Below are 575936 nucleotides of genomic sequence, written 5' to 3'. Positions count from 1 at the left end.
TACCCAAAGTCTCCAGATGCCTTGATCTGTTAATAGTTCATTACACTATTAGCTACTCATGATCACAGTCTCTCAATAACATAATGTGTGCTCGGCCAACAAGGTCAAAAAACAGATTTTACTTGACCATGTTGACAAAATTCGACAATATCTCGACAGTACTTACCAGTATTTAACTGTACTTGCCTTTAGTCCAGACATTACTTATTGGGTCAAATTTAGTACATGATAATCTTGTTTTATTCTGAATATGGGCTGAACCGTTGTCGATCAACCTTGAATTAAATCACGGAAAAAAGTATTGCAACACCTTGATTTTTTTTTAAAGTTTTAATAATTAGCCCTCTTTTTTGATAGAATATAATAAAATATGTATACTAGTACCCATATTGATCTTACAAATCACCAGGCTATTTGGTAGTTTGTGTTATTGCTGTAAAATTTAAGAATTTATAAAATAGACCAAAAAAACTTAAATTTTCAGTTAGGGCTACATTTACATGATTTAGACAGTCAACTTCTAGAAGAAAATTTATTTTTTTAAGACCAACTTTGCATTTTATATAACGTACTACAGCTATCACAACTATTTATATATTGATCTTACTAAATTTCCTGTTATTTTGGGGAGTCCCGCTCATCATCATGTTTATGTTTAGAAGCAACGCAATCGTAATAACATGAATAATCACACCTTGTATTTCCAATAAATTCGTCACGTCTTAAATATACACTTCAGTCCTCTATTTTTCCCTTTTAAATCTTTCATTATGAACACATTTTAATTTCAAAAGACAATATATATGGAAGGTATAGTGCCATTTTATAAAAATGATGGTATTGCAAAATATCTAATAATATAACTATGATAACTGTTGTATTATTTTCCTCCGGGACATTTCAAGTTTTATAAATACATGTTCTATTTCTGTTCATGATATCGTTAGCAAAGCAATGAATGGTTAGGTATTTAGAGTGTAAACAATACGTTTACAAAAACAAAGAAATTAAGACGATTATTTAGTCGCCCAAATGTATAGCTGGTAAGTCGATAAATATAAAATGATAAGTAATGTCGAAAGTTATTCAATTCCAGGTGTTATATTAAGGTATATAGGAAAAAAAATTTCTGAGACAAGTGCCTGTGAATTCCAGGGGCGGATCCAGCCATTTTAAAAAGGGGGGTTCCCAACATAGGACAAAAAGGGGGGGTTCCAACTATATGTCCCCATTCAAATGCATTGATCGTCAAAAAAAGAGGGGTTCCAACCCCCGGAACCCTCTTCAAGATCCGCCACTGAAACCAACCTACCTTATCTTAATATCTGATATATAGCTATCTCTTACGTGACATTGTAATGTGCTCCACTGTGCAAATAGAAATGTTATTAGTTACATAGTGTGATAGTGACCTAATACGATATTACGTCACTAGCACACTATGTAACGAATTTATCTTACCGACTATCTTAACGTGTAAAATTTAGGCTTGTTATCTATCCAGGGGGCTGCCGTTAGGCACTTTAGGCACGTGTCTACACATATTTTTTTCACAAATATTTTTTTTATCAAAAAAAATAATAAACAACGTCATCTGTAGATGAAAGCCATTGTCGAATGTCATGTGTACACTAGTCTCTCGTCCTTTATAGCGAATGGGATATTGGATAGAATCGAATGTTTTTATGATTTTACCTTATATAGAAACTATAAACTAGAACTTTGGTTCAGATCATTTCACTTCTATCAACAAAAACTTGAATGAACCTCAACTTAGACACATGAGTTTTTTATTTAGTTGGTGTTAGTTTTCAACTAGCTTTCCACTTTGTCTTCACCTAAATTACCAATGTTGATCGTCCGTTTGACTGTGCAGGATGTATAATTACGCAGTCACGTCTGGTCATAATGGGGACATTAAATCCGATGCCGCTTGTTGTAGAGAGAATGCAACTCTTTGAGGAGTTCGTAGTTGGTCTACTGAAAGGCAAAATTTCTGCTCCTATCCAATAAACCCTCATCATAGTTTCCAATAAATGGCATTTTTAAATTTCCAGACTTTCCTCCTTGACGATACCTTTTACAGGACCTAGCTCCAAGTTGTATTTATTGTATTTCTTGTAAATAAAATTAAACGGTCCTGCATTAATATTTGACACTGAATGTAAAAAAATCAATCAACTGGCTTCATGCAGTAATTTTGAGTACACTCAAATCTGCGTGTAATGGCCACAATTATTCGAAATTCCTAAGCAGGTAGGGATTTTACAGAAGAGGATATAAAGAAATACGAATTTCGTGAATTTTGTTAGGCATCGACTATGTCTTTATGACTATGTGTTTGTGTGGCTAGGGTGAAGGTTTAAGATTCAAAATATTGATTGGTGATGTCAAAAGGATAGTTCTATTTCAGAGAAGTATCAGTGTGTACGTGCTTATCTTTTTAATGAAGGATCGGGCTGATATTTAGACGAATTATATATACACAAAATGTTTTCAGCCTTGTATCAAAATCACTGGTGATCCGATCGATAAAATTTGTTGTAGAGTTGTCACTGGTTCAGATGTACTTATATATACATATGTAGGACTCTAAAGTGCGATGGGGACGCTAAAGTACGATGGTCACACTAAAGTGCGATGGTCTACGCTAAAGCACGATTCCTCCATACGCTAAAGCACGATTCCTCCATACGCTAAAGTGCGATGGTCCGCGAAAGTATAGACGAAAGAATTGTACTTGGATTATGACGTTAACAGTCGTTTATACAAACCAAAAATGTATATGCCGGAACATAAATTAAGAACATTTGATTCACAACTTTTAAACCAAATGTCCATGTTTTAATTTCAGACCTAACCGTGCTTCGTCGGCTGAAGCAACTGTGTTGATTTATTTCGGATGCTGGAAGAAGGACTTGTGTCCTGCAGTCAACCATTTTACTTTATAGATGCTAAATAGGTTGAAAATAGTATACGCATATAGGTATCGTAGATCCTGCTTCTATTGGCAGCGAACGGATGCACTGAAATTATTGTTTACAATTCAGTTTACATTGCGGTCCCCTTAAAAATATTTTCGATTTTATTAAAAAGTAACGTCAGTAAAATAAAGGTTCATGTTTTTCAGCGTAAATTATAAATTGTCGGCTAAAACATAGTTTGTACAGTAGAGGAAAACATAACATGTCTTTTTTACGGAAAAGAGAAAGCTTGACGAATATTGACTTTTTCTCGCATTTAAGAATAAAACACCTTGTACAAATAAATGTTACTTAATGTATTCCGACAATGTGGTCGGTCTTCAAAATAAATTTTAGAAACTATCACTTAAGCTTACCGATAAAGCATAAAGCCTATTACATATGTTATACCTTAGCATTCTAGCTTTTGCAAATAGACCTTCTTTTTTTTTAAATCCATGTATTTTAATGTTTTAAACCGTCGACCTTATCATATTGGTCCATCGCACTTTAGCGTGATATACCATCGTACTTTAGCAAACAAACCACCATCGCACTTTATCGTGAGACAACATGGTACTTTAGCGTAGACCATCGCACTTAAGCGTGACCATCGCACTTTAGAGTACCATCGCACTTTAGAGTCCTACATATATATAATTCGTCTAAACATTGCGGTTTTTATCCAACGCAATCATAGATTTGAACGTTGTTTTCAATTTAGACTTTTCTATATAACATCTTCATGCCTTATATATCATGTACTGTAGTACGCCGCTAGATTAAAACTGACGAGGAAAGGTAACACACGGCCAGCGAAAGCTCTTTTTTTGAGAGCCCAGGTGGTCGTGTGGTCTAGCGGGACGGCTGCAGTGCAGGCGATTTGGTGTCACGATATCACAGTAGCATGGGTTCGAATCCCGGCGAGGGAAGAACCAAAAATTTGCGAAAGCAAATTTACAGATCTTACATTGTTGGGTTGATGTTTAGACGAGTTGTATATATATATATATATATATATATATATATATATAAAAGTCCATAAAAACGACCAACCAGCAAATTTACTATGTACCGGATCGTCTAGAATAGGCGATACTATGCAGATAGGGAAAAAATTATATCAGTCTAAAGATTTGCACAACGGTACTGATATAAGATGTTATAATACGAAAATGTTGTTATTAAATCGTGTTGACAAATATTTCGGCTCAACAAATGGCCTTCTTCAAGTGTCACAAGTTTTAACAATACTGATACATAATGTATAAGGTGTAAAAAAAATTACACCTTATACAAAACCAGCTGATAAAGGTAGCGCTGTTGTCGTCATGGACAAATGTGACTACATTCAAGAGGCAGAACGTCAACTCTCTGATGAGAGATTTTACAAGAAATTAGACTCTGACCCCACCCCTCAGTTCAACAAAGAGATCACCACAAACCTGAAAAACATGTGTGAACAGGGACATATTGATAAAGACACATTTAAATATCTAAAACCTGAAAAATCAAAGCCCGGGCGTTTCTATCTTCTGCCCAAAATACATAAAGTCAATAATCCAGGTAGACCAATTGTTTCTGCCAATGACCACCCTACAGAGAAAATATCAGAATTTATTGACTTTCATCTAAGATCACATGTAGAAAATTTACCATCCTATATACAAGACACTACACACTATCTTAAGAAAATGGAATCTCTGAACCCTCTCCCACCTGAAACGATCCTTGTCTCGCTTGATGTTACCTCCCTCTATACTAACATCCCCCATGACGATGGTATTGCAGCCTGTAGGGAAGTCTGGAACTCTCGTAACACCTTACATCCACCAACTGAATGTCTCATCCAGCTTCTAACTTTGGTATTACAATGCAATAACTTCACATTCAATGGTGAACACTTCCTCCAAGTTAATGGAACAGCAATGGGAACAAAGATGGCCCCGTCTTATGCCAATATTTTTATGGGGAAATTAGAACAGACAATTCTCAATTCATCTCTTTATCAACCCCTCTCTTGGTTCCGATTTATCGACGATATTGACATGAAGTGGGACAATACTGAACAAGAACTAAATTTGTTCATTCATCATGCCAACGATGCCCATCCCTCAATCAAATTCACATATGAAATCTCTGACTCTAAGATCACATTTCTTGACACTACAACGCAATTGAGGGATGGAAACATATTTACAGATCTGTATTGCAAGCCCACAGACAAACATCAATATCTATCTCCTTTGAGTTGTCATCCTAAACACTGCACCAAGAGTATTCCCTACAGCCAGGCCATACGAATAAAAAGGATTTGCTCCACCAAAGATATTGCAAAAAAACCGTTTACAAGAACTTCGCGGTCACCTTAAACATCGGGGCTACAAAAGAAAAGACATTGATAGAGGTTTTTCTCGTGCTAACAACATCAGCCGAGATGAGCTTTTACAATATAAAGACAAAAAGGTCAACAAGAGGGTGCCTTTTGTGTTGACCTACCATCCAAAATTTGACAACTTATCTCACCTAATCCGCGAAAATTGGAAAGAGATCGAAAAACATCCTAAACTATCCAAGATCTTTCCCGAGCCACCTGTACTGGCTTTCCGTAGGCCCAAAAGCCTTAAAGACTTGCTGGTGAGAGCTGACTTATCCTCTCAAGTAGGCTCTTCATCTGGGGGCTCTTGCAAGGGTTGCGGAAATAAACGATGTCTTACTTGCAAACAAATACTGGATACCCAGACTTTTAACAGTCACTCCACTGGTACAGAATACACCATATTTTGCAATGTTAATTGCAAGACTTCAAATGTTGTGTATCTCTTACAGTGTAAATGTGGTAAACAGTATGTTGGCGAGTCAGAACAGCCGTTTCACAAACGAATGAACGGCCATCGTAGCGACTACCAATGCAAGCCAGAACTCCCTCTCAGTCGACATTTGAGATCCCCTGGCCACACTAAGGCAGATCTCAATCGACTGACCATTAAAATCATTGACCACAACTCTGCTTGGTCTAAGGAGGATAGACTCGCTCGGGAAAGGTTTTGGATAAGGAAATTAACAACTTTGGCACCAAATGGGATAAATGAAAAGATGTAGTTCGACAACATGCAGTGCTTCACATCTGGGTTATATTACTTATTATTACAGTCTCTGTTTCTATTTCTTTACCTTACTCATCTCTAAAATAAATCTGTTGAATATAACAATTTAAATTGCTTAATTTTTTGAGGGATGTATAAGTACCAAGCCACGTTCAACTAGTTTACTTTAGTCAAAATTTATTATTATATTTTAACGGCCGTTTGTTTTAAACATCGCAGACTCTAATGTAACTACACTACCGTTGTCAAATCTGAAATATTTACAAATTTAGACCGTTCAGTGCTGTTTATTTGGAATTCTCATTGTCGCAATCTTTCTTGTAACATCATAATTGTCGACACCGTAAAAGCTTTAGAATTGTGCTAGTTCATATCGCACATTATTATTTTTCTTTGAAGCATATATTTGAACTCTCTGATGTAATTAGTCATATAACCTATGTGGTGTTTAACAAATTTTTAGAATTGTGCAAGCGTCTTACCTGATGTTCGGTTTGACTTTTTTATTGTATAAATTTCAAGATTGTAACAGCTTAATCTGAGTAGACTGATAATTGATTCATTCAACATCACAATCATATATACCGATGAAGGATATCTGTTATCCGAAATATTTATAAATAATTACATTTATAGTTACCTTTTTTGTATTTGGAGTTGTTGTGTACACTTTTTTAGGCGTTTATATACTTTATTTATTGTGTACATGTATCGTTACTCGTAACGATCCAGCGCCCTCGTGGGGAAAATCGTTGACTACTATTTAGACGTTTTATATATATATATATATATATATATATATATATATATATATATATATATATATAAGTGTCTAAGAATGTAACTTCAACACACTAATGAGTGTTATAAAATTAGTTGTTATATTTTATATATTATTCACGCAATATTTCCTTACTCATCTTATTGCGTGAATAATATATAAAATATAACAACTAATTTTATAACACTCATTAGTGTGTTAAAGTTACATTCTTAGACACTTATATAATTTAATTTAGTAACTGCATCAGTTTATTTACAAACTGATCCACACCTAGATAGATTGAATGTTGATTGTTGCTATTTTTAGACACTATATATATATATATATATATATATATATATATATATATATATACAACTCGTCTAAACATCAACCCAACAATGTTATATATATAAACGAGTCTAAATTGAAAACTACGTTCAAACCTATGATTGCGTTGGATAAAAACCGCAATTTTTATACGTGTGCATGTCAAACAAATTTCGTTGTAGAAGGGTCTAAAAACAGCACAAACAACATTTTCCAAAAGACCAAAAAAGTGAAAAAGTATATTTAATCAAATGCATTTGACTAACAGGTCGAACAACTGATGTTCTTTAACCCTGCTGACTGCCATTGGCGAATGCCAAATAAAATTGATCACAAGATGTAACAAAATGGATCTTAATATAAATTTAATACGTCACAGAAAATTTTTTTTGTTAACTTGTGGCCACGATGTTGTGCCACAAACATTCGGTGTCAATATTTCTTTAGTACACCAGATCTAGATTTCGACAATATATGTCTCTTCAGTGATGTTAGGGATCGAAACGGTATTTGGAAGGCCATATAATTTACTCTCAATTTAAGATTGACTCTTGAATTTAAGAGTCAATATAGGATGAACGGATCATATAAACCGGAGGGAAAATATGATACATGCCCAAACAAAAAATATAAACGAGTCTAAATTGAAAACTACGTTCAAACCTATGATTGCGTTGGATAAAAACCGAAATTTTTATACGTGTGCATGTCAAACAAATTTCGTTGTAGAAGGGTCTAAAAACAGCACAAACAACATTTTCCAAAAGACCAAAAAAGTGAAAAAGTATATTTAAACAAATGCATTTGACTAACAGGTCGAACAACTGATGTTCTTTAACCCTGCTATATATATATATATATATATATATATATATATATATATATATATATAAAGATTAAAACTGACGTGGAAAGGTAACACATGGCCAGCGAAAGCTCTTTTTTTGAGAGCCCAGGTGGTTGTGTGGTCTAGCGGGACGGCTGCAGTGCAGGCGATTTGGTGTCACGATATCACAGTAGCATGGGTTCGAATCCCGGCGAGGGAAGAACCAAAAATTTGCGAAAGCAAATTTACAGATCTAACATTGTTGGGTTGATGTTTAGACGAGTTGTATATATATATATATATATATATATAACTCGTCTAAACATCAAACCAACATATATATATAACTCGTCTAAACATCAACCCAACAATGTTAGATCTGTAAATTTGCTTTCGCAAATTATATATATAGAGTCTATAAAGAATCTACCAACCAGTAAACTTAATAGGTATTGGATCATCAAAATTGACAATACTACACAAACAGGAAAAATTATATGAGTCTGAAAGATTGTGTAATAATACCGATAAATAGATGGAAAACAAAACACTAAAAAGTGTTGAATATCATTGCACAAAGATGGAAAAACTGAACAGATGATATAAATTATACAATAATTGCAAATATTTCGGCTCAACAAATGGCCTTCTTCGGTGTCAAACGTTTTAACAATAATGATATATAATGTATAAGGTGTAAACATAGATCACTAATAATACAGGTAAGTTTTGGACGATTGATTTTAATCCAAAATCCTGAATATAATAATATAAACACTAGACTGTAAATTTAATTATTTCTTTCTATTGATTCCATCTGGATGGAGGACACCCAGTGTTTTTATCCAAAACTTCTCCCGATTTTCTCTTTGCCTATTTTGCCATGTGCAATCCTGTTCGATCACAAGGATCTTCATGTGATCAAAATCTTTCAGATTGTGATCTGGTAACCTGAAATGTTGGCTGACAGGAATATACGGTTTTTTTGTGAGGTCACTCCTGTGGCCATTGAGGCGTTTGTGAAATGGCTGCATAGATTCACCAACATATTGGAGACCACATCTAGGACACTCAAGAACGTAAATCACGTTTGAGCTTTTGCAGTTGACATTGTAGAAGATCTTGTATGTCTTTTCTGTGGTCTTACTGTGAAATGTTGATGAATGCTGCAATTGGTTGCAACATTTGCAGCGCTTATCCCCACAAGGCTGGCAATTACCTACAGTATGGTTAGGTTTGGGAAGGTCAGCACGGACAAGTATATTTCTCAGGCTGTTAGGTTGTTTGAAGGCAATCATGGGAGGCTCAGGAAAGATTTTGGATAACTTCGAATGTTTCTCGATTGCTGTCCAATGATCACGAATGGTCTTGAAACTATTTCTCAGGCATGGATGGTAGGTGAGCACACATTGGATTCTTTTACTTTTCTGTTTATCTTTGTAAGTTAGCAGACTGCTTCTGGGGATGGATTCCGCTTTTCGAAAACTATTTTTGATGTTTTTGTGTTTATATCCCCTTCTTTTCAAATGTCCTTTGAGCTGCCCCAGACGTTGTTTTGCAGTGTCTTCAGAGGAGCAGATTCGCCTTATTCTGAGAGCTTGGCTGTATGGAATGCTCTTCGTGCAGTGTGGAGGATGGCAACTTTCAGGCGACAAGTATTGATGAGTATCTGTAGGTTTAGAGTATATATCTGTGTTTATTATACCTACAGAGAGGGTGCTAGATGTATATATATATATATATTTATCCATTACTTATATTTAGATAATCTGGTAAATACGAAAATAGTTTAAGTTTGAAGGCTGAACTATTGTTTACCAAAAGACATATTTTTCAGCACTTTTTATCGCTGAATTTGTAATATGACATCAATTTTATTTTCTAATATTTCGGGTCTTAAGGTGACAACTCTATGATATATATGACCAATTACTTTAAAATATTCGGTATCGTGAAAGGAGAAATGGATTTTTGTGCCATGAACTAACCTAGACATTTCCTGTTTTTTGCTTTGAAATCATTTATTCAATTTTATTTTGTTATTGTTAGTCCTTAAGCATCAAAATGTCGGTTGATAAAATGATTCTTGGTCATCTTTTGTAACTGCATTAAAGTTCGAAGTCACCAAATTTTATTGCATCAATTATTTTTAAACTTCGGCAAAAACATATTCCTACAACAATAATTTAATGCAATTATATACCATATTTACACTACATGCAACGGAGCATACAAATATTAAGTTTCAAGGTCGATTTATAATCTTAAGCAAACTAAGTGACCGTTTAATATTAAGCATGTTACGACCAGCTTTCGGTAATATAGATACGATAGACAACACAGATAAAAATCTGCTGTACATTAACTTTATCAATTGTATAACAAGAGTGCACACGCTGAAATGTCTCGCCTCCTTTACTAACCATTGATATTTTGTTGATAGTCCTATATATAAAGCTTTACTTCAACTATCACATTAACTTAACATGATCCAAGAAAATGAGGCTACGGTCATATAAGCCGAAGGAGAAATACATGCAAACCTTACAATCTTTCAATATACAAAATATTGTTGACCTATTGCTTATAGTTTCTAAGAAACAGACTTAACCAAGAAAAACTAATCATTGACTAATTTTGAATCATGAAATTTAGGTCAAGGTCAGATGAACCATGCAAGGCAGACATGTACAGCTTACAATCCTTCCATACAACAATTATAGTTGACCTATTGTTTAAAGTTTAAGAAAAAACAGACCAAAACACAAAAACTTAACGCTGACCACTGAACCATGAAAATGAGGTCAATATCAGATGACGCCTGCCAGTTGGACACGTTCACCTTACAATCATTCCATTATTTCTTTAAGTAATTGAGTTGAATTTCCATACACCAAAAATAGTAGACCTATTGCATACAGTATAAGAAAATCAGAACAAAACACAAAAACTTAACTATAACAACTGAACCATGAACATGAGGTCAAGGTCAGATGACACCTTACAGTCATTCCATACACCAAATATACTTGACCTATTGCTTATAGTATCTGAGATATGGACTTGACCACCAAAACTTAACCTTGTTCACTGATACATTAAATGAGGTCGAGGTCAAGTGAAAACTGTCTGACGGGCATGAGGACCTTGCAAGGTACGCACATACCAAATATAGTTATCCTTTACTCATAATAGAGAGACATTAACATTACAGAATCTTAACTTTTTTCAAGTAGTCACTGAACCATGAAAATGAGGTCAAGGACAATGGTCATGTGACAGACGGAAACTTCGTAACATAAGGCATCTATATACAAAGTATGAAGCATCCATGTCGTCCACCTTCTAAAATATAAAGCTTTTAAGAAGTTAGCTAACGCCGCCACCGTTGCCGCCACCGCCGCCGTTGCCGTCGCCACCACTGGATCACTATCCCTATGTCGAGCTTTCTGCGACAAATGTCACAGACTCGACAAAAATGAAATCTGTATACCTGTTATGAGAATAAAGGAATTGATTTTGTCGGTGTCAGTATTTTTTAAATTATTTTTTGGTCAGGAAATCTAACAGATAAGTCAAAACTGGTTCAGAAGACTCATTGTAAAATACAAAATACTACCTATATTTAAACAAACACAGGGTACATCAAGATATGATAACTTAGATAACTTTACAGAAAATATTAGCAATACGGATTAATTGATTTCAAAAAATATTTCCTGCGGTGGAATTTTATAATTTTAAGGATTTAAAGATTATCGGTCATTATTGATCGTTGAATACATACTATTATAGTCTAAAATATTCTAATGGATTTAAAGGCTATTTGGTATTACATACATACTTGGTTTCAGAAAGTGGAAACTTCCAAATATGAATGATTAACAATTATTTCAAGTAGCTATTTTTATACACTATATCAATAAATACAAACATTATGATTAAAAAGTCTAAACCAACGATCACTAACTTCCAACACAGAAGTAGGTAAGAGTCTTTTATCTCGAAATATCTCCAGTCTGTTTTCATATTAGCACTTTTATGAAACTTTTACAGAAGATTTTTTTTTTATGACAAAAGACAGAATCCAGTGAGAGTAAAATGTTGAAAATTTGAAATCATTTCTATTTATTTTTGAAAAATAGACTGACTTTGTTATAATTAAGATACCGACTAGGGTTCAAGTTTTCTTACCTCATTAACTTTGTCCAATTCTCATATCTAATGAAAATTGGACAGACAGTTTTTATGACCCAAATATATTATCCGTGCAGAATAATAACAAACATTTTTTTTGTTCATTTTCCCGTATTTTACCGATGAATGGACTTGGTCACACAGTGTACTCCAACATTTAAACTAAACTTTATTAGTACGATCCCATTGATAAATATTTATGATTATGTAACAAAAAATTTGTTCCGGCGTGACATTTGTTCCGTCGGAACAAATTTCATATGAAATATGTTCCATCGGAACTAATATCACAGAAAATTTGTTCCAGCACTATAAAATTTGTTCCGGAACTAATTTTTTAAACTAAATGTAAAATAAGTTCCGGAACAAAAATCACAGCTCCATGAGTTTTGTTCCAATATTAAAATTTGAAAAAAAGTGAAATAAGTTCCTGTGATATTAGTTTTGAACGAAATTATTTTTCAGGAATCAATGAAAATGTTCTGTTCGGACCTATTTCACAGAAAATAAGAACCTTTAACCAATTGCACAGCGAAATATTTTCTTGTTACACTAAAAAAGTATAATGAAAGCTGGATGCTGTACTATGCTTGCATGGGGTACATTTGCAATTAAGGCATGATTGTAGGATGAAGATGAGAAATAAAAGCGATGATAATGTATCATTATTTGTATAGATCTACAATGTACAATCATTTTGATGTATGTTTTATCATTTATGTAGTATTCAACCTCCTTGTTTCCTGCTGATCTGTCATGGGTGTTCTAATCATACATTAACATAGCTATATATGGTCATTGCACAGTTTTAAAAGAGTGTGTCTATTGTTTCTTTATGCCTTTAAGATAATTGATCAGTTACATTGTCCGTTTCATATTAGTACAAATGTTCAACTTTAGCTATATTTTTTTTTCTTCGAAATTACTTTTATTATTATTTCTTATTCTACTCTTTTCTGGTTCATAAGTGTAATTTTTAGTCTTATATATATATATTAATTGAGAATGTTATTAGACTTTTGATTTACTCAAATTAGGATCCAAATTGAATGTTTACACTTATAATTTATTACATTTATTTATCATGTCAATATAACACATGTTTTTTTATAATGACTTTAAACTCACTGATGACAAGTGCTCAGTATATAAGATAACTTGTTTAACCAGTGGAACATATTTCATAGAAGAGGAACTTATTTCACCAGGTGAGGAACAAATTTCACAAATCCAGAACTTATTTCACCAGGTAGGGAACAAATCTCACAAACATGGAACTTATTTCACTAGGTAAGGAACAAATTTCACTAACCCAGAACTTATTTCACAAGGTAAAGTGTGGAACTTATTTCATAGAGATGGAACAAATTATATGGAAATTGTCTGTGAAAAAAGTTCTCCAAGAACAAATTTCATGTGAAATTAGTTCCATTGGAACTTTTTTCACAGGAACAAATTTTGGCTCACAATTACACATAGTTTATTAAATCAGGTTTTGATGACTGACATGCTAGTCAGTGTATGCCTTGTTTGAGTTGAGTGTACTTAAAACTGTTCTTAAAGAACGTGGATTTTATTATGAATATTCAACGAAGTTAGACAAATTGAATAATAATAATTTCAAAAAATTATAAATGAAGTTATTCACTAATCTTTATGTGAAAAAAAATAAAAAACTGCTCAATAAAAGCACGATTAAATTTAAATAGCCTTAATGGGCCATTTGATTGTCAGTGGGTGTAGGATTATATATATCCAGATGGAATCAATAGAAAGAAATAATTAAACTTACAGTCTAGTGTTTATATTATGTTATTCAGTATTTTGGATTAAAATCAATCGACCAAAACTTACCTGTATTATTACTGATCTATGTGGTTTAGTCACGTTTCTCCAACATTTGATAATTAGACTAAAACAACATAAGGGATTAGGGGGTCCTCATAAGGACTGGCATCGTGATAATTACCTGTATTTCACCTATATCAGGTCTTAACTCAAATATTGTAAAAAGGGGGATATTGTTAAAAAATATTTATATCAAAACATTAACAAACCATATATTTTTGGTCGAGTATAACCAGAAACGGTTACGTTATTATTTTCATCCGCCGTATTTGATTTACAAAATTAAAAAGGTTATTCAACAAAAAAAAACCTTAAATAAACAAGGGAAATTCTAATCAAACTGAAAATTTCATAAAAAATTATGAAGAAATAATCTCGAAATTATTTTTTTTTAAAGATTTTTTTTTATTAAAAGTACAAGTATGGACACAGACGCAAATTGTCAGTGGGGTTAAAGGTCGTTACAAATGTATTGAAAGCTAGACTGGAAATGTGTATTAACAAATTGAGTTGATGTGTACATGTCTTCATTCAAATGCATTGACTGATAAAAAAAAAGGGGGGCTTCAACTTCCACCCCTCTCTGTGAATTAGTTGTTTGAGTGTTTCAATATGGAGTTTGTTAATAAATAGCTGCACTGTAAGCGCATGATATGTCTTGATTCCTTTTAAGCTTGCTTAAAGGTTGAACTATTTTGTTTTGTACAATTATTAGTCTATTTGTTTTCTCATTTCAGTTGTTTTATATTTGTCATTTTAAGGTCTTTTATAGCTGACTGTGCTGTATGAGCTTTTGTCATTGTTGAAGGCTATTTGGGGACCTGTAGTTGTTAATCTTGTTTTAAATTTTGGAATGTAGCTGAAGTCAACAGACATAGACAATTCACCCAAGTTTTATAAAATGATGTGGAAGTGTTTATGTGAATAATTGAGATGGGAAATGAGGAAAGTGTCAAAGTGACAACAACCCAACCATAGAGTAGACAACAGCTGAAGGCCTCCAATGGGTTTTCAATGTAGCCAGAAACTCCTGCACTTAAAGGTGTCCAAAAACTATAAAATCCCTTCTTTTTTTTAGCATATATAAAAATTCATAACACAGAAATGTATAATCTGAAATTTATTACAATCAAAAGGGACCTTAGGTCAATGGTGTAAACAATTCACCAAAGTTTAATTAAAGGTGATGGATGCATTTTTGTGTTATTGTTCAAAATCGGAAAATTCTCTCTTTTTTAAGGATAAAATCTCTCTTCATAACATGATAATGAAAATTCTAAAATTTATAAAATCGATGTGGAGCTTATGTCAATAGATATAAACATTTCAACAAATTTTCTTGAAAGTAGGGGGAAGTGTTTTCTAGTTATTGTCTGAAGTGTGGATGATGGACTAATAGACAACAGTATACTATATTATGTTGTGTGTGAGACATTGGTATAATAAAATGGTTTCGAATGAATAATGATTAGAAACTGTTTAATGCAGTTATTGAGGGAACGACAGTGAAGAAATTCCTGAGATCAATGCGTTTGAATCCTAAGAATTCAATTTTTGTTGAAATGAAACAAAGTTCAATTTTTGACCCTTTGGATCTTAATGTAAACCAATTTGAAAAAGGGACAATCCTGTGCAATTGAATATTTCTTGCTATTGTGCAATACTGTGCAATTAAAAATTTCTTGCTATTGCACAATACTGTGCAATTGGAGATTTCTTGCTATTGTGCAATACTGTGCAATTGAAAATTTCTTGGTATTGAACAATAGTGCAATTGAAGATTTCTTGCTATTGCAGAATACTGCGCAATTGAAAATTTCTTGCTATTGCACAATACTCAGTTAGTATAATAATTTTTGACCCCGATTTGGACCAACATGAAAACTGGGCCCATAATCAAAAATCTAAGTACATGTTAAGACTCACCATATCAAAGAACCCCAAGAATTCAATTTTTATTAAAATCAAGCTTATTTTAATTTTGGACCCTTTGGACTTTAATGTAGACCAATTAGAAAACAGGACCTAAAATTAAGAATTTGGACATGGTTAGATTTGGCATATCAAAGAAGCACAATACCGTATTTCATTTTTTTGATGAAATCAAACAAAGTTTAATTTTGGCCCCTTATTCCTTGGGACCAAAATTAATCCAAACCTACCTTTTGTGGTCATAAACCTTTATAGATTTCAATTAACTTATACTAAAGTTATTGTTCAAAAACCAAGAAAAATGCTTATTTGGGGCCTGTTTTTTGGCCCCTAAATCCTACACTGTTGGAACTAAAATTACCAAAATCTATCCCAACCCTCCTTATGTGGCCATAGACCTTATGTTAAAATATCATAGATTTCTGTTAACCAACTTAAGTTATAGAGCAAAAACCAAGAACAATGCTAATTTGGCCCCTTATTCCTAAACTGTTGAGACCAAAATACCCCAAATCAATCCCACCCTTCCTTTCATGGTCATAAATCTTGTGTCTAAATTTCATATATTTCCATTTTACTTTTACTGAAGTTAGAGTGCGAAAACCGAATGTCTTTGGATGAAGACGATGATGCCAACGTGATACCAATGTACAACCAAAAAGTTTTCAATTTTTGCGGTTGTATAAAAATGATGTCAAATCAAATTTTTAATGGAGTTTGCAACAGTAATTATTCAACTACTCATTTTAATACATCATAAAGTATTAAAGTGTAAATGTCATACAGTCATGGTGATGATGCCTCCGCTAGCATATAACGTTATAAAGGTACATAAATCAAGAACTGTAAAAGTGAAGCTGCTAAAAATTGAACTTAAACCAAGTTTAGAGGTACCGGTAATAAGCATTTGTATACACATTTCACTAAATTTAGTTGAGACAAACTTGAGAAATTTTTCCATTTGTGAAAGGGGATAACCCTAGAATGATAATCAAAGTGCTTGTAATCACTGAATGGCTATTAAAGACTGCTTAAATTTATCAGTTGGTAGTAAAGTGAATTTTGCATTGTATATTGTATACATAGCATTATTTTAAGTCGATTCAACTACTTTTCTGGACAGAGACAGATAACTCCAATTTTCAAAGAAGATTTCATAAAGCAATGGTTTTAGGTAATATTAATTCAACAACCATTCTGGACAAAGAAAGATAACTCCAATTTATTGCCTTGAATCTACAAAAATGTTTGTTTTTGGCCCTCAATTCCTCGACTGTTTGCCCCATAACCCACAAAATAGACCCCAAACTTCTACTTATGGTATTAAATATTATGGTACAGTTTCAAAACAATTGAAATACTTATACACAACTTTTTGTACTGACACAAGATTAATGCTTGTTTTGGGCACCTTTGGAACCCTTATTCATAAACCTTTGGGACTATATATATATAACCGCCCCAAAACAATCCCAAGCTTCCTTTTATGATTATAAATATTATGTTATAATTTAATGGCTTCCTTTTTACTTATACTGAAGTTATTATCTGGAAACCATCCGTCTTGGGAAGACGACGACAGGATACCTACATGTATTTCAACTGCAAAAATTTCTGTGGTTGTATAAAAATTTAAAATATGTACAATGAAATATAGTTTCAAAATTGATAAGCCTAGGTAGGCCTTATAATTTTTTCCCCACATAGTTGAAGGACCATTTACACTCAGGACTGAGTCATAAGTAGGCAGTAAAGTCTACAGATGTATTAAAACAACCTAGCATCATATTGCTAGTAGTGGGAGTAGCATTCTTGGGTAAATTTGTTCTTTTTTTATATAATATGTTTGGTTCAAATCAAAATAGAATGCTTTTATCTCCCTAATACTTACATTGTAAATAGAGGTGGTACTACTTTGACAAATCCTTGTACATGAGAGTCTTCTGTCAAATCTTTATTTCACAAAGAATGAATTGCATAACAATGAACTGAGCTCAAAGCAAAGTACTTTAATAATACACTTAGACAAAGAGCTAAATCCAGTGATATACTTTGTACTACTGGTCCTTCATTAACATCCATTGACCAAAACCACATCTCAACGACATTCCATACTACATGGTTGGATTCGGAAGTCCTGAAAAAGACATGATTTTTTTTAACATATTTTAAGTATATATATACACAGGTTAAAACTTTCTTGTTGTATAATCATTCCGTATCTAGCAACTATCAATTTGCTTAATGCACATATTGATATATGTTGAGTGTACCTCTGTTGGAAATAAGAACACACAAACCTCCACCTAGTTTTAGTCAATGGACAAAACATTCAAAACTATAAAATATTATAGATCTAAGACTTGTCAGTGTCTATTTACCATTGCCACTGAATCAGTGATATATGTATTGTACACATAATTATATACATGCAAGACTAAAATTATAAAGTACATACATGTTTGTATATAAGACTAAAACTGACATTCAGTCTTTACAACATCTTCATTCCCAAAGTCATTTTCAAATCTGACTTCATGGTAAAATAAGATTCCATATCTACAACCAATTAAAAGGAAAAATCCCTCTGATAGACTAGCATTTAAATCCGATTTCTAAAATGGAAGCTAGGTCACCTTGGAACTTAGAACTAAAAAAAATCAAACAATATATCTGATATATTTCAAATGCATGTACATGAAATAATATAAATCTCTAAAATTCACCATATTGTTCCCTTTTTCATCTTCTGTTAGATACTGTATATCCAGTGGCGGATCCAGAAATTTTTTTAAGTGGGGGCCCACTGACTGACCTAAGAGGGGGCTCGCTCAAGTCATGATTCAGTGATTCCCTATATAAGCAACCAAATTTTGTCTCAAAAAGCAGGCCCCCCCCTAAATCTGCCTCTGATATCAACCTCTAGATGTCTTTCAATTACATTCAGTTTAGTGTGGGTTGATCTTTGATTGTTGTACATGTTACAACCAGATTCCCGGCAGGGGGCAACTTTGTAAGACCGCAGAGGTTCAAGCTTAGATTTTGAAATAAGGGGGAAAATGTAACCTTTTCAATTTATAAAACAGGTTCAACATCATTTCTGTACATATATAAACATATTCTAAATTGTGGACACACCTTCATTAAATATTCTACTTCAATTAGTGGAGGAGATCAAATTAAAAAGTTGCAATGGTTAAATACTCCAATCACAGTCTTTCCTGCTAAAATCTCATGTGTAGAATGTGATAAACGGTTTTTGGGTCTATATATTGTCCTTGATATTGAGGTTATCTTGACACAGCAAAATATAAAGAAAATGTAAACTATGATCTGGAAATTGACTTCGTTTTCCCAAAATAAGCCCACTTAAACTGAACTTTAAATGCAAAAGACCTCTAAATGGCTAACAGATATTGCTATATAAAAGAATAGTCCATGATTATACATGTATAATGATATTAAAGAATTCATGAAATTTACACTGATTCTGTCAGTTGAATGGACTAGAATGAGATAAGTTATATACATGATAGACATAAAGGTTTTTTCCAACAGTTGTGGTGTAAATTAATTCAGTTGTATTTTATGGTTGATATATTTATGTATATACATGTATGTAAATCATTGGCTCTTCAACCAATGATATTTTACAATATCAATTATTTGTTTATTTTTCTAATGTTGGTATTTTTCAGCATACTAAAAATGTTTTAGCACAACACGAGCACAAGCTTTATAGGGTGTCCTCACACAGGGTTTCCGCTGGCCGTCACCATTTTTCCCAATTTGCGAAAAAATAATACTTGTGGCGATGAAAATTCGTCATTTGCTTAAGAATTTGGCGAAAGAAATATATAGAAAGATTTATTTTCCTCCTTCTTGTTTATTTACTTTTTTCGAGTTTCTCAGACTTTAACTTATCAGACAATACTCGGAATTCACCTTGACCTCATTAAGATTTTGACAGAAAATCAATTATCAGCTGATTGCAATTTACAGCTATCGACAACAAAGGACTAATTAATAAAGGTGTTGATTGAATTGTTTGTCAAAATGATATGGTTGAATGACTTCCACTAAATGTCACATACAGGAGTTATTTACCACTTTTCGACTCGTGTGTTTGAAGAACTCTTTTGACGTCTCCTCTCCATGTAAAGATAGTTTAGAAAAGAAAGTTGTTGTTGTGACAATAAATGTTAAAGGGCAAGAAAAATCTCCGATTTAAAACTTGAATTATCCTTTGACTTTGATGTAAGTAATTGATCAGGGAGACTACTTTAAAGTCGTTTGAGTGACACACGTGTTTCAAGCATAGTTTACCGTCTAAACTTTTTCATTTAAGATGGTCAAGAAAAGATGGTCAAGATGGTGGTTATGAAGAAGGGGGGGGGGGGAATGCATTCTGGCATCACAATTTCAAATGACAGAGGATAACATATGATCTGTCCATATACATGTATGGGGGTATCTTATTGAAGTATTCTTGCCAAATGAAGATTAAACAGTAATTCTTAGACATGACAATAAAAGAGGGGGGATAGGACCTTTATCGGGACTCCGGGATCGGGTGTTTTTAAGCTCGGGATTATCCCCCCTCATAAAATGTACACTTTTTTCAAGACGATTAAAAAATCAGCTGAATTTGACAAATCCCACTATTTGTTTTCCAAAAATAACTGTAATTGGATGGGGGTTCTGTGTATTCACATTATTTTAACAACTCTCCTTGGGCCGAGAAAAAAAAATCTGTGTTTCAGGTAACCTGACCGACCCTGTTTTTTAGCCCCGACCCTAACTTTTTTATTGGATCTTTCAAAAAAAAAAAAACAATAATAATTATCAACCGACCCTGTTTTTGACACAGGCTTCTGATAAATGACATAATATTTTTTCTCTCTTGCTTCCTCTTGCATAGAAAGCCAGTAAAACATTTTATTAATGTCAAAAGGTATTCCAAATAGATTAAAATCCAAGAAATTTGCACAGCAGGTGCTTCAAAAACATTGCAAATGGCCCAAGACCACAATTAATGACCCCGCTTTTCGTTGTTCACGAATGTAGTTCCTTTTAATTAGAGTGTATTTTTCCTTAATTTTTTTTCTTTCCCTTCCCCACTCATTTCTTAGATTTTATTGGGTGGAAATGAAAGATGAGAGGTAAAATAATTTTTTGGATGTTGTATTTAAACTCATTTTGATATGGAATGAGTGATTAGGCCAAGTGCAAAAAGGTCATATTTACAGTTTTCGGAACATCTCTTGACTTGTCCATAGGGGTATGGATGTATATTGGCTAAATTTGTAAAAGTGATTGCTTCAATCTTTCTGAATTTTGGATATATTTTTGGACTAGTGCTATACATAAGACACACAAAAAATTTGACAAAAGTGCATGGTGCAATTTTTTTAATGATACAAAATGTTCTAAAGAAATGATAGAGAAATTAATTGTGGTCTGTGGCCAAATGGCACACTTCCGGTTTTTGAAACTAATTATGGATCCGGACTTGGAAAAAACATGATAAATACTTAATAACTCAAATATGAAATTTTGAATCATCACAAAAAAGTATACAGATATTTAGATTAATGTAACTAAGAAGTGTTTAAAGTTTTAAGCCATAATCAAGAATTGTTTTTGAGATACGGTGTGACATGTGAAAAAAACACCCCCCTGTTTAAGTTACAATGTGCCGTAACTCAAAAAGTTTTAATCTTATTTTCACCAAAAAGTATACAGATCATGTGACCATCATAAGAAACAACTATATTAAGTTTCATGAAATTTGGATAAGTCGTTCTCAAGTTACGGTGCCACATGTTTACGCTGGACAGACAGACGGACACCTGACATTTGTATACCATAATAGGTCCCGTCTTTGACGGACGTATAAAAAACAGTACTAAGCGTGCATGTTACGCTAGAAACATATTCAAAGAATACAGTTTTATAACTTCTTAATGTCATATCCAATATTTATCAAAACCTAAAGGGGAGTTACATGTATCTTACTTCCTATATTTTTTCGTGGATGTCAATACACCTAATCGCTATTTATTCCATACCGGATGAATTCTAAAATTACACAACTTTTTCATCCAGTTGAAGCTATCTGGGGGCCGTTGAAACAATTCACCATGCACAATACTTTTTAATGAGACCCGTTTTAACTTATTGTAAATACTTAAAACAAAATAATTTTTTACTTCAATTTTCAATTTCGAAAAATAGTGGATTATTAACTATTAAAGTTTCTTGATGATCGCTTTCTAAAGTTTTTCCTCCCTCAGCTCTCTAGTAAAAAACCTTTATTTTCAGTCGCATGACCCAAACAGAAAGTTGTACATACAGTGTATTACTGTTTTTCCCAGATTGGACTAAATAGCGATAATTAAATAAAGTGTAATTTCCGGGATTGTTGAAAACTTGCATATTCATCACTATCTGATTTTGTGGTTTTAACAATCCAGACAGACAAATAGCAATAAGGTGTTTAGAAAAAGATGACCTAAAACCTCCTTCATATAAGACAAAAAAACATGGGAACTCATACTGAATGGTCAAATGTGTTCAATATGAAAATTTGGTAAAATCACAAATCAGCCGTTAATGTAAATGGACTATAAGTATGACTTTTGAGCAAATTTAAAGGGAAATGACGGGGAAGGGGCAAATTAGCTTTCAAGGGGAGCAAATGCTGTTTAAATTGGTAAGCGGGTTTTAAATATAGAGGGAAAGTGGAGTCATCTTTTTAGACTTTAGTTACATGTAAATATAACTTATGTAGACTTACCTTCTAATTCTATAGACTATTAAAAAAAACACACACACAACTCGGAACTATTTCTAATTCACTTGGACTACTGATATGCAAACCTAAAAACAAAAAGAAAAATATCATAAAATAGTGATTGAAAGATTCATAACACTTTAAAAGGATAATTCAGACACGTGTTACACGGGGAGCATGTTTGTTTACATATAATAATGTCACGTGATCGCGCACTGACCTCGCATGCTGCATCGCCCTTACAATTCACTAATACATGTACATAACCATTTTCATGCAAACATGCAACGTGAATGTGATTGGTTATCAAATAATACAAAAATAATGCATGAACCGTTGAAGAAGAAATTATTTCATCAAATAGAGTGGATTTTCACTTTCGACACGAATAGGTCGAGTTGACATTCCTGTCATCGGAGATAGTATTGAGATAAAAGGGATAAAACGGACCCTCAAAAAGGTCTAGAGAATCACATCAGTAGAACCTTAACATAAATAAGTAATACTTGCCAACATTTCTCTAATTGATAACCTATAGAACTGAAATTTCACAAAAATACCGGTAAATAATTTTGTTGTGATGCTGGTTAAATTGGCGCTAAATAAATATTCTTACTCCTATTGCTTCATGTAAAAAAAAATGTATAGAATTGAATTCGACTACAGTTCAGAAAAAAAAATAGTGAATATGCAAAAGCCAGGTAATATGTTAATGATAAAGTGTGTATAAATTTTCGTAAACGAAGTTACCCGTATACTTCCCCAAGAATTACATTTGAGCGCAAAGTTCTGTAATTGTGTGATATGGTTTTGGGATTATGTAACATAATTTAGACTGGGATCCTGGCTAATCTTGACCTTACGACGCGCAGCTAGATTGGGCCGGATCCCAGTCTAATGTAACATCGTAGAACTCAGGGTAACGGAATTTTTTGCGTTGCTATTAGATCATTGAGGCCATCTATTTTTATTGCGGGTTCCACATATTTAAATCGGAATTATAGAAAAAATGGAATGTTGTGAGCAGAATCAAAACAGAAATGATGAACACTGCAACATTTCCAGAAAAATATAAATAGGATGGAGGATCTGTGTATTCACATTATTTGTAAAACTCTCCTTATTCACGTGAAGCGTGTGCTTTACATCGAGGCTTATTCTTTACATCGAGGCTTATTATGCTAATCATTGACGCCACAGTACTTCAACCAATCAGACAATGTTTATTTGGGGCATTCGATCGATTTTAACTCAGATTTTGGAATATTTCAATCGAAATTATAGAAAAATGGAATGTTGCTGGTACATATAAAATAGAAAATGATGAATACTTTTAGCTTAAGATAATTTGGATGGGGGTTCTGTGTATTCACATTATTTGCACAACTCTCCTTACTGATGCCATATTTTGGAATTTCCGTGACCTAAATGGTTCGCGAAAATTAATATTTTTATATATAGTATAGTAAACATGAAAAATCGAAATGTTCACTGACTGTACCTCATTTTAGTAATTTATTCTATTACTTGATATATTTTTGTATTTCTGTTACATGTAGATGTTAAAATCTAAACAGATGCAAAACAGCCAAGTTTTATTTATGTAAAAAGTCACCAAAAGCGATTGTCTTCTAGTGCGAAGAACCATATATCTACCTAGTCGTTCTGTCTGTATATCACTAGAGCCGAAGCCAGTTTTCGTGGTATGCTGTCTTAGCAGATGAAATAGTCAGTCGTATATCTGTTCACTTTTTACTCGAAAACGGAGCTGATACAAATTGGGTACATCACGTCGCGTCATGATCTATATAGTGTTTAACTGTGGGAACTGGCTTGGTGAATATTGTGCACTACTAGTATTTTCGATTTGTTACTTAAGCTTTGGACAATTAATGCAAGTTGACTAAGAATTTTGAATAAACTGTATAGGTGACAATAAGCTGCGTTTTGTACTTTTATATAAGATTAATGACTCAAGATATATAAATTCTTAATAGCTCTCAAAATATAAAATGTTAATTTTTATTCAAGATCGCAACATTGTAATCTATAATACATTATTATGAAAAATAGAGAACAAAATTATGAAAAAAGCAAAAAATTGCCTCCGGCCGTACGGTAACGGATACTGGATGTGTAGTGATTGATAATTTAGTCTTAGATTATTTGTTGCTTGTTTATGTATGTTTTTGTACAGTTCTTTTATTGTTCTGTTGCACCAATGTCTCAAGATAAGGGGGAGTGTTGGAGCCTGTAATTCGGTGGTTGTCGTTGCTGTGTAATATATTCGTTTTTCGTTCATTATATTGTACATAAATTAGGCCGTTATTTTTCTCGTTTGAATTGTTAAACATTTGTTAATCGGGTCCTTTTAAAGCTGACTATGTGGTATGACTTTGCTCATTGTTAAAGGCCGTACGGTGATCTATATTTGTTAATGTCTGTGTCATTTGGTCTCTTGTGAATAGTTGTCTCATTGGCAATCATACTACATCTTCTTTTTTATGTATAATTGTTAACTTCTGTTTCATTTGGTCTCTTGTAGAGAGTTGTCTCATTGTCTATCATACCATCATATAAAATAAAAAATTACATCACTGTGTTAGACTATATGGACTTTTACAATTTTGGGAGACTATTAAAAAATATATATTTACACCTTATATATCAGTATTGTTAAAACTTTTGTCACCGAAGAAGGCCATTTGTTGAGCCGAAATATTTGCAATTATTGTATAATTTATATCATCTGTTCAGTTTTTCCATCTTTGTGCGGTGATATTCAACACTTTTTAGTGTTTTGTTTTCCATCTATTTATCGGTATTGTTACACAATCTTTCAGACTCATATAATTTTTCCTGTTTGTGTAGTATTGTCAATTTTGATGATCCAATACCTATTAAGTTTACTGGTAGTAGATTCTTATAGACTCTATATGTATATGTGTGTGTGTATACATATGAACATGTCTAAATTGAAAACAACGTTCAAAAATTCGTTGGTTAAAAACCAATTTTTATACGTGTGCTTGCAAAACAACTTTTCTTGGAAGAGGGGTCTAAATACAGCAGAAACAACATTTTCCAAAAGACCAAAAAAGTGTTCTTTACCCCTGCTGACTGCCATATATGTATACAGATAATCCAGATAATATGGAATCAAGTATCTCTTGTTGAATTTTAGGCATTAATATATAAATACAGTTCAAAGTGTATCCTATTGTTCTTAATAAGTATATTGTAAGATAAATATATCATATAATAACATAATGATATATAACCATCAGCTCACCACCAACCATCTAATCTTCTTTGTCCACGAAGAGCACCCCACCCAGGTAAAGAAGCATCTGTTTTTATTATGACTTTTGATAAGACAGACAGACAGACAGATAGTGATGTTTGTATACCCCAAAACTTTGTGTGCGGTGGGAGGGGGATACAAATCTTGGCTTCGGTGTTTTGAAGTCTTATTAGATTGGCATGCAAAAATAATAAAAATAGCCTTTCACGAAGTCACAATTATTTGTGTTATTGTGCTATGGTACACTTTTGTATTCTTGTCTTTCATTTTTGCTAATGTGCTTTGTCTATATGCCTTTATGTGTTTCTTTGTTACATATATTTTTGTTTTAACAGTGATAAAGATTAGCACACAATGTTGAGTGCTGTACCGTAATTCTTGACATTTTAACCTATTATGTCTGTTTGTTTTGTTCACACATCGTTCTCAATATAATGGAATTTGATGCGAATGTCATACAAGTGAGAGGTTTAGCTAGCTATAAAACCAGGTTTAATCCACCATTTTTTACATAAGAAAATGTCTGTACCAAGTCAGGAATATGACAGTTGTTATTCATTTGTTTAAATTTGATGTGTTTGAGCTTTTGATTTTCCTCGGAGTTCGGTTTTTTGTCATTTCACTTTGGACTAGATGGAAACCCTAAGCATATTCTGAGCTCTTTAATACATTAAAAAATAAGTAGGGGGTAAACTCGAAGCAAAGGTGAAGGAAAACCGATATTTGAGTAGTATATAAATATCTGACAATTACAATCACTTTAAAAAAAACGAGAATAAAGGCCTAAGTTTGTATCTACCATTTTACGTGATAAAGTCTTTCATTGGCTAATATTATAATTGAAGGCCATTGTAAAATTAAAAATGGATTTCTTTTGTTTTACTTCTTCAACAGTTCGAGCCTGCATGAAAGTATAAGTGTTAATGACGGGTTTGTTGTACACATCGAGATAGGCAGATAAGATTTCTTGACAGTTTATTTCCCGACCGATAGCAAATACAAATGGATACACAAATATTTTATTGGCACAAACTTGTAATCAATAAATGGTTAGGACCTATAGCATATATGATAATACTTACAGACATGAAAGAATAAAGCATTGCGTACTGATAGGTCATGTTATTAAACTATATATATAGATATAAACTCATCATAGATACCAGGATTGAAATTTTATATTTACGCCAGACGCGCGTTTCGTCTACAAAAGACTCATCATCAGTGACGCTCGAATAAAAAAAAAGTTCAAAGGCCAAATAAAAATATTCTAACGGATTTATATATATATATAATTAAATGCTATGCATATATTTTGCTATGGATGGTTGTACTCCCATCGTGTCATTCATTTTATTTAAATCACGTTGTTCCACGAAGCACACGAACCTTATACATGTATATCTAACACAGATTTCTCTTTGGTAATACATACATGTATACTTGATTTCATAAAGTGTAAACTTCCAAATATAATTTACAATTAAAAGTCTTTCCACAACAAAGAAATTTTGATAAGAAGATAGTTTCGTCATTCTTATGCACTAAATAATGGTTTTCATACTTTTGAATGATGTAAGGGAGATATTATGCTACTTCCGGTGAAATGAATGTCACTTCCGGTCTCATATGATAGCTTCTTTCACACTAATTCCAAAAATATATAGTTTCTATATACTTTTGTATGCAGAATGGGAGATAATTGACCACTTCCGGTTTGTGGGAAGTAATTTTTAATCTTCAGTAATCAGTTTATGTATCGATATGACAAAATATATGGATTCTGAGTACTTTTAGATGAAAAAATTGCAAAAAAGGCTACTTCCGGTTTTCTCAAGGTCACTTCCGGTAGTCATTTTTCAAGGTCATTTGTCACCAAACCTTTTGTACAAGGTCAAATGCCTTTATAATGAACTTAGTTGAAGTTATAATCAAATAACCTCATATCAAGACATTTCAGGGGCAACAACTCCTCTAAGATGCCATTTAATAGTATAAGACTAAATGTAGCATATCTTCATTACAATAAAGCTGACATTTTGCACTTGTTTTTTAATATGTATCTTTCAAATTGTCGGAAAAAATGCAAAAAACAAGCAAAAGTCACAATTGAGAACTTGACCTTGACCTTTGACCTTGACTTCATTTTCTAAGTTAGGACCTAGGGGACTCAAATAAAAACATTCCAGGGTTATACGGTTAACGGTTTATGAGTTAAAAAAACAAAGCGACAAATTTATTTTGTAAAGGTAGATTACTCCTATAAAATTTCACCGAATCGCTTTGATACAAATTAGCCAAAAATTCCTGAGGATGTAACGAACAATTTGTAAAAAGAATTTTGTCGATATCTTTTTTTGTTACGAAGGAGATGCACACAGATGATAAACAGTGAATAGAGAGATAACTCTTACAAAGAAAATGGTTCGGCTTAGCAGGGTGAAATTTAAAAGCGCGTAAACTATACGATACTATATGAGAAATATCTAAGCGACACTTTGCGAAACAAACATTTATCACAAGAACAAAATTTGGCGGAAGAAAAAAAAAAGAAAAAAATATAAATCAATTGTTTTAAAAACAATTGTTGGCTGTCTTTCCCCTCCAAAACATGATTGATTGATTGATTGATTGATTGATTGATTGATTGATTGATTGATTGATTGATTGATTGATTGATTGATTGATTGATTGATTGACTTATTACACACGTGAGATGGGGTAGCTTGAAACAAGCAAACACGAAACAAATGAGATATTGCACCCGAATTAAACACAAGGGACCACAACATGCATGTAATAGTTGGTTGGTTGTCGGTTAAACACACGGACAACGCGAAAAGGGAATTGAGAGTCAAGTACTCGTGTTTAAACACGGAACACGTAAAAAAGGCATTGAGAGCTTAGTGTCCGAGTTTAAACACTAGAGACCCAGCCTCTAGGAACACGTGAAAACGGCATTGACACCCTAGTGTCCGTGTTTAAACACTAGAGATCCAGCCTCTAGAAACACGTAAAATAGGCATTGAGAGCTTAGTATCTGTGTTTAAACACTAGAGACGCAGCCTCTAGGAACACGTGAAAACGGCATTGAGAGCCTAGTGTCCGTGTTTAAACACTAGAGACCCAGCCTCTAGGAACACGTGAAAACGGCATTGAGAGCCTAGTGTCCGTGTTTAAACACTAGAGACCCAGCCTCTAGGAACACGTGAAAACGGCATTGAGAGCCTAGTGTCCGTGTTTAAACACTAAAGACGCAGCCTCTAGGAACACGTGAAAACGGCATTGAGAGCCTAGTGTCCGTGTTTAAACACTAGAGACCCAGCCTCTAGGAACACGTGAAAACGGCATTGAGAGCCTAGTGTCCGTGTTTAAACACTAGAGACCCAGCCTCTAGGAACACGTAAAATAGGCATTGATAGCCTAGTGTCCGTGTTTAAACACTAGAGACCCAGCCTCTAGGAACACGTGAAAACGGCATTGAGAGCCTAGTGTCCGTGTTTAAACACTAGAGACCCAGCCTCTAGGAACACGTGAAAACGGCATTGACAGCCTAGTGTCCGTGTTTAAACACTAGAGATTCAGCCTCTAGGAACACTTAAAATAGGCATTGAGATCTTAGTGTCCGTGTTTAAACACTAGAGACCCAGCCTCTAGGAATACGTGAAAACGGCATTGAAAGCCTAGTGTCCGCGTTTAAACACTAGAGACCCAGCCTCAAGGAACACGTTAAATAGGCATTGAGAGCCTAGTGTTTAAACACTAGAGACCCAGCCTCTAGGAACACGCGAAAATTGGTCTGTGAAACATTTTAGTTCTATTAAAATTATGACATTTGTAGGAACATGCAAGGATATAAATGATTATACACGCTTACAGAAAAATATCCTTGCATCTTCCTTTATAAAAGTTTTTTTTAAGTAAGCTTTCCAGAATGTATGTCGTGTCTTATTTACTTGTTGGTCTCATTGTGTGTGCATTGTATTCAATTTTATATTTTAAGGAAATCGGACCTGACCTGCATGGTTTTAAATGTACGTGCACATTTTATTTTTTTTTCGAAAAGGGGAAACCCCTATTTCATTTTAGGTAGTACCGGATGCAGCGATTGTGACGTCACGTGCACCAAGCAGATATACTCAGAAAGATTTTATTTTAATCCTTTGCAGAGAGAGACGAGGTCCTGACCACACCTATGTATCAAGAATGTGCAAACGGATTTAATTTCTTTCATTTGCAGGTCATTGATGTCGGATCATGCATGTTTTTTCCGTTTACATATTTACAGGTACACACGACAGACTTAGGCCGTGTTCACATTGAAACTCGGTGTTGTGTAAGTGTAACTCACACGTAAACTAAACAAAATTACGTTCCCATTGATAAAATTCAATGTTTACATGTAGTGTAAAACATGTTTTGTCTACATGCAGTCGATACTCGATGTAGGCCTTGTGTAGATTAAGTGTACACAAAACTAGGCATTTAAAACATTAGTTTCACCGTGTATATTTAAGGAAGAAACAATTTTTGAATAAAATTGATATTTATAACAATTATTAATAAAGTTCTTTAGGCAGCAACCATTTGATTTTCTGGGGGGGGGGGGCTATGGTTTTTTTTGGAAAAAAAAGTTTGTTTCCAGTTTTTTGAGAAAAAAATAATTTGTTTTTGATCCTGAGAAAAAAAAATTGTTTGTTTCACCCTCAGCTGCCACTATATGTAATGCTAAAATTGAAAGAAAAAAATTGTTTTCGACTTGTCGCGAAAAAAATAGATTGTTTTTCGCCGCAGGCGAAAAAAAAAGTTTGCACAGAAAAAAAAACCATAGCCCCCCCCCCCCCCCCCCCCCCCAGAAAATCAAATGGTTGCTGCCTTACAGAAATATTTGTCTAAACTTGATATATTTATTTGGTTTTTTTCTAAACTTAACGTAGCTTTATTAAGCCCTTATCAAGACTCAAAGCAGCATCATAGCGGAACACATAATTCATTTGAAAATTAAGGTCTTTCCGAATCGACTTGACTTGCACAGAAATGTTTGCCACTGGTCTTTACTCAAACAACGATTCACTCATAAATGCATTACTTAAAAAGTGTGAGGTAAATGTATTGTTTGTCTAGTACATGTATCTCGGATCCGTTAAATTACCCTTAAAACTAAAAAAAACCATTAACCCCTCCCTTTGCCAAATACTCCTTGGAGAAGAAATACCATTTGAAACAAACAGAAAAGATAGGAATATAGTGATCCCTAATATATCATTCCTTCTTCTCCTTCAATCTCTGTATCGATGTAATGCATTGGCTTAATGAGAATAAAAATATATATTCTTCGCCTGTAAGCGGGGGGGGGGGGTATATTTTGTTAATTTATCTGAACCAGAATATTTTTGTATCATGTGTAGGACCTTTTTTTTTATCCAATTGGGGTTCGAAATATTTCCGTAGATACCCCCCCCCCCCCCCCCCGATTTGAAGTCAAATGGTCGTTCCCTTACTGCTAGAAAAGTTGTCCGAAAACTTTGCATTCGGTTCTACGTAATGAACATTTAAATGACATAGAGTTTACAAGTGTGAACAAATCTTATGTACAGGTAATTAAACAAAGAACAAATTTAATGTGAAACCAATGTCCAGTATATTAAACTAATTGTAAACAAGTTTACTGTACATGGCGTTTGGTGTGAACACGGCCTTAGTATTAGATAAAATACAAAGGTAACAAAGAAACAGGCCGGTAACAACCGTTGCCGGATAGTTTTTCTGCACGAGTAGTCAGGTCAAGGTCCGAGGCGATAGCCGAGGACCTTGACCTGACTACAAGTGCAGAAAAACTATTCGGCTGGTTGTTACAATGTACCGGCCTGTTTCTTCTGTTACTTTTGTTTTTTATCTGACTTGTACGACGTTTCAAGAAAGTAATAATACATTTTGCAAGACTAAAAATTTGAGAAACTTAGATAGCCATAAAGCAGTAAATGTAAGTTACAATATAAAAACATTTTTTTTTTTCATTTTCTTTTAACCGAGATTTTTTTCAAGAAAAAAAATCAGGAATCTAATAATTTGATAAAAAAGAACCATTTCAAGTAAAAGATGAATGTTGTATACATTTAAGACTCTTTAGAATGCAACTTCGTAAAAAAGTAATATATTAAAGAAATATTTTAGTGGTAAGTAGAATAACGTTTGATTTTTATGGATGAAACGGAAAGCGGGGAGGGGGGGGGGGGGGGGGGCTTATTCATTTTAAAATAAAACAGGCTGTGATCTATATTTTTTATGAAAAAATGCAGGATGTGCCATTCCATCACCCCATCCCCCCTTAAAAATCGTAAAAATCGCGTGTTTGTTGCCAAATACACGAATTTAATATTCATTGGTGGGGGTCCCGGGGGTTGGAACAACCCTTTTTTTTATGATCAATGCATTTAAATGGGGACATAAAGTTGCCCCCCCCCCCCCTGTTTTGTCCAGGATTTGGACCTGGATCCGCCACTGATATAAATTCGATAACAATATAAATGTATCAAAATAATGAATTTCCTACTTCATTAGTGAATGAAATGTTTATGAAAAAATAAATTTTGTCTTAATATTATATAAATTTATGCATATACTTTATTTTTTTTTTAATTCATGCTCGTCTCTAGATTTGCAAGTGTTGATCGGGATTAAACACGTGTTACATTATGATCCAATCGCAGCTTACCGCCCAAAAATTGATGAGATAAGTTGAATGATTTTCTTCTAGATTTTCTGTATTTGGACGTGTATTACATGAACACTTTTTTGTTTATAGGATCAATCGTGCATTGGTGAGTTGATAGGGATTTTATCTTTTGATAAGATTTGATTTTTATTTACTTATTTCATGTCTTATTTGTATTGAAATAAACGTCAGTATCATCATTTTTTTACTCTCAGTATTGTCCAAAATACTATTCATGTTCATATATTGAAGAAAACATTTATTGATCGAATATTTTGCTTCATAAAGGGGGCGGTATGTTTTTTTTTTAGTATATTAACTTTTTACTTGACCATAATAATTTTTTTCTCATAAATTTTGGGATTAAACTATCTTTTTTTAGGAGAAAACCATACCCCCCTTTTTTTGAAGTTAAATGTCTAATCCCTTAGTGTACTGATATGAATAGTATTGTACAGTACTGGAAATGTTTGAAAAAAGATATTGATGCTAACGTAAATATTTTGTTCAATAAAAAGACAGGAAATAAGTCGGTGAACCAAAAAGTTGAAATCTAATTGAAGGTTAAAGTGCCCATGAATTCACTGATCATGCACGAGTGATTCTGTTCATAAAAAGTGTCCGTGTAACAACTAAAAAGAGTCCGTGTATCATCTAAAAAGAGTCCGTGTAACACCCGTTAATGTACTGTTTTTCTATAGCTCTGCGGGGGGCAAAGTCGTACAATTTAATTTAAATGCATGTTTGATTCTAGGATTTTACTACTATTTAAGAACTTTGGAGGGAATTCTATGTCATAGATTTTAATTTCTCAACCCAGATTAGAACGTCAGGCAGACTGCATGTGATTTATACTGCTAACGGAAAATATATTTTCTCGATTTATTTTTCAGGTAAACTTTTGTCCAGTCGCTGACCAGTGGTCGACTCATTCATTGCATGCACACAAAAATAATGCTGGTGCTATAGTACTTTAACAAAACTTGTTTCGATTATTTTTCAGAAATACATGTACATGGTTTGGAGAAGATTTTATTTTGCAGCAATAGATTTGTATTTCAGAAAGAAATTTATTCAATAAAAGAGAAGGATAAGCATTTTTTTAATAAAATAGAAATGGGATTTCTAAAAAAAAAAAAAGGGGGGAGGCGGTGGTGGGGTTGGGAGGGGCTAGATTGGTGGTTGTGGGCATTGGATGATTTATAAAGATAAATTGCATGAACGCATCACGAGAGCTGTAAAGTTTGAAGCTATAATAAGTCAATCTGTTCATTTTTTCATTTCAGTGGCACGAAAACCCCCGAAATACTATGTGTATAATTTCGACATTTTTTCTCGACTACGTTTATGTCGTGACTAATAATTTTAACCCTAACTTTTTTCTGAGTAAAAACAGTTTGAAGTGAAAGTTAAAATTTAGAACATGACCTTGACCTTTCACCTTGACCTAATTTTCTAAGTGGGGACTCAAGGACCTTCAATAAAGCGACTCTAGGTTTATACCGCTTACGGTTTATGAGTTTATATGCATATCACTTATATTAAATGCATAAGGGAAAATAACTCTTATATGGAGACTCCGGAGTACTTTGAGGCAACCGACTCGTCATCTTAAAGATATAGCAAGCACTTTGGTCAAATAAATTTGTCGTAATCTTTTACGGTTGCGAAGGAGTAGTGGACACAAGAAAAAGTGTTCGGGGAGATAACTCTTACACCGTAAAGTGTACGGTTTGACAGGGTCAGTTTCAAAAGCGCAATAACTGTTCAATATCATACGCGAAAAATCAAAGCGACATCTTGCGAAACCACAATTTTATGCAAGAACAAAATGTGGCGGAAGAAAAAAATAAAATCTCAGAAGAAAACCAATAGGTGTTTCCACGGAAAAGTGGAAAGACCTAATAATAATAATAATCAGAAGAAAAACAATAAGTCTTTCCACAGAAAAGTGGAAAGACTTAATTATTTAAAATAGCTACTTTTCTGCACTATATAAATATAATGACAAAAGACAGAATCGAGAGTGAAATTTTGAAAATTTGAAATCATTTCTATTTATTTTTGAAAAATAGACTGACTTTGTTCTGCAGTTTTAATTAACACACAGACTAAGGTTCAAGTTTTCCTACCTCATTAACTTTGTTAAACCTTCAAGGTATCTTATGGAAATAGATAGACCGTTTTATATGACTCAAAGATATTATCCGTGCAGAGTAAAGATAAATAAACATTTCTTTTGTTCATTTTCCAGTAATTTACTGATCAATGGACATCGGCCGTGGTCACACAGTGTACTCAACACTTAAACTAAACTCTATTATCACGATCCCATTGATAAATATAAATGTTTACACATAGTTTAATCAATCAGGTTTTGATGACATTTCGGTCGTATTCACACCAAACAATGCGTTCTGTAAACTTTACAATTACATTAGTTTCATGTAAAGTACACTGGTTTCACATTAAAGAGGGTTTGGATGGGGTTAAATGATTAAAGAATAATGCCCTTAAAAAATAAAGATTAGAGAATAACGGGCAGAAAAAATGAAGATTAGAGAAAAAGGGGTTAATTTTTTGAAGATTAGAGAAAAAAGGGGGTAATTTCTTAAAGATTAGAGAAAAAAGGGGTGAAAATTAAATGTTTACAGAATAACAGACCCCCCCCCCCCCCCCATCCAGACCCTCATTAAATGTGTTTTCATCTGTACATCGGTTTTACTTACCTGTACTTGAAAATTGTTCACATCAGTAAACAACATTTACACGTAATTTACATAATATATAATGGAATTACAATTTTCTCTTTTAACAATTGTATCAGTTAGACCAAGTCATTTTTTTTTTGGGGGGGGGGGGGAGAGATAATGGTTAAAATCTCATTTCTTTTTAAGAAAAAAAATATTTGTTCCAGGAGGGAAGTCAGAAAAATTGTTAGGTTTCTTGAAAATAAAAAGTGGGGGAATTCAACATGGGGTTTTGAAAATGTTTCTGTGTGTTATTGAAAAAGATTGGTTGTCTTTTTGTATTAAAGTAATACAAAACGGTTTGTCCCACGAAAATGAATAGTCGGTACCTTAAGAAAATCGTTCTATTAATTGGGAGAACCGTTACGTTTGCTCAAACAGCGTAACATTAGGCGAAAAAATGATTTTGAAAGTGATTGATTGTTGATTTCTAAACGTCCAGTGACAAATACTATACGCATGTTCAGGGCGAGAACTAATTCACAATTAAAACAATAGGTAGGTCCTATAATAGAGGCCGTCAGAGATGAAAATGGACGCGGCTAAGTATTTGTACATCCCCATAGCCAAACGGACTCACTACTTTGGTAAGGTTTTACGACCGATTGGTCAAAGATGCTAATGACCATATTTCTGTTCACCAGTCACACATGTAGTGATTGTGGGAATGAATAATCTGGACTGGTACTAACTGTAAAAATAAACTTGTCAACGACATGGTGAAAATGAATATTTTGTCCTACAGAATGCAGGACTTTGCAAGAAAAAGTTATGTACAAAAAGTGAAAATAATTTTCGAGCTAAATAAATATGACGTACTATCTATCAACCGGTGTAAATGTTTTATATTGTAAATAATGTTAATGTCAATATGTTTTATAATAGATGCATTCTTTATATAATTTTTAATGTTATAGTCTCTTGTAATTCTGTACAGAATGGCTTTCTTTTTATATTTATATATTTTTACATTTAATTTAATGTTGTATTATATATTATTGAGAGATGAGACTTAAATGAAATATTGAATTGAATTGAATTGTAAAAAATGAATAGTCTATCAGTAAAAAAAACACTCCCACAAAAAAATCAAATGGTCCACTAAGGATATTAAATTTAATAATGTTTTTAAAAGAACAATTTTTGAGTTTTCACATATAAATTGAAGAATAACTTAACTCATAGTTAGCTACTTCAGAAAACGACCTCCTTTCGTAGAGAGCATAAGGTAGGGTAGATAACTCCAGGGAAAAACATGACTTTAAAATTGCTTAGGTCATCACTCTTATAACGGTAACGCACGGGAATCACGACGGTTGGTTATACCTATTAGAGCTTTCTTACAAATTGACGAAAGGTACGTATGCTTGACGAATCATACGCAAGACTCGTTTTAGGGATCCTGTATTTTAACATAAATTAAATCACAGAATCGTCATTGAACTTCGATGGCATTGCACCCTTAATGTTAGCCTACTAAGGACCATTACCCTACATGCAACGACACTTATTAATTTTCGTGCGATATAGGATTTCGGGACGTACGATAGGTAAACATATAATACCACCAGGTGAAAGGAGATAACTCTATCGGCAAAATATACTAAATATAGGGAAGATAGAAGAAAAACATACCCCTAAAAACAAAACAAAAAAGGCGCCCACAATTGTCAAAACAAATAACAATATTTCATTATATAACCAAAGAAAATACCAATGCAAATACATTGTCCACTTCCCCGAGAAAAAATTAGAAAAAATAGAAAAAAACAAATTCTTCCTTAATTCAATGTTTGCAACGCCCACAATAATAAAATGAAGAAAAATATGACCTTCATACTATGTCATATACAGGTGCGCATTTAATAACTTGTAAATCACCGCCTGTCCCTGGGTAATATTCATGATCACCTTGTGATGTGTCTATACACCGGAGTTTCTTTTATGGAACCGTTTTTATAGTGTATGATTGCGTTTTGGTACTTAACATTCATGAAATATTAGCCACTGAACTTCTATGCGTTTATCTCCAAAGCATGTTGTGTGTTTAAACGTCATTATGAAATCCACAACAATAACCCCCTCCCACATTTGAAGTTAAATGCTTGTTCCCATAACTTGTTGTTTGGTTTTCTTCTCTTTTTTTAGTCATTAAATGCTTGTTTAACAGTGTGAACTTTGTTACGTTCATATTAAATTGAATTTGCAATTAAAGTATTAGTTTTACATTTGTTGCCTGAGATCACAAGATTCATATTACTTTCCGTCATTTACCATAACATTAATTAAGAAAAAAACTTTATCACAAAAACTTTTTTTCAAAAAATTGTAGCATCCTTGTTTTTGCTCGATGATCCATGTTGAAAATTTGCTGAAACGGTACTCAGAAAAAATAAAAATAAATGTGAACCTTGTCGTTACACGATTAACGCACGCACTACAATAATGAAATTAAAAAATTAATCGTGAAACTCGTGCTTGAACAATTTCCGCGAAAATGTATGTAATCGTGGTTTACGTAGGTAACGTAATGCACGTAAGTGTATTGACACTATTTTTCTTTATTTTCTGATATTGAAAGCGTGTATTATTTGCGATATCACTGTGTATCATCGCCACCGGAAATTGGGTACTAACGAAGCGGAGAGAAATAGAAAAAAAAGTAAACAAGTTAAGAATTCATCCAATTTAAAGCATTTCCACTCATTTGATGAGGGTGCCGCTTAAGAAATGATTTTCTGATATATAATTCTTTAAATTATTAGGCCGATAAGAACAAAATTAATTCAAGATTTTGTGTAATACCCCAAAACTTGCCACTTAGTACCGGAAAATTTCGAGGTCGATCGTCCTCTGTCGCTCCATTCTCAAGATATTGAACTGTTTTTCATTATTTTTCTAGACACATTTTTAGATTATTATAGTGTGGCATTATATTTACTGAAATTTGTTGTCAAAAACATGTTTTTTAAAGAATATGGACAAAAACATTGTTTGTTTGTTGTACGGCGAATTGCAGGACGTTGTACGGCGAATTGCAAAATAACAACTTTTGTGTGTACGGCGTCTTGCAATATATCATATTTTTAAGAGGAAATTAATCACTGTTTAGATAAAATCAAGTGACGATATTTTGTTGATATCAAAGCTTTACAGGCTTATAAATATACAAAATGTCTAACTTATCAAATATTATTAAATACATGCCGTTAATTCAGTTCAGAAGGCCTCTGTTGCGTACCGCTTTTCGATTTTGTACAAAAAGGTTTTTTCAACCATATTATCCTAAATACATTTATATATCGTTATACTACTAGCGACTGTTGTCTTTTTGTTTTAGTGTAAATTCAATAAAATAAACCGTCCATTCATCGTTTGTTGGTGCTAGCTTTAAAAAAACAGTGGAGATGTGGTATGATAGCAAATAAGATAACTATCCATCAGGATAAAATAAAGTATATGCTATCGTACGGCCTTCAACAACGAAAACTCCTACGAAAACTCGTACCTTATATAGCTGAGACTACTATAACAGTTATAGTAGTCTCAGCTTGTAGTCGGCTATAAAAAGCACTGACAGAAAAATGTGGAAGGACTCAACAAGAAAACTAACGGCCTTACTTATATACAGTGTAACACTGAAACAATTTATGAAAACAACAAATAAGATAGAGATGAAGCAACGAAAATCACCGAACCACAGGATCGAAAATTCGGACAGGCAAAATTAAGAAAATACTTTGTTTTCATCGAAAGTAAGGAGAAAAAAATCGTGAATTGCATTTCGAATTAATTTTCTTGTCTGTTTCTTTTTGAAAATATATAATTTGTATACATCTTAAATGCTGTGAAGCAAATGGTATTTCTATCTAATGCATTTTATCTAATGCATAATTAGATGGGGGGGGAGGGGTCCGTTAACATGTTAACAACACCTCGATTTTGGCAAAAACTGTTAACAACAAATTTTAAATGCTGATAAGAGTTAACAGCAACTTTAATTTACTTTTTCCAAACGAACTCAAAAGCAATGAAAAAGGGGAGTGCATATATTTTCAATGTATACAAAAGTTTGAAAACCACTGTACAAAGTCGCAGAAATGCCAAGCTCCATAACACGGCCGACACTCGGCTAACCGAGAGTTTGGTCGGTTAATCTATATTGAGTATGCGGCTGTATCGGCGGTTGGTCTGTTAATCGGGTTGGCTAAAGTCTGTTAATCAGGTGTTATCGAGAAAATCATTGAAAGTCCAGCATGTTTCACTGTATAACTTTTTAAATATATGTTTATCATAAAAAAATATTCATGTCTAACAAAACAATTCAATGTACTTAATCCAGTGGTGTAATTATTATTTTTCTAGCTTCAATGTACGATCTATAAAATGAAAAGGCGGGTTACTCATCAATAAATTTATACACATTTTACACACACAAACTGTACACAAAATGACACGTTGGTTGAATTTACGTGCATGCAATATTTTAAACATCGAAAAAAGACAGGCATTATGTTTGTTAACCATACTGAAATCATTGTGTGAAAAATCTTCACGAAAATCTGTATTTTGGTGACATAAATCAATCTTTAATTAAAACCTGGTCTGTTAATGGGTCGGATGTATAAAACCCGGTCTGTTAATTGGTCTGTTAAGAGTTATGAATGGCAATAAAAGTATAATTTTATTGCTATATGGGGTGTTATCGGATCAAATGGGTAGGCTCAAGACGAGCGGCTAAAATATACGGAAACAACACATGAGCAATGAAACATAAAATATACGGAAACAACACATGAACCAGCGGCGGATACAGGGATGGGGGGGGGGGGGTTCCGGGGGTTGGAACCCCCCTTTTTTTGCCGATCAATGCATTTGAATGGGAGCATTTAGTTGGACCCCCCCCCCCCTTTTACTCTGGGTTGGGAACCCCCCCTTTTTAAAATGGCTGGATCCGCCACTGTGAACAATGAACAATTTAAACAATGGAAATATAAAATTGATAAAAACGGTTTCACAAAGTGTAATATTAAAGTAATTTTAATTTCATCCAAGAATGGTCGCATATGTCATGTGGATTCTGTTTAATTGTCATGCATTATTCCAACTTGTCATCTACATTGGTAACCAGTATATAAATCAGAGATAAACGTCGTAATGTAACTAAACATCAGTAAGTAAAATATATTGGGATGCTAAAATATAAACAATAGAGAAAGAATAATGAGTAAGATAAATAAAAGGTAAAAGGAAAAAAACGTCACGGAAGAAAGGTGACATAACAATTTAAAGAATACAGAAATAAACAACACCCCCAATCCGAACCCTCATGGTATACACGATAATCTGGATGGAGTAGCAGAATATAGAATAATAGATAAGGACAGTAGAGAGTGATGCATTGTTAAAAAAGAGAAAAAAAATAATAATTGTTTAAGAATACACACATGAAACACCCCTGGGTGTTGAAACAGTAACGGATTGCGATGTACTCATAGTGACAAATGCTAGAAGTTTACATGCGGACAACTGCCGTTCTCCTCTACACTTATGAAGAAAGGAACTAAACGGAATAACTGTATTAAAACTTAAGAAAATGACCAAATGTAGCTGCATTCGCTCCTTTCCATTTACTTCTTGAGAATGACTAACATTGCCTATATAAAATTTTAAAATCGTTTGTATGCACATTGAACGACAAATTTATGTGACGTATAAAATTTTCTGATGTCAGATACTCAAATCAATGAATGTGTTCGTAGATAGTAGATGTTTTTGTGTTCTGTTAAATTGTTTTAAAATTTTAAAATTTTAAAATTGTTATACGATGATGACTGATGTACCCATATTTTGACTATTTTATTTATTGTGTCTGTTTATTTAACGCCATCAATGTAAATATAACGGAATTTTATGAGACTGTCATTAAATTGAGAGGGTTAGCGCTATAGAACCAGGTTTAATCCACCATTTTCTACATTTGAAAATGCCGGTACCAAGTCAGGAATATGACAGTTCTTGTCCATTCGTTTTTGATACGTTTTGTTATTTGATTTTGCCATGTGATTATGGACTTTCCGAATTGATTTTCCTTTAAGTTCAGTATTTTTGTGATTTTACTTTTTTTTGTAAACAACATATGATTAAGTAATAGAAATAAAGAACCAATTGGAGGATGCTTACGAATTATGGTTTTTCGTCCAGTGACAAATATCATGTGCATATGAGAATGACAACACGTTATATGCACTGGACAGATGTACAGTTTATATTTATTTTACCGGTACACTAAGTTGTATTAGAAAGACACTTTCAGTCGGATTTGAGAACGTGCTACTTTGAACAGACACAAAAATTGAGGCTGATTGAAAACATTAATAATAAATTCATGCATATCCCAGCGGCCAATTTATATCACGCTATATTGAAGTGACACCCTTCAATAAAATGCAAAGAAAGTCAAAATAAAAATGCTCTTACTAGTAAATCACAACCGAAATGAATGACAGACGGACATTTTTTACAAAACTTAATGAACAATTGCAATCAGGATATTTGAGGTTTGCGTTATAACGCAAATATAGGAAGAAAAACTAAAAAAAAAATGTGTGGCGCTAATTCGCTTCCGTAGGATACTGTTGCACCGTATTATCATTTTTTTTTTTTATTATTTAGGAACATCTCATTCTTAACTTTTTCTATGGGAAAATATAAAGGTATCAAAAATAACTGTGGCTAAATAACTCTTAACTGACACAATTTCAATTGTCCAACCCATTAACAGACTTTATTCCCATAATTTTCACTAAAACGTGGTAATATTCACGTTATATTACAATTATGAAATATTCACCAATGCAAATTTATTTTTAGACCCAAAGTACTATTTTGTGTCCTTTAAATGATATTTAAAATTGTTTGTTTCGACTTTTATTAAAAAATTCCCATGCGTATAAGCATAAAGACTACATACTTGCGCGACGCCTTTTAATTTTACTGAAAACTGCGTAGACTATGAAATGTTTTTACAAGTGGAAAATGTTCTATGATAGATATCATTTTGTCAGACACTTTTCTTTTTTTGATTTGGTTCTTATAATATGCCAAAAATCTGTATATTTGATACAGTTTAACATTAAATTGTGCGTTTTACTCTTAACAGACGTATAACCAACCCGATTAACAGACCAATCTCCCATATAGCCGCATACTCAATATAAATTAACCGACCAATCTCTCGGTTAGCCGAGTGTCGGCCGTGCATAAGGAATCTTATATAAAGCTGACTAATTTTCAGAAGACACACGCAAGTACCATATTTTTTTATTGACACATGGACAGACAATTAAACGGATGGAAAAACAGACGGAGTGATTGACTCCAAGAAAAAGGACCATGTCATGAATAATCGAAAATGCTTCAAAAAGCAAAAGGGAGGCTTCTTCTGGTTATGTATATTGTTGAGTAAATGTTTTATGTCAATCAGTCGTAGCAACTTGGGTTATCGTCATGACGTAGGAAAGTAAAACAGAATGAGTGAATACTATAGGGCGGGGCTCTTATAAATTATGGTTACATCTCAGTCAGGGTTTTTCATACGACTCATTGCTTACATGATTTTATTAAAAGGAATTACATCTCCAAGTCCTAATTAAGAACTGTGAGCTAAAATAAAAATCTACATCATTAGCAATTTGACATCAATTTGAGAACCAAGTCCTCATTTTTCGGCCTCTTCTACCAGGCCACACTGTTCAGTTATTTTACGAATTGCAAATTGAAAAGGTACTTTATTTTTCACAATTCCGTCCAGGTACTCTGGGTCAATATAACTTATCAAACATTTCATATACATCTCAATTATTTTCATCATAGGACTGACCACGGTTTCAGCTGGATAAGAAGTGGCCTTTCCTTTTAACGTTTTGGATACATTACAAATAGAAGCCAGATATAACTACATTGGTTAGACGTATAAAGAGGGGCATGAGATATCCCTAAACATGTTTAACACTGCCGCATTTGTTGCACCTGCATGTCCGTAACCTTTGCTACATTTGTATATAGTCTTGTATTTATTTCATTTTTTAAATTTTGGTTCATTTATATGTTTCAAGAACAAACATTGAACTTCTACCCCCTTTTTGTAGTTAAATGATTGCTCACTTAGGAGACAGCTTCAGGTATATCAATACACAAGTACAAGTTTAGTTTCGCATTATAGCCATGGTGAATTTTCTAAATATGAAAGTTTTTGTACAATTGAATTGATTTTGGATATTTGGATAATAGTATATCCTTCCTAGTGGGTTTATATGAACATTTAGATTGTTTTTAGCATGTTTTATAAGCCATTTTTCAGTTTGAACGTCCATACGTTCCTATCCGTACCGCCATAGATTTAGAAATTTTGTATTGTTTTTCAACAAAGATTTGACGCTCGATCTTTTCAATTCAATTTTATGGAAAAAACAGCAGAAATGCATATGATTTTTTTTTACCTTTTGATAGATATATGTCTATGGTTTCAGGAAAGGTATCACTCTTATTGATTGAAATTTTCCTTCGGACCAAATTTTTGAGATCTTTGTGACATGTTCAACCCCCTATTTTGCAATATTTGGTATCAAATAAATGCTGGTTGTTGCCATGGTTACACAAAAAAAAAGATTATATTTCACCATTATTACTATTGGAAATCAAATTTATGGACGATTCTCTTTCCATAAATATACACGTGCATAACTCAAATAGTAAGCCTTATTTATTAGGAAGGAAGGGAAAGAGGGTGTTTAAAAATTATGAGTGTTAATTCTAAGTTTTTTGTCCTATCTGTGAATTAACACCACACCCTAGTGCATAATTTTCTCGTTGCGTTGGGTTGTTTCTTCTATATATTTGGTCGGGCTTCTGTTTATCTGACATTTTCCTCATTTCCATTCTCAATTTTATCAAGGATTTACTATACTCAAATATTTTTTAAAGATATGTACAGTTACATATATGCTGTTTGTCACTCCTTTGTGAAAGCAACAGAGATGGACAGCAAATTTTAATGTGATTCTTGTAAATAACAGTTAACAACATTGCAAATTTTAACAAAACAGATTACAAACAGTGGGTTAAAAACAGTTAACAGTTTTCAAAATTTATCAGTGAAATAACAATTTAAAACAAATTAAAACCTTGAAAAGGACAAAAACAGTTGAACATAAAAGGGTACCCCACCCCCCTTAAATATTTGAACTTAATACTTTATTTTCTTTGAAAGGACGGTAAATAACTATTCTATAATTAGCAAGTTGCCATACAGTTGAAAACAAGTTGCCATACAGTAAATTTGTCAACACGAGCAAGTTGCCGTACACTAGACTTTATTTCTTATGGTCTATATTCTTTAAAATACATCTTTTTGACAACAAATTTCAGTAAATATGATGCCACACTATAATAATCTAAAAACGTGCTTGGAAAAATAATGAAAAACAGTTCAATATCTTCAGAAGGGGGCGACAGAGGACGATCGACCTCGAAATTGTCCGGTACTAAGTGGCAAGTTTTGGAGTATTACACAAAATCTTGTATTAATTTTGTACTTATCGGCTTAATAATATAAAGAATTATATATCAGAAAATCAATTCTTAAGCGGCATCCTCATCAAATGAGTAGAAATGCTTTAAATTGGATGAATTCTTAACTTGTTTACTTTTTTTTCTATTTCTCTCCGCTTCGTTAGTACCCAATTTCCGGTGGCGATGATACACAGTGGATATGCTTATTTTTGAAAGACAAATTTGATTTAGAAAAGAATGCTGTTTTATTGTATAGCAATATAATATTTCCCACAGAAAGTAACCAAAAGTTAGCGTGCAATAAATTCCAGTATTGCACTAGTGCAATAAATCTTCAAAATTCATGACGTCATCAACGTTAAAATCTTAGTTTAAACCAATTTTTCTTTCAAATATTATATTGCTATACAATAAAAGGGTTATTGCATGAATATTGGGGAATATTGTCCCTCGTAGAACATATATTGCACTCGCAAGCTCGTGCAATATAAAATTCTACTCGGGACAATATTCCCCAATATTCATGCAATAACCCTATATTACCGGATAAAACAAAGACTCTTTTAACTGTTATTGTGGAAATGTAATACGTGCTCCCTTTACGTTCGTTCGTACCTTTCGTCAATTTGTAAGAAAGCTCTATTATCATTTATTGAACTACTTATTTTGACTTGAAAGGATATTGCATGACGATAATATAAAACAATATTAATATAAATACAGGTAAACATTATTTTAGAAGCATGTTATTTGAGAAAAAGCGATTTCTTATGGAGAGTTTTTGCGGAAGAAGGTACGATTTTTTTTTAAAGTTCAAAAAATGTAATAAAGTACGGAAGCGTATTAGCGCCACACATTTTCTTTGTTTTTTATTTTTCTTCCTATGTTTGCGTTATAACGCAAACCTTTGCGTTTATAACGCAAACCTTTGCGTTATAACGCAAACCTTTTGCGTTATAACACAAATATTGTGACAGATATTTGACATAAATATTGGACATAGCTGACGTTACAAATATTAATTAAATACTTTAAAGGCCAAATTTTCATGTCCAGTTTTTAGTTCAAGTAAACTTCACGTTGGTCAAACTAACTTTCTTTGGTCAAATAACTTTCTGATAGAACAAATATTACTTAAATCTTTGTTTGAAAGTAAAAGATGAACAAACAAGTCATAAACTTCGGACAATGGTTGACATGGTCAACTTACGTCAATAATTTAACTTTGATAAACTATAGGGCACAAACTAGTACCAAAGTCATTAAGTGATTGCTATATAAGTAGAAATTCTGCTTTGAGACGTCAAAGTTTGAATTTTGAAACTTATAGGTAAGTCATGATTTTAAAAGTATTAAGATTTAAAGTAAAATATTTTAAATAAGTTTAACTAAAATAAAGATAATAAATAGTAATCATAAATGAAGTTTATTCAACATATTTATTGTTTTCTGTTAGGGAAATAATTGAAAATATTTGTTTTACTTTATTGTTGTTTGTAACTGTTTTGTATTATTTTTGTTTTTATTTATTTTATTAAAAAGTTTGAATTTTGAAACTTATAGGTGTCAGTCGATCCCGGCCTGCCTCTACATCGGCAACAACGCCCGGCCTGCCTATACAGCGGCAGCAATGCCATACACCATCAAAGGCATTGTTCCCAGCTAGTTTCCCCCATCATGGAAAGATTCCAAGACCAACCCTCACAGAGTCATTCGTCTGTTGAGAGTTTGGGTCTTTAAAGAACAACTAACTATGCAGACCAACATAATACATAAAACAACAAGACGAATTCTACACAATAATTGTTATAATACAAACCTTTAGTTAGCGTTATAACGCAAACCTTTGCAAACATAACGCAAACCTTTGCGTTATAACGCAAACCTTTTGCGTTATAACACAAACCTTAGCGTTATAACGCAAACCTTTGCAAACATTTGCGTTATAACGCAAACATTTTGATTTCAATTATTCATTAAGTTTTGTATATATGTCCGTCAGTCATTCATTTCGGATGTGATTTACTAGTAGATAAAAAAAGAAACATACATACAAGGCCAAATCATTATAATTAATATGCATAGGAATAATGGAATACTTGAAGTGCAATTATACATAAATTAAGACTGATTTGTGCATCAGAAAAGTATAGAATTTAACAAGAAAATAGATATAGTTTAGTATATAGTCATATTTAAATTGAAAGATCAAAAATAATGTCATACAATTGTGAAACCTCCAAGTCAAATAGACAAAATGATCTTTCTGCTTTAAAATGAATTATTAATAAGGAAACATTTTTTTTAAATCTCAGAATATGATCAAGATTCTTTGATAGAAAGTCATTGAATTTTCATTTCAATATAATGTAGTATTTTTAAGATGCTTGGGTAGCAATGTGAATAGAGAGAACATATTTTATTAATAAAACATCTTCATTCTATAATACATTTATTGCCAAAGGGTAGCTTATTGGAATCTAACCTACTTTACACATTTCTCAAACGAGAGCTTACTTTGGAAGCATATTTATATTCGGTTATAGCTATATTAGCAGGGTTGATTTTTTTCTTAGGTATAATAAACCTCAATTTACTCAATTTTCTTTGTAATATATATACTAGTAGTAACATGGATATCGTTTTTGGGGACCTTTATAGTTTGTTGTTTTGTGTGAGCCAATGCTCCGTGTTGAAGACCGTAATTCGGCCTATGATGGTTTACTTTTACGAATAGTGACTTAGATGGGGAGTTTTCTAATTGGCACTCATACCACACCTTCTTATATTATTCTGCTCATTATTAGTCATTGATATGATCAAATTATTCAAGCATTTTACTATGCAATGACTACAAAGGTGATAAATTTTAATATATACAGCCACCTCCATTAATAACTACTATTTCCTTTGAATCTTAAATAAGAAATAAGATAAAACAAATGTTTGCGTTGTAACGCAAAGGTTTGCGTTGTAACGCAAAGGTTTGCGTTATAACGCAAACATAGGAAGAAAAATAAAAAAAAAATGTGTGGCGCTAATACGCTTCCGTAATAAAGAATTGATTATGCCTTAAAGTACCTTTATTTTTCGAATATATAGGGACCAATTATTCTTTGATGTAATAATTTTGACAAAAAAATGGTGTGTTAGTATGTGGGAAAAAAAATCATTTTGAGTATGAAAATTTTGTCCCCTGATCTAGTCAATTTTTTTTCATTTTTTTCAAAAGAAATTATAAAGCTTGCCCAAAAGGCTTTTATGGAGAATATCATTCAATGATGAAATACTGTTTTCAAAATTTTATATAAAAACTTTGATATTGACAAAAGGAGGGGAAAAAGGGGGGGGGGTGTAGTCATTCAAAACCTAGCTGTCACCCTTAACTCATAATGAGGTCTCTGATTACAATCCTTTCTTTTACCTTACAGATTATCAAATATGATTAACCTAATTGTAAGCTTTGCCTAAGGGTCACATAGATATATCTATGCAGAAATCAAGGATCAATATCAATGAGTATCATGCGTATAATTCAAAGTCATGATCAATTGTCCTAATTGTTTAATGATTTGTTTAAAACTAAATTATCAATCTTCCATAGGCTTAGGCATAATATTACTAACTAGATACAAGTAGGGATGTACATGTATATTGCAACAATTGACAACCTCATAAGTCATGACATACTGTAAATTTTTGATATACATGTACTGCAACAAATTACAACCTTATGTACTGTAAATATATAATGCAACAGATGACAACCAGAGTAAAACATTTATTAATTATATACAGAATCACTGACGCATGACCAGAGCAGGACCCCTCTGAGGCAGTCAATGGGCCCAGCACATAAAAGTAGTTGATCTGCCACTTACAACTTCATGTAGTGTACATCTGTATACTGCAGCAAATGATACAAAATGGAATTCTTTCTCTACACATCACGTTTGACAACACATTCACATTTGCTTAAACTAAATGAATGCATTTCTCAGAACATTATTGATGTATTGCCCTTATCATGATTATGCACTTCTCTTTTGAATTTTTAGTCCAATAAATCACATAGAGATAACACATGTTATTGCAGGTAGTTTCAAAAGCACATAATTATACAAGTAATTTTGAAAACAAACCAGAAATCTAATTGATAAATGTTTTTATATTTTATTTGCAGTTGCCAGACTATAAACAACTTTATCATATACTTAGACTAAATAACATATGATTTTTACCGAATGATAATAGCATTAAATTAAAGTATTTTCCATATTTTTCGAATTGGTGCTTAGCGGGCTGATATGAAAAGTTTATCACATGCTTTGATTGTTATCACAAAGCCATGCCTTTCCGTAACGTTATCACATGGCGTTCCGGTGATACTCGGCAAATTCCGAAAAATAAACCTCAATGCTATGTTTTCAGTGAAAAACATTACAAAGTAGTGTACAAAACAATTATTTGTATTGTGTAAAATAATTAAATTAAATTAAATTAAAAAAAAAAAAAAATTAAATAAATGCATTTTTTATAGTTTTTCTGAAACATGATTTAGAAAGTTACTTTAAAAAAGTTGACTTTTCCATACAATGTTCATTATGTATATTGTTGAATTATTTTTTTGTCGATTCGTCCATATAAAAATATGGGTTTTTTTCTCTGTTGAGGAATATGATAGAAAGATTTCATATTGAATGTATCAAATTTTGGGTCCGACGTCCGTGAACTTTTTACTCTTTCAACTTCTTTTCGGGAACCACGTAATGGATCAATATATGAATCTGTTATTTTTCTCTACTGTTGAAGCATATGATAAAAAGATCATAACATGTCATTTTTCATATCGCATGTATTATCAGCCCTCGGTCAATATCAGCCCTCGAGCCATGCGGCTCTTGGGCTGATATTAAACCTAGGGCTGATAATATATGCGATATGAAAAATGACATGTAATAATCTGATATTATTTGTTTTACAGAGAATCAAGTTTAGAAGACCACATATTAAGATACAGGAAATATACATTTATTCTCGCTGTAAAGGTTAGTACATGTACTTTAAGCTTTTACTTTTTTAATTATAAGACTAGTGAAACTAGCATGCAATGTAATAATGCTGTATTTGCTCGCACATATTCATAGATATTTTTTATCTGTTCAAAGCAAGTAAAATTTGAATTCTTAAACACACTTATTGCCTACATGTACATTTAGTACTATTAATTGTTTGCAGATGCCAGACCCAAACAAAGAGTTATTGTTATTCAATATGCACTTTTTCAGATAATTAATCAACTTATTTTCTTGAGCCATTAGCAATTATAATTGATAAATGTATATATTCTTTATTCATTTTACAGAGAATCAAGTTTAGAAGACCTTAATTATTTTCATTAAGATGCAGGAAATTTATATTTAATCTTGCTGTTGAGGTGAGTACTTAAAGTTTTAGGTTTTTTAATTGTAAGATTATCCTGACTATTCAATGGATAGATAAGTTAAACTAGCATGCAATGTAATACCGCTTTATTTGATTGGAGCCACATACAAAGAATCCATCCTAACACACCAAATAATAAATACATTGAGTTACTGCCCTTTATCAATGAAGATCTGCACATATTCATAGATTTTGTTTTTAACCGAAGCAAGTTAAATTGTAATTCTTTAACACACTTAATACTTACTTACTTAATCCTCTTCATGCTTTGATGCACATAAGGCAGACAAAACACAGTTATTGCCTACATTTAGTAATTGTTTCATGTTGTTTGCAGTTTCCAGACTATAAGGCAGCAACCATTTGATTTTCTGGGCTATGGTTTTTTTTTCTGGACAATTTTTTTTTTTCGCGACAAGTCGAAAACAATTTTTTTCTTTCAATTTTAGCATTACATATGGTGGCAGCTGAGGGTGAAACAAACAATTTTTTTTTCTGAGAATCAAAAACAAATTATTTTTTTCTCCAAAAACTGGAAACAAACTTTTTTTTCCAAAAAAAACCATAGCCCCCCCCCCAGAAAATCAAATGGTTGCTGCCTAAACAAAGAGTTATTGTTCTTTAATTTTTTCAGATAATCAATCAACTTATTTTCTTAATTTGTGTTGCTTTATGTTAGTTACCATTATGTTGCTTTGTGTTACTTAATACTGCATTTTTAAGTTGATGTTGCTTCATGTCATTTTATGTTGCTGCTTTGAGCCAGTTAATTATTGTGTTGCTTGTGTTTTATTTTTAAATAATGATTTGAGAATAGTTATTTGTTTACTAATACTATACAGTGTTGTACATGTGAAGTAAGACTTTGAATCAATCTTAACAAAAGCTAAAATAAGAATATATATCTTTTGACAGGTAATATACTGGAATGAACTGGAAGGCCAAATAGAGAACACAAACCTTGAAAAGTATGACTTAACAGTGAAGGAATTGAAAAATGACATAGGTGAAGGGACTTTAAAGATTATGTGAGTGTTCTTCAATAACTATAAATTGAAATAATTTAAGATGTTATCTTTTGAAATTACAAGGAAAACTTGGACATGTAGGAGTATGTCCATGATGGAGTCAAAATGACCCTTCAAATCAAAAATATACTTTAAAAATAAAAAATAGAAAACAATGTGATGCTAAAAACTGAAGAGAAATAATGAATGAAAAACATAAAGAATCCAGAAACATGATTTCACAAAATAAGAAAAACAAATAAAAATAACATTAACAGTACCAATTTTCCTGCACCAGATGTGCATTTCGACAAGACATGTCTCATCAGTGATACTGTTGGCAAAAAAGTTGAAATTCAAAGCTTATATAAGGTTGAAGAGCTATAATCCAAAAGGTCCAAAAAGTATAGCCAAATCAGTGAAAGGAATCAGAACTATATAATATATTACAAATAAATCTTCCCATTCATACAGTTTTAAAAGTGGTAATTTTAACTTAATTTGTAGAAAAAAACTTAGAATTTATTAAAAAAAATGTTGACCATAAAAAAAAATCATTTAAATATTGTATAGAAGAATTATGTGATCACAATTTGTTCAATTGTTCTTTTCTGTCAACATAATGTTTATTTTTTATTTTTCAGATATTGATTTGAAAAAGAGACTATAGTTATTTTTAATCAAACTTTTTACAGTAAGTAATAAAAATGAATAAGAGTTATCTCTGTTTGCCAAGTCAATTTTTGGGAAATGCCTATTTGTTACTATATAAAGATCCTTCAATAACGTCCTTAAAATAGAATCCAATCAAATAGTGTAATATTTACAATTTAGGTGAAGGTCTCCAGGTGAATATTTTATGAAGAAAAGAAGATTTTAGTGAAGTTGAATTTTTTTCCTGAAGTAGCTATCATAGTATTATTTTAATCATATTTATTCAATATATGTAACTTCCTTCAATATTCACTATAAATACACGTTCTTAATATCTTGTTTTATGAACGCTTAACCCCACCCTGTATATAACCCCGATACAGATGAAACCGGACGTTGACGCGTTCGAATCGAACACACTGTGTAACACTGAGTTCAGACAGTAAGAAATTAATACTTTTAAAGAAAATCCAATATCTATTCTTCGGATACTTTGCTCCAATATATTCTTTGCCATAATACTCATTAGTTACTAAAAGGTTTTTCAAATATGTGAAATTTTTATATACAAACATCAAATAACGCACGACGATATCAATGATAAAACGTGCTTGGTATTTTTAAATGTTCAAAACTTAATGTTTCTTGTACCTCATAGTTTTTATAACATACATTTTTGAAAATTTCATAGTTAAAATTAACAAACTTATATTAAAGGTCGTATGTTTGTGTTGTGTCTAGAAACCAAAAAATACACGTTTTAAAGTGTCTTTATTGTCATGTTGTGTACGCTTCGTTGTCATTACACCTTTTTATACTGTACGCTTCGTTGACACAATATTGCGTTTGTCAATGAATTTTGCGTGTATGAAATAATGCTTTGATATGATTATAGCCAATATGCATGTTTAAAAAATAAACAATTTACCACCATAACACGCAGACAGCAACCCATAATATCCGTTGTATTGTCGAAACACTCTTGGAGGTATTTTGTACATGTAAAAAAAATCCTTATGTATACGAAAGTTGAATTGGTAGAAATACATTAACTCGACAGATGCAAATATGACTAAGCATACAGATACACACGTCCGAATATCTAATTTGATAGCATTTTAGAAAATGTTTACCATACGACAGTCAATGTACGGTTAGGGGTGGGTTAGGTGCCCGATAACATGTTTAATCCTAGCTGCCATATTCTGTATGTTCCTGTCTAAAGCCAGGAGCTTATATATATTTTTGTCTTCACTATTTTGTTCAAAAATTAGGCTGTTAGTTTTCTCTTATGAATTGTTTTACATTTGTCATTTCTGTGTGATTTTTTTTAGCTGACTATGCGGTATGGGCTCTGTTCATTGTTGAAGGCCGTACGGGGACCTATAGTTGTTCATTTTTGTGTCGTCTGGTCTCTTGCGAAGAGTTGTTTCAATACCACATCTTATTTTTGATGTAGACGGCAATCAAAAACAATTAATGAATAATAGGCTTTTGGCCTGAATCTCAGAGGCGGGTCCAAGGGGGTCATAGATTACAATAGATAATCATTAAGGCTAGAGAATATGTGTATACAATGAACATGTAACTTATAGCCGTCAATAGTAATACAGTTTCTTTAATGTAAAGATATAAAGATGAAGAGATACTTCTTAATATTAACTGAATTGCTTTCTTCGATTATGTTTTTTTTGTTTGTTTAATTTTTAAGGTATAAAGATTAAGCTTAGTTTCCTCGAACATTACAGTCTTTCTACTGTGATGCCAAAATCTACATGATTGGTAATTCTGGTACTTTAAGCACCTTAAAGTCTATACCCACCCATATGCATTTCATTCAAATTTTGACTTATTTCGGAGAAAACCAAAAGGACCATATTTATATTCCCCAGTTACCTTTGGCGTCATCGGTAAATTATGCAATTGAGCAAAGCATCAATCATCAACCATCAACCTAACCTTAGTCATTTGCTTTGTTTCTTCTATCATGTCTTAAGAGTTATCAATAAAAAATTGAAACGTTTCACAGTTGATACTTAACAATTTCTGGACCCCTTCATTTGTGAATGACATGCGTACTTAGTAGCTGATTGTTGGCTGCTTAACGTTCAGGATAAGCACAAAGTAGCAACACATATATACTACATGTAGGTCCTGGTTGGAGGCCCTCTGGAATTACGTCAGGGAAGTTTGGACTGCCACTGGATAAAATGAGGTATATTGAATAAGGACACAAATGTTGCCTTTCAACAGGCCATTTATGGACCTCTCAAAAAGTTTTTCAAGGGTTCGTAAAGTACACGAGACATTGGATCGTATATTCCCATTCGTCCTTTGTCGATATTTTATGTATACTTCTTAATATTAGTCAGACCGTACGCGTACGACCGTATGAGTATTTTGAAAAAGTACGCATACGGCCCAGACCGTACGCGTACGGTCCAAATACTCATACGGTCTGGAACATATTCACTGACTAATACTTTAGATACACGATTTACCCTCTTAGTTTTAATTCGCTTTGAAATAACTATCAGTTACTACAATTACTCATTTGTCGATATTTTATGTATATGGTTTTTGTGCCTTGTACCGACATTTTGAGTTGAGCCAATTGCAACTGTACAGGTTTATTATTTTTTTTTTTTTAATATGAGGCAGGCATTACCTGTAAATGGGGACGAAGTCTGTATGAATTATTTTTTTGTAACTTAAATATTTGTTAAAAAAAAGAAACGGAAATACCGGAACGTTTCCGATTTTGGTTCTGTTGTTAGGGATTTTAGTTGTGACGTTATCTAAATTATGACGTCATATGCAATGTAAACAAAGAAACGCTATCATCAGGTAACGTTTTTTTCATATCAAGGAATTATTAAAAATGAAATTGGTATTGCGCGTTCCTTCCTATTTTATACTAGACTGATAAATATATATTTTACTCAAAGTTTCATACAAACGAGACCGGAAAAAGGAAGTACATTGTACATTTCTGCGCAGGTCCGGGATTTCAAAACACGACAAAAAAAAAAATTGAACGATTTTGAGTTCATTAGTATACAATGAAAAATTCGGGAAATTTTCCCGAATTTTTTTTTTTATTGAATTTTCTACTGTTATTGGGGACTTCGTCCCCATATAAGTTGTGCTGTTACACCAGTGTCCAAGGTTAAGGAGAGGGTTGGGGGCTCACATGTTTAATCCGCCGCATTTTTTTCGTGTCGGTCCTACGTCATGGGCCTGTATAACATAGGTTATAAAGATCTGTCATATTTTTTTTCTTTGATAAATAATCCATAAGTTATAAATAAATAACCGTTAGTTTTCAGTTTTCTCGGGGTTTTTTTTCACATTTTTTTTATATTGGTGTCTTTTATAGCCGACTATATGGTATAGGTTTTCCTCACTGTTAAATGATGTACATTGGACTATAATAATTGCTTTATTCACCCACTTCATTTAAACTTTGGTGGAAAGTTGTATCACTGGCCATCACACCACATCTAAAAAGCTTTATATGTAAAAAAAAAAAAAAAAAAAAACACCCATAGATAAAGCAGTTGGAATGCCATCTAAGGCATTCGGCAAACAAACTAAGTTCAACGAGCTCCTATGTCTGCTTTCGTCTATGCGAATTTGGACCAACATCAGCATTTGGAAGAGCCTCAAATTGTGAAAAGGAAGTCATTAATGTTTTAATGACTGTTCTATACTTTTTGAAACTTTATTTCGTCTGGAATATATTTATTAACTGTTCATTTCATCTGGAATAACGTTGAAAGTCCCAATTCGCTGGTTAAACACTGCAATTTTGGCTTTGGGTGACTGGTGATTTAAGTTCAACTATTTTGACTAATTTAACGGATAAACATTTACAATAAAATACAGAAAAAAGGGTCGCCGACATCATCTCGAATACCTTGACAAGAAAGTGATTTGTGACGGTTTTTGTCAACGAACTGTACAGTGATTTTTTAAAAACACTCAACGAACGCGACACATTTGGTGGAACGAACAATACAGTAAGAAAAAACTTATTTACTATGATATTGCGTTTATTCTTATTTCTAGGGAACATTTGAAGGCACGTAGTAATTCAAAGTATAGTTATTTGTTATTGTTTAAGGTATTAATACGCAAAGGTGTATGCACGAAAAGATATTCAGCATTGTTTATCTCATAAAACGTATGAAATTGCACCATGTCTGTGCGTTTTGCATCTAGCAGTTTTATCAAACGTTCTAAGCAATATCTAAAACTAACAACAATTGTATAATTGAATAAATAAACTAGCATGCACATTGACATATTTATATATACTCAAGTTCTAGAGAGGCATTCGAAATTGTTGTCATCCTAAATATTGTCCTGATTATCGCTTCGAACGCGTCAACGTCCGGTTTCATTTGTATCGGGGTTATACGGGGTGAACCCACACAAGGTCTACATTGACTATCGACTGCGTATAGTCAAAACCTGTTTTAAACTACATAATTTTTATAACCATTGATTTTTATCAATGGGAACGTAATTGAGTTAAGTTTAAGTGTTGAGTACACTTGTCTTACACCGAATCGAGTTTAGCTCAATGTGAACACGACCTAAGTCACTGACAGAGGTAACTCGAATAATTCAGCGCCCTCTATCCACTACTTTTCTCGAGGAAATGGAGTGATCGAAGTGATCGTAATATAACGACTGGATTATTCGGGTAAGGTATGAGGTCGAGAACTCTAGATTTTCTGACGACAGAATATATTTGCATAGTAATTTCCAAAACACAAGGCCAATATGGCCTTGAAAAACGGACCAATCGACTCAATGAACTACAATGCATTGTGGGCTACTACGAGTTAACTACTACGTAAAACACGTGGAATTAGTGGGAAAACAGTCAACTAATATATTGTCTGGGACTCTCATTACCAAAGTTTTTATTCTGCAAATATATTTAATGTAAAATATATAACGTAATCTTCAATTTGCATGCTCAGATTAAAAAAATATTGTTTATTGGCTTCACGATTCGACTTTCTTTTTCGCCTTGCAAAAGTAGTTGAACCGGTTTTGTGCAGTGTTATGAATTGAACCTGTATTAATTTCACGACATGACACAGTGAAATATCCAATGAAGTGACCACTGTCCAGTAAGAAAATCATTTGAGCTCTTTTAAACCTGTATAATGTCATTCCAAAATCATTTCTGCCTAGAAAAACACGAGAACTTTCATTGAAACACTTCTTTCTGTACTGAATGTGATTTTTTTTTATCAGGACCTGAACTAATAGTAAGAACATCATAATATTCAGTATGCTAAAAATAAGTGATGAAAGCGGCAGGGGCGGATCCAGCCTTTTTAAAAAGGGGGGTCCTAACCCTGGACATAAGGGGAGGGGGTTCCAACTACATGTCACATAAAAAGGGGGTCTATCGATCCCCCGGAACACCCCCCCCCCCCCCTGGATCCGCCACTGAGCGGGTACGGTATATAGCTCAATACATTTTTTATAGTTTCATCCATCGATAATATCCGTTTGTTGCTAATTTTATCACAAAATATACCACAGAGGTTTCTTATCGTTCGACTGCTGTCCTGTTGACATATGTAAAATATCTCCAATGTTAAAAGTATCTGGATCATAGTGGGTGCCATATTACCTATTATTTTTTTCTTTCTAAAACGTGCTTTGTATATAGAAATAAGAAGATGAGGTATGAGTGCCAAATGAGACATCTTTCCAACAAAGACATAATTTAGTAAAGTAAGCAGTCATAGGTTCAATGCTGAAAAGTAAGCTATTAATGATCCAAAAAATACTTGTGTAAAACAATCCAAACAAAAAACGGCCCAATTAAATATATAAAAGGGCAAGAAATCAATCCCATTAAAAAAAAATATTGTATAGGAGCCTGTATTTCAGTGGTTGTCGTTTGTTTATGTGTTACATATTTGTTTTTCGTTCATTTTTTTTATATAATTAAGGCCGTCAGTTTTCTCGTTTGAATTGTTTTGCTGTGTCATATCGGGGCCTTTTATAGCAGACTATGCAGTATGGGCTTTGCTCATTGTTGAAGGCCGTACGGTGGTCTATAAATGTTAATTTCTGTGTCATTTTGGTCTCTTGTGGACAGCTGTACATGTCTCATTGGCAATCATACCACATCTTCTTTTTTATTATAGATCCAACGCTGCAATTTTCACAAAAAATATCAAATGTTTCACCTTGTCGCACATACATATGGATAAAATCATTACAGCTTATTTCCTAATGCATGTAGAGCAAAACTTTGGTAAGCTTGCTTGCTTTATTTGTATATTGTACAAAATATAAAATATACAAGTTAAACTATGCCTATATATATATTGTTTAAAGATGTCAATCTTATTTTCAAAGCTTGTATATAAACAACTATACAAACAAAGCAAGCAAGCCAACCAAAGATTTACTTTGCAGGTAAAGGATATCAGCTGTGATGATTTTATTCAGTTTGGCAAATGTCAGAGCCCGTTAAAAAACGAACAAACTGAAACTACAGTTGCTGACTTCACTACCTTCAAAATAAAGGGAACAGTTTGGAAGTCCCATATACTGAAATGTGACAAAAAAAAACTTATAGAGTTTGTTAACAACACAAAATTCAAGGATCCCATATTTGCCTTTAATTATCTATACGAACATTGCTATACTCGTGAATATCAGCACCGGCGTTTATCGACGGATTACTTTCTAGTAAGTTTGTCTCATGGGTAATTGTGTTTTTTGCTGTTGTTTCGTTGCTGTCTGGTGGACAAATACATGGAATCTCTGTGTCATCATCAAACATGTTAATGGCTATATATCGGGTAATTCAAACCCTTTTTTCTTTGCATAGAAACAACTCTTCGTTAATCTGAGCCTGGAAGTAATACTTTATATCACGAACTATAAATGAGGATACACAAAATGAAAAACTAAGCGAAATTGTGAATCCCGCATTGCACGAAAAAATGTGTTGTATTTCAGTAAATAACACGTGTGCTTGGTTGATTGTAAACACGTAGTAGTCCATCATGCATTGTGACTCATTTAGTGGATTGGTCAAAAACCTAGGTAAAAATAAATTGCGTCACATGTAAATAAACAATTACATGTGCGAGAACATATGCAATTCCATATAAGGTAGTGGTCTCGACCTGTTAGTCAATGTATGCCTAGGCTTGTTTGATGAGTGTACATAAAAGAGTTGTAAAGAATGTGGATATTAAGAATATTCAACGAAGTTAGACATATTGAATAAAAATGATTATAATAGTATTATGAATGACGTTATTCACCAATTCAATCTATACGACAAAAATTAAAAAAAAAAACTGCTCAATAAAAACACGATTTAATATAAACAGCCTTAATAGTAAAGTGAAAAGTGAGGTAAATTAAAAAAATAATGTACCGAAAAATCTCACGGCTAATTTTGGTTTTAATTTTAAGGTAAATATAATACCCTTTGATTCAGGTATGTCGTAGAGTGCCAAAGGGGTTTAGATTTTTGAAAACTGTGCTTAAAGGTCAAAAGGTGGGATTTAAAAAAAAGCAGTTTTGAGACATCTTGTACAATTTATCGGTCGTCCCTCATGATAACTGAGAAAACATTTCTCTGTGAATGTTGCACAAATTCAGCTGGTCATATTTATACCTGATTGTGTGATGTTTAACCCCTCTTCCAACATGTAAGACAATGAAGTAAAATATCTTTATCTACAGAAATTATCGGCATTTTTTTAATTATTTTTTTTTAATTAGTTACACAGGTAATATTTGCTCACCTGAATTTCACATGAATCTCAAATGAAATTCACGTGACAAATTTTATGTCAGATTCACCTTAAACGAGATTATAAATTACACTCACGTGAACATTTCAAAAACAAAAATCGGTATTTTTCATGATTTTGATTAAATTTAAAAATTTAAATGATATTTCAAGCCTCTTCCTGTGTATACAACTGATTATGGTCACTTACAGATCCGGCACAAAATTACTGCACTGTCTATAGATTTTGTAAAGATCCCGCTAGTAATATTTCGAATTGTCATTGTCTTGCAAATCAGAAGCATTGTAGTGAGGGAGTATATCGCCTGAAAATCTTATATATCAACCCCTGTTTACATGTACTATCGGGTGCCCAAGAAAAATGTCTAACAATGTCTAATTAATCTGCCTTCAATGACCCGAAGAATCTTAGATCTACAACAATTTGAAATATACCTCCTTATTCTCTCCACAGATTTTGTAGAATGTTCCACATCATATCAATCAAACACGTCTATGAAAACACAAAAGGTTTCAAAACAAGCTATTAGGGTTTTTAAAGGCGTCTTTGGCCAAATTTCCAAAAACTGTTATACCTTTTTACATAAAGACTCTTTATAATACCCATGCCATCTCTGATCAGTGGTGTACTATTTTGATGCAGGGATATCACACACTCTTAGTGTATATAAAATACTAAATTTTGACACAGATGGATAGTAATAATTTGAAATTTCGAACGATCGTAAACTTCTTTTCACAATTTTTCCGCATCATGTAGGGTCTGGAAGCTAGGAACAGTATGTATCTAGCAAGTAAACGACATTGAAAATGCTTTTTTTTCTCAGATCATCGTGTAAACTTTCTGTTAGTTTTTGGAAAGCATCATGCTTTGACTAATTTGTCTTATCTAAAGCAAATTCAGTTTTCCATATCAGCAAGTTGTTGACAGTGCATTCTGGGTGATACAGCGCCCTGACCTTGTCTATATACATGTATAGATAGTAAACTTGCCATTGGATGTTGATTTGCGTAATTTAAAACACAATCGGCACGCTCAAATGACTTGATATGAATTCATTGCGTATCTCGATGTATGACCTTTGTCTGCAGGATAAATATTTGGACGAGTCTAATGGTATTGACCAGGAGCGTGTTTTAACGCAAGTTGATTCCTCATCACACGCTGTTGGGCATTGGATTTTCCCTAATTCAAATGTATCAAAATTTATTTTCTTGTAGATATATAGGCTTTATAACTCGACCTATATATGTTACTTTACATGTACTTGTTCTTATTAAAGAATAAATTTGTTTGGCCAATCCTTTTCCAGATTAATTCAGATGTGGTCTAATGTAGTTTAAAAAGTCTGTTAGAAAAACTCAAAAAGAATAAAACAGCCCAACAGCTTTAAACCTTTACAACTGTACTAAATCAAACTTCTAGACGCAAACATTCATTTGTTTCAAATCTATATTTTGTTTTACAAAAATGAAGGAAATGCACATTTAATTCATTGCAAAAAGCACAGCAATTCATACATCTAAGTCAGGGGAAAAAAGAAAAAAGGAGTGCGACATTACTTATTTAGGTGAATATTGAATAGAAAAACTGCTATATGATGAGTATTATAAAAAGGCTTATTAATTCAGTGGTTGTCATTTGTTGCTGTGTTACACATTTGTTTTCCGTTAATTTTTTTGTACATTAATTAGGCCGTTAGTTTTTTCGTTTGATTTGTTTTACATTTGTGATTTCAGGGTCTTTTATAGCTTACTATGCGGTATGGGCTTTTCTCATTGTTGAAGGCCGTACGGTGATCTATAGCTGTTAATTTCTGTGTCATTTGGTCTTTTGTGGAGAGTTGTCTCATTTGCTATCATACCTCATCTTCTTTTTTATCTTTATATAAGTTGATTTGTATGTTCTGTCAAGCATTTATATATTCAAACTTCTTAAGTATTGCTTGTTTCACTATTTTTGTCAAAATCGACTACGGGAGATGTATGAAAGAAATTTGATATACTCTCACAGATGGTAATGTTGAAAAAAATGTCACATGCAATTGAAATTCTTAAATATATATATCTTTATTCTCATAAAGCTAAGGCATGACATCAGTACAGAGATAACAGCAATAACTATTTACAACATCGGTAAAGATGGATTTTCCGATTATTTTCTTTTTCATTATCAAACGCGGGAACTCTTATAATTCATTCCTGATTGAAGATATCAGCAAAATATTTGTTATAAAACGGAAGAGTAATGTATCAGCTTGCATGTACTATCAAACTTGAATATCATATGAAAATACATATTGTATATATTCAAACCTATGATTGCGTATGATAAAAACTGCAACTTTTATACGTGTGCATTCAAAACAAATGTATTGGTAGAGGGGTCTAAATACAGCACAAACAACATTTTACAAAAGACCAAAAAAGTGAAAAAGTATATTTTAACAAGACGCATTTGACTAGCAGGTCAAACAATGGATGTTCTTAAAGACTGCTGACTGCCATTGGCGATTGCCAAATAAACGGATCACCACTGTAACAAAATGGATCGTATTATTAATTCATTACCAAACAGAAAACAATAAACTTGCGGAAAAGACGGTATTCCGCAAACATGAGGTGCAAAAATGTGTACACCATATCCGGATTTCAACAATTAATGTCTCTTCAGTGATGTTAAGAATGGAAACGGTATTTGGAAGGCCATATAATTTACCTCAATTTAGGATAGACTCTTGAATTTTGAAAGAGTCGAAATAGGATGAACGGATCATATAAACTCGAAGGCAAATATATTACAAGCCCAAACGAAAAAATATAAGGTTCAACCCACCGACTATTTTTTTTCTTAAAATGTTCTGTGCCAAGTCAAAGTCAGGAGTACGGCAGTTGTTATCAAATAGTTGATTTCTATGTATGTTGGCGGGCTGTTGATTTTTTTTTTGTTGCAGTTCCGTGTTTGTGTTGCCTTTTTTTCATTCTTATAGTGTTATATGTGTTTCCCTCAGTTTTGGTTTGTGACCCTGATTTGTTTCAGTTAAATTGATGTATGACTATTGAACAGCGGTATACTAATTTTGCCTTTATTTTAAGTGTAAACGTTCAACAGACATGTTTCATTCGACCTTGACTTTATTGTTTTTGATTTCGTGGTCAATGTCTAGATTTAGCAGTTTATTCTATTTTTCAGATACTGTAAGCAGTAGGTCAACTACATTTGGCGTATGGAATGATTTAAATGTGTAGTTTGATATATTTCTTAGATACCCTATAAAGCAGGTCAATTTTGTTTGGTGAAAAAAATGCGTTTTAGACTTACATTTATGCCTGGAAGGTTCAAATCAACAATTACCTTATTTTTCAATGATCTTTAGTCAATGCTTCGTTTTTGTGATTTGTTGATGCAGGTTTCATCTGACGTTTGCCTCATCAAATTTGTAAATTCATCATGGTAAATGTAGATGGACCTCTGAATGGTCAGTAAAGAAGGACCATACTCAAGATGGCAGCCACTTTTATCAGCAAATCAAGACAGTCGCCACTTTTTTCCAGCAGCTAATTTGCATGATACATGTATGTCTAAAAAAACGAAAAACTGTATAAGACTCAAGCATTCCAAAAAATCTCAAAATCTTAGTTTATATAATTTGACGGCGGAATTCGACATTTTTACAGCTTGTTCTGATCCTTTAAAGATGACAGTCCGTTGTAACTACCAAACACACGGTTTATAAAATCGATTCTCATTTTCTTTTTCCTTTACCCTCGTGGTCTTTGTGTAGCGTGCTACCCTCTATTGCGGGAAGTTGTGGGTTATAACCCCGGTTGGTACAAACCAAAGACTTCTAAATACGCCTTTACTGCTAGCCACCATGCATTTAGGAGTAAGAGCATAGACTGGTCATTAGTTTTCTTGTTTGAATTGTTTTACATTTGTGATTTCGGGACCTTTTATAGCTGACTATGCAGTATGGGCTTTGTCATTTAGAAGGCCTTACGGTGACCTATAGTTGTTAATTTCTGTGTCAATTGGTCTCTTGTGAAGAGTTGTCACATTGGCAATCATACCACATCTTCTTTGTTATATATACTGATAATTGTAATGAATATGTATTATAATTATAATTATAATTCTGCTCCCCCCCCCCCCCCCCCCAGATACATTTTGTAAACGGATATTTTTTTCTTTTTTTATGTTTTAAGAGAGTTCGCTATTGATTTATTAATTATACGTTCACTACATAATGCACTTGTTTGAAATAATAAAATAAAAACAGCAGTGTAAAATTCTAATCTTCTTTGAAAAAAAAATAAACTGACAATCAGCAGCTTATATTAAGCCCCAGTCCCACTAGACCACGATCACGGTGTCTATCCATATCGGATCCTTTACGCGCAATTCAGCGGTACGCGGCTCCTTTGTGAACAGATAACGGATCCTTGCCGTAAACATAAGGCGAGTTAATCTAAACGTTCCTTTAAAATTGTGTTTTATTCTGTCTAAACACTCTGGTCAACAAAAAACAAATATCAGGCGGAATAAGCAAACTATCAAGGTAAGTATATAGATGTATTTTATTTCGTTAGCTATTATGATTACGAAATAATCAGTGAAACAAGGGAGTGCAATTGTATGAAATTGCGATGTGATGTTGACATTTTCCAGACTTTCAAGCATTTCTTCCCTGTTTTTGCTGATAAAAGTACTGAATTGTATTAGAAATTGACGTTCTTTTATTGAGTAAAACAATCTACCGAAATTCTAATGTTCAGTCTTCTGAAATGAGTTCAAAATGTTATAAAATTTGTGGCAAAGGATTTTATGATCCGTTTCCAACACGGTCTTTTAATTCTATCTGGAGCTTATTGTATACTCTTTTATACTAAATAAAATGAAATGAGCAATTAAAAAATGATGAACTGTTTATTCAAATCGATATTGACAGAAATAACATGCATAAAACGCTGTTTTTGGGAAGAAACAAAAGTTATGTGAGACACTTGCCCACTTTTTCTTGTAAAAATAGCCTGTTATTCTTAAAACTATCTATAGTCATAAGAAGAGTGGATCAGTTTGACATTCTAAAGTTCCGTGAACTAAGAATTTTACACAAAATACATTTGTACCTCGTTGATTTGTTGTCATCCATAACTTTCTAACAACACCACGTTGTTTTTACGGCAAGGATCCGTTATCTGTTCACAAAGGAGCCGCGTATGCTGAATTGCGCGCAAAGGATCCGATATGGATAGACACCGTGACGATCGTACCACGCTCACCGCGATCTAAATTAAATTCAGATCGTGGTGAGGTCGCGGTATGAGCAGCATGAAAATGTAAATTTTCGTTGCTTTCACGATGCTACTACGTCCTCATTACGCTTCTACAACGATCCCGCTACGATTATTACACGTTCTCACCGCTCTTATTCTGCGACCTTACTACGCTTATCAATTTCTTTCTACGCTCATCACGTTCTCACTACGACCATACCACGAGTTATCCGATTGCAACACGATCTTACCACGCTTCTACTGCGATTATAGCACGTTCTTACCACGATTACACTACGTTTAAACCGCGATCTTACTACGCGCTCAGCAATAACGTCAGCATCGTGTTCCATATCAATACAGTATCATTCCTTCAGTTCTATTTCTGATTAATACGTAGATTTCTCGAACAAAATACAGTCATGCCACCAAAATCTACTAGAACACGTGGGCGTGGTGTTAGGGTTGATGTAGAGGCAGATGGAGCTCTGATAGTAACGAATCTTGATCAAGTAGAGATGTCGGACCGACCAAGGCAATCCGACCTAAATTACAACCTATTGCTGGTCCATAAAGCTGAAATGACGATATTTTAGTGAACGATAGCAGATATGAAACAGATGTGTCAATAGATATAGGAAGATGTGGTATGAGTGCCAATGAGACAACTCTCAATCCAAGTAAAAAAATTTAAAAGTAATAATTATAGGCCAAGATACGGCCTTCAACACGGAGCCTTGGCTTACACCGAACAGCAAGATATAAAAGGCCCCAAAAATTACTAGTGTAAAACCATTCAAACGGGAAAACCAACGGTCTAATCTATATGAAAACAAGAATCATGGTTGAGCCGTTAGAGAAAATGGACAAGAAGTCCCAATTACATACAGACAAACAAAACCTGGAGAGAATTAATATATTTTATGGGAAAATGACAATGAGAATAATGGTCGTAGTAAACGTAGTCAGGTCGTAAAAAGAGCGTGATGAGGACGGCAAGGGCGTGCTAGAATCGTACTATGGTCGTGAATAGCGTGGTATAGTCGTAGTGGAAGCGGTGAGAACGTGATGGTCGTTGTGAGGTCGTAATAACGTCGCAATGAGATCGTAGCGCAGTCTCTCCGAATAGAATCACGCTTTCACTACGATGGCACAGCGACCTTTGCGATCTTAGTACGATCTTAGTGCGCTCTCACTACGCTTCTACTGCGACCTGATTTCGCCATGACCGCACCACGATTGTTTTGAACATGTTCAAAGTTTGCCACGCTCATCACGATCTTGAAGACTTCACCACGACCGTGATACGACCTTACTGCGATCTACACGATCGTACTACGATCATCAAAATTTGCATTTTTTTCACAGATCGTAGTGCGATCGTGGCCTAGTGGGACTGGGGTATAAGTAATGTTATTTCAACTGATCGGGCGAAGCTTACGTTTTAGTTTGCATAAGGACAGTCTATTTAAAGATGTGTGTGATAAGGATGATTGCCGTTATAATTAATATTGATTGCTTATCACCTATCACCTGTCACCAAATGGATATTCAAAAGAAGCGGATGATAAGGGACGAATAGAATAGTTAAAGTTTATAACATTTTTTAAAGTATGGGCCATTTAATCATTCTGTTTAAAACATTTCTTATTATGAGATTAATATTAAACGTGCCTTAAAAAAATATCTATAAAAAATAAAATATTTGGAATGCACCCTTATTAAAACGATATAGAATTACGACGTATATAGATATAAGAAGATGTGGTACATGTATGAGTGACAATGAGACAACTCTCTCATCTAAGTCACAAGTTGTAAAAGTAAACCATTGTAGGTCAAAGTACGGTCTTCAACACGGAGCCCTGGCTCACACCGAACAGTAAGCTATAAAGGCACAGGCACTTGTCTCAGAATTTTTTTCCTATATACCTTAATATAACACAAGGTACTTAACTCGCGTTTTAGAAAAAATGTCAACCGGTGGCGATATTCCGTTATATACTGATTTCTCGGCTGTCAACCCCACTAAAGTATGTCAATCATAATTATTTCATATACCGACGCCAAATTGGAAATAAACGTATTGCAGTAAAAGGTATCTTCCCACTCTCTTCATATATCTCGGTTTACGATTGGTCAATTTTATGGGAAAGTCTAAATGATTCTCAGAGTTATCGGATCTTATTTCATTTCATACGTAAAGTCAAGAGAGAGTCTGAATGACATTGACGTAATGGGAAAATTTGTGTCTAAAAAAGGAAACTCATAACTTATTCGACATACTACAAATAACACTTGTTAGATTTTTTTCACGGTATCTTATACAATTTTACTAATTGGGTGATAAGTTTTATTCAGACAAAAACTTACAGTTTTTTTTCTGAAACAATTTTTAGAATTAATCATTTACTGCGAGTTTTGTGTTTCCAATCCATTGTCGGTAGACGAAATAATTACGATTGATATACTTGAGTAGGATTGCTACGGATGATTCCGACAACAAAAGTAGGCGTGTTATACACCATTGTGAAGATAAATCAATTTAGATTTACGACATAACAAGTTTTAGTGGGGTTGACAGCCGAGAAATCGGCATATAATGGAATTTCGCCACCGGCTGACATTTTTCAAAAATGCGAGTTTTAAGTACCTTGTGTTATATTAAGGTATATAGGAAAAAAAATTCTGAGACAAGTGCCTGTGTATAAAGGGACCCAAAAAATGACATGACTTTTGTGTAAAACCATTCAAACGTGAAAACCAACGGTATAATCTATATAAAAAACGAGAACCGAGAAACACTTATGAACCACATCAACAAACGAAAACTACTGAACATTAGATTCCTGACTTAGGACAGTTGCAAACAAATGCAGCGGTTTTAATCGTTTTAATAGGTACCAACCTTCGCCCTTATCTGAACCAATAGTGTAACATCACAACATAAAAAGACACAATATGAAATATCAATTGAAATGGCTTAACTCAATCAAAAGACACATTAATACAAGTGAACATACACTGAACTAATAAATGTGATCTATATAACAATGTAAATACAAAATCAATAAAATAAGGGGTATGTGTTAAACAATTTCAGAAAGACAAAATTGAACAAAATGCCACCAAATAGAATAATGTACAAAGGAAAAGGAAAATAATTTTGTTGTAAGGTATACAATATAAATGGAGAACGGAAATATTTTTTACAAACTAAATAATTTTGTTGTTCACAGTTTATAGAAGAGAAGTGAAAATTCATAGTCATACCAAACACTTATCAAAGCTGGTATATGCATATTTTCATATCCACACTTTCCAAAATGTGACAATTATCAAATGATTTTAAACTTTATTTTACAAGAAAATGAACGGATGTGTCTCACTATTTACTTTGCGAATATACATATAATGTTTACATATTTTAACTAAATCAATGAGTTCATTGATGAGTTTATCCAAAAAAACTATCTATAATGAAATCAATTCTGCGTAAATAACTTTTTGGGTACAAATTCATTCACTTTAGAATTAATTATCCTTCCATGCAAAATTTAAAAAATACATGAAAATGTCGAATATTTTTTAAACTATGCATGTAATAGAATGGGTACAATAAATAACTATGATTACAGAAAATATTTCGATACGTCTAATACAATTAATATCAATCATGAAGGACAAATGTAAGTGTGTAAAGGCTTCAATGAAATGATAAATCAGTTTGAAATGAAATATCATATCTCATATCTCATTACAAAAATATAAATTCATTTGTTTAAATAATTTATTCAAAAATGATATTCGTTTTGCAGGCAAAAACGAACCAAGTCTTACAGTAAATTTCTTCATAATTGTTTGCCAGCTGAAATGGGGAATGGTCAAACCTGTATAGATTGCAACACAAAAGTTCCGAAAAAAGTGAAATGGATTGATAACATATGCGACAATTGGGGACGAAGATTCTGTAAATGGATAAACAATGAAACATGGATTAAACTTGACTCTGACAAATACCTTTGTTCACCTTGCTTAGTGAAGCGACAAAATCAAGAAAGACAAAAGGTACAGGAGGAAGAGAGAAGAAAAGAAAATGAAAAACGAAAGGAGGAGGCAGAACGGAAACGAATGGAAGAAACAGAAAGAAAACAAAGAGTGGAGGCAGAAAGGAGATTTAGGGAGGAAACCGAACAGAGACGAAGGGAGGAAACCAAACAGAGACAAAAAGAAGAAGCAAACCAGAGACGAATGAAGGAGGAAGAACGAAGACGAAGGGAGGAAACCGAACGCAGAAAAAGGGAGGAGGCCGAACGGAGACAACAAAAGGAAACAGAACGGAGACAAAAGGAGGAGGCAGATCGGAAACGAACTGAAGAAGCAGAACGGAGACGGATAATGGAGGAAGAACGGTGTCGAAGGGTGGAAACCGAACGGAGAAAAATGGAGGAAACAAAACGCAGACGAATCGAGGCAGAAGAAAATAGACAAAAGAAGGAATCAGAAAGAAAACAAAGAGCGGAGACAGAATGTAGACGAAAGGAGGAAGCCGAACGAAGACAACGGAAGTATACAGAACGGATGCGAATGCTGGAGGACGAACGGAGACGACAGGAGGAAACAGAACGGAGACAAAAGGAGGAGGCAGTTCGGAAACTAATTGCAGAAGCAGAACGGAGACGAATGATGGAGGAAGAACGGTGTCGAAGGGTGGAAACCGAACGGAGAAAAATGGAGGAAACAGAACGCAGACGAATCGAGGCAGAAGAAAGGAAACAAAAGAAGGAATCAGAAAGAAAACAAAGAGTGGAGGCAGAATTGAGACGAAAGGAGGAAGCCGAACGGAGACAAATGGAGGAAACCAAACAAAGACAAAGGGAGGAGGCAAAACAGAGACGAATGGAGGAAGAAGTACGAAGACGAATGGAGGAAACAGAACGAAGACGAAAGGAGGAAACAGAACGCAGAAAAAAAGAGGAGACAGAACGGAGACAACGGGAGGAAACAGAACGAAGACAAAAGGAGGAGGCAGATCGGAAACAAATTGAAGAAGCAGAACGGAGACAACGGGAGTACACAGAACGAATGCGAATGCTGGAGGTCGAATTGAAACGAAAGGAGGAAACAGAACGGAGACGAATGGATGAGTGTTTACGAAAAGAAAACGAAAGAAAGCTACAGGAAGAACAAAGTCAGCTTGAAGAAAGAATGAAACAAGACGACAACATACGACAACATGAAGAAAAAGATAAAAGAACTAAGCAATTCCAACGTTCTGAGGAACGACTGTCGAGGTTAGGAAGATCCACAAATAAAACATTGACCAAAGTTGAACATTCACAAATCATTAAAAGGCCTATGCCTAAACACCCTAATTCTATGCTTTTTAAATCGACCTCAATTTCCAAAACCGAACCACCAATAAGGGTTGACGTGCAGAAAGATGATAGGTGTGTTTTACAGGAAATGATTGACAAAAGTAATATTGATGAGACCGAGGCTGAAACAATTAAAAAAGTACTTCTTGGAGTTCAAGAAAAAATAAAAAATTACGAAAATCAATATATGTATAATCGAATTAGGCAAACACCAAATCATCAATTAGTTCGTGATTTTAATTTTCAAGGGTCTTATTTCACTTGCAATGAAGTAGAATTTTCAGAGTGTATTTTCGAAATATGTTTAGCTGTGAAATTGACTAAACAGTATTGGCCTAGGACTACACAGATTATATCCCTATGCTTGTTAGTAAAGGCAAAACTAAAAGGAATTCTATTAGAAATTAATACTGGTGAAGGGAAGACATGTATCATCGCAATGTTTTCTTCATTTCTTGCTTTATGCCAAACTACCGTTGATATTGTGTCAAGTTCACCGATATTGGCCCAAAGGGATTACAAAGAGTGGAAACATTTTTTTAAAATATTAAAGATTTCAGTCAGCTGTAATTTAATTCCAACGAAAACAAAACAACGACTCAAATGCTACTCAAAGGATGTTGTTTACGGGACAACAGGGTCATTTGCATCTGATTTACTAAGACAAACGTTTTTAATGGAAAATGTTCGCGGTGAACGAATGTGCCAGGCGGTCATTGTTGATGAAGTAGATTGTATGCTCCTGGATCAAGGTGTCCATTTTACATATCTATCACATGTAGTACCAGGAATGCATCATATAGAACCTATTCTATTTATGATCTGGAAGCACATTATAAAACATGAGAAGATTGTTTCGGAAAACTCCGAGCATTTTTTTCTTGGAGTTTTAGATTCTCTGCAAGCAGTGTTATCGTCATATATTGATTTAAATGAACTTTGCGAGGAAACAAATATTCCATCTGAAATACAGTGGCTGTATCTGTTTGAGAAAAACAATCTCATTGATGATGGTTTTACTAAATATGTGATAAATGGAAATAAAACGGAATATAAACGTATTTTTACGATTGTGAAGATCTTAGAGTGTTTGGAATTTGTTGAATCAATCTTCCCAATAAGATTTCAGCCATACGTCATATTGAATGATGCAACTGTTAAAGCATTACCCTGCAAGCCTATTTTGAAAGATAATGTAATTCATTTGTTGGTTGTTGGAGAAGGCCTTTTGTGTGTCCTCCATCCATATGAAGACGAAAAAGAAATGTATAATTTCGTTAAAAATGAAATTAAAAGTTACATTTCATTTGACGAGAAAAAACTTGACCCAGAGAAACATCTTCTCCCAAAATATCTTAAGGACTTTGTAGAAAATCGTCTGATAAATTGGATAGAAAATGCATTTACCGCAAATCATATGTTGCAAGGACGAGAATATCTTGTAAAAGATAATGATGTGGTTCCTGTAGATTTTGAGTCTACTGGTGTTGTTCAACTTGATACAAAATGGGGAGACTGTTTGCATCAGTTTTTAGAGATTAAACATGGAAAGAAGTTAAGTCAGTTGACTTTGGTAACAAATTTTATGTCCAATCAGGAGTATTTTCGTCATTATAAGGGGAAAATATTTGGTGTATCTGGTACACTTGGTACGGAAAGGGAGAAATCATTTCTAAAAAGACAATTTAGCCTCGACTGTCAAAAAATACCAACTCATCAGTTGAAGGTATTTAAGGAACTACCCGGAATAATATGCAGCTCAAAACATGATTGGATTGAAGAAATAAAGGAAACTGTGTGTGCTCAAGTAAAATCAGACATACACAAAAGAGCAGTTCTAGTTATATGCGAAGATATAAATACTGCAGAAGAACTGAAACGTGTCTTGACAATGCCGGACTGCCCTTCCGTTGCACTTTACACAAGAAATGATGAGAGCAATGGGAAAATTGAGAGTAAATTGAGAGCAGGTGACGTTATTGTTGCAACAAATATTGCCGGTCGAGGAACAGATATTGAAATAGACGAATCAGTTGAAAATGCGGGAGGATTATTTGTTCTTGTCACGTTTTTACCACAAAATTCACGCATCGAAAATCAAGTGTTTGGGAGAAGTGCAAGGAAAGGTCAACCAGGAAGTGCAAGGATAGTTCTTAATAAGTATAGTTTGCCGATGTATTTTTCTCTGCAACAGTTTAAAGATACTGATCTTGAACCTCTTAAACATCTACGAGATGCAATTGAAGAGCAACGTATTGTAGATATTGAGAAAGACGCATTTGAAGAGGCAAGACTGAAAGAAAAACTTTTTGCACGCTATTGCTCTTTTCTGTGTGATATTAATCAACAAATGATCTTCAAAGGTGATGACGAGAAAATTATGTTCGATTCTCTGCATGAATACTGGGCAATGTGGTTGAAGATGAATTGTGAGACAAAGGCAAACCGTCCTTGTGTAAAAAAATTAGAAAGCCTTCTTGATGAGTCTTTAAAATTTGCGAAAGAAAAACTGATCCAAAAAATTTCGCCATGTTCTAATATTTCCCATATTATCAAATTTGCAAATGAAAAATTATTTGATAGGAACTACATTACATCATCAAATCTTTTTTCAAGGGCAATTGATATCGACGGAAAATGGGCAGCTATAGCATATTATAATAGAGCGTACTGTTCTGTGCTAAGTAGGAATAAAGGCTATATTGAAAATGCAATTGATGACCTAACAAAATCACAAAAATGCTTTCAACTATTCAAAGAAGAAGCTGTGTTATGTTTAACCCTTTCGTCGAGCATGAAAGATGAAAGTAACAATGAAAAAGTTGTAAGTGGTACTGTTTCTCAGTTTAACTCTCGTTGTCAAATAATTAATTATTTTGAGGAAAATATTAAAAGTGCACTTCAGCAACTAATAGAGTGTCAGAAAACAAACAAAGAAGCGACCGTAGAAGGCACAAGTATATTTACTATAGCTCTTGGAGATGATACCAGCAGTAAAAAAATCGAAACTGAGATTTATCTTTTCTGGGAAATGGGATTAACAGAGGTAATTTTTGTCAAGGAAAGAAAACCATTCTGTTGGAAAGGAATGTTGGTTATAGCTCTTGGTGTATTGCAAATCGCTGTTGGTGCTGTTATTATAGCATCTACTTCTGGGCTTTTGACACAGTTAGGGTGGGGACTTGTTGCTGAAGGTGTCAATGATATTTGTACTGGAGCTTTTGCCGTATGGAAAAGGGACCAAGAATTTATGAAGTCATGGATGATCGGAAAAGCTGTTAGCATTGCTGTATCTGTCGCCTCTTTTGGCTACGGCCAGGTAAAAAAAGCTACTGACGGTGTTAAAGGAGTAAAAGCAACTGTTGCAGCTGTAAAGCAACACTTTAAAACCGGTGCAGAAAAGGTCATAACTGAATTCAAATCGATGGGATCTATGATGTCATCAAAATCGTTTGCACCTGTCTTTAAGACCACGTGTGTAGAAGTAGGATTAGATGTTGGACAAAAACTATCCAGCCGAGGTGGAAAATATTTATTAGAAGTTGTCCAAGAAAAAGTGACGACTCACTTTGACAAAATTGCTGAAAAAAGTATTAGAGAGGAAATTCAGTTTGCTTTTACAAAAGGTGAAATGCATCCGACGATCGACGACTTTATTGCCTTTCAATGCAACAATTCCATGACAATAAATCAAATATGTGCCAGATATATGACAATGACAAAAGAACTGCTTTGTTCTGAAAATATTTGCCAGTTCAGACAAGTCTTACTGGGGTGTGTAAAAGATGTTATAAAAACAACTTCAAAGCAAATGAAAGAAAACAAAAACGAAATTTTTGAACAATGTAAACCGATTTTTGATATCATAAATGGAATATCCTGTGCAACATATAATGTGAAACAGTTGGTATCTATCTATTGTCAACATGTAAAAACAGCAGTGAAAGATGTTTATGAAGAATCCTTAACCAATCAAGCATTCAGTTATTTTGAAGAGGATGATCCAGACCTATACACTACAAGACAAAAAATAATAAACCAAACAACAACATTTTTGTTTAGACTTTTAAAAGAATCGTTTGAGTTTACAGGTAGTGGAATATTGGCCGAAAAATTGCAAACAGCAGTTGGAAAATGCGTTCAAGAATACGGTGGAGACAATAATGTAGGTAAAGAGACAATAGGGAAAATAATTGCCATTACATCAAAAGCAGGACAGATGGCCAACGATCTAGCAATTAAAGGAACAACCGATGTAAAAAATGTTGTCGAAATAGGATTAGATGCCACAGAAACTGTAATCGATGTAGTAGCAGATGAAAATACTAAACACGTTATAGAATTTGGATTACATTCAACTAAAAAAGGTATGCAGGCACTGCAATCCGGACAGACAAGTGATATCATTGATGCAGCCCTCGATATTGCTGATGATGGCTTCGACAAATTTGCAGATAACGACGTGAAAAAAAAAGCAAACTTTGCTATAAATGCTACCAAGAAAGGAGTTAAAGCTCTCCAATCCGGTAAAACTGAAGACATGTTTGATGCTGCCACAGACATCGCAGCGGATGGTTTCGACAAATTTGCAGATGACGATGTCAAACGAAAGGCAAACTTTGCTATAAATGCTACAAAGAAAGGAGTTAAAGCTCTCCAATCCGGTAAAACTGAAGACATGTTTGATGCTGCAACAGACATCGCAGCAGATGGTTTCGACAAATTTGCAGATGACGATGTCAAACGAAAGGCAAACTTTGCTATAAATGCTACAAAGAAAGGAGTTAAAGCTCTCCAAACCGGTAAAACTGAAGACATGTTTGATGCTGCCACAGACATCGCAGCGGATGGTTTCGACAAATTTGCAGATGACGATGTCAAACGAAAGGCAAACTTTGCTATAAATGCTACAAAGAAAGGAGTTAAAGCTCTGCAATCCGGAAAAACCGAAGACATGTTTGATGCTGCCACAGACATCGCAGCGGATGGTTTCGACAAATTTGCAGATGACGATGTCAAACGAAAGGCAAACTTTGCTATAAATGCTACAAAGAAAGGAGTTAAAGCTCTGCAATCCGGTAAAACTGAAGACATGTTTGATGCTGCCACAGACATCGCAGCGGATGGTTTCGACAAATTTGCAGATGACGATGTCAAACGAAAGGCAAACTTTGCTATAAATGCTACAAAGAAAGGAGTTAAAGCTCTCAAATCCGGTAAAACTGAAGACATGTTTGATGCTGCAACAGACATCGCAGTAGATGGTTTCGACAAATTTGCAGATGACGATGTCAAACGAAAGGCAAACTTTGCTATAAATGCTACAAAGAAAGGAGTTAAAGCTCTCCAATCCGGAAAAACCGAAGACATATTTGATGCTGCCACAGACATCGCAGCGGATGGTTTCGACAAATTTGCAGATGACGATGTCAAACGAAAGGCAAACTTTGCTATAAATGCTACAAAGAAAGGAGTTAAAGCTCTCCAATCCGGTAAAACTGAAGACATGTTTGATGCTGCCACAGACATCGCAGCAGATGGTTTCGACAAATTTGCAGATGACGATGTCAAACGAAAGGCAAACTTTGCTATAAATGCTACAAAGAAAGGAGTTAAAGCTCTCCAAACCGGAAAAACCGAAGACATGTTTGATGCTGCCACAGACATCGCAGCGGATGGTTTCGACAAATTTGCAGATGACGATGTCAAACGAAAGGCAAACTTTGCTATAAATGCTACAAAGAAAGGAGTCAAAGCTCTCCAATCCGGAAAAACCGAAGACATATTTGATGCTGCCACAGACATCGCAGCGGATGGTTTCGACAAATTTGCAGATGACGATGTCAAACGAAAGGCAAACTTTGCTATAAATGCTACAAAGAAAGGAGTTAAAGCTCTCCAATCCGGTAAAACTGAAGACATGTTTGATGCTGCTACAGACATCGCAGCGGATGGTTTCGACAAATTTGCAGATGACGATGCCAAACGAAAGGCAAACTTTGCTATAAATGCTACAAAGAAAGGAGTTAAAGCTCTCCAATCCGGTAAAACTGAAGACATGTTTGATGCTGCCACCGACATCGCAGCGGATGGTTTCGACAAATTTGCAGATGACGATGTCAAACGAAAGGCAAACTTTGCTATAAATGCTACAAAGAAAGGAGTTAAAGCTCTCCAATCCGGAAAAACCGAAGACATGTTTGATGCTGCCACAGACATCGCAGCGGATGGTTTCGACAAATTTGCAGATGACGATGTCAAACGAAAGGCAAACTTTGCTATAAATGCTACAAAGAAAGGAGTTAAAACTCTCCAAACCGGTAAAACTGAAGAAATGTTTGATGCTGCCACAGACATCGCAGCGGATGGTTTCGACAAATTTGCAGATGACGATGTCAAACGAAAGGCAAACTTTGCTATAAATGCTACAAAGAAAGGAGTTAAAGCTCTGCAATCCGGTAAAACTGAAGACATGTTTGATGCTGCCACAGACATCGCAGCGGATGGTTTCGACAAATTTGCAGATGACGATGTCAAACGAAAGGCAAACTTTGCTATAAATGCTACAAAAAAAGGAGTTAAAGCTCTCAAATCCGGTAAAACTGAAGACATGTTTGATGCTGCAACAGACATCGCAGTAGATGGTTTCGACAAATTTGCAGATGACGATGTCAAACGAAAGGCAAACTTTGCTATAAATGCTACAAAGAAAGGAGTTAAAGCTTTCCAATCGGGAAAAACCGAAGACATATTTGATGCTGCCACAGACATCGCAGTGGATGGTTTCGACAAATTTGCAGATGACGATGTCAAACGAAAGGCAAACTTTGCTATAAATGCTACAAAGAAAGGAGTTAAAGCTCTCCAATCCGGTAAAACTGAAGACATGTTTGATGCTGCCACAGACATCGCAGCGGATGGTTTCGACAAATTTGCAGATGACGATGTCAAACGAAAGGCAAACTTTGCTATAAATGCTACAAAGAAAGGAGGTAAAGCTCTGCAATCCGGAAAAACCGAAGACATATTTGATGCTGCCACTGACATCGCAGCGGATGGTTTCGACAAATTTGCAGATGACGATGTCAAACGAAAGGCAAACTTTGCTATAAATGCTACAAAGAAAGGAGTTAAAGCTCTGCAATCCGGTAAAACTGAAGACATGTTTGATGCTGCCACAGACATCGCAGCGGATGGTTTCGACAAATTTGCAGATGACGATGTCAAACGAAAGGCAAACTTTGCTATAAATGCTACAAAGAAAGGAGTTAAAGCTCTCCAATCCGGTAAAACTGAAGACATGTTTGATGCTGCCACAGACATCGCAGCAGATGGTTTCGACAAATTTGCAGATGACGATGTCAAACGAAAGGCAAACTTTGCTATAAATGCTACAAAGAAAGGAGTTAAAGCTCTCCAATCCGGAAAAACCGAAGACATGTTTGATGCTGCCACAGACATCGCAGCGGATGGTTTCGACAAATTTGCAGATGACGATGTCAAACGAAAGGCAAACTTTGCTATAAATGCTACAAAGAAAGGAGTTAAAGCTCTCCAATCCGGTAAAACTGAAGACATGTTTGATGCTGCCACAGACATCGCAGCGGATGGTTTCGACAAATTTGCAGATGACGATGTCAAACGAAAGGCAAACTTTGCTATAAATGCTACAAAGAAAGGAGTTAAAGCTCTGCAATCCGGAAAAACCGAAGACATATTTGATGCTGCCACTGACATTGCAGCGGACGGTTTCGACAAATTTGCAGCTGATGATGTCAAACAAAAGGCAAACTTTGCTATAAATGCCACAAAGAAAGGAGTTCAAGCTCTCCAGTCCGGAAAAACCGAAGACATATTTGATGCTGCCACAGACATCGCAGCGGATGGTTTCGACAAATTTGCAGATGACGATGTCAAACGAAAGGCAAACTTTGCTATAAAAGCCACAAAGAAAGGAGTTAAAGCTCTCCAATCCGGAAAAACCGAAGACATATTTGATGCTGCCACAGACATCGCAGCGGACGGTTTCGACAAATTTGCAGATGACGATGTCAAGCGAAAGGCAAACTTTGCTATAAATGCTACAAAGAAAGGAGTTAAAGCTCATCAATCCGGTAAAACTGAAGACATGTTTGATGCTGCCGCAGACATCGCAGCAGATGGTTTCGACAAATTTGCAGCTGATGATGTCAAACGAAAGGCAAACTTTGCTATAAATGCCACAAAGAAAGGAGTTAAAGCTCTCCACTCCGGAAAAACCGAACACATATTTGATGCTGCCACAGACATCGCAGCGGATGGTTTCGACAAATTTGCAGATGACGATGTCAAACGAAAGGCAAACTTTGCTATAAAAGCTACAAAGAAAGGAGTTAAAGCTCTCCAATCCGGAAAAACCGAAGACATATTTGATGCTGCCACAGACATCGCAGCGGACGGTTTCGACAAATTTGCAGATGACGATGTCAAACGAAAGGCAAACTTTGCTATAAATGCTACAAAGAAAGGAGTTAAAGCTCTCCAATCCGGAAAAACCGAAGACATATTTGATGCTGCCACAGACATCGCAGCGGACGGTTTCGACAAATTTGCAGATGACGATGTCAAACGAAAGGCAAACTTTGCTATAAATGCTACAAAGAAAGGAGTTAAAGCTCTCCAATCCGGAAAAACCGAAGACATATTTGATGCTGCCACAGACATCGCAGCGGATGGTTTCGACAAATTTGCAGATGACGATGTCAAACGAAAGGCAAACTTTGCTATAAATGCTACAAAGAAAGGAGTTAAAGCTCTCCAATCCGGTAAAACTGAAGACATGTTTGATGCTGCCACAGACATCGCAGCGGATGGTTTCGACAAATTTGCAGATGACGATGTCAAACGAAAGGCAAACTTTGCTATAAATGCTACAAAGAAAGGAGTTAAAGCTCTGCAATCCGGAAAAACCGAAAACATATTTGATGCTGGCACAGACATCGCAGCAGACGGTTTCGACAAATTTGCAGATTATGATGTCAAACGAAAGGCAAACTTTGCTATAAATGCCACAAAGAAAGGAGTTAAAGCTCTGCAATCCGGAAAAAACGAAGACATATTTGATGCTGCCACAGACATCGCAACGGATGGTTTCGACAAATTTGCAGATGACGATGTCAAACGAAAGGCAAACTTTGCTATAAATGCTACAAAGAAAGGAGTTAAAGCTCTCCAATCCGGTAAAACTGAAGACATATTTGATGCTGCCACAGACATCGCAGCGGATGGTTTCGACAAATTTGCAAATGACGATGTCAAACGAAAGGCAAACTTTGCTATAAAAGCCACAAAGAAAGGAGTTAAAGCTCTCCAATCCGGTAAAACCGAAGACATATTTGATGCTGCCACAGACATCGCAGCGGATGGTTTCGACAAATTTGCAGATAACGATGTCAAACGAAAGGCAAACTTTGCTATAAATGCTACCAAGAATGGAGTTAAAGCTCTCCAATCCGGTAAAGCTGAAGACATGTTTGATGCTGCCACAGATATCGCAGCGGATGGTTTCGACAAATTTGCAGATGACGATGTCAAACGAAAGGCAAACTTTACTATAAATGCTACCAAGAAAGGAGTTAAAGCTCTCCAATCCGGTAAAACTGAAGACATGTTTGATGCTGCCACAGACATCGCAGCGGATGGTTTCGACAAATTTGCAGATGACGATGTCAAACGAAAGGCAAACTTTGCTGTAAATGCTACAAAGAAAGGAGTTAAAGCTCTCCAATTCGGAAAAACCAAAGACATATTTGATGCTGCCACAGACATCGCAGCGGATGGTTTCGACAAATTTGCAGATGAGGATGTCAAACGAAAGGCAAACTTTGCTATAAATGCTACCAAGAAAGGAGTTAAAGCTCTTCAATCCGGTAAAACTGAAGACATGTTTGATGCTGCCACAGACATCGCAGCGGATGGTTTCGACAAATTTGCAGATGACGATGTCAAACGAAAGGCAAACTTTGCTATAAATGCTACAAAGAAAGGAGTTAAAGCTCTCCAATCCGGAAAAACCGAAGACATATTTGATGCTGCCACAGACATCGCAGCGGACGGTTTCGACAAATTTGCAAATGATGATGTCAAACGAAAGGCAAACTTTGCTATAAAAGCTACAAAGAAAGGAGTTATAGCTCTGCAATCCGGAAAAAACGAAGACATATTTAATGCTTCCACAGACATCGCAGCGGATGGTTTTGACAAATTTGCAGATGACGATGTCAAACGAAAGGCAAACTTTGCTATAAATGCTACAAAGAAAGGAGTTAAAGCTCTCCAATCCAGTAAAACTGAAGACACGTTTGATGCTGCCACAGACATCGCAGCGGATGGTTTTAACAAATTTGCAGATGACGATGTCAAACGAAAGGCAAACTTTGCTATAAATGCTACAAAGAAAGGAGTTAAAGTTCTACAATGCGGTAAAACTGAAGACATGTTTGATGCTGCCACAGACATCGCAGCGGATGGTTTCGACCAATTTGCAGATGACGATGTCAACCGAAAGGCAAACTTTGCAATAAATGTTATTAAGAAAGGAGTTAAAGCTGTGCAATCCGGTAAAACCGAAGACATGTTTGATGCAGCTACAGATATAGCAGCTGATGGCTTCGACCAATATGCAGATGACGATGTCAAACGAAAGACAAACTTTGCTATAAATGCTACAAAGAAAGGAGTTAAAGCTCTGCAATCTGGAAAAACGAATGACATGTTTGAGGTCGCCACAGATATTTCAGCTGATGGCTTTGACAATTTTGAAGATTATGATATGAATAGAAAAGCAAACTTTGCTATAAATGCTACCAAGAAAGGAGATAAAGCCCTTCAATCTGGAAAAACGGAAGACATATGTGCTGGCACAGCAGACATCACAGCCGATGGTTTTGACAAAATCACAGACAGTGACATAAAACAAAAGTCAAAATTTAGAAAGAAAAGTGTCCGAAATTTGATTAGTTTATGGGAACGAAAAAGTTCATCTTAAGGGGTAATTGTTACTCTATATTCGATCAAACGATACCATGTTTTTGTTTATCAAATTAGAAAAAAACGATGTTTTTATAATTTTGTCAGAAAAAAATTCTACTTGATCGTTACTTGCCCCTAAATTAGGTCAACTGAAGGTAGTTCAACAAATGGAAGTTTTTAACGACCTTGACTGGCTATACAGCCCTTGCACGGTCGGCTTGAAGGTAGTTCAGGGATATACCGCCATCTTGAATTGAACAATCACAGTTAATAATCGGTCTAGTTTTTTGCCCGAATCTGTAAATTTTGAGACAGATTTGCAATTTCTTGGTTACACTGTTTATTTATATAAAGAAAACTTAGTAATTCATTGCATTATCGAAAATGTTTTCATAAATTATTACTAATTAATAAAGTTTTTTGTGCTTTTAGAATAAATTTTTCAAATAAGCCATTTAATGGGAGATAACTCTTGTAGTACAAAATTTATACTGGACATATTGGGAAATTTTCACTCTTCACGTGTAGCAAGAAAACAAGTTCGGTGACACCATTTTTCTTTTTATATCTTAAAATATATTGTTAAACCTATCTTTTCATATTTCCTTTAAAAATTCTGTCTCAAAGATTTCTTTTTATGCGCAAAAATGTGTTTATCCATAAAAAATCTAAGCAAAATTTTGGTAATTTTGAACACCTGGTACCTTTGAAAATAGCGCGGTTACCCATACTTTTTATCATTTATTTTTTTAAAAGTAAATCTTCATTTTGGCAAAGTATGAGAAAATTCTTTTTTTTTTTCTTTTTTTTCTATATCCCTGAACTACCTCAAATCTAATTTTTACAATTAAAATGAACCAAATACATTTTTTTCTGAATTAACCTCTAGTAATAGATTATCAATACTTAGTTTTCTTAAATGTGTATTGCGTTATGTTGGTCGCTATTTTTTCTTTCGACGACCTGCAGTTGATCGTATCTTCTCCTTTTCGCTTTTTAAATTCATTCAAACGGTCCATTTCGTGATAGAAAATAATGACCACGCCTTCCGACCAAACAAAATGTGTATCTTGAAACATTTGTGCCTTAGATAGACATTCTTGCCAAACAATTATGGTGTTCGATGCAGGTAACCATTGTCATCATAAAACAATAAAAATTTGAAAGAAACAAAGAAATGTAAATTGTGATTTTCATCATTGCAATAAACACAAATGAAGATACAATGATACTTTTATGTGTTAAATGTATTAAAGTATTTATAAGATAGTATAACTTTTTCATTTTACTTGATTATAAATGACCAAGTTTAACAGAGGGTAAACGCTTTTTGAATACTCTTTGTATCATCTACTCTTTTTGTTATTTTGATGAAATTATTAACTGAATATATCTGAAAAATAGTTAGGTGTTTTTTTCTACTTTCTATTAACTTCAAAAAGAATTCTATGAGAGCTATTAATACTATACATTCTTGATATTTACATGACTCACATCAAAATGCATTTTCCAAGTATAAACGGTAAAATCCTTACAAAATGTGTCATTTCTTCGCGACCTGTATCTTGACAGCAAGCTAATTGGTATATATTTCTTATTTTCTCTTATTTGATTTTGATTTGACCTTTGGCAAAGAATGGAAAAATCTGTCATTTTTAGTTGTATCCATATTCTTCCCTATCAATGGTAACCGATTTCAAATGTGTATGCTTATTTCAACGATACATGTTTCAAATAAACTGTTAGCGAAGTTTGAACCAAACACCTTGACTAGAACTGGTATGGCTCGTTTTATTTTCATGAAATTTTGACAAAATATTGACTTTAACGCTATAACAAAAATATAAAAATTTGAAAAAAATTGAACCACTAACTTTATCGGAAAAAAATCATTGGGTAAAGTGCAGTTTAACAAACAACTTTGTTTTTTATTATAGAGAAGTTTTCTATTGTCTTAACAATAGAACTTGATTAAAACATTCCGCTGCGTTTATGCCCCACCTACGATACCACCTACGATAGAAGAGGGGCATTATGTTTTCTGGTCTGTGCGTCCGTTCATCCGTTCGTCCGTCTGTTCGTCCGTTCGTTCGTTCGTTCGTCTGTCCAGTTTCAGGTTAAAGTTTTTGGTCAAGGTAGTTTTTGGTCAAGGTAGTTTTTGATGAAGTTGAAGTCTAATCAACCTACAACTTAGTATATATGTTCCTTATGCTATGATCTTTTTAATTTTAATGTCAAACTAGAGTTCTGACCCCCAATTTCACGGTCACCTGAACATAGAAAATGATAGTTCGAGTGGGGCATCCGGGTACTGGGGTCACATTCTTGTTTATAAGGTATCTCCCTGTAGTACACCTTAAGGTGGTATGGGAGTCTAAAATAAAATTATGATAGAATTTTTTCATACTTTGCCAAAACGTAGAATATATGTTCCAAACTTTATAGTAAAAATGATAGATCACCGCGCATTTTCCCAAGCTACAGGTTGTGACAAAATGACACATTTTGTATGGACTATACAGGGAAAATCACCTTTTTGTTATTTAAAACTATACAAAATGATAGAAATGTAAAATAAAATACGAAAAGATAGCTTTTAGAAGATGCTTTGAGAATATCGGGCTAAAATACTAAATAGGAAATTTTTTTGTTAAAAACAACCCAAAAAAATCTACACTTGTAAAAATATTAATATTTATAAGTTATTTTCTTATAAATTGATTCTTTTAAATGAAAATTCACATTAATATATGCATTCCTGCATCAAATTTTGCTAACTTGATAGCAAATCTAGACCTAAGGTTCTCTGTTTTCCACAATCAAGATGGCGAAAGACACCCATACAACCTTAAGTTAGCAAAATATATCTGTAAGAAATTACGGATTACCTGTTTGGTATATTTTTTTGATTTTAGCAACACCTTATCTGATTTTTAATAAATTGCTAAACACTTTACTGTTATTGTAATATTAAAATTTACATGCCGGGACGATACATGTATACAAAAATATGTATGGCAATGCTAAGTCTAAGTGAGTTATAACAAAAGATGGTTTAATATTCACTTAAAATTCTGAGGTGAAACAATATTATACTTAAGCGTAGATTATTTACACTGTATTAGTTACAAAAATTGAGCATTTAGTTGTGGATTTGTCATTTGATATACGAGGAACTGCATAACATTGTGTTGATTTTCTTCGCACTTGTAGCTCATAAGATAGTTGATATTAGCGGAAGACTGAACTGTTAGATAGACAAATATTGCGACAAGTTGAATATGAATATTGCTATTGAAATGAACAAATTAAATATTGTTGTACTTAAAAATGGAGGTAAAATATCTACAAATGAGGAGTGGTACTTTAAAAATATAATATTAAAAGTTGTCAGCTATAATATTACAAATATTTTAGAATTTGTTTTAATTATCAATTTGACTGAATAGACTTGCCGTTAAAACCTTTCAGTGTGCATTGTAAAAACTCCAAGACCAAGAAAAATCACTGTATGTGTATACTAGTACTCGAAACTGTAGACATTAATCTTGCTTTTAAATTGTTTTGCTCCATGTTATAATTGTTTAAATATTTTTGATTATTGTTTTTTTTCTATTCAACTGTAGATGACATTACGAATTATTAATTGTGAACTTAATAGCCTACTGTAAATTCAATTATTGCGATTTTTTTTATTATTAATGCGAATAATGAGACTAAATGAGTATCGCAATAGTAATTAATCACATTCTGGGGCCGTGTCAATGAAAGTATCCTAGGACATGTCCTAAGATAGGTCTTAGGACATTATTTAGGATGGTCTTAGGACGTGTCTGAGACATGTCTTAGGATGTAAAACAAAGCTGTCTTAGGACAGTCCTAACTACGATGGTCCTAAGACCATCCTAACACATTTATTTGATTGAAAATATATGTAGAGATTTGTCTGACATAGATTGAATTGTATTTTAGAACCTATATGTAAAGAGAGGGAGGATGACTATTATATAGAAAACAATTAACGCAAAATAAAAGTTAAAGTTTTTACGGAATACTAATAAATACGTTATTAAATATGATAAAAGATATAAATGAATTTAATACGAAAACAAAAGTAAATGGTCACAAAACTTTGTGATATTCGTGCTGCAATTTTAGTACATAAACTAGTTTTGTCCTTAGGTCCACTCGATTTCATTACATGTATCGAATCAGGATTAGGTAAAAAAGAAGTACTTTTCCCCACATTTGAATTATTTAGAATATGTTGCTTATGATGATAGAATTGTTTAGGCTTCAAAAAAAGGCAGCACGAAATAATTTAATATAATACAATTAAATCTTTAACAAACATTAAACAATATTTGTTTTTATTAATTTTATCTAATGATAGTTTAATATTGTATTAGTATTGAGTTTATGCCATATTTGTTGTTTTTATTACGTTTTAGGACGATGTAACCTTTAGGACTATCCTAAGACACCTATTTGTATATCCTAACTTTAGGACCAAATTTAGGACATATCTTATTTTAGGAGACTTTTGTTAACCCGACTTAGGACTAAGACGTGTCCTAAGACCATCCTAAGACATGTCTTAGTATAGGACAGCTTCGTTGACACGGCCCCTGATATCTTATATATATATAAATGTATGCGGATTTGTTTTAAATCACAATAATATGTCTTGCATTTTAGGTCATTCTTTACAATTCGCAAAAGTAAATATCGCAATAATTTCTGAATTTACAGTAATGTTGTAACATATCCTTGAAGTACAATAAACTTTATTCGATTTGATTTATTCTAAAAAAAATATATAATTCTTTACAGGGGTTATTTGCCAAATATTTCAGTTGAGAGTTAAACAAATTCCCAGAACCGTTAGTCGAGTGAAATTTGTTTATCTCGAAACCGGTAATTTGGGCAAGTATTCATTGTAAGCATGATATATAATTGATTATTTCCACCGGAATGCTCTTTGTGTCCATCTTTACATCATAATTTTTATTGTAATCATGGTACCTATGGAGTTTCTGCATGACTGTATATTTTGTGTGTGTAATGGTAATCAGCTGTTCCCCACTGCCCAATAATCCCGTTCCTAAACTAATCTGTAAATAGCCTAAAGGCAGATCTGTATAGATCTTTATATCGCTTTTTGGAAATCTGCGACACTTGACCCGAGAATCTGCGACACTGGAAAAATTGACGTCATTTAACAATCACTTTTAGTTAGTAACGGCAAACATTTCCTATTGTGACATCAAATGTTACGGGAATCTTAACGATGTCCAGTAATTGCGGACAAAAGCAATAATGGTTTTTTTGGACATAATTGATTTTTTTTTACAAATTTGTGTATTCGTACATCGTTTTCTCAACATAAGGTGAAGAGTTCTTCAGAAGTGGCAATATTTTTAGACATGGTATTTCCCATCTGACGTGGTATTTGCTAGTTCCTTAATGACAAATACACCGGCAGAGAAAAGAAAATCTCAAAATATTATAAATTTGTCAAAAATAGCATTTCTCTTAATAAATATTTAGGGAGCTATATTATTACATGATTAGATGCTAGACGAAATGTTAATTAATGTATGCTATAACAATGATAATTGTAATGATTGTATGGCTCTGGTCCTGTCTGGTATTAAATGTATGTGATTCTTTATAGAATGAAGATAATAACATCTGTCTGAACTTTTTAATGTTTCATTTCAAGATATATAAAAATGTTTTTCTGTTACAAATCATGATGTATTGTTTTATGTGTACATGTTATGCAGCTGCTGCCCATCAAGGGCCCTTGATTGGAATAATACATATTCTTATTCTTATTCTTATATCCAATACAAATACAGCATTATTGGATAAAGAGGAATTAACATATAGAAATTTACTTTATCAAAAAAAAAATCTTTATCGTGTTTATATGTCCAGATTTGTCGAGTGGCGTCTATGTTTAAAGGGGTTAATAACCTGATTACCATAGGTTAAAATGTGATCTATTCTTCATACAATTTACAATTAAAAAAATAAATGGGGAATGTGCCAATAGGGACACAGATGATGCCCCCGCTAGCGTATAACGTTATAAAAGGACATACCTTAATAACTGTAAAATTGACTCGTCCAAAATTTGAACTTAAACTGAGTTTTGGGTTAATAAGCATGATATATAAATTTAATAACATTTAGTTGAGACAACATTAAGTTAGAGAAAGGAAACGAAAAATTCAGCACTTTTTCCTTTTGGAAAGAGGCATAACCCTAGAACGGTAAGAATGACGCCACCAAAATTCATACTTGATCTGTGTTTTGTAGTAATAAGCAGTATGTAAAAGATTGATAACATTTGGTTGAAGCAAACTCAAGTTAGGGAACGGAAACGAAACATTAAGCATTTGTTCTATTAGTAAAGGGGCATAACTCTTGAAAGGTAAAAGTGACGCCATCAAAATTTAAACTCAATCTGTGTTATTTGTTATTTGTTATAATGAGCATACTAGTAGTGCATAAGTTTCCTAACGTTTGGTTGAGACAAACTTAAGTTAGAGAACGGAAATGAAAAATTCAGCAATTTTTCATTTGTAAAGAGACATAACTATATTTGATAACTATATAACCCTAGAAGGGTAAAAAATGACGCCACCAAAATTCATACTTGATCTGTGTTTTGTGGTAATAAGCATTGTGTATAAGTTTCATAACATTTGATTGAAGCTAACTAAAGTTAAAGAACAGAAACGAAAAATTCAGCAATTTTTCCATCTGTAAAGGAACATAACTCTTCAACGGTAAAAGTGACACCACCAAAATTCAAACTTGATCTGTATTTTGTGATAATGAGCATTGTGTATAAGTTTTATAACATTTGGTTGAGACAAACTAAGTAAGAGAACGGAAATGAAAAATTCAGCAATTTTTACATTTGTTAAGGAGCATAACCCAAGAATATAAAAATAACGCCACCAAAATTCAAACTTGACCAGTGTTTTGTGGTAATAAGCATTGTGTTTAAGTTCCATAACATTTGGTTGCGGCAAACTTAAATTAGAGAACGGAAACTAATTTTGGGACGTACGGACGACGTACAGACGGACAAGGTTAAAACTTAATGCCCCCCTCCTCCGCTACAGCGAGGGCATAAAAAGCATGAATTATAGGTTAACAGCGTACTTTTATAACCAAATAGAAAGACATTGTTTTTTAAAGATATTAAGATTCATTATCTGTAAGCATCAAAGGATAATATGGAATATTGATGGTCACTCATACTCTCAGAATTATGTCATATTTGCATTATATGTTGTACTTAACCTAATAATAATAAAAATAAATTAGATTTTAACAAAATATATGCTGTTGCCATGATAACATAGTCATAAATTTTGCCATCTGAACGTTAACTTGGATGGAAATTGAAAAACAAATGGCAAAAACTGGTATTTCTGTGATGTAACAATCAAATGTTATCGATCTTTAATACCAATAAACTGTTTGCACACGAAACGTTTAAGTTAAGATCTACCAAAACAAAACAATATAAAATTTAGAAAGTGGAAAATATGTAATTATTGAAACTATATTGGAGGTTTTATAAATATTTATGGACCTCCGAAATCTTAAAATATCACATTTCCAAATTTAAACAAAATCAATTTTCGCGATTTTTCCATCAAAGTTTGTTTTTATCCAGATTATATAACATTCATATGGAAACAAATTAGAATGATTTTACTTCAAATTGATTGATTCATTATTGGTTGCTTAACGTCCAGTGGGAAATATGTCATGTACATATTCAGGACGAGAACAAATGAACAATAAATACAAAGGGTAGGTCTTGTAATTGAGGACGTCCCGTGACGGTCCGTGATAAGGTCGGGAAAATTTCATCTTCCAATGGAAAATAAGGGTTTATTTGATAGGGACCGAAATCATGCCTTCCAACAGGTCACCTACGGACCCGTACAGAGTTGTTGCAAGGGTTCTTAAAGTGCAGAGAGCATGGCACTCTCTCTACACGAGGCCGTCCCTATTCTGACTTGACGTGGCTGTGTACTTGCATGATACATCTTGCACACCCAAACGGACACCCCACTTTGGCAAGGGTTATAATGTCGGTGGGAAGAAGAACTTTAGTGACTATATTTCTATTCCACAGCTTCCCTTGGGGCATTGAAATTTGACACTGAGAATAAATTTGAAATAGGATTTGTTCCTATACATCGTTTTTCTTTTTGCAGAAATATCTTTATCAAAATTTGAGATTTTTAAGACACTAGGCTTTCTCTGCATAGTTTACACTGGGAGTCACTTTGGAAAAGAAAAATCATGCTTGTACATCAGATTTCATTGAAATCCTTGCACAGAAAGAATTTTCTAAAAAGTATTTATATTAAAAAAAAGTTAAACCTCAGTTTACCATCCAAATTTTCCCAGAAATTAATCCGTTTGGAGAAAAATATTATACAACAAACCCTAACCCAATAAATCTGTATTAATCATAATTCTATCACAAAGCAATGTTTCCCACATTTTTTTATTTTTAAGTAGGTTTATTCGGGAGAAAAATACCAAATTGCAATACAGCGAGGAAATCCCGCACCCGGAGGCGTGCTTCAGTGTGTCCCGAAACAAAAATATGTATTAGTTCAGTGATAATGGACGTCACACTAAACTCCGAAATATATATAAAAGAATCTAAAATTAAACATACAAATCTAACAAAGGCCAGAGGCTCCTGACTAAAATTTATGAAAACACACGGTCTCAAGTGTAACGTCACCAGTCACGGTTCAAACGGTACCTAAATTGAACCGAGTACCCAAATTGCACCAATTTAAATAACGTGAATTTATATATAAAAGTTAAAGAAACAGTATAGATTGCTAATACAAAAAAAGGTGTTGGTTACTGTTGAAGGCCGCACGGTGGCCTATAGTTCTAAATTATCTGATCTCTGGTGGAGTGTTGTATCGTAAAGCATGCATACCACAGCTTCTATTGTTATCGGTATATATTTATATTAGAGGCATTTTACTTTTATTTTTAAAAACTATTATTATTTCTTCAACAAACAAATCTTGGAGGCATTTACAGTTAGGTGGGAATCTCTGCCTGTCCGTCCGTCCCTCTTCGTGTCCGTCATATGATAACTATTGGACCATAAGGTTGATCAAATTTGGAGTTCAGATGCATCATGGGATGAGATGCGTTACTTTAGCCTTTGATTTGGCTGACTCGTATCCTGTGCATGCATTTTGTACCATTGAACTTAGGTTGACTTATCTTGGTATAAGGATGCATCATTGTAGGGGTGAGTCATATATCCTGAAACACTGATCACCCTGACCTTGACCTTGACACCTGGGCCCGTTTGCATAAATCTACTTAAGTTTAAGATTTGATCCAAACGGACGGATTTTTCTACATGTCCTACGATAAATTAATAATACGATTGTATATCTTAACTTAAGTAGTTTTATGCCGACTTGTTTCTTTATTATTATGAGGCTGACCTCATACAGGAACTTCTTAGGATGAAAAATAAGAAGTTAGCAATATCCTTTAACTTTACTTTCCGCTATATAGATGATGTTCTCTCACAATATAATTTAAAATGTGGTCACTATGTGGAACGCATCTATCCCATCGAACTAGAGATAAAGGATACAACAGAGTACAGTTAAGTCTGCCTCATATCTTGACTTACATCTAGAAATTGACAATGAGGGTCAGTTGAAAACAAAACTTTACGACAAACGAGATGATTTCAGCTTCCAAATTGTGAACTTTCCATTTCTATGTAGCAACATTCCAGCAGAACCTGCATACGGAGTATATATCTCCCAATTGATACGCTATTCCCGCGCTATTTCCTATCATGATTTCCATGATAGAGGGTTGCTACTCACAAGGAGCCTATTAAACCATTAAGAGTTCCAAATGGTGAAGTTGAAATCATCCCTTGGTAAATTTTACGAACGCCATCACGAGTTGGTTGACCGTTATGGAATAACCGTTCACAGATGATATCGGATATGTTGCTTACGTCGTAACCACAATCCCGTTCCCTTTTCATGAATGTGACATACCGAATTAGACTATTTACCGCGGTCCTACTAAAAAGCGCCTAGGAGCCCCCGGAGAAAAGAAAAAGCGCCCGGGGAAGAAAATAAAGCGCCCGGGAGAATAAAATAATAATAATTTATAACAATAAATGTTTTCCTGCATAAAAAAATAAAAATAAAATCATTGCTTGTTTTGTCTAAAGTGTAGATAGTGTTGCTGCACTTTTACATTTTAGATTTCAAAATTGTATATAAGTAAATAAGCCGTTAATATAAACAAGAGTATATAGAAGAATCATGAGCGATATTGTCCTCGATCAAAACGTATATTTCGTTATTAAAAAAAATCAGTGCTCGCAACTGCATGGTGAACACTCTTCAAAGTTTTGTATTTTATTAAACACGGTTGAATTGACATTGGAAGATCGTGGAACATGCCTGTCACTAAGAAAAGTTAACCCCACTGCGAAAGCAAATATGATATTCTGGCCTTGTGGAATATGCCGTAAAAATTGTAAAATTTATTATATATTTCTTTTTAAACCAAAACTGTTTAAACCGCGGCTGCTTATCGGTGATTCAATGTTATTTGTTTTATACCAAACACCTCCTTTTAACATGCATAGTATGATTATTTGCTGATGCTGATATACATGTTCGTGTCACTTTTATGATTTTTATCGTTCTTAAATAAAACATTCATACTTGTTTTTGTGCTTTATTGGAAATGTCTATTATCTGAATTTGAAAAATACTTGTGTAAAATTAAAAAAAAAAATCAATGTGCATAAACAATTTCATCGACTCAAAATTGTCTCCTGTCAATACAATTTCAATATATTTTCCCCGGGCGCTTTTTCTTTTCCCCGGGCGCATTTTCTTTTCCCCGGGCGCTTTTTCTTCACCCGGGCGCTCCCGGGCGCTTTTTAGTAGGACCCATTTACCGGGTTTGTAATAACATGAGCAACACAACGGTTGCCACATGTGGAGCAGGATCTGCTTACCCTTCCAGAGCACCTGAGATCACCCCCAGTTTTTGGTGGGATTCGTGTTGATCAGTCTTTAGTTTTCTATGTTGTTTCTTGTGTACTGTTGTTTGTCTGTTTGTCTTTTTTCCTTTTTGGGCATGGTGTTGTCAGTTTGTTTTCGATTCGTGAGTTTGACTGTTCCTCTGGTATCTTTCGTCCCTCTTTTAGCCCTGACCTCAAGTGACTCCCCAAAAATTCAAACTTAGATCTGTATCGTTTGTGTACAAGTTTCCTAACATTTTGTTGAGGGTTACCCAAGTTAGAGAATGGAAACGAAAATTCCGCATTTTTTTCGTTTGTAAAGGAGCATAACTATAATATGGTTATAGTAACACCATTCAACAAAGTTCAAACTTATTCTGTATTTTGTGGTAATAAGCATGGTGTATCATTTTCATAACATTTAGTTGAGGCAAACTAAATGAAGCATTTTTGTTCCATTTGTAAAGGGGCATAACTCTAAAAGGGACGCCACCAAAATCAAACTTGATATGTGTTTTGTGGTTATACGCATTTTGTATAAGTTTCATAAAATTTGGTTGAGGCAAACTAAAGTAAGAGAACAAAACCTACTTTTGAACTTGCTAACGGATGGACAGAGGTAAAAATAAAGTGTAAATCTGCACATCTCAGCTACATGTATAGTACCAATAGGATGACCATTAAACTTGATCAAGGAAAAATGAAACAGCAAATAATTTGGAAAACAGTGTGCAACTGTTAGCGACAACTAGCTAATAAATGTAAACAAAGTTAAATCACTGAGCAACCGATTGAACCTTCTGAGAAATTTAGACTATTGAATATTACGATCAAGAAAGGAAAATCTATAATAGGAAAGTTATTTATTTTATCAGTAATTGTGTGAGGATTTTACTATATGATACATTAAAATTCGTAGGTCTACAATTTGTGCTCCAGAGAGTTTAAATTATATAACTCACCAGGCATTTTGCAAAAAAATGATAAAATAGGCAAACAAGAATATTGGTGTTGAGGCCAAAATGTATCCTTGCTTGTCATTTTTGCTGAAAAGTTTTCATTTGATTTTTTAATGTTCTTAGCAAAGAAGAGGGAAAATGTATATAACTTTTTTCATTACTGATAATTTACTGTTTAAAGTTTTAGTGTATCTGTTATAGTTTTCAATTAAAATTACTAAAATTGGTCACAATAACCAATAATAAATGTCTTGGCAAGAACATAAATTTAAGTAAACAATATTTTATCATGAACTGAAAACAGACAGCATGTACAATACAAGTACACAACATATGAAATTTGAAACATAATAGTCTAAGAGAAACTCATTATGCAGCAGTTTTATTCACCATTTCAGAATGTAATACATTCTGGGTAATATTTTCAAAATGTATACCACACAATCAATTCAATAATGTGACATTCTTTTCATTTTTGGTGTACAAACAATAAAATAACCCATAGTCCTTTAGATTCTGAAATGGCCTATTGAATAGCCTTATATTCAGTCTAATTGTTTAGTGTAAAAATAATATGGCACTAATTATCACAGTGTTGAAATTGTCTTTGGAAAACACTAAGCCAATTTTTATCAGTTAGACAAGAGTCTAAAAAGGATTTTGTAATGCAATTTATATCCAACTTAAGGTAGATAGGGTGTCTTCCTCCATCTTGGATTTGGAAATACCAGAAAACAAGGTCTAGATCTTTAATACAATGTGCAAATTTTTAGAGGAGTAGGTAATTCATGTGTAGGAACTTTCACTTCAATATAGAAAATGACATGTTTAATCATAATTATGGTCGTATTTTACAAAAAACAGAAAACTTTTGTTTGATCAAATTTTTTTCCAACTTTGCCACATAAGGGGAGGCAACTCAAATGCAAGGGCAGATAATTCAGATTTAGGTACTTTTACAATAGAATGTGTTAGGAATTTACCTATTTTATATTGTAGCAAGAAAACAGGTGCGGTGACCCCATTTTTCTTTTTCTTAACTGAAAGCATACTATTAAAGCTATCTTCTCATATGTTATCTCAAAATTCTATGGTGTACTTTAAGCTTTTTTGCAGAAAATTGGGTTTTCCATGCATAACCTATACAAAATCTCTCAATTTTGAACACTGTGTAGCGTGAAAATAAGCCCGGTGACCCATTCTTTTTATTAGTTTTCTTTAAAAGGCATGACATAAACTACGTTTTGGCAAATTATTAAAAAATTCTATGGATAAAAATTTAGACACCCCATCTACCTTAATGACCAAAAGTATCAAATAAACCACATGATTATTTCAAAAGAACACACAAATGTATACTAATTATTTAATCTCATTATTGACTGAATCAGATCATTTCTATCATCTTTAACTAGTACGTCTTTTTGTTCTGAATAATACACAGTTGCCTTTTGCTTTCCTACTTCTTTCATATTTTTAACACCAGGTCCTAGGAGGGCAACATGGTCAGAATGTATGTGTAGCAACGTGAAATATATGGGTCATTTTCAAAAAATGTCGAATTTTGAAATTGAAAATTTTTTTAAAAGTTACTTATTCAAACAACCCTCTACATAAGCAAATCATAACAAACAGTACTTTAAGAACAACATATTAAAAGATGCAATCTTAATGATGTCATACAAGAATATGTTGAAACATTTTTTGATCGGTGGTACATTATTTTGTCTATCCTGTTACCATTTTCAAAAGAAATTTTGGGTTATTAAGAAAAGGTTTAGATAAAATGTTAAGCTTGTTTTACGTAGACAATTAGATGGTTTTCAAGAGAATAAAGTTCTATATATATTCATTCTGTAATATAATAGATTATTTGCCAATTTTCCAGGTTGTACTGAAAAATGCCTCTAAAAATTGGTTTTCAAAGGTTGTAAAAATTACCACCAGTAATGCAAGTCTAAGATATCAATTCATATTGTTCGGCATCTTTTCACCCTTTCAAATAAACCCAACATCAAGTAAATCCCTCATAAGTTAGTTTACTTTTCTCTATATTTCATTGGTAACAGGAACGTACGTTTCTGATATATAACTATATAAAAGTCTATCCTGTTACCTTTTTGTCTATCCTGTTACCGATATCAGTATTGCACCTGCGAATGCTTAATTGGGAAGATTAAGACGTTATAACCTTAAGATGACTTCAAACAACGAAATATTTCATTCGTTTTGCACCTATATGTTAAGATAAAAAAATTAACGACGTTTTTGTCTACAATTGTCTATGCTGTTACTGTAACCATAGCAACCATAGTAACAGGATAGACATAACAGGATAGACAAATTTCTTCGTTTTTGATTGCTGTTGTGAAATAACTACTCCCTTTAGTGAAGTGATTATGTTTTTCTATTGTGAATTTGGTTTCCAACACGTTATTGCACTTTTTACAAATATACTGTTGGTGTATTTAATCAAAATTGATGGTAACAGCATAGACATAAAAAAAAGTACGCTCTATTTTTTTCACTAAATGTCTTGAAATTTCTTTTCTCTACACTGTCGTTCAAGAAACGAGGCGTTTTAAATGTAAAGATTACTTTGCACTTTTGAAATCAACACTGACTGATTCAATATTCATAGGGAGAATAATTTCACGGCTGATTTAAGTAGCGGTAACAGGAAAGACATGAACCTCCTGTACGCAGATTCAATTTAGTTTGTAGATAATATGTTACATACAATGATATAGAAGCTACGAATTTTCGTTAGAGTAATATTTAACGTTCTTAAAAAGTCCCTTTTGTAGATATCAAGGCGATCAGAAAATCGCAAAAAAATCATTTGAAATGTGTTTTTCTGACACTGTACGCAGACAAATACCCCCAAAATGGGTCTTAAATGCAGTTTAATCTTATCAAAATAGATGCAAGGTGTGTTTATTATTAATGTTCTGAATCACAAATCCGACAAGCTTTCATTTAAACCATTACAACTGAAATTTCCATTAGAAATAAAAAAAGTTAGCATGGGTGTACTGAAAATTCGACATTTTTTGAAAACGACCCATATCTGAAATGAACAAAGTAAATTAAACAAGGCTGACATACCAAGATCATAGCAAGACACGTTATAAAATAAATATATATAATATAAATCTATTAAAAAAACTTTTATTTTTATCAATTTTTACAATGCAAAATCAATTTATCATGAGAAGAAATACTTACAAAACAAATGAAGTTTTAATATGCAATAATCAACAGAAGATCTTCTCAAATAAACAACTGGCATGCATTGGGTAGCATGGTAAGTTTTCATTATTAACTGATAAAAAATTTCGGATTTTGCTACCAATAACTGCAAGAATTATTTCATATATTATCATACCATACAAATGGGTATCATTACAGATCCATACCCTGTATCATTAATCAGCCACTGTCTGCATAGTTAATATGCAGTGGCAAGTCCAGGGGGACCAAGGTTAGAAACCAATCCCTTTTTTAAGACAATCAATGCATTTGAATGGTGACATATAGTATGTGAATTATGCTGCCAATTTTTATGAATTGACGAACCCCTCATGACATATCTTCTCTTCTAATAAACTTATTAGCCAGAACATTTATAAGATGAAATTTTCCAGTGATATTTTAGAATGCACTCCCCCCCCCCCCCCCTCATTTTATCCCATTACAATCTCAAAAAATTCTATTTTAAACATGAAAAATGTCAAAAAAGGTATTTGCCCACAAATTTGTTCAGCTTTAGCTCCCTTTAATCTCGTAATTTTAATCTTATTTTTCTACCTTTGTTCCTATAGTGATCATCCCTGGAACAAATTCTGTTTCCATAGAATTCCATGCTAACAGAAGTTCTCCTCCATGTCGTCCAAGCACTTTATCACTGAGCCAGTGTTGGATGTTTGCTTTTTGATCGTTGTCAATTTCTTTTCTTTTTTCTGTTTTTGTTGTAGCAGATTCTTTCTTCACCTATGAACACATGAAAGGAATATTAAATTATCTTTATATTCAATCTATTCACTTGAATGACAAAAATAACCCTTATCATCAAATCAATTTGTAATTTCTTTAGGTAGTTCATTAACAGGATGATAAAAATTTGGATGATTATATAGGGAATCACTGAAGCATGACTGTTCTTATGGCAGTCAGTGCCCCTCCCCCTTATAAAAAGTTCTGGATCCTGCACTGTATGGTGATTTTATTAATGATTTGTTTTGTGGTTATGGAACAAGATAAAAGCTAATGACTTGTGTTAGAAATCCCTATCAACTCTACAAATATGGAAACAACAGTACAATAATTTTTGAGGATGTAATTAATTGCTGTCCTATGATATGGTCAGTATAAGAAATTCTTCAAATAGGCCACTCCAAATTGAATACTTAAAAGTCTTTATGTACTTGTTCTTCTGAATTTCAGATACAACTAAATATACAACAGCAGCCAAATTTTTATTTAAAATTTTTTACTACATGTGTAAAGACTATTTTAGCAAGCGATACCTGAAATTTGGTGAGAAGATTGTGGATTTTAAATTTCATTCTTAAAATGTTTATTTTAAGGAGCGAGAATTGACATTTTAAAATTAAATTGTTGATTTCACTTAACCGACAACCAACAAAATTTGAGGCTCTAGAATCCAAAGAACCATGAATCAATAGACCCCTTTCGAGTTATGTCTTTCACTGGAAAAGTTCATCAATCATGCACCCCTTTATGATATCATTTACCAGATAGGGGGGATAGACTATATCCTTTCACTAATACAATGTATTAACGTTCATCAAGTTTCTTCATGATGCTCAATATGCAGGATAAATTAAGAATAATGTTTGTTCTGTAGGTACTCGATCAAATTTCCCTAAAATGACAGCAGTGCTGATTATCAATTATAAGAATTTAACTTGATGAAATTATTCGTGCAATACAGCATTATAATATTTATATTTTTTCAACCCCATGTGCATCATGGGAGGGAAGTGATGATAACCCTTAATGCACAAATGATGTTCACTAAAACCAAATTTTTGTCAGAAATATAAAGAACTGGAAAGTGGTCTAATGGAGTGGCCAACTACCAGTAAAAAATTTAATGCAGAAGATATTAAAGCAATATACATTATAATCCTTGAAATCATAAACCCATATTCACTCATGTGGAAAAAAAAGTTATTTGCGATCTATGATCAAATAAAACATGCAATAAATGCATCATATACATATAAATGTTGATAAATGTAACTGCATGGAATGTGATTCAATATTTCTCTACCCAAGAAAGTAAATATTTCAAATTTTAACTTCAAGGCTCACTTTTGTATTTTAAAATTTAATGTTAAAGGAGGAGAAAGTTTGGTAATGTTGTTGTCTCTTAGACATATTCCCCATTTCCATTCTCAATTTTAATTTGAATTTTTTAAAGGTAGAATGTGTTGCTCTAAAAAAAATTATAGGATATTCATCTTCTGCAACATGTGATGTCTGACGATAAAGGGCATTCCTACCCTCATGTATAAAACAATTTTGCCAAATTTACCTCTTCAGTGGTAACAATTGATGATACAGAATGTGAAGTGATATCCTCATTTTTCTCCAATACAAGATCAGGAACTGATGTTACTTCTACACCAGCTATTTGTAGGGTGGTTTTATATAGTTGTCCTGGCCTGAAATTTTAAAAGTGAAAAAATTTACACACTTAAATCTTGAGTGACATCATCATCATATAATTATATATTTAAATGATAAAAAGTTTTAAAGAACTAAAACAATTTTTTTTTTTTTATTTCGATAAACAATAAAATATAAAACGGAAATGGGGAATGTGTCAAAGAGGCAACGACCCGACCAATGAGCAGACAAAAGCAAAAGGCCACCAAGAGGTCTTCAATACAGTGAAAAAATCCTGCATCCGGAGGTGTGCTTCAGCTGGCCCCTAAACAAAAATGTGTACAAGTTCAGTGATACTAGACGTCATATTTAACTCTGAAATATATAAAAGAACTAAAATTAAAAGTCATACAAGACTAACAAAGGCCAGAGGCTTCTGGCTTGGGACAGGCGCAAAAATGCAGTGAGGTTAAACATGTTTTTGAGATCTCAACCCTTTCCCTATACCTCTAGCCAATGTAGAAAAGCAAACACACAGAAATACCCACAGACTAAATAACGCACAGTAAAACTCAGTTTAAAAGAAGTTCAAGTCTGATATTGCCTAAATGCACTGTTACTGTCTGATCCTTAACTTTTTTAAACAAATATTAAGGTCAAGCAGATGAAAAAATAAAATATTTTTGAAATCAAAATTGTTTTACCCATACCTTACAGTGTTAAATTTTGAAAAAAAAAATAACTTGATTGAACGCGTCGAAAAAACTAAAATATTATATAACTAGAGGCTCGCAAGAGCCTGTATCCCTCACCTGACTCTACTTGGGTTTTTGAAATCATATAAAAAAAGATAAAATTTGGCTACAAAGTAACAACACGTGGCCAGAACCTCATAAGGAAAGGAACATTCATGATATGTTTGATTTCATTCAATTCAGTGGTTCTCTTGAAGGAGACTTTTGTATCCTATATCAAACTAAGCCCCCCGCTGGCGCCCATCTTTGATGATGGATCGGCTACAAAGTATCGACACTTGGTCAGCATCTCATAAGGAACATTTATGTTATGTTTGGTTTCATTCCATTCAGTGGTTCTTTAAAAGAAGAAATTTGTATGCATTTCCCATAGGGTCCTATGTTGAACTAAGTCCCATGCTGGCGGCCATCTTGTATGATGGATCGGCTACAAAGTAACAACACTTGGTCAGCACCTCATAAGGAACATTCATGCTATGTTTGGTTTCATTCCATTCAGTGATTCTCTAAAAGAAGTCATTTGTATGCATTTCCCATAGGGTCCTATGTTGAACTAAGTCCCATGCTGGCGGCCATCTTGGATGATGGATCGGCTACAAAGTAACAACACTTGGTCAGCACCTCATAAGGAACATTCATGCTATGTTTGGTTTCATTCCATTCAGTGGTTCTCTAAAAGAAGTCATTTGTATGCATTTCCCATAGGGTAACAAAGGATAAGGAATGTTATTTTGGACTCGTTAATATCTGCATATTTATCATGTTTATAGATTGGTTACAAACCCAAAATGAAAGTTACTTAACAGAAATCTGGGCGATAGCAATACATCAGAATGGCCTCTCGGTCATCACGATGTAAAAAGGATTCTTTTTAGGTTAAACAAGGATTTGTATAGTTAGAAAGTTACAAAACTCTAGATCTCCCTAAAAGATCTTAAAAGAAATGTCATATTATTTTCGGAAAACTTTTAAATCAAAAGTTATTTAAAAAAATCATATCTCCATTTTAAAAGATAATTTAAAATTGAACACAGCAACAAAATAATGTTTTCAATATAGCTTCACCCCCCCCCCCCCCCCCCCCCCCCCCTGTTGTTTCACTTTTATTTAACAAGGCGCTCGGCGACCGAGTGGTTTAAGTTGTCTATTTTTTTATGCATAGTCTACACAAACTCCACCAATAAAAATTGACCGCCACGAAAAATGAAATAGCGAAAGCGATGAAAGTTGCAGTTTGGGTTAAACATTAGCCAATCAGTTGTTAATTGAACTGTGCATACTTGTATTCATACCATTGACAAATTTATACCAACATAATACAGCTTGTACTGTGACCCAATGGAGATAATTTTAAATTCTGGTTAAAAACAGTAGGAGCCTCCAAGTTTTATTCAATTGTAATCATTGACCCGAATATCAGTTTGATTTTATGAATATAAATGTGAAATTCTTAAAACAGATTAAAATGTGAATAAAAGGATTTTAGGGGTATGTTAATGAAACATCAGCCAACCAACACAAAAAACATCTAGTGGTCAACATACACACGAGTGCGTACGGTACCTGCGTGTGAATTTCTAAATTTAGCGACGATCTATAAATGATCTTAAATTAAGGCTTTCAAATGAATAAAACCGAATTCCTAAAATCTGACAAAAAAATCTAAAACATGACAAGCCAGCTTCCTTTAATTAAGCCGTAAAAAATATCAATAGTCTGCAATAACCATGCTTGGGATCATGATGTTTCTCACTTGGATCACATACAGAGAGAGAGATGCTATTTATGACACACATTGGCGGATCCAGGGGGGGTCCGGGGGTTGGAACCCCCCTTTTTTTGGGCCGATCAATGCATTTGAATGGGGACATAAAGTTGGACTCCCCCTTTTGTCCTGAGTTGGGAACCCCTCCCCCCTTTTTAAAATGGCTGGATCCGCCCCCGACACACATGATTTTTTTTCCGGAAACAATATTACCAATTTATAGGGATCTCTATAAGCAATATTTATACATCTGAAAAATTTCGCCGATAGATAACTTGCAGTAATATTTGGCGGGAGACGTCCAAATTGTCAATTTTTTGATGAAATGACTTCTAGTTTCAAACTTATTTTAATTAGTTTACAAGTGTGGACACATATCAGTGTGGATAGTATATTTGGATGTTTGACAGTGTTTTCTGACATAGAAAGTTCTCTGGTTTTTCCCCAATAGGTTTGTATGTTGAACTATGGTGCACAGTGAAATAATATAATAATAATTATCGTCATGAATTCGAAGGAGACACTATTTAAATCAGTCCCTACCGTTCATAGATTTTATTTAGATAAAAATTGCTATTAATATAATGTCCGTTCGTTCGTCCGTCCGTCCGTCCGTCTGTCCAACTTCAGGTTAAAGTTGTGGGTTAAAGTTTTTGGTCGAGGTAGTTTTTGATGAAGTTGAATACAAATCACTTGGCCACTTAACAAAGACTTTATGATCCAATATGTCCACAACAATTAATACAAACAAAAGTTTACGACATTTAATGTTGTGTAAACCAGGGGCGGATCCAGGATTTTAGAAAAAGGGGGCGAAATTTTTTTGGACCTTTTGGGGGCTAAAAAACATAAAATAAGTGTAAAATGCACATTTTAAACGGTTCCTAATTTGGGCATGTACATTCTATAGTTGCTGTAAAGTGTAAGAGTTGAACATTTTTGATGCTGTATTCTCCCTATTAATTGTCTAACATAAAATGATAGTATGAATCCAAAGCTATGTACTGCTATATTACATGTGGGACTTGTCAATAAAAAATAGACATGGGAAATTCTCGTTTGTTGTATGTTAAGTTAGAATAACCTCACCGATTTCTTGTTGTAAACCAGATAAACGCCGGGCTATTCAATGAAATTTACAATACGACCGACACGATTTAAGAAAGATTAACAAGCTATTTTTATCCAAATGTTTGGTTTATATGTTTCACCCAACAAAATTAAGGGAAGTGAGGGGTTCCAAATTAACCAAAGGCTACGAATGAGTCTCAAATGACAACGAGTTTATGAAAGACGGTCGACAAATAGAGACATAAAGGCCACACCCAGCAGCCGGTTGCAGTTTGGTCTTGAAAAAACTTTTACGTATTTTATATATCAGTTCGGCGAAACAGACATTCCAGTCACACATGCAAACCCCCGCCTTAAAAAAAATACGCTCGTTTTCTTATTCATCATGTTCATTTAATGCCAAATAATTCTGTTGGAAATTTTCGTTTCTAATAGCAAAAAAGTTGACAAGATTATTTATTTTTTTAAATAACAAGATGTCATAATTATTTGGACTATCAGTTGGTATGACTGACATTAGATGAAATAAAAATAGATATGTCAGCTGATAAAATATTCACGAGTTTTTTGTTGAAATGTCCTGAAATGTGATGGGTTTATGCAGCACATGTATCCCTTTACCAATTCACTGGCTTCAGTTTTGAATAATAGACTACAGTAGACGGACTAAATGGGGACTAAATGTGTACAAACCTGACATCTAACTATGTTGTAGAAAATTTGATCATCAATTTATCAAAAATATATACACAGAGAACAATATATTTCACAATATATGCATTAATCCAAATTTACATCCATTCGTACGGTCTCAATAGAAGAATTTCCCGCGGAAATGTCATGTGATATAAACATGGAATTGTCCACACCGATACAGGTGAAATACGTAGAATAACAATTGTGGACACAGCAATAAGATCAGATATAAGACCCTCATGAGCTCGGTGTAAAGTAAAAAAAAAAATGTAAAAATCAATTATTAAATAAATTTGTTCGATTAACCTTGAAGTGAAGACTAATAAAAATTTGCGTGTATAAAGTGAACCCCCTAAATAAAATAATACTGTGTTCTTGACGACTTCCCACCGCGATGATCGATAGAAAAGATATTTTACTATATAGTATGTTAACTATATTACAAATTCCACTTTTATTGAGAAAAAAAACGAGTAATATATTTAATTAATATTCTTTAATATTGGTAAAAGTAGTATAACACTATAAAAAAATCTTTTTCTCGGGATATATCAGTATGTTTTGGGGATATAATGTTTTTTTTTCCGTATTTCTCGGGAAATCGTGGTACTGTTCAATCAAGTAAGGCCAGAATTATTTTTTTTAAAAGGCAAAAACCAGAGTCAGATTTTTTCTTTCAAATATATATCTCAGACTGCCTTCTCAAACACATGGTTCGTTCCTTAGACTTTATAAATCTATCTAGAGCTTATACTGATTTATACTGACTGGGGGTCATCATTTAGCTAGTATGTTATTTCTAGTTAAAATAGGCTGGGGCGTTTGGGGTTACACATGTTTTCATAGGTAAATAATATTGCTGTGGAACTATTTATCATGAAAGTGTAATAGAGTATAACTTTCTATCTCGTGGAATTGTGAAATAGAAGTCAATACGTTCTTGCTCAATCCTGTGTCGATTTGAAGATGTCATGATTGTAATCATCAGTCTATCCATGTGTTACTATAAGTTGAATTTCAAAATGACTGAGTGACGTTTTTACCGCGAACTGGTCAACTCCACTATAGCGAATCTTATGAGTTTCACTTTGACATAATCAGTAAATACCAGCATAAATATCATTATAAGTAAAGGATTGTCGCACAAAAATGAATACATTGGAAATTTCAAAGTTCTCGAAGACTTAGTCTTGTCTGATTAATCAGTTTCAAAAAAAAAAAGTCCAAGCAAAACTACGCCCTCTACGCCCCCCTTCTGGATCCGCCACTGTAAACAGACAACAGATACTATAAATTAGATAACTCTAGAATGGAAAAAGTGACGCTACCATATTTCAAGCATTGTGTATAAGTTTCATGACATTTGTTATAGAATGGAAACCAATTTTGGGACATACGGACGGATAATGGTAATTTTTAATATCCTTCCTTTACGGCCGGTTTGTGTGGGTGGGTGTGTCTTTGTTTGAGGCATAAAAAAGAATATCACAATAAAAAAATAATTTCACTACTAGTGCAAGTTTTTTTAGTGCTCTAACTATTGATTCAGTAGTAATTTATTAGCATTGGTTTGTTCAAAGTCAGTTGTTTATATTAAACATAATCATTTTCAAAACATGATACATTAAATCTTGGTTGTTGATTGCTTGATGTACAATCATTCATATTTGGAGCAAATATAAAGATTGCAATTAATTAATACATATACACATTCATGAATCTACAATCTGTCGATACCTGTATCTTGGCATTGCACAAGGTCATGTTTATGACGTTTTTATACTAAATCCATTGAAAGTTGGATGTGTTCGGATTGATAATTTTTTCTTAGATGCATGATTTTTTAGTGGCTTTTAACTAGCTTTGTCAGTTAACTGTGAGTACTCTCAGATCTGTACCTAGTGTCTTTTTGTAATTGGGATGTAGAAGTACCCGGCGACGTCCACTTGCATTTTTGTCCATCTGATGAGTTTTTAACCTTTTTCAACTGACTTTTATAGTTCGTTCTTATGTTGTACTGTTATACCACTGTCCCAAGTTAGGGGATGGTTTCAGTGTGAGTAACCAGTGAAACTTTTATATATTTGCTGCATTTATAAGCTAGGGGTTCAAAGAGTGATGTCCACTTTAAAAGTTATTTTAAACAACAATTTTTCATGAGAATTGATTTCAAAAATTAAAAATGAAATCTTACTGGTACCCCATTCGACTTTGCTTTGATTATAGGGAATATTTACAACATTGATTTGTCCCAATTTATGTATGTTTTGTTTCTTAAGGAATTTATAGGTCTCCAAAGGTGAAAGGTGAAATGAGGTTTAACATCTAGCAGTTAAATCAATATATGCGTTAACTGAAGGCATATATAAATTATTAAAAAAAATCGGAGATATTTTATCATGGTTATGTAGCTTTTGTATGCATGGTCAATTCATGATCATTTTTCTTTTGACCTGAAAGTACAACAGTATCTGCATCCTTGTTGGTACAGCATTGCAATTTGCTTTTTATTTTTAAGTTGACTATACCAATACCAACTGTGTCTATAGATTGAACAAGAGTAATGATACATCATTAAAATAATTCAAAAATTCAAATATGAATATAGTTATTGAGAAATTAATCTTTAAAGACTGATTATTGAATTAGTAAAGCAGCCCAAAGTGTTACCTTAACTGAGCTTATTCTTCATGACTTGCTATAAAACAGAAGACATATAATTTTCAATAATTTACAGATTATACCCTTCGTTAAAAAAATAACGCCAAAGCACGTTGTTTACTGCATTTGTAAACTACATTTAATATTGATCGACCTTTATATATACATTTCTAATTAAAAAATAATTCATGGCCTGGGCCGTGATATTCGAATTTTATCCTGAGCGTCAGCGTAAATTTCCAACAATCTATGGCTTCCATAAATTATTTCGATTCTAATAGGACAAATACTGAAGCGAGGGTTGGTTTGGTGTGTGTGTGGCTGATCTTTTTTACTCCTTAATGGAGTAATCCTTAAAGCTGAAATATCATGATAAATCCGTAGCTTGCATGGGTTATTTCGTAAATAACCGCTCGAAACTAGTAAATATGCAAATAATGTAATAGAATAGAAAATAAAACAAAACTACCTCAAAGACCAGTTTTATTACAATATCATACGAATTTCGATGTTTCACGTAACAGAAAACTTTCAACTTTAGCGGTTTCATTTGTTTGACGTCATGTTTTGAAATGACTTAAATGCGCCAAAAAAAAATAATAGACTTTTGCGGAATTTTATTTTAAATATATTTTGATGGTTGCTGCTTTTTATTACGCATCCGAATCGAATAAGAATAATAGTTATTTTGTCTTTTTTAATTGCACTTAAATCAATAAAGTCGGCAAAGGGTCTACAAATAGGTTCTAATACATGTAGATTTACATGGGAAGTAGCAACCATCAAAATATATTTAAAATAAAATTCCGCGAAAGTCTATTTATATTAATTTTAGCCCTTTGTGCTGATATCTTATTCCTCGCTTTCGCCCGTGGTAAAATGTTTATTCTTATATGACGTTTTTCTTCAGCTTTGGATACAAAGCTTTGTTCTAATTCCAATAAAACATGGGCTGCACGTGATTGACGTCACAATTAAAATTGTTCCTCCATGCCCTTCAACTTCGTACTTTATTTGGCTGCGTATACATTTTTTTGATTTGAGCGTCACTGATGAGTCTTTTGTAAACGAAACGCCCATCTGGCGTAAATATAAAATATTAATCCTGGTATCTATGATGAGTTTATTTGCAACGTCAGATGAATTTTGAACAACGCCGGAGATCAAAATGGACATTTGTGTTGGAGTTTTTGGTTCTTCATTTCGACATTTCGAGCGTGTATTATAGGTCCGCTTCAAAGTACAAAAGTTCATAATATTCCTATAAGAATCAAACTATTCTATCATGCCATGATCTATGCTAATGTTAACATGGGTAGGTATATGCATTACATTTGCTAACGCTTTCTATCGATTTAAGAATTTTGAACAGCGGTATACTATAGCTACTGTTGCCTTTATTTAAGATATTGACAAATAACACAATATTGTGAAATAAAAGTCACACAAACCCCTAACAAAACACTCTACATCTGTATTTAGATATTAATACATGTCGCAATATTTTAATATGTATCAACAATACTCTCATAGGAATTCACAACCATACTCGGTGTCATAAGGGTTTCATATTTCTGATCAGTTTTTATATGTGTCTCACTGCCTTCACTGCTTGAAACAGATGAGCCTTCTACATGATTTTCTTGTCCTCTTTCGTGTTCATTTTGTTCCCCGTTACCAAAAATTTCAAGGTTAATATACTTTCTGCATGGTTCAAGATAGGATTCTTCTGATGACGATGCCGAGGAAACATGTTCTGAAGATCTGCATGGTTTGTTTTCCCCAGATGCGAATTCATCATTCGAATTTCTGTCGACAGTTTCAGTATTTTCAAAATCTCTGCCATTGTTTGGTATAGATAGCATTATCTCGATTGGTGTATTGTCTACAGTAGGATCGGTTCTACCACTTCCAGTTGCTGGAATATAATACACGCTGTCTATTTCGTCATAAAGAGCTCCATGTCTCACCAATGTGTCATTTCTTTGCGATTCATTATTTCTGAAATATTTTTAAATTTTAGCTAAATCTTAAAAAATCTATATCATTAACAATTACAAAATTAAATATGCATATTGTTAACAAAAAGCAATGTGTGAAAAGTTTTATATGCCCTGTCAGTATGAATATGTGGAATAATATTCAGCATAGATGCAAACATGATCACAAGTAGACCAATTTTGATCTGAACATCTCTTTAAAGACTAATCAAGAAAACAATACATAAGTTGAACTTAGAATCGATCACTTCGTGGACAATCATTATGGAACAGCCAAATGAATTGGAAGCCTTACTTGCAACCATAAACTTTGAAAAAAAAGCCAAAATAGAAATTCTTCGCCAGTTCTGACAAAGTTTAAGTACAGCTTACATGGATCAAGGCCAATGAACCGGATATGTCCTTCAGGAAACCTAAGCCGGCCCTGAAAAACACGAACAAGCCACCAATTATTCCAAGAAACGCAACACTAAGCGTTTCTCCCAGTGGATGAAAATCAAAACAGCCGTTGATCCCACTACTGCCCAATAACAAGATATTCAGGCCAGCGTAAACTAAAACAGTCAGAAGCCAGGTAAACTATTGTTGGTAATCAACTCAGTACATAGGTGAAGTGTACCAGTGGGGCTAATCATTAACTTTGACATTTTCAGGAGCCCGTACAATCACAAAAAGCACGCTATCGCCTTTATTACTACTCCTTGGCTACAGAAAGGTGCAAACCTAGTTGGTTGATTCCGATGAAGGGTTTATAATAAACGACCCTGAACAACTACGCACATCACTGCATACGTTTCCTTCCAAATAAGATAAAAAGAGGCTATAGAAGCTACAGAAGTCGGAGCAAAATAAAAAAAAACAAAAGACAATCAGAACTAACCATGCAACACTATGAAAGATAGTCCTTCATATCATAAAGGATGACCAGACCCAAAAACCCATACATAAATCATTGTTAAAGTCAATTTACAGTTCACTGCGGTACAATATGGACTGTTCAGACTACTTACTCTCTTGTTGTCAATTAGAGTCTTTTTAGTCATTGTTCCGACTGTTGGTTAGTTGATATTTACCTGTACATATTTGCTTTCTACTGAATTGTCTGAAAAGCTAATGAACAGTACTGAATGGTACAGAATTGACTGCAAATAAATTTTATGCATAGTAATAGCATTACCGCGTGAATGAGAGATTGAACATTAATTTTTGAATAATTGTTCAGACTTTTCAGATGAAAGTAAGTTCAAAATGACCGTTAACGACTACAATGCGTTTACTAGTAAGTGTTTACCATAGTTGCTTTTATAACAGAATTATAGGCCTATGAATATTTAAAGTTTCACCTTATTGTCCCGACAAATGCTGAAGTCGTTATATTTTTGTAAAACACTTAGATATTTGATGGTAAATTACTAAAAAAAACTCTAATCAACACAAATAAATGATTGTTGATTTGACGACTTACCTTGATCGTGATTGTCATTAGTTATCGATAGAAATAATTTGATCAACAAAATGATTATGAAATTATTAAAAGACTCATAAATTATAGAAGTCATCATATAGACATGCATATTATTGGAACTAGACTGATACCTTTCACTAGCTATTTTCAAGCAATATCTTCGTGTCAGAGCTGGAAATATATATTGAGAAGGCATTCACATTAATATAATAATTGTTATTTTACATTTTATGTCTTTGTAACAAATATACCAGTATAGCAAAACATTTAAATACGTTTATTAAACTTATTGTTGCTATCTTTAATAACAATTGGTTTTTTTTTTTTCGATTTGCTTATCCGTCTTTATTATCAAGTCGATTATTATGGATCTCTACTAAAGTTGTAATGCAAACTATAGTTTCAAACTTTGACCTCCCTAATAATTTTTCATGTTGGTTTTGTTTGAAAATAATTAGGAAAGGAAAATAATTTTCGAATGTGTTACCCTTGTTTCGGTGTTGACATGAATATCAACAATTTGGTCATTTTTATAAATTTCCTGTTTACAAAACTTTGAATTTTTCGAAAAACTAAGGATTTTCTTATCCAAGACATAGATTACCTTAGTCGTATTTGGCACAACTTTTGGGAATTTTGGATCTTCAATACTCTTCAACTTTGTACTTGTTTGGCGTTATAAATAGTTTGATATGGACGTCATTGATGAGTCTTATGTAGACTAAACGCGCGTCTGGCGTACTAAATTATAATTCTGGTACTTTTGATAACTATTTATCCTTATTTCTAACTACTAGTATTTCAAATTACTCTTTTAGGGTAGACTGACAAAGTAGATAATATATAGCTCTGCTATACGAATATATGAACTATAGGCTAACAGTATATAACATTTCAAAATGTTTTCACCAATTTATAAATAAAAATCAATAGAAATAAACTTCTCTATTAATCATAAACCGTTTTGTGCTTGCACCGACCTGCAAATCAGTTAACAATTGGTAGCGGTATGGCTAAAATACTTTGTGGTCTTCTGTATTCATAATCCCTTCGGACAGTCGTGAAGGGCTTAACATTAAACAAATGCCCTAGTGATGACAAAAATCTCGCCGTATACCTGATTTCCCCCAGTTAACTGCATCGCTGTATACTCTTCTGTTTATTTTTTTAGTAACAATGTGTTTAAGCCCCATATCGTGAGACCAAATATTACATGTTTTATAATAATACGCCTGTATTACCTTTGATGCCGCTCAAGAAAACCAAAACAACAACGACTGTGACACCTGTGGTAATACTAATTTTCCACGAGCCGTCAGGAATCACTGGATGGGGCTTTCCTGTATTTAAATAAATAGCATCAATCAAAGCAAAATGGTTGATTACTATGGATTCATTATTTTCCCTTGGAAACCAAATTTCGTGGATTTCGTTGGTACAGATGGACGCAAAATTACATGTAAACCAAATGACAATGGTTCTATAGATCTGTTTGCAAATTCGACAAAACAACAATATAAAATATTAATGAAAATGAAAGTTTTTATAGATTTCACGGAAATTTTTACCCGAGAAAAATAATAAATCCACAATGCATATTCTCAAGGATGATAATCTAGTTTGTGTTTGAATATATCATATTCCTTTTGGATTGTTGTTGCATATTTTATGCATATTATTCTGGAGATGCTGAAGTCATATAACTGTTTGATATTTTCAAAGTCGTGTGTTGTTATTTTGAAGATTTTCAGTGAATTTTAGTGACATTTAATTTTCAGCACCCATATTTTATTTTTAGGTGCAACACACAACTTATATTAGTCCAATTCAGCTTTTATGTTTTAATTAAATCAAATTTAAATGTCATTATTTTTGTGATTGAAGAACATTAACCATTTGTTAGATTAATCGCTCCGTTAATTGGGACCGTATCTAGTAATCTAGGATTGACTTTCGAATCGAAGAGGTATATTTTTTTGTCCAATATACCAACAGAACATTAAAAAACATCAGTAATAAATTAACTGACAACGGAACGGATAACTCAAAAACCAAAAAACAGCATAGAAAACTAAAGCACACGCAACACGAACCCCACCGAAAACTATGTGTGATCAAATGTGCTCCTGAAGAATAAGGATATTATGCTCCACATGTGACACCAAGCACGGTTCCCCTATAAAATACGTTGATAAGTTATATCAAGTGATTAAACATCACGCAATAGCGGATTTTTAATTTACTCATATCTAACTCTACGGTATCACCAAATTCTAGACCATCTGTCATACAAAAAAATAAAATTAAAAAATGTTTTTCATGAGAAAGTTAAGGAAAAACGGGACATTAACCGGTAAAAATAAATCACACACAATGAATAATTTAGAAGCACATAAAACTTCACTTAAGTAAGAGCAACACGAACCGCTTTTACACAAAACAAACTGTTATTTCAGATGTTCAGAAAGGGTAAGTACAAACCCGATGATAATTCATAAGGTCAAAATCGGGCAAAAGGGGACGAAATAACTCGAAAAGATATTCCATAAAGACCAACCAACTCGTTATGGTGTCTTTAACATTTATTCTGTTTTGTATCTTGCATGCCTGGAAACAAATTAGTACACTATCGTCGCCGTAAAAGACATTTACACAGGCAATGCATCTTATATTCACCTTTTAACTGTTAATTTAACCAACATATGATTGAGTTTTAACTTGTTATTTCTTCTAATTACCCTCTAATTATAGACTTAAGGATGTTCGCTCCTCTCTTTTTTTTTAATTTCTCCAAGATTTTCGGAATCCTCTGAATTCATCCATGTTTGGTCATCACAACAATTTATCCTCTAACCCCTACTTTCTTTTCTTTATTTTATTACATATTGTTTTTTCAGGCAATATTTGAAAATAGTATGCAATCCTTGATATTTTTTCATAGCTTTCTAAAGAGAAAAGCGGACAATGTTAAAGGTATGACAATCTAGAGAGAATCATTTCCCACCAAATTTTCAATGCCTTGTATCTCGAAAACAAGGACACGGACCAACATTTTTTTCTGTTTTTTTAGTTCAGTTATTTATATACTATCAATTTATAACAGTCTTTTAAAAGAATTATTATTTTGAAACAGAGATTTAATATAAGTTTGCATGCTACATAAGCAAACAATATTATTAGGAACCCAAATCATGAGATATGCACCATGAATGAGCATCCAGGGATGTTTTTGAATCAAAGTATATTGAAATCTATTTTAAGAATTGACGGTAATGTTGGATGAACCAAAATGCCTAGTCCTTGTCCTTTTTGAAATTTAAGTTTTTGTTTTACGTTTCAAAGATACTGCATTTCATTTAGCAAAATGTTTAGTACTAAGAATTTAAATTGTCTTCGACTAAAGCAAAATGTGTATGAATAAAGAATCAAAAAATGACCGAAATATTAATATTAATAATAATTTCTAAGGTGTTAATTTGTTAACTGGTAAAATATATTAATCGTCGACGACTTAGATATTATTAACAGTAAATGTTCGACCATCATCTAAACAAGCATATGGTGTCAATGTTTGAACAAATTTAAATTCCTAATAGAATAATTCTGCTTTTCGTCTAATAAAAGAAGCAACCTTCATAGCGCATTGCAGCACACAGAACTATTTGAATATTTATCTTATGCACCGAACGATACCATATACATGTTGTTTAATTCGTGATGTACTAGTTTAATAAAAAGTTACCTGTTTTGACTATAACTTCTCCGGTTTTGTTACTTTCTCCTACACAGGTCTTAGAAAACATTCGTACAGCGTAAACAGTGTCCAATTGCAATCCCTCAATAGTAGTTGACGTTTTGTCTTCTATAGGCACTGATTTCCATTCAAGTTCAAAATATTTTTTGTATTCTATGAACAATGTTTGCTGCGTTCCACCGTTATGACTGGTTTGCCATGTAACTATGATTCTATTATACAGTGCAATAATCTTAACATTGCGGGGCATTTCTGGTTTACCTGAACGATAAAAACAATGATACAAATCAAATCTTAAATGCATTTGAGAGACCTTGTTCTGAAACAATACAATACAAAGCTGATCACATTTGACTTCTTTGACTAAATCTATATATAGTTTCATTATGTTCATGTAATCTAAAGAATTATAAAAGTTAAAAAGTTATAACCACTATCATTAGGAGTTTAGTAATAACTTATCGGTCCAATGAATAGCATACATTTGTTGAATGATTAAAACGATTTACAAATATTGTGTTTTGCTTACAAATACATGTATATCCTTTTCACGATAGCTTATTTACTAATAGAATGCATGTTATATTCACTTATATTATATGTTTAGCTAAACATTTTGAAAACTCACAAGTGACAGTAACATTGATAGAATCGGAATCGTCAGCAGCACCATTATTTACAGTACATGAGTACTCTCCAGCAACTTCAACATCAGAATTTTTAAAAAGTAAACTGTTAGTTTTGTTAGGTAATATTTTCCCATTATGAGTCCATGAAAATATCTCGATGCTCTCGCCGTCATAACACCTGTCCAGACATATCAATTTAAGTCTGTGTCCTTTTCGTATCTGTGACTGTGGGGAAGATATTATGGACACATTGGGCTTTACTGGAAATATAATCATAAAAAGAAGTGTTTAGTGCATCTTTTAAAGTCAATGACAGGTCCTTTACGCAACCTTTTAGATTCAAGATGAACCGGTTTAACCACTTCAAAAGGTTATAACGTAATAGTAGCTTTTTAAAAGATACAATCATGCAGTTATGTTACTGACATATCATCAGTTTTGATTGAAGAATGTTCGAGTTTTCATCCCAAGTACACTTGAAGATAAAATTATGACGAGTTGTATCTAATCAGTATATAAAATAGGAGAAATGTAGTGTGAACTCTTGTGAAAGTTAAATTATATAAAATACATTTCGCTCTCAGTTGTACTCTTTATGTCAGTGTTTTTTAAACTTATTCAGCTCAAACAAAATTAGTATTTTATCAATTTCTTGGATTAATTCAGTGGATTTGTAAAACATTTACGAATTTGTCACCTCTGTGGAAGAAATAGATTATGAAACGATTTCGCGATCTATTCATTTGTAACAAACATGAAATAAGAAACCTTAAACATAAATATTATCGTCGTGTCATATGTTTTCGTATGTCATATGTTTTCGTATCATTCATATTTCATCAGTTTCGATTGCACACGCGTATATTGTGATTTGTTTTTGGTTTCTCTATTTGAAACAAAAATTACACTACAACGTGACAATTCTAAAACATATTCAAAATCACGTTGAAATACGTTAGAACAAATTAGATAAAACTTACCTGTTTCAGCCATTTTTTTAATGTCAAAAATATGATTCACTAGAATAGTTGTTGAGAAAAATTCAGACGGTTTATATGAAGCACAGCTATGTTGTTTGTCTGTCAGACATCGAATCTGCAAGACATGTGACTGTCATGTGTTTATTTTGTAGTTTTTATTACAAACCAGCGAGTTAAAATTAACTGGGTTCTTACATAAATTGGTTGTTCACACTCCATTCATTCAACATTCTATTAGCAATTCTTTTTATATACAACCTTAATATAAAAAGATGAAAACAGTCCTAGCTTTTTTCATTTAATCACAAATTTTAAAAACTGCATTTTAAAATTAAAAAAAAAAGGTCTTTTGTAGAAACCCAGTGTCAATCTGTGAAGAAAAATCAGAATGTTAGAATTTCCGCGCATGAAATATCAACCAAAAACTATTTACTAGTTAGTTTTAGTACTTAAAGGAATTAAATAACTTTTTTATGAGTAAAGCAATCACCAGAACTACGACTTTAAAAAATACTCATTTCCGGATTTTATAGTCATTTTCTGTTCGTGTACTGATTCAGTTTTGTCTTCATACGAAAACATATGACATCGTTTTTTGACATATAAAAATCGCAAAATAATCAGGAATCAGTAAAAAATCGTAGTAAGCATTGACAAATAAATCTAGATACCTGCAAACATTCGAAAGAACATGCTTTTAAATTTTGAACACACGTGAATAAAAACTCCACAGTGAAAACCGTAAGAAGTGAAAATTGTAATTAGTACGAAAACACATCATACGATGATATATTAGTAAAATATAATTGCAAATCCAAGGGAATGCTAATTAAAACGGCTTTTAATATCTAGCCATGTTGAAACTGTAGAAAAAGTAAGCAATGTTGTTTCGAATACCTATAAGATATTTATGATTAGTGTTTGTCTTTTTTTGGTTAAATGAACATGTGATTTGTGAATTTATATTTTGTTATTATGTATTGTCTATTGTACGTTGTAAAAATCAGAAATAAAATAATTAAGTGTTTTTATAAAATCCGTGTAGTCAAAATCAAGGATCACTGATTTTATAAAGTCCTTGATTTTGAAAATTTACTGTAACATATTTTTTTTTAAATTGTCTAATGACATAATTTGAAATTATGTATCTCTTTCTTCTTTTTTTTTTGGAGGGGGGGAGGGTAATAATTGTTTTCAGTATTTTTCATTTCTATTTTAGTACTTTTGGTAGCAATTGATGGGTTGTTTTTTATTCATTTTTATTACATAACATTATAATTAAACAAGAGTGTAAATAGATAGTTCCTGATTTCCTTGCGTTGAATATAACGTTTTAAAATGCAAAGATTTATTTTGGAGTTTAGTATGACGTCCATTGTCGCTGAATTAGTACACATCTTTGTTTTGGGGTCAGCTGAAGCACGCCATCTGGTGAGGAATTTTTCGCTGTGTTTTTTTATTTTTTATTGCACACATTCAGATTATTAAAACACGAAAACTGTTTGTTGCGGATAGCCGAATATATCTAGTTAGATATCAAAGGTACCAGGCTTATAATTTGACGCGCGTTTCGTCTACATGAGATTCATCTGTAACGCTCAGACCAAAACTGTTAAAAAACCAAACAAGTGTAAAGTTGAAGAGCACTGAGGACCCAAAATTCCTAAATTGTGTGCCAAATACGGTTAAGGTAATCTATGCCTGGAATAAAAACGTATTAAACATTTTAAACTTGTTGCCTTTTGTTAGCTATTAGTCGTGTGTTTCTTTCTCAATTGTGTTCTCCTATTTATTTATATTGTAGTCTTGTAATGTTGTGTTGTCATTTAAATGTAATATTTCACATGGAAATAAAAGAGGGAGGTTTGGCATGCCACACAACCAGGTTCAACCCACCATTTTTTCCTTTAAAAATGTCCTGTACCAAGTCAGGAATATGGCCATTGTTATATTATAGTCCGTTTCTGTGTTTGTTACATTTTAATGTTGTGTCGTTGTTCTCCTCTTATATATTAAATGCGTTTCCCTCAGTTTTAGTTTGTTACCCCGATTTTGTTTTTTGTCCATGGATTTATGAGTTTTGAACAGCGGTATACTACTGTTGCCTTTATTTATAAGAAAATCCTTAGGATCTAAGGAGAAAGTTAATTTAGTTTCAATTGCAAAATTGACGAACATTTTTTTTTATTCGGCTCATCTATTTTTTTTCGGGCTTCAAACTTTTACAAAAATGAATGTTACGGAACTACAAAAAGGATCAACCGTAACTTAAAAGACTTCAACTCATCAAGACGGTTAAAGCCGTACTTTGTGTCCGATTAGTCAAAGATTTCGAAGATAAAATTCACGGATTGAGGAGTGCTTAATGACAAAAAGAAGTACTAAACTCAATTAACTACTCATTATACTTCACTACTATATTTATATTTTATTACAAAACGACGTTTATCATCATATTTTAAGCTACCTTAAAATCTATTTGAGTTAGTTGTGTTACAATTTGAGTACTTACTGCGAAGTTTGACTTCAATTGAATACCTCATAAAAGTCCTCTTTTCTCTCCTAGATGTGAAACATGAGTATCTACCGGCATCGTCTTTGGTAAAGTTCATTATACTCAGTTTATTACAGGAATCAGTTATACTTAGTTTGCCAAGTATGCTTTTATTTAGTTGTATCTGTCCATTCTCACAGATAGCTAATATATCACTAGTTTCAACTTTTTGCCAGCTATCTACGTTTTCATCGGGACATGATATTAGAACATCTTCTCCAATACAAGCATATTGGATTGAATATGCAATTTCGAATAGTCCTCATTAAATTAGAAATCAAAATACAGATTGATTTGGTTAAAAAATCACACACATAATGCAATCTATTGTTATATAAATAATTCGAGCTGCTTTAAAGTTTTATACATTGATGTTTTCAACATATTAAAAATCTTTCCGTAAATATTATAAAAAACTACTGCGTTATGCGAAATGTATGGAGCTATTTCCAAAACCACCTATGGTTATGTATCGTAGACAACGAAACTTAAAACAAATATACTGAATAGCTCAGTAGTCAAACCTTAGTACATCCATGATCTAATAAGACAATAACAATCAAAACCAAGGAGTAAACAAAGACTCACAAAACCAAAGGACATTTACATCAACAGTTATAAATAATAGATAAGAAGCAACACGAACTCCATTAAAAACCGGAGGTGAAATCAGATGCTCCGGAAGGGTAAGCATTTCCTGCACCGTATACGGCACCCTTCGTGTTATTTCTTTGTCCAGTACGGTAATGATGGAAGGTTTACAGTAGTATACCGCTGTTCGAAATTCATAAATCGTTAGAAAAAAAACAAATCCGGGTTACAAACTAAAACTGAGGGAAACGTATAAAATATAAGAGAACTACGACACAACAGAAACACAACACCAAAATGTAACACACAAAGAAACAAACTATAATGTAACAATGCTAAAATTGCATTTAAAGCAATAGCGGATGTCATCTTGAAAGGCCATTGCCACTGAAACAGAAACCATTTTGATATATGTTAAAGACAAATGGCATATCTATTTACATGTATGTATATACGTTCTTGCCTATGAATGTCTTTCTCCACTCCTTTAGCCCGTATAACTAAGATACAATTATCAGATAAATGGTCGTTGATTATTTTAGATCTTTATAATTTGGGATTTTTTTAAAAATCTAAAACTTACATCCTCGCAAGAGGAAGAATGTGGAGTCAAACGATGCTCGAATATGTTCTATATATACCATGGTTCTTACGAGTAAACATTTTTAAACCAACGATTCCAAAAGATGAGTTTGTTTAAATAAGTTAATCAGTGAGACACGTGGTATATATACTTTGTAATATAAATATAATAAATATAATGATTGACAGCTTGAACGTATATTAGAAATTAATCACATTACATCTTTATCCAATTAGACGAAAGCTCGCGCTATTCAGTTTTGCGCCCCGTGTATAATCATATAATGATGAATGATATAATAAATACAAGTGAACGTGTTAATTTATACAACTGCAGGTGTTTTTTTTTCTTTTTTCTGAATGTTTTCCTTAATTTATTCAGAACTGTTAGAAGAAATTTGTAGTATTTTTTCTTACAATTCTTAAGTTATGGTTCAAATGATTTATTGCTTTTTGTCATAAATTGAAAACAAATAAATGTTGATGAACTTATAAGTTTTTCAGTTTTCTAAACATTTCAGAGGACCTTATAAAAACGAGTTTGAGCTATGGAATAACATGAATATGTTGTGCCATATATCTAAGCTCCGCCTTCTTTCCTTTGGATTCTAGTTGAGTTTTATATATAATTATCAAAGTATTGCACAACATCAAATTGCAGATAGTTTACCATGGTTTCCCCAAAACACATCTTTAAAGCAAATGATATCATTAAACATTAAATTTACCTTATAAACAAGATTTCGACACGACATTGTTACATCATGTTGACGATGTGAACGACCTAAACACAAAATTTAGGTAAAAAAATACACACGATTTTGACACGATATTGTCAACTTCGAAATGTCTACGATAGGCGATGTAAACAGAAAGGTATAGCTTCGATATACAATATAAACGTTATTTTGTAGGGCTATTGTCAACATCACGACATTATTTATGTGAACAATGTAAACACAAAGGTATAGACAAATCATACAATATGAACAGAATTGTGATGCGATATTGTTAAAATCATGATGTCTACGATGTGAATGATGTGAATACAAGGTATAGATGCGACACACTATAAACATGAAGATCTGGTATGATTTTCAATAAGACATCTTTCAACGAGAGGCCAAATGACACCGAAATTCACAATTATAGGTCACCGAACGGCATTTAACAATGCGTAAAATCCATAGCATATTCTACAAGATGTGTTACATATTTGTTTTTCGTTCATTTCTTTATATAAATAAGGCCGTTAGTTTTCTCGTTTGAATTGTTTTACATTGTCTTATCGGGGCCTTTTATAGCTGACTATGCGGTATGGGCTTTGCTCATTGTTAAAGGCCGTACGGTGACATATCGTTGTTAATGTCTGTGTTATTTTGGTCTCTTGTGGACAGTTGTCTCATTGGCAATCATACCACATCTTCTTTTTTATATTAGTAGTAAAAATTTGAATTCGATCGTTTGCACATACATTTCATTGCAAGACTTTGACTCAAATTTTAACTTTGTAAAGACATGATATTTCAATAATAATTCACCGGCTTCAATCCGAACTTTTGGCAGAAAATGTGACTTTGGTGTTTCATTACATATTGTCCAATTCTAAACTTTACGCTCTGTTTCCATTATTACAGCAGGAATCTTAAAACAATCAACGGTAGTAAATTTGAGAGTATTTACCCTGAATCTACGTTGTAGCTAATGGTGTAATATTTCTCAAGGTCGATTATATTATTATGATTTTTTTCACATTTGGACTGTTTTCATTTCATGGTTACTGTGGTCATTTTGAAAATTCTAAAGATGGGTCGACTCTTTTCAAACAACAAGTTATATTTCCTAAAAGTTTCGTTTTACTCTTCTAGATTTTCGAATTTTTGTAGCAACTGAAGCCATCTTGAAAAATAGTGCAGTGTCATCAATTATGTTTAAGTTATCTCCAAGAAAAATGATTGACAATGAAGTATGGAGGAAAACATTTAGGAATAACAATTTAAAATATATTTAACATACTAATTATATTTGTGATGTGATCGCTGTTCAATCGAAAGTGTCCAAACAAAACAAATCTAGTCTAGAGACAGTGTTTGATCATAAATTGAAAAAAAAAACACACAGCATTTAATGTTACCTTTCAGTAGTAAACAAATCATCAAACACCGACCAAGTCCCATATCTGAAATATGGAAATATGAAAATAAGGATATTAGAATTGATAAACATGCAGGTCGAAATAAAATTAAGGAGATGTGGTGTGATTGCCAATTTATATAAATTAACTTAAATAAATTGATTTTATACACACACAACTATTTTCCTTCTTAGGATGCCTCATGCATGAAGAGTGAAGTTATATAAGATGAAACTATGCAATTAATAATATGCAATGGAGTAGTTTTGTCGATTCTACATAGACTTACCACCACCGTCCACACCACCACCATTGTTAATTTTTTTTTAAAATACTGCTGTCTAGGTATATAATATGTTTAAGTCATCATATATTCGCTAAAATTAACTCAATTTCCCCAAATTTGATCCTGAGTTATTGATGTATAAGGTGCTTGTAGCATTAAAGCAGTAGTCTATGTTAATATTGAGACGATTCCGGACACTAACTACCAACATATCCCTGTTCTAAGTAAGTGCTGGTGTCAGTCAATGCATGGACTTCTATCACAGTGACTGTAGTTTTTGAGCTGCAGGCTTGTAGTAATAAACATGAACAGGTCCATGAACTTAAAGTTAGAGTCCTATCCTTATTTAGTAGTTCATGCTTGAACTGAGATATCGATAATATGATTTCCAGGATAGGAAATTAATCAATCACGACTTATCAATAAATTCTGACAACAACCGATAATGTTAAACGACAAATGATGTGTATTGCATTGTGTGTATATCATACAATATGTATCTTAGTTTAAACAAGTGTAACTGTGAGCTACTGCTCACTGATGATACCCCCGCCGACAGTGGATAATGATAATGTAAGTGTTTGGTAAACAGATAGATGTCGAGTGATTAATCTGAAAACGCATCTCACGGTATAGCTGACTTATATAAACCCTGAAACCAAATTTCCGAAATCCTAGCATTGTAGTTCCTGAGTAAAATGCGACGAAAATATTCATGGGACGGATGGACTGATGGACGGATAGATGGACGGACTGATGGACAGACAGAGGTAAAACAATATACCCCTCTTTTCAAAGCGGGGGTATAATTATATCTTAATGAATATATATTGTGTATAAAGAGTAACGACATAATTATCCCCTAAAGTTCAAATGGTTTGGATGTAAGCAATTATATGTGGCCGTACGGCCCTCTACAATGAGAAACACGTATACAATATGAAAGGCCAAGACATGAAAAATATTGAGAAAACTAACGGACAAACGCATGACAAAACAATGTACGATAAACAAATATGACACACATCATTCGATTGTATGGCTATACAGACGCATTTCAATGGAACCTGCTCAACTGCAATAAGCTAAACAGGTAAAAAGTTGTCTCACTGGTTATCATACATATTTTTTTATACCACCTTATTGTCAAATAAAACAGGCATTTCAAAGAGGATTGAATGTGATAAAATAAAAATAAGACGCTTTCGGAAAATTAAAAAGGCAATATTAAATTAAAACAGAAATTCGACCTATCATGGGTATAATGTATATCAGATATTAACCACAAAACAGTTTGCAGTTATTTACAAACTTTCAGAGAGGATGTCGCGCTTGAAAATTGTGGTCGCAGTAAATCCCTTTTGAAATTTTCCATCAGGTCCATAGAAATAACGATAGTTGTGGCGAGAATCAAAACTAATCAATTGGATAAACATCTCTTCCTCAAAATTACCCGGTTTAACGTATATATAGGATCTACGATCGATTTCAAACAAAAAAATCATTTTTCTGTACTACATAAAATACCCCAAATAAATTTAGTTATGTGCTTATCCAAACATTCCTTTCATAATATTTTTGTTTATTGTTCGAAAAAACGCCTTTGATTGTAAACTTCTATGTGGTCATAACAAATGCACGCACGTATTTTATTCACATTGTATCAAATCAACTCATCATAGATACCAGGATTGAAATTTTATATATACGCCAGACGCGCGTTCCGTCTACAAAAGACTCATCAGTGACGCTCGATTCAAACAATATGAAAAGGTCAAATTAAGTACGAAGTTGAAGAGCATTGAGGACCAAACAATTCTAAATGTTTTGCCAAATACAGCTAAGGTAATATATTCGTGAGGTAGAAAAGCCTTAGTTTTTTAAAAATTGCTAAGTAATTTTGTTTACAGTTAATTTATAATTATGAACATATCAATGATAACTCAAGTCAACACAGTAGTTCTGACTACTGGACTGGTGATACCCTCGGGAAAATAAATCTCCACCAGCATTGGCATCGACCCAGTGGTTGTAAATTAACTCATTATAGAAACCAGGATTGAAATTTTATATATACGCCAGACGCGCGTTTCGTCTACAAAAGACTCATCAGTGACGCTCGAATCAAACAACCAAACGATCCTTGAACTTGTGTTAAATCGAGTTACAAATATTGTGGTTGTTGAAATGAGTATCGAGTAGAAAAGTAAAAATGGGATTCCTGTGAAAACAAAGTGGCATAGGGTAACAACAAAGGTGAGTATCGAGTCATTAAAAGTGACTCCAGATTAAAAAATAATATAAAATTAGTTGTTGGTACGTACACAAGTGCTTTGTTTGAACGACCGATTATCCGATTGATAAATCGAGTAACAAAAAATCTAAATTTAAAAGTCTTAAATATTAGCTGTATAGCGTCATTTTGTCAAAGTATTTGCTCCGTGAACGATGGCTAACTTAGACAACATTTTGTGAAACACCTCATTTACAAAAAGGTTTGAATTCTATAATGATAGTTCATAATGATATTTTATATTATATTAATTTGACACTTTTTGCAAAGAAAACTATAGCCAATTATGCATCCAAATGACAATTAAGGATGTTCTTTTATCATGGCAGTATACTTTTTTGATATTACCGACATAAGAATCCGGATTATATAATTAACCGACATGTTACCAACTTTGTGGTAGGACATCCTGGTAAATAGTCGGGTAGCGGCAACCAAGCACACTGTATCATAGATCAAATGTATTAGTTCAGTGTATGTCTACTTGTGTTAATATGTCTTTTGATTGAGTAAAGCAATTTCAATAAATATTTTATAGTGCGTCTATGTATGTTGTGATGTTCCACTATTGTTTCAGATAAGGGTGAAGGCTTGGTATTATTAAAAAACGTTAAAAACTACTGAAATTGTTTTCACCTGTCCTAAGTCAGGCCTCTGATATTCAGAAGTTGTCGCTTGTTGATGTGGTTCATAAGTGTTTGTCTTTTCTTGGTTTTTTTTCATAGATTAGACAGATGGGGCAATATGCGCAATTGTTTCTACATAGGCGGTAATGGTAACGTTTTCTTCTGTTGGTCAGCCCATATCACAAACTTGTATATGTATGATGGCTTGTTTCGAAGCTGAGACATTTTTACATATTTGGTTAAATTTTCGGGGTACGAAGTGTGATTCATTTTTCCGTAAATTAGCAAACCCCGAGTATCCTTTTGCGATGTGGCTCCTCATGGTAAAAAATCCCATTTTTGACACAATAAGTTCTTTAAAAATTTAATACTTTGAACACATTTAATGGCTCCATAGTTTTTACACATTTATTCTGTGCTCCCTTACTTTCTAAATTAACACAAATGGTTCAGCTCAGTCATTTGTTTATCATAGAAATGTGTCAAATATCACTACACAGAGATTTTTTGTTTACACGTGACTTTTGAGTTCCTCATTTCAAGGCGCATTAGGGATATTGTCCCAGATGGTTTCCCGTTTGAATGGTTTTACACTATATATTTTAGGTCCTTTATAGCTTGCTGTTCGGTGTGAGATAAGGGTCGGTGTTGAAGACCGTACTTTGACCTATAATGATTTAATTTTATAAGTTGTAACTTGGATAGAGAGTTGTCTCATGGGCACTCATACCACATCTTCTTTTATCTATATTGTCGGGAAAAAATTGTCTGTTTTCCGAATATTTTGTTGTGTTTAAAAACCATTAAACAGAATATGTGTCCCCTAAAAATTCTACCAATTGTAAGATTAATTTAACAACTGTATGTTGCTCATACTTGACCGTGTACCAGGATGTCCTACCAAAGAGCAGGTTATCTGTCGAAAAAATATAAACTCCGGTGTCAATGCATTGCATGTAAGTTCATATACTTCACGGCGTGTAATTGATATACTTATATGAGTTGTTATAAAGATTTATACAGATTTTATCAATAGAAGAACTTAAGTAGTCTGGAAACAAAATATCCGAGTTTTTAAAGATGATAAAATGTGCAGATCATAAATAAGAAATGTAAAAACCATGAAAATTGGCATTCAATTTGGTTTGTATTAAATACGATAAGAATATCAAGCGGTTCTTTCATTACATCTTGTAAACAATTTTGTTTGTGCATGCCCATATATGTGTATCATTGTATATCCTCTCCAATGCAGGGTTTATTGATAAATAGATAATAAAGGAGGGACGAAAGATACCAAAGGGACAGTCAAACTCATAAATATAAAACAAACTGACAACGCCATGGCTAAAAATGAAAAAGACAAACAGAAAAACAATAGTACACATGACACAACATAGAAAACTAAAGAATAAACAACACGAACCCCACCAAAAACTAGGGGTGATCTCAGCTGCTCCGGAAGGGTAAGCAGATCCTGCTCCACATGTGGCACCCGTCGTGTTGCTTATGTGATTCCAAATCCGGTAAATAGTCTAATTCGGTAGGTCAAGGGAAGGGGATTGTAGTTACGACGATCATTTGTGAAACGGTTATTCCATTACGGTCAACCAACTCGTGATGGCGTCCGTAAAATTTACGAAGGGATGATTTCAACTTCCCCATTTGGAACTCTTGGTTTAATAGCTTCCTTGTGAGCAGTAACCCTCTATCAAGAAAATCATGATAGGAAATGCAAGCACGGGAATATCGTATCAATTGGGAGATATATACCCCGTATGCAGGTGCTGCTGGAATGTTGCTACTTAGAAATGGAAAGTTCACAATTGGGAAGCTGAAATCATCTCTTTTGTCGTAAAGTTTTGTTTTCAACCGACCCTCATTGTCAATTTCTAGATGTAAGTCAAGATATGAAGCCGACTTAACTGTATCTGTAGTATCCTTTATCTCCAATTCGATGGGATATTTGCGTTCCACATATTCACCAAATTTTGAATTGTTTAGTGAAAGAACGTCATCTATATAGCGGAAAGTAGAGTTAAAGACGGACGAAAGATACCAAACTCATAACTGTGTCTTTGAATAGCAATGTATTTGTACAAGGATGAAAAACAAGGCGCAATGCGAGCTTTAGCGAGATATTTAAATACTTATTTCTTTTAACATAAAACCTTATTTCAACAGTTAAAATAAATAACAAAACATTGTCCTATGTAAGACGAAAGTGTATGATTTGTCCTACGCTTCAAAATTTTCAACTGCCATTCACTGAACATGCTGAAATTGATATTGTTGCATGGTTGTTTTTGAATGTTGAACATGTACACATTCAATTTTTCATTCAATGATTGGCACCGTAGAAAATGTTGGTTAGCAGAAAATGCGATTAACTTGTATTGCTCTCAAGAAAAAAAAATAATGCTTGAAAACAAACAGAACTTCAATTAACATATAGTTCACATTTGGCAAGAGTTCACATTAGGTTAAGCAAAATGTCATTGGATACACATTCTGTGGTCGCATAGGTTTGTACAAGATCATAAACACTCTTCAACAGCAATACTCAAACGACGTTGTGCAGTGGACTTAAAAGCAATATCTGTATAGTATAGTATACAGATACAGCCTAGGGATACTTGTTGAGTTGTATCTGTATGATAAGACACCTAATTTTATGATAAATTATAAGGTATAATTTGGCAATAGGGCTTCGGCACGTTCGGCGGGATAAAAACTTCTAGTGGTGACTGTTTTAAAACAATGAAAAACTTTGTATAGATGGTTCTTATGTAACCGATGTTCCTGTTTTTGTAGATTGTTACTGTACTTGTAACAAATCATTTACAATTATTGTGCTTATTACGTCGTGTAACTAAATTAAAATACGTTGATACGTTGTATGAAGCGATTACATATAACACAATAACGGATTTGTTATTGACTCTGATCTAACTATATGGCATCCGCAAATTCTGGACCATTAGCCATGTAAAATTTTCTACCACTGAAAACTGTTTTGATTATATAAGAAGTACACCATTTTTTAAATAAAAATGATTTCAATTTCTAGGGAAATATTATATCATATAATTTTTGTGGAATACAGTCTTCAGCGAAGTCTGTTTAATAAAACTCACCTTCGCCTAATCCATCAAAATAGTCAAAACAAAATAGACCTCCTGCTTGAAAATATTACTTGCATTATTATTTCTAAATAACTTTGAACAATAATGTTGCGTATGAGTGGGTTCAGACTTCGAATTTTGACAATGGTTGTTCTCTTTTGTTTAAAATATTTTCCTCTCAAATTAACCGGAAAAACCAAATACATAGATACTTTATACATAAGTATTAGTCTATAAATAAAGATTAAAGGAAAACATTCATATGCCGGAAAGTATCACATGATGTATTTAGGATTCTATTGTTTCCTGTTTGTAGTTTTTTACACAATCAATTAAGGCAATGTCCTTTGTCATAAATCATTTCAATCAAAAGTACTACACTCTCCTTTAAAAGAAAGTATGTTCCTAACTTCCTATCATATCTAATACATATCCCACACTTATCCCGGCATAAATTGTCAATTTTAAACAGTGTTGCAGGATCTTAATATATTAACCTCCTGATTGTATCTTATAATATTATGCTAAGCCTATTAATATAATATATATGTAGCTACGTTATAACTGGTTACTTGAACAATTAAGGTCAACAGCTTTTTTTTGTTAAATGTGTTAACCGAAGGATCAAAATACCCTGACACAAATTAATTTAATTGGAAACACACATTTTAAAATACGAGGTTTAATGCGAAAAAGAAAAAGACGTTGATATTCTTGCCGAATTTATTAGACCGTTGTATATTGAAACAAATACGACATACAAAAAAAATAATCGGTTTATAAAAGCTCGTTCCGCATTCATCTTCGTAGTTAAAACGTGGTAGCAACTTACAAATTGTTCCTGTCAATTCAATTGTGAAGAAATACTTGTTTATAGTTTAATGGTTAAGATTTGGACTCAGAACTTTACACTGAACAAAGTTCATCTGTAGTAACCTGTCTTATTCATTAAAATTATAAGTTAGTATTTATACACAATTGAATTGACAAAACAAACATAACAAATAACAATTTATTTGAGTAATACTGTTCATTGTCAAGGATTAAACTATTTTTAGAACTTTGAAGAATAAATGGTTTATACCTTAAATGCCAACATCCTTTCATCTACCGACAATTAACATGTAAAACTATTTTGGCATTCGTGGTATATGGAGATGTATCTTGTAGGCCTTCTTCCACCTCCCAGTGGTGAGCAGGGGACAACAGTTATATACATGTTGTGATTGACAATTCATTACATTTGTACAAGTGGCAAATGGAAGAGTCTATAATGATAAATGAAAAATAACATGACTTGGATGGAGAGTTATCTCATTGACACTCACATCTTCTTATATCTATTCACCTGTAATTTACCTGTAATAAAATCGGCGCAAATGAAAACAAAAATCGGCGCAAATGAAAGAAAAAATCGGCGCAAATGAAATGCAGATCGGCGCAAATGCAAAACGCCGATAGGTGTAAGAAGTTATCACAACAAAAGTGCATGCTTATCAAAACAATCATACTAATTAAACAGATAGTAATTACAGGTAGCTTAATCTATTTTTGTATCTCTAATATCCCTTTTTGTTTGAAAAATTTAACTAACATTAATATTTCTAGGGCATAGGACATTTGAGCGAAAAAGAAAAAAGCACATAGGGTCATTTGAGCGCCGACTTCATAGGACATTTGAGCGCCGGGATATTAACCTTACCTGAGTTTTCAGACAGGACATTTGAGCGAAATTTTCCCTGATAATTTTACACGAATTAAGATTTTAAGATCGTAGAAGATTTTATGGCCGTTGTACCTAACGACAAGCCTTGTATAGAATTTGCAGATTACCTGACTGATACTTATATAACAGATGAATCGTTATTTCCCCCTCATCTCTGGGCCGAAGTTCCATCCTCGTTAAAACGTACTAACAATGGGCCCGAATCATTTCATGCCCATTATAACGAGCAGTTCTATCACAGTCATCCATCAATTTATATTTTCCTTGACACTATTATCAAATTGCAATCTGTGACTTACATAAAAATTCGGAGTTTGAACATTGATGCACCGCAGAGCCGAACAGAAAAGGAGAAGGAACAGAATCTCCGGGATTTGCATTCGAAATACTGCCAGCAGGAAATTACGAGGGATTTTTATGTCAGAAGCCTGGGATATAAGTTCCAAGCCCGAACAGACTTGTAAATAATGCCGTTGCCGAGTTTTATGATTTATGACAGTGCTTTGTTTTAATCTTTTTGTTGGTAAACTCCTCATTTAATGAACTATATTCGTGGTGTGATTGCCAATAAGACAATTCTCTATCCAAGACTTGTTTTCGCTCAAATGTCCTACGCTTATTCTTATTTTCGCTCAAATGTCCTAAAATTTAGGCGCTCAAATGTCCTATACTTTGGCGCTCAAACGTCCTTTTTTTTTCGCTCAAATGTCCTGTCAATGCGCTCAAATGTCCATTGCCGTATTTCTAATATGTCTTTTGTAAATAGACATTTACATTCCCAAAATATTTTATTTTTTTCTTTAAAATTCATAATTATTTTCACTCCCAAATCCACTATTTTTTTTCAAAAAGGGATAAAATGTTGCAATTTTAATAAGTTCACTTCTCATTTTTAACAGTTTAAATCTAATTAAAACAATGAGATAGTTATAAAAACACCTCTATAGAAATATGTGTTTTGGCCTTCAATGAATATGCAACATATTTATTTATTTGGAAACTGGACGTTTGCGTCTTTTCACCTGTAATACATAACATAATATGGACATTTGCGATTTACATTTTGATACACCTGAACCAAATTGACCGAACATTGGCGCTTTTTTACCTTTATAATTTACATGTTATCTTAACCGGATTAACCATAGTCAAGGGATGATATTCATTTTTTAGAAGGTTAACACATACAGACTACAAAAAAAGCAAAAAAAGCAAAAACAAAAATAGTTTTTTTTATTAAAGACAAATCCCTCTATTGTTTATGCGCATATACAAGCGCAACAGTACTATGCCGTCAGCGGTTTATGACGTCGCGGTTTCCGCGAACTGGAAACGTTTATTAGAGTTATTCCTCTTTGAGCCGATGGAGAGAGTGACAATCGTTTTGATAGGTTAATTTGCCGAGAAAAAAATGAAAATTGTTTTTATATAATAGACATGTTCCAGAATTAGATAAAATATGAGAATGAAAAGAGAGTCAACTATACAGCAATCTAACAACAAAAAATACACAAAAATATCTGTAAAGAAACGAAACAGAATCTGGATACTCGACAACAAGATGTGCCAATCAAATTATAATATAATACTTTTTTCCTTAATTTTGTACATGTATAGACTTTCGTAGGTTCTTAATTATATCGAAATTTTACAAATCATTAAGAAAGTACGAAAATCATCAATCATTCTGGACATGTCCTCAAAATTCAATGTATCTTTAGCAATAGGTACATTACGTACCTATATATATGGATATGGCAAATTGCACTGACGTATTTTGAATGTGTTCGGCACTTACATTTTTACATGAATATAATAATTAGATTTCTGATAAACACCGACAAAACAGTAACCTAACGACGCATACATGTAAAACAAAGTACATCTAGAGAAATCAACACATAAGCTTCTAACAATGTAGGTTTTTTATATGACTATTCCGAGTTTGTTCCGATTTACCAAATTTGATATTTATGTGTAAGGTGCGCATTTTTTGTATGAAAATAAAACATAATCGTGTTTGTGTTAAAAAGTTGACGGAATGAAGAAGTACAGAGGAATGCATATGGAAAAAAATCAATTAAAAGGAGATTTGAGAAAAGAGGTCGGACTAGGTTTTATTCATACTCACGGTATGACAGCTGTATGAGTGTACTTGGACTGAGTTTCTAGCAACATTACGGAATATTTCGATATTCATAGATGCCTAAGGATGAATGATCAAAACAGAAATGATGTTAATTAGACCCCGTTAACACTTGCACGGAATTGAAATAAAATCGATCTCTGAAGAGCATCTCGCGTTTTCGATCTTTTAAGAACTTGTGCGTTTACATTTAGTATACATTGAATATCTAAAATAATCGGTCTAACCATTTCGTTAACAAACAATCGTAGAAAATTGAATAAGGAAATATTTGGTTCATTAGATAATTATATGCTTCTGAATTTATTAATTTTATTTTTTATTAACATGTCATAAGTAATTAAAAACAAAGAATTGTCAGAAAAAAATTACTTATAACGGAAGATGAGTAATTTACAGAAAATAAATAAAAACAATAATGAATGAATACAATTGAAAAGATATTTTATAAAAGGTGCACCGAATAACACACGTTTAGTAAACGAATATGGAACGAATAAGTAACAGGGCATCAGTCGAGCACTGAAACGAGTATTTACGCATTAGTATAGGGTTATTTTACCTATTAGAACCAATATATAGCATCAGAGGCAAGAACAAAAAATGGAAAAGATTTGTTTATAAAGGTATTACTTTTAACAAACATATTGTCAGCGAATAAGTATCAGGTCATCGGTCTAGCGCTAAAACTGGTACATACGCGCTAATAGGTATGTTTCACTTTTAAGAAGCTATACCTAACACCAGATACAAGAAAACAATTGAAAAGATTTGTTTCGTAATAGGTGCAATGTATTTCAACGTATTCATAAGCAAATAAGGAACGAATAAGTAATGGTATCAGTCGAGCGCTGAAACGGGTCCTGTCTCAACTCAGGAGTCTGTAATTAGGGGGTTGTTGTTTGTAAAAGAGTTACATATTTGTTTTCTAATTTTGTTTTGTTATTTTCTAGTTTGAATTGTGTTACATTTGTCCTTTCGGGACCTTTTATAGTTGTTTATGCGGTATGGGATTTGCTCAATGTGTAGGCCGTACGGTGACCAATAGTTAATAATTTCCTGTGTCAATTGGTCATTTGTGGAGAATTGTGTTATTTGCAATCATACCACATCTTCTTTTTTTATTAATATATTTTCAGAAGAATGACGCAAAAAACGTCGAATATATTTATTTGGTTTTTATTATCTCCATAGCACGTTCTGTCAAATCATTTGAGAATAAACACTGAAATCAGTTTTTTAAGAACATTTTTAAACTGACCATGCGCAGATTTATTTTCACATCTACATAAAACACTTGGAATTTTATATCGATTGATTGATTGAAAAGTCGATCTCGCTGAATCTAAAACGTTTTCACTTGAAGAAAAATCGGTTCATAAAAAAATCGGTCTTTTAAAACTACATCTGGAGATGGAATGTTTACGTCCGATTGAAGATCGATCTTTCTCATTTTTGCAATACTAAAGATCGGCGATCTCAGAAATGACCGATCTTTATTGTTAGTGGAAACGGAGTCTTAGATTTCTAATGATTTTGAGTAATTATCATCAAAATAAAAAGGAACAACATTCTTAAACGAAATTAAACGATACCTGAAGCAAAATTCTGTCTTGTCTTTCAGATATACTTTGATTGAACAATGATATTATATAAAAATGTCTTCACTATTTTAAAAAGAATTTCTGTTCAACACATAAGCACTATGAATAACCTGAAATGAAATGTTCAAAGAAGAATTCGTGTATACATTTGTACAACGCATTGTTTTCCAACCACCGCATTTATATTACGTGTCTGTGATACTGACTGAAAACTAAGTACTATTATGTGTAGATTAATGTGAATTTATCGTAGTTTAAAACAAACAAACAACAAAACAGCAAATAACGAGAACTGGGTTGTCCCTAATTTGTAAGAATACTAGAACACACCCGTGATATCGCAGGTCCATGACTGAATTAAAGTATATAACTATGCGCAAGCCTTATTTTAGTATTAGTATTTTCATCTGATACACAGTTTTCTCTGCTTTCAAATCTTTCTGTTTGAACCCGTCGAACTGGAACTTATCAATTATTGGTAATATTAATTATTTGGAAAACAAAAGGTCCTGGAATGGAGTATTTTTTAATCAACAGCATTGTCCTATATTAGTTATAAATAAAGTTGAATTTTTTGATTCGCTGTTTTACGTCATGCCCGCTAACAAATTGAAAATTGTACCTATACGCCTTATTTTTAGTCCAGATTTTTAGTATTCGTATTGTTATCTTAGAAAGTCTTACTGATTAAAATACTTCAATGGGTAACAATTTGACTATGATTGAATTTAGTAGTGTCAACCCTGTGATTATGACCCGTGTATATAGCATAATCCTAAAAACACCCTTGGTGGTGCGCCTGTCAGATGCAGAACGTACAGATAAGGTAATAGGTAACAGGTAGATAAACAGTTTTTCTTTGCTTTCAAGTCTTTCTGTTTGAACCCGTCGAACTGAAACAATAATATCAATTATTTGGAAAACAAAAGGTCCTGGAATGGAGTATTTTTTAATCAACAGCATTGTCCTATATAAGTTATAAATAAAGTTGAATTCTTTGCTTCGCTGTTTTACGTCATGCCCACTAACAAATTGAAAACTGTACCTATACGCCTTATTTTTAGTCCAGATTTTTAGTATTCGTATTGTTATCTTAGAAAGTCTTACTGATTAAAATACTACAATAGGTAACAATTTGACAATTTAGTAGTGTCAACCCTGTGGTTATGACCCGTGTATATAGCATATTAATCCTGAATACAACGTTTGGTGGTGCGCCTGTCAGATGCGGAACGTACAGATAAGGTAATAGGTAACAGGTGAATATACTATTGGTATCGGTAGCGGACTCGACCCGGAACTTCTTAATTATTGGCAATATTAATTACGTGGAAAACAAAAGGGCCTGGAGTGGTGTAATTTTTAATCTACACCTTTGTACTATATTAGTTATATATAAAGTTGAATTCTGTGATTCGTCGTTTTTACGTGATGACGGCTGACAAATTGGACCTCGTAATTTTAGTATTATAGATAGCCTAAACCGGCCGAACGTCTTTCGACGTTGTTTTTAGAATTGGCGCAATGTGTTCCCGCCAATTCAAATTGTTAACCCCTTTTTAGAAATATCTCTTTTCCCATTACGGTGACCCCATCTTTTTATTTCCTTATTTTGTTTAGATATAAACAACGCATATCCTATTGAAGACTCATGGAGAAATTATTGGTCAATTTTTTTTAAACTTAATTTTTTTATAGATATTTCACAATAAAAAAAGGCGGGAAAACTATTATAGCAACTTATCATTATTATTTTCCACTTAGAAAATGGTGATATTATTAAAATAGTTTGTATTAACAACTAGGTTAACAAAACAGACAAGTTTTTATTGGATACGGACTTTAAAAAAAATATTACACTGCTTTTGACTAGAAGTCCCAATTTCCAAATTCCGTGAAAAAGATGGCGTTTTAAATCGAAAACGAGGTCGGTGACCCCATTTTTTTATTTGCTTATTTTAAAGCTTTTACCTAGCCTAAAGTAAAAATAAAATATAAAGAAGATATTATTGGTAGATCTGAATAGAAGGATTTGTCTTTAAACCACCGTCTGTTGACTTTTAAGAACGATGCATGGCTGTTACAAAGCAGAATGTATAGAAATTCATACTTTCAAACTGTCGGATGAAAATATATCTATAATAAAAAAAATAAAAAAAATTATATCTTAGCGATAACTCAAAATGCATATCCTTTTGGCAAGTAGTGATATCAAGTTGTTTAAAATAGATTACTTTTTTTACAACATAAACTTTATTAGAAGAGCTACTTTGGTTTTTTTCTAACAAAAAATCAAATTTTCTGTAAAAAAACAAGCGCAAATGTCCTATGAAAAGTCTATTTGAATTGTTTTTATGTTAATTATTATTGTGTTTCGTATCGATCTATTGAGTTAAGTTATTTACATTTTGAATTTCCATTTAATTCGCGTGTTGTGCTGATACACTGCTGTGTTAGTTTTGGTGATGTCCAATCGTGTTTTTATTAAATTAAATGTTAAGTTTGATTCCGACGGCAGATTGTTTTTCTTTAATGCTTTCTGTTAATTTAAGTCATTTGTCGAAGCGCGAAATATACCTCAAGTTGGTTTAAAAAGGAATCATTTTTCTGAAAATGATTCATTAGATTAAGCTCTATAAATGAACTTTTTCTGCAGTAATAGTTATTACTATGACACTACACTATGTCTGTTGTGAAATAAGCCTCAAACATATTGCTAAGTATTACCCAGTGTAGTTTATTGTGGGAGTATTAATTAGCCTTAGACGTTGCGCCCGGGTATTACTTTGTCAAGCCAAAAACATTGAGAGCGAACAATGTTTAGATTTTTTCCCAATCTAAATAATAAAGAATGCCTCCTTTGTTTTCAAATATAAATAATAAAATTCCTTCAGGACTGTAAGATCAATATATGTAAGTAAGTAAGGTTTATATTGATTCATACTATAATATATATAGGATATTTGACAATCATTGCCTAAACTAGCTACCAGTAGCGGTGTGTGATAACCAAAACAAAGTGCCAAGTCTGTTTTACATTACAAATTGTTAACTTTTCTTATTTGACTAAATCCCCCAAAATATCACTTTTCATAAGTATTAAGCTTATTTCGGAAGATAATTCGTCATCGATTTATTTATATTTTCTATAGGTTTGTCTCAATGCGTAATGTTTAATCATATTAAGACAATTATCTCTTATGTTCTAATTCGTAACCTCAAACGAACATTAAACATTTATCAATATAATACAAAACTCTCACATGGGAGTAGCCACTTGCAAAAGTCAAGTGCATTTTTATTCAGGTAATAAGTACACGTAATTCATTTTATATCAATGATAATTATGAAAATTGTCTTGTCTCTAACCAGCACTACAACATCAATATTTGCGACTCTTCTTGGACTATCAACCTGTAAATAAATAATTTTCATAATTATTTATTTGGAAAAAAAGCATCTAGAGCACTTGACTGCAATGACTCGAATGCTTTAACTACTATAAAACCACCCGTGCATGAAATTCTTCCCGCATACTTTATATACCCAATCAAACGGACCTTTCTATAAATAGCATAAACACATGTTCCTTACCAAACAAAACAAACTAGCATCGATATATGTACAACTTTGATAAATATAATTATGTTCTAATTCGTAACCTCAAACGAACATAAAACATTAAAAGTCAAGTGCATTTTCGAAAAAACAAAGATCGGGCAAATGTATGATCAATTTATTATAATTAAATACCTAAATTCTTAGATACAGATAATTGAGTAATAATGTTTTCCTTTACATATCCATCATTAGCAGATTTTAATTTGGATCGATAAATCAATCTGTCATGTTTACACCAACTATGTATCAAGCTTTGAAACCATAATTATAAAATAATTCATCCGTATAAAGAACCTATATCCAAAATAAACTAGCATAATCCTATAGTGTTAAGTGTAAACCTTATGAAGTTATGGCATATTATAGACATTCGACATGTAGCATTCAGATACATTACATAGACCTTGAGCAAGCAGTGTCATGTAGCCCAGCGGTATTGATTCAGCGTACATGTTGTTCTTTTGTCCAAGCCGTATTTTTTTTATTCTAATCAATCAACATACCTTAATCGATCAACATACCTTCAATGGTATTCTAGCTAAGTGGTAATCGTATTGTTATTCTAGCCAAGCGGCAACCTGTATTGTTATTTAGCCAAGTGGCAATCTGTTTAGTTATTGTAGCCAAGTGGCAATCTGTATATTGTTATTCTAGCTATGCGGCATATCTTAAGCGTTACTCTAGCCAAGGGCAATCTGTAATTAAAGCCAAACAGCAATCTATATAGTTGTTATAGCCAAGCAGCATATCTTAAGCGTTACCCTAAGCAAGCGGCAATCTATATTGTTATTTTAAGCCAAGCGGCAATTTATATAGTTATCATAGCCAAACGACAATCTGTATTGTTATTCTAGTCATGCGACATATCGTAAGCGTTACTCTAGTCAAGCAACAATCTGTATTGTTATTCTAACCATGCTGCATATCTTAAGCTTAACTCTGGCCAAGCGGCAATCTGTATTGTTATTTAAGCCAAGCGGCAATCTATATAGTTATTATAGCCAAGCGGCAATCTGTATTGTTATTCTAGCCAAGCGGCAATCTGTTTTGTTATACTAGCCAAGCGGCAATCTATAGTTATTCTAGCCAAGCGGCAATCTGTATTGCTATTCTAGCCAAGCAGCATTCTGTATTGTTATTCTAGCCAAGCGGCATTCTGTATTGTTATTCTAGCCAAGCGGCAATCTATATTTTTATTTCAGCCAAGCGGCCACATGTAAATATTTGCATTCTAGCCAAGCGGCCACCTGTAAATATTGTCATTCTAGCCAAGCGGCTACCTGTAAATATTTTCATTCTAGCCAAGCAGCAACCTGTAATTATTGTCATTCTAGCCAAGCTGCAATCTGTAATGTTATTCTAGCCAAGCGGCTATATATCTGTAATGTTATTTTAGCCTATCGGCAATCTATAGTGTTTTTTTTAGCCAAGTGGCCACCCGTAAATATTGTTATTCTAGCCAAGCGGCATATCTATAATGTTATACTGGACAATAATGTTGAGTAGGAAATACATAAACCAAAACAAACTACACAAATTAAAGAAGATTTATCATTATTCAAAACCAATCAATTATATCAATGTTAGATCACAATGGATACAGGAATTACAGTGCTTTTCAAATCATTTAAACCAGGCAATGATTTCTTTTAAGAACAATGAATAAAAATGTCTTTAGTATCATGAAATTCAAGCATCTCGGCCACACAATGTTGGCATAACAAATTATTCTGATATAGCAAGGCCAAAAATTGCGCAATATAATGTTTAATAACTATACATACTGAATGTATAGGGGAAGAACCAAGTGTTGTCATCCTTCCAGTCAAAGCAAAACGCAATCACACCTGTTGAACATTGTGAACACTAGAAAAAAATTATTCAATTTTCTTGTTATAACTGTCAGCAAATCTATCAACTGAAGGGGGTCCATACATATAATCTATAAATTCAAAAAGAAAACTCAACACGGACGCCCCAATCGTCAAGATAAAAAAAAAAAAAAAAAAAAAAATTGCTTATAGCATCTGCTTTAACATTTTTATCTCTAGGTATCCATACAATATCTAAATTGATAAAATTCTTTACGCAACTACAATTTTATGACATCACCAACTATCCATACACCACTTAAAGACATTCCAGCATGGATAACTGACCTTGAATAATTCTATACCTCCTTTTCTCTCCATATTAAACTTAATCCTGTCCCTCAACCTGTCCACATTTTATAAAAATCTGGTTCTCTAATAGACATAAATAAGCTCCATAAGCAAAACTGTTAGCATCCGAATACACAATTATAGATGGAACCTTATACTAGAAACATTATCTCCCCTTGACCACTGACCCTTTCCTCAGGCATTTGAACTATTATTTTATGTTTCTTTAATCACTCTGTAATGTTTATGTCATGACGTTATTAATGTTAGGCTCTTAATGGGCCCTTTAATTTTAAAATAAAATATTGTATTGTATACTCTAAAAAAAACATTTCGAATTTAAAGCAAAATTTTATGTTTCCAAAACTGTAACTCACATTTGACCTCTTGTACCCTCAGTCAAGATAAAACTATAGTCCCATGAAACACGTGACTCGATCAATCTATACAAATTCCTAGTTATTAATCTGGTTCCATTACCTATGATATGCGACATAGAAATTACTCGCATGCACTAATATAAGGGAAAGCATATATCGAAATTGTTAACGGATTTATAACATGCGGTCTGGTTTTAACTTCTTCAATACAATCATTAACCAAAAGATCAGCAATAGCTCGTGATACAATTTTTGCATTATCAATAGCAGATTTATTGTTTATACTAAAAGGAATAGCATATCCGTTTAAAATAATGTCTAACATATATGAATTTGATTCTATCATTTTTCAATAATCGAAATGCTGGTTTTTTTGGGGTTTTTTTTCGTCTACCTTTAACAGATTATACACTAATTGATTGCTCATATTCACGTACTCCCACTTCATATGCTTTTTTATGAATGATCTACCGGACGTCATAGATCGTTGACGTCAGAATATAAGCAAATTTTGGTGCAAATTTTACGGGAAAATACAAGCTTGTGAAACCGAAAATCATCACAACAAGGAAATGTAAACACACAATGCTAAAATGTGTTATACATGTATATAAGCCATTTTTGTATGCATATAAGACATTTAAGTAAAGTTATCATTTAAATTCATTTCAATTTAACCTTTCTAATTATGTTATTTTAAATAGTTTAAGCATGTCACTTATTTAGTTTGCTCTGTTCTTTTACGTCAATTTTTTAACTATATAGTGCGTTTATTTATGGTAACAGCAAATAATGCCTTCATCTAGAGCACTTCGATCCAAAACAATTCCTATTAGAATTGAAATAATTATCATTTTTGGGCCTTTTATCATTTTATAGCTGACTATGCAGTATGGGCTTTGCTCATTGTTGAAGGTCGTACAGTGACCTGTAGTTGTTAATTTCTGTGTCATTTTGGTCTCTTGTGGAGAGTTGTCTTATTGGCAATCCTACCACATCTTCTTTTTTTTTTATTAATTGCTTTTCATGCTTTTAGGATTTTGTGTCTGAGGCCATTTTCTGATTTGAATTTCTCCAAACACAGATTCTCAGTGGCGGATCCAGAAATTTTCATAAGTGGGGGCCCACTGACTGACCTAAGAGGGGGCCCGCTCCAGTCACGCTTCAGTGATTCACTATATAAGCAACCAATTTTTTTCCCAAAAAAGGGGGGCCCGGGCCCCCTGCCCCCCCCCTAAATCCGCCTCTGATTCTGTAAAGTGATGAGAGCTACTTTAATATATACTTTATTACATGCGCATGTATAGTACGAGTTTACTTGCTTCCATTTACCATGTGTAAATGTCTTGGTTAACTTAAAACTGTTACCGACAAGGTGACTGATTAGATCCATGTTCCAGTTTATTTTGTATTCTGTCTGCATTCAATTGAAGATCATTTATAATTTCTCCTTCAAGGTACTGTTTTCGTTTTAATTTATCCTTTTCTATGGTGAGATTAAAGTCAAGGTGTTCAAAAATTAGATCTTCAAGATCTTGTTGGCCTATCCATAATCGCCAGTTTTATCTGTGACTATTTGAAGAACATCGTTGGGTATCGGCTTAGCAACTGATTACTCGATCGTAAATTATGCCTAGTTTTCCTAAATCAGATACCGTCCAACTTGCAACATCTTTGGGCAAATTAACAGACGAACCAACAGTATAAAGTCTCCTGAAGAATAATTGTTTTCTTCGTCGGAAGAATCTAATCTATAATAACTTGGAAGTGGACGCTTCCGAATTTGTACACTAGATGCCATAAAAAGACTTGTTTTTACTGTCAAGTATGCAAAATTTTGCGGGGAAATAATGTGTCAAACTTTCATTTTGAAAGATTCAAACGGGAAAGGGAAGGGAACGAAGATGTCTGCACTTTCGTTAAAATTGCAAAATTATAAAAGTAAGTGTGGACACATATCAGTGTGGATAGTAGTGTGGATAGTAATGTTTGGATATTTCAAGGGATACTTTTGGCATTGTTTTCTGACAAAAATAAATCTCTTTGACTAAAGGAAGATGTACATTCCAGTTAAAAATGAATTTTCTTTCGGAAAAGGATTTTTAAAAATAAAAAAAAAAAATAAAAACTTTAAAATTGGACACAAGAACAGTTGAGTGTTTGCAGTAGTCTAAGTTATGTATGCCTAGCCTGCATATTTTCCCTGAAACTTAATTTTTAAAAAGTGTCATAAAGAAGCAATTATTGCCAAAAATGAACTTTTTAGTATCTGGCAGACAAAACTTATCTTTGCTTTCGATTTAACATTGGTGCTGGTTCTAACTCCAATTTGTTTAGTAGCCTTTCAACATTATTACTGGTTGTATTTGCGGTAAATAACTATTTTAAAATGTAATACATACAAATGTGGATTTAATAACTGCGAAAAAAGTCAAGATTGAGGACTTTCAAAGAATGACGACAGACACTGAAAAGATGTGAAATTAATTCTTGGAAATTGGCCCCATACATTTACAATACATATCATTTGTTTTATATCTTACAAACGTTTAAGGTTACACGTACGACATCACATAATGATTAGCAACATTCTATTTATCCAATCGTTCGAATATATGTGAAAAGTTGGATATTGTACACTGTAACAGTTGCCTTCTGAAATGAACAGTTACACTTGCAACTTTGTTAATTCCGTATAACAAACGGACAATAAAACAAATTCAGAAACAAAACGAGTGGAATAGGAATTTAGTCTTAGCTTTGTAACATATCACCTAAAGTCCATTCAAATAGTCGTCGCAAGTGTTGTTCACGTGCATGCTGAGAGCTCAGAACTCCCTCTAATCGAGGCTTCATATTTAATGTCCTTATTCTGACTGGACATGTGTTTGAATTTATAACACCCGCGATTTGCTATTAATGTAGTTCTTAAATAATCAAACGATTATCTTGTATAGCTATTCAGTCTTCTCAACTTTTAAAATATTAAATTGACTCATGAACGTTTTTCTCACTATACAAATGTAGAGATGTCGAGTTTACACCTATGCCGCGGATTGCCGATGAGACAAATATCAACGCGATACCACATATAATGATGTAAACACTTATTTTAGGTTATCGTATGACCTTCAACACTGAGCAAAACCGAAGCAATATTGTAAGATGTCAAATGCAATGGCATGACCAAATGTGAAACGAATCAGAAAGGAAAATTAAAGGCCTGATTTATGCTTTAAACAATAAAACCCTCATTGGCAAACGACAATCAAGGACAGTCAATTCAGTTCTTCAATTAGCTTCCTTCCCAATACTTTTTTAGATGACACTCAGTATGCTATAATACTTTATTTTAGAATACAAAAACATTAGAATATTGTCAATGAGTGTTTTGTGTCATTGTTCATCCTAACGACGTAATATTCACTTGTAAATTTTTATACGAAGTAATATCATTGGTTTGAAATCCTTTGCCTCTTTCTGTATATCCTTTAGCTCCTGTCCCAGATCGTGACATATACACCCGGAATGTAGGGTTATGTTCATATGTGTCACCATAACTAACGTTGTCAAGTTTTGAATCAAATAAACTGTTGGCAACCTTTACAAATTCTGGATAATGAACCGGAAGTGGCTCATTAGAATGGCTTATTGTTATATTCGCGTTGAAAATATCTGTTGATGTCATCGCACGACTGTTTCTTTCAAATCCAATCATGGGTGATTTTGATGACGAGAATATTATAGTTTTGTTTTTCAAAAAGAGGCTATCACCATGTGTCAAGTAGTGTACCATAACATTTGTAATGCTGTAGGAATTATATTTTGCCGTTATATTTGACTGGGATACATCCGCGAAAAATACACCTTTATACCCAATTACCTGAAATCAATAAAACATTAAAAATAATGAGCAAATGTATTGAAATTTTAAAACCCTACACAGAATGTTTTATAACTCATTGCTGGAGGTCATATCCATGTTTTACAAAACAGCACTGACAGCCTAAAATTCTAAAGAGTTGATTCCTTTTCGAGAGTGTATTGCCATCATCAGTGTTCGAGATATATAAGAACTGGTTTAGTGTTCCATGTAAAATGTTTGTCTTAATGCTTGTCTGTCCATAATGTTTTCGACTGAGAACTCGGTTTCATTTTTTTTTTATTATCCCCTATTGCACTTAATTTAAACTTATTTCTGAAGTAACGCAAATTCAGTTTTGGAACTCAAAATCGAGTTAACCAAACCTAGTACGAAATCTAAAAAGTCAATACTGTAAATTTAGAAATTATTATAGTGTTTTTATTATTACGAAAAATGCGATAATTGTTTAATCGCAATAATTCTGACTCGTATTTTTAAATCTTATATGAATTAAACAGGATTTTTCTCAATATCGCAATAATAAATGGACGCAATAATTTCTAAATTTTCAGTACTACTTTTATCGTATAATCATAAGAATAGAGAACCATTTTGATACGTAAATTTGGTGGAGCTAAATATCGCTGACTTAAAATATTACCTCAGCTTTTTCGTTTTCAGTCCCAACATTGGTAATTACTAAGGCTGTGTCTTCATCAATACCAAATCCCCAATCAGTACCATGATGTAAATGACGAGTGTCTGATAAAATTCGTATTAACCGTCCCTCTCGTCCTCGATCACTGTAATATGTAAATAAGAGCATACTAGATAGATACAATGCGGTTATCATTCGTAAACTTATATAGATATAAGAACTTCAAGATGAAGTATGATTGCCAATGGGAAAACTCTCCATCCGAGTAAAAATTTGCAAAAGTTAACCATTGTAGGTCAAAGTATTGTCTTCAACACGGAGCATTGGTGAGCCGAACAGCAAGTTATAAAGCGCTCCAAAAATGACTAGTGTAAAACTATTCAAACAGTTATATATATAAAACGAGAAAGGACAAACACGTATGAACCACATCAACAAACGACAACTACTGAACATCAGGTTCTTGACTTTGGACAGGTGCAAACCAAGGCAGCGGGTTTTAAGGTTTCTAAAATAATTATGAACCTGCCGACGTTATCGAAAACAATAGTGTAACATCACAACATAGAAATACACACTATATAATATCGATTTTGAATGGCTTTACTCAAACAATAGACATATTAACAAAATTGAAATGACACGATGTAAATACACGATCAATAAAATAGGGGATAAAAAGTTAAACAATATATAAAAGACAACCATAACCTTGGGGAACATGCAGCCAAATAAAATAACTAGTGTTCATTAAGACTTCTACTTATTGAAAATACAAATAAGTACCAAATAGTATATATTTAAAAGATAATGCATGCATGAAAAGTTGAATTAGGGAAGTTTATAATTGATTAATTTTTGCTCGATATGACAATTTAAGCAGGTTAGATAATAAAGCTCAGCTGGTAAATATAGTTTGCAACGTGTGTCAATCGAGATCTTATATATATATATGTACATTTTGTATATATATAATTGGACATATAGTTTTGACGTCTTTTGAGATATTAAAAGAACTAGATATCAGTGGACAGATCTTGAATTTTTGAAAGGGGTCCGAATTATGACAATTATGATAATTCGTGAAAATGTAATGTTAACTGCCGAGCAGAGCAAAGCACATTTTTATCTTTCTATTTTATGCTAAAAGAGATAAATCTCGCCCTAAATCTGCCACTGGATATTACCTAAAATGTGCATCGATAATAAAACCATCCAAAAGTCCCACTCCACCTTCTTTGTCATACAACTGATAATCTCTATCACTCACTACTGATCCATCATACGTACCAAACTGTAGTGCATTGTAACTAGATCCAGCTGCAACAGAGAATGGGAATATATCTATATAAAAAAGAAGATATGGTATACACATGTAATTGCCAATGAGACAACTCTCCACACGGGACCAAATAACACAGAAATTAACAACTATAGGTCACCGTATGACCTTCAACAATGAGCAACGCTATATGTATATTTACAAAAATGATGTCAACCAACGACGTGAATGTAGTTATAGAATCTTGAGGTGGGCTCCTCACTTAGGTATTCATTCGCAAAGGAAATAATTCGTAAATATAACTCAACATGCAGACATCTTATACGTTCAGGTATTTCACATCCAAAATTTTATGGAAATATTCTTTATAAAGCACAAAAATGTCAGTATTCTCCTCAGAAACTAACAAAACCTTTAAATAGACTTATTAAAAGGGGATATAGTTACGATACTGTTGTCAGGTCATTAAAGATTGCATATTTTGGCTTTAACATTGATTCACTGATAGGGTCTTTGCATCGGAACTAAACACATTTATTTCTTAAAAAAACAGTTGTTGGCATGACACGGGTTATGTTCTTCTCATATATTTTATGATAGTATGATACTAAACCCCTAACGGGAGGGATTGTACCTGATATTCATATGATGAAGACATAATCTTTCAATCAGTTTAATTGAGGTCTGGAGCTGGCATGTCAGTTAACTGCTAGTAGTCTGTTGTTATTTATGTATTATTGTCATTTTATTTATTTTCTTTTGTTACATCTTTTGACACCAGACTCGGACTTCTCTTGAACTGAATTTTAATGTGCGTATTGTTATTCTTTTACTTTTCTACATTGGCTAGAGGTATAGGGGAGGGTTGAGATCTCATAAACATGTTTAACCCCGCCGCAATTTTGCGCCTGTCCCAAGTCAGGAGCCTCTGGCCTTTGTTAGTCTTGTATGATTTTAAATTTTAGTTTCTTGTGTATAATTCGGAGTTTAGTATGACGTCCATTATCACTGTACTATTATGCATATTTTAGGGGCCAGCTGAAGGACACCTACGGGTGCGGGAATTCTCGCTACATTGAAGACCCATTGGTTGCCTTCGACTGTTGTTTGCTCTATGGTCGGGTGGTTGTCGCTTTGACATATTCACCATTTCCTTTCTCAATTTTATTCTCTATTCTTCATCAAATTTTGAAATTTTGCCCTTCATTTCTGCACTTCCTGTCCATTAAAACTAATCTGTAAACCCTAGTTAAACTCACTTATATTATAACGCGGTGTAAACATTTAAGTACTGTATACAACTACTTACTACCACCCCACACCATAACAGCGGATGGCATACATTCTGCCCCAGCACTGCTTCCTGATACGATAATTCCAGCATCAAACATCTCCTTTATGGCAAGAAGCGCTGGTGACGGAACATGATTTTTATAAAACAATCTGAAAAGTAATTAAAGTATTACAATCTATTACATGATAAAGTCAACCTCCAGGTGCAGAATTGTCTCGCTGTGTTGAAGACCCATGGTGGCCTGAACTGTTTTCTGCTCTTTGTTCGGGTTGTTGTGTCTTTGACTAATTCCCCATTTTCATTTTTAATTTTATTCTCTGTACATTTTTTTTATTTTTTTATTTTTCAAAAAAAGAAAAGCAAAACACTAGTATTGATTGCGGCACACCTTCTTGTGCTCAAACAAATAAATATTGTCGTTCATTTACTTTGGATAATGGTTGCTGCATGTCAAATTACAGCAGATCTCCTCACATTTCGTATTTCGGCAGAGTAAATTTTCTCCTCTTTAGTCGGGTTGTTGTCTCTTTAATTAGATATGTTTCCATTCTCCATTCAATTTTATTGTTACAATGGTTTTCACCGACAAAACGATACTAAACAAATACATTCGAATAAAACCAAAAACACCACTTGTTCCCCGTAGCGGAAAACTGCTGCCATTGAGTTACCCCATTCCAACCGTACAAACAGCTAAGTTAATTAACGTGTCATTGACATTGAGTAATAAGGAGATTGATGATGTAGAAAATATATGTAGGACTCTAAAGTGCGATGGTCACGCTAAAGTGCGATGGTCTACGCTAAAGTACGATGGTGTCTCACGCTAAAGTGCGATGGTTGTTTGTTCGCTAAAGTACGATGGCGTATCACGCTACAGTGCGATGGTCCAAATGGTAAAATTCGAAGTATTAAAACATCGAGGTTTAAAAAGTCTTTTTTGCAAATCATGCTAAAGTATAACATATGTGATAGGCTTTGCAATTAACCGCTAGGCTGGAGTGATTGTTTCTAAATTTACAAGTCCGACCAAGCAATAATTGCTTTAAAGGATGTACTTAGGTGAGGTTTTGGAATTTGTATCAAATGTTCGGACTCCTTGGTGTTTTTTCATACAATACAATGTAAAATATTTTGCCCCATAACACCCATTTATTTTTTCATATAAGACTTAATAGCTCATGAAAGGTCATTAACCAAAATTTGAGAAGATTCTTGATTTTCTTTCTTTTGTTTTGAGACCCAAATAATACCAAATTGAATGCAAATATAAGGTAAAAGTCCGAGTCAGCCTTTTCCCGCAATACTTTAAATCTCAAATATCACGAAAAGGAGGTCCATGACCTATCAATATTTTTAGCTTATCTTTATCCTTCATTGATGCTCTACCAGCTTAAAGTATCAATTTTAATTTCTTAATTTCTTAATTTTTACCTAACCTCACCTAAATACATCCTTAAGGTAATTCATGTTTTGCAAAATATTATTTTTCATGTAAAATGATTGTTTAACAATTCGGAGCGTATTGAATATTTGGACAATTGGTGTAGATTGCCATTCACACTACTGTTACAACCTCCCTTACATTTGTCATTGAAAATTAAAAATCCCTAATTTGATCACTGTCGGAATATGCAACATTTATTTCAATAAGCTTAAATCTAAATGCGAGGGAAATGCAATGTTCGCCGAGCTTTCTTCTTTTCCTGTATTCCTACAATATACAGTATGAACTTATGTTTTAGCAGACAATTTATAGTAAACGCATGGAAACATGTATTTCTATTTTACCAACGTTACTTTTCATTGAAATCGACGGCATTTTAACGGGTATCACACAGTAAACTGCCACATAAACAATGATTCGCGGATCGAATGTATCCGTTCGCATCAAATAGAAGCAGGATAAGTATGCGTATACAGTTTTGTATTTATATAGTAAAATGGTCGACTGTAGGATACAAATCCTTTTTCCAGCACTCGAAAAAAATAAAATTCTGATTCAGCCGACAAAGAACGGTTAAATTCAATCAATTACTCGTAAGTCATGGTCATATGGTGTAAAAAATGTTAATCAAATATTCCTAATATATATGGTCGGCACTTAAAGTTAACCATCGAAAGACGTTAACTACCGAGAGTTGGTTTTTAGACACGCATATATACTCAAAAATAAGTCATATTTATCAAATTGTCATGAAATGAGAAAAAAAACGTAATTGTTTGCTGTATATTTATCAAAATTAAAAAAATTGCACTATTTACAGTTTTATAAAATTTGGTCCACATAATCTCCCTGGAAAATGAAACAAAATGTCTTTTTAAAAAAGAGGGGTCCATTAAATCGTTTTCAAGTAAAATCAGTTTGAATGATAAAAATCAGTCGAAACCTGCATCTTTTCCCGATAAGTCACTGTTTGACGTCGCGAAAATAACATTTTACGTTAGCAACGTCATTACCTTCCCTGTAACTGTATCGTATGCTCTTAAGGGAGCTGGTTCCTCAGTTTCAAAGTAATTAACTTTTCAAAACACTAGCATAAATCGATAGGGGATTAATAAAGGAATCAAAAGATCTAAAAAATATATATAGGTCACCGCACTTTAGCGTATGGAACCATGTACTTAAGCGTAGACCATCGCACTTTAGCGTGACCATCGTACTTTATCCCCATCGCACTTTAGAGTCCTACATATATAACACAACAAGAATGTGTCCATAGCATAGTACACGGATGCGCCACTCGCACTATCATTTTCATGTTCAGTGGACCGTGGAATTGAGGTCAATACTTTAATTTTGCATTAAAATTAGAAAGATCATATCATGGGGAACATGTGTACTAAGTTTGAAGTTGATTGGACTTCCACTTCATCAAAAACTATCTTGACCAAAAACTTTAACCTGAAGCGGGACGAACGGTCGCACAGACGAACGAACGAACGGACGAACGGAGCCACAGACCAGAAAACATAATGCCCCTCTACTATCGTAGGCGGGGCATAAAAAGATTATCGTTCTCTACTGCTATGTAGGTCCATATTGCTCTTCAAATTCGTTTTTCGTTGATCTTTTTAACTATTCGAGTGTCACCGACGATTGTTTTTGCAGACAAAACGCGCGTCTGTAGAGCTTACTTTTAAGAATGGTATATATGACGAATTACCAGTAATCAAAATTATTAATTCAACTGAAACCTTGTTTTATCTATTTTTACATCCACCTCAAAGATAAACATATCCAGCTAAAAAGGGAGTTCTTTTGCAGTATAGCCATTTGGGCTTTTTGAGTCAAAACAGGATAAAATTTGTATTACTTTACACAAGGGTTGGGATGGAAGTTTGCTGAATAGAGAATAATTGGAAGATGAAAAATACTGAAAAATGGACCAGCGAATATATGAAATAGAGAAAAAGGGAGACTAAAATATAAGGAATATAAATAATGGGAACAAAACAAAATAAAAATTAAACGAAGACCCGCTCCCATTCCAATCCAAATCCTCATTTATTTTCTAAACTTACGATTCTATAACACTCTCAGGTTCACCTCCTGCGAAGAATATACCTGTCTGTTGTTTAATCCTTTCTATAACATGAGGATCAGAGTTAGCAGATGTAGTATTGACATTGATCGGGATACAGTAAACTGAGCGAGCATGGTACATATCCAGAAAGACATTTACATAAAATGTACAGGTGGCATTGAAATCACCAGAAGCAGCTAAAACGATACCTAGTTTTGCACGGTTTACACCTCCCTATAAAAAAAGAACTGTTGACTATATGTATCGTGAGGGAAAATACCGCAAATAATGTTTAAACGTAACAGGATATGTATGAGACTGTGGAGGGACGCATCTTCTTCTTATGTGATTTTTCTCTAGGCTTTATATATTCTGTTCATAATATCTCACTTGATGTTATGGGATAATGGGATGCTACGTCCTTGACGATAAGGACCATTATTATCACCTATCATATTCTTCTTTTGTTTTGACTAATATATGATGCTTTTTTTAAATAATATAGTTATACGTTTAAATTAATTTATTCTTTTTTATCCATATAAATAAATTGACCCTTTAAATTGGATTTTTCTTAAAGGTTTAAAGGTTATCAATTTAACACACTCAGTATTAAAATCTTTAAATCATTGTTTTCATCGGTACTAATATTGATTTTGCTTATTGAAAAAAATAAAACATTACTAAATGATGATGTGTGTTCAGATAATTCAAACCCATGACGAATCATCTTGTCGATACTATTTTCTTTGTCTCTACACAAGGTCATGCATTTCTCATACTATTTTTGACATCTTTACACTAAATCAGTTTGATGTGTACTGATTGATACTTTAGTCATAGAGAAGTAAGTCGAGATATTTTTTACTAGTACTTGAAATTGGCTTTGAACTAACTTTTAGTAACTAACAGTACTATTATTTAGGTGTTTTGTGTTAGTGGTTTGTGTGCCACTGACCAATCTTTTGATTTAAGCCAATTGCAACTGAATGCTATAGTTTATTCTTATGTTTTCCCGTGACACCACTGTCATAGGAAGGAGAAGTATTAACAATCACAAACATGTTAAACCCCGCCACATTCTGTATGTAACTGTCCTAAATCAGTAGCAAGAACAACAATGGTTGGCATTGATAGAAAATGTAAGTTATTGTTTTTTTTTAAAGAGTACTGATCGCATAACATTTAGTCAGTAGGAATCTATCAAAACCCATTATTAGCAAACAATACAAGAGACAGGAGAAAGTTTAAAATACCAAAGGGAAATGCAAACTAATTAATAGAACAACAAACTGAAACTGTCATTTAAAAAAAAACTAAAAGCGACCAAAATACATACAACACTTTTTCAAAACACATCATAGAAAACTAAATAAAATTGAGAATTGAAATGGGGAATGTGTCAAAGAGACAACAACCCGACCACAGAACAGACAACAGCAGAAGGTCACCAACAGGTCTTCAATGCAGCGAGAAATTCCCGCACCCGGAGGCGTCCTTCAGCTGGCCCCTAAACAAATATATATACTAGTTCAGTGATAATGAACGCATTACTAAACTCCACTTGTACACAAGAAACTAAAAGTTAAAATAATACAAGACTAACAAAGGCAAGAGGCTCCTGACTTGGGATGCGGCGGGGTTAAACATGTTTATGAGATTTCAACCTTCCCCCTATACATCTAGCCAATGAAGAAAGTAAACAAATAACAATACGCACATTAAAATTCTGTTCATGAGAAGTCCGAGTCCTATGTCAGAATATGAAACACGACTAGCAACACGAACCTAACCAGAAACAGGGGAAGATTTTAGGTGCAAGTATTAATTCAAGTATTGATGAACTAATTCCATTTTAATATCGATGGCCAACAAATTCTAAATAATACAAATAAGACAATATTCAAATAAATGTCCATATATTATTACTTCATATTATTTTAAAAGTAGTATACTCACTGCTAAATGAACAATTGTTCCGTAAATTTCCGTGTTATTGTCATCATAAATACCTCCACCTAAAACCAGAGTTCTTCCAAGGCGGTTCTTTAGTTGAAATTTGTCATCAATCAAAAACCCATTCACAGTAAACAGAAGGACTAGTAAATAATGACAAAACCATTCCATTTTAATACCGACTAAAGTTCTCAAGAATTCAGATAAGATTTCAATATAATATCGTATAATAATTGATTAAAGCTAACCTAATACACAATGTTTGTGTTACAAGACAATTTGATATGTATATGAGGCTAAAATTAAACGGATTCATGTTGTGAACATGTTCTTATCGAAGTCGGATTTATGGGGCTTGGGGCCCGGGCCGGCCTTATTGAGCTACATATATGAAAAGCATAAAATTTTGCATAGTCCAACTCCAAACGTTGACTAGGTTTTGTGCCCCATTAAAAAAATAATCTTGTATTCTCATTTGATTATGTTTAAAAACAAATTTCAAATATGACTTACAATTACCTCAGACATTTAAGAATATTTCAAGTAGTAATCTCTACTGTGTTTTAATAATAAGCGACCATTCACATGATCATGATTCAGTATGTGATATATATAAAATCACTGAAGATCTATACATGGTTCGACATTCATTGCAGTCATGTCTTCTTCATATTCAAACTACTCACCATTCATCCTGTACCCTACACTATCATGAGCGTAAACCTTCTGGCTTCTTTCTTCATGCGTCAAATTTCACCTCAGAGTTATATTTAAGGTCAATTTCCGAACAATATCAGTCACTACATGTAATATATACAAGATTTATTGAAAATAGTAAAATGTAACATTAAATTAACCCCCTACTTTCTACATAGTGAAATGCGTGTAACAAGTCAGGAATATGACAGTTGTTTTTCATTCGTTTGATGTGTTTGAGTGTGTTGCCATTTGCTAACTGACTTTCTAATTTGAATTTCTCTTGGATTTGTTATTTTACTTTTTTTGTATGTGGAGGTGTCGTCAGAACAATTAGACGACATTTCCTTGCGTTGATTTTGCTGAAAAAAATGTTGAAATAAAAATAATTCAAGTCTACATACTCCCTTATAGGAATGACAATGATTGGCGAGCTAGTTCATATTTGAAAGGTTGGTTGGCTGATTTTTTTATCATTTTTTATTGCCTGTTGTTTAGATCAAAGTACATTTTCTTGTACTTATATCCCAGAAACCATTGTACTCTTATATATGCGGCTAAAGCTATGTTGATTTTTTAGCACAAGTCAGGATAAGGTATTGTTTTGACATGTAAAGACTATTTTTTTTAAATTTATACTCAAGAAAGCATAGATATGAATGCTTGAAACTGCTGAATTAAAAACATCGAAAGTATTGGGCTATGAATAAGGGGTTTATTCCTTTAATATGTATACATTAATGTCTATTTTACGACTATATTACCCGAGAAAAGATGTGTGGTTCACTGACGTATAGATATGTACGTTATATCCTAATACCACGTAGATTAATTTATTAATTATATTGTTTGTTTATATTAAAGTGCAGTCTTTGATATTTAAATTATGTTTCAATGATATCGTCCAACTTTATACGGAGATAAGGCTGGCCTTTTCAACCTTCTTGGTTCGAACGTCACTCAAAGGGTATTCTAAAGACAAAGTGCGCGCCCCTCGTACACTGGTTCTATGATGAGTTTATTCAAAAGCTAATAATTTCCAATTTAACTTTTCTCCAATTTGTAGAGGGTGAATCGTCTGTCGTTGTTATTTGTTTTTACTTAATTAAATGTGATTGATTGCTAGTTGTTTCATTTAAATTTTTATATGAAAGAGTCAACATCAAATGCAACGCACACTATTGTCCAAAGATTTGCCCATGGCCGTTAAGGAGTGCTATGGATGTTTAGTGGTTACAGTCAAAGATCCAAACTGAGTGACTTACCAGACTCGTTGGATAAATACAGACTCTTGTAATCCTGACTAAATCATATATCGATGGGATCGTCAATACCATCTTCAGCTGATAAAAATATTTCACTTTCAGTTCCCTGAGGTGACAAGCGATGCACACTGTTTGACTCGCACCCATCAACGTATACATTTTATGTTTGAATTAAGTTAATACATCTCTGCCTTTCTTCGGACTACTTACTCATTAATAATCCACGCTACACCATAACTTGCGTTACAGTGTGTATCAACTTTTGTTGTCGTTTTCATTATTTCTATATCTTGTAATGACCCATGACAAAGTGTAGCATTTTTGTTACCAGATTTTGACTGCAAAATCTCAAGGGTTGTTTGCTAAAACAATTGTGTCCGTATATTCCCCATTGGTGCTGCTATATGTACATACTTGTTTGCTATTATATAAACAAACATGTAATCCTTTGTAATCTGCTTCAATATCGGTAACTAATATTTCATCTCTTTCATATTCTTTTTCACAACTTCGAATTATAAGTTATTTGTTTCGAAGTCTTTCGAATTAGCAACTTTATTTGTGCTCCAAATTGTTTCGTGTGATTGTGCTGAACATCACATGGGTCAGACGACACTTTTGATCCCAGTATATTTTCTATGTTTCGGTAAATTGTTAATTTAATTCGCCTAGTTTGGATATCGCATCATTTAAAGTTTGATCCTGATTTGAAGGCAGAACCCCTAACTCTTGAAGGAAAACAAATGTCTGATTATCCAAACCATTGTCTATCATGAATTGTAACTGGATGCTATATTCATTAATTGTCGACTTGACAACTTTAGCATGGGTATACACAAAAAAGAAATTAAAGACCCCCTCCCAATTTCAAATCCAAAACACTCTTGTATTTTCTAAACTTCCGATTCTATCACACTTTCGGCTTCATCTCCTGCGAAGAATATACCTGTCGGTTGTTTAATCCTTTCTATAACATGTGGATCAGAGCTACCATATGTAGTATTGACGTTGATTGGGATACAGTAAACTGAGTGAGCATGGAACATATCCAAAAAGACATTGTGATAAAATGTACAAGTGGCATTAAAATCAGCAGCCAAAACTAGTTTTGCATGGTTTATACCTCCCTGGAAAAATAACCCTGTAGAATATCTGTGTCTTGAGAAAATAATTACAACGAAACCACGCAAATATTGTCTAAACGTAACCTGATATACATGTAAGATGGGCCCGACGGGCGTCCTTCATTTTTCAATTCTTTAATTGTTTAGGTTTTTTTTCTCTACTTTTCTGCTCATTATATCTCACTTGATGCTTATAGCTGTAATTGGCTTTGAACTAGTAACTAAGAGTACTTTTATTTGGATGTTTTGTGTCTTTTATTTTTATGTTAGTGGTTTGTGTCACACTTGTGCGTCTCGTAAAGACCTTTGAGTTAAACCAGTTGCCACTACATGATTTTAAGGTGGTACACAACACCTTCACTAAAATTAATTTGGCTCGTTTGATTTTCATAAAATTTCACAAAGTATTTACTTTCAATTGACCCTTTGACAAAAATATGAAAATTTCAAAAAAACTAAACCAACCGTTTTATATTTAGTTTAAATGTTTAATGTTATATTTGTAATTCTCATCGGATTTTATCAAATGTGTTGACGTCTTTTCTATTATATTTATGTGTTATGGTAAAGAAAATTAATCACCGCATTCATTTATTAGATTTGATTTTGTTCAACGTAATCAGTACGATATTTTACGTTTGAAGTTAAATTCAAAACAAACCGGACATAGCTTTATAATATAGTTAATTGCTACCTTAGTTTGCTATTATTAAGTATTGAAATGTGCATTGTTATTAAATGCAATATCATTATTTAGTTCAAATATAATCTCAAATCAATCCAAAATTATCTTATTCATTCAAATGTGACGTCATTTTTCATTTTTTGATGATCTGTTTTACAAATTCAAATGACGTCATTTTTTTGTCATTTTTTACAATTTCAAATACGACGTCACTTCGCGTTGAGGTTTAAACTTATTCGGATGTGTTGCAAATGTCTGGTTATGTAATGTATTTCAGTTGTTTCCTGTAATAAGTTAATACTTTTTATCATGTACATCTTTTGTATAGTAATTTTACAAATTTACTGTTTGCAAAAGTATAAATTATTCTAAATAATAGGGATGTTCTGGTAACTAACAGAAAACCCTGGCCGTTTTCGGCACAACTTTTTTGATCTTTTGGTCCTCGATGCAGTTCGACTTTGTGCTTGTTTCGGATTTTCAAACTTTTGTATATGGGCGTCACTAGTAGATCTTGTGTAGACAAAATGCACTTCTGGCGTATTAAAATTTTGAACTTGTTGCCTTTTGTTGGCTGTTGTTCGTGTGTTTCTTTGTCAATTGTGTTCTCCAATTTATTTATATTGTAGTCCTGTGGTGTTGAGTTGTCATTTTAATGTTATTTTTCACATGGCTATAAAAGAGGGAGGTTTTGCATGCCACAAAACCAGGTTCAATCCACCATTTTTTCCTTTAAAAATGTCCTGTACCAAGTCAGGAATATGGCCATTGTTATATTATAGTTCGTTTCTATGTGTGTTACATTTTAACGTTGCATCGTTTGTTTTCTCTTATTTTTGAGTATAAATTCACATTGCGATAAGACGTGTCACGGTACTTGTCTATCCCAAATTCATGTATTTGGTTTTGATGTTATATTTGTTATTCTCGTGGGATTTTGTCTGATGTTTGGTCCGTTTCTGTGTGTGTTACATTGTAGTGTTGTGTCGTTGTTCTCCTCTTATATTTAATGCGTTTCCCTCAGTTTTAGTTTGTTACCCCGATTTTGTTTTTTGTCCATGGATTTATGAGTTTGAACAACGGTATACTACTGTTGCCTTTATTTATCAGAAAAATTACACTGGTAATATAGTAGTTTGACAAACACTAATTTTTGATCATTGAGGAGCTTAGGATTCCCTTAACAACACAACGTAATTAAAACATTTAGCTGATTTTACAGAGTAATCTCCCTGTAGTGTTAGGTACCACCTTAAGTTTATTCTTATGTTGTGCCGTGAAACCATTGTCCCAGGTAGGAGAGGGATTAGCCGTCACAAACATGTTTAACCCCACCACATTCTGTATGTGTCTGTAGCATGTAGTTACGGTGCCAAACACCGCTCCATTTTATCTCTGGTTGATATAGTTCTCTGCTCATTTTAATAAAAAGTAAGTGCTTCGTAAACTCAAGATAGATAAGACTTTGGGGGCACACAATATTTAAACATTCTCTGAACATCGAGGACTACAAGAGTCAAAATAGAGCAATTGACTAAACTAATGTTATTGTATTTAGAAATAAGTTTGTTGTCAAATCAGATAATGGTAATGTCTAAATGATAACTGCTGAATAATATACTGTGTAATTTAGCTGAAATTGAAGTGATTTCAGTAAGGAACGCCACCTTCTATGGTCACAAGGCCGCGTTTTACAATCCACTAGGGCCCCAAAATCACCTTTAATAACATTGAAAATTTAAATAAATTAGTTTTGAACCATTTTTTTTAAGGATAGATGTCTCTTTTAAATGAAACTTCGGGAAAGGATACCCAGACACAAACCTACAACCCATTTTTACCCAAACATCAAAGGTCGCAGGTCGGAATTGACCATGTCGCTTTAAATCGATGAACGCTAAAGTTTACTATATCATTATTAATTGTCATCATGAATACCCCCTACTTTAACTTAGGTTTCTTTAATAACGTTCAGTCAGTAGGAATATATACAAACCCATTAACAAATAATACAAGAAAGAGAAGAAAGATATCATAGGGGAATTCAATTTCATTAGTCGAACAACAAACTGACTTCTAGGGCAAATATAAACGAAAAACGACCAAGAGACAAACAACATTGTTCAAAACACAACATAGAAAACTAGAGACGAGTAAAACGAACCCAGGCAGAAACATGGACTGATATACAGATGCTAGTATTAATACAAATATTGATAAATTGAGATCCATTTCCGATGGCAAAATAACAAATACTTTAAAGAATACAGAGAAGATATTATTCTAATACGACGTTCTTCTTTCTTTTTGTGAAACAAAACATGCTCTGACTAAATGCAAGAAAATTTGTTTGCACATTCGAATATCGACTACTGAGGATTAATGAATTTTATCAAATTGGCATGCATTTAATATATTTTATTAACTTAAAACACTTCCAAACCCTTAAATGATGCACATGTTGTTACTTATTCATTCATTTTGACTGTAATGTGTTGCAATTCGAAATTGACATATTTGACCTAGATACGCAGGGGGAAACCGAGTTGAATAAGAACAAAAAAATCGAAGCTCTTTGTTAGAGAAGGCGATAAATGCTTACTGTAATGTTTATATTACTATAGTAACAAAAATTTTAAAAGTTAATACTAGAAACAAATAAAAAGACAATTTTATTCTCAATTACGAAGTGTTTTATTTTAGAAACACCATTTGCATAAGTTTTCAATTTATCTATTACATAGTAATATAGAATAATTAGATATCAAGTCGACGACATGGGTATCTATCAAGTTGGATGTAGAAAATGCATAACGTCCAATTTTTTTTTAAATTACCACGGACGGAGAACATATCAATCTATTAGTTCAGTAATTTTCGTGTCTGCATTTCTATTATGTGACTCACGAAAAAATTCCAAAAAATGGGTAGCAATTGTATCGAAAAGAGAAAATCTGGTGCACCTTTTTATGTTAGGTTGTGTTTGAGGTGTGTATTTTGTCTTTAAAACGTACAAAGCAGGAGTATTTGATATATCATCTCGCTTCAGATTCTATCATTTTTATATATGAAAGCTACAGGCTGACTTTATAACATAAAAAAATCACAGCACGAAAAAATGAAATATATGGGCCAAGCGAAATACTATCTAATGAATCACAAAAACAGAGTAAGTGTGTTCGAATAGCTTTTTGTTTACTAAAAGTACTTGACGATAGTCTTTAAAGTTGGATGATGAAAATGCATATCGTAGATTTTTTTTTTGTGTGATAACTAACGTTTATTATCTTCAACCACTGAAAATTTTTAGTCTGCCCTTCCACGAAATATTTAATTAGAATTTTTTTTAAATGTTTAAGCATTTTCGAAAATTCCACCTGACAACCGATCAGACAATAGTTTTAAGTTGAATCAATGCAGACAAGATCATTAACTGATGCTCTTTAGCTAGTAGATACATTTGTCTTTTAAAATACAGCTGACATGTAAGGATCGTAATGGTGCTATGTGGATTAATTTATCGGTTTTCAAGAGCGCGTCAACCCTACAATGGCTTCCATTTCTACGATTGTGAAAATGAATTGGCGTAATGGGGAGATAATTTTGACGAAGTAGAATTCTGTCTGTACGACAACCGTTCATGCTGGCTGTTGAAAACTTCTCTCTGCCAGTCGTTTGCTTGTTTACAAGCAAAAGAGGAAGATTCATGGAAGAGCCTACACAAACGCTCTTATGTTACACATCAGACATAGAAAATACCTTGTCCTAATCAGAATCGAAATAATTGATGCAAGCTATACTTTATTGTAGTTTAAACATGGGTAGGCATTATATTCGTGTTATTTTAGCCCTCACTATTGCTCGGCCAAAAATAATCACGAATATAATGTATACCCATGTTAAAACTACAATAAAGTATATTTCTTCATATCAATTTAAAAGAAGTACTCACTGCTAAACGAAAAATTGTTCCGTAAATTTCCGTGTTATTGACATCAATCATTCCGCCACCCAAAACCAGAGTTCTTCCAAGACGTTTATTCAGTTGGAATTTGTCATCAATCAAAAACCCATTCACAGTTAAAAGAAGGACTAGTAAATAAGGACAAAACCATTCCATTTTAATACCGACTAAAGTTCTCAAGAATTCAGATAAGATTTCAGTATAATATTGTATAATAATTGATTATAAAAGCTAACCTAATTCACATTTGGATGTGTTACCAGACAACTTGATATTTATAAAAAGCCCTTTTTTAACGGATTCAAGTTATGAAAATATTTTAATTGAAGGCAAGTTTAGGGAGCACGTGCCGTATTTATGGTGTTAAATATGGTAAATGCATACACTTTTTATCAAGTCTAACGTTGTCTATATTAGTTGCCCCCTTTTTAAAAATCTGGGATTCACATTTGATAATGTCACAAAACGTATCTCTAATACTATAGTATGACTTAAAATAACCTGAGACATTTTAGAATATTTCTAGTAGTAATCTCTATCGTGTTTTTGTCACAAGCAACCATTAAGGCTGTGATTTAGTTATGCATCTAAAATCTATACATACGTTCGACACTAGTACTGGAGTCATGTTAACCTACTGGCGTCTTTCTGTATGCTTCACATTTCACATTGAGTTATATCATGTATATGCAATGTTAATTTTCAAACGATTTCAGCCTCCATTAAATATACGATTAATTGTAAAATAATGAAATAATGAAAATAACACATTTTTTATTTCATGCGTGCGAAGTGGTTTTTGGATTATTCTTCACCAAGAACGCCCAAAGCCAAATATTTGAAAGCCGAGAATGTTTTAAAACCAAAATATTTACATTTAAATTTAGGGAATTGGCTGCTGTTATCTTATAGTTCGTTTATGTGTGTGTTGTGTTTTCGTTTTTGCACATCAGTGTTTCTGTTGTTTCTGTGTGTGTTGCATTATCGTTTTTGCACATCAGTGTTTCTGTTGTTTCTTTGTTTTCCGCTTATAGTTGATGTGCATACCTCAGTTTTAGTTTGTAACCCGGATTTGTGATCTCTTAATCGATTTATGACGTTAGAACAGCGGTATACTACTGTTGGCTGTTGCCTTTATTTACAATAAATTGTAGGTTAAAAAAATGCACATGAAGCTGATTTGTTATGTGGAATCGTCCTCAGAACAAATACCCTTATTTCTTTATATTGATTTTGCTGAAATTTGGAACAAAAATTTTATCAAGTGTACTTCAAAAAAAGATGTGGTATGATTGTCAATTAAACATCTCTCCACAAAAGACAAAATGACATAGAATTTAACAAAGTTACCGTACGACCTTCAACAAGAAATAAAATACATACCACATAGTCGGTTATGAAATCCCCTACTTTCTTATGAGGAGGAACATTATTGGCGAACTTGTCTATGTATTATAGGTTGTTTATTTCTTTTATTTTTACTTTCCCTGTTGCTCTGATCACTTTACCTCTTTTAAGCGCAAGTCATGCAAGATCAGGTTTAGTTTTAACAGGACAATAGTTATCAAAGGTTCCAGGATTATAATTTAGTACGCCAAGATTGTCATTTTATTTCAACTTAAGATACATGTAACAAAGCTATGAAATTCAATACTTAAAACTGCAGAAATTAGAATAAAAATTCGTGAGGGTTCCGCGGAACCAAGTGTCTCGCCTACTTTTTCTGTTAATCACATGATCAACACAAATGAGGAAAAAAATCTAAATTATTCATGTTGATACTATCTTTTGATTGTATAAAACTTCTGTCCAATTTTGGTAAAAATCCACGATAGTTTATGAATCTAATAAATGTTTTAAAAACTTTAACTGACTGTATGTAATGTTAACTTGAAGAAAGTCCATTTATAAGTAAAATACACAGATACAAAAGTTTAACAAAATTTCCATCTTGGTACTAGCTTTTGATCATAAACAAGCTTCTGTCCAAATTTGGTACACATCAAAAATTGTTTAGGAAAGTAATTAAAATCTTAAAATCTTTAACCACAGAGTGAATGTACGAAAGAATATTTGTGGGTCACAAAACAATTATCTCGTAATTACGAGAAAACTATCGCGTAATTACGAGATAATATGTGTTTTATCTCGTAATTACGCGCTAATTATCCCTTAATTACGAGATAAAAAAATGTGTATCTCGTAATTAAGGGATAAAAATATTATCTCGCAATTACGCGATAATTATCTCGTAATTACGAGATAAAACAAATATTATCTCGTAATTTCACGATAATTATCGCGTAATTACGAAATAATTATGGCGTGATAGTTTTCTCGTAATTACGAGATAAATAAAAAAAATTGTGACCATAATAGGCTTTCGTACTTATGGATACTATCTTATAATCATAAACAAGCGTCTGTCCAAGTTTGGTACAAACCCAGGATAGTTTAAGAAAGTTATTAAAATTTTAAAAACTTTAACCATAGGGTGAATATTATGTTACCCGGCAGAAAAACTAAGTCCATTTTAAAGTAAAATATGGAATAAATTGAATTTTATTTTTACAAAATTTCCCTCTAGATACTATCTTATGAACATGAATAAGATTTTGTCTAAGTTTGGTACACACCCAGGATAGTTTAAGAAAGTTATTAATATTTTAAAAACTTTAACCACATAGAGAATGGTATGTTTCAAGGCAGAAAAACGAAGTCCATTTATAAGTAAAATTATATATTTACAAAATTTACTTCTGGATACAATTTTATGATCATAAACAAGCTTCTGTCCAAATTTGGTAGAAATCCAGTATGGTTTAAGAAAGTTATTGAAATTTCAAAAACTTAAACCACAAAGTGAATATTTGTGGACGCCGCCGCCGCCGACGACGACGACGGAATGTAGGATCGCTATGTCTCGCTTTTTTTTACTAAATTCGAAGGCTCGACAAAAACCAATGGGGATATGGGCGTTTAAACCTTATGTGTACAGTAATGTCTTATTCACGACTATATTTCCCATGAAGAAAAGTTTTAGTATCTGACGAATATACATTAGTATGGCGTTCATTAACACTGAACTAGTAAATATTTGTTTAGGGGCCAGCTGAAGGACGTCTCCGGGTGCGGGAATTTCTCGCTACATTGAAGACCTGTTGGTGACCATCTGCTGTTGTTTTTTTTTCTATGGTCGGGTTGTTGTCTCTTTTGTACATTCCCCATTTCCATTCTCAATTTTATTATTTCCGATTTCACTTTTTACTTGTAAAGTAATTTATAATTTTAGTGTGTATTTTCTCTTATAAGTGCAGTCTTTGGTATTTAGTATTGTTTAAATGATATCGTTCTATGTTATACGAGGATTAGTCTGACCTTTACAAATGTCTTGGTTCAAGCACCACTAAATGAGTCTTTTGAAGTGTGAGTCTGGCGCTCAAAATTTTATGTTTGGTATTATGATGAGTTTATTCAAAAGCATTAAGACATTGTCTAACTTTGTAAAATTTGTAGAAATAAAAGTCATAATCAAATGTAACGCACACTATTGTCCAAATGTTCTTATTATAGAACATAACTTCAAAGAAAAGGTCATTGCTCTGGCTGCTTAATAGTCACAGTCAAAGATCCAAATTGACTTTCCAGATTCGTTGGATAAATACAGACTCTTGTAATCCGGACTAAAACATATAGCTATAGGATCTTCAATACCATCTTCGGCTGATAAAACTATTTCGCATTCAGTTCCTTGAGGTGACAAGCGATGCACATTGTTTGACTTGCGCCCCACAACGTATACATTTCCGTTCCCGTCCGTTGCAATTCCATCAGGCTTGGATAATGTCGGTGAACTAAACGTGAATAAACTATTTCCTTCTTTGTCAATACAGTACACTTTATTAGAAGTATAATCTGTAAAATATATTTTTTCATCTTTTAAATGTATATAGTATATTACGCCATCACCAGTTTTTAAAGTTTTAATGTGTTCCATCTTTGAGGTCAGGAAAGATATCTCAGCGTTTCCTCCAACAACTAAATTATTATTATTCCACGCTACACCATAACTTGCCTTTAAGTGTGCATCAGCTTTTGTTGTCGTTTTCATGTTTTCTATTACTTGTAACGACCCATTGCGAAGTGTTGCGACTATCTTACCAGATTTTGAATGAACTGCAATATCCCATGGTTTATCCTTCATAATTACTTTGCCCGTACATTTTCCGTCCTCACTATATGTACATACTTTATTGCTTCTGCTACAGCAAACATATAACTCTTTGTAACCTGATACAATCCCGGTAATTCTCAATTCAATCATTTCAGAATCTATTTTTAATTTCGAATTATAAATAATATTGTTTGGAGTCTTTCGAATCGGCAGCATTATTTGCGCTCCAAATTGTTTTGAGTGCTTATGCTGAATATCACATGGGTCAGATTGAACTTTGATTGAACCAAGTTCATTTTCTCCGATGACATTTGTTTCTGTAAATTGTAAACTCAATTCGCCTAGTTTGGATATTGTATCATCTAAAGTTTGATCCTGATTTAAAATCTTTACCCTCATCTCTTGAAGGAAAACAAATGTCTGATTATCCGAACTATTCTGTATCATAAATTTCAATTGGTCGCTATATTCCTCAACTGCCGACTTTATGTCTCTCGCCTTATCTTTCTCGTTGGCTAACTTTGATATTGATTCGTTTTGAAGATCAGAAAGACCTTTTATAGCACATTTTTCCATTTTGTTTAATTTATCAAAGATGGTCTGCTTAAATGTTGAAATAGATCCAGTTATTTGTTTCGCTTGTTCGTTAACCCTTTCTATGTTTTCTTCTCTTTTGTTAATTGTCTCACTGGCTCCTGTACTAACTTGCTTTAAACAATCCGATAAATCTGACAATAGTGCTGACGATTTAACATCCTTTGATGCTTCATTTAGAGAAAGAATCTTATCACAAGCACGATGATCGACTGGAATGCATGCGTGGCAACACAATATATCATGGTACGTGCAGAAGTAATCAAGGGTGTATTCGTGATGTGTCTTACAATGTCTCTTAGCTGCCAACTCTTTCACTTTCCCTGCGGAGAAATCCGTCAAATCAACCATCTGATGTGTTGTCAACACTTTTATAGTTTTATGCGCAGCAATACATTCACGGCAGAGTGATTCCTCACAGTCCATACAAAATCTGACAGCATTTGTGCTCTTATCAACGCGAAAACATCCATCACAATAGGTTGAGCTCATTTCTACAAACAATAAATCAATATTTATCGTTTATTCCAAACAACGTTTTGCCAGAAAGAGATAACCCCTTCCAGCATTCAGCGTGAAAAAGTTTTATAAAAAAGTAAATGAACTGAAAATAAATCTATATATAGAAATTCATAACACACACGTAATAGTATAAATTTTTTTTTCTCAAAGAAACGCCCAAATGCAATTAGTCGTAACAGAAACTGACAACACTATGGCAAAATACGCAAAACAACAAATAGACATTGTCAAACAGTAGTTCACTAAACACTGCACAGAACAATAAATCAATTTGGTGTATTTACTGTTTTCTGATTGGTTAAAAGTATTAGTTTTATTTTCAATGTTGTCAATTTTTATGGCGACCACTCTGACGTTGTGTATTCATACGCAAACATGTGTGTACGTTGTTTTTGTTAATATAAATAATATAAAAAGTTCTTTTGAGCCTTATTTTTGATAGAAATTTATTTATAATGAATGGCAATAATTTATTTTGAATTTATTGACCCATAAAATTAATTTATGACTCTTCACATTTTACATAATCCGCTTCGCGGATTATTCAATGTGAAGAGTCAAAAATTAATTAAATTAAAAATGAAAACAAATAAGTAAAATCCCTCTAAGGTACAATTTGACTTTGTCATTTATAAATACGAGTCCTGTAACGTTTGTGGGTCATCGTAAATTCCCCTTTTTCTATTTTTAGATACTATATATAACTATAGTTGTCCGGTCACTTTTTCGCGGGGATCGTTTATCTCGTGCTTGAACTCAATGTCCAGACTTGGATATTTAAACCTCGTCAGGGCAGTATTTCTTTAGATTGGGGGAAAACTTTCGTACTGGTAAGTTGTACTTTAAATTTCAATTTATTTTGTATTTCGATGTTTGACTTAAATATTTATTTCTTTACATTTGATATATTCTTTTCGGTCTCGTAGTCAAACAGTTCTAAAATGTTAAATTTACGTTTCCGTCCCAGAATAAATAGAGGGAATTGTACACTAGCTTGATATTTTATGATTTCGGGTTTATAAAGAGATGGGTTTCCTTTTGATAGCGATATTTAAACAGATGGCTAATCCGAGGGGTATTTTGGAGTAACGGTCGTCAATCTACGGAATTGTTCGTGCCTTACTCTGAAATAGAATTTTGTATTATCGCATGTTTTGGTTTTGGATCTTGAACTGGTCAATGATATTGAAAAACGTTTTCAGACATTGCTCTGGTTGGATTGAAAATTAAACAGGTATAGAGAAATGCGATGTTTTTTTTACTGGATCGATTTTTGTTCCCTAGTCATAGAATAATGAGATTCATGATCTAGTCTAACAAAGTCGGTGGGAACCAGTGGGTATATTTTTTTTTTGTCTCGGAAGGTTGACGTCACAACTTGATTGATTGGATAATATTTTAGTTAAAGACGACTAGTGTACAGCTCTCAATATTTTAAGAAAACGGACACCTCAAAATTCTAGTATCATATTATTTTATTCAATTAGATAGCACTAAGGCCAAACGCTTCTTTGAATTGGTAAACTTGTAATGGGTATTTTTCACCGCATCGTTTGTTCAAAAAAAGGGGAAGTTCGAAAATGTATTGAAATTCTGAATTGATATTTTCACACGGAGATACCGCGATATTTATGTATTTATATTGTCTTTGTCTATTAAATATGAAACTGTTTTATGCATTTTGGTCATTTGTTATATGAGCAAATACATTGCTTGGCAAATCGTCATCACTGGTCATTCTTTAGGTTTTATATACCTGTCACTTATTGAAATTATTGTTTCGTTGTATTGTCAGTATGCTGTCAGAAGTCCTGGAGCGAAAGCACAGGCCGAACCCTCTCTACCAGTAACGTAAACGGCTGAGCTAGCGGGGTATAATGTCACGAGACAGATTATGAATGAAAAATACGTTTACACACGAAAACCCATTTACGTTGCAGTCCTTGATTGATAGTTCTAAAATAATAAACAACACCGATGGGCGATAACACTGGAAAAATCAAGTAAATCTGTGAGCTACTGCTCACCTAATAATACCCATGAGCGCCAAAAGTATACGGTAAACAGGTAGTTGTTAAGTGGTGAATCTGAAAACGCATCACAAGGTTTAGCTGACTTATATAAACACTGAAACCAAATTTTAGAAATACTTGTATTGTAGTTCCTGAGGAAAATGATTTTCAACTTGACTATCATATGTATGATGAATCTGAAAACGCATCACACAGTATAGATTACTTTATCAAACCCTGAAACCAAATTTCAGAAATCCTTGTATTGTAGTTCTTGAGAAAAATGTGACGAAAATTTTCAACTTGGCTATCATGTGTACATGATACAAGTGTTCGGTAAACAGGGAGTTGTTGAGTGATGAATTTGAAAACGCATCACATGGTATAACTGACTTGTGCGTGTTATGCAAACACTGAAACCAAAGAGGTAGGGCCAATATGCCGAGGATTTTTTTCACAGAAGGGCCAATTTCAAAAAGTGCCAACAGAGTAAAATTTCCTATAAAAACCAAAAATAAAAATGCTTTTTGATCAATATCTCGATTTACATATAGTATGATATGTGTGATCAATAGTTAATTTAACCCTAAAAAAAGGATGAAAGTCCAATATCCGGATTTTCGGTTGTTTTTCTGTGGAAAAAACAGGGAATCCCCCAAGAAGGACATTTCAAACCAAAGAAAAGTTATGCTTTTTATGACTGTTGTTATTCATACTACTTTTTACTTCAAAAATGAAATTGGTTTAGTGTGTCCTTATAACATAAAAAACAACTTTTTAAAGAAAAAATTGTAACATCGATAAATTGTACCAATATAGCTTCTAAATAAGAGTAATAATGATAAGAATCGCCGTAGCTCCACCAGTAGAGCACAGAACTACTAATAAATGACGGTTTTGAAGAAAGGGTTCGAACCTCGCTCAGAACTTTTGCATTTTTTTGTGTTGTTATATTAAATTTTAAAGTTTCTATCATATGTTTTCGGTTGTTTGCTTGATTCATAGAGTCATTTTGGTTCATTTTGACTATTCAGTTAGTGTACTAGTAAATAATTTTACGTGTATCAAAGAAAAAACAATGTATCGCTTATTGTGTGCAATCCTATGACTGTCCATACTCTTGAATTACTTTCTATTCATGTGTTTACGTTATTACATATATCCAAGGGACAACTGCCGTCAAACTGATGTAGGTGCCTGTACATAACCAATAACACGAGAATTAATTCTATAGAAATTAAGCCTACATGTTGCGGGTGTAATATACACATAACTTAAAATAAGGCCATTGTATACAATTTTCATAACAACAAAACACATTTCGTCGAAACCTTTTTTGAACATGGTATTATATGTAACAAATGCAGTTAACAACAATTTTGTCGCCAAATCACAAACTGTAAAGATACTAGTACTGAAATGTTTACCACCGTCTATACACGGGTACATAACTCATCAGAAAAATAAAACAACATAACAGAACAAATCAATTACACTACAAATCGTGATTGTAGGTAAAACATCAAGAAGCTGTTGCATCTGTATCACAACGAAGGGCCGATCGATTTGTTAAAATTACAGAAAAGGCAATACAAAATGAAGTAGTAACACAGGGTGATCTATGACCAACTGATGTAAGATGTTCTCCGGTTAAAATATATACATGTACATGTATTTTCTTGTCTAATCTTATAGACGATAAAGCCTTAAAAGACCAGGACAAATACTGTGTAACAGATATACATATTCAGAATGAGAAAATCACGATTTGAATTAGTTCGATATTACTTGGCTCCTTGAGAAGTTACATGGTATGGCACCTTGTATAAAGGATGTTAATAATAAAATAAAATCAATATTAAAAAATCAATAGTCATGGCCTTGTTTTTGTAGGAATACCTGTTCAAGGTATGAAAATAAATGATGTGACGTATTTTTATGTACTATAAATAGCATCTATCGGGCTAAAAGGGCATATCCAACAGTTTCAGGGGAGGTAATAACAAACGTAACCGTCGTCTATTGTTTCCCGTAATTTCACGGTGTTTCAACGACGTCATAATGGCCGTCTGGAAAGGGCGGTTTATTTCCTGAAAGGAAAGGGCACGGCGGGAATCGGCAAAAAACTCATACAGAATATTAACAGAACTAGTAAGAACTCAAAACGTAAGATATCTTTGTCCTCTTGGTCTATTATAAAAGAACTGCAATTATCTTGATCATTACTAGACCATTCTCACTTAAGTTTCCGTTTTATTAAAGTTATCTTCAATACAGTAGAAAACAACGAGAGCAAATGCGTAATGATTTATTATTGCAGTAGAATGCAACACAAATTGTAATTAGTTCTTTACCAAACTTTTCCGAGATTTTGTCATTCAGGATAGAAAACTCAAAGTTTGGTTTTACTTGAGAAAGATGAAAAAAATGGTTTCTTGTAGTGTTGTCAAATCGTACACTATTGCCTAACCGGTTAACCGGTAGTTTAAGTTGGTGTTTGAAAGCCTTATATCTTTAGTACCCTACACATAGCTATAAGATGTGGTATGAGTGTCAATGTGACAACCTTCAATCCAAGTCATAAATTTACGCTTTTTGAATTGAAGTTTGTCCTTAAGCATTATAAGGCTTGTCTGTGAGGATTCCTTGCGAAGTTTGACTTTTAATATTCAGATACATTGTATCAACTATGGCGTTTGTGTCAACTTCAGATTGAAAAATAAAAAAAAAAAACTTCTTGATCTCGTAGAAGCGAATATGTCTGAAACCGATTATTTTTTATTTTTATCTTGTCTCCGAAATTAATGTGGAGTGTTTCAATTGGAAATGATTAAGCATGTTACTCGTACTATCACGTATACATTTAGTACATTCACATTGGTTTGCATTTCACAATTTTTTAGTTAACATTTCGTTTAAAGTATATCAAAGCCTTACACGACGGAGGTTGCACATTTAGAAGTAGGTCTACACGCTATTAGATCACAAATAAAATAATGAAGTAAATCTTAAAATTTAATCGTATAATTACTGATTTAAAGTTACTGTTAAAATAACATGTATAATAATTATGTTTCATTAAGATCTTGCACTAAGCTGAGGAACAAGTTCTAATTAATTTTTTGTTTTTCGGATTAACAATAGCAATCAATAGACTAGACAATTGATCTGTGAAATTAATTATCGCGACGACAATTTTTAAATAAAACATAACTATTTAATGATTTCGATACAAATTTATATCAAATCTATTAAAATTGAAAAAAAAATGTCGTTAGACCGGTTAACCGGTTAACCGTTGACAACGTACACTAGTTTCTTGAGAAAATAAAATACGGCGTTAACAAACATGTATCATGCATCCAGCTTTGCGTTGAAGTGCTAATATATACAGTAGCTCTTTTAAATGAATACGACCTTTAACCGGTAAACAATGTAAAACAAAAGATGACACAATAATAAAAAAATATTGAAATAGGAAAACATTGTAATATATACACTGACATACAAGTAGAAAATACATGTGTCTGCCACACCGTGGCACTGCCTGAAAAATTTGCGGGAAAATATAACGTTACGTCCCAAAACGTCTTAATTTTTGGCGCAACTTGTGAGGCTTACGGAAGGGATTGGGTAAACAATATTATATTATATTACTCGATTTTTCTCAAAAACGAGTATGGTGACAAATATTTTTCAAAACGTTATGACGTTCCATTTTTTTTCAAAGAATAACATATCTTACGTTGGTCAAATCGACACCGTTAGAAATATTAAAAAAAATCTAAAATGTGCATTTCAAGTGTTCATTTTTTGCCGTTTTTTAGGGTAACCATAACGTTTTTGGCTTTATATGAGTAAGACCTAATTCTTTAAATGGTAAAGTTCGATTTTTCTAACCATCTTGAACTATTTTGCTTCAATTTGAGCCCCATGATATAAGTATATGTTAATTAAAAAATCATATTTATTTTTTTTAAATAAAAAACGTTTGTTTCTTCAAAATTGCAAAAATGCTCAATTTTCAGCAGTATTTTTTGCAGAAACGAAATCGACGACATATATTTTTTTTGGCAAAATTTGATTCTCTCGGCCTAGCCAAGATCAGATGTGCATTTCATATTGGGTCTATGTTATAGGCTTGTAAAGACAAGAAAATAAATTTTACATAAGTAATACATCTTTGAACTGAAGAAGAAAATGAAGGGTTTCACAATGAATATCAAATATCATGTATAGGTGTTACCGTTTTGAAGAAAAACACTAAAATACACGCTGAAAATGGGCAAAATTACACGTTATGTTGTTTCATTTAAAATTTACCTGTTTTTATCAATTGATAGTTAATTAGTGAACTTAATTTGAACTACATTATTGGTTCTCTGTTATAGACAATTTATTCTTCTTTCTTTTACTGGTTGTTGCAACAAAAAATCTTCAGTGGTTACAAAGTTATGATAAAAAGTTGAATACTATGCGCTTGTTATGAAATTTTGTACTTTTGTTTTTAGCTTGCTCAGTGTAGTCATAAAAGAGAAAAATAAATCAAATTTATGCTATTATGTGTTTTGTTTTCTCTTCTAGTATATACATCATCAAAAACTACCTCATTTATCAAAATTGCAGTACCCTAGCTGGAGATATTATGCCATCAAAGTTGGATATACAAATAAAGTGAAAAAATGTCTTGTCCGTAGACATGCATTCCCTAGTAAACTGGAAGCATAATTACATTAATGTTGCATTGCTAAGTTCCTGTTCTTTTGTAGATATGAAAACACTACTAACATTTTTTTCTACCATCTATTAATAGAGGAAAAAATTCAAAAATATGTCAGAATGTCTTGTCCGTAGACACATGTCTTGTCCGTAGACATGTCTTTTTATCAATATTGCTTGGCTTTATGGGTCTTAATTAGTCCTATGTGTTGTTTAAACTTAGAAATATCTTATTTTTAATAAATAAATGGTAATTTAAGTGTTCTCAATTTTTGTAAAATTTCTTTACAGGAGTGGATTTTAAAAAGTGTCAGATTATCAGTCATAAAAAGCATACCTTATTTTACTTCAATATTGTTTATTCCAGTTGATGCATACCTTAACAGATTAACTAAATCAAATGAAGAAAAAGTATTTCTCTCTCTCTTACTTTATCTTTTGCATTTCAGTATTAACAGCAGATGAGGAAGTGTCTACGGACAAGACACTTGTACATAACAAGTATTAAATTCAATTATTTGTCTGCTATGGAACTTAAATCTTATTTATAGGTGATGAAAGTTATCTATTCAAATTAAAACTCAGTATTTTCAACATGAATATAGTCACAATTAATTCTAACAGATTTTTTTTTTAACTGAAATTGTCTTGTCCGTAGACATTACCACAATATATTTGTATCCAATTTCCTTGATTTCATCTAATTTGATAGTTAAATGTATGTTATTTTTTTAAGAGAACACATTCAACTATGTCAAAATTGAGTTTTAATAATAGTTTGATTGTTTTAAGCAGTCAGATATATGGATTTCAGTTAAAAGAATGTGTCTTCAGTTTGGCTTAATCAATAAATTATTGAGATATGTAAAGAATTATGGGTACATTTTTATATTTTCCAAAATTTTAAAAACACAGCTTAAAATTTAAATAGTAACTTTTAATCTTAACTTTAACAATCATCTTTGAAAGCATTTAATTGAATATCAATAAAATGTCTTGTCCGTAGACATTATCAAAATGTATTTGTTTCCATTTTCCTCGAAGTTAAGCATCATTTGATAGATAAACCTGATAAAATGTATGGTTTTTTTTTAAGAGAACACTTTCAGCTGTATCAAAATTAGGTTTTAATAATGCATTTCATTAAATATGAATACAATGTCTTGTCCGTAGACAAAACATATAAATTGTATTGCTAAGTTTGATTGCTTATTGTAAGAATATGCATCAAGTTATTTTAATGTTCTATACATCAAAAGAAAGGGTTTTTTTGGAAGTTTTGTTATTTATAGATAATTTTAGATACAGTTTTATCAGATAAGATTAATGATCAAAGAAAGCTACTGTTGTTTGAAATAACTGTGAGTTAAACATGTTCTTGTCATTTTTTTTTCAATTAAAATGTTTGATATTCAATAATTCTAAACATATTTTGTTGTCTTTGTCATTGACCAAAAATCTGACACTGGTGACCATGTCTTGAAGCCAACCATTAAAGAAAATTATACAGTTTTTAAACACCATTTATTTAATAAAAATATTAAATATTTCTTCCAAAAACTGCATGTAATTATATAAATGCTTCCAGTGTTAGCCTAACGATAGCAATTTTTCATAATTTAAACCATTTTTGAACCAAAATATCAAAAGAGTTTTTCCCTGAGGCGATACTCATTTTTGACTTCATGTGAAACACAAAATGCACATCTGATCTTGGCTAGGCCGCTCTGTCAATTGTAGAATAAAATATCTTTCAGGGAAAAAATTCTCACCGTCAAAAATAAACTGTTGGATATGCCCTTAAAACATGATTTACCTATCTTATCGAATGAAACAAATTGCCGACAAATTGTCCCTACCTCTTTCAGAAATCCTTATGATGTAGTTCCTGCGAAAGATGCGACTACAAATATTCATGGGACGGATGAACGGACGGACGGACGGCTGATGGATGGAAGGATGGACTGGCGGTTGGACTGACGGATGGATGGATTGAATGGCGGTTGGACTGACGGATGGACGGACAGACAGAGTTCAAACAGTATACCCCAATGTTTTAAAGCGAGGATATATATAATGATTCCATATACATTTCTTCTGAAAAAAGCTAAATCTAGTGAGCGTCAAATGTGCTTATGAGAATCTATTAATAGTTTGGAAATGAAAATAACTTTATGCAACATTGTTTTTATATTTACACAGATAAAGATTCACTAAAATTAGGATCAGGTTGATCTTCCGGTAATATATGCACAGTCCTCCCAGTGGAATATCATTGACTTTCTAGAACATTTTGATTTACGTCAGAATATGGAAATATAAAATCTATATTCTTATCTTTATACTATTTAAAGAAACATACAGAAATCTAAAGTAGGATTGTACACTTTCAAAAAAAATAAAAAATGAAAATATCAGTATAAAAACGTTAAAAATTGAATAAGAATGCGAAGTCATATGTTATAGGACTAGATTGTACACGTCGTTCTCTGTGATTTGATATCAAATTATTTTTTAATAGTTTCGCATTTACATGTTTTTTGTAGTTATGTATCATAAAAAAATTTAATGAGCTTTGTAGGCATTCATATTCTAGAACTCTGAGACATCACATTACGTCATATTTATAATAATCGATTATTATAGTCCTTTTTATATATTAAAATCAATATGTCCTAAATTGACCTATATCATTATCATCACAAAATACGAATATGAAAACCCGACTTATTAACAGTAAACATAGAAGATATTAAACATGGTCAGAGATATGTAGTACATATATATTATAGGTCTCTGGCATGACTGTGTATAGCATAGGCTACACTAGACGTCACTTCTAAATTGAGGTCATTTACAATAGTTATTTGAGAAAATCGCTCTACAAAGTATGAAAAGAGTTTTTTTTAAAAAGTCTGATAAAAGCATACCTGAAAAATATGTTAACTGTACATTGTGAATAACTAGGTTTGAAGGCCTGATGAAAATTCTCCTTTCAGTTTAACCTCTTTGTTTACCTTTGATTCGAATGTTGTATGGAACACCGTACGTACAATTATAATGTTAAATATTTATGGAACGCCAATCTAGGTATATAAACTTGAAAGGTTGGTAAATACTATAACTGACCGTTTTTGGGTCAGTCGCTTAGTAAAATGAGTAGCATACAATTAGTACTTTAGAAGTTATGATTACAAATTTGCAAATATCTAAATTACAACTAATATTATAAGGTTGTATACATAGTGTGACTTTCAGCTAGTTTTTTTTTTTTTTATATTTCAGCATTTTTAATAAAGTAGCAAATGTTGAGCTGATGATCTTAATTGAAATTGAATAACCTGATGTTATATGTATCCAATCATCACCATTTCTTGAAGTCAAAGGAAACTTCAAATTGAAACAATATCAAATTAAATTCAATCCCAGAAAGTACCCACTTAAACGCATAACTAATAAATAAAAACAACATCCCACAAGTTATAACAGTCATGGACATAATTTGAAATTAGTGGATTCAGGACAGCAAAGTATCTACGTGTAAAAATTCATAAAACTTTTGCACACATATAGAAAGCATAGCTAAAAAGGCAAATTCAACTAGGGCATTCACCTAAAGAAACCTGCACCACTGTTCACAAGAAACTAAAGCTGTATGCTACAAAACGCTAGTTAGATCATTGCTGGAGTTTGCATGCTCAGTTTTGAGACCCGTTAAACAACTTTCACATACGTAAAACTAGAAAAAAATCCAAGAAATTCAGTCTGGTTTGAAATGAACAACCTGTGTAACATGAGTGCTAAAAAATCTACAGTGGCAAGAGGGAGGAAGACAAGCTGTAAAGCTGTGATGATGTACAGAGTTTAACATTGCCTCGTAGTAATACCAACGCTAGAGCTGCATAATATATCATCAGTAGCTAGAGGACACATAGCACGATTTATTGTATCATTAGCCAGAACATCAACATACAGGTTGCGAGGCATTCCTTCTTTCCAGACAATATACGAATATGAAAACACTCCAGTCTTTCCCAACCTTCGATGGATAAAACCTCATTATATGCTTTTAAGCAGGTGGACATAACTGCAGCATAATATCATTTAATCGCATTATCAGCCTGTTTTTGACTTGCACCTGTAAATATTTTTCTTGCACCATTTTTGTCACACCAGTAAGCAACAGTACGCTAGCTATAAAACCTGGTTTAATCCACCTTTTTTCTACATAATAAAATAACAGTAAGAAGTCAGCAGTAGGATAGTTGCTATCCATTCGTTTGATGTGTTTGAGCTTTTGATTTTCCCTATTTTGAGACTTTCCGTTTTGAATTTCCTTCGAAAATTGGTATTTTTGGTTTTTTTTACTTTTTATAGTACTAATACTCATTTACTCAAGACTGCACTGTACTTGACGAGAAAAAAATTAAAATACTCAATCATGCATTTGTATCATAATTTAAAAAAAAAACTATCATCGAGGTAAATACAATTTAATGAAGTAAACGAGTGCTCTGTTCTAATTCTTACCGAAATTCTTTGGAATATATGAACCAAATTCCTTTTGATCAATTGAATTGTATTATTCAGTGAAACGTATTAATAATGCAGGAGAATTGAATAGCTGTTGTGGTCATAAAAGGCAACTCCCTCTGTATAGGATTGATTTTTACGCAAAGTAAATTATTTATTTATGTATGTATTTACCAGTCTTTGATTTTTTTTTTTGCATGTATTTGTACTATATTCCAGTCATGTAATGTTGTCATTTTAGAGGTATATTTAACATTGCCATAAAGCGCGGAGGTTTGGCTAGCCACAAAACCAGGTCTTACCCACCCTTTTCTCTTAAAATATTCTGTACCAAGTCAGGAATATGGCAGTTGTTATCTTATAGTTCGTTCCTATGTATGTTGCATTGTTGTTTGTTTTTTGTTGCACTTCTGTGTTCTGTTATTTCGTTCTTTTCCTCTTATAGTTGATGTTTCCCTCGGTTTTGTAACCCGGATTTGTTTGTCTCTAAATCGATTTATGACTTTTGAACAGCGGTATACTACTGTTGCCTTTATTTAATGTTCAAGATAATATAGCGGATCATTCGTCGTTACCCACTTAGCTGTAACTTTGTAAGCAAGTAACATATGTGGATAATTGTGGTATCAAATGAATGCTTAACGATTTAATAGTAACAAAAATATAAGAAATTGAAATAGGGCATAAGTTGCCTGTTGCTCAGATCAAAGTACCTGTTTTGTTATACTAAATTCCGAGAACCATGCAGTGTGCTGTAATATGATTAAAGGTATGTTTTTTTTTAAACAAACCAATATAATGCACATGTTTAATTTTTACATGAATGCAACTTTATTTAGAAGATTTAGGAATGTAACATGGAAAGCGATTGGGCTATACACAATTGATTTTTTATAGCAATTGCACATGGCAAGATAGCCTTTTATAAGTTCTTGTAATGTTTAATAGTCACAGTCAAAGATCCAAATTGACTTTCTAGATTCGTTGGATAAATACAGACTCTTGTAATCCGGACTAAAACATATAGCTATAGGATCTTTAATACCATCTTCGGCTGATAAAACTATTTCGCATTCAGTTCCTTGAGGTGACAAGCGATGCACATTGTTTGACTTGCGCCCCACAACGTATACATTTCCGTTCCCGTCCGTTGCAATTCCATCAGGCTTGTTTAATGTCGGTGAACTGTACGTGAAGATACTATTACCTTCTTTATCAATACAGTACACCTTATATGATTCATAATCTGAGAGATAAACTTTTTCATCTTTTGCGTGTATGTAGTATATTACATTTGCGCCTATTTGTAAGGTTTTAGCGTGTTCCATATTTGAATCAAGGAAATATATCTCAGCTTTTCCTCCGACGACTAAATCATCATTAATCCACGCAACACCGTAAAGTTTATCACTGAGTATATCAAACTTTGTTGTCGCTTCCATGTTTTCCAGTATTTGTAATGAGCCACTGCGAAGTGTTGCGACTATTTTACCTGATTTGGAATGGATTGCAATATCCCATGGTTTCTCTCCTAAACCAATACTACCCGTACATTTATCAGCAGAGCTAAATCTACAGATCTTTTTGCTATTATGGAAACAAGCATATAAATCGTTTTCATCTGCTACAACACCCGTAATCATTATTCCATCCTTGCGAGATTCGTTCTTTTCAATTTCTAATTTCCTTTTACGTGTAAACTTTTTTGGAGTCCTTGTAATCGGTGACTTTATTTGTGCTCCAAATTGTTTTATTTGTGTATGTTTAACATTACAAGGACCAGACGACACTTTGAATGAAGCAAGTTCTTTTTCACCAAGGATTTTTGTTTCTGTAAAGTGTAGACTTGATTCATCCAGTTTGGATATGACTTCGTCCAAAGTTTGATCCTGATTCAATAGCTTGAACCTCAACTCTTGAACGAAAACAAAAGTCTGATTATCCGAACCATTCTTTATCATAAATTGTAATTGGTTGTTGTATTCATCAATTGCCGACTTAATTATAGTTGCCTTATCTTTTTCATCCGACATCTTTGAAATAGTTTTGTTTTTAAGATTAGATAAGCTATTTATCGCCGATTTTTTCATTTCGTTTACTTTATTTAGGATGGTCTCCTTAAATACGGAAATTGATCCAGTTATTGAACTGGCTTGGTCGTTAATTCTCTGGATATTTTCTTCTCTATTTTGTATTGTGTCAATAGCTGTTTTACCAACATGTTTTAAACCCTCGAATATATCCGCTATCAGTGCAGACATTTTCACATCTTTTGAGGCTTCCTTTAGAGGAAGGATCTTATCACAAGCACGATGGTTGACTGGAATGCAACTATGGCAACACATTGCATCATGGTAAGAGCAGAAGAAATCAAGGGTATATTCGGAATGTGTATTACAATACTGTTTAGCTGCCAAGTATTTCACCTTCCCTGTCGATAATTCATTTAAACTAACCAACTGATGTGATGTCAAAACTTTTATAGTTTTATGCGCAGTAACACACTCATGGCAGAGAGATTCTTCGCAGTCCATACAAAATCTAATAGAAATTGCGCTTTTATCAATTCGAAAACATCCATCACAACAAGGCGAATTCATTCTATAAACAATAATAAAATAATAATTATAATTGTATCAAAATACACGTAAAAAACAACTCCTGATATTCATTTTTATATAGAAAACATCCAATACAAATAAGTTATAATAGGTCCAACCGGTGAGGCGGGGTATACTGCTAGGACAACTGGGATAGCCGGTAGCAACACAAAATTACCAAATACGTTTTATAAAAGCAGATAAAAAAATGATAAAAACCTTATTTTAGCAATAATGATTTGTACAACAAACTTTCTGTGTCTCGCCTGCGATTGCTGCTGTCAATGTAAAGGCAAAATTTTTACTTAAAGCGCGAGTCCATTTATCAGTAAAATACAAAAAAAATATTAAAAAACTGTAAATGCCATTTCGTGCACTTGAAGATTAGCCTCCGTTCAACTTTCATAGCAAGCAATGAAGGTTTGCAAATTTGTCATGTCAAAAAAAGTTCGAATCACAGACTGTTTATGTTTACTAAAAAAGTAAAAGTTCATCTATCAGAAAAATATTAAAATTACAGATGGGTTATTTTCATATATGTTGGTAACGTATGACGGAATCAAACGTTTCAATCCCAGACTGTATATGTTTACTACACACACAAAAATCATCTATCAGAAAAATATATTTTCAAAGTTTGCTTCAGACAATATCTCTTAATCATAAGAAAGCTTCTGTCAAAGTTGATAAAATGTTATGAAGGTTTGACAAAGTTATTTATGTTGTTTTTTTTTAAATTTAACCACAGACAAAACCTAAATGATGACGCCTCCGTCGACGACGACGGAATCTAGGAAAGTTATATTTCGCTTTCTCGACTTAAATGCCACAGGCTCGACAAAAATAGTCGCAAATATTCTTCGGAGCCTGTATCTCGCATGCGACTGCTGCTGTCAGTGTAACGGTGTATGGTTGACACCCACAAAAAAAACAGAAAAATATGTCCTTTTTTTTCAAAATTCAATTCGGGACACTAGATACTCTACATGATAGTAATGTCCATGACTAAGAATAAGCTTCTGTAAACGTTTACTGACGTTGAAAAAAACTTTATACCTAAAATATGTAGAATGTATTTAAATGCTAGCTGCAAAAGAAATGTCGACATTACGTCTCGTAAAATTCGATGATGGTTTATCAAAGTAATGGATGTCGAAAACTGTATCTAAGTTTTAACTCCAAAAGAATCTGTATAGCTTCATATATCAGTGTTTACAGTAGGTGTTCAATTTATATAATAATAATCTTTCATTGCCTCATATGTTACCAACTTCTAGAAAACAACCCATCTGTATGGCTGTGATGATACAGTACAATGTGTCCCTGTGCCTATAATGTAGGTATGTCCTTATATACACATGAAAAAAAGTATTGCAATACCAAATTGAAATTGAAATTAAAAAAACACTCTTTATTTTTTTGTGATATAGTTTGGTAAAATAGAACTAGTTAAACATTATTTAAGTATCACCTGAGTTTAATCAATAAATATCGACTCGATAAGTTTTTATCTGCACATGCAGCTACTGTACCCGTAAACAGCAAAACAGATGTTTTTATCCTCATTGTTTTCAACACTTTAAATAACCAAGTTTTTAAAGTTATGTGATTGACACCTTGTAATGGGTCCTTGACAACTCTTAACTGCAGCAAGATGGCAGATTATCAGCATAAGAGAAGCAGGGGTGTCGCTGTAACAACTGCACGTATTGTTGGTCATCACCATTCCACTATAAGTCGTTTTGAGAATAAAAATCAAGCAATAAACGCTGTTAAAGACCTTCCGAGATAATATAGACCCCCTATACCATTTGCTAGGGAAAATCAAGCATAATGAAGGTTGGTCAGAAGGAAACCCATTACATACAAGACAGTCCTAAAAAGAGAGTGGTGGCCATACAGGAGGAGCCTTATAACAAAAACTGTTCGAGATCAACTCATCGCTACTGGTTATCGTGCGATAAGACCATTTCGGAGACCTTTGCTAACGAACAGACACACAATTTTCCGTATCCAATGTAGTGCAGAGCTCGCCAAAGTTTGAAATTAGCATCGTGGAGGAAGATCCAATGTTCAAATGGAATTCGGTTTATCTTCCTTGGCCCGATCGTAGCCCGGATTTGAACCATATCGAGCATATTTGGGACACTATTGGGCGGAAAGTGCGCGAAAGGACACCCAAGTTCAAACACATCATGAAATAAACAATGCCCTTCATCAGAAATGGTTACTGCTACCTTAGCAACAAATTAGTCGATTTATGGCAGGAATCAGAAGACGTTTAGTTGCGGTTATCCGTTTCAATGGAGGCTACGCACAAAGTACTAATTCTTTGGCGTATAACGATCAACCATGATGTGAACAGTCATCTGAAGATTAATTTTGAAATGTCTGACATTGTAAAGTTCGACTACAGTAAAAGTTGTAAAATGCATTTTTTTGTACAAAAAACACTTCATTTTGTAATTAAAATTGTGGTTATATAAATCATTTTTTTTTCAAACATATTTTGTTCGTTTCAATGCCAATGTTACCATAAACTATGTTTCAATAATATTATACACATATCTTATTATATTTCATCCAAAAAAAGAGGCTGATTTTTCAAGTTTTAAAAAATCAAGGTGTTGCAATACTTTTTTCCATGTGACTGTATAGTTTACAGTTATGATTTTTTGCTTGTGAGAGAGCTGTCTACATAGTTATCTCATTGACAATTATACCACATCTTCTTATTTTTATCAATTAATTTTTCATTAAAATACGAAAAATTGAAGAAGAAAAAAACATACTTAGAAAAATGTTGCTCTGGATACTGTAATTTGGTCAGAAACAAGCTTCTGTCTTAATTTGGTAAAATTCCATGAAGGTTTGGCGACGTTATTGCTGTCTAAAACAGGAGTGCACACGCTGCAATGTCTCGCCTGCTTCACTGACCATTGATTTTATGTTAATAGTCCAAAATATAAAGCTTTACTACAAATATCACATTAACTTAACATGATCCAAGAAAATGATGCACAGGTCAGATAAACCAAACCGGAAATGCATGTACACCTTACAACCATTCCATACAGATAGTTGACCTATTGCTTATAGTGTCTAAGAAACAAACATAACCATGAAAATTTAACATTGACCAATAAACCATGAAAATCAGGTCAAGGTCAGATGATATATGACAGATAGACATATCCAACCTACAATCATTCAATACACCAAATATAAGTTGACCTACTGCTTATAGTTTAAATGTCTCGCCTTCTTTACTAACCATTGGTATTGTGTTGATAGTCCTAAATATAAAGCTTTACAACAACTATCACATACACTTAACATGATCCAAGAAAATGAGGTCAAGGTCATATAAATCAAACGAGAAATACATTTACACCTTACCTTATTCAATACACTAAAGATACTATTGGTTATATTTTCTAAGAAAACAAAACATTGACCAATCAACCATGAAAAGATGTCAAGATCAGATAAACCATGCCAGGCAAACATGCACACCTTACAATCATTCAATACACCAAATATTGTAGACCTATGGCGTGCAGTATAAAAAAATAGGCCAAAACACAAAAACTTAACTATAACCACTGAACCATGAAAATGAGGTCAAGGTCAGATGACAACTGTCAGCTAGACATGTACACCTTACAATCATTCCATACACCAAATATAGTAGACTTATTGCTTATAGTATCTGAGATATGGACTTGACCACCAAAACTTAACCTTGTTCACTTATCCATGAAATGAGGTCGAGGTCAAGTGAAAACTGTCTGATGGGCATGAGGACCTTGCAAGGTACGCACACATCAAATATAGTTATCCTAGTACTTATAATAAGAGAGAATTTAACATTACAAAGAATCTTAAGTATTAACTGAACTATGAAAATGAGGTCAAGGACATTGGACATTTGACTGAAAAACTTCGTAACATGAGGCATCCATATACAAAATATGAAGCATCCAGGTCTTCCACCTTCTAAAATATAAAGCTTTTAAGAAGTTAGCTAACGCCGCCGCCATAGCCGCCGGATCACTATCCCTATGTCGAGCTTTCTGCGACAAAAGTCGTAGGCTCGACAAAAACTAAACATTGACCAATGCACCATGAAAATTGGGTCAAGGTCAGTTGAAACATGCCAAGCAGATATGTTCAGCGTACAATACTTCCATACAACAATTATAGTTGGCCTTTTTTCACTCAACCATGAAAATGGGATCAAGGCATTTGTCATGTGACCGACGAAAACTTCGTAGCATTTACTTATATTAAGAGAGAATTTAACATTACAAAGAATCGTAACTTGTTTTCAAGTATTCACTGAACCATGAAAATGAGATCAAGGACATTGGACATGTGACTGATGGAAACTTCGAAACATGAGGCATCCATATACAAAGTATGAAGTGTCCAGGTTTTCCACCTCCTAAAATATAAAGCTTTTAAGAAGTTAGCTAACGCTGCCGCCGCCATAACCGCCGCCGCCGGATCACTATCCATATGTTGAGCTTTCTGCGACAAAAGTCGCAGGCACGATAAAAACGTATCTTTTACCACTGGATCATGAAAATGAGGTCGAGGTCAGATGACGCCTTGCCATTTGGACATGAAAACCTTACAATTATTTCCATACACCAAATAAAATAATTTATTGTTTATAGTTTAAGAAAAACAAACTAAAAACACAAAAAATAACTATAACTACTGAACCATGAAAATGATGTCATATGACACCTGCCAGTTGGATATGTACAACTTACAATCATTCCATGCACCAAAAATAGTAGACCTTATATTATCTGATATATGGACTTGACCACGAAAATCTAACCTTGTTCACAGATTCACGAAATGAGGTCGAGGTCAGAAGAAAACTGTCTGACAGGCACGAGGACTTTGCAAGATACACACATAATAAATAGTTATCCAATTACTCATGATAAGAGAGTAGTCACCGACCATGAAAATGAGGTAATGGAAAATGGACATATGACAGACGAAAACTTAATAACATGATGCATCTATATAATAGTATGATGCATCCAGGTCTTCACCCTTCTAAAATATAAAACTTTTAAACGCATAATACGGTGCTTTTTGTCCGCTTTTGCTTTTTTTCCGATAATTTTGCTTTTTGTCCGTTGCTTTTTGTCCGTTTTGCTTTTTGTTCGATAATTTTGCTTTTTCGGTCTGACACCACCGCCGGATCACCCCTATGTCGAGCTTTCTGCGACAGAAGTCGTAGGCTCGACAAAAACTCAAAGCACTGACTTAATCTAAATGTTGACACCGCTGACGCCGGCGACGGAATCAAGTATCGTTATATGTCTCTCATGCGCGACAAAAATGTCGCAGGCTCGACAAAAACTGTCATCAAGGGTTCTTCGGAACCCTGTGTCTCGCATGGGACTGCTGCTGACAGTGTTACAATGTATTGTTGACCTCCCTAAAAACAGGTGAAAATGAATAAAATACTTAAAATGGGGGAAATACAAGTAGTTATTTTATTTATCTATCTTCATATTTCCGCACTCAGTCATAACTTTGACTATTACATTACGGCCGACACTCGGCTAACCGAGAGATTGGTCGGTTAATCTATATTGAGTATGCGGCTATATGGGCGGTTGGTCTGTTAATCGGGTTGGTTATACGTCTGTTAAGAGTAAAACGCACAATTTAATGTCAAACTCTGTTAAATATACAGATTTTTGGCATATTATAAGAACCAAATGAAAAAAAGAAAAGTGTCTGACAAAATGATATCTATCATAGAACATTTTCCACCTGTAAAAACAATTCAAAGTCTGCGCAGTTTTCAGCAAAACTAAAAGGCGTCGCGCGGGTATGCAGTATTTATGCTTATACACACAGCAATTTTTTTAATAAAAGGCGAAACAAACAATTTTAGATATCATTTAAAAGACACAAACAAGTACTTAGGTTCTAAAAAATAGATTGAAATTAGTAAATATTTCATAAATGTAATATAACGTGAATAATACCACATTTTAGTGAAAATTATGGGAATAGTCTGTTAATGGGTTGGACAATTGAAATTGTGTCAGTTAAGAGATATTTAGCCACGGCAATAGTTTTGCTACCTTTATATTTTCCCATTGAAAAGGTTAAGAATGAGATGTTCTTGAGTCAATAAAATGACAATACGGTGCAACAGTATCCTTCTAGTAAGAGCATTTTTATTTTGACTTTTTTTGCATTTTATTGAAGGGTTTGTCACTTCAGTATAGCGTGATATAGATTGGCCGCTAGAATATGCATGCATTTATTATTAACGTTTTCAATCAGCCTTAATACTTGTGTCTGTTCAAATTAAAGTAGCACATTCTAAAATCCGACTGAAGGTGTCTTTCTGATACAGCACTGGGTACAGAAGATATTTTTTTATTTCCTGTTATGGGCTCCAAAGGGCATAAACATTACAACATCAATAATTTTCACAATACAATACAAATAATGATAAAAAATTAAACTGTCAATTGTTCTTGAACAATTGAGAGGTCTTTCCTTTTGTAATGTAAAATACATGTTCCAACAGACGTAGAATGTATTGAAGAGGTCAAGGTCAACCTTAAAAAGCTCGAAAACACATTAAAAATCCTTTATATAAGGTTAAAAACACTAAATTCGCTATTTTGGACATGACCTTGACCTTTGACCTTTTGACCTTTGTCAAGGTCATTAGTCCCCAATGCCATTACTGAAGACCCCAAGGGTCTAGGACCTTTGGTTATATAGTAAAAGCTGATTTTGTCTTTTCAGAAACCTAAAACAGGGGTTATGCCCCTTATAGAAAGGTCAAATCTCTTTGGTCAAAATGTAACAAAGTTGCGCCATAATGACCCAAACATTTTCCACTATTTAAAACTTCTGTAATTATAATGGTTTCTGAGATTATCCCATAACAAGGTGTTAGGTCAAAGGTCAAGGTCAACATACAAATTTGACCTTGAGGTATTTTTTAAAGATACATGAATTGATGATGATTGGTGAAGATCCTAGGTGTCTAAGACTTACGGTTTCTGAGTTTTGGTGGCCAACCGACACCGGTTAATTTTGATAGGGGCATAACCCTACCAATGAGTCGTTGAATCTTTTCGATCCAAATGTAACGAAGAACCGGGGTCTGGTCCTGAACAAATTTCACCCTTCGTTTTTTTTCTACCTATTACGGTTACGGTGTTGGAACGATAACAAGGTTTTTTGGTTTCGGAGGGATTACTCCGAACCGACAAAATATTTCGACTCACAGGGTGAGTTCCGGATAGGTATTCATGAAACCAATACAAAGTTTGAACATGAAAGCGACTTGGTTTACGGTTACGGAGGGAAATTTTGTCAAAGTTTGGCGGAACAAGAAGAATAATAATCAGAAGAAATACAGTAAGGTCTTTCCTTATAGATAAAGGAAAGACCTTAAAAAAAGATTAATAAGAACTATTTAAGTTTTTAAAGAATATGTAGATAAAAAATCTATAATATGTGATTTTTTTTTTAAAATACTAATGCATTTTAATGCAATTGTGGTTGAAATAGGTAACAAACAAGCAACCGAAAAAGAAAAAAGAAAAATAGATATACATATAAAAAATATGTGGTATGATTGCCCATGAGACAATTGTCCACAAGAGACCAAAATGACACAGACATTAACAACTATAGGTCACCGTACGGCCTTCAACAATGAGCAAACCCCATACCGCATAGTCAGCTATAAAAGGTCCCGATATGACAATGTAAAACAATTCAAACGAGAAAACTAACGGCCTTATTTATATAAAAAAAAAACTGAACGAAAAACAAATATGTAACACATAAACAAACGACAACCACTGAATTACCGGCTCCTGACTTGGGACAGGCACATATATAAATAATGTGTTTGAGGTTAAACATGTTAGCGGGATCCCAACCCTCCCCCTAACCTGGGACAGTGGTATAACAATACAATATACGAATATATGTAAAGTACACAATAAGTTGGAGCAATTGTTCAATATATACATATAACGTGTTGTCGTTCTCATATGCAAATGATATTTGTCACTGGACGTTAAACCCTAATTCGTCAGCATCATCCAATTGTATCTTTTCTTCTATTACTTGATCATATGTTGTTTACAAATCATTCTAAAGAAGTAAATGGAAAGAAGCGAATGTAGCTACATTTGGTTATCTTAAGTTTGTCTATTTTCTGTGTTGGTCTTCAGTGTCTATTTTCTGTGTTGGTCTTCAATGTCTATTTTCTATGTTGGTCTTCAATGTATTATGTATTCGTGTTTTGTTTTCTGTAATTAGTTAAGACGTCAGTTTTATCATGTAAATCGTTTATATTCATTTGATAAAATTTACTGTTTGCAATAGCATAAATTGTTCTATATAATAAGGATGTTCTTATCACAAGCAGAAAACCCTAGCCGTATTTGGCACAACCTTTTTCAACTTTTGATCCTCAGAGCTGTACAACTTTGTACCCCACCCTTTTTTTTGACTTTCCAACCTTTATATCTTGGCATCACTGCTAATTCTTGTTTGGACGAGGCGCGTTTTTGACGTAATGAATTTTAAACCTGATGCCTTTTGTTATCTATTATTCATGTGTTTCTTTGCCTAATTTATTTGTATTGTAGTCCTGTATTATTATGTTGCCATTTTAATGTTATATTTAACAATGCCATCAAAGTGCGAGGTTCGGCATGCCACAAAACCAAGTTCAACCCACCATTTTTTTCTTTAAAAATGTCCTGTACCAAGTCAGGAAAAGGGTCATTGTTATATCATAGTTCGTTTCTGTGTGTGTAGCATTTTTACGTTGTGTTTCCGTTGTGTCGTTTGTTTTCTCCTATATTTGAGTGTGAATTCACATTACTATAACACGTGTCACGGTACTTTTCTATCCCAAATTCATGTATTTGGTTTTGATGTTATATTGGTTATTCTCATCGGATTTTGTTTTATGCTTAGTCCGCTGCTGTGTGTATTACATTTTAATGTTGTGTCGTTGTTCTCCTCTAATATCTAATGCGTTTCCCTCAGTTTTAGTTTGTTACCCCGATTTTGTTTTTGTCCATTGTCCATAGATTTATGAGTTTTGAACAGCGGTATACTACTGTTGCCTTTATTTAATTCATTTTATTCCGTTTAGTTCCTTTCTACATAAGTGCAGAGGCATTTGTCTCCAATTTGAGTACATCGCAATCCGTTACTGTTTCAACACCCAGGGGTGTTTCATGTCTGTATTCTTAATAATTATTATTAAGGTCTTTCCTTTTACTAAAGGGAAAGACCTTACTGTATTTCTTCTGATTATTATTCTTCTTGTTCCGCCAAACTTTGACAAAATTTCCCTCCGTAACCGTAAACCATGTCGCTTTCATGTTCACACTTTGTATCGGTGTCATAAATACCTATCCGGAACTCACCCTGTGAGTCGAAATATTTTGTCGGTTCGGAGTAATCCCTCCGAAACCCCAAAACCTTGTTATCGTTCCAACACCGTAACCGTAATAGGTAGAAAAATAATGAAGGGTGAAATTTGTTCAGGACCAGACCCCGGTTCTTCGTTACATTTGGATCGAAAAGATTCAACGACTCATTGGTAGGGTTATGCCCCTATGAAAATTAACCGGTGTCGGTTGGCCACCAAAACTCAGAAACCGTAAGTCTTAGACACCTAGGATCTTCACCAATCATCATCAATTCATGTATCTTTAAAAAATACCTCAAGGTCAAATTTGTATGTTGACCTTGACCTTTGACCTAACACCTTGTTATGGGATAATCTCAGAAACCATTATACTTACAGAAGTTTTAAATAGTGGAAAATGTTTGGGTCATTACGGCGCAACTTTGTTACATTTTGACCAAAGAGATTTGACCTTTCTTTAAGGGGCATAACCCCTGTTTTAGGTTTCTGAAAAGACAAAATCAGCTTTTACTATTTAACCAAAGGTCCTAGACCCTTGGGGTCTTCAGTAATGGCATTGGGAACTAATGACCTTGACAAAGGTCAAAAGGTCAAAGGTCAAGGTCATGTCCCAGATAGCGAAATTAGTGTTTTTAACCTTATATAAAGGATTTTTAGTGTGTTTTCGAGCTTTTTAAGGTTGACCCGACCTTTTCGATACATTCTACGTCTGTTGGAACATGCATTTTACATTACAAAAGGAAAGACCTCTCAATTGTTCAAGAACAATTGACAGTTTAATTATTTCTCTCTTTTGTAGCAATGCACCACTCTCTACTGTCCTTATCTATATTTATATATTCTGCGTCTTCATACATCTCTCGTGGGGGTGTTGTTTATTTCTGTATTCTTTAAATCGTTATGCCACTTTTCTCTACATTTTATTTATCTTACTCATTATTCTTTCTCTTTTCTTTATATTCTAGCATCCCAATATATTTTACTTACTGATGTTTAGTTACATTACGACGTTTATCTCTGATTTATATACTTGTTACCAATGTAGATAACTTTTGAACAGAATCCACAAGATAAATGCGACCATTCTTTGATGAAATTAATATTACTTTTCAATTTCTATTGTCTTAATTGTTCATTGTTCATGTGTTGTTTCCGTATATTTTATGTTTCATTGTTCATGTGTTATTTCTGTATATTTTATGTTTCATTGTTCATGTGTTGTTTCTGTATATTTTAGCCTCTCGTTTTGAACATATCCATGATCCGACAACACCTCATATATATATAGTAGCAATAAAATTATACTTTTATTGCCATTCATAACTCTTAACAGACCAATTAACAGACCGAGTTTTATACATCCGACCCATTAACAGACCAGGTTTTCAATAAAAATTGATTAATGTCACCAAAATACAGATTTTCGTGAATATTTTTCACACAATGATATTATTATGGTTAACAAACATAATGCCTGTCTTTTTTCGATGTTCTAAATATTGCATGCAAGTAAATTCGAACAATGAGCCATTTTGTGCACATTTTGTGTGTGTAAAATGTGTATAAATTTATTGATGAGTAACCCGCCTTTTCATTTTATAGAACGTTTATCGAAGCTAGAAAAAAAATTATTACACCACTGGATTCAGTACATTGAATTGTTTTGTCAGACATGAATATTTTTTATGATAAAAATATTTTTAAAAATTTATACAATGAAACATACTGAACTTGCAATGATTTTCTCGATAACACATGATTAAGACTTTAGCTAACCCGATTAACAGACCAACCGCCGATATAGCCGCATACTCAATATAGATTACGCGGTTAGCCGAGTGTCGGCAGTGTACATGCCGTATTTCATGATTAAGAACAAGCTCCTGTAAATGTTTACCAAACAAATGGTTAAATTTTAAAAATCTAAACCCCTAGAACATGTAAAGTGTATCTAAATGCTAGCTGCACAAGATAAACTAGGCAAATTGATGCCCCCACACTCCACTCTGAAGTGCTTGTATTATAACAAAGTCAATGTAGGACTTTCTTTGGGATATTATAGTGTCTGAGTTGGCCCCGCATATACAAAGTATAATACACAAAGTTGAGCATTGTAGCATGAGCACATAGGTCTATGAGTCAGGAGGAGTAAGCCGGAAACGCTATGCACCTCTTTAGCACGTGTATATACTTAAAAAATGTTCAAATATCTTCCAAAAGAGCAAATATCAATAAAAATCAAAACACCATTCATACACATTGTTCGTGTTTTTCGTGCAAATGCTTATGTTTTCGAAATCGCAAATATTAAGAACACGTAATACATATTCTATTTATTGTATACATAAAAAGAAGTTTCAGATAGTAGTTGACCATTTTTATGTGAGGGTATGAATAGGGTTTCCATAATAGAGAATAAAGGGCAACAGTTCAGTACTCTAAATGTAAATGATTTTTTCCGTATCTTGAACTTTTGTGACAACTCCAAGTTTTCCCTAGCAAGCATGGTTAATAAGAATGATTAAAACATACCTGAACTCCTAAATTCACAAACTTTTGTATCTGAAATTTGTGGTTACCCGGTTAAGTTGTTGAGAAAAGTTCACTCTTCTGTTCTACCAATCAAAATGAAATCGGTATATTGTAATTATATGGAACACCTTCATTTGCATGTGAAATATATATGGAATACCAATTTGAGCAGTAAATATTAAAAGTAGATATATAATGTCTTATATGATAATGTGTTTTGCTTATTTTGTGAGCCTGTGTCACAAAACTGTGTACTTCAAATATGCAAACATTAAAGACAAAATTACAATTTGCCATTTCAGAATCTGAAACATTCTGGGTAATATTTTCAAAAACGTACACCTAAAAGTTATGATTTGTTAAAACTTAAAACACACAACAATGGCCAATGGCATGATGAGTCGATGTAATTTTATTTGATGGTTCGAACAATTAAATAACCCGTAGGTCTGTAGATGAAAAGTGCCTTAACTACGTATACATCTTGATCTCTCCGGGTGCGAGATTTACTCACTGTATTGAAGGCCCATTGGTGGCCTTCTGCTGTTGTCTACTATTTGGTTGGGTTGTTGTCTCTTTGACACATTACTTATTTCCATTCTCAATTTTATGGTTCCTGTAGCAAATATAAAATTGAGAATGGCAATGGGGAATGTGCCAAAGAGACACAACCCGACCAAATAGCAGACAACAGCCGAAGGCCAATGGCAACGGGGAATCAGTGTGCCAAAGAGACAACAACCCGACCAAAGAGCAGACAACAGCCGAAGGCCACAAATGGGTCTTCAATGCAGCGAGAAACTTCTGCACCCGGAGGCGTCCTTCAGCTGGCCCCTAATCAAAAATGTATACAAGTTCAGTGGTAATGGACGTCACACTAAACTCCGAAATATACACAAGAAACTAAAATTAAAAATCATACAAGACTAGCATTTTACAAAGAAGACCTCGTTTTACAAATTTGTTTGAATACAGAAAAGAATACAGTATTCAAAGTGGCTGTCAATTAATTAATTTAAATTTTACTATAACTTTATTTTTGTGTTAAAAACCAAATTATTTGTGTTTCCTGGAAGTGTTTGATATAAATAACATGTATTACTTCCAAACTAAATATAATGGCCGAGGAGAATAAGTAGTTTTAGATTACCGCAGCTGCAAGTAGCACAATTTTTAGGAATTGTTTGTCCTATGCTCTTCAACTTAGTTCTTTATTTGGTCATTTAATTTTTTTATATTCGAGCGTCACTGATGAGTCTTTTGTCTTTTGTCTGGCGTAAATACATAATTTCAATCCTGGTATCTTTGATGAGTTTATTTACCTACAGTGATCAATAGACTGTGTACAAATAGCCTTTTAGTCCTCAATGAAGTAATGATGGGGTTGATAGAAAAGAAAATAATATGCAAAATAATGAAAAATTTTAAAGAAAGGGTAGAAATAGACGAATAGAGAAAAACAACTGCAAACATATAAAGAATAGTGAAAAATAGAGCGAGGAAAAATCGAACAGAGAAAAAAAGCATAAAAAATTAAAGAATACAGAAATAAAGAAGAAATTCCCCTTCCAAATCTTCCTAGGTTATTTTTTTTTAAATCTCAATCAGTTGAATAAAAATGTTTCTAGAAGGACAGCAAAAATAAGTTCATTAAAATCCATTCAGCATGCGCTCTGATATACATTTGTATGTCGATGTTAAAGCCAACACAAACACATATACACGTTAACCTTAAAAGAACTTAACCTACTAGATGAACATAACGTACATATACAATTTATTAAGATTTAAGAATGATTTCCTCTTGTTATAATATATTTTAAATCTTCAAATTCCATATCAAATATTTTTTTGAAAAAAGGGTGAATCTGTAAAATTTTATGCCCAATAAAATGGTTACCAAACTTTCAAGTTTGAGCTCATAGACACGAGATACTATATAATTATTACTATCATAATAATATTGCTGCTTACAAGTAGCCAGGTATTTTAATGGTAACGTTGAATTCATTTTCGAAAGAATTAGACTCTATCAGAATTTGATTGACCGTTATGGAGTATCTGTCACAGATGACTACCGTTGACCTTCATTTGTCACTCTTTTCCTTGATTTGGAGATCAATAAATGTGACTGACCACCATACCTGTAACTTGTTATGAACAGTACAATGACTACCACAATATATATAGTAAAGCAAGACACTTTCAGAGCACACGAATTCATCCCCGAATTTGTGAGGTTCTTGTTGCTCAGTCTTTAGTTTTCTGTGGAAAGTTTTCCGGGGCCTTTTTAGTTAAAGGCAACTATCTAGCACTTCCACATTCTAGTAATAAAAATTATTTTGCAGAGACTTAATAGTGTTTTTATGATGTTCTTTCCATACATTTTAAAGGTATTACATCTCTCTCTTTCTCTCATATTTTGTCACAGTCATCTGTCAAATATTTGAATATTGTATGTTGACTGTTATATGTCTTTCGAACTATTTTTGTCTCGGCTACAACGAATTTAACAAAATGCGAGATGCAGGGTTAACAATCGTGCGTGAAGTTTGCTGTCTCAATGTCATTGTGACTCGTACACACAAAATGGAACACTGTTTAAATTGTGGAAAAGGTACAACATAACTGCTTTAAATCATTGATTCTAATTTAGTCTGATAAATGAGGGTTTCAACCGGGTTTACAGCATAGAGAATGATGGGTAAAAAGTGCAGAGTAAAGGGTAAAAAGTATAATGAATAGAGAAAATTAGGTCCAAAATATAAAGAATCAAGAATAATGAGCACAAAATATATTAAGAATAGAAAATAATGAGCACAATATACATATACAGAAAAATGACCTGAAATATTAAAGAATACAGAAATGATGGATCCTAATCCCGACCATCGTACATATATGTAAATCTCTTCGTGTGAGTAATTTTTCTTTTTGTTTAGAGAATGAATAATGGGTTAAGGTGACTTAGTATATACAATGTGAGGTATATATAATATACAAGGTTACTGATATTGTAACCCGGACTGTAACCTCGTATTTGTGCGCATACGCGACCGGAACTGGGCGGATCCGGTAATTTCTACTTTCATTTTTTGAAAAAAAAATCTTCTATTTGGAGATTGATTTGTGTTAGGACTTAAACTTGAAACCTATATATGGTGAAAAATGTAACAAACCTTGTAAAACGAGAGTGGTTTGATGTTGATGGTAATTTTTCATACACCTTATCAGGGGCGAATCCAGCCATTTAAAAAAGGGGGGGGGGGGGGGGGGGGGGGTGTCCAACTATATGTCCACATTCCAATGCATTGATCGTAAAAAAAGGGGGGATCCAACCCCCCTGAACCCTCCCTTGGATCCGCCACTGCACCTTATCACTATGTGTCCGCCTTTACTGGATATCACACAGGTTGTAGTAAAATTTTGAAGTAAAAACAAATATCTGAAGTCACAAAAGAAAAATTGTTGTCATGATTGTTGTATTCGTCAAAAGTTCTATGCATTCGGGTCAGCCGGGGTTACCAATAATTAAGTTGTATTCAATATGATAGATAATTGCTATATATCTAGAACCTCACTTGATTTATCTCTTATGTCATGTGATATGGATTTTGCCATGTTTTATACGCTTTATCATATATTTCACCAGACTTTATATATCTATCACCACACTTTATATATCCGTCACCACACTTTATATATCTGTCACCGGACTTTATATATCTGTCACCATAATATCTGTCACCACACTTTATATATCTGTCACCACACTTTATATATATCTGTCACCAGACTCTGTCACCACACTTTATATATCTGTCACCACACTTTATATATCTGTCACCACACTTTGTATATCAGTCACCACACTTTATATTCTGTCACCACACTTTATATATCTGCCACCACACTTTATATATCTGCCACTAAACTTTCTATATCTGTCACCACATTTTATATATATCTGTCACCAGACTTTATATATCTGTCACCACACTTTATATATCTGTCACCATAATATCTGTCACCACACTTCATATATCTGTCACCACACTTTATATATTAACTGTCACCAGACTCTGTCACCACACTTTATATATCTGTGACCACACTTTATATATCTGTCACCACACTTTATATTCTGTCACCACACTTTATATATCAGCCACCACACTTTATATATCTGTCACTAAACTTTCTATATCTGTCACCACACTTTATATATCTGTCACCAGACTTTATATATCTGTCACCACACTTTACATATCTGTCACCATACTTTATATATCTGTCACCACATTTTGTATATCTGTCCTCACACTTTGTATATCTATCACCACACTTTTTATATCTGTCATTACACTTGACATATCCATCACCACACTATATATCTATCACTACTTTATATATCTGTCACCAGACTTAATATATCTATCACCATACTTTATATATCTATCACCATACTTTATATATCAATCACCACACTTTATATATCTGTCACCACACTTAACATATCCATCATCACACTTTATATATCAATCACCTCACAATATATATCTATCACCTCACTTTATATATCTATCATTACACTTTATATATCTGTCACCAGACTTTATATATCTATCCCCACACTTTACATATCTGTCACCACGCTTTATATATCTATCACCACACTTTATGTATCTGTCACCACACCTTATATATCTGTCACCACACTTTATATATCTATCACCACACTTTATTTATCTGTTACCACACTTTATATATCTATCACCACACTTTATTTATCTGTTACCACACTTTATATATCTCACCACACTTTATATATGTGTCACAATATTTTATATATATGTCACCACACTTTATATATCTCTCACCAGACTTTATATATCTATCACCACACTTCATATATCTGTCACCATACTTTATATATCTGTCACTACACTTAACATAATTATCCATGATCACACTATATATATATCACTCACCTCACTATATCTATATCTTACTACTCACTTTATATATCTTACACAACACTCTATATATCTGTCACTAGACTTTATATATCTATCACCACACTTTATATATCTGTCACCACACTTAACATATCCATCACCACACTTTATATATCAATCACCTCACTATATATATATATCACCTCACTTTATATATCTATCACTACACTCTATATATCTGTCACCAGACTTTATATATCTATCCCCACACTTCACATATCTGTCACCACACTTTATATATCTATCACCACACTTTATGTATCTGTCACCACACCTTAAATATCTGTCACCAGACTTTATATATCTATCACCACATTTTATTTATCTGTTTCCACACTTTGTATATCTATCACCACACTTTACAAATGTGTCACCATACTGTATATATATGTCACCACACTTTATATATCTGTCACCACACTTCATAAATCTTTCACTACTTTTTATATCTGTCACCACACATTATATATACATCACCACACCTTATACACATCACCACACCTTATATATCTATCACCTCACTTTATATATCTATCACCACACTTCATAAACCAATCAGCTCACTTTATATTTATCTGTCACTAAACTTTATACATCTATCACCACACTGTTCATTTATCCCTACACTGTTCATCTGTCACTTCACATTATATATCTGTCACCATACTTTATATATCTGTCACTACAGTTAACATATCCATCACTACACTTTATATATTCATCACGTCACTATATATATCTATCACCTCACTTTATATATCTATCACTACACTTTACATATTTATCCCCAAACTAAATATATCTATCACATCAAACTATATATCTGTCACCACACTTTATAAATCTGTCCCCACACTTATTATATATATCAATCACCACCCTTCATATATCAATCACCTAACTATATATATATCTGTCACCACACTTTATAAATCTGTCATCTTTTTTTTATATTTGTCACCACACATTTAATTTACATCACCTCATATATCTGTCACCACACCTGATATATCAATCACCTCACTTCCTATATCTATCATCACACTTTATATATCTACCTCCACACCTAATATGTCAATCACCTCACTTTCTATATCTATCACCACACCTAATATATCAATCACCTCACTTTAGACATTTGTAAGTACACTTTATATATCTTATCACCTCACTTTATGTATCTATCACCACACTTTCTATATCTATCACCACACCTAATATATCAATCACCTCTTTTTATACATCTGTTACTACACTTTACACATTTATAACCTTACTTTCTTTATCACCTCACATTCTTTATCTATCACCTCACTTTCTTTATCTATCACCTCATTTTTTTTATTTATCACCTCAATTTATATATCCATCACCTCATATGATATAGCCATCACCACAGTATATATATTTATCACCTAACATGATATCTTCACTTCATTTATCTATTACCACCTTCTATATACATATCACCTGAATTCAATTTTTTTTTCTACCCCCATACTTAATATGTTTGGTATATTCTCTTACTGTATAAGGCTATCACAACTCTATGTGTATCTGTTAAAACCATGTTTATACCAATTTGAAAGTGGATATAAGCATACTAACGATTAATGTATATTTACAGCAGTCTGTGTATGTTTGCTGAAAACTAAAAGTGATTCAGTTCGGCACCTATCATTGTAACTATTTGTTTTTCAACATGGTTGATTTTGTTGCACAATCATACACATTTTAATTTTGAAAACTATTATTGTCATGGTAGAAAAGACTGAAGTTTATGTGTGTATCTTTCCAGAAAATTGGTGGGATTCTTATTGCTATAAAGAGATATTTGAAAAACAAACAGAACATATAAAAGCATACCACATGACTGATATCTGTATAGAATATAAATACAGCCTAGCGATATATGTAGGACTGTATCTGTAGGACACCAAATTGCGGAATAGATATTTATGACCACACTCTACATATCTATCACCACTCTGTATCATTAATCACCTTACTGTATATATCTATCACCACTCTGTATCATCAATCAACAAACTATATATGTATCACCACTTTGTATCATCAGTCACCATATTGTATATATCTATCAGCACTCTGTATCATAAATCACCTTCTTGTATATATCTATCACCGCACTAGATATCTATCCCCACTCTGTATCACCAATTACCACACTGTATATAGTCTCACCTCTTTGTATGTATCTATCACCACTCTGTTTCATCAATCCTCATAGTGTATATATCTTTCACCACTCTGTATCATCAATCACCCTACTCTTTATATGTATCACCACTGTGTATCATCTTTCACCACTCTGTATCATCAATCACCACACTGTATATATTTATTACCACTCTGTATCATTAATCACCACACTGTATATATTATCACTCTATCATTAATCACCTTACTTTATATATCTATCATCACACTGTATATATCTATCACCTAACGCATCATATGTCACAACACATTATGTATCTATCACCACACTTTATATATCTATCATCACACTGTATATATCTATCACCTCACTATATGCATCTATCACCTAACGCATCATATGTCACAACACATTATGTATCTATCACCACACATTATATATCTATCATCACACTGTATATATCTATCACCTCACTATATATATCTATCACCTAACGCATCATATGTCACAACACATTATGCATCTATCACCACACTTTATATATCTATCATCACACTTTATACATCTATCATCACACTTTATACGTCTATCACCTAACTGATCATATGTCACAACACTTTATATATCTATCACCACGTTGTATATATGTCACCACACTTTGTATATCTATCTCCTCATTTTATTAATATACCACCTCTGTTTATATATCTATCACCTTATTTAATATATCTATCAATACGATGTACATCTATCACTACATTTTATATCTCTATCACCTCATTTTATATCTCTATCACCTCACTTTATACATATATCACCACACTGTGTATCTGTCACCACAATTTGTATATCTATCATCTCACTTTATATATCTTTCACCTTAATTTATATATTTATCTCCTCATTTTATATATGTATGACATCCCTGAAAATATTTTATTTACCTCACTGTTGATATTTTTTCACCATATTTTATATATGTGTCCCCTCCACATATGTATCTTTTAACTAACTGCACTGTTTAAATCAATCACAACACCATTGATATATATGTCACCACACAGTATATATATATATATATATCATCCTTTTGTTTATATATCATCACACTGTACATATCTTAATACTATTCTGTGTATTCTTTACCTCACTGTATATACACATAACCCAACTATAACTAAGTCCACACTTATCACCAATCTATATCTATTTATCACCATCTTATCATATTTATAGAAACACAATGATTATATCTATCATCATTCTGTATGTATTTTTCACCAGATTGTATACTATAACTTGTTGTATCTTCTATAAGTGAGAGAAATATACTGGTCATTGTATAATTTACAGTGGAAGGAGATATGCAATGTCCACTGAGATATGTTTGTATAAGCTTGTATACTTATCATGTAGCAATTCTCAAATTCATTATTTATATTTTTGTTCTTCTTACAGAAATACCAAACAACATTTTGCAAGGATTTAGAGGTCATTGGTGAAAATGGAAGAAAGGACATGGATACATCTAATTTTAAATGAAATAACAAGAATAGTCAAATGATTTACAACCAAGCAGCACTCAGCAATAGTGATGGTAAAGTATTTTTAGAAAATGACACTCGAAAAAAAATATATATAGTGTGGTGTTTTATATATTCCTCCATTTCTGCAGTCGCTGTATTCATCACCACACTCTCCATATATATCCCAACAGTCTCAATAGGTACCCCCATACTATGATTGTTTATCACTACAGTCTCAATAGCTATCCCCATACTATGATTAACTATCACTACAGTCTCAATAGCTTTCCCCATATCTGCCCCAAAAGTCTCTCTGTATATCTCCACACAATAAACACCTATCATCTTACTTTATTTATCAATCACCTCACTTTATATATCAATCACCACACACACACACTCTATATATCTATCCCCACTCTCTGTATCTACCCCAAAAGTCTCTCTGTAATTCTTCACATAATAAACACCTATCACCTCACTTTATTTATCACTAACCTTACTTTATATATCAATCAACACACTCTCTTTATATATCCCCATAATCTCTGTGTCACTCACCACACTCTCTATTTCTATGCCAACAGTCTCTATATCAATCACCACACTCTCTATATCTATGCCCACAGTCTCTATGTTTATGACCACATTAAAAACACCTATCACCTTACTTTATTTATCCATCATCTCACTTTATATATTAATCACCACATACTCTCTATATCTATCCCCATACTTTTGATATATCTATCCCCACAGTCTCTATATCTATCCCCATACTTTCTATATCTTTCTCCTCAATCTCTATGTATATCTCCACACTATATAAAACCTACTCCCTTACTTTATTAATCCATCATCTTACTTTGTACATCAATCACCATACTCTCTTTAATTATCACCAGACTCTCTTTAAATACCACCAGACTCTATATCTTTCCCACAGTTTCTATGTTTATCACCACATTATATTTAACCTACAACCTTACCTAACATACCTATCACTTTACTTTATTTATCAATTACCTCACTTTATATATCAACCACCACACTCTCTTTAATTATCCCAAAAATCTCTGTATCTATCCCCACAGTCTCTATGTATATCACCACATTATGAAGACCTATCACTTTATTTTATTTAGCTATCACTTCACTTTATATATCAATCACCACACACTCTCTATATCTATACTCTCTATATCTTCCCCAACAGATTCCATGTATACCTCCACATATAAAACATCTATCCCCACAGTCTCTAGGCATACTTTCATATAATAAACACTGATTACCTTACTTACAAACCTATCACCTCATTTTATATATCAATCACCACATTTTCTATATCTATCCCGTGCTCTCTATATATATCCACACAGTCTCTATGTATATCAACACATCAATACACATACAAACTTACTATATTTATCAATCACATAGCTTATATATCAATCACCACACTCTTTATATCTATTCAAAAACTAGATATCGATACAATTAACATCTTTTACTTCCAATTATATATCAATCACCACACTCTCTATATCTACCCCAACAGTCTCTTTTTTTATCTCCACATATTTAACACCTTTCACCTTACTTTATTTATCAATCACCTCACTACATATATCAATCACCACACACTCTCTATATCTATTACCCACTCTCTATATCTACCCCAACAGTCTCTATGTATATCTCTACACCTATGACTTTACTTTATTGATCAATCACCTTACTGTATATTTCACCTCAATTTATATATTATTTCTATCACACCACGGGGTATATCTTTCAAAGCCCTATTTATATCATTTTAAAAGTAGATATGAGCATGATAATAATCCACCTTTCTGTACACAAATTTGTTTATGTTTATTTAGACACCTCATTGTTAATAATTTTTTTCTTCAGAAAAGTGAAACTAGATTTTTGATAGATTATATAGAACATAGAAGAAAAGGAAAAAGAATCTTCATTGAAATTAAAAGTATTATTCATAGTTATCAAAGGTACCAGGATTATAATTTAGTACGCCAGACGCGAGTTTCGTCTACATAAGACTCATCAGTGACGCTCATATCAAAATAGTTAAAACCCAAACAAATACAAAGCTGAAGAGCATTGAGGATCCAAAATTCCAAAAAGTTGTGCCAAATATGGCTAAGGTAATCTATGCCTGGAATTAGAAAATCCTTAGTTTTTTCGAAAAATTCAAAGTTTTGTAAACAGGAAATTTATAACAAATGACCAATTAATTGATATTCATGTCAACACCGACAATTAACTCTTTACATATGTATGTAAAGAGTTAATTAGCAATCAAACAATCCTGATTGAAATGAAATAATTTAAAAGAAATGTTTTTTAAAGAATAACTGCTCCAACATGTCGTGCAATATATTATGTAAATATCATGTCAGGTATCTTTTCAATAAAAGTAGCAAATATGGTATACTAACTGTCAGTCAATGATTCTAACATTCAAGATGAGTAAACCTTAAAAATATATTGTTTCAGTGTTATTGTACTTGTAGCTTTGTCTACATTATACTTCTGCTGGCACACACATAATATATATACCACCATTTATTATGTATCTACTGCCACACATAGTATAATTATGGCCACATATAATATATCTACCCCACACATAATCAATCACCACACTACATTAATCATTCACCACAGTCTGTGTATTTATCACCGCACTATATATGTTTATCACCACACTATTGTCTATCGCCTCACTATGTTTGTCTATCACCACACTATGTTTGTCTCTCTTCACACTATGTATGTTTATCACCACACTATTGTCTATCGTCTAACTATTGTCTATCACCACACTATGTTTGTATATCACCACACTATGTTTGTCTATCACCACACTTTGTTTGTCTATCACTTCAGTATGTTTGTCTATCACCACACTATTGTCTATCACCACACTGTGTTTACCTATCACCACACTTTTGTCTATCACCACATTTTGTTTATCTATCACCACACTTTGTTTATCTATCACCACACTATGTATGTCTATCACCACACTATTGTCTATCACCACACTGTGTTTACCTATCACCACACTATGTTTATCTATCACCACACTTTGTTTATCTATCACCACACTATGTATGTCTATCACCACACTATTGTCTATCTCCACACTATGTTTGTCTATCACCACACTATCTTTGTCTATCACCACACTATCTTTGTCTATCACAACACTTTATTTTAATCATCACAGTTTACATATTCACATACACATACTTATTACCAATACAAGATAAAAAGAAATAGTTATGATGAAGCCTTGTTTTCTCCCTACATTGACATTTCATAAAAAAAAAAAGGTAAATCATTTGAGTCACGGTTCTTTGTGAAGTCATTACTAAAGAAAAAAATAATTTTAACTTTTCATTTAAATGATTGGTCTCACAAATGAATTGTATTTCTGCATGACAAATTTTACAATTTGATACAATCTGGGGATTATTTTCTATCTTTGTACTGATGAAACACTCCTATTTATTCTTAGATGGAAAATAAATAACAACGGTTTGAGGCATTGAAATTCTGTATTGTATAGGACTAATTATTTATTCAACTGAACCATATATTATTTTGTAGGTTAAACAAGATTTAGTGCCGGCCACACAATTAAGAAAGAATAAGAACAAGAATTCTTTACAGAACAGGGGAGACTATTTTACTGCACTTAGATTTGTGTTTTTGTTATAATTAATTAATATTGTTATTTGTCCTTGAATTAAATATCTGCAATGTGGAGGACAACTGAACTGTGTTCTTATATATTGAAGACGTGCAATATATTTTTGTTTAGGGGCCAGCTGAAGGACGCCTCCGGGTGCGGGAATTTCTCGCTACATTAAAGACCTGTTGGTGACCTTCTGCTGTTGTTTTTTTATTTGGTCGGGTTGTTGTCTCTTTGACACATTCCCCATTTCCATTCTCAATTTTAATGATTTAAAATGCATCTAAGATGAACTTTATACTACTAGGTAAATGGTTATCATTAAAGTAACAAACATAGAATGCATTTACATGAATACATTTTATATTCTATGTATAAAATATTATCTAAAAGGTAAAAGTAAACATATTTCTGGCTGTTTAAAAACAAATCAAAGCAGTTTTATTTTGTAGTTCAGAATGTATTTACGTTGTTCATGCATTTATGTATTGGAATATTTAGAATTGTACAATGTATTGAGTTTAGTGGAACTTTCGTTCTATGTAATTTAGGTTTGATTTTCATGAAATAAAAAATGCTTAAATTTTATTATTACTTTTACTTGGTATCAATGTGACAATTTTCCGGCAACAATTGCTATATGATTGCTTTTCTATATATATATAATAAAATTCTTCATCTCTTGACAAGAACTAAATATTGTGTCTATGATGATGATAAGAAAATGTAAACAGTCTTATAATAGGGAGACTTGGAAAATCTTGAAATAATCGTATATGAAGCTCATAAAATAGAGTTATTGGTTTCCAAAAATTTTCAGATTATTCCACAGGGAACATCTACAATCTTTTATGCACATTTTATATGTTACCGACTGTAAGACATGCATAGGTATTTTAGTCAGGGTGAAATATATCCAAAAGACACTTATAGAGTAGGCTGTATGTGTTGAAATTCTCCATGAAAATTTATTCAGTATGCTGCAAGTGTTGAACTTTGAGGACATCTACAATGCTTCATACACATTTGATATTTTACTAACTGCAAGGGATATATAGGTACATTGGTAAGGATGAAATCTTTCCACAAACATTTATACAGTAGGCTGCAAGTGTTGTTATTTGAGAGGGAAAATCTACAATGCTTCATACATATTTGGTATTTTCCCAACTGCAAGAGATATATAAAAGAGGAACGAAAGATACAAGAGGAACAGTCTAACTCATAAATAGAAAATCATAGGTACATTAGTAAGGATCAAATCTTTCCATCAACATTTATGCAGTAGGCTGCAAGGGTTCATATTTGAGATAGATTATTTACAATCCTTCATGCACATTTTGTAGTTTACTGACTGCAAGACATATAAGAAATGACATAAATATGAAATATTTCCAGGAAAATTATAAAGCTGTGGTTTGTGCTCATAGTTGAAGGCCGTATGGTGACCTTTAGTTGTTAATTTCTGTGTCAATTTGGTCTCTTGTGGAGAGTTGTCTCATTGGCAATCATACCATTTCTTCTTTTTTTTATAATTAGGAGGATGTAAGTGTTGATATTTGAGAAGGAACATCGACAATCCTTCATATATATTTATAAGAAGATGTGATATGAGACAACTCACCATCCAAGTCATAAGTTGTAAAAGTAACCAATTATAACATGTTTAAGTCAAAGTTCGGTCTTCAACACAGAGTTTTGGCTCACACCGAACGGCAAGCTATATAGGGCCCAAACTCATTAGTGTGAACCATTCAAACGGGAACACAAACGAATTTATCTAAATAAAAAAACGAGAAACATTTATGAACCACGTCAACAAACAACAACCACTGAACATTAAGTACCTAATAAGGACAGGCGAATAACAAATGCAGCGGAATTGAATTTTTTGATAGGTACCAAGCTTAACCCTTCACTGAACAACAGTGTGACATCACAACATAGACTCACTATGAAATATGAATTAAAATGGGTTAACTTAATCATAAGACATATTACCACAAACTTGAATATATACACTGAACGAATGAGTTTGATATATGCCACAATGATAATACAAAATCATTAAAATAATGGATTATATGTTAAACAATTTCACATGGATAGCCATAACCTTGTAAAGGTACATGTTTGGGAGTTTACCGACTGCAGGAGCTATATAGGTACTTAGTTATGATTGAAATCTTTCAATGTACATTTATACAGTAGGCAGTATGTGCTTGAATTCGAGAAACAACACCTACAATCCTTTGTGTACATTTGATATAATACAAATTGCAGGATTATGGTCAGAATTTGTGAATCTGCACAAACTCTCGTATCGTTTATGTTGGCACCACCCACAAAACGTAAATCGTTAGTTCTTTATCTGTATCTTTATCTTCAAGTTGTCTTTGTGTTTACTTTTGTAGGACATGTACTTCATCATATCTGCTCATTATTACTCATTGTAATTATCACCATCTACTCTAAAACTCCTAACCGAAATGTAATAATCTTTTGGCATAATGTTTACTTTCTAATGTTGTAGTGCAATTTATATGCTAGTAGATTTTTAGGTCAGAATTGTATGCGGGTTTCATTACCGAAGCATGAACGTATTTTACAATAGGTTTATTTGAGAAATACACGGTGTTAAGGATTTGTATAGTGAGAAGGATTTTGCGGTTTATACAAATTCTTGCGAATATTTATCCATAAATTCTAAAAACCCTTTATTACAATAATTTATACCTTCTTATAATCTTAACCATATTACATGATAATGGATTTTACACTCATTTTCTAAAACCCTATATTACAATAAATTAAACTTTCTCATAATCTTAACCATATAATCTTTTAGCATCTCATTCTTTTATCAGATTTTTTTTATAGCGTATACTTTATGCACTTGGAGATACACTTATATTCCCGTGAAAAGCCTGAAATTAACAGGTACGCAAGCTCAAAATATAATTGTAGTTATCTTTAAGGCAAATTCGTTTTGGCATTACTTATATCTCAATTATTATATAAATTAGGTTAAATCTTTAGAAGTTAATATACAGTTACACGAAAGGCTGTTCTCTCAGTCGTATTGATTTAAATCAAGAAAGGATTTGTCTTCAGAATAACCGATATTGCTTCAATTTAATACGCAGTTTCAGACTGTGTTCCTTATTTTGTAAATAGCAGATACACTTGTTTCAAGTTGGGGAGTAATTTTTAATCAATTATGCGACAGTTATATCAGTTGTCCATATAGCACTTTAATTAACCCTTTTTCAACATGATATTGAAAAGTCCAACATTATAGGTGTAAATCATATCTTAGCTGGTGTTTGCACATCAAACTTCAAGATCGTTTAAGATCGACAGGTTATAGTTTATAAAGTATCATCATTCATCGAAACATTTAACAGAGTGTTGTAAGCAATTAAGATATTTTCTTCATTCCATTGTAAAATATGTTATAAATCTGAACATCGGACAGACGCTAAAGTAATTTTTAGTCAAACAAATGTGTTAATGCTACATCCATTTCTATGATTACTGATAGAATAACTGAATGCAAACAAACAGAAAAATATATTGAAAACTTCTTCAAATCTTGTATGTTGTATGTTTTAACAAATAACATAGTTTAGTCTTATATTTTTTTTTAAAGTTTATTCATATGTATCGTGACAAATGTACATGTATCAAGTTCAACGTCTAACTAGTTTTACTACTGACTTCTGTGCATGAAATATTCGTCGCTGGGTGTTGAACATGCAACAGGAATTAATCAATATATATACCATAAAAAAATCAAGTACTCAGAAAACGTAGAAAAGTTGTTCCAGCTAATGATTTAGTAGCAAACAAATGTGGTAGTCGTAAGAGGCAATACTTAATTAAATATTATATTCATTCAATAGCTAGTGATCTATATCAAGTAATGTTATATCACAACCGGATCTGAGCTCAAATCATGCCTTGAACATTCAAAGATCCATGCATAAGAGAGAGTCGACAATTTGCTTTAATAAAATGACTATCTTCAGTTAAAAACCAAATCCTCTAAATAATTGCGGCTTCTGGTTGGTATTCCACAACATATATATATATATATTATCTTTTTATCTATAATCTCTAGTATTAACAAATATCAGTCTTTCTTCAATAATTCTAAACCACCCACAGAAAAAGATATGTTTAGTGAAGATTTTTGGTGTGGTTTGTGTTGCTAAGACTTTAGGTTTTTTTAGGTTTTTTTATACTGTTGTTTGTGTTTGTGATTTGGTCTTTTTTCTTTTTTTATCCCTGATGTTGTCACTTTATTCTCTACTTCTCAGTGTGTAAGTCCCTTTGGTATCGATCGCCTCTCTTTAAGCTTAACTTCTGTCAGGTTTTAAATAACTGCATCTACTGTATGTTCCCTTCAAATCGATTGATAGTTGTGACTTCTTGATTCGCTATACTACATTTTCATTCAAATGGTAGAAGTTTTTTTAAATAGCCATTTATTATCAGCAACTAATAATAGCATGTCCTCTTCGGTCAGGAAAATGGTGAATATGGCATATAGAACTATGACGAAATCATGTTAGCTATATATTTTCTCCATAAAAACTGTACATTAATGTTCGGCAAATAAATTAAAATGCATTACTGTAGTTTTTCGTATTTTTCCCCATTGCCCATAGATTTGTTCGTGTGTTGTGAACAAAAGTGTATTATCAAAAGACATTTTCCTCATGAAAACTGTATATTAATGTTCGGCAAATAAAGTTAAAAACGCATGACTGTAGTTTTTCGTATTTTTTTCCCCAATTGACCTTAGATTTGTTCGTGTACATGTGTTGTTGTGAACAAAAGAGTACTATCAAAAGACCGTGCAGATTCCATTCACTACAAAAAAGTTAAAAATATCTACCGGTACCTTTATGATTTTTTTTGCTTTGAATAATCAAGACTTGATTTTCTCAATGCTAGTATGAAGGGATCAACTCTTTCGACTAATGTCTTTCGGGATTTGATATTTCACCTTATAATAAATTGCCAACTATTACCTAAATCATGAAATAACGTCTTTTGAGTAACAAACAAGTTTTAACTAATCAACTGTGTAAATTCTTCAATAGTTTCAGTAAATACAAATAAACAAAAAAATACTCAGAACCACGGCTGATACAAACTGGTTCCTAGAATTCGGAACAATACCAACTGCCTATATCTCATAACCATAAACAAAACATATACAGACTGAATATGGGAATCACAGACAATAAAAAGACTAGATGTATCTTACAACCACCGAAATACAAAGACTGTTTTAAAAACCACAGACTATTTAAATTCAGATATCTTTAAAGAACTACAGACAATACATTCAGACTGTGAAGGAGAACCACAGACAAAAGACACTAACGTACCTAACAATTAGACAATACTTGAGAACACATGCAATACATATAGGTTTGAGTGGATTAACGACCCACCTATAATGTAAGTTTGTTTACACATTGTTGTCAATATAATGGAATTTTATACATGTGAGAGGTTAAGCTAGCTGTAAAACCAGTTAAAAGCCACCAGTTTCAACATCAGAAAATGTCTGTACCATTTCAGTAAAAAGACAGGTATTATACCAAATATGTCTTTCTTGTTTTTTTCAAGCATTGTTATAAATAAATGGAATTTGATGTGACAGTCATACAAGCGGGAACTTTAGCGCTATAAAACCAGGTTAAATCCACCATTTTCTGCATTTGAGAATACAGGTACAAAGTCAGGAATATAACAGTTGTTGTTTATTCATTTGATGTATTTCATCATTTGATTTTGCCATTTGATTACTTTCCTTTTTGAATTTTCCTCGGAGTTCAGTATTTATTTATTTCACTTTTTATGCATTCTGTTTGATGTGTTTCAGCTTTTGATTTTGCCTTTGATCAGGAACGTTTCGTTTCTGCTTTTCCTAGGAGCTCTGTAATTTTGTTATTTTACTTCATACAAATCAAGCATATTCTTTTTGCTGTGCATGTTCTTATTTTGTGTCATGGAAGGATACCCATATCATGTGTTATTCTAATACATGAAGAAAATCTTGAATAATCTTTCAATTAAACATTGTTTCATACAGGCTTAAAACTTAAAAACTTGAAATGTGGTATGATTATCAAGAAGATAACTATCCAATGGAGACTTTCAACCATGGCAAAACACATACCATATTGTATAATGTAGTTCAAAGGAGAAAACCAACCATGTCATTAGTGTAGAAAATTTGGGGTCAACACATTCAGAAAGTGAGTAGGTTAAAATCAATCCAGTTTAGTCTGGTGTAAAATCATTCTATAATTGCCAAAAGTGCATTTGATATAAAACATGTATAAGGCAATTTCCTATAAAATTTTCATTTCCAAGGGACATTACTCATGGTGAAATAGTGGATTAATTGAAATGAATTTCAAACTAACCCTAATAATTGCTAAGATAAACCTTCAATATAAATTTCGTAGCAATCCTATGAATGATGTAGATTTGAAAAGGCTTTCCATGCAATTTTTCGCATAATTTATATATCTAAGGGGAATAACTCCTTCAATAATAATTGTTTGGCACTGAATATGACTCCCCTATAAAATGAATTCTAAACACTAACTTTACTAGGAGCTACATTCAGTTTAAGGGTAATCAAGTATCAAGGTATATTAAAACTGCTTCTGAATTTTCTAGTTGTTACAGATACACATGTTAGAAAAAGGTTAAAAAAAGATATGCATTTGTCACTTTACTAGGAGTATCCCATGTTGTCAAAGAACCCAAAGCATGAGAAGGAGAATTGACATAAAGTATTAAGAACATAATATAACATGATTTATTGTACATAGCTCTTTAATACTAATTGAATATAACTAAAACACAAATCTAAGTGCAGTAAAAATAGTTTCCTCTGTTCTGTACACATTCTTGCCTCTGATTCTTTCTTAATTGTGTGGCAGGCACTAAATCTTGTTTAACCTAAAACATAACAATATGGTTCAGTTGAATAAATAATTATTCCAAAACAATACAAAATTTAAAAGCCCCAAACAGTTGTTATTTGTTTTCCATCTAAGGACAAGTAGGAGTGTTTCATCATTGCAATGGCAGAATCCCAAGATAGTATCAAAATGTAAAACTTGTAGAAATACAATTCATTTGTGAGACCAATCATTTAAATGAAAAGTTCAAATCATTTTTTACTTGGGTAATTACTTTTCTTTGCTTTACAACTGTGATGATTAAAATATAAAGTGTGGTGATAGACAAACATAGTGTGGTGATGGAAAAAGATAGTGTGGTGATAGACAAAGATAGTGTGGTGATAGACAATAGTGTGGTGATAGACAAACATAGTGTGGTGATAGACAAACGTAGTGTGGTGATAGACAAAGATAGTGTGGTGATAGACAAAGATAGTGTGGTGATAGACAAAAATAGTGTGGTGATGGACAATAATGCGGTGAAAGACAAACATAGTGTGGTGATAGATATACACAGTGTATTGATTGATTATGTGTGGCGGTAGATATATTATATGTGGCCATAATTATATTATGTGTGGCAGTAGATACATAATATGTGGTGGTATATACATTATGTGTGTGCCAGCAGATGTATTATGTAGACAATGATATAGGTACAATAACACTGAAACAATATATATATAAGGTTTACTCATTTTAAATGTTAGAATCATTGACCGACAGTTAGTATACCATATTTGCTACTTTTATTGAAAAGATACCTGACATGATATTAACATAAAATATTGCATGACATGTTGGAGCGGTTACACTTTAAAAACATTTCTTCTAAATTATTTTATTTCAACCAGGATTGTTTAATTGCTAATTATCTCTTTACATACATATGTATAATACTTTTAATTTCAATGAAGATTACCTTTTCCTTTTCTTCTATTTTCTATCTATCAAAAATCTTGTTTCACTTTTCTGAAGAAAAAAAAAATAACAATGATAGGTGACACATTGAGTCATTTTAAGTTTAAAATCTAAATTAACAAACAGATTTCTGCACAGAAACGTGGACTATTATCATACTCTTATCCACTTTCAAGTTGGAATAAATAGGGCTTTGAGAGATTTACCCAGTGGTGTGTAAAACATAATGTATATATTGAGGTGAAAATATAAACAGTGAGCTGATAGATATTTTGAGTGAGGTGATACATATAAAATGAGTAATTCATTTACAAAGTGAGGTGATTGGTATTTTAGTAAGATGATAGGGTATATTGTGTGCAGATATACATAGAGAATTTTGGGCTAGATATAGAGAGTATTGTGATAGATATAGAGAATGTGGTGATTGATATATAAAGTGAGGTGAAAGGTATGTAAAGTAAGGTGATAGGTGTTTATAATGTTGTCATAAACATAGAGACTGTGGGGATAGATATCCAGAGAATGGAGATATATATATATATAGAGTGTGTGGTGGTTGATATATGTAGTGAGGTGATTGATAAATAAAGTAAGATGATAGGTATTTATAATGTGGAGATATACATAGAGACTTTTGGGGTAGATATAGAGAGTATGGGGATAGATATAGAGAGTGAGTGCACGTGGTAATTGATATACAAATTGAGGTGAGTAATAAATAATACAAAGCGACTGTGGGGATAGAAATAGAGAGAGTGTGCTGATTGATATATAAAGTGAGGTGATGGATAAATAAAGTAAGGTGATAGGTGTTTACTATGTGGAGATATACACAGAGACATTTGGGGTAGATATCAAGAGTATAGGGATAGATATAGAGAGTGTGTGGTGATTGATTTATAAAGTGAGGTGATTGAAAAATAAAGTAAGATGATAGGTATTTATTTTGTGAAGATAAACATAGACTTCTGGGGTAGATATAGATAGTATTTGGATAGATATAGAGAGTGTGCGGTTATTGATAATTTATGCGAGTTGAAAGTATGTAAAGTAAGGTGATAGGTGTTTATAATGTGGTCATAAACATAGAGACTGTGGGGATAGATATCGAGAGTATGTGCATATATATAGATAGTGTGTGGTGATTGATATATAAAGTGAGGTGATTGCTAAAAAAAGTAAGGTGATAGGTGTTTATGATGTGGTCATAAACATAGAGACTATGGGGATAGATATTGAGACTATGGGGATAGATATTGAGAGTAAGGGGATAGATATAGAGAGTGTGTGGTGATTTATATATAAAGTGAGGTAATTGAGAGAAAAAAAAGTAAGATGATAGGTGTTTATGATGTGGTCATAAACATAGAAACTGTGGGGATATATATAGAGAGTGTGTGGTGATCGTTAAATAAATTGAGGTGATGGATAAATAAAGAAAGGTGATAGGTGTTTATAATGTGGTCATAAATATAGAGACTGTGGGGATAGATATCCAAAGTATGGGGATAGATATAGAAAGTGTGTGGTAATTGATATATAAAGTGAGGTGATGGATAAATAAAGTAAAGTGATTGGTGTTTGTTATTTGGTCATAAACATAGAGACTGTGGGGATAGATAAAGAGAGTGTGTGGTGATTGATAAATAAAGTGAGGTGATAGGTGTTTATGATGTGGTCATAAACATAGAGACTGTGGGGATATATATAGAAAGTTTGGTGATTGATATATAAAGATTGATAAATAAAGTGAGGTGATAGGTGTTTATTATGTGAAGATATACAGATAGACTTTTGGGGTAGATAAAGAGAGTGGGGATAGATATATAGAGTGTGTGTGTGTGGTGATTGATATATAAAGTGAGGTGATTGATAAATAAAGTAAGATGATAGGTGTTTATTGTGTGGAGATATACAGAGAGACTTTTGGGGCAGATATAGAGTGTTGGGGATATATATATAGAGAGTGTGGTGATTGATACATAAAGTGAGGTGATTGATAAATGAAGTAAGGTGATAGGTGTTTATTATGTGGAGATATACAGAGAGACTTTTGGGGTAGATATAGAGAGTATAGGGATATATATAGAGAGTATGGGGATATATATACAGAGTGTGGTTGTGGTTATTGATATATAAAGAGAGGTGATTGGTAAATAAAGTAAGGGGGTAGCTTTTGTATTATCCTGAGATATACATAGAGACTATTATGATACTATTATGATATATACATAATGACTGTTGGCATTGGCATGGAGAGTGTAGTGATATATAATCATATTATGGGGATAGCTATTGAGACTGTAGTGATAGATAATCATAGAATGGGGATAGCTTTTGAGACTGAAGTGATAGATAATCAAGATAATCATAGAATGGGGATAGCTATTGAGACTGTAGTGATAGATAATCATAGTATGGGGATAGCTATTGAGACTGTAGTGATAGATAATCATAGTATTGGGATACCTATTGAGACTGTAGTGATAGATAATCATAGTATGGGGGTACCTATTGAGACTGTTGGGATATATATGGAGAGTGTGGTGATGAATACAGCGACTGCAGCAATGGAGGAACATATAAAACACCACACTATATATATCTTTTTTCGAGTATCATTTTCTAAAAATACTTTACCATCACTATTGCTGAGTGCTGCTTGGTTGTAAATCATTTAACTATTCTTGTTATTTCATTTAAAATTAGATGTATCCATGTCCTTTCTTCCATTTTCACCAATGACCTCTAAATCCTTGCAAAATGTTGTTTGGTATTTCTGTAAGAAGAACAAAAATATAAATAATGAATTTGAGAATTGCTACATGATAAGTATACAAGCTCATACAAACATATCTCAGTGGACATTGCATATCTCCTTCCACTGTAAATTATACAATGACCAGTATATTTCTCTCACTTATAGAAGATACAACAAGTTATAGTATACAATCTGGTGAAAAATAGATACAGAATGATGATAGATATAATCATTGTGTTACTATAAATATGATAAGATGGTGATAAATAGATATAGATTGGTGATAAGTGTGGACTTAGTTATAGTTGGGTTATGTGTATATACAGTGAGGTAAAGAATACACAGAATAGTATTAAGATATGTACAGTGTGATGATATATAAACAAAAGGATGATATATATATATATATATACTGTGTGGTGACATATATATCAATGGTGTTGTGATTGATTTAAACAGTGCAGTTAGTTAAAAGATACATATGTGGAGGGGACACATATATAAAATATGGTGAAAAAATATCAACAGTGAGGTCAATAAAATATTTTCAGGGATGTCATACATATATAAAATGAGGAGATAAATAAATAAATTAAGGTGAAAGATATATAAAGTGAGATGATAGATATACAAATTGTGGTGACAGATACACAGTGTGGTGATATATGTATAAAGTGAGGTGATAGATATATATAGTGACATGATGAATATATAAAGTGTAGTGATGGATATATAATGTGTAGTGACAGATGAACAGTGTATTGATAAATGAACAGTGTGGTGATAGATGTATAAAGTTTAGTGACAGATAAATATAAAGTGAGGTGATTGGTGTATGAAGTGTGGTGATAGAATATAAAGTGAGGTGATAGATATTTAAAGTGTGGTGATGTGTATAAGGTGTGGTGATGTATATATAATGTGTGGTGACAGATATAAAAAGTGTGGTGAAAGATTTATGAAGTGTGGTGACAGATATATAAAGTGTGGTGACATATATATACAGTATGGTGACACATTTATAAAGTTTGGTGATAGATATATAAAGTGTGGTAACAGATAAATAAAGTGTGGTGATAAATATATAAAGTCTGGTGACAGATATTTAAGGTGTGGTGACAGAAACATAAAGTGTGGTGATAGATATATAAAGTGTGGTGACAGATATGTAAAGTGTGGGGATAGATATATAAAGTCTGGTGACAGATATATAGAGTGTAGTGATAGATATATAAAGTGAGGTGATAGATATATATATAGTGAGGTGATTGATATATAAAGTTTGGTGATGGATATGTTAAGTGTGGTGACAGATATATAAAGTGTGGTGCTGGATATATAAAGTCTAGTGACAGATATATAGAGTGTTGTGACAGACATATAAAGTGAGTAGATAGATATAGATATAGTGAGGTGAGTGATATATAGTGTGATCATGGATATGTTAAGTGTAGTGACAGATATTAAAAGTATGGTGACATATATATAAAGTGTGGTGATAGATTTATAAAGTAGTGATAGCTATATAAAGTGAGGTGATAGATAAATATATAGTGAGGTTATGGATACATAAAGTGTGGTGATGGATATATATAGTGAGGTGATTGATATATAAAGTGTGATCATGGTTATGTTAAGTGTAGTGACAGATAAAGTATGGTGACAGATATATGAAGTGTGGTGATAGATATATAAAGTCTGGTGACAGATATATAAAGTGTGGTGACATATATATAAAATATTGTGACACATATATGAAGTGTGGTGAGATATATAAAGTGTGGTAACAGATAAATAAAGTGTGGTGATAGATATATAAAGTGTGGTAACAGATAAATAAAGTGTGGTGATAGATATATAAAGTCTGGTGACAGATATGTAAGGTGTGGTGACAGATACATAAAGTGTGGGGATAGAGATATAAATGCTGGTGACAGATATATATTGTGAGGTGATTGATATATAAAGTGTGATGATGGATATGTCAAGTGTGGTGACAGATATATAAAGTGTGGTGATAGATATATATTGTGAGGTGATTGATATATAAAGTGTGATGATGGATATGTTAAGTGTGGTGACAGATATATAGAGTGTAGTGATAGATATATAAAGTGGTGTGATATATATATATTGTGAGGTGATTGATATATAAAGTGTGATGATGGATATGTTTAGTGTGGTGACAAATATATAAAGTGTGGTGATAGATATATAAAGTATGGTGACAGATATATAGAGTGTTGTCACAGATATATAAAGTGAGTAGATAGATATAGATCTAGTGAGGTGAGTGATATATAAAGTGTGATCATGGATATGTTAAGTGTAGTGACAGATATTAAAGTATGGTGACATATATATAAAGTGTGGTGATAGATATATAAAGTAGCGATAGATATATAAAGTGAGGTGATAGATATACATGTAGTGAGGTGATGGATATATTAAGTGTGGTGATGGATATATATAGTGAGGTGATTGATATATAAAGTCTAGTGACAGATAAATAAAGTAGTGATAGATATATAAAGTGTGGTGACAGATATATAAGGTGTGGTGACAGATATATAAAGTGGGGTGATAGATATATAGTGACATGATGGATATATAAAGTGTGGTGATGGATATGTTAAGTATAATGACAGATATATAAAGTGTGATGACAGATATATAAAGTATGGTGATAGATATATAAAGTGTGGTGATAGATATATAAAGTGTGGTGATAGATATATAAAGTGTGGTGACAGATATATAAAGTATGGTGATAGATATATAAAGTGTGGTGATAGATATATAAAGTCTGGTGACAGATATATAAAGTAGTGATAGATGTATAAAGTGTGGTGATGGATATGTCAAGTGTAATGACAGATATGTCAAGTGTAATGACAGATATATAAAGTGTGGTGATAGATATACAAAGTGTGGTGACAGATATACAAAATGTGGTGACAGATATATAAAGTGTGGTGACAGAGTCTGGTGACAGATATATATAAAGTATGGTGACAGATATATAAAGTGTGGTGACAGATATATATAAAGTATGGTGACAGATATATAAAGTGTGGTGACAGATATTATGGTGACAGATATATAAAGTCCGGTGACAGATATATAAAGTCCGGTGACAGATATATAAAGTGTGGTGACAAATATATAAAGTGTGGTGACAGATATAAAAAGTGTGGTGACAGATATATAAAGTGTAGTGACAGATATATAAAGTCTGGTGACAGATATATAAAGTGTGGTGACAGATATATAAAGTATGGTGACAGATATATAAAGTCTGGTGAAATATATGATAAAGCGTATAAAACATGGCAAAATCCGTATCACATGCCGCATCACCCTCGACCAATACCATAAAGTGACATAAGAGATAAATTAAGTGAGGTCCTAGATATATAGCAATTATCTATCATATTGAATACATCTTAATTATTGGTAACCCCGGCTGACCCGACTGCATAGAACTTTTGACGAATACAACAATCATGACAATAATTTTTCTTTTGTGACTTCAGATATTTTTTTTACTTCAAAATTTTACTACAACCTGTGTGATATCCAGTAATGGCGGACACATAGTGATAAGGTGCAGTGGCGGATCCAAGGGAGGGTTCAGGGGGTTGGATCCCCCCTTTTTTTACGATCAATGCATTGGAATGTGGACATATAGTTGGACCCCCCCCCCCCCTTTTTTAAATGGCTGGATTCGCCCCTGATAAGGTGTATGAAAAATTACCATCAACATCAAACCACTCTCGTTTTACAAGATTTGTTACATTTTTCACCATATATAGGTTTCAAGTTTAAGTCCTAACACAAATCAATCTCCACATAGAAGATTTTTTTTTCAAAAAATGAAAGTAGAAATTACCGGATCCGCCCAGTTCCGGTCGCACATGCGCACAAATACGAGGTTACAGTCCGGGTTACAATATCAGTAACCTTGTATATTATATACCTCACAATGTGGTACAACCAACCAATATATTTAAAACCATAAGTAAAATATCACTTTACCTGTATCATACTATGCATCATTTGTATTTCGTTTTTGCATGTCATTCTCTGTACCTTAGATTCTATTGGTTTTCAAAGCATAAAGTATTGTATTATATATGAAGAGTGTGAATCAGGTTTGTACACTAAAATTACCATTTTAGTATGCCTCTTTTAGTTTTTTGGGTAGCCTCAATGGCTGAGGGGTCTAAGTAGTCAAACTACCATACCATCTAGCCTGTCAACACTGAGGTTGTCAGTTCAAACCCTGCATGGGACGGGTGCACTAGACTCCAATCTTAATTGACTAGGATTTTTAGTTTTCCTACCACATGTAAATGGTTCTCTGTGGACACTCCTTCCACAAACAATCAAAACCAAAATAGCACTTTAGTGCAGAAAGAGGCATTAAGCCCCAATCATACAATCTATCAATCTGGCTGTTTTTGAAATACATCTGTTATGCCAGTAATAATACAAATCTAAAATATTAACAATTTTATTTTATTATGCATTTCTGCACCAATTAAAAAAGATTATTAGTACATATAAAACGATAATTTCTAGAGAAAATGAAAAAAATAATTATCAGCTGATTTCAAAATGAATTGCATAGTAAAATAAATATAACACTATTGAAATAATGTTCAAAAATGACCACTCAGGCAAAAAGTTCTTTTCAATTTGCTTACTAAATCCTTATAGTTTATAATCAATAAACTCATCATCGATACCAGGATTGATTTTTTTTATTTACGCCAGATGCACGTTTCTATAGCTTTATCAAGGTATAAGGATTTAAATATTACATATAACATCCATTTGTGTTGTTGGGTCTAAACATATTACTTCTTTGATTAAAAATGTAAAAAGTCAAAATATTATTGAAATGAATTATAATGTGTCACTTTCAGGGTTTGTATGTTTGCTTTATATAGTTCCAACAAATTCCAAAATCTACATTTGACCAGAAGGAGTGAAGTATAGGTGTAATACCATGGATTTTTCCATATTAGTCTGATAAATTTGCACTTTCCAAAAAATTAAGCAGTATTCATCTTTGTTTCAAATAAAGAAATACTTGGCATGAGTAAAGTTTTATCCTGTCCAGCACTATAGACAAAATTTCACATAACATTTCATTGCATATAAGAAAATAATCATCACTGGAAGTCAACATTTTTTTTTATCTGTGTAAAAGCTTTAGTAACCATGTAACCTCAAGTTTCCAAAATATTCCATAGAAACAACAAATAAAAAAATAATGTTGCTTTGAAACTCCTAAGATATATGTTTATGACCCAGACATTTTTTACTGAAATGATATGTAGGATTAATTTCCTACAACTGTCAAATTCAAGGGAATATTTTTTTTTTACCCTTTTTGTATGCAACCCAATGTGATGTACTATTATTTGGTGGTATTACACCTATATAATGTTCTTATGGTGGATGATTTGATGGTTCACTGGACATTGTTATAGCACTTAAAACTGTCAATAAATATATAAAAAATGGAATGTTTGTTGAAAACTGGACGGATAAGTCACAATATTTCTAATTACATAATAATATTCTATAATAAAAAAAATTTAATAAATTAAAAAATCTAAGCCTGTTTCTTATACTTTAAAGCTTCTTGCTGGCAAAATACTTATTTCAGTAATCATTTGTAAATTTCGGATAAATTATCTTATTTCTTATATACTATCTACTTATATTTAAAGTATCATTTAATAAAGAATCCAACAAAATTAACTGTTGTCCTAATATCAATGGTTAGCAAGTGAGTGAAGAGGTTATTTTAATGAAATTTACTATGTAAACTGGTTCAACTCACTCGCAAACTGAATAGAGGCCCAAATTCAAATTATGCATAAAAAACTTCTGAAAAAAAGTAACTTTCATGGATGGACTCCAAAAGATTTATTATCATGTAAAAATAAAAATAAACATTAAAATTTTACCTACATAAGAACTCATACAATTAAGGACACTTAATGGAATGTATTAGTGGGTAAATTCTTCAGTTTCCACAATATAGACCAGTGAAATTCAAGGTAAGATACAAAATTAGAATCACCTAGAAATGTAGATCTTTCAAGCATGGTTGATGTCTTCTGGTCTATTTTTTTTCTCAAACAAGCTTGTTATTGTTTATAATAGTTTTTCAAAATCCAACCCATTAAAAATTTTGATTTTGAAACTATTGCCCAATAGAGTCCATTTCTGAAAGGCATATAATATTATTTACAGGCATATTCAGCTTGTAGAACAAATGATGACATATGTATAAGTTAACTAGAATTTTATAACAAAACAAGCAGTAAAATTCAATAGGTCATTATTAACCCTAATCTTATAAAAATTAATTACTGTAAATTCAGAACTTATTGCGTGCATTTATTATTGCGATTTTTCAAGAATGGACAAAAATGTGAGTTTAATTATCACGATTTCCAAAAAAAAAATGCATACAGATCTATGTTTCAGTTATCAGAATGCTAGTTCTTATTATTGCAATACCCATCCAGTCGCATTATTTGCAATAATAAAAACCTTGCAATAATTTCTGAATTTACAGTAGACAGATTGTACAGAAATTTATAAGTTATACACAAACACATTATGATAACTTCCAATACATTAATCTTTGGAATGTCAATAAGGAGAGTTTCATATGAATCCATTTTTAACAAGATGTAAAACTATTTCAAATCATTCATTCAACAAAATTAACTTAATATTGTCTTACAAAAACAAAATTTTTAAACTCTTGTTTATTTAAAGCTCAAAATTGTTATTTAGGCACCTCCCATTGTTGAAGACTTTATGTTGCCCTCTTTTGTCATAGGGTAATGTCCCATTGAGATATACAGTTTTTTACACCACATCTTCTTTTGTATCATACATATTATGATGATGTATACATTATTACATGATATGGATTTCTTTTCTTTTGATTGTTTGTATAATATTCAAGGAATGGGGGCATAATTGGCTGAATTCTTTCTGGGAGAATTTCATACCAAAATTGGTATATGCCATTTATGCCTACCCTCCCCTTCTAAATTCACTCTTTGATTTTAAACTTCATTACGCTTTTAAAGTTATGATACAACATAATGAATGTATCTCTCTTCCTGAATAAACATAAAAAATATAAACTAAATCTCTAACAATACATTATAGCTTTAAACCCTCTTTTCAGGTTTGATTAAGAAGATCTGTTTTAAACTGCCGATGGCCATGACTGGACGTGAACTGTTGTTGTCGTGGTCACAACAATATACACCTTGGGGTAAATCTGTTACTTGGCCTATTGTCTGTAAAAAAAAAAGAAGAAATGTTATATATTTTGTCAGATAATGATTCACCCATAAGTTTTAAATGTACTAGATATTTCAGTTAAGCATGACTTCAGATCAACTACTTTTTGTGAACAATTTATTTATACAGTGAAATCTGGCTAAACCGACTCCTGTATTAACCGAAAACCTGTATAAACCAAACATGTTCATATCAAATTATGTGCGGTGTGAACCTGATAAAACCAAACATCGACCAAAACCATACAAAATCTTAAGACCTTAAGAGGTTCGGTTTAAACAGGTTTGTTTATATTTATTTACACAACACTCACTGGAAGAAAAATGACAGAATTATGATATAAATGTGAAAAAATTGCTATCAAAAACTGCTTAACTCAAATTTAATTATTCATAAATAAGTTAATTAGATAGATTGTACATTTAAGATCTGACCTCTTAACAGCACAATCTACTGAAAATCACTTTACCCATTGCTTTCTTTTAACTAAAAACTTTTTTTCTTACAAACATGTACTGTGGAATTTTTTTCTTCAATTGTTGAGTACCACAACGATTTAGCTTTCATGTCACAATCTATTTATGTTAGCATGATCAATAGGCTGTTGGATTTTTAATATGTGAATCCCTAACCTAATCCTAGCTTTATTCATGTTTTAACTTAATCCTTTAATAGGTCTATCAAAGTAAAAGTAGGTCACAAGGATCTGTTATTGCTTCTGTATGAATCTATACTTACACTGAGTGTTCCTCTATCAACAACTTTGGCCAGGTTGAGATCAGATCCACCACATAAAATACTGTCTCTACCTAACCACTGGCAGCAGTATAACTGAAAATAAATAGAAATTAAAGTGTTCCATTCTTATAAATATTGATTAGTTATTACCTCCCTTACCTACTAATTTCTTTTTCCACTTTCTTAAAAAACATATATAAAATTTAATTACTTCCTGTTGAACTGTAATCATTCAAATCAATGCAATGATTACTATCTCTCACTTTCATGTCTCATCAGAAGCCAGTATAGATGATATTCAAATATTGTTAAATGAAAGTTCACAAAATCGTGCCATTACACTAAAGGAAAGACTGTTAGGTCATGTTCATATTGACCTAACCTCGGTGTTGTGTTAGTGTAACTCACACATAAACTAAACACAGTTACGTTTCCATTGATAAAACTCAATGTTTACATGTAGTTTAAATCATGTTTTATCTACATGCAGTCGATAGTCAATGTAAGCCTTGTGTAGGTTAAGTGTACACAAAACTAGGCATTTAGAACATTAATATTAACATGTATATTTAAGGAAGAAACGATATTTTAATAAAACTGATATTTATAACAATTACTAATAAAGATTTTTACAGAAATATTTGTCTACACTTGATATATTCATTTGTTTTTAAAAAAAAAACCTTTACATAGCTTTTTTAACCCCTTATCAAGACTCAAAACATCATCACTGTTGAACACATAATTCATTTGAAAAGGTCTTCCCGAATCAACTGTACGTACACAGAAATATTTGTCACTGGTCTTTACTCACACAACAATTCATTTTGTTTGTCTAGTATCTCAGATCCGTGAAAATGCACTTTGAAATAATAAAAAAATAACACAACATTACCACTCCCTTTGCCTAATACTCTGAAGAAATACAATTTGAAACAAACTGAAAAGATAGAAATGCAGTGATCCTTAACATCTCAATCCTTTTTCTTCGTCTGTAAGCACACTGCTGCAGCCTACGTTTTCTAATGGGTAATCGAGACATCTTAAGTACCTTTAAACTATTGCAAATCATCCAAAATGACTTTCATAAAGGAGCAACAACTTAACTTCAAAGTTTCATGAAGGAGTAACCACTTAACTTCAAAAAGGGGGGTGGAGTATTTTTTTTTCGAGTCAGAATTTATTTCACGCGGACTATTTTATTCAGTTTTTTTCAATGCTGGCAATCAGATATTTTTTTTTCAATATTTAACACTATTACGTATGGGGAAACTCTGGATTCAGAATGATTTTCTATCATCTATATGACCAGAATTTTTCATTTTTTTTTATCATATAGGGGATCAGAATATTTTTCAAGGAAAAATCCATCCCCCCTTTTTGAAGTCAAATGATCGTTCCCTATATGCTAGAAAAAAATGCATTCAGTTCTACGTAACAAACATTAAAATGGCATATAGTTTACAAGTGTGAACAAATCTTATGTACAGGTAGATAAACAAGATGTATAGATGTGAGCAAATTTAATGTGAAACCAGTGTACATTACACTAAACTAATTGCAAACATGTTTACTGTACATGGTGTTTGGTGTTAACACGGCCTTACTCAACCAATCAAATGTGGTAGACTAGTTTAGCTGTTTTTTGTGGTTTGCCTGTTTTGTTTAGGCTGTGTGTGTGTGTTTTTTTTTTTTTGCTCTCTGTTTCATACTTTTGTCTCTAAAAACTTCTGGTCTCAAGTAAACTTAATGAAGGTTATCGGTTTTTTCAATATGCCATTATTATATGGCCAGTAAAATCTTATCATAAGTTGGGGTTTTTTTTTACAGAAAAAAAATGAAAAGTCAAACTTGTATACATTACTACACACATTTTAAAAATCATCATCAATGGAAAAGTAATATCATGTCATTACAAACCTGTGTATGACCCATAGGATCTGGTGGCACATCTTTTATTTTCTCTGCTGATGAAAAATCCCAAATCTGGAATGAAAATATATTGTATTACATAAAACATTTATGTTTATTTTATCTATGCAGTTTTCAAAACATTATGCAAGAAAAGAAAACATAAAATTTGATGTGATCTTTTGTAAAATTACTGGGATTGCATTATTTTATTTCTTGGATACATATTATCATGAATATTGGAAAAATTGTATTTTACATTATACTTTATTTTGTAAGTTTCTAAACAGGATTCTGACCAAGCTGGTTCCAGTTTCCAGAAGTACAGTTTACAATTATCTGGGAGCATTTGTTTGATAGTTTTATTAATGTACAGTATTGTTAATCATTTCATACACACATAAGCATGTCTTTCAAGTACATCTTATAGCATTTAAAATGTCAAATACCTAAATGTAAATGAAAGACACAACCAGGATGAATACACGTTACTTTTGAATTAAATATAAAAGGTCTATCTTATTACCTATTTTTAAATTAATCTGAGTATTTGTTAACAAGGACATAGCATTTCTTCTATGCATACAAAGTAAAGCATATATAATAATTTCATTGCATTTATTATGTAAGCCTTGACATTTTACCTGTAAGACATCTTTCTTCCTCCATGAACCAGTGAGAATGTGATTGTTATAAGGGTCTATGTCTAAGGCATCTCCACAGATATGTGGACCATGTAGGTATCTGTAAAATATAATGTATGGACCCATGAGAATGTGATTGTTATAGGGGTCTATGTCTAAGGCATCACCACAGATATGTGGACCATGTAGGTATCTGTAATATATAATATATATGGACCCATGAGTATGTGATTGTTATAGGGGTCTATGTCTAAGGCATCACCACAGATATGTGGACCATGTAGGTATCTGTAAAATATAATATATGGACCCATGAATATGTGATTGTTATAGGGGTCTATGTCTAAGGCATCACCACAGATATGTGGACCATGTAGGTATCTGTAAAATATAATATATGGACCCATGAGTATGTGATTGTTATAGGGGTCTATGTCTAAGGCATCACCACAGATATGTGGACCATGTAGGTATCTGTAAAATATAATATATAGACCCATGAGTATGTGATTATTATAAGGGTCTATGTCTAAGGCATCACCACAGATATGTGGACCATGTAGGTATCTGTAAAATATAATATATGGACCCATGAGTATGTGATTGTTATAAGGGTCTATGTCTAAGGCATCACCACAGATATGTGGACCATGTAGGTATCTGTAATATATAATATATATGGACCCATGAGTATGTGATTGTTATAGGGGTCTATGTCTAAGGCATCACCACAGATATGTGGACCATGTAGGTATCTGTAAAATATAATATATGGACCCATGAGTATGTGATTGTTATAGGGGTCTATGTCTAAGGCATCACCACAGATATGTGGACCATGTAGGTATCTGTAAAATATAATATATGGACCCATGAGTATGTGATTGTTATAGGGGTCTATGTCTAAGGCATCACCACAGATATGTGGACCATGTAGGTATCTGTAAAATATAATATATGGACCCATGAGTATGTGATTGTTATAGGGGTCTATGTCTAAGGCATCACCACAGATATGTGGACCATGTAGGTATCTGTAAAATATAATATATGGACCCATGAGTATGTGATTGTTATAGGGGTCTATGTCTAAGGCATCACCACAGATATGTGGACCATGTAGGTATCTGTAATATATAATATATATGGACCCATGAGTATGTGATTGTTATAGGGGTCTATGTCTAAGGCATCACCACAGATATGTGGACCATGTAGGTATCTGTAAAATATAATATATGGACCCATGAGTATGTGATTATTATAGGGGTCTATGTCTAAGGCATCACCACAGATATGTGGACCATGTAGATATCTGTAAAACATACATGAAATTTATTATAAGTGCAATAAACAATTTATCTGGACTATTTTGTCCCATTATTAACTGAAATAATGAACACTTCTTTGCCATACGTGATTGATGCACCTCCAAACCTAATTCTGTATGTGCCTGTCCCAAGTCAGGAGCTTGTAATTCAGTGGTTGTTGTTTGTTGCTGTGTTACATATTTGTTTTTCGTTCAGTATTTTGTACATAAATCAGGCCGTTAGTTTTCTCATTTTTATAGTTTTACATTTGTCATTTCAGCAATTTTATAGCAGACTGATTTTCTTCATTGTTTGAGGGCGAATGTGACCTGTAGTTGCTAATTTCTGTTCCATTAAATTGGTCTCTTGTGGAGAGTTCTCCCATTGGCATTCATACAACATCATCTTAATTTTTTTATAATGTCTTGAAGTTTAATTCTTTTTTTTCAATTTTCCTTTATAAAGGACATTTAAGTCGTAATGTTAGGCTGCCTTTTTCTGGTGTTTTATCTTGAATTAGTCTTTGTTTTTCTTTATTTAGTGATTCTTCTTGAGTGGCAATTCTTATGTAAAAGTTTAATCTATTTATCATACTGTTTTATATTATACTGTGAATAGTGACTATCTGTCATATACTAACCTGATGGAATGTGGCTGTCTGTCATCCCAGTACTGAAAAAAATAAGTAGATAATATTAGCTAGTCATATCAACATATATTTTCAATCCTTTTTCAAGAGAAGAATTAAACTTATTTTCATGAAATCTACTTAGGGGGCCATAAGCATCAACACAAACAGGATAAATTTCAGCTGAATAAAACAATTTAAAAAAAAAAGAAGGAAATAACATGCTGTATTACATCCATTCTTAGTAATAAAGGTCAAGGAGTAGATTAATGGTATATATAACAGGTTGTATTCTTTCTAAATGGCTTTTGTCTTTTCTCCAAAAACTGTCAGAGAATGCCATATTTTTTGTAGATTATTTCTTTAAATGGAAGACAGAAGAAATGTGTTATCCTATCCCCTATGTAAAGTTGTACTGTCCCATCAACAAAATATGAAAGGACACATTTTTCAAAACTGACACTACCATTCTAACCCAAGTAGACTGCCATCCTTTCCCTTGCACTAATTTATACATACATGAACTGTATTATCCCAGCCACCTGTTAGGAAGACATGAGGTATTTCTGGATGATATATAGCTGCAAATACTCTAAAATGATGACCATCCATTTTATTTCGATTATCACTGTAATAGAAAATAAACACAGCGTTTAACAGATTTAATTTGTATGTGAGGAACAAAACATGTTCTGGACACTGTAATTCTTTTTTTTACTTAGACAATGTTAGATCAAATGATTGAAATATTAAATCTGAAGAAAAGTATATCATTTATTTCTTTGCTTCTTACAAATCTTTGAAATATTCTAAGCCTTTTCAAGTTATCATGTGAGCTGCGTCAGTAGAAATCGACCTTTTCAAGTCCTCGTGTACGTGTACATGTATAAGATGTTGACTCAGTAAGAACACAAAATAATAGATGAACTTTGGTCTGTGTTGTAGATTTTTCATACCACTAAATTTGCAAACAGTTACAGAATTGGCATAGAGATTTTTCAACCCTAAATATGTTACAAGATGTATTGAGATATATTCACTTGATATACATTAGCATTCATGTAATATTTTAGGGAAACTTTTTATATAGACAGTAATAGTGCATTGACTTGACATATCAACGATATAAGGATGAAGCTTAGAAACGGGGAAATGCGAGGCTATGCTGAGCTATTTCCTCGTTTCGGGCCGAATCCTTATATTGTTGTTAATGTCAAGTCAATGCACTATTATTGTCTTTATACTGCAATCTAAAAAAAACATTTTCAACTGTTGTTTAATGTGTTAAGGTTATTTATTTGATTTAAATATTGGGGGAAATACCCTTTAAAAAGGCCTCACATCATGCTTGCGGAGAAATATACAACACAATGAAATTTACATTTACCTGTTGAAACCAACACTGGATGATGAACGAAATCATTTGAGTATAGACTTAAATATCAACCATAAGCATAAAACATAATGATTTATAAGTTGCAATAAAAAAATATTAACAAATTAAATATGTTTTCCAATAATTGCAAAAGAAACAATGTTGAGTCGTTCCACGCATCGTTGTATGCATTTGAAACAAGAACAGGTTGAAGAGGTCGTATGAATAATTCAATATTATTTCGGCAATTTCTATTTAAATATTCATGAGGAAAAGTGATATCGGGTCAGTGACTGTATATGACATAGAAATATACAGTCAACGCATTTTGACTGCTCAAATAGAACGAGTGCAGTATAAACATATATATATTAGACTCGTTTAATATATATATATATATATATATATATATATATATATATATATATATATATATATATATATATATATATATATATATATATATATATATAAGTACGCCTGAGTCAGTGACAACCCTACATTCAAGCATGCCTATATATATATATATTTATAGGACTTAGAAATGCTGTCCCCTCAATGTCATTCTGGTACTTTCAAAACTTGTTTAACTAACCAATCTTACTTACAGAAATTCATGACTTTGACAATTATTATATTTGACATTGAAAGTGTTTTACCCCCAAACATTAAGCTTGCCATAGCATACATGTAATTGGCATATAACTATTCTAAGAGGGTGGTAAAGGGTTATTTTCGTGCAATGTGATCGCCGTTTTTAATTTCGCGTTCAACGTGTTTTTACTTTTTTATTTGACGTTCATTCGTGCAAGACGGGTACCTCGTTCAACGTGTTCTGCTTATTTAATTTTACGTGCATCGTGATTTTCAAAGTCTTATTTTGCGTGCTCGGTATTTTTGAAATAAAATTCAAACACTTGGCAGGGATCGTCAAGAAATACTTTTTTAAAAGTCGTAAACCAATTATATCATAAATGTGTATACTAAATCGGGAATATCAAGTAAAACAAAGAGTTAAATATACAAGAAGACAGTGACTCAGTCACAAAAGGTTCAAATAAAAGTATTTATTTTTCGTGCAACGTTCATTACAGAAATTATTTCACGTTCAACGTGAAATAATGTCTTATTTCACATTTTTTTCGTGCAAGCACCCCCCTTTACCACCCTCTTCTAAATTTTAGATTTTTTTTATTTGTATAGAGTTTGGAGTTGATGGAATTAACTAAAACATATATTTACCTTGGTTCTAATGTATTTAGTTTTTTCTTTGTTTCTTCATCATATATATTAATTTCTGTTGTATCGCCAGTGGTTATGAACTTGGTTCCCTCTGGGTTTAATGCCACATTTAGTGTAGTTCTAACTTCATTTATGGTATGTAAACATTTCCCTGATGTGTAATGCCAAATCTTTACATGGCCTGATGCATCTGTTAAAAGAAATCAATTGCATCAAAGAAGTTCATAAAAAAAAAAATGGTTCTTATATGTTTGTAAACATGAGAAAATGTGGTATGATTGCTAATGAGACAACTGAGACTCTACAAGAGATTAATTGACATATAGGAAGTTAAACACAATTAGACTAAGCCACACTTAAAGATATTTTGGTTTGCTCAAACAACACCCAAAGGAAGAAAAAAAAAAAATTTCAAATCAGAACAATAAGATATTTGGATAAACAGCTCTTTTTTCTAGGTTAGTAGGGTTAATTATATTATTAAAGGGCTAACATTTTTTTTATGGCCCTACTTGTGACTACTACAGATATAGAGATGCCAAACGACTACAACTAGAGGCTTTTAGTAACCTAAATCACTCAAAGGACACAATTACATCTCTAAAGATAACCAAAGGGATAGGGAAACTCAAAGTTGGAAACAATGTGACAATGCCTTGGCAAAAAAAATCAAAACAACTATAAGACACAATATTAGTCTACAAAAAAACAAAATAGGAAACCAAAGCCAGAATAAACAATCAAATGTGAAAAATATACAGATGACCATTGGCAACTATTGATGGCAATACCTTACCACTGTATGCATACATGCATTTGAATAAGAGTCAAACAAATATAGACTTTAAAATACAATCAGGCATTTGGTAAAACAATTATGCATGATAATACATGTAATTAAACTCATCATAGATACCAGGACTAAATTTAGTAAATACGCCAGACGCGCGTTTCGTCTACAAAAGACTCATCAGTAACGCTCGAATCCAAAAAGGTTAAAAAGGCCAAATAAAGTACGAAGTTGAAGAGCATTGAGGACCAAAATTCCTAAATGATATTGTCATTATTTTAAGAACTTGACAATTAAAAATGCATCAGTAATTTATGCATCATTAATTTATTTCAACATTTATTTTCATACTGTCTTCTTTCATAACTATAAATGTCCTCTTTGAAAAATTTATATATTTGAATTGATGTATTCAAATTGATTTCAAATCATAATCATCAGTAAAAAGATCAAAATGTTGAAAATTCTTCAAAAGCACTGTTAATTCAAAACTTGAATATTGATATAACCTTTAAAAACTTTATGATATTAATATTTGTAATATTTATACCGAATAATAACCAAACTTTTTAACTCTAATGCATTTTGCAATATAATATCATTCATGTGATTGTATAACATAAGAATAAAGAATTGTAATGTAAAATATGCAAATCCAGGCATGACAAAATTTACATGTTACATATCATTTAATGTGGTTTTAATTGATGGGAATTGTTAAAAACATTCATTCACATCAATGATAGCATAATAAACATGGCTGAAAAAATCTGTGCAATGTACAACAAAAATCCCTCATTTTAGTAACAATAAATATCAATGTCAAGAAATAGTTTTATGTAGACTTCTCACAGAGTTTTATAATTTCTTGTGTTTCCAGTCACATCAAATTTTTACTCAAAGACCAATTTTAATTATTTTAATTGGTAGATTTCAGACCCTGAGAATGATAAATGTGCTTGAAAGTTTTATGACCCCAAGCGATGTGCTCTTGTTCATAAAACTTTATTTTGTACTCAAAAAACAATTTCAGTATTTTGATTGGTTGATTTTAGAGTCTGAGTACAATGATAATCGTGCTCAAAAGTTTTATGAGTTTTTAAGGAATGGACTTAACTATAAATGTAATAAAGTTACAAAAACATTTATCAATAATTAATGATTTAATTTGTTCATGACAAATTAATCTAGATAACAGATCATAACCATTTAATTAAACTGTATAATTTCCTGTTACAAGACAGGCCTACAAAAGAAACAAATGGATTGTTTATTTGTGATAAAACTTTAAACGATCAAAGTCGATCAAGTCGATTCAAGATTGGCCAGCTTTAGGAATTGGATTCAATAAATAGCTGTTTATCTGTGTGGTATTTACGCAGGAAAATAAGTAGATGTCAAATCAATATATATATAACTTTAATGACACTTCAATGATAACACTAGATAATTGGTTAAGTATTTTTAGTTTTCTATTGCCTTTGAAAAATGCATTTCAGTTTTAATATGTTTTTGTACTTGGATGTTAAGTCTAGATAAACAAACATTCAAAACATGAAAGTACAAATTGCCTCCTTGATGGCCACGTTCTATACAGTTTTATTTGGATAAATCTTGAGTTATATTATATATATATATTTGTAAAATTTGGACAAAGTCCAAAACAATGATGTCGCCAATAATTTTTATCATCAAGTGGACAGAATTGTTATTATCTCACTACATGTATTATGATTTTTTCAACTACTTGCATGGCTATTGGAACTGGACTGTAATTACTTTTAATTTAAGGTGGCACCTAACACGGTACAGGGAGATAACTCTGTAAATTCAGCTAAAAGTTTAAATTACTTTGTGTTTTAAGGGTATATTAAGCTTCTCAGTGATCAAAATAAGTGTTGGTCAAACTGCTATATAACCAGTATAATTTTTCTAATAAAACAGTGGTTTAAATTTTTTAAAATTTTTATATTTTTGTCAAAGGGTCGAAGTAAATACTTTGTCAAAATTTTATGAAAATTAAACGAGCCAAATTAATTTTAGTGAAGGTGTTGGGTACCACCTTAAGTTAGTTAGTACAAGATTGCATTAGCATATTCACAGCTTTGACTAGACGTAGAAAATACTGTCCATGTAATGTTAGGCCAAACAGAATTTTGTATGATAAGAGGGCCACAGTGGCAAAGTGGGTTAAGTATACAAACCAAATAAGAAGATGTAAAGTGATTGCCATTGATACAACTTTCAACCAGAGGCCAAATAACATAAAAAATGAACAACCATAGGTCACTAAACGACCTTCAATAAAGAGCAAAACCAATATTTCATAGATATAAATAGTTTATTTTTCTTTTTTTTAAATAAAATATCAATCAGTGCGCATCTTAGGTAGTAAGTGTAAAGTTGTCATTCGTTAACAGTCTGAGAAATAAGAATGTGTCCATAGTACACTGATGCCCAACTTGCACGATCATTTTCTTTGTTCAATGGACCGTGAAATTGGGGTAAAAACTATTTAGGCATTAAAATTAGAAGGATCATATAATAGTGCATATATATATGCATACTAAGATTCAAGTTGATTGGACTTCAACATCATCAAAACCTACCTTGACCAAAAACTTTAACCTGATGCGGAACAGACAAACACTGATGGACGAACGCACAGACCAGAAAACACAATGCCCCTCTACTATCATAGGTGGGGCATAAAAACATGCCCTTATGCAATGCCAAAATATAGGTATCGATAGATTGCAGGACGGTACATATGTGCTAGATGTGACTATAATTCCAACCAATTAATCAATGATAACCATGACTTTTCGATATCACAAACTAGTCAAAACATTTACTAAATTTCATCATCGGTATAAGGACATCATTCGTAAATATAGCTCAACATGCAGACTTCTTATATGTTCAAGTATTTCACATCCAATTTTTTATGGAAATATTCTTTACACTGGTAAAGCACAAAAATGTCAGTATTCACCTCAGAAACTAACAAAAACCTTTAAATAGACTTATCAAGAAGGGCTATAGAACTTTACGATACTGTTGTGAGGTCATTAATATTTTGGCGTTAATATTGATTCATTTATAGGGTCTTTGCATCGGAACTAAACACCTTTATTCAAAAAACAGTTGTTGGCATGACACGGGTTATGTTCTTCTCATATATGTTATAATGGTATGATACTAAACCCTAACGGGAAGGATTGTACCTGATATTCATATGATGAAATCATAATATTTCAATAAGTTTAATTGAAGTCTGGAGCTGCATGTCAGTTAACTGCTAGTAGTCTGTTGTTATTTATGTATCATTGTCATTTTGTTTATTTTCTTTGGTTACATCTTCTGACATCAGACTCGAAATTCTCTTGAACTGAATTTTAAATGTGCGTATTGTTATGCGTTTACTTTTCTACATTGGCTAGAGGTATAGGGGAGGGTTGAGATCTCATAAACATGTTCAACCACGCCGCATTTTTCCGCCTGTCCCAAGTCAGGAGCCTCTAGCCTTTGTTAGTCTTGTATTATTTTAATTTTAGTTTCTTGTGTACAATTTAGAAATTAGTATGGCGTTCATTATCACTGAACTAGTAGTATATATTTGTTAAGGGGCCAGCTGAAGGACGGCTCCGGGTGCGGGAATTTTTCGCTACATTGAAGACCTGTTTGTGACCTTCTGCTGTTGTTTTTTCTATGGTCGGGTTGTTGTCTCTTTGACACATTCCCCATTTCCATTCTCAATTTTATGATAACCTGCAAGATACTCCCAGTTCTTGTACTCAGTAAACTCTACTGCAACTTAAATTCAATTTTTCAGACAAAATCTTAAGTATGACAGTTGCATTCCTTTTCATAATTCCTTAATTTTTCATTAACTTGACACCAGGATTACAACTGCTTCAAACCTTTGTTGCATTTGTGTTTTAACATTGACCTTGATGAATCGTTAAACTGACCTTGTAATTATCTCTATAGTTCGAATCAAATTAATTCAAAGATTTATCAATAAGATTTGATCAGGTTATAAACATCGATACTGTAATTCTACAAAACATCTTTAAACATAACTGTTCATACAGTCATTTAAAAATATTTTTGGTACATTGGTTTTACAATGAGTTTAATGAGACCAAATATCTTGGTGCAAAATTAGTCAAATCAATATAGCTTTAACTGTTTGAACATTGATACAAGGGATCTCCACAGAAAAATTTTCAAGACAGGAGAACTGTTTTAAATTAGCTATTTTAACCGCTGAAAAATTTATGAGTTGACCATGGTGATCCATGGATGCTATCAGATACGCTTAACTTGAAAAAATGCAGCTAATACAATGTAGTTGAGTTTTTAAGATTTTTCATATTTTGACACAACTGATTCTTAGGAAAACTGGAAATTGTATATTTTATCTTTATTGCCATACAAACACAAGTCTCCCTCAATTTTTAAACACTTTACATGTAACAGATATATTTGCAGTAAGTATAGATCTATTGAGGCTCTTGCATCATCACAAAATAAATTAAGATATACTTACATGAAGCTACTAAGATATGAGAATATTCTTCTTTTTCTAAACTAGAAAATATGCGAAATCTGATTTGTGTGACTGGAAGGTGATGTTTTAATGTGTCTTCGTCTTGTAAACTGTACAATAACTGGCTATTATGAGGATTAAATATCTGAAATCATAAAAGAAAACATTATTTCATGGGAATAATATTTATTGTCTTGATGTGTTGTCTATTAAGGAATTTTGCATTGAATCATTGGTGGTTTGCTTCAGAATTCATTCACCTGAATTGCCATATGTCATATTTTCCCAGTGGGCACTCAACGTTGTGACAACGTTGAAATTTGGTTGAAATATGGTCGTGACGTTGATCGACCTAAATTCAACGTTGATCTAACGTCATGGTATTCAACGTTGAATTCACAACGTTGTTTCAACGTTGAATTTACGTCGTTAAAATCAACGTTTAAACAACAACGTTAATTCAACGTTGGGTTAACGTCAGTCAATCGAGACAGAAAAATCTTATTGTCAAAATTGAAGGGTACAGATATATTGGATGAGCAGATCGAACAAGGAGCAGTGCTGCAGTATTATAAACGATTGGATAATAAGTGTCTAATCTAGAATTTATAATACTTATAAGGGGGTCCACTGACTGCCATATGATAAGCGTGAGGGGTTTCCTCCTGTCATGCTTCCATGATCCCTAAATAATCAATCATTTTTTCCCACAAAAGAAGGGGGTAGACCGCAATTGCATTGTTTATGCATGGAAAGGAGTTTTGGACAAGAACAAGTGGTCAGGAGACATCACAATAACAAATCGGCTTTTTCAAATTAATTTTGTTTTGTGTTTATTTTTTTAAGTATCTTTAAAAAAAATCAATTCTAACCAATTATTAAGAAGATCTAATTTTGGTTTATTAATTATCTATATTTTGGGAGATCTCAAAAACCTGTTCATGCTATTTTAATTATATGTATATCTGTATAGATATGATATATTCTTAGTTTATATTTTTTAAATCAAATCGATTTTTTTTAATTGCTTTCATTCAATTAAATAAATAGGTGAAATTATTCGGTATATTTATTTAATTATTTTTACCGATTGATATTTAATATATAAACTTAAAATATCATCGATGTACAATGTAATCATAATAGACATAATAATTGAGAAGTTTTTAAATTTTCGCGGTTTTTCAACTGGAGTTCCGAATATTTACATTTGGATGCGCACGCAAGCACGCACACCTCTTTTTAACATCCGTTTAGAAAAATTTGAAAATCATCCCCGAGAAATTATCGCACCAGACTGATGAACAAATAGTGAACAACTGCGTCTAAGGAATATAAAGAAGATAGAAGACTTTTCTGTATAAACCTCTTGATATAAGCGTAAGTCTATTTTACAGTTAAATTAACGAAGAATCATAATATAAACAAACACATTCAAATTATTTATCAGATTATCTGCATGTTTACCTTCATAGAAATTATGAGAAGGTCTTATCTTACTGAATCTAATTCAGTTTCATTTCAAAACATGATTGCATATATCCTCTAATTAGCAAACTAACATAAAACATATCTAGCCATGCACAGAGTCAGTAATATCAGAAAAAGGGGGAGGGGGTGTCATCGAAAACTAGCCATTCGTTCCAATACAACTCGATATGGTGTGTGACACCAGAGACATATAATACATATTGTATTATATGTCTCTGCTGACACACATAGAAATGGTCTGCTCTTAAACACTATTTTGGTCTTTTAGATTTTTTCGTTAAATACCTCTCATCTTTGATAGTTTTATCTGTATATGAACATTATGGATATTGGCAAACACAGATCTGGTTTAAAGGATTCATGCTTTGTCTTGTTATTGATGCAAGCTGGTACAATTGTTTCAAATGAACATGTTGTTTTCTATGATTTAAAATAATTGTTTAATAATTGGTAAAATTTGATAACATTTCCGGCTTGTAAAAGTACACAACTTTATTTATGTAATTCAAATTTATGTTATTTCTTTTCCATGCTTTCAGATGCTGTTCTAGTCTGCCACAAAGAGACACCAGAATCCAAAATATCCGCGCAGTGATCAGGACATTTGAAGTGTGCCCCACAGAGAGCAGAAGGAGTTTCTAGGCCAGAAGAATAAATCATTAAAACAAAATAAATTTTTCATTTTAAAAACCTCTTTTTTTTTATTTCTATAGTCAATTAAGTGCCAGTAAAAAAAGGCAGTGAAATTTAGAAATAAGTTATTTGGTGCATCTTTTTTTCTCCGGTTTACTCAATTGTATCGGGTGTATGGATAATGATTGAATGAGTAAACAGCTTGGTGATGGTATGGTTTGTTCCAAATGCCTTCAAGATGAATAAAAAAAACATACGGTATACCCTCAAAAGTCAAATTTCAGATCAACAAGTATCAATAAAAATGAAAAAAAGACAATAAAAAAGAAGTAAATACATGAAATATCGGCTTACAAAAACTTAAAATGAGAACATCTTTTTTTATGGTCCTGCTATGTATTCACATAAAACAAAGGAGGCATTTTGTGTCACTGTGTCAAATTTGCTGCATTTACATAATTTTGTATAAGTTGGAAAACTTGATCAACCAGAATCAAACCAGTGTGCTGTAGTAAGTTTTTCTTTTTTCCTTTGCTTTGAGAAATTGATGTGCTAGAAAAGTAAGCTTTGTTAATATTGATATATTTGATTTCAAATAAAATGTTGATATTGTAACTGTCTCTTCTCTTTGTTTCTGATTGTTATTGTCTACTATTCTCTTTTGGAGTCCCTTGTTGAGAAAGGAACTGTTGATGGACACTAACTTGAAATAAAACTTGAAAGGGGCTTTTTCATTTCATAATTCAGTTATCTTGTTATTGTATTTGAACACGTGCCAATAAGGATTAATGTACACCCCAAAACCATCACTTCAACCAACCTACAAATGTCCCAACTACAACCTAACTCGACCTGATTTCAACCTAAACCAGACCTGATTTCAACCTAACTCGACCTGATTTCAACCTAAACCCGACCTGATTTCAACGTCACTGGACCCGATTTCAACATGTTATCAACGTCAATACAACGTTGAAACTGCAACGTTGATTCAACGTCAGAATTTCGACGTCATTACAACTTTCAAAACTAACCCAAGTTTCAACGTTGTAACAACGTTGAAGACTGACTTTGGATCAACGTTGATACAACGTTTTGTGCCTGCTGGGTTACTTCTGACTGACTTACTCATTTATGGAAAAGAATACTATAGTATAAACATGAATAGGAAACAATATGTTTTATAGGTTTCATTAATTAAGTTGTCTCACCAACATATATATCGTGTATTTCAGGAGTATAGCCCTGTATGATAGTGAAGTTTTGAATGCAAGAATTTCTCTCTAAAATTGAAATTAATGAGTTATTCCAGTTCTTAGAAAAGGTGAACATAAACAAATATTACCTGGATAATAATTGTGTTTAAGTTAGTGAAGGATGGCTGGCGGGCTGACTGGCTGTTAAGTGTCCAGTGGCAAGTTAGTTAAGGACAATTATTGAATTAATGAAAGTAATTAAGGGATCTTAGTAGATATGAAATTTTTAACATCTCAAGTTTGTCGTGTGACAGGGAAAGTTTTCCCATTTGCTCACCATTGAAGTAAACCAGTAAATATTATTTCTAAGAAAGGGAAGTTAACCAATATCATATTGCAATCAAAATGTCATATTCACAAAAATTATGCAATTTATATATATCTTTATAAAATTATTTCACAAGATAAATTCAGAAAAATCATGCTCAATAAACACATGATAAAAGTCAATCTGTAAATATGGGTTGTAAATCGATGAGTTGAAGTGACAGAAACATAGCAACGCATATAATCAACAGTTGACAACTTTCATTCAGACAGCTGTAAGTTTACATAAATCTGACAAATTATAAGTGCTCATTCAATATTTAAAGGAGGTCACATAGATCAGAAATTTAAATACTTGTTTTAAAGGCACTTTATCATTCAAAATAAACATAATACTTGTTTTGAATGAAATTAAGTTATTATCTACAAAAAATACAAAAATTAATCAACGATTTTGTTTGAACATTACTACTTTAAATATTTATTAGTTAATAGTTGTAAAATTCTAATGTAAATAGATTTTAAACTATAAGATCAGACTTGTTGACATATAACTTAATGTACTTATCATCTAAAGTATACAGAATGATTTAAGTTGTTATTATAAGGCACAGTATTATTCTTAAGTAAAGGGCATTGCTTATCATACGTTTTTTCCAAGGACATGAAAACTAGAATTAAAAAGAACTGCATCCAGCGATGATGCTTACTGGTACTTGTATTACTTTATGGTTTATATATATAAAAAAAATAGTTAATATAGATTATTGTTTTATAATGTTGATATGAAAAATTTTTTTTGCACTAGTAAGCGTAATTTGATATACATTGCATAAGATTATGTTTTTATGACGGCACTTAGTATTTATTGAATAATTTCTGAAGTAATGCAACAGATACTTTGCTGTAAGGCAGTGCAGAAAGCTTGCATTCTAGCTTTTTTTTTATATTTATATATTTCCATACTAATTTGTGACTTCAAAATGAATTCTTTGTTTTATGGTTGTTTTATGTCCAGCGCAAAAGTAGTATTCTAAAAATGAAAATTTTGCACAAACGTTATGTGCTCTGTCATGCAAACATAATTTTTCACACAAACGTCACAATTCAATGCTTGTACATATATTGAGGTTGGTGTTGTTTATTCTTTAGTTTTCTATGTTGTGTCGTGTGTGCTGTTGTTTGTTTGTCCTTTTCATTTTTAGCCATGGCGTTGTCAGTTTGTTTTAGATTTATGAGTTTGACTGTCCCTTTGGTATCTTTCGTCCCTCTTTTGTAGAAATATGAATCCAGTGCTTGTACATAGGCTAACAGCCTAACATACTATATAGCTATAATAGACAATGTACAAATGTACAAATGTAACAGTGTGCAAGAAGACTATTTAGACCCATAATCAAAGCAGTTTTGCTCTTACTTCTTATTAAGTATAAGGTCTTGGTTAATTGACCCTGATTTAGATTAAACCCATGAACTACCCAACCAAGGCAAGCTGATAATGCCTTTTATGTCTCTGGTTCAGAGATGTCTCATTGATTGTCATTGACCATCATACCACATCTTCTTCTTATTTATATATTAAAAGGAAATGACAATATAAACATGTACATGCATGAGACAACAACTCAAAACTCAAACAAGACTTAAAATACCTATATGGACCTGACTCATTCCCAGATCAAATATAAAATTCATTCACTTCATAAGGATTCATAAAAATTTTGATGAAAATGTACAATTTAAGTGTTGTAAAATTTCAACCTATCACCTAGCAGGAAATGGCTAAATGAATACAGCAGATGTAAACATCGCTTACACTACAACTTAGCATTATCAATCTTTAGACCAAATATTAAATCATTCACTTTCATAAAATTTAAAAGACAAGAAAACTTTGACGAAAAATTATCTTTTGGATGGACACGTCAGATGGGTGAAAAGACAGACAGACAGGGTTGAGCAGTTACTTATAACTAGACCTGCTTCTCTTTTTGGCAACATGGGTAAAAACCATTACATCTCTTGGTAAATATCTCATTTACAAGACAGACAAGACTGAGGTGTCTATAAAATATGTCAACTCATGCAATTTATCTTATACAGCAGTCCCACTAGCATGACTAGGCCACGATCGCACTACAATCTGTGAAAAAAATGCAAATTTTGCTGATCTTAATACGATCGTGTAGATCGCAGTAAGGTTGTATCCCGGTCATGGTGAGGTCTTCAAGATAGTGATGAGCGTGGCCAACTTTGAACTTGTTCAAAACAATCGTGGCCGGTGCAGTCATGTGGCGAAATCTGGGCGTAGTAGAAGCGTAGTGAAAGCGCACTTAAGTCCTGGTAAGATCGTGAAGGTCGCTGTACCATCGTAGCGAGAGCATGGGGAAAGCGTGATTCTATTCCAAGAGCCTTTGCTACGATCTCACAGCGACTTTATTACGACCTCACTACGACCATCAAGTTATCACTGCGACCCAACTACGCTTCCACTACGACTATACCACGTTCACAACACGCTGTTCAAGACCATAGTACGATTCTAGCACGCCCTTGTCATCCTCGTCATGCTCTTCTTACGACCTGACTACGTTCATACTACGACCATCATTCTCATTTTCACATAAAATATATATCAAATCTTTCCAGGTTTTGTTTGTCTGTATGTGATAAGGACTCCTTGTCCATTTTCTCTAATGGCTCAACCATGCTTCTCGTTTTTATATAGATCAGACCGATGGTTTTCCCGTTTGAATGGTTTTACACTAGTTTTTTTGGGGGGCCCTTTATACAGTGTAGCTTGCTGTTGGTGGTTAGATCGTGTTGCAATTTGATAACTTGTGGTATGGTCGTAGTGAGAACGTGATGAGCGTAGGAAGATCTTGATAAGCATTGTGAGGTCGCAAAATAAACACGTTGAGAACGTGGTGTAATCGTAGTGGGATTGTTGTAGAAGCGTAATGAGGACGTAGTTGCATCATGAAAGTAACACTCATACCGCGACCTCACCACGATGTGAATTTATTTTAGATCGGGGTGAGCCTGGTGTGATTGGGGTCTAGTGGGACTTGGGCTTTACAGCTTACAGAAATTAAATTCAGGGTTTTCATCAATATATTTATTTAATGCCAATATGTAGAAACAGGTTTTCATTTTAATTTATATATACACAGACTTCACAGTGCTCTACTGTAAATTTGTCAAGGCCATGCACCAATTTGTCATTTACATTAAACTGACATGAGCAGTCTACCAACTGTGATGACCTTTAAAATGGTAAACAAGAGTTATTTTCATGGGCTGATTTTTTTTAAATCTTTAAATTACTTCTGAATACATTACTATTAGTACTACAGACAAAATACACAAACAATTAAAGTGGATTCAAGAAGTTCTATACGTCATTGGTGCCAAGTTAAAATTATTCAACATAAATTGTTAATTATAAACATTCATCAACATTATATCATCAATTCTCAATTTGTTAATTATTGATACATAATTGATCAGAAAAAAAGGTTAATCTATGAAAAATCATGATGCCTCTGTTATTTTTTTCCAATAATAAGCATGATACATTTGTAGGTAGACAAGATCACAGTCCACTGAACAATTAAATGTCTGGGGAACACAATATATTTTATCAATTTATCACAGGATTTTGTATAAACAAGACTTGACAGCTAACATTCAAAGTATATGATGTTTTCTTTTTTCTATCTATAAAAAGGTAATTGCGATTTAATAACTATAAATAACCTTGTTATATTGACCAAGGTTAAACTTCTGAACAAGGCATTTAATATTGAACATTTATAATTTTAACAGAATTTTGTAGATTGTAAATACATTTTTGTAACTTAGTGCAATGTAGTGTGTACAAATGGTGTAGGAAGGTATCTAAAAAAACTAGAGGCTCTAAAGAGCCTGTGTCGCTCACCTTGGTCTATGTGAATATTAAACAAAGGACGCAGATGGATTCATGACAAAATTGTGTTTTTGGTGATGGTGATGTATTTGTAAATCTTACTTTACTGAACATTCTTGCTGCTTACAATTATCTCTATCTATAATGAACTTGGCCCAGTAGTTTCAGAGGAGAAGATTTTTGTAAAAGATAACTAAGATTTACGAAAAATGGTTCAAAATTGACTATAAAGGGCAATAACTCCTAAAGGGGTCAACTGACCATTTCAGTCATGTTGACTTATTTGTAAATCTTACTTTGCTGAACATTATTGCTGTTTACAGTTTATCTCTATCTATAATAATATTCAAGATAATAACCAAAAACAGCAAAATTTCCTTAAAATTACCAATTCAGGGGCAGCAACCCAACAACAGGTCGTCCGATTCATCTGAAAATTTCAGGGCAGATAGATCTTGACCTGATAATCATTTTTACTTACGTCAGATTTGCTCTAAATGCTTGGTTTTTGAGTTATAAGCCAAAAACTGAATTTTACCCCTATGTTCTATTTTTAGCCGTGGCGGCCATCTTGGTTGGTTGACCGGGTCACGCCACACATTTTTTAAACTAGATACCCCAATGATGATTGTGGCCAAGTTTGGTTTAAATTGGCCCAGTGGTTTCAGAGGAGAAGATTTTTGTAATAGATTACTAAGATTTACGAAAAATGGTTAAAAATTGACTATAAAGGTCAATAACTCCTAAAGGGGTCAACTGACCATTTCAGTCATGTTGACTTATTTGTAAATCTTACTTTGCTGAACATTATTGCTGTTAACAGATTATCTCTATCTATAATAATATTCAAGATAAATAACCAAAAACAGCAAAATTTCCTTAAAATTACCAATTCAGTGGCAGCAACCCACTAACAGGTTGTCCGATTCATCTGTAAATTTCAGGGCCGATAGATCTTGACCTGATAATCAATTTTACTTATGTCAGATTTGCTCTAAATGCTTGGTTTTTGAGTTATAAGCCAAAAACTGAATTTTACCCCTATGTTCTATTTTTAGCTGTGGCGGCCATCTTGGTTGGTTGGCCGGGTCAGGCCACACATTTTTTAAACTAGATACCCCAATTGTGATTGTGGCCAAGTTTGGTTTAATTTGGCCCAGTAGTTTCAGAAGAGAAGATTTTTGTAAAAGATTACTAAGATTTACGAAAAATGGTTAAAAATTGACTATAAAGGGCAATAACTCCTAAAGGGGTCAACTGGCCTTTTCGGTCATGTTGACTTATTTGTAAATCTTACTTTGCTGAACATTATTGCTGTTTACAGTTTATCTCTATCTATAATAATATTCAAGATAATAACCAAAAACAGCAAAATTTCCTTAAAATTACCAATTCAGGGGCAGCAACCCAACAACGGGTTGTCCGATTCATCTGAAAATTGCAGGGCAGATAGATCTTGACCTGATAAACAATTTAACCCATGTCAGATTTGCTCTAAATGCTTTGGTTTTTGAGTTATAAGCCAAAAACTGCATTTTACCCCTATGTTCTATTTTTAGCCATGGCGGCCATCTTGGTTGGTTGGCCGGGTCACGCCACACATTTTTTAAACTAGATACCCCAATAATGATTGTGGCCAAGTTTGGTTTAATTTGGCCCAGTAGTTTCAGAGGAGAAGATTTTTGTAAAAGTTAACGACGACGGACGACGACGACGGACGACGGACGACGGACGCCGACGGACGACGGACGCCGGACGCAAAGTGATGGGAAAAGCTCACTTGGCCCTTCGCGCCAGGTGAGCTAACTAGGAACAATAAAGTTTATCCATCACCCTTACTTTTGGTTCTTAATATTTAACCGTATAGTATTTGCTTAAAACTGATTGCCATAGAACACTAGCTAGTGCATGTGATGATAATGCATGTTATATCAAAGCATTCTTTTTAAATGATTGATAAACATGTCCAGGGAATCCAATACTGTTGCCCCAACTTATAATAACAAGAGTGCACACGCTGAAATGTCTCGCCTTCTATACTAATCATTGATATTATGTTGATAGTCCTAAGTATAAAGCTAAGCTTTAATACAACTGTCACATAAACTTAACATTAACCAAGATAACTAAACAAAGACCAAGGAACCTTGAAAATGAGGTCAAGGTCAGATGAACCATGCCAGGCAGACATGTACAGCTAACAATGCTTCTATACAACATATATAGTTGACTTATTACTTATAGTTTAAGAAAAATAGACCAAAACACAAAAACTTAACACTGTGCAATGAACCGTGAAAATGAGGTCACGGTCAAATAAAACTTGCGCGACTGACATAAAGATCATAAAATATTTCCATACACCAAATATAGATGACCTATGGCATATAGTATTAGATAAAAAGACCAAAACTCAAAAACTTAACTTTGACCACTGAACCATGAAAATGAGGTCAAGGTCACATGACATCTGCCCGCTAGATAGGTACACCTTACAATCATTCCATACAACAAATACAGTAGACCTATTGCATATAGTATGAGAAAAACAGACCAAAACACAAAAATTTAACTATAACCACTGAACCATAAAAATGAGGTCAAGGTCAGATGACACCTGCCAGTTGGACATGTACACCTTACAGTCCTTCCATACACCGAATATACTAGCCCTATTGCTTGTAGTATCTGAGATATGGACTTGACCACCAAAACTTAACCTTGTTCACTGATCCATGAAATGAGGTCGAGGTCAAGTGAAAACTGTCTGACAGACATGAGGACCTTTCAAGGTACGCACATATCAAATATAGTTATCCTATTACTTATAATAAGAAAGAATTCAACATTACAAAAAATCTGAACTTTTTTTTCAAGTGGTCACTGAACCATGAAAATGAGGTCAAGGACATTGGACATGTGACTGACGGAAACTTCGTAACATGAGGCATCTATATACAAAGTATGAAGCATCCAGGTCTTCCACCTTCTAAAATATAAAGCTTTTAAGAAGTTAGCTAACACCGCCGCCGCCGCCGGATCACTATCCCTATGTCGAGCTTTCTGCAACAAAAGTTGCAGGCTCGACAAAAATTAGGGTTTGTATGTGAAACAGCTCAAGAAATTGAATTGCAAATATGAAAAGTTTTACTTCATTTTATACAACTGTCATACAAGTGAGACAAGTTCACGTTTAGCTACATATAGCTATAGAACCAGTTATTAGCATGATTAGAATATGCCTGTACCAAGTCAGGAATATGACAGTTGTTATCCATTCATTTTATGTGTTTGAGCTTTTGATTTTGCCATTTGCTTTAGGACTATCGTTTAGAATTTTTCTCAAGAGTTTGGTAATCTTGTTGTTTTACTTTTTCCTATGTTCAATTATTGTTTTGTCACTCAATTCTGTGTCTTACTGTGATTGGTTTAATTCATTTGAAAGCTGCTAGCATATCCCTGAACACGTGTTGGATTAAACTCTTATATATATAAAACCTAAGTTAACATGGACTTATAACACTTATCAAGATTAAGAAGTATCAACTGGTCTATAGATAACTATGTTTTGTTTCAAAATCTTTAATACAAAAATTTTAAAAGACCCTTCGCACCTGTAAATGTAATCAATTTTGAAATTCATCCAAGGTCTTTTCAATCTACCATACCTACATGTTTATTTGTTACATATATAATCATGTATAACAAATTCTATAATTAAAATGTAGTTTTTTAAATACATCATGTGCCTTATCACATGCAGGTTTTATATCAAAATAATATAAACAAGGTGTTGAGCAATGACTTTTAATAAAAACACATGAACTAAATATTTACACTGATTTGAGGTTCTGTTTAATTGCGACAACTTTATAATGTATAATTTTTGTAAATTCTTGTTGTCTTTCATGTCTTTCTAGTACATGTACCTAAATGGATTTATTGTTTTGTCAGAGTTACAATGATCAATATATCTAATTCTGTCTGATTAAAGTAATCGGTAAAGAGAATCTCCAATGACAAAAATATGAAGACATGAAGATATGGAGTAAAACCAGGACTTATTCATCATGAATCCAAACTAGAGGCTCTAAAGAGCCTGTGTCGCTCACCTTGGTCTATGTGAATATTAAACAAAGGAAGCAGATGGATTCATGAAAAAATTGTGTTTTGGTGATGATGATGTGTTTGTACATCTTACTTTACTAAACAGTCTTGCTGCTTACAATTATCTCTATCTATAATGAACTTGGCCCAGTAGTTTCAGTGGAAAATGTTCATAAAAATTTACAAATTTTATGAAAATTGTTAAAAATTGACTATAAAGGACATTAACTCCTAAAGGGGTCAATTGACCATTTCGGTCATGTTGACTTATTTGTAAATCTTACTTTGCTGAACATTATTGCTGTTTACAGTTTATCTCTATCTATAATAATATTCAAGATAATAACCAAAAACAGCAAAATTTCCTTAAAATTAGCGATTCAGGGGCAGCAACCCAACAACGGGTTGTTTGATTCATCTGAAAATTTCAGGGCAGATAGATCTTCACCTGATTAACAATTTTACCCCCATGTTAGATTTGCTCTAAATGCTTTGGTTTTTGAGTTATAAGCCAAAAACTGCATTTTACCCCTATGTTCTATTTTTAGCCATGGCGGCCATCTTGGTTGGTTGGACGGGTCACCGGACACATTTTTTAAACTAGATACCCCAATGATGATTGTGGCCAAGTTTGGTTTAATTTGGCCCAGTAGTTTCAGAGGAGAAGATTTTTGTAAAAGTTAACGACAACGGACGACGACAGACGACGGACGCCAAGTGATGGGAAAAGCTCACTTGGCCCTTCGGCCACGTGAGCTAAAAAAGACATCATAGATCTGCCATTGATAAATCTTTTAGTAAGATTTTGGAAAGATGATCATGATGATATGAATATCAGAGACAAACAATCAATTTTAATTAAATGGCAAAATAAAACTTAACTAGAGTCTCTGACCTTGGTCTATGTGAATATTAAACAAAGGAAGCAGATGGATTCATGACAAAATTGTGTTTTGGTGATGTTATGTGTTTGTACACCTTACTTTACTAAACAGTCTTGCTGCTTACAATTATCTCTATCTATAATGAACTTGGCCCAGTAGTTTTAGTGGAAAATGTTAATAATAAAAATTTACAAATTTTATGAAAATTGTTAAAAATTGACTATAAAGGACAATAACTCCTTAGGGGGTCAATTGACCATTTCGGTCATGTTGACTTATTTGTAAATCTTACTTTGCTGAACATTATTGCTGTTTACAGTTTATCTCTATCTATAATAATATTCAAGATAATAACCAAAAACAGCAAAATTTCCTTAAAATTACAAATTCAGGGGCAGCAACCTAACAACGGGTTGTCCGATTCATCTGAAAATTTCAGGGCAGAAAGATTTTGACCTGATAAACAATTTCACTCCTGCCAGATTTGCTCTAAATGCTTTGGTTTTTGAGTTATAAGCCAAAAACTGCATTTTACCCCTATGTTCTATTTTTAGCCATGGCGGCCATCTTGGTTGGGTGGCCGGTTCACCAGACACATTTTTTAAACTAAATACCCGAATGATGATTGTGGCCAAGTTTGGTTTAATTTGGCCCAGTAGTTACAGAGGAGAAGATTTTTGTAAAAGGCCAGGTGAGCTAAAAAACTACTCGGGAGAATTCCCAAACTTTTGAAAAAAATTCCATCTCTACTTCATGCATTAGCTCAAAATTAACGTGGAAATAATCAAAAGCTGGTTATACATACCTTTATTACACCATCAATTTGTCCTACAGCTAACACAGAACCATCAGCATTGAATTTACAACACATAACATCATTTGTACATTCCCTGGAAAAAAATTAACATTAAAACATACAGTTCTTTTAAGGGTAGAATTTTTTATATCACATGACCTGCATGGAAATCACCCTTGTGCAACTGAATAACAGTACATCTGTTAACCGTTTTCAGGATGTAAATTCTTTTCAAAAAATTCTGCAACTGTATGAAAATTGAGTTGGTATAAAATCTATACAAAAAGACATCTTTTGTTTCGTATTTGAGTTTCCAAAATCAATCAAGGTCTTTACACATGTTACATGAACATACGTGCACTTGCATAAGATCAGTTTTTATTCGATGAAGATCATACATGTATGATATCATGCTTATTTATCTCCATGAGCATTGAGCTGACAGAGAAATTCAGAATTTACTTCAAATTTCTTACAACACAAATTGCAGGAAATGGTTGTTCAAAGGAGCAATTAAATTTCACAGTGCAGCCAAGGTAAACTGGTTGTGGGAAAAATAACTAGAGGCTCTAAAGAGCCTGTGTCGCTCACCATGGTCTTGTGCATATTAAACAATGGACACGGATAAATTCATGACATAATTGTGTTTTGGTGATAGTGATGTGTTTGTAGATCTTACTTTACTGAACATTCTTGTTGCTACAATTATCTCTATCTATAATGAACTTGGCCCAGTAATTACAGTGGAAAATATTTTCTAAAAATTAACAAAAATTTATGAAAAATGTTAAAAATTACTATAAAGGGCAATAACTCCTTAAGGGGTCAATTGACTATTTTGGTCATGTAAACTTATTTGTAGATCTTATTTTGCTGAACGTTATTGCTGTATACAGTTTATCTCTATCTATAATAATATTCAAGATAATAACAAAAAACGGCAAAATTTCCTTAAAATTATCAATTCAGGACAGTAACCTAACAACGGGTTATCCGATCCATGTGAAAACATCAGGGCAGATAGATCTTGACCTGATAAACAATTAAACCCTGTCAGATTTTCTCTTAATGCTTCGGTTTTTGAGTTATAAGCCAAAAACTGCATTTTACCCCTATGTTCTATTTTTAGCCATGGCGGCCATCTTGGTTGGTTGACCGGGTCACGCCACACATTTTTTCAACTAGATATCCCAAAGATGATTGTGGCCAAGTTTGGATCAATTTGGCCCAGTAGTTTCAGAGGAGAAGATTTTTGTAAAAGATTACTAAGATTTAGGAAAAATGGTTAAAAATTGACTATAAAGGTCAATAACTCCTAAAGGGGTCAACTGACCATTTTGGTCATGTTGACTTATTTGTAAATCTTACTTTGCTGAACATTATTGCTGTTTGCAGTTTATCTCTATCTATAATAATATTCAAGATAATAGCCAAAAACAGCAAAAATTACCTAAAATTACCAGTTCAGGGGCAGCAACCCAATAACGGGTTGTCGGATTCATCTGAAAATTTGAGGGCAGATAGATCTTGACCTGATAAACAATTTTACCCCCGTTTCAGATTTGCTCTAAATGCTTTGGTTTTTGAGTTATAAGCCAAAAACTGCATTTTACCCCTATGTTCTATTTTTAGCCATGGCGGCCATCTTGGTTGGTTGACCAGGTCACGCCACACATTTTTAAAACTAGATATCTCAAAGATGATTGTGGCCAAGTTTGGATTAATTTGGCCCAGTAGTTTCAGAGAAGATTTTTGTAAAAGATTACTAAGATTTAGGAAAAATGGTTAAAAACTGACTATAAAGGTCAATAACTCCTAAAGGGGTCAACTGACCATTTTGGTCATGTTGACTTATTTGTAAATCTTACTTTGCTGAACATTATTGCTGTTTACAGTTTATCTCTATCTATAATAATATTCAAGATAATAGCCAAAAACAGCAAAAATTACCTAAAATTACCAGTTCAGGGGCAGCAACCCAATAACGGGTTGTCGGATTCATCTGAAAATTTGAGGGCAGATAGATCTTGACCTGATAAACAATTTTACCCCATGTCAGATTTGCTCTAAATGCTTTGGTTTTTGAGTTATAAGCCAAAAACTGCATTTTACCCCTATGTTCTATTTTTAGCCATGGCGGCCATCTTGGTTGGTTGGCTGGGTCACGCCACACATTTTTTAAACTAGATGCCCCAATGATGATTGTGGCCAAGTTTGGTTTAATTTGGCCCAGTAGTTTCAGAGGAGAAGATTTTTGTAAAAGTTAACGACGACGGACGACGGACGACGACGGACGACGACGACGGACGACGACGACGACGGACCAGGTGAGCTAAAAAGTAGCAGGTATATCTTCAAATGAAAATCAATGAAATCCTCCTGCCATTTCCATAAACATGCTAAATATCAAATGTTTGTCCCCCAAATTCTTTTCGGGATTATGCATCAGGTAAAAATATCTTATTTGGCATATACTAGATTTAAAATTATATCTCACTCATATGATATCATTACATCACATTCATTTGTACATTTTACATGTTCCAATAATTGGTGCTACTAATTACATGAATGTTTAATTAACCCTTTCCTCCGTAATGACGCCTTTTGACGCCACCCCCTTTACTCCATAATGACGCCTTTCGACGCCTGTGTAGTGTCTCAGTTGAAACGTATTATCTAGGATAAAACTTCATCAGACTTTAAAAAAAATGTATCTAATATAAAAAGGATATTCATGAGAACATCTGACTGGAATTTCATTGATGAAAAATTTGTTTTCGCAATGCATTAATATTTTAAATCTGATGATTATTTTTCACTGAAAAAATCCTATGCGAATCAAGTATGTAAAAAGAAAATCCATGGAGGAAAGGGTTTATCATGGTTAACCTTTGATCTTAGACTACTATAACATAGTGTTATAGTAGTCTCAGATTTGATGTCACAAAGTAAATACCTATACGTCACAATGTCTAATGATGTGTTTCCCCCACATGACCCCAGGTGGTATCAGGTCCGTTTGCGCCCAATATACTTTCGCACCCTACACGTTCGCACCTCACATGTTCGCCCCCGAAGTCCGTTCAAGCCCAATTTGTATTAGAATTTCAGTTGAATTATTAGATATATTTTAAATATGTATATACCAAATAATTTTATTTTCTTGAATAAAATTTGAGGAATTATCATATAATATTTTTTTTATTAATTTGATGATTAATTATTAAATGTTTTAAATTATGTATGATATATAAATTAGTATTCTACGATTTAACAGAGAACATCTTATCTGTAAATTGTAAGCGTGGGTTTCTCCACACTAAACTGTATTAAATTGGAAACCCTTTACTATTAAAACTACACTCTTTTATACATGAAAAGAAAAAGAAAAACAGGAAATGTTCTCTCCTAAACAGTAAGCGTGGGTTACTCCACACTAAACTCACATTTTATCTGTATTAAAAGTGAACGAAGGACCAAGGTTATTTTAGATTTTAACAATCACATGGTTACATTCTTCTAGACAGTAAGTGTAGATTCCACCACACTAAACTGACATCATATAAAGTTTCGCTGCATTCTCTGGAACAAGTAAGCGTGGATCTCTCCACACTACACTAACATTGTATCTCTAGTGATAAACAACCAAAGGACAGAGGTCTTTTTTTAGATTTTAACTGCTAATCCCATCCAAGGTTTTAGTAACATTACCCTGAACAGTAAGCGTGGATTACACCACACTATACTGACATCATATAAAGTTTGGCTGCATTCTCTGGAACAAGTAAGCGTGGATCTCTCCACACTAAACTAACATTGTATTTCTAGTGATAAACAACCAAAGGATAGAGGTCATTTTAGATTTTAAATACTAGTCTCATGCAAGGTTTTAGTAACATTATCCTGAACAGTAAGCGTGGATTTCCCCACACTATACTGACATTTTTCAGAAATTTATAATTGAGCCTACAAACCGATAAGCTTTTAGCTCCTAACAGTGATCAACCAAAAGCCTATCTCAAAATTTTTAACCACATCTTACCAACGTTTTGATACAGACTGCTTTTATCATTTTAAAGATCTGATCATAAATTTTAATCACATCTTATCAGAACTGATTTTAGTGTAATGCATATTTTACAGCTAGCATTAGTATAGAACTATTTTAACTCGTACCATATATTTTAGACTGCATTTTAAAAGAGCTCCATATCACAAGATAACATAATATTAAACATTAAATAGATATACATATATATGTAAAAGAGAAGTATAATGGATAAAATATTATCAACACGCTCTGCCTCGAGGACCTCTGAAGAAAAATACAGACAAAAAACCTTTGATCTGAATCTTGACAAAGCAATCTCCAAGAAAATTTTAGCTGCAAGAAGAGAAGTGCACTTTGCATATGAACAAACAAAAGGTGGATTGGTCGGGACCGTTGATGCAGTTACATTTGAATTAATAAAGAATGCCATCCCACACTACTACGAAAATATCATGCCAGACAATAGATACGCCAAAACAACAGACGATCAAGACAGAAGAGGACTCACAGTCAGTAAAGTTTTCAAAGTATTTAATAAAAATCTACATCAGTATACACTCACTCTTTATTACACAAACTGTAAGTTTCTGGTAAATGGTAAAGATGTCCACACCTTCATTACAACTGATATACCTGAAATACATAAAGTGATACAGGAAGTGATCCTTAATGGAGACAAAGTAGATCTCAAACGACTAAATGAGAAACTTGAAGAAGAACTGCATAAGCTGACTAGTCAATTAACACATGATCTGGCACCCCAAGATAATAATACAATGCACAGACCGTTAAATTATACTGATGAGGCGCAATGTAGCAAATGTAACAGAAATGTGCAATCACGAGCCATATACTGTGACAAGGGACACCACTGGGTACACTATAAATGTATCAAATTATCTGACACTGAAATTGAAGCAGCTGAAAAATTAAATGATAATGAGTATTATACATGCAAACTTTGCATATCTGACCCTCATGTTACCACACAATCATTGAATCCGGTGAAAGCAATTAAAAATACACTTATAGAATCAACCTATTCATCTACTCAGTCAATTAAGAGTCATAATTGTCAAAATGGATTACAAGCACTGCTAGATGAGGAATTACATGCTGTCTGTAATATCTGTAACAAAATCATAGATGCACAGGTTGTGCGATGTTCATCCTGCACTCAACCATGCCACATCTCTTGTACATCGTACGATGGACATGAATACATATGCTCAAGCTGTGAAATTGACATTGATATATCAAAGGAAAGCAATAATAGCAGGATTGAGACCCTAGATAAAGATCAAAACACTCAAATTAAAGAGCCTTATTCATCCTCAGTTAATCCAACTAAAACTATTCTAAGCAGTACCATCCAAAACGTACCAACAGAACATATCCATGTCATCGCTGAAAACCACAATTCTCAACCATCTGAATCTGAAATAGACATGCCAAAGAAAACAAAAGAAATTAAAATGAGTGAAATAAGACAAAGAGAACAGAAACTTAAGAAAAAGGAAGAAGAACTCAAAATAAGAGAAAAAATAAATGAAGAAATGCAAAATGAAAGAGTCTGGTTACAGTCATATGTCAGCAAACTGGAAATGAGAATCAATGAACTTGAAAAATCAAACAAAATTCTCCAAAAAAAATGTGATGTAAACACTCACAATGTTGACAACAATGATACTCAACAACAGCAGACTCACAACTGCAACTCTTACCAACAAAGCTCTGCTAACAAGCACATTGATCAAGCTGTCACAAAATTACATGAAAAAGTTTCAGTATTTATATTACAGCAAATGGACACTCAGTTTGATAAGATAATCAACCAATTCAATGAGAGCTCTGGCAGTCCACCTAACAACATTAACAATGACCCTCAAGGTCATGAACCATCAACCTATAAGGAGAGAACAAAAGTGGGAAACAACACGACTCTGGGATCATATATGACCCACAATACAACAACAAACACCACAGCAAAATTAACGACACAACCTCCTCCTACAACAAGACAAAATAATGACCAACCGCAAGTATCTCAACAACCTAGAAGGGTTGAGACTCCAAACCATATACCACCACCACCTACCTTTGGACAACCATTATTCTACAGTGATAAGGTTCCTATTGTGACAAATCAGTCAAGATACAGTGTACATAATATGAATCCAGCTGCTCATATAACACCAAATATCAATGATCTTCAATACAATCCTCTTCAACATGGCATGCTGAGACAAGGTTATCCAGTTGCCTCTAATTATATCCAAAACAACCCTAACTTTCCAGTCCAACAGAACCATTTTTTAGGGGTAAGACCAAACCAACTATAATTTGTGCAACACATGATGAGGCCAGTTCACCACAAAAGAACCTTCAAATTTTATCTTTTAACTGTAAAAATGCAAAGACAATTTCCCCTTTCATGGAAAATTTTAAAAACAAAATGGATATTTTATTGCTCCAAGAACACTGGCTATTTGATCATGAACTTTATTTGTTAGACGAAATACACACTCAATTTTGCGGCAAAGGAAAAGCTGTTGACTCAGACAGTAGCACATGTGACTTATTTATTAGATCTCACAGAGGATATGGAGGAGTAGCTATTATATGGGATAGAACCATTGATCAATATGTAAAACCTTTAGACGATGGCAATAACAGAATTCAATGCATTGAGTTATCAATAAAAAAACCAGTGCTAATTGTCTCAGCTTATTTACCAACAAAGGCAGATAATGACAAATATGATGAATATAGCGAGTGTATCGACCAATTATTTGAACTTATCCAGAAATATGATACAACCCATGATGTTATTATAGGAGGCGACTTCAATGAAGATATATCCAAAACAAATAATTCAAGAAGAGCACGTAAATTAAATAAATTCATTGAAGAATGCAATATGAAAATAGATTTAAAAGGTCCAACGTTTATTAATGTAAAAGGAGTCGAAGTGTCTGAAATTGACTGCTTCATATACAAAGTGAACAACTCTAGAAATCTCGAATCTACAAGGTTAGTTGATATACCATCCAATGTATCTGATCACTATCCAATCAAGGTCATACTTCCATGTGAACTTACTAAAAAGGACCCTTTAGAAAATAATATACAATCAAGAATCAGATGGAACAAAGTAGATACTGAAAGATATAGTGATATCATCAATAAACAAATTCCGGTATTATTAGAAAAACTTAATATTCAGGAAGACTCAATTACAAATAGAGTGGAAGAAACAATGGAAATACTTTCAGCATCAGCAAAGACATGTTGTACCCAAAAATCATACGGGAAAAACAAATTGAAGCTAAAAATATGGAATCCTCAAATAAAAGACAGTTTGCATCAAAACAAAACGGCATATAAAATTTGGAAAGATGAAGGTAGACCATATGACCCTGATCATCCATCAGTTAGAAGGAAAAAAGAAACAAGAAGAGTTTTCAGATCTGAAATACGAAAAGAAGAAAACAAGCGTAAACATGTTGAAAGAGATAGAATAATAACTGCGAACACCCAAGATAAGAGACTGTTCTACCAGCTTGTAAAGAAGCAAAGAAACAATAAAAACATCTTTATCAATGACTTGCATGTTGCAAACAACAAATATGAGCATGAGGAAGTAATTGAAGGTTGGCATGAACATTTTAAAACCCTAGCTGAACCTATTTCAAATTCAACCTACGATGGCAAACATCAAGATCTCTGTGAAATGGACTATAAAGCAATAAAAACTATATGCGATCAAGTACCGCCTAGATCTGTATCAAGATCAGAACTCTTAGAAGCCATTAAGGCAATTAACACTGGGAAATCTGAAGATATTTTTGGATTATCAATTGAACATATATTATATGCAGGAGATGACTTCACCGATTATCTGCTAATTTTAGTCAATATCATACTCCAAAACAAATTAATACCTGAAATTATCAAATTAGGACTACTTTCTCCAATATTCAAGAATAAAGGCAACAAAAATGAATCTAAAAACTACAGAGGAATTGTAGTACTACCTATACTATGTAAAATTTTGGAATATATTGCAAGAATTAATTTTAGACCAGTTTTATTGAAGAAACAATCACCATTACAAAGAGGATTCACCCCGAATACATCGCCCTTAAATGCAGCGGTTATATTTGAGGAAGTGTACAGGCAATATAGTGACAAAAATAGTTCATTTTACATAGCCTTACTAGATGCTAAATCAGCATTTGATGTTGTCATTATAAATATGCTGATGAGAAAACTGTTTCTATTAGATATTGACCCAACAACCTGGTCACTAATTGATGATCTTCACTTGAACACAAGCTGTAACATCAAATGGAAAAACCAACTGTCAAAAGAATTTAAAGTACACCAAGGAGTCAAACAAGGGGGACTATTGAGTGCTGACTTGTATAAATTATATATTGAAGACTTATTATCTCTATATGAAACATCAAATCAAGGATGTATGATCGGACACATCAATATTAATGCTGTAGCATGTGCAGATGATATCGCAGTCTTGAGCGACAACCCTTATGATTTACAAATTTTAATCAACCATGCTCTGCAATACAGTCAATTGCATCATTACACGTTACAACCACAAAAAAGTGTAATCATAGAGGTGGATAACAAATCTAGAAAAGCTACCAATCATAATTGTGTTTATAACCTGAACAATCAAGAAATGCCGAATGTTACAAGTTCATCACATTTAGGTATAATTCGATCAACATCAAGAATGAGATCAGAAACACTTCATGTTGAACAAAACACAACAAAAGCACGTCGCACTGCATATAGCCTGCTTTCGGCTGGATTTCATGGAACCAATGGGCTGGACCCAGTAACATCAATATCTATCTACAAAACATACATTCAACCAGTTCTCACTTATGGTTTAGAAATACTACAACCAGGTCCATCAAACATGACTAAATTAGAGAAGTTTCAAAAATCACTACTGAAAAAAGTCTTATCGCTTCCTCCAAACACCCCAGATCCAGCTATTTACATCATATCGGGCGTACTTCCAATTGAAGCATCAATTGACACAAAATGTCTAACCCTGTTCAACAATATATGCAGACAGGATGATAAATCTGTGGAGAAACAACTTGCATATAGACAACTACATATTGAATTAGACAGCAGTAGCAGCTGGTATGTTATTACCAAAAAACTTTTATATAAATATGGATTTAGTGATATTTTTCAATTCTTGGATAATCCACCAAGTAAATATGAATGGAAGAAATTGATACAAAAAAAGACGGATTCATACTGGGTTCAAAGAATAACTCATGATTGTACATTCTATTCCTCACTGATTCATCTTAACTGTGATACTTTTTTACCGAGAAGTTGCCATCCAATCATTGATTTGGAAAATGACAACAATCCATCAAAAGGGGCATTATCAATAGGAATTAAACTTAAAATGGTCACTGGTACATACATGACACAGGCTAAACGTGCAAGTTTTACCAAGCATGAATCGCCGACGTGTAAGCTATGTGATCAAGACAACGAAGATATAGAACATCTGCTACTTAAATGTAAAATTTTGGAAAATATACGTCAGCCGTTCATTAAACAACTAGACGACCTGCTGATAAAGGAAACAACAATATCGTTTCACAACATCAATACAGACTCCAAATTACAATTAATTCTGGACTGCTCGAAAATTAACGAACTTCAAACAGATATAATTTTAAATAAGAAAGGTGAGCAGAACTGTGAACTTATATCTCGAAAACTGTGTTTTGCCCTTCATTCCATTAGAGCCAGAACGATAATTCAACACAAAGAGAAAAAGAAAGTTAAATTAAAATTATAACAGCTGTGATGTAAACCATCCAAAAAGTATGAAGATATTTAGTAAGCGTGGGTTCCACCACACTATACTGCTATACCAAACCCGAAAATAAACGAATATTATAACAGCATAGTAAGCGTGGGTCACTCCACACTATACTGTACGATAAGACAAAGCCGCCAGTAAAAACTACGGTGAAAAGGATTTCTACTCACACCTATTAAGACTAGAAGATAAACATTGAATCGTGTGTGAGTGGAATTTTGTGTACAAAATAAAAGAAAAACTGTATATATTGTGTACATACAACTGTTTATTTCTTGATGGTGGAGGTTGATTATTACTACTACTCCTTTGGAGGTTGTCCTGAAGGACGGAAGAAGATTCAGCGGTAAGGTAAGGTAAGGAACTCCACGGCAACACTTCCGGTAATAACAATGTCGGATTCCACCATACAAATTAATCTTGGATTATGTGAAGGTCAGGATTATACAGTGCAAACACAATAAAAGGTAGGACAGTAGTTGATTTTTGGAATGATATTTGATTCCGCTAATTGAAAAACATGATCTTCAGTAAACGCGGTCGATATTTAAGAAAATTTTGACAAAAAACATGGTGCCAATTTTACGTGACGGCGACTATAGACTGTAGTTGTGACATCTAATTTTATTTATAGATTGACAAGGTATTCGCTCATTGTGTATGTTTTGAAAAGGCATAACAAGTCTGATAGGATTTTGTACTTAATTTAATAAAATCTAACATTATGCATCCTAAAATTATACTTACAAAGTGTCAATGAGTTTTAAATTTCCCTCCAAGTATGGACCTGTTTTTGAATTGTTTGACACATTTGTTGCGACAGAGAGACTGCTCTCTGATCTCTGACTAAACATAAATGCCATTGATATTTACACGTGCAGAGAAGAGATAGGTAGTGTACACGTCTTCACACTAACGTCGTCTGCAACATAATGATCCACAGACCTTGAAACAATCACCTTGCCTCCAATGTAAACTATCAAGTCCAGCAGTAAATATAAAAATAAAATTAATTAATAACAAATGAAAATAAAATATTTAAACTTCAGATATGCGACAAAACTAAATTTCTCAAATAATAATTATATTTTAGATAATTATATCATCGTTATTATTTTTCGATCGATCGATTTTGTGCTGAACTTCAATATGTCAGCTTCTATAAAACGACCGGCAAATTCTGTCGAAGAAAATCCAATCAAATTGTCTACCTTCAAAGCTAATGAGCATTCTTTAAACAAATTTAAGGAATGGATTACAGAAAACTCTTTCAATCTAAGTCCTAAAGTATGCATAAACTGTCATTTTGATATGATTACAAATACTTTGTTTTGGGGGAAAAAGGGGGAGACTAATTTATTATGAAGCCGAGCCAGAGCGTGGCAGAGGTTACAAACGCTTTACTAACTTCTTTCCAAACAAAATGCATTGATATAATACATTCAGGAGTAAGAGGTAACACTGGTCTGCATAGAGTGAACGATTGGTACAGGTTGGATATTCTGGCATTTAATTTGTTACTGGCATTTAATTTGTTACTGGTAAGAGCTGAAAATTTATAACCTTTTGCAAAACGGGATGAAAATTAATATTCCTTATCACAAAAAACAGGAAACCGTTGTGTTCAAAGGTGCATATTACATGTAAAAAATTTGCGAGGCAAAGTCATGATAAAAAAATAATAAAACGTGTATCATCAAATGAAAATGACTTGAATGGGAATGAAATCCTCCTGCACCATTCCACGAATATCAAATATTTGTCCCCCAACTCTTTTCTGAATAACAGTCAGAATCAAATTATTTCATATGGCCTAGTACTAGCCAAGGAGACAGACAAATTAGAAAATCGTTTCAAACAGCATTTATCAAGGTTTAATCAAATCACAAGTTATAAAAGAACAGGCCCAAGACAAAAAAAAAATATAAAAAAATAAACAGCCAAAAAACTAGTGCGAAATGTGAAATCAGGTTCACTAATGACTATTGGTGTTATATTTACTGTATCTTGCAGGTGAATGTAGGAAATGAGGGTTCTTGTGCACAATATGGTGCTGTAGCATTAGAGGATATAGAGGAAGGAGAGTGTCTGTTTCAGATACCACGATCCTGTCTGTTAATGCCACAAACATCTACTATATCACAACAGATACAAAATGGTATTGAATAAATGTATTGATTTTCTTTTAGATACAACTGTCCTGTATAAATAACATGAATAAGGAGATATGGTATACATATAGTTGTCATGATAATGCATCAACTATCTGTTAAAGGACAAAATATATGTTAACAATTAGAGGTTGCTATAGAGGTTTAAATAATGAGTTTAACCCATGCTGCATTGATCATATAGTTCATGTAGTTAGCAATAACAGGCCACAGGATGACAATATATGTGGAAATACAACAACCTGATTATATTACACTTAACATTTGTGCAACAACAAAAGTATAGAAAACAATTATAGCAGTTAGCAACCAACAATGATTTTGTAAATGTACATTTAAACTCTCTATACTGTTTGGTAATATATTTAGTTGCAGCATATTGTTTTGTTAATGTAATTAAATTTGACCACAGTACCATGTACATTGACATTGCAATGATATATCTTTGTATGAATGTTAAGCTTAAAACATCTGCCTTTTCTAAATATACTCAGAGTGTTATTTTGATATAATTTTAGATCTAAAATTGCTGAAGCCATATGTTGTATTAAAATAAGGGAAGACAACCCATGAACATACATGTTTAAACCTCTCAAGAGTGAGTTAAAATCAAAATGAAACTTATTAATGTCTGATCTCTACAATAAGCATGATGCTATATATTAAACATTCATGTAATTAATAGTTCTAATAAACTATTTAGAAAAATAAAAATGGAATATTAATTTTATTTGCACAATTTCAGATATAGACAGTTTGAAGAGTAGCAGTGGCTGGGTTCCTCTCCTCCTCGCACTGATGTATGAGTACAATAATCCTCAGTCTAAATGGAGACCATACCTTGATCTTGTGCCAGACTTCAAACAATTAGATCTACCCATGTTTTGGACTGAGTATGCATATAATATACATTTATTTCAGATGCGCATATGTAATTGATACCAGCATAGATTTTACAGAATTTTAACCTTATAATACATACACATTTAATACTTACAGCTCACTTAATTCATTTTAAAAAATCTTAAAGTTGAATACTACTTTATTAATTGAAACAAGTTTTAAAGGTTTTATATGATTTTGCATTACAGATTTTAAAATCTGTCAAAGAGCCGTTGAGCATCTCCTTGTATTTGAAGTAACAGCTCAGATCAGTAATGAGGCCCCTCATGGGGGGGTCCTAGTAATCACATAATCACCATTTTTTTGCCAATATAATCACATAATCATTAAATATTTGCTTATCTTTAGTAATCAAATAATCATAAACTAAAAATACAGTCCTAGGTAATCAAATAATCATGAAATATTTGGCTTAATAATCAAATAATCATTAAAAAAACGGCCAAGTAATCACATAATCAAAAACCCCATGAGGGCCCTCAGTAATCAGAATTTCAGCATTATCTTTTTGATACCAGACATTTACAAATTCTGTTAGCTATTTTACCAAAATCAATGCTTATCATCTTGACTGCATTAAATGTCTATTTATTCTTGGTTTTTTTTGCATTCTGTAAATTCAGAAATTATTCAGATGTTTTTATTAATGCTAAATATGCGACTGTGCATGTTCCACAATAATGAGAACTCTCATTCTGATATCTGATACATATATCGTTATGCATATTTCCCAAAAAATCAATCATTTATCTGGCATTGACGTCCTTTCTTAAAGAAATGCAATAAATTCTGAATTTACAGTATTTGTTTGTCGTGTCTCTTTCTGCATATTTGGTTGTCATGAGTTTTTTCTGCATATAGATCTCTTAGGTTTGGACTTTGTTTGCAGCAAATTTAAAGCTCACTGTGGTTTGAGATTTTTTTTAAATCTATGATATGGGCTTTATCTGCATAGGAGATCTCAATAGTTTGGGGTTATTTTTGTGCATGTAGATATATATCTGCAAACAAGATATTTGGAGTTTATACATTTTCTGCATGGAGATATCTATGGTTTATGATTTTTTTTTTGCTTTAAATGTGAATGTATCAAATCTAGAATACCTAAACTTTTGACATGAAACAAGCATATCATATGCAGCAATGTTAACCATTTCAGAAATTGAACTTAGGTGTTGGATAAATATCAGCAAGCCAAGTACCTACAGGGTGGCAACCTAATCCTGTCTCTATTTTTCAGAACTTACAGTAACTGTTAAGGTGGTTCCTAACACTATAGGGAGATAACTCTGTAAAATCAGCTAAACGTTTTAATAACGTTGTGTTGTAAAGGGAATATTAAGCTTCTTAATGATCAAAATTAGTGTTTGTCAAACTGCTATCTATCGAACCATTTTTTTCCCAGAAAGTGATTGGTTTAAGTTTTCTGAAATTTTTATATTTTTTTCAAAGGGCCAAAAAAGGCACAGTAAATATTTTGTCAAAATTTTATGAAAATTAAACGAGCCAAATTAATTTTAGTCAAGGTGTTGGGTACCACCTTAAAGCCTACATTTTGGCATATCTCTCTGTTTCTTCTTGGTTGTGATGAAATTAATTACTTTTATGATAAATAGTTTATGCTTGATATATTCTTGACACATGGCCTATGTAAAAAAAAATGTGAATAGTTCAAAGCAAAAAAGAAATCAAAGAAAGAAGGACAAGCAAACCCTGAACAAAACAGAAGAAAATACAAATAATTGTCTACCAAACATACAAACATACTGGTAAATGAGAAAACTATAGATCTTGCAAAACTTTATTAAAATCAAATGATAATGTTGAAACCAAAAATGTTGTGTTTTGCAATTGATAAGTATATGAAATAAATGGTACTTTTTTTTTATTTCAGAACAGAGAGAAAATCTCTGCTCAAAAGCACAGGGGTAATAGAAGCTGTTGATAAAGACTTGAAGAACATTTCTACTGAGTTCAATGACATTGTTTTGCCATTTGTAAAGAAGCATTCAGATTTATTTGGGTAAGAGATGTGATTTCTTAACAAATACAAACTTTCTAAATGACTACTAGGCCAAAATCAAAAACGGTAAATCAAATATCTGAGAAAAAACTATTATTCGTAACCCACAAAATTAAATGAATCCATACAAATCAGAATTAGCAAGTGGTTTGTTTATATATTGAATATGATATTTATTGATTTGTGTTACATATTGGATAAAAGCTTTTTTATGATAATGACCATACTTCAGTTTAAAAATTCATTGATCAGACATGTAGAATGTAATTAGAACATTAGAGTTCCACATCAACTTTCTTCTTGTATTGTGTATTCTACAACAGTTTAAAGATTTTTTTGTCATTTCTGTACAATCAATTGTCAGAAAGAGAACACAGACATTCAATAAATTGATGCAGTCGTGTTAAGCCATTGAATGTTGAAAGTGGAGATAACTCTGCAAAGACACTTTTGATAGTTCATGAAATAATGAAATACATCAATGAATAGTTTTCTATATTCTTTTTAGAAGATATTTTCTTATTTAAAATTGATATCCATAAATGATTATATTTTTTTCATTTAAAAAGGTGCACGTTTAAAATCTATATCTGTATTATCAAAAATTAAAATTTTTTTTTTTTTGTAGAGAATGTAGTCTAAGCCTTGAGTTTTACAAGCAGATGGTGGCTTTTGTTATGGCTTACAGCTTTACTGAACCTCCAGACGATGAATTTGACGATAGTCCACCTCCTATGATGGTGCCAATGGCAGATATATTAAATCATGTGGCAAAAAATAATGCTCAACTTTCTTTTGAAACAGATGCATTGAAAATGGTAGCAACTAAAACAATCAAAAAGGTAGTTCTAAGGGAGGATTAAACTTAATGAGTGTAGTGACAGAAGGTGTTTTAAAAAAAATCTTAGCTTAATGTGTTTTATGGACATTTAATAGACATTAAATGTTGATTGTTAAATAAACATGCTTAACCAACCTTAGCATCCATTTATACCTTTTTTAGGATTTGGTATCATAGTCTTTATCTGTTAATCCATCCATCCATGTTTTGGATTGTCTATCCCAAAGAATTTTGTTCTCTTTTTTCCTTTGAACTATAAATAAGAGCTTCCTGCATTTCAGCATTTAACTTCATGTAAGCATGCTTTACTTACTGTTTGATGAATTTTTGATTTGATTCCTCATCCACTTCCTGTTTACCGCATATTTATAGTGGGGTTTCATTAGAGGGCTCACCAGCTTAATTTACTCATTTTGTTTTATGTTAAATGACATACTATTTATAAAGAATTACTATTTAGAAAATTTAGGAAATAGGTCATAGAAACATAAAAAATGGTTGTCGCAGAAAATCTACAACATTGAATAACCACTTATTCTTTTTTAGGGAGAAGAAATCTACAACACATATGGCCAGTTAGCTAATTGGCAGCTTCTACAAATGTATGGCTTTGCAGAACAATTCCCTAATAATCATTATGATACTGTAGGTTTATTAAAGCTAAGCTTCCTGTTATAAAAAAAGAATCATAGCATAATTAGTTATAGCATTATAAGTCACAGTGTTCTCGCCAGAATGTTCAAATAGCACCATGGATATTTTCATAGCACTGGTTTTCCAAAAAGATAGCACCATGGCTCCTATACATTCTATAATAGAGTCATCCAAGATGCTGTAAAGGGGGTTATTTTCAAAAGTGTATAATTTCACGATTTTCATTGAATACAGTGAACGAAATATTTTGGCGGTTATAATTTTGGCGGATTCAAAACTTTTAACTATACTTTTGCCTGTGCACTTTTAAATTGGTGGAATTTATTTTGGCAAATTTGTTCTCTCCGCGAAAATTTACACCCCGCGAAAATAACCCTCTATACGGTAGAACCATTGTAGAAATTATAGCATCAGGGCACCACAGTGCTTTAAGGCCCTGTTAAAAAACCTGAGTCATGTTCCAAATTGCAGTGATAGTCTGACTAGTCTAATGTTACCTTTATTTGTGTTACTAAATGTTTTATTTTAAATGCAATAAGTAATAAATTGAATAAAACAAGTAATGAACTTTTTGGATATGAAATGTAGCTTTTCCCATTTGTTTGCAAATTGAACAGGTACAAGCATGAACAATCAGTGTTCATTGGAGGCTGTCAAGTTTAGAAATGTTTACAGCAGATTCCAACGAGTATGAAGCTACGGGTAGATTCTTTGGTTAGCTTCCTTGTTAGCTCAACCATGAAATGATTATTACCTTAAAATTGGGAGGAGCATAGCACCAATACATCATGGAATGAAAACACCCATATCAATGGCCTGTTTATAATATGTATGTTTCATACAAGCAGGTTTCCCTAAACAACTTTGCAAATTAAATTTCATTTCATTTTCATTTTTGAATGAATTAAAAAATTCTATGTATTACAATAAGTTAGAAGCGGAGTTACGGTTCATGTTTTGTTCCCTTGTGTTGATTCAATGGTAAACAAATGGAAATTTTATAGAAAATCCACAGCATTTCCCCTTGCACTTTCATAGTTGGCAATTTAGTACTTGATATATGGAGGCAAGCAGTGCTAGCAAAGATTTCATTAAAACAAGTTTATAAATTTAGATATTGGTTTAAACAAATATATATATATGGACCAATTCAAGTACACCTTCTAGGGTGCGCTCAAATTTCGTGACTTCGGACGATTTTTTTTTAATTTACATTAACGGTTGTCTAGGACTTTTTGTAAACAATTAATATTAGCACATCATAGAAAATCAAGTGAGTAATCTATGCTTAAAATTTTATAACAAAAATATCTGTGGATTTCATTCTACAAAAATCTTGGTTTATTTGCCACAAAATCCTGTTTAACTTTTAAATGCAATAAAACTACAAATAATAATGCTTGATAGAAGTTTTCTCATTGTAAATGTACAAAATGGCCCATCTCTATTATTCATTATCTTTGCTGTTTTTATGTTATTGCAGTTTGAAACATTCGTAATTCAAAAACTACAGAAGGGGTCATTAACCTTATACATACACATAACTGGATTTAGAAATGAACTGAGTGATTTATTGTAATAAAATTGGCAAATCAAACACACCTACAACATGCTTGTGAATTGGCTTATACTTGTCAATAAATTTTAAATTTAGATTGAAAACTTATTTTTAAACTGACTTGTAAAACTAGTTTTACAATGTTTATATTCTGTCACTAGTTCTGATTGGTTCTCTGTTTAACTATTGACTCCACCCAAAGGTGTGTGTACCTTACCAAATAATGATTTCATGGTTGAGCTAGCAAGGAAGGTAACCAAAGAATCTACATTTAGCTTCATACTCGTTGGAATCTTCTGTAATTTGTGTGGTTGTTTTATTTTAATACCTGTTGTAATTTTGAACTTAAAAATATGAGTAGCTACATTGTATTAATTTTAACATTATAACAAAATTAAAGCAAGAGTTCAAACTAGTACAAAATGTAGCATTAAAAAACTGAAATTGATAATTTCCTTCACATTTAACAGCTAAAGATTTGCACATTGTAGCATATTCATATTTATAGAAGTTAAAGTTGCTAAAATTGTACTGCACTATTTATTTCAGGTAGATATACCTATATCAGTTGTATTAGAAGCTGCCAAAGAATTACCAATAAACAATGAAGCGTTACTAAAGGACAAGACAAATTTCCTCATCGACATGGTAATTGACATATTATTATTTAATTAATTAGTTTTGTCGAATCAGAATCTCAAGGACTGTTGGCCGTTGGTTATTTCAACAGTGAAGTCTTTATTAGGTAAGGTATACTCTCCTCCTTTTCAAGTAGTCTAGTCCTACAGACAGATAGATTGGTTATCTATAGTCTACTTTTAAAGAAGGGTAGTTTACCTAACCATATAATGACTTCACGGTTCAGTTAGCAAGCAAGCTAACCAAAAATATTATCTTTACATACACACTCTATGCAATTGGCTGTAAACTGGTGAAAAATATAGAATTTGTTGTGGAACAATGAAAATACACAGAAAGAAAAACAACAATTACCAAAAAGTTGAACAACACAAATGACCAAACAAACCACCAACAACCAACTACTCAATCAGCAATTAGTCTTCAATTTTAATTTCTCATTAAAATATTTCAAAAACTTGTATGGATATATTATTGTCATCATTACATTTCACAGAAAAGTCTAATCTGTACAAAAAATCAAGGGATTTGTGTTAATTGCCCTAAAGTAAGAGATACAATAATAATTTTTGTTTTCCCTTTGCCTTTATGAAATTGCAAGAAAAAACAATGTTGTGCTGCACAGACAAAAGAAGTAGGATTTCTGGACAATGTTGAAGAAATTATTTTTCATTCTAGGAACTGATGATACGTGATGGTAGTTTTGTTGTCGGAGTCTCAGGTGTTTTAACAGAAGACGAGATGTACCAGGTTATACGGGTAAGGTGATTGAAGATTTAAGATCAGCAACTGATTTCATAAATATTTTTACAATAGTAGATACATTTTTGTACTTGTATATCATGACCTTTTCAGAATTACTTATAATCCTTTTTTGTCGTTTCTCTTGATTAAATCTATTCTGATTTGACTGGAGAAGGAAGAAGATATTAATAGAATCTTAAAACTGCTTGACTTTGGTGAATAATAAATGACAGTCCTACACAAATGTGTAATCAAGTTTGAATAGGGTAAAATTGATACAAATACATCTTTCCAGTATTAAAGAACTATTTAAGGAATATAAGAATAGACTTAGAAATGTTTTAACACCAGCCAGAAAATACTCTTAGTCCACAGCAATTAGTAACAAATATTGATCGCTTCATATTCTGTTTTAGAAAATATTCTCTGCAATGTTTTCTTTTCTTTCTTTAATTTATACAGTTAAATTATGGTGATTACACTTTTCCAGGTTTTATTAATGAATGAGAAAGAATACAAAGAACATAAGGAGAAAGATGGATGGAGTGAAGATGAAGAGGAGGAAGAAGAAGAAAGTTTAGAATTTGGTAAAAATTACAACATTTTATATCATTTAGACAACATCTTTTAAGTCCAATTAAATTATTTTTAATCGTCGTATATTGCTATCACGTTGGCGTCGTCGTCTTCCGAATACTTTTAGTTTTCACACTCTAACTTTAGTAAAAGTGAATAGAAATCGATGAAATTTTGACACAAGGTTTATGACCACAAAAGGAAGGTTGGGGTTGATTTGGGGAGTTTTGGTCCCAACATTTTAGGAATTAGGGGCCAAAAAGGGCCCAAATAAGCATTTTCTTGGTTTTCGCACTACAACTTTAGTTTAAGTTAATAGAAATCTATGAAATTTTGACACAAGGTTTATGACCACAAAAGGAAGGTTGGGATTGATTTTGGGAGTTTTGGTTCCAACAGTTTAGGAATTAGGGGCCAAAAAGGGGCCCAAATAAGCAATATTCTTGGTTTTCGCACCATAACTTAAGTATAAGTAAATAGAAATCTATGAAATTTAAACACAAGGTTTATGACCATAAAAGGAAGGTTGGGTTTGATTTTGGGAGTTTTGGTCCCAACAGTTTAGGAATAAGGGGCCCAAAGGGTCCAAAATTGAACTTTGTTTGATTTCATCAAAAATTGAATAATTGGGGTTCTTTGATATGCTAAATCTAACTGTGTATGTAGATTCTTAATTTTTGGTCCCGTTTTCAAATTGGTCTACATTAAGGTCCAAAGGGTCCAAAATTAAACTTAGTTTGATTTTAACAAAAATTGAATCCTTGGGGTTTTTTGATATGCTGAATCTAAACATGTACTTAGATTTTTGTTTATGGGCCAGTCAAATCAGGATCCAAAATTATTATATTAAGTATTGTGCAATAGCAAGAAATTTTCAATTGCACAGTATTCAGCAATAGCAAGAAATCTTCAATTGCACAGTATTGTGCAATTGCAAGAAATTTTCAATTGCTCAGTATTGCGCAATAGCAAGAAATCTTCAATTGCACAGTATTGTGCAATAGCAAATATTTTCAATTGCACAGTATTGCGCAATAGCCAGAAATATCTAATTGCACAATATTGTGCAATAGCAAGAAATTTTCAATTGATTGGAATAATCTTTCTTTGTCCAGAATAGTAGTTGAGTCAACTTAAATCATTGTTTTATACAATATACAATGTATATTCACTTTTACTACCAACTGATAAATTAAAACAATCTTTACCATTCAGTGATAACAAGCACCTTTTGTTACATTTTAATATTTTATGATTTATTTAAATGAGCAGTTATTGTTGCAAACTCCATTAGAAATTTGAATTGAGATCAGTTTTGGAAAAAGGGAAAGGGGGATGTGAAAAAAAAAGGGGGGGGTTAAATTTTTCAGATTTCATAAATAAAAAGAAAATTTCTTCAAGCATTTTTTTGAGAGGATTAATATTCAACAGCATAGTGAATGCTCAAAGGCAAAAAAATGTTTTTAAGTTCATTAGACCACATTCATTCTGTGTCAGAAACCTATGCTGTGTCAACTATTTAATCACAATCCAAATTTAGAGCTGTATCCAGCTTGAATGTTGTGTCCATACTTGCCCCAATCGTTCAGGGTTCAACCTCTGCGGTCGTATAAAGCTGTGCCCTGCGGAGCATCTGGTTTTAAAGATAACAAAGACTATAAATTTTATTAAATTATTCGTTTGTATATAAATGGCTAGTTTTGTTTTCTGTTCATGTAGTGTTATATCTATACTCAAATCATTTTTAATTGTATGATATTTTTTTCTAGAGGCAATTGAGAAATTACCAGAGAAATGGAAGAAATTTTTGTGCAGGTATGTCTGGAAAATTTACCAGGTTTTTATACCAACACAGCAAAATTAACAAGACTTTGGTATATTCCCCCATTTGAAGGAGGGATTTATACTGTTTTACCTATATATGTCTGTCCCACGAAATTCTCATCCTATATTTTTCTAATTAGAATTATTAACTAGATCTTACTAAAATTTAGAAGCAAGTGTCTGTTTAGGGATTTTTTTTTTACATTTATGGCCAATAAACATCCAGTCTACATTAAATCTTGCATTACCTTAATAAGCTGTGTATAATCTGTATATGCACATTGTCCCAACAGCCTTTTTATGCCATGGGAAGACGGGTAAAAAAAATTGAAAACTATCGGTAATACTGCAGTGATTTCAAATTGTTTTTTTTTTGTTCGCTGTATTTTCATGAAAATGTTGTTTAATGATTCTAGAATAGTTCATTAGAGATAAAATAAGCCAAAATCACAAGTTTTCACAACAACAGAAATGGGAAAAGTTTATATATTGGTCATTACAAATATCTGTCATATAATGTGAAAAAAAATCTGTAGTCTCCTACTTGTTAAATAGGTTTCACTGCAAAAAGTACCTGTGATTAGGTTTTCAAAATTTATAGGTTCTTGGCATGATTTAACGTCAAGTTTTCTTTTTCCAGCTGTGCGAAGAAAACACAGAATTTATATCAGACAACTTTAGAGGAAGAAAAATCTCAATTACTGAAGGCTCAAACACTATCATCCAGACAGCTCTATTCTATGTATACTACTCAGGGACAAAAACAAATACTACAGCAAATTGTACAGGCCACCAGTTAATAAATGTTGTCATTTTTTCTAGATTTGTAATATAGTAGTGTTGTTGTTTTTTATATTTGTATCATAGAAGACTGTACTGCTTTAGAGTAGACTGGGATCCTGGGTCACTGCTAGACAGTAGAGCCAAGCGGAATACAACAACATTGTTTCGTCAATTGAGTGTCAGAATGATGCATTGTGGGATAGTGTCATTTCTTGACGCATGGCAGGAAATATTTGTATTGCCAGGAATTAATTGTGTTTTTTTTTAATAACATATAAAACGCAAATTTTGAATAATTAGGCAAATCTTATCCAACCGTTTTTGATTTATATTGTGAATCACCTGTTCATTAACAATGAAGCCGATATATTTCTTGTTTATAAAACATGCACAGTAATTTAGTCTTAATTAGCACTGATAGTTGGCCACATGGATTGTATTACCCCTGGTCTTATTGACAAAGTATTAGATTGGGTCAGGATGCCAGGCTACAACAGAGCAGTTCATAAAAAATAGTCTTGAAAAAGGAAGTGAAACAGTACTTCTACTTTAAATGGTTCAAAATTAAGAACCTACAACAGAATTACAGCATTTAATTATATTACTGTGGAATTATTTATTTGGTGGATAGTGAAAAAATTGTATTTCTATTTGATTTTATGGTTTTGCAAAAGTGTGCTTACAAAACTAAAGAAAATGTGTATAAATTTAATGAAAAATATACATACACATGTACAATGAAAAACTTAAAAATTGGTATCCCTCAAATAATAATGAATTCACAGTCATATAAAGAAGATGATGTTGTCTGTAATAGTAGCTATTGTAAAACACTTTTATATTAGCGGAAAATTTCTGTAAGTGCATCACTTATTGTATCATTGTTTGACTACATTAAAAAATCATCAAAAAAAATCATCCACCCACATAGTTAGAAGCACTGTCTGTTATTGTCATCTTCGTTGAGATCCAAATAAAAAACAATGAAATATTGTCTTGTACAAAATGCATTTAGGCCATTTCTTGCTCATGATCAATATCTGTTGAAAACTTCAGCTTAATACAGAAAAGTTCATAAGGCTAGCTATAAAACCAGGTTTAATGCACCATTTTTTACATAAGAAAATAGCTGTACCCAGCCAGGAATATGACAGTTGTTATCCATTCGTTTGATGTGTATGAGCTTTTGCCATTTAGTTTTGAATTTTTCTTAGAGTTTTGGTATTTTTGTTATTTTATCTTTTTCCAATATTGAATTTGTCATAATTGTTACAGAGGCTGTTTTTTAGGTTTTACATATTTTTTTTGAAGATTGAAGTATTAGGTTTTTCTGAAGTTCAATAACTTGTGCCTGAAATTGACAACAATTAACATGTATGCATGTTTTTATCTGCATTTATATATTTATGCGAACAGAACTTTGAGTCTTATTTCATGGTTCACTGAACATAGAAATATAATAAAGTGAAATCAGAACATTTTCATGTTAAATTTTTTGGTAAAGGTACTTTACTTTGATATCATATCAACTTGAAACTTAGCACACATGTGTATTGTGAAGAAGACCTTTTGATTTTATGTCAAACTATGACTTTGACATTTATTTAGTGGTTCAAGGAATACAGACACATTATAGTGGGATCTGACATTGTGACTTATATTCTGGTTAATGTTATCTGTTAAACTATGTAATTTGAAATATATGTGAAAACATAGTCTTTCTATTTTGTTTTTACCTCTAAATCAATAATTCATCAAAACTTGGTGACTGCTGCTGCTGTGAACTTTCCATTCCTATGTAGCATCAAGCCAGCAATATCTGCAAACTAGCTTCTATGGTATATCTCCCAGTTGATATGAAAGCATGATTTCCTTGATAGAGAATAGCTGCTTAAAAGGAAGTTTTGGAACCAATGGCTGTTATTGTTTAAGTTTAAGTTCTTTCTTCTAGAAATTTTTACAGACATCAGCAGAATTAGGTTGTCTCAAATGACAATGAAAATGTTTCTCTCATTACCATAAAATCCAATCTTCTTCTCCTCATTTCTGATATCACCAAATGTAACTTATTTCTAGGTTCAATTCACCATTTTCTATATCTGACAGTTGTTTTCCATTCATTTGATGTGTTTAAGTGTTTGATTTTGAAACTTTCCATTTTGAATTTTCCTTATAGAGTCCGGTATTTTTTGGTATTTTACTTTTTTTAGAGATGCACAATGGGTGCCATTATTGGAGCATCTGGTGCAGAAACATTGGTAAAAGTTTGATATTCCAGAGCACACATCTTTGGTGAGATTTGTGTGGTTCATTTCATAGTTTCCTATGGAATATTAGATTGACTTATTTGTTCATTTTAGTCTCTTTTGAGAATGGTGTTGTCAAACTATTAAAGAGTGCATGGAGTGCCCCCATGGTCTTAATAACTTAGTCAGACAATGCAATCAGAATATGCATTAACTATAGAAAACTTAATGATATACATTTGTCAGACAATTATCCGATTCATGGTATTAGACATGTTCACCATAAGCCGATACCAAAACCGATACCCAAACCAAAAATAGTAGTGAGATAAATGGTAAATTTTTATAATGTTTAATAAATGCAACCATGTAAGTCCATTATATTGTGTGAAATTTTAATACACTAGATAGAGTATTACTTCAATTCAACAATTAACATGAATCTATCACAAAAGCAAAGTGAAATTTACAAGCATTAAATATTAAATATCCTAAAGCAAGTTATATTCAGTTAAGATGTGGATACACATTTAATAAAATACATAAAAAAATGAGAGAGTAAGATAGTAGAATAAAGGACTGGTACGTTTAAGCTATCAAAATAAACTTTTAATGGATTTGATTTGGTTAAGCAGTTACCCTACATTTGAACAAATGGCTTTGATGTTTGATGTTAGCAAAACTTTTATTCATGAAGTTATCTATAGTTTTCATCAATCATTCAGATTAATGATAATATGGCCTTCAGCCGAAGAACTTGGGAATCTATGAAGGGTGATTGGCCAGAATAAAAGAGGTATTTGGATCTATTGATGGAACCTCCCAAAGAATAAATCGCCCGACCTAAAAACCGGTATTGTTTTATAGTGGGCATTGTCATATACACTGTATAAATACGCAAGTCATAATATACATAGGAAAGAAAATAAAATACATTAAAACTGATTTACTGGGTCATAACAATGACACAATGACTTGCACATAGATGGGTGCGATCGGTCAACACGAGATATTTCCGTTTCCTCGTGATTGTTACTTACTTGGCGATACCATATATCCATCGGAATATCATATTGCATCATTATAAAATGTAAGGCAACTATAAAATTAAAATGCAAAAATCCGCGATCAACGCAAACGTTTCGATCAAAAGATTCGTGCAAGAAGAGTTAATGTATCATTCCATAAGACGAATAAAAATTTATAAAATAATATATTCTCTTTAAAGACATAGTCGGAACGATATTGCACCTATTATAGAACGATGTGCAACTCTTACCCTATGACGATACCTGCTTCACGAATTATGTACATCATAACTGAATTGCATCTCAAATTGTATATTACTTGTGTTACTGTATTCAATAATGGTTGAATTGAAGTTTGCTTTTTTGATAGATTCGTGTGAATTGATGAATGGAAGTACATAATCATCAAAGGTACCAGGCTTATATTTTGATATGCCAGACGCTCATTTCGTCTACATAAAACTCATCAGTGACGCTCAGATAAAAAATGGTTAGAAAGACAAAGCAGACCAAAATTTCCGTCTCGATACTAGTATCTGATCATAAACAAGCTTCTGTCCAAGTTTGGTACAAATCCAAAATAGTATAGAGTTATCAAAGGTACCAGGATTATAATTTAGTACGCCAGACGCGCGTTTCGTCTACATAAGACTCATCAATGACGCTCATATCAAAATATTATAAAGCCAAACAAGTACAAAGTTGAAGAGCATCGAGGAACCATAATTCCAAACAATTGTACCAAATACGGCTTAAGAAATATGCCTGGGATAAGAAAATCCTTAGCATTTCGAATAATTCTTACTTTTGAAGTAATACAAAATCTAGTGTATTCAAATTTCAAACCATACAATGGAGTTAAATGGTTGAGTTAATAAACATTATGAACATTTATCATTTACCTCACTACAATTTTTGGTTTCGGTATCGGCTTATGGTGAACATGTCTATTAGCTATGTACTTGAAAAGACAGGGGCGTAGCTGCCGTTAGGCACTTTAGGCACGTGCCTACACATAATTTTTTCACAAATATTTTGTTTTATTAAAAAAAAATAATAAACAACGTTATAATATGTAGATGAACTCCAGTGAAGTTGTCACAACTCTAATTATCGAATATCACTGATGCGTACACTAGTCTCTCGTCCTTAGTGAATGGATTATTGGATAGAATTGAAATTTTTTTTATGTGTGTACCTTATAAAGAAACTATAAACTAAAACTTCGGTTCAGATCATTTCAATTCTATCAACAAAAACTTGAATGAACCTCAACTTAGACACATGTACTTATTGTAAATATTTTTTTTTTAATATTGGATTTTCCAATTGTACTACGTTATTTAATTCACCATTCAGATGTTATGGTAAATTATTGATAATTGTTCGAACTTTACATCATGTATACTATAATTATCCTGATTAAATAACCAGAAAATTTAATATTTTTGTGCATAAAATTTTGCAGCCAAAACGCTGAAATCCGTTTTTCGTCGGGGGGGGCTTCGCCTCCCTGAACCCCCTACCAGGGCTCTGCCCTGGACCGGCTGGGGGCCATGGGCGGCCCCAGACCCCCTGCCGATTTGTGCCTACAGTTGAATGAATACCTAGCTACGCCCCTGAAAGACAACTAAAATATCTGAGTCTGTTCGACTTACTTGTACCAAAGGGCTTTTATCATATCCGACTGTCTGGGTCACCAAAGAAAAATCAGCATTTGTGACACCATATGGTCTATATTAGTTCGAAGAATGCCGTTTGAAATGAAGACATCACCAGCAACCTTTGTGCGTCTCATGGACCGTGTTTTGAATTGATATAGCACTGCCGTAGTCTACTTTGATAATAAAATTATCTTCAGCATACATTGAGCGAACATCTGGATCATCTGTACTTGACAAAATAAAACATGCAGGATTATCCGTGCGTTCTACAAAGTGCAAACTTGGACAAAGTGAGAGTATGTGTCTCGGACACATTATTGGCTCTGAAAAGACATGACCAGACCTAAAGAAGATTACAGCAAGGAAATAATTTCCATTACAATTGACAAAAAAGGATTAACGATCAATGCTAGGACTAGCAGGATACTATAGACACTAAACTCCGAAACAAATAAATGAACTAAATTTTAAGAAAAGACCAACAAAGGCCATAGGCTCTTCACTTGGGGTTACACATGTTTATTTTATATCTCAACCCTCCCCCTATATCTCTAGCCAATACAGAATAAACAAACACACCGCAATACACATAGTTCAAAAGAAGTCCGATTCTGATGTTCAAATAAGTAGTAGGAAAAGAAACTAAGCAAAACGACAATGACACATACATAAACAATTTTTAGGACTACTACCAGTTACTGACACGCCAGCTCCAATTGAACTGATTGAAAGCCAATTCTCTCTTCATCGTATGCAAAATCGAGCATAATCCTTTCCGTTAGAGGTTTAGTATCATACCATCACAAAAGGTATTAGAAGAACATAACCCGTTTCATGCAAACAACTCGTTTTAACACTGATTTTTAATATAGTTTATAATGATTGCTACAAATGTCCATTAATCTAAAGTAATATTATACATATTTGTGACGAAAATTACAAAATTAATGAGTGAGTGATCTACGTATCTTAAGTTTTGAAGGAGGAAAGTGAGAGACTATAGTTTCCAAACACATCATGTCAGTTTTTTAAAGCACATTCTTCTTGGACTAGTTCCAATACGTGTTTTAAGAATCCGATTGTTTGTACTACACGCACACCTGTTTGATCCATCCAAACAATTGATTGAAAATCCGGCACCAATAGGGTACATTGTTCCACCATAGCTACAATAATCTGCAATGAAAAAAGCATATCATTGGTGGGAGATAGTAAAATAACAAAAAAATACCGAAATAGGAAAATTCTAAATGGAAAGTCCTTTTGGAAATGGCAAAATAAAAATAAAGCTCAAACACATCAAATGAATGGATAACAACTGTCATATTCTTGGCTTGATACAGACTTTATTTCCTTATATAAACAAATGGTGGATTAAACCTGGTTTTATAGCTAGGCTAGCTAAACCTTACAGTTGTATGACTTGCAAAATCAATTATATTGTCAACGATGTGTGCACAACATAAACAGACTCAAAAGGTATGTCTTCCTTCTATAATAAAATCAACGGTACCAATTTTGTTGCACCAGATGCGCATTTCGACAATACATGTCTCTTCAGTGATGCTCGTGGCCAAAATATTTGAAATCCAAAGCATATATAAAAGATGAAGAGCTATAATATACGCGCTATAATATTTCTTATCATTTTATGCCTTTTTTCTATTCTTTATTATTTATTTTTTTGGCTCATTATTCTCTATTCTTTATATTTTAGCAACCCATTATTTTATATTCATTTAGCATCTATTCGTTCATTCTTTATTTTCATTGTCCTCCAATTTGTCCGTTATTTTCTGTTTTGTAAATCCGATTTAGACCGATTTAGACCCTCGCATATATATGTCTGTATGTTACTAGATTTTAATCAGGCTATATTTAACACGATTTTGATGTGACCGTTTTTAAGGTATCATTTTTACAAAAACAATGCGTTTCTTCAGAACTAATGACTTTAACGCAACTGTTATCAAATTGAAAAGATGTATGTTTTATGAGTTAGTTCGAGATACATGTTGTATATTGCATTATTTTTCTGTATTCACCCCTTGATACCATTGTAAGATGGTAGTTTATTGGGGTATGTAAAATCCTGACTATTGAAAAAAAAAAAGATAAAAAAATAAAATTAAAAAAAATAAAAGATAAAAAAAAAATGAAAAAAAAAAAAATGTTTTATTAATTAGAAATATGAAACGGTGGATTCATTTATTTTTGTGGGTAACAATTTTCGTGGAATCAGAAAATCTTGTACCTTCGTGGATATTTTCTTTTTAGGTTTTGTCATAGTCTGAATATAACCCAATAGCAAATGTGTACCTCTTTGAAAATAAAAATTTGTGGTTCACCTGTACCAACGAAATCCACGAAAATTGGTATCCCACGAATAATAATGAATCCACAAAACTCAATGAATGTTTTTTTTTTTCATTAATAAAAGTGAAGTCGATCGAATAAATGATAGAAATTTCCAAGAATCTTTGTTGTTCAAAATACTCTAAATAAAAAAAAGTCATGTATGTTTTTTGGAAATATAAACATTGGCATATTTTTATCAAACATACATTATAGGTGATGACAAGCGTGTTGTTTTGGCAGATACAAATTATGGCCAAAATTAATCGACTTTACTTCAATGTGCCTTAAACTCGCAGCGAAATTTTACGTCTTACACTAACAAATATTGTACACTACATGCACTACCTTTGTACACACCTTCACGTTAACTTGCAGAGAACTATAATTTAATGGGACATTCCATTTATTTCTGGACAGAGGGAATGCCGGAATGGTTACCTTGTCAAAGGCCCACTTGAGAAAATTTTCATGCAAATTATAATCCCTTAGATGCCACATTGTGCCATCAACCCCTAATGTTTTCATATTTAAAAAAGATCCCACAGACAAAAAAAGTGGGTATCTCTCATCTTATGAGCCCATCAATGCCAGATAGGAAAATGACTTGATACCCTCAGAAAAAAACATCCACCGTCGTTCTAAGATCCTAAATGGAATTGTCCAATCTATATATTACCTTTACAATACCGACATCCTCCAGTAGCAGGCCTTAATGGATTAGAACAATCTGGAGTTGGACAGTTGTAGCTTTTACAGTACTTGTATTCTCTATCACTCAAACAAAACCTTTCTCCATTAAATATGGGAGGTTGTATTTCATCTAGACCAAACTTTTCACAGTAATCTCCATATTGTTCTCTGCCTGTAAACAAATGTTATATACAAGATAACGATAAAAAAAAAAAAGGAATAATTGGGAATTGGAAAGACTATTTATGCGTTTTTCGTTGTTGTTATTTTATAAATTTCTTTCGAGCGCCATTGACAAGAAATTTTCGAAATGCAATTATGCATGACAGGGATATATTATTAAATGAATCTGTGATTTACTTTACAAATTTAGTAGATGCGTGATTTTTTATATTAGTTGTTATTGGCTTTGAACTAGCTGCCAGTAACTGCGAGAACTCTCAAATCTGTACTTTTTGTCGTGTTGCTGTTGGTATGTACAAGTATAGGGTCACGTCTACGTGTTTATGTTATGTATTTCAATTTGTATCCATCTGATTAGTTTATCCTTTTTTCATCTGATTTTTATAGTTCGTTCTTATTTTGTACTGTAACAGTTACACCTGTGTCCCGTGTTAGGCCGGGAGGGTTGGGATCCCTCTCACATTTTTAACCCTCCACAATATGTATGTATGTGCCTGTCCTAAGCCAGTAGCCTATAATTCAGTCAGTTGTCATTTGTTGCTGAGTTACATATTTGTTTTTTACATTAATTAGGCCGTTAGTTTGGTTGTTTGAATTGTATATAATGTTTTACATTTGGGATTTCAAGATTTATTATAGCTGACTATGCGGTAAAGGCTTTGCTCATTGTTGAAGGCCCTACGGTAACTTATAGCTGTTGATTTTTGTGTCATTTGATCTCTGGTAGAGAGTTGTCTCATTGGCAATAATACCACATCTTCTTTTTTATAGAGACTGAACTATGTTAATATCATCTTTATCCTAACTTAGTGGCATTAAAAACTCGTCTTGCTTAATAAATAAATTAATGCATACAAATGCATGGATCTAAGTTTTGCTTTAGCGTTAGTTGCCATACTTTAAAGACAAGCAAACAGTTAACCCCTTCCAGAGCTATTGCAGGCGCGAATTCAGACTGTGCCAAATCCGACACCTTATCCCCCATACAAAAGAAATTTAAGACATTTTGTCAAATATATGGTCTTATAACTAGTAATTCTTATGCACCCTTAAACATTAATTCCTGGATCCGCACGTGCATTTTATTCACCTCAGGCGTTTTACTCGTAGGTACTTGAGAACAGGATCCTGTTATGAGCGACTATGGGGGCTCATAACAGGATCCTGTCCTCAAAGCACCTATGGTTTTACTTTTTATTAATATAAACATCTAGTATACATATGTAACCGTGAATTTATAAATTTCCTGAGTTTTCAAAAAGTACATATAATCACTGAACTGATAAGTGACTTTCAAATAATCCCTAAATATTGACTAGGAACTTTACAAAACCTCTGAAATAATTAAGTTTTTTTTTTACAGACTCCTTGATTTAATTCAGAAAATATTAAAAAAAACTTTCTTTTTGTTTGAAAAAATATTAGAAAGAAAAGAAAAAACCCGACATCAGTAATTAAAATGTATTATTTGTAGATTATTTTTTTAATTTATTGAACAATTTAAGAAGAAAAAACAATTATGTATTTTGAAAATGTGTGTATAATAGTACTAAATATTTACCGTAAGATTTCTCCAATAGTACAATTACTAGAATGACGGTCAAACTAATGCGCAACATCTTGTAGCCTTGTTCTTGCGATAAATAACCCTAAAAACATATATAATGATTGTATAAATAGTAATAAATGCATTGTTAGGTACTAAATTAAGCGTAAATCTGTTTTATGTGTGAAGCAGATGAAAGGTCACAATGATTATTCTATCAAATTAAGAATGAAGTTGGTTTATTACTTGTGTTAAGAGAAAACTGAAGTCAATGTAAATTTGTGATATTTGAACCTTGAGATATCTTCATAAAAAGTCGCTTACCTCTTTTGTTACTGGAGTCAGTAAACTAGTAAAATTATGTAACACAAGTAGAATGCATCAATGACTTATATCAAGTTTATATTACCTCAAAAATGCCCTTTTTCTCGTATCATAAGTTGTAAGCATCCTGTTAAAATCCGCCCTTAACAGAAGAATGTTAATCTATTACTAAATTTATTACTTGATTATTGTTTTGTGGTCGTCTCAAATAATGTCATATATTGTAGTATGCTCTTTGTGAGCCAATAAAATAGAAATAACACTTTTTTTCTTCAAAATAAAAATACGGAGATGTGGTATGATTGCCAACTATGTAGTATTTTAAAGCCAATTTTCTATTGAATTAAAATTATTCATTTGGTTTAAAAGATTTCTATAAACCAAATACATCCTTATTTCACCATTCTTTGAATTATAAAAATAAAACAAGTAATAAATGTACTTTTTTTAGATTTATATACCTTCTTGTCGGAAGAAACTTTTAAGAACAGCAAGGTCGGCCGTGAACGTTGGGGGGCGGATTCATAATTTTTGAAAGGAACGTAATTCCAAAAATAAGAAAATATACTGCCGAGCGAGGTAATGCCAATAATTGTTGGAACGATTTAGTTTTATGTTGTTAAATCAAATATTTCCCTCTACAACCCCAACCCCCACTGAATCCACCACATCAAATCCCTTACATTAATTTTCGACGTGTGCACGGACTTTCAAGTCTTTCTATATTATATAAAAGAATAATGTCCCCAGCGTTGCACATATTTGATCTATCCAAGGAACAAGCTTAGGGCTATCACTGAATAAACTAGAGGCTCTAAAGAGCCTGTGTCGCTCACCTTGGTATGTGTGAATATTAAACAAAGGAAGCAGATGGATTCATGACAAAATTGTGTTTTGGTGATGGTGATGTCTTTTTCATCTTACTTTACTGAACATTCTTGCTGCTTACAATTATCTCTATCTATAATGATCTTGGCCTAGTAGTTTCAGTGGAAAATGTTAGTAAAAATTTACAAATTTTATAAAAAATTGTTAAATATTGACTATAAAGGACAATAACTCCTTATGGGGTCAACTGACCATTTTGGTCATGTTGACTTATTTTTAGGTCTTACTTTACTGTACATTATTGCTGTTTACAGTTTATCTATAATAATATTCAAGATAATAACAAAAAACGTCAAAATTTCCTTAAAATTACCAATTTAGGGGCAGCAACCCAACAACCGGTAGTCGGATCCATCTGAAAATTTCAGGGCAAATAGATCTTGACATGATAAACAATTTCACTCCGTCAAATTTGCTCTAAATGCTTTGATTTTTGAGTTATAAGCCAAAAACTGCATTTTACCTCTATGTTCTATATTTAGCCGTGGCTGCCATCTTGGTTGGATGGCCGGGTCACCGGACACATGTTTTTAACTACATACCCCAAAGATGATTGTGGCCAAGTTTGGAGTAATTTAGCTCAGTAGTTTTAGAGGAGAAGATTTTTGTAAAAGATTACTAAGATTTACGAAAAATGGTTAAAAATTGACTATAAAGGGCAATAACTCCTTAAGGGGTCAACTGACCATTTTGGTCATGTTGACTTATTTGTAAATCTTACTTTGCTGAACACTATTGCTATTTACAGTTCATCTCTATCTATAATAATATTTAAGATAATAACCAAAAACAGCAAAATTTCCATAAAATTACCAATTCAGGGGCAGCAACCCATCAACGGGTTGTCCGATTCATCTGAAAATTTCTGGGCAGATAGATCTTGACCTGATAAACAATTTTATCCCATGTCAGATTTGCTCTAAATGCTTTGGTTTTTTAGTTATAAGCCAAAAACTGCATTTTACCCCTATGTTCTATTTTTAGCCATGGCAGCCATCTTGGTTGGTTGGCCGGGTCACCGGACACATTTTTTAAACTAGATACCCCAATGATGATTGTGGCCAAGTTTGATTAAATTTGGCCCAGTAGTTTCAGAGGAGAAGATTTTTGTAAAAGTTAACGACGCCGGACGCAGGACGACGACGGACGACGGACGACGGACGCAAAGTGATGGTAAAAGCTCACTTGGCCCTTCGGGCCAGGTGAGCTAAAACGGTTTTGTTCTACGAAAGTTTTTATTAATATCAGAGAAAATGCAATGTGATTTTCATAACAATTGATATTTTCAAGAGGCATAACTCTTTCAAGATATTTGATCAGCACTAATTTCCCAAAGTGTCAGGAACAATGCTGATATAAACCTACAATATGAGTTTCTGGCAAAAAATGTAGGCATATGAGACCGCTGCAAATGTCATATTTCATATACTAGTAATCAATATTTCCAAGGCCATTACACTTCACAATTCATACTTGTATGTCGACGTATTTCATTGATCTAGCCTGCAAAATCATTGTCCAAAGTGTTAAGATGGCATATTAAATGGACCAATACACCTTAGGGGATAACAATACTTTAATGTTTAAGGGTTCAGGAGGAAGACTAAAACGAAAAGCCTACAATGAAATGCAAGACTATGCAGAAATTCAACACCTTAGGGGATAACAATTAACTTTAAAGTTTAAGGGTTCAGGAGGAAGACTATAACGAAAAGCCTACAATGAAATGCAAGACTATGCAGATATCCAATAAATAAAGTAGTTATGGACATTGCCCTTCCCTTTCTGTTCTGCTATATACATGAGTATGGTTCCACATATTTTAGATTTGACAAACAATGATGTTGGCATACAATTTGAAAATGTTACGCTTTCTGTAAGACACAAATGAAAAATGATGTAGGAGGAGATAGCCGAAGTTCGAACAAACCATGATGTCTTATGCAACCAGTATCAAAAACAAATGACTAACTCCAACTACCTGTCATTTTCAAAATACTTTAAAGAAATCAAAATCCTGTGGCCATGCACACCTCCATTATGTGTATGAACATCCTACTAAATACTAAAGCTGTGTCTCCAAAACTGTAGAGGAGATAGCCAGAGAAACAATGTATCCTAATCTGGTCGGACGGACGAACAGACAGGCGGTCGGATGGACAGGGGTAATTTATAATGCCCCACGACATTTTGCTGCAAGGCATGAAAAAGAATCTTGTTATGTGCTGGCTTCTTTGCTGTTTCAGTTTCTGCCTACATATTTTTCAATATAAAAGACAAAAACACATAAATCGTCATTGATAGGCAATAACTAGAGGTGATTAAGATAATATTAGTATATTTGTTGATTTTTCTTGTTTACAAGCCTATATTTCAATATATGATAGTTTTGATATATAAGGCAAGATTGTGTTGCAGGTTATCTCAAATCTACTTTAATTGGTCTCTAATTTATTGTTTAAATGGCAATCATACCACATCCTTCCTTTTTTTTTAACCGTGAAGGTAGGGGACTAACAAAAATCATTTAAGGGTAGTAACTTCTAAAAGGGTTTTGTTCAAATACGACTTTTAAGGATCTTGTATTGCTGATCATTTTAGCTGTGTGCTGTAGCTGCTAATCTTAACACAATAATTAGTCAAAAATCGTCATTTAAAAGAAATAACTCCAAGAAAGAGTCATCGGATGGTTTAGGTTAAATTATATGCTGTATTGCTGACCATTACAGTTCAATGTTTCTGTCTATCTGTTTTTATAAGAAGTCTCTGAAACATGGTGGGAATTTGAACTAGAGGCTCATTGAATCACTCAACTAGCCAAAATATACCACTTTGTTATTTTTTTTCTTTAATGCAATTCTTATGTTTGCAATTATTGAGAATGGAAATAGGGAATATGTCAAGACAATCGGACCAAAGAGCAGACCACAACAGAATATCTGTATATTATCTATACATATTATTTAGTGCCATTTTTGTAGGGTCTGTATTGATGATCATTTTTGCTCTTTATAGTTTATATGTATCTATTACAGTGTTCAATAGCAATACACCCTGTAGCTAGAGTGGTCATTTGGCCATTTTTTCTTATTTGTAGATATTAGTTTGATCTTTTTTGCCTTGTAAAATTTCTCTCAAACGCCTATAGTTTTTGTGAAAAAATGGATAAAAATCATCATTCAGGCCAGGGCAAGAACTTCTATAAGGAGTCTAAACAATTTCCACCACTATGACTGATCTCATCTCTGATGAGCTTTTCATTGTTTGGTCATAAATCAAATCGTTAGTTTACTGCTTTGAATTGTCACGTCAGGGCCTTTTAAAGCCAATATGGGTTTTGCTCATTGTTGAAGGTTATACATTGACCTTTTGTAACACTCACATCATTTCGACTCTGGTGGTTAGTTGTCTCATTGGCAATCATACCACATCTCTTTTTTATGATGTTGTCCATTGTACATAATACTATTTCTGACCAACCTAAAGTTTAAATTCGTTTTCCCAGTTCATACTGAATAAGATAGAATTTATAAATGGCTATATTATATTTTATTATATTATAACACCATGTGACTTATGTACACATACTTTACACATGATCATTAATGTCACTTCAATAATACACAATAAACAACAGCATATGCTTATTAGCCACTACACAAGCTAATAATTTAAACAACATACTAACATACAACATATTAAAACTAAAATGACTGACTATTCTGACTCAGAAAAAATGCATGAAAATGGTCTATAATTGAATGCCACATATATATGCTAATCTATATATAAATCTATATGAAACAAAATTCTTAATGACAGCATACATACTAAATGACTTGAAAAATTGAGCAAATAAATTGTGATTTGAAGATCTTTTAAGAGTGACATGAAAAGAATATGTCTAAGATCAATGAAAGATTAAGAAAAAAAAAGCTGCTAAGAATATAGACTCTACTACTGCATCAAGTGTGATATGATATTTCTTCACTGGGGACAGCTAAGTTTTGAAAATGAAAACACAAGTCGAGCGTTTTTAAATATCTAAAATTTAACACTCAAGCACATAGAAATATGTACAATTTGGAAATTAGTATGGCGTTCATTATCACTGGACTAGTATATATTTGTTTAGGGGCCAGCTGAAGGACGCCTCCGGGTGCGGGAATTTCTCGCTACATTGAAGACCTGTGGGTGACCCTCTGCTGTTGTTTTTTATTTGGGCGGGTTGTTGTCTCTTTGACACATTCCCCATTTCCATTCTCAATTTTATATTGCATAAAATTTAATGGAGGCATCTGTTTCATTTTTAGACGATATGTAGACAAATTTAAGCATTCCTTTCCAATGATCTGAAACATGACATGTTCTTTTTGTTTGACGTCATCAGGCATGGTTGACTTTTTTTTAGTAATGTCACTATAGGAAAATCAGAGGAAAATAACCAACAGGTGGAGAAAGGATAAATGGGCATGGAATTATTGAAGTACTGGTATATATGCCATTACATTTTCTTAATATTCATGTCCCATTAAATCTGCCTTGGTACAAAAAGCTTGAAATGTTAATAAAGTGATTAAGGGTAAGTACAAATGCAAAGTGTAGTGAGGTGTTTGACAAAATCTTCAGTTATCAAAGTGCTTGCAAGTACGGAAGGGATAATTGCTTTAATTTTTCAATGAACATTGCATTGTATAAAGCATCGGTTGTATTTGCTTCATCAAAGGAAGATAACTCCAATTTTAATGATTATTTTTTTAACAGATATAAGATTTCTGTACCTTGCACAAGTTGTGTAATTGTCATGACAAGTATAACAACATTTTGTAACTTAAATATCTGAACACCTATTCCATTTATGACTTCGGGATAAGCTGTTTGAGAATGGTATGTTTAATGCACTATATTTTATGTATCTTCAAAGAAGTGACATCCCCTGAAAGATATAGTTATCCAAGTCAGTAGCGTATGTTTTTATATTGCATTGCATGCAATCTTTCCCCAAAACAAGGTTCAACAAGATCAAAGATAAAAATTGTTATCGTTAGGTACATAGAGGATTCAATCTGTGCGTTATAGGTGCAACTCCCCTTCCATGGTCTGTTTGATTTAAAATATATTTAATAGGATTTATCTTGAGGGATTGAATTGTGTCTATGTAAGTTCAATTTTAGAATAAATAAACAATACTATGACCTATATTATTTGTTGACTTCTACATAATTTTGTCTCTGGTGGAGAGTTGTGTCATTGGCAATGATATGTTACCATATCTTAATCTTTTTTATATGATATAAAAATTAAAAGTGAAACTACTCTAAAACAATGAGATGGATTTCAATAGAACTTAACATGAGAGAGGTAGTTCATATACAAAATGTGCATGAAATAATGCCAATTGAAAATGTGACAAGATCTAGTGTAGTGTGTGCTAAAGTTAGCTAAATGGCTATTTTTGTGCAATATGTATGACATATATTCATGTTTTTCATGCTTGAAGCTTATTGTTTAGCATGTTTTGTGCAGTCAGTAAAAAAGCACTGTGGAAGCTTATAAAAAAGGTTTAATTAATTGTGAAAAGGCCATTTTATTTCCTGTTTGTCCAAGCATATACCCCCTACCCCTCATGTTATCTTCTTAATATAATTCTGTATCCTCAAAATTACAAATAAAAGAATTATACCTCATAACAAGCCTTCAAAGGTAGTCAGAATTATATAGACAGATACTTGGTAATCATATAATTATCAAAAGGCTCACAAGATGAGGATCTGATGCTACTATTAAATCAAAGCGCAGAAGCACTGGAAAGGTAGTTTCTGTCTACTTAGTGTTTTTGTGAATTCTAGTTTTCTATCCTTATCTATGAAATCTCACCTAAAAGAAAACTACATTGATCAAATTCAGACGACTTACTTTGTTATTTAATTTTTTCCAGAAAAAGCATTCTACAATGGAGATGTAAAAAGCAAAACTTTGAATTCATTATCTATCAATATGACAAAATTACTGAATGATTTAGATCAAGCATTTACTACATTTGAAAAAAGGAGTATTATTTGTTTAGAAATTGCATTGCTATAAATCACAATTATGAAAGTTAACTGTTTTGAGGACAATTGCAAAAAAAATTAAAAAATATTGCAATTTCATATTACAAATGTTGAGATCACCAGTGTTAATAATGAAAAAACAACCAATCCTCACAAAAAAGGCATATTGGCTGGAGAACTTTTATTGCTTTAATGCTGGGTAACTGTTGTAATTCCAATTTCAAAGATAGTTAATTTTGAAGATTAACTTTCATACTGTTTTTTTTTAAATTTTGAAGCGTATCTTATAATTAAGATTATTTTAATTAATAAATAATTAATTGTAGATTATTGTTGTTGTCCTATAAAAAAAAGACAAGAGTGCACACGCTGAAATGTCTCGCCTTCTTTACTAATCATTGATATTATGTTGATAGACCTAAATATAAAGCTTTATTACAACTGTCACATAAACTCAACATTAACCAAAGAAAACAAAACATTGATCAATGAACCATAAAATGAGGTCAAGGTCAGATGAACCATGCCAGGCAGACATGTACAGCTAACAATTCTTCAATACAACAAATATAGTTGACTTATTGCTTATAAATTAAGAAAAACAGACCAAAACACAAACACTTAACACTTAGCAATAGATCGTGAAAATGAGGTCAAGGTCAAATAAAACCTGAGTAACAGACATATAAATCATAAAATATTTCCATACACCAAATATAGTTGACTAATGCATAAAGTATTAGAAAAATAGACCAAAACTCAAAAACTTAACTTTGACCACTGAACCATGAAAATGAGGTCAAGGTCAGATGACACCTGTCAGCTAGACATGTACACCTTTCAATCATTCCATACACCAAATATAGTAGACCTATTGCATATAGTATAAGAAAAACATACCAAAACACAAATACTTAACTATAACCACTGAACCATGAAAATGAGGTCAAGGTCAGATGACACCTGCCAGTTGGACATGTACACCTTACAGTCCTTCCATACACCAAATATACTAAACCTATTGCTTATAGTATCTGAGATATGGACTTGACCACCAAAACTTAACCTTGTTCACTGATCCATGAAATGAGGTCGAGGTCAAGTGAAAACTGTCTGACGGGCATGAGGACCTTGCAAGGTACGCACATACCAAATATAGTTATCCAATTACTTATAATAAGAGAGAATTTAACATTACAAAAAATCTTAACTTTTTTTTCAAGTAGTCACTGAACCATGAAAATGAGGTCAAGGACATTGGACATGTGACTGACGGAAAGTTCGTAACATGAGGCATCTATATACAAAGTATGAAGCATCCAGGTCTTCTACCTTCTAAAATATAAAGCTTTTAAGAAGTTAGCTAACACCGCCGCCGCCTGATCACTATCCCTATGTCGAGCTTTCAGCAACCAAAAGTTGCAGGCTCGACAAAAATTAATAGATAAATGAATAAAAATATCAGAAGTGAAACTTAGCGGTATAACATTTTGTAGGAATTCAAAGCTTATGTACTAAAAACTACTTTTTACACAATATTTGCCCTATTCATACATTACAAGTGAACAAAAAAGTACACCATAGTTGATGGCACAAAAAGAGTTCTACAATATAGAATAAAATATATATACAATTATGATTTGGTGATTAACTTATATATTAAAGCTATAATTCATAGAATCACTTAACAAACCATTACCAGATAATAAAATAAATTTTTAATAAGACAATGTTAATATAGCACACACTTAATTTGTTTAAAAGTGAATTATATTTATCCACTTTTTTCAACTGTATCTGCATAGGTTACTTTTTATAAATTTAACAAACATAATTGTCTTGCATTATAACTAGTTTTTGAAACAAAAAATCAAGTTTGGAAATAAAAAACCTATCACCAAAATATTTCTAGAGGTATCCAGTTTCAGACCAAACCAGGACCTGTTTCTGAGAAAGCCGTAAAGAGAAATCATTTTTCATTTTTTCATTTATTTTTTTTTTTGCAGATTCCATGATGAGATGGAACCGTACAATTATATGTTATCAATGGGACAATTAATCCTTGTAGACAAATCATGATAACTTTTATAATAAAGTCTCTAATTATATAATTAAATTAAACCCATCCAAAATAAATATTTCATAAAAAATATACAGTGCATATCATCTAAATTTAAAAAAATAGCACATATTATTCAATGCCTATCATTAAAAAAACCAACGAGGCCTGTCAAAACGGAACTCAACATAAAACAGGGGAAGAAATCATTGTTGAACAATTTAAAAAGTATTACAAAAGGGTTAGAAGGTTAGTTCACAATCAATTGTAACAGACGATTATATAATCACAAACCAACAAATTGATTAATATTGACTAGGTACTGATATTTTGACTGGTCCTTATTCTATGGCACCTACGTACTTCCATATTGTATGGGAAGCATTCCTTTAATGGAACAAATGAGAAGAACTTTCACTTCATACGAATGAAGGGAAAATAACTGTATGTATAAATATAGATACATTCAGCACAGTCATCCATAACTCAAACTAGAAAGTTTAGAGATTGAAGTGGGAACCAGACACTTGGACTCGAATAGATTTTGCTCGTTTAATTTTCTTAAAATTTTTTAAAATACTTATTTTGAACAGTTGTAAAAAATATGAAAATTTCAAGAAATTTGAACAACACAATTTACAGGAATAATTTCATTGGATATAAAGGGGTTGTAAAAACTTATCTTGATCCTTGAGAAGCTTGATTGATATCAACTTGTAGTATGTTTAAAAAAACATGAAATTTAACCTTTCCATATGAGTTCAGTTTAGACAGGGTTTATTGTACAAAGGATTTTCTTGAATACTTAATTCTAGCTTTTAAAGCATTAATCTATTATCTAACATCATGAACATATTAAAGTCTATAACTAATGTGGTACAACCAAACCCTGTAAATAAAGGTCGAACTCTTGAATACAGAAATATAACCTTACAAAAGGGGTGACCTTTGAATTGAGGTCAAAATGCATATGTATAACTATAGTATGAATAAATGATGGTGAACAGACAAGAATGGCTACCGGGTAAGTTACTAAAGTTGACCTTTATAACAGGTTTGGCTGTACATGGATTTATCAACTAATACTTCATTCTCTCGTTATTTTGATTTTGTTTCGATACATATAAATATTTTAAACAACTCTCATACCCTGTAATACTATACATAGGTCTTAATTATAGGAAAACACTAACCTTGTATTTGTCATGTGTAATTTACAAATTTGTCTTTAAAATTAACAACTTTTATTCCTGATACAAGATTTATTGGGTAAGAATACCATGTAATTTACAAATAATATTTTATAATTAAAACATTTTATTCCTGAATTAGGACGTCTTTTAAATTTCCATTCCATTATCACACTTCCTATCAAAAACTACAAGAATCAACCCTGCATTTCTCATTAAGTACAAAGGTAATTTCAAGTCTTCTGTTTCTGCAAGTCCAACAAAAGCTTGAAGCAGCCATCTTGAAAGCACTATTTTTGGAAGGGTTATCTTCCCTTTGTATCCTTTTGTCACCGTGGTTCAGATTTAGGATTGAGTGCAGCTTTAGTAGCTTGTTCAGGCAGTTTGGAGGGATCAGATAGAATACTTGTTGTTGTACTCAATGATGTCAAGGCATTAGTCACATCTGAAATGAAATTATTTAACAAACTGTAAAATCAGAAATTATTGTGATTTTTACATAGTGGAAATAGCAATCAACGAGATCTTAAAAGTGGATATACATTTGCAACTCATCACTGTTGAACTGCTAACCAGTTATGAAGTCAATCTGTTCAGTAGTATTGGAGAAATATCTGACAAAATAATTAATGTGAAACATTTTTATATTCAAATTATTGTCAAACAGGAAAATCTCTGAAAAATATGACAAAAACAATTCTTGGATGAACTGATGAACATACTAATGGACTAAAAAGATGAGTGCAACTTGGCTAGCCCTACTCCAAGGGTGGAGATGTAATAATTGCCAACTTACCTGGTCGTAGGTTGACCAAGGAGCAGTGTTGATCTAACCAACTGAGTGTAGTTCTACACAGCTCCTCTGTACTACTGGTAGACACCATGGCATTAAACGTGTCAAACAGGTGGGCTATTATTTTTGAAAACTGAAATAATATTAAGGATCACAATGCATTTTTAAATGATTAACGTAACAATCATGCTATTCACCTTAAAATCTTCTTTTGCCTACTCTATTACATTTTGAAGCTTTAAAAAAAAAGAAAAAATTATATGACATCAGGCTGCAATAGATGAATGTATAAGTTGCAGATTTTCCTATCAAATGTAGAGAGAATAGTTACTTTAAACAACTTGTGCAAATAGGATATCACTTTATATCAACTATTTTTACTTAGATAGTATCAAAAACTTGCCAAGGATAATATTTAAATCAGATAACGAACTTGATATCAAGCAATATCCAATTCTTACTCATTATAAAATCTATAATTATCCATATCACCTTCAAGACATAAATTAAACAAAGGTTAATCTTGATGCTTTAGTGTAAGTTAAGTCAGAAAAAAATCAGATGGTTTTTAAATACAGTTTTGGACCTTTTGAATGTAAAATATTAAGTGTATTTAGTAGAACTTTAAAGCAAGTTATTCTATACAAAGGATACAATCCAGAATTTCCAGTTTGTTAGTGTCCTATTCTTAACATATTCGTCAAACATTTTCTTGAGCTGATCAGCTCTCTGTCGTGTCACAGGAACACCAGTGGCCGGAAGCTGTGCTTGACATTGTCTGTAAATATAAAGGTTCAATTTACTTGTTGATTGTTGTTAAATTTATCCTATTCTCACTCCCAAAAAATCAAAGAGCAGTTAGTACTGTGAGGCAGCCAATCTGATTTGAATTTCTGTAAATTCAGAAATTATCGCAAAATTTTCAATCGCATTTAAGTCTAAAATGACAAAATTGCAATAATTGCTGAATTAACAATAATACATTTTGCCATTTTGAATACTACGTTAAAATCATTTATTATTATTATTAAAAAGTAGTTGTTCAAACATAATAGAAAAAAAAACAGATATTGGGTATCTATTTATGATGTAAACTATTACACACACATAAAACATTAAAAAAGTAAAATTTTGCACTAATAAGTATTCTAATATGTAGAGACTTACCCTATTGCATTATTTAATGTTTCTATTTCATTCCTTAAGATTTCTGCTTCATTGTGCATTTGCGCTCTTTCTTGTTTTAACTTTTTACAATACTCAGCAGCTACAAATAAAGAGCAAGAGATGATCTTAACTGCAAGATATTTAAAAACTGTTGATTCAATAAAATAATACTGTAGAAACATTAATTTTTGTTTGGGTTAAAATTTCGTTGTTTTGTCTCTAAATAAGATTTCATGGGGATATAATTCCGTGGTTTCCAGTAAATGATAGTGATATTATATGAAGGTTAGATTTTCGTGGGGTTTAATTTTGTGGATATATTCTTTCTGTGAAATAAACGAAATTAAATCATCCACAAAAAATTCTGCTTTTACAGTATATTCAAAAAATTTGAACATGCAAGATTTAATTTAGCATAACAAATGAACTGATTCTATAATCTTTATTTTGCAATTCAGTTGCTTTACACTTATTTTTTTTCAAACAGTTTTTATTTTCATTATTCATTATCTGCAAAGATGTAAATAGTCAGATAATCATGATTTTGGAAGGGTGTATTATTTCAAACCTGTATTTACACTTTACTGTAGTAATGTACATACTTTTCTGTAACATAGCTGCTTTACTGATTTTAGCATTACTGTTTTGCATTATTGCTGGGATTAAAACATGAAGAGTATCAAAACCATGCTGAAATGATAAAATATAAATTTATGTTATGATTGATTGATTATTTGTTGGTTGCTTAACATCCAGTGGCAAATATTTCATGCATATTCAGGATGAGAAGAAGTTCACAATAAATACATTAGGTAGGTTGATACAATAGAGACCATCTGGGATGATGGTCGGGGAAATTTGGACTGCCACTGGAAAATGAGGGTATATTGGATAGGGACAGAAATTTTGCCTTGCAACAGGCCACCTATGGACCCCTCAAAGAGTTGTTGCAAGGGTTCTTAACGTGCAAAGAGCGTGGCACTCTCTTTACACGAGGCATCAGATTTAACGTCCCCCTTCTGACCGGATGTGACTGCAAACTTGATACATATCGCACAGCCAAACGGACACCCCACTTCGGCAAGCGTTTAACTGCTGGTCGGGAGAAGACCAAGTGACCATATTTCTATTCCCCAGTCACCCTTGGGGATCAATACATGTTATGACTGTAGCTTATATTATTTATGTACATTTGCCCCAAATACACTGATGTAGCACTGGTATGGATTGTATGGTTTTGATCGAACATCTTATTGAACAATCATAGTAGAAGCCAGTGTTTCCATATACATTGTAGTAAATTTTAGTCATTTATAAAAAAAAAAATCTGTTTTGAAGATTTTTATTTTAGCTATTAATAAAGTCATTCGTTCAAAATCTTATGGTATTCAAATTTCACGATCAGGATGAGTTGATTTTATCTTACAAGTCTCACTTTCAATGCAAAAAATATTAGTACTTTTCTACTAAAATTAAAGTTGATTTTTCGCTAATTGGAAGATCTAAAAGACAAACACATGAGAACCAACCTTGATATTAAACCTTCTCTTCTGCTCTGATGATCTGTGTATTGCCTCTTTGTCTTTATTGTAGCCAGTAGGAGAACCCTGTAATCAAATGCACATGTGCTGATTTCCAAATAATTTTTAAATTTTGGTAGATTATTTATTCATTATTCATTTTTTTATAAAAATATATGATATAAATGTTAAAATTGTTTTTATCACACACATTGCTTGACAGTATAAAATGTATTTCTTTCATAAATAATATTTTGCATACTACATGAAATGGCAGGTACATTTAGAGCAAAGCTCAGTGTCCAAACCTAATCAGGGGTACAAGAACAACGTATCTCTTTTTTCCTAAAGATAAACATACAGTGATCGAGAAGGATGTGTGCCCTGCGCCTATAGCGCATATTGACAAGAAATGGGGCATACAGTGACAAATGTAAGCGCCCCCATGGCGCACAATATTTTTCCCTTCGTTTCAAACGCTTAGATATCGTCAAATGGATTTCCGATCGTGTTCCGTGCCGCCATGTGTGTGTACACAACTGTGTAATGTTCCTCCAATAATAGGAGCACCTATATATTTTTGGGACGTCTTGGGTGTTTCCCTATAATAATAGAACCATGCGAATTAACGTCTCGGGTGTTTTCCTATTGTAATAATAGAACCATGCGATCTAACTGATAACCCGAAAAACGTAATTAACCATCATTCATGATATGTTTTTTTTATAAACAACTTTAAATTTGTGAAATTTGGCTAGTACAGACAAGATTAAACTCTAATAATAATCTCATTTAGTTTAGCTTGCTATTATTTCGTTTGAAGAACCCGAAAGACTTTTTAGGAATATAGTTTTTCTCTCCATAAAAGACGCTTAACTGTCCTTGTCATTTTTTGGTCTTTGGCTCGTTTTGACATTTTGTAAACATGACTTCAGTGATTTGTTGTTTTGTTCTATGCATTAATGGTACTCTATACTGTTGTTCTTGTCACCGTGATGAAGTTATAATAATACAAGAAGTGCAGAGGAAATGCCTGAAATGTCCTCTGATACGGAACGTCTGGAATAAGTATGGTATCGACGAAGACCCAAATTTAATGTACAAAAAAAAACCATGAACATGAATAAGGCAACAGTACCAGTTTAAACATTGTAAATAAAGGTTAACTTAAAGATTGTTCGGGTTTGAAGAAGTTATTGTATATTCATTGAAATTGAAATAACAAAATCACAGGAACAACATCCATGATATTTTTTTAAATAATAAAGGTAAGTACCAACACCTCTTTGCTAAAATATACTGATACTTTTTTTTTTTACAGAAGTCAATTCAAATGGCCCACTCATTTGACAACATGGCCCATTATTTTTTAAAATGGCCCATTTGTTATGATATTGTAATTATTATGTTTATTTATGTTGGCCTAATTTGTGTTGTATGGCCTGATAGTTGTTTACCAAATAATCTTATAATTGTGCAGTTTAGGAATCACTGGAACAATCACAGAATGATTGGAACTTTCTAGAATGATCCTTATAAAAGATGCGTAATTTAAACTTCTACGTTATTCCAGAAACTTCCGTTGTAACTTTCCAGGATTTTCCACAATGTTCCATTATAGAGTGTTCTAGAATTTTCCATTGACAACACTATATATACAGACACTAAAGTTAAACTCTCATAATTAAACTTGGACATAGACATTGATAGACATTAGTATTCACAGCATTTGGATTGACACTTTTATTCTACAAACAACATCATACTGGATTGTGACATTAGTAGTGAACGTAATATTCAAATTGGATTCCGAAAGATTTCCGGATACAGATAAAGATAACTGATTGGACTCATATTTTGACAGTTAAGTTAACAGTAATATTTGTGTAATACCTTTTGTAAACTTTTGTATAATAAATATTGTTAAATTTTATTATTGATTTGTGTCTTTTGTTGGCTACAATTTAAAGGCGATTTCTGGCCGTAACACATTGAATTTATTTTTGAGGGGCCCTGGGCCCATAGGGAAAAAAACCTTCCAGATCACTGAACCTAATCCAAAATTGTAATAATGGGAGAAGTTCAACAGGTCCATTTTAAGTGAAATTTAAATGAACTCATTTTTGTAAATTAAAACTTGATTTATCTCTGGCAGTATAAAATCTACACACACAATTTTTTTTGTATACTTACAAGTGAAGTATCCAATGGATTGTCAATGGACTGTATAGGACTACCAGCAGACGACACAGGACTGAGAGGTATGTCAGCACTTAGAGATGTATTAACTGTAGAAAGAAAAAAAAGTGTTTAATATGAAAACAAACTGTTATATAGTTAATAAAATTGAGAATGGAAATGGGGAATGTGCCAAAGAGACAACAACCCGACCATAGAAAAAAACAACAGCAGAAGGTCACCAACAGGTCTTCAATGTAGCGAGAAATTCCCGCACCCGGAGTACTCATAAATCAAACAGGAAGTAGGTGTCTGTCAGATTCAAAAAGTACATGAAGGTTAATACAACTTTTCACTATTAAGATTGCTTAAATATGAAGTCATTCATTCAGTATTTTCTGATAAAAGTGTGATGAACTTTGTTATTCAAAAGTTCAAAGAATTAGAAAACAGGCAGTATGCATCTGACAAAAAAATAGTATGTTACTTCTCAAGTTGATCATTTTGATGTCAATATATATAGTCTATCCATTTCGTAGTTTCTACAGAATATTATGAAGGTAATATTTGTTATAAGAACTAACAGAGAATCTATTATAAAAGTTTGATTTGCATCGGACTAAATTTGTAGAGAACTGTTCTATACAACGTTAAATCAGATAAGGTGGATTTTATTTTGATTTACAGAGTTACTGCTTGATATACAAATTAAAAGGTTTTTTTTGTTCTGGACTTCTGATTGTTGCATATTGATTTTGCTCATTGATGAATGACTCACAGTGACCTATAGCTGCTTAAGGAGGTAGACCTAGGTTAAGGGAAATAACTCTTAAAATCATCAGTACGTTTGTGTCAGCCATTTTCATAAATATATTCTAAGCTTCTTGGATACATTGATTATTTCCAATCTGTTTCAGGTAAATGCTTAAAATTCATTGAAGAAACTTGACTTTTACAAACGCATAACTGATTTAAAGAGTTATCTCCCTGAAATACACATCATTTGGACTCTGATAAATTGTTTTCTCATTGGCAATCATACTACAATCATAACACATCTTATTTTATATTGTTTTTCACCTCAGCATACTACTAAGTTTTAGACTTTCAGGGTTTTCCCTTGAAATTGAAGTAGAAGGCTCAATTAAAATTATAGGCGGCTATAACATGCGTTCGGTGATGCCGGATGCCCACCAAGCTGTAAGCTTGGTGCCTTACGGCAGGGGGTCTGTGGGCCGCTCAAGGCCCCCCAGAAGCTCTGGCATAAATAAAGCAAAATCCTGCATTCTCGCAATCTCCTGGCACCTAATTTCATCTTTCAAATGACCATTTTTTATGTATGAAATTAAAGAAAAATAAATCTCAAAGAAATTTCTTTTTTTTATTATGTTATAGTTTTTTTAAATTTTTATTACCTTATGCTTAAAATTCATTTACTTTTATTTATATAATAATTCGGTTTATTATAAATCTTGATCTATTTATTTTTTGCATAACTACGTGCATTTGTAAACAAATTTCTCTTTTTTGTAAACTGTTCAATAGGTCGGATACATAAATCATTTGGAAATGTTATTTATTTGAAATTGAGTCGACAATATTCTACTTTCGTTTTTGACCTTGATTCTCTGAACACCACATGGGTTTTGAAAAATGAGCTTCAAAAGATACTGTTTTCCAGATTTTGAACAATATGATCTACTACACTTTCTTTAATTTGACTGATATTATTCCATAACATAAGATTGTCATCCTATCTGATTGTCTTCACGTTTTAAAATTAAAAAAAAGCCAACGAGTTAATGACTATCAGAACGTCTCAATTGTTATCGTTCAATGACCACCAGAACGTCTCTCTTGTTATCTTTGAAAAGAAACAATGCATTCTGACTTTAAATAGACAACCAATCAGTGACCTGAATTCATGTGAACTATATAAAGCCCAACGTAAACACTGACTTTTCATCCTTGTTTATCATGATCGACTTTTCGACAATACGTCTCTCGGCTGCCTGTAAACATTTGAAAAAGATATTTTTTTCTTTTTGAATTTATATTTTTGTCAGTGAAGTAGCCGGCACTTGAAGCCACCGTAAACGGCAGATTTCCACCGGCTACCGGCTTCAATGGAAAGCCCCGGACTTTGCAATTTTCAAAGTTTACGAATACTCATTTGTTTTTTAAGCAAGCAAAATTAGCCAGAGGAGCACGATGCTATTACCTATCAAGATTTACTGAACTATTTCTTGAATTTAGTCAATGATTTTGAATTTACAGAAAGAAAGTGTGGCAAGACAAATGTATAAAATGATTATTATACACCCTGAGCTTTGCTTTAAATAGCAAAGAGTATAATAAATATTGATATACTATTACTTACTATGAAAAGTAGGTTTACCAATCGATGATAAAATACTAGTCATTTCACTATCATCTGTACTGATGGACTTCAGTAAATGACTGTCTGTCTTTACAGTCTGTGGAAGAAAAATATGTAAACACATATTTCAACTGATTTTTATAGTTCGTTCTTATGTTGTACTGTTATACCACTGTCCCAGGTTAGGGGGAGGGTTGGGATCCCGCTAACATATTTAACCCCGCCACATTATTTATGTATGTGCCTGTCCGAAGTCAGGAACCTGTAATTCAGTGGTTGTCGTTTGTTTATGTGTTACATATTTGTTTTACGTTCATTTTTTTACATAAATAAGGCCGTTAGTTTTCTCGTTTGAATTGTTTTACATTGTCTTATCGGGGTCTTTTATAGATGACTATGCAGTATGGGCTTTGCTCATTGTTGAAGGCCGTAAGGTGACCTATAGTTGTTAATGTCTGTGTCATTTTGGTCTTTTGTGGATAGTTGTCTCATTGGCCATCATACCACATCTTCTTTTTTATACATAACATTAAAGCTAATAGAAGACGAATAGAATTGAATTAAGTACAGATGACTATACACCTTGTGCAACTTTTTAACTTTGGAGGCAAATTAAAGTTAGAGAATGGAAATACTTATTTTTTTTAATTTCTCTAGAACGTTTAAAGTGAAGGCACCAAAATTCAAACTTGATCTGTGTTTTGAAGATATAAGCATTTTCGTATAAGTTTCAAAAGATTTGTATGAGGCAAACTAAAGTTAGAGATCAGAAATGAACTTTGGGATGTACAGACAGATTTATAGACAAGGGTAAAACTAAATGCCCCCTCTGCTACAGGAGGGACATAAAAAGCAGCTGAAGGTGTGGTTTTCTAGTCTGTCTGTCACAGCTGGTTCCACGGGGAAAAAAGAGATTAAACCTATAAATTGGTGATATATCCAATGTTGTGTCTTACATACACCAATTAAACTTAGCTGAAATAATACTTCCTGAAACTTTATCATAAGCTGATGAAATGAGAATATAAGGTCTGTTTGACTGGAATAATCCAATTATCATAAGTTGATGGCAAGGATAGACAAGATGAGGTCTGTTTGACTGAAGGCATCAAATAATTATTAGCTTAAGGTATGTATGGAGATGATATGGTCTGTTTGACTGAAGGCATCAACTAATTATTAGGTTAAGGTATGTATGGAGAGGATAGGGTCTGTTTGACTGAAGGTATCAAATAATTATAAGCTTATGGCATGTATGGAGTGGATATGGTCTGTTTGACTGAAGGCATCAAAACAATTATAAGCTTAAGGCATGTATGGAGAGGATAGGGTCTGTTTGATTGGAGGCATCAAATAATTATTACCTTAAGGCATGTATAGACATGATAGAGAGGATAGGGTCTGTTTGACAGGAAATCAAATTAGCATAAGTTTATAGAGATAGGAGTAGATAAGGTTTGTTTTATTGGTTTGACTAGAGTATCCCTACTTACTGGTAAAGTTTGTTTATCAATTGTGGTGGACAATGCTGGAGAAGATAAGGCTGGCTTTATTGGTTTGACCGGAGTTGATGAAACATAGGTAGCCGATGCTTTATTGCCCTCATTCTTCACATTAATTACTGCTCCTGGATAAGTACCTGAAAAAAAGTTTAATATAGGCCATTTAAATGATTTTTTTCTGATTCAAATGATATAATTTCTAGCTGGTTGTTTTTTTGACTATCTTTAAATGACATAATGTTTAGGCTATATGTAAAATACAATTAAACTCAAATTTTAAATCAACAAAATAACAGCATAAAAGAAATATGCTGTAATTATATTTCTTTAAAATAGAAGAAAACATCCTATGGCTGATACAACTACCTAGTACAAGAAGATGGAAACCAGAACATTTAAGAGCTTGACACGTTATACTGTGGAATCATTTATTTTATGGGTACCAGTTTTCGTGGTTTTGCAATATTCTGTGTATAACCTAATCAAAAAAATTATAATCTGCTAAAAATTTAAATCGGGGTTTCACTTTAATATATTCAATTGGTATTTAAGGTGGTACCCAACACTTTAGCTAAAATTAATTTGGGTCGTTTAATTTTCTTAAAATTTTGACAAAGTATTTACTTTGACCCTTTTACAAAAATATAAAAATTTCAAAAAATTTGAACCAACCGTTTTATCAGAAAAATTACACTGGTTATATAGCAGTTTGACAAACACTTATTTTGATCATTGAGAAGCTTAATATTCTCTTAACAACACAACGTAATTAAAACGTTTAGCTGATTTTACAGAGTTATCTCCCTGTAGTGTTAGGTACCACCTTAACAAATAATAATGAACCCACATGTACAGTAATCATTAAATATTTGTGTCAATTTTCTACTTAAAAGTCTAGGCATCTTTTTTTACATATACATGTAACTTGTCTTAAGGAAAGAACCCCAGAGCCTTAAAGGGAAACTTCGCAAAAAAATCAAAAATTGATATTATGTTCATTCTGTATAAAAATGCTCAAATTCATAGATATTAAAGTTTTATTCCGCTAGATAAGCGATCACCATCGATTTTAAATTTAGAGTATCAATTCTCGGCGATCCGCCATTTTGTCTTCTTTCCCGATTAATAAAAACGATATGTCTATAAACCACAAAGAAACAAAACTACAGTAACCGATGTAGTCGTAATTGCGTGTCGATATCTTGTCAATCGTACGGTTGTTTTATCCGACTAACTAACTTGATACGAAAAATATTCTTACTTTTTTTAAATTACCATGGTCTGTTGTTTTTAAACTGTTGATATTGGAATTAGGTGAAAAGTCAAAGTTGAAATCATAAATAAGTGTTCCGTGAAAATTGTTTTCGAAAATCTAATTTGTTCATAATTCTTTAAAGTAATAAACAAATATATTTTGATCTTCCCTCATCTGATCACCAGCATGGCTAAAGGTATTACTTCCAAAGGTATTGTGAGGGGTGTGAGGTGACACGTCCAGGTATTCAAGCGATTTCCTGTCGGGCTTGCAAGTTCATGCATCGTTTCACTTCTGCAGGTATTGATCAGTGTACACGGCTGATAACTTATAACTTATAACTTTCCATTTTGAACTATCAGATGAATAATATACAACTCTGTCTTACTTGTCATTACTAAACTCATACGCTTGTTTATAAATAACATTTCTGGTGTAAAGAATATAATTCATAAACATATAAATAATACCCAAAAAATAAGATTTGATGAAATTAAAATCTATTTAAATATTTTTTCCAAGGGTGAATTTGGGAAAATGTAATATATAGTCATTGTCAATTGGAACAGACCAGAAATATTGATTTAAAAAAATGTACGCACTTGCCGACGATTCGTTTATACGACTGGATAGAAAGTTACGGAACTATAGCGCAATTTAAAATATATACATGTATACATTGAACATAAGAAAAAAACATATATTTTGAATAAATAGGGGTAAAAGTGTTGTAAATAGACTAGTCCACGTATGCCAATAGTATGTAATCATCGAATCTCGATAGACTATTGTATACCAGAAGAAGAAGAGAACCAATTTGATTTAAATACAGGTCGATGTATAACTTTTGCTTTGGTTCATTGAAGCTGTGGACCTAGTAAAATCACAGATTTATATTTCAATAAGATTGTTCTCGAACAAAGGAAGTAATTCGTCATCACAATTGTTATATATGCCACTGGACGAACACTAATTATCCCCAGGGAATGTGAATATTTTGCTGGGAAACTTTTGAGTATCAAAGTTTCAAATTAATTTCGGGATTTATTTTCTTTCTTGGTATTCAATAACAGAAAAAAGAATAAATTACTTGTTCGCTAAATAGGGGTATTCTTGTCAGATAAAAGACTTTTAGTTATATTTAAAAAAATAGGGAAATATGACATTAAATTGGTTCTGTCTTTTTTTTAAACATCGTTAAAAAGATGTGTGTCTAAGGTGAACGCCACAAGAACCCTGTAATACTAGTACGAGAGTATAGCATGTAAACATTCCTTCTCAATAATATGGTTGTATTGGAAATCTTTTCATACAGATTGACAACTCATTGTCCGATATGCATGTAATATTTGCCACATGACGCCCATAGTTCTTTCTACCACCATCATCTTATTCTGTGATATTGCTGTAAACATCGATGGTTCACACCCAAACAAAATGGGAGTAATGAACCTTCAGAGCTTCTCCGTGTTATACACTTGTGAAATATATAGACGAAATTTCTGTATTGAAATGAATCTACATCTCACAAACAGGATTTTCAAATAACGATTGTGAGTAATCACCTTACAAACCAATATAAACGTATGGCAAGATATACGGTACGTCTAAACACCGCTCAGGACCTCCTGAGTGCACTCAGGACATACAAAGTGCACTCAGGACATGAAACATATGTTTTAGTGGTTGGTGAAGGTATGCATTCGATAGATAATTTAATTCGTCATCTGATAGTTTCTGTTTCGATACATTCAATTTAATATTTAAGAAGTTATTTGAGTTTTCATCGGCACGCGCCGTTTTTATGAAATATGTCAGGCATGACCGATGATTATATTGAATACCAATTATCATGTTGATTAGGTCGATTGATCTTGAATAATTAAAAGTGATTAGTGATGGGTCTAACCTCATACAAGTAAGCTTGGCAAACAAACAAAACCTAGATTTCTTTTGAAAAATATAGAACAAAGAAGATATATTGTTTTGGAAAAAATGTTAAATAAACCTTCGTTTTGTTTGTAATAATTGAAGCCAGTTGCGAAATATGAGAAATCTACATATAGTTTGGAAATTTTCAATCAATTCATTTCATTTGAAAACGTTCAAAAATATAGATAAATTTATTGCAAAATGTGGCGTCCTTTCAACTACGAGGAGTGTTTCCAGAGATTGAGCAAGGTTTTTGTCCAGTATTAAATTCCTTGAGTACTTTTAATGTACTGTAAATTCTGAAGAATCCGTCCAAACCACAACTAAGTCTTCGTGCTCAGACTTTGAAGTGCCAAAACCCCAGAAGCTTGCACGCAAGCCTAACCAAGGACAGCACGTACACAGCCAAGATATTAGACTTCTTTTAAAATTGTAAATATTGTCATTGTAAATATTGTACATACATGTAATTGTCTTTCTATACCTATGTGTATGGTTTATTGAGAATAAAATTTGATATTTAGTAAACATTGTTTTTGTTTATTAAATTGATATGGAGAGAGAGAAAAATCCCAAAGAAAAACAAAAATCGAACTTGTTACAGATTCATAAACTCCAGAACACAAAATAATTAATTTAGCCGTCAAAATGAAAAATACAAAGAACATCGAATGGAATATCTTATTTTTTCTCTCCATATTCAAACAATTTACTATTTTCACTGTTCATAATTTAAATTTACCTGCATTAAACAATCTTAAAAAATTTAACGCAACATTGTACAAACATCACAATCCATAAACATCAATAAAGATAATCCAATTAATTTTGTTGATTGGATAATTCACGGCTCAGTAGTTGTGTAATCAGTGACACGTGCCCTCATTATTTAAAAAAAAATTAACATATCCATCTTAGTTCGATTTCAAATAATTTAATTCTTAGATAAGCAGCATGTAACGCATATATACATCCATCCTGTGTGCAAATGCGATGACTATAAAGGGTCCTGGGTGCACTTTGTATGTCCTGAGTGCACTCAGGAGGTCCTGAGCGGTGTTTAGACGTACCCCAAGATATAACCATGAAGGAATTTAGTTTTTGTCAGACGCAAGAACTCATCACTATATATATATCAAAACGTATACGTATATATATGCATACAGTTTCAAATATTAAGAACAAGCGGTCGATGTCGATAGTCTGTTTTCTAACTGTTCAGAGTTAGACATGTCACTTGTTCATTCTTGGAAGCCTTCATATTCCCCGTCTAACGATGGGAACTCTTTCTGATTGTGTTGACTATAAATGCTTGTATGGTAATTCTGTCGTTTATCTGTACAAGCGGTTGCATTTCCTCTCCTTTCCCAACAAACAAACGAACGAAACGCCACTAGTCTGATTTCTCTGGAGCTCATCCTCAATGGCTCTTATACGTCAGGAAACTTACATGTATACTAATAATGATTGTTTCAAGAACAACGATGTATGGACGAACTATTATAAATTCGTCAATATCAGTTATGCATGACTAAAATATAACTTTTATTACAACTACTGTATTACTTATTTGGATTAATGACGGCTATCATGTTCAACATTGCACAAATATTATCATAGAATTTAAAAAAAAATCCTCAAAAATCCTCAAAAGAAATAATGCCTTAGCTTAGATAATTGATATTCTTTTCACAAAAAGTTCGTGTAAATGATTGTCAAATGAATTTAATTATGTAAGAATAAAATGTTAAGAAGAAACTAAAAAAAAATCATGCATGTTGTATGTTGTATTTTTTTGTCAATTAAAAACTTTAAAATTGCAATAGTTTTATTAGCATTTAAACACAGCCAGATTTGAATACAAGTTAAGAAATTCCGGTAAAGTCAATGATATCAAACAGATGTACAATGGTATATCAAATTGGGTAATATTGCATTTAGTTTTTATAAAAGATTAAAACTACTATTTTTTGCTTCATATTTGAATCTTTACGCCAATTGCGGCTAAGAACTTGAGTAATCAAAAATTGTTTCCTTTTATTTTTATACACTTTCGGAATTACGAATCTGAATTTTATTTTCAATTAATTTACACAATTTAATTATTGTATCTTTATTCTCGTCGTGTATTAAATCTTAGTGTATTAACATCGTGACAGCATACTCTTTCTAATCCTTTCTGTTTATCCTTTCCAAATAACAACATGTATACCTGTGTACGCTTGAACTCACACCTGCGGCTAAATAGCTACAAGGTAAACGAATTGACCTCAAGCCGAGAAATATACAGTGACCTTTACAAAATAATATACACACTCTGCTCACACATTAGTTGCATTGAAATGATTATCAAAACAATAACGGTAAATAGAACTGAAATATTTTCAGTTCAATATCAGTAATCAAAGCCTTAAAGGCTGTAAAAGCAATTGCTGTCATGTTAATGTTTGGGGACTTTTATTTTTCATCCACATATATATAATAATTAAACCTGACATGAGTGTTGTCTAGTTAGAAGTAAAAGGTTTTAACTTTATATAAATAAAAGACTTTAGCAGAAAGTCATTTTTAATATGTTTTATATTTCACAAGGAGACAACACGTTTACCAGGCTAAAGTTGGGGTCAAATATACATGTGCTGAAACATATAACTCAAAAAGAAATCATCATGGATTATCCCCTGGTAGTGTTTGTAACTGGGCAATAATTTCCTTTATTGATTTAATTTTAACAATTTTCATTATTAAGTTATATTTAACCATTAACACAAATGATTAAGTTAAAACATTTCAACTTTCCAGACGCAAATGTTAAAAAACGGGAAAGAAATCAAATATCTTACAAGACATAAACATGTAAAAAATAAATATATATTTCAGCTTAATAAAAATATTTTCATAATGGTACTTTGTCATCATTTTTAAAACTAAGTTCCAAACATTATTGCTCAGTTGATATACATGTATGTCCTTCTGATGCGGTACGAGCACAGGCACTTGTTTCTATCCAAAATAGTTTTATATGGATAGTCAACCTTCCTATGGATAGAAACAAGTGCATGTGGATACGAGATAACTATAATTCTCATGCAATCCCGAAAATGGGGGGGGGGGGGGGGGGGGGGGGGGGGGGTGGGTCATCACAGACAAACATGACATTAAATCGTTATCACTGAACTAGTATATGTATTGTTTAGGGCCAGTTGAAGGACGCCTCCGGGAACGGGAATTTTTCGCTGCATTGAAGACCTGTTGGTGACCTTCTACTGTTGTATGTTTTTCTATGGTCGGGTTGTTGTCTCTTTGACACATTCCCCATTTCCATTCTCAATTTTATTATACGAACAAGAACAAACAGCTCTACGTTGCTTTGACATTTATCAATTTTCAGGAAACATTGCGAAAAATGATCTTCAATATTTCGAAAACATGTGAAATAAAATTGCTAACACGGTGGACCGTCGAGTGTCAACAAACGTAGTAGACTTGTTCACTGAAAAGACGAGGATAATGGTTTCATCTGACATTTGTTATGCATACCAAGTTTTGATCATGATATTTAAAAAGACGTACTTTTTTCAATCTATGTAACTAGAAAATTCCAAATTGAAATATCTCTTCATCTGGACCGACTTGGCATCTACTACGTTTGGACGGGTCCATTTCATTAGTAAGGTGATCGATAAATATTACGGAGTTTTGACAGAAAAGGAAAACGAACTTATTGTTATGTGTTTTCAACAAGGGTTTCGTTCCGCTAAATTATTTGCGCAAACAAAGTTTGTCTATTTTTAGATTACAGGTAATCATTTGACACTACGCATTAACCTGTGTAGTGATTTTGATTTTACGATAAATGTATGAATGAACGATAATTTTATGAATGAACAAGAGCACCTGACCTCTTAAAGAAACACAAATTAAACATATAAAACCGTATTTAATAGGAGATAATTCAGTTAAATTTTCAATACTAAATCAACAACTGAAATGAATCCATATTTTGTTTAAACATCGTACGAACGGCGGAAAACGGAATCGCAGTTATAAAAATGTACTTTTTTTCACTCGGACTTCTATGTTATTTGATAGTCAAACGGTTGACCCTTTAAATACAAAAATACATCTACAAAACATATTCTGAAACTTCTTAAATCCACTAACGTTTTTTTTTAAGTTTCAAGCTATGTATTACATTAGAAAACATACATAGGTGTTAAAGAATGACAGACCAGGAGCCTGTTTAACAAAATACTATGGCTTGATATGGGCGGAGTCTCTGATCTGGGTCACAAAGATGGCCATACGCGATAGCATAAAAGCAATTGCTTTAAAAATGTTCAATAAATATTTTATGAAAAAAATCTCAACAATAATTAATTAAATTTATTCAAAAACATTTACTAGAGATAATTTTATAGGAGTTAAATTCAATCAATACAAAACGGTATATGCATATTCATTTTCGTTCATTCTTATATTGTGGTTCATAACTTCGACCATTCGTCAGCTGTGCGCTTTTAATTACGTATATGGTCGATAAGCTATAAGAGTTAAACAGATTTTATTTTTTCCCAGAATTCAATAAATCGGGCTAATACGTCACGACCCACTCGAGAATTCAACCAAAAAAGTTACAAATACTTGATTTTCTCCGTTATTAGAAGGAATATAAATTTAAAACTTTGCAAATGTGTTTTTTATGTTAAGATGAACATAATTAGATGATAAGTAAAAAATCGCGGAATTTCCCTTTAATTCAATTTTAACAGGAATTTTAAGAAAATAATTAATTGTTAATGAACAAATAAAATAATATTCTTTCAAGTTCTAAAATAATTTAAAGTATTATGGTATATTCTTTACCACAGCTGTCTTTCCTTTTATTCAAAAACAGCTTTTATATTAACTACAATATAAAATAATTTAATTTTGGATGCAACACGTCTTCTGATTGGCTGCGTTATTTTGTTATTAGCCCATAGACTTTATCTAGTCATGTGACCGTGACGTCATCAACTTTTTTCATGGTTTTCTAGGATTTAAAATGGAATTTAGAATTGAATTATAAGAAATGACTGTAATATTTTTTCTGTCTGTTCGAAATAACATAAAAAATACCGTGCACACTGTTAAATAACCCGCTACATGTTTATTCAGTGTGCACCAATTTTTTAATGTTATTTCTTCATAGACAGAAAAAATATTAGTCATTCCTTAAATAATTTAATTTTGGATGTAACACGTCTTCTGATTGGCTGACGTTATTTTGTTATCAGCTACGCACGTTATTCAGTGTGAACCAAATTTTTTTATGTTATTTCTTCAAAGACAGAAAAAATATTACAGTCATTCCTTAAATACAAAATAATAGATAACATCCCTAACAATCAATACTCTCCTATATATGAGTTTCACCTGTTTTAAGAAGTTCCTCCAAGGCAGAGTAGGACGTCTTTTGTACAACAGGTGCAGGAGCTATAGTTCTCATTGTAGATTTACTTCTCACTGTCACTGGCTTGCCCTGTAATAAAAGTCATCTGTTGTTATTAAATAAATCTTCTGGAAATATTGCCATAAAATTATCTATATGGATTTCCTTACAATGTATAGTTGAATGAATATCAGAGATCTCTACTGAAGTTTTCTATATCCGTAATAATTTAAAGCTTGTTATATGAAATGATATGATATAGGAACTTGTTACTTGTTGATAACTATATGTTACCTGTTGATGACTTTTCAATTTTATTTCTGTTGCAGGGTTGCTGTCTAATAGATATGTTTTTAAAGCTCTATTATTCATGCTGAATGACTAGACATTCAATATCACATATAATTAACAATTCAATACTCTTATTAAGACATGTCATAATTACAGTTTGTCAAATATGGACCCTATTAAGATGGAAATAACTATGATGTTACAAAAGTTCCTACAGATAAGACAGCAACATATATTGCCATTTTCGGTAGGCCTCCATAATTGTCCATTAAGGTGGTACCTAACACTACAGGGAGATAACTCTGTAAAATCAGCTAAACGTTTTAATAACGTTGTGTTGTTAAAGGGATATTAAGCTTCTCAATGATCAAAATGAGTGTTTGTCAAACTGCTATATAACCAGTGTATTTTTTCTGATAAAACGGTTGGTTCAAAATTTTAAAATTTTTTATATTTTTGTCAAGGGGTCAAAGTAAATACTTTGATAAAATTGAGAATGGAAATGGGGAATGTGCCAAAGAGATAAAATTTTAAGAAAATTAAACCAGTCAAATTAATTTTAGTGAAAGTGTTGGGTTCCACCTTAAATGATGAGTTACACTACACCATATAACATACCAAGGAATGATCATTTTGAATGTATACCAAAAAATGTTGGCATAACTATTTTGCCATATTTTCACTTATTGATTTATATAGTACATGTAGTACAACAAGAGTGCACACGCTGAAATGTCTCGCCTTCTATACTAATCATTGATATTATGTTGATAGTCCTAAGTATAAAGCTAAGCTTTATTACAACTGTCACATAAACTTAACATTAACCAAGATAACTAAACAAAGACCAATGAACCTTGAAAAAGAGGTCCAGGTCAGATGAACCATGCCAGGCAGACAGGTACAGCTAACAATGCTTCTATACAACATATATAGTTGACACATTACCTATAGTTTAAGAAAAATAGACCAAAACACAAAATCTTAACACTGTGCAATGAACCGTGAAAATGAGGTCACGGTTAAATAAAACCTGCTCAACTGACATAAAGATCATAAAATATTTCCATACACCAAATATAGTTGACCTATGGCATATAGCATTAGATAAAAAGACCAAAACTCAAAAACTTAACTTTGACCACTGAACCATGAAAATGAGGTCAAGGTCACATGACATCTGCCCGCTAGACATGTACACTTAACAATCATTCCATACAACAAATATAGTAGACCTATTGCATATGGTATGAGAAAAACAGACCAAAACACAAAAATTTAACTATAACCACTGAACCATGAAAATGAGGTCAAGGTCAGATGACACCTGCCAGTTGGACATATACACCTTACAGTCCTTCCATACACTGAATATACTAGCCCTATTGCTTATAGTATCTGAGATATGGACTTGACCACCAAAACTTAACCTTGTTCACTGATCCATGAAATGAGGTCGAGGTCAAGTGAAAACTGTCTGACAGACACGAGGACCTTGCAAGGTACGCACATATCAAATATGGTTATCCTATTACTTATAATAAGAGAGAATTCAACATTACAAAAAATTTGAACTTTTTTTTCAAGTGGTCACTGAACCATGAAAATGAGGTCAAGGACATTGGACATGTGACTGACGGAAACTTCGTAACATGAAGCATCTATATACAAAGTATGAAGCATCCAGGTCTTCCACCTTCTAAAATATAAAGCTTTTAAGAAGTGAGCTAACGCCGCCGCCGTAGCCGCCGTAGCCGCCGCCACCGGATCACTATCCCTATGTCGAGCTTTCTGCAACAAAAGTTGCAGGCTCGACAAAAAACAACATTTCATAACGATTTGTTTTGTAGTCAAATGAAAACTGTTAACAAGTTGTACTTGATTTTCTAATTTGATTGTTAGCGCATCTAACTTTTAACAAAGTCCTAATAAAATGTTTCGCTGAGCGCAGCCTGATACGACCACAAGGTTGAACCCTGAACAGTTATGGCAAATTTGAACACAATATTCAAGCTTGATACTGTCTGAATTTGGATTGTGATCAAATTTTTGACATAATATAGGTTTCTGACACAAAACAAATGTCCAGTTCTTATAACATGTATAAATCTATTGCACAATACTGTGCAATTAAAGATTTCTTCTTGAAACTTTTGAAAAATTTTGAAAAAAATGAACTTGGGACCATCATCCCCAAAATCAATCCAACCTTCCTTTTATGGTATTGAACCTTCTTATTAAATTTCATAGAGATCCATTCACTTAAACTAAAGGTATTGTCCTGAAACCAAATGTGTTTTCGGAAGACGACGCAGATGACGACGAGTCAGACTTTATACCATTATACAATCCCAAATTTTTTTTTGTGTTCGTATAAAAATTGGCATCTGCAGACACTTGACAATGAAAGGCATTCTAAACATCTTATCCTATTGTCTTAATTCTAATAATCTATTAAACTACAATACCTGTGGAACAACAAATCCATCTTTTTTAGTCTGACGTTTACTTGTGGCTCCCGTCCCTCCTGTCTTGTTGGAAAGGATTGATGTTGCCGGTGTTACAGTGACCATGGAATTTTTATCCTTTGTCTTTTTATTGGACAAATTTCCAGAGAGAGCAGCCTGTAACGTTGATAATGTTGTGTCCTTGGCCTGACCTTGACCACCAGATAACCTTGCCGAACTATTGTCTGATATCACTATTGCTGGCTGATTTTGATCTGGTATCAGTTGCTGCCCTTGTTGCTGTAGAAACTGATTTAAAATTGTTTGTGTATTGTTTATTTGTATCTGAGATGACTGTTGAGAAGCGTCTCCAGTTAACAATAAATTGATCAGGTTTAAACCACTGATATTCATCTGACCTTCAGCATTTGTTTGACCTTGAAGTAAGTCTGGCTTCATTTCAATGTCTTGTTGCACTGGCATCTGAAACTATAAATTAAGATAATCCATCAACCCAGTATACAGATATAAGAAGATGTGGTATGAGTGCCAACGAGTAATCTCTCCATCCAAGTCAAAATTTATAAAAGCAAACATTATAAGTCAAAGTACTGTCTTCAACACGGAGCCTTGGCTCACACCTAACAGTATGCTAGTTAACATGAAGTGTTCTCAATACTTTATTACTCTGTTGAATGAATTAATTTTTTCATCAATTATCAAATTTCTCAATCTGAAGTCACTTAGTAATAGTAATAGCTTGCAAAACAGGTTAACCAAATTTTTAAGTCACTGTCTCTAGATACATTTGTTAATCACTGTAATAACCGGGCTTCCTTTAAATTTGAAAGAATATGAATGACTGTCACATATTCATGAATCTAGGATTTGATGATTTATAGCTAGGTTTGTAACACCATAAGTATGGAACATATATATCCCAAAGATGTTTGATTCATAACTGTTTTCATGTGTGACACTAACCTTGAAAATAACCTCTGGTGAACTTGTCAACTGACCTGATGAAAACTTTAGTAGATAAATGTGATAATGTGCACTGTTGGAAATTTACAGAGCATATTAATATAATTACCACTACAACCATGGAAATTTAGCTTGTTTCATTTGTAACCACTGTTCTTGTAGAAATGGACCCCGAGATTGTTTACAATATAAACTTACTTTGAGATTGTCGGGTTCATGACTGCTATTACCAGTAAACTGTATCACATTGTTTGTTATGGGCTGACTTTGTGAAAATTGGATCATATCTAAAACATATAATAGAATAGAAGAACTTTATGATAATTTTTCAACATAAGACAGATTGATCAGCATTTTCAAGGGGGTATATATAATTATCTCTGTTTGAGCAAGAGAACAAAACTTCCTTTTAAACATAAAAAAAATGATATAAATATTGTTTTAGTGAGTATATATAGAATGTTGCATCATTGTTTTAGTGAGTATATATAGAATGTTGCATCATTGTTTTAGTGAGTATATATAGAATGTTGCATCATTGTTTTAGTGAGTATATATAGAATGTTGCATCATTGTTTTAGTGAGTATATATAGAATGTTGCATCATTGTTTTAGTGAGTATATATAGAATGTTGCATCATTGTTTTAGTGAGTATATATAGAATGTTGAATCCCAAATCATATATTTTCAGAGACTAAAATAATACCATGTTTATCAAAGTTGTTCTTTGTTCTTTACTTTTATAAATTGTTACTTGGATGGAGAGTTGTCTCATTGGCACTCATACCACATCTTTCTATATCTATTGTTATGTGTTTTTATTGTAGTTACATTTTGGTTATTCAACTACAAAACTACAAAAAGACTTATTAAAGATCCTATGGGCTCAATATCACATTTTTATTTTTATTTAAAAAAAAAACTATTTTATGTTTATAGTCAAAAGATGCAATTAAAACAATTCAATTCTAATTTTTACAAGTATGGTTATTGCCAATTTCTAAACACTGTGCCAAATGTCAAAAACCTGAAACAAGATAAAATCATAAAAGTGAATTTCATTAAAAAGAAGGAATCAGGAAATATTATTACCTTGGAGATCAAATGTATCCATGGGAAAGTCTTCCAATGTTGGTTGTAAAGACAACAAACCAGGCTGTGTAAGGTCTGCTATTCCAAAACCACCTGTAAACAGAATAAGGTATTGATTATAACCAGTATGCTGAAAAGAGGTTTTAAATTTTGCTGCTTTAAACCAGTTGTTGTTGTATTTTGTAGGAGGACTAAAACAATAACATGAAAATTCATTGACAAATCTTGTGTACGGGGGGTAAGGGGTACTCTAAGGGTAAATACAATGCATATCATCTGAAATAAAAACTTTTCATGAATCGAATGGTGTATGGAACAAAAAATTTGAGACTGAATTGACAGAAAAATAAGGGTTTTAAGCGGAGAGGTGAAAAAGTAGTTGGGTACCTTCTTGTAAATATAAATTGATAGTGTGTCTTCCAATGGATAGAAACAAGTGCCTGTAGTTAACATGTTGAAGAAAACGGTTTTGCATTTGAATAAACAGAATACAGAAACATGTCAAAATATTATTTGTTTTCTTGTTTTTTGTTTATAATTACTTCGTTCATCAAAGTTGGATTATTAAAATTTATTTTCTGCAGAATAATTTAACTTGTCCCGATGGACAAGCTTGATACAGCTTTTAACTGTCCGACCTTTTTTCCCTCTGGTAATGGACAATTGGACAAACGTTATTGTCGAGGCCTGAACATATTAACATTTTTTCTCAAGTGATTGATACCAGTGATTTTTTTAACGTTTTTAACATATTTAAATATCGTTCATATCTTCTTTCACTTACATATGTGTGTACCTGTATTATACATGTACTTACTGAATTCTTTAGAAGTAGGGAAGGCAAATGGCTGACTCTGATTAAGCTGGGAGAAGAAATCCTGAGTAAAATCTATATCCATACTCTCTAACATAAGATCTGTGGCTGAGTTGTGCTGGGTGTTATATGGTATCTGATGAACATCTCTCAGTCTATCCAGAAGTTCTGCATGAGACATCACCTGCAATTTTATCATTCACAATTCATTACACATATAATCATCCATCAAGGATTTCTGCAGGTATCATTCTCTTCAAACAAAGGTGCAATATGTAACAATAACCAGAAAACATTTTATTGTATAGCAATATAATATTTTCCACAGAACGTAACCAAAAGTTAGCGTGCAATAAATTCTAATATTGCACTAGTGCAATAAATCTTTAAAATTCATGACGTCATTAACGACAAAATCTTAGTTTAAACCAATTTTTACTTTCAAATATTATATTGCTATACAATAAAAGGGTTATTGCATGAATATTGGGGAATATTGTCCCTCGTAGAACATATATTGCACTCGCAAGCTCGTGCAATATAAAATTCTACTCGGGACAATATTCCCCAATATTCATGCAATAACCCTATAATATAACTTGTTCTCCCAAAATAAAGAACATATTAAACATATATAATTGACTTGTCAAGGAGTTCTGCATTCAAAAAGCACATAAAACATATATAATAACCTGGATTTCTCCTGTTAAACATGGGATATTTTATAACCTTCTCATATATTTATTCATATTCTACAGAATAATAGTTCTTTCTTAGATATAAGGCCAAAATAATATCTGTGTTTCTGCTAATTCTACTAACCCTAATTTTAAGTCATTACCCTAAATCAGTTTTTCCCTGTTTTGACCAGTTAAAATTTTTAGAAAAAAATTAATTTACCAATTTTAATTATTTTCAGCAAGTTAGCAGAAACACAAGTATTTTTATGCTTGTTCAGCCCTGCACTGAAAACAAAGGTCATTCAATATCCAATTCATGAAAATGTCTTTGAGTTCTAGTGGGATATTACCTTGTTCAGTACTTTTCCATACATAAAACATAATCATGAGACTTTTCTTAACCTCTCCATGACTTCATCATGTGACTTTACATTTAAACAAGGGAGATACATATTTCATTCTTAGTACCTCACTGAGAGAAGGATCCGGTTTGGATCGAGCAAATTTGCTTTTGAAAAACTTTCTCCATCTTTTATATTCATGTGTAACTGTGTCCAATCTTCTTTTCCAATACTTCCCTTCCAATACAATAGCCTACAAAATAAAACATACATGAAAGTTTTATTTAAAATATCATAAACAGAAGAGAAAACAAATATTGGTCCTTCATTAACAGATATCACAAACATACTCTAAATATCTTATGGCACGGTTGACAATCAAATCTATAAACTAATTGTTCCCAATGGCATACCCCAGCAAATTTTTTTCAGAAATTATATACAGTCGAACCTCGTTGTGTCGAAAACTCGGATGAGTCGAAGTAATTTCGCGGTCCCGGTAAAATTCCCGTTTGATCAATCCATAAGTACCTCTGATGAGTCGAACTCGGTTGATTCTAATACTCGGTTAAGTCGAGTAAATTTTATAGTCCCGTCGAAGTAAAATTAATGTAAATTGACCCCGATGTCTCGAACTTCGAAAGTAAGAATTTTCGAAAGATGCAGACCTAATGATCATGAAGATAAAAATTTAAGTCGGATGTATTTCTTATGTCAACTAATCATTTTCAAAAGAGATTAAAGCTGAGTAAACATACTTGTTTGTATAACGGTTAAAATGACATGTTTATGGTGGCCACTAATTAACGCCTTTGTTGATTGTTCAAGCGGAATGTTAGTGTGTTGAACATTTTTCACCTGAGATAAAAACGAAACGAATTTTAATGACCCAAGCCGAGATTAAATGAATCGTTAGATTTAAAACTCATTAAATACAATAGATAAAAGGATTAGGACAATTACAATAAATTTATGATAATTTAATGTAAGCAGACGACCTCATCAGAGACCGTTCAGAACTTATTTCGTGCCGCGCGTGATTTCATAATTTATAGCGCCTGACCTTTGTAAATATTTGTATAGACTATTGATTTTATTTGTGCATGAATTGTATCTGTACTTGTGTTTTCAATTATTACGAAGGACCAAAAATGGAGATTGAATTGAAAAGGCACACTGATCATTATATCTAGTTTACACAAATCTCATACCGTATTTCATGCATTCAAAATTTATGACGACACACTCGACCTCGGATGAGTTGAACCTTGGATGAGTCGAATACCTTGGTCCGGTCCCTTCGACTTCGACACAACGAGGTTCGACTGTAAGTCTATTCCAGATCTAGTTTTAGTTTATCTAAACTTTTTTAAACCAGCCTTGCATGGTACAAATAGAAGACTTGTGTCTGTCCAGTGTTTCCATTGAAATCCTGTCTTCTTCTAAACCTCTTTTTCTTAAGTGAATGAATTTCAACATAATCATCAAAAGCCAATATAGAACTGTGAACTATTGCTCACAAATGATAGCCCAGCTATAATTATTCATCGAAGAAGAAGTTTATGAGTAGTTGATGTGTATTCACATTACACAGTAAAGCATACTAAGGTGAAACTTTAGTCTTAGTTGTTTTTTATTAGTTGTTAGGGGCTTTGAACTAGCTGTCAGATAACTGCGAGTACTCTCAGATCTGTTCATTGTGTCTTTTTGTGTCGGGATGTATAAGTACCGGGCCACGTCCACTTGTATTTTTGTCCATCTGATGAGTTAAGCCTTTTTCAACTGATTTTTATAGTTTGTTTTTATGTTGTACTGTTAAACCACTGTCCCAGGTTAGGGGGAGGGTTGGGATCCCGCTAACATGTTTAACCCCGCCACATTATTTATGTATGTGCCTGTCCCCAGTCAGGAGCCTGTAATTCAGTGGTTGTCGTTTGTTTATGTGTTACATATTTGTTTTTCGTTCATTTTTTTACATAAATAAGACCGTTAGTTTTCTCGTTTGAATTGTTTTACATTGTCTTATCGGGGCCTTTTATAGCTGACTATGCGATATGGGCTTTGCTCATTGTTGAAGGCCGTACGGTGACCTATACTTGTTAATGTCTGTGTCATTTTGGTCTTTTGTGGATAGTTGTCTCATTGGCAATCATACCACATCTTCTTTTTTATATTTGTTCAAAATTTCAAACAGCCCTGATATTTCTAAGGTGGACAATTATGTGTAAACAAAATTATATAAGTATTCAGTAAACAGGAAGTTGTTGAACAACTAATCTGATTTTTTGATGATTGATTGTTGGTGTTAAATATAAATCAAAGTGATGGATATCACTCATGGAAAGATTAGAAGAGTAGTTTGAATAATTTCATATCTAGGTATGGTGGGGGAAAAAGAACACTAATAAAGCACTATTGCTGAAAATTGCATTAACAGCAGGTCTTTAGAAAAGTGCTTTTCCAGAAAGAGGATAAAATGAACTCAAATTAAATAATATTGATCTCTAGCATGTTTAGTCTCAATTCACAAAATTTTATTTAAACTGCAGTTTATATCTTATCTAATAATATTGCCTGTTCAGAAAATGTTTCAAAAAAAACAAAAAATTGTAAATAAAAAATTCTTCTAGTAAATGTTACCAACTATCCTTGAAAACATAAAATCTAGACCAACAGCTAAGAACTTAAAAGTGTCAACAAAAATAATCTAAAAATGTTGTTTTGGGGCATTTTGTAAGTTGAAACATAGGTTATATGACATTGAAGATTAAAAGTTGTAGAGTGCTTTTTGATCAATTTTTAAAGTATTTTTCAACACAGGCATTGAAAATGTACTTTTTCAACATAAACAAATTAAAAAACTTATATTATTGAAATGTGGATTCTTTTTTATTGCCAAAATATATATTCACTTCTAATAAAAATTCAAATGACTAAAATAGACACAATGATTGATGTGGAATAAACTAATAATCAATGGTTTGTTATAATTAAAAGTTTTAAAATTTTACTAACGGTTTCAAGCCAATTACTGATTTACACAAAATAAGTGAACTAATCTAAATGTTGATTAATTACAGATGTCAGATTATTTGAAATTTATCAAGTAAATTATAGACCTTACTTGAATACCTTTTATATATTCGTATTTATATTCATATTTCATTTTTTTAAAAAAAAGATCTTGTTAATCCATTAATCATTTATCTTTCAGACATAATTTACAGAATCACTTTATGTAATGTAGATCAAAAGTAATAGGCAATAACTAAATCTATCATCCTTAAATATATCAAACATCTAATATATACATTTGTGTATTCAAGTATGAGGTCAAATATTTGTATATTCAGATGTGTATTGGAGGGTCTGTATAATTATGTAAGACTGAGGTTGATAAGTTATGTGGTCAATTTGATTGACAGTTTAGGAGGTGGGGTATTGTAATTAAAGGTCTACCTTGTCTCTGATTGTTTGGTGATAATGACAGTTGTCAATCATACTAGTATTATATCAATACCCAATTACCTAATCAAATGTTTAAAAAAAAGCCTGCACATCAACACATCCTAATGACATACATTCTTAAATAAATTGCTAAAAAAATATATATTTTTTTTCAGTTTATGTGTGTATTGTGTACATACATGAGAACTATAGGGAACTATGTTTCAGTGGAAATACATTTAGTAACAGTAGCTAACCTGTCATGTTGTTAGGGAGGCTGGTGCCTAAGTAAAGATTTAGAACAAGTTCTAATCTTTCCAAAAAGAAGATGTGGTATGAACACCACATTTAGCACTATTAGTTATATAGTGTCAGTCAGTTTTTACTGGTGGAGGAAGCAGAGAATCATGACCTTCAACAGGAAAACTGACAATCTTAGTCAGAAAGACTGGAGTTGATGCATCTGCCTGCAGGTTCAAACTCATTACCTTAGTGTTTGTAGGCTAGTGATACAGTAAATAAATTAGTATTAGAATACTTACCTCTGGTCTGGTGTGTATGTCATCAGACATAGGTGAAGCAAACTGACAGATCACAGTACTTTTCCCATAAATATCTAAAAGTCAGTTGGAGATGTCTTGAACTTATGCTCAGCATATATATGTATATCATGCATGTATATCATGTATAAAGTCTGTTATTAAATATGCATAAAAAGAAAACCTTCAACAATGAATGAAAAACAAGAAAGCCAACAGAAAGAACCTTTTTGCTGACTGAAGAAAATATTCTTACATATTTTATACAGATACATCATGTGTTTGTACATGTAGATTTGTAAGTCTATGATTTACAAAGTTTTAGAATTATGACACAAAATCAGATAGACCTTTAAAACTTTTATACCATTATACTATAGCACATTCTTTTTTTGTCTATATTGTATTTATCATAATGGCGACACATATGGCCAACAGCAGTCTATAGAGCTCATCTAAATGGTTTGATGGCTTCTAGTTTTATTCTTGGCATGATAATTTATTAAGATTTCATGTACTGTTTAAGTTTTCATATGGAACTTTTGTTATTTTTGTAAACATTTAAGTATCATGGTTATATTTCAAATTATGAGTTTTTCACAATGAATTTGGCTGCTCATGCCCCTTTCATGCTTAAAGTTAGTCTAACTGGCAATCATACATGTACCACACCTTCTTTTTTTATAAATTCACTTAATATTACTGAAACATTTAAATCTTGAAAAATAGTGTCAGTTACCATGGCAACCACTCATATTTTCCCACTCAAATTGATTTTTTTTAGCAGTCATGGCAGTATTTAAGTACTACTTGTACCAGGCAACTCAGGCCGTGTTCACACCAAACGCCATGTACAGTAAACATGTTTACAATTAGTTTAATGTAATCTACACTGGTTTCATATTAAATTTGTTCACATCTATACACCTTGTTTAGTTACCTGTGCATAAGTTTTGTTCACACTTATAAATGTATAAACTATATGTCATTTTAATGTTCATTACATTGAATCAAATTAAAATTTCTTGGACAGATTTTCTAGCAGTGATGAAAGGCATTTTGATGATTTGCACATATTTTAAAGATACTAAAGATGTTTCCATTACCAAAGACGGATAAAGGCATTTTTAAAATGCATAGAGTTCCAAAATTGATCGTACGAAAAAGGGGGTTCCAACCCCAGGAACTGGCCCCACCCGAATCTGCCACAAAAACGCAATACATCAAGTAGGCTATAAACGAAGAAGAAGGATTGAGATGTTAAGAGTGTTTTAGTAATGCATTTATGAGTGAATCGTTGATTGACCCGTAGCAAATATTTCTGTGTACGTCCAGTCAATTCGGGAAGACATTTTCAAATGAATTATGTGTTTGGCAATGATGATGCTTTGAGTCTGGATTAGGGTTTCAGGGAATGACCATTCAACTAAAAAAAAGGGGGATTATGTTTTCTATAAATAATATTCTAATTCGAAGATTGATGAAAAAATATTCTGTCCAATGAGGAAAGAAATTCTTAATCCAGAATTTCCCCATACATGCCATACCTTAAAGTGTTAAATTTGGAACAAAATTATTTGATTGATAGCTTTGAAAACTGAATAAAAATGTTCGTGCTATGTGTGAAAAAGAAAAATTCTGGGTCAAACATAACCAGATGCTCCGCAGGGCGCAGCTTTATACGACCGCAGAGGTTGAACCCTGAACGGTTGGGGCAAGTATGGACACAACATTCAAGCTGGATTCAGCTCTAAATTTGGATTGTGATTAAATAGGTGACACAGCATAGGTTTCTGACACAGAATGAATGTGGTCTAATGAACTTAAAATACTTTTTTTTCCTTTGAGCAATTCACTATGCTGTTGAATATTAATCCTCTCAAAAAAATGTTTGAAGAAATTTTCTTTTTATTTATGAAATCTGAAATGAGAAAAATTTAAGCCCCCCCCCCCATTTTTTTTTCACATCCCCCTTTCCCTTTTTCCAAAATTGATCTCAATTCAAATTTCTAATGGAGTTTGCAACAATAACTACTCATTTAAATACATCATAAAATATTAAAATGTAACAAAAGGTGCTTGTTATCACTGAATGGTAAAGATTGTTTTAATTTATCAGTTGGTAGTAAAAGTGAATATACATTGTATATTGTATAAAACAATGATTTAAGTTGATTCAACTACTATTCTGGACAAAGAAAGATAACTCCAATCAATTGAAAATTTCTTGCTATTGCACAATATTGTGCAATTAGATATTTCTTGCTATTGCGCAATACTGTGCAATTGAAAATATTTGCTATTGCACAATACTGTGCAATTGAAGATTTTTTGATATTGCACAATACTGTGCAATTGAAAATTTCTTGCTATTGCACAATACTGTGCAATTGAAGATTTCTTGCTATTGCTGAATACTGTGCAATCGAAAATTTCTTGCTATTGCACAATACTTAATATAATAATTTTGGATCCTGATTTGAACCAACTTGAAAACTGGGCCCATAATAAAAAATCTAAGTACATGTTTAGATTCAGCATATCAAAAAAGCTCAAGAGTTCAATTTTTGTTAAAATCAAACTTAGTTTAATTTTGGACCCTTTGGACTTTAATGTAGACCAATTTGAAAACGGGACTAAAAATTAAGAATCTACATACACAGTAAGATTTGGCATATCAAAGAACCCCAATTATTCAATTTTTGATGAAATCAAACAAAGTTTAATTTGGACCCGATTTGGACCAACTTGAGAACTGGGCCAATAATCAAAAATCTAAGTACATTTTTAGATTCAGCATATCAATGAACCCCAAGGATTCAATTTTTGTCAAAATCAAACTAAGTTTAATTTTGGACCCTTTGGACTTTAATGTAGACCAATTTGAAAACGGAACCAAAAATTAAGAATCTACATACACAGTTAGATTCGGCATATCAAAGAACCCCAATTATTCAATTTTTGATGAAATCAAACAAAGTTCAATTTTGGACCCTTTGGGCCCCTTATTCCTAAACTGTTGGGACCAAAACTCCCAAAATCAAACCCAACCTTCCTTTAGTGGTCATAAACCTTGTGTTTAAATTTCATAGATTTCTATTTACTTAAACTAAAGTTATGGTGCGAAAACCAAGAATAATGCTTACTTGGGCCCCTTTCTGGCCCCTTATTCCTAAACTGTTCAGACCTTAACTCCCAAAATCAATACCAACCTTCCTTTTGTGGTCATAAACCTTGTGTCAAAATTTCATAGATTTCTATTCACTTAAACTTAAGTTATTGTGCGAAAACTAAGAAAATGCTTATTTGGGCCCTTTTGGCCCCTAATTCCTAAAATGTTGGGATCAAAACTCCCAAAATCAATCCCAACCTTCCTTTTGTGGTCATAAACCTTGTGTTAAAATTTCATAGATTTCTATTCACTTTTACTAAAGTTAGAGTGCGAAAACTAAAAGTATTCGAACTACGACGACGACGACGCCAACGTGATAGCAATATACAACGAAAAATTAAAATTTTTGCGGTCGTATAAAAACCATTACCCCTTCCCGCATGTAGTTAAATGGTTGCTCCCTAATAAGGCTACTTAAAGTGTTTATTATATAGCAAACCAATTAATATATTGAGTTAAGACAAATAATTCGGTAAAAAAACTACATAAATAATTGTTATAAATACATGTATCAATTTAATTAAAATAAAAGTTTCTTCTTTAAATATACATGGTAAAATGCATGTTTTAAATACCTTGTTTAGTGTTCACTGAACCACACAAGTTCTACATTGACTATCGACTGCATGTAGACAAAACATGATTTAAACTACATGTAAACATTGAGTTTTATGAATGGGAACGTAATTGTGTTTAGTTTAGGTGTGAATTACACTAACACAACACCAAGTTTAGGTCAATGAGAACACGGCCTTATACAAAGAAATCTGAAACCTCCATAGAGCTGTACTTAATAAGCACAACTTAAAAAATATTCCTCTCAATATTTACAAAATGAACTGGAAACTATATATAGTAACATACATTGCATATACCATTCCCTCCAAATGATGTTGTTTAATCTGACCTTGTCCTTGATTGTCATGTGAAGGCCTCGAAATGCCTTCCATTTTGGAGATACCAACTTTCCACTGAAAAAAATAAGCACATACTAACTATTAAATTGTACATGTATAGCACTGATTTTACTTTGATAATTATGTTTTTCAAATTTAATAAGACTTTTAAGAAAAGTCATCATTACAGATCTCCATAATAAAAACAATGTTCCAATGTCCCCACACTTATCATGCTTATGCACATATTTTATAAACTTGGAGAAAAAAAATGGTATTGAGGCTTAATTTAAAATATTGTTTGATTGCAGTTTACCGAACAACCATCAAAAATCTGCCCGACTGAAATTTTTATTGCTTCTAACTTAAAGAAATTATTTTAAATATTTCTATTGAAGCTTAAGGGATCCAGTTAACATGGTTAACATATTTTAATATGTTACTGAATAAAAGATTGGTTTTCCTGTTTGAATGGTTTTACACTAGTCATTTTTGGAGCCCCATATGATATAGCTTGCTGTTTGGTGTGTGCCAAGGCTCCCTGTTGATGGCTGACATTCACCTATAATGGCTTACATCACATATTGTGACTTTGATGGAGAGTTGTCTAATTGGAACTCATACCACATCTTCTTATATCTACTTTATGCATTTAATTTATATTGTTTTTTTTTTTATCGTACTGCACATGCATGACATGCTTACCTGCTTAAAGGCATTTTATGTTTACCTGTCTGTTAACATTTACCATGTTTACATTTTATGTTTACCTGTCTGTTAACATTTACCATGTTTACATTTTATGTTTACCTGTCCATTAACATTTACCATGTTTACATTTTATGTTTACATGTCTGTTAACATTTACCATGTTTACATTTTATGTTCACCTGTCTGTTAACATTTACCATGTTTACTGTCATATACCCATTGACAGTGTTAATGATACAATTAGTTGACATTCAGTCAGAAATTCACAAGAAATATTAGGAAAAATTTCTGACATTGCATATACAATATCTATTGTTTCCTTTCGGACTTTTGATGTACTGATTAGGATTTACTCGTTACTACATATTAGATAACATTTCGATACATTTGTGTATTTGATCCGTTTGAACTAAAAACTCGTATTCAAGACTTGTAAGATATCAAGTGATTTTAGATTTTAAGTACTTTATTTGCGTGTTATATATGGAATAATTGCTTACCAAATGAACAGTGGAAAGTTTTTTTAGATTTTAAGATAACAAGGATAGCGTTTGAACAGTAAACGCTAATGTGAGGGCAGGAGTGTTAAATATAGAATAGTTGCTTACTTACAATGTAATGATCAGTGGAGATTTTTAAATTTTATGATAACAAGGATAGCGTCTGAACAATTAATGTTAAGGCCAAAAAAAAATATATGTCTGTTTCCTGTTTCCCGACCGACCCTGACTCAAACCCCCCGACCCTAGATCTTTTTATTCAAATCCGGAAAAAAATCGTTTCCGGTCCGGAAAAAATTCATTTCCGGTCCGATCCAGATCCGTATTTTACTATGGTAGCACTCCACAGTTAGGTGTGTAGTTTCGCATTTTGGCCACTGTGGATTTTTCAAATATGAGAGCTAGTGTGCAATAAAATTCATTTTTGGATAGCTGAGTATTAAAATAGCCTTTGTATTGGGTTTATATGAACATCAAGATTATGTAATGTATGTAATATAGGCTGTTTTCTGTGTGACAGTCCGTATTTGCATGTCCCTACCATACATTGGTCCGGCAATTATTGCAATGTTTTTTTCCAACTTTTTATCGCACGAACTTTGTGATTGGATTTTACGAAAAAATGAGGCGAAAGACACCCATTTTTTATTTGATCATTAGGAAGATTTATGAAAACAGTTTCTAAAAAGGTATCACTCAAAGGCATTGAAATTCTAGTTTGATCCAAATTTTGGGGGGATATGTGACATGTCCACCCCCCTTTTTGCAATATTTTATGGTAAATAAATGCAGAATGTTGCCATGGATACACAGAAAAGGAATTAATTTTCACTCTTATAACTTTTGAAAATCAAATCTATGGAATATACTGATTACATACATATGCACATGTACAACACAAACAGTTGGGTTAATGTATTAGAAATCCAGGAATAGGAGATGATAAAACATTTTGTGGCTCATTTTTAATTTTATTTTCTAACTGTGTAGTGCTACCTATGCCCAAACAATCAAAATGGCTGCTCCCAGCACAAATGTGCTACAATTAAGGTTTAAAAAATGTCAGCACTGGGAGGATTATACAATTAAAGCTTCTTTAAAGGGATTAAATCATTTTGGGGTACAGGACCCTAACCAAACATGACATGTAACCGACTGCAAATCTGACAGGGAGTGCAAAAATAAAAAAAAAAAAAAAAAAAAAAAAAAAAAAAAAATCCCTACCTACCGACCCTGATTTATTTGCCTTGGAAGCAGGAAACAGACATATATTTTTTTTTGGCCTAATAAATTTTACATGTTTTAAGGGCAGAAATGTTTAGCCTATTTGATATGGAGATATAAATAGTCAACCGGCTATGGATGATTGGACTGTGTAATATATAGAGAGTAATAATCCGTATCATATTTCGTATCATCCCGAGACACCAATATCAGCCCAAGGGCCTTTAGGGTTGAGGGATGATATTGGTCAAGGGTGATACTGCATGTGATACGGATTTTGCCATGTTGTATACGTTTTATCATATATTTCAACAGGAGAGTATTATTTTATATGAACTGTTTTCTGATCCATAGCACTGGATTACCTTCAATTCTACTTTTGTCTTGTTTTAAAAGCATTAAAAGAACTTATCCGAAGCACCTGGGTTACCTTACAATTTGCGTTCTGTTGTTTTAAAAATATTTTGTTTACTGTATTTTTTTGTATTTTGTATAGTTGCATTTAGTGTTTAGAGTGCCAAAAAATATGAAAACTTAACGTTCGTGACATCACATGCCAAACAATGACGCCATTCAATAAATTGCCTCACAGTCGAATGACCTTTCATTTTGGACCTATTTTGAGGAAAAATATTTCTTAAGCTTCATGTGTAACATAAATGAAAACTGATCTATGTAAAAAAAAAAAAAAAAGTAGGGGTGTGATAAAGGGTGCAATAAAGGGTATGATAAAGGCTGCGCATCAAAGTTGCGCAATATGGATTAAACCGCAGGCTATTTATCAAATTATATTCAAAACTACTATTTACTACTAAACATATATGATCAACTTCGTTTACATGGTGATGGATTAGTCCGCAGCTGTATATACATGTAGGTTACTGTTATAATAACTACTATAACTGATTTTATGAGTGCCCCGTGTGAAAGGGTTAGTGTGCAAATAAGAAGTTCGGTATAGAAGCGAAGCTCCTGCTAGAGGAGGAAGATAAAGACTAGGTAACAGGTAACAGGTAACGTTATATCAAATTTGAAAGCTTGCACAAGTGTTGGTAACGTTATATCAAATTTGAAAGCTTGCACAAGTGTTGTGTGCATAAATTAAGCAGTTAATGTCCCTTTAAGTAAACAGTGATTTTCCTGGTGTTTAGGGGAAGGGTCCTGGGGCCCATGCAATTGGGGAAAAAGTTATGGTTTGGGAAAAATATGATTGGTCTTTACGACGGCGGGCACACGGCATAAGCCGTGTGTGCCTCGCTCGGGGGGTTTGGGGGCATGCCCCCCAAGAAAATTTTGAAAATTAGGTGCAAAATCCTGCATTCTGAGAAGGATTAACTGCATGAATTGCCTACAAAATAAGCTATCTTTTTAAGGAAAAGGATTAAAAATAAAAGTTGAATGTGTCTGAGGACACATTTGCATGCACTCAAGCTTTGTAACTTTACTCTTGAAAGGTAAAATTCAACCTATCCCTTCTGATTCTATTTATAATGATGAGAATCTATAGAAATTCTAAAAAGACACATTTGAAATCTGAAGCATTTATTTTTTAGTTTTATTTAAAATTCCAAGTTTTCCTTCATGTTTATTTTTAAACATGTCAACTAGTTGTTCCAGTTCTGTATCTGACAGGTTGGGAACAAACCCCCTGTATGGTGATTATACCTCTATAGAGGGATAATCCTTCTTTAAAGGGATAAAATTATCCCTCTATAGAGGGGTATTTTTGTTTGCACTGGATTTAAAGCAAATTAGGGCAGAATGGCATTTTCTAGTTATATTGGCTATAATCTCTAGCATTATATGCATCAACATATGCACTTTACTAAAAAATGGGATAACCAGTTTTCTGCTAAAGTGACAAAACTTGCAATCTATTGTAAACCTATCTGAACACCTGATCAACAACAAAAGGAATAGTTGACCTTTAAATTTCATGTTAAATCTAACAATAGAAATTCTGTTCAGTGAGGCATAAGTGAGTAGAATTTACCTGATCATCACAGCTTTCAATCATGGTGAACAATAGCTTTTATATTTAGTCAGATAAGCATCAAACTGGGCATGTGCATATTAAATTAAGTACATCAATTGGTGCATCAACTATTCCAGGTTACTGCCATAATAAGTAGAGAATGCCATTCTGCACTATTTTGATTTAAATCCAGTCTATACAAAAATACCCCTCTATAGAGGGATCATTTTACCCCTCTATAGAAGGATTATCCCTCTATACATGTATAATCACCATATAGAGGGTTTGATCCCAACCTGTCTGAGAGTCGGTCTTTTCCTTCTTTCACTTGTTTCATCAGAAGGAAGTAGAAACGACTTTTGGAATCCAAAAGCTTCCAGCTTCCGGCATTTACTACCGTCCGCCGCCTTTAGCTTCTTTGTGTAATATTTGGAATTATGAGACATGATCTACGTTCATTTTGTTTACATTATGTCTCATTTTTTTGCTTTGTCATTGAATTATTCATTCGGATGTTTCAAGCGCAAACGTGACCAGAATATCGTAGATTGCAATGCAATCCAAAAAAGATTGCAAACCAATCATCGTCTTAAGTGAACGATAATGATAACTCCCGAAATACCCCGAACACTCAGAGATTTGTCAACAAAATAATACACGATACGGAGATACGACAATAACAAAATCTCGCGACGATGTCCAAATACGATTGGGAATTTTAGAGCTGAAAATTGGGAAAAAAAGAGCATATTTCTCTTTGGGAATGGGGCAGAAATTCGGCCCCAAAATGAGGGTTGGAAAATCACTGGTAAAACATATACAATGATGGCCAATAATTTTGTTTGTCTGGTCAGCCTGCTCTTAATAATTTCAACTGAAGATAACAAATCAACCGACTTCTACCATGTCTACAGTGCAGATGTACTAAATTAAATTTTGGGACTTGAAGGGGTTTCCAATGCACTACAGATGCACAACGTAGCAGCCAGAGTGTAATTTATGAAATGACAAGTACAGATTGGGTTTATATGTCCATTGCATATCTGAAATGTTTATATACCTGTAAGCTAAACTTAGACAGTCAAACAATTTTGAAAGTGAGGTTTCAATTGTTGTTGAAGGTTGCTCCTTAAATTCATAAGATTCTGCGGGCTCTTTCTTTGAGGCTGTAAAATCGTAGGGTGCAGGTTGATCGATAGCGGCCAGTGAGGAGGAATCCTCATCATCTTCATCTAGATTGGGGTCATGGACTCGACTCAACATAAAATGACCACTGTGAATGCACGAGTCGGGGTCTCCCACTTCTTGTTTAATGTCCATATTCCTACTATCCGATTCCAACAGCCCTGGTATAATTCTCGAACTCTTTAATGTCATAACCGCAGCCATATGTTTGCATCTCAATGTTAAAAATTTGCAGGATTCTCAGTTCTTCGTGCTTGTTTTTTTCTAGTCCTAAATCTGAAAATATATCTGAAAACCTACAAAAATCCTGATATTAAAACGAGCAACAACGGCCTAAAAACACAAAACATACGATACGTACATCATATTTAAAATACACCAAAGCGCTTATTTATAAAATAATTTAAATTTGTCCAAATTTAGATCTGATTAAAAAATCATTAATTAGACAGACATCTGAAACAGATATGAACGCTAAATAGTTTGATGTTAAGCGCGATGTTCGTACATGTACAAGCGTCAACTTCCAAGCAAGGACCGAAGCTCATAAACTCGGCAATCAATTGTGCGAGTACGGCTGAAGTCAAGGGTGTTAAACGCAGGACTTCGGGAATGTCCGGAGAGCCGACAACCTTGCTTCGGAAGTTGGTACAAGCGTAACACAACATCGCAAATATTTCGTAACGTTCAAACGAAAACTTCGACTGAAACGTTGTTTTTAAGCCAGTACGACATTCTTGTTAGACTCCGCATCGACTTGACCTTTATACTACTTATTGAAAGTTGTTGTATTTTAGATTTTTGAAACTGAATTAAGAAAAATAACATTTAAAAAATCATAAAATTCTACCACTATAAGAGCTCTGATAAACAAACAATTGACGTAAATTTGAGTTGAAATTTGAATTCGTTTTTACGTCAAAAATGGCGGTGCGACAACCTTGTAAGTCTTTGAAAAATCGCTCATAAATTACCACATATCATTTTTCAGGATAATTGTCTTTAATTTTACGTTAAGCAAATTAACATCGATCTGAGACTACTATAACACTGTGTTATAATAGTCTCAGCATCGATGTAGTAAATACAGATACTAATCTTTTTCCATTTTAGATAAATGTTTTTTGATTCTCAAATCTGGAATCCCAATTTTTTTCCCGTGGGACAGATTTGCCCTTGTAGTATGTCCAACACTTTTTTTTTCTTTGACGTCATAAAAAAATGCATAAAAGAATGAAGGAACTTTTCTGTTAAATTGGAAAAAAACGTTTTTCAAATTAAATATTAAATAGTTTAGATGAAAATTATAGTTTAGTGGTTACAATAAATGAAATATGTTACGCGGGCCTAAAAATAGCCGTTTTTTTTAAATAAAAGACTTGTCGCATGCATCAAAAACATAGTTTCAACAGTTATTATTTTCGTTTTTATTTTAAAAAACATTACTTTTTTAAAATACGTACAATAGCAATGCATATTATATCACAAAATTACAATATTTTGGACTTGCATCTTGCCAACTACACTGATTTTCCAATAAAGTACGAACATCGCGCGTAACGTCTCCACTTAAGGAAAAACTCAGAAGGAAAAACTCAGAAGCCTGACCAGTCACAGTTTCATTACCAACTCCAAATCAGTTGTCTGTTATAGCTCAGTTTATTAACAGTTTTCGAAAACTAACAATGTCCCAGGTTATGGCTATAACTAAATGTGATTATCAGCAGTACGGTACCTATTGCCTAACCGGATGAGCCGACCGTGCAAGGGATGTATAGCCAGTCAAGGTCGTTAAAAACTTCCATTTGTTGTTGTCGCGTAACGTTTGCGTTTTTCATCTCATTTACTTCAAAATACTTGAACTTGCGTATAGTGATTATTGAGCTTTTCTGGGCCTTTTGTGGGAAAAATCTGGTTGATTATATTATATATGGAATCACTGAAGCATTTAATCTTGAATATTATTATCTAAAGATGACTATAAACAGCAATAATTTTCAAAGTAAGATCTACAAGCAAGTCAACTTGACCAAAATTGTCAATTGATCCCTTCAGCATTTATTACCTTTTAAAGTCTATTTTTGACAATTTTTCGTAAATTTTTGTAATCTTAAACAAAAATCTTCTCCTCTTACACTACTGAGACAAATTAAACCAAACTTGGCCTCAATCATCATCATTAGGCAATTAGTTTAAAAATTGTTTCTGATGACCCCACTTGCCATCCAACATGGCTGATATGGCTAATAATAGAACATATTGAAGAGTAAAATGTGGTTTTTGGTTTATATGACTGAAAGTAAAGCAAACGTATAATGGTGCATTATTAATGCATCAATTGTAAAGAAAAATATCAGGTGAGCGACAAAGGCTCCTTGGAGCCTGTACATTTGTATTATAAATGGTTGTTTGATTGTTAAGTTTGCTTGTTTTTGTGTTTTTGAATTTTGTAGTTTGTTTGTGTTGTGTTCTTTTGTAAATGGGTACTTTTTTGACAATTGTTTTGATTTTGTTTTTATATGTTATATTCCGTGGATTTTGTTATTTTTAATAAAATCCTAAACCCTAAAAAAAAAATCCAAAAAAAAAAAAACATTTGACACTTTTAACGAATCTCGATTATAATTAATCGCATTCCTGATTATATATTTTCCTTATTTTTGACAAAATGGTCTTCCGATTAAGCAGTGAAGTTGAGAGGTGTTAATATACTTTTACAAATTTCTTGGGGTGCTTTTTAAGCACTTAAATCATAATTGTACATAGTTGTTCATGATCTATTTCTATTTAATTACGGTTCATAGTTGTATCTTTCAAGGCCATATCCGTTGATCACGCAAAACAAACGTGACTTACGATACTGTTACTTTATATAAACTTCATAAGTATGCCATCTGATGTAATCACTGTTTATATCTTAAATTAGATATCAGCATACTTATGTGCGTATATTTTTATGAAATGTAACATATGCGATTGTATGCACCTATTCTGATTAAAATTTTCTTTAATACCTTTACTATATGACCTAAATCGTATATATTATCTATGGCTTTAGTGTATCTGCTCTGAACAGATCTATATCCGTTTTCAGTTGTCTTTGCAAGAATGTGTTCTGACAAAATATTGGACAGGTCTATATTCGACCATGAATTGTAAAATAAATATATTTCAAGAAATTAGAATTTACCATTTCCTACACTTTTTAATATTTAGAAACTCCCATTTTAGAATATATAATATCTGTAAATGTGTGCGGTGGTCATATTGAGAGAAAAAATGTGTGGTCATTGAGGTTTTTTAAATATGTAGTCCACGAACAAAAATATTGCGAAATAGAAATTAAATATTTTCCAGAGACCTTCATATTTTTTGATAAAAAAATGTACGAGTTATTCCCCTTCTAACGAATAACACGTAGAAAAGAATATCACTTTTCAATTTTCATGTAATGTTTGTTATAAAAACTTGACATCTTTCCCTCCCTAACTGATAATTCAACTCGATGCAAAAGTTGTAAATGAATGCGTGATTTACGCATTAGAGATCTTGACACTCTTTCGTGTTTAATTTATAGCAGCGAACTGAGTGATATAGATCTTAAAGATATTCTTTCTAAGGCGACACACCTGTATATGATTTGAATGAATTATCTTTCCCCCATATCTTCATATGATAAGGCCTTCCTCCTTTTTCATTAAAAATGTCATTTGAAGTGTGATAATTTAAAAAAAAAAGTTTCTTTACATGTACTTTGCATACCCCGGCAGAACATTGATGTTAGTAGTCAAGTTTGTAGTAGGTTAAAATTCTATAATTAAAAACTTTTTACCGCGATGTTTGCTTATAGTATAGTAGCTATACTAAAAGACTTAGTCAAGAGTTAATTTTGACTTAAGACTCACAATAATGAATTAAAAATGTTGCCAAAGTTATGATATGTTATTTGAAAAATTTAAATGCAAGCAAATCTCTCCCTTCAGTTTGTTAGAATCTCTTTACTTGATAGATGTTTCTTTGCGCCTCTATCCGTATTTGTTGACTAGACAGTCAAAAGAAACCCTTTAAAGATATGTCAGCTGTGGAGCTAAGACTTATATATATGGGCGTTTTTCAATAAAAGCGGGACTTTTAGACCTAAAAAATTTGAAAATCAACTTGTCTAAAATTTTATTTCAAGAGTTATTTTGAATACCTCTATTATAGACCTGTTTGTAAACAAAAAGTGCAATCTTAAATACTCTTTAAAATGATATTATTTTCATAATTTGTGTACTGTTTCGTAGGGGACATTTGTCCACTACGAAACTGCTTCTAAACACACATCTTATTGCAATTTTAAATGTATCCTATAGACATTCAAGTTTGTTTACTTTATATACTAGAAACTCCAAGATCTCATTTTTAGCTCACCTGGCCCGAAGGGCCAAGTGAGCTTTTCTCATCACTTGGCGTCCGTCGTCCGTCGTCGTCGTCCGTCGTCGTCGTCCGTCGTCGTCGTCCGTCGTTAACTTTTACAAAAATCTTCTCCTCTGAAACTACTGGACCAAATTAAACCAAACTTGGCCACAATCATCATTGGGGTATCTAGTTTAAAAATTGTGTCCGGTGACCCGCCCAACCAACCAAGATGGCCGCCATGGCTAAAAATAGAACATAGGGGTAAAATGCAGTTTTTGGCTTATAACTCAAAAACCAAAACATTTAGAGCAAATCTGACATGGGGTAAAATTGTTCATCAGGTTAAGATCTATCTGCCCTGAAATTTTCAGATGAATCAGACAACTCGTTGGTAGGTTGCTGCCCCTGAATTTGTAATTTTGAGAAAATTTTGCTGTTTTTGGTTATTATCTTGAATATTATTATAGATAGAGATAAACTGTGAACAGCAAAAATGTTCAACAAAGTAAGATCTACAAATAAGTCAACCTGACCAAAATGGTCTGTTGACCCCTTTAGAAGTTATTGCCCTTTATAGTCAATTTTTAACCATTTTTCGTAAATCTTAGTTATCTTTTACAAAAATCTTCTCCTCTGAAAATACTGGACCAAATTAAACCAAACTTGGCCACAATCATCATTGGGGTATCTAAATTAAAAATTGTGTCCGGTGATCCGGCCAACCAACCAAGATGGCCGCCATGGCTAAAAATAGAACATAGGGGGTAAAATGCAGTTTTTGGCTTATCACTCAAAAACCGAAGCATTTAGAGCAAATCTGACATGTAGTAAAATTGTTTATCAGGTCAAGATCTATCTGCCCTGAAATTTTGAGATGAATCGGACAACTCGTTGATAGGTTGCTGCCCCTGAATTGGTAATTTTAAGGAAATTTTGCTGTTTTTGGTTATTATCTTGAATATTATTATAGATAGAGATAAACTGTAAACAGCAAAAATGTTCAGCTAAGTAAGATCTACAAATAAGTCAGCATGACCAAAATGGTCTGTTGACCCCTTTAGGAGTTATTGCCTTATAGTCAATTTTTAACCATTTTTCGTAAATCTTAGTTATCTTTTACAAAAATCTTCTCCTCTGAAACTACTGGACCAAATTAAACCAAACTTGGCCACAATCATCATTGGGGTATCTAGTTTAAAAATTGTGTCCGGTGACCCGGCCAACCAATAAAGATGGCCGCCATGGCTAAAAATAGAACATAGGGGTAAAATGCAGTTTTTGGCTTATCACTCAAAAACCAAAGCATTTAGAGCAAATCTGACATGTGGTAAAATTGCTTATCAGGTCAAGATCTATCTGCAACAACAAAAGAAAGAGAGTTTTTAACGACCTCAACCCTTGCACAATCAACTGAATTTTGCAGAAATCATTAATAGGATAGATTGCCCTTATATGATAATTTTTTATTACCTTTTTGGTTTTTTTGGCAAAGGGGGGGGGGGGGGGGGGGATGTTGCGCAACAACAAAACTACTTCACAACTTTCTCATTACTTTGCATTTCTTGTTAGATAAATTTTACAAAAATTCTCCCCTTAAACAACTGTTGAATTTAAACAAACTTGGTTTAAATCACCACTAGGATATCCAGGGACCACTGTGTATGATGACCCTGCCTGCCCACATGGCTGAAATAAAGCATAGGTTTCAAATGCACTTTTTAGTATTATATCTCTGAAACTAAACGACAGTACAACAGTTGCATTTATCATGTAACAATTGTAAATAAAAATATCAGGTGAGCGACACAGGGTCCTTGGACCCTCTAGTTTTCTGAATTGGAGAACCATTTTTTTATCGATAAAGATTAGACAGTACTTCACATATGAAGGTACAACTCATGTTACGTAGTGGACATTATGATGCGTTTCGTAGTTGACAAAACCGTTTCGTAGTGGACAAAAAGTTTCGTAGTTGACATCAACCCTATTCTATGTTAGTAAAAACATACTAAAAATTACATGAAACTAACCCTTGTTATTTGTTTTGCACGAATATAGTTGAAAAAAGAGCAAAAAAAGACTGTATGGTAGTGGTAGTGTCCACTACGAAACGTTTTTCTCCCATACTTGTTTCGAAGGTGACCGTTTCGTAGGGGACATATTCACCTGTTTTATTTTTTCCCCGCAATCGCTATATTACAATAGTAACAAGACTGAGTGTATTCATCAAAGCATGTATTAAGCTGTACACTGATATTTTTTTCATGATTTTAAAACCAGATATTGAAGGACATTTGACCCGTTTCGTAGTGGACATTAACAAAAATACGGTATGACTCTGGTCCATTTGATGTGCTCAATTTTTCTTACCAACAATTTAACTGTCGTTACAAAAGCATTACTTCTTTTGTAAGACCCTAATGTTTATATCTATTGCAAACAAAATTACATTGATATTTTATTAAACTGTTTATTAGCAAATTTTATTGACTTCGTTTCGTAGTGGACATTTTGTCAGGGACACACCTTCAGAAATTAAAAATCCTATGTTAAAAGCTGTTTATTAAAATATGTTGGCTCTAAACATACTTTTGAATTATCAAAGAACTTATATTAAGTAAAAATAATATTTATTTCTACATTTTTTTTTACGATATTCTAGAGTATGAATGTTGAACAGGCGGTCTAGGGACATGCTATTTTGGTTGTTTTGGACCATTCAGGAATCAATATCTTATCAATCCCTCTAAAAAATAGACTGTTTCTTTGCTTAAAAATGTTAAATCTTATTCAATGTACTGACTGCACAAAAAAATTACCTGTAAAGATCAAACACATTTTTTTTTTAAAGTGGCTGGGACAAGAAATCACGTTTTTATTGAAAAACGCCATATACCTCTTGATAGATATGTGTCTCTGTGTCCCAAGCCAGGAGCCTGTAATTCAGCGATTGTCGCGGGTTGTTTTTGCTATATATCATATGTATTATGTTTTGTTTTGAACATACATCAGGCTCTTAGTTTTCTCGTTTGAATTGATAAACCGTTGTCATTATGAGCCCTTCAATAGCTTGTTGTGACATATGGATTTTTCTCATTTTTAAAGGCCATACGATGATTATAGTTGCTCTATATGGTCTCTTGCAATTATGAAGAGTTGTCTCATATGCAAATGTATCAACATATTCTTATGGTTTTTTTTTGTTACTTATTTGAACAATTATTTAAAAGCGTTGAGAGGTTCCAGGTATAACATGATTGTTCATCAATTGGAAATATTTGTAAGAAAACGGTTTCATAATATTTTTTTTATTCGCTGACTCTATTTTAGTACATTTGTATATTAACTCCTTATTTGTTTCTGGGCCGATGTGTTTGTTAAAAATCTGCACAAGATTTTTTTCTCTCACTTTTTATTGATAATCGGGGGCTATTTCAGCTAGTTCAATTTATGAGGTAGTAATTTGTATACCATGTTTAGTTTACACCAAATGTAGGCCATGCATCAATCTATTTTTCCATTGACTTTACGTGCGCTAGTGGGTTTGACTAGTTAATCGTTTTATGCGTGAAAATGTTTCCGAATGCTGTCAAATAAATTTAATACAAGGCAGCACTCGCACCCGAAAAGTGGAAAGGGTTTAATATAAATTCTTATAACTTGTTTCCCAATCCACTACAAATAAATATGTTTAAACTAATAACATGAATAAATGTCTATTTTTTTCTTTTCATACCTTTTGCATCTATCATTGCCAATTATTTCATTTGTTTTATCTCACTAAAATGTTCCAGATATTTCATACTCAATCACGAAAGCCGCTTTTTCTAAATAAAAAAAAAGGAAAAGAAAAAGTTCATCGGAAGGTACAAAGACCTTGTTAACGTGTTAAATTATTCCTTTATTTGTCTTTATGAGTATTACGTTTACAACTTTAGTTTATATATTTGTTTGTTTTTAAAGTGATTAAGATAATAACACTAGTACTGTTGACTGATGTACCCCTATTTTTGATATTTTTAACTATATTGTTTTTTTTTTGTATACACATCGTTGTCAATATAATCGAATTTTACGCGACTGTCATATAAGTGAGAAGTTTAGCTTATTTATAAAACAGGGTTTTATCCACCATTTTCTACATAAGAAAATTCCTGTACTTAGTCAGGAATATAACAGTTGTTGTCCATTCGTTTTATGTGTTTGGGCTTTTGATTTTGCCATTTGCTTAGGGACTTTCCATTTTAAATTTTCCTCGAAGTTCGGTATTTTTGTCATTTTACTTTTTACAAAACAATACTGTGTTGTAAAAAATTGTGGTATAAAACCAACAAGCAAAGAACACTGCTTGCTTGTTTTTCACAAAAATTAAAAAAAAAACCATTTATAATTTTACATTTACTACACATGATTCATAAAGTCAGATTCGTCTTTCATACTCGACAGAACTCAGAACTCAGTTTGTAGAATGATAAACACATGATGTGTGAATAAACATAGTAGTCTAGTTAAAATATCGACAGCATGCTATACATGTTTGAAAGGTCAACTTGTTTTGATCATTTAAAAACGTTGAACTTTTATCTAGACCCGACTGTTGTGTTATTTGTAAAACACATTTTACTCCTTCAGTGGAATTTCTCTGCATGTGTTTATTTGCCATGATTACAAACAATCTGTTATACTACCACCTCATATTCACACCCTTCGTTTTCCGAAAGCCTCAACATTAAACTTTAACATGTTGAATAAGAAAACCAATACAGAAAGCCATTATATGTCATGGGCTACTTGTTAAATGTTTTCTGCAGAATAGTTATCTAGGAGACAAAGCTATTACCACATATAGTCAAAGGGTACCATTGATTACAGGCCAACTAATAATTGATCTGTTCAAACAGGTTATTACTACAAATTAAATTATTTAACAGTGATAATTACACAATACGTTTTAATCATCTCAACACATGGAGCTCTGTAGTGATTTATGAGTACGATAGTTCTAAATCAATTTAAGATAAAACGTTATTATTTAATGCATTAAAATTAATGAGATCTGTGTTGACTTATGTCTTTATGGAGGATCGATCATTCTGGAGTTTCAAATTTTAGAATAAGTGTCAGATACATATAGAAAATTCGAATCTTGCCTTTTGTATCCTGTTATATTTAATGAATTAGATTTACATTCCATGCAGTGTTAGAATAGCTATCGCTTATGTTTCTATATTACCTTAGCCGTATTTGTCACAACATTTCTGGAATTTTGGGTCCTCAATGCTCTTCAACTTTGTTCTTGCTTTAGCTTTCTAACTATTTTGATCTGAGCGTCACTGACGAGTCTTATAGAGATAAAACGCGCTTCTGGCGTATCAAGTTATATGCCTGGTACCTTTTTAATTTTTATACATATGACTTTTTTCGCTGTTGTACGTCGAATTTTAATTTGTGTTTTTCTACTATTTGTAAACTTTCATCTGTGTGTAAAAATGATTTCATTGCTGTATGTTTATATCTATCTTATAATACTGGTACCTTTGATAACTATTTACACCACTGGGTCGATGCAACTGCTTGTGGACGTTTCGTCCCCGAGGGTATCACCAGCCCAGTAGTCAGCACTTCGGTGTTGACATGAATATCAATTATATGGTCATTTTTATAAATTTTCTGTTTACAAAACTTTGAATTTTTCGAAAAACTAAGGATGTTCTTACCCCAGGAGTAGATTACCTTAGCCGTATTTGGCACACATTTTTAGAATTTTGGGTCCTCAATGCTCTTCAACTTTGCATTTGTTTGGCTTTATAAATATTTTGATATGAGCGTCACTGATGAGTCTTATGTAGACGAAACGCGCGTCTGGCGTACTAAATTATAATCCTGGTACCTTTGATAACTATTCACACCACTGGGTCAATGCCACTGCTGGTGGACGTTTCGTCCCCGAGGGTATCACCAGCCCAGTAGTCAGCACTTCGGTGTTGACATGAATATCAATTATATGGTCATTTTTATAAATTTTCTGTTCACAAAACTTTGAATTTTTCGAAAAACTAAGGATTTTCTTACCCCAGGAGTAGATTACCTTAGCCGTATTTGGCACAACTTTTTAGAATTTTGGGTCCTCAATGCTCTTCAACTTTGTATTTGTTTGGCTTTATAAATATTTTGATCTGAGCGTCACTGATGAGTTTTATGTAGACGAAACGCGCGTCTGGCGTACTAAATTATAATCCTGGTACCTTTGATAAATATAATTAGCGTTTCGCTGCTATCGTTTTTCATACTTTCGTTTAATATTGTATTCGTTGGTGTTTGTCCATTTGATTTGCCTTGATATAATTGCTGTCTACAAATTTGTCCTTTGTTTTGGTGTCCATCGAATGTCCGTATATAACATTTATATATAACCTCAGTTCATTTGTTTAAACATGACGCTGAAGATGGTGTTTTTCACAATAATTGGAAAATTCAGCACAAAACCAAGCAATTTTAAAATGAAAAAAAATATCAAAAAATGAAAAAATGAAAATTTTGTTCAGTAGCCTTAACCTTTTATGACTACACAAAACAAGTTCGTTCACATTATTATGCATAACATTAATGCTCAAAAAATTTAAAAGAAAATAAGATGTTAAACACACTAAACAAATAAGAAGATTACGAAAAATTTGAAATCATATTTAATGTGTTTGGTATACAACTACATACACACAATCTTAGAAGATTATGACTATCATCACCATTTATTGTTTTGTACATCTGCAGATTCGCATTTTGCAATTTATCTATAACTCTATTCGGGTGGAAAATAATCAAACATAGATAACTGTGAAAACAGAAATGTCGCTATCATCACTTTAGAGTTATATTTGTCCATTTTTCTTTGAAATCATCTTTTATTAGAGAAAACTGTTAATTGATCAATTCAAGATTGCGTATTGATTGGTGACTTCAAAAGAGAAAAACAACCATTGTTGACGATTTGTTTAGCTCATCACTGACCTTCCAACAGATACTAACTAAAGAATAGAAAAACAAAAACCTGTAAAAATGACGTTCTTCCGATAGATTGTCATTTACTGGCATTTTATAAATAAAATATTTTGATTTCATTGTTGTTTGCTTTATATTTGTATTTGTTTTGTTTTTCGCCTTTATTGGGTTTGGTTTGTTTTGTTTGTCCATTTTATCATTAATGTGTATATGTTCTGCTCAATCTTTCTGAAAACATATTCATTAACATATTTTTAAAACACATATAGTCCAGTCAATCTAGCATAAATTTGACCCTAACCCGAAAGTAATTGTAACAGAAGATTTTTAAGTTTTCATCTTTAACATTATACCCCAAATATAAACAGAAAAAAGTCCCATAAAATCTAACTTGAGGAAGACTAAAAAAATCACCATTTAAAATTCCTATGGAGATTTGCATTGAAAAGGGAGATAACTCTTGCAAAAAAGGCAGAAATATCAATAAAAATTGATACCAATTTATAACTTTACCGCTTCTATTCATCGGAATGTATTGATTTTTTAGCGGTCTTTAGAGTACAACAAACAACTCTAAAGGTGTTTTCATATATTTCATCAAGCTATAATCTAGACTTCGTAATTCATTACTTGACCATTTATTCGAATTTTTCAACATGTCAAGGTAAAGAATCTCAAATTTAATAAATGTAATTAAGCATGTATTCTTCTTTTTGTGGTTTAAAGTTTCTTTAGATAAGTAAGTTGCTAAAAAAATATAATATACAGATATAAACAATACCAAATGTTCACATTATTTTTTCAAAATGCTTACAAAGCTTCAAATTTGCAATTTCTTTAATGAAAAATGCACGAAAAAAATACAACTACCCATAACACTTCGGGTTTGTACATTTCATGAGCAGAAGATTATATAATTTAGTCAAATACAAACTTATAACCCATCAAAGTATCATAGTTTACATCAATTTCAAGAAAAAACAACCAAAAACTGACAAAAAAGACTCATTTTTGCAAGAGTTATCTCCCCTTCCAATGTTAATTTCCATAGGAAATTAAAAATGCTGATTTTGAGTTTTCCTCAAGTAAGATTTTATGGGACTTTTTGCTGTGTATATAAAGGGCATAATGTTATAAATAAGAACTAAAACATTTTCTGTTGCAATTAGTTTAAGGTTAAATCCGAGTTTGACTGGACTAATAGGGTATTGCTATGATATACCATGCGTATATCGATTTATTACTTTTTTTGGCACAACATTTTGGAATTTTGGGTCCTCAATTCTCTTCAACTTTGTACTTGTTTTTGGCTTTCAAACTTTTTTGATTTGAGCCTCTGGCTTATAAAATTATCAGCCTGGTACCTTTGATAACTATTTACTAGAATAGAGAGAGAGCCGCGTTATATGCCGAAATTAAGAAATTTTTGTCTTAAAAACTAAGGAATTTCTACCCTGGGATAAATTATTTTACGAATATTTGGCACGTCCTTTCGGAAATTTGGGACCTTAATTTCGTTATTGAACTGTCCTTTAACGTGTAGATTTGGGCTTCACTTAATGAATCATTTGTAGACAAAACGCCCATCTAAAGAACGAAATTATTTTGCGGTATCTTGATGAGTTGATTGATTTTACCTATAGTCCACATAAAAAGCAGTCCTCTATGTTATCAATGGCTACTGCTAGTGGTGATATGATTCAAAATTGTTTTCTAAAAGATCTAAAGTATTATTCTATACCGTTGTTCATTATAAAAATATCAAAAATAAGTTTGATTACCCTGTTGATAGACTCATTCGATGATTCACATAACACAAATAGATACCACCAAACAATTTCTACGAAAAGATCATTATTTGTAACACTATAAATGTGAAGAATTGATGAGCACCAAAGTATTCAAATATTTGGGTTAAAACAAATTAAAAGACAACAGTAGGTAACCGATGTTAAAATCTTTTTAATTCATTTTGAATATTCAAATGAAGAAAAAACACACGCTAAACGTCTCATGCTATATATTCATTATCCGCATTATGACTTCAGAATAAGGTACATATCACGAAAAAGGATCATTTAAGTCAATTAAGTGAGCGGTTTAGCTAGATAGACAACCAGGTTCAAATCAAAAATTTTCTACATACCTGTAGAAAATACCTGTACCAAGTCAGGAATAAGACAGTTGTTATCCATTCGTTTGATGTGTTTGATCTTTTGATTTTGCCATTTAATAAGTTTCTAACTGTTTTAAGTCTATGTAATTTATCACTCATGTACGCTTTTTGTGTATGTCTAAAAAGAGATATATGTGTACCAGTATCTAGATATGTTATTAAAAGAAGAACCGGTCTTAAATAGTTTATTTGCTTACTTTTACTGGTAAACTATTTAGGAAAACTAATTATCAGATCCGTATTTACGGGGGTGCTTTGGTGCAGCAGAACCCTTTCATGAATCTAATATGCAGTTGGAGGAAAGATATTTACAAATCCTATTCCTAATGATGGATTGGATGGTCCCCTATTCAAATTCATTGATCCAAGTCGGTTTGTAATTTTATACCAAGGCTAATTTCTTTCGTATATCTTTAATACACTTTGTTTCTACTTTTGCAGAATTGTTTAACATATGAATATAGTCAGTGGGGTTTCAGAATTAGTCACCTTTAATTTCTAGAGGTTAACGTTGTAGTAAATAACGAAAGTCATCCTTGAATTTGTCAAACTGACTTATTGGAAGGTCATTGACTAGATTTATAAGTTTTGCCGACGTTGTGTCTAATGCTTTAATTTCTCTCACAGAATTCAAGGATCAACGTGACAAAGATGTGTTTTAATTTTAATTATGGCCAATGTTTTGTTTGCTGTTAAAATACTTGCGCTATTGTGGGATTATAACTATAGAAAAAACTAACACTTTGCAAAAACGTAAATGCGTTTGATTTTTGACGATTTCTTTAGTTTAAGTACATATGTCTTCACAAATTAACAATCTATTTATTTATCTATTTATCTGGTCGTGATATCAGTTATTTGGTCGTCAATTACGTTCATTCATGACACGTCTAGACTTGAACCGATTGACATATATATAACCAAGTCTGAATTAAAAACTACGTTCAAACCTATGATTGCGTCGGATAAAAACCGTAATTTTTATACGTGTGCGTGTAAAACAAATTTCGTTGTAGAAGGGTCTAAATACAGCACACACAACATTTTCCAAAAGACCAAAAATGTGAAAAAGTATATTTAAACAAAACGCATTTGACTAACAGGTCAACAAAATGGTCGAACAACTGATGTTCTTTAACCCTGCTGACTGCCAATGGCGATTGCCAAATAAAATTGATCACGAGATGTAACAAAATGGATCTTAATATAAATTTAATACTAAACAGAAAACAATAAACTTGTGGCCAAGATGTTATGCCACAAACCCAAGGTGTCAATATTTTTTCGTGTACACCAGATCTAGATTTCGACAATATATGTCTCTTCAGTGATGTTAGGGATCGAAACGGTATTTGGAAGGTCATATAAAAAGTACCCTCATTTTTAGATAGACTCTTGAATTTTAAGAGTCAATATAGGATGAACGGATCATATAAACCGGAGGGAAAATATGATACAAGCGCAAACGAAAAAATATAAACGAGTCTAAATTGAAAACTACGTTCAAATCTATGATTGCGTTGGATAAAAACCGCAATTTTTATACGTGTGCATGTAAAACAAATTTCGTTGTAGAAGGGTCTAAAAACAGCACAAACAACATTTTCCAAAAGACCAAAAAAGTGAAAAAGTATATTTAAACAAAACGCATTTGACTAACAGGTCGAACAACTGCTGTTCTTTGACCCTGCTGACTGCCATTGGCGATTTCCAAATAAAATTGATCACAAGATGTAACAAAATGGATCTTAATATAAATTTAATACTAAACAGAAAAAAAATTTAACTTGTGGCCACGATGTAATGCCACAAACATATGGTGTCAATAATTTTTGAGTACATCAGATCCGGATTTCGACAATAAATGTCTCTTCAGTGATGTTAGAGATCGAAACGGTATTTGGAAGGTCATATAAAAAGTACCCTCATTTTTAGATAGACTCTTGAATTTTAAGAGTCAATATAGGATGAACGGATTATATAAACCGGAGGGAAAATATGATACAAGCGCAAACGAAAACATATAAACGAGTCTTAATTGAAAACTACGTTCAAACCTATGATTGCGTTGGATAAAAACCGCAATTTTTATACGTGTGCATGTAAAACAAATTTCGCTGTAGAAGGGTATAAAAACAGCACAAACAACAATTTCCAAAAGACCAAAAAAGTGAAAAAGTATATATATATAGAAACGAGAAACCTTTATGAACTACATCAACAAATGACAACACCTGAACATGAGGTTCCTGACAATATGCCATTAATTTTTTCTTTGTTTTGTAATGATTACGATTTTAACACAATGATGACTGCTGTATCCTAATTTTTTACATTGTTATTTATTATGTCTGTTTGTGTTGCTTACATATTGTTGTCAATATAATGGAATATTATATGACTTTCATATATTTGATATTTTTCTTTTAGATGATATAGATATGCAACATAGTGTTGACTGCACTTTTGTATAGAATTATTATTGATATAGTCATCATTAACTGTTAACAAAACTGTATTTTTCGAAAGGCTAAGGATTTCCCACCCACAGAAAATATAACTATGATAGCAGTTGTTTGCAAAGCCTTTGAGGGTTTTGGGAACTCGATTCTCTTCAACATGGTACTTTTATTAGTTTTTTATTCGAGCGTCAATGATGTGTCTTTTGTAGAAAAAGACGTGTATTAATCTGTATTTCTGTAGTGTTACTAGTTGCGGTGATATCTAAAGTAGATATCTGTATTCGTGTAGTGCTACTAGTAGTAGTGATCTCTGAATAATTTAAAATCTGCATTCCTATAGTGTTGGTAGTAGAATTAATAACAAAAGTAGGAATCTGTGACAAATATAAATCATCACAGCATTTTTTTATATATATACCTGTACTCTTCTGTAGTGTCGACATTAGGGGTAATATTTAAGTATTAATCGTTATTCATGCAGTGGTGCTTGTAGGGGTAATATCTAAAGAAGTTTCTGTATCAAATATAAAGTCTCAAAACATGTTGCTCAAATGTCAAAATTGTGCGAATGAAAATCAACTAAACCCAAATATTATCAAAATTATTTGTCAACAACCTGTCATAAATTTCAAGGCTAATTTTCTTAATTTCTAAATTTCACTGAGTAACATGTAAGGAGACAAACATTTAAAATTATTGTCATTTATGTGACGAAACGAAAATGACAGTCCTAAAATTAGGTATTATATACTAATTACATGTATATATAGCATGTAATTTATATTATTATATCATGAAGTATCTTACGAAGGTTAAAATTGCATATAATAACTTAACCAAATGGTATATATAAACATCTGAAAATGTTGTTACGTAACTGAATTCAGTCATACCAAACAAAGTAAGTTCTATTTTCTGGTACATATGTTTTTTCAACATAGAATCCAAGACAGTTTGAATTTTAGAAATTTTCTACAAATGATGTTTAACTGATTGCATTTGTACTCTGGTACGTTTTTAACTTTCACTTTTGTTCATTAAGGGAATGATACCTGCTAAAAAATTTTAAAAATATTCCAGAAACAGTAGTTCTAGTCTTGCACTTTGTAATACTATTGACCTTTATACTTTCAAATCGTTTACAATGCTGCCATACTAAAAAAGAAAGGGAACTTATATGAAACTCTTCAAAGAAGATTGAAGACAGTTATCATTCGGACTAAATGTTTTTTTTCTCTCTCATTTAATTCTTTTCTTTTTTTTTTTTTGATTTTTCCAAAAATAACCAAATCAAAGCTTGTGTACGAATTTGATTGCAAAATATATAAAAGATAAACCAAAAAAATCAAGTCAGAAAAAATTGAATACTTTGCTTCCCTCTCTCGCTATTTTTTTGAAACCCCTCCTTGAGTGCCAGCCTTAATTTTGTAACATTGAATTGTCTATCGATGAGCTAAATAATCACATCAGTTAACTTCTGTACCTTAATTAGAGCAACTTCTTTAACAAAAAGTATAAAAAATATATCAGATGTATGATTATCAAAAGGATTAATATCAGCCTAAGAGCCTAAGGTTCTACAGTTCATATTCACCGCAGACTTATAATACATATAATATGAAAAATATCATGTAAAAGTGCCCTGCAATAAATCTCTATGAATGACAAATATGAGAAAAAAATAAGAATGAATTTTTGAAATGTATATATTGTGTTGCGGTGAAATCCTATGGTTTTCATATGTCTTTAATTTCTTATTCATTAAAGGACATCTTAGTTATCGTGGAATGTAAACGCAAATGTGACATCCTTGTTTGTTTAACAACGTTAGAAATCTATTATGTGCATCTATATATCATTGTAATTTTGCTTTCTTATCTTTTGTTACCTATTCTAACATCGGACTCGGACTTGTTTTAAAATGAGTTTACTGTACGTATTCACTGGGGTAAATGTGATCTCCGTAACTGCAGTTACGTATATCCAAAGATGGCGGACGATGTTTCTGGTCAATTTTTCTTTTGTCAAATTTGTAATAATAATGTATTATTCTTCGGTATGTCATGTCTTTTTTAACGTAATACTAAATTTGAAACTGAAATACTAAATGTTTTATTCATAATTCAACCGCTGAAATGGAGAAAACAGCCATCTAAAATATCGTGATGATATGGGTAACTGAAGTAAATCAATTGTGAATGATATACGTAACTGCAAATATTGATATCCGTAACTGATTTTATATCTACACAATTCAATCATGTTTGATCAAAAATAAACGGTCTCCGGTTATTTAAAGTGTGATAAACATGAATAAGAATTGTTTTTCGAAGTCTTTAACATTATTATGTGAAAATATTGATCAGGCTTCCAATTCTGTATTTCTTTATAGTCAGCAGCAATAGATGAAATATTAAGAAAAATTGAGAACGGACGGTCTTTTAGCAAATGAAAAAAATCTAAAACCTCTAACACACTAAACGAATTGATAACAACTGTATACTTGATTTGGTACAGCATAACCTTATGTAGAAACTGGTAGATTAAACCTGGCATTATTATAGATAGCTAAGTCTCTCACTTGTATGAGAGTCACTCTCAGACTCACATAGAATTCCATTATATTAAAAACAATCATTGGGTAAAGCAAACGGTTAAAATATCAAAATTTTGGGCACAATGTATCACAGTCAACATTATTTTAACATTTGAATGCATAGAAAACAAAATTTAAAACTATTTCAACAGAGAAACACAAAATGGCAATTACGCACTTTAATAAGTATAAAATTTTAAAACAAATTTGAATGCAAAAGTACAAAATGACTATAGCACCGTAACAAAATGGCGGTATGTATAAATACTGAGACACCCCTATATTTAAATGGTAACATAGAGTAAAGGTTAACAATGTACAAAGACAAAACCAAATAGCACAATATCACGTACAGCTGATCATAATCAACAAGTACCTAACCACTACATTTCAAGGCCGCAAAGAGTGACTGGGGATTGGAAAAATGGTCTCCATTGGACTACCTCCCCAAAAACCGTAGCAAAAGTGGGGCATCCGTTTTGCTGTGCGGGATGTACAAGTACGCATCCACGTCCGGTCAGAATGGGGTCGTTTAATCAGATGCCTCGTGTAGACATTATTCCGTGCTCTTTGTACGTTGATAACCCTTGTAACAACTCTTTGATGGTGGTCAATAGATGGCATGTGGCATGCTTCTCGTCATGAACATCTATCTATACTATTAAACGAGAAGACCTCATTTTGTGTGTCGCTTCTCTTCTTTCCACAATAAATTAATCAACACACCTCTGTGTCCTATAGGTACAGTGCATAGTCGCATTTGTCATCCATTCATATGATTATTCAGATTGAGTTATATACTATTAAACGAGAAGACCTCATTTTGTGTGTCGCTTCTCTTCTTTCCACAATAAATTAATCAACACACCTCTATGTCCTATAGGTAAATTGCATAGTCGCATTTGTCATCCATTCATATGATTATTCAGATTGAGTTATTTTGGGAGAAAAACGAGAAAAAAGGCATCCGAATATTGTCCCGACATTGGACGAAATTTTAAGTCAGATTAAACTTCCGGTTTGCGTTTTTCTGTATACTTTGAACATACATATACAAAGAATAAAGTGTATTTTCAGAATTCTATCTGCTATTATTTTCAAATTTACTATCCACGGTTGTCACAGAGTTTATTAAATAGAGAGGGTCTGTATACTATATCAATGACCACCATGGATCGATTAGTAAACTTAGAATTGAAAGTAAATACACTATACTTATATAGTAATGAATGTTCAGATAAGCGCTAAAAATATTCATGTGAACTTTTGATACCTTTTCTGAAATTCTCCAGTCATTAAATCTTTTACAAAATTCATTGATTACAAAAAAAAAGAAGATGTGGTATGATTGCCATGTTTGAGACAACTCTTCACAAGAGACCAATATGACACAGAAATTAACAACTATAGGTCACCGTACGACCTTCAACAACGAACAAAGCCCATACCGCATACTCAGCTTTAAAAGTCCCCGAACTGACAAAGCAATTCAAACCAGAAAACTAGCGGCCTTATTTATGTACAAAAAATGAACGATATCAAATATGTTACACATATACAAACGACAACCACTGAATTACAGGCTCCTTACTTAAATCTTCATAACATACTAAATGTATGTTCATTTAAGGAATGACTGTAATATTTTTTCTGTCTATGAAGAAATAACATAAAAAATTTGGTGCACACTGAATAGCGCGCGTAGCGGGTTATTTAACAGTGTGCACCACATTTTTTATGTTATTTCGAATAGACAGAAATATGCATACGGGTCCAGCATAATACTGTTCATGTCCATGTATTGAAAAAAATAACATTTGTAGCCCGATCATGTGGCTTCAAATAGCGGGTATGTCTTTTTTTCTGAGTAAAAACATATTAAGATTAACAACGCCATCACCAAAATATATTTTCCGAAATAAGCATTATACAATACATGTATACCGAAAATCAGAAATCAGAACATTAGTTTGTCACCTGCTTGACCACAATATATGTTTTTCTCATAAAGTTGGAGATCAGAATATTGTTTTAAGAGCAAACCATAACCCTTCTTTTAAAGGTAATTGGTCAATTACTTAGTGTACTTAGTGTCTATGACCACCGTATGTATTAAACTGCAAGGCCTAATCGGTAATAAATAGTATTTATCAAGATGTCAGTCGTATTATCGCTTTTGTAGACTGTAGAGACAAGGTCAGAAAATGTAGTTACTGGGCCAATACTGGAAAATGCTACAAAGACATATCTCAGTAGCATGGGTTCGAATCCCGGTGAGGGAAGAACAAAAAATTTTCGAAAGCAAATTTACACAGATCTAACATTGTTGGGTTGATGTTTAGACGAGTTGTATATATATATGTATATATATATAAACGAGTCTAAATTGAAAACTACGTTCAAACCTATGATTGCGTTGGATAAAAACCGCAATTTTTATACGTGTGCGTGTAAAACAAATTTCGTTGTAGAAGGGTCTAAATACAGCACAAACAACATTTTCCAAAAGACCAAAAAAGTGAAAAAGTATATTTAAACAAAACGCATTTGACTAACAGGTCGAACAACTGATGTTCTTTAACCCTGCTGACTGCCATTGGCGATTTCCAAATAGAATTGATCACGAGATGTAACAAAATGGATCTTAATATAAATTTAATACTAAACAGAAAACAATAAACTTGTGGCAAAGAAGTTATGCCACAAACCCAAGGTGTCAATATTTTTTGTGTACACCAGATCTAGATTTCGACAATATACGTCTCTTCAGTGATGTTAGGGATCGAAATGGTATTTGGAAAGCCATATAATTTACCCTCAATTTAAGATAGACTCTTGAATTTTAAGAGTCAATATAGGATGAACGGATCATATAAACCGGAGGGAAAATATGATACAAGCCCAAACGAAAAAATATAAACAAGTATTAATTGAAAACTACGTTCAAACCTATGATTGCTTTGGATAAAAACCGCAATTTTTATACATGTGCGTGTAAAACAAATTTTGTTGTAGAAGTATATATGTATTTCGATTTAAAAGTTTAGACCACAACAACTTAAACTTTGCCTATCAACACTTTGGTTGTGAACTTGAATTCAGCACATGGCATTCGACTCCATTCTTAATTGACAGAGATTGCTAGCTTTTCAACCGAAGGTCGGTGCTTCTCTCTGGACACTCTTGCCTCTTTCACCAATGAAACTTTGTCGCCTCGATGTAGTCAATAGTGATGAGTTGGGCATTAAATTTGAAATTTGAACATCAATCAAATATAAGTATTTCAATTTTCATTGTTAATAAATGTAATATCAGTATTTAATACAAATATACATGTAATCTTAAATCAATCCTAAATCTATCTTATTTTTGACAGATAGTTTTATTCATTCAATGTGACTTCATTCTTTGTGTGCTGTTTTACAAATTCAAATGAGACGTCATTTTTTGGGTTTATGTAATGTATCCGGTTGTTTTCTGTAATTAGTTAATACTTTATCATGTATATCTTTTATATAGTCATTTTATAAAATTTACTGTTTGCAATAGTATAAATTATTCTAAATTATAAAGGGCCCTCATGGGGTTTTTGATTATGTGATTACTTGGCCGTTTTTTTAATGATTATTTGATTATTAAGCCAAATATTTCATGATTATTTGATTACCTAGGACTGTATTTTTAGTTTATGATTATTTGATTACTAAAGATAAGCAAATATTTAATGATTATGTGATTATATTGGCAAAAAAAATGGTGATTATGTGATTACTAGGACCCCCCCATGAGGGGCCTCATTATAGGGATGTTCAAGTCTCAAACAGAAAACCCTGTTAAACACAACTTTTTTTAACTTTTGGTCCTCGATGATGTTCAACTTTGTACCTGTTTTGGCTTTTAAACTTTTGTATCTGGGCGTCACTAGTAAGTCTTGTGTGAACGAAACGCACTTCTGACGTATTAAATTTTAAACCTGGTGCATTTTGTTCGTGTGTTTCTTTGTCAAAGATGTTCTCCTATTTATTGGTAGTGTAGTCCTGTAATGTTGTGTTATCATTTAAATGTTATATTTAACATGGCCATTAAAACTGGATGTTTGGCATGCCATAAAACCAGGTTCAACCCACCCTTTGTTTCTTTAAAAAATGTCCTGTACCAAGTCAGGAATATGGTCATTGTTATATTATAGTTCGTTTCTGTTGTGCTACATTTTAACGTTGTGTTTCTTTTGTGTCGTTTATTTCCTCTTATATTTGAGTGTGAATTCACATTATTATAAGACGTGTCACGGTACTTTTCTATCCCAAATTCATGTATTTAGTTTTGATGTTATATTTGTTACTCTCATCGGATTTTGTTTTATGCTTAGTTCGTTTCTGTGTGTGTTACATTTTAATGTTGTGTCGTCATTCTCTTCTTATTATTAATGCGTTTCCCTCGGTTTTGGTTTGTGACCCAGATTTGATTTTTTTTCTATCGATTTATGAGTTTTTAACATCGGTATACTACTGTTTCCTTAATGTAGGACTAAAGTAAATTTGCAAAAAAAAAATGAACATATTGTCTGTCGAAAATTCAATTTGTTCCTATCCCCCACTGCTAGTTGCCTATGATATTCTTCTTATATGAAGCAGAATTAATGCAATGCAAAGAAGTATATGATTATACCTACGTACTTAAAGCCTAAGCCTCTCATTCAAATCATAATAGTTTATTTTTCATTATAACAGATATTCACCTTTTTTTAGAATTTAAATATATTTTACAAATTTAACTGAATGTCTATCCAAACTGCAGCCGAATTGTAGAATGTCTTTCATAGAAATCATGTTTTGTTTTAACTTATCAGGTGCGTACATCTAAAATAAAAACGAAAGGTGATTCAATTATTTAAGAACATCAAAAAGAATTGACACTCATCCTGAAATATTTTTCTGGCAAATACTCGTGTCCAGTGGCAACTTTTTCATGATTGTTCAGGACAAAACAAATATTATAAAAATGCCTCTCCGGATAAAAATATTTTATGTCCAAAAATTCCAATAGCCATTCGTATTGGACAATTTATATAACCAATGACGGTATTTGTCAATGGAACAATGGATACATTACTGTATTGACATAGCCATACAAAGCACTTACGAATACTTTTCTCGATGAGTAGACAAAAATAATTGTCCACCTCTGTAACCGATCAATTCAAGCTTAAACTTAATGAAGGTGGGAAGATTTTCAAATCAATGATACCGACTCAGTAAAAACATTTTTATGCGTCTCCTTGTCGATCAATGATGGAATTTAAAAGTCACACATTTGCATGGAAAGTCTCTGTAAGAAGGTGACTTTAGGAATCAAATGTCAACGTGCAGAAAGCATTAAGTTCGGTAAGTCATGTTAAAATACTACTGTTTTATGTTTATTCTACAGTTGGAATAGATGGTATTTTCGAAGATAAATATACGCTAAAAAATATTGTCATGTTAAAGTACTACAATTGTTTTACTTTCATTCTATAATTGAAATATATGTTGTTTTTAAAGATACACATACTTTTTAAATATTTTGTAAAAAGGATTGTCATTTTAATGTATAATTATCTTTGAACATGAATAGAACAAAAACGTGTATATAATAATTTTCAGCCAAAAGCATACCGAAAGTATCAATATCGTTATTCAGAAGGCAAACTTTCAATATTTGTAAAACAAAGTTACTAGTATTCAGAATGAATTATATATTCTAACAAATTCATTTAACTGAAAATTGCATGTTCTGCATACAAACCATAAATTTTAAAACGAATTTGTCATGTACAAATTATTCTGGTCATGTTCTGTTATTTTACTTGTAACACAAGATCTATAGAATCTTAATAAGTTTAATAAATCTATAAACACCGCATTATGAGTTACTCTGAAACTGTTTGAAATATAGGTTTGATTTGGATTGTTTAAGAAAAGATTTGTCTTTCAAATAAAAAAAAAAAGATTGTTGCTAGATTTGTCAAGCATGTTCGTTAATTAATCTTGTTTTATTAATTTCTTTTTTGTGAGCTTGTCTTTTTGTGATTATATAAAGACCGGAATATTCCATAGAGCGTGTTCTTTAATGTATTTTGAATAAACTTTGCCAGGCTTTATTCATAATAAAGCTTATCATCTTTAATCTTTTCCTCGTTTCATTTATCCATACATTCATTCATTTCAATAGAAATACACAATGTATTGAATAATTGATGACTGCATTTTCTTATCCAATCTTAAAAAGTTAAAATATATTTATAATACAACAGTTGTTATAAATCTTTGGGTATAAAAGATGATAGTTTGTAAAAAGAAACAAAACTGCTTACGAAAATTTGAATTGTTCGAAATATTAAAGATTTTCTACCCCACAAATATAAGAACTTAACTGTATCTCGATATATCACTTTAACTTTGTAGTCTATTTTGTCTTTTATTCATTATTTTTTTATGGACAGTAACTGGTGAGTATTTTGTAAACAAAACGCGCCTGACATACACATTTATAAGCCTTGTATCTTCGATGGGTTTGTTTGTACCGTAATTGTACCTTAATTGCACCGTAATTGTAATGATTTTTGTTTTTTGGAAAATCACGGACTCCCTGAGCATTCGTTTCGGGGGCTCAGTCTTGTCTTTTGTTTTCTTGACAGATTTATTTCTATTTTACTTTAATTACACGTGTAAAGCTGCTTCTACACTCTTATATTTTTTTTTTTTCATAACCACGAATATCAAAGAATCAAATCAAACCAAATCAAAAGCATTGCAAAAACATATAAAAAATGTTAGTAAGTAAAGCATTTATAGGGACGCAAACCAATAGAAAAAATAACAAAAGTGATGCCAAATTTTAAAAGGGATCAACAATATCTCTGGCAAATGAATACAAACAGTCTGAACAGCAAATTTGCAAAACTTGACCTCGCCAAGTAAATCCCATGACATCTAGGATAGTGATACTTTCGTGCACACAATTTATTTCAGCAGTGCAACAACCCTTTTGTAGTGAAACGTTTTCAGATACACTTTGCCTGATGTGTAGTACAGCAGACATTCACTTCCTTTGTTTACATTAATTTAATATTGGCTAAAACATCAAACATTTAGAAATCGAAATCAATTACAAATTAAAAATGTATCTGTTCATTTGGATCTTCCGTCCAACACCTGCAATCACGAAATAAGTAATCTATATACTAGTATTATACGTTCCTAATTTTATGAATAACAAATTGAAATACATTTGCTAGAAGCGTAATAGATTCTCTCCTGGTTATATTACAAATGTATTTCTAGTTGGTGAAGAACAATTACACAAAATTTCTTTAACCTTCATGACATTCTTCAAATCCCCACATTAATTAAAACATGCATCTTGGAAAATAATCAGGAGTAAATGTAAAAAGATTTTCACTAACAAGTATTCATTTTACGGATTTTAAAACATCAAAATCTTATATTAGATCCATAGAAGTTTAGAATTAACACCAAAAGTTTCCTATGATACCTTTACTTATTAAGTATAATTAAAAGGAGATGTTGAGTCTGCGTCAATACATACTATTGGATGGTTATTGGATCATACAGCTGGCTGAACGTTATAAGAATATCACGACAATTCAGCTACAAATTGAGAATGACCAGGAAAACCTAACAAACTGTGAACACAGAACTATTTATTTAATATAAGGCGTTCAATACAGTCTATATTACAGATTATTACACAAAATTTCTCATTATTTTCCCTTCCGAAATAATAAATTGAATATAGTCAACAAAGAGGAGCGACAGTTTGTGTAGTCCTTATTGTTTTGCAAATTGTATCTTATTAGATATGAGTATTTAATGTGCGAATTGTTTAATCCAAATTTAATTTTTAACTTATTTTAGTTTTGAAATTGACTGGGTTTAACTCTCTTCGCAAAATCCACCTCTTTTCGTTCAAAAAGATTGTATTCGTTTATATGTTTGTTAATAAAACATCTTGTTGTTGTAATCGTAATTCGATGTAGGTTTTACATATGAATAATGCATAGCAATCCGTAAAATTGGAATTTTTAATTGCATTATTATAAGTTTAATATCTTAATCTGTGAATATTTGGTACACGTATTCATTATATTCACAAGAGCAGGTTTAAATATGTGTAGATCAGATGAACAAAAAAAAACCCAACAATTTAGATTAAAGAAAAACAAACTAAATCCAACTGAAAAATATTTTGCTCTAACTTCTAAATGTTTGATCCTAGCGAAAGAGAATCAAATAAAAAAATGTTTGACCCGGATGGGCTCAAAATCAATGAGGCGGTTCACATTATAAGGATTATTGTCAGTAAAAAATATTACATGCAATTGGATAGGCTTGAAAATTTGTTCATACAAATGCTTTTATTATTTGCATACTTATTTTTATAAAGCATGACCCTTAATACATTTGGACATCTTTATTTCACTGTTTAAAAAACAAACTACCGGTCTATCATATTCTTTCAAAACTAGTTCCATATAACATGAAACTATAGCATCATCATTTTATTTACTTAAATTAGGCTTCATGTTTTTAAAACAAAGACAACCTCAATTGTAAAACGTTAGAAAAATCAATCATAGCGTCGCCTTAATTTTGATTTTCCATTTCTAGAGATTTACATGTTAAAACACTCACCAATGACAACACTGTTACATGTATGATATGATTTACCAAACCCATGTTTCCTCGAAATAAGTGTCAATCGAATCAAAATAATTGGACTGTCAAAGCATATGATAAGTTGTAGAGTATCAAAAACCGAACATTTTTAAACGTTGTGCTAAATACGACAAAGACAATATATGCCTGGGATAAATTTAAATTTCAAACTCATAGACACTATTATTCGTTAACAAATTTTTTTTCTTCAAAATATGGTTGGGATTTAAGAGATAACTGTATTGTATTTGAAGCTTTAAGGACGTCCATCGGTAGTTTTACTGTCGCAAACTTAGTTTACCTTAGTTACAGACAAGGAGACAGAGAATTTTACGCTAACTGCCATCCAATCAGAACCATTGATACAAAATAATTGCATTAGAATTAATCATTTTCGCAATCTCATTTTCCTTTTTTATAATCATTTATTGGACATAGATGTAAGATAACTAGCAAATGTGCTTAATATGCAATAACTATAAAAGTTGAATTTGAAAATAATAGATTGTCATCTAGAAGATAAAACTTAATATGTTCAATATTTGTTCATTATATTACAGGCATGAGTTTTAACATCAAGACACTTTACAATTCCCAATTTTTAACGACAAGAATGTCGTTAATACTGTAATGCAATAGAAAAGTGTATGATGAAACTCTATCGTTACTACATTGAGTGATTTTAATAACATCCCAAAAATCAAATGTCATCTGAAACCCCACTTTCTAGGTATCATATTCAGAAATCCATCCCTAGAGCATTTGAGTATGAAAACATTGATTTTAAGCAGCTCATGAAAAAAGAACATTATTTAAAATAACAGTGAAGAGAAAATTGAGTGAGTAATAATTTGTAAGCTTATATTAGTGTCATTTGAAAGCGTTGTAACATTAAACGTTCTGCATAGAGCAAATAAATAACAATTAATTACAATTAGTACAATGTAAATAGATCAAACACTGTTGGTAATAGGTACAGTCAAAATCAATACGGAGGTGTCATTAAAATATCGAATAAAAAACATAATGCCCCTCTACTTTCGTAGGTGGGGCATAAAAACTAGTTATAATGACAAATTCTCGAGTTTCTACCCAGTTAGAAATACTAATTATTTTTGTTAAATATATTTTGGATGAAAATGAAATAAGAATTTTAAAATACAAGGTGGGCATCAAGTACGCCGACAAAACTTTTGTTTATGTTTAAATTGTTTAAGAAGGTAAGAATTAAGATTGTAAAATACCTACTTATAAAAGTTTATTGATAAAAGTTTTTTAAGAAAGTAATGATAACGTTTTAATCTATTTTAATGGTTCAAGACTTTCCGTTTTAAACTTCCCTCGGAGTTCAGTAATTTGTTATTTTACGTTTTACAAACAGATGAGAAATTGAAGGTTGTGATTTCTGAATTTCAGACGCACATATCATAGAACTAGTCCTAAAAACTTCGGGAAATATTTATTCTATTTCCACAAATTAAATTTTCTTTACTGTATCGTCAGTAAGATATTACTAATGTATATATAAATAAGATTGACATTTATATTTATATAGACCAATCCAGGATATCTTGGCTCTATTCGTATCTTGTTTGTTTTTATACCCCATTTATGGGCATTATGTTTTCTGGTCTGTGTGTCCGTCCGTCTGTACGTTCGTCCTTTTGTCCGTCTGTCCCGTTTCATGTTAAAGTTTTAGGTCAAGGTAGTTTTTGATGAAGTCGAAGTCCGATCAACTGGAAACTTAGTAAACATGTTCCCTATGATATGATCTTTCTAATTTTAATGCCAAATTAGAGATTTTATCCCATTTTCATGGTCCACTGAACATAGAAAATGATAGTGCGGATGAGGCATCCGTGTACTTTGGACACATTCTTGTTTTGTTTTTGTTTTCACTTTGTTTTCAACAACAGCATTAAAGACGCTGTTAAAATCCTTTCACTTACACAGCTGTCTCAATGATGGTCCTCGTCATATAAGTACCGCCAGTTCAGGGATTCTACATGTAGAATGTTTTTTGTTTGCAAAAATATTATATAACATCAATATTTGTTATTTGAAATTGTTTACCAGTTTTATTTTAGTGAAACAATGCAGTTATAATTCGAAGACTAATAGAACTTTAAACCTTGACAAAATATATTTTTTTTAAAAAAATCATTTGAATCTAATGAATTACAAAACATTTCCATGGGCTTCACTAAGGGACATATGACATCAGATGAAATGTTACCCTAGTAAGATAACGTAGTCAGTGCTTTGACTTTTAAAGGATACTAATTATTAATCAATTAAGATTAGTTGATTTTACTACGATCAGCAGATGCGTTGACATTATCCTCACCGTGTTGAACGTTCAATTATCTTTTCAATCGTTAAGTATTGAAAAAGACCTGACTAAAATGTAAACACAAACAGTAGGGTGCACCAAATTTTTATTGATACCAACATGGGCAGTATTTTATCCTTAAAATAATTATGCCAACTACAATAATATTTTCTGAGAAACAAGAACTTATTTCCGTTGAATTATTTCCTATTAACTGTAGATAAATAAAATTTCAGCAAGAAAAACATGTTTTTTTCTTAAAATTGGCTGCAGAATATGCCTATTTTACATTTAATTATTAAGTCCGTACTTCTGGATAATTATTGGATCATACAGCTGACTGAATATTATAGGAAAATCACGACGGTTCAACAGCAAATTGGGAATGCCCAAGAAAACCTAACAAACTGTGAACAGATAACTATTTATTCAATATTTGGCGTTCAATACAGTCTGTATAACAGAACAATGTAAAACAAATTACTCATTACTTTAACGTTCATATAACTATATATAATTTGATAATGTTTTAGTTGGTATATTTTTTAAAAGAGAAATGAGAAAAGCATTTATTTAGAAATCTGTACCAAATTTTTTAATCTTGCCTTCATGTTAATTCGTTCCTTTGCAAGTTTCACGTGTTCTAATTTTAGTTACCACAATCCTGTCCTCGTTTGTCTGATTGCGTTTTACCGAATTAGACTTCTCAGCAGATTTGTATGAAAAACGCAACGAGTGCTGCATGTGGAGCAGGATCTGCTACTATTTTGGAGCATGTCAATTAAATAAGGTCTTTGGTGAGGTTAGTGTTGCACAATTGTTTGTTTTCTTTGTAATACATTTGTCTTTTTTTATTGTCAATTTACGAGTTTTGAATATCTCCGTTTTATCTCACCTCTCTTTTTACGGACCCCAATATTATTTGGTTGACGGTTATTGAATATAAGCATCACAGCTGACCAAGAAATACAGATTCCACATGAAGTAACTAGCTTCCTATTTTCCTCGATTGTGACATTACCAAATGCAACTTATCACTGGATTTGTACCGAATCAGCAACACGATGGGGGCTACCATTAAAACAGAAACTGCTTATCCTCCTGAAACACGTAACTTCACCTCGGTCTTTATTTGTGTTTTTTTTACAACATTTTGTATTGGTTGTTTGTCTTTTCGTTGTAATTTCCTCATTTGTATCTTATGATTCTTGAAATGAGAAATGTTGGACGTCTGAAACCAAGGTTTCAAATATATTTCCATATTATTCATCCTCCTTTTTTCATTATTTTTAATATATCTATGAACTTCTCTGAAAACTCTGAATCAATAGAGTCCTTAAAACATGGAACCCGTAAATTGTAGGAAGAGTATATATAATTTTATGTAAAATGAGATAAATCAACAGTATAGGAGGAGACGCATCCAGAAAAAAAAACAATTGACATCCAGAAGATGCTATATACTTTTTTAGTATTTAAGTATTTTCACAAAATATCATTGATTGAGTGTTGGCTACTTAACGTCCAGTGGAAAATATTTAATGCATATTCGTGACTTTATCAAAGTGCATGACGTCGCCAACATTTGGGGCACGAAATTTTAATAGCAAATTATTTTGGTATATTCACCAATATTTGATTTAACTTATGATGCAAGGCAAATACAGGAATGGTATTTATGCTTTTTTGGACAACAAAATATCAAGCTTACTTTACAATTTCACAAGGCAGACGTGCGTTTCTTCAATATTCGACTCATCAAAGTAGTTACGAAATTAAAAAAATGAGAAAAAAATATCGAAATCTTTTGCTTAAAAAACAGCAAAGGTTTTCTATGACCAATAGTAGAAAACGTTAGTGTATCGTAAAACATATACGTTTAAAAACGTTATATTTACAAAAATGAATATATCAATGATATTTCATGGCCACAACAAAGTAATGTCTACGGTGCTGGTGATACCATAGAAACTAAAATTCAAAAAAAGTTTTCTGTATTGTGTCATGTGTGCTGTTGTTTGTTTGTCTTTTTCATTTTTAGCCATGGCATTGCCAGTTTGTTTTAGATTTATTAGTTTGACTGTCCCTTTGGTATCTTTCGTCCTTCTTTTACCAAGACAAAAAGAAGAATGAATTTACGTAAAACGTAGTTCATGCTTAATTGAAGGAGCACTGAGGTAAATGCATATTAGATTTTGTTACTTTATTTGCAAATCATCTATGCATTTCTATATATTTTAAAATTATACCTTTAAATATGACATCATCGGTAATTACTGATACAAGATGTTCATTAGTTTTACATTATATCATATTTTTTTATCTCTTTAACTAGATTTCATCCCATCTAAAACAAAAGTAACCTAAGTTTTCTGTTCTTTTTATATCCGTTTCCTTTTTCATATCCCATAATATTGTTTTCTGTTGCAATTATTTTCACGAAGGATCGCGATATTGATTAATCTAAAAAGGTGTTTCGTGTGCACTACTTAACAGACGCGGAATTGTTGTTTTACAATTATTCATTTTCATCAGAAAATATAGAAACTAGATTAATATGCTCCAGCATATCAGTTTAATAAAACGAAAAGCATACACATGAAAATTATGACACATTATTATGTTTCCAAAGCTTAAAGATAAGACTGTTTAATAATAATATCATCAAGTAATTGCAGAGATATTGGTAAACTATCGCATTCTTTCTTTCAATTACGTAGTCATTATTAAATTACAACACACATTTGAACATTACAGTGCTATATGATTCAATAACGTTGAAAAATCCGACTTTATCGCAAATTAAACTTTCAATGTATCATATTCACCAAATATAAATCATCAAAGCATTCCACTAATGGAAGCATTGATTCTAAGAAGTTATAGAAAAACGGAAATAGAATAAGTTATATTGAACAGAAAATTGATTCATTAATAGTTTGTAAGCTTACATTAATGATATGTGAGAACATCACATCTCTAAAGATACTTCATCAAACGATTAATTAACGATTAATAACCATTAGTACAAACGTAAATAGATCAGACACTGTTAGTAATCGGTACTGTCACTATCAATATCGAGGTTTCCTCAAACTATAGAATAAATAATTAAAAAATGTTATAATAATATCCAAAATTGTGAAATATGAACTCGTATCCAATTTGGGTATGTCACAACTGTTAAGGTGGTACCCAACACATTCACTAAAATCAATTTGACTCGTTTAATTTTCATGAAATGTTGTCATTTACTTTGACCCTTTGACAAAAATATAAAATAAAATCAAAAACTTTGAACCAACCATTTCATCAGAAAAATTACACTGGTTATATAGCAGTTTAACAAACACTAATTGTGATCATTCAGATACTTAATATTCCCTTTACAACATAAGGTAATTAAAACGTTTAGCTGATTTTACAGAGTTACCTCCCTGTAGTGTTAGGTACCACCTTTAGCATGTCCAATCACCAACAATCAGACAAATTGACCGCAGACGGCTTTAATATTTTCCTCCACATGTTACATGTAATTCATTCATCTTTCCAACTTTATTCATTGAATTTTAAATGAAATGACTGGGAAAAGATTGTTTATCCGTAACCAATTCCTCCTAGTATAAACGTATTATCTGGGAAACAATAACGTATCTCCGTTGTCATGAACTGTTTACTTGACAATTTTCCAAGGTTATGTTAGATTTTATCATTTGAAAATCAAATAGAAAGAGACTTATTGTCAACAACAAAACTAAATGCTGCTTAAAATTAAAATCAATAGTTAAAAAATGACGTATAACTTTATTTTCTACCTAAGGAATAGATAAACTTAGCTGTATTTGGCAAGCTTTTAGGAATTTTTGGTACTCAATGCTACTCAACTTCATACTTTAATTGGCCTTTTTCAATTTTTTTATTCGGGTGTCACTGATGAGGCTTTTGAGACGAAAAGCACGTCTGGTACAAATTCAAAATATCAATCCTGGTATCTATGATTAGTTTATTTAGATGTATTTGGCAAAAGCTTTCGAAATGTCTAGGCCTCAATCCACTTCGTAGGTTATATGACCTTTAACTTTGTGAAGTCACTGAGATCTTTAAGACGAACTGCGCGTTTATCGGACACGAGTATAGGTCTTGTTTGTTTTACAATTGTTTTTTACTGTAAAAATACATATATCTGCATCTTTTCGAATATTATATTCAGTTGATACTTGGCCCATATTGTTTTATATTGTAATTGCTTAAACATAACACGAATGCAAAATCAACAACATTAACATTATAATGATGGTATCTGGAACGATTTTAAGTTACGTTTTATGCTTAACAATCCAACAATAGTATTATTTCTATTTCAAAACATTCAAAACGGGATGTTTTGGTTTAGATTTCTTGTTTGTGTCCAAGTAACATTATATTTCGTGGAATTATTTCTTATATAAAGGTTTATACTTTCTTAGTTATTGATTACCGTACTCCCTTATGTTGTTCTATTTGAAATAACGAGGCTTGCAAAAGAATAAAAAGATACTGAAGGTGCATGTAAAGAACAAAACACTAAGTTTAAAAAGTTAAACTAAAAGGACATTCAAAACAATGATCAAATAGAAAATACAAAGAGGAAAACAACATTCCACATTTCATTTAATGGACTTTATGCGACTTTCATACACGTGAGAGGTTACGATATATCTATAAAAGCAGCTAACATTTTCTACTAAAGAAAATGCAAATACCAATTCAGAAATATGACAGTTAGTATCCATTCGTTTGATGTGTATGAGCTTTGGATTTAGGGAATTTTCATTTATAATTTTCCTTCCAGTTCGGTAATTTTGTTACTTTCACATTAAACGTACGATTGGTCAATTTGCCGTTTCAGAATCTAATGCATCCTGGGTAATATTTTCAAAAGCGTACACCAAAGCGTTTTGATTGGTTTAAAACGCTATAAACAATGGAAATTCAACAAATGACGTAACGTAATTTTCACTTTGGGGTACGAACAATGAAATTACCCATGATGCTTTAGATTCTGAAACGGCCAATTAACCCTCACTCGGCATAAATGAGGAGGGAGGAAAATAAACGATTCTAGCATATCAGCAGTTCCAAAAGATAAATAGTAATGTTCAAATAAGAAGAACCGTTTTGTTTTATAATTCCGCACTTAATAAACATTAAATTTACTGAAAAAGTACATATCAATGGAATTTCACGACAATACAAAATTAGACAGATGATTCTTTCAGAGACGAAACAATCACAGCAGCTGTATCGACTCAGTAGTTTAAAAAGGTTAGCAGGTTTGTTACTGTGGATTCATTATTATTCGTTAAAAACCGATTTTCATGGGTTTCGTGGATACAGGGGAAGTACGAATTCATATGTTCAACGAAGTTCATATTTGGATATGAGATTTGCATGTAGAAATAAATAAAACCATGAAATTGGATAACCTCGAAAATGCAAGTTTTCCTCAATCCAAGAAAATTGATACTCACGAAAATACATGAATCCGTTTGGAACGCCAGACTAGAATTCTTTAAGATGATCAAATTTGAGTGTTGATCAAAATGAAAATAATCCTAAAATAAAATTTATCTTAAAATGCCAAAAATAAAAAAAAAAGAAATATGATATTGGTTTAACTAGATCAGTTAAAAAATGTGTAGGTGCCAAGAGTTATGAGTGTCAAACATTCGGATTTGCATGTTGATACCAGAATCATCGATATAGTGCTATTGTGATTGCATTACAGGTCTCGTGTGATTCCATAATTATCAGCTGCAGGAAGTGTTGCAAGTAGCAACACAATTAAAGAGTTAATCTTGTCAGTAAGCATATAGGAATTATGAGAAAATAATATTGTCTTTAGGGAGTTGAGACAGTATAAAGAGTAACAAAATTGATGGAAAACCCAAACATGCAACACTAATCCGAAGTATGCCCTTTTTATCTTAAATGTTTTTCCCTTTCCTTGTTAATTATGGAAGTTTTATTCTTTTCAAATACATCTTACTGTTAAAAATGAATAATAATTCTATGCCAAAAAAAAGGATAATTGTTCGGAAGCGATCATGCAACATATGAGAGTATTAGTTTCGTATCTTTTTATGTTCAAATAAAGGAACAATAACATGTATTAATTTAATGTACGTATTGTTATGCGTTTACTGTTCTACATTGGCTAGAGGTATAGGGAGAGGATTGAGATCTCATAAACATGTTTAACCCCGCCACATTTTTGCGCCTGTCCCAAGACAGGAGCCCCTGGCCTTTGTAAGTCTTTTATTATTTTTAATTTTAGTTTCTTGTGTACAATTTGGAGTATGGCGTTCATTATCACTGAACTAGTATTTGATATATTTGTTTAGGGGCCGGCTAACGGGCGCCTCCGGATGCGGGAATTTCTCGTTGCATTGAAGACCTGTTGGTGACCTTCTGCTGTTGTCTGTTCTATGGTCGGGTTGTAGTCTTTTTGACACATTCCCCATTTCCATTCTCAATTTTATAAACTAAATTTACAAAATTTATGACTATAAGCATAATTGCAGGATCGTTAATACGCTTGGTTTAGAAATTATTGCATTACATGTATGCTTTATAAGTATCCATAGTTTTGATTGCCTGCAAACAATCGTTAAGCATTTAAAAAATAGGTGATATTTCCTAAACAAAATAGTCATGACATTGCGTGCTTCCCATGACAGCATCACACCAATGCATAGGAAAACTAACGAAAAAGCTTGGTATAACTCGTAATTTCATGGTTGTAACATTAAATGTTACTCTAAGAATTGAATGATTTTGTAATTCTATATATAAAAAAAATGTAAAAGCGTTGACCATGCACACCATCCAGTACGCTTCAAACGAAAAAGTGCTTCGGTCAACGATTTGAGAACCCAATACGAAAACATTAATTGCTTTGTTGGCACTATACAACTCTTACAAAACAATTACCGTTATTCTTTAGTATTAAATACCTATCCATTTCCGAAAACAATTATAAACAAAGCATAATTACTATTTTGATGAAATGAGAAAATAAGCCCAATAATATTAATCACTTAATTTTGAATTCGGAGATAAACAGAGCACTGCGACACATGTTAAGTAATATTTCAAAACATTTAATCAGGTTCAGTTCGGTTCGGTTCTCAAGCATAATATATGTGTGGTGTCTTCTTAAGATACATCTACATCAATCGTTGTACAACATTTCTCATTAAGAGATCTGAAATTAATGTCATGTATCTGTTGATTATTGTATTATGGTGGAATCATTGATTATATGGTTTTAAAATAATCTGTCTATAATGACAGTTAATCATTCAAAGATGTGTGTGTACATTTGAAATATACCTTAGACGTATATTTAAGGAATATCTTTTGATGCATGTGCCTTCAATTTCTGAAGAGTCACAGAACACGGAAAATAACCATGAAACTGACATAAACTGTAATATTAATAGTATTGTTTGCATCAAAAAATATCTAGATACATAAAAACAGTATTATAATAATTATAATAATTTTTAAATACCCACTTGCCTTACTGATGACTGTTCACGTTTTCGCGGACTGCAGCACAAACTTATTAAATATAATGGATGATGTAAAGAAAGGCCCTGAAATCTCTGATTTTACCTGATAATTATAATAAAATGTGGTATGATTGCCAATGATACAACTCTCCAGAAGACATCAAATGACATAAAAATTAACAGCTGATAAGGTTATTACAAAAACGCAAAATGTACGCACTGTAATCAGTTCGTGTCGTTTTTCCTTTTGCCCAAAATCTTATTTCTGATTGTTTAAGCTCAACTGTACAAGAGAATCAAGGTGTTCGTTTTTTCCCATTTTAAATTTCTTGAAATTTCCCATTGAGGTTCAAGGTTACAATACATGTCATCTGAAACTACTAGTTCACGTTGATTAAAATTCATTAACAAGTTGATTGATAGACCATTGATATTTGTTTTTAGATACAAAAATGGTGGTAAAAGATGTCAGATCGATTCAAATAAAGCCATTAAGAAATAAGATATTAATGATAATTTCTTTCATTTGTTTTCTCCTGCGAAAACAAAAGAACAAATCTTTTAAAATTCCATATAAATTAAGATTTAGAGACAATCTATAAAGATTCCCATACAAAATCATAAAAAAGCTAAGCAACACAAACCCTACTACAAACTTGGGGGAACTCAGTGCTCCTGGAGGGTACCCAGACCCGGTCCCACATATAACACCAATGAATATAATTGAATCTGTAGCAAATATAAACGTAGTGTCAAAACAAATAGACTAAAAAGATATATTACAGGTAATTGAATATAGTAAAATCGATTTGAAATGTCCTTATTAGATTTTGAAAACAAATGCTTTTTTCAAACGATTTATACAGAGTTTATTTACAGAAGTCTACTGCGGCAGAAACAGACGTATTTCATTACAGATTCTTCAATCTGAATATCTTGTCATTTTAAGTAATACACTGCAAATCTTTCACATTGTTTCATCTTGTCCATTAACTAAGTAAACATTATTGTTAAAATAATCAATCATAACTTTGAAATTTAAATTTATGAACTATATAATACTTTTTGTTTAGGTATTGAAATTCAAAAAAGCCAGATGAAGGAATTTCCAGAAACTGGTTTGACTACAGAAATAGAAAAAAAAACATTGGAAGAATTCAACAATTTGGAATGAACCGTGACCTCAGCATTTCATAGGAAACGAAACATTGTAATTAACAAAAAGTAAAATCACAAAAATACTGAACGTAAAGGAAAATTCAAAACTGAATGCCTAATCAAATAGCAAAAAAAGTCCCAATTTTGTTCGTAAATCAGTGTATTTCAAAAGCCTAAATGCTAAATAAATCAGTACTTTTCATCAAACTACATACTATCTACAAAGTAGGCCCAGTTTAGAAAATGTGTCAAAATATGATGATTTTCTGATATTTTCGTACCTAAAAGCTGTAGGAAAATATTGGCCGCCACTTACGATCCAAAATGCATTGTAACCAAAAGATTAAATTTTCGATAAAGAATTCATCAATATTAAAATCATCAAAGGTACCAGGATTGTGATTTAATACGCCAGACGCGCGTTTCATCTGACGCTCAGATCAAAATAGTTATAAAACCAAACAAGTACAAAAGTCGAAGAGCATGGAGGACCCAAAATTCCTAAAAGTTGTGCCAAATACGGCTAAAGTAATCTAATCCTGGGATAAGAAAAAACTTGAATCAAAATTAACCAAAATTGCACTTAAATACAAATAATGTGTATTTAAGGGGTCATAGCTTCATACATTTTAAAGGAAGGTTCCAAATAAACATATTTTTGTCTTAATAGTATTATCACAAGTATTTCTATTAAAATTTGTAATTTTTAGTCCAGATTTAAAAAAAACATGAAAAAACTAGGGATAATTTTAACGCTTCGTGAACCTTCTCCTTTAAAAACATTGAAAACAACACGTAAAAGCTGAGTTGTTTAAAAACCAAAATTAAATTTAATAGAAAAGAATTAATCATTCAAACGGCTTATGGACATGATTTATAAAACATTAATTTTAGAAACGCAACTAAACTAGTTTGAAGGTTTTTTTTTATTTCAAAATACACATTACGCACGAAATACTAAATTGTATATACAGTTGATTCATTTCTTCATCGTTTAAGGTAAGTTTAAAATTAGAAAGTAGAATTGATTACGCCAAACTTAACGTTTAAATCATGTGGTATGCACTAACATCGTTGTTTTCTCTTCATTATTGGTCGACAAACACAAAGATAGCTGTTAAAAATTTCTAAACGGTTGACAGAATGGTTAACCATAACTGTTTGGAATGTTTTTTGTCAAGTTCTTCCCCTTATGATTTTGTACATTTCCACCTATTTCAGTCTGTTATTGCAGTAACGTGGTGTACATTAAAACCATTATTAACAATACTAAAATTGATTATGTCGCATACTATTGCTAATGTAAATCTTCCTGTCATGACATCCAACGACTTGGTACAAAATCTGACGTAGTAGCCGTTACATTGTGTTGGAAATTACGTTGCCTTATTTGATTGAACATAACGTTAAACTTCATGTTGACCAGGTCAATAGCTGGTGACTTACGAGTAAGGATTACCTGCTCGAAAGTTTCAGGGACTTAACAGTAATGTTATAGTGTTTAATACCATATGTTACCATTTGTCAATTCACCTTTGTCCTATCAGTTTTATATGATATGGTGAATTACTATGTTTCTTTCGGGATCGAGTTATTCGATCTCTCTATCTTCCGCGTTTCTTTATCTTTTCTTTGGTCATACTTTTTTCGTCGCACTTCCGCTGTGTGGTATTTTATGTCTAACTAGCATGGTCATAATTTAGGTCACTTCATACGAAAAAGATGTCGGCGAAAAGAGTATGGAAAGACAATAATTCAATAGCAGCACATTACAGAAAACTAAGAGAAAATAAAACATTTTCTTATAAATGAAAATCTTTTTACTAATGTATTATACTTACACTTTGGGATTAAATTAAACAAAACATATTCATTTTTTTTATTTAAAGTTTCTTATGTTTTTAAGTAACTGTATATAAGGAAATAAGTACCAGAAGATGAATCTATTATATATTCTTAAAACAGTAAATTGATAAGTGAAAGTATTCAATTATATTGCCCATTTACACTTGTAACGATCTGAGTATTCACTACAAGACAATAGAATAAAAGTTATGTTTGGTTGTAAGCTAAAGTACATAATTAGGAATCGTATAGTTTGACAGACCGAAGTGGTACAATATTCCAATTAAAGCCGACATATCTAGTTGCGAACATTGAACATATATCACTTCATACAAATGAACTCTAAGGAGGAAAATTCAAAAACGAAAGTATGTAATCAAATTGCAACATCAAAAGCTCAAACACATCAAACGAATGGATAACAACTTTCATATTCCTGACTTGGCACAACTTTTTTGAATTTTGGTCCTTAGTGCTCTTCAACTTTGTACTTGTTTGGCTTTATAAATATTTTGATACGAGCGTCACTGGTGAACCTTATGTAGACGAAACCCGTGTCTGGCGTATTTAATTATAATCCTGGTACCTTTGATAACTAATGGTACAGGCATTTTCTTATGAACAAAATGATGTATTAAACCTGTTTTTATAACTAGCTAGACCTGTCACTTGTATGACAGTCGCATACAATTCAATTATATAGACAACGATCGGTGAACAAAACAAACATGTCACATAATTTTAATTCATAATATGTTGATCTAATATTAAGCAAAATATTTTTACTCATATGTAATAAAATAAAGTTGTATTCCTCGGTTTTCATGCTACATATTCATAAATAGAACGTTAAATGATAACACATTTTAGGCGAAAGTGTATACCACAGCCAGGATAATAAATTGATATTATCAATTTGACTTTTTTCTTAATTCCACGCAGAGATTTCTTGTTGAAGTGTGATTCAACCTGTACGAATCTAATAAATAATGACTACATTTCATACTTCTTTTATGAACATTTTGATAGAATACTGATCGAGAGGGTAACTATTTTAATCATGACACACATCCCTGAACCTATTTCAAGTCTGGAATTGCATCATTGGTTATCTTATATCATACCTTGATGTGTTTTTTCTTTTTTTTTTTTTTTAAGTTTTGACATTTTGAAAATGTGTTTTTGTAAATTCTTATAGTTGCCAAGTGTTACCATTTGTTAATTAAACTTTGTCATGCCTGTTGCTCGTAGATCTTTGATAGTATCAGTTCAATTTCTTTCACGCCTTTTATGGGTTCCTACTTATTATATTAACACGTGTCTTTTGATGACGACATTAAGTTGCAGATGTCTCTTGGTTATATTTAAAGTTGACTGCAATCTTATTAACTCATAACTCACATCTTACTCACGTAGCATGTCGTGCCGACAACATCATTGTATTCGCTTGAAGTAAGTAGGCAATTTAATGTAGATTCTATAAATTCAGAAATTATTGCGATGTGTTTATTATTGCGAAAAATGCGCCTGGATTAAGTAGGCACTTTAAGTAGATACTAGTATACAGATTTCTTAAAGGTTTTTGATATATATATTTGGTGACACTCAAATCAGGAAAAACATTTCTTAATTTCTCGTCACAATAGGGATTAGATAGTTGCCACTTCAAGTTATTCAATTTTGACTTTACAATTTCTTAATTTTATACATTCCCTATAAAAAAACTACTTTACAAAATCCGAGAACTTTCGTTTTTTATCATGATTTTCTTAAACGACTGTTATTTTTAAAATAGAAGTTTTTGAACCAATGATACTTCATGGTAAAGATGACGACATTCCTTTGAAAATAGTATGAAAGCCATCATAATGTAAAACCCGTGCTGCTTTTCTTTGATTTTCACATAACCCAAGCGACTTATTTCCGAATTTTTACTTGAAACGATTAACATGATAGGTGTTTATAGTGAAACAGAAAACCCTTCAATGGCTCGTATCATTTTACCGGGGTTCGTGATTCCCAATTTCTAGTTTTCTGTTTAGTGTTTTGTTGCTTTCTGGTTTTATTCATATTTCGTCGTTTTCATTTGGCCAATTGGCTTTATTTTCTTCGAAAATCAATCATCTAAAAATATAATCAATATACAAGAAATGAAGCTGAAACAATATTTTACTTCTCTATATCAATAGTTTTTACGACTTGGTGTTCCATATCTCTGTCACTTAAAATGATAAATGCGTTTAACAGCTAAAGATATTAACTTTTAATCGAATTACTTCAATAATTTTGTCTAATCGATCTATGACATTTACAGTATTTAATGATCAATTTTCATGGTTTCTGGCTTTGATCGCAGGATTAATATATCAAGCATAAAAATGAACAAAAATGTCTCTTAAATAAACGTTTATGAGTAGGTGTGTTTAAGAATTGTTGATTTATCAAATTGAAGTAATTAAGTATATTTGCTGATAAATTCAAAATTGCAACATTTTCATAAAAGAAATCTTTTTTGCAATATGGAATTAATATATTCATCAAAAACATGTTAATAATAGAGTTAGTTCTGTGCGCCCGTCAGTTTTAAAATATGGGGTTTACAAACTACTAAAAGGATTCTTATAGTGAACGGAAAAACATATAGTAAAAAGTTAATGTTTGTCGCTGGATACTAGATGGATGAATGGTACTCTGATATTAAACATGTTAATTCATCTTACAAAGCCATCACAAATCAAACATGATTAACTTTAAAAAGGTTGGTTTTTTTCCAAATTTGAATTTGAGTGGACATGTTAGATAACAATGTTTTTTTTTTAAATTGTGTAAAATATATTATTAATATTATTATTATTATCATAAGTAATTTCATTATTATTTCAGAAAAAAGATCGTTGCCAGTTAAACAAAATTAATCAAGTATATTACAATATCTTCATGTAGAGAAACCTGGTGGAAGAGATATTCAAGTTGCTTCTACATTAAACAAAGTTCCTGTCTACCAGTATATTTTTCATGGTGCCATGAAAAGCATAAATCGACCATTACTAAAATGAGTGAGCTTATAGGCTTCAAAATTACTTGAGCAAACACACCGGATGACAGTAACACAATCTAGATGTGCTTTTTGATATTGTTGATACATAAAAAGGTCTAGATTTTGTATTCCCAATTTCAAAGGACCTTTCTGATTATGTGACAATTAATTAAAGTTAAAAATATAGATTGCTAGACGATGTATGATGAATAATTTGACAATAAATGTAACTGTTCTTTGGATGCATCTTACAACTATTGGTTAGTACCGAAAATAAAGAGCTAACAAAGTAACGAGTGAATTCACTGCAATAATTGATAAAATTTAACAGTAACATATGTATGAATAAAGTCGAGGTGTCGGTGATTATCAAAGACATGTGACAATCTTTCTCTTCTTGAAGGATCAAAATTGTACATTTTTTTCCATTTGATAACGTAAAAGATACACAATGATTCTAAGAGGCTGTCCAACAAACATCATTGCAGTAACAATAATTTTCTTCCTATACAAGACTGGAGAGTCCATGTTAGATGCAACTACTCGACCTTATATATTGAAAGCCGTCTGTCATGATAATTTCCCTTTCAATGCAACATACTGTCAACATATTGACTGGTATCCCGACATAGAGAGTGACATACAACGAAAATCTGCAACATACTTAATTTATTACAGAATTCTGATCAATGTTCCGTCTGTCATACTGGGACTATTTTGTGGTGCATATAGTGACAAATATGGAAGAAAAATACCGATGATGCTTCCTAGTCTTGGTAGTGTTTTTGGGGTACTACTTTACATGGCAAGTTTGGCATACGACGAATTTAGAATTCCATTGATTCTGATTGGTGCAGCCGTTCAGGGGATGTTTGGTAAAAGTACGGTTATTACAATGGCGGTCAACAGTTACATAGCAGATGTAACGGAAAATGACGAACGAATCCGAAAACTTGGAAATCTCTTGGCAATGAACTTCTTTGGGTTATTTGTTGGGTCATTCATGTCCGGAATACTGCAGGATATTTCAAATCTTTTAACAACATATTGTGTTGTGATCCTGCTCCATGGTTGCACGATCTTGCTGACTGTAGCTGCTATGAAAGAAAGCGTTGAATATCCAGCGAAATCAGAAGAGGGAAAATCCGAATTTCTTGCTTTGTTCAATCCGGCCAACATCAAGGATGCATTTGGAGTCTTGGTAAAGTATCGACCAAACAACCTGCGTACGGTTCTATTAGTTTTGTTTTTACTAACATTACTAAATCAAACGTGTAAAGTAGGTGAGATGGATGTCACGGTCTTGTTTGTAACTAGGTCACCACTCAGCTGGCCTAAATCATGGTATGGATACCTTCTATCTGTCGATTATGCTGTAATGGGATTATGTCTGCTCTTTGTTCTTCCGGTGCTATCAAGCATCGTTCATCTGTCTGATGCTTCAATACTTATGATAGGTATAAGCTGCAAAATTGTTCGTTTGACGTGGGCAGCATTCGCTTTTAGAACGTGGATGGTTTATGTCTCCGTAATCATTGGAGCGTTTGCTGGATTAATTACATCTGCGGTACGATCACTTGTCAGTAAATCGGTCAATGAGCACGAAGCAGGGAAACTATTTTCATTATTAGCGTGCGCAGAAACAGCGTCTAAGTTGTTTGGTGTATTAATATTTGTTAATTTGTACAGTGAGACGGCTGACATGTTTGCTGGATTAGCATATTTATTTGAAGCTGTTTTGTATATTTGCATGATCTTGTTGGTGATATGGATATTCAAAGATCTACAAAATGTAGGAACAATAGATTTAATGCAGGCATTAGAAGAACATTCCAATTTTAACAAAGGTTCTGTCAATTATAACACATTGTCAAATAACCCACTTCCGGTGTTAGATGAATTGGAGGAGCAGCCGTCATATCCTACTCCTCTACCAGCCACTACCCCATAATGAAGAACTGTTATGTTGTCATTGATTGTTAAAGTCTGTTGATATATGGTTGTGATGTTTGTCAGTAATTATAAGCAAAGTTCACCTACTTTCCTTTTTTTCATTTACACGCACTAGCAACATTCAAAGAAAATAACATGGTTATGAGATAATGGCATTTTTGACATTATGCATCTAAGAAGGTGTCCGATTAAACCAACAAAAAAAAACACTTTCCATAAAACGAATTAACTAGGTAATAAGGTAATAGTAATAATAATTACAAGGACTACATACAACATATTTAAAGTATGTTCTTATAGTTTTGTTTCGTCACGTTCTAAAATGGGGAAACGTAGATACAAATTCCTTGGTCTAGGTTATGAAAAATACTTTGTAAAGAACCACCCTCATTCCCATAGCAAATACACCGAATAGAAATTACTCAGTGCAGTGAATTGATATTTCAGCAAACAGTCGGAAGTTGCAATTGGTACTAATTGTGCTTCCCAACTAACTGATTTGATGATTTGATTTGTACTTATACGAAGCAGCACATATCCAAAACCTTCTGAAAAACAAAACAAAAAATGTCTTGCAGAGATCTTTTATTTCACTTTTAAATATATTGATGATGTTCCGTAACTCAACAAGTCACATGTCAGTTAGTGCTTACAACTCATATAATGTCCGAGTGAAGATGGTGTAAACGATACTACCGAATGTAGGTCAACGCGAGGTAAATGATACCAACGTTAATAATGACTAATGGGCAATAAACGGAGTTGTGTTTTCAAGCAGGGTTAAAGCGTTGATACATTCGTGTGAACGACACATAGTTCGTCATTCTATTATGCTGTTTTTGTGCAATGGCATAAATTAATTTTAGGTATTCGTTGTTATTCTGTGGTTAACCTCGGCTTAAGTTTTTAATCCGGATTTGTGTTCTCTCGATCGATTTATGACTTTTGAACAGGGGTATACTACTGTTGCTTTTATTTATAGTAGTTAAGAAACTGAGAAACTTAAACTGTTAAACCGACCGCTGATTTTTTAAGGAACTATTCTAGTCGTTCCTCCTTGCATGGTAGTTCTTAAGTGAAAGGTCTACATATATAACTGAACGAAAGAAAATCAAAAATCATAATGAAGATAAACTTATAACATATTTCCAACAAAAAAGACGAAAAGACAAACAAGCTTACAAAACAAATCATGGACAACTCAATGCTGAACCAAACAAAAAACAACTAGAACCACCATAACCTGAACATTTTCTAACAGCTAGGGTAAAATGCATATGAGACGCGTAAAGCATGATAAAATGTTTCTGCAAAGAATTGAGGTCAACAATAGAAAAATGAAGTCATTGTGTTCTTAATAGTCATGAGTTGTCTGTCAACGTGACTTTGGAGAACAGATTTATAGAATCAGGTTTTATAGTCACTGTAATAGTCTTTTTTTCTTAGTCTCTATGATGATTTTGTAGTAATGCTGCTTTTATAACCCAATCTGCTTATAAATTTAGTTATAAACACTTTTATTATAGCTCCCAATACTCAAATTATCACTTTTCTCCGTTTGGTGTCGTACAAATTAAGCCGGAATAATTAAAAAAAATGAAACACATCTAATTTGTTTGACGTCATTCAAGGGTTATTTTAGTTTAGATCTGGCTCAATGAGTGTTGGAACCGGGTTAGAGGGATTAACACGTAAATTCGGAGTGTTGAAATTTAAGTTATATCGAGAGGTCCAAATGAACTCGGCAACCGGCTGCACGGCGTCCAGCAATGAAAAAAACACCTCATACCGTATCTTTCTATATTGTTCGGGAACTTATTGTGATAAGATAACATGTGTTTTATCTTATCAGTTGTTTCTCAGTCTTTTGTCTCTGAAATTACTTGAGGAAGGCTTATCATTAAAAGCACTTCTAACGTAGAAAATACAGTTAGCTTTGTCTCAATTTTTCAACCTGGATTTTTTTATAAATTATTAATGTAATTCTAAAATGAAGGTAACATTTTTTAGTTTAGTGCGTTCAACTCTGAATGGAATGGCTGGAATACTAGTAGTAAATATTTTTTATTAAAAAAAAGGTAGAATATTAAGTTCAAGGGCGTAGCACGTGTTTCTGTAACAACTTGCATTAGTTAAGCTCGACACCTTAAGTTTTTGAAACCCACAAAGTATAATATAAAAGCGTTGGAGAACTAAAAAGAAAAGAGCCTACGGAGAGACTTCGAAATCAAAAACTTTGCCTAGGAGAATTGTTACATCAGCTTAAAAAAAGCATAATTTTATGAACTGAATATTAACAACAAAAAAATCCATCAAAGCGAAGATATCTGTTAACCCGGCAATTTTGGATTTGAGAATGGAATTGAAAACATTTGAATGGTGTTGCATAGTGTTTGTTTATAAGTTTCATCAATTTTAACTGTTCTAATCCAAAAGCTGTTTTGATACATCAAGTATTGATAGAGTGTTGTTTTACAAGATTAATGGATTGTTTGCAGTTGGACGTCTGTGCATATAGATCACAGAGAAAATTCAATTAAGATAATTCATATTTTCTGAACACAGAGTGATTGCAAGAATGATTTGACAATTTTGACAGCAGTTAAACATATTGATAAGCTCAAGATTTAACATTACTTCTATTTGATTATATGCTGAATTGACATTTTTCTGCGTCTGATTTATAGCAATTTGGCAAAATTAAAGATATTAAAAATTTATATACCAGAGAAACTTCAACAAAACCGACAAAATTGTTTGCATACACTTTTTATCAGATGTTGGTATTTCAAATGAAGGGAAAATGCTAAATACATAAACATTTTCAATTTGATTTCTTAAAATAACATGAGTTTTTGGCTATGTTATAGCCTTCTTGAATCATTTGCAAAATAGTCGCAAAACTGTCTCTGTTAAGATGAACGTAAATTAAAGATCCGATTAAAGCATTCAATGGGACAGCAACCCAACACTAAATTTCAAAATACAAGGTTTAATATATCCAGTCTTCAACAGCAAACAGGTGGTTTACAGTTTGAAATGCTCTTAATCGCCCGAATAACAATAAAATTGTAAATGAATTTAGAAGGAACTACTGAAAATTCTGTAATATGGATTATTTTTTTAGAGTGTAGGAAACTTTCTCATCATACAACACTACATGCTTCATAGTTGAATCAACAGAAAACCTGTAATTTTGCTGAAAACCTTATGCAATTGCAACTTGATAAAGTAGCAAATTGAAAAAGGAAGCTTTGAAGTTAGACTTCTAAGAATAATGTTAAAAAAAGACAAGGAAGTGTTCAGAAAATGATTCCAATTGGATGCTTTTCAAACGAGCAATTACATGAAGCAAGATAGAATCGAAGTTTTAATTAATATTATATTGAACATTTTCATAAATGAAAGATCAGACTGAAAAGAACAATTAATTTCAATAAATGGTATGAAAGAAAATAAATAAGTGCCACTTAAGATGCAAGGTACTATAGTTTGTCGATGTTCAATTTTCATATATACATTGAGAAGTTAACAATCAAAACAAAAAATAAAAATCGTACTCGTAATTCTGAAAATAAGTTAACTGTTGAAATCATTTTTAAATACAAAATTAAGTCATCACACACTTTTATCAATGATTCGCCATTATATCTGATGCTGGCATGCACTTTAAAACATTTATTCGTATGCATGAATTCTATGAGATTAATAGTATATTTACCTCGATCTTTGAACAAAGAAAGATCGAAGCATGCTAGTCATGTGTCTTAGATTAAGTGTTCACAAGCTTCGGAAAGCATATTAAATCTTAACAAAGTTGGATGAATGGATAGATGTTTGACGGTCAGTGGCATATAGTACACACAAAGTAAAGCCATAACATGTTCAAGGGATACGAGTACGAACCTTTCGTTGCTAAATACCGATTTTTAATGGACTACTTCAAGAGGTATATAACAGTCCGTACGCAAATATATCCCCCTGTCCCAACACGTTTTTATTCTATTTCGATCCTACCAATCTTTTTCTTACTCATAAATGGTGCGCGGCTTAGGCTGGGACGAACCCACGACCTCCAACACTAATAACTATAGAATTAATGGAGTCAATCTGAAAATTTTTACACCATATGTTTAACAGTAGTCCTTCAAAATCCATATCCTATCTGAAAAAAAAAACATTTACACAGAACAATTTTAAAAAGAAAGGACTTTCAATTTTAATGACCTTGTCCCTTCCAAATTCTTTATTTTAGAATGCCGTTTATTCTATTGATAAGCACTCAGATTATTATTAAATTAATGATCAAATTGACTTTAAATAAATGGTAAAAGTGTATAAATGTTTACTTCAGTGTTATTTGTGCATGTTTCTGAATATCTTGTCTCTCAAATTATGCAAATTTGATCAGTTTAAGTTTCTGTCTTTCAAACTCAGTTTTAAAAGGAGGAAATTTTATAAAGAATTTTGATCTTTCTTTGTATGTATAGAATTTAACAGATAGTGTCAGCACGAATGCCTTCCAGATTTGTTATTGACATAGCTTTGTGAAATCTTAACTTCTCTGAAGTAGTCAGCGATATAAGAGTGTAGACGACATAATTTAATATCAGCAGATTGAAGATCAATTGAATATTGTGCGCCTCCAATAAATCAATACTAGGGGAGTTGTAAATAACGGCAACAGTAGTATACCGCTATTCGAAATTTATAAATCGATTGAGAAACAAACAAAGCCGGGTTACAAACACAAACTGAGGGAAACGCATCAAACACAAGAGAAGAACTACAAAACAACAGAAACACAACATTAAAATGTAACATACACAGAAACGAACTATAATATAACATTGGCCATCTTCCTGACTTGGCACAGGACATTTCAAGAAATTGGTTTTGTGGCATGCCAAACCTCCCGCTTTTATGGTAATGTTAAATATAATATTAAAATGACAACATTAAATGACAGGACTACAATATAAATAAATGGGAGAACATTTCCATTTTTTTAATAAATTGTATGTGTTTTGCCCATTGTAGAACACCTTTCAGTGACCTATAGTTGTTAAAATCAATTTCATTTGAAATTTGTTAAATATTTGTCTCATTGACAATCATAAAACATATCCTTATTTTATATTGACTTTTTAACGGTTCTAGAACTTAGATTAAGACTAAACTCATTAAAATTTTGTCTACTTCGTCATCATTACATTGACATTTTACACAATTTTGATTAAAATTGTCAATTTTGCAATTTCACTACACAATTATTATGAGAGTAAAATAACTCCCTTTCCAATAATAATCGATTGAGGTGCTTGTTAGCAGAAAAAAAATCATCAAGATTCAAGGCTTATAATAAAGTATTTAAGATGGCTATATTAAAGATAGATAACATTAGTCTTTGGTCGCTGAACTGTAAGTTTACAACACAGGCAACGCTACCTTTAGACGGCTACAACTATGATGATGTTCTATCACTAAATAATTTAAAATTTGGTGACTATGTTAAACGCATCTATCCCATCGAACTAGATATAAAGGATACAACAGAAGCAGTTAAGCCGGCTTCATATCTGGACTTACATCTAGAAATTGACAATAAGGGTCAAAACAAAACAAAACTTTATGACAAAAGAGATGATTTCAGCTTCCCAATTGTAATCTTTCAATTTTTAAGTAGCAACATTCAAGCAGCACCTGCATATGGAGTAAATATCTCTTGATTGATACGATATTCCCGGACGTGTATGTCCTATCATGATTTCCATGATAGAGGGTTGCTGCTCTACAAGGAAGCTATTGAACCAAGAGTTCCAAATGGTGAAGTTGAAATCATTCATTCGTAAATTTTACGGAGGCCATCACGAGTTGTATTGTGAACATATATTTGTTCCGCATAATACTTGTTCCCCCTGGAACAAATCTATGGATAATAAAAGTTCTTGGGATCAAATATTACATAATATTATTTCCACCTTCATAAGATATTTTCCTGGAATTAAAATGTCATATGGTTTCATAATATTTGTTCCTTTAAAGAAAAAGTGTCATTTAATTTTTTACACCTGCTTCCCTCTTAATTTATGTTCACCTCACATTACATTTACCTGTACATATTTTTAATATTTTATTAATGCATGCTGCACTGTGATCATATAATAAATATTTCTGGAACTTTAATTATTTAATAACCACGATAACTATTCCTGCAACATTTGTAATATAGCCATTATTCCAATATGCCTGGAACTTTTATAATATAAAAATTTATTCCTAGAACTTTTATAATATAACAAATTTTCCTGGAACTTTTATAATATAACAAATATTCCTGGAACTTTTATTATATAAAACATGGTCCATGATATTTATTCCAAAGAACTTTTAGCATATAACAAAAGTTCCATTGGGAACTTTCCTTATGTAATATTTTATCCTTTTTGAAGGAAATTTTCTTATAGCATTGGATAAAATATTATATAAGGAAAGTTCCCAATGGAACTTTTGTTATATGCTAAAAGTTCTTTGGAACAAATATTATGGAGGAACTTATATTCTGTCACAGTATGACCGTTATGGAATAACCTTTTTACAGATGATATCGAATATGCTCCCTATGTCGTTACTTCAATCCTCTTCCCTTTTCACTGCACGAATATGACCTACCGAATTTGACTATTTAACGGGTTTACAATATTATGAGCAACACGACGGGTGCAACATGAGGAGCAGGATCTGCTCACCCTTCCGGAGTACCAGTGACCACCCCAAGTTTATGATGGGGTTCGTGTTGCTTAGTCTTTAGTTTTGTATGTTGTGTATTGTGTTCTGTTATTTGTCTGTTTGTCTTTTCCTTTTTTAGCCATGGCGTTGTCAGTTTATTTTCGATTAAATGAGTTTGACTGTCCCTCGGGTATCTTTCGTCCCTCTTTTATGGTGTCATCGATATCAGAGTATAGACAACATGTTTTAATATTAGCTGATCAAATATTATGCGCCTCCAATGACTTAAAAAGCGGGTAGCTAAAAAAAGTGGTGTCAATTAGATGTGGATTCTTAAAGATTATAAAGATCTTCAGTAACTGCTAAATTCTAGATTGCAATGTCTGCAATTTTGCAGTAACATTAAAACTTTTAAAGTTTAGAAGAAAATCCGATATGATGAGATAACACGAATAGTAAAACCATTATAAAACCAAATTATGTATTAATAGTTTTGTAATAGTTAAAAAAAAACCATAGAATTACACCATGACAAACCCAATCCAAATTCTATGTTCTATGTTTAGAAACATATCTGTGATATACTATTATACTATTTATCTATGTATTTCTCTGTCCTGAGTGTTCTAGTGTTTGTTTGGATTGTATTCGTGTCACGAAATGTTGTCATTTTAGCGGCATTTTGATTAAACATTTTCATTTAAATGGGAGGTTTTGCTAGCCATAAAACCAGGTTCAACACATATTGATTTTCTTCTTTTATGTCCTGTGCCAAATTAGGAATATGACAGTTGTTATCAAATAGTGCGTTTCTATGTTTGTAAGCGTTTGTTTTTGTTACAGTTCAGTGTATCTGTTGTTCCGTTGTTTTCTTTTTATAATTGATGTTATTTCATCAATTTTGGTTTGTGACCCTATTTGTTTTCGCTTAATCGATTTATTACTATTGAACAACGGTATACTACTGAGAGTAAAATAACTCCCTTTCCAATAATAATCGATTGAGGTGCTTGTTAGCAGAAAAAAAATCATCAAGATTCAAGGCTTATAATAAAGTATTTAAGATGGCTATATTAAAGATAGATAACATTAGTCTTTGGTCGCTGAACTGTAAGTTTACAACACAGGCAACGCTACCTTTAGACGGCTACAACTATGATGATGTTCTATCACTAAATAATTTAAAATTTGGTGACTATGTTAAACGCATCTATCCCATCGAACTAGATATAAAGGATACAACAGAAGCAGTTAAGCCGGCTTCATATCTGGACTTACATCTAGAAATTGACAATAAGGGTCAAAACAAAACAAAACTTTATGACAAAAGAGATGATTTCAGCTTCCCAATTGTAATCTTTCAATTTTTAAGTAGCAACATTCAAGCAGCACCTGCATATGGAGTAAATATCTCTTGATTGATACGATATTCCCGGACGTGTATGTCCTATCATGATTTCCATGATAGAGGGTTGCTGCTCTACAAGGAAGCTATTGAACCAAGAGTTCCAAATGGTGAAGTTGAAATCATTCATTCGTAAATTTTACGGAGGCCATCACGAGTTGTATTGTGAACATATATTTGTTCCGCATAATACTTGTTCCCCCTGGAACAAATCTATGGATAATAAAAGTTCTTGGGATCAAATATTACATAATATTATTTCCACCTTCATAAGATATTTTCCTGGAATTAAAATGTCATATGGTTTCATAATATTTGTTCCTTTAAAGAAAAAGTGTCATTTAATTTTTTACACCTGCTTCCCTCTTAATTTATGTTCACCTCACATTACATTTACCTGTACATATTTTTAATATTTTATTAATGCATGCTGCACTGTGATCATATAATAAATATTTCTGGAACTTTAATTATTTAATAACCACGATAACTATTCCTGCAACATTTGTAATATAGCCATTATTCCAATATGCCTGGAACTTTTATAATATAAAAATTTATTCCTAGAACTTTTATAATATAACAAATTTTCCTGGAACTTTTATAATATAACAAATATTCCTGGAACTTTTATTATATAAAACATGGTCCATGATATTTATTCCAAAGAACTTTTAGCATATAACAAAAGTTCCATTGGGAACTTTCCTTATGTAATATTTTATCCTTTTTGAAGGAAATTTTCTTATAGCATTGGATAAAATATTATATAAGGAAAGTTCCCAATGGAACTTTTGTTATATGCTAAAAGTTCTTTGGAACAAATATTATGGAGGAACTTATATTCTGTCACAGTATGACCGTTATGGAATAACCTTTTTACAGATGATATCGAATATGCTCCCTATGTCGTTACTTCAATCCTCTTCCCTTTTCACTGCACGAATATGACCTACCGAATTTGACTATTTAACGGGTTTACAATATTATGAGCAACACGACGGGTGCAACATGAGGAGCAGGATCTGCTCACCCTTCCGGAGTACCAGTGACCACCCCAAGTTTATGATGGGGTTCGTGTTGCTTAGTCTTTAGTTTTGTATGTTGTGTATTGTGTTCTGTTATTTGTCTGTTTGTCTTTTCCTTTTTTAGCCATGGCGTTGTCAGTTTATTTTCGATTAAATGAGTTTGACTGTCCCTCGGGTATCTTTCGTCCCTCTTTTATGGTGTCATCGATATCAGAGTATAGACAACATGTTTTAATATTAGCTGATCAAATATTATGCGCCTCCAATGACTTAAAAAGCGGGTAGCTAAAAAAAGTGGTGTCAATTAGATGTGGATTCTTAAAGATTATAAAGATCTTCAGTAACTGCTAAATTCTAGATTGCAATGTCTGCAATTTTGCAGTAACATTAAAACTTTTAAAGTTTAGAAGAAAATCCGATATGATGAGATAACACGAATAGTAAAACCATTATAAAACCAAATTATGTATTAATAGTTTTGTAATAGTTAAAAAAAAACCATAGAATTACACCATGACAAACCCAATCCAAATTCTATGTTCTATGTTTAGAAACATATCTGTGATATACTATTATACTATTTATCTATGTATTTCTCTGTCCTGAGTGTTCTAGTGTTTGTTTGGATTGTATTCGTGTCACGAAATGTTGTCATTTTAGCGGCATTTTGATTAAACATTTTCATTTAAATGGGAGGTTTTGCTAGCCATAAAACCAGGTTCAACACATATTGATTTTCTTCTTTTATGTCCTGTGCCAAATTAGGAATATGACAGTTGTTATCAAATAGTGCGTTTCTATGTTTGTAAGCGTTTGTTTTTGTTACAGTTCAGTGTATCTGTTGTTCCGTTGTTTTCTTTTTATAATTGATGTTATTTCATCAATTTTGGTTTGTGACCCTATTTGTTTTCGCTTAATCGATTTATTACTATTGAACAACGGTATACTACTGTTGCCTTTATTTAGATTATTACAACTCAAGCAACATTGCATTTAGACGGGGTCTTTTTTTTTTTTTGGTTCTGCTATCCTGTCTTGCACCGTTAGATCGTGTTTGATTGGTTGATTGATTGTTGCTTGCTTAGCATCAAGTGTCAAATGTTTAGGTTGATCGTGTCGAAAATAAAGAAATACATTTTTAAAATGAAGCCATTCAGGTCTGTTTTATCTGTGAAACTTCTGTAAGTTATCAGTGTCACCTTTGTTTCATTATATATCAGGCGCTGGTCTAGTTGCCGAAAATACAACAAAAAAAAACACCACTTATAAAAGGGGGGTTCTAAACCAAGCCCGATTCCCTTGATGCCAAAGAATATGTATGCCATAATAAGTTTAACTCGAGCTATCAATCCAACATCAAGGCTTTGATTTGCGATTAAGGTAGACATGCATATCATAGTTTATCACACATTGATACTTAATTTAAAGGTAAAAGCTAATAAATGTTCGATTGATGAGATAATTTCCAGTTAAATCGAAGAAAAATAGTATTTTAACAAAATACCAATTATCACTTTTGACTAAACAACTTGATATAGTATTATTACAGTAATATTTACCCAAGACTAATGGTTGGTTTGATTTTAATTGATGCTCGATAGAATATGCATTGTATCATTGTATAATGTGTTTAATATAGACATTGTTTGCCATCTATTTGGTGAAATATTCAAAATAGTACCATTATGATTGCTGGATAGCCAGAGTAAACAAATCATACTGTAATACTGTCTATATCATTGGATTCTCTTTTATTTATAGATATACAATGCATCAATCTATCTAGTTATACAAAAAAAAAACGCATTAACTCTATCCAGACAAAGCTTACTACAAATGCAACAAATTTAAAGATGCTTAAAAACAACTACTCCAAGAACACAAAAATGCAAAATTTTCTTTTGACTTCTAGTATCAAATTAGTGATATGTCATATGAATGTAGATGTTTAAAATGTGTATGCTGTCTCGGTCTTATTTTATTATACAGTTATTTGAAAATGATAGTTTCCGATTATCAAATTGTAATTGCTTATGTGTCAAATTTCATCTTGGAACGCGTTGTATTGGTAACATGTGTTTGGAGTCATCGAAAATATCGAAATCAAGGATTAAAATCTAAATCAAGTGTTAGGTATTTACGAATTTGTATTCAATAAACAAAATGCGGATTCTTAAAAACTGAGACAACTATACTATTGATAATTTTAAAGTTCAGTAGTTTTAAAACAAAAAGAATGTTCTAAGAAAAAAGGTTAAGGATGTTTGCTCTTCTATTTTTTGAATTTTTGCCAGATTTTCGGAATCCTCTGGTTTTATCCATGCATTGACATTTAAAAAAATTACCCACTAACCCCTAGTTTTCTTTTCATATTTTTATTACATATAGTTTAAAAGGCCATATTTTAAAATCTTTTAAAATCCTTGTTATTTTTTCATAGAGTTTAAACAAAAAGGGTGCCAATGTTAAATGTAAGAAAAATCTAGAGAGAATTATTTCCTGCCAAATTTTCAATGGCTTATATCTCGAAAACAAGCACAAGAACCTTCCATTTTTTTCTGCTTTTTTAGTTTCTTTATTTATCTACTATCAATTTATAACAGTCTTTTAAAAAGCTTGTTATTTTTAAACAGAGTAGCGAACCTCCTTAACAGAGGGATTAGAAAAAATGGTAACAGAAGGGTTCATCCGAAAATAAAAGTTTATTTTGGCCATAAACCAAATGAACTTCAACAGATACAATGTGAAGATCTACTTTCTACATCATAGATAACGTTTGCTTGTAATAATTCGTTTTTAGGATCACAAACGTTTGATGTATTTTTGGTTCTTAAAATATTTAGTACTGGGCGTTATTGAAATAAATAGGTATTGTGGTCGATTCAGCTGGTCATAGTTCGATTCTCGATCAGAAAAGACTTTAAATTTGATATGTGTTTCTACTCCGTCAGGTATAATATGTGTAAGTACAAAGAATGGTATGAATGTCTCCGGGTAAGGTGGCATGTCTTCTTATAAACAAGCGGGTAAATAACCGACTCAGACTGTAAGTTCGTTATTATGAGGGTATTTCTATACGATATAAACAAGTTATCGCATTGATATACAAGTACTGTTTGTCGCTGAGCGTATTGCAGTCACCAATTAATTAAGTTCTTTACCGTTATCTTTAATTAACAATTGAACGTATTTTTATAATCTAATTTATAGTTTAAAGTTCGAGCTACACACAAAAATGTGTTTCAGTCAATGCTTTTACAAACCTATAAAATTACAAAAAGAAGCATTCAATTCTTATAATTACATTTTTATGATATAACCATGAAATTAGGATTACTAAATCAGGCTTCTCGTTTGCATTCCAATGGATTGTTGTAACGTTGTCATGGATATCACGTGCAATCGTAGTTGCATTTTATTGGAAAATGAACAATGCCACGGAAATCTAAGGAAACATATTTAAAGTGTAATTATTCTGGAATATAATAAAACCTTAAAATGTACTTTATCTGTTCACAGTGAAATCAAGCTATTTACAACAAAATGAATGCTGGTTACCGGTCTACACCAAGGAACTTATTCTGGGATTCCGCCGGCACAATCTAGCCTCGCGTCCCAAGGACAAGTTGAGACAGGAACACAGGCAACAAAGAACTTAACCATTCTTACATAAAAATCATGCTGCACACTCAAACATTGGCCCTTGTTATTATTAAACGATTTCGTAAAACATATTATAAAATACAAATGATAAATACGATCGTGAGCGAAGCTCGTATGTTTTAGTTCTCAAACCTAAATAAAAAATTAGGAAAAAATTATGTTTTGGCATCTTTTACAAAACTGATAGGAAATTGATGGTTTTCCAAAAACGACAAAGTTCTAGGAGAATGTATTCGTAACAGGAAAGATTCCGATATGTTATAAGAGGTTATGATTGGTTATGTTATCACAATGGCAACGAACATATGTACATAGCACATGTAGATAAACTCGAGTAAGAAAATGCTTAATTTTTTTGCGTAATTGATTGGTTTCAAACAAAACAAGGACTGTACCATGTGTACATTACTAGATTATATTTTGCAGGTGAATATACACCTGAAACCAAGTGATATATCAAAAGTGTGGAAAGCAAAGAAAGAAAGATGGCCATACACATGATATAGAGATCAGAGAGACAAGATGAAGAAAATTTAAGACGTACCAGAATAAAATAATCATATCTCGGGAAAAACGAAATCGTGACATTATTTATTTTTGTATGACACATCTAATCATTTCGTAATCTTCTTCTTTCCACTCAAACTATTTAATTTGGAATGGTTTTCCTGTCGTTTTGTTTTAGTGATCATTATATTTATGATGTTCTAGGATTGGTTTTTCTGTATGAGACAGTCCTGTGAATATGTGTTGACTTCTATAGTCAATATGATTTTATTAATCTATTCTTAATGCAATGCTTGAAATGCCCTATGTCTATCACAAAACCATACGCGCTGAAATTTTGTCGTACTTGAAAAGATAAATGTCTTTTACAATCGGATAGGGGATTGCTTAATTTCTATTCTTAATTTGACGACAAATTAATTTCCAGATGAGTATAATACTCCTTCTTGAATTATAGATTCTTTTCACAAAAATGCGTATTCTAATATGTTTATTTTTAACTTAATTATTTTGGTCGCTTATTTCAAAATCATTCCTTAAATAACTGAAAAGGAATAAAAATACAACTAACTCGTACGAAAAGAAAAGATACTGTGTGAAAAGTCATGAAATCGTGACCTTCAAGATGATTCGAGAATACCACCCCTGTACTATATTGTATTAATGTGACCTTCAAGATGATTCGAGAATACCACCCCTGTACTATATTGTATTAATAATAACAGTACTAAACGTATTTGTACGTGGGCATATATTTCTTAGCCTATGTAGAATTCAGTCACATGTTGTCTGGACTTAAAGCATGTACTAAAGCTTTTTATATTTCAATATGTTTTATACCAGCATTATTAAGAAATTTGATCGACAACATGTACTTGTGTTATAGTTCCAACCTTTAAACTATTTTAATCTGAATTCTTTTGATATGCAATGCTGAACCAGATCAACGTGCAGCAATGTATACAAGGAACAAATCAAAATATATTACTACAAAATAAATAAATTTGGTGTATTTACTGTCTTCTGATTGGTTAAAATTATTAGTTTTATTTTCAATGTTGTCAATTGTTATGGCGACACGCCCACTCTGACGTTGTGTATTCATACGCCAACATGTGTGTACGTTGTTATTGTTTATATAAATAATATAAAACGTTCTTTGAGCCTTATTTTTGATAGACATTTATTTATAATGAATGGCAATAATTTATTTTGATTTTATTGAACAATAAAACTAATTTTTGACTCTTCACATTTGACATAATCCGCTTCGCGGATTATTCAATGTAAAGAGTCAAAAATTAGTTTTATGGTTCAATAAATTCAAAATAGATAATAGCCATTCATTAAATAAAAACTAGATGGTAGATGAGGGGCGAAAATACAAGAGGGACAGTCAAACTCATAGATCGAAAATAAACTGACAACGTCATGGCTAAAAAACAAAAAGACAAACAAACAAATAATAGTATATAAGACACAACAGAGAAAAACTGAAGACTAAGCAACACGAACCCCACCAAAAACTGCTCCGGAAGGGTAAGCAGATCCTGCTCCACATGTGGCACCCATCGTGTTGCTCATGTAATTACAAACCCAGTAAGTAGACTAATTTGGTAGGTCACATTCGTGTTGAAAATGGGAAGTGGATTGCAGTTACGATATAAGGAACATCATCTGTGAAACGGTTATTCCATAACGGTCACCCGACTCGTGATGCCGTCGATAACATTATGTTCATCCTTAATTGGCATATACAAACATCCGTTGGATTTGGAAATTTGTTTATTAGTAGCAAATATATCAAATCTTTTTTTTAACTTTTCTGGACACGGGATGACCTAGCACATTATAAATAAATGTGTACTGTCGCAGATCTTATGTTGACCTCTAGATGTATGTTGGTTTTCGGTCGTTGGGTCGATGTCTAACTGATGTATATACCACAAGTTGTTGTTGATCATGGTAAAACGTAAGAGGACAATTTTCAGCTTAGATGTATATTAATGTTGACCTTTAATCATTTTGTCTCTAATGGTGAGTTGCCCCATTGGCAATCATACAACATCTTTTTATTTCTGTAACGCTGTATAAGTTCTATGAAAAAAATATGTAAAACGCTATAAAACACAAAAGCAGTCCAAAAACAACGCGATTGTCAAATGTTGAACATAACGAGACGGTCTGACACAATCACAACTAAATGGTCAGTGGGCGTAGTATAATGGTTACATTTCTATGGTTGGAAGCCAAATTACAATTAAAACATTGTTATCTACATAAGCGCCATTTTTAAAATGTCATATCAAACATAAATAATATTTGTCCGGGGTAATCCTTCTATAAAATCATTTACAGAACGTCTTAAAGGTTAAATGTATAACTGGACTGGCTATTTACCATTACCTTATCACAGATAGCTGTTCTGGTTGTTTATAGAATTAACTCATAATTTCTGTCGAAGAACAAGCCATGTTTTTACAAATAAGATTCCGTCACTTGAGAGGAAAAACTAATAGACGAATTGATTTTTGCTTCCAAACTTATTATATTGTATAAATACGGCGCATATCAAGAGTCATTAATTAGCATATATATTGGGTTGCTATTGATAGAAGAATAAAAGGTGCTTTGTTGGAATGACAAATAGCTGCTGGCTTAGTGGAAGGACTTCTGTGGTTACGAATTTAATAGGTTTCAGTCTGTTGACTGACATACATATGCAGATTGCGTCACATGGCTTAATTTGCAAAGTTATCATTCAAATTTATTGGAGACCACTCAACTTAAAATGTCCGATTTTTTTGTTTATTGGTAATTAGCTATGGCATTACCGGTCATTGTTTTAGAAGTAGGTGACCAAACAGGATTGTGCTTACTTAAGTTGCTGATTTCTTCAAATATCGTTTACCCTATTCACTACCACAATCGTCAACACTTAAAAGAATAAACTCTGAGATCGGAAAGCAGATAGTAAAAACTCATTGTAGATTATTCCTCTAGGGAACCTTAACTTTCAAGTTTGCCTGTCAAAAATAAAGTGGTGTGTCAAATAAACTAATCCGCTTAGAAATAGTTTCATTTAACTACAACAAAAAACAAAACGTTAATAGATGTAAAGACTCTTTGCTTCCGGGGAATCAAATCTTGTTTAGCCCTCCCCCTTTTATTTAATTTATGAGAAAATGTAGTTGAGTCCCATTGAACACAAACATCTAAGATACCTCATCCGCAACACATGTGTTGCATTTTTTTTGAAAATAAAGATATTTAAACAAGTTGCTGAAATTTACTGAGGAGGCGGGTATTGTATTCCACTAGGGATTGAATGTTTGAGGACCACAGAGAGAACTGATGTATTGAATATATAGTTTGATCAAATCCTTTTTCGTCAAGTGTAACGAAATCATTCATATAATTGTGACGTATAAAAGCTGGATTTGTTTATTCGTTAAAAAGCATGAAATATTTAGTTTTTTACATCTTTCATCTTATCCAACTACATCGTCTGCCCATTTATATGGAAACGAGTGTAATACCGCCTTTTCTCCACTTGCCGTTTCTTCGCACCACAGTTTTGACCAATGCTCTTTAGCGCAGTATTGCCCCTGTTCAAACTTGATACATTTCACATTCAGGAGACCAAAGAACATTTCTCCAACTTCATTTGATGTTGTAGTGTTAATTTTCTGTGGATAAACAAACACGTTTGTGTATTTTACCAAAAAGAAAATTATTTCAATACTTTTGTAACCAGAAACCGTAAATCATATTATGAAAAAAAAAACGTGAGCTGTTGTTGTTGTTTGTTGTTGATTTTTTTTTTTTGCTCATACCTTATGTTTTGTATTTTTCTTTTTAACTCGTTTTATCAAAAGTTTTGCATATCAGATGTATAGAGCATGGGAAACATGAAGTAAGAAACGCACCAACCATGCACCTAGTTTTACTTGTCTTTTTACCAGAATAATGCGTTCAGCAACATCTAAATCGTGAATATTTGTAGTTTTCCACTAAGTAAGGGAATAACTGACGACTTTACTACTAGTATGTTAAACATACACGTGTGCAACGATGACGTATACAGGATCATTTAGATTCATGTTAGTTGCATGTGATAAAGTTGTGGTAATTTTGAAAACATTTCACCTTATTCATTGGCTCCAGGAGATTTTGGAAAAGGTATACGAGACCTTCATCATAAACCCGTTTCCTATAACATGCATGACATATTTGCCACTGAACGTTTTAGTAATCAATCAATGACATATAAAATTTAACAGATCGTTTCACCATCGATTGATTCTTTATATTTTAATACTGTGTGCCACGATTATTTGCAGTCCTCGAAACGATATGCCGATTTAAACTCTCTGATAGAATCATATTCAAAACAGTGTGGCTGTGGCCATTGATTGACGACCTAAATTATCCTATTGACTGGGACATATTAGGTGAACGTATGTCTGTAACGACCACTGCTCACTACTTACTTATTATAGAATTTAAACCGTGGGGTCATCAAAGGTTCTTAACGCCTTTAATAATAAAAAACTCGAAAAATTAATCAGGAATAACCTTTATATTTTGATTTATATTATTGGTATAAATCAAAACATCGTGTTATTCCTGATTAGTTTTTCGAATAACTTTATTTATGTGTTGAGAACCTTTGGTGACCCCACAGTTTAAGTGTCATTAAAAAGTACATAGTGAGCAGTGGTCGTTACAGACAAACATTCACACAATCTGTCCCAGTCAATGGGATAATTTAGGTCGCCAATCAATAGTCACAGCCACACTGTTTTGAATATGATTCTATATGTATTTTCTAGTATTGCATATATATCCCCCTTAAGTGAAATGTACTTCTAAAACAAAGTTGCTACAAGTCATACCTTTAGACAGTTAAATAGTCCAGTGTCACAATCACAGTGACTAATAGTCCAGGGGTATGGATTTCTAAGGTGATATTTCTCAGCAAAATGGTCCAAGAAATACGGACAATGATCGTGGTCACGACAACACATATCTGTATTCTTATATTTTCCTGAATAAAAAATATGAAAAGAAAATTATTCCTACATTCTGGCAATATGATTCTTTTTAATATCGTAGTCAAACCAACGCAACCAAAATGGGTGACCTAAGATTTCATTTACATTTTCGACTCTTTGAGAGAAATGAATGTGTCTAGTATATTTTTCAGTTCAAAACTGATGGACTGCCCTTGATGTCATTGGATTGACATTTAGAAAAGTTTAAACCGCAAAGTGTCTACTATTGTACTAATACTTTGCTGACTTTTATGTGTTTTATTACTGTCTTACCCAGATCATTATAACTGGTAGCTACATTTTCCAGTCCACACCACTTAGTTCTTACCCAGATCATTATAACTAGAAGCTACATTGTCCAGTCCACACCACTTTGTTCTTACCCAGATCATTATAACTAGAGGCTACATTGTCCAGTCCACACCACTTAGTTCTTACCGAGATCATTATAACTAGAAGCTACATTGTCCAGTCCACACCACTTAGTTCTTACTCAGATCATTATAACTAGAGCCTACATTGCCCAGTCCACACCACTTAGTTCTTACCGAGATCATTATAACTAGATAACTAGAAGCAACATTGTCCAGTCCACACCACTTAGTTCTTACCCAGATCATTATAACTAGAAGCTACATTGTCCAGTCCACACCACTTGGTTCTTACCCAGATCATTATAACTAGAGGCTACATTGTCCAGTCCACACCACTTAGTTCTTACCGAGATCATTATAACTAGATAACTAGAAGCTACATTGTCCCGTCCACACCACTTAGTTCTTACTTAGATCATTATAACTAGAGGCTACATTGCCGAGTCCACACCACTTAGTTCTTACCGAGATCATTATAACTAGATAACTAGAAGCTACATTGTCCAGTCCACACCACTTAGTTCTTACCATGATCATTATAACTAGAAGCTACATTGTCCAGTCCACACCACTAAGTTCTTACCGAGATCATTATAACTAGAAGCTACATTGTCCAGTCCACACCACTTAATTCTTACCGAGATCATTATAACTCGAAGCTACATTGTTCAGTCCACACCACTTAGTTCTTACCGAGATCATTATAACTAGAAACTACTTTGTCCAGTCCACACCACTTAGTTCTTACCCAGATCATTATAACTAGACGCTACATTGTCCAGTCCACACCACTTAGTTCTTACCGAGATCATTATAACTAGAAGCTACATTGTCCAGTCCACACCACTTAGTTCCTGGGAAGATAGCTAGGTCAAGCTTATGTCCAGCTGGGTCTCCTGTTTTCTCGGGGGTGAACGGAACTCCTGTTCCGTCTATTCCATTCCTCTTCACAAAGTGTGGGCTGGTCACTTCTTTTGAAATACACCTCTTCCACATGTCCATTTTACCCTTTTCTCCTGTCATTTTGATAAGTTAGTTAGACATGGTCATATTTTAAATTAATTATGTATTCAATAAGTAAATATAAAAAAGAAGATGTGGTATGATTGCCAATGAGACAACTGTCCACAAGAGACCAAAATGACACAGATATTATCAGCTATAGGTCACCGAACGGCCTTCAACAATGAGCAAAGCCCATACCGCATAGTCAGCTATAAAAGGCCCCGATATGACAATGTAAAACAATTCAAACGAGAAAACTAAAGGCCTTATTTATATAAAACAAAAATGAACGATAAACAAATAAAAACACACAAACAAACGACAACCACTGAATTACAGGCTCCTGTCTTGGGCCAGGCAAATACATAAATAATGTGGCGGGGTTAAACATGTAAGCGGGATCCCAATCCTCCCCAACCTGGGACAGTGGTATAACAGTACAACATAGAAACGAACTATAAAAATCAGTTGAAAAGGCTTAACTCATCAAATGGACAAAAATATAAGTGGACGTAGCCGGGTACTTGTACATCCCGACAACAAAAAGACACTAGGAACAGATCTGAGAGTACTCACAGTTATCTGACAGCTAATTCAAAGCCACTAACAGCTAATAAAACAATCATGAATCTAAAACTAAACAATCAATCCGTACACATTTAACATCCAATGGATTTAGTGTATAGAAGTCATAAACAGTCAGAGAAAACAATGACCTTGTGCAATGCCAAGTTACAGATATCGACAGATTGTAAATCCATGAATGTGTATATGTAAATAACATACTACTAATATTTAGTTTGCTTTTGATTAACTGATAACAAAATCAATATTTATACCAATAAAAACAATATTCAATAATCTTATTACAGTGTTATATTGGTAACCTTTTAGAATAAAATTATTTAAAGGGTCGATAAGCTTACTAGGATCATTTCTAAATATCCGGGCACGGTTAACAACATTTCCGTAAAAATGAGGATGTGCTATCCCGTTTGAAATAAGTTTTCTACAGGTGCAATCAAACTTCAAAAACAAATCTTTATATCTATGGAAAAATTTAGTAAAGGTTTCTAGTTATTTATGGTAACGATATCCCTGGTTTAATCATTTACCCGTAATACATAGATTGCGTTAGTTAAAATCAAAAACGTCAAAACAGACACGGGCATAGCGAACGAGCTGTAAAATATAAACACCGTAAGATCATCACCATCTAAAAATGGAAAATTAATAATAGGGAACGAAAATCGTCTCTTTTTGTCGTTAATTTTAGTGTGTAGTTTCCCGTTTAAAACCAAAATATCTGAATCCAGGAAAGGACAGTTATTACCGTATAAATTTGATTTATTTAAAGTAAGTTCCTTGGGGTAAATTTTAGCAGTATATTGAGAAAAGCAGTCTTTTAAATACAAAGACAATACTAAAAAATTGTAGCTAGATCAAAACATAGGATATCTCCCTATAGCATTAAGACTACTTGGAAATGGTATGCCCCTTTTTGCGCACAGACTTAAAGATACCTAGTCCGTGAGTAAGACTAATACGCTAGCTGGGAGGGCGCTCTGAAGGTTGCCTAATACAAAGCCATTCAATATCTTTCGTGTTGAAAGTGCCATGTGCTCTGTCTTGGTGGTAGCAATCTCTGCATCAACTCTTTGCTCATTCCTATTGTAGGACAACTTTCCGCATTGGCTATCCAAATTTCCCGCCCTCCATCGACAAAGTAGTCTCTTACATGACGGTTTGATATTCTCTAAATGTATAGGTCAATTTTAGGGGCAATGTAATCTGCTAAATTTTACTTTCCTATCGTAACTTTTCCTTCTTCTACAGTGACAATCAAGTTAATATCCCGCCCATGTCCTTCAGCTTTAAACTTATGAAAACTGCTTAATTTATTATGTTACTCACCGATTTCTATTGTCATGGGATTGGTATTCAGCAATAAATCCATGGCTTTCTCTTTGTCCTCCGTCAAGCTGCAAGACAGTAGACCATCAGACCGTGAGGCTAAAGCACTGATGAAGAAACTACCATCTGTAACTTCTATCGCATGTTTACCATTACCATATGGGGTCTCCAACCATGCTAACTTACCTGTTATGATGAAGGAATCATGAAAGACAAGCGTCAACAACAAATAAAAGGTAAGTGTCAGAAATTGGTGAAAAGCAAGTGTCAACTTCTGGTAAGTGTCAACTTATGGTGAAAAGCAAGTGTCAACTTATGGTGAAAAGCAAGTGAAATCTTGTGGTGAAAAGCAAGTGAAAACGTATGGTGAAAAGCAAATAAAAACTTATGGTGAAAAGTAAGTGAAAACTTATGGAGAAAAGCAAGTGAAAACTTATGGTGAAAAGCACGTGTCCATTACTGATTATAGGAAAAGTCAAAAAATCCGTCTCTGTTGTTTATGCAGGTTTTTTTCATTTGTGTCGTTGGTCTGTTGTCTCATTGACATATATCCACATATCCTTGTTTTCGTGTCATTCAAATATAAACAAATGTAAATATTATTGTTTCATTGTTTATACAATTAAGACGGAAATGATAGGATAGGCTTAATATTTATTTGTTGTGACAATGGAAGACCAAAAGCAACATAAGGATGTCTTATGCAAATTAATATATTGTCTAAAACTAGCATATTAATTACCTGATTCAACAGAGTAAGCATTGTATATTAAAGTTATGATGATAGCTGACAACATCGACATTTCCAAACAACCGTATAATCATCAATTCTTCAGAGATAAGACATACAAGAGTCACATGTAAATATGTGTCAGGTCACTCAGACTTTTAAGATTTTAACAAAATAAAAATTTGAAATGGCTATTTCGCAACCAATCCCATTTTGATTTCATAATAGTTATCAAAGGTACCAGAATTATAACTTAGTACGCCAGACGCGCGTTTCGTCTACATAAGACTGGCCTTCAAAGGCAGTTATTTCAGATTATAATTTAAATCTGAACTCATTCGTCAACCAAATTACACTAACTGAGACAAAAAAAAAACAATTTCTGTTATGTAACAAAACCCAAACCAGAAACAGTGCCAGTGGCGGATCCAGAGGGGGGGTTCCGGGGGTCCGCACCCCCCCCTTTATTTTGGCCGATCAATGCATTTGGAATCGGGACATATGTTTTGCACCCCCCTGCACCCCCCCTTTGCCCTGGGCTAGCACCCCCCCTTTCGAAAATTCCTGCATCCGCCACTGAGTGCTGTGTAGCAAACATATTTTTAAACAGAAAATAAACGTGTATTTTTTTTTTATCCCAAAATGGTAATTTTGTCAAAATAATAAGCTTTTCATAACACGAGTATATATTGATAGGGGATTATTAAAGAAACCAAAAGAGCAAACAAAAAACATAGGTCAAGGTGCTTATTTTAGAGATATATAAGCAATTGTAATTTGGCGGGAAAATGTTCTCCCTTGATTTTTCATAGCTTTATCATTGACAAGTTAAAGTGTTCAAAAACTATTAAAAGATAACAAGGATTTTATGAGACTTTTAATACAGATGACTTAGTTTTATACATGTTAAAGATTTTTAAAAAGAAAAATGGGGGTCAATGGGCAATTTTTTTAAGGCATTCAAATTGATAAAACCAGAGGATTCTGAAAATCTGACAAAAATTCCTAAACATGACAAGCGAACATTCTTATTGCTCCATACACTCTGCTTCTTCTCGCTCTGATGTACAACTCTCCATCAAAATCACAATTTGTAAAAGTTAACCATTATATGTCAAAGTATGGTCTTTAACACAGAGCATTGTTATAAAGGTCCCCATAAATGACTAATGTAAAACCATTCAAACGGGGAAACTAACAGTCTAATCTAAATAAAATAACGAGAAACGAGAAACGAGAAATACTTACGAACCACACCAACAAACGACACCCACTAAGCATCGGGTTCCTCACTTAGGATAGGTGCAAACAAATGCAGCGGGTTTAAAAGTTTTGATAGGTACCAACCGTCACCCTTACCTGAAACAATAGTGATACATCACAACACAGAAAGACACACAATAACATATCAAGTGAAAGGGCTTCACTCAATCAAAAGACATATTAAAACAAGTGAATAGACACTGAACGAATAAATTTGTTCTATTAATACACAATGTAAATAAAGTAACGTAGTATAAAAAGGCCATGAGTTTTAAAATTACGATATACGAGTTACCACACATTTATGAAATACAAAATAGATCTTGTATTGCTGCCTTATGTTAAGAATGTTCAGTTCTGTATACAGCATGTCTCTGTTAATTAGCGAAACACAAGATATAATTGAAATTGACTGGTTTGTAAGAAAAATCTCCGTTAAACTGTATAAGACATGTTTTACCCAATTATAAAATTTCCAATGTCCAATATCAGATTTTATAAGACGGAACGCCATTTGGCTTCCATTGAAGTGCGATAATTGTTCAGAACATTTTTCAGAGTCAGTATTATACCATATAATGGTTATAAATAAGTGTTGCAAATTGGTATCGGATGTCCTTCATTTGAACAAGTCGCCTTGACGTGTTTGTCCATTTGTAAGGTCAATTAGATATAAATATACACAACAGAACTGACCAATGTAAAAAAGACATATATGGAGAATAAAACCGGTAAACAAATCTACAATCGTACAGATAATGCGGCAAACTAGACAAATGAAAATAAATCACACAGTGCGCTACAAAAACAACACAAATACTGACATGAAACGATTCAACAAAATTATAGGCTCGATCTCCTGGTAGTCAATTAATTTTGATTTGTATGTGTTTTTTGTCAACAGCAATAATGGTATTATTAAGAGATGGTTTCCTGTACATATTTTACTTATCATTACGAGAAGAAAGAAGTTTCTGTGATGATGGTCACTTTGCTTTTTGATGTAGTTACCTATTTTGGATGTCATCTATTTAGTCAAATTTGTTATTTGTTGATGTCATATATTGAGCCATCTGTTATGTTATTTGGTGATGTCAGATACTCAGAAATCTATGTTATTTGTTGATATCAGATATTCAGAAATCTATGTTATTTGTTGATACATGTATCAGATATTCAGAAATCTATGTTATTTGTTGATGTCAGATATTCAGATATCTATGGTATTTGTTGGTGTCATATATTCTGACATTTATGTTATTTTTTTATGCTAGATATTCAACGACATCTTTTGTATTTGTTGGTGTCATATTTTCAGCGACATCTATGTTATTTGTTGATATGAGATATTCAGACATCTGTGTTATTTGTTGATGTCAGATATTCGGCGACTTCTATGTTATTTGTTGATGTCAGATATTCAGCCATTTGTGTTATTTCAACGTTTGATGTATGATAATATTGAATTAATTAGTTAAAGCAGATTCACAACTTTCCATCTGTATGTACCTGGTGAAAAGTCAGAACGACTTATAATATTTTAGTAGATTTTGTTCATAGTTGAAGGACGTTTTTTGGCATATTTTAGAAATTAATGGTGTAACTGTCGTTATTCTACTGTCATATATTTACGTTTATTCAGTGTCGTTAGATATAAGTGTGGAAAAAATTACCAATTCATATAATGTGTGCATTGGTAATGAGATGCAACTCTTACGGATCTTGTATAGAAAAGTATCTTTAGATAGATTCCGGTATTAAACATTAAAAGTATACATTTAAAAAAAATTAGATTGATATCTTTTTAGAATATAACTTTACAATGAAAATGTCAAGAACAAATTATAAATGGCTTGAAAATGGTATGGTCAAATTGAAAATATGCTTAATAAGAACAAATTACATGTAATAAGATTAAGCAGAATGTTTTCTGAAATTTTTTTCACTTTTTAATTTTGAGAAACATTTTGTATCTTCTTTTTCTGATAAGGAATAGCAATAGAAGTGTTTTTTTTTTTTTAAAGGACATCGTCTGAATGTTTTTAAAATTGTTTAACTAATTTGTACTTCCTGTTGTAAATGAGGAAGACGAATTTCGATATGTCATGAAATGCAAATGATTACAAGCAATAAGAAACAAAATTATATCTAATATTGTGAACAGTATACCATGATTCCAGAAAATATCTGAATTTGAAAAATTTCAATGCATTTTGCATGATGAATAACGATTATGTTATAAACACTGGTAATGACATGATAGACTAGACTAGACTAGACTAGACTAGACTAGAAAATAGAATAGAATAGAATAGAATAGAATAGAATAGAATAGAATAGAATAGAATATTTTTTTATTTCCCAAATTACTTAAGAATTGAATGCTTCTTTTTGTAACTTCATTGGGGTGTAAAAGCGTTGACCGAAGTACATTTTGTATGAAGCGCGGAAGCAGCGCTTCATACTAAAAATGTGCGCACGGTCAACGCTTTTACACCCCTATGAAGTTACAAAAAGAAGCATGCAATACTTATAATTACATTTTTTTAGCAATGATCATTAAAACACGAATTTTATTATTGTTTTATTTAATTCACCTGTGCACTTTATTGTGGGACCACGTGTTATCATGAATGAAAAGTTTTATTGAGCAATGCAATTGCTTACGGAATAACACGTGATGTGCAGTTAGCCAATCAGAATAAAGTATCATAATGAAACATGATACATCTAATGTAATTATAGGGCCCATAAAGGGCATAAAACCGATACAATTGATTTACGTAATTGGTAATATAAGCATTGGTCAGAATCAGATCCAAAAACCGCATATGTATTGTGAATAAGAGAATAATAAAATTACATTATATGCATTTATTCTCAAATTATTTACTTGACTTAGTGTCAGTGTTCATCTCCTTAATTCAAAACAGTCACAAATATAACAGCACAGTTTATCCACAACAGTTACATTTTCTTGGGTCAAAGGACATAAAAATTTAGAAGATTTATTATTTAAGAATTGAATGCTTCTTTTTGTAGCTTCATTAGGGTGTAAAAGCGTTGACCGAAGTACATTTTGTACTTATTGAGCAATGCAATTGCTTACGGAATAACAACGTGCAGTTAGTCAATCAGAATAAAGTATCATAATGAAACATACATCTAATGTAATTAATTAGATTTATAAAATTATAACAATTGTTAGAAATGTCTTGAAAAATATCTTCCCTTTGAATATCATAAAGACTATACCACTATTTGATATAGTAGTTTCGTATCTATAAATGGTGTTTCATGATTTCTATATTTTCGGATTATTCTCCAAAATTCACCTTTTTGTATATGCCAATGTTTAATGTTTTGTGTTGTTGTTGGTCACAATCCTATACATATTATGGATTCTGAATTTTCTGAGTTTTATTTTCGTCTGGTAGTTAATCAAGCAATTTTGTGTCCGTAAAATAATTCTTAATTTTCAGAGTTTATTTTCGTCGGGCTGTTAAGCAACTGTCGATCAAGCTAGTGATATTGCCAGTGGAAACACCTTTCATCTTTCTTTATTGTATTTACAGATGTTTACAGTGACAACAACTGAACCGAACTCCGAAACAGCGGTTACGTCCTCTTTACTACGCTACGTTGACTTTAAATGATAGTTTAGCGAAGCAACGTCACCACTGTTTCGGAGTTTGCAACTGAACATGACTCGGTTATGACATTTACAACTTCCCGTACATTTTTTTTTTATGTATGGCTCTGGGTCATTTTACTTTTTTTCCTGGTTATCATAACTAGCCTTGTTTAAGTTGTGTATGTGTTAAATTAAAATCTTTATTGGTTTCAAATTTAGTAAACTCTTAGAGAGAAACTTTTGCGGATAGTACTGTTGTTTCACTGACAATAATACAACAACTCCTTATTATTTTCCAAAGTAATTTAATGATTTTATGCAGTTCTAAGTTTAAATATTCTGAACTCAGTCAAGGTATCTTAACTCTCAAACTTTGGGAAAATCCTCGGCAGTCGGTCATTTAAAAAAAATAATAGTTGATGACTGAGTGCTTAGGACACGCAAAGAATTTAAGAGTTTAGTTCCCGGGAACCTAAAATATATATTGACAGGGAGTAATCATGACAGTGAAGCAGGGGGTCCAGCCATTTTAAAGGGGAGGTCCTAACCCAGGGCAAAGAGGGAAGGGGGGGGGGGCGATTCCAACGACATGTCCCCATTCAAATGCATTGATTGTCCAAAAAAAGGGGGGTTCCAACCCCGGAACCCCCCCCCCCCCCCTGGATCTGCCAATGTGAAGGGACTTCAAGGTCGTCCGGGTGTACAAGTTCTAGTAACAATAATTCAATATTTGAATAATTGTAAAATGAATTAAAGGTCCTAAAAAATACCTTTAAGACATCTTATGGTAAGCTCACCTTCCGGCCTACAATCATGATGAATTATTATTAATTATCAAGCCATGATAAAGGAAAATGGTTACTTTTGGGATGAAAACATTTCTAACAAGAATGTGTCCCCGGTACAAGGATGCCCCATCCACACTATCATTTTCTATGTTCTATGGACCGTGAAAATGGGGGGAAATCTTTAATTTGGCATTGAATTAAAAAAGATCATATCAAAGGGAACATGTGTACGGCTAAGGGACGACATCAAAAGATCGATGTATGATAAAAAACTTAAATCAAATAGTTTGGGGGTTGGGGGGGGGGGGGGGCGCGATTAAAATTCTGCAAGTTTTGTATATCTAAAATCGATTTTGACATATATCCCTATTGGTAAATCAATTTTCCCCAAATTAAGTTAAGAGGGGGGAGGGGGGGGGGGGTCAGTGAAAAAATTATGTGAATTTAAGTTTGTTATCCTACATTGAACTTTTGAAGTCGTCCCTAAGTTTCAAGTTGATTGGACTTCAACTTTATCAAAAACTACCTCGACCAAAAGCTTTAACCTGAAGCAGGACAGACAGACGAACGGACGGAAGGATGAACGAACGAATAAATGAACGGACGCACAGACCAGATTGAAAACATAATGCCCACATCAGTGTATGATAAATGGGGCATAAAAAAAATTCAAAAACGACTTGATATTTATAAACTGGCTAAACACTAATCAAACACGTATCACTCATACAATTCATATTTAAAGAGGCTATATGCATGATATGTGAGAAATTCAAATGTTTAATAATTAAAATATGAAATATTTAGTAAACTTGAAATCTGCAAAATTACGCGGGAAATAGATTTATTGTTCCTGGTAATTTGACAGATCATAAGGGGGCGCTGTTATAACCACAAACCGGGGAGTGCACTTTTACGAAATACATGTCTACTGTTACAAAGTTGAAATAGTTGTGCCCAATATGATTAAACGATATTTGAAATAGAATGTCAACGAGACATTTACCCAGAGCAATTGGAAGCAGGGGGAAAACTGCACTTGAAATAGAAAGAGAGAATTTTGAGAAAAGTCAGGTAAAATCTTTCACCGGAAGTGCATATTTGTTTATATTTATCATGATTTGTTTTACATGTTTTCAGTATATCTTACACATTAACAATTAACAAGCGATCAGACAAATGGATATCAACTACACAAATCACTGGGATTCCGTAAAGCTTAAATGTACGGCATGACTCATGTGTACATACCGAATACACAGCCAGCTGATGCGTAGAATCCGTCATCCCAATTTTTGACACATTCTCAATCAAATTGATCAAGAAAAATAAAATATCAATGTGACCTTTTTCCAAAGGTTAGCCTTGAATTATACAAAAACAAAGTATGGATAAGCAAAGTCTTTGTGGTGTGGGGTAGCTCAAATGACATGACACCGAACAGCTGTTTAGAGCTGAAATATAATGAGGTATGTCAAATAACACTTTATGGGTGTTTTTAAACATTTGATTGTCCTTTTGGTTTACTTTTTTGTTTACTGTTAAAGGGTGATCTTTTTATTAATTTTTGCATGCTTTTATGAACATGCACTTTCTATTAGTTTTTATGCATAGGAGCAGCAATTTCAACTAATGTCAGACTACACGAAATACGTCGGACCGTCGGACAAATCCCGTGAATAATGGATCGGTCTGGTAAAATTTTGTTGAATTCCGGTCCGAATGTTCAGTGTTTTTTTTTTCATGGATTTTTCTAACATTCTAGCAAAATTGCCAAACGATCTCAAATTCATTTTCATCTTTATTATTCATCACAGCGATGTTTATTTTGTTCAACCGCTAGCTTTATGCCGAACATCGCCAACCAGTAATGTGTAAATCCGGGTAAAAACATATCTGACTGTCAAAAACAACAATGGATGCCATCATTGGCACAACCGGAAATGTAAAAGAAAACCGGATCAGATTCTGGGAACGGATAAGGATAATTCCGGGTTTGCCGATTTAAATACAATAAATGAATAAAAATCCAAGCAGATCACAAAATTTAGCTATGAAATATAACCACAAGAATTGAAAACCAAAAGATAAATGAAAAAGAAAGAAGAAACAGGAAATAATATTTTATACAGAAACTCTAAATTATGTTTAGTTCACAAACATTGTCAAAATCCAATAAAATGGGACATTACTCTTCACTGAAATGCATTCAAGCAATTGTGCACAACTTTCATAACAATATCCCCTCTTGTTACATCATTTTGTTTTAATTTGTGCATTTTGGGGAGGAGTAGGGCACAACAAAGTCATATGTTTGTTGTTTTTTGTCGGATAATATACAATTAGATGTAAAAAAAAAATTGGTCTGGTAAAATTTCATTCGGTCTGGTAAAGCTAGGATGCTTACCAGACCGAATGTCCTGTAAAAATAAAATTCATTCGCGTAGTCTGTAATGTAGTTTGGCATTATACAAGCAATGTATAATGAATTGCTACTTGAGATGATAGTTGTCAATTATGTGTTAGGACAGCTGCTCTTGTAATATGGTAACATGCCTTCAGTGCAGTTGGTCATGGGTTCCAACTCGGTCTGGGTCTAATCAAAGATCAGAGAATTAATGTTTGCTGCTTCTCCATCTTCTCCATCAAGCATGCAGCATTAAGCAGTAAGTGAGCAAAGACTGTTTGGTCGTAATAATGTGTCTGAGTTGGATGACATGTCTTCCTGTGTATTGTTACCCTGTGAGCGAGCATGTTAAGATACATGTACCTGCTCAGCGTGTCAGTCTGGTAAAAAGCAGGGTAAATATTCATATAAGATTAAAATTGAGAAACGACTGCAACCCAACCACAGAGCAGACAACAGCCGAAGGCCACCAATGGGTCTTTAATGAAGCGAGAAACTCCGGCACCCTGAGGCCTCCTTCAGCTGGCCCCTAAACAAATATGTATACTAGTTCAGTGAAAATGGACGTCATACTAAACTCCTTATTATACATAAGAAACTAAAATTAAAAATCATACAAGACTAAAAAAGGCCAGAGGCTCCTGACTTGAGACAGGCGCAAAATTGCGGTGAGGCTAAACATGTTTTTTGAGATCTCAACCGTCCCCTTATATACCTCTAGCCAATGTAGAAAAATCAAGCGCACTAATATACACAGTAAAACTCAGTTTCAGAGAAGCCTGAGTCGGACGTCAGAATATGAAACAACATGTTTTTCTCCTGAATATGCATATCAATAAATTTGCCACTGGACATTAAGCAGCTATCAATCATCATCAGTATGCGGTGACATATAGACAGTTGCCACTGCTTGTAGACAAACCAAAAATAACAATTAAAGAAAAAAACATCAAAAATATATTAGCAGATAGTCTTTATTTTGACACAAGACATGTCTTGACTTTTTAGAACATCTGTTGTATGATTCATTGTAACAGTATCTCTACCCCCTTAAACCAAATTAATCGTTCTTGGATATGACTTGTTTGTCAGACTTTATACATGTTATAAATTGTCAAAGTTAGAACACAAGCTGCTCAATTATGTGCGAGAAAGGTCAAACCGTCAAAGGTTAGATTCCCGATTAGATCAAACCAAAGACTTTTGTTGGCATTTTCTACTTTTTCTTGAAGAACAAATAATTAAGGTGTAGGAACAAATACTAGTCCCTTGAAATCTGACTCTGAGTAGGGGGTATGTCTCAAGGTGGACTAATACATTAACTGTCTTTTGAACCATATTTTAGCTTAACATACATGTATGGTGAACCATCTCAAAACTTTCCAAAAAATAATAACACATCAATTCAAACAATGTCAAATATACATGTATCTCTGAGCTTCCTTTTACCACAAGCTGAATAAGTAAAGCAGCATATTTAGCATCCAGAGGAAACAGCTTTCTGATGCCAAAGATTTGTCAGGAGAGAAAGCCATAATGACCAACCTATTTTTGTTTGATGTATAATGCTGTACATGTTAAATAGTCTTTTTGTTGACTGTCCCCATTTTGTTTTTACTCATAATTAGCATGATAACTTGGGCTGGACAAGTTTTATAATTGTCAATGTTTGTAAAGCATATCTGCTTGTTTAAAAACAAAGAAGTTATTTTCATTCCTGTGAAATAAATGATTGCTATTTTATTTTTTGAACAGCATGTAGCAATCACCAAAGCCATCAGTGCGACAGAATGTCCAGTGAAGGAGAAGCATGCCAGAAGTATCCTTTTTACTTTATAACACCATTTAAAATATATGTTCTATATCTTGATTCAATTTGCATAGGGACTTCATAAGGCCAAATAAAAAAGTATGTTTGGTTCCAGTTACATCTAAAAAAAAGTTAGGGTAGGTAGGTAGGGATTTTTTTTTTTTATGTTTTCTTTTACATTGAGTCTATGGGAGCAACATTCTGACTTTAACAATGCTTAATAAAAAATGACAATAAAATCTTTAGGGTAGGCTATTTTTAAGCCGAAAAAGTAGGGACGGTAGAGTTACTGGAACCACACATATTTTTATTTGGCCTAAGGTGAAAATTCATTTACCATTTGTTGACCATGCTGAGATGCTATTTTGTTTAATACTGTAATGTTAATATATACATATATTATGAGGGAAAGATTTCTGAAGTGTTGTTATATTATCTCAGTGGATTGATTAAATCTTTGAAAGCTAAAACATGCTTATAATTTTTTTTTAATTGAATAGTTAATATTCAGATGATTTTCATTAAAGGACAATATCATCAAGTCATGTTAGTAATACATGAGAAAAAAAAAGTGTGCAATTTTAATTTTTGAATTTTTTGAATTCATATTCAAAACCTATATGACATATATTATTTTTTTTTAATGCCATAGAAGTTTAAACAAATTAATTTATACATCTCTGATTAGTACTGATAATTATTATACAATTGTTTTATTGTTGTTGTCCGATTACCCAACTATCCAGAAAAGTCTGGTTTTCAGAATATTTTATTTCTTAATCACACGGCCTTAGGTGGACATGTAAATCACAAATCAAAACAAACTGTTTTACATATATAGTATGACCATATACATTTCCATAGGAAACTACCTCATAAGCTATACATTTAATATCCAAATTACAGAATCAAAGTCTGAAATTTAAAAGCCACTGGACTTTGTACATTTACTTTCAGTGCATTTTATTCTCTCACTTTATTTTGCAATAAAAAGCAAGAATGAAAAAAAAATGGAAGAATCCAAAATAATCTTAAAAATGCACTAAATTTTTTGGTATATTAAAAATCATTGTCCATATATCTGTATATACAATAATACATCATGATATATAAACATATTGGTCAGCTCTGGAAAAATATCTTCAAACAATTAAATTGGTTATCTTATTATTGACTTGTTAAATACACTTTGTAAATAAAAGTGGTGGGTTGAACCAGGTTCTTTGGCATTTTGTCAAGTCTGTATTAAAAGTATTTAACCAATATGCTAGTATTCTCCAAAATATTCAGACATTGATTTAAAGAACATATTTCTTGCAGATATATATCTTTTAAATGGATACATTAGACTTGAGATTTCAATTTTTAAATGCAAATTCAAATTTATACATTATTTTATTATGTATTTGTTGGAAAATAATGTTTTCATCACATATCCAAAGGTTAAAAATTTTGTTTTGCTAATAGACTAAAGGGTCATGTTTGGGTCACATGTTATCATCAAAGTAGATTAAAAAAAAAAATTTAAAAAAATAATGTTATTATGTCAGGTTTTGCTCATAAAACTCATAGAATATAATTTTTGTTTAAGATATTGACTTAAGTGTCAATTGAACTGGCAAAGTCAGTATAAAAAAAAAAATACCATCGTTAATTTTATCAACAACTATTCTTCAGGCTATCATGACTATATTAAATTTAGTTTACAATATGAAATAACATGATATTGTTAAGAAAATAATTATTACCAACACAAAAGTTGCAATAGTTGTTTAAAAGTGTAAGCATAAAATTGAGTGGATTTAATTGTTTAAATGACGAGGAAGGATGTGCAAACACAATATTGTAATGTTGCCTGATATTTTCTAGTTTATACCAATTCACATGGGTTTCTTAGGGTACAGTCGAACCACAGATTAAAATATTCAACGAATGACAAATTTTCTTTTGGTTTTGCATGCAGAGATTGGTAAAACCAGGAAATCAAAATTATCAAATTTCCATGAAAATGCAAGTTTTCCTCAATCCACCAAAATTACCAAAATGAATAAATCAACAGTATTGTGTCCTGTACTTGATTTAAAAATTTATTCAGGAGGATCAAAGGGAATCTGTAGTTCAAATTGCTGATAATGTACTGATTATAAATTATATTAATCTGTATTATATCTATTAATAGATAATTTTTTATCAGAAAAACATATCTTTAGATCTGCAATACCTTTGTACATGTAGCATAGAAAATAGATTGTTATTCTTTGAACTTTGTGTAGGGTAAAACTGATAGTTAAGGGATCTTTTTTGTGTCTTCAAAATATACCCCATATGTGGGGTAGACTTAAATTGGGGGTGCCAATTCTCTAAATATTTATTTAAAAAACTATTCACTATTTGGGCGCACTACGTTTGCGCGCATTTGGGGATTAAAATGTTTTACGTTTGCGCGCAGCTTTTGATTACATTTGCGCGCATTCATTTTACAGGTAAACTCAGGTAAAAATATAAATAAAAATTTAATTAAATTATAATTGACTATATATTTTTTTATTTTCATAATAAATATGACTATCAATTATTAATTTTGAAAATATTTCTTAATTCAAACTATATATTGTTCATATTGAATTATAAAACCAATTATAAAGTTATCATCATTTATACTCCATTGCGAATATTTCAGAGTGAAAAGGATTTGAACGAATAGTGATCGTTTTTAAAATAAGTAAATAATGGAAGTTAGTTTGTAAAGTTACACTAAGGCACAAACATGGAGTTTCGACACGTACCTACATGTAAAGTATATGAAATTATCAATACTTTTACCTTTATGATTAGCTATGTTTTAGCATTTTAACATTTTTATCTGTACATTTTTCTAGGATTTAGTGCTTGTGCATAATAAAACGGACTTATCTTGCTCGAAATCCCACTTCCACCTCATCGTTGGTGAGTAGGGGACCAAGACTAACGAAATGAGTACTTATACTTGTAAATAATTGAACTAATTATAAATAAATAAGTATTATTACCTGTATTTTACCTGAGTTTACCTGTCAAAAAAATGCGCGCAATTGTAATCAAAAGCTGCGCGCAAACGTAATGATTTTTGCGCGCAAATGTAATGGTAATGCGCGCAAACGTAATGCACCGCACTATTTTACCCCCTATTTCACATAATTCTCACTTTGTTTAACTCCCTATTTCCCTAATCTCAAAAATGTGCCTTCCCCCTCTCCTTTAAGAATTCTGTTCACTGTATATAATCTTTTTATATAAACAAGTCTAAATTGAAAACTATATAATATATACATGTAAATCTCTAACTTAGCACTGTTTTGATTTTTATATAGATTACACCAAAATGTAAATGGTACTTTGCCCTAATGTATATTTTATCTACTTATGATCTAAACGTAGAAGTATTTATCTCTGTGTTACATGTATGACTAACTGATGAGAAATCAGATATTTTTTTTTCTGCAGGGGGAATACACAAATATGTATAAATCATCAAGAACCAATTAGTCCTTATTAGTACATAAGTTATTATATGTATATGTCAGGGTGTAGTTGTTTATTTTTATATGCATCACTGAATCCACTTTGAATCAATATTCAATACATGTATTTGTAAAAATCAAAAATATATTCCCAAAAATTACAATATAATTATTTTCTCATATTATAATTGAAATATTAAAAAATGATGTATGCTGAACAAACAATTTTAATAATAATCTACAACAGAAAAAAGATCCACCATAATTTGGGATTCCAATTTTTTTCTGGAGAACCACCACCTCTTCATTGTTAAACCTCCATCTCAATCCTGGGTATATCTTTTTGTAAATCAGTATATTCTTTAACACGTTTAATTTGAAATATCATATAAGATAAGTTTTTAAGACAATGATTGACAGATAACATTTTGGTATGACTAACAACTTGACTTTTCAAGATCAATATCCTTCCTGCTCTATTATTAATTTCTAATTATAGATAATACTATGACTTTACCAAAAAAGTGAACTTTTAAAAGATTATTTGAACTGATAGTATTATTGACTTGAAACTGATAGATACATGTATAAGATGTGGTGTGAGTACCAATGATATAACTCTCATCCAAGTCACAATTTGTGAAAGAAGAATCGTTATAGGTCAAAGTACGGTCTTCAACACAGACCCATGGTTATGTATCTAAAAGTATGCAATATTTTTTTGAAATAAATCAGCCAAATGTGTTTTAAAAGATTTAACTTATTATTTATTTCAAATTTATGTAAACAAAATGCACATAAACAGCAAAGCATGTGCATGGGAGGTATCATTTCACAAAAAGATGCTGTGTTGTTTTAAGTAGGTAAAATAGCCAATAGGTATAATTATATGCAGGATATCTATTAAGGGATAAGCACACTGTTGCAATTTGAGAAATTTTGTCAGTCTGTAACCTCATAGAGATAATCATATAAACTGGCTTTCTTTGTAGAAGTTGTTTAATAGTTCCTATTTACATTAATAGTCACACATTTTTTATTTTTTTTAACTTTATAAGTCCCTTTTCAGCCTGGAAGGGTATTCAGGCTTCTTGGTTGTATAATTGTTTTCCTTAATCCAGACCAGCTATTGTTCTAGGTACATTTAAGGACCATGGAGCAGGACTATACTGGACAATTGGTGGAAAACTGCCACTGCAGGGAAATCCTATTATTGCATGGAAATTTATTCATGTACTACATAAAATACTGAGGGATGGACACCCACATGTTAGTACCTTGTTTAAAACATTTGAGAAGATGTGGTATGAGTGCCAATGAGACAACTCTCCATCCAAGTCACAATTTTTAAAACTAAAGTAAACCATTATAGATCAAAGTACAGTCTTCAATACTGAGCCTTGGCTCACACCAAACAGCAACCTATAAAGGGCCCCAAAAATTACTAGTGTAAAACCATTCAAACAGGAAAACCAATGATCTAATCTATATAAAAGATGAGAAACACTTATGAATCACATCTACAAACGACAACTACCGAATATCAGATTCCTGACTTAGGAGAGGTGCAAACAATTGCAGCTGGTTTATTGTAATAAAAACCTTGATCATTTTAGTATTATTGCAATGCATTTCATTAAAAAAGATGGAATATAGAGTATGAAAAATTTTGTAGTTGAATCAATATCTAAGAACTTGTTAGGCAGCATTGAATATATAAAGGTCATGAATATTACTCATTACTTCTAGCTATATCAATGAAATTAACACAGTGTAAGGGGATACATCTTTTTAAAATTTTAATTTTAAAGGGAAATAACTCCATAATCTGTATTACATTCATTTGTAAAAATCAAGTCTTAGATTTTCTTAAAAGAACAGGAAGTGTGGGGAAAATGATAATCCATTCCATGATGTACAACACTGACTAAGGGAATTGTCAAAATTAAAAAAAAAATAAAATATGTATCCTTTTTCAGGTGAATCACAGTGTTCAGAAATTGCATAATTAATAAGTTGCCTACTATTGAAGTTTTATCCCCCAACTTAAGGGGATGGGGCATTAAGTTTTACCCTTGTCTGTTTGTACATCCCATAATTGCTTTCCTTTCTCATGAATTAAATGAACCAAAATTTTCATATCACAGAGCATTTCTTGAAATTTGAAGATTAAGTGATGACTGTGTAATGTGCATTTAATATCTTTTTCCAACAGAAAAAATGTTATATTTATAATGTTTTCTTTTGACATATTATAATTTTTGGTTTATTTCAGGCAATACCAGACTCATTCAAAAACCATGCAATCCTGAAAGAGCTTGCAAAGCTATGGGTAAGATATTGCAGTAAAATAATTTTAGAGGAAACACTCAAAGTGTCAAATGAAGCATGACTGGAAGTAAAGCCTGTGTCAAATGACACATGTCAGGAAAAAAAAACTACTTCAAAAGAAAAAATTCAGGAAACAAATACTATTTCAAATAAGTTGGGAAACCAAAACTAAGTCAAGTGAAAAATGTCAGAAAACAAACAATCTTTCAAATAGAATGTTTCAGATGAAACATGTCAGGAAACCAATATTTTGTCAAAGAAACATGCCAGAAAACAAACACAATGTCATGCAAAACATGTCAGGAAAAAACACTGTGTCAAATTAAAAATGACGGGTAACAAACTTTGTCAAACGAAACATGCCAGAAAACAAACACCATGTCAAATGAAATATGTCAGGAAACAAAAACTATGTAAAATCAAACATGTCAGCAAACAAAATCTGTGTCAAATAAAATGTGTCAGAAAACAAAAATTATGTCAGAAAATAAACAGTGTGTCAAATAAAACCGTTCAGCAAACAATTACTGTGTCAAATGAAACATGTCAAATTATGGTTTGACCTTGTCAACCTTGGCCCTAAATGTAAAAAGAAATCAGTTTCAGGGGAAAAAATGGAAGAAACAATGACCCAAATTTTTTGCAGAAGCAAAATAAGAATACAACAGAAAGAATTGTGTCTAGCTATCCAGGCATTATCATTTTGGATACAAACAATGTTTTTGTGTTGTGAATAAGATCTGTACTATTATTCTTTTATTCATGGAGAAGAATTCATTTTATGTTACGATAAAATGTCAGACATACAGTTTACAAATATAAGTAAACTATTTTGTAGATGCATCTAAAGGAAGGATATGGAAAGCTTATTGCTTGTTATTGTAAACTGATGGTAGAGAAACTGAATTTTCATAGAAAGGTATATACTATGATTTATGTTTTGTTGATTCATTTTTATTTAAGAATTGAATGCTTCTTTTTGGGGAAGACGGCTTCAAGCCGTCAATCCACAATGGGGTTGACCTGAGTGAAATTCCCTCACATCATTCATTTTGTTTTTATAGCGTGGGAAACCCCCCAACAAATCTTAATGAGAATGATGAGATGGGGAGACACAAATGAATAAATTGACTTTAAACACTTTTTTATACATTTCCCTTCTGTTTCTCTCGAAATTATCGTATATTGAGCTCTCCTTTACACTATTTACGTTTCTTTTACAATCCGGAAAAATCAGTATGACGAGATATTCTAAATATATCCAACCTACATTATATTTTATAGTGACGTCATTGTTGGAATGCCACACTACGCATAAGCAGGGATATCCTTCACTGGTTATTTAAATCATTCTCAAAGATTGTGAACTTACTAAAAAATAGTATTTGTTAAATTTAAACATAATGATGTTTGCTGTAGATGATTCAAACATCAACATGCCAAACTTTAATTTGTAGGTCAACAACTTTCAAAGTAAACAGGAAGTCCGAGGGGCTACATGAGATGGGGGAAAGAAACGATCTTTTCCATTTTTTTCTGTAAATCTCTGTTTTGAGAATCTTCCTCCAATTCAGGAGCACCTCAATTTATGAGCTAATTATCCACTAAAAAAATACTTAAAATGTGACATTTAGTATATGATAAGTAGTCTTCCATTAAAACTAAATTTTGTGTACCAACATAATCATTGTAATAGTTACAAAAAAAATTAAAAATGTTGCATTTTGTAGTTTAAACCTCTTTATTCATGAAATTTTACAAATATTTCAAAATGTAGGATTTGGAAACAAGCTTCACACAGTTTACATCAATCATATTGTTATTTTTATTAGTACCTGTATCCCTGTGATGAGATATGTAACTGGGAACTTTATCAATGGAAATTTAAAACTGAATAGATTTTTCAGTCCTAACTTTCTTAAGAAAAAAATTTAAAATCTTAAGAGTACTGTCACAAAAAATGGAAAATGGCCCTAGCCTGCAGTTCAGTCGTACACTATTAAGATTTCAAAAATAATTGTAGTTGTTGTTAAATGACAGAATTCAACTAGTTGGATTATAGATAATTAAGGGACGACATCAAAAGATCAATGTAGGATAAAAAACTTAAATCAAATAGTTTGGGGGTGGGGGGGTCAACATTGCTGCAAGTTTTGTTAATCTAAAATCGATTTTACATATATCCCTATTGGTCAATCTATTTTTCCCAAATTAAGTTAAGAGGGGGGGTGTGGGGGTCAGTGAAAAAACTATGTGAATTAAGTTTTTTATCCTTCATTGAACTTTTGATATCGTCCCTAACTATCAACTTTAATTGTATGTTTAGATTTAGAAGATGCAGATCTCTTCCATTGGTCTAAATTGAATCCTAAACTAAAGAAACGAAATTACATTAAACAACAATTGATTCCAACAGTGTCAACCTTCCACATGTTCTAGCTGTTCTTTTTATGCCCCACCTACGATAGTAGAGGGGCATTATGTTTTCTGGTCTGTGCGTCTGTTCGTTCGTCCGTCCGTCCGTTCGTTCGTCCGTCCGTTCGTTCGTCCGTCCGTTCGTTCGTCCGTCTGTCCCGCTTCAGGTTAAAGTTTTTGGTCGAGGTAGTTTTTGATGAAGTTGAAGTCCAATCGACTTCAAACTTGGTACACATGTTCCCTATGATATGATCTTTCTAATTTTAATGCCAAATTAGAGATTTTACCCCAATTTCACGGTCCACTGAACATAGAAAATGATAGTGCGAGTGGGGCATTCGTGTACTGAGGACACATTCTTGTTTTTTCATTCTTTATATGAAGACTATCAAAAGATAACCCCCCCCCCCCCCAAAAAAAAAAAAAATGAAATAGAAACAAGGGCCGTCTTTCCTCTCAGAGCTATTCAGCTCTTTGATTGTAACTTTATTGGGGTGTAAAAGCATTGACCGAAGTACATTTTGTTTCCGTGCTTCATTCTAAAAATGTGTGCATGGTCAACGCTTTTACAACCTTATGAAGTTACAAAAAGAAGCATTCAATACTTATAATTACATTTTTTTAGTGAGTAATGCAATTTGCTTAAGGAATAACATGTGATGTGCAGTTAGTCAATCAGAATAAAGTATTATAGTTAAGAAATAATTCATGGGGGCTTGAATATATCGTGATTTTACCACGGGTTGCCCTTTATGACAAATATTTTACCCTGAGCGATAGCGAGGGGTAAAATATCGGCATAAAGGGACAACCCGTGGTAAAATCTAGATATATTCAAGCCCCCATGAATTATTTCGATTCTAATAGGACATATACGGCAATTCTTTTGGATCGAAGCGCTCTAGGTGGAGGACAATATTTGCCGTTCCCGTAAATAAACGCACTATTAAATTGGCGTAAAAGAACGGAGTGAACTGAATTAGTGACATGCTTAAACTATTTTCGATAACGTATTTAGATAGTTTTTGATGAATTTAAATGATAATGTACTTAAATGTATTATATGTATAAAAATAATTGGCTTACACCAGATTTTATCATCGTTTGTTTACGTTTTCTTGTTGTGATGATTTTAGGTTTCACTAGCGTGTATTTTCCCGTAAACTGCTTATATTCTTACGTCATCTTTCTATGACGTCGGGTACCTTATTCATAAAAAAGCATATATGACGTGGGAGAACAATCGGAACAGCTCTGGCAATATATTCATATTTTACCACGGGTGTGTACTCAAAGCGTTTGAAGGACGTCATGTTAGAATGAAACATACATCTAATGTAATTATTATTATATGAATCCACAGTACAAATAGCCTAAACATGAGATCACATTAAAAGCCAAAAATAGCTGCTGAACAAATGCTTAAATTTTATACAATGCATTTCATTGAAACAGATGGAATAGAGTAGGAAATATATATATATATACATACTTGATCAATATTAAAGAAATTCTGAATTCATTTCACAGGCTAAGATATTGTCAGGTCATAAATGTCACCCATAACACTGTTTAAGCATGTCTTCATGTGACATATCATTTACACTGAGGGAAATGAACAACTGTATGACAACTATAAAAGGAGAAACATCTGTTTGATATGAAAATAAGGAGATGTTGAATAATTGCCTATAAGAAAACTCCTCACCAGAAACCAAATGATGCTGATTTAAGCAACTAAAGGTCACCACAAAAAAAAAAATGAAAGTGCCCATCAAAGTTCTGAGGTTTACAGAAAGCTAGTTCAATGAAAATAACAACTAACTGATAAATCCTTTTCCCTAAGATAACTGTAAATTTAGAAATTATTGTTGAGATTTTTTGAAAAAGACATAAATACCAAGTAATTATTGGTTGTAGGAAAATATGCATACAATTATATGTACACATTTCTCTATTTTTTGTGCTATTTTCACATTTCCTGACCGGTGTGAGAAAAATATTTTCCTCACAACTGAAAAATCTGTTCTCGGCAAATGAGTCTTAGTCGAAATATGATTATGATGTCAAAATGTTTTGTTTTCTTCTGGATTTTCCTATTGTGACGTCGTGAAAAAAGGCGACCATGTCTGATGACGTCACTTATAAAGAACACAAGTTTCTGAAAATCTTTGAAAACGAAGGATAAAAATCATCAGAGAAACAGATTCCAACACTATAACTCGTTTATTACGATATTTCTCCACTCTCGACAGTTAAATTTTAATTATTTAAAAAGTTCGGCAAGCCTCGCGCTTTAAATAATAAAATTTAACTATTTATGGTTTTCTCAGGACTATCTGTATGGATAAAACTCTCTTTCTTTTATTACAGAACAAAGAAATACCTGGAAACCTGAATTTATCAGACGAACAGTTTGCTAAGATTTGTGGGTCTGATGTTAATAATTAGTAAGTTTCATCATGAGAAAATCTCTTATTCATGTAATTTTATTTATTGTTTTTATTAATCAATTGAAAAGATCAAGGGGCTAGGTAAAATTCTATCATAGGCAAAAGTACAAGAAGACTTTAAAAAAAAATAGATTTCTTTGAGTAAGATTTCCATGCTTTAATGAAAATTTAAAATCTTACTGTTGAGTTTTTGAGATTACTCAATCTTTCTGGTGTTTAATTCCTTATATTTATTCTAAGGTATTCTTTGTTGAATTGATTTACAACTTATACAAGGAAGAAGAGCTTAATGTTTGGTTTTATCAAGAACTTGGATGATTAAGAGCTTGTGGTTTGGTTTTATCATCCAGACTTCAGTTGACTGAGAATTTATTGCATGGTTTATAAATTTTGATTTTGGATGAACTATGATTGATTTATTGCACATTTGATGCATTCGAAATATACAAACCTTAATATTGGTTGGAGTTTGGGATTGGTGATTAAATTTTCAACTCTCTGAATTGATTTCTATAAATATTTTTTTAACTAACAACTAACTTGATATAAAAATGGTGTGGTAGTTTCTGACTTAGATATAATAAAGCACTGTATTTGCAGTATAACAAGTATTTTATGTAGTAGTATAACAAGGATAGACAATAATTAATTTATAACAGTGTATCTAGAAAGGAGTTAGTAATGTAAGTGTGTCATGTCAGGCCAAGTGTATTTTTAAATTGCTTCATATCTTATACTGTGAGTCTCTAATTGTGATTTCCATCTAACTAATCAAATTAATTATATAGTGTGAGAAATAGTTCTGTGTTATTTGCTGTCCAGTAATAGAGATATTTAAAATTAGGGGTATTTAGCTGAAATTGCTCTAAATTACCAAAGATCTGTCTCCTACACTTTCTTACGTCATGGAACAATCACCTTTTTATTATAAAGCAAAATTATACATGAACTTGTAAGACTTTAAGTAATGGAGAACAAAGTTTCTGACAAATGTAAATACATCTGTTATTCACGGTTTTATTGTAGTCCTCTCTTAAATTTATTCCGTTACATGCTTTGCTATGTTAAAAAAATTAATAAATATTAAATCAAGCTTAAGTATTCTAGTTTCATTTTTTGAAACAATATAAGATATGAAGGAATTTAAACACTGGTCTGTTATGTATATATGTTGTTGGGTATAGGTAACTAATATTTTATTATTTATTTTTTTTCTCTCAGTGATATGCGATATAGGCAAGTGTACATCAATAAACAAAATCAGCTATTGTAATTAAATGTACATTATATACTGAACTACACAAGAAATTAACAATTTTATGAAGTTATGGTTCTTTCAGAAAAAATTCTGTGTTATAACTCTGTATATCTCTGTTACAAGTACAGTCAGCTATAAAAGACCTCGAACTGACAAATGTAAAACAATTCAAACAAGAAAACTAACGGCCTAAGCAGGGCTTCCAAAAAATATTTTAGCCAGCCGGACATTTTATATCTGATCCCGGTTTTTAATCCCTTAAGACTAAGTCACAAAAGGCAATTATGGTAATCAGATGGCCATTCCAATGATTGACATTACATTAAAAAAAAAAAGATTTTAAACTTTACTTTGATATGATATGAATTTGATATTCGGATGTTACTGTTAAATTGGCAGTGCATCATTCAAAGTGTGCACATCAGCGTGCTCCTATCTGCCTTAAACTTTTTATTTGTGCAAATTGACATTGTCAAAAACTACTTTCGTTTTCAACCGGATGTTGACTTGACAATGGTAAAACATGGACCATAAACGGATACGTAAAATCCGTGTAGGTTTACAAAGCATGACTGAGAGAAGAAGCTCTTTCCACTTTATTTCTTCAACAAAATACTTGAATTGAACGTTAGATACAGGTATCAATGATAATTTTAGCATTTTTAAAGAAATGTAGGATGCATTATTAAATTACCCACCTGTGCACATGCGCACACGTGTTCTAGTTCATACGACGTTGTTCTGACGATTTTTTATTTAAACCTTTTTAAATTTTTCATCAAATCATGTTGATAAAACTAATTTCTAATAATTTTAATGTTTTGGACTAAATCAATCAGATTCAAATCGCTGAAATGTAAGAAAATAATTGTGAATAAACCGATCAATTTATAAATGTCCGGTACTGAACATAGTTCACCTGTCACCTGAACAGGTAGATTTCAGCTGTCCAACCACTAATTAGCCTTGATTAAAATTAGAAAGTATTGAAGTAGGTGTTGTTTTAATAGTAATTAATCATCATGTCACATTTATGACCGGAAATGTGTTGATGTTAAAGGCAAAAGGTTGGGTCAAAAAGATCGTGAATTACGTAAAAATGACCGAAAAAGCCTTGAAAACTAAAAAGTATATGACCGTTTCATGCTTTGCCCAGCCGGACTTTTACCGGACATTATACAAATGACCGGAATATATGACCGTTTTGGAAGCCCTGGGCCTAAGTTAGCTTACTTTATATGGTCTTAAAATGTGGATGTAAGCAATTATAGGTCATTTACAGACTTTGACAATGAGAACATATCTTATAGTCAGTTATTAATACCCTGACGTGGAAACTGAGAAACTATTCAAATGTGAAAACTAACAGCCTAATTTGTAACAATTCCATATACAAAAAACTAATATGACATATCCAAGCAAAATCTGTGTTTTCTTTAAGATATATAAAGATTATAGTTTCTTTAAGATATATATAGATTTGAGTTCAGTATATTATGTTTTGGGATTGGCTAGTTCTTGTTTGTTAAACCTAATAACTGAGAGTTTAAACTATCTGTTATAGTAAAATTTAAACTTTATTTTGGCTAAAGACTTCTGGACTATTCAGTCATTGTAGATCAATGAATTTACATTCCACAACTCTAATCCTACAATTTTGTTAGTTCAGTGATCTTGTTTCAAATCTAGAAAATATTGAAATAATCTTAAGTTTTGCTCAAGACTTATTCATTTTAGAAATGATAGTATATTAGTGTGACTTGGTAGAGGGCTGCATGTATCAGTTAACATATACCAAATAATAGGGTGAGGGGACGCTAATTTAAAACTGTGTCTAACTTAATTATTATCAGTTTAACACTCACAGAACTAATACTTTATAATTACTTAACTGGCGTATAATTCTCATTAAAAAGACAAAGAATATTTAACTGCCTGTTAATTTGTTACATTCAGAAATTGGTGAAATCAAATTATTTTTAATCTTGCTTGCTCTTGTGTGAGTATATTTGTACTCCGTCTGAGTTTTCCGTTGAACTAAAAGGAAAATATTGCAGGATTCATATTATATCAATGAGTGAAATATCTGTGACAAATTGAATTTATTTCTACAATAAAACTAAAGGATTATTATTATTAAGAGGACTATTTTGTAAATTTTGCAATGAATACATAATACTACAGACTCCTATATTTACTTTCTCTTTCAATCAGACAGGTTTAGAAAAAATATAACTTGTAAACATATAATTAGAATATCAATATATTCACACGAACTACCAAAGTTATCTTTCTCCTTGATATGTCATGAAAAACTATTAACTTCGAAGTATATGACACTTTATATGCTATCAAATTTATCCACAGCCTTTTCTTAAGTAGAAAGTAAAAAAGCTAAAAATGAAATTTCCTGTAAATTGCATATGAAAGAATTTAATGAAAGTATAATATCGGAACAATTATTTTTTTTTTCAGTTTTGAGATCAGTGTAGAAATGCTTGATTATATGGATGAGATTTTGAGTCTTCAACAAGCAGGTAAGTTGAATAGACTATTGATTCTTAGATTAAGCAGCTTCAACATGTACATGTAATATGTTTATTTTTTCATAACAAAAATGTTCAAATTTTGAGTAATTGATATCAAAATTTTATATTCCTTTAAAATTTGCCATCATAAACCCATGCTTTAATTTTTAACTACACGATGTTACAGTATCTATAATTTTATTTTTCAGTATTTGGTTCATTAGACATGTCTAGATCTAACTCGATGACAAATTCTGGACAATGTCGACTTGCTCCATTGATATTGTGTATACAAGACTCATGTCAACTCTATGATTACATTGTTAAATCCTTGTTCCGTTTACATTCTAGTAAGTATAATATATGAGCCGTGTCGGATAGAAATCGACCTTATGCCAAAAAAATCTCAGTTTGAGTTTTGTTCATATTAATTTTGCTGAAAGTCATACAATTTGAATACAAAAAACCGTTTTACTCTAACTTTCTTTTTAAAAAAGTTTCGCTATTTCAAAGTTTTGACGGATACATAATATATATTTAACATCAGATCTCACGACAACGTCGTTAAATTAACATTATCGTGCATTAATTTTATTTTGTATCGGTCCTTTACTCGTAATAAAGAGAGACATGAAAACATACATTTGTATACAATATTTAATTTAATTTATAAGATTGTTACAATGAAGCAATACATGATTCTCAAGTTTTCAATTCAACTTTAACCAGTATATGTAAAATGTTACTCCTCTGAAGCACGAGGACAAAATTCGTCACGGAAATTAAACTGAACAAAAGGACGGACTTCATTGTACAGATAACGCCTTCTCTCCTCTGTCAGATCTGCTAGCTGAATAACTTCTGGAAGTGTCGTGAGCAACTCTGGTAGGTTTGCGCTTTCCTTTATGAGGACCAGTCTTTTCTCCGGTTGATCAAGAGTTTCTGTCGCAAATAAGACTCCTACTTCGTCACTGGTAAATCTGAAGTGATGAAATTTTCCTATACCTCTGAGTGGTTTAAAATATTTAGTGAAGAAATTATCCCATCTGTACCACTTTAAGCTGTTTTCGTCATCGTCATTTTCATTGTAAACTTCTGACCTATGCATTTGGCAGAATTGTCAACAATTTTAACCAGTTGCGATACAGTGTTTACGTCCGACTTTCTAACTTTTTTTTTCAACATGCCAAAACATGCGTCACATAAACATTTTGTGTGCCCAGTACCGTAATCTTACATGCAAATTAATAGTCTTGTGTAAACCCTTTGCGCACCTCCACAACAGATAATGTAAAGTAGTTTTATTTTTGGTGGAAGAAGACTTCAAGTCTTCTGAAGGCAAATGGTGCCGACTTTAAAATCATTGAATTCTCCGTATGCCGCATTCGTTTCTGTGTATTACAATTTCATAACAACTTCTGATTCCTGACACCGATTTTTACACATGATTAAGCATCTGAATCATTTAATTTGTAAATTAGGATTGAAAAACAATCACTATTGTAAATATGTACCCTTTTATTTATGTAAATCATTAGATTTCATCTCATCTACATGAACGTTATTGTTTACTTGTAACCGGATGTTTTACTGTAGATATTTGAAGTACGCATGCGTAAAGGAGTAAGTTCGGTAAGGGCCATATTTGGCCCCAATTATAAAGTTCATAGTTACAAGGTAGTACATGTTTAAAGTTGCCCTAAAGACATGTTAGAAAGTTAAACAGAACTGTTTTTGTCAAAGTTTAATTCTAACACGTTGATTTTTACATCCAAAAAAGGTCACGATAAGGGATTTTGGTGAAATGTGACAAAATCAGCTAGGTTTCAACCAAATAAAGGGCCAGGAAACATAGAGCGCAGGCGTCGACAAGCTTAAGATTCAAATAAGACATGTGAAATGTCTTCACAAACATTATTTTAAAAGATCTTTGTTGTCGACGTATGCGCTCTATGTTTCCTGTCCGATAATCTATGGAAATTCTACCATTTTCGTTGATTTTTTCGTGAAAAATCAATATGAGTACAACTTATGACGTCATAATGAAACGCAGAAACGTAAAATTTTTAACAAAATGGGTTATATCCTAGCTAGTCAATGTATTAGCTATAATTTATCGTGATATTGGTCGATAAATACAAATTTTAAATTTACGCTAAAAAAGGGGGCCATTTTGGGACTTTATCGAACATACTCCTTTAGTATCGGGACAACTTGCCCTGTTTAGATGTTCGCCCTTGAAGTTACGAATTTGCCTCGGAATTTGCAGACAAGAAGTATCGTTTTCGTTCTCTCTTTCCTCCTCTGAAAACCGAGTCTGTTATTTCTAAGTTTTCTAATTTTGAAAGCAAGTATATGTCACGCTCTGCTTTTGTAAATTCACAAACAGATAACGATACATCATAGGCCTGTTCTCTGAATGTGGAAAGCTTTGTAAAACATTTTTTTCTACAATTACAGTCGTTAGCAAATAGAGCATTTATTCGAAGTCGGGAAGGATCCTCTAATTCATCATTTTGATTAAGAGAACATGTATTTTCCAATTGATCTTGAATGACGGAAGTGGAATAAAATTCCTGGGCCCTAGCTTGAATTGTGTCACATGTATTTTCAATATCAGATTCGTCATTTTCAATATCGGAATCGCTGTTATCAGACACATTCAGTTCATTATTGCTTGATGCCAAAACCTCTGGTATTGACCCTATATATTGTTCAAAATAGGCAACTGCTTCATTTTCTAGTTCTTCGCATCCTATGTTATTGAACCAGTCCATTTCAGAAATTTACTACAACATTAAAAAGGAATGAAATTAAAGACAAATTGAACCAAGAGAATTTTTCTATACGACTGGTTGTTGCGCTTTGCGCCATTATAGTTTACTAGTATTTTGTGACAGGTAGATCAAAATCTCAAATACTATCTATTTATTTTATAGTAGTTCAAATTTCAAAATAAACGGGTTTTTTAGATGAAATTTTGGTTTATTATTTATTAATCCGACATCAAAGTTTACATCTTTCAAAATTGTTACCTTAATCACGAAGACGGACGGACGGACGCAAAATTGTAAGACCCACGGATGCATAGATCGGGAATTTTATTGCCCAAATACTAATTTTAAAGTTGTTGGGATATGAAAAAGGAGGCTTAAACATGTTAAAAGGTTTTATTTTGAAAGTTATTAGTTTTCGAAATACATTTACACATGTATTATGCAAATGTTTCCCTCTTTCTTTCAATTTCTAAATAGAAATGTCATTGAACATAAATTACACGCAAAACATTTCTAAATTTCTGAATAGATAAGAACAGATACATTGCACGCAAATAGTACAAAAAATCCACCTAGAGCATGTCTTGGTCTTTGTTTAATATTGTATATTTGTGTTGTTGTTTCTTTTTAGATTTTCCAAAATGCAACGGTACAATGATATGAATAACTTTTGACTTAATTTTGCCGTTTTTTTGCGTGTGTCACTGTGTGTAGCAAAGTTTTGCAATACAGCACAAATTTCGTTTTAAACTACCAGAAATAGTTTTCCAGAATATTACTTTAGTTTAGTTAAGCTTAAGAATTGTATACAATAATTTTTTAAGACAGGTGTTATGCCACTGAATGAAATGAAAATAAATTTTACTAAAATAGATAGTACTTTCACTTTGCATAAAATGTAAAAAATAGATCGTGAATGTAAAAATAGTTCAATATATAGAACGTATTAGGAAATACATACCTTAGCAAAACAATGTATTCCTGTAAGCCAAAACTGATACTAAGGTTGAGAAATATGTTATTTAGAAAAGGACAGGATTCAGGAACATTTTTTTTTATTAAAGCAAACGACACACAACACGCAGGTGACGGTTCCCAGATAATTTGGAAATGTTCATGTCGGACCGGATAAAGTGGTTTCCATGAAAGATTATCCGCATTTTTTACTAAACTTATCAGAAATAATATACTATTAAGTGTTGACTCCTATATGTATGGAATAAAGGCTAAAGGCCCGATTTAATCAGATTAACATTGTATGGTTTCCCCGTATATTTTTTTTAACAATTTCATATAAAACCCCACTAAAAAAAATGTGAAGGCATAACATATTATGTTGGATTTTCACAAATACGGAGTTAAAAGACGCAGAATCGTCTAAAGTATACTAGTTTAATTTGTCATAGTTTTGTCGTCCATTACTTTTGTTTCTCATGCTATGAACATGTATAACAGTTTTTGCAATTTAATTTCGTTGAAATACATAAAAAATTTCTGAACAAAAACAATACTGGTAATATAACCAAAAATTGAAAACGTTTTTCAACAAAAATCTATCCAAATAAACAAATATAACTGTGACAATTCTGCTTCTATTGGTACCTCGTACATTAAAATCCGACCGGAAATGTCCCCACAATAATGTTTTTGAAAAAACGTAGTTTTGTAAGATAGCGACATGTTTTTTTTTAATCAGAAACTACCTGTATGAAAACTTGTGAAACTTTATCGTAACGTTACTCGGTTTGACGTTGAATTGCATAAGGTTGATTTCTATCCGACGCAGCTCATATGAAAACATATAAGGGTGCAAATTTCATTATTGAAATTTGCTCCTGACCAATAACATTCTAGTTTGATTAAGTTTTCATACTGTTTAAATGAATAAAAGTGTTAAAGAGATTGGAATTTGGATATTGCTTTATATTAGACAGACTCGCTAAGCCAGATTTTTAATGTGCAATTTCACAAGATAAGAGAAAATAAAAGTTTCTTTACCAGTACTCACCACTGTAACTGCCATGTTTAAAAGAGAGATGAAAGATACAAGAGGGTAATTCAAACTCATAAATAAAAATAACAGACAAACAATAGTACACAAAACTAGACTAAGCAACACGAAACCCCACCAAAAAATTAAGTTGATCTTAGGTGCTCTGGAAGGGTAAGCAGATTCTGCTAAAGAAATCATTTAATGTGAAACTTTTAATTGTATTATTTTATTTTTCTAGGTCTTCCTCCTGACACACTGTCTGGCCATAGAGACAGATTTCTATCCATGTATAAAAGGTATTTAATCACATGTATATTTGGTGTAATATTATCAAAGAATAATTTGAAAATAGAAATACTTGTTGATGAGTGTAAATGTAATTGATAAAGGAGAAAAACATTCATTGATTTAGAATTGGATTTGAATTGAAATTTTGTTTAAGAAAATCGGCTCAAGTAGATATATGAAGATGTGGTTTGAGTGCCAATATAAGACAACTCTCCATCCAAGTCACAATAGGTCAAAGTACGGCCTTCAACACGGAGCCTTGGCTCACACCGATCATATTGCTATAAAGTGCCCCAAAAATGACTAGTGTAAAACCATTCAAACAGGAGAACCAATGGTCTAATCTTTATAAAAAACAAGAAACTCTCTTATGAACCACATCATTATGCATGCTTCGATTTAAAATATTTATTGTAAGGACTGTATTTATAAGCCAAATGTTTTTATGCCCCACCTAGGATAGTAGAGGGGCATTATGTTTTCTGGTCTGTGGCTCCGTTCGTTCGTCCGTCCGTCCGTCTGTGGTTCCGTTCGTCCGTCCAGGTTAAAGTTTTTGGTCAAGGTAGTTTTTGATGAAGCTGAAGTCCAATCAACTTGAAACTTAGTACACTTGTTGCTTATGAGATGATCCTTCTAATTTTTAAGCCAAATTAGACTTTTGACCCCAATTTCACGGTCCACTGAACATAGAAAAAGAAAGAGGGAGTTTCAGGTTAAAGTTTTTGGTCAAGGTAGTTTTTGATGAAGCTGAAGTCCAATCAACTTGAAACTTAGTACACTTGTTGCTTATGATATGATCTTTCTAATTTTAATGCCAAATTAGATAATTACCCAATTTCACGGTCCATGGAACATGGAAAAGGATATTTCGAGTGGGGCATCCGTGTACTTTGGACACATTCTTGTTAAAATTTAGTAAAGATTATCCCAATTTTGTATTAGATTTCATTTTCTTAGTTCATTGATTGTTGTAGGTATAAAATAATTTCCATGTATCTTTCTAATTTCAGGTTAAAACAGTTTTATTTGAGTAGTAGTAACCTACAATATTTTAAAAATCTAGTCCAAGTTCCTGGTTTGCCTGATGTGAGTATTGTTTATAAAATCTAGTGTCAGTACAAATAAAAAAAAGAAGATGTGGTATGTTTGCCAATGAGACAAATCTCCACAAGAGACCAAATGACACAGACATTAAGAGCTATGGGTCACCGAAGTGCTTCAACAATGAGCAAAGCCCATATGGTTAAGTCATCTATAGAGTGCCCAAGGACAAATGTTAAAAAATTTAAACAAGAAAACTAACAGCCGAATTTATGTATCAAAAAATGAACCAAAAACAAATGTAACACAGCAACAAACCATTACCACTGAATTATAGGCTCCTGACTTGGGGACAGGCACATACATAGAGAATTAAACATGTTAGCTTGATCCCAACCCAAAAATTGTTTATTATTTATTTTGTGAAGTCAGTTAATCTTGAAATTAATGAAAAATTCCTGATTTATAACAATACTTTCAGAATTTAAAATGGTTCATTAAATATGAAATCCAAACTTCAATATGAGGATGCTGTTTACAGATTCCACCATCTATGGTCAACTATACACAATCTATTTAACAAGAAACAAATGAAATTTCAAATGTTTTATATTTTTAGGAACCTCCAAACTTTTTAATAGCATCAGATTTCAGTAAGCATGTAAAACCTGTGGCTGTGGTACCTGATGAACCAGAACCAGAGGCGGAGCCAGAGATAGAAGTGGAGGATTTGATTGACACATCAGTTTCACAACCACCTGTACAGGTAAATGATTTTGTTTTTTTCTGTAGGAACCTAAAAAATCTAAATAATATCATCTGTATAATGTTGGGTCACATAAATATATCACTAGAATCAGTAAAAAAATCAAATCACAAAAATACTGAACTCCAAGGAAAATTCAAAACAGAAAGTCCCTAATCACTGATGGCAAAATCGAAAGCTCAAACACATCAAACTAATGGACAACAACTGTCCTATTCTTTCTTGACTTGATACAGGTATTTTTTTTTTAATACACCCACTTACAATAACATAACACATAACAATACATCAATTTTACTACAAGTTTTTGAACATAATTTGTATTTTTCCTTAACTGAAGAGCACCAATCATCGTCAATATTTATTTAGGAAACATTGATTTGAAATATCTGAATTATTTTCACTACTTTTCTAGGAACAATAAAAAACAGATTTTGACTATTTTATGGAAAATTGTAAAAATAACATTCAATATATATATCTTTATTACCAAAGTCTATATAAACTATAGGTATACAATTATATCAACATCAATAATACATATAATACATACATAAACACAAACTATGTGACAGCAGAAGGTGTTGTAATAATAAATAAACATTAATTTAACATTTCGGATCTGAGCTTAAAAGATCAAAATATAAATTTACCTAAATTTCACAATTCTTTTACATTATTAGTACTCATTAGTTTAATAAATTTGTACATCAATGTTTTTTTCCAATAAAATTGCTTAATATAAATTGTTCTAAAACCTTGAAAACGTGGACATTTGAGGATGAAATGAAACTCATCCTCTATATCATTTTTACAAAAAGTACATATTCTATTATTTCTTGTTATACCATAAAATCTTCCATTTTCTATAGCTAAGTTGTGGCTACTTAATCTTATTTTTGTTATACATTTTTTGTAAACATTTGGAATTGGTTTGCATTAATAAAATTGCAGACAAAAATAATCTAACATATATTTATAATTAGAACATTTTGGAGACATATGCAACTGAGCATCAAGTTCTTGTTTTAGACAATCATACAAATGTTGCTTTATGACAGCAAAATATACATCAGGCAAGTCACAAATAAGGTTTTGGCTATACCATACATCACCTAAACCAATAAGAAAAAGTTCATTCTTTAACAAATACAACCAGTTACACTTATTATTTGGACATCTCTCTAATTCACAATATAAGTAGTTATAACAATTTTTCAATATACAGTTTGAAGTATTTAGCAATTTAAACCAATATTTGAAAATCTTACATTTTCTTGCTAAAATAAGAGGCAATCTACCTAGTTCTTGATATATCATAACATTGTTTGTAGACAACTTAACACCAAGTATATTTTATATAATATATATGTACATGGTTTATAATACTTTCTAAGAGGTTATTGATGATTTATTTATTTACAGGTGAACAATTTTGGAAATGGTTTTCCTGAAGTTGATGAAAGGTAAATCTCATCTTTGATACTAGCTTAATTATACTAATTCGAATAAATAATATCATAGACATTTTTAATTAAAAGTATTTAATATTGAACTTAAAACTGACATGAAACTAGCCACACTCAAATTTTGATTCTTTAATTGACAGTGCATAAATTGCAAATAGATTTAGTTGGCTTGGTTGGTAAAACTTTAATTTCATCCTGAATAAGCATAGAATCTTCCCTCTGAATATGCAGGAAAAAGTTCCACTGAATATTCCTGAAATAATTCTACTGAATGATAAGCAAACCATAGTAAATGAATCACAATAGAATTTTAACTTCATAACCTTGCTAAAAAGTTGTTCATAGGGCATATATTTTTTTATGAATTTTGTGATTAACAGAATCCACAATATTTCATGCTGCCCAATGATTGATAATTCACCAAGTGTAAGATAAAAAAAAAATCTTAAAAAACAAATTATAGTTTTTACATAAAATTTATTAATTTACTTCAAACTCACTTTTGCATTGATGAACCACAGATACTGTAAACCAACTTAATTTCGCAAGTGATTTATTTTCGAAACTTTCAAGAGAAAGAAAAAAAGCTAATATAAATTACCCCGAACATGTAAAACTTTGATCTTTCTTTATTTAACTACATCTAGTAAATTTGACTATTACGAAATAAAAATGCCACTGAATGGGCTTGGAAGGGCTAAACGCAAAATAAAGTAACCCTGAAAATAACTTCTCTTACAGAATATCAAATCAAAGTAAATGTAACCATTATTTGAATATAAAATAAGGAGATGTTATTTTTGTTTAAAAGGTTGTGTTGTGTAAATTGTTTAGTGTTTATTTTGTGTTATTCTGTTAAATAAAAAATCATCCTTTTCATTAAAATGTCTTGTGAAACATTTGATTACAGAGATCATATTATAGAAAGATTAACAAAAGAAATCCAGTATCTCAGATCAGAGATAGAAAGATTGAAATTAGAGGTAAGAATATAATATGAAACTTACTGCAAATTTGTTAATTAATGTATCTACAATTAATTAAACATTTTATAGAAAGGTTTTCTTTGCAGCAAAAGACAAATATCAATCATATCTTTAGGACTTAATTGGAATAATGTTTTTCATCAGTTTAGTTGCTTAACATTTATGTGAGTGATGAAATAAATATATCACCATAGGATACAACTATGACATGAGTGTCAAAACTAACCAATATTTAGCATGAATTAGTGGAGCTATAGTGTTTGTTTTAGACTGATAAGCCATTTAAAAAAATAGTTAGTCCTTAAGTCTAAGGTGTTTCACTAGTATTAATTTTCTGTTTTGTAGGACCAGAAGATTTTATCTGCACAGAAAGAAGAGATAGCCAGACTGGAGAAAATATTATCAGAGTTAAGATTGTCTGCAGATAGGTCTTTAAAAGTTGGTATTAAATATACACATCTATGAAAAACTTACTTTTGAGGAAACATTAGTTAAATTTTAATTGACAATCTGTGTGTGTTTCTAAAGCTATGAAACAAAAGATACCTGCTGTAATCACTTGACTTTCTTAAAAAAAAATATAGGGCTTTACTGGATTTACCTTCATCAATTATGGTCATAGCCAAATATTTGAAAACCGAAGATGTAAAAGTAATGGCACAAATGAGGAGATATATGACCAAAAGGGGCAAAAAATATAAGCCAAATATTCTAAGGTCAAATTTTTCTCAGGGAGTCAAATTGTTCTTCATTGATTCACAATTTATATCAGCACTCCTAAACCAGTGATTTGATAGAGAGTTTGTTAAACAGGTATTGATTTATCATATAGGCATATGAATGTTAATAAAATTGAGAATGGAAATGGGGAATGTGCCAAAGAGACAACAACCCGACCATAGAGCAGACAACAGCAGTGTTGTTAAATTAAACATGTAATTTCAGTTTTTTCTGCTTTTTAAGTAAAATTGAATGATAATTGTTTTGTGTTTTAGGATAATGATGAATTGAAGAAGAGGTTAAAACAGACTGAGACTGTACATGTTGGTGCTGCTACCAAACTAGCAGACGCAGAAAGTAAGAAATTATTGTCACATGATCTGCTCTAAATTAGATCGGACATTCTGTGGATTCACCTATTTTCGTGGAAACAAATTTTTGTGGAAGAATGAAAACTTGCATATTCGTGAATATTTAAATTTGTGGTTTTGGCAAAGTTTGCATATATTTCTTTTCAAAATTTGTTCTTCGTTGAAAGTTTAAATTTGTGGTTCCCCTCTATCGACAAAATCCATGAAAAATTGATATCCACCAGTATTAATGAATCCACTGTAGAGTCTTTTTCATGTGCTTTATAACAAACATTTCTGTTGAAAATTCAATATTTTTATGCCCCACCTACGATAGTAGAGGGGCATTATGTTTTCTGGTCTGTGCCTCCGTTCATCCGTCCGTCTGTGCCTCCGTTCGTCCGTCCGGTTAAAGTTTTTGGTCGAGGTAGTTTTTGATGAAGCTGAAGTCCAATCAACTTGAAACTTAATACACATGTTCCCCATGATATGATCTTTCTAATTTTAATGCCAAATTATAGTTTTGACCCCAATTTCATGGTCCACTGAACATAGAAAATGATAGTGCAAAGTTCAGGTTAAAGTTTTTGGTCAAGGTAGTTTTTGATGAAGTTAAAGTTACATCAACTTGAAATTTAGTACACATGTTCCCTATGATATGATCTTTCTAATTTTAATGCCAAATTAAAGTATTGACCCCAATTTCACGGTCCACTGAACATAGAAAATGATAGTGGGAGTGGGGCATCCGTGTACTATGGACACATTCTTGTTTAAATATAAGATGTGGGGAATATTCTAATGAGACAACACTGTTACAAGAAAAACGAAATAAAATTGACTATGAAAGAATAAAGTTAATATTATTTAATAGATTATTTATTGAGAAGTGCAATGAAAGGTACATTTATAAAAAATATAACAGTTTCATTAAAGTTCTTCATTTTGTATTTGCTTAAAAATACAAAACACAAAATGATGCATTCTGTCTTTTAAAAACAAATGGAATGGCAATCACAGTCTAATGGACACACAATTACTAAAGAAGTGAAAAAAAAACACCTAAAATATACTAGGCTTATAATTAAGAAAACCTGACACACACCTGGTCTCAAAATTTATATTTTTTATTTCTTTTAGAACATGCAAAAGGATTTGAAGATAAGTTCAAGAAGATGAAAGACATATATCAGAAGTTAAGAGAGGAACATGTCTCACTATTACGAACAGTAAGTTGTAAATGTTATCTGGCAACTTCAGTATGAGTGTATAAACTATTTAAGGATGATTGCTACTCTGTTTCAAAATAACAAGCTTTTTAAAAGACTGTTATGAGTGAATAAAGGAACAAAAAAAGCAGAAAAACGTGAATGGTTAGTTTGTTTGTTTTTTGAGATTTAAGCTATTGAAAAGTTTGCAGGAAATTGATAAGGATAAGATTGTTAAATATGGCCTTTTAAACTATATGTTTTAAAATTATGAAAAGAAAATAGGGGTCAGCAGTCAAAAATATTTTTAATGGCACAACATAAATAAAACCAGACGATTCTGAATTCTTTGGTCATTTCAGATTGGAGAGGAAGTAAATTCAGATATTTCACTATTTAAATAGAAGTTGTCTGATTAACAAATATAAAATTGTAGAGTTTACTTGTGATTTTCATGCACAAGGCTTAAGTTGCAATATAGTTATTCTCAAGTACTTACAATAAAAAATTGCAATTTTTTTAGGTTTTGAAATATCTAAGTTTTAGCTTGTTTTCACTAATACTAATACAGAGTTTTAATATATTTACAGAATGCTGAAGTAACAAAGAAATTAGATGCAGAGAAAAGAACTGTTGCTGAAAAGGAACAATTACTACAGGTTAGTGAACATAATGAAGATTTTGAAAAGACAAAACAGATATCAGTTTAGCATTTTTAGGAGTGAGGCATATCAGCAAAAATACCCCTTACAGGGATGATCAACAATTATGCCATTGTGGTAAACATATTGTATAATTATATGAAGAACTTTTACAAGTTTTTGAAAACATGTATTTACAAAATCTCTTGTTTTGTGTATAACAAATACAGAATAGATATAAAAACAAGATATAGTAGCTTTCAAAACAACATTTTCTAATTATGACAGTTTTATCATTTAAATCATTATGATGACAAAACACAAAAAAAATCAAGAAAACAAACAAAACTTAATATGCAAGAGAATACAGATTACAACACTTACAACATAGCATGTACTAAATAAAGGAGTGATCAGATATTGATGGCAACATATATTTTTTTCTTAAAAAATTAAGTTAGATAACTCTTTTTTTTTTTTTTAAAGTTTTATAATTGTAATATTACTTCTGTTTATTATTTAACGTTTCAATTTGTTAAAAGTAATTTCATTATATCAATAGAGAACACTTTTGTTAACAGTTTTAATGCCAAAGTATTTTGTATATTTAAGTTACTGTACTGAAATTACAAAATTAAACCTGATATTTTTTTTGAAACTCTTATGAATACAATTTTTGGCTGTACTAAAATAAATGCTTGCATGTGAAGTTAATGAATGAGATTTAGATACTTTAAGGTGGTACCCAACACTTTCACTAAAATTATTTGGCTCGTTTAATTTTCATAAAATTTTGTCAAAGTATTTACTTTGACACTTTAACAAAAATATAAAAAAAAAAAAAATTTGAACCAACCATTTTGTCAGAAAATTTACACTGGTTATATAGCAATTTGACAAACACCAATTCTGATCATTGAGAAGCTTAATATTCCTTTTACAACACAACGTAATTAAAACGTTTAGCTGACTTTACAGAGTTATCTCCCTGTAGTGTTAGGTAATACCTTAACTAATACAAAACTGATCCGATAGAATAGATAATTAAAACTAAATTAAGTTAGTTATTAACTTGTACCAGTTTCTTCCTTTACAATGAAAATCAAAAGCATGGCAATGTAATTCCTGTTACAAAAATGCATGGAAGTGATGGCTAGTGAATAGTATGAAAAAGATTTAGAAAAAATAAATAATAATCTGGTCTCAGACACTTGTAAATAAAGAGAGTTTTGTGTAGTTGTGATACTTTATTTTTTGGTTTCACAGTAATGAAAATGAATGTGAGCAGCTTGTTTCTGTTAGCTATGAACTAAAATGGTGAATCGTCTGTCATCTAATTAATTGGAATGGATCAGTCTGTTATTGTTCTAGTTTTTAATCTTTTATGCATTGTGTATGTGACTTGCATGCCATGTTGCATGTTTTTGATTTAGGAATCCAAATCAGAGATGGACCGAATAGAACAAGAGAGAAAGGTCATTCAGGAAAGTCTAAAACAAAGTGCTGACCAGACCTCGTCCCAGCTGGCCATGACAATGGCTAAAAATACAGACCTTCAAACAGATAAAGAGGTTGGCATGTTATATTGTGCATGGTCTTGATTCAGAATGTAAATGTGCATTAAAAATGCATGGTTTAGTATTGAGAAACCCCACACCCATGAATTAGATTTTGATGTGCATGTGACATTTTCTGCTGTTTCGTACCAGAAGCATGTTGTTACTGGTACCCTACAGCTATGTCTGATGTAACATGTGACATTATCAGCTGTTAGGTACCAGAAGCATGTAAATAATGGTACCCTACAGTAATGTCTGATGTAACATGTGACATTATCAGCTGTTAGGTACCAGAAGCATGTAGGTACTGGTACCCTGCAGCCATGTTTGATGTAACATGTGACATTATCAGCTGTTAGATACCAGAAGCATGTAGGTACTGGTACCCTACAGCTATGTCTGATGTAACATGCACATATTTACAGAATCCAGACTTAGTGAAGAACATGGAAGACATCCACATTGAGGTATATTTTAAAATGTTTATGGTGTTGTAAAATAAGTTGATGTTTCATTGTTAGACCCAATAAAGAGTGTATTGAAAATAAAATAAATGAGCATTGGGAAAAATACATGTAGAAATGATAAATTCAATTGATAACATTACTACAGACCTTTATCTATTCTTAAGGGTTCTGTCCTGTTTAGACCTGGTCAATTAACCAGTGTACTATGTTACTACAGACCTTTATCTATTCTTAAGGGTTCTGTCCTGTTTAGACCTAGTCAATTAACCAGTGTACTATGTTACTACAGACCTTTATCTATTCTTAAGGGTTCTGTCCTGTTTAGACCTGGTCAATTAACCAGTGTACTATGTTACTACAGACCTTTATCTATTCTTAAGGGTTCTGTCCTGTTTAGACCTAGTCAATTAACCAGTGTACTATGTTACTACAGACCTTTATCTATTCTTAAGGGTTCTGTCCTGTTTAGACCTAGTCAATTAACCAGTGTACTATGTTACTTATGTACATCTTCTATTTGTTTATAGCACATGTTTATATTTAACTTTAAAAGAAAAGTAACAAAATACTTGATTTACTACATCAACTGTGTTCAGCTATGATTAAGGAATATAAAAATTACTGACAATTTAGGTTACATTTCATTGTGAAGCATTGAGAAAAGTACTAAGCTATGCTCATACCAAAAGTCTATAAAAATCAAACTGGTATGAACATTGGGAGCAATACACTTTAAAAATGTAACTGATCTGAAACTAATTATTAAATGTAGTTATTTCAGTCTGACATATTGCATAGAGGTGTAGACTACCTGGAATAGTATTTACCTGAAGGATGCATTATTTAAAAACTATTTTGGAAACTTTAGGTGTGGTTTTTTAGAAACCACCATTTTAGTTAAAATTGCAGATTGTAGTGTAATCTTTTTACTAAGTACTAAATGTAAGTAAAGAAAATGAAAGATGCATTATTTTACATCTAGTTATTATTTGTAATAGGAAATTTTCAAACACGTAAATATCTTTCAGCATTTAGAAAATCAATTAAAGATGTTGGAGGACACTAAGTCTAGTTTAATGAACCAGTTACAAGCATCTGAAGAAGAATGTTCTAATCTGCAAACACAGTTAAATGAATTAGAGGATGAGAAAAGGACACAGGAGAGTTCTCTAACAGGGGAAATAACTACTTTACAACAACAATTTACAGCATTAAAAATAGAAAAAGAGTCTTCAGACACTGAACTTGATCATCAATTACAAGAGTTAAAGGTATGTGGATGTAATACCTCTTTTGAAAATAAAAAAATTGTCTTATCTCCATATGTTTAATTACATTTTTCAAAATCATCATATTCTATTGGTTTAGGGTAATCCAAATGAAAATGGAGTTGGAAGTATAAATTACATTTCCCATGCCATTTCGTTCTGCAAAGAAGTTTCTTACTAGCATGCTACACGGGTCCTAATTCAGCTTTAATATCTTCATGTATTTATACCCCGCTTTAAAAAAGGGGGGGTATACTGTTTAACCTCTGTCTGTCCTTCCGTCAGTCCGTCAGTCAGTCCGTCCGTCCCATGAATATTTTTCGTCGCATTTTTCTCAGGAACTACAATACAAGGATTTCTGAAATTTGGTTTCAGGGTTTATCTAAGTCAGCTATACCGTGTGATGCGTTTTCAGATTGATCACTCGACAACTTCCTGTTTACCGAACACTTGTATGATTTTACACATGATAGCCAAGTTGAAAATTTTCGTCACATTTTTCTCAGGAACTACAATACAAGGATTTCTGAAATTTGGTCTCAGGATTTATATAAGTCAGCTATACCGTGTGATGCGTTTTTAGATTCATCACTCGACAACTTCCTGTTTACCGAACACTTGCATATTTTTACACTATTAATATTATCCACTTGCGGCGGGGGTATCATCAGTGAGCAGTAGCTCGCAGTTTCACTTGTTTATTTTTCTTACATAAGTATGTGAAATAAATTATGAAATATCAGACACTAGCTCTCAGATGTAGCAATGTTTATTTTATTTTCTAGACAAAATTGGAACAAGAAATGTCAGACAAGAAATCCTTAGAACAACAGCTTAAACAACAGATATCAGATTTAGAATCCAGACTGAGTCAAAGTCAATCAGATAAACAAAACACAGAACAAAAACTATCAGGAGATATAGATTTGATACATAAACAATTATTGGGTAAGTCTGGCTATTTCCATTTTAGGCAAGAATTTTCTGTGTGTTTATTGTTCATATGGATATCAAAGTAGAATTCATCAAGGTGAAATTTGTTTATGTTTGCATGGCAAGGCATGTTTATATATTATGTTTTATATTAGCTTGCTGATGCCTGTTAGTTAACATGAAAATTTGAAATATTATCCAGAAATAAGATTTCTATTAAATAAGTTTTGATTGTCAATGTTGAATACGGGTCAAGTCAAGTACTTTACAAAGAATTTTCTGTTTTGAATGAGATATTATAATTCTCAGGTCAAATAGTTGCATTTCATTGAACACTTGTTAGTTGTACCATCATTTAGATACTTTTTCTTACAGATGCGTCTATAAAAGAGGGCAAGGTCATTATACAAGATGCTTTAGATCAGTTTCAAAATCCTACACACATAGCTGTGAAATGTACAGCAGGTAAGTAAATGTAACAGGGCTTTAATTGCTAACATCCACTTCATTTGAACTTTGATTAATAGTTGTCTCATTTGCAATTAGCATTAAATACTATATCTCATTATTTTTATGCCCCATTTATGGGCATTTTGTTTTCTAGTCAGTGTGTCCGTTCGTTCGTCTGTCTGTTTGTCCGTTCGTTTGTCCCGCTCTATGTTAAAGTTTTTGGTCGAGTTAGTTTTTGATGAGGTTGAAGTCCAATCAAATTGAAATTTAGTACACAAGTTCTTTATAATATGATCTTTCTAATTTTAATGCCAAATTAGAGATTTTACCCCATTTTAACAGTCCACTGAACATAGAAAATGATAGTGCAGATAGGGCATCCGTGTACTATGGACACATTCTTGTCATGTTTATTTGTATGATAATTTTCTTGATAGTTTGCAATAAAACCAAGTACATGTATTGTCTGTGTACTGTAATGACTATTATTTTGTGTTTAGAATTCTTGTTAATGAGAACAGAACCAGTGCTATCTAGTTTGGAAATGATCAAAGGAATGCAGGGAAAATATAATGGTGACAGAACAGGTATACAGTCAACATTAAGATGAATTGTAAAAAAATATTAAAAGCTAAACTTTCAACAAAAGATTGAATACTAAAGAACTTCACAATCAATTAAACTATTTCTGCTCCGTGTAAACTAAGAAAATATTGTCCATTTGGTTGAAATTAAATGTCTATATTTTCAAATTGACAAGTGATTGAAAAATTATGAAAAGTAGTCATAATTTCAAAATTAAAAGGATTAATTTTAATCATCTGTACTTTGAATGTCATTAAACATATATCTTTCAACTATATGAAAGTTTCACTGTATAAATGAAACAATATTATCATTTCAGAGTTGGCCAATCTTGTTAAAACAATCACTGGATTTTCACATCACTTTGGAGACTGTGTGATTCATGGTATTGCTACAACACATTCAGCTAACCTTGAAGCTGGTGAAGGTAAGACTTGACAATTTTTTTTAGTTTTTTCTGCATCAGGGAAAAACAAGGGTCCACAAATAAAAAAAGTGTTTAATGATTTTTTTTCTGATAAAACTATGTAAATAAGGGATCATGCCTTTTAAAAGTGTTTAAGTCTTAATCTGATGTTATGCATAAACATGCTCACACTGTTACCAAAATCTAGAATAGTTTGGTTATACAAAATCCCAATATATTGTTTTCATTGTTGCTATAATAATAAAGTATGTATTTTGGAGGTATTTGTGTTGTTAGATCTATTAAAAATATATTAGTGTAGTTCCTTTAAATGCATGAATTTGTGAAGTGTTCACAGTTAATTCTATTTCTTTGAATAATGAAACAGTTAGCGAAATAGATATCAGAATGGTACCCAAAGTGTTAAAGCATTGATTGACTGTAAGGAGCATATTTTTTCACTTTGATATTTCTTATAGTAAGAACTATATCAAATTGACTTTAAAAAAAGATTCAATGAAATATAATTGCTCTTCATATTGCAGAGTTAGGTAATGCTTGTAGAGAAGCTGGTGAAAGTGGACTTAAGGTGCTTGATACATTAGGACAAGGTAAATACATGTTAGATTGTAAATAATACATGGAAAATTCATATCAAGCCTTAAAATAGTGTACTTGATTCCTACTTAAGTTTTGTTAAGAATTAACGTATGTTATATTAAGGACTACTGCCTACAAGTCATAATTTGCTATTATTTTCCTTAGTCAACTGGTCTAATGAATTTGTAATCCTTGAATTTGGTGAAATGAAAATTGAAGCCATTATAACTTATATCCCTACAGACGATGGGGTTCATGTGTTAGAGAAATTATTACAAAATTGATTGATTCATAATAGTGAAGGAGTAATAATTGAAATAGTAAAGTCTGAATTAGAAACTGTGCACAAAGCTACCAGTGATTACTTTGGTAGTACAAATGTAGATGGATGTACCTAAAATGTAAATTATTACCAGACATTGATCTATCTTTTCAAAGATATATCTCATGTTTCTCATTTTGAATGTAAACATGTTGCAGGTGCTAGCATAGAATCTGATGTTAACCATGCTGTACAGTGTGTAAAGAAAATGATAACACTGGCAGAAGATCTGGTTCCCAAGTCTGTGGAGATCAAAGAGAAGGAGATTGGGGACCTTGTCGATACAGAGATGCAGTCCACTACATCAGCTATTGAGATGGCTGCTAGAAGAATAGCTGTAAGTAGGAAAGAGTCTTTGAGGTGGACTAAAGATGTGGGTGATCATCAATGAGACAGCAACCAAACAAAAAATTATGAATAATTGTACAGAAATGTCAATGAGAAGAGTTTTATTTTTACCTGTTATCTTCTTTGTTGATATAAAGATAAGAAGATTTGGAATGATTGCCAAAAGAAACTCTCCATTAAAGACCAAATGAAATAGAAGTAAAAATCTATAGATCACTGATTGGCCTTCAACAATAAACAACTGGAAGGCATTGACAGTATTGATTTGGACAAGAAGTAACATTGTAAGCAATACTGTAGATTCATTTATTTTCGTGGTAGTCAATATCGTTGATATTTGATTTCATGGTATGATGAAAGTCTACACACATTCCTATTGTAGATTTGTATTTTGTTGATTGTTTAAATTAGTTGTTCACCTGACCAATGAAATCCATGACAAATTGGTATGTGACGAATGATAATGAACCTACATGATAACATTTAGCTGTATTATTATGTTTTTTAGGAAATGTTGGAGAAGACAAGAGAAGCGACAAGTGGTGTAGAATTGAAAGTAAACGAGAGTATACTAGACTCTTGTACTAGTCTTATGCATGTAAGTATATGTAAATACTATCCATAGGTTAAGTTATTTTGATTTCAAAAGTTTGAATTTGATTTTGATTTTACTTAGACAAAATCCTGTCAAGTCTGTATATATTTGACATTGTTTAGCTATTTGTATTCCCAAGGCAAAAATGAAGTCACCAAATGCTTGATAAGGTTTCCATTATCCCTAATACAGATTCAAAATGAAGCAGATTTAAGAATTTTAGAACGTAGAACGTCATACAATGATCAAAACCCATACCATACAGTAAGCAATAGGCACAGACTTGAAAAAATGTACCACAATAAAACAACCTGACTGATGAACAAAATAATAAATGGGGAAAAAAATATGACAGACAAACGACAGTCTTGGGACCAGCATATATAGACTGGGGTCCTGTTAGATATGTTTATGAACGCTTCCCCGGTAAGCTTCTCTTTAACCTTGTGTTACAGCACAACTAAGAAGAAGTAAAAATCTGTTGCAAATTTACCTCATTTTCAGTTTTCTTTTGATAAATTGGAATAAGTGACTATGCTTCAAAACATTACCTGCAAACACAACACAATATTCTTATTATATTTAAAAAATTGTATGACAAATGTATTAATTGTAGGCAATACGAATATTGATAGAAAGATCAAGAGATTTACAGAAGGAAATAGTGGCACAGGGCAGGGTGAGAAATACACATTATTATTTAGAGCCATTAATGCATATCATTTAGACTTTTTTTTTAATGGAAGATGACAACAATACTGTAGTACATTAGCATCGATGTAGCAGTTATTTGTATTTATTTATTGATTGTAAAAAAAAGTATTGTTCTTCAAAGGATTTTTTTATTTTCTGTAACTTTTAATCTCACTATTTTGAAATTAAAAAAATGACTCTAACATAAATCATTTTTGTTTTGAGACATAATACTGTGTTAAAATTCATGGCAGTACAGATGGGAGAGCATTAAATTGGTACCTATACACAAATTTTACCACATTCTATGATTATTGAAGAAGTCTTTCTTATTTATACCACCTCATCTTATTAAATATTGTTTTATAGGGAACATCAACAGAAAAAGAGTTTTATAAGAAGAATCACAGATGGACAGAAGGATTGTTATCAGCAGCTAAAGCTGTAGGCTGGGGAGCCACAGCATTGATGTAAGTTATTTTAAATGACAAGATATAATATTTATTGTAAACCAAGTATATTCTGGATTAAGGTGGTACATAATACTACAGGGAGATAACTCACATTCTTTTGTTAAGGAATTGTTAAGCATTTCAATGATCAATATAATTTTTTGTCAAACGTTATATATCAGATGAAATATTTCCGATAAAGTGTCATTCAATTTTTTGATTTTTCTTTTTTTTTGTCAAAGGGTCAAAGTTAGTATTTGTCAAAGTTTTATGAAAATTAAACAATCCAAATTAATTTTAGTCAAGGTATTTGGTACCACCTTAACCTTAATCTTATTAATGCTCATAAGCACATTTTGGAAGCTAAAAATTGTGATAATAAATGCATGCAAAAATTTCTAATTAACAGTAGAATTATTGAATATTTACAGGGAAGCTGCAGACAAGGTAGTGAGGGGAGAAGGGAAGTTTGAGGAGTTAATTGTCTGTTCTAATGAGATTGCTGCAAGTACAGCTCAACTGGTTGTTGCCTCAAAGGTCAAGGCTGATAGGAGAAGTAAAAAACTAACTTCATTATCAGAGGCATCCAAAGGGGTGACTGAAAATACTGGAAAGGTTGTGGGATCAGCGAGGGAGGGATCACAGATTATTGAAGAACGAGGTAATGGTTTTGTTTCAATAATATTAAGATTCAGAATTTATATTGCATTTTGGATACATTATTGTTTCGGATATAGCTGATTGGTCAGAGTGGTCCAGTTTTTATTTTAATATGTGGACATTGAATTTGTTTACAGAATGAAGTTTACTTGCTAAATAATTCATTAAGTGGATGTTAGTGATTACAAAAATATTAGATTGTACAATAGACCACACTAGCCACCAGTAATTGACTCATCGGAAAAATTTAATGTACAAGGCAAACAACAACAATAACAAATTGTGTAGATAAAACTTGTTTATGTAAAAACATTCCTCGTTGCCTATCTAAAATATTGGTTACTGTAGTTTAAATCTGTATGTAACATTATCTTCAACAAAAGCCAAATTTTCCCCTTGATTTGTTGAAAACATGATTTAAACAGTGTTGATGCAGTTTTGATTAACAGTTTACATATTTTGTTATCATTGATTATTTTATTTTATAGGCCTTATGGATTTCTCCAAACTTTCACTGATGCAGACTAAAAAGAATGAGATGCAGTCCCAGGTATGTAAATACTGTGTATAATTGTATTTTAATTTGGATTACAAGAATAACTAAATGGTTTCTTGGTTAAACTCCTTAAAACCACCTATTAGATAGTTCTGGAAATATTCCTAATCTGCCCCTAAACTGAGAATAAATCAACCCTATTGTATGTTTGTAGAAAATGATCGATGATTGGATCAACCCATAGGAATTATATTGATTTTCTTGTTTAAACAGTTTAAGTCCATATGAGATACAATATAGAGTCCAATCTTAAGGTGTGCATTAAACACAGAGTAATATTCTAAAATTTTAAACAAAGAAATCAGTGTCAATTCAGGTCAGGAAATTAAGGGAACATAAGCCCCTCCCCCACCCCCACCCCCACCCCTATATTGACAAACATCCAACATTTATTTTTATCCATATTAATAAAGTTACATCAATTTGTTAATTAATTAATACCCAATTTAGATAATTCAATTTTACACTTTTATAGGTGCGAGTACTTGAGTTAGAAAAGGAACTAGAAACGGAAAGGTACAAACTTGGAGAAATCAGAAAGAAGCATTATCAACTGGCCGGGGCGAGTGAAGGCTGGGATGAGGAAGAGGTAAGGACTTCAAATTAAATACTTTCCCTTTTGTCAATCTATTCTTATAACTTGAGGTAGGTAGTAAGAAAAATATGAAACAAGATTTTAAAATGTTAAAATGAGCTTGTTAAAACTTCAGTTTTACTCAAATTGAAATTTGGAAGAAAAAGTTGTATACCTGTAAGAAAAATAACTTATAAATTGATTAATGTAGATAAAACCCATCAATAAAAAGAAAACTGCATTGTGGAAATAAGGTAGGAATTGTATTATCATGAAAGTTTGAAGTCTTTGAGAACCTATGATCACGTTTATTCAGGTTGTAAGACTATAACTACACTTCTTTGTTTAATTACAATCCTGTCAAAGTTCTGTTAAATCATTTGTGTGCTGTGACAAAGAGCTAATATGACATGCTTCACTTCAGGACCAAGAGTGTGACACTGAATCACCAAGGCAACCAGTGAGTCACTGCACTGTTTTAATGTATTAAGAATATTCATGGCTGTTAAGACTTTAAAAAACTATGCATTTATTTTGAATTTTAATGAAAATAAATTTCAAATGTTGGTTTGGAAGAAAATGAGCCATGGATATTGTACAACACCCTAATTACTAAAACATATCTTTCTTACTGATGTCACATGTTATTGTTTTGCTTATTTCCACCAATCATGATGCAGGATTTCTTCAAAGTTAGATTTTCCACTCTGAGATGCCCAAATAGGATTTTTGGGAGCTACTGCTTCATTTTTAATCACGCATACAATTTGCTTCCAAAGACAAGAACTAATCTGTTTATAAGTTTGGCTTAGTATACACTATAGTTAAAGGCTGACCCCTATGTAATTGTGTTTAAAATAGAACATGACCTTCAGCCTGATCAGTCAAAGAAATAAGTGAATCTAGAAAAGAGAGAAAAAAATGATTGCATCATGTATTGTGAGGAAATACATGTACCCTGTTTTACATACTAATAAAATTAGGATAGATAAGCTAATTACTTTAGAAGACTTTCAAGACATGCAGACTTCACTTCATCTCAAATTTTATTGTTTAAAAAATATATGTATTATTATATGAATTTAATGCTACATTAACATTTACCTCTGCATTTTAGTTAGTTAGTCAGATTTCTGGTTATTTCTTAATAAATGTATGACTGAATATATAAAAAAAATATTAGCATTAATGTTTATGTATAAATATCTGCCTTATCAGCCCTCAAAGTAGCTTCTGAAATGAAGTTGCCAACTGGCCACCAGACATGAAAATTTAGTGGCCAACTCAAAATTTCAGTGGCCAGGAAATAATTTCAGGTCGCCTACATTTTTTTCTAGCTAAAAAACCTTTGTGAAATAAAGTAGTAAGTTTTTGTTTTTATGCTGTCGAGGGTAAAAATAGTCTGTATAAATCAACCACATGATTTATTTTATTTGATTACATTGTACGTTTTATGACAATCTGCGACGTTTATCGGTAGTTGGAAGCCTCAGTCTAGTAAAATTCTCATCAGATTTGTGCAGAAGCACTGGTGATTGCCCCATTAGTCAAGTGAATACCTGAAATCGTTAGCGAAATAGCTGGTATGTTATTGAATCGATGAGAACAAGTTACAAAATTGGTGCCGTCCTTGTTTCATCTGTTTATTGACGAAATTGAGAATGAGGCTCGACCATGTGCTTTCAATAAACACAAGCTATAAATAAATGCCAATGGTTTTCTTTCTAACAGCATGTTATAGTCAAAGTTGTGACTGACTGCTAAAATACGAAGACAGATAAATCTGTATCATTTGCTTACAAATGACCTACAATTACCTTGCAATAAAGCGCTGACAAGATCAAGCTTAAATCTAAAAGTCGCTTAAAATACAATATAAATTTGTGTTACTGTCAAGCGATCAGAAAACCTGACTCGGATCAGGGCAAAATTTCCGAAATTTACGGTCGTCAGGTCTTCAATGTTCTAATGGCCCAAATGGAGACCAGTTATGAATGGTTAGTCCCCAATCAGCTTTTTAAGTGGCCCAGTCGACCATTTCATTAGTCTACATTGAGGGCTGCTTATATGAAGTTCCAATGCTCAATATGTGTATATATTATGTATGACATAAAACAACTTTTTTTATGATTTAAAATTTTTCCAATGTTACAATGAACTTTTCATTTAAAAAGAGACATTATTTATATGTGTTTACTTGAACAACATTTTCACTTATCTTATAATTTGTGCATGGTTTTATCATTATTTTGTGCAATCCTTTGAAATATCAGGTTGATATTCTTGGTAAATTTTGCATTTAATTGTAGAGATTTCATAAAAGGTCCTTAAATATATTACTATGTAATTTCAAAGTGTGTCATTTCTTGACAAAAAGATAACAGAACTACAGATAACTTGTTTTACATTTTAAGGGTACCCCATCACCACCACCATTGGAGTTTGATCCATTTATGTAGCGGGTAAAACAGAACTGTCCATTTGTTCTGGGTAAGACAGGCATGTCTGTCTTGGTTTCAAATATTTTAGTTAAGCATATTACTAAAAACAGCTTGAAAATGTTTTCTTTGTGTTGCATTAAGCATGGTTAAAGACATTAGGTGTTTACCAACAGTATTTAAAAGTAAACTCTTAGATCAATAGCAGGCATGGATTCAGTCCCCCCCCTTCCTTTCCTCAACTAAAAAAGAAGTGTTATAAAGATAAAATTACAGCAATATTTGGGTAAAAATAAGGTCCTCTTATACCTTATTCTCATCAGTGCCTCCCCCTCAAATCCTGGATTTGCATCTGCATAAGTACAATACGTATCAAGCATCTGTGTGTGTATAATGTTAAATTCTGAAAAACCAGGTTGTTGCTGGAAATTATGAATTTTATCTTTTGAAATTTGGAATTTTGTTAGTTTAGTGTAAAAAAAATTAGCAGATTGTCATTATGGAAAAATATCTTACATTTGAATTTATCTAGTGTACCTGTAGTTTGATCTATAGTAAACTGATTATGTTCTTTCTTGGGACTTTATTTGTAGAATAGTCTTTACTAACTATAAGATGAATAAAAAGCCAGATCAAGAGCAATTAAAACAAAAAATGAGTCAAGATTTTAATCTAAAAGACAGGGAGTACCATAAAACTTTAAAAGTAGAATTTCAGATACCTTAAAAAAAGAAATACTGTAAATTCATTTATTTTGTATGTACCAATTGTTGAATGGTAGAGTAAAATCTATTTTTACAGACATTTGATATATGCTAACTCGAGGAAACTTGTTGAAAACTACGATTGAGAGTTCACCATGCATGAGAGTTAGTACAGAGTGAACAATAATGAATAAACAATAAAGAATAGCAGGCTTTCAAAAGTTTGGCTTTGAGCATTATGAAAAAAATGCAATGTATAGAGAGTTTCTGAGAGCATGATCTGGATGAAAGTAGTCAGCCTGTTTATAGTTTTAATTGTATATTGAAGACAGTTTTAATTTTAAATAACTTTCAGAAAACCAGCTGTATTGCCTGTCACTGTGCACACCTTTTTCTTGACTACATACTTAATAATGAATTTGGTTTTTATTTTGAAAAAAATTGGTTATTTTTTCAGTAAACTGGAAATTACTAAGCATCAGTTTAAATTAATATAAGTTAACACCATTGTAACTTATTAAGCAGCAATAATAGTGGAATTCAGATAATTGTTATCATTTTAAGCCATATTCTTTAATTCATTTCAAGTCGAGTAACACAGATGTTTTCCTTGATGTTTATTTTATAAAGTTGTTTTTTACTTTCTATTTGATTATTTTAAACATTCATATCACATCTCCTTATATTTTTTTGAACCTGGTTCCATGCAATGTTTTAAGTAGGAATGAGTAGAAAGCTCACATTATTATTTATGGTAATCTCAAAACAACATCTTTTGTATTCACAGAAGTAGACAGAATCATTTTATAACACTAATCTTGAACTTGGCCTTTTTCCAAAAAAAAGGAATGCTGATGGCCCAAGAACAGTTATTTCGTAGTGCATTTTTTTTATACAATAAATTCAAATTAAAAAAATCGCACCTGCTCTGTCTCAAAAATATTTTTACAGTGTAGTGTACGGTACTACTAGTGGGACAAATAATATCAAAATTATAGAAACTTCTACCAGCTCTAACTCAAAATATTGACAACTCTGTGTTAAGGGGGTCTAAAACTCAGTTTGACAGCTTCAGAAGTAATAAAATTTGACCTTTTTGAACCGGACCAAATCACTACTTTACATAAAGATTCAGCACCCAAATTTTTTTAACATGTAATTTCATCCCCCTACTTAATATTTCATGCATTAAATATCAAGAAATATATTGGAAAAGTGTACCAAATTAAAAATCCAAGTTATACACTGTTCACACTAGGGACTATATTCGTAGACAACGAAAACCAAAAGACGATAACTGTGTCCTTGGACCTGATGTTGTATATCGCTGTAATCTTGAACTTGATCTTTTTCAGACAGAAATAAACCTGATGTTTTATTGCACTGTAATCTTGAACTCATCTATTTCAGACAAAGAAGTAAACCTGTTGTTATATAGCACTGTAATCTTGAACTTCATCTTTTTTAGACAAATAAGTAAACCTGATGTTGTATAGCACTGTAATCTTGAACTTCATCTTTTTCAGACAAAGAAGTAAACCTGATGTTGTATAGCACTGTTATCCTTGGCTCTTATCACCAAGCTAGCTAAATGTTGTGTCCTGTCGCAAGTTCGGAGAACTAAAACGGGTTCCAGCTTATATGCTTTGGTGACCAGTACAGTTGCTATGGAAACCATTAACATATCAAATGTTTGATATTGTATTTTTGTGGACCAGCAAATAAAATGATTTGGTTTTAACGCTTTTATTAGTGGTAGCTATGTTTATATAAACAAACTGGAACTTTTCTAGCATTTTCGTTTGTTCACTGCTAGTAAGTGTGCTGATTAGTGTGTTTTAAGGATTTGATATTTATATGTTTTATCAAATAAGTGTGTGAATTTAGAATGTGAACTGTATGAAAGAGTATGCATGTCTATGTCTATGTTACATATATATATATTTACACTTGGTTAATTGATTTAATAAATGAAGTATATACAAGTATAATTTGAGGGTGCAGGTCCATTTCCTTAGATGCAGTCATCACCTAATAATATTTTATGAAAGTTGTATGATTATTTTGTTTACTTTCTGTCTCATGGTATTCTCTGTCTATTCTCAGAATAAAGTACTTCATAGTTTAGATATGATTACATAGTCAAAATATGATAAAATGGTAAATTGATATGATTACAGTAAAAAAATATGATTACAGAGTGAATTGATATGATTACATAGTCAAAATATGATTACATAGTCAAAATAAGATTACATAGTAAAAAAAATATGATTACATAAAAAATAAATATGATTACATAGATATTATTTTTATATTTTGTTGCAGTTTGTTTTTAATTTCATTATATCTATTTATATCTTAATATATTATGTTTTATTGTTGACATTTTTAATTGATTATGATGGTAGTCATAAAAAAGGCAGATTTGAAATGTAAAAAGGTATAAAGATAGTCAGTTTTTTTTTCTATATAATATTTTGTTATTTTCTTAAAGTTTTTGTTAAGCTGTTTATCTAACATAAGTGAGTGACCAATTTATTAAATATTATTGTATCATGATAATAACTGTTATGACTTGTTCTATTCTGGATACACATCAATCCATGTGCAAGAAACTAATTCATTTCAATATTCCAAGTAACCAGATCATGTTCAATTAATGACATCAGGGCATAAAGATGATTTATTATGGACTTCCTTTTTGAATTTTCATCGTTTTGAATTTTCATCGGAGTTCTGTATTTTTTTTAATTTACTTTTTACAGAACTAATTTTTTTTTAATGTTCAATATGACATCAAAGATTATTGATTACTAATTAAAATTTCATTGTGTGCTCTATTGACAAGTGCTAACAGCATTTTTGGTGTCAAATTTCTAGTCACTAGAAAGGAAACGTGTAATATTTTATATTTTCTATGGCATTGTTATTTGTTTTGTAGATTACAGATAATTTGTTTTGTAACTCCTTTACCCTTTATGAATCTCAATTTATTCTATATATATGAAGTGATCAGTAATTGATTAAATTCAAATCCTATTAAATAAAGTCTGGTGAAAATTGGTCCCTTTTTAAATTATGAAAATTTAAGATGAATAATATTCTCCCAAGACGAAAGCATCTGTTATAAGTTAAAGCTTAGTATACATAAGTTTTCAAATGAAATATATAGAATAAAGAAATTATAGCACATCTTATAACATAATATGTTCCATTAAATCATAATCATGTAAATCATAATCATGATTTGGTTGTTGCTATATTTACATATTATACATTTTCCTTTTACTATTTGTAACAGCTACATGTATCATATTATACATTTGTACCAACACAAATAAAGATGATCAAATCCTTCAATCGAATTAATTAAGAATACACACATTACTGAAAGCTATATTATGTGAAATTTTGATTCAATGGATTTTTCAGAATTAAAATAATAATGCCATCATTTACAGATACATTTTGTAATTGAAAAGAGTTTACATGGAATAAAATTTTTAATTAAAAATTCTGCACATATTCAGACAAAGTTTTGCTATGTTTTCCATCCTACATGTCAAGAATCATTGTAAAATGTTAGCTTACATTTTTGACTCTCTATGAATTTCATACAAGAAGTATTACACATGAAGCATATTTGAAATCAATTTACTTGGTGAAAGTCTCATTATTTTTCGTGCAATTTTTTTTGTAGAGTTAAAATTTAAATTATGAAATATAAATTACCAATAAATTCATTGCCATGATCATAAACATAATATTTATTAAGAATATGTGAGTTAAGTTAACATCATTATTTATTTATTTTGTATATTTGCGATGATATGAACAGATTGATGTTTATTTTTGACAGTCTTTAAAAAAATGATTTTATCTGATATTGATTTAAGTTTGTTAGATTTTACCATGATTTAAGTTTTTCACTTCTGTATAGAGAAGTTCTTGTTAAATATCTTTGACAAAAATTAGAAATTTTGAAATCCTCACAACACATTGTGAAATCAATCCAATCTAAGAAACTCAGGACACTTTTATGAATCAACATGCATTTTTATTTTGATTTAACAATCTTTTTTTATGATTAGACTGTAAAATATTGGAGTGCCTATTTCCTTTCATTATTTCAAAATGACCTATAATGTAAATAAAACCATATAAGAACAACTAACAGCCTGAGATAAGTATTTCCTGAAATTTACATAGCTTACTTAAAACAGCCAACAACAAATGCGTATATATTATGAAAATAACTACATGTATTCAAAATTTACATCTCTAAAAGCATCGTACAACAAATGCATTAAATCTGTTGTTACAAATAAAAAAAACTACTTTCACATTTCTCCACTGAGGATAAATTCTTTTAGATTTTCAAAAATACCACATCCGAATTTTTAGTTTAAGGAAGAATTTTCTGTTTTCTGTTTGTGACTTAGTGCTAGCATAAAAATGTATGCTGTGTCTGTGTAATTATAAAACACTGTGTGAACTTTTGTGCTCATTGTTTTTATTGACCGTGTTTTGTTGCACAGATTTTGTTAATTGAATTATAATGTTTGTTATTTAGTTTTCATCTTCCACAATTTATATCAGAAAGGAACTTGTATTAGTACCCAAATGGGTTTCGTCCAAATATTATACAATTTTGTCTTTACCGTAATTAGGTCATGTCTGACCTTTTAAAAACTGAAATTCTCAGAGATTTTCAATTTACAGTGAGAAGTAGATTTTCAAAGGTGAATCAGGTATTCATGATATTTACTGAAAATATTTATTTTAGAAATTGAAAGGAAATATTTAGCAAATGACAGAATAAAACATACATGTGTTAAATGACAGAATAAAACATACATGTGTTAAATGACAGAATAAAACATACATGTGTTAAATGACAGAATAAAACATACATGTGTTGACCAATTTGAGACGTCAGTACTTTTAGAAAAAATAAAACAAGTTTTAAACACAAACATTCTCCAGTTTTAATTTGATATTGCCCAAGTTCAATTGAGATTACTGGTATTCAAGAATTAAAGTAGTTCCTCATGGACTGTTTTATCATTAAGTCACCTGACTTTTTATAGTGAAATTGGATTGATGAATTCCAAGCTAATAGGTTAGCATCTGTATGAATTCTATTGTAAAACATAACCGAAAAATAAACTTATAAAAGTACATGTAATTATTGTCTCATTTTGATATACCAGTAGCACACCACTTATATTGAAAATATAGAATTTATGTTTATGGTGACTTATTTGATTGGTTTGGTAACTTTTAACATTACACTAGAATCTTGGGGGGAGCAGATTTACATTGGAATGTGGGGGAGGAAGAAGGTCATAATTAGTCAAAAATTCACTCCTTGAAGATGAAACGGAGACTTGTTACCGCTTTCTCCAAAAGTTGTGCATTATATGAATTTCAGATTATTTTAATAAAACATTTGTAAATGAATAATTGTTATTTCAAACCTTTAAGGTTTAAATCTTTCTACTTTTGACTCTTAAAAAGATTTTTTTAAACTCAAATGTAACATATAAGACTATTTAAAACAAGATAGTAAACTTTTCTTTGTACATCTTAAACTTGGGTAGGAAATATATGCCACTGGACAATTAGAAAAGTGAAATTTACCAGGGTAGGCAAAGGCACTGAATATTTAATCGATATAAGAGTATAAAAGATAACATTGATTAAACTAATTCAAGCACAATCTAAATATTATTAAAATTTTTTAAAATCTTATGTTTTTATGCCCCACCTACGATAGTAGAGGGGCATTATGTTTTCTGGTCTGTGCCTCCATTCGTCTGTGCGTCCGTTCAGGTTAAAGTTTTTGGTCAAGGTAGTTTTTGATGAAGTTGAAGTCACACCAACTTGAAACTTAGTACACATGTTCCCTATGATATGATCTTTCTAATTTTAATTTCAAATTAAAGTTTTGACCCCAATTTCACGGTCCACTGAACATGGAAAATTATAGTACGAGTGGGGCATCAGTGTACTATGGACACATTCTTGTTTGGAAGTGTTTCTTTTTATAACCACACCAGTTAATATAACCATAATCCTTTGTGTTTGTGATGTATATTTTGAGTATATTGTTTTGAGTTGTGATGAATTAGAAATTCTAAGGCAGATGTGATCATGAATGTATTCTATTCAGTATTTTCATATTTTCTCTAGTACAAAGATGTAACAATTTCCTTCTAAATGTGAAATACAGCTGATTTTCATGGAATATGTGAAATAAAATATAGAGATACATTTATTTTTGTTATACTTTGTAATTTTATGTTAACTGTAAGTACATGTAGCAGTTTATTCACATTAAGTGCCAGAGGTGATACTGTGATAGTTTTGAATCTCCTGCCAGTTCAAATGAAAGACTTTAAAACTGGTATTTGCTGCTCCTTTGTTAAAGATGAGACACACAGAAGTAAGAGACTTGCTCCTTTTGTTGGAGGTCATGTGATTCTCTCAGCTTTTTTTTTTGGTACCTTGTCTCTTCCTTATCAATAAAGGTATTTAAAAATCAATAAACCACTTGCATCAAAATACTAGTTAAACTGATATCTACTGACACACTTTCACACTAACTTTAACAGAAAACTAGACAATTGTTGACAACAGTGACCAAGATGTACTGCTGGAAAACAATACCTATTACTCGACTTCTTCAGGCAAGACAAAAGCTAATTGTGTACTCAGTTTCACTATCACTGCACATTACAACACTTGCATGTCAGCATTGAGTTTTTGAGTTCTACACATTTGACCATTCAAGATACTGTGGCTTCTTTATTATTTGTTGAAAACCAATTTAAGTAACCGTCTAGTTGAAATCTTCAACCCATTGCTCTATAGGCTTTTATGCAGAGATTATCAAAACCATGAAATTAAATACCCTCAAAAATGCAAGTTTTCCTTCACGAAAAAAAATAATACCAAGGAAAATAATTGGATCCACAGTGGTACTGTGACTTATTTGTGTTTTTCTTCACCTATTGCAGTTCATTCAAATTTCTGATCAAATTGTAATTTGCCATATAAAATCAGACTTGGACTTCTCTTGAACTGAATTTTAATGTGCGTATTGTTATGCGTTTACTTTTCTGCATTGGCTAGAGGTACAGGGGGAGGGCTGAGATATCACAAACATGTTTAACCCCGCCGCATTTTTGCGCCTGTCCCAAGTCAGGAGCCTCTGGCCTTTGTTAGTCTTGTATTATTTTAACTTTTAGTTTCTTGTGTAAAATTTGGAGTTTAGTATGGCGTTCATTATCACTGAACTAGGGTGCAAGAATTTCTCGTTGCATTGAAGACCTGTTGGTGACCTTCTGCTGTTGTCTGCTTTATGGTCTGGTTGTTGTCTCTTTGGCACATTCCCCATTTCCATTCTCAATTTTATGATCAACCAGTAAACAATTTTAAACCAACTGCTGTTTTCTTCAAAGTACAAAGTGACAAATAAAGCATAATGGGTACTTATCTCATATAAAATTTAATTCCATTCTATACAAAATAAGCAGATTGTATTATTTCCAATGAGACAACTATCCAACAGAGTTCAAGAATCGACTACATTATAAACATGTTCTCGGCCTGAATATGTATATTAATAAGCCATCCATTATCATCATCAAATGAATCAGACCCATTGGTGAAGATAATATATCATAGATATTACGCAAGGGAGGTTTGTGAAATTACCAATATTCAAAAACTTGACAGAATAAAAGGATTTATAAAATGCACTGATCAGCTGACAAGGATTATTAAAAAAATATTTTTTTTAATAACTCCTCTGCATGCAATATAAAATAGAGTGCAAAAATCTGCATTCATTTTAATTCCATTCTAACAATTAACATTACAAATATAAATGTATCACATAAAGTTATTATTCAATAATCACATTACAGAATGCAGAATTGTATCTTTGTTATTGAGTAGCCACTTAAAAGTTCTTATTAATCATATGTTTGATCCAACTTGGTCTTTTCTTATATCTTTGTTTAGCAACCACTTAAATTTCAATTAATCATATGTTTGAACAAATGCTGTCTTTTCTGGTTCCTTTTCTTCATCTTCATCTTCAAAAATAAAACAATTATTGAAATAAAACATTCAAACCAAAAAATAAAATTAAATAAAAGATTGTTCTGTACGGCATATTTGAGTTTCTTCCAAATCAGAAGCGTACTAAGGATTCATTTATTTACTTGGGTACCAATTTCGTGGTTTGGGGAAACTTGCATATTTGTGGATTTTTAATTTCATACATATCATTTCATTTGATTTGGTGATGTATTACATTTCATGAATTTGTTGTTTATTCAAAACCATGAAAGTTAACACCTTATAAATGAATAGTTATTGTTATTTTGCTACGTGTAAAATATGAAAGGAGAATTTCCAATATTTTTTTTTTCATTTTACAAATAATGCAATTATGAAACCACAAATAAAAGAAAAGTAGTCATTTGTTATTATCTTTATAATTTGAATGATTTCATTATTATATGTCATACTGGTCCAAGGACACAGTTATCGTCAATTGGTTTTCGTTGTCTTCAAATATAGTCCCTTCTGTAAACAATGTACTGTGAATTCATTAATATTCGTTGGACACTAATTTTCGTGAATTTCGTGGGTACAGCAGAACCACAAATTCAAATGTTCAAGGAATTACAAATTGTCTACATGAATGTATGCAGAATTTGCCAAAACCACGAATTTAAATATTCACAAATATGTAAATTTTCCTCAAACCACAAAAATTGGTACCCAATGAATCCACGGTATAACTTTCAATTTTTTTTTCACATACTTTCCAAATAAATTTCTTGATATTTCATGCATGAAATTTTAAGTAAGGGGATGAAATTACATGTTACAATTAGTATGTCTGAAACTGTCAAAATCAATTTTAGACCCCTTTAACATAGAATTGTCCATATTTTGCGTTAGAGATGGTAGACTTTTCTATTATTTTGATACTATTTGTCCCAACAGTAGTACACATCAATGTAAAAATCTTTTTGAGATATAGCAGGTGCTTTTTATAATTTGAATTTATTGTCTAAAATAAATGCACTACGAAATAACGGTTCTCAGCCATATTATTCAGGTATTCTCACCTATACTTCTTTCTAACTTGTCTAATCTCCTAATGTATTCCCTGGCATGCATATTACCTTCAATACGACACAGATCTATTAAGATGTTGACTACACTTTTTTCTGATTCTGTCAGGCTGCCATCAGATTTTAATTTTCTCAGCTGTTCTTCAGCTTGTGGTAATTCTACAGTAAAAATTAATACAATGTAGCTCTCAAAATTAAAATTCAAAACATCTACAAGAAAAGTTGCAACCCATTTATTTTAGTTTTATTATATACAATAGCAGTATGAATGACAATAACCGGATTTTTTAACATTTATTTGTGTCCTGGCATTTATTAATATCCCAAGGACCAAAACTCCTAAATGTTAAAAGTTACAATCATCAATATCAAATGTGACCTCCATTTTGTCAACAGGAACAACATTTTAAAATTTGAAAAGCTTTGGTTAAATGGTTTGTGAGTAAATAAAACAACATGACTGGAAACACCATTTTCCAATCTTTCAAGAACCATAACTCCTGAAGAGGAAAAGTGAAAATCACCATAATTGAACTTGACCTCCATTTTGTCATCAGTAACAACATATTTATATTTGAAAAGCTTTGGTTGACCGGTTGATGAGTAAATGCATGGATATATGACTGGAAACACCATTTTTCAATCTTTCAAGAACCACAACTCCTGAAAGGTAAAAGTCAAAATCATCATTATTTAACTTCACCTCCATTTTGTTGTCAGTATCAACATATTAAAATTCTAAAAGCTTTGGTGGAATGGTTCATGAGTAAATGCATGGACAACATTTGGCTGCTGCCCGCCTGCTCGCCCAACTGCTTAACCAACGGACCACCCTGACAGTCCACCGTACATCCCAAAATCAATAACCGATTTTTACTTCGTAAATCCAGTAAAAATACATAGATTTAAAAAAAAAATAAAAAAAATATAAAAGTAATGTGAGAAATATGTTCTATTGACCTAATTTCTCCTTATATGGTAATAGTTTACCTTTATGTTTAGTGCTGTTTTTAAATCTATCAAAATACACAGTAATATCTTCTTTTGTCAGAAGGTCACTTAGTGTCGTCAGATCTTCTTGTGTGGTCAGTAGAATAATATGGAGAATGGCACTACAAATCTATAAATGGTAAAATTTGCATAAATTACAAAACTCACAATATTCTAGAAATACAAATATACAGCATTGTGTTTTTAATCTGACTATTGGTAACAACTCCAAAACCAGTTAATTTCAACATATATACTTTCCAAAGTTTTATTTGTCTTTTCTTTAACCTATCAATGTGATGCCCTAACATTATGGCCTTTACCAAAAATCTGTTATATTGGATCAAATGGCTTTCCATACTCTCTGCTGTTGGATGTTTGATATTGATTTTAATTTAGACATGTAACTAAACTTTTAGTTAGGTAATTCACTGTTACGTTCTCAAGAATTAAGGAACAGTTTAACAAACAATTTGATTTTGAAATAACAAAAAAAATGGCAGATTTGGAGGGTGGGCTTTCCTTCTCTGTTTTTTAGCTCACCTGGCCCGAAGGGCCAAGTGAGCTTTTCTCATCACTTGGCGTCCGTCGTCTGTCGTCGTCCGTCGTCGTCGTCCGTCGTCGTCCTGCGTCCGGCGTTAACTTTTACAAAAATCTTCTCCTCTGAAACTACTGGGCCAAATTTAACCAAACTTGGCCACAATCATCATTGAGGTATCTAGTTTGAAAATTGTGTTCGGTGACCTTGCCAACCAACCAAGATGGCCGCCATGGCTAAAAATAGAACATAGGGGTAAAATGCAGTTTTTGGCTTATAACTCAAAAACCAAAGCATTTAGAGCAAATCTGACATGGGGTAAAATTGTTTATCAGGTTAAGATCTATCTGCCTTGAAATTTTCAGATGAATCTGACATTCCGTTGTTAGGTTGCTGCCCCTGAATCAGTAATTTTAAGGAAATTTTGCTGTTTTTGGTTATTGTCTTGAATATTATTATAGATAGAGAAAAACTGTAAACAGCAATAATGTTCAGCAAAGTAAGATCTACAAATAAGTCAACATGACCAAAATGGTCAGTTGACCACTGTAGGAGTTATTGCCCTTTATAGTCAATTTTTAACCATTTTACGTAAATCTTAGTTATCTTTTAGAAAAATCTTCTCCTCTGAAACTACTGGGCCAAATTAATTGAAACTTGGCCACAATCATCTTTGGGGTATCTAGTATAAAAATGGTGTCCGGTAACTTGGCCAACCAACCAAGATGGCGGCCATGGCTAAAAATAGAACATGGGAGTAAAATGCAGTTTTTGGCTTATAACCCAAAAAACAAAGCATTAAGAGCAAATCTGACAGAGTTGAAATTGTTGATCAGGTCAAGATCTATCTGCCCAGGAATTTTCAGATGAATTGGATCATCGGTTGTTAGGTTGCTGCCCCTAAATTGGTAATTTTGAGGAAATTTTGCTGTTTTTTTGTTATTATCTTGAATATTATTATAGATAGAGATAAACTGTAAACAGCAATAATGTACAGTAAAGTAAGAACTAAAAATGAGTCAACATGACCAAAATAGTCAATTGACCCCCTGAGGAGTTATTGCCCTTCATAGTCATTTTTTAACAATTTTCACAAAATTTGTAGATTTTCACTAACATTTTCCACAGAAACTGCTGTTATAGATAGAGATAATTGTAAGCAGCAAAAATGTTTAGTAAAGTAAGATCTTCAAACACATCACCATCACCAAAACACAATTTTGTCATGAATTCATTTGTGTACAATGTTTAATATTAACATAGACCAAGGTGAGCGACACAGGCTCTTTAGAGCCTCTAGTTTTGTCTCAAACATGGTATAGGTTAAAAACTTCTGAAACCACCTAAACTACACTAAAACAATATCAATTCAAGCTCAACAGCTATGGATAAACTTTAAAGCTTAATGTTTTCTTAAAATCAGCCAAAATTGTACTTACATGATCATTTAAACTGTCTCTATATCTGTACTCAGCAAAATCTGTTATATCTTCTGCTGTCTTAAGTCCCTTTATTAAACTCTCCCATACATGGAGGTACAAATCTTGGTTACCATAGTGACAACGTTCTGCTGGAGATCCCAGAGCTAGTGCAGCATTGATGCGAACTTTGAAATTTTTACAATCAGTTACAACAGAACACAATGTTATTAGAATATCTTTCTGTAAATAAGACAAAAACAATTATTTTTAATGATATTGAAAATTTCATTGCAATTTTACATCAATCCAGAAATTAAAACAAAATACTGAATTCTTACTCAACAGATTGACAAACATAATGCTCCTTTACTATCATAGGTGGGGCATAAAAATGAACAGCAATGCAAGCCACTGCAATAAATTGAAAGTCATATTATTATGATCCAAAATACCAAGTTTCAATTATATAATCCAGGTAATTTTTTTTTCTCTCTCCATAATATGAGTATTTTTATAATAAAGCCAAACAAAAAAGTAAATTACCCAAAATCATGAATCTATATAAACAAAACCCAATCAAAGTGTCTAAGACTATAATGGAATATGTGTGATACTTACAATCCAAGGAGAGTTGCCATGATTAAGTAAACTGTTTCTGAATAAGTTACTAACAGCATAGCATGCATTCCATCGAACCTAAAACATATTTAATACATTTGCATAATAGAAGAGGTTTTAATCATTAATAATACTAAATATAAGCATCAGAATTTATAAAACTGTGGATTCATTATTTGTTGGATACCAATTTTTGTGGATTTCGTGATAACAGGGGAAAATGTTCAACCAATAGCAAATGTGTCATGTGACTTTTTGAAAACCAGGAAATCAAATATCCATGAAAATGCAGGTTTGCCTCAATCCACGAAAATTTGGTACCCACGAAAATAAATGAGTCTACAGTACATTTTTAATGAGCAATGGAACATAGTTTAAATTGTGAAAATCCCTGTTTATCAGAAAAAATCTTAACAAAATCAACTCAACTACAAAAAATGTATAAGTATACTCTATTTACCTGTCACAATTACTTGTTCAGTGAACTACAAAACCATATTTTATAACAGTTCCATTCATAATGAAAATGTGTATGAAGTTTAAAATGGCTGATATTACTAACTACCTAAAACTTTAACCTGATACAGGACAGACATCATGATTTATCTGAACAACAGACACACAGACCGGAAACATTATGTCCTGAAAATATTTTACAAACTAGATTTTTGAATAACATACTTTCATAGCTCCACTACTGATGTTTTTAACTAATGCCTTTACACCATCCTCTACTGCTGTTCGGAATGGAATCTTTGCTAAAATTAGAAGGAAATATTTAAACAGGCTATAATGGTTTACTTTCACAAATTGTCACTTGGATGTAGAGTTGTCTCATTGGCATTCATACCACATCTTTGTATATCTATATGCAGAAATTTACTAAAAGAATGGCAATGTAAAATTTCCAGCCAATAATATTAAAATCAATACATTTTCATCATGTCAGATTTTTCCTATTTATAATCAAAATTGAATTAACTTCATAATTATTCATTTGTTGAAGTGTTGTTTCTTCTTTTGTATTTTAAACTCCTATGTTTCCAAATAAACATATTAAAAAAGGTCACAGGAATAGATGGTTTGTTGGTTTATAGCATCTTGTGGCATTGACCAAAATATTTGCTTTTCATTTTAAATGTTACCTGAACCTTGAAGACTAATGATTTGCTTGGTGCTTAAATGCTATAACCAAGACTTCTGATAGGCAGGTATCTCATGATGTTGCCCAAAGCTCTGGCAGCATTAGAAATTCATGTTGCTATGATGTTATTTACCTAGACTTCTGGTTGGCAGGTATCTCATGATGTTACCCAAAGCTCTGACAGCATTAGATTTGACCTTGTCATTGTCCTGACATGCATGTGTTGCCGTGGTAAACAGTTTCTGTAGCAACAAGTCAGAGAAATCTTCCATGAACTCTGTATCACCATCATCCCTGTAATTATAACAATATAATGTTAAATTTTTATTTCTCATGATTGATTGATGGTTGGTGTTTAGCACTGCTTTCAGTACACTTGGCTGGATCCTGCTAACATGTTTAACCCTGCCACATTATGTATGTGCCTGTCCCAAGTCAGGAGCCTGTAATTCAGTGGTTGTCGTTTGTTTATGTGTTACATATTTGTTTTTCATTCATTTTTTTACGTAAATAAGGCCGTTAGTTTTCTCGTTTGAATTGTTTTACATTGTCTTATCGGGGCCTATTATAGATGACTATGCGGTATGGGCTTTGCTCATTGTTGAAGGACGTACGGTGACCTATAGTTGTTAATGTCTGTGTCATTTTGGTCTTTTGTGGATAGTTGTCTCATTGGCAATCATACCACATCTTCTTTTTTATATTTACCACAGCTGCAAGGTTTTTTTTATTAATGCAGGAAACTTAAGTACCAGGAAAGATCTACAACTTTTTGCAGGAGAACTGGAAATCCTGGTCAATTAAAATAGAACAACTTAAGACTACCGGTACTTGGATTCTTTATTTTTCAAACACATATCAATTCTTTAACTAATCTAATCAGGAACATTACAGAAATCTTATGGTACTGAGTTGAGTTTTGCTGAACGCTTTTGAATATATTACTCAAATTGCATTTGGTTCTAATAGGGTGATTGAATTGACCAAAAAAACACAATAATCTGCATGATTTCTTTGATCCCTAAGTACTGCGAAGAATGTCATAAAACAAAATAAAAATTATTTATCCTGTTAAATATATGGATATTTTAATTTCTAAAAGAAGTTAGTTTCCAACTTACTTATTCAATACAAGAGCATCACATAAATTAGCCAGTGACCATGCTGTCTTGAGACGGACATTCAAACTACTGTCGGCCATGCATGTCAGAATAGCATTAGCAGCATCAGCAACAAAGTTGACATCCTATGAAATATAACGTAGAGGTCAAATAGAATGATAAATATAAAATATTTAAAAAATGAGTTCAACCATTAAAATTTTATGACTGATACAATATTTGAATCCTTTAAGAGGTCAATTAATTCAAAATAGATTAGATTTTCTAACAAGGAATCCAAATAAAATTTAAATCTATCATATATTATTTCTTAAAAAAGACAATAAAAAAAACATATTTATGACAAATTGTGTGGTCAAGGTTAGATGATGCAGGAAGTAAATCAAATATTGTTGACCTGTCATGAGAAATTGAATGGACAGACATATAAATGCACATAAAGAGCTCAAGTATAAATTAACCAATCACTAGTTGAGGATTAAATTAAACTAACTGAGAAACCAAAAAATTTATTTTCTGGCCTAATCCTGCAAACAAATAATCAATTAAAACCAAGCTTATCAATAAACTATTCCAAAAACATACCTCTCTTAGACAGGTATACAAGACATATACTCCAAGTGTCCTAACAGCAGATGATCTAACAACTCTATCTTCATCGGAAGTTAAACCTAAGATTAAGGTTATACATAATATTCTTTTATCCATCTGAAAAAATAAGTATTTATATTCTATTCTAATATATCAATGAAATTTGAAAATACATGTTTCGAAATACTTTACTACTGTTTCTAATATTTCGTAATGGATGCTACCAGCTCAGTTGGTAGAGCAGAGATCTATTGAGCTAAGGTTTTAGTCATGGTCTACAGCTGGTTCAACAAGGAATATAACCCTGCACAAATTCATCAGACTTGAACAAAACAAAAACTTGATCTGTAACTGATAATAATAAAACTATATAAAAATATCAAATCAATATCTTGAAGCAATATCTTGAAGCAATAAGAAAAAAAACTGGAAAACTGATTTGCAAGAATAACAGATGCTTAGACTGTTAACCTAAAGTCCCCTTTGACATCACCAGTAGGGACTAACTAGTAATCATGATCTCTTGTTTTATATTTTCTATCTAAGAGCAAACACACTGACAGATATTACAAGTCACTTTGACTTCATAAATCAAAACTGAAAAATAAGATGACCATTTCGCTCAACTTATATGTTGTTAGGTAACCTTTAAATTGACATTCAACTGACAACTTCATTTAGCTGTATGTCTTTTGTAAAATTTGAAATCAAACTTGAACTTTTTGGATAATTGCTATACAATAACTTACAGATATAATATTAAATACATCAGCTCCTATGTTAGACAGACAATCACATGTAACAGCTTTTACAGGGTTGTGTGTTTCTCTCTGTAGAATCTTAGGAATAGGACCATTTAATATGTAGTCCCAGAACTGGTGCACCTAAAAGAGAGGAAAACAATTACATGTATATGCTTATAAAGATATATTGTTGTACACTTTATTCCTAATCAAGACAAAAATTAATCTTGCATAGACTGCAGAATGATCCATCCTTCATTAATTGTAAATGCTTTTAAATATCAAACGACCCACTGAAGCTGACAGCAACCTTAAGGTTGGTTAATTGTGAAAACTTTGTTATACAGGCTTTATATGTCATCAAATATACAAGATCTGAATATGTGCCAGATTAGCGAGAGATTTCATCTGTTTGCATATAGTCTATTCTGCTCTGCTGTCTTATGGTAAATATGAAAATGATATTCTTTCTTTTATTCAAACATCATGAAAGAAAAGTTTTAACCTGATATGAATTATAACTAAAGGTAAAAATTCAGATTTTAACTTTGTGGTCTCTGACTTCTAGAGGAAGATAAAAGAAACATCAACATAAAACTAGAGGCTCTTAAGAGCCTGTGTCGCTCACCTTGGTCTATGTGCATATTAAACTAAGGACACAGATGGATTCATGACAAAATTGTGTTTTGGTGATGGTGATGTGTTTTTAGATCTTACTTTACTGAAAATTCTTGCTACGTACAATTTTCTCTATCTGTAATAAACTTGGCCTTTTAGTTACAGAGGAATATATTTTGTAAAAACCTACAAAAATTTATCAAATTAATGAAAATTGTTAAAAATTGACTATAAAGGGCAATAACTCCTTAAGTGGTCAACTGACCATTTTGGTCATGTTGACTTATTTGTAGATCTTATTTTGCTGAACATTTTGCTGTTTACAGTTTATCTCTATCTTTAATAGTATTCAAGATAATAACCAAAAACAGCAAAATTTCCTTGAAAATTACCTATTGGGGGGCAGCAACCCAACAACCAGTTGTCCAATTCATCTGAAAATTTCAGGGTAGATAGATATTGACAAGATAAACAATTTGACCCCCTTGTAAGATTTGCTCTAAATGCTTTGGTTTCAGAGTTATAAGCCAAAATCTACATTTTACCCCTATGTTCTATTTTTAGCCATAGCGGCCATCTTGGTTGGTTTGGCAAGTCACCGAACACATTTTATAAACAAGATACCCAAATGCTGATTGTGGTCAAGTATGGTTAAATTTGGCCCAGTAGTTTCAGAGGAGAATATTTTTGTAAAAGTTAACGACGACGAACGACGGACGCCAAGTGATGAGAAAAGCTCACTTGGCCCTTTGGGCCAGGTGAGCTAAAAGTATATTTCAGATTTTCTTCAACATTATTTCTGAATATGGTTTTCTAATGATAATACATTAAATATTCCTTGCTAAAATATACACGTTTGCATTCGAAATTTAATGATATATACCTCTGTGGAAGAAAGTCTCTGAGCTCCATCTGATTGATCAAGTGCCTGAATGTCTTTTTGTAAAGCCTGGGTTAACTCATCCAATAACTGAAGATACAACCATAAAAATACATATTAACATTATTTAATCTATTCAAATTGACAGCTATTACAATTCAATTACATGAAAAAAGATCTAGTCAAATACAAGAGTTATAAAATATAAAAAGAACATAAAATTTTTAATAAAATCTTAAAGCTTACATCAACTTGCATTAAAAATGAACTTTAAGGTTTCAGGTTTTGTTCATTGTTGAAGGCCCTTTTAGTGACCTGTATAATCGTTCACATCCTTGTGCTGGTCTTTGGTAGACATAACTATGTCTTTAATATTGGTTGTCATACCCCATCTTATTTTCATATTGACTAATTTTATTTTCAACCCTTTTTTTTTGCTTTTTAAAACTGATCTTTATGACAGAAATCAACTCAAATTTATGATTTATTATGCAGAAATAAATATATTCTGAATCCTTTTGGACATTTTGATCTACTGTTACATCATTTTTATTACATGTTTTTGTACTTATTTCTGACTTTTACTTTTGTGTCATTCTGCTAAGACAGGTTTTCTGTCTAAATAACAGTTCAAGTTACCTTAGATGTATGTAGTCTGATAACACCATCACTGTCCTCAAAACATTTACACGTCAGATCTCGTAATATTGGTAAACTATTCCTGTAAAAATAAAAAGTAAAATAACAAAAATACTTAACTCCGAGGAAACACCAAACGAATGGACAACAACTGTCATATTCCTGACTTGGTACAGGCATTCTCAATTGCAGAAAATGGTGGATTGAACCTGGTTTTGTAGCACTAAAACTCTCACTTGTATGACAGTCACATTAAATTCCATTATATTCATAACGATGTGTGCACAAAACAGACATAAAAGGTAAAATTGTCAAAATATGGATACAGCCATCATCACCAGGTCACAACCTCAATAGAACAACAATAAACCATTAATGATTACTGTTTCGGTGTAACTATATGTCATATGTCGATTTTTGTGTCTAATGGCAGATCTTTGATTGTCTGTAAAAAAATATTTGTTAAGACTCTAGGTTAGTTAGAGCTAGAGATATTGTAAAGACACTGTTAAGGGCTGTATGCTAAACTGAAGAAATATTGCTAAAGATAGATAAAGTGCAATAGATTTGTACTTAAATGAAGTATAAATATTTAAATGATGTACAGAAGACAGTAACTGTGGATTCATTATTATTCGTTCAATACGTATTTTCATGGATTTCTTTGGTACATGTGAACCAAGTAATTAAATGTTCAATGAATATCAAACTGCTATAATGTTGCATGCAAACTTTGGCAAAACTATGAAAATACATATCCACGAACCTGTAAGTTTTCCATAATCCTCAAAAATTAGTACCCATGAAAATATGAGCTCAAAATATATGAAATATCATTCTGAAATATTTGTATCTGAATCCACACAAAACAAACCTTATGATAGGAAAGTATCCTTTAGTAAGATGAGCCAAAACTTGTAATGACTCTAGCCTAACAGGAAGTGGTTCTGTGTAGTACTCTCCATTCTCACCAAACCCTCTCGGCTGAGGTGTAATATTTTTAACACACAATTTAATCAACCATGAGGTTTGTGAAGCCTGGCTCTGTAACAATGGATCTGCGTACACAGGTGTCTGGGTACCAGATATTCCAGGAGATGGTGTAGATAAACCAGGTGATACATTCCCAGCCTCAAGATTTCCAGATTCAGGTGACTGGTTGCTACTGAAACCAGAATCGACAGGATCATTTGTTTTGATTGCTGTTACTGGGTTTGGTAAGTCTTTAGTCGAGCTTGACAGAGACAGGGATGTTGTTCTGGATGGTTGTATGATGTGGCACACCTCCATTAATGGTGGCTGAATGGCAGATACCGCACCAAAACATGTTAAACATGCCACTCTAACATTGGGATCTGCAAGTATAAAATAACATTTTGTCAACAATGTCAACTATGTGCATTTTATTATTTTTATAGCAAAAAGCTCATTATATACAGTCGAACCTCATTGTGTCGAAGTCGAAGGGACCGGACCAAAGTATTTGACTAGACCGAAGTTCGACTCATCTGAGGTCGAGTGTGTCATCATAAATTTTGAATGCATGAAATACGGTATGAGATTTGTGTAAAACTAGATACAATGAACAGTGTGCCTTTTCCATTCAATCTCCATTTTTGGTCCTTCGTAATAATTAAAAACACGAGTATAGATACAAATCATGCACAAATAAAATCAACAGTCTACACAAATATATACAAAGGTCAGTCGCTATAAATTATGAAATTACGCACAGCACGAAATAAGTTCTGAACGGTCTCTGATGAGGTCGTCTGCTTTACATTAGATTATCATGAATTTATTATAATTGTCCTAATCCTTTTATCTATTGTAGTTAATGAGTTTTAAATCTAACGATTCATTTAATCTCGGCTTGGGTCATTTAAATTCGTTTCGTTTTTATCTCACGTGAAAAATGTTCAACACACTAACATTCCGCTTGATAGCAACAAAGGTGTTAATTAGCGGCCACCATAAACATGTCATTTTAACTGTTATACAAACAATTATGTTTACTCAGCTTTAATCTCTTTCGAAAATGATTAATTGACATAAGAAATACATCCGACTTAAATTTTTATCATCATGATCATTAGGTCTGCATCTTTTGAAAATTCTTACTTTCAAAGTTCGAGACATCAGGGTCAATTTATATTAATTTTACTTCGACGGGACTATAAAATTTACTCGACTTAACCGAGTATTCGAATCAACCGAGTTCGACTCATCAGAGGTAATAATGCATTGTTCAAATGGGAATTTTACCGGGACCGTGAAATTACTTCGACACAATCGAGTTCGACACAACGAGGTTCGACTGTATTGTTTGTGGTTATAACTCTTTTTTCTATAATTCTACCTTCTTTGCAACATGCCACCTTCTGACAACTTGTGTTCCTATGTAAGAACAATATGAAAAACTTTTCATATTTGACAAACCTTAGTACAAAATATGCAATATATCAACACAACTAACCTCTATGACCCAGAAAATTCCTGACTTGTTTAACCACTCTAGACAGCAGTCCTGGTCTCATTTTCTGGTAGGGTACATTGGAGATAAGTGTAGATAGACACTGCAAATAAATTGAACAAGAATTGTTACAACACATTATGTATCATTTACTTACTGTCAGTAATATATTTAATATAAGTTTAAACCATGTTTGTTTCAAAGCATATGCAGGGAATTCACGTTTCCTAGGTTATCTGTCTTTAAACTTGTTCTATCTAAAATCTGCAACTCCTGTTTTGGAGAAGATTTAGACAATAAATTGTAAAACTCCTGTCAGAACAATTTGTCATTTTAAACCCTAAAATATGTTTCAACTAACTGTCATTAATAACTATGAAATAAGTTCATTATCACTGAACTAGTATATATTTGTTTAGGGGCCAGTTGAAGGACGCCTCCAGGTGCGGGAATTTCTCGCTACATTGAAGACCTTTGGTGATCGGGTTGTTGTCTCTTTGGCACATTCCCCATTTCCATTCTCAATTTTATTAACTAAATGCTTTATCATACACAGAGATTTGTAAGAGAAAATCCAATTCCCTAATAGGCGGGTCCAGGGGAGCCTAGGGAGCAGGCCCACTTTAGGTCAGTCACCCCACCCCCTTATGAAAACTCTGGATCTGACACTGTCCTTGTAATAATAAATAAAAGTCACCATACATGTAACCTTTAGTTTAATTTGTCCAGCCTAAACAGACTAAGCAGTTATTTCTGAACACAAGTCAGACTTACTTCAATAAGCTGTGTTAGTGTTAATGCAAAGTTTTCTACTACCAAGGGAAGTAACTTACTTTAATGAGCTGTGTAAGTGTTAATGGAAAGTTTTCTGATACCAAGAGAAGTTAACTACCTTAATGACCTGTTTAAGTGTTAATGGAAAGTTTTCTGATATCAATGATGTAACTTACTTTAATTAGCTATGTAAGTGTTAATGAAAAGTTTTCTGATACCAAGGGAAGTAACTTACTTTAATAAGCTGTGTAAGTGTTAATGGAAAGTTTTCTGATACCAAGGGAAGTTAACCACTTTAATGACCTGTTTAAGTGTTAATGGAAAGTTTTCTGATATCAATGGATGTAACTTACTTTAATGAGCTATGTAAGTGTTAATGGAAAGTTTTCTGATACCAAGGGAATTAACTTACTTTAATGAGCTGTTTAAGTGTTAATGGAAAGTTTTCTGATACCAAGGGAAGTAACTTACTTTAATGAGCTGTTTAAGTGTTAATGGAAAGTTTTCTGATATCAATGGATGTAACTTACTTTAATGAGCTATGTAAGTGTTAATGGAAAGTTTTCTGATACCAAGGGAATTAACTTACTTTAATAAGCTGTGTAAGTGTTAATGGAAAGTTTTCTGATACCAAGGGAAGTTAACTACTTTAATGACCTGTTTAAGTGTTAATGAAAAGTTTTCTGATACCAAGGGAAGTAACTTACTTTAATGAGCTGTCTAAGTGTTAATGGAAAGTTTTCTGATATCAATGGATGTAACTTACTTTAATGAGCTATGTAAGTGTTAATGGAAAGTTTTCTGATACCAAGGAAAGTAACTTACTTTAATAAGCTGTGTAAGTGTTAATGGAAAGTTTTCTGATACTAATGCCAGTAACAGGCAGCGATGTAGTTCATGTACAGTTGATCCTAACACAGTGGAAAATGCAGTAAAGGCAGTTCGTGATTGGTCACTAAAATGAAATATCATAGATAAGATTAGATAAGATATATTTTATTTCCAATTAAGGGCCCACAAGGGGCATATAGAGAATACAAGTATAAGGAAAAAGAAAATTAATTAGCATAGATACATAGATATCATATAACATACCTACTGCAAAATATAAAATGTATAACATTGTCTCACGATGTTTTTTGAAAAATTTATGATGTAACAAAGCAATGGGGTATATGACCTGATCCATAAGTTTTTTTTTACAATTATAGGGAAAATCATTTAAATTAAACCTTTTCAAATTTATATCTCTAAAATGGACTCTATGTTATCAAAATTTATTAGTTCTTACTTAATCGATGAACGTATATATTTTTTCTAATTCATTTAATTTTATTTATGCTAATTTTTCAATCATTATTTATTAAAAAAAGTCTCACCTGTCATCAGCAGCAGCTAAAAATGTCTTGGTTCCATCTAACAAAGCAGTCAATGTTGCTAGAGCTCCCATACGACACTGAAAAAATACACAGAATATTTAAACACACAAAAAAAAAAATGTTCCTACTATTGTCGATTCATTTCTTGTGGGAAATTGTTTGTGGATTTCCTGGGTAGAGGTGGACCTCTATATGTCTAAATAATTATAAAAGTGCATATTCCTACAGGTTTGTATGCAGAATTTATCAAAACCAAGAAATCAAGTTCATGTATTTAAGACAACACACAATTTTTCTTCAATCCATGAAAATAAATGAACCCATAGGTATGCTATTTAATTACACACAATTATAATTATTGTATTCTGCTGCTGTTCTTATAAATGGTGTGTTCAACACCTGTTTTCCTCAAACTTTGTGTGAAGGATTTTTCAGAATGTACCCTTTGCTATTTGGTAGATATTTTTCTCATTGGTGATCATACCACATCTCTTTATCTCTACTGTATATGGAAACATTCAGAAACATTCCTTGGAAGTAAGATCATCCAGGATTATGGTAAAGATATCTCAATTTGTGAAATGTAACTATAGTAACATACCTTTGGTGATGGGTCCTTCAGGATTATGGTAAACAATGTCTGTATTTGTGAACTGTTACCAGAAGTTACAGAGTCAGGAATGAATGAGGACCAGTAACCAAACATCACTTTCTTGTCTGTATTCTGTTAAATGATATGTCACATTCTATTATAAAAACTATTATATGTATAAAACTAATTCTTTAAAAAAACACCACATGCAATTTGAGCATTTATGAGCTTTATAAAACAAACTTACAAAAAATATTTGCAGACTAACTGAAAAAATAAGTTGCCTCATAGAGTCAATAACCTAAATGACTTTTAATTAAAGATATTTTAAGACCCCACATTTCAATAAATAGGGAATGTGTCCAAGGGACAAAGATAATGTACCTCAATGCATAAAACTTAATTAAGGGACATAACTCAAGATCGGTGAAAGCGACATTACTTAAAATTGTACTTGATGATCTGAGTTGAATAAGCATTGTGTATAAGTTTTATAATATTTGGTTAAGATAAATATTAAGTTAGATAATGGAAACGAAAAAATCAGCAATGTTTCCATTTGTCAAGGGGCATAACAGTGAAAGTGATGTCATCAAAATTCAAACTTGATCTGTGTTTTGTGGTAATAAGCATTATGCATAAGTTTCAGAACATTTAGTTATTGCAAACTAATGTTAGAGGATGGAAACCAATTTTGGGACATAATATGTATGTATGTACAGAAAATGGTAAAACTTAATGGCCCTCTGCTACAGCAGGGGCATACAAATTCTTAATGAAAATATACTTACTTTTATGACTGTGTGAAGACATGCTAAAGCACATTGTCTGACTTTAGCACATGTTGATCTATATCTTGAACTTTGACCTCCTTCTGTGTCAGAGAAATCAGACTCTGAACTACTTATTTTGGCCCAAGCAGGTCTGAATACTGCCTGTTCACCTCTAACTTGTCCCTCAACTGACAATCCATTCATTGCCAGTGATAACTTTGTGTCACCTTGTCCTTGATCTGGTTGACCTTGTTGATCTCCATCTTGTTCTTTCCCTTTTTTTGGTTTCCTTTTCTTTGATTTTTTGTTGCCTTGACCTTTGGTATTGTCTTCTGCTTGTGACTTCTGTGGTGATGTTGGAGTCTTATCTGCACTAGAAGGTTCCACATTACTAAGTGGGGTTGGATGCAGTGTTTCAGGTACCATAACTGGTATGTTAGAAATTCCATGAAACATTGAAGTCTGAAACATAACAGCGATTTCAAATTTCAAAAATTTATTTTTTGCATATTTTAATCAAATAAACAATGATAAAGGTAGTTTAAAAATTAAAATGGCTTTGTAAAAATGAACAGATATAAAGTATATAATCAAAAACAAAATATAATCAAACGCTTTTATTTTAATTTATACCACTAGTTCATCTAAATGCTAAACTGATTTGAGAGTTTGATTAGATTTTATATTATTATGAATTTATGAGTATATTTTTACATTCAATAGATAATTATAACTATGTGTATGCATGAACCAAACAATTAAGAAAAACACATATCCTGTGAAAACATCTGATCTGATAATAATTCAATGTGCATATACATTTAGGTTTTGATACATATATATATATATATACTAGTCAAATTATAATATAAACAGTACTTCTATAATAAAGTAGGTCTAGATTCTTATTTAAATGTTTTTGTACAAGCCTTTCACAAGAAACTAAAATTAAAATGCTGTGGATTCATTTATTTTTGTGGGTATCAATTTTCCTGGATTAGGGAAAACTTAGGGACGACATCAAAAGTTCAATGAAGGATAAAAAACTTAATTCACATAGTTTTTTCACTGATCCCCACACCCCCCTCTTATCTTAATTTGGGAAAAAATGATTGACCAATAGGGATATATGTAAAATCGATTTTAGATTAAGAAAACTTGTAGCAATGTTGACACCCCACCCCCAAACTATTTGATTTAAGTTTTTTATCCTACATCGATCTTTTGATGTCGTCCCTTACATGTCGTGAATATTTAATTTCATAGTTTTGACGAAGTCTGCATACAAGCCTATAGAAAATTTGTCATTTGTTGAACACTTAATTTCTTGGTTCAACTATACCACGAAAATCCATTAAAGTTGGTATTGAAGGAAAAATAATGAATTCACAATATATCACAGAATAAACTTCCAAAACATCAAATCAGATTGTAAATACAGTCTGTAATCCTTACCCTAACTCCAGCTAAAAGTGGTCCAAGTTGTTCAGATGGCATTATTTTAGTGGCAGCCAGTAAATTTTGTAATCCCCTCAAGGTACAAATCATTACCTGAAAAATGGTCAATAAGATACTCATACTGATGGCTCTAAGGATAGTTTACATTAAAAGTACATGCAGTACTTACTGTAAATTTAGAAATTATTGCAAACAATTAGTACAGCTATTTTGACATAGCTAACAAAAAATCAAAATAAATTATTGTGATTTAATGAAAAGATATGTGTATCAAATATCAGAATTCTAGTGTTTATTATTACAATACACATCACTAAGGATAAAAAATATTTTTCTTACATCGATCTAAAAATGTGAAAATCGCATGAGAATAAGAGAAATGTATAAAATTTTAACCTTGCATTGAATCATTGATTCTAATCTAGTAGTTGGTATCTTGTGTAGCAGTTTCATAAAAATGTCAAAACATAAACCAGCATATCTATCTTCCATGTAGGTCTGGCCTGATACTCTGAAAAATAAAAATTAAGTGTTGATTTAAGTCAATTTCTCTCTCATGTCTCTAACAAAAATGTGCTTTGTTGCTAAAATGATAACTAAATTAGTCAGCTGTTGGTGCAATAATTATCCCCTTCTTGTTTATTAGTTAGGAAACAATATGTTTTGTTACAGTAACATCACAACAGTGACCTGCAATTATATTGTAGTCATACTAAAATCGGGAGCTCATATTCTATTGTATTTTAAGTAAAATAACGACATTAGTGTAGTTAACAATAACCGAAACTATGGTGGCATGGTGGCATTTCTAAACATTCATTCACTGTTATTGATGGCATAAACTATATATCAAATCTTTTTTTTTTCTAGTTACAATAGATTCTTTTTTGAAGCTGTATTTATATTTTATGGATTTTGTTAGTATTTGTGATCCATAAATATAAGTATACAACAAAATACAAACCATGAAATAAGTATCAACGAAAAACAAACTGTACACAATCTCTGAAAAATTGGTACATGTACGAAAAAATTAATCCAATGCATCCAAAAAATACCAGACTAAAATGATTAAATCACAGTTAAAAATTGGCCTTATTGATAATTTACATACTTGATTGTCATATTTTCTAAAGTCTGTACAGCCTGTCTTAGTACTTCCTCCTCCGTAGCCCCTCCCTCTATCAGAGGTATCAGTATTCCTCTTCTACTCAATAGAATATCATGGAACTGTAGAATAAAGTTTTAACATTTATTAACCTATTTACATCTGGGGATAACAATTAAAGATGTACTTGTTGTTTTTTTCAGTTGTTGGGTCAACTTATTCATATGTATTCACATCCCTTTTTCATTCATAAAAAAGTAAGAAAATACAAAGCTGACAATAAAAAAATCTCATGGCGATTATTATAAATTTTTAACATCTGACAATTTTCGACAAATAACAAAAATATTTATAGAATATATGTTAAAATAAGGAGATATGGAATGATTGACAATCAGACAAGCTTCCACCAATGTTCAAATGAACTTGGTGTAAGCAATTATAAGCGACTGTACTGCCTTCAACAATGGATAAACCCCCATTGCTTATGGTCGACTTGGTACATGCACAAAAATAATGTGGCAGAGTTCAACATGTTTGTGAGCATTCAATCTGATTCAATAAGGAAATGATAGGATATAATTGTTGATTATTTTTTTTTACCACAGTATATTCCTCATTTATACTGACCTTTGTTAAGAGTCCAACATTTTCATAAACCACAGCACCTAAAGCCTGTAGAATCATAGGTAATGCCCACGGCTGACATCTCTGTGCTCCTCCAACCAAATACTCTGTTACAGCTAATAGTGTAGATTCTGTCAGGTTCAACTTGTAACAAAAGAAAACTACTCTGTGAAATACATGTATGTCAATGTAGACAATACATCATCTAGATTAAATTACTGAACCAGATTATAGAAACTCGATTGAGTCTGTTTAATCATTTGCTTTCTCAGTATAAAAAAACCCAATAAAAATGAACATAAAGGAATTTTCTAGTGTATTTCCAAATATTTCCAAAACACCTCTCATACACATCAGCTTGATCAGTTTCAACAACTATTGGCTCCAGCCGATTATGTAAATTCATGTTCATATGTGCTTTTTAAGTAAAAGAGTTTATGTAGGGTTGACGTTACCTTGAATTTTATTCATACCAGTGGTATATGCAGTGGTGGATCCAGAAATTTTCACAAGTGGGGGCCCACTGACTGACCTAAGAGGGGGCCCGCTCCAGTCACGCTTCAGTGATTCCCTATATAAGCAACCAAATTTTTTCCCAAAAAGGGGGGGGGGGCCGGGCCCCCTGGGCCCTCCCCCTAAATCCGCCTCTGATATGTTATCTAAAAATATTATATCAAAACAATATACATGATATATATGAATGTACAAAATTAACTGATTTGACAATTTAATGTAAATCTTCAATGAAATTGACAGTTTAATCTTACTTGTTGTCTTGCAGTGAAGTTAAATACTGTCTGACACACTTTAACTAGGAGTCTTTCATCATGTAGAGGTATCAGTCTACACAGTTTGAACTGGATCAATGCATTGGCTTCCTGAAATAGCAATAAATCAAAGTACATGTAGCCACTGAAATCTACAAAATATGGTAAAGTAAGATTATCAAATTATAGTCTAAAAAAAATATATAGACTATACAGCTCTTCCAAAGTAAGTCCCTCTACACCCATTGGATCTGCCTCTGTTTTATACCATTTATTGAGAGTGGTAAGGGAGCTACCATTTGATTTTTATGGGGGGGGGGCTAGGATGAAATTTGAAAAAAATAGGCAGGACAGGAGTTTCGAGTAAAAAAAAAGGCAGGATGAGACACTTGCAAAAAAAAAAAGTCAGGATGACAATTTATGTAAAAAAAAGTCAGGATAAACTGACGTTAATAATAATTTTTGGTGTCTATTGGTCTGTCTGGCAGCATGATGATAATCCACAGGGGTTTGTTACAACTGCCGGGTGTTTTTTTAGGGGTTTGTATGGATAGTTAACCCGGCAATTGTATCAAACCCCTGTGGATAATCTGTACACTTTCTTTACAATACAAGTGACGTTAATATTTTTCTAAAAATAACAGTAACAGTTCATTATTTAAGACTTGTGTTGAATCCAACTAGAACATTTTTGCGTAGCACAATAAAATTTAAAACAATTTGACGCAAACAGTAGCCAAAAATGACCATTTGACACCTGACAGTTAGGGACATTCTGTCAACGTATATTTGTTCCGCCTAACAGGCGTTGCAATTGAAATATTGTTATAAACATAGTCTTTCATATAATTAATAAGACAGATTTCTAAAAAAAAATCATTTGTGCAAAATGTACCTCTTCTGTCACAATTTTAGAAGAATAATCAATAGAATTTATTTCATCCAGAAGAAGATTAAGGTTTGTCCTTGACATTTCATCTCCCTGACTTGTGAATTTCATAAATCTTTTGAAACATTGTTCAAATCTGTCTCTTTCAACAGCAGAAAATCCAGATTCATCAGCCATCTCAGGAATTTGTTGATTCTTGAAAGTTACTCAGAGTTTTTCTTTGTAATCATGGTAAAACCCCGAGAGAAGAAGAACCTTCTTGCGGGATACTTTATTTGTTTCGATTTAAAATGAAACATTTTGGTTCATTCAAAGGACTGGGAGTTGATTTGGAAATTTAATCTTATTTCTAATTATTGAACACATTTGTTTTACACAATTTCTTCAAATACAAACAAAGATCATGTTTTTTATTTTTAATTTTTATCTTATTTAATGCAAGGATCCCTACAAAATGGCAGCGCCCATGAAAGTTCGCCGGCTTCTTTGCGCAAGAAAATTCAACACATTTTGCCGGTTTATGCATTCAAAGCAACAGAATAATGAATCACAACAAAAAGAAACCCACTTTGGATTTCAAAACATCCCTGAAAATGAAAAAGAAGACAAAGGTTTTTACTTTCGGTCAATTTCTTTCTCCTTGGCAACTCCTTCATAATTTCCCTTGCCCTTGGGCTTGTTGATTTGTTGACTGGCTTGAGTCAGTTGCAGTCAAGAAAGTATCACTACCGTTAACGTCAATTTGCTTAAAATTTTATTGTTATTCTCAAAATTTTCTTACTGTGATTTGTCAGAGGTCTCAAATAATTATCTTTACTATAAACGTATTTACACTTTTGGTATTTAGCTGTATCTTGCCTTCGAATGACCTTAGATCGACACTGAGTAACCTTTTAACGTCAAGCAACAATCACTTTTAAATTGTGAAGTCAAATATTTTAAATTATGATGTCAAAGTATACGGGAACCGGTGTGATTTTACGTAATGGCTTACAAATTTGCATACAATTGTAAATACGTCTATTGTTTTGGGGGAAAAAATAAACATGATTTGTGGAAGCGTCGATTTTTTTTTACCGTCTAACAGAAATTGTACATTTTGTCTTCATGCACCAAAAATAACTAAGTCTCATTTGACTAGAATTTTTTTACATCATGTACATCTTATCGCTAATCCGGCTTACCCGGCCGCTTGAACTTGACGTCATACACAGCCTTCACGCTAAACTGCTAAATATAAAGGCCCACAGCTCAATTTTTGAAAATTTTTTAGTTAGATTCTGTTGGCCTGTAGGTCTGATTTTTACAGGCCCGAGAGCAATTTTACCTGCTTGGGCTGCCACTCGGCGTGAAGACTGCATACACAATCACTTTTCCATTGTGGCGTCAGATATTTTGTTTTATGACGTAAAAATTTTACGGGAACCTGTGTGCATGGTGTGATATCCAGTAATGGCGGACAAATAGTGATAAGGTGTATTGTTTTTCGTCATAAAGGTACCCCCATTAGGACCCTCAGTTAAGGGGATCAATGTCAACACTATTTTTGAAGGATTTCAAATGAATGTTTCTACCCCCTATAAAATTACTTGTAAAGGCTACCATAGTCCAAGATTACTCTGCCGTTGGACGTCAGAGTAATCTCGGACTAAGGCTACCATAAACAGTAATCAAAACAAATTATACATGTGGTCTCACAAGGAACATATGAACTCATCAAGGTGACAACACTATATCTATAGGTGACTTTCAAGTTCATGCACTTTCCCTTTAATTTATAAATATGTCACAATTTTTATGATATTATGTAACAGTAAGAACCAATTAATCGATAACATGACCTTGGGTCAAACGGCAATACTTGTTGTTGAAAAGTTGTTCATATGAAAAACAACTTGAGTGTAATAGTTTATTAAGTTATATTCTATTTACTATAGTAGAGCAATTTCATTTTCTTGTAAGAAGTGTCTGATCCATAGATTTATGTATGTAATTTGATAGATCTCTCAAGGTTTTTCAGGAAATGATGCAATTTCTATATGATGTAATTTGATTTTGAGTTATTTCCCTTGGCTGCTGTGTTTGGAGGTGTAAATTTTTTTTTTTGAAGTAACCAAATGAAAACATGTCTGATAAGAGACCATTATTATATCATCATCATGTGTATTGTTGTGAAAAATAACATAATTTATTGAAGCAAATTGTTGAGCACTTCAGAATTGCTCATTGTTTTTGGCTGGGTTTGTTTTGCTCAGTCTTTGATTTTTTCTTATGTTGTGTTTTCAGTTAATTGGTTGTTTTATTTTGTCAATTATCTTTTTATACAACTGCAAAAAATTTTAAAAAAATTGGTCGTATATTGGTCCGAAGACAGATTGTTTCTGGATGATAACTTTTGAATAAGTGAAAAGAAATCAATAAAATTTGAACATCATGTTAATAACCACAAAAGGAGGGTTATGGTTCCAAAGGTTTAAGAATTAGGGACCCAAAGGGTCCCAAAACAGTATTTATCAAGTTTCAGGAGAATTAAGTTGTGTATTAATATTTCAATTGTTCTGAAATTGTACTACAATGTTTAATACCATGTGTAGAAGGTTGGGATTTGTTTTAAGGGGTTATTAGGCAAACAGTCTAGGAATTAAGGGTCAAAAAAGGTGCCAAAAACAAGTATTTTTCTAATTTCTGGACAATAACTTGTGTGTAACTGTATGGATCTCTCTGACATTGTACCACAAGGTTCCATACAACACAGGGAAGACTGGGATTCTGTTTGGGGTTAATTTTACCAAATATGTAGGAATAAGGGGCCAAAAAGCAGCATTTTTCTAGTTTAAGGTGTTTAAGTGTATGGATCTCTATAAATTTTTACCAGAAGGTTCAGTACCACTAAAAGAAAGGTTGGGATTGATTTTGGGGGTTATGGTCCCAATAGTTTAGGAAATAAGGGCCAAAAGGGGCCCAAAGTAATCGTTTTTTGTAGTTTTCAAACAATAACTTTAAGTGTTTAAGTGTATGAATCTCTCTGAAATTAAACCACAAGTTTCCATACCATGGAGGGATGGCTAGTATTGACTTTGGGGGGACTATGGCTCAAATGTTTGGAATTAGGTGCAAAAAAGGGGAAAAACTAGTTATTTCTGGTCAATGGACTATTAAGACAATTTAAAAGCAGTGTAAGGGAGGTAATTCTAAAACATTGTTGGGTGTGTTCGGATTTACCTCCCTTACACTACTTGTATATTATTTATAAAAACTTGTCAGGTTTTTTACTAATTGCCAAAAAAAAAGGGTGTGGTAGTAGTTTTAAATTTATTTTTTTTCAAATTTCAAAATTTTGAAAAGTTAAAAGAAGAAATCTTTCAATTGCACAATATTGCACAATAGATTTGTAAGATCTTGACATTTGTTTTGTGTTAGAAACTCATATTATGTAAAAAAAATTTGATTGCAATCCAAATTCAGCGCTGTATCAAGCTTAAATTTTGACTGTCCCTTTGGTATCTTTCGTCCCTTTTTTGTGTCCATACTTGCCCCAACTGTTCAGGGTTCGACTTTTACGGTCGTATAAAGCTGCGCCCTGCGGAGCACCTGGTTTTGTCATGTTATTGTCAGTGTGTTTTCTGAGTGTGAGTTTGAATGTTCATTTGATATCAACAGCCTCGCTTTCAGAAAACAGTTTTTTCGCAAGTCAAGTCACTTAGTGGTCTTAGTTCATCAAGTTGAAGTTGAAGATTTATGAAGGAATTTTAGCATATTGACCTCAAAATGGTAACAAAAGGAAAATAGTTCTTGCACAAATTGTTGCAATGGAGAAAAATCTATAGACTTGATCCCAATAATCATGATTTGCCCACTATCACTGAACGTCAGGATCAACGAATTTCTGAATAAATTCGATATCATAATTATCAAATGCTACAAAAGGAAAAGTAATTAAACTATTTCAATAATTTAAGTGTCACAAGATCTTGTGTCCAGTGATGCATTTTACCATGATTACAAAAGAAAGGCGAAAGGTACCAAAGCAACATTCAAACTCATAAAGGGAAAACAAACTGACAATGCAAAGGCTTAAAAAGAAAGAAAAAAAACAGAAACAGAGAAAGTCAGTATGTTAAATGTTTTGATAGGAAAAATGTCCATGTTTTTACTTACACATGTTACATGTCATTGCTTACATGTCTTAGATAAATGGCAACATTTATTTATTTTTGTAGTGTCCACAATGTATATTACTATTAGAATATAGAAAAAATGAAAAATGTCAAACAAGCACAATAACATTGTTCTATGATGCATAAATACAGTTTGCCTATACTACATTTTCTTTCCTTCATCAATGAGGAATGCATACTATCATTTGAGTAAGGGAGCTACCATTTGATTTTTATGGGGGGGGGGGGGGAAATTTTGTCCTGCATTTTTTTTTAGCTGTTATCTCTGTCCTGCATTTTTATTTTTCACTCTGTTCAGTCCTGCCTTTTTTTTACCTAAATTGTCGTCCTGACTTTTTTTTTTGGCAAGTGTCTCATCCTGCCTTTTTTTTTTACTCAAAACTCCTGTCCTGCCTATTTTTTTCAAATTTCATCCTAGCCCCCCATAAAAATCAAATGGTAGCTCCCTAATAAACGTTTGAGGATGTGTGTTATGGTTCACATATTTTAATGAATGTTCTTTTTATTTCAGTATATGAAGTATTTAAGAATGTAGCCAGTAGCTATGACTTGATGAATGATGCTATGAGTGCTGGTGTTCATAGACTTTGGAAGGACCATTTTATCAGAAGGCTTGGTCCAACTTCTGGGACTAAATTGTTGGATGTAGCAGGAGGCACAGGTAAGTACAATATACAAAAAGAAGATGTGGTAATTTATGATTGCCAACGAGACAACTCTCCATAAGAGACCAAAATGACACAGAAATCAATGTTTATTTAAAGTGTGTTGAGTAGCCTACAATGATAAAAAAAAAGTATCTATACATGTATGCCATTTGTTCAGAGGAAAAGTTCTTAACAAATATAATGTTAAACATGTTAAATGTGGTTAAGATTAGTATAAAAAAAATATGTCACATATCATGCATATTGAAAGTTAAATCAGTATATGAAATAGCTTCAGTAGTGAGCAAATTTACATTAGTGACATCTTCCATTCTGTTTGTTTAAATTAATTTTTGTGGACTCCAATCCCCTATCAATACAAGTAAATATTTTTAACAATTAGAAAAGACATTGAATCAATATTTCTTTATCCATTTCACTGCTGCATGCATGTCAGAAAAAAAAATAGTTGCATGTAAAAAGATATGTATTGTCAATTTATATTAACAATAACGTATATGGGGTGACATAGTCTTGCCTTACCATGCCGCTAAACTTATGGTTGCTTCTAAGCAGCAAAAAACACATCTATAGCCATGTCATGTTTATTCAAAAGGGATAGAAAGCATCACATTACAAATATGCAGCAATATACAAAGGGACACAACTCTAGCGACTTTACTTTAAAACACATACGACCATGCATATACACAGCAATATACAAAGGGACACAACTCTAGCGACTTTACTTTAAAACACATACGACCATACATATACACAGCAATATACAAAGGGACACAACTCTAGCGACTTTACTTTAAAACACATACGACCATACATATACACAGCAATATACAAAGGGACACAACTCTAGCGACTTTACTTTAAAACACATACGACCATACATATACACAACACAACTATCTTTTTTTTATTTACAGGTGACATTGCATTCAGGTTTTTAAAATATATAGACAATTTAAACAAAAATGAATCTGATGACCTTTCTGTACCGAACCACATTGATGGATTTCAGCTTCACCAGGAGGACCAAGATTTGTCCTCATCCTCTTCGTCATCTTCAGATGAGGAAGATAATCCTATGACACACCATGTGACAGTATGTGATATAAATCAGGAAATGTTAGATGTTGGAAGACAAAAGGCTGAAAGTTATGGCATATGTTCAGGTTAGATATATTATAAAGAATATAACTACATGTAATTTAAACAAAACAAATTTGAAAAGAAATGCATGGGGTCCCCTTTGTTTTTATACCTCTTGGCAATAAAGATAAGATATACATTTAAGTTCATCGATATGTTTTGAAGTCCATTTTCACAGTTCTACTACATGTAGTACACATTTTTATTTAAGGGGCCAACTGAAGCCCCGCTGGATGGGATTTTCTCGCTGTGTTGAAGACGCATTGGTGGCCTTGGGCTGTTTTCTGCTCTATGTGTCAGGTTGTTGTCTCTCTGAGACATTCCCAATTTGCATTCTTCATTTTATTTGTTGGTCGTAGATGTTTACACAAACTATTTTATGCATAGAATGTCTTCTTTAAATATAATTCTTTTTCAATAGTGCCAAATGTCATAACTACCACTACTAGTTGTCATTATGTCAGCATGAACACCAAACCACTAATAATATGTATGTGTATATCTTTTTTTATTATATAGGAATGAGTTGGTTAAAGGGAAATGCTGAATGTTTGCAACTAGAAGACAATCAATTTGATGCATACACCATAGCATTTGGTATTAGAAACTGTACACATGTAGACAAGGTAGACTGAGTATAAACTTAATGTCAGTTAAAACATGTGATAGATTTAGATTTTATTGCTGAGGCTACCTTAAATTCAGTGATCACTAACTATACAACTCTGAGGTTGTGATGGTGAAACCCCATTCATAGCAAGGTGTTTAGACGCAGTTCTAAATTGACAAGAAATGCCAGTTTTCCAACTGAAGGTCCATGGTTCTCTCTTGATCTCCAGCTTGCTCCACAAATTAAAACAGCAAATACAAACAAACATCAAATCAACTGAGTAAGCTTGTCAATTGGCTCTTGAAGTGTGTATGTTGCCTTGACATACATATATTATGATAAGCAATGTATTTTAAGGTGTAAAGGCTAATAACATGGCTGTGCATCTATCAAATCAAAACTTTAACAGTATTTAAATTTCATTTCTTTATTCAATATAAGGTTAAAATCAATCAGCATGATTAAAGACTGTAAGTAAGGGAGCTACTATTTGATTTTTATGGGGGGGGCTAGGATGAAAAATTTTGTCCTGCATTTTTTTTTTAGCTGTAATCTTTGTCCTGCCTTTTTATTTTTCACTCTGTTCGGTCCTGCCTTTTTTTTTTAGTTTATCCTGACTTTTTTTTACCTAAATTGTCCTGACTTTTTTTTTTGCAAGTGTCTCATCCTGCCTTTTTTTTTACTCAAAACTCCTGTCCTGCCTATTTTTTTCAAATTTCATCCTAGCCCCCTCCCCCCATAAAAATCAAATGGTAGCTCCCTAAGATCCTAGATAAAAACAAATATAAACATAAATGAGATGTACCAGTATTATGATTATTTTTAGACAATAATTAAAAGTATGAAGTTTGTACTGCAAACACTTTTTGAGTGTTGAAAGGTTGTCACTAAAATGTGGCTATAATATTCCATTTGGCACCTACCATATGTTTTGGAGGGATGGGTGGGGAGGGTTAAGTTGTCACTTTTTTGGTACAGGTATGATTTAAATGATACTGCAAATTTTCAATGCACAAAATGCTCCAATTATGTTAAAGCCCAGGTTGCTCCTCCCTCAGGCAAACTTAATTCTCTGTTTGTTTGAAAGTTCAGTTTAATTCATCTTAAAGCATGAAACATGTGAAACAATTGCAGATAGAATGCATTAAATTAATTCTTTACCATCCAAATCATAGTATAATTTACCTTATTTCTCTATTGTTTTGACAGGTTGTAGAAGAAGCCTACAGAGTACTGAAGCCTGGTGGAAGATTTATGTGCTTAGAATTCAGTGAAGTCAAAAATCCATTACTGAGAAGGTTAGTAGATAGGCAATATGTTTAAAATATTGCAAAAAAGTCATCAAAATATGACCTCTAATGGAAAGTCTTAGAATCTGAATTAAGTGACAAACAAATCTTTTTTGTACAAGGTACAATTTCCAAAAATAGCAAGTTTTCTTAGACTGAATAATTTGTTTTATTATTATTTTGACATTATACATATCATTCAACATAGGGAAGTATATATCTAAATATACACAAAACATAGATATCAACAGATGTCATATTGTTCTAAATATTTGAAAAATAAATCTAAACATTTGTTGTTCCATTTTGATGGATGTGAATTTATGCATGAAATGAATGCTATTTGGGTATAGTTGCAAACCCTTTTTAACTGGACTTTGGTGACAAAAATGTCGGTTATTGATTTGGGGATGTAGGCGGGCGGACGGGCAGGCGGAAACTTAATGTTGTCCGTGCATTTACTCATGAACCATTCAACCAAAGCTTTTTAAATTTTGATATGTTGTTACAGACAACAAAATGAAGGTCAAGTTCAATAATGACGATTTTGACTTTTACCGTTCAGGAGTTATGGTTCTTGAAAGATTGAAAAATGGCATTTCCAGTCGTGTCCGTGTATTTACGCATGAACTGTTCAACCAAAGCTTCCCAAATTTTAATATGTTGTTACTGATGACAAAATGGAGGTCAAGTTCAATAATGACTATTTTGACTTTTACCGTTCAGGAGTTATGGTTCTTGAAAGATTGAAAAATGGCTTTTCCAGTTGTGTCTGTGCATTTACTCATGAACCATTCAACCTAAGCTTTTCAAATTTTAATATGTTGATACTGATGACAAAATGGAGGTCAAATTTGATATTGACGATTTTCACTTTCACCGTTCATCAGTTATGGTTCTTGTGATATTGGCAGGATACAAATAAATGTTAATAAATCCGGTTTGCTGTCGTTGTGACAGCCTCTTGTTTTTGATGATTCAAATATGAATTTAAATTAAATTGGTGGAACTATATAGTAAATAGGGATACATCTACAAATTAACACAGAATGGAAACTTTTGTCTCACTCTAGAATAGAAATAAATAATGGTAAAAAAAAAGTGTTAAAAAAGATGCAATTTGGGTACCCTCACATTATAGTAGCGTTGTAACCAAAAGAAGAAAAAATTGTTGCCATTTTTTACCATATATTTTTCAAAACATGCAAATCCTTCTGTTTTGTTAGATTTCAAAAGATAATATCAATCAAATATTGCAAAAGATTTAGTTTTATAATTTATTATTGTGATATATTCAAAGCTATCTTGATTTCAGCTTGTATGACAACTATTCATTTCAAGTAATACCAGTAATGGGACAAGTTTTAGCTAGAGACTGGAAATCTTATCAGTATCTAGTGGAGAGTATACGACAGTTTCCTAATCAGGTAAATATATATACATATATGTACTCATCAGTAATGTTGTTTTTTGTTATCACACTTTTTGTTCTATCACTTTGTTGCCCAGGAAAGAGACCACAATCTTATGATTAAATTGTATTGTGTTAATTCAGAAATGACAGCAACAGAGTAAACTATTTGTATAAAGCTTATGTTCTACATTTTTTGTCTTGCTTATTTTCCTTGTCCATGGTTGAGTGACTCACTGGTCCATCTAAATGAAGTAAAGGATAAGGCAAATACTGTGACTGCCTAAATTCTTATAGTCTTGTTTTTTATCACTATTTTATTTTTACTTATAATGGGTGAAAGGATTACAGAGAACAATTTTAAGGTATGCATGCCTATCAGACAGGTTTCAGTGAAACAAAGGTAAATCATTTGATTGACTGATTTGATCCTCAAAAACTTATTCTTGTACAGGTAAAAACGATGATTATCATATATTATGTGTATTTTTACACAAAAATATTAGACCTAGTTCGCTATCTAATGATGTTCATATTTATGTTAATATCGCTTCTATGTTTATCAGATATCAACTTGATATATAATTAGAAGGTGTCTCGACTAAAATACACAAAAAAAGATCATACATATTATCGTGGTGATGCCTTCTCAATTGTTTATTTTAGACTTTTTATAATTTGGATATATGTTTTAGTATGTTATAAATGAAAATGAGAATTTGAGTCAAATCAGTTAACATGAATTTGATAGCCAACAATCCTTTAAATAATGACATTTTTCTTTTGCAGGAAGATTTCAGTGACATTATCAGAAATGCTGGATTTAGGATGGTATCATATGAAAATTTAACTTTTGGTGTAGCTGCAATTCATTCTGGATTTAAACTGTGATATGAAAACAATTTAATAAACTTAGCTGTATTTATTAATAAAACGTACAGGAAATATAGTAATAAATTATTCTATCTGTACAAATATACATGCTTTTACTGCTTTTAACAGACAAATTTTGTATTTTTATGGTTGACTTTAGATCATTTTGAAAGTAATTATAAATGATAGCTGAAATGGTATGTAAATAAATTAGTTAGAAAGAAAAACATTGGTCTTCTAATGTGACTGTTTAAAAGCAAAATAGAACCCCTTTTTAAAGTATTCATAATTGTCATTTGCAATTGTATATTCAGTTGAAGTTTGCAGAAATAAGAACAAAATATGGCCAGTTCTTCGATGAAAAAAGTAAAGCTCTACATGCTAGTGACAAAATTTCAACATTTCAGTTTTATTTGATTATCAAACAATCTTGATTCTTATCATTCTATTACTGGTTTTGACCTCATATACACATTTTATGGGCAAACTGGATACCTTTATATTTGAACTTGTAAGGTCAGTTTGCCTACTTGAAATTGTACAAACAATTTTGTATTCTGTAAAAAAAAAGAGAGGTATAATCGACAATGAGAAACTCTCCATCACAAACCAAATGAGGTAGAATTTAGCAACTATATGTTACTACAACCTTTAACATTTTACAATGAGCAAAACCCATAAGACATAGCAAACTATAAAAGGTTCTGAAATGAAAAATGTAAACCAATTTAAATATAAAAACTAACATTCAATTTAAAAAAAGAAGATGTGTTATGATTGCCAATGAGACAACTCTCCACAAGAGACCGGCAAAATTCAGAAATTAACAACTATAGGTCACCGTATGGCCTTTAACAAAGAGCAAAGCACATACTGCATAGTCAGCTATAAAAGGTCCTGAAATGACAATGTAAAACAATTCAAACAAGAAAACTAATGGCCTTATTTATGTACAAAAAATGAAACAAAAACAAATATGTACCGGTAGCACATAACCAAACGACAACCACTGTTTCAAGCAAATCTAAGATTATAAAGCTGAATATGAAAGCTCAATTGGTTTGTTTTAACATACAGTATAGCTTAGAGTTTTGTTCTTTGCCATGTGAATTATTTTACAGCAAAGAGTTGGAAAAAAAGAAAATTCCTGTTTGTATGAAATTTCAAATCATTATTTGTTTAATTCATGCATTATGTTTATAATAAAAGAGTATCTTCTTTTCACTACCAACCAAATCTTAAGACTTGATGACAGCTGACTAATATCAATAGATAATGATTTTATATTTGGTTTGAGGATTTATAATGTTTAGTTGTAGCTATTTCATAATGATATTCTTCAGGTAAAGTTTTGACAATAGTGTTATTAAGGCCAATGATATAAAAATAAGAAGATGTGGAATGATAGCCAACGAGACAACTATCCACAAGAGACCAAATGACAAAGAAATTAACAACTATAGGTCACATACCGGTACTGTCTACAGCCTTCAATAGAGAGCAACGCCAATAACCCGTCACTATGCCAATTCATGAGCTGATTACCCATAATGTCTATTTGGTGAAGTAGCTGCATTGATGGTTTTAAACAACAAGAGGAATTAGGTCGGTCTTAGAAGATATTATTCACTCATCTGGCCTAAAAGGCTATTGTCATTACTTTGAGTCTGTCATCGTTGTCATCTGTCAGTCATTTAAAAAAAAAAACTTCTTATCTGAATTTACTTTGCCAAATGTTACTAATCTTTACCTTAATGTTCCTTAGGTTATCTAGTTTTAAGAGTAATATTTAGGATTTAATCCATCAACAAACATGGCAGCTGTTGCTAAAAACAGAACATTGGGGTAAAATGCAATCTATGGTTTCTACTTAAAAAACTTAAGAAGTTAGAACAATACAGACAGAGGGTGAAAATGATCAACAGGTCAATCTCATTTATAATTTTCTCCTGAATTGTAAATTTCTAGAAAATGACAGTTTTTGGCTTATACCTTAAAAACTAAATCAGTTAGAGAAAATCTGACAGAATTCAATAGAACAGCAGGTCGAGGTCTATCTCATATTTAATTTCAGAAAATTGGGCAATCCATTTTGTAGTTATTACATGAAATGTCATTTTTTTGCAATTTTGTTTTAAAAAAGATTGATTATTATCTTGTAAACTATTAGGGAGAGAAATTTCAAACATTAAAAATGACCTTACAATTAAATTTAAAAATAAGTCAATGTGGTTGAAACCATTAGAAGTTATTAACCTTGAAAGACTATCTTTATCTACTTATTGAAGATACTTCAAGTGTGGACACAGATCAGTGTGGACAGTAATTGTTAAATTTTTGTTATTATATTTGAGTGTTATCATCATCAGCGAGTTTGTGTATTAGTTGTGCCCCCCTACAAATGTGGTTTGAGCTATTTCTTTGTCTTTCACAAAGGGTTCTATGTTAAACAGTGTTCAACTGTGACGGTCATCTTACCTTTTTTGTAGATAACTGGAAACAAAAGCTCAAAATTGGCGTTGTGCAGGGTTCAACATAAGTTTTTTTCTGTTTGCCCTTTTTGCAAGTCACCATCCTAAAACAACCTTTTTTTTAAATCTTACTTTCTTATTGAATTTCATTACTGCCATTAACAGACGTTTAATGAAGTATGTCTTTGTTTTTCTGCCGAAAAAAAACCCCACTTTCCAAGAGTAAGCTGCTGTGTCATCTTATATGAGAGCAGCCTAGGATTGTTATAAGGAACTTAAAGTGTGCTCTCTATTCAAACTTGTACAAGGTCAATGTGCTCTACCTGGGATATACAATGCATACCATGATCCATCTCTTGTATATTTTCATTGCTGATCTTCGAGGAAGCTCAACAATTTAATTGTGTTCAGAAAAGGTGGCCACTTTGATGGCAACAATAACTCAAAATTTGTTAAATGCTATCTATGGATCATTTTTTACATTTTTTGTAAAACAAAAATGCAAAGAAGTTCAAAGATATCTACAATTTCATGTAATCAGAGTACTTTTGACCCTTGCAACTATAAATTTCAGTTCAACAGCATAAAAAAGTTATTAAGTACCTACAAATATGAAAATTCATGTCAATTTTGGTTTTAGTTGGCAAGAAGGATTATGCATAAGACTAAACTGAGAAAAGTTTCCAGACGATTAATCAAAGTATCATGGCAATACCCCCACGTGACCCTTTGATGCAGATACTATTACATACATAGAGAATATTTAGGGACAAAAATATTCTGCAAAATAACATATCGAAGTAAATCAAAATAGCTGAAATTATCAATTGCCCTTTGTAAGATGATTTTTACCCATTTTTGCGAAAATCATATTTAACATTTTTTGCGGAAATTATAATGGAGAAACTGTAAATAGTTAAAATGTTCAGCAAAACAAATACAGAAAAATCAGACCTACAAAATAGTCAAATTATGGCCGAAATCGTAATTTTGTCGATCCTTATAGAAGTTATGGCCCTTTAAAGATAGTTTTTGCATACATTTTTTTTTTCAGAAACCATAAGAGAAACAAAAACGATGTTCAGCACAAGAAGAAAAAGCCATGATATACATATAAGTCAACATTTCCGAAATTGTCAAATGATTCCTTGCATTCGTTATTTCACCTGATAAACATTCGGTCCCTATCCAACATTCCTTCGTTTTCAACCACCAGTAGAAATATCCTTCATCCAAGGATTTGTATATACAAATCCTTGCTTCATCCAATTCAAATTTCAACCCTCTTTAAACAAAATTTGTTAATTTGTTTTTGTTTTCAATTTGCATGAAATATTTTCCACTGAACATAGAGATTAACCATGTCCTCTTGTGTCAATATCGCCCATACACATTAAGTTTTCAGATGTAAACTAATATAGGTAAATGATTCATGCTTACGTCAGTTTATCACGCCGAGTTACTTTAAGCAGCATATATAAGTAAACAATGTTTTTGTCATGTAAAATATTTACAAAGTTACATTTTCAGGGCCCTGTACAGGGTTCAAGTGACCTTGAATCATTGCATGATTATTTGAGCTTTTGCTGCAAGAGTTTATGCTACATAAAACAATTTTCAGTACAATTTTTATAAAATTAAATTTTCTGGATTTATTTGGTTTTATCAGTGAATCAAAATTCCAAATAAATCAAGTCTTCAGTCTTGAAAATGTAAAAAAAACTATAACTTGTCACACTACCATGCAAGAACCGTAATATGTTAGGTCCCGGCACTGTGATAATGGCCACCTGGATCCGCCTGTGTCATGCGGTCTTCAAATTAAAAAAAAATTGAGTTACGGAGTTCTTTTCTATCTTAAGGTTGTTTAGTTGTGGGGAAGTTAGTGACCCAAAAAAAAGATTGAGAAACGATTGAAGATATATATGGATATTAATAAACTGATATGAAATCCGAAGAACTTGCTTGGCGATTCATTGTAATTAATATGAATACTTTTTTACTATCCAACCTGACGGAAGACCCCAGTTCTTCCTCCATAAAGATAATAAGCAGCAATCATAAAAACATAGGTCGCAATTAAAGATACACTACACATTATAGCCCCCTCATTATACAAAAAAAAAAAAAAAAAACGAATACAAAATTTCAAGCCTAGCAACTATTATGAGTGGGTCGATGCCACTGCTGCCTGGTGGAGTTATTATTCCCCCAGAGGGTATCTTATCATACATAATCATAACAGTTATAACATGAGCTCTAGTGATGATCATTTATTGATATTAAAAAAATGATTTTTCACTATTAAAAAAAATGATTTTTCAATATTAAAAAAAATGATTTTTCAATATTAAAAAAAGATTTTTGTTATAAATAAATGATTTTTTAATAATAATGAGTTTCAATATTACATTCGATTTCATTGAGTGTGTATGGGAAGGTAAACTCCTTGGTTATAGCTTACCTGTTAGCTGAACCGTGAAGTCATTATTAAGTTAGGTAAACTATCGAGGCCCCTCATGGGGGGGTCCTAGTAATCACATAATCACCATTTTTTTGCCAATATAATCACATAATCATTAAATATTTGCTTATCTTTAGTAATCAAATAATCATAAACTAAAAATACAGTCCTAGGTAATCAAATAATCATGAAATATTTGGCTTAATAATCAAATAATCATTAAAAAAACGGCCAAGTAATCACATAATCAAAAACCCCATGAGGGCCCTCACTATCCTCCTTTAAGAGTAGACTAGGCCGACAGACATGTCAACCAATCCATCTGTCTGTAGGACTAGACTACTTCGAAAGAAGTAGTATTATTATACCTTACATGACCTAAATCTCAGACCTAACCTAATAATGAATTCACGGTTCAGCTAACAAGTAAGCTAACCAAGTTTTCTGTCACAGAATGGAAGTTCCTTCATAATAGTAGTGTCACTTCCATGATTGACCATCTTCAATGGAAGTCACCTTACATGACCTAAATCTCAGACCTAACCTAATAATGAATTCACGGTTCAGCTAACAAGTAAGCTAACCAAGTTTTCTGTCACAGAATGGAAGTTCCTTCATAATAGTAGTGTCACTTCCATGATTGACCATCTTCAATGGAAGTCACTTGAAACTCGCAGAAACATCAATCGAGTCACTATGCTTTACAAAATCTCACACCATCTCATTGCAGTAGACTCAACCCTTTACCTTTTACCACAGCCAGTCAAAAACACCAGATTCACTAAATTAATGATCACTAATTCATTACAATACCAAACATTTAGCACAAGAACAGACTACTTCAAGTACAGCTTTTTTCCATTCACAGTTGTACTGTGGAACTCACTCCCACAAAACGTCATCAGTGTTAACTCCCTGGATCAGTTTAAAATACTGATCCAGAGTCAGTATATTTAGATATCTAACCTGTTTGTAAATAATGTAAATGCGTTAATTTTTGTTTTGTTTTTGCACAATTTCTTTTGGGAATTATTGCACAAAATTAGTTATTATATTTTATTAAGTGTCTGTTTGCGATGCGCCGACGTATAGTCATCAATGTGCTGATGGATCGTCGTATGATGTAGATGTAGATGAATATATTAAGTTCCAAAAGGAAAAAATATTCTGGAACATAATTTCCAAAGGAATAAATATTACAGTATATGTTCCTAACGGAATAAATGGTAAAGAATATTTGTGCCAACAGGAATAGATATTATTGCAATATCTATAACAAAGTTTCCATTGCCATTGGAACTTCTGTTAGGTGGAACAAATATACGTATATCCTTACCCTACACACTCAATGCAATCGGCTGTAATAAATGAATTATAAATATTAAAAAAAAATACAGGATTTTTATTTATATAAAACAAGGATTTGTATAGTAAGAACTTACTATACAAATCCTTGTAAGTTGTATAAAAGTAGTCACTTTATGATATAAAGTACGTTGTGGTGCTTTTATTTTTACAATATGAATGAGGAAGTTAGTCTTGATCACTTATCCTGCCTCGTTTTGGAAACCAACGCTATCTTTCTTCGCCATTTTTCACAACACGTCAGCCTTAGGAAAAGAAAACGAAGCATGTCTTACGGACGACCATCAAATGATTCCAGAATTTATGTTGGCAATCTCCCTCCTGATATAAGAGCTAGAGACATTGAAGATTTATTTTATAAATTTGGACGAATTAACTTTGTTGACTTGAAAACAAGACGAGGGCCCCCTTTTGCCTTTGTTGAATTTGAGGACCCACGGTAAACACTTTGTTTTTAGTTTATTATATTTTAAAACTGTCAATATTTGTTCTTTGGTGGTAAACCTGCTTGTGTTGTGGCTGTGCTCATAGCCATATTTGCAACATATAAAACTGAGTAAGAGAGTAATATTTACTAATAATCACAGGCAACAGGCACTTGTTTCTATCCATGAAGGTATTGACTACTGTAGGAATTCTTACTGTCAGTCGTCAAACAGTCATTTTAGGCATCAGTTGGCGTCATTGGTTAATTTTACCGTGATTCATTCGAAATATCCTTTTAAATCGTGAATCGTGAGGTCTCATAAAATTATCGTTAACTCAATTGGTCAAAATTTGTCATAGCAGACCTTCCATCTAAACATGAAACCCTAGAAAATTGCAACACTGCATAAATGTATTTACAATTGCAAGTTTTATCTGTTTTGCAGCGATGCTGATGATGCAGTTGTGCAGCGAGATGGTTACAACTACGATGGCTACACTTTGAGAGTAGAATTCCCCAGAGGTGGAGGCAGTGGTGGTGGTCCTGATGGCGGAGGTGGTGGTGGTGGAGGAGGATACAGAGGAGGAGGTGGTGGTGGTGGTGGACGAGGATATGGAGGAGGTGGTGGCGGTAGAGGAAGAGGTGGATTTGGAGGGGGTGGTGGTGGTGGAGGAGGAAGAGGTGGTCCACCATCAAGGAGGTCAGAGTACAGAGTTCTTGTGTCAGGTAGGTACATTTTATATAAAAAAGTGATATAAAAAGGAAGATGTGGTATGATTGCCAATGAGACAACTCTTCACAAGAGACCTAAGGACACAGAAATAATTAACAACTTGAGGTCACTGTAAAAACTTCAACAATGAGCAATGAGACAACTCTTCACAAGAGACCAAATGAAAGAGAAATTAACAACTACAGGTACAACCTTCAACAATGAGCAAAACCCATACCACATGGCACATCGAAATGATAAATGTAAAACAATTATAAGGAGAAAACTATTGACTGCATGTTATGGAAGATGAAAAACCGTCAACATTGCAAATATTTAAATGGTTGTGTGCTATATCGTCATGATTTAAACATTTATGTTTTTGAAACAACAATTAGTGAAGCAGTGATGTCACTAAGTTTTGAAGAAGCAGGCTGAATTTCTAAAATAGGCGGCAAGTACATGCGGACGGCGAAGCCGTTCGCGTCGACGAGCTTGCTCGTCGCTACTATGGCGGGGGGTCTGGGGCCCGCTCAAGGGCCCCAGGATTTTTTTTTTAAATGGTGCAAAATCCTGCATTCTGGGGGTGTCCTAGACCCTTATTCAGACCTCTGAAAACATCATTTTTTACTGAAGATAATGTAAATGATTAACTAAAATTAGCAACATGATGGGTAAATTTTCTGTACATGTGATCACATCATTGATCATCTTGATGGACCAATATATATTTTTGTGCATTTTCCTGCAGGTTGACTGCTAGTAAATATTTTTGAACTGAAAGAATCCAAAAATCTTAGTTTGAATAGAAACATATTGTCTCTGGTTTGAATTATCACTTGAATAATTTAGTTTTAAATGAAAATTGTAATTGTGACATTGAGAACATTATGTTTTAATTTTATATTAAAAAAGTGTTGGTTTTGTTTTTACAAAATTAAAAACAATATTCACTGACTAGTAGTCAGCTGGAGCTTCGATTTCAAAGTTAAAACTGTTACAGAGGTACTATATTTTATAAAATCGTATGCTATCCCAAGGACGTATAACTAACATAATAATTATACGTCCTTGGCTATCCCCAAAAAGATTTGAAAATTTAGACTAAAATTCCTGCATTCTGAGCATACCTGAGAGTGATTTAGATGCTTGGGAAAATGTTAATTTTGTCTTATTTTTGTTGTTGACTTCAATCACATTGATTTTTTTTTTAATGAGAATCCGTAGTCCTGGCAAGGCTAATCTATATTATATTTTTTTCTTGGAAGGTGTCTTTTGTAAGACAACTAAGGAAGTCTGTTCTTGAATATATGTAAATAATACACTGAAATTATAGGTGAAATATTATAATTTTATTTCAAAAATAATCGAATTTATTAAATATCTTGATCGATTTATTTGCGTACGTACTTAGTGACAAATGACCCCCTTTTTTTCCCATATAAGACTTGTACACGTATTTCAAACATGTTGTCAAGCTATGTCGTTTTATTTTCTCTTATTTGTTAACTGTTCAGTAATCAGTAAACTAAAATCCTTTTGAACTACAAAAGATATTTTTAAAAATTATTTGTGGTCGACAATATTCTACTTTCGTTATTGACCTTCATTCTCTGGACACCACGTGGTAGTGGGCTTTGAAATGTGAACTTCAAAAGGTGCTGTTTTCCAGATTCTTGACAACATTATATATTATGCTTTCTTTTATTTGACTGATATATTAATTTCCATAACATGCTATTGTCATCTTTGACTTATTCCTTCTCTTGAAGCAAAAACCAAACAGGGTCATAATGTCCATCGGAACGTCTCTCTTTTTATCCTTGCAAACATTACAATACTTACCGACTTTAAATAGACGACCAATCAGCGGACTGCATTTACGTGAACTATATTTAGTCAAAGGTAAACACTGATTTACATCCTTGTTTATCGCGACTTTAATCGTGGAAGCTGATGCATTGAACAATTATTTTTTAATATTAACCTGATTATCTTTTTTATCTTATTAATTTTTTTTACTCATGCAAAAATAGCCGGCGGGAAAAGGACAATAACCGGCGAAAATCGCCGGCTGCCGGCTTCTAACGACATCACTGTGAAGCTATAACAGATTTTACAGATAAAGAAAATGTACACTTAGATATGAACTGAAAACAAAATGAAGTAGTATATATAAATTGATTAGGATATTAGGTTCTTTTATTGAAATGCAGACAAAAAATCCTTTAACACAGAAAGTGTTCCTCAATTAATAGACAAATCATAGACCAGTCATTCGGGTTAACACTAATTCTATGCTCAATTTCTTTTTAGGTTTACCACCATCTGGAAGCTGGCAGGATTTGAAGGATCACATGAGAGAGGCTGGTGATGTGTGTTATGCAGATGTTTACAAAGATGGAACTGGTGTTGTTGAATTTTTACGTAAAGAAGATATGAAATATGCAGTCAGAAAGTTAGATGATTCAAAGTTCAGATCACATGAGGTATGAAAATAGATGGAAGAATATGAAGACGTCACAAAGACTGATTATTTATTAATTAAAGTAAAAATGTTGAGATTAAGTCTGATTACATTTACAAAGATAGTTCAAGGCTTTGAAAAATGTATCAACCAGACAGAAACATGAATAAAACCACCCTTAATTGACATCTTTTTGAATTTTCTTAGTAAGATTGCATTACATTTATCATTTGTGCTTGACAACAGCGTGAGGTAAGCATTGAACAAGCATTAGATTGAGATTGTCATGTGACAGATTTAACTGAATGGATTTTTGTGTTTTTACAGGGTGAAGTGTCATATGTAAGAGTGAAAGAAGATTACAGAGGAGGAAGGTCAAGATCACGAAGCAGGAGCAATTCACCACGGAGATCAAGGGCATCACCACGGTACTCTCCACCTCCACGACAATCACGATCATCTTCTAAATCCTAGGACTGCAGTAATTGGTAGACAACTACAATGTATATACAACAGCCTAGAGGCTGTAAAATCTTTAAATTTTCTTGGCTTCTTGCATGATTAAGAAATGAAATTTTTATTAATTTTTTTGTTCGGATTGCACATCAAAAAGTAATAATGAATAAATTTTTCAAAACATACTTTCATCCAAGGACTGAAGAATAACATTTATAGACCGTTAAAGTTGTTAAATGAATCTGTAAATAGTTTCTCCTTAGTATTGGTTGCCACTAGTATTACACAAGACTTGCACGATATAAACTTTATTTCAGAATCTTAATAATTTGAAATCTCAATATCACAATTAATGTTGCTTAATTCTCCTTTACCGTTCAAACATTATACAAGAAATATTTATTATAAAATCTTTTATGAAATAAATCATCATATTTGAAAATAACAAACAGGATTATAATTTTTTTTAAACTTTACACTCATAGAAAAGCACATTTAAATCGTGATTTATTGGGTTTTTTGGTTTTAGTGGTACTAGATTAAAAAAACAATTTAAATAAGAATAAGAGCACACACTTTTTTTGTTTTGATTGATAATAATTTTGTGTTAGGTATGAAGAACATTGTAAATAATTAAATGGAAATGATGTGAAGTCACAACTACTTGTTTGATGTTAAATTTTGTTTTATTATTATTGGTTGGGTAATAATTTTTGAGATTATTGCTGACTCCTTAAGGTGTTGACATGATATACATTTCCTATAATAGAGCTAGCTGTACATAATATTTGTCAAAAACATGAAAGTTCATATCTAGAAAAAATACAATTTTTCCTCAATCAATTAAAATTTGTAGCCTCATAAATAAGTTAATCCGCAGTAGCCTTTTATATTAGAGTGAAATAACCATATGACTATTATTTTGCAGGTACTAAAGCAGCCTTCAAACAGAAGAATGGTGAATAGATCTCCAGCAATTATCATCTATCGTATCAGAGGACTATATGGTATGCATGTTATACATTGCATATCGTCGTTTTAGATTTTATCATGAACACATTTTGTACAGAAATTCATTGACTCAATAAATTCATTTGTATATATATTAACATGTCATTTAGTTTTAATAAGCTCTTTTTTAATGTATTTACATTTATCATTGAGGGGTGAAATTTTATTTCATATGAAAGAGGGTAGCTACAGAATTACAGATTGGTTAAAAAATTATGAAAGGGGAGGGGGTTAAGTAAATATATTCAGTAAAATTTTGATATCGATCATGGAAATATTTTATAAAACCATTTAATTATATGCAATCATAAGTGGACATTTAACTTTGATTTCAGTTATTCAACCTCATTAGTAACAGGTATTAAACATTTTTTTACATCAAGTTTTATTGAAATGCTGTCTATCAATAACTGTTTTAAAAATAACTTGTAAAAATTAATTCTGAATGAAGAAAAATTTAAATATCATTTAGATAAGTTAGAGTAAATTTCAAGTTTTTCATTTAGAGATATTGTGAGAGAAATTTCAAGATTACCATTTGTAGACATTTAAAACTTAGACAAAATTTCTAAAATACTGCTGATGTTTGTATTGTGTAACTATCAGAAAATGCACTGATCAGAAATGAACGGTTTCTCAAGACTAGTACATTGTTTGTCTTACAATAAGATAGCACAACTAACCTTTGTATTTTTGTTGCTTCTTAAGGTATATGGTGGGAAGGAGCAGGGATCCAAACAATCGGCTCTTGTCTCGGAATATAATTTTGGATCACTGATTAGGATTTGGATGTGCGTCTTCCGTCCTGGATACACATGGATTGTCTCCCTTGTGCATTTTCAAACTTCTTAATTTCTGAAAAATCTTATTCGTTTGATTTAAAGAATTAATTTTTTAAATCAAAATTTTCTTATTTCATATGAAAAAATTGTTTTAATTAAATCGATAATGAGATATAAAGTCACTTAAAAAATGTTTTTCATATTTTGAGTAAAGAATTTTATTTTATCAGTAAAAAAGCTGTGAATTCTCACGAGCAATGTTTGAAAATGCACCGAGCACATTTCTGGATTAGGAAATAAGCACATCCTGAATCAAGATTAAAAAGCATTATACTTGGATAATATGAGATAAAAAGAGGACCCGATCGGAATTAAAAAAAAAGGATAGGAAATACCCTAACATTGAAAGGGTCGGAATTCAAATTAATACATCTGAAAGTTTGGATCAATCGTAATTTGGATAAATTTCTGGACCTTTTTGGATCATTATAAGGATCAAGTATTTAGAAAATTATCAGGAAATCCTTTTTTGATTATACTTGGTAATATGAGATAAAAGAGGACCCATCAGGAATTAAAAAAAGAAAAAGGAAACACCCTTACATAGAAAAGGACCGAATTCAATTATTACACCTGCATATTTGGATCAGTCATATTTTGGATAAATCTCTGGATCTTTTTGGATCAATCGTAATTTGGATAAATTTCTGGACCTTTTTGGATCATTAAGGAATTCTTTAGAAAATTATCAGGAAAATCTGGAAAAGTCATTTGGAATTTCAGTCTTGGGGATAAAAGAAAAAGGATACTCCTATTGGGAGTCTTGGAAACAGATAGGAATCAAGATCCGATGTCAAGGAATCCGCAGGATTGAAGGGTAAAATCGTCTTAATTTTTTTTACAAAGTTTGAATCCTTGGAAAAAAAGTCTTGAAGTTTTTTTTATTTTTGGCTAATTTTCCTATTGAAAATGAAAGATTTAGTGCTAGAATATTATATTAATATCCTACTTTTTACAGGTAATGTTCAGACTATAATGTGAAATGCATTGATTTTAACTGTGATGATTGTGACAATAAAAAATGAAATATATATTTTAGTTGTTGTTTACAGAAAAGGAAATGGTGGACAATATTTATAAGGTCATGGATGCAGGTGCTATAAACTCCAATCTTCAATTTTGCAATATTCTAGAATGCTTCCAAATCTGGATGAACTTCTTTAAAAATTAGAATGGATTATGATTGCCAATGAGACAACTCTCCGTCTTGAGTTAAAAATGACTAGGACATATAAAAATTTTCAAGTTTAAAAAAAAATAACAGCCTGATTTATGTGCGAAACAGAAAGCATTTTTTTTTTGCTCACCTCGTTCAAAGGGCCATTGGTTATATTGTCAACAATTTATCAAATTTTGTGATTGGGTCTTGCTATTAAAGTTGATTCACTAATAGTTAGTCCCTGATATTCAGAAAACTGGAGTTTGCACTAGTTGTTCCATGAATATCATAAATTTGACATTGTACTTTTAGTCTTGGTTTATCGACTTTAAATCTTTTGCATAGTGACAGTTCAGATGTGTTTAAGTTTATGATTTTGCTATTTTATGAAGGACTTTCTGTCTTGAATTTTTATCTGGTTTGAAGTTTCTTTTCACATATTAAAAATGAAAGCATTGGAAAAAACACGGAGTCAACAGTTGACCTTTTCATTTGGCAAAAACTTAAGTATATGTTTTTGAATTTAAGTCCTATAAAAGTCAGATGAGGTATGACTGTTAATGAGACCAAATGATGTAGGATGTAGAAGTTTGACAACTTATGGGAGACCTCATGTTGATGCACACAGATCCAGGTAAGTGAAGTCGTGAAAGGAAATAACCAGTTACCTTATTGTTAATCAACTGTCCAACTACTTTAAGGTGATCATTATGACAAATTGGGGACTTTGTATTTAAAAATACTGAATATCAAAAACTAGTATTTTCCCTTCAATTGACTGGCATGTTTCACTCGAAAGAAGACATTTCCTTAACATTAGGATTGGACAAAACCAGGGACTTTCCAGTCCCAGTTGACGAATATAATTAATATTTATAAACATGCCATCCAGCAACAAGGGAAATTTTATGATGATTTCTTTTCACTTGAGACCAGTTTAAATAAAACATTGTATACCTACATATGCTAAATGAAAATTTGAGGTACTACAGCTAGATGTTATGACCAATTTTCATCGCTAAAATTCAATGACTTGTCAGATATATTTGGTGTGTTGAATGTTTGTGTGTTCCTGCTGCAGTGGAAGTGACATTAATTTTAATCCTGGTTGTCTACATCTCAAATTTCCTTTAACTATAACCCAAGCAACAAAGTTGTGAAGGATATAATGTTTTTTTACCCATCCGTCGGCAGTCCCATAGTCCTGTTCTTGTCATCACCACTCTGAAACCTTGACGTAATTTCATGGAACTTTGTAGATAATAAGTACATACTATGTAGATGTGCATATCGACAGGTAATTATTCATTTTTTTCTAGGAGTTATGCCCCTTTTACTTTGAATTTTGGCCTAATAATACTACTGCAAATTTGTCATTGCAACTTCTCTGAAACCACACAAGAAAATTTCATGAAACTTTGTATATAATAAGGACATACTGTTTAAAAGTGCATATCAGCAGGAAATTACTTATTTGTTGACCTTTACAAATGGAAAACCTGCTGAATATTTTCTCTCGCATCCTCTCACAAGTTTGCCTCAACCAAATTTTATGAAAACTATACACAATGCTTATCACAAAATACAGATCAATTTTAAATTTGGGTAGAACTACTGTTACTGTTCTAGAGTCTTGTCCCTTTACAAATGGAAAAATTGCTGAATTTTTCTTTGCCAATCTCTAATTTCAGTTTGCCAAATTTCAATACATAATTTATTATTACTTGTTACCTTAAACTTGGATACTGTACAAATGTAGAAAGCATCACTTTATCTGTTCTTGAGGAATGTCCCTTTATTCATTATATGCAAGTGGGGGCATCATCTGTGTCCCATGGTCACATTCCCCATTATTTTTTGTTATGTCTGTTGAAAGGGTTCATATGACCTTGACCCCACTTTTATGGTTCCATGGTATATGTTTAGAACATATCTATCTTTTGATCTGACCTCATTTATTTTACATGGATTTTTGGTCTTAATTAATTTTCATGATTAAATGTTTCTCGGATACAATTGGTAATTGGGTAAACTGTATTGGTTGTATAGAAGGTTTGCTTGGTGTGCATGTTTCTCTGACAGGGTTGTTTCAACCTTGGCCTCATCTTCTATGATTCATTGTCAACTGAGATTTTGGTGATTTATGAACTTTTGCTGATGACTTATGTTATACATGTACAATGTATTCTATTATTGCTTGCTTGACTAGACTAGACCCAGTGAAAAAGGGATTCTGAAGGACAATCAAGAAGGGGAGCCACATATGTAGGCCAAGACCTCATCACTGACAGTTCACATACACACTTGCTTAATGGCAGTAGTGTGCCAGATGAATTCTCAATGAAAACAAAGCAGCAATGTTTCTCAACTCATACTGGTATATTTGTTTACTGGTTGTATGTACCAAATCGTTTTTCTAAAGTTAGGATTGTTTATGATGTCCTGTATGTGATCATTATTCGTATATTAATAAACATATTTCATAAAATGAAAAAAAGGTTGCATGGATTCACTTTGGAAACAAAACGCAAAATTCATAAAATAATGTCAGATATTTAATTATCAATTATGTTTTATGCAAATATGCATAACAAGATGAATATGAAATATGACACAGCAAGCTGGACAATATCAACATAGGATGGCAGACTTCATCAACTCTGTAAACTGCAGACACTGCATGTTACTGTTGACATTACGTCAGGTTTTATCATTTGTAGTCTTATCAGCTTCCATTTGAATTGCTTCCATAGTCTCTCTCTTTTGTCTTCAGTGGAATATTTCCTTAAATGGAGATCAAGAGTTATACATGTAATGACTTGTAATATTGTTAACAGTTCTTTCATAGTAAGGTTTATACTTGTATTGTCTTTCATCATGCTGAATTCATCTAAATGTATTTGTACAGTACTATACAATTTAATATTTGCTAACAGAATTTTTTGTTAAATATCAGTAACATGTGACTTTCACTTAACTGATGACAGTCATTTGTTGGATGTATGATTAGCAACCAAAAGTCAGAAAGAAGCTAGGTCATTTAAACCGCCTTTATTTGTGTTTGATAATCAAGAAAAAAAGTAAGGAAAGTCATTAAAAATTTTTGGTCCATCATGTCCATGTTTCCTTCAAAACTCTTGTGAGCTCTGCTGTTTCTGAATAACTGCATGATTGTACCATTTTATTTCTGGACAACTGTATTGAAAATATAAGATTTTTCCATGATGCCCTTTATCTGTATGAATGAATCATTCCAGTTGATTTCTGAGTAATTTAATGTTTCAGGGTGATTTCTTAATAATTCCTCTGATTTTTATGCCCTACTAAAGGGGATTATGTTTTTCAGTCTGAGTTGTGTGTCTGATCGTTCGTCTGTCTGTCCTTCTTCAGGTTAAAGTTTATGATGAAGTTGAAGTTCAATATGCACTATGATATGCTCTTTCTAATTTTAAAGCCAAATAAAGAGTTTTGACCCCCCAATTTCATGGTCCACTGAACATAAGAAATAAAAGTGTGAGTGGAGTATATGTACTATGGACACATTCTTGTTAAAGATCTATGTTCATCATACCTGGTGGAGCAACAAAGTAATCCTCTATTGTTTTAACAGCATTACTTAGAACCTCTGGTTTACACTTCCCATCTGTAACTTTATCTTCTCTCAAATACAGCATCCTGTCGAACAGAAAATCATAATATATTTATGTGAATAACTCTTATTTACGAAAAAACTTGGCATAGCTCATTAGACCCTTGTGGTGAGATGACCTTAAAATAGCTAATTTCACTTTTTTAAATTGTTACATTCAGTCCTAGAAATCTTCAAAGATTGGGAACCTGATAAATTAAATCTTAAATTTTGCAAAAATATTGGAGTTATATCAGAGCTAGGTAGATTTCCTTTATATATTAACATAGTAATTCAAATGTTTATGTATTGGCACCACCTTGAAAACTCGCCCACTGATCTCTTAAGTGATGCTTATATTGAAAGCTCCTCTGATAAAGCTGTGGCTAATCAAACATGGTATGCAAACATAAAGTTTCTTAGTGAAAAATTTAGCACTTTGTAAAAAAACTCAGTAAAAATAATTTCAAAATTTTACTTAGAAAATGTATCAAACTGATTTTTTAACATATTAGAGCCATCAAAAAGATTTAAAAAAAAAATATGATCACAGTAAATGGAGCAACTACTTTAAATTTAAACAAAAATTCACTTTTGAAGATTACTTCAATATTAAGAACAGAGATAAGAGAGTTATACTAACTAGATTTAGAATAAGCTATCATTGTCTCTGCATAGAGAGAGGCCATTACGAACGAAAAATTGATGAACATGGAAAAAATATTACACTGTCAAGATCAGAGAGAACATGCCAGTTTGGTTCAATGAACTCAGTTGAAGATGAAGAACATTTTTTATTTAAATGTACCCTTTATAATAAGGAAAGAAAAACCTTTCTGGATGAACTCTTTACAAAATACCCATATTTATCCCAAATATCTGATAGTAATCTGCTTATTTGGTTCATGTCAAACGATAGCCTTGATTTTAACTCTAAATTATGTGAATAGCTATCCTCATTTTACACATTGAAAAACTAAATATTTGCTTAACTGAAACTTATAAAACTTATTTATATTCTTCACCAGTTCATTGTCACATTATACTTGAATTGTTTTTTTGTTTTTTTTCTTTTCTGGGCAGTAAGAGTTATCCTTCGTTCCATATATACAATGTAGGCAACTGACTCTTCTCGTAAAAAAAAAGATAAAAATACATTTGTGTCTGTATTTTTATCTGTATTTTATTTTTCATTTACATGTTGTACTGTTAAATCAATCATCCTTAATCAGAACGATAGTTGTATGTGTGAGTGTATGCGAGTGGGAGAGAAAGGCTTTTTTATTTTTACTTTATGTGATTACATGCTTGTTATGAGGCCCTATGATTAGGAAATAAAATATCTTTATCTTTATCTTATAAAGCACCGATTATTTATCTCTTGTGGGATGTGTTTTTTTCTTGACAAACTTTACTTGGGGACCTTATTTTCAACGGAAGGAAATATTTTCTATTCCTTTTTTGAAAGAAAAAAGAAATTACATTTTCAAGAAAAATGGAATCAGAACAATTGATTTTTAAAGCAGCCTGTCCCAAAAGATGAATGTATGGTCACCGTTGGTGCGTGCCTTCGTGACATTCACAGCTCCAGTCAGCACGGATATAACTTGTCACAATATTTGGAAGTCCATGAGTGAGTTAAAAAGACACTGAACATAATGTGATGATCACATCTCATTAAATTTGACAGTCAGTAAAAAAATAACCACAGAAGGCACAGATGTAAAGGAAAAGAATACCATAAGTGTAATTAAAAATTAATGAAAAATGTAGCCACAAAAACCACAGAAAATGTATAAATATGTATTTTCATGTATATTTTTGTACATGTGTGGTCAAAAGTTACACAGGAAGTGTTAGTGTCTACCTTTTAAAAATATATGAATAAATTATGTATGTAGCAACGAGGCATAGGTTTGTTATGTCGACTGTTAAACCAAAATTGATGCAAATATCTGAAAAAGGACTATTAATTGTCACTTCTGTAACATACAGACTTAATAAATTACATGTTTATTTAAAATATAGTTAAAAATAACTTGATCTTTTATAGTTCCAAAAGGATACAAAGCTTATGTACTTGTACATTTATGATCTCTTTTTAGAACTATGACCCATCCAATATGTTTACCATTAGTTCTAAAATAGACACCAGACAAGAAAATTGTAAAAAATATTACAAGAAACAAGACAACTATAAGTTTGCTTAATGGGACTTAATTTTTTTTTTAATGTTACTTGAGAATGTTTTAATATTGTGCTAAAAACAAAATTGATATGCAATAACATTTTGTACATGTATTATCAACCACCACAAGCAATAATTATATGAAGCCTTCAAGGTCCTAATTGTACCCCATTTTTTCATATGAATCACCAAAAAATATTTCCTAAGTTCTTTAGTCCTTTGACAGATCTGAAGAGCTTATGCTCATAATTGTTCCTTCTGAATTATTCTTAATTGAAAATATATTTATATACCTTTTAGCAACTTATTGACTAGAACATAAGATTTTTGTTCAAATCAGTGAACATGAATTTGACAGCTATTATCAATTTTCATCTAAAATTTTAAACCTCACGGGAAGTTGAACAAGTCGTCTGAAACTTTACCGATTTAAGATTTTATTACCGAAAACTTTAGCACCACGGAGAAGGATTATACATCGCGGCAAGAACGATACCACCGCGGCAGAAAATTATACATCGCAGGCCCGTGGTCCTTTAAGGGCCTGGGGAAAACACTGGAAGGTCCTAATTGTACCCCATTTTTTCATGTGAATCACCAAAAAATATTTCCTAAGTTCTTTAGTCCTTTGACAGATCTGAAGAGCTTATGCTCATAATTGTTCCTTCTGAATTATTCTTAATTGAAAATATATTTATATACCTTTTAGCATTTAAATTTATTGACTATCTTCATCTAGAACATGAGATTTTTGTTTAAATCAGTGAACATGAATTTGACAGCTATAAACGTCCCTTTATTCAGATTAAGTCTGTGTTATAATTGGTTATATATCGGGGCTCCAGTAGGGTAATCTAAGGTCAAAAGGTCACCATTAAGAAAATTTTAAAATAGGTGATTTTTAACAAGTTTTAAGGTGAAGGGTAATTTTAAATGAGAGGTCCGGTCCCAAGGAGGCGTTCCAAACTCCCTGAGATTGCAGGCCAGATTTTTTTCATGTTTGAGCCATGTGTATAGATTCTGTGCAAGCATTTCAAGCTCATTCTAAGATTTACCTGTCTTCTAATACAGATTCCATGGGTTTAATTCCATCTGTGTTGACCATATGTAATTTATTAGCTGATTCTATAGCTTTTGACAACCTCTCAATCCCTGCCTGATTGTTAAACTCAACCAAGGAAACCCTTTCTAAATGGTTTATCATCTCTTGATCTATTTGTGGAACATTGGGAATTCTTGTGTGGTCCACTTCTTCCCATACTGGTGTCTTTGGGACCTGTAAATGAATAATAGCCCCTAGTGAAATATGAAGTTTGATATTTATATGTTACTAAGAGGGGCAATGGTAACAACAATAATTTGCAAGGAGTACATGTAAAAGTTTTGCAAAAAGTTTTTTCCAATCTTTGGTGAGAGAAAATAAGGTTGACTGCAATTTCATGAATTTAGAGCTATACTTTTTGTAGTAATATGTATCGTGTATCATTTACATTAAAAAGTGATAATTTGAACATATAAAAAGAATCTTCATTTGAGGAGATATTCACTATTTCATGTTTGAGCAGGCAGAGGCAAAAATTATATATATAGAAACAGTAAGAAAAGATTTTTTGGAAATTTATCAAGAATCAGAACAAAATTAATTGTTTAAAAAAAATTGCTTATTCAGACAAACCCTTGCTTGCTTGCCCTCAAGTGGGCGCATTGTTGATCTTGATATGGAATGGTGACACGTCAGACTGACATTACTACAGCATGCATCCATCACAGGGGCGGATCCAGCCATTTTAAAAAGGGGGGGTTCCCAACCCAGGATAAAGCGGGGGTTCCAACTATATGTCCCCATTCAAATGCATTGATCCGCCAAAAAAAAGGGGGGGTTCCAACCCCCCCGGAACCCCCCCTTCTGGATCCGCCACTGCATCATGTATTGATTTATTCAAATACCTTAGTTATACTTTATATTAATACTGTTTAAATTTGCCTTATAATCAAAATATTTTTTTTAATGAAAATCATGATCTCAGGTTACATTTGGCATCCCCAAAAAAACCCATGGTGGTTAGAGAGGATTTTTAGATGGGGTATGTGTTATGGGATTAAAGAATTTGTGAAATCTGTAAAAGTGGCGAAATTGAAAATGAACAGCACATGCTGCTACACTGCAGAGGTTACTCCAGTATTAGAGAGACTTTTGTATTAAAAATGTTCAAAATTACAGGAAAAAATATAACCACATTGTGTGATAAAAATAAAATAAATCTTATACTTAATAATACATCTTATACAGCACTGAAATTATCTTCCTCTTTCGTAACAAATTGTTTAAATGCAAGAAGTAATCTATTGCAATAGCTTTTCATTATACCTTTAATCTTTTATTCACATATAATTGTTTGTATTTTACTACCATGTATTGCAAATTGTTTATCCATTCGGTCATTACCTTTTATTGTAAATGCGTTTGTGCCAATAAAATATTGTCTATTGTCTTAAAATCATAAGAAACCTCAAATCAAAAAAAATAATGCACATGTTTTTTTATAACTCAATCATGTCAATAGATAGTTTTCATTATAAAACTTATGTACACATACTTTTTTCTGAAGAAAATTCTTTAATTTATTCATATTAAGAAGAAGTTTACTTTATTTTAATTGCTTCCTTCCAGGAAGCAATTCCCCCGACATATTTTCCGTATGCAAAGTGACCTCAGTGTGACCTATCTCGTAAAAATCCAGTGATCACAATATGCATGGATGTCCTTAAAATAAACTATTATCTGAATTTACATGTTAAACACGTGCTCAATTTCCATGCTTTCTAGTTGATTTTTTGTCGATTGTTGACAAACAGGTGACAATCATTAAACTAAGGCTTCAAAACACAAACTTTAATTACCTGCCATATTTTCACAACAACACTGACCTATTGAGAAAAAAAATTGACAACTCAAGTATACGAAATTTACACGACAAAAATGATAAATTCGTGCACAGAAGATTAAGTTTATGATGTTTGTATGCATTGGTTCAAGAATTGGAAGAACATTATTTTTTACCCGTCACTCGTTTCTTATGACTTTAATAATGGTATGATGACTCTTGAGGTGGGAGAAGTGTGACATGACTGCTTCCCTTTATAGTATACAATGGTATAGGTAGGAGATACTTAGTCAGTAGTAAGTAGTTAAGCTAAGGAATTACTTCTTTAGCTCAGTTGGTTAGAACACTGCCTTGTCGCACAGAGGGACAAATTTTAGTCCCAGTTGAGCAAAGTAAATACTTGTGTATGTAGAATCAGATCAGTTTAGGGGTCCTTCGGCTGTTGTCTGCTCTATGGTTGGTGTGTTGTCTCTTTGACACATTCCCCATTTCCATTCTCAATTTTACATGTCTCTGGTTGAACAGGGACTTCCTATACTAATTAGTAAATATATATAGAAAGTCCCTTGGTTGAAGTCCCTTGGTTGAATCATGCTATCTTCATTGATATATTTTTTTAATTCAGTTTTTTGTTGTGTCTATATTATTATGTTATCTGTTTATTCTTCCTGCCATGTTTGTAATCATTCTATCAAATCATGAAATGAATATGCATTGTGCCCTAAAATAAATAACGTACTAGATTTTAACCTTTGTGAACATTTTAACATAACCACCTTGATTTTGTTATTTTACTACTTATTACAATTTCAAATTAAGGATTAGAATAGAAAAGGATCAAATGACTGCATTACAATCCACACCTTGCTACAAAAGCCATTCTTGTTTCGTGAAACTCTTTGAAAACACAGTCTGCAAGTGAGTTTTGTCAACAACATGTTTGTTTTGGATTATCTCCCTTACTACCTATTTACACTTCCTGTTAAAAAATGAACAGCATTGGCGAAGAATGCCAAGAACTAAAAGTTGCTTATGACAGTTGTTTTAACAAATGGTTTGCAGAACAATTTTTAAAGGGGAACACAAATGATCCATGTAAAGCATTGTTTGGTGTTTATCAAACTTGTGTGAAGGTAAAATGAACATAGAACGTAAAGTCTATAAAATAACTTTTAATTTGTAAATACTGCATAAAATTACATCATTCTCATACTTTAATATGATTTCTTTCAAGAGACAATGAAAAAGAAAGTCGAACAATTAGGATTCAAAAGTACCAATAATTTGATCCATTCTGCTTTAATCCAAGACAAGATCATCATACATGAAATATTTGCCACTGGTCGTTTATATGGTGTTATCCTACTGCTAGCTAATCTGCTAACATTATTATACAGTTTTGTTTCATGATATTATTGATAATAGCTGGAATATGCCAATTATTAAGTATTTGGGACTAATAAAGTGGGTTTCAGGGTTTTAAAAAAAGGGGGGCAAAATAATAATATGGGGACGGAGTCCCCTATTACAGTAGAAAATTCAATAAAAAAAAAATACGGGAAAATTTCCCGAATTTTTCATTGTACTAATGAACTCAAAATCGTTCAAATTTTTTTTGTCGTGTTTTGAAATTCTCGGACCTGCGCAGAAATGTACAATGTACTTCCTTTTTCCGGTCTCGTTTGTATGAAACTTTGAGTAAAATATATATTTATCAGTCTAGTATAAAATAGGAAGGAACGCGTAATACCAATTTCATTTTTAATAATTCCTTGATATGAAAAAACGTTACCTGATGATAGCGTTTCTTTGTTTACATTGCATATGACGTCATAATTTAAATAACGTCACAACTAAATCCCTAACAACAGAACCAAAATCGGAAACGTTACGGTATTTCTGTTTCTTTTTTTTAAACAAATATTTAAGTTACAAAAAAATAATTCACACAGACTTCGTCCCCATTTACAGGTAATGCCTGCCTCATATTAAAATAATGAGAAATTGTATGATTGCTAATGAGAAAACTGTCCAACAAAAAATGAAAGTGGATGAAAGCAATTATAGGTAAAGTATGTCCCTCAACAATGAGAAAAACCCATATCCTTTAAAATTTAGTCTGCTATAAAAAGGCCGGGACATAATATTATGAAACAATTCAATTGAGAAAACAGTGATGTAACAGCACAACAAAACAACAAACTATGAAAAATCAGTTGAAAAAGGCTTAACTCATCAGATAGATACAGAGAAAACATGGAACATAAAACACAGAATTTTCAATAACTAGTTCTAAGGAATTACAAGTATATAGATGTGGGTTTTAAAAATTCCTATTGTTTAAAAGTCCATAAACATTACAAAAATTTATTGATCATAGTAACGGATAATTCTCTTACCCATTTTTATGAGTATGAAACAAAAACAAATTTGGTATAAAGAATAGACTAGACCAATAATCATGATAATAATGAAGATTATAAATATCACAAAATTAACACAATTAAATTTATGTAATTTCAGAAAGCAATACTGGAGAAGAAACTTGATTTGGGAGAAATTGAAAAAGATGTGTTAGGAACAGACAGAGAGGAAAAAAAACCCTAAACATTTTCTGCTGTCCACTTACCAATGCTCACAACATTATACAAGACGGTATAATAACGCAGCTGAAGAAATGTATTGACTTTTTTATCAGTGTGAATGACCAATGACTGCTAGTGAACTTACATGACTTTTATGATTTGTTTTTAAAATATTTTTATTAAATTTTTATAAAAAAACAAAACCATGCAAACCATTTATACAGTATTGTTTTGTTCTTTTCAATGGTGAAAGGATTGATGTTGCAGCGGTTTTGAAAGTGATCAGGAATGAAATTCTTTCTTGTGTAAATTATCATAAGAGCATTGAGCAATACAATTCATGTACATACTAAACATTATGAATGAGGAGTTTAAAAAACATGTGATAAAAAAGTTTCTGATTAGCTGAAAGAAAAATTTATCAAACCAGGAAACTCAATATTTGAACCCTGTCCAACAACTACTACATATGGCCCGAGAACACAGTTATTGTGTAGTGCATTTATTTAAGACAATAAATTCAAATAAAAATGCTCTATCTCAAAAAGATTTTTTCAGTGAAGTGTACATTGGGACAAATAATATCAAAATTATAGAAACTTCTAACAGCTCTAACTCAAAATATTGACAATTCTGTGTTTAGGGGGACTAAAATTCAGTTTTGACAGCTTCAGATGTTCGAATTTTTTTACCTTTTTTAACTGGACCAAATCACTTCTTAAAGATTCAGCACCCAAATTATTTTTAACATGTAATAATTTCATCCCCTTACTTAATTTTTCATGCATTAAATATCAAGAAATAAATTGGGAAAGTGTAAAACCAAAAAAATGCAAGTTATACACTTATTAACTAAGGACTATATTAGACAACGAAAACCAAAGGATGATAACTGTGTCCTTGGACCATATGTGTTAATTACATATCATTCTGTCGTGATCAAGTAGATAATTTTTTTAAATTTTTACTCATTCACAAACATTTATTTCTTACTTGTTCTTGTCCACTGAAATCATTAATCTGAATATTATTGAAGCATGACCTTTGTTGCTGTTTCCTTAAGAAGTGCAGTAAGGAGGGATAATCTCAGTGTTTGGGTGTATTTTTACTCACCTATGAAAAATGGTAACTTGATACCTGACGATGCTTTTACTTGTTTAAAGGTGATGACAATAGCAGAGGCGGATTAAGGCCCTATCCTCCCCTTTCTGTGAAAAATTTGATTGGTTATTCTAGGGAATCATTGAAGCATGACCTTAGCTGGCCCCTTATTAGGCAGTCAATGGGCCTTAACTGATGAAAATTTCTGAATCCACAACTGAATGGCATAGACTAAATGTCTTGATAGTATAATAGTGCTATTTATTATTTTGATTTTGAGGTCACCATGTAAAGGGATAAGATCATGGTTCCTAAAAACAGTCTACAACTTGTGTGCAGAAATGTATAAAAAAAAACCATATAATATTTGATTGAAACCTTACTTTGAATAATGTTCACATATGATGAGAGGAAGATTTCTATTTATTTTGAGACCACTTAATCTAAAGTCCAGATCATAAAGTAAGTTTCTAAAAATAAATCTAAGCTTGCTTGCTTACAAATATAATAAAGGTTCCTTACTTGTTGAAATGTTCTTCTAGTCCTCACGGAAAATGCATGAAATATTTGCCACTGGAATTGAGACAGCAATCGGTCAATTGTTATGAAAACCATATTTTGGAAGTTAAACAATTTTATTAAAACAAGAGGTACACCTGTCACCTGTGTATTTTCCCTGGATAAAATAAAGGGAGTATGATTGGGAAGACCCTCATATGAACAGGCAGTCATCATAAGTTGTTTTAAAATTTCTGTGTCATTTTGGTCTCTTGTGGAGAGTTGTCTCATTGGCAACCATACCACATCTTTTTTTTTATATATCATAGACAAACTGTCGTGCTCATTTAGTCCAGCCTACGAAAGCGAGATATAAACGATTCCATAATATCGTACTGTTAGATATGTGTATCAAAACTAGACTCAGTGGTTGTCGTTGCCAATTCATAAATTTTATACATTCACGATTACATGTTAGACTTAGTTTGCGTTTTTTGTCTTGACTGGAAAAAAAACATGCATCAAATATTTTCCGCTGGACGATAAGCAACGGAAGATCAATCATCATTTGGTGTGAGTAAGTTGTTAATGGTTGTAATTAGGAAATAATAAATGTAAATCCATCATAAACAAAAATGACGATGTGTCCCTTTAGGTGTTGTCAGCTGAACCAAAGTATTTACAGTTGAAATTAAATTGACCAAAAGTGCTATAGTATTGGAAACGAAAGGTTAATGTTTTGTTTCTGTTGTAATTTTGGTGGCCGAGCAAAAAGGAAATTAAAAAAAAAAATCTAAAAATTCTATCGAAAGTGCAACTATCAAATGTATTTCAAATACAAGTATTTTGTTTGTTAATCTCCAGTCCTATTGACCTTTATAATAAGGTTAAATATGTAAGTATTATATTTCTTTTACTTCCATGGGTTAAACAAAACCGACATCAACAACGTAAGATGAATTTATGTTTTCATTTATTCTAATCTTTCATGTATGTTATGATCATACATGTTATGATCATACATACTATTCCCTACAATATCCACAAAGCAATAGCAAGGAAAATTGTCCACATCTATTTCAACTTTACTAAGATGCAAAAATCCTAGCTTAGCAGTTTTGATAAAGGATTTAGAATTATTAAGTTAAGTAACCAAATGAGATGCAATCTTATATTATGCAGATGCATTTTGAAAAAGGGATGTGCCAATTGAGGCAACCGTAGTTTAAGAATGTAAAAAAAAATCGGCTTTGAATAAACCAAATAGATAGGTACAATGTAGCTCAACCCCCCCCTTTCCATTTTAACCCGCATCTGTTATATACTATAGAAGTATTGAACTATCTTTACGTGCATATAAACTCTTATCACACATCATTTGTTTTTGATTCATACTGTTGGCAAGGTTATACTATCAATCATTAACACTATGTGTAAAACTATTTTATTTATTTATATCTTGTTTATGTTAAGGAATGTGATTGATTCAGCCATCACTTTATCTTACATCCACAGCTTCTGATTGTTAATCAAATGTTTCTGCCTATCCTTCAGGCTGGAATGGTTTGTCACAAAGCCAAATGAACTCTACTTGCTATATGTCCACTGGCGGATTAACGTGACATTGATATAACAAGAAAGGTGTCTTGTCCTTTATACTTTCTCTATATAATTTGTTCTGGGCGTTTTTTTTCTTATAAAGTTGTTTATCTATTTTTCAGAATTAAGATTTTAGCAAATATTAGAGTGTAGGACGAATGTGCCTTGTGTTTAGTTTTAGTAAACGATAGTATTTTATTCGTTTGTGTTGTCTGCTATTTGGTCGAGCTGCTGTCTCTTTGACAATTCTCCATTTCCTTTCTCAATTTAATTGTTAATTGTACTTATTGTACCAATATTTTATAGTTGCATACCCTGTCTTGAGTGTATTCTCCCTTATGTTCAACTGATCACATTATAAAAAAGACTATATATATAGCAGAGTTGAATAAAAAAAAAAATGTCATAAACCCACGAAGCTTTTTGAAAATTCTTGTCGTTGAGTTGCTGTCTCATTGAAGTATACTCCATATCTCCTTTTATTTATGCATATATAATGTGATTATGAGCAATACAGTTTCTGTCTATCCTCTACGGGCGGATTAACGTGACATTGATATAACAAGAAAGGTGTCACGTCCTTTACACTTTCTCTATATGATTTGTTGTAGACTTTTTTTTTATAAAGATGTAAATCTACTTCAGAGCTCAGACTTTCATCGATATTAGAGTGTAGGATGGATGTTTCTTGTTTTTGCTTTCAGTAAACGATAGTATTTTATTCGTTTTTGTTTGTTTGTTAATTGTACCTATAAACCAGTATTTTTATAGTAACGTACTTTATTTCAAGTGTATTCTGCCTTATGTTGGTATTCTACAGTGGCGGATCCAGAAATTTTCATAAGTGGGGGCCCACTGACTGACCTAAGAGGGGGCCCGCTCGAGTCACGCTTCAGTGATTCCCTATATAAGCAACCAATTTTTTTCCCCACCTAAATCCGCCTCTGTTCTATATATACTGGTCGATATTAAAAAGACAAAGAGTTTAGATCTAAACAAAACCAAAACACTTTTCTTAACCCGCGATGCTTTTTTGAAATTTTGTGTCGTAACTCGTTGGATTGCTGTCTCATAGCCTTTTCAATATTACATGTATTGCACATGCAAGGGTTTTCGATATCCCAAACTAGTCAAAATACTTACTAAATTTTATCATCGGTACAAGGACATCATTCGTAAATACAAATCAACATGCGATCTTATACGTTCAGGTCTTTCATGGTAATATTCGTTAAATAGCTTATTGAGAAGGGATATCGTTACGATACTGTCGTCAAGTCTTTCAGGATTGCATATTTTGGTAATAAAATTAATTCGCTCATAGGGTCTTTGCGTCGGAAATAAACACATTTATTCTAAACCCAGTTGTTAGCATGATATGGGTTATGTTCTTCTCATATATTTTATGATGGTATGATATACTAAACCTCTTATCATATGGGAGGGATTGTTGTTTCTTTTGTTACCTATATATATATTCTGACATCGGACTCGGACTTCTTTTAAACTGAGTTTTATTGTGCATTTTGCTGTGTTTCTTTATTCTACATTGGCTGGAGGTATAGGGGAGGGTTGAAATCTCACAAAACATGTTTAACCTCGACGCATTTTTGCACCTGTCACAAGTCAGGAGCCTCTGGTTTTTGTAAGTCTTGTATATTTTTTTTTAACTTTAGTTCATTTATATGTTTTAGAATTAAGTAAGGCGCCCAGAGTGCACTATTACAAATTTTTATTAAGGGACCGGATGAGGCCCACCTACGTAGATGCGTTGTTCATGCATATATTATAACACATATATAGAATCGATTGTTTTATGATACACGAATCCGTAGACCGAGTCCTAATATAAGGCCCCGAACCCACCTAAATAAATCAGTGCTCTCCGGTGGTACAAAGTATACCAAAATATGTGACCAAATCCTGTTTACTTAACAACATTTCAGTTGTATGCCTTCGTGTTCCCTAGTCTTTTAGTTTTCTCTATGTTGTGTTTTGTGTACTTTATTTGTCCGTTTGTCTTTTTCCTTTTTAGCCATGGCGTCGTCACGGTTTATTTTCAATTACTAGTAATGAGTTTGAATGTCCCTCAGGTATCTTTCGTCCCTTTTGAAATACAAGTCTTCAAAAACAACACTAGGAACTGAAGCTATACATTATTGCTTGTAATTGTTTAGTTGTTGTAGGTTGCTGTATATCATATTTGTTTTTTGCTTATTGTTTTGTATGTAAATCGGGCAGTTTGTTTTCTCATTTGTATTGTTTTATATTTATATATTAGAGGCCTTCTGCAGTTTACCGTGTGGTATGCTCATTGTTGAAGACCGCACAGCAACTTTTTACGCAAGCAAAGGGTTACGATCCAGTCTCAACACCTCATAATCAGAACCCTTGGCTAGTGTAGATGTACAATGACCCTAAATTTGTTATGACTTCAACACTTTGTCTCTGGTGGACACTTGTCTCATTGGCAATCACGCCATATCTTTTTATTTCTATATTAAGACATGACTCACGGTATGGTTTGTATACATTACATTAAAAATTAACAACAGAATCCTAACAGGTACCCCGTGTTCTTTAGATTGTAGGTAAATGACAGCGGTGGACCACTGACTGCCTAAGAAGGGGCCCGCTTCAGTCATGCTTCAATAATTCCCTAAATATCAACCACAAAAGGGGGGGGGGGGGCTAAATCATCTCTGACTGACACCAGTGGCATTTATCACTTCGATATCAAATATAAGGAAAGAAAAATATACTAACAACGTTTTATTATAAACTCGTTAGCCATGTAACAAAACAAGGTATAACAATAATAAATAGGTAACAATATATGTTCATCTAAAATGTTCACATCATAAATTCACAGGCAATAATTTACCGCAATCGGCAATCACATAGGTTAATATAACGCTGGCAGTGTTCATTTCGTTCCTCTGGACCCGATGCGCGATATACGTCTGTCCTATATAAAGATTACTGTGACTAGTACTTTATAGTTTGGTTTACATTTCTAACCGGATTTGAAGAGCAGGATGGCGACTTGTCCCAAGTAGAAATAGATGAAGTGCTTGGTCTCGTGTGTTACGTAGCTTCCAAAGTTACGTCCAACGATACAATGCCATGTTGGGTTGTATTTTTTGTCGAACTCTTTCTTGATGTATGCTGCAATGTCCTTCTCGATGTTGTATTTCTCCAGAGCTTGTGTTGCACAGTCAACAGCATCCTGCTGCATGTCTTCTGACATGTCAGCATTCTTGATTACAGCTTTTCTTTCAGACATCTTAACCTGAAAAATATTTTAAAGAAATTATAAAAACGGTGAATGGAATACTAGTATTGTATACCATTTCTATTCAGACATTTAATTACGTAATTGGTGTAATAAATTGAATATTATTATATCACAAGCCCTTACTTGGCAAGTTGATTGTGACTAAGACATCTATTGGTCCAAGGTTTTAAACCATTAATCATAAAAGTTAAGTGGTCTATAAATTAATAAACGAGTACGGATTTCATGTTCTAATTTTCTATACAGGTTCCTGATAAGCCGAAAATTAAAATGAATTACGAACTCAATTTAATTGTTGTCAAATCTAGCAGTTTCTTTAGTTAATATCTACCGAGTTTTTGGGAACCATTCTAAGAAGAATATTATACTCTACATGAAACGTCGCTATGATAGTATAACAAAAACAGCTGCAATATACGCATTACCATGTGCACTAATTGGAGGTTTTGATTGAGGTTATGCGATCGTAATAAACCACAGGCACTAGACGTTCTGTCAATAGTATTAAAAAAAATATTGGCAATGGGAAGAAAATAGTGTCCATATAGTATAAAAAATATTGGCAATGGGAGGAAGAAAAGAGTGTCCATATAGATTGACACTTTTTTCTTCCCATTGCCAATATTTTTTATATGGACACTCTTCTTCCCATGGCCAATATTTTTATACTGTTGACAGAACGTCTAGTGCCTGTGAATAAACAAACAATAATAAACAATGTTTACATGCTATTTGCATATCACGAAACATTTGTTCGCAGCTAAATTTGCTCATTAAACATGTAAACCTTAATATGAATACCAGAGATCTTTTACCAGAACATTATTTAAATTGTTTCATAGAAGTAAAAATGGAGGAAACAATTTCCAGTTAGGTTCAGCAGTAAAAGATATCATGAAACAAAATAAACTTTAAACAACCCAAAAGTATTTGAAAAAAAAATTGACATGATAACTGAACTTTTTAATAATGAAACATTAACAAGGGTCAACAAGCGTTTTAAAGCAGGGACAGTCTTCACTAAGTAAAACATTCATGCAAAAATCAATCATTATGAAGAGCGGACGTCTTAGAAATGACCCATCACTCATTATGAAGAGCGGACGTCTTAGAAATGACCCATCACTCATTATGAAGCGCGGACGTCTTTGAAAACACCATTGATTAACACTACAACATACAATGATAATAATGTAATGCTACATAACTTAAAACAAAAAAGTTCAAGGTAAAAATTAAAACAATACTTACAAGTAGTTTCTCTTAAGTCGTCAGGACGGTCTACAGTCAAAAATATCTTTCAATTGCTGAAGCTTTCATGGATACGCAAAGATTTTACTTATGTTAGTAACCAATGCATGCATTTCACTGGTCACCGTGTAATAGCTCTCTAGTTTAGTTTATCAACCCATAATTCCACCAACAGGAAATGTACAGTCTAATATCAGATCACTATCGGTATAACTAAGAGATTGCGGCATTTACTGAACACATTCGCACAAGTCATAGCTTTTCTAAAAAGCTAACCGTCTTTAAAATGTTAGCCTTGTATATCAACTAAAGTGAACTACAAAACTTATTAAAGGCTAATAGGGCTAATTACGGACTTTCCGATTGAATTTTCCTCGGAGTTCAGTTTTTTTGTGATTTTACTTTTTTATACATTTTTTTTTAGATTTAGGGGAATGTATTAACACTGGAAATGGAGGGGTGATGTCTTAACTATCTGCGATAATTTGTAGCAACTTTTGAAAATATATATTTTTTTTTATATATTCATTTTTTGTGATAGGTGAATTTAGTTTTCTACAGTAATCTTAAAAGACAAGGAAAACACATCTAAAGATTTTTAAAAATTCTTTATTCTCAAAAATGGATTTATTTTTCAAGTCAACATTACTCCTTTACGCTGCTAGCAGCAATCGCAGGCAAGACACAGGGTTTCACAGACCGCTTTATGATTTTTTTGCTATTAAGATATTTGTGTACATGACTTGTATTCCCAACTATGCTATATCTTATAACAGTATTGTTTCAGGTAAGGGTGTAAAGGTTGGTACCTATCAAAACGTTTAAACACGCTGCATTTGTGTGCACTTGATGTTCAATGGTTGTCGTTTGATGATACATGTGGTTCATAATGTGTCGCAGCGGGAGGGGACCCCTTCCTCCTTGTTCATACGCCGTTGCATTGCAATGAACACAGAATCGCAAAGCAGACATAACGGCACATATTTTTAAACGTGGTGATGGTTAAAAGGAAGATATGTCTCTCTTTTAGACACACTATTCATACACTTCAGTCTTATTATTTTAACCTGTCAAGTGATCTTATTAAGATGAAACGAGCACCGTCGATGTGACTTGGTCGATACCTCCGAACTAGTTAAAGGTCTAGATCTCGCTCGTACATAGGCATGAAATAGAAGATGCGACAAGGGCGTAGGAGTTAATCTTTCTATAGATTTCAGGAGAAAATTCGTGTAATTTTGTATAACTAAATACATCAATAAACTAAATGTGTTTCACTATTTATATCAGGCGTTGCAGTTCTAGCATGCAGTGTATGTTCTTTAGTTTTTTTTTATGTTATGATATCATATTGACCATTTTCAATATCCAGTCGCAGACAATAGATTGATATATTGATTTGTGCTATTTCGTGTATGAAGTGTCTGCAGAGAACCAGCTATCTTCGGAAGGAAAACTGGAAATCCTAGTCAAATAAGACCGGATTCGAGATCAACTGATACGTGTGGGATTCGAACTTACAAACTTACAACCTCAGTATTCCCGAAAATACATTGAATACCATGTTATAGTCCTATCACTAAGATGACCCCCCTTAAGATAGGCAACTAGCTAAGCATTTTGTAAAATAAGTGTACGCGAAATAAAAACAGCATACTGTCCCTTTTTTCTTAAAAAAAGCAACCAATAAAAATCAAAGCATGTTTACAAATTTAAAACACGGCAAACGAACAACGAAAAACAAAGATGATAAAGACCAACGATAACCACTGATATACACGGACTTTGGACAGATACATACAGAATATGGATTATACAGTTTGGGGAGTGCTTAACCCTACCCGTGCATGGGATGGTAATGTATCGTCAGCGCTAAAACGATAAAACAGAAAAGTACATGTGTGTTGAAAGGAAACTGTGTGGACCGAAGCATATATATACCTTGCTGGTAACGCTTCGTTCTAAAATCACGGCCGACACTCGGCTAACCGAGAGATTGGTCGGTTAATCTATATTGAGTATGCGGCTATATGGGAGATTGGTCTGTTAATCGGGTTGGTTATACGTCTGTTAAGAGTAAAACGCACAATTTAATGTTAAACTGTATCAAATATACAGATTTTTGGCATATTATAAGAACCAAATCAAAAAAAGAAAAGTGTCTGACAAAATGATATCTATCATAGAACATTTTCCACTTGTAAAAACAATTCATAGTCTACGCAGTTTTCAGTAAAATTAAAAGGCGTCGCGCAAGTATGTAGTATTTATGCTTATACGCATAGGAATTTTTTAATTAAAGTCGAAACAAACAATTTTAGATATCATTTAAAGGACACAAAATAGTACTTTGGGTCTAAAACATAAATTTGCATTGGTGAATATTTCATAATTGTAATATAACGTGAATATTACCACGTTTTAGTGAAAATTATGGGAATAAAGTCTGTTAATGGGTTGGACAATTGAAATTGTGTCAGTTAAGAGTTATTTAGCCACAGTTATTTTTGCTACCTTTATATTTTCCCATAGAAAAAGTTAAGAATGAGATGTTCCTAAGTAATAAAAAAATGATAATACGGTGCAACAGTATCCTACGGAAGCGAATTAGCGCCACACATTTTTTTTTTTTAATTTTTCTTCCTATATTTGCGTTATAACGCAAACCTCAAATATCTTGATTGCAATTGTTCATTAAGTTTTGTAAAAAATGTCCGTCTGTCATTCATTTCGGTTGTGATTTACTAGTAAGAGCATTTTTATTTTGACTTTCTTTGCATTTTATTGAAGGGTGTCACTTCAATATAGCGTGATATAAATTGGCCGCTGGAATATGTATGAATTTATTATTAATGTTTTCAATCAGCCTCAATTTTTGTGTCTGTTCAAAGTAGCACGTTCTCAAATCCGACTGAAAATGTCTTTCTAATACAACACAGGGTACCGGTAAAATTAATATAAACTGTACATCTGTCCAGTGCATATAACGTGTTGTCATTCTCATATGCACATGATATTTGTCACTGGACGAAAAACCCTAATTCGTAAGCATCCTCCAATTGGTTCTTTGTTTCTATTACTTAATCATATGTTGTTTACAAAAAAAAGTAAAATCACAAAAATACTGAACTTAGAGGAAAATCAATTCGGAAAGTCCATAATCACATGGCAAAATCAAATAACAAAACGCATCAAAAACGAATGGACAAGAACTGTCATATTTCTGACTTGGTACAGGCATTTTCAAATGTAGAAAATGGTGGATTAAACCTGGTTCTATAGCGTTACCCTCTCACTTTAATGACAGTCTCATATAATTCCGTTATATTTACATTGATGGCGTTAAATAAACCAGTGGCGGATCCAGGGGGGGGGGGTTCCGGGGGTGCGCACCCCCCCTTTATTTTTGCCGATCAATGCATTTGTATCGGGACATATGTTTTGCACCCCCCCCCCCCCCTTTGCCCTGGGTGCCCTGGGTTAGCACCCCCCTTTCGAAAATTCCTGCATCCGCCCCTGTAAACAGACACAATAAATAAAATAGTCAAAATATGGGTACATTAGTCATCATCGTATAACAATTTTAAAAGGAACAATTTAACAGAACACAAAAACATCTACTATCTACGAACACATTCATTGATTTGTATGTCTGACATCAGAACATTTTATACGTCACATAAATTTGTCGTTCAAGTTCAATGAGCATACAAACGATTTTAAAATTTTACATAGGCAATGTTAGTCATTCTCAAGAAGTAAATGGAAAGGAGCGAATGCAGCTACATTTGGTCATCTTAAGTTTTAATACATTTTATTCCGTTTAGTTCCTTTCTTCATAAGTATAGAGGAGAACGGCAGTTGTCCGCATGTAAACTTCTAGCATTTGTCACCAATATGAGTACATCGCAATCCGTTACTGTTTCAACACCCAGGGGTGTTTCATGTGTGTATTCTTAAACAATTATTATTTTTTCTCTTTTTTTAGCAATGCATCACTCTCTACTGTCCTTATCTATTATTCTATATTCTGCTACTCCATCCAGATTATCGTGTATACCATGAGGGTTCGGATTGGGGGTGTTGTTTATTTCTGTATTCTTTAAATTGTTATGTCACGTTTCTTCCGTGACGTTTTTTCCTTTTACCTTTTATTTATCTTACTCATTATTCTTTCTCTATTCTTTATATTTTAGCATCCCAATATATTTTACTTACTGATGTTTAGTTACATTACGACGTTTATCTCTGATTTATATACTGGTTACCAATGTAGATGACAAGTTGGTGTCATGCATGACAATTAAACAGAATCCACATGACATATGCGACCATTCTTGGATGAAATTAACATTACTTTAATATTACACTTTTTAAAACCGTTTTTATCAATTTTCTATTTCCATTGTTTAAATTGTTCATTGTTCACAGTGGCGGATCCAGCCATTTTAAAAATGGGGGGTTCCCAACCCAGAGTAAAAAGGGGGGGTTCCAACTATATGCTCCCATTCAAATGCATTGATCGGCAAAAAGAAGGGGGGTTCCAACCCCCGGAACCCCCCCCCCCCCCCTGGATCTGCCACTGGTTCATGTGTTGTTTCCGTATATTTTATGTTTCATTGCTCATGTGTTGTTTCCGTATATTTTAGCCGCTCGTCTTTAGCCTACCCATTTGATCCGATAACACCCCATATAGCAATAAAATTATACTTTTATTGCCATTCATAACTCTTAACAGACCAATCAACAGACCGGGTTTTATACATCCGACCCATTAACAGACCAGGTTTTAATTAAAGATTGATTTATGTCACCAAAATACAGATTTTCGTGAAGATTTTTCACACAATGATTTCAGTATGGTTAACAAACATAATGCCTGTCTTTTTTCGATGTTTAAAATATTGCATGCACGTAAATTCAACCAACGTGTCATTTTGTGTATAGTTTGTGTGTGTAAAATGTGTATAAATTTATTGATGAGTAACCTGCCTTTTCATTTTATAGATCGTACATTGAAGCTAGAAAAATAATAATTACACCACTGGATTCAGTACATTGAATTGTTTTGTTAGACGTGAATATTTTTTATGATAAACATATATTTAAAAAGTTATACAGTGAAACATGCTGAACTTTCAATGATTTTCTCGATAACACCTGATTAACAGACTTTAGCCAACCCGATTAACAGACCAACCGCCGATATAGCCGCATACTCGATATAGATTAACCGACCAAACTCTCGGTTAGCCGAGTGTCGGCCGTGAAAATGTAGGCACGGTCACCTCTTAAACAACCCTAAACATGGGTCCCTATAAAGTGAGAAACGGAATAGAAACGAAATGAAACAGCGAAACGAAACGGAACAAAATCTGTAGTTTGAGGACCGATTTTTTCTCCATTGTCTACGAAAAAATAGGGAATGCCTTAATAGCTTTGTCAGTTGATGTCCTTGCCATGTATTTTGTTAATTGAATAATTGCATGTAATGTTTTTGATTTTTCAAGGGGTTGCTTCTTACCAATACTAAATTCCGAGGTTTTTTGCCTTCATCTCCGCCGCTAAAAATAAATATCAGACATTAAATAATGGAGAGCATAATCTAATATTGATAGGATATATAATAACTTGAAATATGATATTTGATGCCTTTCCTCTAAACATGCAGCATTAAGAAGTAATGGCTAAGATCTGCCACGGTCAGTTTTCATTCCAAATAATGCGTCAAAGAAGGGTGACATTTCTTCCTGAGCTAGTGTACTAGCCTGATTGAAATCTTAATAAGGCTTAATTATGTTAAAGGAGCTACCATTTCATTTTTATGCGTGCTGCATGTTTTAAGTTGTAATATCTGTTCTGCTTTTTTTTATTCATATTCGGTTCTGCCTTTCTTTATTAGATTATCCTGACTTTATTACATAAATCGTCATTCTTTTGTTGTTGTTGCTAAATTGTTCACCCAGCCTTTTTGTTTTACTGAAAACTCCTGTTCTGCCTTTTTTTAAATTTCATCCTAGCCAAACTCCTAAAAATCAAATGGTAGCTCACCAATTTACATCACATTAATTTGTTCTAACCCTATTTTTCATGTAAACATCGCACCAATCCATCTTTGTTGTGTAATTTTTGCTACTCGGGTATAATATGCAATCATCTTTATCAATAATATCCTACGGGAGACGGACCGAGTTTGGTCCAGTTTGATTTTAATTCGAACTGACAACAAAACCAAGTGTAATAGCTTGTTTGGATTTTTAATCCAACACTGTCTTAAGGATGTCTGCTTGTCATGTTTTGGAATTTTTGTCAGATTTTCGGAATCCTCTGGTTTTATCCATTTGAATGCCTTAAAAAATTTCCCCATGAACCCCCATTTTTCTTTTAATAAATCTTGTATATGATTAATTATAAGTCATTTGTAAAAGTCTTACAAAATTTTATTTATTTTTTAAATAGTATTAGATAAAGCTATGAAAAATCAAGAGAGAACATTTTCCCGCCAAAATTCCAATGACTAATAACAAGAACATTGACCCCCATATATTTTTTGCTTTTTTTATTCCTTAATTTATTCCCTATCAATGCATACTAGTTTAATGAAAAGTTATTTATTTTGAAACTAAGCAGCGAACATCCTTAATCAGTTTAGATCTTCAACCTGCCCAAAAGGCACTAAAGAGCATGTGCACATCTTCTTTGATGGCCATTGGACTTTGTCACAATAGTTCCAGACGATGGGCTTTGCAAAAACGGCAGATGCACGATTTGTTGTATTAGTTGCTAGTGGCTTTGAACTAGCTGTCATGTCCCAAGTCAGTGGTTGTCGTTTGTTACATTTTTGTTTTTCGTTCATAAATTAGGCCATTAGTTTTCTCGTTTGAATTGTTTTACATTTTTCATTTTTGGGCCTTTTATAGCCGACTATATGGGCTTTGTTACTTGTTGAATGCCGTACATTGACCGATACAAGTTTTAAGGTTGTACCCAACACTACAGGGAGATAATTCTGTAAAGTCAGTTAAACGTTTTAAATTGCGTTGTGTTGCTAAGGGAATATTAAGCTTCTCAATGATCAAAATTAGAGTTTGTCTAACTGCTATAGAACCAGTGTAATTTTTCTGATAAAATGATTGGTTCAAAATTTTTGAAATTTTTATATATTTTTGTAAATGGGTCAAAGTAAATACAAAATTTTATGAAAATTAAACGAGCCAAATTAATTTTAGTGAAAGTGTTGGGTACCACCTTAAATTTCTGTGTCATTTGGTCTCCTGTGAAGAGTTGTCTCATTGGCAATCATACCAAATCTTTTTTATATCCAGGTAAAAAAGTAGTTTTACACTGGAGTGGAACCTATTCATGTTAGAACAGGAACCTCAATCATACCATCTATTATTTTTGAAAGAATCAATGTTGCACTCTGTCTCAAGATTTCGTTTTTTCTCCGTCATCAGATACCATCAAATGTTCATTGACATTTAACCTCCATCCCCAACCCGAAACCAAAATCAAAAAATCTTGTGGCTTTACTATTTGTTTGTAGCACAAATGATAAAATTGAGAATGAAAATGGGGAATGTGTCAAAGAGACAACAACCCGACCAAATAAAAAACAACAGCAGAGGGTCACCAAGTTGGTTCTACAAAGAAGGTGTTGTTGCCTGAAGTAACCAAATACCGGAAGAAATTTTTAAAGTCCATATTTTACTAAGAGGAAATCAGGAAGATTTGATTGAAATCAACAAGTGCAGAACTTCATGCCCATAAGAAAAATATGTGCAATTGTGGTTGAATTCTGTTTAGTAGTTGTAGGCAAACATGAAGCATGACAACCAAAGTGATTCCTATGTGTTACTAGTGATAGACCTTTAGGCAATGAAATAATTTGTTAGATCATTTACTATTTTGATTAATTTTGTTCTACAAAGAAGGAATGGCTGTATGCATAAGGATGTTGGGTAAACAACAAGAGATTTTTTAAGGTATCACACAGCATTGATTGCTGCTCATTATTGGAGACTGTATAGATATTGAAAGTGAGCTTTTTACAATTGCATCTAGTTGGCACATTTAAGATATGGGACATTAAATAATTACTTTACTAAAAAATGGAAGATCAATAGTAGCTACATTTGTTTTATACAATTTTCAGAAAACTCTAGATATCAATGATTTTTTGCACATTTCCTTCATGTCCCAACTTGGTTATGAGCAATCAAGGATAATTGTCAGGTCCCACTCTTGTTTAGACTAACTTTTTCATTATCATGCAAGACAGCTCCAAGTACCAAAGAGACAAAATGAACTCTTCATTACTTTATGATATGGAAACAGAGCACTCAAAATACAAAACATCAAAATATTTATACAATAACACTATCTGTGTATAAAAAAAATAACAAATAACAAAATATGATGTATAACAATGCTGTCAAAGGTCAATAATGGTGTCACAGCCTACAGAAAACATAAGCGTCTCATGATCACAATAATGGCAGTAAAATTTTGTTCCCATTGTTCGTGTTTCCTCTGTCTGTAATGCTGAGTATTTCTAACCGGATTTGAAGAGCAGGATGGCGACTTGTCCCAAGTAAAAGTAGATGAAATGCTTGGTCTCGTGTGTTACGTAGCTACCAAAGTTACGTCCAACGATGCAATGCCATGTTGGGTTGTATTTTTTGTCGAACTCTTTCTTGATGTATGCTGCAATATCTTTCTCGATGTTGTATTTCTCCAGAGCTTGTGTTGCACAGTCAACAGCATCCTGCTGCATGTCTTCTGACATGTCAGCATTCTTGATTACAGCTTTTCTTTCAGACATTTTGACACCTGGAAAACAAAGTTAACAAATATTTATTGAATAATTAATTAATGGTTATAGTTAATTTAGTACAATCTGTTAAAAATATTTTTTTAAAAGTGTTCATGCTTGAACATGTGTTACATGTATGTGATCTGACATGATGTTTTGCAGAAATAAATGATTTTTTTCTCCATTTTTTGTTCGTGTAAAAATTTTCTGTGTCCATCAGTTTTTCCCACTTCTTTACAACCTCGTATGTATCTCTAAATTCTTAAAACACCTCAGACTCAGTGCGAAGCCACACTGTGGGACACATCAGTTTGACGCCTCCTTCCATTTCAGGAAAATGTGAGGGGCAATGCCAACGGAAAAGTGTTTGTTGCACATGTATGACTTCAAAGTTTAAAGTGGCGCAGATTTCCTCAAAATAAGGTGATGTTTGTCGGTAGCCTCATGTCCAGTGGCAAATATTTCATGCATGTTGAAGACTTGTACTATATACAACACGGACATTTGGTGCAGGACACAATGATTGTTTACTTGTCAATGTACTGTGCAAATCTATACGGCTATAGCATAGTTTATATGTTAAATATTTGAAACGTCTCACGAGACTCACGGAGTGTCTTATAATTTTTTTGCGATGGGGAAAAATTAAATAATGGGGGGAATTTATTTTTTCAAGAGGGGTTTCGATAACAGGAAGTTTCACTTTTTTCACGCAATGTTTCAATGTGGATATATACAGACGTATAGGACAAAACAGCTGCTGAGACTGAGTGTGACAAACTTGTGTGATGCAATTTTTATCTTTTCGCCGGGTTGAGCAGACGAAGGATGTAGAGCAGGTGTATTGCCCGCCTACTAAAGAAGTTAAGCATACTAGATCAAGTCAAATATTTTTAAAAAATGAAGTAAATAGTAAATACTTACTTGTTCTTGTTTGTAAACAGGTGGAGACTTTACTGTCAGATGTAGAATGATGTATTTTACATAGCAACCCACAGATTTTGTTTTTCGTAGAAAATATCTGAATTTTCATTGGTCATTTTGTTTCGTTCTTGAGTCCAGTCTATCATCCCAGCATTCCGTTTAAGCGGATATCAATACTAAATTTAAATTTGTAACGGTACAATAAGGGATATATTCCGGTTTTCATCCTTCAGAAGAAAACTTTCAAAATAGATGCAAATTAAGACAGGTATTTTGAGAATTAACTATCAAGATGTGAAAAGGTAGTAAAAATGTTTCAAGAATCTCCAGTCATGCCAGTTCAATGATTCTCTATATAATCAATCAAATTTTCCCTTCAGAATGGGGGTTCGGATCCCTCAGGGCGGGCGTATGACATTTTCGCCAATTATTTAAATTTTCATTCTTTGATTTTATAAATTATTCCGATTTTATATTTGCTCCTAATTGCATTTACAGAAAAACATAGGTGAGTAAATACGGTCCATACATATCGGAAGGTCAGTGTAAATGATCGTGAGAAAGGTTAAGGTATCATGACTTATTTTTTCTACACACCTCAATCTTGAATGGCTTTGTAATGATATGTCTGCAATATTTATAGATGCAGGGGCGGATCCAGAGAGGGTGTGGGGGGGGGGGGCTGTCTTGGGGGTTGGAACCCCCCTTTTTTGGACGATCAATGCATTTGAATGGGGAAATGTAGTCGGAACTCTCCCCTTTGTCTTGGGTTAGGACCCCCCTTTTTAAAGTGGCTGGATCCGCCCCTGAGGTGGAACTTTTAAGTGCTGTCCGAAATACTTTTATCAGTTATATATTTTACACGGACGTAGAATTGGAAACTTTGTACCTTTAGTTTACACCCTCTTACCAGCGAAAGATGAACAGTGTTACGAAGTGATATGGAATAACCCAATTAAGTATGCTTTTCCATAATGTAGAATAGATCGTTGTCGTTTTCATCTGGCTCATAATAAGGGCTGGTGAAGGAAACTTCAGTCTGTTGGGCTAAGCACAGAGCAGAGTGTAAAGACAAATTAAGTGACATTATTAAATGGCTATCCCAATTGATTGACAATTCCTAAAATTTGTACAACTCGCTAACGGAGGAGGTCTTTGATGATCAATGAAAACAACATTCACCTGTAATTACCTGTAATTTACATGTAAAAAAATCGTCGCAAATGAAGGAAAAATCGGCGCAAATGAAATGCAGATCGGCGCAAATGCAAAACGCAGCTCAGGGTTCCCTCGATCCGCCTATATATGCGTATTGATGGTATATTTGGTAAAACTTTTAACAATTTCTGGCCAAGTTGTGGTTACGTACAGCCAATAACACAAACTGATAAACTTTTCTATTGATGGAGCAACATTTCCCGATAATCTCAAAGAAACACACGTGTCGCCTTTTTTACTGAGACAAATTGTTCAGCTGGAAGTGGTCAACTTTAAGAGGTGTAAAAACGAAAAACTTATTGAATATAATTATGACCATGTCCTACTATCATTAAAGAGTCATTAAAGTTGTCTCAGAAAATGCATGTGCACTTTAATCTGTTATTTTGTTATATATTTTGTAACGGAAAGTGTTCTATTACTTGCTGATTATTATACAGTGTTATAATCAGGACCAGACATATATAACACTTATATAATGCGAACTTAATAATTTAATTTGAACGGGAATGGAATTGAGCGTGAAAATGAAGTCAAACTTCTGGGCGTGACAATTGATTTTCAACTTCAATGTGATACTCATATTTCTGTATGATATATTAATTTGTAAGAAAGCATTTAAAATAACTGAATGTAATAAAACGATTTTATTTTCATCAACATTGGAAAGAATAATTAGCTTTCAAGATTCAAGTATTGTTTCGAGTTTGAATTATTGTCTGGTAGTTTGACATTTTTATCATGCATGAAGAAAATAAAACTAGAAAAAGAGTAGAGGGAAAAAGACCATAAACTTGACTTGCTAAAGATTCATCCATGAAGACTTAATAATTTTCTAATAAAATCAGGCTTGTCAATGTTAAAAATAAAGATGAAGAACTGTGGTTCTAAAAATCTTCAAAATATTCCATTAAAAAATTTCCATTATATGAAGATCTGGATGGGGAAGAGCGTGGTCACTAATTTCTGTATTCTGCAAATTTTAACGAATTTTTCTTTATCTTTAGAAATAATGCCCATTCTGTAGCATTCTCTTGAAAATGATTTTCATGCTGATTTTTTCTGAAATTATATTGATTGATTGATAAGTGTTTAACGCCACTTTCAGCACTATTGTGCTTCTCCGTGGCGGTCAATTTATTAGTGGAAGAAGCCCTCCAACTGAACAGAAACACCGACCTTCGTTTAGTCTGGTTGCACCAGAGTTATCGTTCTTACTGTGAACAATAACTCTACATATGCATATGGAGCGTTTTGATAATCTAGACTAACCTTCGGAGGGAAAGCTGACAATCCTAGTCAATTAAATTTTATGTCGAGCACCACTGCCACCTGCTTAGTGCGGGATTTTAACCCACAACTTCAGTATTGAATGGGCTAGTGATACAGTATTTAACCATTGGACCACTTTTCCCCACAGTTGTTTCCCCTGTTTTAGCATCGAATCATTTGTTCTTTATTATATTTTTCTCTATAAATTATGTGTGTGCCATTCTTTTCTATTCTTTGAAGTTTCTTCAAGGCATTGTATTGTTTAAATTTGTTACTGATTAATTTATCTATTTATAAGAAAACATTGTAGAATTTCTGCAGTTGAGAACAACTTCAAGATATGCTGTGGCCACACTCTGGAATGAGCGTCAAGTGATATTTACAACCAACTGAGTTTAAACCCGTTCTAAAGTATGACTAATAACTGGAATTATTATGATAACTTTCACAGACTTGGCTCCTGCAGATCTTTAGTGATAACATTTTAAAGTGAATTTTATCCTTTAGTTTATTCCTATTGTGTGACGATGTGTAGTCCGAGATTACTATGACGTCCAAGGGCTGTTTTGCCAGACAAGCTGGGGCCGTGGGACGTCAGAGCTCGTCCGATACCAAAAAGTGGATATTTGCCCACCCAAAATAGATGCGCTGCTTCCGTCGCTTCTGATGCCGACTGACGGCCTTGGAATTATATAAATCGGGCATCAATCTGTTCATTTTTAATTTATCTCTTCATTTATGTAAGTTTCACCTACCTGCGAACCTTTATTTTCCCATATTTTAACAGTTTTCACAGTGACCCATCGATTTCGGCATTTTGACTTTACAACAATTAAGCCATTCCAAATGATTTTTTTTTTTTTTTAATATTGTATGATCAAGGTAAGGGAAGCGTTTAGCGCCATGTGATATGTTGAACCCCGCCACATTATGTATGTGCATGCATGCCTGTCACACACCAATAACCTTAATTCAGTGATTGTCGTTATTGTGTATCTGTCATATTTGTTTTATGAGTATTATAAATCCAACCATTGCTTTGTCTTCGTTTATCAGACCTTTTACTTTTAGGTACGGATTTTGCTCATGTTGAAGGACATACGTAACGATGACCTATATCTTCTTCAACTCGCTTCAATGTAGAATACGGTGGACCGTTGTCTCATTATCATTATACCGCATTCATCGTCTTATCGAAATATGTGTACTGTATTGAACTTATCTTGTTTTCAACGGTAAATGTTGAGACCGAGCATTCATTAACAAAGGACCCTTTTTTTTTTTAGCTTTTCATACAATCATGACTACTGCTCATTGTTTGAAAGAGGGACGAGAGATACCAAAGGGACAGTCAAACTCATAAATTTAAAACAAACTGACAACGCCATGACTAAAAATGAAAAAGACAAACAGACAAACAATAGTACACATGACACAACATAGAAAACTAAAGAATAAACAACACGAACCCCACTAAAACTGGGGGTGATCTCAGGTATCCTGAAGCTATATTGAAGCTGCATAGTAGTTTACCATTTGGCAATAACATAGCATCTCCTTTTCTGTATATATATATACATCATGAAACCTGGCAGATTGTAGTACCACTGAGACAAAATGAACTCTTCTTTCATACTTTATGTATAGGAAACATAAAAATATTTATAAAATAACACTATCTGTGTATAAAATAAATAACAAATAACAAAATGCTGTAAAATGTTGTCATGTGTCAATACTGTCGTGGCCGCTTATGTAAAATATAAGCGTCAGATCTGATCATCACAACTTGATAAATGGCAGTAAAGTTGTTCCAATTGTTCGTGTTTCCTCTATCTGTCATTCTGATTTTTCTAACCAGATTTGAAGAGCAAGATGGCGACTTGTCCCAAGTAAAAGTAGATGAAGTGCTTGGTCTCGTGTGTTACGTAGCTTCCAAAGTTACGTCCGGTGATACAATGCCATGTTGGGTTGTATTTTTTGTCGAACTCTTTCTTGATGTATGCTGCAATATCTTTCTCGATGTTGTATTTCTCCAGAGCTTGTGTTGCACAGTCAACAGCATCCTGCTGCATGTCTTCTGACATGTCAGCATTCTTGATTACAGCTTTTCTTTCAGACATTTTGACACCTACAAAATGAAACAATATTATAAATATTTTTTATTCCTAACATGAACTTTGGTCAGAGATACACTTACACACAAATCATTTTTAAAGCAGAGAACCCGGAAGAATGTAATAATTGTCTCCTAAAATTACTCCAAAAATAAAACGTGTATGATCTCAATAACGATTTCAGTAGACATATGATTTATTCACTTTACAACTTTCTTGTATATACATGATCCTTAGTTAATCTGGTATTGATATTTCGTCCAATTACACTGGAACATTTAATAAAATACTTGCGACACCCACGCCAATAATAACCTTAAAGATATCAAACATTGCACCTGCCCCTCACAAGCTATTAATTTAAAAAAAAAATGAAAATAAGAAATATTCTTCAAATAGAAAGAATGAAATGTATTATAATGCAGATATGTTTAAAGATCTTTAAAGGGTACAGATTATGTTTGTTTTATATCTTAAATCCGAAAATCGATTTTTGTTGCCATGCATTTTGAGTGTCCTTACAAATCAACCTAGCAAAAGACAAATATTGTCACACCTCAAATAAAAGTTTATTGAATTCGTTTTGATAAATATATATACATGTACTAAACTAAGTTTATGATGCAAGATTAACAAACAGCAATAAGGAATACATTTATGTTTTGATTGGGTGCTCTTTTGGAAGTTATACTACTGTCTTAGCTATAAACAAGTCACACCATTAAATCTGAAGTGTGTATGGTGACGGTTTCCGTACATTAACATATTCAGCATATACTGAAGACTTAAAAGTAGTAAACAAAACTGATTCATAATGCAAGCATGAAAGAAGAAGCGCCGACATGCATGAGCCTTTATCGTTTTATGGGGGGGGGGGGGGGGGGGGGGGGAGGGGGAAAGGGGGGGGTGTAAACGGTTTAACCATTCAATATATATTAAATAAAACTACTTTTTCAGCAGACGACGGGTAGCACATACCTATTAAACATATAATATAGTTTTGTATTTGATCAAGCTTTTTAAAATATACTGTACTGCAAATAACTATTGAAAGAATAAGATATAAGATAAACAAAAATATGTACTTACTTGTTCTGGGTTATAAACTGGTGTACCAGGCTTTGATTTCAAAAATATATATATATAGTAATATACAGATCTTATTTTGGATAGCAACCCAGAGGATTTATTCTCTTTCTATTGTATTTAAATTTTGATTGGTCACCTTTTATTAAGTTCTTTAGTTTAGTCTATCGTCCCACCATTCCATTTAAACGGAAATTAATATGGACATTTAAATTGTAACGGTACAGTCGGAAACCAGGTTGAAATAGAACAAAAGAATCCAAGCTCTCTATTAGAGAAGGCGATAAATGTTTACTGTATTGTTTACTATAGTGACAAATTTTTAAAAAGTTAATAGAAACAAACAAAACTGCAATTTTCTTCTCAATTACGAGGTGTTTTATTTCAAAAACACCATTTGCATAAGTTTTCAATTTATCTAGTACATAGTTAAGCAGACCAATTAGATATCAAGTCGACGACATGGGTATCTTTCAAGTTGGATGACAAAAATGCATAACCTCCGATTTTTTTGAAAAAATTACCACGGACGGAAAAGATATCAATCTATTAGTTCAGTAATTTTCGTGTCTGCCCTTCCATTATGTGACTGAAGAAAAAATTCCAAAAAATAGGTAACAATTGTATCGAAAAGAAAAAATCGAGTGCACCTTTTTATGTTAGGGTGTGTTTGAGTTGAGTATTTTGTCTTGATATCGTTCAAAGTAAGAATATTTCATACATCGTCTCGCTTCAGATTCTATCATTTTTATAAATTAAAGCTACAGGTTGACTTTATAACACAAAAAAATAACAGTACTAAAAGATGAAATATATGGGTCAAGTGAAATACCTATCTAATGAGTCACACAAACAGGGAAGGTGTGTTCGAATAGGTATTTTTTTACTGAAAGTACTTGACGACAGTCTTACAAGTTGGATGATGAAAATGCATATCTTCGAAAAATTCTAATTTTTTGTGTGTGATAACTAGGGTTTATAGTCTTCAACCACTAAAAAAATCTAGTCTGCCCTTCCACGTAATATTTAATAAGATTTTTTTTAAATGTTTATGATTTTTCGAAAGTTCCACCTAACAACCGATCAGACAATAGTTTTAAGTTGAATCAGTGCAGACAAGATCATTAACTGATGCTCATTAGCTAGTTGATACATTTGTCTTTTAAAATATAACTGACATATAAGGATCGTATTGGTGCAATGTGGATAAATTTATCGGTTTCCAAGAGCAAAATTGGTAGCGCGTCATCGCTACAATGGCTTCCATTTTTACGATTGTGAAAATGAACTGGCGTAATGGGGAGATAATTTTGACGAAGTAGGATCCTGACTGGGTATATTGGGACTGACTTCGAAAGGTCATTTCCGACAAGAGTAATTGGTCATAATCGATTTTTGAAAAGTCAATACTCTATTTGTTTCCCAATGTCAAATCAACCAAGCACGGTATTCTGTTTTTTTGAAAGAAGTAAAATAACAAAAATACTGAACGTCGAAAGTCCGTAATCAAATACCAGTGGCAAAATTAATCCAACGCTCAAAACAAATCAATCGAATAAATAACAACTGTCATGTTTCTGACTTGCTACAGGCATTTTATTAAGTAGAAATGGTGGATTTAACCTGGTTTTACAGCTAGCTAAATCTCTCACTTGTATGACAGTTGCATAAAGTTCCATTATATTGACAACGATATATGAACAAACAGACATATAATAGGTAAAAATGTCAAAAAGGGGCACATCAGTCACCATTGCGTTATAATCATAATCACAATAAAACCCCAAAAAAAAGAGGATGTAACCAAGAAATTCTTAAAGGCATATAGACAAAGCACATTCGCAAACACGAAAGACAAGAATAACCAAATTTACCATAGCACGATAACACAATGACGGGATGTAGAAGTACAGAGCCACGTCAAATGGATCATTTTGATTATTTTCTTTTCAAGTTCTTCGTGGATTTTATCCCTTTTAATGAATCCATTATGTGAATGAGATGGTAGGATAATACACGAAGAAGCTGTTTAATTAATTAACCGTGTTGACAAATATTGCCCGCTAGCCTACAGATGCATTGATAGATTTCAGCTTTTGCCCAAAATTCAAAATGAACTCTGCGAGAACCATCATTTCAGCGAACGGTAAAAATATAATTATTATATTCCCCTTTAATCTCGATATATGTGGAAAATAATGCATGCATGAAAGAACGAACAACAAAATCAGTACTAGTGATGCTCCTGTGTGAAAAATAAAAAAGGACAAGTACAAGTTAAACAATATTAAGGACTATAGAAAGATGCCCGAAGTTATAGAACGCAAACTCAAAGTTCTTATAAACGTGCTGATATAAATGCATGCCAATATCGATGATTGTATGATATCAGAGTAGATTTTATACAGCAACGACATGCACAAACTAAAGCTGAAGTTGAGATGGATACAATTGGTAAGACACAGTGGCAATCTAACAAACACAGTTTTAGAAAGACAATGCAATAGTACAAACTCAAAAGTTGAAAACAACGAGCACTGATTAAATGACTACTTGTTTGCTATAGTACTTTTTTTATTCTGCCATTTTTTTTAAAAAGAAATCCATTATACTACATGCAAAATCAAAATCACATATAAAATTGTAAACTAAACTGATAGTCCCTAATATTTTTACATTCACTGTCATCCTTTACAATTTTGTCATATCTTCACTGCCTATTTCACATTTAATAAATACACTGTCGTCTCTTATGTAATCCATTGTTTTTAAGATTTCCAGCTCTACAAATTTTTGAGCTCCGAAACTTGCGTTCCTCTCCCCTACAGGACGTCCAAGGAAAGCCTTGTTATCTTTGATGATATTTGGCTTTATCGTATATGTAACATTGCGACGAGACTTCGGATCCTGGCACTGGTCGATAAGGGAAAAGGATACCCGATGAGTGAAAGGCCAAGTCAGCAGAGCGTCATGTTCTCCTTTACAGATGCATATAAAAATGGAAAGGAATTTTCCTCTGGCTAAAAAAAATACAAAAAATTGAACCAATATTAATACACAGTACATGTCGAAGATGAGGCACATTTCTTTCCCCAATGTACTCAATATACATAAGTTATAACTTAGGAGTTAGAAATAGTGACACCCAGATACAAATACTTAAATTGAATTAAGTTTTCATCACAAACACTGACATAGTCTAAGGGGACGACCATTTGATATTCGGGGGAAGGGGGGGGGGGGGGAGGGGTGCAGTAGGATTTGTTTTGGATCGGTTATTAATTTTTGTAAACTAGGAGGACAGGTTATCTATTTTCTGCACTATTGAGGCAAGATTTTTCATTTTCATTAAAGCAAGGGACTAATTATTTATTTTCACAACTATATTTATAATATTCGAAAACATACATTTTTTAAGTTATTTGTTTATTATAAATAATACATGTATAGTCAAGTCATTATGTACCATTTAATCAGAATTAATCATCATCATCTGCAGAAAAGAATCTTCTATATTCCCAACTGCATATACATGTATTGCATGCACACATACATTTGACATTCACAGTATTAAAGTTTGGTTGTATCTAGGCTTTTTTCAAAGTATTGGGAAACATGTTTCGCCGAGCGGAGCGAGGCAAAAATATTTTGAAGGGTTTTGGAGCCACTGAAGGCTCAAGAAGCTATAGAAAAAATGATGCAAATTCATGCTTTCTGGGTGTTCCCAAGACCCTTTCTTATTCTGAAAATGCAAGTTCTGTTTTAATAATTTTTTGACAATATTTTGGTCTCAAAGCAAAATGTATAGATTCAGTGTCAGACTTAAGTCTAGGGACAACATCAAAAGACCAATATGCATGATAAAGCAAAAATGTAATTCACCTAGTTACGTCTGTGCATTATGTTTTTTTTAAACTCATGATAAAGTTAATAACAAAATTACTAAATTACAAAAGGAATGCAACACTAACAGAATACAGAAGGGCAATCAATGAACAAAAGACAAATAAATAAGAAACATTGATCCCGAAAAATTAGGGACTACGTCTGAGGGAGAACAGAACTTGCTTCTTGCAAGGCACTCGCAGTGAACACAATTTGATATGGAGACAAGTGTTTGGCTTTGAAATTTCCTACATGAGGCATTTGCCTCAATGTTATGTGAATGTAGTTACGGCCCTGTAATAAAAGTGAGGTAAGTGTTCCTGAGAAAATATACCTCAAGTTAAATGAAACCAATTTGCAGACATTTCAAGTATATTTAAATAATATTTATACTTTTATTATTAAAAGATTGGGGAAGTGTTTTCCGATTTTTTTTTGGAAAAGAGATGAATTTATGAAGAATCTGGTGCCATCTCATACTTTCGATTAGACCTGCTGAGTTATTTATTTTCAATACATTGCAAGTCAAGTAATTTATTTTCAAACTACCACAGAACAAACCATTGTGATTATCAAGGCTGAGTTATTTTTTTTTTTTTAAATCCTCCTGCCCCCCCCCCCCCCGAATATTAAATGGTCGTCCCCTAATACTGAGAAGAGAAGTGAAATTACGTTGTATGTATACAAAGGAAGCTCTTGCATTAGGGACCACCATAATGTTTCACTAAATATCAATGCTTTCTAGATTATTTTTTCCCCCAAAAAATACAAACAATAGCAATTGTTCTATAGTACATATAATGGTTTACTTTTATAAATTGTTACTTGGATGGAGAGTTGTCTCATTGACACTCATACCACATCTTCCTATATCTATATAGTATATTTGGTAAATCTAATAGCAATTGTATATCTATATAGTATATTTGGTAAATCTATATACACATAGTTTATTAATGTAATGTAGTTGGACTACCAGTATGTTGTGCTTTTTTCCACTGAATTGAACTGATATTTACCATTTTGAATTACTACAGAACCTGTGAAGAATAATTCTTTGTATTTGTATGTTTATCTTTACCCATTGTTTTTTTTTTAATTTTTGTTTGTTTGTTCATGTTGATACTGTACTGCATGCACACTCCCATTAGGTATTGTTTGCTATACTGCAGTAAAACTGCGTTTAAAACTTGGAAAACAAACTGTTTATTATTCAATTGATATATTTTGTTCATTATTTAAGATTTGTTTCAAAAAAAATGAAATAATAAAAAAGCAAACAAAAAACAAACAAACAATTTAAAGTGAACAAAATGATTAAAACTGCTATAAATATAGATGGGACATGTTTATTATATAATACACCTTACATCATTCCAAGTTGCAACTGTCATTTAAACACTATTAGTCTAATATTGGAAATATATCATCATTTGTCTAGATTAGATTAAAAACTATGATTTATTTAGTTTGACCTTTAATTCTTGTATTCTTTATCTGAAGGATTATGATATTATAGCTACTTATCCTGGACATTGAATATATAATGATTTGATTCTTTGTAAAAACTTATTTTGTTCCTGCTAATCTCGACAAATCTTTTCAGTGAGAAAGGTAATTTAGTTGGACCTTTAATTCTGTTTGTTTATTTACATAAAATATGTTTTATATACCTCGACCGTCACCATAGGGGCAAAGAGACATTGCCATTCGATATCCATGCCTAGTTGTAAGGAAAGGGGGACTGAAAATTGTTGGTTTTCGACCAAGTTTTGCTTCGGACATTTTGTCTTCCCATTTCTCAATACGCCACACAAGTTGGCACCCATATAATTTTTCCAGAGTATCAACTGTTCGTTCCAAATCTGCAATCTTGTTGGTATGCATTGCTAGTTGTTTCATATTGTTGTCCAGTTCTTTGCCATGGGCTATAATTGTATCACAAGCCATGCCCAAATGAGAAATAGGGTCTTCCTTGATGTGTTTGTGTAAGTTTTTTCTTTTACTCTGGAAAATAAGTATTTAAAAACAAATTTACCTATTTCTAAATTTTATTTTTAATTTTAGTTCTTATATATATTTTACATTTAAGGAAGGTGCAGCTAGTTATCTTGGACCATTTTCTTTTCCTCTTTCAAAACTGTTCGTCCAATTTCTAAAGGAGTATGATCAAGTTTCCTTTCCATTTATGTCTTAACTATACCATTGTTTTTTTCTATTGAATAAGGAAATCGGAATAAATCCCGTGAATTGTCTTTCTAGTAAATTTTACTTCATTCTTGTTATTTATGTCACAAGTCTTAAATTATACAAAAAGATTTTAAATTTGCAATAATTAATCAGAATTATCTTTTTGTAATCTACAATCTTAAAGAACCTTTTAAATCGACGGTTTTAAATCAAATTATGTCAAAAGTTTTTAAAATATGAATAAAGATAAAAAAAAAAAAGTTCAACTCTTCATTTTTCAAATTTCTATAATTTTCATTAATTTCATTAAACACTAATATTTCTCATGAGTCAAACGATTACGGGAAAATCTATAAGCTCATAAAAAAGATTTCCAAAAAATCGTGAAGACTGTCGGTAGATATTCCTTACCCCCCCCCCCCCCCCCCCAAAAAAAATAAAAAAAATAAAATAAAATAAAAAAACATATGACCCTAAATAATCATAAATACCATGAAGTCACAGCCTGCATTTGCAAAAGGACACGGAATCTCTTGTTGTGGACATTTTTCTTCTAAGTGAAATTCCATCTGAAAAACCCCCAGTTTTTTTAAAAACGTATTTGGAAAAATGATAGTCCATACAAAATTCACAAGTTATTTTGACTTAAATTTACTTTCGATTTTTCTGTTTCTGTAGATGCAGTGACATCGTCATTTTGTATTGTCAAGAATTGAAGCACATTTATATGATTGATTGATTGATGGCTGCTTAATTTCCAGCAGCAAATATTACATTTATAATTGTGGCGACAAATTGCTCCATAAGACCAACACGCAGAGTCGGAATTCTCAAGTACTTGTTTCTTTCGAATATCGAACATTTCCTTATGTTTTAATTGATGTTTCTCTTGTTCACATACATCATATATCCAGACTTTCTAATTCAAAAAAATATTTTAAGATATTGATCTCTTTTAGAACTACATGTAATATATAATAGTGCAAATCAGAATTACGCCATTTTAAAGGAGAGTTTCACAAACAGTTTCTGCACGCCTGAAAAGATACTCGCTATACTAATTATATAAAATTGAGAATAGAAATGGGAAATATGTCAAAGAGACAACAACCCGACCAAAGAGCAGAAAACACCGGAAGGCCACCAATGGGTCTTCATCACAGCGAGATAATCCCACATCCGGAAAGGTTCCCCAACCGGCATCTTTTGTTACATTTTGCATACCTCTTCTCTTGGAATATCCCCCTTTTTACAACCATTTGGACATGGGAGAAGGAATTTCCCACAAACTTCCAAATGTGACCGTTCCTCCTCCTGGGTGATGGGAATATGACAGAAGTCACACCTAATACCGCGCTTTTGACATTCTTCCTGAAGATGTCTTCGAAGTTGACTTTTCTCCAGTTCGATCCCACAGTTCCTAGGACATTTCATTGGAGTATAACGACAATCCTCTAAATGCATCTAAAATAAAGAGTACTTAGTTTAACCAGTAATAAAAATCAAATGATTATCTATTTTCTATTTATTTATGACTATATTTAAACGGATTGATGCTGATAATTTGAATGTTTACAAGTAATTGTTCTAAAATAGAATCTTTTTTATGGCGTTTGGTAGAATTTATGATTAAACGGTTTAATTTCTGATATTGTTAAAGATCATTTCAAATTGTTCAGCATGTTATATATGCGAACATAAAACAAGCAAGTTTGTATTTTGATTTGTTGCATTTTCTTTTATGAAAAGGGGAGTATTTTTTTAAAATATGAAGCATCACACGTGTTACCTCAAGGTCTTTAAGTTCCCCGAACCAGGTACAACCTCTGTTGACATAGCAACATTTGACCTCCAACGCGTCCAGCTCTTGTTGGAATAATCTATCAACACTGACCTAGGAAAAACAAAACAAAGTTTAACGTCAAATTCAGTTGGTTAATTAAAACACTCCATTTCAAATTCCCGAGGAAAGTAGGATAAGAAGGAGAAATTCTATTGAGATAATCTCTAAACAACTCCAAACCTTGAGACATATTATAAAAAAATAAGACTGATCACAGTACCATAAATGGTTTTTGGTTATTTTTCTTCTCCGTATATGTAGTACTAGTATCAGGTACACTGAAATGGATTATAATGAACATTTGACAATTTCTAAATGGTTTTAGAACTTGAAAAAACTCCTGTTCGAATATATTTGTTAGTTCAATTTAAAAGATATTGTTTTTGTTTTTTTGTTTTTACGTTCATGATTTAATGTTGTCCTTATTTTTGTTTTTTCGGTATGGTAATGCCGATCTAGAACTACACGCTTTAGACAGAACTTACAGGCTTGCACATGCTTAAAAAGGATAAAATGCAGTACATTTGTCGATTAGGCGACTGCCTAAAGAAAAGAAAAGGACTAAAGAGAACGCTTTCTTTAGGTAGCTGGTTTATTTACGTATACCAGCATTTACTTTTATTTTTTTAATACAAATCCATAGGACAATGTAGGAACCAAAGTTACCTCCCGTTCCCTGTCGATGATCTTTCCGTCAACTGGACATTTGGGCGCTATTCTGAAAAAATAAATTCAAAATGAATTTTTAGATTAAAGAAGAAAACAGGTAAGTATATTAATATCGTATTTTAACGAAAGCGTAAGCGCGTGAAAAAGTATGATGTTTGGCAGATGAATTAGAAAAACTATGCCTTTTTGCCATTTTCTTCTAACTGTAACTTGACTGTAAGTGTTAAAGGACTGCTAATATTTACTCCATGCAACAAGCTAGTTATTTACTTATAATTGGTTAACTTAAACACATTTATTTATAGTGAATTTGGAAATAAGTTATTGCAACTTATATTAATCGATCTCTACTTGCTGGTGCGAGTGCTGCCTTGAAGCTGGTGCGAGTGCTGCATTGAAGCGGCAATAGCCTGCTCTTTTTCGAAATCTACAAAGGTGTCTTTTACGTGCAGGAGGTTACTTTTGTAATCAGTTACTAGTTATACAACCCCATTATCTAGGTAGTTACCATTAAAAGTAGTGAATACAACATAGGCAGAGATATCTTGTTACTATTGTAATCAATGAATATAAGCCGTTAGGAATCTGGTTACGGTTGTATTCAGTGACTACAATTCGATCTGCTTTCTGGTGAACATTGTAATCATTGAGTCAAATGCCACCCATCCAGCTTTCTGATAATCCTTGAAATCAGTGAATACAATTCAAACAGCTATATGCTTTCAATTGTAGTTTACGAATATAATCAACTTAGATATCTGGTTACTATTGTAATAGTGAAAACAACCAAGGCATCTGTCTGGTTGTAATCAGTAAGTACAATCCAGACAGTGAATAAAACCAAGCCTGCTGTCTGTATACATCTGTAATCAGTGAAAAAAAACCAAGCCTGCTATCTGTATACACTTGTAATCAGTTAATACAACCCAGCCTGCTATCTGTATACAATTGTAATTAGTGAATACAACCAAGCCTGCTATCTGTATACATTTGTAATCAGTGAAAAAAAACCAAGCCTGCTATATGTATACACTTGTAATCAGTTAATACAACCCAGCCTGTATGACACAGACAGTCAGTAATTACAACCCCTTTCCCACCTATCTGGTTACCAATATACTGACCTGAGAAGTTCTGGCAGACAAGAGGCACAGCATCGATGTCCACATTCTTCAAACAAAACAGGATATCGGAGGACATTAGAACAAACCGGGCATTCGTATATCTTGTCTAATGGGGAGCAGAAAATGTACTGCATATCTTCTTTATCACTATAAAATAAAAGACAAATAAGGCGCTATAAATGAATAATTGTGAGAACAGATTAAAAGTGTCTTATGAATGAAAATTCCAAATGTTACGATTTTATAGGCCCACGTATGATCTTGCATCCACATTAGCGTATGTGATAATAATACTTATAGTTGAAGTTCAACTAATCATGTTAATCGAAGTGTTACTTAATTTGATCTCAAAGTTAGCCTCGGAATCGGAAATGGAAACATAGTTCAAATTTTAAACCGAATTTAAACGCGGACTGGATCTTTGACTCAAACCCTAACTAAAACACGATATGTTTTTGAAACGCTGACGCTTAGTGATGATTTATTTTCGCGACAGCCATTTCCTTTGGAAAAATATATACATGTAGTTTGTTCATTGAAAAGATGCACACTGAATGTTTGTCAACCATTTGGTTAAATAACAAGATTTAGATTTGCCTTATGGTTAAATGACCGCTGAGATCTTGCCTTTCTGGGGATACCTGTGGACAGTTTTAATTAGTTCTTTATACTTATTACAAAGTATTATTTGTGATAAAAATACGCTTTCATATAAAGTAATATTGGAATACATATATATAAATACAAATTGATCCTTTGTGACCATTATTTGTATAATAAATGAAAAGAAAAGAAAAAAAAAAATGAAATATACAATTGGAGGAGGCAATTAAAAGTATCTTAAAGCCAGGACTTCATAATCTTGAAAAAAAAAGTTCCAAATTTTGACTTACCTAAGAATCCCTCCATCCATCCCCTGGGGTGTAAACATCCTCGACTCTGCCCTGGTGCTGGGCCGTCCCATAAAGTCGTTGTCCATCTTGTTTTCTGAAGGATGTGCAACTGTTTAGGCTAGTTGCAGCGGTTATTACTTTTAACACTCCAAGCAAACCATAGTATTACATATACTTAAGAAATATAATTGATTAATTTAAATCAAGTTAAAATTTAGTCTATTATTTTCAATTGATTTTGTATACTAAATAAATATTGCATATCATGCCATTAGAATAACTTTCAGAGTCTTATTTGTTTAAGAAAAAAATAGAATCAATTTTAGATATATTACTGTCGGTATTTACAGAGTTTCTGTCATAAATAAACAAATGTGTCTCTTACTTATATTATATTAAATATTAAGTTTGAAATGTTTGGAGAATGAGTTTTTGTATGTTGTTTAATAATGATATATTATTTTCCTGAACAAAGACACACATTTTGATGTAACTCTTTTTACCGTATTTGTGAAAAAAAAAAAAAAAAAAAAAATGAAATACATCTAGATCTATTTTTCACCTTTGAAAAAGGCACATGTCACACACTTTTATTTTTACTGCCTAGCGTTTTTCGCATTTTTTTGCGATGATTTTGAACTTTATCTGATATTTGTTTTGTCGTTCTTATAAAAACACCATATCCTAAATGAAGAATACAAAATCATATTGAGACATCTAGATAACATAGTTTACATATAGTTAGTGTATGCATTTTACATATAAAACATAATATATGAAACGACATATAGTCGTACTTCAGTAAATAAACTCATCTTAGATACCAAGACTAAATTTTGTACATACGTCAGACACGCGTTTCGTCTACAAAAGACTCATCAGTGACGCTCGAATCCAAAAAAGTTAAAAAGGCCAAATAAAATACGAAGTTGAAGAGCATTGAGAACCAAAATTCCTAAAAGTTTTGCCAAATGCAGCTAAGGTAATCTATGCCTGAGGTAGAAAAGACTTAGTATTTCAAAAATTCAATATTTTGTAAACAGCTAATTTATAAATGTAACCATATCAATGATAATTCATGTCAGCATAAAAAGTGCTGACTACTGGGCTGGTGATACCATCGTAAGATCATTTTTAAGTGGTCAGGTGTGCATCTTTTCCGCTAGTCAAGGGTTACCATTCAGAAGGAAGATTATGGGTATGTTAAATGCTTTTCTAATTTGTCTTTTGTTGAATTTCTCTAGTGGTCTGTATGTAGATGAGGCTCCCACAGGGTCAAAAACGACCTGCGACCTCTGGGCTTTTTAGAGGCGACTTCCGACCTGAGAGCCTTCTAAAAACGACCTGCGACCTGTAAAATTTGGAAAACACGACCTCAGACCGACTTACGTCCTCTGTGTTGGGAAAAAAACGACCTGTACATTTCCCTTAAAAACGACCTCTCGACGAATTTAAAACCGACCTTGCGACCAGAGGGGTACCCTGTGGGAGCCTCATAGATATACGAAGATGTGGTATGAGTGTCAATTAGACAACTCTTCATCCAAGTCGCAATACGTAAATGAAAATCTATTATAGGCCAAAGTACGGTCTTCAACATGGAGCATTGTCCCGCACTAAACAGCAAGCAATAAATGACCCCAAAACATGACTAGGGTTAAACCATTGAAACGGGAAAACCAACGGTATAATCTAAACAAAAAACTAGAAACGAGAAACACTTGCGAACCACATCAACAAACAACAGCTACTGAACATCAGGTTTAATCTATTTAGAAAAGATCTATCGTACCTTGCACCGGGGAGTAAGACGAAATTAGAGATTTTTTTCTTAATTTTTTAATTTTTTTTTAACTATAAATGACACCACAGAGCTAACACACACAAATAAAATATCATTTCTAAATTGAACACCACATAACATCATATCTTCAAAATTTATCCTAGCATCACATAACATCATATCTTCAAAATGTATCCTAACATCACATAACATCATATTTTCAAAATTTGAACATTACATAACATCATATCTTCAAAATTTATTTCATTTCAAATTGTTTATATGGATGTACGTATAAAATTCTTTGAAAGTATATCATACATAGTATATTCCATATTCAAACGCAAAGGTTGAATTAACATTCGATTTGGAATACGTGCGGAAATGACACTTACTAGAAATGTCTCCTTTTGATTGCAAATTCCACTCTTTTTATGAAAGATTTATAGATGCATCATCATGTGTCTAATTTGTAGCTTACACCTTGTAGTCTTAACTGAAAATAAAACGAATATCAAATATTTTGTATGATTACCATTGAAACCACTATAAAAATGTAAAAATAGAAACATAATTTGAACAATAACAGGTCATCATTCGTCCATTTAACAATGAGAAAAAGATCACCCTGTATAAAAAGCTTTAAAAAGACTTGATATGACAAATTGAAGAAAAAAAACAACGCTAAAGAGAAAACCAACTTCCGGTTCTGACTGCAACAATGCACGGAACGCAACTATGACAGACAATAACAAGTCATGCCTTTCTAGGCGCGTATTTATTGAAATGTTACAAAAATCTAACAAGAGGTGGATGCCTGGAGCCTTTTCACGAATGTGACCTGCCGAATTAGACTATTTACCGTCGTTGTAACAAAATGAGCAACACGACGGGTTCCTGATGAGGAGCAGGATTTACTTCCCCTTCCAAAGCACCTGAAATCAACTCTAGTTTTTGATGGGGCCTGTGTTGTTTTTGTACCCCTATTTGTGACATTTGGTTCACGAATCATTGTCAATGTAATGTGCAATTGAGAGGTTTAGCGCTATAAAACAAGGTTCAACCCACTATTTTCTATAGTTGAAAATGCCTGTACCAAGTGAGGAATTTGACAGTTGTTGATGTGTTTGAGCTTTTGATTTTGCCATTTGATTATGGACTTTCCGTTTTGAATTTTCTTCGGAGTTCAGTATTTTTGTGACATTGCTTTTTGCATACAAGGAAAATGCCCGAAAACATTTTCTGTATAAAATAGGTCCAAAATTAATTTTCGCCTCGCTACGCTCTGCAGTTGAGACTCAACCATCTCCTTTTACATATTTGTTTTTGTTCTAATTGAGGTTGTTACACAGTGATGACTGCTATACCTCTATTTTGACAATTCTACCTATTATGTCTGTTTTGTTCACGCACCGTCGACTGTCATACAAGTGATAGGTTAAGGTTAAAGCGCTATAAAACAGGTTCATTCTTACATTTTCTACATTTGAAAATGCCTGTACCAATACAGGATTATGACAGTTGCTGTCCATTCGATTGATGTGTTTTTTATCATTTGATTTTACCATTCAATTAAGGACTTTCCGTTTTTAATTTTCCTCGGAGCTCATTATTTTTGTGAATTTAGTTTTCCCTGTTTGAATGGATTTACGCTACTCTTTGTTTGGAGCCTTTATAGCTTGCTGCTCGATGTGAGACAATGTTCCGTGTTGTAGACCGTAATTTGACCTATAGTGGATTAGTTTTACAAGTTGTGACTTGGATGGAGAGTTGTTTCATTGGCACTCATACCTCAACTTCTTATATCTATTAATCACTGGATTACAAGTTCCTAGCCGACCATAACAAATGTAGCGGTGTAAAACATATTTACAAATGGGCACACTTCCATTTTTTGTCTTGTCCTAACCTACCCAATTAAACTTACTCACATCTATCACATTGGTTTTTATTTATCATATAATGCAAATTGGTATAAACATGCATTTCGAAAATAATATTAATTTAAATTTGATTGAAAAGAAATGGCATGCCAGTAATCAATATTGGGAGGAACTTAAATACACAAATATTTTAAAAGAACCTAATATTTTAACAATGTTTAAAATCTTGAGAATACAAGTACCTCACGCATAATAACAGTATAGACCACTTTCGAGTTTGTCTGTCTCCGGAAAAAAAACCCGTCAATCATGCGCGCCTTTATGACGTCATTTACCAGATAAAGGGGATCGCCTGCATCCCCGAACTATAAACGTTCATCAAGCGTCACGTGTTAGTAATCGTCATTGTGAAGGATAAACTAGAAATAATATTTGTTCTTTAGGTACTTAATCATAATTCCCTAATGATAGAAGTGCTGATTGTCAATTATTAGAATTTAATTTGCCGAATAATTTGTGCAATATAGCATCATAGTTTTTCAACCACTCGCTCAACATGGGAACGGAAGTGACGAGGCACCTAAACGCACAAGTGATGTTCACTAAACCAAAGTTTTTGACGGAAATGCATCGAACTCGAAAGTTATCTATTGTAAATTATCACTTTGGTGTTTTTTTTAGTTATATATAATGCAAAAATGAAACCTGCAATCTGATGAATAAAAAACGGCATGCCAGACATCAATTTAAAAATAGCTTAAAACACAAACAAACGTACCTGATATTTGAACAATGTTAAAAATCTTGAAAATACAAGTACATCACACATGATACAGTCATCAGTTGATATTTAATATTAAAAATACACTTAAGTTCACTAATTCTCCATACTGTGCTATAATAAATGCCATTAGCGAGAAATTCTGTTTCCTTTGAGTTTTAAGAAAAATAAAAAAGGTTTATTTAAAATCATCCGACGAGGTTAATTTTTAATTTATGCTAATCTACATCGTCTGAGTTTACTTCCATTTGTAAATGACGCATGAAGAACATAATTAAATCGGACTTTAAACGAATAAAGGTTCTTCTGAGTTCAAAATTAAATATGAAGTAAACTGGTAAAAATAAAAGATAAGATACCAACACTACAATATGAGCAATGAACAAAGACGTGTACGCGCAATCCTCTGATGCTGTTTCCGGATACTTTATGTGTATTATAATCGACAACGTTAGAGGCCATTCTACTGCCAAAGTTAATATCAATATTCCTAAAGCCTGACACTCCTGCATTGTAAACTTTCTATTGCGAGGTATAGCAGTAAGACTGTTAACGAATACTCTTTTGCGTCGGAGGTAGCTAAGATGAATAGCGTAAATTAACAGAACCACACAAATTGACATAATGACACATGGCAATAATTGAACTGTTATTGCACAAAGCCAATTATAAAATGGAGTGTAGACAGTAGTATCTATCCCGTTTCGATAGCTAAACGTACATGGTTCTCCTGAACTCTGAACAAAATCAAAGAACTTATAGCAATGTATTATTAATGCACATACATAAATTATAATAGTAACTTTAAGAAATCGATCCACTTTATACCAAACAAGTGCACTGAACGGCCATCGGAAACAAAGAAATCTTTGAATCCCATAAACAACAAGTTGCCATACAGTAGCTGTATGAAAAATATTTGGCAAAATAAATCCAAGTATTCTGTATGCATTACACCAATTTGTAGGAACTGTATTGTCTAGCGAGAAAAAATAAAAAAAAATTGGAAGTTGAGATACACCGTGTAGCGTGTTTGATATTGATATTCCCGTTGCCTGAACTGTAGATGCAGATCGATCGTCTTTATCGTAATTGATGAGAATGATATACAGAACATTAAAACACAATGTAATGATGATTACTATTGGAGCAGCTACACTGTACAAGATCTTGGCGATTTTATAGTCACATTCGGATGAAAATGTACCGTTTACGAATGGTGGTAATCCTAATAAAGCTTCCTCCATTCCAGTAGGAAAAGGCTAAAAATGTCAATGATAAAGCTCATTAAAGTGTGATCCACGTGAACCATCATAATTATACGTCATCTTAATTTAAGGTTTCCGCTCGTTTTCCTGTTGATGAATACTACATAACATCACATCTTCAATTGAATGTTTGAACTTGAAATACCTTACATACACATACGGGATTAATGTTGATGTGCTAAATGTTAGCATCTATAGTATTGATTACATTATCATGTAAATAATTGGAAATCAGAGTGTGTAGGTGAAAATCAAAAGAATGTAAGGACATTTTTATTTGTTATTAAACCGTGTGTACACGGATATTTGCTGCAAATATCACCTGTAACTCATTATATTTCCTTGCATTATGAAATTGATCCTGATATTCTCCCATAATTGCTTCCACTAGTTATCCTTTCTCATTCTATTTGAATTATTTTGTTATGAAATGTCAAACCATAGATTTGGACCTGAAAATAGCTATAAAATAACTCACCTTAAAGTCCCAGAAGTATTTTCGCAAAATTAATATTTTGTGTAGGCCCACTGAGATTGAAAAACAGGGATATAAAGTCTTAGAAGATAGAGTGTGTAATATGTCATGTTTTGTTTTGAGGGGAAGTGCGTGTTTAATTAGATCTCTTTATGACGATTACAAAAACAATTGTTTGTTGGTATACCATTAATAGTAATACTAGCACTGGATCGATAACGCTGCTAGTCGATTGTAAATTACCGAGGACACCAGCCCAGAAAATAGCACTTCGGACGGTACTAAAATGACAATGCGGATATTATTTATTAAAATGTGCTGGAAATCATTGAAAATTGTGAAATGTTTCTCTCCTATGCATAACTCTTAAATTTTTGTACCAGTTTGACTCTTCTCTCGGTCTATTAGGTTCCCTTAGACTTCAATATTTACATAGGGTTTGGAATTTGCCTCGAGCATCACTGAAAAGCCGTAAATTGTCGAAAAGCGCTGTACAATTTGTGCCGTTAGTGTTATATTGACCTGATCAGTATATGATATTGCTCGAACTTTTGAGTAAATCCATGAGAAAATATAACAGCACTCCATAATAGCGCAATAGCACATTTATGATATAGTTCCAAATATTGCACTAACAAAGAAGATACAATAACTTTGTCTCATTTTGCTAAATCTGATCCCGTATTAACAAAGCAATAGTTATCAAAGGTACCAGGATTATAATTTAATACGCCATAATCATAACAGTTACTGCTATCTTCTTTTCTCTCGTTTTCTTGCGTTCAAATATTCTTATAATCGGAAGCTTTCTGGTGTGCACCACAAAGTAATATTGATTGATTGATTGTTGGTTGCTTTACGCCGCATTAGCACAAAAAGACTATATCGCGGCGATCACAAAGTAATATGAAATATTGATCGAGATGCATTATTATTAGCTTGTTGGATTTTTTTCCAAAGTATATTCATAAAGAACGACAACTGAAAATATTAGAAAATAAAGAAGTTTTAATAACCAATAAATCTATGTGATGTTTGAAACTGTTATAAAGCTATGGATTTCAATAATTATTTAAAATTCTGTATTGAAAGGCCTCAGTTTTATGTGCTTTATTTTACAATTTATATATTTATATATTGTATGTCAAGAGAGATAACAAAAACTATGATTTGTACAAAAGCAGTTTAACAGACTACAACATACTAAATTTCTATATTTTATAACGGATATAAAATCACATATTACATGTATATTATAAATTACACTAGTTAACTACTTTTATAAAATTGAGAGGAACTTAATAGAATTTGATTACAACATACAATATATAAATACCTATTATTATGAAGAAGAAAAAATTGAAATACCATAGTCCTTTATAATAGAAAACTCAACCAAGTACCCATTATTACTTTGTATGATTCTTACAGTGGCACATCATGTATGCAACTGTTCTGTACTAAGGTCATATTAGTTTTGAGAAAATAAATTTTAGAAGAATTTAAATCCTGGAAGGAAAACAATGAGGTGATATTGGCTATAGTCTAAATATTTTGATGGAACTTGCTATTTCAAATTTCAAGACCCGAAGCCACCGTTTTGCACAGTCAATTTCTAAACACAACATTATACTTAGTATTACATTGACTGTTATTTATTACTTTATTCATATTTCTTTTCCAAACAGACGATAGTGGTTGAATTGTTTTATTCAGAAATACAGCATTATTCCCGTCGTAATAAATGCAAATAGGGTCGGAAGATTCCGAATTTATATTTAAAGTGATAAATTAAGAAATAAAATGACAATGGCATAGCAAAAATTCCAAAAACCTCCATAAAACAGACAACAGTATACAAAACACAACACGAAAAACAAAATATGTGCAATACAAACGCAACAAAAAATAGGGGCCTGATCTCATGTGCTTCGGAAGAGTTAGGAGAAATTGTTCCACATGTTAGATCCTTAGTGTTACTCATACATGTATGTAACAGGGTGATTAGTTATATCAAGTGACGAGGCACCGGACAATAGCGGATTGATGATTGATTCTTATCTAATCCAAATGACCTCAACCAATGACAGAATGTACCCAATTTTTTTTTTATGTTCAATTTGACAACGTATCACACATGATTGAAACATACTGCATCGACATTATAGTTTTCGTTGTTTGAATCTAATTTTCATTATAATCCATAATTTTTTAATTACTAGTATATAAATATTTTGTATCTTTATAAGCGAAATCAGATAATCAATTGCTCACGAATTAGATCATTTTTGTATGTATATAACATAACTTACAATCATATCATATACAAAAGAGAGGCGAAAGATACAGAAGGGCCATTCAAACTACTAAGTGATAAGTCGAATAAAAGATCAACAAGATAAATAACAGTACACAAAACACAGCATAGTAAATTAAAATGTGAGAAACACACCTCCACCAAACACTGGGGGTGTTCTTATGTCCTCCTGCTCAACATATGGCACCATTCGCGTCTCTAGTCTAGTAGTCAGCACTTCTGTGTTGAAATGATTATCATTGATATGGTTATATTCATAAAAATACAAAGTTGAATTTTTGTAATACTAATGCTTTTATCCCTCGAAAAAACCTAACTGTTTTTGGCGAACACTTTTAACATATTTTTGGTACCCAATGCTCTTCACCATCGTACTTTATTTGGCCATTCTAACTTTTTTGATTCGAGCGTCACTGATGAATATTTTGTAGACGAAACTCGCATATGGCGCAAATACAAAATTTCAATTCTTGTATCTATGATGAGTTTATTTACAACCACTTTGTCAATGCCACTGTTTTTGATTTTTTTTTGAAATACCAAGGCTTTTATACCACAGAAATAGATTACCTTAGCTGTATTATGCAAAACTTGAAGGAATTTTTTGTCCACAATGCTCTTCAGCATCGTTCTTTATTTGGCCTTTCTAACTTGTTTAGTTTTGAACGTCACTGATGAGTCATTTGTTCACGAGAAGCGCGTCCGGTGCAGATACAAAATTTCAATCCTGGCAATATGATGAGCTTATCTATTCTTATGTAAGTATCAACCTGGTGATAAGTCTAATTCAATAGGTCACATTCGAGCAAGGATGTAGTTACGACACTTGGAACATATCAGTCGTCATATAAAACAGATAATCCATAATTATCAACCAACTCTAAATGGTGTCCGTAAAATTTACGAGAGGATGATTTCAAATTCCCTTCTTAAACATTTTGGTTTACCTGCTTCCGTGTGTAGCAAAACTTATTTTATCCAAAGAATATAGTACAGAGCAATTTTGTTTTATCGATGTACCCCCAAAGGTTTAAAAATATTTTAAAGTATATCATATATATATTTTTTCATATCCAAATTCCTCCAAGTGTATTCGTCTTTCCGATTTTGACCAGGTGAGTAAAGCCAATACAACGGTAATTATCTTCAAAAAGATTCCAAAAAATAAAATGTCCAACCTGTTTTGGACGATTTAGATAAATACATTGTCAAAAGTCTATAAGTGTTGAAAGGGGCGTGAAGCATCAAACATAAAATCAAATTAAAATAAATGTGTGGGGTTTAAAATGTATTTCAGATCTCAAACTGCCACCTAAGCGTGTACAGTCGTCTTAATGGTAGAATAAGACATAGTATTTATCTATTGAGGCAACCTGCCATTTGTACATATTTCTTTTCATTACCTGTATTCAGTTCCTGTCACCTAGAGTTGTCATTTTAGAGGTATTTTTCACATTGAGGTTTGGTTAGCTCTAGGAGGTTATATTAGAAGGAGAGTGCCAAACAAACCATTTCAACCCATTATTTGTTCTTAAAATGTCCTGTGCCAAGACAGGAATAGGACAGTAGATATCAAGTAGTCAGTTTTTATGTATGTTGGCGTTGTTTAAGTTGCATTTTAGTGTTTCTATTGTTATGCTGTTTTCCTCTTACGAATGTTACGGTTGATGTGTTTCCCTAGGTTTTTTTACTTTTAAACCCTGATTTGTTTTCTCTTTAAAGATGGTACTGTTGTCATTATTAAGTTGTCATCAATATTTTGGGGAACCTTTTTTCACAAATAAATGAACTAAACATTTGAAAGAGGTTATTAAACAATTGTAAATAGTAATACGTTTGATCCATATCATGGCTATAAACTGGTTTTATTAAGTAGTTGTGACTGCTTGACATTTTCAATCACCCTTTTTTAATCTTATGTACACAATGCAAGCCTGCCTTAACAAATGCATTTACATTTATCAAATATATAGTTATCAAAGCAGTCATTAGGAAGTTATCCAGATCATAATATTCACCCGGCTCAACGTTATGACGAATATTTTAAGTCAAGAAAACGCACAAATGACATCAAATTACGTCATGTACAAGCAAACATTTGACGGAAAGATGGTGCTTATTCGAAATAGAAGTGAGCAGCTGGTATTGAATATTGAATGTGCATACACATACACAAAATATAAACACTGTGCTCTGATCATAGCAATATGATTTAGAATAAGATCATGTGAACCTCAGATGATATAAATGAGAAACTGTGTTAAATTGTAAAGTTGTTTGAGTTGACAGTTCATTTTCAGAAATTTTAGATGGTCTATTTATGTCTTTGATTCTACGTCGTCTGTGTTTACGACCATTTGCAAATGATGCATGAAGAAAGCCGTTACATCTGATTTGAAACGAGCAAATGTTCGTCTGAGTTTAAAGTTCAATATGAAGGAAAGTGGTAAAAATAATAAATAAGATACCAACAATGTAAAGTGAGCAATAACAAGAGATGAATACGCACATTCCTCGTGCGCTGTTTCCGAATCGGTTATGTGTAATATAATGAACAAAGTAAGAGGCCATTCTACTGCCAACGTTAATATCAATATTCCTAAAGACTGACACTCCTGCATTGTAAACTTTCTATTGCGAGGTATAGCAGTAGGACTGTTAACGTATACCCTTTTGCGTCGGAGGTTACTATAACGAATTCCGTAAATTAACAGAACCACACAAATTGACATAACGCCACATGGCACTAATTGAACGGCTATAGCACACAACCAATTATAAATGTGAGTATAGTTAATATTGTCAATCCCGTTTCGATAGCTAAAAGTACATGGTTCTCCAGAATTATAAACAAAATCAAAGAATTTATAGCCATGTATTATTGATGCACATACATAAACTATAATAGTAAATTTAAGAAATCGATCCACTTTATACCAAACAAGTGCACTGATCGGCCATCGGAAACAAATAAATCTCTGAATACCATAGATAACAAGTTGCCATAAAGTAACTGTATGAAAAATATTTGGCAAAATAAATCCCAGTACTCTGTATGCATTACACCAATTTGCTGAAACCGGGGACGCCATATTGTCTCGCAAAAAGAAATAAAAGAAAATTGGAAGTTGAGATACACCGTGTAGCGTGTTCGATATTGATATTCCCGTTTTCTGTACTGTAGATGCAGATCGATCGTCTTTATCGTAATTGATGAGAGTTATATATAGAATATTAAAACACAATGTAATGACGATAACTATAGGAGCAGCTACACTGTACAAGATCTTGGCGATTTTATAGTCACATTCGGAGGAAAATGTACCGTTTAGGAATGGCGGTAATCCTAACAAGGCTTCCTCCATTGCGATGAAAATGTTGAAAATGTTATTGATAATAAGTATTAAAGTGCGATTCTTTGACGAGAACCATTATATAATATGTCACTTAGCTTGTAATCGCAGAGTCTTTTGTAGACAAACTCGCGTGTGTCGTATATATAAAATTTAGTCCTGGTATCTATGATGAGTTTATTTCCTGTTGTTAAATAAACTTATTATCAAAAATCACACACTTTACATAATCTTTGAGCTTGAAATATCTTCTATGCCCAAATATGGAATTTTTGTTGATATGGTGGTGGAATGTTAGAATCTTTAAACACTGTTTTTGTTTTTGAAGCACAATATGTAGATTAAAATTAGATTACTGTGATAACATGTTTAATGTGTTTTACATCCTCTTTTAATCTTTTTCAGGTGTGTATATATAGATATATTTCAAATATTTTCTATTTTTAGATACCAAAATGATACTTGCTAATTCTGTCCCAAAAATACTTCTACTAGTTATCTTTTTATTTTCATTTTAGTTTAAGATTTATTTTAGTTTTCATCTTTACTAAAACCAATTTCTCACAGGTTAAAGTTTGTTAATCAGGTGTTATCGAGAAAATCATTGCAAGTTCAGTATGTTTCATTGTATAACGTTTTGAAATATATTTTTATCATAAAAATTATTTATGTCTGACAAAACAATTCAATGTACTGAATCCAGCAGTGTAATTGTTTTTTTTCTAGCTTCGATAAACGATCTTTAAAATGAAAAGGCGGGTTACTCATGAATAAATTTATACACATTTTACACACACACAATGACACGTGGGTTGCATTTACTTGCATGCAATATTTTGACATCGAAAAAAGACAGGCATTATGTTTGTTAACTATATTAATATCATTATGTGAAAAATCTACACGAAAATCTGTATTTTGATGACATTAATCAATTTTTATTTCAAACCTGGTCTGTTAATGGGTCGAATGTATAAAACCCGGTCTGTTAATTGGTCTGTTAAGAGTTATGAATGGCAATAAAAGTATAATTTTATTGCTATATGGGGTGTTATCGGATGAAATAAGTATAGACTCAAGACGAGTGGCTAAAATATACGGAAACAACACATGAACAATGAACAATTTAGACAATGGAAGTTGAAAATTGATAAAAATGGTTTCAAAAAGTGTAATATTAAAGTAATATTAATTTCATCCAAGAATGGTGACATATATAATGTGGATTCTGTTTAATTGTCACGAATGACACAAATTTGTCATCTACATTGTTAACCAGTATATTAATCAGAGATAAATGCGAAATGTAAACATCAGTTAGTAAAAAAGAGAAAAAAAAAGAATTGTATAATAATACAGACATGACACACCCTGGGTGTTGAAACAGTAACTGATTTGGATGTACTCAAATTGGTGACAAATCTCCTCTGCACTTATGTCGAAAGGAACTAAACGGAATAAAATGAATTAAAACTTAAAATAACCAAATGTAACTGTATTCGCTGCTTTCCATTTACTTCTTTAGAATGATTTGTAAACAACATATGATTAAGTAATAAAAGAAAAGAACCAATAATTATTGGATGATGCCGACGAATTAGGGTTTAATGTCCAGTGACAAATATCATATGTATATGAGAACGACAACACGTTATATGTACCCTGTGTTGTATTTTGTTGTTGCAGTTTCATTGGGATTTTAGAACGTGCTACTTCGATCAGACACAAAAAATAAGGCTGAGTGAAAACGATAATAATAAATTCATGCATATCCCAACGGCCAATCCATATCACGCTATATTGAATTGACACACCCTTCAATAAAATGCAAAGAAAGTCAAAATAAAATGCCCTTACTAGAAGGATACTGTTGCACCGTATTGTCATTTTTTTTTGTTACTCAAGTACATCTCATTCCTCATTTTCTCAATGGTAAAATATAAAGGTAGCAAAACTATTGTCGTGACTAAATAACTCTTAACTGACACAGTTTTAATTGTCCAACCCGTTAACAGACTTTATTCCCATTATTTTTACCTGAACGTGGTATTATTCACGTTATATTACTATTATGAAATATTCACTAATGTCCATTTATTTTTTAGAACCAAAATACTATTTTGTGTCCTTTAAATGATATCTGAAATTGTTTTTTTCGCCTTTTATTAAAAGAATTGCTATGCGTATAAGAATAAATACTACATACTTGCGCGACGCCTTTTAGTTTTACTGAAGACTGCGCAGAATATGAAATGTTTTTACGGGTGGAAAATGTTCTATGATAGATATCATTTTGTCAGACACTTTTCTTTTTTGATTTGGTTCTTATAATATGCCAAAAATTTGTATATTTAACAGAGTTTTACATATAATTGTGCGTTTTACTCTTAACAGAAGTATAACCAACGCGATTAACAGACCAACCGCCAATATAGCCGCATATTCAATATAAATTAACTGACCAATCTCTCGGTTAGCCGAGTGTTGGCCGTGTTTTTGTCCTTTATTCTATATTCGTTATATTTTATCACCTCATTTTTCTCTTATCTTCATATATTTGGCTAATTTGTCTCTTAAGTGAACCTATTCAGTATAAAACGCATCTTCCTCAGGATATTTATTCTATTATATGCACGTTTAACTATATATTCAATATGAATATTCCATAACCCATTATTTGAAAAAATAATACCTAAATGTTTATGAGTAGAAACTTCTTGAATTAGGAGTTATCTCTCTTATCTATAAATAAGGATCCAATGTGTTAAGATAAGTTTAGTCCAATAACTTTATCAAATGTTGATTCAAAATTAATAGCATATTCATTAGCTCAGCGCATTAATATATTTTACCAGAAACTATCCATGAAGATCAAAATATGTATGTCAAAAATAGATACATAGGTTATAACATTAGGCAAATCCAGGATATAATTGATTATGCAGAAAAAAATATTTTTCAACATTTTTCGACGGATTAAACGAGAATGTACGTGCAGTGCTATATTTGTGTAATTTCTCTCAAGATATTAGCATGTAGGATAACACCAGACAATCATCTTAAAGGATTCGAAATCAAAAAAGATGGGTAAACACATTCTTCAAAAATCAGTCAACTTGCAGATGACACATCACTTTCTAATACCAACACGACATTTCAAAAGTTTTAAACATGTTAGAAACTTTAACCATGTTATAAGGGCTTAAATAAACAGGTATAGCATTTGGTTAGGAATACACAAACATTGCAAAGAAAAATTTGAAAGCATTTACTTTACCAATAAACCAGTGAAATATTTAGGAATTTTTCGGTTGTAACAAAAAGGAATGTCAAAAATTTAACACAGAAAAGCTAATATAAAAATCTAAAAAGATTATTAAAAATTCGGAGAAAAGACATTAAACCATGATGGGTAAAATAACAGGTTAAATTTTTTGCTTATACCTAATATTACCTTTTAAGCATAAAAAGTAAAATCACAAAAATACTGAACTCCGTGGAAAATTCAAAAAGAAAATTCTTTAATCAAATGGTAAAATCAAAACTCAAAACATCAAACGAATCGATAACAGCTCTCATATTCTTGACTTGGTGCAGGCATTTTCTTATGTAGAATGGTGGATTAAACCTGGTTTAAAGCTAGCTTAACCTATCACTTGTATGACAGTCGCATCGAATTCCATTGTTTCATAAATTGAAAAAGAATAAATAGTTAAATTCAAAAAAATAAAAGAGAAAAGGTTAAACGCAAAGTACTAAGGTTTGAAAAATGAGATGGTGGTTTAAAAATGAGTAACATAGATAAATAGAATTATAATGTTATGTATATACAAGGCAAATATGTCTGAACAGAAAACAAGATGTATATTCTGTATTTTAAAGCAGAATTCATGTACAGCTACAAAATACAGTTAACATACTCAGAATAAATGTCTACTTGAAATTGTGGTTATGATTTTTATGTTTGAAAATGTATAATCTAGTAAAAGAACGGAAAAGTTTTATAAAATGTAAAATTCTAGATCCGGAACTAATTTAAAAAAATAATTAAACCTATCACCGATAAGCTTGATGGATAAAGGTATTCATTAACATAAGTTTTTATCGTTAAAAAGAGAAGAAAATATTTAAGAATCGAAATTACTGTATTGAAATTTTTATTCAGACATACTTGTGAATAGCTCATAATCATATTTTAAATCACTATCAAAACTGGTCATTTCCAAACCAGGAAAAAAATATTAATACATTACTAGTAAATTGATAACCGAAAGTATGAACTACTTCCTTCTCTTCCTACAAATCGATGAATAAGAATTTTCATATATACTTATTTATTCAAGATTAAAAATGAAATATTAATTGATACTTTAGTTTAGATGAATAGTAATGTAATATTGATAACCAAAAAGTAACCCTGGGTTTCTTGTAAATAAATAAAGAGACCCTTCACGTGAATGCTGGACAAGTGAAGTAAATTGTAAATCTCAATCAACATGTCTGGTGATCGATAGTTGCTTACATCTACGTCATTTTGTCTATTGTGGAGTGTTTTCAGAGTGACAACTCTACCACATCTCTGTATCTTATATCGATAACAGGTATGCTGTAATACTTTCTCCATAAAATATTCAAAAAAATGTTGAACCTAAAAATTACAATAAAATAGCCCACCTTATAGTAACAGACGTTCTTGCTACAAATTAAGATGAATTGTAGTCTGTTCAACTGATAATGAAACCTGCAGATACGAACATATAAACTGAATGATAGTTTCATATTATTTCAAATATTTTTATTGTCACATAGTTCTTCATGAAATGTTTGAAACTATGTTGGTAGATTTCTTTATTTAAAGACAAATATAAAATAACATTTAACATTCACTTTACAAAAGACACCACTATTCTAACAAGTTTATAACATTGAAAAGAACTTAAAATAATATAATAACACAACATTCAAAATATGATTAACCATTATTATTAAACAAAAATAAATCTTTGGAATTTGTTATTTTATCTACACGACCCGAATTTGAAGCTACAGTCTTGATTTTATATGTTTTACTTTTAGCAAAGTCAATACTAACGCAAAAATATTCTGAAATTAAAAACAAACTGTTCAGAGAACTTTTGAAGGTCTTTCCACATCAATTTTTTATATTAATGAGAAGCTACTTCAATTAATTCTATTAACTAAGTAACTATTTGCGTCCTGGGTTAGTTTCGTCGTACTTATTCAATAAATATATGGTTTCTAGATTTTTTTTTCTCAAGAAATAAGGGAGATAAATGTCAACTTCCGGTTATAAAAATGTCACTTCCAGTCTCATGTGATAGCCTAATTCACACTGATTCCAAAAAGATATGGTTTCTATATACTTTTGCCTGTAATAAGGAAGATATCAGGTCTTTCCAGTTATTGCAGGTCACTTCGTGTCTCTACTAATAGGTAAATATATGCGTATTTTATAACAAAATGAAGTTTTCAGGTACTTTTCAATTAAGTGCAAACATGGTTACTTCCGGTTTTCTAAAGGTCACTTCCGGTTGATATTTTTAAGGTTATATGTCAACTAACATGTTGCAAAAGGCCTTATGATTTTATCATGTACCAAGATGGAGTAATGTTCAATTAACCTTAAAGTAAATCCTTTCAGGGACAATAACTCCTATAAGATGTCATTTGATTGTTTTAGACCAAATGTATCTTAATCACAATAAGGCAAACATTTTGCACTAGCTCTTTTATATGTATCGATAAAAGTGACAAGAGTAGATCAAATCACAAGGAAAAGTCAAAATTTAGAATATGACCTGGACCTTTGACCTTGGCCTCAATATTATTTAAATGAACCAAGGACCTCAAATCAATATACCTTAGGTCTCTATCACTTTTCTTTCATGCTTTACATTTATATACCCTTATGACAGAACAGAAGAGGAAATAACCCTAATATAGAGTTTGCATATCGCTTAGGTCAAAACTGGACAAAACATCCTGAGGATATAATGAGCAATCTGGTAAAATTAATTTGTCGCTTTCTTATATGGCTACGGAGGATATGCAATCACAAGGAAAACAGTGTTCGGGGAGATAACTCATACAAGGAAAAGTATTCGGTTAAGCAGGGTCAATTTCAAAGATGCACAAACTATTCGATATCATACACCAAATATCACGCAACATCTGGCGACACAAAATTTATAATTTAGAATAAAAGAGGCGGAAGAAGAAAAAAAAAGTGGAAAGACCTAAATATAAAAAAAATAAATAAAAATCAACTTATCTTTTTATTTACATTTTTTCGATTTGTTTTTTTTCTTCAAAAAAGCCGTCAGTGGTACAAGTATCGATTCAGATATACTATTATTCCGTTCACAATAAAGGCAATTAAGTGTCAAAATATACCAGAGATAAAACGCCATGGTAAAAAACATGGTATTGCACATCTCATGGTTTCAACTGAAACAACTTATATAAAAATATTAGAGGAGATATTGTACGATTGTCAAGGAGAAACTGTCAATAGATCAAACATGTGAACAATTACATGGTACCGTATTGCCTTCAAAAATGAAAAGCCACACGCCGTATTGTAAACTATAAAATTCCCAGGTACGACAAAATGGGAACTTTTTTTTTTTTAGTAAAAAATCAATGTCCTGATTTATACTGTAACTGTTATGAACGGAATACAAAAAAGACAGGAAGCAGCCTATGACAACCACTGAATTTCAGATTACGAGCCTGGAATGCAAATAACGAAATCAGAGGTCTCAGCAGCGGGAATGGTCTAAGTAGTTTAAATCCTGTATTACTAGCCTGTCAACACTGAGGTTGTGAGTTCGATTCCAGCATGTAGCAGGTTCTATATTTAATAGAAGTAAACGAACCTAAAATCCTAAACTGTGCTTTTATAATAATAACAGAATTCAAAATACGATATTGTATATCTGTTCAAACTTTTCAAGTTGAAAGAACATTTAAAAAAAACTTTAGATAAATTGTTGATCTTCGTAGTTAGCTATTCATTTGTGAATTAATCTACATCGTCTGAATTTACTTCCATTTGCAAATGACGTATGAAAAAAAACAGTTAGATCAGACTTTAAAAGAGCAAATGTTCTTCTGAGTTCAAAGTTCAATATTAAGTAAACTGGTAAAAACAAAAGATAAGATACCAACAACATAAAGTGAGCGATGATCAGCGAGGTGTATTCACATTCCTTTGAGGTTGTTCCCGAGGAAGTTAATTGTAATATAATAACCACGGTAAGAGGCCATTCTACTGCCAATGTTAATACTAATATTCCTAAAGACTGACATTGCTTCATTGTAAACCTTCTATTGCGAGGTATAGCAGTAAGGCTGTTAACGAATACTCTTTTGCGTCTGAGGTAGCTAAGACGAATAGCGTAAATTAACGGAACAACACAAACTGACATAACGACACATGGCACCATTTGAACGACTATTGCACAAAACCAATGATAAAATTTGATATAGTAAATAGTGTCTATCCCTTTTCGATAGCTAAATGAACATGGTTCTCCAGAATCATGAACAAAATCAAAGAATTTATAGCCATGTGTTATTGATGAACATACATAAATTATAATAGTAAACGTAAGAAATCGATCCACTTTTAACCATACATATGCACTAAATGGCCAACGAAAACTGAGAAATCTCTGAATGCCAAAGACAACTAGTTGCCATACAGTAGCTGTGTGAAAAATATTTGGCAAAATAAATCCCAGTACTCTGTATGCATTACACCAATTCGCTGAAACCGGGTCCGCCATATTTTCTCGCAAGAAGAAATAAAAGAAAATTGGAAGTTGAGATACACCGTGTAGCGTGTTTGATATTGATATTCCCGTTGTCTGTACTGTAGAAGCAGTTCGATCGTCTTTTACGTAATTAACAACAAGAATATACATAACATTAAAACACAATGTAATAAAGATTACTATAGGAGCAGCTATACTGTATAAGATTTTAGCCATTTTATAGTCACATTGTGATGAAAATGTACCGTTTACGAATGGCGGTAATCCTAACAATGCTTCCTCCATTGCTGTGTGTAAAATTATTGATTAAACTAGATGTGAAGATCCTAACACGTCAACAATTATACATTTAAATCGTTATTTTTAGCAACGTTTTCCTCTTGATTAATACACAGTATTATATTCCATCACATTCTTCCAACTTAAAATATCGTAAGCAATTAAATGCAGAATAAATCTTATTATTTAAATTATAGCTGTTGATTAATACACTGAATATAAAATCACATTCTTATCAGATTCTTCCAACTTGAAATAAATATCGTAAGCACTAAAATCCAGGATAAATCTTAGCAGTTACATTTTAGCATCTAGTATTGATTTCCTTTGACAGCGATTGTGTAGGTGAGAAAAAAAGAAAATGTAAGAAAAATGATAATTTCTCAGTCTTCTTCGGGATTAATGGAGATTTGCTGCAAATATACTATTTGTCCATGCTCAATTAGATATTTCTCCCGTTTATCAAATTATTTTTGATTTTGTCCAATAAATACTTCAACAAGTTATCACTGATCTTTCTATTTGAATTATTTTGTTTAAAACATAATTCCTAGTGTCATATTTGAATCTATATAACGTTTTATCTTGCTGGTAACACAGTTAATATCCCTGACACGGCAGTCGCTATGTAATCACAGACCAATTAACACAATCATGAATATAGACAAATGTTGCATTTTTGGTATTGAAATGGAGTCTTTATAATGCAAAGATGCTACATGAACTATAAAGGCATCCCGAAGCTACTCAAATTTATATCAAATCAAAATGGTACACATACGGGGGAAAACTATAAAAGTACAAAAGCAGTAAACAAAAGCAAAAGTTGTTCACAAAAAAATCAAATCTCATATATATAATTTTGAAAAGACAAATTCAGGTAAATAAACAAAAACAAAATGAATATGTACGAGCATCAAAAGTAGCGAGACCGGTTGCGTCAACATGGTATGCGTCTCCAGCTATGAATGTACCACCTGCAATGTGAATCAAACTAAGCTTAATTGAATAATGGAGCAAAAGGCATAATTGCAAAATTGAATATCCTACAATTTTAAATGTAAGACCGTGGGAACATTTTGCTTGTAAGTTGAGACACATAAACATGGATGACATACTATATCCGAGCTTTGCATGAATCACTTACATTTTTAAGATACTGTTATAACATTTGCGCTATTGTTATACCTATTGTCTGGTCAGAATAAAACAAAATATCATTACAATTTGTCAATTTAAATTGCACAATATGTTTTGTGAGAGCTTATCAACAGATGGTCATTTAACTACCTATTATACTACCTTGTGGGGTTTGTACCCCAATGTTTGTTTTTCCATGACAGAGTTATTGTGTTGAATTTCCATAACAAAAAGTATGCTATAAATCTGATGTAATGTCAAAAATTACAATTAAATAATAAATGATAAATGACATTAGAACGACGGTTTTGGACCTCTATTCTTTGGTAATGCAACATTACAGCCCAGATCCTTTGTTCTACCAGAAACTCAGATCTCCCCTACCAGGTCACCCCAGCTTGAGTTTTTTTTTGTTTTGCATGCTTTCCTTTGTTTTGTAACATTTTGGCGGGATTGCCAATCAACTATAAAACTTAGAATTATTCAAACGGAAAAGACTATCTATCAAAATTTATGTAGTGTCCATGCTGGGATTCGAACCAAAGACCTTTAGCATATCAACCTACGACACATAGCCCTAAACGAAGACGACTGGATACCACTTATCAATAATTTAACATTCTTCAAGGAAGCAAGATATTTTCATAAGTGGGGCGAGTTGGCAGACCTTTATTCAGTGGGGTTTTAACCCTTTTCGTAAATAAATGAGTTGTCAGACTGATTGTTCAATGAGATTTTACTCTTTTTCAAAAGTGGGGCGAGTTGGTAAACAAGAGTTTGACGATTTTTTAGAAAGTGACGATTAAGGGTTGGCCGATTTGCCAGTGGGGCGAGTTGACATGGTTTCATATTTAATCATCGTGGGTCATAAATGGTATACATTACATAGTAATATGTAAAGTATATTAAAATGTGAGGCGATCTAAACTAGATTTTAGGCATTGTAAATTGTTTTTCGTCTTATCTAAAATAGCTGGGATGTAAAATAACTATCCCATTCGGACTTTGTGTGTCAGTGTTAGATCACCCTGTGGCCTCCGGCCATCGGGGTGATTTTACACTGACACACCAAGTCCGAATGGGATAACTATTACAGAGATATTATGTCAATATGTTCAGTTCTATCAATTTTGTTACTTGATTACTGTTTCATTGATGTATGTGCCTTTTATTAATAATATATTACAGCCAGAGTAATATCAAAGGGAAAATATATCTCCCTTTGTTAATGAATAAGACATAATCATATCATCAAGAGATATAATATAAAAAAGAAGATGTGGTATGATTGCCAATGAAACAACTCTCTACAAGAGACCACATGATACAGAAATTAACACCTGCTGTCACCAATAATGAGTAAAGCCCAGACCCCGAAAAGGAAAATGTAAAACAATTCAAACGAGAAAACTAACGGCCTAATTTATGTACGAAAAACAAATATGTAATAACACATCAGCAAACGACAAACACTGAATTACACGCTCCTGACTTGGGACAGGCACATACATACAGTATGTGGCGGGGTTAAACATGTTAGCGGGATCCCCAACCCTCCCCTTAACTGGGACAGTGGTGTAACAGTACAACATAAGAACGAAATATAAAATTCAATTAAAAAACGATTAACTCATCAGATGGATTCCAATAGAAAAACATCTAACAAAAACAAAGAGTGTTTAACTCCATTGACAACTTAACTAACCAGTATAATGCTGGCCTAAAAGAAACTTACTAAGTCTATCCACAATGATGAAAAATGTTTTCTTAAATTTTTCGATTGATGCTGTTTCTACTGAGTTACGAATAGTTCAATATGTTCTTAATAAATGCTGTAGTTGATTTTGAATTTGCCTTAGTATAATGTATGTCTTTTCTGGACTCCGGGTGATTTAGAAAAATGATACGAAAGACACCAAAAGGGAGATTCCAACTTATACGTCGAAAACAAACTGACAACGCCTAGGCAAAAACAAATAAACAGGAAACGACCAAAAGACAAACAGCAGTATACATAGCACAACATAGGAAACTTGAGACCTGCATCGAAAACCGGGGGAGATCTTAGGTGCTGCTGGAGAAAAACAGATACTGCTGCACATGTGGCACTCGTTATGTTGCTTATCTAAGGTAAAATCTGTTTGTAAGTCATATTCGGTAAGTCACGTTCGACAAAAAGTGGATAGATTGTGTGGTTGGTAACGACAAATATATGAAAATAGAGCTTGAAATATTACTTAGACGCTGGTCTATTGTTAGAGACTGTATGTAGACCTTCAAATGTCTTATTTTTTTTTTGTTTTGTTTTGGTTGCTGTCTCATTAACGAATGACCAAAATCTCATTTAAATCATAAATGCAACTTTTATTTTGTTGCAAATAATGTCACTCAAATACTGCTTTCATCTTGATTTTGAAAATAAAAATGTGTACTAAATATAAAGTAATTAGGCATAACCAACATCCTTTAAAGTTGATATCAGACAAATAACCCAATTATTAAATCACTCTAGTCAATGCCATGACATTTTGTCCCTCGTAGCATCTTTATGTGTACTTTTGGAGTAAATAACATTATAAATTCATGTGTGATTTCAATCAAATTCATGTAAAATCTGAATGAGTCTAATAAAATCCACTGAAAGCTAAATAAGTCTGATAAAAAACGGAAGTTCTCAACGTGAATACTAGCATATACGTACAAACACGTAGTTTGTCGGTCACTTTGTATTTATAATTAGAAAATTAATTAAAGGCTGTTAATATATTCAGTCCATGTTCATGTCAGGTATGACAAATTAAGTTACGCATTTATTTATATATTAAAGCGGCAACATTAACAAGGTATGAAATCTTTACTTTATTCTTTATTTCTGGCTTGTTTCAGTAGGTGGAAGACATTTTATTTAAGATTGATTGATTGATTTGGGATTGCTTTACGCCAGATCAGCACATATTCAGGATATATCCATTTTATTTAAGGATTAAGGATCTAATTTTAATAGTTTATGTAAATATATGTAAATATACAAAAACATCAAAATTAAAAACAGGATATTATTTTAAAATAGGTATTTGAGAATTCGTATTAGGCATGTAAAATCTTTCAACTGATATATTGTTCTGTACTGTCCGTACATATATCTTTTGGCATATTAATGAATTTGGTGGTAAGCCTGGAAACCAATAGCTAGAAATCAAAATGAAGCAAGCTTTAGTAGTAAATATTATCCCCATAAAGGCCATCATAACGGAAGAACAAAATGTTTAATAGCAAGAGGATGATTTCAAGATAGTTTCTGACGGTGTTGTCAATATAATGGATTTCATACATGTGAGAGGTTTAGCTAGATATAAAACAATTTTTCCATTTGGTAAAAGACTTTCTGTTTTGAATTTTCCAAGAAGTTTGATATTTTTTCTATAATACTGTTTTTTCTAAAAGAGAACATCAACTATATTGTGCAAGTGCCAATGTACAGACATCAAATACCTCCCCCTCCAATTAGTTTGACCCCTATTACCTACCTTATTTGATAATGTGCAATTAAATGAGGATACAGAACAATGAACAAATGATTGTTCTTTGGTGTTCAACATCAATTTTTGCACTCTTTTTTTTAATATCATAGAGGAAAGTTTCAACATTGACAGTAAATTATACATTCATAGTCGGAGTTGAACGCACATTCCAAGAGTAGGGTTCGAACTCAACACTATAGTGTTGACAATTAAGGGATCACTATAGATGAACTCAAAAGACCTCGGGTCCACCGAGGTTCTGGAATGAACGAATCAATTGATCAATTAAACTGTCCATTCATGAACACAAATAATGAGGTATACGTTAATAACATTGCAACCCAACAACCAAAACGACTCAAAGAAATCTTATCTCTTTAGCAAATCTATGTTTTGAGCAATGCAGTCGTCCGTTTTTTATATTAACAATTTTTCTTTCTTTTAATAGATGAATTTTCTTTCTTACCTACCGTTATTATTACCTGCTTTTGTTGTTTCACAAAATGTGTGGAATATGATGCCTCAGGCTGGTGTTGAAGCACAACAATTCTATGGACAAATGCCACCACAGTATGCCCATTTTGATGGAGCCGCTGGATCAATGTGGGGAAATATGCAAGGAAATCCTCAAGGTATGCCATCAGAAATGATGGGCCCAACGCCAGCACCTGATCCTTTTGGGTCTACCACCAACAAACCAACACGACGAGAATACATGTTGAAACAAGCAACTAAAAGAAAAGTTGATGGACCAAAGATCCCTGCTCATAAAAAAAATTACTTGGACTTTGGTTCGATGAGGCCTATTCCAACGAATAAAGACGAACTTGAATTGTTTGTAGAATCTCTTGAAAAAATGGCGACTGGATTTCATCGTTTGGAATTTCGATTAACGAAAGCTTTTAAAATGGTAGACAAATATATCACAACACTTTAATAAAATGCATGATTTTTTTCCAAAAGAATTAAATCGTTATACATTTAATGAATTACGTATTTTGTTGAAGTATTATTTGTTGGTGTGTAAATACAATCAACTACCTATAATAATTTTATCGAAGCATAAACAGAAAACAAAAAAGGCCATAATATGATACCTCATGAATATTTTTTTTTATCAAGTTGATGTAACGTTCCTATGATTCAGTAGTTACCGTTAGTTGCTCTTTGTCGTATTTACTTTTCGTTTATGTACAGTTTTTAAATAAATTTGGCCGTTTGTTTTCTAGTTTATTTGTTTTACGTTTATCACTTTGGGTCTTTTATAGCTTGCTGCGTGATGCGGGTTTTGATCATTATGAAGGCCTTACAGTGGGCTATAGCTGCTTCATGTACGTCATTTAGTCTCTAGTGGAGAGTTTTCTCATTGTCATTCATACCACATCTTCTTTTTTTATATATAAATACCGAATTGCAAAAAATTGAATTTCAAATCGTTTATTTTCATCTTATCTCTTTTGATTACTTTTTCTTCTCAGTTTGAATTCTTGTTTTTATTCTATTTTAGGAAGAAAGGTGTAAGTTATGATAACTTGTGAATGATATACTGAAATAATTAGAAGTATTATGAAACTTAGAAAAAACATTAGTTGATTTTTTTTATAATTGTGATTTTGTACTACGACATCTTTTACTGTTCGTTAAACTTTTTATGTTGAAATTATTTTCACATGTAACACGATGAGGCTGGCAAGAGGATGTTTATCGTATTAACTATTCATTTTCATCTGTTGGTACGCATGCTTATTTTTTACCGCGTGGGAATTTATTTGCACATTGTACACGATTGCATTTTACGTTCGAGCAAATTCATTTTCATCCTGTCTTATGCAAGATATTTTTTTTCAGCTCGAACAAGGCCAAGAAATTCCCTTTTTAAACCCACCCTGTCTTCTCCATTAAATCAAATGATCGTCCACATATGAGCTACGAATTTGTGAGAAACTTTAACAGATAAACATACACTATATATGTGCATCGCTTGAATGTACAACATAATACAAAATACCGCATCTTCTTTGGTACAAAATTTATATGGAAATGGAGGCTAGATTCCTACTCAAAGTGGAGCTAGGGTATTTTCAAACACACAGGTGATACGTATAATTTCAAACAAGGAGGTGCTAGGAGATGTCTTCGAAAAAACTGGTGCTCGAAGACATTTTCAAATAAACTGCAGGGATTCACATTACCATTTGGTACTGGAAGGTCCATGACCTTTAACACTCCAAACTGAAAGGTCCACAACCTTAACTCCAGGTCCTACTTTTACTTGAAATATTTCCTAACTCAGTAAGATACAAAAGTAATGTGCTTTTGATGTTAGGTTAGTTTTAGCTTAGCTTGCTTCATTGTCAAAACCACTGTTGTATAACAGGTTTAATAATAAATGCAATTGTCTTGTAGTTGTATATTATTAATTGAAATATTTTTTTTGGTAATGGGGAGGGTGTCACTGCGGGTGGGTGTGTTGTCTCAACTATTGGTAATTAATTACTAATTGTACCATTATTTTAAACAGTTCAAATTCAAAGCTGTTTTAGTTGATCATATCTGGGACTATTATACTAATAATATAATAGTCCCAGATCATATATAGTTGATATATTATAATATATCAGTTTCTCTGTGAAAATAAAGAAGAAACTTCCAGATTTTTATTGGCCCTTCTGAAAACTGAGAAAAAATTACCTCTTGAAATTGTAGTAAAATGTTTACACCATAAAAACAAATGTACAAGTAATATCAACATTAATTTTATTAATGATTAAAAAAAATTACTGCCATATTTTATTGGATTTTGACATGTAATTCAAAATTTGTGAACAGAAGTAATTTTGAGTTTCTGTATAAAATATTTTCTGCTTTTTGTTATTTTCAATATATCTATTTGTTTTTAATTCTAGTATTTATACTTCATCATCATAGATGTGTTTTGTCAACTGCCTGGAAATATTATTTGTTCATTGTATTTGATCGGCAAACTCGGAATTACCCTTATCCGCTACGGAATCTGATTCGGTATTGCATTCATTTCAGGTTTATTGCATGCATTGTTTTCAATGTTGTTTTTGTCAGTCAGATACAATTTTACTCGGATTAACACATTACTTGTTGTCGATTTTTGGTATAAAGATAGCGGTTGAACAAAATGAACATCGATGTCATAAATAATAAATATGAAATTAAATCTTGAGATCGTTTGGAGATTTGGGTTTGATAAAAAGGTCGGCATTTTAATTTTCTTTCCAATCGAAGGTCCGTCGGGCGTAGCTTGTAACCAAATCGAAAGTCGATTGCAATAGTGGAAGGTCGCGGACCTCGGACCACCGCTAAGTTGAACCCCTGAACTGGTCGTCGGGGATATCTTCGAACTTGAGTTTTGTTGACCAAGGTTAAAATCTAAAATGTGACTTTTGGAGATAACAAGATACTTGTAATAAGGAAGATTGTCAGAATTTTGTGCACTAAACTAGTCTCATTGGCAATCGTACACATCTCCTTGCTTTTATAATATACTGTCTTTCCAATACTCTTTAACATCTTTCTTTGTTTGGACTTTTAACGTTCTACGATTGAGGAGTTTATTGTAGACAATTTTATATACCTGGTATATCTGATGATTTTTCCGATTAGAACTTTGCAAAAAATGTAGATGTGCTAGTACAAGCATCGTTAACCCAATAACAAGAAAACAGTTTAATTTTGAGGGCAGGTTGATTTAGACACATTATGTCCCATTGTCAAGCAGTTTAATTATCTAATATTTATGTAAGAAAACACGTTTTTTCTAAATGAATATATTCTGGGGAAAGAAATGCTGTGCATAACTACGCACGAGCCTTGCGTAGTGCAGGTCAGCCAATTATGTAACAGGTGACGTCAGCTAACTATATCGTGCTAAACGAAGTACATTTTGTATTATAATTTATAATCTTTTTACCTGTACATAGGGCTTTCATTCATAACCAGTGTAAAATATTATTAATAGGTAACGTCATTTAAAAAAACACTTCACACATGTTTTTTCCCTTTTATTGGACAAATGCATTTCTGAAACATGTAACATGAAACTTGACTCGGACTTCTTTTAAACTGAGTTTAAATGTGCATATTGCTGTATGTTTGTTTATTCTACATTGATATAGGTATATGGGAGGGTTGGGATCTCACAAAACATATTCAACCTTGTCGCATTTTTGCGCCTGGCCAAAGTCAGGAGCCTCTGGTCTTTGCTAGTCTTGTACGATTTTTTTAATTTTAGTTCATTTATATGTTAATAGAGTTGAATGTGACTTCCATTTTCACTGAACTAGTACATAATTTTGGTAAGGGACAATATGAAGCCCTCCTCTAGATACGGGATTTTATCGCTGTGTTGAAGACCCATTGGTTACCTATGGCTGTTTTCTGCTCTTTGGTGGAGTTGTTGTCTCTCCGACACATTTCCTAATCCCATTCTCATCTCGAATTTATGTATATTTTATGGATTATACAAAATTCATTATTTTACAATTACTTAAACATAGATATTTCAAGCTCTAAAACTAAATTTGCAATTTTTTTTCATATTTTAAGTATTGCATGATTGATCCTTTTCTTTTCTTAAGAATATCTACACGTGTGCCACATTTTGTAACCCGGATGTTTTAATTCAAAGCAAACCCTTTTTTGGCTTTGTTTGTCTACGCGTGAAAGTAACATCCAAATCGCACCAGACCAACTTGTGCAAATGAAATCACCAAGCATCATAAATAATAAAAGTTGCTGTATTTCATATAAAAAGTCACCCACTGATAGTTGAATATATCCTTACTTATTTTTTTTTAATTTGCTTAATTAAACAAAAGCATTGTTTAATAAACTACGATGTTGTCAACATCTGCATACATTACATATATATCTAAGGTCATTATGTAAATATTTACTTTGTATTATATATTCATTGTCCATATTGTCTTGTTTTGTCTAGGAATGTATAAATACATAAAAGTCCTTGGGGGTAACCAGCACTAACAAAATACATCCAAGTCCTTGGGGGTAACCAGCACTAACAAAATACATCCAAGTCCTTGGAGGTAACCAGCACTAACAAAATACATCCAAGTCTTTGGGGGTAACCAGCACTAACAAAATACATCCAAGTCCTTGGGGGTAACCAGCACTAACAAAACCCATTTTTTTTTACAATTCATCATCATTCCATACTGATCATAAGGAATAACATTCAACATGTAGTTTAAGATATAAAATGGAGATGTTGTCTGATTGCCAATGAGACAACTTTCTGCCAGAGTTCAAATGGTGTAGATGTAAGCAGTAAGGGGCAACCATACGGCCTTCAGCGTTCAGAAAAATATCTTATAGTCGGCTATTAAAGGCTTCCTCATGAAAAAATTAAATAATTCTGGGAAAACTGACGGCATAATTTTATTTAAGGATTGACTGTTATATCTTTTCTGATATGGCGAAATAACATAAGAATAAAATCCAATAAAACGTAAACTATCAAAATAAGTGAACTACAAGGAATAGTCTAATCAGCAAGTTCCTTATCAAATTACAAATATCGAAATCTCAAATACATCAAACGAGCTGAAAACAATTGTTAAATGCTTGACTTGGTACGGGTATATCCTTACGTAGAAAATGGTGGATAAAATCTGGTTTTATAGTTAGCTAAAACTCTCACTTGTATAACAGCCGCATAAAATGCCATTGTATTGACAACAAATGTTAGCAAAGCAAACAGACATGTAAGGAAGAATGTAAAATAGTTGAAGTAAAGCAGTCAACATTGTGCTGTAAATTAATCACTTAAAAAAACCACAACAGTAGCAACAACGAAAAACAAAACATGTTGATACTCTATACACAAAGAACATAAAAAGAAGTGAAAGACAGGAATACAAAAATATCCATAGCACAAAACAACAATGGTAGGATGCAAAATAAAGAGAACCTTCACGACATGCGTGCAGATGATATACTATTTTTTTCGACCGCTTTACATACTGGATTTGCTAGTTTGCTTAGAACCTGAAGTACGTGTGATTTATTATGAAATAAATCATCATATGAAAAGAACACCTAGTATTTTATTATATGGAAAAGATGCACTGATAAATATTTAAAGCATGGTTGATGTACCTGTGTGGAAGTTAAGAATGCCAACAGTTCTTGACTTGACGTTTAAGATTGACACCTGTCATTTATAAGGAACTAAATAAGTCACAGTGTGTCAATAAAATATGCCCCAATTAATAATATATTAAACTTGATTAAATCAATTGTTAGGACTTTAATGTCATAGGTGGTAACAATAAAAAATCAAAGGACTTGGGGATGGTCTTAATGCAGAAGCGTTCAGAATACAAATTAAATGTGGAATTTTATGTTTATATACTTTTTAATTTTTTTTTCGCAGTAATAAGAATAGCGCTTTATGACAGATTGTTTTTTTTGTTACCGGATAGGCTATTTCTGGTATTACTAGTATTTAGTATGTAAATGTAGAGTCGAAAAATTCAAATACAATATATTTAAGTAACGTTGAAACAAGGGGTGACGCCTTGATTTCCTGTTTTTCTAATCATACAGTTTCTGGTTTTTGCTTTTTTCAGGTTACTGAACTGCAATAGTCTAAAATTAAGACACATACTTTAATTTTATTCGTGTCAGATTACAAAAGTAAACGTAAATTG

The 575936-nt window shown here is 32.4% G+C and overlaps 16 protein-coding genes and 6 long non-coding RNA genes across 39 annotated transcripts; 9 read left to right on the top strand and 13 right to left on the bottom strand.

Annotated features, from left to right (window-relative positions):
* The first annotated feature begins 50067 nt into the window (after window positions 1–50067).
* LOC143074462 (uncharacterized) lies at window positions 50068–51571 on the top strand. Its single transcript, XR_012977871.1, has 3 exons — window positions 50068–50152; window positions 50470–50541; window positions 51465–51571. It is a non-coding gene; the product is annotated as an uncharacterized LOC143074462 (long non-coding RNA).
* Window positions 51572–97514: 45943 nt separating this feature from the next.
* On the bottom strand, window positions 97515–106154 carry LOC143077057 (uncharacterized). The gene is made up of 3 exons (XM_076252944.1): window positions 106150–106154; window positions 99300–99429; window positions 97515–97729 (listed from the first exon to the last, which is right to left on the bottom strand). Exons 1-3 carry the CDS (start codon window positions 106152–106154, stop codon window positions 97535–97537), a joined length of 330 nt encoding a protein of 109 aa, XP_076109059.1. The 3' UTR covers window positions 97515–97534.
* A 1550-nt stretch (window positions 106155–107704) lies between these two features.
* Window positions 107705–118055, bottom strand: LOC143074460 (uncharacterized). Its single transcript, XM_076249909.1, has 6 exons — window positions 117662–118055; window positions 114169–114429; window positions 113529–113801; window positions 111028–111126; window positions 109918–109957; window positions 107705–108322 (listed from the first exon to the last, which is right to left on the bottom strand). The coding sequence occupies exons 1-6, from the start codon at window positions 117759–117761 to the stop codon at window positions 107827–107829; spliced, it is 1269 nt and encodes a 422-aa protein (XP_076106024.1). The 5' UTR covers window positions 117762–118055; the 3' UTR covers window positions 107705–107826.
* A 24257-nt stretch (window positions 118056–142312) lies between these two features.
* LOC143075708 (cyanophycinase-like) lies at window positions 142313–174326 on the bottom strand. 2 transcript variants are annotated; one of them, XM_076251261.1, is made up of 6 exons: window positions 174247–174326; window positions 149604–149839; window positions 146094–146227; window positions 144690–144822; window positions 143506–143647; window positions 142313–142862 (listed from the first exon to the last, which is right to left on the bottom strand). In XM_076251261.1, the coding sequence occupies exons 2-6, from the start codon at window positions 149744–149746 to the stop codon at window positions 142383–142385; spliced, it is 1032 nt and encodes a 343-aa protein (XP_076107376.1). In that variant the 5' UTR covers window positions 149747–149839; window positions 174247–174326; the 3' UTR covers window positions 142313–142382. The 2 variants fall into 2 exon arrangements, with proteins under 2 accessions (XP_076107376.1, XP_076107375.1); XM_076251260.1 differs by lacking the exon at window positions 174247–174326 and adding an exon at window positions 151565–151779.
* A 19226-nt stretch (window positions 174327–193552) lies between these two features.
* On the top strand, window positions 193553–203477 carry LOC143075707 (uncharacterized). Its single transcript, XR_012978391.1, has 3 exons — window positions 193553–193660; window positions 199109–199247; window positions 202819–203477. It is a non-coding gene; the product is annotated as an uncharacterized LOC143075707 (long non-coding RNA).
* A 6275-nt stretch (window positions 203478–209752) lies between these two features.
* Window positions 209753–217489, bottom strand: LOC143075706 (uncharacterized). The gene is made up of 4 exons (XR_012978390.1): window positions 217344–217489; window positions 213466–213604; window positions 210824–210873; window positions 209753–209896 (listed from the first exon to the last, which is right to left on the bottom strand). It is a non-coding gene; the product is annotated as an uncharacterized LOC143075706 (long non-coding RNA).
* Window positions 217490–218086: 597 nt separating this feature from the next.
* On the bottom strand, window positions 218087–258421 carry LOC143075705 (uncharacterized). Of its 2 annotated transcripts, XM_076251259.1 has the most exons (10): window positions 258174–258416; window positions 247498–247582; window positions 234127–234271; window positions 228782–228971; window positions 226684–226792; window positions 226177–226208; window positions 224227–224326; window positions 223592–223657; window positions 221672–221764; window positions 218087–220929 (listed from the first exon to the last, which is right to left on the bottom strand). In XM_076251259.1, the coding sequence occupies exons 1-10, from the start codon at window positions 258287–258289 to the stop codon at window positions 220798–220800; spliced, it is 1068 nt and encodes a 355-aa protein (XP_076107374.1). In that variant the 5' UTR covers window positions 258290–258416; the 3' UTR covers window positions 218087–220797. The 2 variants fall into 2 exon arrangements, with proteins under 2 accessions (XP_076107374.1, XP_076107373.1); XM_076251258.1 differs by lacking the exons at window positions 218087–220929; window positions 221672–221764; window positions 223592–223657; window positions 224227–224326 and adding an exon at window positions 224367–224886 and having other exon boundaries at window positions 258174–258421.
* On the top strand, window positions 235352–236307 carry LOC143074459 (uncharacterized). Its single transcript, XR_012977870.1, has 2 exons — window positions 235352–235506; window positions 236157–236307. It is a non-coding gene; the product is annotated as an uncharacterized LOC143074459 (long non-coding RNA).
* Window positions 258422–258557: 136 nt separating the features above from the next.
* LOC143077056 (N-lysine methyltransferase setd6-like) lies at window positions 258558–270182 on the top strand. The gene is made up of 11 exons (XM_076252943.1): window positions 258558–258713; window positions 259440–259584; window positions 260343–260490; window positions 262395–262523; window positions 263152–263365; window positions 263911–264013; window positions 266130–266224; window positions 266894–266974; window positions 267450–267546; window positions 269299–269350; window positions 270000–270182. Exons 1-11 carry the CDS (start codon window positions 258576–258578, stop codon window positions 270157–270159), a joined length of 1362 nt encoding a protein of 453 aa, XP_076109058.1. The 5' UTR covers window positions 258558–258575; the 3' UTR covers window positions 270160–270182.
* Window positions 270183–275928: 5746 nt separating this feature from the next.
* Window positions 275929–280207, bottom strand: LOC143075704 (uncharacterized). The gene is made up of 4 exons (XM_076251257.1): window positions 280183–280207; window positions 279873–279960; window positions 278115–278300; window positions 275929–276256 (listed from the first exon to the last, which is right to left on the bottom strand). The coding sequence occupies exons 2-4, from the start codon at window positions 279928–279930 to the stop codon at window positions 276096–276098; spliced, it is 405 nt and encodes a 134-aa protein (XP_076107372.1). The 5' UTR covers window positions 279931–279960; window positions 280183–280207; the 3' UTR covers window positions 275929–276095.
* A 4396-nt stretch (window positions 280208–284603) lies between these two features.
* Window positions 284604–329114, bottom strand: LOC143075703 (MLX-interacting protein-like). Its single transcript, XM_076251256.1, has 18 exons — window positions 328707–329114; window positions 323205–323311; window positions 319172–319245; window positions 315310–315435; window positions 314165–314345; window positions 313348–313440; window positions 312453–312541; window positions 311292–311759; window positions 308517–308622; window positions 299903–300048; window positions 298410–298506; window positions 296045–296139; window positions 293861–293938; window positions 292934–293021; window positions 292332–292431; window positions 291819–291942; window positions 291168–291297; window positions 284604–290816 (listed from the first exon to the last, which is right to left on the bottom strand). Exons 1-18 carry the CDS (start codon window positions 329033–329035, stop codon window positions 290701–290703), a joined length of 2547 nt encoding a protein of 848 aa, XP_076107371.1. The 5' UTR covers window positions 329036–329114; the 3' UTR covers window positions 284604–290700.
* Window positions 329115–352603: 23489 nt separating this feature from the next.
* Window positions 352604–374150, top strand: LOC143075701 (lysosomal proton-coupled steroid conjugate and bile acid symporter SLC46A3-like). Of its 2 annotated transcripts, none has more exons than XM_076251254.1 (2): window positions 352604–352849; window positions 371957–374150. In XM_076251254.1, exon 2 carries the CDS (start codon window positions 372562–372564, stop codon window positions 374059–374061), a length of 1500 nt encoding a protein of 499 aa, XP_076107369.1. In that variant the 5' UTR covers window positions 352604–352849; window positions 371957–372561; the 3' UTR covers window positions 374062–374150. The 2 variants fall into 2 exon arrangements, with proteins under 2 accessions (XP_076107369.1, XP_076107370.1); XM_076251255.1 differs by lacking the exon at window positions 352604–352849 and adding an exon at window positions 367158–367280.
* Window positions 374151–390823: 16673 nt separating this feature from the next.
* On the bottom strand, window positions 390824–396612 carry LOC143075700 (group 3 secretory phospholipase A2-like). The gene is made up of 5 exons (XM_076251253.1): window positions 396488–396612; window positions 395746–395931; window positions 393630–393842; window positions 392294–392445; window positions 390824–391084 (listed from the first exon to the last, which is right to left on the bottom strand). Exons 1-5 carry the CDS (start codon window positions 396546–396548, stop codon window positions 390887–390889), a joined length of 810 nt encoding a protein of 269 aa, XP_076107368.1. The 5' UTR covers window positions 396549–396612; the 3' UTR covers window positions 390824–390886.
* Window positions 396613–403036: 6424 nt separating this feature from the next.
* Window positions 403037–448628, top strand: LOC143075698 (huntingtin-interacting protein 1-like). 9 transcript variants are annotated; one of them, XM_076251247.1, is made up of 34 exons: window positions 403037–403234; window positions 406323–406386; window positions 411004–411146; window positions 412153–412209; window positions 413047–413127; window positions 416997–417073; window positions 417736–417759; window positions 420810–420871; window positions 421072–421212; window positions 425871–425928; window positions 426931–427006; window positions 427581–427727; window positions 429153–429193; window positions 430107–430179; window positions 430528–430620; window positions 431178–431259; window positions 432393–432481; window positions 433051–433119; window positions 434535–434672; window positions 436156–436398; window positions 437181–437343; window positions 437704–437793; window positions 438279–438365; window positions 438683–438790; window positions 439315–439380; window positions 439850–440028; window positions 440548–440637; window positions 441251–441313; window positions 441697–441797; window positions 442211–442440; window positions 442928–442989; window positions 443471–443584; window positions 443994–444029; window positions 448238–448628. In XM_076251247.1, exons 1-34 carry the CDS (start codon window positions 403148–403150, stop codon window positions 448247–448249), a joined length of 3246 nt encoding a protein of 1081 aa, XP_076107362.1. In that variant the 5' UTR covers window positions 403037–403147; the 3' UTR covers window positions 448250–448628. The 9 variants fall into 9 exon arrangements, with proteins under 9 accessions (XP_076107362.1, XP_076107363.1, XP_076107367.1 ...); XM_076251248.1 differs by lacking the exon at window positions 443994–444029 and adding an exon at window positions 443781–443823; XM_076251252.1 differs by lacking the exons at window positions 434535–434672; window positions 448238–448628 and adding exons at window positions 435086–435127; window positions 445984–446440.
* A 5928-nt stretch (window positions 448629–454556) lies between these two features.
* On the bottom strand, window positions 454557–476240 carry LOC143075697 (HEAT repeat-containing protein 6-like). 2 transcript variants are annotated; one of them, XM_076251242.1, is made up of 24 exons: window positions 476022–476240; window positions 475127–475237; window positions 474363–474503; window positions 473739–473854; window positions 473021–473135; window positions 472622–472717; window positions 471185–471628; window positions 470403–470525; window positions 469802–469878; window positions 469248–469377; window positions 467652–467751; window positions 466050–466530; window positions 465176–465257; window positions 464540–464626; window positions 463045–463179; window positions 462290–462412; window positions 461705–461829; window positions 460717–460877; window positions 460121–460197; window positions 459440–459517; window positions 458840–459061; window positions 456863–456992; window positions 455867–456031; window positions 454557–454819 (listed from the first exon to the last, which is right to left on the bottom strand). In XM_076251242.1, exons 1-24 carry the CDS (start codon window positions 476190–476192, stop codon window positions 454764–454766), a joined length of 3546 nt encoding a protein of 1181 aa, XP_076107357.1. In that variant the 5' UTR covers window positions 476193–476240; the 3' UTR covers window positions 454557–454763. The 2 variants fall into 2 exon arrangements, with proteins under 2 accessions (XP_076107357.1, XP_076107358.1); XM_076251243.1 differs by having other exon boundaries at window positions 455924–456031.
* Window positions 476241–476442: 202 nt separating this feature from the next.
* Window positions 476443–486210, top strand: LOC143075695 (2-methoxy-6-polyprenyl-1,4-benzoquinol methylase, mitochondrial-like). Its single transcript, XM_076251238.1, has 7 exons — window positions 476443–476626; window positions 480705–480854; window positions 481782–482030; window positions 482527–482633; window positions 483827–483915; window positions 485222–485333; window positions 486107–486210. Exons 1-7 carry the CDS (start codon window positions 476470–476472, stop codon window positions 486206–486208), a joined length of 966 nt encoding a protein of 321 aa, XP_076107353.1. The 5' UTR covers window positions 476443–476469; the 3' UTR covers window positions 486209–486210.
* Window positions 486211–492680: 6470 nt separating this feature from the next.
* On the top strand, window positions 492681–498903 carry LOC143075696 (serine/arginine-rich splicing factor 1-like). 4 transcript variants are annotated; one of them, XR_012978387.1, is made up of 6 exons: window positions 492681–492929; window positions 493363–493643; window positions 495946–496118; window positions 496424–496584; window positions 497481–497559; window positions 498272–498903. XR_012978387.1 is itself a non-coding variant. In XM_076251241.1 (5 exons), exons 1-4 carry the CDS (start codon window positions 492757–492759, stop codon window positions 496568–496570), a joined length of 774 nt encoding a protein of 257 aa, XP_076107356.1. In that variant the 5' UTR covers window positions 492681–492756; the 3' UTR covers window positions 496571–496584; window positions 497481–497657. The 4 variants fall into 4 exon arrangements, 2 of the variants coding, with proteins under 2 accessions (XP_076107356.1, XP_076107355.1); XR_012978386.1 differs by having other exon boundaries at window positions 496424–496599; XM_076251241.1 differs by lacking the exon at window positions 498272–498903 and having other exon boundaries at window positions 497481–497657.
* Window positions 498904–502153: 3250 nt separating this feature from the next.
* On the bottom strand, window positions 502154–509245 carry LOC143075693 (glutamyl-tRNA(Gln) amidotransferase subunit C, mitochondrial-like). Its single transcript, XM_076251236.1, has 4 exons — window positions 509129–509245; window positions 506436–506656; window positions 503136–503239; window positions 502154–502348 (listed from the first exon to the last, which is right to left on the bottom strand). Exons 1-4 carry the CDS (start codon window positions 509201–509203, stop codon window positions 502290–502292), a joined length of 459 nt encoding a protein of 152 aa, XP_076107351.1. The 5' UTR covers window positions 509204–509245; the 3' UTR covers window positions 502154–502289.
* Window positions 509231–511067, top strand: LOC143075694 (TP53-regulated inhibitor of apoptosis 1-like). The gene is made up of 2 exons (XM_076251237.1): window positions 509231–509398; window positions 510789–511067. The coding sequence occupies exons 1-2, from the start codon at window positions 509255–509257 to the stop codon at window positions 510870–510872; spliced, it is 228 nt and encodes a 75-aa protein (XP_076107352.1). The 5' UTR covers window positions 509231–509254; the 3' UTR covers window positions 510873–511067.
* A 5738-nt stretch (window positions 511068–516805) lies between these two features.
* LOC143075692 (uncharacterized) lies at window positions 516806–518660 on the bottom strand. The gene is made up of 2 exons (XR_012978385.1): window positions 518598–518660; window positions 516806–517340 (listed from the first exon to the last, which is right to left on the bottom strand). It is a non-coding gene; the product is annotated as an uncharacterized LOC143075692 (long non-coding RNA).
* Window positions 518661–532474: 13814 nt separating this feature from the next.
* LOC143075691 (uncharacterized) lies at window positions 532475–534114 on the bottom strand. Its single transcript, XR_012978384.1, has 2 exons — window positions 534033–534114; window positions 532475–532957 (listed from the first exon to the last, which is right to left on the bottom strand). It is a non-coding gene; the product is annotated as an uncharacterized LOC143075691 (long non-coding RNA).
* A 2506-nt stretch (window positions 534115–536620) lies between these two features.
* Window positions 536621–549217, bottom strand: LOC143075690 (TNF receptor-associated factor 4-like). Of its 3 annotated transcripts, XM_076251233.1 has the most exons (10): window positions 549078–549217; window positions 546812–546912; window positions 544634–544807; window positions 543741–543887; window positions 542614–542665; window positions 541894–541998; window positions 541329–541568; window positions 540596–540673; window positions 539588–539921; window positions 536621–537049 (listed from the first exon to the last, which is right to left on the bottom strand). In XM_076251233.1, exons 3-10 carry the CDS (start codon window positions 544717–544719, stop codon window positions 536721–536723), a joined length of 1371 nt encoding a protein of 456 aa, XP_076107348.1. In that variant the 5' UTR covers window positions 544720–544807; window positions 546812–546912; window positions 549078–549217; the 3' UTR covers window positions 536621–536720. The 3 variants fall into 3 exon arrangements, with proteins under 3 accessions (XP_076107348.1, XP_076107349.1, XP_076107350.1); XM_076251234.1 differs by lacking the exon at window positions 546812–546912 and having other exon boundaries at window positions 549078–549206; XM_076251235.1 differs by lacking the exon at window positions 549078–549217 and having other exon boundaries at window positions 544634–544742; window positions 546812–546893.
* Between the last annotated feature and the right edge of the window lie 26719 nt (window positions 549218–575936).

This window comes from Mytilus galloprovincialis, chromosome 5 (assembly GCF_965363235.1).
Source record: "Mytilus galloprovincialis chromosome 5, xbMytGall1.hap1.1, whole genome shotgun sequence".
Lineage (NCBI taxonomy): Eukaryota > Metazoa > Mollusca > Bivalvia > Mytilida > Mytilidae > Mytilus > Mytilus galloprovincialis.
This window is presented reverse-complemented; position numbering and strand designations above follow the sequence as displayed.

What these genes read in the sequence shown, in the direction of transcription:
- LOC143075694 (XM_076251237.1), top strand. Translation starts at nt 509,255, where the DNA reads ATGAACAGCATTGGCGAAGAATGCCAAGAACTAAAAGTTGCTTATGAC. An exon ending in TTTATCAAACTTGTGTGAAG is followed by an intron (nt 509,399 to 510,788) that starts GTAAAATGAACA and finishes ATGTAATTTCAG; the next exon opens with AAAGCAATACTGGAGAAGAA.
- LOC143077057 (XM_076252944.1), bottom strand. An exon ending in CAATTGTTACCACTGAAGAG is followed by an intron (nt 97,730 to 99,299) that starts GTAAATTTGGCA and finishes ATGTGTTCATAG; the next exon opens with GTGAAGAAAGAATCTGCTAC.
- LOC143075698 (XM_076251244.1), top strand. Translation starts at nt 403,148, where the DNA reads ATGTCAACGAGACATTTACCCAGAGCAATTGGAAGCAGGGGGAAAACT. An exon ending in ATATAATGGTGACAGAACAG is followed by an intron (nt 438,366 to 438,682) that starts GTATACAGTCAA and finishes TTATCATTTCAG; the next exon opens with AGTTGGCCAATCTTGTTAAA. An exon ending in CTGAATCACCAAGGCAACCA is followed by an intron (nt 444,030 to 445,983) that starts GTGAGTCACTGC and finishes TTACATTTTAAG; the next exon opens with GGTACCCCATCACCACCACC.
- LOC143075703 (XM_076251256.1), bottom strand. Translation starts at nt 329,035, where the DNA reads ATGGCTGCGGTTATGACATTAAAGAGTTCGAGAATTATACCAGGGCTG. An exon ending in ATGGATTTGTTGTTCCACAG is followed by an intron (nt 308,623 to 311,291) that starts GTATTGTAGTTT and finishes CTTTTATTACAG; the next exon opens with GGCAAGCCAGTGACAGTGAG. An exon ending in CAAACTGGAAATTCTGGATT is followed by an intron (nt 291,298 to 291,818) that starts GTATCCTTTGTA and finishes ATATTATTTCAG; the next exon opens with TTTTCAAAAATAATAGCCCA.
- LOC143075700 (XM_076251253.1), bottom strand. Translation starts at nt 396,548, where the DNA reads ATGTCGATGTTGTCAGCTATCATCATAACTTTAATATACAATGCTTAC. An exon ending in TTCTAGTTATAATGATCTCG is followed by an intron (nt 392,446 to 393,629) that starts GTAAGAACTAAG and finishes TTTTTTATTCAG; the next exon opens with GAAAATATAAGAATACAGAT. An exon ending in GACTATTTAACTGTCTAAAG is followed by an intron (nt 391,085 to 392,293) that starts GTATGACTTGTA and finishes GTTTATCCACAG; the next exon opens with AAAATTAACACTACAACATC.
- LOC143075708 (XM_076251260.1), bottom strand. Translation starts at nt 151,732, where the DNA reads ATGGAATGGTTTTGTCATTATTTACTAGTCCTTCTGTTTACTGTGAAT. An exon ending in CCTGAGAGTGTTATAGAATC is followed by an intron (nt 146,228 to 149,603) that starts GTAAGTTTAGAA and finishes ATTACTTTTCAG; the next exon opens with ATTGTTTTATAAAAATCATG. An exon ending in TGTTATGGTGTGGGGTGGTA is followed by an intron (nt 144,823 to 146,093) that starts GTAAGTAGTTGT and finishes TCTCTGTTGCAG; the next exon opens with CTGGATCTAGTTACAATGCA.
- LOC143077056 (XM_076252943.1), top strand. Translation starts at nt 258,576, where the DNA reads ATGTCAGCTTCTATAAAACGACCGGCAAATTCTGTCGAAGAAAATCCA. An exon ending in CTACCCATGTTTTGGACTGA is followed by an intron (nt 260,491 to 262,394) that starts GTATGCATATAA and finishes TTTTTATTTCAG; the next exon opens with AACAGAGAGAAAATCTCTGC. An exon ending in AGATGTACCAGGTTATACGG is followed by an intron (nt 266,975 to 267,449) that starts GTAAGGTGATTG and finishes ACACTTTTCCAG; the next exon opens with GTTTTATTAATGAATGAGAA.
- LOC143075704 (XM_076251257.1), bottom strand. Translation starts at nt 279,930, where the DNA reads ATGTTGCGCATTAGTTTGACCGTCATTCTAGTAATTGTACTATTGGAG. An exon ending in ACTATTGGAGAAATCTTACG is followed by an intron (nt 278,301 to 279,872) that starts GTAAATATTTAG and finishes ATTTGTTTACAG; the next exon opens with GCAGAGAACAATATGGAGAT. An exon ending in AGGATGTCGGTATTGTAAAG is followed by an intron (nt 276,257 to 278,114) that starts GTAATATATAGA and finishes TTTTCATTGCAG; the next exon opens with ATTATTGTAGCTATGGTGGA.
- LOC143075693 (XM_076251236.1), bottom strand. Translation starts at nt 509,203, where the DNA reads ATGTTGTTGACAAAACTCACTTGCAGACTGTGTTTTCAAAGAGTTTCA. An exon ending in AGAATGGCTTTTGTAGCAAG is followed by an intron (nt 506,657 to 509,128) that starts GTGTGGATTGTA and finishes ATTCATTTACAG; the next exon opens with GTCCCAAAGACACCAGTATG. An exon ending in GAATCTGTATTAGAAGACAG is followed by an intron (nt 503,240 to 506,435) that starts GTAAATCTTAGA and finishes TCTGTTCGACAG; the next exon opens with GATGCTGTATTTGAGAGAAG.
- LOC143075697 (XM_076251242.1), bottom strand. Translation starts at nt 476,192, where the DNA reads ATGGCTGATGAATCTGGATTTTCTGCTGTTGAAAGAGACAGATTTGAA. An exon ending in ACTTCACTGCAAGACAACAA is followed by an intron (nt 474,504 to 475,126) that starts GTAAGATTAAAC and finishes TTTTGTTACAAG; the next exon opens with TTGAACCTGACAGAATCTAC. An exon ending in CACTTACACAGCTTATTAAA is followed by an intron (nt 467,752 to 469,247) that starts GTAAGTTACTTT and finishes ATTTATTTGCAG; the next exon opens with TGTCTATCTACACTTATCTC.
- LOC143074460 (XM_076249909.1), bottom strand. Translation starts at nt 117,761, where the DNA reads ATGAACTTTACCAAAGACGATGCCGGTAGATACTCATGTTTCACATCT. An exon ending in AATTGAAGTCAAACTTCGCA is followed by an intron (nt 114,430 to 117,661) that starts GTAAGTACTCAA and finishes TTATATTTCCAG; the next exon opens with TAAAGCCCAATGTGTCCATA. An exon ending in TATCAATGTTACTGTCACTT is followed by an intron (nt 113,802 to 114,168) that starts GTGAGTTTTCAA and finishes TTTATCGTTCAG; the next exon opens with GTAAACCAGAAATGCCCCGC.
- LOC143075701 (XM_076251254.1), top strand. Translation starts at nt 372,562, where the DNA reads ATGATTCTAAGAGGCTGTCCAACAAACATCATTGCAGTAACAATAATT.
- LOC143075705 (XM_076251258.1), bottom strand. Translation starts at nt 258,289, where the DNA reads ATGGCATTTATGTTTAGTCAGAGATCAGAGAGCAGTCTCTCTGTCGCA. An exon ending in TTAAAACTCATTGACACTTT is followed by an intron (nt 247,583 to 258,173) that starts GTAAGTATAATT and finishes ATTTTTTTCCAG; the next exon opens with GGAATGTACAAATGATGTTA. An exon ending in TCATATCTTAGTAGCTTCAT is followed by an intron (nt 228,972 to 234,126) that starts GTAAGTATATCT and finishes TTCTTTTAACAG; the next exon opens with ATGCATCAGGCCATGTAAAG.
- LOC143075690 (XM_076251233.1), bottom strand. Translation starts at nt 544,719, where the DNA reads ATGGACAACGACTTTATGGGACGGCCCAGCACCAGGGCAGAGTCGAGG. An exon ending in TGTCTGCCAGAACTTCTCAG is followed by an intron (nt 542,666 to 543,740) that starts GTCAGTATATTG and finishes TTATTTTTTCAG; the next exon opens with AATAGCGCCCAAATGTCCAG. An exon ending in GGGATATTCCAAGAGAAGAG is followed by an intron (nt 540,674 to 541,328) that starts GTATGCAAAATG and finishes GGGGTTTTTCAG; the next exon opens with ATGGAATTTCACTTAGAAGA.
- LOC143075695 (XM_076251238.1), top strand. Translation starts at nt 476,470, where the DNA reads ATGGCAGCGCCCATGAAAGTTCGCCGGCTTCTTTGCGCAAGAAAATTC. An exon ending in AAATGAAAAAGAAGACAAAG is followed by an intron (nt 476,627 to 480,704) that starts GTTTTTACTTTC and finishes TTTTTATTTCAG; the next exon opens with TATATGAAGTATTTAAGAAT. An exon ending in ACTGTACACATGTAGACAAG is followed by an intron (nt 482,634 to 483,826) that starts GTAGACTGAGTA and finishes TTGTTTTGACAG; the next exon opens with GTTGTAGAAGAAGCCTACAG.
- LOC143075696 (XM_076251241.1), top strand. Translation starts at nt 492,757, where the DNA reads ATGTCTTACGGACGACCATCAAATGATTCCAGAATTTATGTTGGCAAT. An exon ending in GTTGAATTTGAGGACCCACG is followed by an intron (nt 492,930 to 493,362) that starts GTAAACACTTTG and finishes TCTGTTTTGCAG; the next exon opens with CGATGCTGATGATGCAGTTG. An exon ending in GTACAGAGTTCTTGTGTCAG is followed by an intron (nt 493,644 to 495,945) that starts GTAGGTACATTT and finishes ATTTCTTTTTAG; the next exon opens with GTTTACCACCATCTGGAAGC.